Below are 576,716 nucleotides of genomic sequence, written 5' to 3' on the forward strand. Positions count from 1 at the left end.
CTCTTCACGCAGTATCATATCTCCTATTTCATCTTCTCGCCCTTGTATATACCCTCTATATACTCCTTCAACCTTTCTGCTTTCCCTTCTTTGCTTAGTACTGGGTTTCCATCTGAGCTCTTGATATTCATGCAATAGAGAAACACATTCTGCGATTAAAAATAGTACAGAGGTGGGGCTCGTAGAACCACATAGCGCTTCCACTGGTCGGTATGCAGTTTTAATGCCCTCGTGCTTCTGAACACTGTTGTTTGCGTTCTCCTCATTTACGAGAGGTTTGACGATCATAGCTGGGTGATGAACTATTTCTCTACGCAGTTCCTGTTGCACTGTGCTTGCCTAATGAAGTCTCCACTGAGGTGCCAAAAGTCAAGCGATACCTCGTAAGTCATGTCGTACCTCTTTTTCCCGGCATAGTGCAGAAACTCGACGTGGCATGGACTCAAAAAGTCGTTAGAAGTCCCCTGCGGATTTATTGAGCCATACTGCCACTATAGCCCGTCCATAACTGCGGAAGTGCTGCCGACGCAGGATTTTGTACACCTACTTACCTCTCGCTTATGGTCCATAAATGTTCGGCGAGATTCATGTCGGGCGATCTGGATGGCCAAATCATTCGCTCGAACTGCCCAGAATGTTCATCAAATCATTCGTGAACAGTTGTGGCCAGGTGACATGGCGAATTGTCATCCATAAAAATTTCATCGTCGTCTGAGAACATCACGTCCATGAAGTGCAGCAAATGGTCTCCAGGTAGCCGAACATAACTATTTCCACTCAATGATCGGTTCAGTGGGACCGGAGGACTCACTTAATTCCATGTAAACACAACCCACAACATTATAAAGCCACCACCAGCTTGCGTAGCATGTTGACAAATTGGGTCCACGGTTTCGTGGGTTCTGCGCCACACTCTAACCCTACCATCAGTTCTTACCAAGTAAAGTCGTGACTCATCTGACCAGACCGCGTTTTTCCAGGAAAGGCGCTGCAGGCGGTGTCGTGCTGTTAACAAAGGCACTCGCGACGGTTGTCAGCTGCCATAGACAATTAACTCTAAATTTCGCCTCACTGTGGTAACGGATATGTTCGTCGTACGTCCCATACTGATCACTGCGGTCATTTCACGCAGTTTTATTTTATTTATTTACTCGTCAGGTTCCGTAGGACCAACTTGAGCAAATGTCCAAGGTCATGGAACGTGTCAGTACATGAAATTACAACATAAACATAATAACAGATAAAAATAAATGCCCATGAACCTTAAAAAGTCAGTCCATAAGTTTCAGTAAACGCTATCAGCAATACTATAAAAATCAGCTTAATTTTTCAAGGAACTCCTCGACAGAATAAAAGGAGTGACCCATGAGGAAACTCTTCAGTTTCGATTTGAAAGCGCGTGGATTACTGCTAAGATTCTTGAATTCGAGTCCCAGCTTATTGAAAATGGATGTAGCAGTATACTGCACACCTTTTTGCACAAGAATTAAGGAATTCCGATCCAAACGTGGGTTTGATTTCTGCCGAGTATTAACCGAGTGAAATCTGCTTATTCTTGGGAATACTCTAATATTGATAACAAGAAACGACAATAAGGAATATACGTATTGAGAGGCCAGTATCAAAACATCCTGTGCGCGTGACTGCGTGTGAGATCGCTCTCTAAGTTTTCATCTATTTTTAGTTTTCAGATATATATTTTAACTGTTTTTGTGATAATATTTACTATATAAGTGACTTATTAGTGGTTTCTTCATTCACCTCTGCATTTCGTGTGTTGTGGCCTGATATTTGTGAGTGTTTCGTATCGAGCAACTTAACCTCTTACCCGTGTTTACATTCCGCGCTGACCAGTTGCAGCTGTAGCGGCGCATCGAAAGCTAAGTACTAATTAATTGTTTGTGTATAGTATTTTATTTAGGAACTTTAGTGGTCTTCAACCGGTGTTCTTGGTGTTTTCCGGTGAAATAACTTCAGAAGAAATTTTTGCGAACTGCTTTCAGTTTCGTTACTGTCATTAGACGTTTGATTTTCTTTCTGTGTTAGTATTTTGTTATGTTCTCATTTGTTGTTGATTAATACTTTCAATAATAGTAGTTACTTCCCTTGTAGAGCAAGTTTGTGATAATTGTAGTCAGTTTTTAACATCTTCTTATTGTAGTAGCGGAACTTAGATAAAGTTGTTTTCTTGTTTCAATAATTGTAAAATTTTACCATGAGTGAGAAGTGTGGGCTTTGCCGTAGGTTTGTGAGTAGTGGATTGCGGTGTGAGACTTGTTCGAAGTATTTTCACTGGGGGGAATGCAGTGGGGAAGCCAGTGGGCATTCTGGTGAGATCCTCTCCTGGAACTGCAGGTTATGTAGCAAGAGTAAGTTGATAGAGGAGCAGGAGCGTAAGATCTGTGCCCTTCAGGTGCAGTTGAAAAACGCACAGGAGGAGCTAGATAGGATGAGGAGGGAGAAGGGGGTTGGGGAATGGGAGCTGGCTGTTGGCAAGAGATCTGCTAGGAGAAGGAGATTTTCAGATAGTTTTACTATTGGTGTTTGTAATAGATATGACCAACTGTCAGAGTCTAGTGGAGAGGAATCTCTAGTAGCTGTAGATGTAGGAAGTATGCAGCAGACCTCAGCAGTTACGGTGGCTAGGACAGTTGCAAAGTCTAAGAGAAAGAAGAAGGTTCTGCTGTTAGGTAGTTCTCATGGTAGAGGTGTAGGCCAGCAGTTGCAGGAAGTTTTGGGGAGTGAGTACCAGGTCACCAGCATTGTGAAGCCTAATGCAAGATTGGCTCAGGTGACTTTTAACATAGGGGGGTTATGTAGGGATTTTACTAAAGAGGATCAGGTAGTGATTGTGGGTGGGGCTGGTAATAGTATTGATAGGGATGGGAAGTATGACATAGATGGTGACCTGGAAAAGATAGCCACTCAGACTGGCAACACGAATGTGCATTTCGTGGAACTGTTTCAGCGTCACGATCGGCCTCATCTTAATATAGCCGTCAGGCGTAATAACATGAGACTTGGGGGTGCGCTGATGACAGAAGGCATGAGTCACATTTCAGTGGTGTCGGTGGAGTCTATCAGTAGGACGGGTTTCACTAGACATGGCCTGCACCTCAACAGGTATGGGAAGGGGAGGTTGGCAAAACTTATAGGTGACAGCATAGGTGGGGGTGGTGGGATCACTCATGGGAAAATTCCGGTAGTTGTGGGTGTTAGAGCTGTACCTTTTTTAGATTGAAGTCAGCTGATAGGTATTCCTGCTTAAGGGAAGTCTCTCTAACAAAGAAACCACTTTCTACAAAGCTTGGGTATCCGATTAATGAGGGAATTAGTATATTTCATCAAAATATACAAGGTATTCGAGATAAAGTTAGTGAACTGCTTATAGATGTTGACTCTGAAATTATTGGTATATCTGAACACTTCTTAAATAAGGAGATAATTCAGAGGCTTCCTTTACCAGGATACAGGTTGGCTGGCAGCTTTTCTAGGAGCTCTTTGCGGTGTGGGGGAGTAGCCATGTATGTGAGAAACGGTATCCCATTTGAGTCAATTGATGTTTCAAAGTACTGCACTGAAAAGGTGTTTGAATGTTGTGCAGGTGTGGTTAAATTTAGTGGAGCTAAACTTCTTACTGTTGTTATTTATAGATCCCCAGACTCCGATTTCACAACATTTTTGCTAAAGCTAGAGGAGGTTCTTGGTTCACTTTATAGGAAATACAAAAAGTTAGTTATATGTGGTGACTTCAATATTAATTGTATAAGTGATTGTGCAAGGAAAAGGATGCTGGTAGACCTCCTTAATTCATATAATCTTATGCAAACCGTATTCTTTCCAACGAGAGTGCAAGGGAACAGTAGAACAACCATAGACAATATTTTTGTTCATTCGTCATTATTAGAAGGGCATTCTGTTAGCAAAAAGGTGAATGGCCTTTCAGATCATGATGCACAAATTTTAAGTCTAAAAGATTTTTGTGCTTCAACACATGTTAAATATAGTTACCAACTTTTTAGGAAAGCTGATCCAGTTGCTGTACAGACTTTTGTAAACCTTATCAAGGAACAAGATTGGCAAGATGTTTATAGTGCTGATACAGTAGACGATAAATATAATGCTTTCCTCAAGACTTTTCTCGTGCTCTTTGAAAGTTGCTTTCCGTTAGAACGTTTAAAACAGGGTACTAGCACAAACAGGCAGCCTGGGTGGCTGACTAAAGGGATAAGAATATCTTGTAGAACAAAGTGGCAATTATATCAAAACGTTAGAAACAGTCAAAATCTAAATGCAGCAGCCCATTACAAACAGTATTGTAAGGTGCTTAAAAAAGTTATTAGGAAGGCAAAAAGTATGTGGTATGCAGATAGAATAGCTAAGTCTCAGGATAAAATTAAAACCATATGGTCAGTCGTAAAGGAAGTGGCTGGTCTGCAGAGACAGGTCGAGGATATAGAATCAGTGCGTAGTGGGGATGTCCGTGTTGCTGATAAGTCGCATATATGTACAGTACTTAATAATCACTTTCTGAATATAGCAGGTGAACTAAATAGAAACCTAGTCCCAACAGGGAATCATATAGCGCTCTTAGAAAAAAGTGTTCCGAGACTGTTACCTGAAATGCTCCTCCATGATACTGACAAGAGGGAGATTGAGTTAATAATTAAATCACTAAAGACCAAGAACTCTCATGGATATGACGGGGTATCTAGCAGAATACTGAAGTATTGTTCCACGTATATTAGCTCAGTACTTAGCCATATCTGTAACTTTTCCTTTAGCAGTGGTCGGTTTCCTGACCGATTAAAGTACTCGGTAGTGAAGCCACTTTATAAAAAGGGAGACAGGGATAATGTTGACAATTATAGACCTATTTCTATGCCATCGGTGTTTGCTAAAGTTATCGAGAGGCTTGTATATACAAGGTTACTGCAGCATTTAAATTCACATAATTTGCTGTCAAATGTACAGTTTGGTTTTAGAAATGGCTTAACAACTGAAAATGCTATATTCTCTTTTCTCTGTGAGGTTTTGGACGGATTAAATAAAAGGTTGAGAACGTTAGGTGTTTTCTTTGATTTAACGAAGGCTTTTGACTGTGTTGACCACAAAATATTACTGCAGAAGTTGGAACATTATGGAGTAAGGGGAGTAGCTTACAATTGGTTCGCCTCCTACTTTAAGAACAGAAAGCAGAAGGTAATCCTCCGCAATATTGAGAGTGGTAATGATGTTCAGTCCCAATGGGGCACTGTTAAATGGGGCGTTCCCCAAGGGTCGGTGCTGGGGCCACTGCTGTTCCTTATTTATGTAAATGATATGCCTTCTAGTATTACAGGTGATTCAAAAATATTTCTGTTTGCTGATGACACCACCTTGGTAGTGAAGGATCTTGTGTGTAATATTGAAACATTATCAAATAATGTAGTTCATGAAGTAAGTTCGTGGCTTGTGGAAAATAATTTGATGCTAAATCACAGTAAGACTCAGTTTTTACAGTTTCTAACCCACAATTCAACAAGAACTGACATTTTAATCAGACAGAATGGGCATGTTATAAGCGAGACGGAACAGTTCAAGTTCCTAGGCGTACGGATAGATAGTAAGCTGTTGTGGAAAGCCCATGTTCAGGATCTTGTTCAGAAACTAAATGCCGCTTTATTTACCATTAGAACAGTATCTGAAATAAGTGACATTTCAACACGAAAAGTAGTATACTTCGCATATTTTCATACGCTTATGTCATATGGTATTATTTTTTGGGGTAATTCTTCTGATTCAAAAAGGGTATTTTTGGCTAAAAAACGGGCTGTTCGAGCTATGTATGGTGTAAGTTCGAAAACCTCTTGTCGACCCCTATTCAATAGTCTGGGAATTTTGACATTGCCCTCACAGTATGTATTTTCTTTAATGTCGTTTGTTGTTAGCAATATTAGCTTATTCCCAAGAGTTAGCAGCTTTCACTCAGTTAATACTAGGCAGAAATCAAATCTGCATGTGGAATGCACTTCCTTGACTCTTGTGCAGAAAGGAGTGCAGTATTCTGCTGCATCCATTTTCAATAAGCTACCACAAGAACTCAAAAATCTTAGCAGTAGCCCAAACACTTTTAAGTCTAAACTGAAGAGTTTCCTCATGGCTCACTCCTTCTATTCTGTCGAGGAGCTCCTGGAAGAGATAAAAAATTAAGCAAATTCCAGTGTTACATTCTTGATTTTCTTTATTTAAACTAACGACTTGTTTCATTTTATGTGTTTCTACAATCGTGTTATAATTTCATGTATTGACTCGTTCCATGACCATGGAGACTTCTCCTAAATGTGGTCCCACGGAACAATAAATAAATAAATAAATAAAAATAAATAAAATACCCAGACTTGTGACCAGAGGTCGACAAGAGGTTCGTGAACTCACACCACTTATTGCCCGAACCGCCCGTTTCTGAGCCAAAAATATCCTTTTAGAATGGGAAGAGTTACCCCAAAATATAATACCATACGACAATAGCGAATGAAAATAAGCAAAGTAGACTAATTTTCGTGTCAAACGATCACTCACTTCTGATACCGTTCGAATAGTAAAAATGGCAGTATTAAGTCTTTGAACAAGATCCTGAACGTGGGTTTTCCACAACAGCTTACTATCTATCTGAGCACCTAGAAATTTGGACTGTTCAGTTTCACTTATCATATGCCCGTTCTGTGAAATTAAAACGTCAGATTTTGTTGAATTGTGTCTTACTGTGATTTAGCGTTAGTTTATTTTCTACAAGCCATGGACTGAGGTCATGTACTGCACTATTTGAAACCGAGCCAATGTTGCACACAACATCCTTTACTACCAAAATAGTGTCATCAGCGAACAGAAATATTTTAGAGTTACACGTAATACTAGAGGGCATATCATTTATATAAATAAGGAACAGGAGTGGCCCCAACACTGATCCCTGGGGCACCCCCCCCCCCCCTTGACAGTACCCCACTCAGACCCCACATCCCACATCGCAGCCGTTATTAACATTGTGAATAATGACCTTTTGCTGCCTGTTGCTAAAGTAAGAGGTGCACCAATCGCGAGGTACTCCCTGTATTCCGTAATGGTCCAACTTCTGGAGCAGTGTTGCCTGTATGTTAGTACTGGCAACTCTACGCAATCGCCGCTGCTCTCCATCTTTAAGTGAAGGCCTTCGGCCACTCTGTTGTGCATGGTAAGAGATAATCTCTGAAATTTTGTATTCTCAGAACACTCTGGACACTGTGGATCTGGAAATATAGATTTCCCTGACGATTTCCGAAATAAAATGTTCCCTGCGTCTCGCTCCAGCTACCATTCCGCATTCAAAGTCTGCTAATTCCCTTCGTTCGGCCATAATCACGTCGGAAACCTTTTCCCGTGAGCCAGCTGATTCCAAATGACAGCTCAACCAATGTCCTGCCCTTTTGTGCCTTGAGCACGCGATGCTCCCGCAATCTGTATACGTGCATATCGCTATTCCATTACATTGATCACCCCAGTGTAAATGCTATTGTTCCCACATTTCCTCTTCATAAGCTCAGTATATTCATTCATTTACATACTGTGACAGAAAATATGCTAAACTAAGCCATTGTAGGCTTGACACCACGTTTAGCCACACCTGCTTCCGAAAAAACGAATGAATTCGTTTTATTTAAATTTGAATATTGTTTCACAATGGATGTATTTTAAATCATTCAGCATCATTTCATTAGGATTTCTTAACTTAAGTTTTCGTAAAATACTGTTAACGTGTTTTTACTTCATCATTGAATCGTAAACCTTTTTATACATAATCCTAACTGAAAACAGCAAGCAAAAATTACAAAAATTATAATTAACGCTTGTAAAGAAAAGGGGACATTTATTTTGAAATTCTGAGAAATATACCAGATTGTAAGTCTCCAGTCTTTTATTCGAAACCCGGGTTACAGGCACGTGTGTAACCTGAAGTTATGTCCTGCTGTAATTCCCTCCTCTGTGTAAAGTTTAGACCCAAAATTATATTTTAAACACTGTTTGACCATAAATATTTTAAGGAGGAGTTTATTTTGCACGAAGTAACAGTAATGGGCATAAGGTAACTTTTCACTGAACACTCTGATCATACTAACTTGTAATAAACTCATGGTCTGTTTTCAATGATGTGTAAATAGTCCAGTTTATAAGTAAGTTATATGCAATGAGACATGCTTGGATCGATTTGTTAACTACGTTTTTCCTATTTAGTAACCTACGGAAAGCATCAAGTCATCTATAAAATTACTATTCTCCGGGTATCTCTCCGCAACTCAAATGCCGACTCATCTTATGGCCTGAAAAATCATGTAAAGATATAGCCTAAGTGTGCTGCTAACTGTATCTATGAGAAATGTTAGTACGAGTGGTTCTTTTGCCGAGTGCGATAAACCTACAACATCACATAGGATATCGTAATGCTGATAGCAAAATGTTTACTCATTTATGGAGATATGAAAATTTTATAGCATCTATGTCCACGTCTACATGACAACTCTGCCTGGCTGTGGGAAGGGATCACGAATAGACTCTAGAAACTTTGATCAAGGAGTATAATTGCATTTAAAGTATAATTATGGCCACTATGACACACACAACATCTGTACACGGAACACGCGGTACAATAAATCACCCCAAGTGAAAGATTTATAACAATCCGGTATTCGTCCGAAAATATTACAAAAGGCTCACTAGACGAGGTGTGATGAATTCAAATGCCTGAGATGTGCTTCGAGAACTGCCCATCGCGCCGAACAACGAGCCTATGCTTTAACGTAGAGTAGTGCTCGCTAAAGGTCTGAAAATGCTGTAAACACCACTACACAGAGTCTTGCAACACGAACCAGTAAGCCGGCCGTTGTCGTCGAGCGGTTCTAGGCGCTTCAGTCTGGAACCGCGCGACCACTACGGTCGCAGGTTCGAATCCTGCCTCGGGCATGGCTGTGTGTGATGTCCTTAGGTTAGTTAGGTTTAAGTAGTTCTAAGTTCTTGGGGACTGATGACCACAGCAGTGGAGTCCCATAGTGCTCAGAGCCATTTGAACCATTTGAACCTCACATGTTAAGTCCCATAGTGCTCAGAGCCATTTGAACCATTTTTGAACGAACCAGTAAACAGGAATGGGTTTATACCACGGTATCTGGGAATGAACAATTGAATCTAACTTCAGTCCTGTTTAATATCTCACTCAATCACAGTAGTGTGTCTGCACACCAACCGATGCGGAGCGCCAGCGACGAACGAGATTCCCTTTGTACACTCAAAATAAAACGTTCCCCGTGCACCATAAGGCGTGTTAATCCCTGATTAGCCCGCCAAAGTGTGCACATATACTTCTAGAGAGTGAGTCAAAGGCAGGTATGCTTCCAGAGATCGATTACTCGATACGGAAAACTTCTTTGCTGAGTGAAATTAGAATTATATATTAATACCTTCAGCTGCTGAAGGGCGTTTATAACATCAACGGGGACAGGTGAAAATGTGTGCCTCGACCGGGACTCGAACCCGGGATCTCCTGTTTACATGGCAGACGCTCTATCCATCTGAGCCACCGAGGGCACAGAGGATAGCGCGACTGCAGGGACTATCTCGCTCACGCCTCCCGCGAGACCCACATTCTCAACTTGTATGTCCACACACTACATTCGTAGTGTCCCACCCCAACACACTCATTACTCGTCCGAAAGAACAGACACCATATCCATATAAGTACATAGTTCTGGCAATAGTGGCCATGACCTCCTTCTGTGCGGATGCACACATATTCCCAGAAATCTTACGGGACTTGGTAAGAATGTCTTCCACGAGTGATGAGTGTGTTGGGTAGGGACACTACGAATGTAGTGTGTGGACATACAAGGTGAGAATGTGGGTCTCGCGGGAGGCGAGAGCGAGATAGTCCCTGCAGTCGCGCTATCCTCTGTGCCCTCGGTGGCTCAGATGGATAGAGCGTCTGCCATGTAAACAGGAGATCCCGGGTTCGAGTCCCGGTCGAGGCACATATTTTCACCTGTCCCCGTTGACGTGTATCAACGCCCATCAGCAGCTGTAGGTATTAATATATAATTCTAATTTCATTCTAGACAGCTGTAGGTCATCAATGATGCCTGTTCTTTCAGACATGTCCGAAAGAACAGACACCATATCCATATAAGTATATCTTTGCAGAGTTTCTCCGATTTGTAATACGCGAAAGTACAGTCAGTAGCGAAGGTTGCGATTGGGATAGACAGCTTTCAAGTTCGATATTATCATCACTGGTATCGCCATCGTCATCATCAGCCATTCGATAAGCACTGCGCATCATCTTCAATAAAACTTTTCCGGGTATGTGACCGAAAGGAGGAAGGAAGGAAGGTTACAGGTTTTAACGTCCCGGCGATATCGCGGTAATTAGATAATGAGCTGAAACACGGTTTATGAAAGGTTAGGGAAGGAAATTGGCCGTGCCCTTTTCAAAGGAACCATCCAGACATTTTCCTGGAGCGATTTAGGGAAATGACGGGAAACCTAAATCTGGATGGTTGGACGGGGCCTCGAACCTTCGTCCTGCAGAATGCGAGCCCAGTATGCTGAGCACTGGGTCACCCGCTCGTCATGTTTGTCGGCCACAGTCAGAGCGGCCTTTTTACGTCACCTGATGAGGGACACTTGCAACAGTCGCATCTACATCTACATCGATACTCTGCAAATCACATTTAAGTGCCTGGCAGACGGTTCATTGGACCACCTTCACAATTATCTATTATTCCAATCTCGTATAGCGCGAGGAAATAATGAACACCTATATCTTTCCGTACGAGCTCTGATTTCCCTTATTTTATCGTGGTGATCGTTCCGCCCTATGTAGGTCGGTGTCAACAAAATATTTTCGCATTCGGAGGAGAAAGTTGGTGACTGGAATTTCGGGAGAAGATTCCGTCGCAACGAAAAACGCCTGTCTTTTAATTATTTCAAGCCCAAATCTTGTATCATTTCTGTCACACTCTCTCCCATATTTCGCGATAATACAAAACGTGCTGCCTTTCTTTGAACTTTTTCGATGTAATGCGTCAGTCCTATCTGGTAAGGATCCCACACCGCGCAGCAGTATTCTAAAAGAGGACGAACAAGCGTAGTGTAAGCAGTCTCCTTAGTAGGTCTGTTACATTTTCTAAGTGTCCTGGGAATAAAACGTAGCCTTTGGTTAACCTTCCCCACAACATTTTCTGTGTGTTCTTTCCAGCTTAAGTTGTTCGTAATTGTAATACCTACTTATTTAGTTGAATTTACGGCTTTTAGATTAGACTGATTTATCGTGTAACCGAAGTTTAACGAGTTCCTTTTAGCACTCATGTGGATGACTTCACACTTTTCGTAATTGAGGGTCAACTGCCACTTTTCGCACCATTCAGAAATTTCTTCTAAATCGTTCTGCAGTTTGTTTTGATCTTCTGATGACTTCATTAGTGGATAAACGACAGCGTCATCTGCAAACAACCGAAGACGGCTGCTCAGATTGTCTCCCAAATCGTTTATATAGACAAGGGACAGCAAAGGGCCTATAACACTACCTTGGGGAACGCCAGAAATCACTTCTGTTTTACTCGATGACTTTCCGTCAATTACTACGAACTGTCACCTCTCTGACAGGAAATCACAAATCCAGTTACATAACTGAGACGATATTCCATAAGCGCACAATTTTACTACGGGCCGCTTGTGCGGTAAAGTGTCAAAAGCCTTCCGGAAATCCAGGAATACGTAATCGTTGTGAAATCCCTTGTCAATAGCACTCAGCACTTCATGTGAATAAAGAGATAGTTGTGTTTCACAGGAACCCATGTTGACTGTGTGTCAGTAGACTGTTTTCTTCGAGGTAATTCATAATGTTCGAACACAATATATGTTCTAAAATCCTGCTGCAAATCGACGTTAACGATATGAGCATGTAATTTAGTGGATTATTCCTACTACCTTTCTTGAATATTGGTGTGACCTGTGCATCTTTCCAGTCTTTGGGTACGGATCTTTCGGCGAGAGAACGGTTGTATATCATTGTTAAGTATGGAGCTAATGTATCAGCATACTCCTAAAGGAACCTAATTGGTATACAGTCTGGACCAGAAGACTTGCTTTTATTAAGTGATTTGAGTTGCTTTACGTTTGATCTATAAACAATACGACGACGCGACAACATATCTGGAAATGATTTGTTGGAAATTAACACCCCCTTGTGACAGCTCCTCCTTGACCAGCGCAGGCTGTGGATCTGCCGGGAAGCCATGCCCTGTCCGCTGTCCGTTAAGGCGGCAGAGGTGAGGTGATGGGGCGCTCCGCGCCGGCGCTTGGCACGCTCTCGGTCTATTCTTGGGCCGCAGTCCGCGCCGTTGGCACTTACGGGCCATCACCGACCCCGGCGAACTGCACTCCGATTAGCGTCCACATGCCAATTACTTGCCAGATCCTGCAGCCACGCGCTCCACATTCGTCGGCTGCGGCACGTCACGTGCCTTGCCGATGCAAAGGAATTAACTTTCTTGAAGAGCAGATCTTGACCTTCCAAAACCTATTGACTCTGTAACCTACTCTTCATACAGACGATATTCCCGAATTTGAATATGCAACTTTTTTCGAGTATAACGTATTTTGTTGTACAGGGTGTCCGAAAAGTCTTTCCCTGATTACATAAATTGATAACTCAGGCTAGAAGTAAGATACATTCGTGACAGTTGCTAGACTGGACTGAGTAAAAATTTGAATTTGTACGGGCGCTGATGATTGCGCAGTTGAGCACCCCAAAAACCAAACATCATCATCATCGTGGATATAAATAAGAGTAACTCTTTGTATTCATTGGGTGACTGTCATTCTAGATAGACACTTAATTTTTCTAGTTATTACGAAAGTTCGTAATTTTTACTGTTCGTCACTTGTTTTTCATTCTTGCCATATTTGATACATTGCTTTTTGTTGCAGGTGAGTGTCTCCAGAGATCTTCCTAGGCGTAAGTACGGTGCAACTTGTTTATTTTAGTTATTCAATGTACTTAGATATAACAACAACTGAGGACTTCTCAGATGTACGAATCCAGAGTTTATGGTTACTTTTATTTGGTGGTGATGTCAGAGTACCGCACAAAAACAATTAGTACATCTGTATCTCGACTGATACCTCTTTAGTATTATTGCAACGAATTTCTCAACAGCTAATTTGAAATGTAAATACCTTGTGCAAACAAACGCTGTCGTAGGAGAGACTGTATCTGGAAGAGCTGATGTATTTTTCTCTTTTCTGCCGTGACCAATTAATGACAGAAAACGGTATCAGGGCAGACGTACATTTCTGGCGTTTCTCCCTGTCCACGTCTAAAATTAAGTTTTGTTATTCCGAGACTTTCATCTCTATGCGCCTGCCTTTCTCGCAGTTAAAATTACAGAATTTTTATATACAAATGTAGTGACGTAACATGCCAAATCCTCGGCTGCGTTCTCTGAAATAGGGCAATGGGAACTTCTAGCGTGGCTCAACTGATAGTTACATGCGAATATGAAAGAAGTGCCTATTAATCTCCGTCCAGCTCAGCCTACTTGCAAGGTATTTTCTTTACAGCTGATATTTCGTTTTACAGGGGATGATTCACTCCAGTATTTCAATATTCGAAGGCCTTACTATGTGGAAAATGAAGTAGGGCAAACCTTCTCCGTGAGAAGGTTTGTCCTTTCATGTACCTGGTACAAAACACATAAACAAAGAGAGGAGAAAAAAGGATCGTTCTTAAGTCTTCGGAAGGCATGAGAGGATAGAGGGACTGATAGCCACGTAGTTGAGTTCCTTTTTATTTACAGTAATCGTCATCAGCAGCAGCAACTTTGAGTCAAGTTTCCATCCGACAATCCTGGTTTCCATAAATGAACTTATCCGAATGCCAGAAGTCTTCGCTGTCCAGTCTGAGCACTTAGTTCGTCTTAATACCTGAATTTCTACGAGCGGTTTGCTGCTGTCGATTAGCTACTGCCAAGTATGAGGGTTGCCAAAACAACACGGATCCAAAAAGTATTTTCGGCATTACGAAACAGTATAAACAGCAAAAATTCATTAGAGAGTATTATCTCCGTGTCTGGACACTGGAAAACATTGTTCATGTGAAAGATGGCCTGTACTTTTTGCTGTTACAGATTAAACCTGTTCTTTCCTAATGGAGGCTGTATAATACAACTTGTAATACTGATAAATACTGAGAAGGTGTTCCAGAAACCATTTTACTGTTTTAACTATCCAAGTGGTAACTATAAGATCGTTATTTTTTGTCCTGTTTTTTTATCCGAAACTCATTTTTTTATCAAAACAGTACAATTCTGGACATAGGTTCCTTATTAAAACTGTATTACCAAGTCCCCCTCTATAATACATAGGCTGAGGCCTTGCCGCTGTGGTAACACCGGTTCCCGTCAGATCACCGAAATTAAGCGCTGTCGGGCTGGGCTAGCACTTGGATGTGTGACCATATGAATTGCCGAGCACTGTTGACAAGCGGGGTGCACTCAGCCCCGGTGAGGCAAACGGAGGAGCTAGTTGACTGAGAAGTAGCGGCTCCGGTCTCGTAAACTCACATACGGCCGGGAGAGCGGTGTGCGGATCACTTGCCCCTCCGTATCCGCAACCAGCGTGTAAAGAAACTGGTTCTCTACTTCTGAAAAAAACCTTTTAAATAATAAAACATGACCTGTACAAGGAATCGGACTACCCCTGTTAGTCATGGACGAAAAAAAAAATGGCATAGTCTTTATCAGGACGTTCAGAATCTTATGTGGGGCCAATAAGACGTCAATTTTATTCTAAATATGGTAAGCCAATGTTTACGTAATAAAACATAAATTAGGTAATTTAGTACAATTATTATATAGATGAGATAAATCACTTTAACGGGGGCCAAATGAACAATTAAAGTCAATACAATTCCAGTAAACCAGCAAAAGTAAAAAAAAAAAAAAAAAAATATATTGTAGGGGGCCTACATAGACATCGCGCATCTGCTAGATGCCCACGAGATACGTAATTTTATTTTGAAGTTGACAGCCAATGAGAAAATAGGTGCAAAAATACTATTGATCAGTTTTCAAGCAGTAATGGCGGACAGCATGAGCTGGTAATATACGTAATTTTATGATAGCTAATTTTACTGCACAAAAAATAAAATATGTACTCCCTCCAAAAGAAGTTACACACAAACATTAAAATAAAATTATGATGAAAAGCAAAATGTCTGAGAAGAATTTTAAAAGAAAATTATTATTTGAACTTTAATTTGGCGGGTTTTCAACACTGTCAACAAGACGAAATAATAGAAAGAATATTTATTGGAACTAAACAAAATTGAACCTTGATATTGTGACAGTATGTTTAAAATAGATAATTTAACTACAATTGTCTTTAATTTTGAAATGAGAGAGAGCGTAAGAACTTTCTTTCAATGTCTTAACTGTTGCTGCAGGCAGTGCGATGACGTCAGCGGTGGTCCGCCCGGACGATGTGTGAAGTTAATCCTGGTTCGTGGCGTGAAGATAATGATGGATCCTCCTGTTTCAATAATATTCCAGTTACGGCGGTGGTCCACGTCTCCGTTGTAGTCGAATCAGCTGGCAGCACTGGCGCGATAATAATAGTTCTAGTGTGTGCGTTGTTACGCGCGCGACGTTTTATTATTAAAAGTTTATTAATCACGCGGCGCGGGTAGGTCGGAGTTATGCAATGTCTTTAGTATTTACGATATATAGCCGGCTAACGCCAATACTTCGCACAGTTCTTTCACCGTGTTGCCACAGGAAAACAGTCACATGTGTTTATCACTATAACAGTCCGTTAAACATCAGTTCAATTTACGTCGTCGTCTTTAAGACAGTTTGGATGATATAATAAATGTTTCTTGATCAAATCCCAGCACTGTTCTTGTCCTTAACATTTTGGTTTGTTCCACTTTCACGCAGTTGTAACAGTTAGTGTCTCCACACGACAATGGTGTCTGGTTCACGGCTAATTGTCACAAGTTCACAAAGTAAAATCGTCACCGCAAACACTCGATATACTTTTCAGGTTTTACTGTTCCCTTAACAATGCAGGATCTCCTATTGATAGAGCGGACGCACTTCAATTAATTGTTCCTCCGCGTATCACCGTCTTTCACGCCGAACTTTGCAACGTTTCCCCACCCGAGGTCGGCCACGATACCACAACAACTCGCACGCTCTCTATCGATAGTGTTCGCTCTCTCTCTGACAAAGTACTTCTCCTAGCCTAACCAAAGATTTACAAAGCATATAAAACCAGAACATTCATATTCGTACAATATAAAATATAAAACAGTAGCAAAATGAATGAAGAAACAATGTGGCGTATTAACAAATAAAAGAATAGTTTAAATAAATGATACATACGTACTATGACAAGGTAATGCACAAGAAAAATTTTATCGACTTTCGGGGAAAGCAATGTCTTTCACAAGGGGCGACTGTGGGCTGAGGATGACACGGCGGCCGGTCAGTACCGTTGGGCCTTCACGGCAGTTCCGGCGGAATTAGTTAAGTTATATACGATAGATGGCGTCATATGCTTGGATAAAAAGTAATGAACTGTTGTGTTATGCAAAAGATAGAAGTCCAGAAACGAGAAATTGATCAACTGTTTTAATTTGTGATCCCTCAAATGAGCAGTTTTAGAGTTCACAAATGTTATCGAGTGCTACCTGAATGGTCTACTCCTCTGGGAATAACACAGGACTTTTAGAAATAAAAAGTCAGTACTTCACTCATTGATTCCTTCAGAAGAGGGCTTCATTCTGCTGACCACTGTCCAAACAGCAGTCATAATTGAGAGAGGTGTCTGTTATCAAACCACAAGTGTAGCTGCACCGACGCGCCTTTGCTCGTCGGTCCATCCACACTAGCGGCTTTGCTTTGAAGAGCCGCAACAGTACTGGAGAGAGTGTGAACGCCGTGCTGGCTGGGAAGCGGCTGCGCCAGTGGCAGACAGGTGGGGCGCTCTCGGCTCTCGAGGCAGTGTCCTTGCAATCTGGCGGACTGGCCCTCCAGTTGGAGTGGCTCCGTCGAGTGCTTTATCGCGCGCCGCCTTCTTGCGCACTCGAAATACTCGTCGCTCCGTGACAACCTGGGGGCCTCCACACTGCCACCAGAGTTGCCAATCACGACGCAACATTCTACTTCCCAACAGGTGTTCACCTCGTTTACATGCGACACAACTTGCACAAGTATTGTTGTTGTTGTTGTGGTCTTCAGTCCTGAGACTGGTTTGATGCAGCTCTCCATGCTGTTCTATCCTGTGCAAGCTTCTTCATCTCCCAGTACTTACTGCAGCCTACATCCTTCTGAATCTGCGTAGTGTATTCATCTCTCGGTCTCCCTCAACGATTTTTACCCTCCACGCTGCCCTCCAATGCTAAATTGGTGATCCCTTGATGCCTCAGAACATGTCCTACCAACCGGTCCCTTCTTCTAGTCAAGTTGCGCCACAAACTCCTCAATTCTATTCAATACCTACTCTTTAGTTATGTGATCTACCCATCTAATCTTCAGCATTCTTCTGTAGCACCACAGTTCGAAAGCTTCTATTCTCTTCTTGTCCAAACTATTTATCGTCCATGTTTCACTTCCAGACAAGGCTACACTCCATACAAATACTTTCAGAAATGACTTCCTGACACTTAAATCTATACTCGATGTTAACAAATTTCTCTTCTTCAGAAACGCTTTCCTTGCCATTGTCAGTCTGCATTTTGTATCTTCTCTACTTCGACCATGATCAGTTATTTTGCTCCCCAAATAGCATAACTCCTTTACTACTTTAAGTGTCTCATTTCCTAATGTAATTCCCTCAGCATCACCCGACTTAATTCGACTACATTCCATTATCCTCGTTTTGCTTTTGTTGATGTTCATCTTATACCCTCCTTTCAAGACATTGTCCATTCCGTTCAACTGCTCTACCAAGTTCTTTGCTGTCTCTGACAGAATTACAATGTCATTGGCGAACCTCAAAGTTTTTATTTCTTCTCCATGGATTTTAATACTTACTCCGAATTTTCTTTTGTTTCCTTCACTGCTTGCAGAAGTATTAAATGGTTCAAATGGCACTGAGCACTATGCGACTTAATTTCTGAGGTCATCAGTCGCCTAGAACTTAGAACTAATTAAACCTAACTAACCTAAGGCCATCATACACATCCATGCCCGAGGCAGAATTCGAACTTGCGACCGTAGCGGTCGCTCGGTTCAAGACTGTAGCGCCCAGAACCGCACGGCCACTCCGGCTGCCAGAAGTATTAAATAACAAAATAACACCTGTTGCTATTTACTGTGAGCTATCCTATTCGACTACATCCTCCTAGATCAAGGGTGGGCAAATAGCGGCCCGCGGCCCCCATGTGGCCCGCGGAGGGGTTTTGTGTGGCCCGCCAAGACATTTGCAAAAATCATAGGAAAAACAAAATTTCCCTTCCCCGCGCGACTAAAAAAATCCGCGAGCGTCTGCGCTACTTGGTACTGCGCACTACCGACAGGTATGTCTACAGTCACGCAACCAACTTAGCTGTATGTGGCTGCGGTGCATTATGGGAGCACTACCATCAGCCACCAGGTGGCAAGGAAAAAAGCACTGTGCATCCTGCTATTCGCGCAAATTTATGCTCCACGCGGTGGCTGATGGGAGCACTGTATTTCTCCCGCGCCGAGTGAATAGTACGACGTTCTGAGCAACTACATCCATACTCCGCAAGCCACCTGACGGTGTGTGGCGGAGGGTACCATGAGTACCTCTATCGGTTCTCCCTTCTATTCCAGTCTCGTTATTGTTCGTGGAAAGAAGGATTGTCGGTATGCTTCTGTGTGGGCTCTAATCTCTCTGATTTTATCCTCATCTCTTCGCGAGATATACGTAGGAGGGAGCAATATACTGCTTGACTCTTCGGTGAGGGTATGTTGAGCGCCTCTCCTGCAGAGTCTTCCACTGGAGTTTATCTATAATCTCCGTAACGCTTTCGCGATTACTAAATGATCCTGTAACGAAGCGTGCTGCTCTCCGTTGGATCTTCTCTATCTCTTCTATCAACCCTATCTGGTGCGGATCCCACCCTGCTGAGCAGTATTCAAGCAGTGGGCGAACAAGCGTACTGTAACCTACTTCCTTTGTTTTCGGATTGCATTTCCCTAGGATTCTTCCAATGAATATCAGTCTGGCATCTACTTTACCAACGATCAACTTCATATGATCATTCCATTTTAAATAACTCCTAATGCGTACTCCCAGATAATTTATGGAATTAACTGCTTCCAGTTGCTGACCTGCTATTTTGTAGCTAAATGATATGTATTCGCAGCACATTACACTTGTCTACATTGAGATTCAATTGCCATTCCCTGCGCCATGCGTCAATTCGCTGCAGATCCTCCTGCATTTCAGTACAATTTTCCATTGTTACAACCTCTCGATACACCACAGCATCATCCGCAAAAAGCCTCAGTGAACTTCCGATGTCATCCACAAGGTCATTTATGTAAATTGTGAATAGCAACGGTCCTATGACACTCCCCTGCGGCACACCTGAAATCACTCTTACTTCGGAAGACTTCTCTCCATTGAGAATGACATGCTGCGTTATGTTATCTAGGAACTATTCAATCCAATCACACAATTGGTCTGATAGTCCGTATGCTCTTACTTTGTTCATTAAACGACTTTAGGGAACTGCATCGAACGCCTTGCGGAAGTTAAGAAACACGGCATCCACCTGTGAACCCGTGTCTATGGCCCCCCGAGTCTCGTGGACGAACAGCGCGAGCTGGGTCTCACACGAGCGTCTTTTTCGAAACCCATGCTGATTCCTACAGAGTAGATTTCTAGCCTCCAGAAAAGTCATTATACTCGAACATAACACGTGTTCCTAAATTCTACAACTGATCGACGTTAGAGATATAGGTCTATAGTTCTGCACATCTGTTCGACGTCCCTTCTTGAAAACGGGGATGACCTGTGCCCTTTTCCAATCCTTTGGGACGCTACGCTCTTCTAGAGACCTACGGTACACCGCTGCAAGAAGGGGGGCAAGTTCCTTCGCGTACTCTGTGTTAAATCGAACTCGTATCCCATCAGGTCCAGCGGCCTTTCCTCTTTTGAACGATTAAGAAGAAGCGTAAAGTCGGTGATAAGTGCCGTCTGTTTAATGAAGACTGGACGACCAAATATTTCTTTATTGATGCAGGAAATAAAGTCGCATGCTTACTATGCCACGATACAGTTGCCGTATTCAAGGAGTACAATCTGAAACGACATCACGAAACAAAACACAGTGACTTTAGCTGCAAACTTTCAGATGAAGAACGAAAAATAAAAGCAGCGGAGTTCGTGAAACGCTTGAACAAGCAACAAGCGTTATTTACGAAGCAAACACGGCTTCAAAATAGTGCTACAGAAGCAAGTTTCATGGTCGTCTATAACCTTGCTAAACGAAACAAACCTTTTTCGGATGACGAGTTTATTAAACAGTGGATGGTAGAGTGTGCAAGTGTATTGTGTCCCGAGATTTTAGCTGAAATGGCTCTGAGCACTATGGGACTTAACATCTATGGTCATCAGTCCCCATGTGTCCTGAGGTCAAAACCAAATTTGAGAGCATTTCGTTGTCAAGGAGGACTACAGCGCGGCGCATTGATTTAATTAGTGACGAACTTGCAGACCAGCTAAAGACTGTGAGCGAAGATTTTGTTTGGTTTTCACTGGCAATGGACGAAAGCACAGATATTGAAGAATTTTATGATACCTTTTATGAAATGTAAAGCTAACTAATCAATGCATTTTAATGCTTTCACTGATACATCCGAAATAGCAACTCTGTGTGTGATATGTGATTAGAAATAAAGAAAACTTGCATTTTTATAAAAATTTTGGGCATACTGCCAGTATATATACGGCATTAGAAGTGAAAAGTTTATAAGGTGCGTCCCTCCGCTAACCTCTGTGTCTGTAATGTGGCCCCCGAGCCAAAACAATTGCCCACCCCTGTCCTAGATAAATTGAGGTTTTATGGAGTTTATGGTACAGTAAAACAGTCGATAATGTCACATTGTAGAGTGCAGTCTTTTCGTGGACTGGCAACAAGGCCTGTCACCAGTATCTACTGCTGCATGGTACAGCTCAGCCATCGTTTGATATGCACCTCGAGTTGAACAAATTGTTGTTTCAAAAGTCGTCATAATTAATCTTTAATTATTCGCCATTGAGCTAATTTTACCCGACGATTTGAGAGCACCATCGGCTCGAGTAACCAGTGACTATAGGTTCATGGAGGCGGACGAAATTTATGGGTCCTAAATTAAACAGTTTTACAAACTCGCAAGATGGCGTCCGCTACGCCGAGCGCTGTTGGCAAGCGGGGTGCACTCACTTCTTGTGAGGCCAATTGAGGAGCTATGTGATTGGGAAGCAGCGGCTTCGGTCAGGAAACCTGAGGATGGCCGGCAGTGCGGTGTGCTGATAACATGCCCCTCCATATCTGCATCCAGTGACACATGTGGTGTGACGACGACGCGGGGCTCGGTCGTTACCGTTGGGTCTTCAAAACCTGTTCGGACGGAATTTAGTTCAATTTTAGTACCTCCAAGTACATGTGGCAAGAGCAAGTCACTAATGCCTATTTTTTCCCCTGGGTAACAGGTCAGATCTTGATGTTGTACGCGTGGACGTAAAACGCTTAGTCTATACTCACACATGTGGGTCACTGAGTGGTGCAGTACGACTGTACAGAAACCTATGGTAGTAAAGTTTGTGATGTGTTTGTGGGACAGTTGTTCGACGCAGAGAAAAAACGTACATATTAAGGTACCACATATAAAAATACACGCAACACCATATACAGGGTGTTACAAAAAGGTACGGCCAAACTTTCAGGAAACATTCCTCACCCACAAAGAAAGAAAATATGTTATGTGGATATGTGTCCGGAAACGCTTACTTTCGATGTTAGAGCTCATTTTATTACTTCCCTTCAAATCACATTAATCATGGAATGGAAACACAAAGCAACAGAACGTACCAGCGTGACTTCAAACACTTTGTTACAGGAAATGTTCAAAATGTCCTCCGTTAGCAAAGATACATGCATCCACCCTCCGTCTCATGGAATCCCTGATGCGCTGATGCAGCCCTGGAGAATGGCGTATTGTATCACAGCCGTCCACAATACGAGCACGAAGAGTATCTACATTTGGTACCGGGGTTGCGTAGACAAGAGCTTTCAAATGCCCCCATAAATGAAAGTCAAGAGGGTTGAGGTCAGGAGAGTGTGGAGGCCATGGAATTGGTCCGCCTCTACCAATCCATCGGTCACCGAATCTGTTGTTGAGAAGCATACGAACACTTTGACTGAAATGTGCAGGAGCTCCATCGTGCATGAACCACATGTTGTGTCGTACTTGTAAAGGCACATGTTCTAGCAGCACAGGTAGAGTATCCCGTATGAAATCACGATAACGTGCTCCATTGAGCGTAGGTGGAAGAAAATGGGGCCCAGTCAAGATGCTACGTACTGATGTGCTTGATGCTAGTACTGTAGAGCAATGAGTCGCATGTCAACACAAGCACCGAAGTCAACATTACCATCCTTCAATTGGGCCAACTGGCGGTGAATCGAGGAAGTACATTACATACCGACGAAACTAAAATGAGCTCTAACATGGAAATTAAGCGTTTCCGGACACATGTCGACATAACATCTTTTCTTTATTTGTGTGTGAGGAATGTTTCCTGAAAGTTTTGCCGTACCTTTTTGTAACACCCTGTATATTATATCATCCTGTCATTACTAGTACTGTCAGACTAAAGGAGTCCTTTTGAGTATTTAGGATAACACACCTACACTGAAGAAAAGTACCAGGTTAACTCAGAAAGTTAAAGTGGTCAACACATATAGGGAGGTGCTGCTATCGATTACGAGTATCGATCAGGGAACTGATTGTATCTTTTTCCCTGGTATTGATGTACAAAGCCAATCTACACCTGAAACATAGGAAACACTCACCGTATCGACAAAGTATTAGTCAATATTGCCACAATAAATAACAGCTCTTCTATCTGCACTACAAATGTGTGTCGAACAAGAACTCTCAGTACAGCTGATATTGCTTCCCGAACTGATATAGATAATGACTCTCGTGTTGAGATATTACTATCAGCCAATAATACGCGAGAGGGTAAGAGAAACAATGCTCGAAAACTATTGGCCTCAAGGAGATAACACGAGATAGTGAGAACTGCGAGTACAATCGGGCAGCAAATGCGCGCAGGATGTTAATTCCGTGTTGTCCTCCGCGAGACACGTGCCGTTGATCACGTGATCTGCTGTTGTTGCCGGTGTGAGAGAGGCGTCTTTCTGCACAGTGTGTTTACCACTTGTTGCCAGCAGGGAAGCGCAGCGCTTGCTGGCGTTCTCTTTAGTTCCGTCAGACGGTATATTTATGCAGGCGCCACGCTTTACGAGGCCGTCTGACGAACACAGCGTCCCGTGTTCTGCTGCAGCGACCAGTTGCTATGCGGAGGGTCCCCAGCCGTCTGTGTTATTCCGCTTTTACTCCGCGTTTCGACACGTGTATTCGTCTGAATGGTCTTTGTCTCTTCCTATCTACACAGGCTCTCAGAATTATACCGACATGTACTCCATTTCAAAGATATCATGACAGAAAATATAGAAGAGTCAAACGGTACTCTTATTTGTAACTGACACAACAGACTAAATAAAGAAAATAGCAAATACATGACGCTTGATATAAAACCCGGAGGACTGCTATGCAAATGTGTCATGGACTTATGCTCCTCCCTCCTCTTATAGCTCCCTCCAGATACTTGATCGCCGGCCGGGGTGGCTGAGCGGTTCTAGGCGCTACAGTCTGGAACCGCGCGACCGCTACGGTCGCAGGTTCGAATCCTGCCTCGGGCATGGATGTGTGTGATGTCCTTAGGTTAGTTAGGTTTAAGTAGTTCTAAGTTGTAGGGGACTGACGACCTCAGAAGTTAAGTTCCATAGTGCTCAGAGCCCCAACACAACACCTGCACGTCCTCTCCCAACAAAGCATTAATCACTTTCCCTTATCCGACCACGAAATCCGCCCTTATAACTACCCGTCCTACCACATCTAGGAGATGCCTACAGCCCTTCCCTTGTTAGGGCTTCCTTCCCTGCAATCCTCTCCACCCACTTCATAAGTCTTGGTTCGGAATCGCATCCCTCTCCACTCTTCCCCAATTCCTGATCCCATCAGCTACCCATATAAACCCCCACCCCTCCCGCCGGAGGTTCGAGTCCTACCTCGGGCATGGGTGTGTGTGTTGTTCTTAGCATAAGTTTAAGTTAGCTTAAATAGTGTGTAAGTCTAGGGACCGATGACCACAGCAGTTTGGTCCATTAGGAATTCACACACATTTTATAAACCCCCGCCTATGACCTACTTTCCCATGATACTCCTATCCCCAACAGTCTACATCAAAAATGTTCAAATGTGTGTGAAATCTTATGGCACTTAAATGCTAAGGTCATCAGTCCCTAAGCTTACACACTACTTAACATAAATTATGCTAAAGACAAACACACACACCCATGCCCGAGGGAGGACTTGAACCTCCGCCGGGATCAGCCGCACAGTCCATGATTGCAGCGCCCTAGACCGCTCGGCTAATCCCGTGCGGCAGTCTACATCCACTCGTCTCCTCAGTCATCTATGTATCTATTTTAATTTACCAACACATCGGCCTTCTCGTTTTACCTTATGCAACTGTCTACCTGTTTTTGTATATTCGTGTGCGACACTCATTTTCTATTTATCAGTGTCTGTATTGTAATTAGTCACCGTATTAACCTTTTGTATTTTATCTTTTGCAACTGACTATCTGCCTTTTTATTGTACAAAACGTATATTTTTATCAACCTACCCCTTCCTACTCCCCCCCCCCCCTCCATATGGGGCGGAGGCATGAAATAAAAATAATGAAAAAGTAACACGGAAGACGTAAACATCCCGTGATGTTTAAGAACCCAAAAGAAATTGCTTGTTCCACATTACTAGTTTCGAGCACGTATGATAACAGAAACTACGTACAGCTATAACGCAACCTAATACATCGTTTATAGGTCCTTGTGTTTAGTAACGTGTTGTACCCTAATATATCATATTCCTTTAACTGCTCTTTGAATAAATGCGCACTTTTCTCAAATTCCTTTAGATACAAGGAAATCCAGTATTGCCTCTGTTTAATCCTTGTTCAAATTGGTTCAAATGGCTCTGAGCACTATGGGACTTAATTTCTGAGGTCATCAGTCCCCTAGAACAACCAACCTGACATCACACACATCCATGCCCGAGGCAGGATTCGAACCTGCGACCGTAGCAGCAGCGTGGTGCCGGACTGAAGCGCCTAGAACCGCATGGCCACTCCGGCCGGCTTTAATCCTTGTAGCATTACAAAGGCGAGATTGTAGAGTGAACCATAACTCCATCGACAAACTTTCAGAGGTGCTAGTATGGACCAAAACAAGAAGAAAAGACTAGTAAACATGCACTCTAAAATGCATACCTCTAGAACTATGAGCAGCTGTTTATCTTTGCTATTGTGAAACATCTGTCTTCTACTGGACAAGTGCTCATAAATCTTAAGATATGCATTTTGGAGTTCATGTTTACTGGAAACTGTTTTCTTGTGTTGGCCCATACTGCCACCTCCCGAAGTTTGTCGGTGGAGTTCTGGTTCACCTTTTAAATATTGGAGTCAATGGTGTTGACAGCTTAAATCGCTAAAAGTGAACATAGCTTCAGGGCCCCATGTAATCCCTTTCAGGTTTTACGCCGAATTTGCGAATGAGTTAACCCTTCGTTTTTTTCGAACGAAAAAACGACCACAGCGAATTTGTATATTCACTCGTTGCGCGTTTGATGCAGACTAGAAAGACACTTTAGCAATTAGATAAACATAACACTGACAAAACAGTAGATGTTAACGGAATCCTTTACCAAATCTGCCAGAGAAGTTAATTGTTTCCATGCTCCAAAATTTATATATATGGAGAGAAGTTTAATGACTTGTCAGCATGACGGTCATCACAGACGTAGAATTTGCTAGAACTCAGACGTGTAGAACCGTTGCTCTGTTGGAGGACAAACCAGCATTCTTCTGAATTAGGGAGCCCGTGGAGAACTTACGTAAAGATGCCAGTGAAGGTTATTTAAACTTAACCTTTGTGCTGTGTTCTCGGTCTAGGATATGGACTCTATAGAATGTAAGAAATTATTTTTAAAGAAACTTCAATTACAGTACATTTTCATGTCATCGACTATGTATTTTCATTAATACCTATAAAAAAATATTATATTCAGCATGCGACACATAGGATTAATAGATGACGAACCGGTTCGCGTATGTTACGAAATTTATGCTGACCGTTCCTGTGTTTTGTCTGTGTGGTGTGTACGTCAAGAATGAGTGAATGACAGGTTCATCCTGCTTCATTTACATTATATTACGTCAGAAGTGTGTGTGTGTGTGTGTGTGTGTGTGTGTGTGTAGAAGGCGAGGGGCGGAAGGATCGTTCATATTATAGTGAATTATTTTTCGCCATGCGTCCGTTCAAACTATTTATAAACGCAAAGCAGAGCAACAAGTTTTAAAAAGAAATTGTGCTCAAAATTTCTTTATTTGGATGTGTAAAAATAATCATATATGGGTTCTCAGTAAACGTACACAACAACAACAACAACAACAAAAAAAGACGTTCTTCCACCATTCCGGAGCCCTAGTCTTAAATTTATGCTGGATGGAAATTTAATGCTGCATGGGCACCAGTTGCCTACAGAATTTCAGTTTTACGTATTAGCAGGAAATGGGATCAATATCAGTTAGCACGTTTGAACCACAAAAATATACAGTAGATTGTGTCGGAAGTTCCATGCGGCTTTTCGCTGATGATGCTGCAGTATACAGAGAAGTTGCAGCATTAGAAAATTGCAGCGAAATGCATAAAGATCTGCAGCGGATAGGCACTTGTTGCAGCGAGTAGCAACTGACCCTTAACATAGACAAATGTAATGTATTGCGAATACATAGAAAGAAGGATCCTTTATTGTATGATTATATGATAGCGGAACAAACACTAGTAGCAGTTACTTCTGTAAAATATCTGCGAGTATGCGTACGGAACGATTTGTAGTGCAATGATCATATAAAATTAATTGTTGGTAAGGCGGGTGCCAGGTTGAGATTTATTAGGAGAATCCTGAGAAAATGTAGTCCACCAATAAAGAAGGTGGCTTACAAAGCACTCGTTCGACCTATACTTGAGTATTGCTCATCAGTGTGGGATCCGTACCAGGTCGCGTTGACAGAGGAGACAGAGAAGATCCAAAGAAGAGCGGCGCGTTTCGTCACAGGGTTATCTGGTAAGCGTGATAGCGTTTCGGAGATGTTTAGCAAACTCAAGTGGCAGACTCTGCAAGAGAGGCGCTCTGCATCGCGGTATAGCTTGCTCGCCAGGTTTCGAGAGGGTGCGTTTCTGGATGAGGTATCGAATATATTGCTTCCCCCTACTTATACCTGCCGTGGAGATCACGAATGTAAAATTAGAGAGATTCGAGCGCGCACGGAGCCTTTCCGGCAGTCGTTCTTCCCGCGAACCATACGCGACTGGAACAGGAAAGGGAGGTAATGACAGTGGCACGTAAAGTACCCTCCGCCACACACCGTTGGGTGGCTTGCGGAGTATAAATGTAGATGTAGATGTAGATCCAAACAGGTCAGAGTCATTGAAGTTTAGAAGAATACAGACGGGGGGTAGAATGAATCATTTAGTTTGCGTCGGAGTGTGCGCTGTTTAGGAACCTCCTCCTTCGTGACAGATTAAAACTGTGTGCCGGATCTGTACAAAATGTGTTCAGACAGACACGGATAATATTCTGAGCAAGTTAGTTCATACAATCAAATTCAGTTTCTTGTACAGTAAAAAAACACATCGGTTAGCACTGTGACGGAGCTGTTGCCTTTGCTGACAGCACGACATGGCCTGCAGCACCACTCGTGGGCTCTTGACCATCTCGGCTGGACCGCAGACGGCTGGAAAATCGTGGTCTGGTGAGGCGAGTCCCGATTTCAGTTGGTAACAGCTGGTGACAGAGTTCGACTCTGGCTCAGACCCCACAATGCCTTGGACCCAATTTGTGAACAATGCACTGAGCAAGCTGGTGGTGGATCCACAATCGTATGGGCTGAGTTTACATGGAATATGCTGGGTCCTCTGGTCCAACTGAACCGTTCATTGACAGCAAATGGCTATGTTCGCCCGACATAAATCCCATCGAACATTCGTAGAACGCAGCATGTCATTCTCAATGGAGAGAAGTCTTCCGAAGTAACAGTGATTTCAGGTGTGCCGCAGAGGAGTGTCGTAGGACCGTTGCTATTCACAATATACATAAATTACCTTGTGGATGACATCGGAAGTTCACTGAGGCTTTTTGCGGATGATGCTGTGGTATATCGAGAGGTTGCAACAGTGGAAAATTGTAATGAAATGCAGGAGGATCTGCAGCGAATTGACGCATGGAGCTGGGAATGGCAATTGAATCTCAATGTAGACAAGTGTAATGTGCTGCGAATACATGGAAAGAAAGATCCCACATCATTTAGCTACAATATAGCACGTCAGCAACTGGAATCAGAGATTCATTGGAAGAATCCTAAGGAAATGCAATCCGAAAACAAAGGAAGTAGGTTACAAAATGGCTCTGAGCACTATGGGACTTAACATCTGAGGTTGTCAGTCCCCTAGAACTGAGAACTACTTAAACCTAACTAACCTAAGGACATCACACACATCCATGCCCGAGGCAGGATTCGAACCTGCACCCGTAGCGGTCACGCGGTTCCAGACTGACGCGAAGTAGGTTACAGTACGCTTGTTCGCCCACTGTTTGAATACTGCTCAGCAGTCTGGGATCCGTACCAGATAGGGTTGATAGAAGAGATAGAGAAGATCCAACGGAGAGTAGCGCGCTTCGTTACAGGATAATTTAGTAATCGCGAAAGCGTTACTGAGATGATAGATACACTCCAGTGGAAGACTCTGCAGGAGAGACGTTCAGTAGCTCGGTACGGGCTTTTGTTGAAGTTCCGAGAACATACCTTCACCGAGGAGTCAAGCAGTATATTGCTCCCTCCTGCGTATATCTCGCGAAGAGACCATGAGGATAAAATGAGAGACATTAGAGCCCACACAGAGGCATACCAACAATCCTTCTTTCCATGAACAATACGAGACTGGAATAGAAGGGAGAACCGATAGAGGTACTCAAGGTACCCTCCGCCGCACACCGTCAGGTGGCTTGCGGAGTATGGATATAGATGTAGATGTAAATAATCGAGAATTCAGTTCGTGCACAAAATCCTGCACCGACAACAGAATTTTGGACAACTGTAGAGAGAGCATGGTTCAGTATTTCTGCAGGTGACTTTCAACGACTTGTTGAGTCCATACCAAGTCGATCTGCTGCACTACGCCGAGCAAAAGGTGGTCCGACACGATAACGGGACGTATCCCATGATCTTTGTGACGTCAGTGTATTTCAGCCAGTATCTTCAGAGAAGTGCAGGTCCAGATAGTTATCGAGCGAGGTACTGTAGTGGTAGGATATTGAACGCCCCATCGGCCATGCAGATTTACGATTTCACTGCTTCGTCAGGCACACGTAAGCCAAATGCCAGGAAAAGGACGCGACTGATCATGTTCCCCCTCTCTTCCCGATCGGAGTTCGTCTCTGAAGTATCGTCCTCAACGGGAGGTAAAACCCTAACCTTCCTGTTCCTGTTTTTTTCCTGGCGCTGGGTTGTTGTTGTTGTTGTTGTTGTTGTTGTTCTTGTGGTCTTCAGTCCTGAGACTGGTTTGATGCAGCTCTCCATGCTACTCTATCCTGTGCAAGCTTTTCCATCTCCCAGTACCTACTGCAACCTACATCCTTCTGAATCTGCTTAGTGTATTCATCTCTTGGTCTCCCTATACGATTTTTACCATCCACGCTGCCCTCCAATACTAAATTGGTGATCCCACGACGTCTCACAACATGTCCTACCAACCGATCCCTTCTTCTAGTCAAGTTGTGCCACAAGCTCCTCTTCTCCCCAATTCTATTCAGTACCTTCTCATTAGTTATGTGATCTACCCATCTAATCGTCAGCATTCTTCTGTAGCGCCACATTTCGAACGCTTCTATTCTCTTCTTGTCTAAACTATTTATCGTCCACGTTTCAATTCCATACATGAATACACTCCATACAAATACTTTCAGAAACAACTTCCTGACATTTAAATCTACACTAGATGTTAACAAATTTTTCTTGTTCAGAAACGCTTTCCTTGCCATTGCCATTCTACATTTTATATCCTCTCTAATACGATAATCATCAGTTATTTTGCTTCCGAAATAGCAAAACTCCTTTACTACTTTAAGTGTCTCATTTCCTAATCTAATTCCCTCAGCAACACCCTACTTAATTTGACTGCATTCCATTATCCTCGCTTTGCTTTTATTGATGTTCATCTTATACCCTCCTTTCAAGACACTGTCCATTCCGTTCAGCTGTTCTTCCAAGTCCTTTGCTGTCATTGACAGAATTACAATGTCATCGGCGAACCTCAAAGTTTTTATTTCTTCTCCATGGATTTTAATTCTACTCCGTACTTTTCTTTCGTTTCCTTTATTGGTTGCTCAATATATAGATTGAATAACATCAGGGATAGGCTACAACCCTGTCTCACTCCCTTCCCAACCACTGCTTCCCTTTCATACCCCTCGACTCTTATAACTGCCATCTGCTTTCTGTACAAATTGTAAATAGCCTTTCGCTCCCTGTATTTTACCCCTGCTGCCTTTTCCTCCCAACTGGTCATTAGAGCACAGATTAGAATTTATGTGTGGCTACTTAGAGAATGAACCAGCTGAAAGAATGCGATCGGTCATTCACGATTGTCACAGTGAAGGAGAATTTTATCATGCCTTCCTCTCAGCATATTGGTCTCAAGCCACACAAGACCGAGTAAAACATAGCATCATAATGATGAAACATTTCGAACAATCTGAATTTTCCAGTCTTGTGAAATATTTTGAAGACATGTTGCACAAGAATCAGTACCTGTCAAACCCATACAGACCCTCAGAACTCATCCGCATTTGCTTAATCAAATTATCTGAACATTTACGACATATTATTTTGGCAGGACGTTGCAAAGACGACATTGAAGCTTTTCAGGGACTCTTACAAGAATTAGAAATTGACACTGACAATCGTGGAACGCGAAAACAGGAACACAACAATTACAGGTCACATCCGTCACAATTCCACGATGACAGAAATAATAAATGGACACGACAAGGCTATTCTTACAACGTAAATCGTGACCAAAACAGACACCACCCATATGACAACCGTTGGCAGAGTAGTAATAATTACAGGGAAAGATCACCTCTCCGCAGTAATGACTATCACAGAGACAATCAGAGAAACAGACAATATGGGAACCAATATAATTATTGTCATGGGAGATAGAATAACTTCAGACGCAACGGTCCAGCGCGCAGTTACGACTCCGCGAGAAATTCTCCACCACGTGACCGACAAGAGAGAAACTATGGAATCTACCTACATAACGATAGACGATATGATCGTAACGACAGACCAGAATTGCATCAAAACTGGCGGGATTCAAACAGGGCAGGGCCCTCTCGACAAGGTGAATTTGTAGAAGTTAGGTCTCCAAATCCCAATAACGACGTGCGCCAGCAGAGAGACAATAGGCAATGACTCATACCACTGGCAGCCACAAAACGTACTTATGAAACTGACGACGCAGCTGCCGTAGCTAGCAATTACGTAAAAATGGAAGACATTAGGGACATCTTACTCCAGGAACACGACGTAAAACATAACAACATTGCATATCCTGTGATTCACATTACAGTAAATGACGTGAAATTTACGGCAGTACCTGACTCTGGCAGTCCCATTTCAGTAATTAGTGAAACAGCCTTTAGCAAATGCAACAAATCGAACGATTGCCCCACGCTTCCGTTACGTAAGATTAAATTACAAGGTGCAATCTTTGGAGAAAGTGTAGATGTACGCCAACAAACCAACTTAGAATTCTTTTGTCGAAGCCACAGCTTCTCTATGAACTTTATTATTGTTCCATTATTGTCGACGGAAATTATATTGGGAGTAGACTTTTTGAATGAATACAAAGCAATCTTAAACTTTCACGATGCTGAAATAAGTTTAGAGAAAGAAGGTAAGTCAATAGCTTTGAAATTTGAAGATCGGCTCTCAAACCATGCTGAAGAAATTGCCATTGTAGTGTTGGGCAGCTGAATGTTAACAGCGCGTAGCGTTGCGCAGTTGGAGGTGAGCCGCCACCAGTGGTGGGTGTGGGGAGAGAGATGGTGGAATTTTGAAAGCGGACGATCTGGACGTATCTCATTAAGAAAGAGTAAATTTGTAAGACTGGATGTCATGAACTGATATATATAATATGACTTTTGAACAATATTAAGGCAAATACATTGTTTGTTCTCTATCAAAATCTTTCATTTGATAACTATGCCTATCAGTAGTTAGTGCCTCCCGTAGTTTGAATCTTTTATTTAGCTCGGCGCTCGCTGTTTTGCAGTAGTTCGAGTAACGAAGATTTTTGTGAGGTAAGTGATTTGTGAAACGTATAGGTTAATGTAGTCAGGGCCATTCTCTTGTAGGGATTACTGAAAGTCAGATTGCGTTGCAGTAGTTCTAATGGAATGTTGTCTACTCCAGGGGCCTTGTTTCGACTCAAGATCTTTCAGTGCTCTGTCAAACTCTTCACGCAGTATCGTAACTCCCATTTCATCTTCATCTACATCCTCTTCCATTTCCATAATATGGTCCTCAAGTACATCGCCCTTGTATAGACCCTCTATATACTCCTTTCACCTTTCTGCTTTCCCTTCTTTGCGCTGGGTAGGGTGACAGATAACCGGGCCCTGTCCCGCTGCGTAACCTGTTGATGCAGTGCCGGGCGGCCGGGCGCAGAGATGGAGTGCGTCGCGCGACCTCGGCTGAGGGCGGCCACCTGTTGACTCTGGCTGTTTGCCTTCCGTAAATAACGTGCCTCCCTGCTGCGCCTGCGCGTGCGCGGCCACGACCCGCGCCGCTGCTTCCGACGGCCGCGACCTCCGTCGACGCTGCAGCCGCTCTTGCACTTGTCGCCGCATCCCACCCGTGGCGACGCGCGTTAAGTTCTGATCGACGTGGCTGCAACTACCGAACACTCCTATTGTCCAGCGTGAGGCACACGACTGAGGGTGGATAATGACAAAATGAGGGTGAAACATTCCTTTAGACTGATATTCGGAGCTTCCGTTGCATGGGTGTTCAAAAATGGTTCAAATGGCTCTGAGCACTATGGGACTTAACATCTATGGTCATCAGTCCCCTAGAACTTAGAATTACTTAAACCTAACTAACCTAAGGACATCACACAACACCCAGTCATCACGAGGCAGAGAAAATCTCTGACCCCGCCGGGAATCGAACCCGGGAACCCGGGCGTGGGAAGCGAGAACGCTACCGCACGACCACGAGATGCGGGCTGTGAGCAGCAGAATGGTCCTGTATTCATGTCGGGAACAAGCCCAGATGGTGTTTGAGTACTGCCACGGTGCGGTCGAGAGGCAGCACCGTTATACCAAAACAACTGCTATCCTGACACCAACCGTATCACACAACATTTCAAGCCCTTTTTGGGCGTTTATCAGATCATGGATCCCTTCAGACAGGCAAACGTGCTGGGAGGCGGCGGACTGTGCGTACACCGCATTTGGAGGACCGGGTCCTACAGGATGTTGACACGAATCCTAGTACAAGCTCCAGGCAAGTGACCCGCATACATGGTGTAAGCCAAAGTACGATTGTGTGTATCCTGCATGACAACCTCTACCATCACCAGCAGTCCTATGGAGGCCATTTCGAACATCTGTTGTGATGTGGATGCGATGCAGCTCTGTACTGTGTTTCGGGACGATTTGTTGTCCTTTGCCGGTCGCGGTGACCAAGCGGTTCTAGGCGCTTCAGTCCGGAACTGCGCGACTGCTACGCTCGCAGACTCGATCCTGCCTCGGGCATGGATGTGTGTGATGTCCTTAGGTTGGTTGTTCTAGGGGACTGATGATCTCAGATGTTAAGTCCCATAGTGCTCAGAGCCATTTGAACCATTTTTTGTTGTCCTTGCACACACACACACACACCGTCCATTTCCGGACATATGTTCGTAACACATTTTTCCTCCATTTTCAGTCGAGGATCCGCCCCTGCAGTTTGTCAGTTTTATTGTTGTTCGCGTGCAACGTGTCTGCAGTTTGAGTCGGATGGGAAGCGTGCTCGGATGGCCGAGGCGATTAAGACGCTCGCGTAAAGCGTGAGATCCGGGTTCGACTCCTGATCCGGCAGAAATGTTCACCTGTTGCCACTAATACGTTTCAAAACTAAACCGCGGATAACGTCATTGAAGATCGGTAAATAGCCATGAAATCTCGCAGTTGGTAGCGGTCATGTTGTTTCGTCTCATCAGGATACTACACAGTGTGGTGGGAACCAGTACTTACCAAGCCACAAGCCGAATACGAAATTAACCTCACAATCTTCTTCAACCTTTTTCACATCGAAGGCGTGAAATATGAACGATGGTTCTTTGCGAGAATGTAACAATCTTCCTCGGCACAGCAGGCAGTGTACGGGGTGGTCCATTGATCGTGATCGGGCCAAATATCTCACAAAATAAGCGTCAAACGCAAAAACTAGAAAGAATGAAACTTGTCGAGCTTGAAGGGGGAAACCAGACGGCGCTATGGTTGATCCGTAGATGGCGCTGCCATAGGTCAAGCGGATTTCAACTGCGTTTTTTTAAAATAGAAACTGCCATTTTTATTACATATTCGTGTAGTACGTAAAGCAATATGAATGTTTTAGTTGCACCACTTTTTTCGCTTTTTGATAGATGGCGTTGTAATAGTCACAAACATATGGCTCACAATTTTAGACGAATAGTTGGTAACAGGTAGGTTTTTTAAATTAAAATACAGAACATAGGTACGTGTGAACATTTTATTTCGGTTGTACCAATGTAATACATGTACCTTTGTGAACTTATCATTTCTCAGAACGCATGCTGTTTCAGCATGATTACCTGTAAATACCACATTAATGCAATAAATGCTCAAAATGATGTCCGTCAACCTCAATGCATTTGGCAATACGTGTACCGACATTCCTCTCAACAGCGAGTAGTTCGCCTTCCGTGATGTTTGCACATGCAATGACAATGCGCTGACGCATGTTGTCAGCCGTTGTCGGTGGATCACGATAGCAAGTATCCTTCAACTTTCCCCGCAGAAAGAAATCCGTGGACGTCAGAACCGGTGAACGTGAGGGCCATGGTATGGTGCTTCGACGACCAATCCACCTGTCATGAAATATGCTATTCGATACCGCTTCAACCGCACTCGAGATATGTGCCGGATATCGATCATGTTGGAAGTACATCGCCATTCTGTGATGCAGTGAAACATCTTGTAGTAACATCGGTAGAACATTAGGTACGAAATCATCATACATTACACCATTTAGATTGCCATCGATAAAATGGGGGCCAATTATCCTTCCTCCCATAATGCCGCACCATACATTAACCCGCCAAGGTCGCTGATGTTCCACTTGTCGCACCTATCGTGGATTTTCCGTTGCCCAATAGTGCATATTGTGCCGGTTTACGTTACCGCTTTGGTGAATGACGCTTCGTCCTTAAATAGAACGCGTGCAAAAAATCTGTGAACGACCTGTAATTTCTCTTGTGCGCAGTGGCAGAACTGTACACGAGGTTCACAGTCGTCGCCATGCAATTCCTGGGGCATAGAAATATGGTACGGGTGCAATCGATGTTGATGTAGCATTCTCAACACCGACGTATTTGAGATTCCTGATTCTCGCGCATTTTGTCTGTAACTGATGTGCGGATTAGTCGCGACAGCAGCTAAAACACCTACTTGAACATCATCATTTGTTGCAGGACGTGGTTGACGTTTCACATGTGGCTGAACACTTCCTGTTTCCTTAAATAACGTAACTATCCGGCGAACGGTTCGGACACTTCGATGATGTCATCCAGGATACCGACCAGGATACATAGCACACGCCCGTTGTGCATTTTGATCACAATAGCCATACATCAACACGATATTCACTTTTTCCGCAGTTGGTAAACGGTCCATTTTAACACGGGTAATGTATCACGAAGCAAATACCGTCCGCACTGGTGGAATGTTACGTGATACCACGTACTTAAAACTTTGTGACTATTACAGCGCCATCTATCACACAGTGAAAAAAGTGGTCCAACTAAAACATTCATATTTCTTTACGTACTTCACAAATGTGTAATAAAATGGCGCTTCCTATTTAAAAAAAACGCAGTCGATCTCCGTTTGACCTATAGCAGCGCCATCTAGCGGGCCAACCATAGCGCCATCTGGTTTCCCCTTCAAGCTAGGCAACTTTCGTTCTTTGTAGTTTTTTCGTTTGATGCTTATTTCGTGAGATATTTGGCCCGGTCCCTATCAATGGACCAGCCTGTATGTCTCGCATTGGTAAGAGGTAAGATCGGAAAGGCCTTTGACGGCTGCGTGGCCACGGCCGCCGCCGCGGCCGCTGATTTCGCACTCAGCCGCGTCGTGGCGCAGCGCAGCCTTGTACCTGTTGACTCTGGTGAGTTTGCCCGCTGATAACGTATCTCGTCTGCTGCCAGCAAGGCCAGTGCGGCGTTCCAACTCCGCAAACTTGAGCGCTCCGCCTGGCGCGCAGTCGGCGACTCAAGTCTCGGCCTGAAGACGCTGACGATGGGCTCCCAGCGGCGCTTACTGGTTCGCACGATCTACTGGAGAACAGAGCCTGGCCCCGTCACCGTGACACAGGCGCTCAACAACTGACCGGCAAGTCCACAGCATGACCTGTTCAGCGCGGCGGTCCTGTTTGTCCAGGTTAGTGCGAACTACACTACTGGCCATTAAAATTGCTACACCACGAAGATGACGTGCTACAGACGCGAAATTTAACCGAGACGATATCCAATGATTAGCTTTTCAGAGCATTCACACAAGGTTGACGCCGGTGGCGACACCTACAACGTGCTGACATGAGGAAAGCTTGCTACCGATTTCTCACACACAAACAGCAGTTGACCGACGTTGCCTGGTGAAACGTTGTTGTGATGCCTCGTGTAAGGAGGAGAAATGCTTACCATCACGTTTCCGACTTTGATGAAGGTAGGATTGTAGCCTATCGCGATTGCGGTTTATCGTATCGCGACATTGCTGCTCGCGTCGGTCGAGATCCAATTTCTGTTAGCAGAATATGGAATCGGTGGGTTCAGCAGGGTAATACGGGACGCCGTGCTGGATCCCAACGGCCTCGTATCACTAGCAGTCGAGATGACAGGCATCTTATCGGCATGGCTGTAACGGATCGTGCAGCCACGTCTCGATCCCTGAGCCAACAGATGGGGACGTTTGCAAGACGATCTGCACGAACAGTTCGACGAAGTTTCCAGCAACATGGACTATCAGCTCGGAGACCATGGCTGCGGTTACCCGTGACGCTGCATCACAGGCAGGAGCGCCTGCGATGGTGTACTCAACGACGAACCTGGGTACACGAATGGCAAAACGTCATTTTTTCTGATGAATCCAGGTTCTGTTTACAGCATCATGATGGTCGCATCCGTGTTTGGCGACATTGCGGTGAACGCACATTGGAAGCGTGTATTCGTCATCGCCATGCTGGCGTATCACCCGGCGTGATGGTATGGGGTGCCATTGGTTACACGTCTCAGTCACCTCTTCTTCGCACTGACGGTACTTTCAACAGTGGACGCTACATTTCAGACGTGTTACGACCCGTGGCTCTACCCCTCATTCGATCTACCCTACATTTCAGTAGGATAATGCACGACCGCATGTTGCAGGTCCTGTACGGGCCTTTCTGGATACAGAAAATGTTTGACTGCTGCCCCGTCCAGCACATTCTCCAGATCTCTCACCAATTGAAAACGTCTGGTCAATGGTGGCCCAGCAACTGGCTCGCACAATACTCCAGTCACTACTCTTGATGAACTGTGGTATCGTGTTGAAGCTGCATGGGCAGCTGTACCTGTACACGCCATCCAAGCTCTGTTTGACTCAATGCCCAGGAGTATCAAGGCCGTTATTACGGCCAGAGGTGGTTGTTCTGAGTATTGATTTCTCAGGATCTATGCACCCTAATTGCGTGAAAATGTAATCACCTGTCAGTTCTAGTATAATATATTTGTCCAATGAATACCCGTCTATCACCTGCATTTCTTCTTGGTGTAGAAATTTTAATGGCCAGTAGTGTACCAAAGCAGCAAATTGTAGCCCCACACTGCGTGCCTACCGGTCGGTTGTTAACTTTAGTTGGTGTAAGGAGGTAATTTGTCCGTATGGGATCTACAATTGGCCTGAGAACACTGTTCACGCTCTTTTAACAGCAGTAACAGAGAAGATAATGAGAGGTGTAAACATTTACAACTCCAAAGCTAGCGATAAGAAGGACAGGGCAGCAGTCGAACATTTTCTGTATCCAAAAAGGCCCGTACAGGACCTGCAACATGCGGTCGTGCATTATCCTGCTGAAATGTAGGGTAGATCGAATGAAGGGTAGAGCCACGGGTCGTAACACATCTGGAATGTAACGTCCACTGTTGAAAGTACCGTCAATGCGAACAAGCAGCAATCGGTATTGTAACTGTAAACTGTCGAAGCTGCGTTGGTAAAGTACCGGAACTTCAAGCGCTGATAGAAAGCACCGAAGCTGAAATCGTTATAGGTACAGAAAGCTGGCTGAAGCCAGAGATAAATTCTGCCGAAATTTTTACAAAGGTACAGACGGTGTTTAGAAAGGATAGATTGCATGCAATCGGTGGTGGAGTGTTCGTCGCTGTTAGTAGTAGTTTATCCTGTAGTGAAGTAGAAGTGGACAGTTCCTGTGAATTATTATGGGTGGAGGTTACACTCAACAACCGAGCTAGGTTAATAATTGGCTCCTTTTACCGACCTCCCGACTCAGCATCATTAGTGGCAGAACAACTGAGAGAAAATTTGGAATACATTTCACATAAATTTTCTCAGCATGTTATAGTCTTAGGTGGAGATTTCAATTTACCAGATATAGACTGGGACACTCAGATGTTTAGGACGGGTGGTAGGGACTGAGCATCGAGTGACATTATACTGAGTGCACTATCCGAAAATTACCTCTAGTAATTAAACAGAGAACCGACTCGTGGAGATAACATCTTGGACCTACTGATAACAAACAGACCCGAACTTTTCGACTCTGTATGTGCAGAACAGGGAATCAGTGATCATAAGGCCGTTGCAGCATCCCTGAATATGGAAGTTAATAGGAATATAAAAAAGGGAGGAAGGTTTATCTGTTTAGCAAGAGTAATAGAAGGCAGATTTCAGACTACCTAACAGATCAAAACGAAAATTTCTGTTCCGACACTGACAATGTTGAGTGTTTATGGAAAAAGTTCAAGGCAATCGTAAAATGCGTTTTAGACAGGTACGTGCCGAGTAAAACTGTGAGGGACGGGAAAAACCCACCGTGGTACAACAACAAAGTTAGGAAACTACTGCGAAAGCAAAGAGAGCTTCTCTCCAAGTTTAAACGCAGCCAAAACCTCTCAGACAAACAGAAGCTAAACGATGTCAAAGTTAGCGTAAGGAGGGCTATGCGTGAAGCGTTCAGTGAATTCGAAAGTAAAATTCTACGTACCGACTTGGCAGAAAAACCTCGGAAGTTCTGGTCTTACGTTAAATCAGTAAGTGGCTCGAAACAACATATCCAGACACTCCGGGATGATGCTGGCATTGAAACAGAGCATGACACGCGTAAAGCTGAAATACTAAACACCTTTTTCCAAAGCTGTTTCACAGAGGAAGACCGCCCTGCAGTTCCTTCTCTAAATCCTCGCACAACCGAAAAAATGGCTGACATCGAAATAAATGTCCAAGGAATAGAAAAGCAACCGGAATCACTCAACAGAGGAAAGTCCGCAGAACCTGACGGGATACCAATTCGATTCTACACAGAGTACGCGAAAGAACTTGGCCCCCTTCTAACAGCCGTGTACCGCAAGTCTCCAGAGGAACGGAAGGTTCCAAATGTTTGGAAAAGAGCACAGGTAGTCCCAGTCTTCAAGAAGGGTCGTCGAGCAGATGCGCAAAACTATAGACCTATATCTCTGACGTCGATCTGTTGTAGAATTTTAGAACATCTTTTTTCCTCGAGTATCATGTCGTTTCTGGAAACCCAGAATCTACTATGTAGGAATCAACATGGATTCCGGAAACAGCGATCGTGTGAGACCCAACTCGCTTTATTTGTTCATGAGACCCAGAAAATATTAGATACAGGCTCCCAGGTAGATGCTATTTTTCTTGACTTCCGGAAGGCGTTCGATACAGTTCCGCACTGTCGCCTGATAAACAAAGTAAGAGCCTGCGAAATATCAGACCAGCTGTGTGGCTGGATTGAAGAGTTTTTAGCAAACAGAACACAGCATGTTGTTATCAATGGAGAGACGTCTACAGACGTTAAAGTAACCTCTGGCGTGCCACAGGGGAGTGTTATGGGACCATTGCTTTTCACAATATATATAAATGTCCTAGTAGATAGTGTCGGAAGTTCCATGCGGCTTTTCGCGGATGATGCTGTAGTATACAGAGAAGTTGCAGCATTAGAAAATTGTAGCGAAATGCAGGAAGATCTGCAGCGGATAGGCACTTGGTGCAGGGAGTGGCAACTGACCCTTAACGTAGACAAATGTAATGTATTGCGAATACATAGAAAGAAGGATCCTTTATTGTATGATTATATGATAGCGGAACAAACACTGGTAGCAGTTACTTCTGTAAAATATCTGGGAGTATGCGTGCGGAACGATTTGAAGTGGAATGATTATATAAAATTAATTGTTGGTAAGGCGGGTACCAGGTTGAGATTCATTGGGAGAGTGCTTAGAAAATGCAGTCCATCAACAAAGGAGGTGGCTTACAAAACACTCGTTCGACCTATACTTGAGTATTGCTCATCAGTGTGGGATACATACCATATCGGGTTGACGGAGGAGATAGAGAAGATCCGAAGAAGAGCGGCGCGTTTCGTCACAGGGTTATTTGGTAACCGTGATAGCGTTACGGAGATGTTTAGCGAACTCAAGTGGCAGACTCTGCAAGAGAGGCGCTCTGCATCGCGGTGTAGCTTGCTGTCCAGGTTTCGAGAGGGTGCGTTTCTGGATGAGGTATCGAATATATTGCTTCCCCCTACTTATACCTCCCGAGGAGATCACGAATGTAAAATTAGAGAGATTAGAGCGCGCACGGAGGCTTTCAGACAGTCGTTCTTCCCGCGAACCATACGCGACTGGAACAGGAAAGGGAGGTAATGACAGTGGCACGTAAAGTGCCCTCCGCCACACACCGTTGGGTGGCTTGCGGAGTATAAATGTAGATGTAGTTGTAGACAGCAGGAGATAGAACTTTACTGAAGTACATCTGCGTTTGGCGGAAAACCTCTGGTACCAATCGTATTTGAAAAGACTCTTTTAGGTGACCAGGAAAATAATAATTGAATGCCAAGCAGAATTAGTATGGCTGTTTTGAAGCTTTTTCTTTTTCTGCTTTTTTACGAGTGGCTGTTTGATTTTGCTCCAAAGTCGAAGAGAACCGTAGGAAAAGTCTGCTGCATACCATTCATTACTACACCACAATTAACCCTAGATTACTGAACGTTCGTAAAATTTACGACTGTAGTTGGTACTAATTCGGAGTTCCCACCAATCTGATCTTGTCAGTATAGGGTGTAAAACAGAACATTTCTACTCACTTTGTATGTGACTTAGCCTTGGAGACCTTACAATTCTTAATTACTTAGTGCATTAACTAGAAATTATGATTTTCTTTGAACAAAATAAGAATTCTTTCACTACGTTTACTTCGTTGTCTTCAATTTTGATGTTATTTACTTCCACTTTGTTTTCTCTTTTTAAACAGAGCATATGATGATGACTTCGCAGGAACTCAAAGCCGAATATGATACCAGTTGTGCAACCCGATGCCTGAAAATAATAAAAAGAATTTTATTTGAATAGCAGTTCGTTGAAAACTCTTCTACGAGTGTTAGTTCTACTAGTTCAAATTTAATAGAGTTAAGTGAGGTTAAAGGTTAAGTAACACTCAAATTTTAGTTGCAAGAGAGGGTAAAAATTAGTTATTTGACATACCTACGTGTCTTGTGTGTGCTCGAGGAGGCCAGTCTAGCTGGTCATACACTGAAGTGCCAAATAAACTGGTATAGGCTTGTGTATTCAAATACAGAGATGTGTAAAGAAGCGCGATACGGCGATGCGGTTGGTAACGTCTATGTAAGACAACAGGTGTCTGGCTCAGTTGTTAGACCGGTTACTGCTGGTACAATGGCAGGTTATCAAATTTAAGTGAGTTTGAACGTGGTGTTATAGTCGGCGCAGGAGCGATGGCACACAAAATCTCCGAGGTAGCAATGAAGCGAGGATTTTCCCGTACGATCATTTCACGGGTGTACGAGACTATCAGGAATCCGGTAAAATATCAACTCTCCGACATCGCTGCGACCAGAAAAAGGTCCTGCAAGAACGAGACCAACGACAACTGAAGAGAATCGTTTAGCGTGACAGAACTGCATCCCTTCCAAAAATTGCTGCAGATTTCAGTGTTGGGCCATCAACAAGTGTCAGCTTGTGAACCATTCAGCAAAACATCAGCGATATGGGCTTTCGGAGCCGAAGGCCCCCTCGTGTACCCTTGATGATTGCAAGACACATAGCTTTGTGCCTCGCCTTGGATCGTCAACACCAACATTGGACTTTTGTTGATTGGAAACGTGTTGCCTGGCCGGACAACTCTCGTTCCAAATTGTACCGAGCCGATGGCCTTGTACGGGTATGCATGTCAGCAGGGGCTGTCCAAGCTAGTGCAGGCTCTGTAATTGTGTGGGGCGTGTGCAGTTGGAGCGATATGGGATCACTATGGGACTCCATTTACGTCTAGTCGTATGATAGTGGCAGATGACACGTACGTAAACATGCTGTCTGATCACCTGCATCCATTCGTGTCCATTGTATATTCCGACTGACTTCGATAGCTGAGTGCTCAGCGTGACGGATTGCCGTCCTACGGGCCCGGGTTCGATTCCCGGCTGGGTGGGGTACTTTCTCCGCTCAGGGACTGGGTGTTGTGTTTTCTTGTCTTCATCATTATTTCATCCCCAGCCGGCGCCCAGGTCGCCCAATGTGGCGTCGAATGTATTAGGACCTGCACCAAGGCGGCCGGACCTGCTCCGTAAGGGGCCTCCCGGCCAATGACGCAAAAAAAAAAAAAAAAAAAAAAAAAAAAAAAAAAAAAAAAAAAGGTTCAAATGGGTCTGAGGTCATCAGTCCCCTAGAACTTAGAACTAACTAAACCTAACCAACCTAAGGACATCACACACAGCCATGCCCGAGGCAGGATTCGAACCTGCGACCGAATGACGCCAAACGCTCATTTCATTTCCAATGCGACACCCCACACGTCCGGAATTGCTACAGAGTAGCTCCAGCTACACTCCTCTGAGTTGAAACACTTCCGCTGGCCACCAGACTTCCCAGACGTGAACATTATTGAGCATATCTGGGGTGCCTTGCAACGTGCTGTTCAGAACCGATCTCCACCCCCTTGTATTCTTACGGATTTATGGACAGCCCTGCAGGAGTCGTGATGTAAATTCCGTCCAGCAGTACTTCAGACATTAGTAGAGTCCGTCCACGTCGTGTTGCCGGCACTTCTGCATGCTCGCGGGGTCCTACAGGATATTAGACAGCTGTACCCGTTTCTTTGGCTCTGCAGTGTGTTAATGAATGGCCACAAACAGCAAGCTTTTTAATGTATTTTCTGTTATCTTCCAGTAAATAATTGGAATTTAAAGTTTACAGCCGAGGCGAAACGATTTGGCTGTTAAAGTATGCACCTAAATTATTAAATACTTATTAATAAATGAAACGGTGTTTACTAACAGGTTGGCAACATTCCCAGAAACTTCAACAGATGAAGTCAGATTAATATACAGTATCCGGCTTAGCCGATTTCACGAACAGACAGATTGAAGCCACGTGTTGTAGGTGTGAATGAGCTTGAGCGGCTGGAGTGTTCAAATGGCTCTGAGCACTATGCGACTTAACTGCTGTGGTCATCAGTCCCCTAGAACTTAGAACTACTTAAACCTAACTAACCTAAGGACATCACACACATCCATGCCCGAGGCAGGATTCGAACCTGCGACCGTAGCGGTCGCTCGGTTCCAGACTGCAGCGCCCAGAACCGCACGCCACTCCGGCCGGCGCTGGAGTGTCGTTGATCGGTGCAAGTTTTATCCTGGGAGTGAGACTAATGCTGTCACGTACGCTTCCCGTGGCATATATCAACGCAAGTGACAGCACGCACACGCCTTTAGTTGTCTCCAGTGGGCAGTAAAAGCTAATCTGTCTTTCCGATAACGAAGTTAATAATCATAAGATGTAAACTTTCATGGTCGGTGTTTACTCCAGTCAAAACTTCCGGGCTGAGAGGCCGCGGACGATATACAGGGTGGACAGAAATGGTCTGAAAAGCTTGTAAGGATGTTTCCGGGGAGATTCTGCTGTGAAACACGCAAATTCAAATAACCTGCCATAGAGTGTGTCGTTAAACGTTTCCTTCGCGTGGCTTCCTCAAACCGAACAACGTACATTTTGCTTAAGCTTATAATTTCCGAAAAAGGGAAATTTTAACTGGTTATCAGCTTTTCAGCACGTGCTAAGTCACGGATCGACAGATGTGTTTCCGTTACCGTATTTTAGGGCGTGTAAGTGTTTGAATTTGCGCGAGCAATGACCTCATTGGCTAAATTCGGTGCTAAATAAGTCTGCAAAGTACCGTATTTTTTCCTGGACAGTTATTTTTGAGAACAACCTGCCCTGGAGCACCCTTAAAAGCTTTTCAGACTGTTTCTGACCATCCGGTATTAACTGTTTACTGACGTTTCGTCTACGACCTCGGTTTCCAAAAGATGAAAGTTTAAGATACTCCAGTCCGGAGCCGCGCTGCTGCTACGGTCGCAGGTTCGAATCCTGCCTCGGGCATGGGTGTGTGTGATGTCCTTAGGTTAGTTAGGTTTAAGTAGTTCTACGTTCTAGGGGACTGATGACCACAGCAGTTGAGTCCCATAGTGATCAGAGCCATTTTAACAATTTTTAGTTCAAGATATTGAAAATAGCCCAGAAATTCTCACACAGTTAAAAACACAATATTGTGAAATAGCTTAGTAGCTCAGGGAAAAAAAAACTGCAGCTTCAAATGGTAAGTGATTGAGGAAAGCCGTGAAGAATTCAACTTCGCTGTCGTCCTGACGATTTTGTGGCATTATGTGTCTAGACCACATTACTCAAGAATTAGTGGAATGAAACCTGTCCGATACATGAAGTAGACGACGCAGCTTACCAGGTATCATGTCGCCGTAACAAGTCATATATTTAGACATTTCCATTTTCGAAGGAGACGATATGTAAAGCAATTATTACACAACAATTAACCCAAGAATGTTGTCAGGAGGCAGACACATAAGGTTGGGAGAGGAACGTGAATATGTACCAAAACAAGAGTAGCCCGCGTCCTCAAAAGGCCAAATCAGAAGCGGCAAGTATAAACCAGCAGCGAACTGAGTCCCAAGCCGTTTGGAATAAATGCAGAAGTATGGCAAGTGAGATATAGTGTACTTTCAGACAGAAAGCTACAATCGTGATAAACTAATTAAATTAACCATCTCATGCAACACAATGCGACGACAGCAAACTGTTACGTGTCTGAAATTTTGGTTTCGTGGGAACGCTTAAGGAGAAACAGAAGCGATGGTTATAAAAACTTCTCTCCCGGTAAAAAGCCGTCAAACGTGCGGGGAAACCAGTACCCAGAAGTGAGTCTGCCTCTGCACTGCCAAATGTCAACAGGAAACGACTAATGTATTTATTTTCCTCAGCTCCTGGAGTCTTTCAATGAATTCTCCGTATTCGCAGCAGCTGCTACGAAGCTTTTACGCCGCGTTTCTTGCCATCTGCAGGGCTTTTATGTGGTCTCACGGTACACAGGCGGGGTGTAATGTTCTGGCTCGACAGCGGATTTTACAGTCCAAGCAAAAGCTACTGCTCATTTCCTCCGCTTTGAGGCGCCACTTTCAAGAAACATTCACTTAGGACACTCATCGCTATGTATGCGAGAGCATGCGTAGCTAATATGTTGCAAAACATCGCGCGAAAAAACGGGATTTTTCGGTCCTCATAACTCAGCTTTTGTTGGTGATAAAAAGGTAGGGTCAAGTTATCTGAGCAGCCCTCGGACTAGGGACCATTGGTATACTCATCAGAAGGATCGTCTTAGTGTTACCAACCTGCAGAACAGGGTCAAAGTATGAATAGCACACACTTCCTCCTGGGTAGGCAAATTGAGAAAATCGGTATGTTCTTTTTGCATTTGATGTGGTCTAATGGGCCTGATGAAACTTATGGAGGCATCATTAGTTTATTGGCAGCTCCACTGCAAACGCCACAAAAGTTTTTTTTTGGTACTATATTTTCGCCGTCACCAGTGGACCAAAACCCAGCAGAGGATTCCAAGACATATGCACAACAAATGGCTGAAATTTTTACGATATATCTCTAGCATTCCGATCTCGAACAAGCTTGAAAATTTTCTTGATATCTTTACCCATTTCAAAGATACAGAGGTTCAAAGTTACCCTACTTGCACGCATAAAATACGTACGTAAAACCCGGCGTGAGCCGAAAACGTAGTTTTTAAAGTGACGCAGCACGGAGAAATATGCCGTAAACTGTCTCCGTTATCATCTGGGAACCCCATTTCGTAGTACTGAAGCACGTAAAGTCCGGTCTGAGCTGTAGAATTAGTTTTGCGTTATTTCAGTTTCACGTAAGTAAACTACCTAAATTTTACTGACCAATAAATTTCTTTTCATAAGAGTTACATGCACTTTTGTAGGAGGGAAAAGAAGAGAACCAGAGGGAAAAATGATCCTGTCAGAGCACAAAAAATGCGAATATGTTCCTGTTTATTTGCAAAATTGACTGAAAAGTGGCGTACCAGCTGTCTCATTCTCTCTTCGTCAGTACCTTTGAAAATTTTCCCCGTAAATTTTGGTATGTGAAGAAATTAGAGCTTTTTTTATGCTGAGAGAGAAAAAGACGGTGGCAGTAATAAATACTGGACGATAGTAGGCAGTGGTTGTGATATAGAAAGAGCGAAGGAGACAATAGGAGTTTGAGATAAAGAGGGCCACAGCTATGGAACGTAGTTGATGGTGACAGAACAGTGCTAAGAAAAGGGTGAAGGAGACAGTGTCGGTGGAGGGGAGGGGGGGAGGAATAAAAAAGAGAGAGTTTAACTGGGTAAGAGCCACTGATAATGAGAGGCAGAGTATGCGACAATGATGACGAGAGAGAGATAGTCAGAAGAGAGAGCAACAGTAGGAAGGAAGGGATGAGACATTAGCAGTGAGAGAGAGCAAGAGGGAGACAAATGACATTGAGAAAAGACTCTGGTATTAGGATAGAACGAAGGGACCTGGGGCTGTGATACAGGAGACACTGACAGAGAGACATAAATAGGTAATGACAATGAGTTGAGCTGAAGACGTGATTGAAAATAGGAAAGTTGCATGTATGGGCAAGAGAGACTTACAGCGATGGACTAATAGGTGTTGTCGATTTACAGTTACGGCAGCTTGGGGGAGCTTGAGGTGAGCTGCATGTTAAAAAAATCGCGAATATGTCGGTATGCTAAAATTTTTGCGAAAATTTTTTAAACGTGCTGTGGAAGGTAGAATGAGGAAGGTGGTACCCCAAGTCTCAGTCAGAAAATAAACAATAATATATTCGCATTCCTTGTGCTCCGATAGGAGCATTTTCCGCTGATTTACTTATCCTTGACTTAAATAGAATGAATAACGATAAAACAAGTTTTCCTAATCATCATTTGTGCATCACAACGTTCGAATAAGGCATGCAGTTAGTGGCATACACTGAGAACCAAGACATTAAGACCACCCTTTTAATAGCGTGTTGGCCTACTATTAGAACACAGCAAAGCGACAATTGTGCGTGTTTGGATTCGACAAGTTCTTTTTAGGTTTCCGGAAGCATGTTACACCAGATGTCTACGCACAGTTAGATTCCTGTAACTACAACTCAAGACCCCTCGAGATCTACACGACTGTAATGTAATCCATGGAACCACACGGAGCAAAGACCTGCACTCTGACACAAAAGATAGAAAGAAAACTCGTGACATTTGAGAAAGCTGTTCTGGGACAGCATATCATACCAGTGAAGTATAGAAACGACTGGCGACGAAGCAGAAATTGCGGACCGTAGGAGTCGTACAAATCGCTGAACATTGCGGCATTGATTAAACAGAGGAGACTGAAGTGGTATGGGCACATAATGTGTCGAGAAGGCCAGGTCACCAGGAAGGTGGTTGAAGAAGACGTCAGATGTAACAGACAAAGGGACTGAGATGCACTGACGGGATTAGAGGGGATATGAGCACGGTGGAGCTCGACGGAGAAGAATACATGGGCCGAAGAAAATGTAGGCCGCTCACTGGCGAGGTTAGGTTAGATTAAATCAAGACCGAATGCATTTTGTCAGGTCAGTCTTGTAAGTAACTAATAGTTCTACCCATTATGACAGACGGCCCGAGGATGGTCAGATTTTGGCCGCGCAGGATTAGCCGAGCGGTATTAGCCGCTACTGTCATGGACTGTGCAGCTGGTCCTGGCGGAGGTTCGAGTCCTCCCTCGGGCATGGGTGTGTGTGCTTGTCCTCAGGATAATTTAGGTTAAGTAGTGTGTAAGCTTAGGGTCTGATGCCCTTAGCAGTTAAGTCCCATAAGATTTCACACACATTTGGACTTCTTTTTTTCGTCAGATTTTGATCGAAATTGATTGTGAGAATAAAAATAAGTACAGCTGGGTACTTTATGATGCAGTTCCTAATCTTATTACAGTCGTTTAACAGCGCCTTCACAAAATATAATCCTCCTTAAGTTGCAGGTCGTTAGGCTTTTGTTCATGGTAGTCTGGTTGGGTTCCTAGCTACCTTCGCGCAGCTATGGTACATTAGTACCCTTACGAGTCCAGTGGCGGATGGTGGTGGGAACGAAATCACGTGACTTACAAATCACAAGTGACTGATAAGTCACAGTTTTCGTAATAACAATTTATCAGTATCTGGCTATGGTTTTAGCCACAACTATACTGCGAGCCGTCTTTCGCGCGGGATTAGCCGAGCGGTCTTGGGCGCTGCAGTCATGGACTGTGCGGCTGGTCCCGGCGGAGGTTCGAGACCTCCCTTGGGCATAGGTGTGCGTGTTTGTCCATAGGATAATTTAAATTAAGTAGTGTGTAAGCTTAGGGACTGATGACCTTAGCAGTTAGGTCCCGTAAGATTTCACACACATTTGAACATTTTTGAGCCGTCTTTTTTGCGCCATTCATACTGCCTTGAAGGTCACATATTACTTCGACTGTTGTCAAGAACAGTATAAATCACAGTTAACATCTAAAAGTAGTAGCATTCGAAGTTGTGTGCCGAATATTGGCCGAAGTTCGTACTTCGTCCAAGGAACCTTTTGTGTCACTCTATCGACGTATACCTACACGATTCTCTCTCCTAGAAGTGGATGGAAGCGCAGGGCAGCTAGTAATTAGAGTGGAACTGCGTCTGGAGAATCGAGAGGATAATTAAACTTTTCTGCTATTTCTGATTACTGGCATCACTATTCACAGTGTACAACTTCTAATATTTCCGGTAATAAAAGCAGCTTAATGAGGGAGGTCTTCACACCTGCAATTAACAATCTCACTTACGATCACGCACAGACTAACCTTTTTTCAGAAGAAGACCTTAAGGGAGCATTGTGCTGTCCACGATATTTTGAATTATCTCTATATGGAGTGAGTGAAAATGTAGTTGAGATAGCCCTTTCGGGACGGAGATGGCTTTAGCGACATTGCCCATGTAAGCGAAATGGCAACATGTAAATGATTTATTTCAGCAGACGTCGCAAACGTGAAATCCGCCCCGATAGACGAGCGCGTTAACCCGCTGCTTTCAGAATTCGGGGAGGCGTGCCGGCCCTGAATCGAATCCGCCCGGCTGATTAATGACGACAGGCGGTATGCCAGCCAGCCTCAAGTTTTTAGGCGGTTTCCCACATCCCACTAGGTTAATACCGGGCTGGTACCGAAAGTAAGGATTTAAAACCAAAGGAAGAACAATTGAAAACCACAGTTACTCCAGATTGTTTTCTTGGGATGAAATTTTCTCTGCGCACAGACGTGCTCACTTTTCAAATAACTTTTGCTTATCATGTAACAAATGAAGAAGAATAGTGGCAAGTATTAACAGTATCATTCCATGCCAAATTTTGTCAGTTGGTTCAAATGGCTCTGAGCACTATGAGACTTAATATCTGAGGTCATCAGTCCCACAGACTTAGAACTACTTAAACCTAACTAACCTAAGGACATCACACACATCTACGACCGAGGCACGATTCGAACCTGCGACCGTAGCAGCAGCCGGCTTATGATGTGCCGGAGCAGCACATCATAAAAGTGTTTCAATTGAATTGATTCTGCATCGTTTCTCTTCCCCAAGTCCTTGACATTAATGCTATCAAGTCTGCTACTCGTGCGGTAATTTGTTTGCATGTTATAAGTTTAATTATAACCACCCGGTGTAAACAGGAAAATTTCAACGTGTGGGTGCGGAGGGATACTGATTGAGAATTCATGAAATGTGATACGAAACTGTAAATGTCGTGTGACGAGGGCCTCCCGTCGGGTAGACCGCTCGCCTGGTGCAAGTCTTTCGAGTTGGCGCCACTTCGGCGACTTGCGAGTCGATGGGGATGAAATGATGATGATTAAGACAACACAACACCCAGTCCCTGAGCGGAGAAAATCTCCGACCCAGCTGGGAATCGAACCCGGGCCCTTAGGATTGACAGTCTGTCGCGCTGACCACTCAGCTACCAGGGGCGGACGTATGAAACTGTGACACGAAACCATTAAAAATAGCAGTTACCGAAAAGTGCTATTAAGGGAAATCACTGCTATCGAAAAGTAACAGTTCAGCAGGTCGGCATTGACGGAAGTCGAGGCCGCTCGAGGGAGCGCCAGGTGAGGCCCGCCTCCCATTGCCGGAGTGTGGAGCGCCCATCTCCAGCTCCTCTCGCGTCCGGCCGTAAAAAGAGCGCCCGCGTGCTTTTATTGTGGCCACTAATTTAATTTACAGCCGCGCGGCGCGGGCCCCCCGCTATTATTAGGTCTGGTCTACTCAGCTGCCGCTATCTCCTTTCCCCGGCACGGCCTTCCCCCCCCCCCCCCCTGCCCTCTCCCACTTTTTTCCCATCCCCCCACACAACTCGTTTGACCCCAAGAGGCGTCCTTGGTGGGAGTTAGGGCCGCGGTCTACCACCGCCGGTAACCAGATCTGCCGTAAACAGGAAAAGTGAACGCGCGGCCAGCCGCAGCCGCCCACTAGCTGCTCGGGGAACGGGCACTTCCCTCGCCAGGCATCCGGGTCCGGCGCGGTAAAAATAGCACCAGAGCCAGGAGGCAAACGAGAGAGATGTTCTTGCGATTGCTGTACTTCATGGAGTACGTAAGTTAACCACACGTCGGTGTAGAATGTATGAGTCAGGCGATATACCGTACGACTTTCGGAAAGAAACATAATCCGCACAGTTCCAAAGATCGCCCACTCAGCTTGGCAGCTAATGCATCCAAGTTGCTGACAAGAATAACATACAGAAGAATGGAAAAGATGTGCTGGATGACAATCAGTGGCCGGCCGGTGTGGCCGAGCGGTTCTAGGCGCTTCAGTAATATTTTCTGTAACCATGATGAATGGGCTGAGATCTTGTCAGACCTGGTCTTGGTTGTCGGCATCACAGCTGAACAGAAGAAGGGAACGGCCCACGGTACTCCACGCATGCATGGGTCACTTCACCAGCGAGATGCAGCGTCTACGGAAACAAAGCTGCAAAGACTACATTGGCCAAGAATGTTTTGATGACAGGAATCGCCGTTGACTAGCGATAACTGTAATAGCGATACACCAGCCGCAATACAGCATTTTACTCACCTGTTCAGTCTCTCTGTTTCCTAGTGATTATCCTAGTATAAGGGGCGGGGGACGGGTGCTGTATTCGTGGGCGATATCTCTCTGTGAATCGTGCAAACTCTATTCTGTGTGTTATCTTATTTTATCAGTTTGTGTTTCGTATTTTCTGGAGCGGAGATCGGGGATCAGCCCAGAATCTACCCAAACGCGGGTGGAAAAGAACCTGAAAACCACCTTCAAGCAAGTGGTTGTACGGAAAGAACGATCTTTAATTCGCTGAGCGGATTCGATCTGGGCGTCGCTCACCTCCATGTCTCGCAAGATGGTGAACTGTGGTTTGAGAAATACGAGCAGGTCAATTTATTTATCTGTTAGTGGACTAAGCCGGCCGGAGGGGCCGAGCGGTTCTAGGTGCTACAGTCTGGAACCGCGCGACCGCTACGGTCGCAGGTTCGAATCCTGCCTCGGGCATGGATGTGTGTGATGTCCTTAGGTTAGTTAGGTTTAAGTAGTTCTTAAAGTTCTAGGGGACTGGTCACCTCAGACGTTAAATCCCATAGTGCTCAGAGCCATTTGAACCATTTGAACCGATAGAAGTCGGTCGACTGTGAGCCATGAGCCTTTTCTGTCCGCCACTGCCAACATTGGTGATCTAACAATACAGCACCACTGTATACTACAGCCGTTACAAATTGCTAAATTCTGTTGATCATCAGAATAAACCTGATGTAAACAAACACAAACGCGATGATTGGTCAGAAGCCGTAGCACAATGGTGGTGTTACACTCTTGGAAGTAGGTCCTACTTATGTATTCGATAAATTATTACTAAGTTACATTAAATGAAATTTTAAGCTTTCTCAGGCTTTAGCTATGTAGGTTTTCTTTCAAAAATCATGTATAGAGACAGTCTCTGTACTGTAGTGCTCTGATTGTCGCATTGTTAACACACAGTATGAAAATTGCAGAGAAATAGGTTGCTCTTAATGTTTTTCATAAATTTAAAGAAGAAACCGACTTTCATGTTTTCCAAGGGATTGTATGTAATACAGTTGAGCTGCAAGTAATATTGGATGTATAGCGGAATCGATAGCGTAGTAGGTTGATACCCCAATGCAGTTTATGAAACGCTGTTTCAAGTCTCGCCTTAGTTTTTTTTTTCGTTTAGTTTGAAATACCTACAGCTCGTAATTGTAAATTCATCACCTTTTTACGAATAGTGCACGTCTTCTTGTTTCCAATTACATTTTGCAAGTGAAATTTCTGTTTTCATTTCAAATATAAATTCTTAATTATCGATATTTTATGAAAAATTGTTAATAAAGTTTGCTTTAATTAAGATAATATAAGTTCAGTTTTTAGGTAAAAATGAAAAAACAAATATCCTTTATTTGGACTATGTCAATTGTTTTATACTTCAGATGTAGTCTCTCGCGAACCAGAGTGACAAGCGTCGTAGAAACATGAAAAACAATCATGTTCACAATATCGAGCACACCATACAAATGCTGCATTTTTTACATTTTCCACTGTACCATTACAATACCAACCCAACACAACTGATCTGGAGCCAAGTTAAGGGATTTTGCCCGAGAAATAACAAGACTATTAAGTTGCCAGGCGTACTGGAATTAACGCACGTAGCTTCTTCACATGTCACTGCCGAACGCTGGAGGGATATAGAACCGCACGTCATAAAAGAAGAGGCGAAAATGCGACGCCTGGATGGCTTCATGGATTGTGTTTTTGATAGACTCGTTATCAATGTAGCAGATGACGGTTCCAGAATTGAAGTGTATTTCTTGGGTTCGGATGAGGAAGGTGCTAAGAGATTACCAGACGACTGACTGTTGGTGGTTGTTTTTGGGGGAGGAGACCAGACAGCGAGGTCATCGGTCTCATCGGATTAGGGAAGGAAGGGGAAGGAAGTCGGCCGTGCCCTTTCAAAGGAACCATCCCGGCATTTGCCTGGGGTGATTTAGGGAAATCACGGGAAACCTAAATCAGGATGGTCGGACGCGGGATTGAACCGTCGTCCTCCCGAATGCGAGTCCAGTGGATTGACCGTAATTAATACATTTAGTGGCTTAATAATTCAACGCTACGGCGACATCCCTGCAGTATGCTTTTGCATCGTACATAGGTTGCTCAGAAAAATTGCCCTGTGTTTAAGTTAGGAATTTTCATCACTGTTGTTTGTAATTAAAATACTGTGTTAGGTGAGAACGAGAACATTTTATGTTTTCCATCACCTATGACATTTTGAGACGTCACATGCCAGACTCAAAATAAATATTTTGCAAATACACCCAACGGCAGCTGCACATGGGATTGTACGTTTTTGTTTTATTGCTCACTTGTATGAGCTTCTTCCTAAGCATATTTTATCTGATGATGATTGCTCGAAATGATCCATAAATAAAGCTTTTAGCGATCAAGACGTTTTCCATGGAATTACTACCTGCCAAGCCTGGATGGTCGCATATCTTACAAATGGAAGACTCACCAGTCAAATGGAACGTAACACTAGTATCTAACAATGGTTCTGCTTCCATACGCAAGAGAACAAACGTAGCCCACACTGAGGAGAAATTTAGAATGTTAGGACTATTGTCACAGCGAAATATCCCTTGTCCTTTACCGACAGAAGGGTTATTTTCCATCACTGGCAAATTATCCAAGTTATTTCTTCATTATTTATTCATCGTATGGATATACAAGTATAATTACAGCAATATTTGCAATGAGGAAATTACTCGCCCTTTAAGTCAGCCTAGTCGGCTCCGATCAAAAGGATTATGCAAGAGCTATGGTCTGAGTTAAACTGATGTCTAGAGGGTCTATCCAGTCCTTTGTTGTCGGAGAGTTATTGATGATATCCTTATAGTTCCCTCTGAAACATCTCTTGCGACATTCCTGTGTAATGTGGTCAATGCACTGCTCCTTCACAGTCACACGATTGGGGCGTCTGAAAGTCCTCCTTCGTACATGATGGCCTAAGTTAGTTCTTCTGTGTCCACATCGGATTCGGTTCAGTTGACGCCAGGTTCTTTTAGGCAGTGTGTGGGGTATTCGAGGCCGTGACGACGCGTGCTGGTGCTGTTTTTCCATGTCTCCTTCCACATCATTCTTGGGTGGATATCACTAGCTGTCCAGAATGGTTTCCTTGACTCACTTCTATGCTCGACCTGCTTAACGAATGCACGGCACGAGTATGCAGTTGGAAGCCTGTCACCGAGGATCCGCATGACGCATTCTACTGTTATTCCGATGTTACAGGACGCAGGATCTGGCAAGCCGTTTGATAACAAAAGACATGGGCACTATTGATAGGAGGGGGGTGAGGGGAAGAAGGGTCGCTTAAGAGGCACATAAATATTTCCGGTTATGCGTACCTGAAGGCGACAACATAGCAAAGAAACTAAAACGAGAAGCTAATGAAAAGTTAAATTAGGTTCCTTTCATCTCTCCGCCGTCAGCAAGTGGATTCCACAGCCGGGTGTCGCCGATAACGAAGCAGTAATTCGAGAAACAAAAGACTGAGATGGGAACGCGGGGTTTCAGAGGCTGCCGGCCGCAGAGCCAATTTACGCTTTGTTAAGGCGACAAAGCCGACAAAGACAACACGCAGCGCCGCCGTCGCTATTTCTATCCTAGCCACCGCCTTATGGCCAATAGCGCTCTGCGCGAGCATGCCGTACCGATTCTGCGCGCCGCCGTCATGAAATTTTTGGTGACTCCTAAAACACACTCTAAAGACCGAAAAGCTGAAATGGCTGCGGAAGACTTCTGATATGCGGTGCTCCGCAGGTGTTATACAAGGCAGGGCCGGCCGCTGTGGCCGAGCGGTTCTAGGCCGTTCAGTCGGGAACAACGCGGCTGCTCCGGTCGCAGGTTCGAATCCTGCCTCGGGCATGTATATGTGTGTTGTCCTTAGGTTAGTTACGTTCAAGTAGTTCTAAGTCTAGGGCACTGATGACCTCAGATGTTAATCCCATAGTGCTCAGTCATTTGAACCACACAAGGTAGCAATAGCATCGTAATTAACACCTTTAGCTGCCGAATTAAACAACTTTATTCACTACCGGTTTTATTCGGCACACCACGATCTCCAAGAACTAAAGATAAAATTCATATCTGTGTCTCTTACGTACACTACTGGCCATTAAAATTGCTACACCTCGAAGATGACGTGCTACAGACGCTAAATTTAACCGACAGGAAGAAGATGCTGTGATATGCAAATGATTAGCTTTTCAGAGCATTCACACGAGGTTGGCGCTGGTGGGGACACCTACAACGTGCTGATATCAGGAAAGTTTCCAACCGATTTCTCATACACAAACAGCGTTGCCTGGTGAAACGTTGTTGTGATGCCTCGTGTAAGGAGAAATGCGTACCATCACGTTTCCGACTTTGATAAAGGTCGGATTGTAGCCTATCGCGATTGCGGTTTATCGTATCGCGACATTGCTGCTCGCGTCGGTCGAGATCCAATTACTGTTAGCAGAATATGGACTCGGTGGGTTCAGGAGGGTAATACGGAACGCCGTGCCGGATCCCAACGGCCTCGTATCAGTAGCAGTCGAGATGACAGGCATCTTATCCGCATGGCTGTAACGGATCGTGCAGCCACGTCTCGATCCCTGAGCCAACAGATGGGGACGTTTGCAAGACGATCTGCACTAACAGTTCGACGAAGTTTGCAGCAGCATGGACTATCAGCTCGGAGACCATGGCTGCGGTTACCCGTGACGCTGCATCACAGACAGGAGCGCCTGCGATGGTGTAGTCAACGACGAACCTGGGTGCACGAATGGCAAAACGTCTTTTATTCGGATGGATCCAGATTCTGTTTACAGATGGTCGCATCCGTGTTTGGCGACATCGCGGTGAACGCACATTGGAAACGTGTATTCCTCATCGCCATACTGGCGTATCACCCGGCGTGATGGTATGGGGTGCCATTGGTTACAAGTCTAGGTCACCTCTTGTTCGCATTGACGGCACTTTGAACAGTGGACGACACATTTCAGATGTGTTACGACCCGTGGCTCTACCCTTCATTCGATCCCTACGAAACCCTACATTTCAGCAGGATAATGCATGACCGCATGTTGCAGGTCCTGTACGGGCCTTTCTGGATACAGAAAATGTTCGAATGCTGCCGTGGCCAGCACATTCTTCAGATCTCTCACCAATAGAAAACTTCTGGTCAATGGTGTCCGAGCAACTGGCTCGTCCCAATACGCCAGTCACTACTCTTGATGAACTGTGGTATCGTGTTGAAGCTGCATGGGCAGCTGTACCTGTACACGCCATCCAAGCTCTGTTTGACTCAATGCCCAGGCGTATCAAGGCCGTTATTACGGCCAGAGGTGGTTGTTTTGGGTACTGGTTTCTCAGGATCTATGCACCCAAATTGCGTGAAAATGTAATCACATGCTAGTTCTAGTATAATATATTTGTCCCATTAATACCCGTTTACCATCTGGATTTCTTCTTGGTGAAGCTATTTTAATGGCCAGTAGTGGATATGATAGCCAGGCTACTCGAAACTTGTCGGTAAGCTTGCATAAATTCAACACTAATATATTGGAGCGTAAAGGGTGTAGCAGGTATAGGTGCAGATATTTTTATATGTTGTACACTATATGATCAAAAGCATCGGTACACCCCCAAAAATAAACGTTATATTAGGTGCATTCTGCTGCCAGCTACTTCATATTAGCGACTTCAGTGGTCATTAGACGCCGTGAGAGAGCAGAATGGGGCGGTCCTCGGAACTCACGGACTTCGAACGTGGTCAGGTGATTGGGTGTCACTTGTGTCATACGTCTGTATGCGAGATTTCCACACTCCTGAACATCCCTAGGTCCACCGTTTCCGATGTGACAGTGAAGTTGAAACCTGAAGGACACGTACAGCACAAAAGCATACATATCTCGTGTTTTGACTGACAGAGACTGCCGGCAGTTGAAGCGGGTCGTACTGTGCAAAAGGCAGACATCTATCTAGACCATCACACAGGAATTCCAAACCGCATGAGGATCCACTGCAAGTACTATGACAGCTAGGCGGGAATGACAAAACTTGAATTTTATGGTGGAGCGGCTGCTCTTAAGCCACACATCACGCCAGTAAATGCCAAACGACGCCTCGCTTGGTGTAAGAAGCACAACATTGGACGATTGAACAGTGTAAAAACGTTGTTTGGAGCGACGAATCACGCGACACAGTGTGGCGATCCGATGGCAGGGTGTGGGTATGGCGAATGCCCGGTGAACGTCATCTGCCAGCGTGTGCAGTGCCAACAGTAAAATTCGGAGGTGGTGGTGTTATGGTGTGGTCGTGTTTTTCATTGAGGGGGCTTGCGCTCCTAGTTGTTTTGCGTGGCACTATCACAGCACAGGCCTACATTGATGTTTTAAGCACCTTCTTGCTTCCCATCGTTGAAGAGCAACTCGAGGATGGCGATTGCATCTTTCAACACGATAGAGCACCTGTTAATAATGGACGGCCTGTGTCGGAGTGGTTACACGACAATAACATCCCTGTAATGGTCGACCGACATCAATATCTCTCCTTAGTGTAGCACTCCGTGAAGAATGGGCTGCCATTCCCCTAGATACCTTCGAGCACCTGAATGAACGTATTCGTGCGAGAGTGGAAGCTGTCGTCAAGGCTGAGAATGGGCCAACACCATATTGAGGAACTCCAGCACAACCGATGGAGGGCGGCACGAACTTGTAAGTCAATTTCAGCCAGGTGTCCGGATTCTTTTGATCACATATTGTACCTTAATATGTACACACATTAGTGTGTCGGTTGTTTTTTCTCTGCGTCGAACAGTCTTCCTGCAAACACGTCACATACTTTACTACCTGATGTTTTCTGCACGGCTGTAACCTCACCAGTAAATGGACTACCCCTGTCAGCACAGCCTCACCACTTGCATCCACACTTCAACACCTGACCTGTTGACCAGGGGAAACTTAGCATTAATGGCTTACTCTTGCCACATGTACTGGGACGTACTACCCAACCTAAAAACATACGGCTTGTAACAGATATAACTACTAGCCTGCAGATGACCTAAATACTGATGTAGCTTTGTTCACTACATGCCCTCAGTTACCAGTAGAAATATCTGCACTTAATGGGCGTTCCATCCTGTACACATCCACATATTATGACTTCATCCGACATCTGCCCGTGCAGTTCCAATTTGGAACTAGTTGAATACGTTTGTTTAACCCGTAAAAATAAGAATTTTCGATAGTCGTCATTGGAAGCAATACACACGTCTGTAAAATTCGTTGACACTTTAACGACTTCTTGCGACGTACCGTTACACACGTGTGCATTACTTAAAACAGATGGATATGGCTATCGAATTTACCGAAAAGTAACGATAAGCGAAGGTAACCAGTTACACTCAGAATAGTACAGCCACATGACGGATGGAGTGATAGTATGAAGATATATACAGTGCAGTATATTACTGTTAAAAGTGTGGGCACTTACTAATGTTAGTAACCAGCCTATCACAATGATATATTACTGACACACATATGTGAAGTTCAGTTTTAGTACATAAAGACAGTCATGCAGAGTGAAACCGCTAGTGCATGCAGCAGTTGCAGGTGTTAGCGACAATGATGCTCCTGAAGCAACTTCTTTTCTGGACCATCACTGTCGTGCTGAAAGTGACTGAGTCTTGACGTAGACTGCTAATATTTTACTCAACAAATCTTAACAGCGCTAGTGAGTATAATTTGCTTTGGGGTGCGTACACAGCCTTCACGTGGTAATTTCCGCTTATGTTTGTCAAAAATTAATTCTCTGTTATTGCAATTTCGAGCAATCCTGTTATTGGAGCAACTGAAAGTATACAATTCATCTGTTAAGCACAGAGGTTCATAAAAAAATTATGCGCTCTATAAAAATATGCGAAAAAGTAAATGAGCAGCACTTACAAATTAAAGACAGAAATATGCACACAGGTATAAATACGAGTATAACTGTCATTTCAAACTTCAAGGGTCTACGAACGATATCTCATATGAATTAAGTGTTCCTACTCTCAAGAACTTTTGAGTAGCAATTGTATTTATAACGCGTAGTTTAATTAACAATTTGTTACTAATGTTTACTGTTTCACATATTTTTTATAAAACGTGTATTTCAATTTTTTGAACCGTTGTACGTAACAAATGTATTGTAAACGTACAGTTGCTTGAAAATGAGGAATGTTCGAAAATGCAGTTGCAGCAAGTAAAATTTTTAACTGCTGTAAGGTGAAATCGTGTGATAATGACTACGTTGTCAGGGAAAGTACTTAACCTCCAAAATCTAAATGTTTCATTCTGCAGCGCATTGGGTATTGTTACCGAATGTTCCTGGAAATTCAATCTGTGTGCACCGGACTGCAACTCTAACCCTAATCCTTACCTTTAGAGGACAATGCTCTCACCAACTGTGCTGTTCAGATACTACTGACTATTCTAGGTAGGTCAATTTAAACAAAAATTATAGAGAACTTGTACCGATTTAATTTCATAACCAGTTAGAACAAAAGTCAAGTTGACAAACAATATCACCGTTGCATTGTTGATTATATGCAGAAATTATACACTGAAGCGCCAAAGAAATTGGTATAGGCATATTCAAATACAGAGATATGTAAAGAGGCAGGATACGGCGCCGCGGTCGGCAACCCCTATATAAGACAAGTGAGATTGAATGTGGTGTTACAGTCGGTGCACGAGCGATGGGACTCAGCATCTCCGAGGTAGCGATGAAGTGGGGATTTTCCCGTACAAACATTTCACCAGTGTACCGTGAATATCAGGAATCCGGTAAAACATCCAATCTCCAATATCGCTGCGGCCGGTAAAAGATTCTGCAAGAATGGGCCAACGACGACTGAAGAGAATCGTTCAACGTGACAGAAGTGCAACCCTTCCGAAAATTGCTGGGCCATCAACAAGTATCAGCGTGCGAAACATTCAACGAAACATCATCGATATGGGCTTTCGGAACCGAAGGCCCAGTCGCGTACCCTTGATGACGGCACGACACAAAGATTTACGCCTCGCCGGGGCCCGTCAGCCACGATATTGGACTATTGATGACTGGAAACATGTTGCATGGTCGGCCGAGCCTCGTTTCAAATTGTATCGAGCGGATGGACGTGTACGGGTATGGAGACAACCTCTGGAATCCATGGACCCTTCATGACAGCAGGCGACTGTTCAAACTGGTGGAGGATCCGTAATTCAGTAGGAGTGATATGGAACCCTTGATACTTATAGATACGACACTTGATAGATGACACGTACGTAAACATCTTGTCTGATCACCTGCATCCATTCCTGTCTATTGTGCATTGGGCAATTCCAGCAAGATAATGCGACACCCCATACGTCCGGTATTGTTGCGGAGTGGCTCCAGGAACACTCTTCTGAGTTTTAACACTTCCGCTGGCCACCAAATTCTCCAGACATGTAGATTATTGAGCATATCTGGGATGCCTTGCAACGTGCTGTTCAGAAGTGATCTCCACCCCTTCATAGTCTTACGGATTTATGGACAGCCCTGCATTATTCATGGTGTCAACTCCTTCCAACACTACTTCAGAGTTGAGTCCATACCATGTCATGTTGCGGCATTTCTGCGGGCTTGCGGGGGCCCTACACGATATTAGTCAGGTGTACCAGTTTCTTTAGGCGTAGGGTGGAGAAAGGAAACCGCACTTGAACGGACTAGCTCGGTACGCCCACCTCCACCTTTACTTTAATAAAAGATGCACTATTGGCCATTAAAATTGCTACACCAAGAAGAAATCCAGATGATATACAGGTATTCATTGGACGAATATATTATGCTAGAACTGACATGTGATTACATTTTCACGCAATTTGGGTGCACAGATCCTGAGAAATCAGTACCCAGAACAACAACCTCTGGCCGTAATAAAGGCCTTGATACGCCTGGGCATTGAGTCAAACAGAGCTTGGATGGCGTGTACAGGTACAGCTGCCCATGCAGTTCTAACACGATACCACAGTTCATCAAGAGTAGTGACTGGCGCATTGTGAGGAGCCAGTTGCTCGGCCACCATTGACCAGACGTTTTCAATTGGTGACAGATCTGGAGAATGTGCTGGACAGGGCAGCAGTCGAACATTTTCTGTATCCAGAAAGGCCCTTACAGGACTTGCAACATGCGGTCGTGCATTATCCTGCAGAAATGTAGAGTTTCGCAGGGATCGAATGAAGGATAAGACCTCGGGTCGTAACTCATCTGAAATGTAACGTCCACTGTTCAAAGTGCCGTCAATGCGAACGAGAGGTGACCGAGACGTGTAACCAATGGCACCCCATACCATCACGCTGGGTGATACGCCAGTATGGCGATGACGAATACACGCTTCCAATGTGCGTTCACCGCGATGTCACCAAACACGGATGCGACCATCATGATGCTGTAAACGGAACCTGGACTAATCCGAAAAAATGACGTTTTGCCATTCGTGCACCCGGGTTCGTCGTTGAATACACCATCGCAGGCGCTCATGTCTGTGATGCAGCGTCGAGGGTAACCGGAGCCACGGTCTCCGAGCCGATAGTCCATGCTGCTGCAAACGCCGTCGAACTGATCGTGCAGACGGTTGTTGTCTTGCAAACGTCCCCATCTGTTGACCTAGGGATCGAGACGTGGCTGCACGATCAAAAATGGCTTTGAGCACTATGGGAGTTAACATCTGTGGTCATCAGTCCCCTAGAACTTAGAACTACTTAAACCTAACTAACCTAAGGACATGACACACATCCATGCCGGAGGCAGGATTCGATCCTGCGACCGTAACGGACACACGGTTCCAGACCGAAGCGCCTAGAACCGCACGGCCACACCGGCCGGCACTGCACGATCCGTTACAGTCATGCGGATAAGATGCCTGTCATCGCGACTGCTAGTGGTACGAAGCCGTTGGGATCCAGCACGGCGTTCCGTATTACCCTCCTGAACCCACCGATTCCATATTCTGCTAACAGTCATTGGATCTCGACCAACGCGAGCAGCAATGTCGCGATACGATGAACAGCAATCGCGATAGGCTACAATCCGACCTTTATCAAAGTCGGAAACGTGATGGTACGCATTTCTCCTCCTTACACGAGGCATCACAACAACGTTTCACCAGGCAACGCCGGTCAACTGTTGTTTGTGTATGAGAAATCGATTGGAAACTTTCCTGATGTCAGCACGTCGTAGGTGTCGCCACCGGCGCCAACCTTGTGTGAACGCTCTGAAAAGCTAATCATTTGCATATCACAGCATCGTCTTCCTGTTGGTTAAATTTCGCATCTGTAGCACGTCATCTTCGTGGTGTAGCAATTTTAACGGCCAGTAGTGTGTATCACTGCTCGTATTTCGCGTGATATCTATTCCATCGTATATGCCCGGAAGAATAGGCGCCACACACACACACACACACACACACACACACACACACACACACGCAGGAAGACAATTGACAGAACGGCGTATTAACTGCGAAGCGTCGTGGCTCCTTTCGCTGCGGTAAGAAACCACACTCGATGGAGCTATGTCCTACGGGAAGGTCATCGAGAGCTCTCTCCACCAGTATCGCCTTATTTGCGCCTACTTTCCTCCCGTCTTCTTCCTATCAGCGCTTAATTTTCTGCCTCAATAGCTGGGTGCTGGAGTGCACAAGGGTCTGCACAATATGCCACATGTGTCCCAGTACGACTTCTGCAGCCGTTCTCCACTACCCCACCAGCAGCCCATTTCTCCCAGTTCCCATCTGTGCTGCACTCGCTCGAATGAATCCTTCCTTCTTAACCCGCAAAGCAACCGCGAGTTTTCCAGACTAGCCCCCTGTAGTTTACGTGGATTTAACTTCTAGATGATACAGATTAATATCACGCTTGAACACTTCTCGCATTCTCCGTCATCTCCATACTCCATGTAACTCGGCGTCGAGAGTGGTGAGCTCGTCTTACAAACGAAACTGTAGAGTACATTTAAGCAAAAAACGCAGAAGTCAGTAGAATCAAGAGTAAAAGGTTCTTTATTCAGTTTTACAGGAGGTGTGCCCTTAGGAAGGTTGTAAACCGCTCCCACTAATATGTAACGTTTTTCACTGTATCAAACAGCCTTCTACAATTGACGAAACCAACTAAAAATGTGTAAGTTATCGGTTGAATATAATCCAGACAAGGTGATGATTTACAGCTTATAAACCGTTTTGAAAAATAACGATTGCGCACAATAGCTGGTACATTGTCACTTCTTTATTAAAACCACAGATTTCAGTTAAACAATGGCCATTCTAAGGCATCTGTATGCAACAGAAAGACCATAATTGGGAACAGTGCTGACAAACCAAAAACACTCATCGTAGACCCACAAAACTTTCGTATTATAATTTATGCTCAGTAAAAGGGCCATTAATTACAGTTCAGTGCCTCCCCAAAAATGATCGTTTGTATCTATATCAAACTTGTGCATAGAGTAGCTGCTCCAAAATTATAAAATTCAGTAAAACTCCAGATTTACGGGCGAAACACAGTATCGGACTCTTTTCTCGTACATTGTCATCAGTCCCTTGTCCCGTCGGCATTGTTATAAGGGTTTCGGTATTGTTAAAGCAGTGGGTGGCAGGATTTCTGACGCTACTTCCTTCCCACCCACCTCCCCCGCCATCCCTCCCCCCCACCCCCCCACCCCACATCAGGGTGAGTTCGTGTGCGCCATATTTCGGCGTCTAGTATAAAGCTCATATTCAAAATGAGATTGTTTTCTAAGTGCTTGCACATCATTATCTGAAGCGGAGACGCTGGAATATCTCGGTATTTACATAGTTGGGTATGAGAAACCGCCTAAAATCCATATTCAGACTGACCGGCACACCGACCATCATCGTTAATCCGCTGGATGGAGTCGATCCGGGGCTGGCGAGTCTCCCCGAATCCCGGAAGCGACGCATTAACGCGCTCGGCTTTCCAGTGGGTCCACAGGGCGAGACTGGAGTGGCGTATTGTCTTGTATCACAAAAACATTATCAAATATTGTAGAACTCAAGCCAAAGATACTCACAGTAGATAAATCGTACGAAAGCATTTTTCAGGTCAATCTTCCGACTAGGATGAGGCAGCTCACCACGAACTCTTCACCTGTGCCAACTACTTCATCTCAGGGTACCACTTGCACACAACGTTCTCACTTATTTGTTATGTACAGTCTAATCTCTTTATATGCAGTCTTTAATCTTTAACTCTCCGTCAGGCACCACGGAAGATATTTCCTGATGTCAGTACTTCTTGATGTCAGATTTTCACCATATTTCTCTCTTAGTCGATTCTACGGAGAACCTCGTCACTTTTTGTCACGCAGTTTTCAATATTCTTTATTAGCACCAAATCTCAAACGCTTATGTTCTCTTCTTTTTCCACAGTGCATGATCCTTTTTCTCTGCCGGCCGGAGTGGCCGAGGGGTTCTAGGCGCTTCAGTCTGCAACCGCGCGACCGCTACTGTCGCAGGTTTGAATCCTGCCTCGGGCATGGATGTGTGTGATGTCCTTAGGTTAGTTAGCTTTAAGTAGTTCTAAGTTCTAGGGGACTGATGACCTCAGCTGTTAAGTCCCATAGTGTTCAGAGCCATTTCAACCATTTGAACCTTTTTCCCCACAGCGCATGATTCACTACCACATTATGCTGTGCTCCAATCGTACATCCTTATAAATTTCTTCCTCAGATTAACGCCGATGTTTCGTAGACCTGTTTTGGACAGGACTGCCCTCTTTGTCCGTGCTAATCTGTTTTTTAAGTTCTCCGTGCTGCATCTGTCATGCGTTGTTTTGCTCCCAAGTTAGCAGAATTTCTTCACTTCGTCTAATTTGTGGATCTCACTTTTTATGTTAATTTTATCGATAATCTCATTTCTCCCACTCCTCATTGCTGTCGCCTTCCTCGATTTCCCTAAGGATAGCAACGTCATCAGCGAATCTTATCACTGATATCATTTCATCTTCAATTTTAGTCTTACCTTTTATTTCTTTTCTTCATTGCTTCCTTGATGTACCAGGTGTACCGGTATGAAATGAGCGTTAAGATACAAATGTCTCGATAGGGAACATTTGTTGTGAACGAGCCTTTTTTTTTTGTTAGTATGACATATGTCAAAGATATTTAGTATACATCAAGTCACGGAACAAACAACATCATATGTTTTCATCGTGTTAACAACGTCGAATTTTGTACCAGAAAGTGATGATTTGCGGAAAGCATTAATTTTTTGTTTTCATTTGTAAAAAAAGTGCTGCAGAGTCGTATCGAATGCTTGTCGAGGCATATGGTGATCATGCTCTATCAGAAGCAACATGTAAAAGATGATTTCAACGGTTCAGAAATAATGATTTTGTTGCAAGAAATGAAGAACGTGGAAGACCACGAAAAAAGTTCGAAGACGCCGAATTGCAAGCAATAGTAAATGAAGATGAAACTTTGAATCAGAAGCAAATGGCAGCAATGCTAAATGTTGCACAACAGACAATTTCTGACCGTTTGAAAGCTATGGGAAAGATCCAACAGTGTGGAAAATGGGTGCCACATGAATTGAATGAAAGGCAGATGGAAAACCGAAAAACCATTTGTCAACTTTTGCTTCGAAGACATGAAAGAAAATCAATTTTGCAACGAATTGTTATTGGCGATGAAAAATGGATGTATTTTAAGAATTCTAAACGGGAAAAATCATAGCTTAATCCGGGACAACCATCAACATCGACTGCGAAACCAGATCAATTCGGCAAGAAGACAATGCTCTGAGTTTGGTGGGATCAGAAAGGTGTGGTGTATCATGAGCTTCTAAAACCCGGCGTAACTGTGAATACTAATCGCTACAGACAACAAATGATCAATTTGAACTATGCATTGATCGAAAAAAGATCAGAATCGGCCAGAAGACATAGCAAAGTAATTTTTTTACACGACAATGCACCTGCACACAAAGCAAAACTGGTTCAAGATACAATCAAAACACTTGGCTGCGAGCTGCTACCACACCCGCCGTATTCACCAGACTTGGCCCCTTCCGTCTACCATTTGTTTTCATCAATGGGACACGCATTGGCTGAGGAACACTTCGATTCGTACGAAGAAGTCGAAAATTGAGTGTCTGAATGGTTTGCTTCAAAAGACGTACATTTCTATTGGCGTGGTGTCCACAAATTGCCAGAAAGGTGGTCAAAATGTATAGAAAGCAATGGTCAGTACTTTGAATAAAATGTTTTTACTTTTCAATTCAAAATTAGTGTTTCATTTTCACAAAAAGAAACGCTCATTTCATACCGGTACACCTGGTGTGGGTTGTACAATAGGAGTGGAAGACTACACCGTCAGTCCCTATGGTTACCATCTATTTTCCTTGGAATTCGAACCCCGTGCTGCATTTTACATTGCTGAACCCTTTTTCCATAAGAGGTAGTCAACTGAAAACGAGACAGTTGCCAAAAAAATAGGTAAACTGTTTATTATTTGAAGAGTAATCGTCATAATTGTTAATACATTCATCCCACTGTGAGGCAGGGCGGTCAATGCCTTCATGGAAAAAATGTTTGCCGTTGCCTACGGAACCATGACTGTACACAGGTTTCCACCTCTTCATCCGAATCTAATCGACGGCCACGAATGTCCTTTTTCAGGGCTCCAAAATAATATGGAAATCGCAAGGGGAGAGATCGGGACTGTATGCAGGATGCGTAATAGCTTCTCAACGAAACTTCTGCTGTGTAATTGTGGCGCGCCAACATGTTGCCGAGGTTGCTTCCTTCCTTAAATCCAAACTGACGATCACGTAACATATCATCAATTTTTTTCGTTCTTTTGTTTATTATTCTTGAAAGCAGCTTGGATGTATGAGCTGTTAAGTTAATAATGTTATGTAAAGGAAAGTTGCCACTCACCATATAGCGGAGATTCCAAGTCGCAGATAGGTCCAACGAAAAGACTGCCACAAATAAGCTTTCGGACAGTATGGCCTTCGTCAAAAATAAATGACAGACACACACACACACACACACACACACAGACTCACGCAAACGCAACTCACACACACACACACGATTGCAGTCTTTGGCAACTGAAGCCACACTGCCACTTCTTCAATTGTCAGAGACTGCAGTCGTGTGTGTGTATGAGTTGCGTTTGCGTGAGTCTCTCTCTCTCTCTCTCTCTCTCTCTCTCTCTCTCTCTGTGTGTGTGTGTGTGTGTGTGTGTGTGTGTGTGTCGTCTATTTTTGAAGAAGGCCACACTGTCCATAAGCTTATTTGTGACAGTCTTTCTGTTGGACCTATCTACGACTCGGGGTGAGTGGCAACTTTCATTTTCGTAATATTGTTATATTCCGTCCTGGATTTTCCACTGTTAAGTTAACAGTGCGATAATTCTCGCACTTACCTGCCTTTGTTGTCTTGGAGACTGTCTGGTGCCAACAGAAGCGAAAAGTTTGAAACGTACTATATAAGAACCTAACATAAAGCAAGCACAGATGGATGTTAGGAAATGTATACAGCACTTGTCTCTTAATACGTTTTTAAAGAGACGTAATGCGAAAACAGAAATATTAATTTTTGCAAAGTGTGACACCTGACTGTGTACACAGTTACGTATTAGCACGTAATACTCGTATATGACTTACAAGCTACAGACAGATATATATACTTATTGATTACACATCTCTTTGTTGTGTTGGCTACTCTTCTGTGTTGAAGATTATTAATTTGTTTGACTGTCGTATTTTCTGTTTTTCTCACACTCGTAACGTCTCTCTCTTACACAACGAAATGTTGCCAACCTTTGAAATAATCTCGTTAGCTGTAGAAAAAAATGGTTCAAATGGCTCTGAGTACTATGGGACTCAACATCTGAGGCCATCAGGCCCCTAGAACTCAGAACTACTTAAACCTAACTAACCTAAGGACAGCACACACATCCATGCCCGAGGCAGGATTCGAACGTGCGACCGTAGCTTTAGAAAATAAATAATTGAAGTACATGCAAATGATCGTAATGCAGTCCAGAAAACACAATTGAAAGAAAAACACTATTTTTAACGAATTAACCGGATCTCGACACTGCTAGGAGTGTCTTTCTCAGAATTTAAATCAAAGAATGGTCTATATTCTATAAAATGGTCACAGAATTATGAGTAAAAACGTATGATGGAGTATAAGTACGGAATTATCGTGAAAGACTGGCAGTACTCATATGTCATTTATAAAATAATAAATATGTCAAAAGGGCATTAGTCACAAAGACATTTAAGATAAAGAAAACTGTGATGGTGAGCCACTAATGGCTGCTCGTTACGTGCGTGGTGCATATTGACGTAAATTAGATCTCAACCGAAAAGCTGGGAATTCTTCAATTCAGATATTAATATGAAGATATTTTCCACAGCTGAACTTAGTACCTCATCGTGAATACGATACTGAAGAAAAATTCTGTATATATTAAGTTTTATAATCTGTCGTCAACTAATAAAGATATCAAATATGCCTTTTTAATACCGTAATAATGACACTGAAGACTAAAGCTTAAGCTTCTATCCCTCTCCTGACTGTCTCCCTTTCCGACGTACAGAATTTAGCATCATTGTTAGACTTTTCAGAATCTGTTCCTTACAAAAATTTAAACAATTAAACACTGCGTCCGAATTTCCAGATTTTGCGTTCCTTGCCGACATCTATGGTGTACAGCACATTATCACGTTGTGTCAGTTTGGCAAAGAAAAAATTACTAAAGCAGATACCGCTATCATATTAAAAGGCGAGAGGTGACTTTTTACCACAGCTGAGTTGGTATTCGTCTCTAAAGACATCGGCGTCAACCGGTTGCTAAATTCACCTTTCCATAGCTTCTGTGCAGACCTTACAATTGTAAATGGCTATGACAGCGAAGCACTTACACAAATTACAGCTGCCACTTCAGCCATCAACGAATGACAAAGCAGTATATGGACCTGGCGTCGTGACTCGAGATAATCGAACAGCGCTGCGTTAACTGGCCTGTAATCCGAGTCTATTGTTTCTGGGTCGCGCAGCAGCGACAGCTGCAAGGGATTACAAATGGTTTCTGAAGTCCTTTATGACTGCGATAATATCTGCCGTTATACCCTGGGTCGTCAAGCGAAATGACGCTAAGTGCTCTGTGGCTGTCACGAGAAGGGCTAAATGGCATGTAACATGGTGCAGGGTGCGCCAAAATTAATTAATAATAACGTTTCCACTGGTGGGTTGCCTTTGGGGACTTATGAATCACTTTATCTAACAAAAAAAGTGACGTACTCAGAAGACTTAATCGGGTATCAAAGTAATTTCATACACGTGCACATCACCGATGGATGTGTAAATGATTAGAGCTGCAATTCAGTGCCCGCCGGGGTCGCCGAGCGGTTCTAGGCGCTACAGTCTGGAACCGCGCGACCGCTACTGTCGCAGGTTCGAATCCTGCCTCGGGCATGGATTTGTGTGATGTCCTTAGGTTAGTTAGGTTTACGCAGTTCTAAGTTCTAGGGAACTGATGATCTCAGAAGTTAAGTCCCAAAGTGCTCTGAGCCATTTATTTTGCAATTCACTGTGACAGAATTGCCATCAGAGTGCACTAGTGTTTTTCGTAGTTACTAGCAGGCCTTGTACGATATATGGGAGGGGGGGGGGGGGCGAGAACAGCGTCGGATGTTGAGCGATCACTGCGAGGGATTTGGAGATGCCGTGTAGACGTGTGAGACAGATTTATCAGCGTTTGAAAGGGGCCACGTCTGCGTATCCATTTGGCCGGAAGGTCGAATCGTGCAATATACATACTTGTTGGGCATCCGGATGTGACAGGGAGTAGATGTTGGACTCCTTGGGAACGTGAGGCCACACATGCTTCTCATCAAGATTCCAGACACCATATTGTGCACCAGGCACAGCGTAAGCCTTTCACATCTGCTTCAGCCATCCGGAAACAAGTAATGGACTCTCAGCAACACTTGGTACCATCCCACACCATTGGTTGGAGACCATGCAGCAATCGGTCTAGAGAATTGCCGTTCTATGAACAGTCTGCCGTTAATACCACAACACAGTCCGCCCCCGTTAGCTGAGTGGTCAGCGCGACTGAATGTCAATCCTAAGGGCCCGAGATCGATTCCCGACTGGGTCGGAGATTTTCCCCGCTCAGGGACTGAGTGTGGTGTTGTCCGTATCATCATCATTTCATCCCCATTGACGCGCAACTCGCCGAAGTTGCGTCAAATCGAAAGACTTGCATTAGGCGAGCGGTCTACCCGACGGGAGGCCCTAGTCACAAGACCACAACACAAACGACTGGAGTGGTACCATGGACGGGATATGTGTGCTGCTGATGAGTGCAGTGGCAATAGATTCAGTGATGAACAGCGGTTATGCACCACTCTGGATGGTCATTGCTGGCGAGTGTGGTAGCGACCTGATGAGAGTTCGCATCCGTCCAGAGTTTTACTCCTAGCGTCATGGCATGTTGAAGCATCGGGTATGACTTAAGGTCACAGCTGGTTCTGATTAAGATAACTCTTATTGCACAACGATACGTCACAGTCCGCAGCTCGTGCTCTAGTGGCCAACGACGGTGCCTCTGGATCACCTCTGATTTTTTTTCCCGGACTGGAAAGATAGAAACATGTGCATTGTTTTAAAATGAGGCCGCGTTCATTGTCAATACGTCCCAGAGATGGCAGCACCGTACGGCAGATGGAATTTTACCGCCAGCGGTGAGAATGAGAACTGTTTTAAATACTTAAAATGGCGACGTTTTCCTTACTTGAACAGTGTGCAATCATTCGTTTTCCGAATTTGCGTGGTGTGAAACCAATTGAAATTCCTCGACAGTTGAAGGAGACATGTGGTGATGGAGTTATGGATGTGTCGAAAGTGCGTTCGTGGGTGTGACAGTTTAATGAAGGCAGAACATCGTGTGACAACAAACCGAAACAACCTCAGGCTCGCACAAGCCGGTCTGACGACATGATCGAGAAAGTGGAGAGAATTGTTTTGGGGGATCGCCGAATGACTGTTGAACAGATCGCCTCGAGAGTTGGCATTTCTGTGGGTTCTGTGCACACAATCCTGCATGACGACCTGAAAATGCGAAAAGTGTCATCCAGGAGGGTGCCACGAATGCTGACGGACGACCACACGGTTGCCCGTGTGGCATGTTGCCGAGCAATGTTGACGCGCAACGACAGCAGGAATGGGACTTTCTTTTTGTCGGTTGTGACAATGGATGAGATGTGGATGCCATTTTTCAATCCAGAAACAAAGCGCCAGTCAGCTCAATGGAAGCACACAGATTCACCGCCACCAAAAAAATTTCGGGTAACCGCCAGTGCTGAAAAAATGATGGTGTCCATGTTCTGGGACAGCGAGGGCGTAATCCTTACCCATTGCGTTCCAAAGGGCACTACGGTAACAGGTGCATCCTACGAAAATGTTTTGAAGAACAAATTCCTTCCTGCACTGCAACAAAAACGTCCGGGAAGGGCTGCGCGTGTGCTGTTTCACCAAAACAATGCACCCGCACATCGAGCTAACGTTACGCAACAGTTTCTTCGTGATAACAACTTTGAAGTGATTCCTCATGCTCCCTACTCACCTGACCTGGCTCCTAGTGACTTTTGGCTTTTTCCAACAATGTAAGACACGCTCCGTGGCCGCACATTCACCAGCCGTGCTGCTTTTGCCTCAGCGATTTTCCAGTGGTCAAAGCAGACTCCTAAAGAAGCCTTCGCCGCTGCCATGGAATCATGGCGTCAGCGTTGTGAAGTAACGCCAGTTTCATCGATTTCGGGTGAGTAGTTAATTAGAAAAAAAAATCGGAGGCCTTAGAACTTGAATGCACCTCGTATACCTGGCTGGGTCGGGGATTTTCTCCCTCCGGGGGCTGGGTGTTTGTGTTGTCCTCAGCATTTCATCACCACGGGAAAGTGGCGAGAATGGACAGTGAAAGGATTGGGAATTTGTGTGGGCGCTGATAACGCAGTTGAGCGTGCCACGAACCAAATATCATCATCAGTATCATCATGATAAACAGTACGTCACAGACATCCTATGCCCTCTTCTGTTGCCTCTGATGCAACAGTGTCGTAGTGACATTTTTCAGCACAATACTCGTCTACACATGTCATGTGTCTCTGTGAACTGTTTGCGTGATGATGAGGTATTCACGTGGCCAGTGAGGTCTCCAGTTCTATCCATGGTAGCATGTGTGAGGCCACCGTTAAGATCAACTCCCCACCAGCGTCACTAACCAGGATATCAAGGACCTGCTACACCAGTTGTGGGCCAGACAACGTTAGGAAAGGATGCAATGGCATTACGACACCATTCCCAACCGAACCACTGCATACATTCAGACAACAGGGGGGTATGCAACGACATAACAACAAGTCGTCTCATAATCCAAGCGCTTTAGAAATTTGGTACCATTTTGTAATCGGTTGTATAATAATAACCGCTGCCAGTCACATTACATGGCGATTTTATTTAACACACTACCGGTTTCGGGCTTGTGGTACATTTTTCCATGCTCAGTATTGGAAATCAATATAGCTGATGTATCCATATCATTTTCCCGTTAAATGTACCACATACATTTTACAAAAATGTTTATTTTTTTTACATGTTAGCTGTATATTTGTCGCCATACTAATTATTGAAGCTTCCATATTATTGTTTCCCAATGTAAACATGTTGGATGTTGTGAGTGCATGTGTTTCTGGAGCTATTAACGTCTAAAATGTCACTGCTTTATCAAAGACATAATGTGGAAGCACCAATAATTAGCATGGTGATTAATATACAGTTAAGATGTAAAAGACGAAGTATTTTTGTAAAAATTACGGTAAATGTAATGCAAAAATGATACGAATACATCGGTTGTATTGATCTGTGACACTGAGTATTGAAACATGTACATGAATGTAAACCGCCTAAAGATGTTCACAAGTCCGAAACGCGTCGTATCTTACGGAAAATCTCATTCTGTTGTGACTGGCAGCGGTTATTATTCCACACCCTGTAAAGGAAGTGACAGAGTCCAGCTGCATTCATTATAGGTAAAGCACATGTATCGTAATCGCCGAAAGAACATCACATTCCCTCTCAGCCCGTGAAGTTTCATTTAGTTTCCTCCTCCCCTGCTCTGCTTCACGTTTTTTGTGTGGCAGAGAATGTACACGACCATCAAACGATCTGTCCTGCGAGAAGTCTGATGAACTTAATAACACTCCAAGAGTCAAAAGAATTCATTGCAAGTTTTCCCTCTCCCCCCCCCCCCCTCTCTCTCTCTCTCTCTCTCTCTCTCTCTCTCTCTCTCTCTCTCTCTCTCTCTGTGTGTGTGTGTGTGTGTGTGTGTGTGTGTGTGTGTGTGTGTGTGTGTGTTGCTAGCTCGTCCGCAAAAGTTTAAGTGGTAGAACTTTCTCCATAGCATGCTGGACAGTCCTTCGAGGAACCGACCACTAGTGGGTACTTCCGCGAACACACAACGCCCCACTCGGCATCTCGAGGCCTGCCATAAACATCTCATCTTTATGGCTGCGCCAACCCTAATTCACACTCTATTCACAGCCGCGACGGCTGTGTGAGCTATTTGCGAATTGTTAGTAGTGCACGCAGGACGGTTAAACTAGGCGGGGCTTGCGAATGAGCGATACGACCACTTACAACGTGACCTCCTCGTCCTAACTACAGTGCAGCTAGATTAAAAGCAATCTGCATAGAAATAGCGTCGCCGTCTTTTGAAATATTTGTTTCTTCTCACAAGGTACCGTTGTAGCACACTATTACTTCATGGTATAACAACCAGCATTTATTCCATGCATGACGAGAGACCTGGTTTCTGCGGCTAAAATAGTACAGCGGCAGCTTTTAGCATACAGTATTTTTCCGGTGCAGTTTCCGTGCAGTATGTAACGATGTTTCATCACCTAATTATTTCTGCAAATAATAGCTGGTATACATCGTCCACATGAAGAACCACCAATTTTTGATTCCCATATAAGTGAAATGGGCGTTTCATGAGATTGTTGCAAAATTTACTATTCGTTTTCTCTTTAATACAATCTTCTTTGCTCCCAGTTCGTTTAACTTTTTAGAATTTTTCAAAAAATATTTGTTGCTATTTCTGAGCCTCTACCATAGGATTTTCAGTGTCCACAGTACATGTTAGTAACAGCAAGGTTAAACGAGTAGCACTGTAAAATAAATATTATTGTATAATGTGAAATGAAATGGAATCAAGAAAAAGTACGAGGCATTATATGCGCTCTCCACATTAATACAGTATAGTCGCGTTCTGAGTCAGCATTTCGAATCTTACCAGTCTCTCGTCATTCATCCTAACCTACGCAGTTAGCGTAACTACTCAATAATCACCACCTGTTTCGTGTCTCTGTAGCGCTCTCATCTACCTAAGAGAAGAACATGTTGCTTCTATTCTAATAACAATAGTGCACAGTAACTTTACTTCTGTAAACCATTTGTATTAACACGTGGTAGCATCAGACACGTGTAGGCCATAAAGATGTACACATTGAATACGTCAAGTTGCACCTTTTCAAAGTTAGAAGAAATATCCCTAATTAACTTTCTTACCACAGAGACGGTCAAGGATATATATTTTATGACTAAAGTTCCGTGTACTGTATTTCGGTTCTTTTGGTTTTTATTCCCGATAGGCGTTTCGAAACGAAAATTCCATCTTCAGGTTTTCCGTTTCAGTAGAAACTTTTCATCATGACCTGTTCAAGCAGTGGCACCTGAAAACGTTTAAATTGTTATATAAACGAAGAAAAAGCTGCAATATAAATATCTGCATACTGCGAAAATCTGTTTCACTGCCACGCGGAATGGTCGCGCTGTTAGAGGCGCCATGTCACTGATAAGCACATCTCTCCCGCCGGAGGTTCGAGTCCTCCCTCGGGCATGGGTGTGTGTGTGTTGTTCGTAGCGTAAGTTAGAAGTGAGTAAGTCTAGGGACCGATGACCTCGGCTCTTTGTTCCCATAGGAATTCACACACATTTGAACCTTTTTTTCACTTTCACTGGTACTCCACGGTAAAATTCCACAAGTTGGTTGGTTTTAATTCCATGTAAGTACAAAGTCAACAAAACAAAGTACGAAAACAATGAAAATAATTATCCTATGTGACGAAAGCTATTCATTCTTGAATTTTTGGAGTTGGTGATATAGGCATTAGCAAGTTACGGAAACACTAACAATGAAACTCTTTCCAAACGTGTATCGGAAATTAAAACTAAAAAAAAGAGAAAAATACAGTCGTCGAAGTCTTATTAATAATATTCGAGATTTTGAGGGACGCATCTAACAGAACACGAAAATAAAACGCTGGATATATCCAGAGTTTTATTTTCGTATCTGTTTGAGGCGCCCCTCAAAATCTCGAAATGAACCATAGACTGTTGCACGTGTGTCTGCCACCTGGCGTAGCCTTTGTCGTTCGCCTGTGTCAGTTATAACATTTATATTCACGTTACGAGCACTTTCATGTTTTACACGACTTTTCATTTAAAGACCCACCCGGAACGGTTTCCAGACGTTTCTCTTGACTTCGACAATAACTGGAGCCGAGACGGCCCTTTGCTTTTACGATATGCCTAGCACTGGCTCAAAAATTCATGGCGGGAGCCGTTCGCTGCTGTAACAACATCGACACTTCATTTCGCCCTCGAAGTGGTCAAGATAATTACTGGAAGCGGATGTCTGCTTATTTCTAGGCTGTTACGTTATGTTTCTCCAATGCTCTTTATGATACTGCTGTTATGCTGATACCGACAACGATCGTCGCTAATCTGATCTTATTGTTAGACTACACACCGTAACTCCGCTTTTAGGTTTAGGTAGTTCTAAGTTCTAGGGGACTGATGACCTCAGCGGTTAAGTCCCATAGTGCTTAGAGCCATTTGAACCATTTTATTGAATACATTCTTCACCTGCCATACAACTGAAATGGGTTCCTTCTTTTTACTTTAGATTAAGTCTTTCCTAGAATAATATACACATGAGTAATACTTCAGAGCCTGCAACTGTATAATTAAAAATCCAGAAGAATACAATTACTGCATCAGTTATTTTTCTAAACTATTGATCCCTAATTTATGCCGATATATAAAGGGGAAACATATTCAAATATCTCGGAAGGTTCTTCACAGATTTGATATATAAAGGGGAAACGTTTTCAAATATCTCTGAAGGTTCTTGGCAGATTTGGTTCAAATTCATATACTATACTCTAATATACAACGAGGCTGACATAGGCTATATTCATTTTTGAAACAACAATGGACAGGTTTTCAGTTAAAAACAACTGCGGGAAAAATAGTTGCTGTGGTGTGAAAGCGTGCCCTTTCGCTTTTTCTGCCTTAGCCGATTCTAATTACTACGATAGCGCAAATTGATAAGCTGACCGGATAAATAAGTTTAGATAGTAGTTTAACTCACATTATTTCGCACGTTATTGGCTTCCGAATGGGTAGCTATTTCATGTTTTCAACAATTCAATTTGCATTGGGAATATCTGATAACAAGCAAAAAAGACATAACTACAACGGCCTCTTCCGCCGGATGTTCGAGTCCTCCCTCGGGCGTAAGTTAGTTTAAGTAGTGTGTAAGTCTAGGGACCGATGAGCTAAGCAGTTTTGTCCTTTAGGAATTCTCACCCGTTTGAATAATTTCCCCATTAAATTTATACTTAAAACTTATACTTAAAACTAGGGAGTTCTTTTTCAAGCACCCTGTATTTGTTTCAGATATTAACCTACTGCTTTTCTGTTAAAACCGACTGTGAGAAAGAAACTGGTGTACTATGCCGTAAAAGCGTATGGTTTCGTTTCTTTTCTCACAGACGGTTGTAAGTATAATAGCAGTGCATTTAAACCAATAGACAAACTGTTTCTTCGTTTGTTCCATATAACAGTCTGTACGTAATAATCTGCTAGCTTGTTTTCTTCTTCGCAATCGGTTATAGCAGAGAAACCTTGCTGCCTATAACAGCAACGGTCTCGCTTCTCCCCGCTGTATCTGTTTTTGCGGCAGTGTTTGTTGTATTTTGTTTAATACACAACACTACGAATGAATTTACTGATACAGTGTAGGCCTTTATGCACCTCGTGTGTGGGCTCACTGGTTGCAATGGAAGAGAGGTACAACGAAGCTGCGAGCTGTTGTCACTACGATAGCTACCACCCCGCTTACGTGTTCCGTCTAAGAGTTGTTGCATTACTCTGTGTTTCGTGTTTTGTTTTATGTCGTTTATTTTTGTGGGTGCATATTACAGAATTTTTCACGGCTGTGAAGGTATTTTCACAGAAACAAAGCTGACTGGGGTAACAAATCGAATAAATCATAATCACATCATTATTCTGTACCGATCCACCGGAGACCATATCTGTCAACACTGTAAGAAAGGCGTAAACTACCTTACGAAAATCCAGATATTAAGCTTCACAAATAAGTGTCGTAGCTACACACTGTCACCACCTCCACGCTCTACTCTGAACAGAGCGGGGACTGCTCTCTTTCAGTGTATAGATATGCGTACATGGAAAGACTGCTGTAAAACACTAACAAATGGCCAATAAAATTCATCTCGTGAGATAATTGTTATGTTATATTATTCTGTAATGGCAATGATTCCAGGTCTAAAGAACACTGATTTATTTATGTATTTATTGCTTATACCAGCTGACCAGATTAGGGCCTTAATACCCTCTCTTACATTTGACCAGGAAGAACGCGTACAGAAAATATTACATATCAATCACAACAGTAATAATTTGCATTATTAATTAAAAATAAAACTATAACTGGGAATAATAATAATAATAGCGAAATTAATACTGATGCTAAAAGAATGTATGATGTTAATTATTACGTAACAAACTCAGTAATAATAATAATAATAATAATAATAATAATTTTCATTATTAATAAAAATTAATAGCTCCGTGAGGATGACACGGCGGTCAGATGGTCCCGGTAGGCCACTCGTGGCCTGATGACGTAGTATTAGTAGTAGTAGTAGTTGTTGTTGTTGTTGTAACACTACTACTAATAATAAAATAATTAACATATTAAAAAATAATGATGCGGATTAGTTTGGCACTTTTGAAGCCTTGCTTGGTATTAGAAGAAGTGGAAGGGATAACTGGAAGGGATAACGAAAGAGGAAAGGATATGGCTGCTAGGAAGGAAGAGGAATTCAATAGAGATATCTGTTGACTGGGAGGGTGATGAGAGTGACTTGCAAGAAGATAGAAATTGTAACAGTAGTTGGGCAATTAGCTGTGTTTTGAAGTTAGGAATGATTTTAATTTCGCTGATCTCTTAATGAAGATTGTTCCAGAGTAGGACTCCTGATACAGAAAATGATTTAGAGAACAAGACAATGTTGTGTGATGGTACGAAGATTTCACCTTGTTAAGAACGAGTATTTCTGCTGCGCTTTTCAGATTGTAGTGTAAGGGTTCAAGATAAACGGCAAGGAGTGCGATGATTGAGAAGGCGATACGGCAAACATAGGGCATGATGAACGCTACGCTTATCGGCACGTAGCCATGATAATTGTTCACAGGCAAGACAATTACAGAGTTAACGAAACGCATTATGTGTCTCTGAAGTCTTGAATTAGTGTCAAATTACTTTCCTTCAGTTCCCTCATAATATACTAAAAAGGTGCTATTACTCCTAGTGAAAAGCTTTCGGTTCTTTCCTGTGTATCTTCACCAGCGGCTCCAATAGTGTTGGAGACAACTCCAACAACGCTTCCAGCATTTGCGTATTTAATGCTCGGCGAATGTTACATTCCGCCTACAATGCTTACAGATATATTAAAAAATGTTCCTTATTGGCAGCTGGGAACGCAGGGAAACAATATTGTCAGAGGGCACGCAGCCTGCGTACGTTTCCGCATTCCCCGTGTCACGTGCCTGTCTGTATAAAATAGGGAACGTATGGAGTAATGGAATTCGGCAAAGGTCTGCCATTAAACCGTGGGTTGCTTTGCTCTCGGCTACGTCAGTTACTGTTGCCGGTATTTAACAGTGTTACTGATGCTTGTAATATCGAACCGAACAGCAGTCTGTTTCAACATGGACATCACTCTTTCTCTTTAGTAAAATCTGTTTTATGGCAGTGCTCTTTGCATCTGTTTAATCTGCTTGTAAGTTTGTCCAGCCAGCCAGCATTCAAATTATTCTTCCTCTCCCGTCTTTCCTGCAATCTTTCCTTTGATGACTCTTTGTAAAAGGTAATTTCTTCACAGTATAAATCTCAGCCAAAGAGCTTTCCTCGGTTTTATCGTTTCCACTATTTCCTCACTTATTTTTGGAAGTATTTCTTCGTTCCCGTTTCCATCTATTTCGCTTTAAGAATTTTGCTCCACATTTCATTTCAAAACTACTGAAATGTTTTTCTCTTTTTCGTTTTGGTTGTCGATCTACCATCTAATACTACGCTACAGTAACATCAAAAACGCATTGGAAATATCTTATTTCTATCTAAATTCTTTCTATTACCAACAAAACTTTCATGTTTTTGATAACTTTTTTTTACCAGTGATATTCTGCTATTCATTTCCCTCACACAGGTTCCATTTTCCGTCACTACACTTCCTAAATATTTTCTGTGTACCTAGATGATTATACTTGTTCCAAAAGCCTTCCTACCAAAGATATTTTGACGGAAAATTTGATGTTAATGGATTCTCATCACTGTGTGTGTGTGTTCTGTGTTGCTCAGGGTGTGGTGCATTTGAAATTCATGCCTAAAGGCACCACTCTGCGCGATTCTACTAGACGCTCAGAAAACTGAAAGCGCGAAGCGAAGAGTTACTCCACACATGCAGCACTCTCTCCTTCAGCATTCCAATGTCACACACCACACTATCGCTGCGAAATCTGTAACATCTGACGTCTTGGGCTCACTGCCATCGACCATCTTTCCATTCCCGACTTGGCCCCATCCGATTTTCAACTGTTTCCAAAACTTAAAGAACACCTTGGAGGACTTCACTGTAATAGTGCAGAGGCGAGGTGAGGTTGTGGCTCTGTCAACAAAGTCCAACATTCCTTAGTGATGATACCAAAAAGTGGTCTCCCGTTGGGAGAAATATGTTCGTCTCAAGGGTGACTATGTTCAGAAATAAATATGTAGACATGAAGAATAAATATGTAGAATGTTAATATACTTCGTTTTACTTAAAAATTTTTAAGAGTTTTGACAAAAAATGTTCGAAGCCATTACTTTTCAGCAGGACCTCGTACTTCTCATTTATTCAAATGGTTCAAATGGCTCTAAGCACTATGGGACTTAACTCCAGAGGTCATCAGTCCCCTAGAACTTAGAACTACTTAAACCTAACTAACCTAACGACATCACACACAACCACGCCCGAGGCAGGATTCGAACCTGCGACCGTTGCGGTCGCGCGGTTCCAGACTGTAGCGCGTGGAACCGCTCGGCCACTCCGGCCGGCTTCTCATTTATTACTGTTATTCTAATCAGCATTACATACATTCAAATCTTGTTTCAAATCATTTTTAATTCTACAGTGGAATCTCGTTTATCTGCCTTTCATTAATTCTGATCTCCGGTTTATCCGAACCGTTTTTCTTTTTATTTTTTTTAAATTATAGTAACTATACAACGTTTAGTACTGGGGTCCGGCAGTGGTGGCCGAGTGATTCTAGGCGCTACAGTCTGGAACCGCGCAACCGCTACGGTCGCAGGTTCGAATCCTGCCTCGGACATCGATGTGTGTAATGTCCTTAGGTTAGGTAGGTTTAAGTAGTGGTAAGTCTAGGGGACTGATGACCTCAGATGTTAAGTCCGATAGTTCAAATGGCTCTGAGCACTATGCGACTTAACTTCTGAGGTCATCAGTCGCCTAGAAATTAGAACTAATTAAACCTAACTAACCTAAGGACATCACACACATCCATGCCCGAGGCAAGATTCGAACCTGCGACCGTAGCGGTCGCTCGGTTCCAGACTGTAGCGCCTAGAACCGCACGGCCACTCCGGCCGGCTAAGTCCGATAGTGCTGAGAGCCATTTGAACAATTTTTTTTTTTTTTTTCAATCTTCTAGTGGCTCGAGAATGGTGTGGGCTGTGTTTACGTGGAGTGGACCGGGTTCTCTGGTCCAACTGAACCGAACATTTACTGGAAATGGTTACCTTCGGCTACTTGGAGACCACCTGCAGCCATTCGTGTTCCCAAACAACAGTGCCATGTCAGCGGGCCACAACTGTTCGCGAGATCGCCCGACAAGAGATTTATGGGACATAATCGAGATGCCTGTTCGTGCACAACAGCCGGCAGTACTTCGGCAATTGTGGACGACTGCAGATGCAGCACGGCTTGATATTTCTACAGGGGCTTCCAACGACTTGTTGAGTCCATGCCACCTAGAGCTGCTGCACTGCGCCGATCAAAACGAGATCCAACATTATTGGGACGTATCTAATGAGTCCCGGCGGGGTCAGGGATTTTCTCTGCATCGTGATGACTGAGTGTTGTGCGATGTCCTTAGGTTAGTTAGGTTTATGTAGTTCTAAGTTCTAGGGGACTGATGACCATAGCTGTTGAGTCCCATAGTGCTCAGAGCCATATCTAATGAGTTTTGTCACCATTCGTAACATCCAGTGACTAGTTCCGCTTTACTTAGGGGTTTTGAAACATCCCCTTAGAAAAATTTATAATGCTTGTGCTGGTAAACTTCTACGTTATTTGATTTTCAAACAGCTGAGCAAAATTCTACGTACTCAAACAGTTTTCTCTCTACTTATTCTGATCATCACTAAACTGACACAATAATTTTAGCGCAACGCAATCTGACTTTCAATAATCGCTACAAAAGGAAGGCCCTGACTAACACACTGGACTCGCATTCGGGAGGACGACGGTTCAATCCCGCGTCCTGCCATCCTGATTTAGGTTTTCCGTGATTTCCCTAAATCGCTCCTTTGAAAGGGCACGGCCGACTTCCTTTCCCGCCCTTCCCTAATCCGATGAGACCGATGACCTCACTGTCTGGTCTCCTTCCCTAAAACAAATCAACAAACCTGACTAATAATAACCTATACATTTCATAAATCACTTACCTCACAAAAATCTTCGTTACTTGAACTACTGCAATACAGCAAACGCCAATACTGCCAGCTAAATAAAAGATTCTAACTACTGAAGGCACTAAATACCGATAGGCATAGATTTTGATAGAGAACGAACAGTATATTTACCTTAATAATGTTCAAAAGTAATCTCATCAATTGATGACATCCATCTTTACAAATTTCCTTTTTCTGGCGGACACACGTCCAGATCGTCCGCTGTCTAAACTCCGCCATCTCTCTCCCCACATGCACCACTGCTGGCGGCTCACCTACAACTGCACAACGCTACGCGCTGTTCACATCCAACTGCCCAACACTACAATAGTGAATATTCCAACAATGCCAACCAGCCACAGACTGCACACAGCACAGTCAGTGATTTTCATACAGAGCGCTACGCGGCGTTACCAACATAAAAACGCAAACAGCCTACTTACAGTGTCTGGATGCTTTTGACCGGATGGTGTTCGACCCTGATCCGACCTAAGAGTCCTTGAAGACCCTAACTTGATTAGGTCAAATAATAAAATGAAAATAGTTTCTTTAGCCAGTGTGGATTCGAATCACTAGCTTTACGAAAGTCAAGAATCCCTGAATCCGCTTGTTTGTCTCGTGCCTTTTAAGAGTATCCTGTCTAGTGCCAGCCCAGACCCACGTTAGTAAGGAGCGGATGAAAGGAAGCCCTTCATTGTCCTGAAAAGAGTGTCCACGGGGTCAGGGGGTTTCTGCTGAAAAGAAGTCTTAGGGGACCGCAGCCGGAGCCCCCGCCGCCGAGTGTTTGCCGCGGCCTGCGGCGGCGACCTCGACAGCGAGTGTGGGGTTGAACGTCCGCCTCTCCACTTGCCGATGCGAGCCTCGCGGATTATGCTGGACTGCGCGATAATGGCACGCGCACGCCGCTGCTGACCCCGGCGCGCTCCGCTACCACGTTATCCGGCGGTGCGCCTGTCGCAGCCAGCCGGTGCGTACCGGCTGTTTAAGTGCTGCTCCTCGCGGCTACCGGCCGGCGGAACCCGTCAACGTCGCGGGGAACATCTGGGAGCTGTGCGGAGCGCCGCGCAGCCCAGCTGCTGCGTGTAAGCGGCTTACAGCCAAAATATACAGCTAGTGTGTCTTTTTGCTTGTGGCAACGCAAAGAAGTGCTCTGTCATTCCAAGGTCACATGTGCGCCTTTGTGCACGGACTGCAGTATCAACAGTTCCCTGTTTCAGTGCGAACTTGCAGTATATTCGCTGTAGAAATACCCTGCCTCAAATACAGTGATCTAGTCCGTGGAAACTAGCATCCATTTCGAAAATATCCTTAATCGATTATTTTATCCAGTTTGATTAGAGAACCCCGCAGCTGTTTTTGCAAATTACACTGCAGGAAATACTGCAACCAGCTATGTCTTTTTTAAAAAAAATTTATTATAGTATTACTAGATTCGGACCTGCGACCGTCGTTAGATGGTAGCGGTGACTTCTTTACAATTTTATCATATGCGTCCTATATATAATAGGACAAAAATCACTAATGTTATTACGATCCGCAGAGTGACTTGTGCAGTAAATACAGGATGTTTCACAATTCCTGTTACATGCCTCTAGGGCAGTGGTTCTCGACCTTTCTTAGACCACTACCCCTGCCCTCAGTGCAATCGGACATTAGCTAATAACCTGCCCTCCCCCTACACCCACCCTCCTCCACGTTATTACCAACTTTAGCATCTAACTAAACTGCAGAATGAAAGATGGATGATATTTAGTGTGTGTGTGTGTGTGTGTGTGTGTGTGTGTGTGTGTGTGTGTGTGTGTGTTTAAGACTGAATATGAAGCAATCTGCAGTGCATCACAAGTGCTACCCACAACTTCTCTGATAAGAAAGCTAACTATCGGTAGTGAGGGTAGACACTTGCTACAAAACATACTTCCCCTGCAGTACTCCTCTCCATTCCAGCACTTGTTTGACCTACGCACTGCAACCCCATTTAAAATCAAAGAAATTCAGATGTGTCCAATATGCTTGCTGTTTGTGACTCACTTGATTGCTAGACTCCTTACTTCTGGACTGGCACAAATTGGACGGCTTCAGGCTGTTGGTGCTTTGTATCTAATCTCTTTAATAATAATAATAATAACACGGTTTACAACACTATAATAGCCCTTATGTAGTGACTGCTATATAGTGGTCTCCATTTAGCGTTTATTACATATTTGTCTCACTTTTATCGTCAGCAATGTACGGTACAAAGCACAACGTATCTGTGCAGTGGGTGGAATAGGTGAGGAAACAGTAATTATTGATAGCTTTTATAATCAGTATTAGAGCCTTCCAAAATTGTGATAATAGTAATGATCTCTTGAAAATAAAATAGTTTAGTGAGTGAAACATAATCGAATCGTTTAGTTTTCATCCCTCAGAAAATGTTATTTTACCTCTCAGGGGGTGGTTACCCCCAGCTTGGGAGCCACTGCTCTCGGGATTTTAGAGGCGACGTAGAAGACAAAGTTTCGATAGCAAACCCGCTTCCAAAAATGTACCGTATCCATGTAAAATAAGTTTGAAGATTACTTTCAAAGGCCTGCTTCACTGTACGCACACAATGGAACTGTGTCCTGTGTGGTCTACAGGAGCCTTTGGGATGGGCAGTATTTCGATTACTCGTCATCGTGTTCTCTCTTTTACGTGATGGAGGGCGCCCTCTTCAAAGTCGAGAGTGCGGCGCGATCATAGAGCACCACACTCAACCCCCATAGATGGGAAAGTACTGGTTTCTCGCAGCCGTTCTTGTTGTCGGAAGAAAATGGTTTGTGAAGTCATTAGGGCCCACAGGAAATCAATATGTCAATAAAAAGGTACCCACTAAAGGTCGTACTTTGTCTTGTGCTATCGAGAGCTCGCGTGCATTTAAACGAGCAGTCAACAATTATCAGACTCGTCTGAAACAGTTCTCGCCCCCGTCGCAGACTGCTGCTGCCGTTCGTAAGACTTGCAGTGTCACGTGCCGTGACGTATGCGCCGCGTCCTGTCTTTCTCGTGAGTCACGTACAACAGGGACTCACGATGGCGTCTTGTTCTCAGGTTACGTGCTTAAGGTGAAGAGGGAAATTTGAAAATGATTCGATCTTTTACATTTCCGTACATTTCTGGACATGGGTTCCTTACAGAAACTGTGCCTACGAATCACCAATAACGGCCCCTAGAATCCTGTAATACATCGAAGTTGTGAAACACCCTGTATATAGAGGTAGACAGGAAGATACATGCCCGCCGGTTTGAATCCTGCCTCTGGCATGGATGTGTGTGATGTCCTTAGGTTAGTTAGGTTTAAGTAGTTCTAAGTTCTAGGGGACTGATGACCTCAGAAGTTAAGTCCCATAGTGCTCAGAGCCATTTTGATACATGCCACCTGCTATTTCCGATGACTTCAATCAAGGTCTTAGAATGTCTAGAATCAAGTTCAAAAATGGTTCAAATGGCTCTAAGCACTATGGGACTTAACATCTGAGGTCATAAGTCCCCTAGACTTAGCACTATTTAAACCTAACTAACCTAAGGACATCACACACATCCATGCCCGAGGCAGGATTCGAACCTGCGACCGTAGCAGCAGCGTGGTTCCGGACTGAAGCGCCTAGAACCGCTCGGCCACTGCGGCCGGCTAGAGTTAAGTCCCAGAATACTAGATGAAGAGACAAGAGTCCATTCACAAGTGCAAAGAAGTTCTTTCGCGTTTAAGCAACACATTTTGTTGCTACCGTATCCAAACCTAACAGCTCAGCCTCGGTAAACCTGTTACCATCCAGCTAGATGGCGCAGTGGTTAGCAGATTGGATCGATATGCGGGAGGACGACGATTGAAATCCCCGCCAACCCATCAGCATTCAGGGTATCCATGGATACGCTGATAATGGGAAGAAGACGAAAGAAAAATCAAGTCACTTTCATAGGATTTGTCGACCTGGAAAAAGCGTTCCACAATGTCAAATGGTGCAAGATGTTTGGAATTATGAGAAATATAGGGGTAAACTATAGGGTGATATACAATATGCACAAAAGCCAAGAGGGAATAATAAGAGTGGACGACCAAGAACGAAATGCTTGGATTAAAAAGGGTGTAAGTCAGGGATGTAGTCTTTCCCCCTTAATGTTCAACCTGTACATCGAAGAAACAACGACGGAAATAAAAGAAAGGTTCAGGAGTGGAATTAAAGTACAAGATGGAAGAATATCAATGATACGATCCGCTGATGACATTGCTATCCTGAGTGAAAGTGAAGAAGAATTACATGATATACTGAATGTAATGAACAATCTAATGAATACAGAATACGAATTGAGAGTAAATCGAAGAAAGACGAAAGTAATGAGAAGTAGCAGAAATGAGAACAGTGAAAAACTTAACATCAGGATAGATGAAGTTAAGAAATTCTGCTCCCTTCGCAGCAAAATAACCAATGACGGACGGAGCAAGGAGGACATCGAAAGCAGACTAGCACTGGCGAAAAAGGCATTCCTGTCCAAGAGAATTCTACCAGTATCAAACGTAGGCCTTTATTTGAGGAAGAAATTTCTGAGAATGTACGTATGGAGCACAGCGTCGTATGGTAGTGAAACTTGGACTAAGGGAAAACCGGAACAGAAGAGAATCGAAGCATTTGGGACGTGGTGCTAAAGACGAATGTTGAAAATTAGGTGGACTGATAAGGTAATGAATGAGGAGGTTCTACGCAGAATCGGAGAGGAAATGGATGTGTGGAAAATGACAAGGAGAAGGGACAGGATGATAGGGGTTGTGTTAAAGACATCAGGGAATGACTGTCTTGGTACTAAACGGAGTTGCAGAGGGCGAAAACTGTAGAGGAAGACAGAGATTCGAATACATGAAGCAAGTAATGGAGGACGTAGGTTGAAAGTGCTACTCTGAGATGAAGAGGTTGGCACAGGAGAGGAATTCGTGGCGGGCCGCATCAAACCAGACTGATGACTAACAATAAAGAGAGAGAGAGAGAGAGAGAGAGAGAGAGAGAGAAGAAGAAGAAGAAGAAGTAGATACGTTATATCAGTTAAGGCGAATGTGGAAATGGTTCTTTTAAAAAGGACAAGGCTTAGTTCCTTCTGTATGCTTCACCCAGTCCGAGTTTGTGGTTCGTTTAACGACCTCGTCCTCTACGAACGATAAACTATAGTCCTGCTTCCTTTCTTTTTAAAATACCGTAGCCAGTTAGGAATTAACCCTACAGTCTGAAATACAGCAGCCGTCTACTTGTTCCGCACATCCAGCTGAAACTCAAGCGGAAAAATTGCCACGTGAGCCTCACTACTTTGAGGAACCTTCAAAACACCGAAATTCACTGTGTGGAAACCCGCACGCTTCTCCTCGATTTCTCGACTCCTTAGTGGCGCCGAAAACTTGTTCGGTATTCGACCTTTCAGGCAACTAGCTGTATGTTTAGAGAGTGACTGACCTTTGTCTACGTAAGAAATGTTTCTATTGGCGCAGCTCCTCGAAATGCTGCTCTTTAAAAGTACTGAGAAGATTCCAGTACCGCCACAGAAACCCCACCCTAGAAACATGCAAGTGCATTACGTGCTCTTTCTGAAATCGAACTGCACTTTGGCTTAGGAAAAGTCATCCCGGGTATGCTTCAAGCAAGTGACGCATTTGACACACGTGGATTGGACGCGTACAGCTACCGAACTCGTGCTTTGCCCTGGATTACAAGAATATAAGCCAGTGCTGCGGTGAGTTCCGGTGGCACGTCAAATGCAAATAAAATCATTTCCCGAATTAAAATGCGCATCTTACAGTAACTTTCTACTTTGTTTAGCGTACGGCGTAGCGTACATATAAAAGTAGGAAAAGAACAGATATAAAAATACATAAAATATATGAAAGTCTGGTACACTTGCCTAATATCGTGTAGGGTCCCCCGTGAGCACGCAGAAGTGCCCCAATACGTCGTGGCACGGACTCGACTAATGTCTGAAGAAGTGCTGGAGGGAACTGACACCATGAATTCTGCAGGGCTGTCCATAAATCCGTAAGAGAACGAGGGGGTGGAGATCTAGTCGGAACAGTACGTTGCAACGCATCCCACATATGCTAATGTCTGGGGAGTTTGGTGGCCAGCGGAAGTGTTTAAAGTCACAAGATTGTTCCTGGAGCTACTTTGTAGCAATGCTGGCCGTGTGGTGTGTCGCATTGTCCTACTGGAATTGAAAAAATCCGTCGGAACGCACAATGGACATGAATGGACGCAGGTCATCAGACAGTATGCTTACGTACGTGTCACGTGTCAGAGTCGTGTGTAGGCGTATCAGGGGTCCCGTATCACTCCAACTGCACACGCCCCACGCAGTTACAGAGCCTCCAACAGCTTGAGCACTCCCGTGCTCACATGCAGGGTCCAACGTTTTCATGAGGATGTCTGCATACCCGTACACGTCCATCCGCTAGATACAATTTGAAGCGAGAGTCGTTCGACAAGGCAACATATTTCCAGTCATCAACAGCCCAATGTCAGCGTTCAAGAGCCCAGGCGAGGAGTAAAGCTTTGTGTCGTGCAGTCATGAAGGCTCCGAAAGCTAATGTCGATGTTTCGATGAATGGTTCGCAGGCTGACACTTGTTGATGACCCACCACTGAAATCTGCACTAATTTGCGGTAGCGTTGCACTTCCGTCATGCTGAAAGGTTCTCTTCAGTCGCCGTTGGTCCCGTTCTTGCACGATCTTTTTCCAGCCGCAGCGATGTCGCAGATTTGACGTTTTACCGGATTCGTGATGTTGTCGGTACACTCGTGGAATGGTCGTAAAGCAAAATCCCCACTTCATCGCTACCTCGGAGATGCTGTGTCCCGTCGCTCGTGCACTGACTATAACACCACGTGGTGATTCAAACTCACTTAAATCTTAATAAAGTGTCATTGTAGCAGCAGTAACTGATCTAACAACTGCGCCAGTATCTCTGTATTTGAATACGCATGCCTATACCAGTTTCCTTGGCAGTTCAGTGTACCGAGGATTTTCGAGTCCACGCCAAGTAGCTGGTTCAAATGGCTCTAAGCACTATACGACTTAACATCTGAGGTCATCAGTTCCCTAGAACTTAGAACTACATAAACCTAACTAACCTAAGGACATCACACACATCCATGCTCGAGGCAGGATTCGAACCTGCGACCATAGCAGCAGAGCGGTTCCGGACTGAAGCGCGTAGAACCGCTCGGCCACACGTGGCCGGCCGCCATTTAGAATTACTGCTGTTTTAGTTCCAGAAGTGGACCAACACGCTATTAAGCAGTTGATCGTAATCTTTTGGCTTATCGTTGCATCTTGCTGCTAGGAAACGTAAACGATCGAACCGACAGCATACGCCTAGAAAAATTTAAAAAAATGTACTGGTAATTCCACGTAACGAAACTAAGTGAGAAGACCGATGCCCTGCATCACGGATCAAGGTATTGAACATACTAATACCCCTGATAATTTTATGCTGTGCGGAACACAGCTTTAATCTCTAAGAAAGTTTCAAAATGGCGCACACCGGCTGTAGAGGGAGAGTTTCGCTTTGGAGCTTTGAAGGTGTTATTGTTGAGAGCGGCGTCCGGTTCCTCTCTCGGCCGGACCCAGCCCGCCGCACCTGTAGCGAGCCGGACCCAGAGCGGAGTCGTCGTCACGGTACGTGTCCCCCGCTGCTTAATAGTGCGTGGCACAGCGCGGCGCAGCTGCTTGCTGCCCGCCCGTAATCTGCCGCTTCCTGCCGGCCGCTCTCTGTCTTACCTTACAACTTCATCCCAGCACGCGCTCCACCGCTGCGCGAGTGGCTCTACCACTGTACGTGGCGGTGCTGACACGTCATTTAGGTAGACAGCTCTTATCTCGTTCCGTACATAAACAATGCTTAATCACAGAACAAGCCTTTTCATTAATCTACATTAAGATTCTACAAACCAGTCTAAAGTGCGTGGCAGAGGGTACATAGTTTAGCGCCACAACGGGAAAGTTGACCTAAATAGTTGAAGTGACTGTGTAAGGAAGTGGGGACATAATCTCGTGTTACACTTGTAAGAGGTCCATGACTAAGGAATTTATTGCTAGCGCACTCGAGCAGATGTAATTTCGATGGATTGCTCATGCGCTGCCTGCGATATGTAACCTATAAGAGAATCTCAGACCAAAGAGCAGTGTTGTCAGCAGTAGGAACTGTGTGGCAGTAGGAGTAAGCAGTAGCGAGTAGTCTGGTGTATGGAGTTGGCTGGGCCAGTCGTGGGGAGCGATGGCGGTGCCTGAGCGATGTAGTATAAGGTAAAAGCAGCCTCGCACATATGTACAATTGTTATATCAAGTCCATGTAAATGTTTTTAAAAATGTCTTAATAATAATCTTTCTTATAAAAATTAACTTTTGGCAATCATTCATCTCAGTATCAAGAATTTACTAATTTCTCCAATCCATGATCATCCCGATTATTGTAAAGAAAGATCAGTTGTTTCCTTTTATACATGACAAATCTATCGGCCAGCATTGCACTGAGCTTTGCTAGAAAAATTTCTTATAGGAGCAGATATATACGCGTTATCCGGCGACCTTATTGAGGTAAGAATTTTCAATTTATTCAGAATGATCTTCCAGGGCCATGACGCAGCACTGCTGACGTCCAAAATTTACCAGTTCAAATTCACAGTTAATTATTGAAAGGTTGTATATGAGTCAGATTTTTTAATTAGGAGGTTAGTCACATTTTTATTATTGGTAGGTTACGAAATTTATTAGTGGGGAGGTTACACTGAATGCGAATGCTATAATTATTTATTTTATTTTACTGTTGGGAGGTTACACACTGAATGGACCTTAGTCCGTTAGTCAAGAGAGAAACGGGGAGAAACACTGACGTAATGACCTAGATATTCTAATGTGTGGTGTCGCAGGAGGAATGGTCATTTTTCAGGGGTATGACAGCAACGACCATTCGAAGCAAAAGAGCCTAGTAAACATGTGCTCTGAAATGCATATTTGTAACAGCTATGAGCACTTGCTGGGTAGAAGAAATGTGCTTCACAGTAGCGAAGATGAACAAAGTTCTCATAGCTCTTAAAATTTTTAGAGCCCTCGTTAACTGGTCATTTTTTCTTCTTTTGGGCCGTACTACTACCTCCTAAAATGTGGAAAGCAAAGAATTTGCAGTAGAAAAAAACTGTATCACAGTACTGAAGATGAAGCTGTGGTCATAGCTCTTAAGGTATGCATTTTGGAGCCTATGTTTACTACACTTTTTTGCTTTGGATGATGGTTCCTGTTATACCCATGAATACCAACCATTTCCACTGGGACATGCTCTGTAAGTAGGGATACACAGACCGCGACCCGAGTTTCCGTATGTTGGGAGGAGACAGCGTGGACGAAGACAAGAAAAAAATGTTAGTAAACATAGGCTCTAAAATACATACCTGAATGGCTATGAATACTTGTTCAGTACTTTTGATATTTCACGGCAGTGATCGTAGCTTTTCAGGTACCTACTTTAGAGCCCATTATTACCGGGAATTTTTTTGTTCTATGTGTTCCATACTACCACCTCTCGTCATTTAAAAAACAAAGATTTCCAGTATAAGAGGTGTGTTTCACAGTATCGTAGACGAAGAAGTGCTTATAGCTCTTAAGATAACCTTAATGTTACTTATAATCTGTCTTGATTGCAATTTTTTTTTATTCATATGACCGGTTTCGGTTCATTCAGAACCATCTTCAGATCTGATATTTCAGTTACAGGAGTAACCCGTCCAAATCCAGCACCTTTCACTTGCTGAAGTTGCTGGATTTGGACGGTTACTCCTGTAACTGAAATATCAGATCTGAAGATGGTTCTGAATGAACCGAAACCGGTCATATGAATAAAAAAAATTTGCAGTCAAGACGGATTATAAGTAACATTATACAATCACTGATTGCTGCTATCCCATCAGACATTATGTCTGTTTTTGCTTAAGATAACCGTTGTAGAGCTTATGTGTACTAGACTTTTTTGCTTTGAATAATCCTTCTTGTCATATCCGCGAATATTGAGAATTCTACCTGGAACACCCTGCGTACTTCAAAGGCAGGTAGTCTTCTGAAGACATACAAAATTTCATGGGTCCCACACGCTAAGTCAAAAAAACTTTTGACTACCAATGATGTAATTGAAGCTCTCCTAGAAAAATGCGAATACGGGTTTTTCAAAGCTCCAATACACAGATAAACAAATACGAACACTGTACTTCATCTGTGTGTTGCAGGTTCTTTTTTATTTTTTATCCTGCATTTTTTCAAGTGAAATCGGTCGAGAAAAAAATCTGTTGCATTACTTACTGTACGTCCCTCGGATAAGGACACAGTCTCGCTACGCTGGGTTGAGGAGCAGTATTGTGGATTCAACCAAACGGGAAACGTCTGAGACGCTATCGATCGCCAGCTCTGCGCCTAAAAACCACAGGCTAATAGTTAAGGGACACTGTCTGACGTGTGAGTTGACATGTGGCGTGAAATAGCTCTAGAAATCTACCAGTGGCTCGCGAGTGCATATACTATTATACATTTAACTCTGATGCCTGGCAACGTCATTACAATTACACTGCTGTTTAGCGCAATTGTTTAGTTCTTGGATTCTGAACAATGCATCGCCACTCCAATGAGTTTTGTATATGATGGCATTTCGAAATAGCTCCATAGTCGAATCTGTTCAGTACCACAAATGAAAATAAATATAAATTTTGTTCCACGCGGTAATAGCCTGCGTTGAAACATGTTATCATTTACATAGTTCTGGCTTGTCACACTAGTTCATCACAGTTAGTAAACCTCTAAATTTTAGGAACGCGACATACTACACGTTGTTTTTGAGGCTTGTCTTTCACGTAAACCAAAAGTTTCGTAGAGTCAACTAACTGATGCACCGGTTCAGATTTCAGAATAGCGAAGTCATTTTTATGCAACACGAACTAGTCCTTGCCTTCAGAAACGTATTCACGAGGTGCTTCTAAAGGTGTAGGCATTGAAGGCACGCTTTGCTAACTGAGGCGTTCGTCACCCACTGCGCTCACGGTAATTCGAACGGGCACCTGCGTGGACTTGAGTCGTTCGGCAGATAAGGGCGTTACTATCACCTCTGGGCTTACAGAGAAGTGTCTTTAATGGCACGACGCCAGCGATAACATTCCACGGGGTCCCGCACCCTCCGCTGATAGAAACCAAGCCGTGACCACGACATCCTTTTGTTCGAACGTGCCTTATACGCGCAAATCGAATCAGTTCGTAATTTCTGCACTTGCAAAAGCAACTGGTTCATCTCTTTTGTGGCGGTGTTCGTAGCGACAATCAATTCGCTGTAGAAACGGCTTACGAAGTCACCGCCACACTTTTAATAGCGGGCCGACCGGTCCGCTGGAACAGTGAACAGAAAGATGAAAGCCCAAACACTCATATTAAATAAAAGTCGGTACTTATCTTTATTAATGAAGATACAGTAACACAGTAGTGAACTCCGTGTCTACAGAAATCTGTCTAGTTCGAGTCGGAGCGGCTAGGTCAGCGTCGGCTGACGACAAACAACAACTCTGCTGCGATGAACACACAACTAACTAGCAAGTACACAATTCGGTGGCGAGTATACAACTGAGCGGCGAATACAGAACTGTCCTAGCGCTCGCGACTCCAGCGCTTAAGAAACCAGAAGCCAGCGGTGGCGCGCGCAGACTTGCGGCGATTTGCTGTCTCGCTGGCGCTGCTTATGCGGACGGCGTCCGGACTTTGATGCTGCCAACCTTTTGGCAGCGGGCTCGGGTGGCATTACTGGCTAGGATATAACAATCTCAACTTCTGCTTTTTATTTAGATGATGACTTTGTTCGCAGTTAATACAGAACAGTATAGGAGAATGAAGTGAATTATAAGTTCTGTACGAAGGTTAGTGTTTCGAAATTACTGGGCACCAGCAGACACATTGAGAGAAGTAAAGTCGTAGTTTGAAGAACACGGAAATAAACTCTAGCACGTTTTCTTACCATCACGGTCACATGACGTCAGCTTTGCTCATACACAGCACTACGAGACTCGAATACAAGCATCTTTCCTTTTCTTGTTCTTGCAGGAATTAAGTTATACGCAGTGCTGGATAAAAACTGAAGTACCGTGGTGGACTCAGTTCTTGCCCACATAACTAAGCCGGCCGCGGTGGTCTAGCGGTTCTAGGCGCTCAGTCCGGAACCGCGCGACTGCTACGGTCGCAGGTTCGAATCCTGCCTCGGGCGTGGATGTGTGTGAGGTCCTTAGTTTAGTTAGGTTTAAGTAGTTCTAAGTTCTAGGGGACTGATGACCACAGATGTTAAGTCCCATAGTGCTCAGAGCCATTTGAACCACATAACTAATGTCGCACACACCTAAGACCAGTAAAAGTAAAATATTTACGTTACGTATCAACATGATCAAACCTTTGGCAAAAGAGTAGTATTTGAGACGACTACTACGAGTTATATCAAGACCTGCGTGTCATGAGGATTGCACAGTGCTGAACGACCAAATGGGGAGCGGCATTTGTCCAGCTCTCAACAAGTCCAAGGAAAAAACTTTTGTGTTAGGTTATACTCGAAACTTGAGCATCGTGACCGTTATGAACGTTATACGTACTTCTGACAAAAAAGGAATCCACAAGACATGCCGATAAACAAAGCGTGATTAGATCGGGTATCACTTTAGCACTATGAGGCAAGGCTGAAAACCTGGCGATGGTATGAAGGCGTGGTTGGATTTATAATAAAATTGGTATACAAGAATTTTTGAAGTCGTTAATTGGGAAGTAGATGTTAAAAATTATGGAAACAGTGTAAAGATCCAATACGGCAGATAAAAACTTTAAAATCTGTCTTAATTTAGTGAAGTTTGTATGGGGTTTATGAGGCCTATGATTACCATTCAGAGTTATATATTTGAGAAAATACAATTAATAAGCTAGTAAGAAATTGTATTGTGATTTTCTGAAAGTCAAGGAATGTAAATGTAACATACAAAATAAAAAAGAAAGTTTAATAATAATAAGTCCCTACAATTTCTCTAATGTCTCTCGTACAAAAGCTATAAACATTTATTTATAAAGCTTGACATGGTCAAAATATATATAACGCGACAAATGTAGAAGTAATGATGTGCCGAGGGAAGTGCGTTAAACCTTCATTATTCGTACTCGATGTTAATAACAGCTATCTCAGAGTTCTTGCAAATGATGCAGTTACATATAACGAAGTACAATCTGAAACAACTGTACAAATATCCATTAAGATATTGAAAAAATTTCAAAGGAATGCAACGACTGGCACTTACTTTTAAATGTTCAGAAATGTGTTGCGCACTTTCCTAAGAGTAGGAATGTAGTATCCTATGACAACAATAGCAATGAGTTACAACTAGATTCGTCTACTCATACAAAGAAAGGAAGGAGGGTTAGGGTTTAAGATCTCGTTGGCGTCGACGTCATTAGAGACAGAGCACAAGCTGTGAATATTTCAATGGTAACGAAGGAAATCGGTTGCGCCCTTTCAAAAAAACAAAAAAAACCACCACCCCTGTTTTCGCCTGGAGTGATTTAGGGAAATCGCAGAAAATCTAAATGTGGACGGACAGACGCAGGTTTGAACTATCGTCCTCCGGAATCCACTCATATAGTTTCCTGGTTGTAACAATTTGTGGTGATCTGATGTGGAATAATCACACTGTCCTAATCCCAAGTAAGTCAGATGACGAACTTTTGTTCAGTGCTGGGATACTGGGAAAATGCAGTAACTATACAAAGGAGATAACTCAGAAAACACTTGTGTGGTTTATTGCCAGGTTACTGCAAAAGTGTTTGGGACATATACCAAACAGGACTAACAGAACACATTGAGTGCATACGAAAAGCAGCATGAAGAGTATAAGTTTGTTTTTCTTTTTTTTTTTAATTTGTGGTAACTGCTGAAGTCATCGGTCCCTAGGCTTACAAACTACTTAATCTAACTTAAACAAACTTACGCTAAGGACAACACGCACACCCATGCCCGAGGGAGGATTCTAACCTCCGACAGGGGGAGCCAAGCGAACCATGGCAAGGCGCCTCACCCCGCGCGGCTAAAGTTTGTTTGATTCAACGGAGAGTCACGGATATAATGGAAACCTTAACCAGCAGAAGTTTAAAAGTAGACGCCAACCATCCTGTGAAAACCTACTTACAAAGTTTCAAGAGGCATCATTAAATAAGGAATCTCTTCTGCAGCTCCCCTACTTGTCGATCTCTCAAGCAAGAGTAGACTATTTTCTGCGAGCAGAGACATATTTAAAGAGTCATATGCGAATGGAACGGGAAGAAACATTGACGTAATGATCTAGAAACTCTGTACAGCGTGGGTGCACATACTTGCTAGCATCGCGAGCCGCGAACCTCTCACTGTGACGTAGTAAGGACCGCAGGTTCAAAAATAACGCGCTACAAGATCCCCCTGGCCCCAATGCCAATTATACTGTGCCCAAAAGAACTTAGTTCTACAAGGGTCCTCTCCCTTCTTTTATAAAGGGAATGCGCCCCCCACCCCCACCCCCGTCGGAGGTTCGAGTCATCCTTCGGGCACGGGTGTGTGTGTGTTGTCCTTAGCGTAATTTAGGTTAAGTTAGATTAAGTAGTGCTTGGGCTTAGGGTCCGATGACGTCAGCAGTTTGGTCCCATAAGACCTTACCACAAATTTCCAAATTAAGAAGGGAATGAAAGATGAGATCTATTTCACAGTGTCCAAGATGAAATGCTCATGGCTCTTACAGTATGCATTCCTGAGCGTATGTGTAACAGGGTTATTTGCTTCGAATGAATGTTCCTGTCATATCCCTGAATATCAACCATCCCTCCTCGGACAACTGTAGATTTATAATCTACTTCTCTGAGTAGATATTTAGATAAACTAACAATTTTACGTATGAGAATAGCGCAGTATATAGCGTCGTCCTCACCATCTGATACTGACCAGTCAGAATATTACAATTTTCTCACAAAAAAATCTCGGCCATCCAATTCCACACACTGAACGAGACAGGACCATATCCAATGTGCAAAACAGGTGTGTCAGGCTGAAAAATCAATTAATAGTTTGTCAACTGTGATGCATTTCAGACAATAGACGTAACCGATAAAAAAAAGGTTCTGCATCAGAAATGGTATATCCAGAAGGAGAAAGGCCCAATATGAGTCTATGCAGGATCTTTTTGTGAGAACCGAAAAAACAAGAAAACAGCGATGTTCTAATCTAGCTCACCGTTTTCAGAAGCGATCGGCAGAAAGGAAGAAAAAAAATTAAATATTTGTTTACGGTAATCTGTTATGAAAGTATGTAGGTCCCACTGATTCACAATCTCTTCCCAAGCAAAAATGGTAATTACGTTTGTCTGCTCAACGGAGAATCATGTGACACCTCTGCTCCCTGCCAGTACTTTATCATATGTGGTCCGCAGTACTCTGTTAGCGTTCGTTACTTCTACTCGCAGTAATTTGGACGTGGCTAGTATGCAGCTGCACAAAGCAATAATTTGAAAACACAACACACTGTTGCACTGTAATCCCCCATCGAATAAAAACTATACTTTCATTTATAATGCCCCAATGTTCTCCACCTCACAAAGGGACAAACGCACGCAGCGACAGCAGCGTTAATGCGTAATTGGCCGTTTAAAGTCCTCCAGATCTCGCATTTAGCACATTGCTATTCCAGTCAGTGTATTGGGATTTCCAGCGGCAAACGGCAAGGCCGCCGCTTGCTGCGTTTTACATTAATTATAGGAGAGCAACTCGGCTGCTACTGCCGGCATAACCGTGACGAGGACGCCGGGCTCAGCTCTACGGGCGATAATCGCCGCGCGAGCCCTCCCGCGTCGCATTATAAATAAAGCCGATCGCGGAAATGGGCAGCAGCGCGCAGGAATTAGCGGCGAGGCTCCGACCACCTGGCGGCGTAGCAGCCGATGCCGCCGCCTCGGGCGCCCATTCGCTCTCTGGTCACGGACCGGCAGTTTTTCTCGCGGCGCTCAAGGCCCGACCAGCTCACCGGCGGATCCTCTGCCACTGAGCAAAGCCACTCCTTTCATTGCCGGTGTACGTCCGCTTCGGAGGCTACTTCGTCGCTCACTACCCACGCAACCCCATGTTGCCTACGCTACAGGGGGCGGTTGGATTCACTGTTGCGCACCTGTGTCAGCTACTGATCCAATCCGATCAGAACACACATACCGAGCTCAGGCCCCTCAAACAGGTTACTGGGTAGTCTAGTGTATCTATTGTGCGGCTTCAAACTGAGGTATCAAATGGAAACTGTAAGCATACAATGAAGGCTTTCACGACCGGATGGTACTGTTGTTGATAATTCTTCCGGGTTATATGATAGATACTTACATAAGAACTCCAATCATCACCCACAACAAAAAAGAGGTGTAATCAAAAGTTTAGCGGACAGGGCAAAACGGATTTGTACGCCGGAACATCTGGATACGGAACTGAAGCATCTGAAACAGGCCTTCGAAAAGAATGGGTACTCAAACAAAGAAATTAATAGAGTTTTAAGACCTAATTACAGCAGGCCAAAGGACAAGGATGGTACACAACAATGGAAGAACACGGTGTCTTTACCGTTCATTAGTAAGGTTACAGATCGAATCGGCAAAATTTTGCTGAAACATAAAGTGAAACCGGTATTCAAACCTACCAGAAAAATAGGACAAGTACTTCGTTCTGTTAAAGATAGAAGACCACCATTATCATCTTGCGGTGTGTATAAAATTCCGTGTAAGTGTGGCAAGGTCTATATTGGTACTACGAAAAGAATTGTGAATACGAGGGTAAAGTCTTTGCCGACTTGGTAAAATAGATAAATCGGCCATTGCGGAACATGCACTTCAGTCCGGTGACCATGTAGTTAAGTTTTCTGATACTACAGTTTTAAGTGCTACCACGAACTATTATCCACGACTGTATAGGGAGGCTATTGAAATTTATAAACATGAAGATAATTTTAATAGAAAAGGCCTTGAAATTAAGCGAGATATGGACAGTGGCGTTACAGAATCGATAAGTGATTTTTATCTATGACGGACTGTTATATCGATAGTTACATTTTATCTTTGACTAATTTTCTCTCTGCTACTATGTGCAAACTAGACCACGCCCTCTTTCCTCGGTATTTAGGCCGCTCTCCGACGCCCGACTCGTCAGTCGGCAGGACTCAACAGGACCACCCATACCTCTGAAGATGTCCAACGTAGTATTGGACGAAACGTTAGGAATAGAAGTATTCCATGGACCACGGCCATATAACCCGGAAAAATTATCAACAACGGAAACTGTAAGCTTCTGCTGTTCTCCTCGATCTTGCAGCTGGTGGTCAGCATCATGGTCGAATGACAACCGTGCCTTACCTAAAAATTGTACTTGTCTACATGGGCGGTCTCTACTAGCGTCATCTAAGAATTATGGTGCTGCTTCTCCGTGTCCTGTTAGAGTAACGCAGCCAGGTAAATAATATAGTATACTGGGTGATACAAAACGAAAGAAGAGATTTCAGTTGTTTATTGCAGGCAATCTGTAAAAGTAAGAAAACACATTGCCCACGCCACTGGATAGAATGAGGTTCAAAGTTTTCTTGCGGCTGAGACGCCCGCTAAACCCGCTGGGCAGAACAGGTGATTAGGACCGTGGAAAGGGTCAAGTAATGTTGGGGCCAGCTTCACCTTAAATTTGTAATTTCTTGTAATTTAATAACACATCTATAACCAAAGCGGCACATATCCGAACTTTTACAACTACGATTTCAAACTCCAAATCTTTCACAGCTGAAGGCCTCCAAACAAGAAATCTTAAGATTCAACAAGGTAAATTTCAAGTGACTGAAAACACGCAGCTACAATTACAAATATATATATATATATATATATATATATATATATATATATATATATATATAATGACAGCTAGGCTGAAAGCCTCACGGCAAGGATGGATAGTCGAACATAAACAAGATGCAGTACAAACGGCTGAAGGCCCACAATAAAATTTTCAAGATTTTAAAATAAATTACCATAAACTTTCAAAGGCAGTAGGCCGCAATGTTTAAGCTTGAAAGGCAATTTTAAAAATAAGGTTCCAAGCCGCAATGTTTAAACTTAAAAGATAATTTTAAGAATAAGATTCCAAGGCTGAAGGTCCAGAATTAATTTTCCAAAATTAAAAAAAAGTATAACCATAAACCTTAAGTTTTAAGTAGCTGAAACCGGACCAAAAGAAAAGACAACACAACGGCAATAGCCTTTCAGCAAATATCCACTTGCCGGTATTCAAACTTGCTTACTTAGAACACAGTAAAACCAAGAATTTTTCTTTATCTTTGGTTATGATAGATTATAAACAGACAATTAAACACCGGTGAAAAATACAGTAAGGATAACAGCACTCAGAAACCTCCAGAAGGTGGGTCTGCCCTAGTTCACTTAGGAGAGACAGGTGGTGAGCCCAACTAGACTTGATCCATCGGAACCCAACCAAGGGACAGCCACGGACCGACCGACAAACCACTTGCTCGCCACCAATCGGTACATGAGAACTCTACAACAAATTGTTACGGGCGTGATTATGCACAATCAAATAAGTATTAAGCTGTCAAAACTACACACCGTGATGGACAGCGACAACAGGTGAGGAAAGGACGCTGCCTGAAATTACGTTAGTGGCCAGGGCAGGTAACCGGAACACTAACGGCCACAAGGCAGATAATTCCGCTGGTGCACTTGAATTGTAGTCAAGCAGTATAGGTAATTCCACCGCATGGCCGATAAATTTCAGCAATACAAACACTTGGTGTTGCTCACAGGAAAACCTCCCCAACAGCGAACCACCGAAACGAACCACACAACATGAATGGACGTGGCTTGGGTACTTGAAACCACTACTCAACTTTGACGTCCTGGGTCGGTGAACCACGAAGCTCGTAGCTATCGGACAGCTCCACACACGCTCCGACACTACGCAGGGACCGCCAGCGGACCCAGCCGACTGCACTGCGAGGAGATAACTTCCCTGGTCCGCAGCAACCGACCGGTCACGTGGCACTAACGCGAGGGAAGACAACCGCGTTCGCCTTATGGCTGTGGCGCATTCGCACTGCATCTGCAGCAGCGATATGGCCAGCAGTTGGCGCCACAGTGAGACAGAGAACTGTTAAAAATCGGTTACTTCGAGGACAGCTCCGAGTCAAAAGCCCGGTTGTGTGCATTCCACTTGAAACGTCCCCTTTGAACAATTGTACATGACTGTGTTTAAACTGACACACAATATTTTTAGCGCAACGCAATCTGACTTTCAAAAATCCCTACAAAAGAATGGCCCTGACTAACATTAACCTATACCTTTCACAAATCACTTACCTCACCAAAAATCTTCGTTATTCGAACTACTGCAATACAGCGAGCGCCACTACTGCCAGCTAAATAAAAGATTCAAACTACTGAAGGCACTAACTACTAATAGGCATAGTTAGCAAATGAAAGATTTTGATAGAGAACAAACAATGTATTTACCTCAATAGTGTTCAAAAATCATAATGTATATAGCAGTTCATGACATCCAGTCTTACAAATTTCAAAACTCCGCCATCTCTCTCCCCACCATCCACCACTGCTGGCGGCTCACCTCCAACTGCACAGCGCTACGCGCTGTTAACATCCAACTGCCCAACACTACAATGGCAGACAACAATGCAAACTAGCCACAGACTGCACACAGCACAGCCAGTGATTTTCATACAAAGCGCTATGTGGCATTACCAATAAGAAAACCTAAACAGCCTACTTACACACTGACTCCAAACCATTGCGATTTGCGACTTCAGTGGTGTGAAAGCGAGGGCTCACTGGAGGGCAGGGTGAAAGTTGTTGTGTTTTCTGCCTGAGTGCCTGTGACGACCGCTTGTTGGTTAGCAGGAGGCCAGTTGAGGGCGTGCATCCAACCTATGGTCTGGGGTTCGATTCCGTACGACAGCAGGAGCACACTTGTGGTTATCCCACCCACCCTGACAGGGTGATTCGACCAGGATAACGCTGTTGTAAGCCAACCTGCCCTACAGGGTGTCGACATGTTGCCTTGGACTGCTCGATCACCAGTTCTGTTTCCAATCGAGCACATATGGGACATCGTCGGACTACACAACTCCAGCGTCATCGACAAACAGCATTCACCGCTCCTTTATTGACCAACCAAGAGGCATGGAACTCCATCCTACAAATTGACATCTGGCACCCGTACATCACAATGCGTGTACGTGTGGCCGGCCGCTGTGGCCAAGCGGTTCTAGGAGCTTCATTTTGGAACAGCGCGACCGCTACGGCTGCAGGTTCGATTCCTGCCTGGGGCATGGATGTGTGTGATGTCCTTAGGTTAGTTAGGCTTAAGTAGTTCTAAGTTCTAGGGGATTGATGACCTCAGATGTTAAGCCCCATAGTGCTCAGAGCCATTTTTGCACGTGTGCATGACTGAACTCAACATACAGGCTGTTAACTGGTTATTAACGTACCACCATTTCACTTTTGCAATGGCTCATCTCGCTCTTACATTAAGTTGTGTTCTTGCAATGTTTATTTAAATATTTTACCCAAACGAACGTATTCCCGAAATTTCATTGTTCTACATTAATTTTTTTTGGTGTTGCTATTTTATGGATAATTTCATAATAGCAAAAAGGCCATTGTGTAACTTTTGTTTACTTTCATGCGTAGACTGACAGTCATGTTAAGATTTCTGGCTACTGGAGAAACATTCCAGCCGTTGACCCTTGCAACAAAAATTTTACAGCAAATACATTATTTATAATAAATTACGTCTACTTTTGAGAAAATACCTCTATTAAATGAATGAGTAAGACCCAGAATCGTTTGAGAGTTGATGAAGAGGTCCCATACTCCGAGGAGCGTAGGGAACGATGTGGGAGACCCGCACCGCCGACTGGGCAAGGTACTAGCGGAGGTGGTTTGCCATTGCCTTCCTCCGACCGTAATGGGGATGAAGACGACACAACAACACCCAGTCGTCTCCAGGCAGGGAAAATCCCTGACCCCGCCGGGAATCGAACCTGGGACCCCGGGCGCGGGAAGCGAGAACGCTACTGCAAGACCACGAGCTGCGGACAGAATCTTTTAGAGAACAAATAACAAAAAATGGAATGAGAGGGACGCGCACCTGCTGCTAATCCTATCATGAGAGGACAGCTTTACAGAGGGGGCAAGTCTTCAACCCCTCCACATTCTGTTAAGAGACTTGGGCTTCCGACATGTTGCCACCTTCTCGTGGCTTCACCGTCCTTCATCCACTTTGCTGTGATTTCCCTAAATCGCTTTAGGCAAATGCCGGGATGATTACTTTGAAAGGGCACGGCTGACTTCCTTCCCTATCCTTCCCTAATCCGATGGGACCGATGACCTCGCTGCTTGGTCCCCTCTCCCCAAATCAACCAAACAATCAACCACTTTGCTTATATGGTAACGACAGTAGCACGCGACCAACCGACCAACTTGCTGTTTCGGAGATGATTCTTTTCAGACGCCAAGCTCTTTGTCAAATTCACTTGTGTCAGTGGATTCCCCAATTGTTGGTCATAAAATATTGTCTCTTCAGGGTATATTTGCTTTATTCGACTCATTCTTTGAAAAACGACGATTACGTTTCGTTAGCGGTTAACGCATGAAATATCGTCATATTTGATAGGATTTCCACGAGGACGCTGATAAATGACAATGTGCAAACTTCTCTTAGGAAGTAAACTTTCGCACAGGAAACGTGTATTGCATCAGAGTTTGCGTAACAGTGAAAAGTAACTTACTTTCGCATTAATGAAAGGAACCACGTCCCCATGTAGCGTGAAAAATGTCCAGTGGCTAACATATAGTGTGCTTAACAACGTAACCTAATTTGCTGTGCCTGTGGTTTTTCCGCATGTGCGCTAAAATTCCGTGTTTAGCGGCAATGTGCGGCGAAATTAGTTGCTTAACTTTCTAATGGAGTTTTAAAGTGAGCGGACGGGGACACAAAATTCGGTCCATTCGGTGTAATTAAGCTTGTTTCAGACGTTAAACAGCGTTAGCGTCACGCAAACTACTGCCGCTCAGCATTCACTTTCCGTGCAGATCAGAAAATTTTCTGTACTTCGTGACTTTCGTTGGAGAAAGGTACTCACTCGGCACAGAAACGGTACTGCGTTTTTGACAGTAGTTAATTCTTTCATATTGTGCTTACATTGCTGAATGGAAAACAGAAAAAAAACATGTCTACGTTTTGCAGTTATCTTTCTTCTCTATGGATTATGAAGCCTGAGGCTTTCCTTACGTATCGGAGTCATCAGCTACTGTGTTGACACATGACGGCGTTCACTGTAAGTAGCTCTCCACTGACACCATTTGCGTATAACTCTTCCTGGCATTCAAGCCATAGTATTAATGATATTGGAGCTATATAAGGGCAGCTATAATTTTATTGAATCATTTTTTTTGTGTGTTTGGTAATTTCCTTCAGTTGGCAGGTATTCAGAAAAAGGGGGTGCGGGAACCTTAAAAAAGGTCCGATATTTCTAAATTTTTGGTATGTTGTTTGTAGGTGGTGGTTGAAGTGGCAGTAGCGGTAGTGGAACCAAGCGGTAACAATTTTTTTTCTTTTTTAGATAAATCATGACCAGTTTCCATCTGACTAGCATATCATCTTCAGTAGCGATCCAGACGATGTTTTGCTTTCATTTCTTGAGATATACCGTCATTGTTGTTGTTGTGGTCTTCAGTCCTGAGACTGGTTTGATGCAGCTCTCCATGCTACTCTATCCTGTGCAAGCTGCTTCATCTCCCAGTACCTACTGCAACCTACATCCTTCTGAATCTGCTTAGTGTATTCATCTCTTGGTCTCCCTCTACGATTTTTACCCTCCACGCTGCCCTCCAATGCTAAATTGGTGATCCCTTGATGCCTCGAAACATGTCCTACCACCGATCCCTTCTTCTAGTCAAGTTGTGCCACAAACTTCTCTTCTCCCCAATCCTATTCAATACCTCCTCATTAGTTACGTGATCTACCCACCTTATCTTCAGCATTCTTCTGTAGCACCACATTTCGAAAGCTTCTATTCTCTTCTTGTCCAAACTAGTTATCGTCCATGTTTCACTTCCATACATGGCCACACTCCATACAAATACTTTCAGAAACGACTTCCTGACACTTAAATCAATACTGGATGTTAACAAATTTCTCTTCTTCAGAAACGATTTCCTTGCCATTGCCAGTCTACATTTTATATCCTCTCTACTTCGACCATCATCAGTTATTTTACTCCCTAAATAGCAAAACTCCTTTACTACTTTAAGATACCGTCATTATGAAGAGAAAAAAAAATTATATGCCCTCAAGGAGGGATGAAAACAAACTTATCTCTTCTTTGATGGAAACTAAGAGTTGTAAAATTACCGTAGGCTACCATAGACTATGATAAGTAAGCATGACTGTGGTAACTTATCTAAAACCTTTGGTCTGTTAAGATCGTAACCGCGTTACTTGTACATTAAGGGTGTTGCATAACTATCTGGCGTTACCTCAAAAAATGATTCAAATGACTCTGAGCACTATGGGACTTAATTTCTGAGGTCATCAGTCCCCTAGAACTTAGAACTACTTAAACCCAACTAACCTTAGGACATCAGAAACATCCATGTCCGAGGCAGGATTCGAACCTGTCACGCGGTTCCAGACTATAGCGCCTAGAACCGCTCGGCCACCACGGCCGGCGCGTTACCTCATTTCGATGACTTTGTTTGCGTGTGCGATAAGTGTCTTACTAGACTGCCATAGAGACTTCCACCTGTGAACCGTCTAGAAAGTGAGTAAAGATGTATAAAGGGCCCAGTAACATTTTTGTTCTGCGTTGTTATTCTCCTGTCTGTTACTTAAAAATAAACAGTATTATAGCAAAATTGAAATTGTCAAGGTTTAATTCAGGTTTTATTCAAAAATTGTTGATTTGTAATGTGAAATACAGGGATGCTGTACTAAAAATAAGAAAACAATACAGATTTATTATATAGCGCTAGAAAACACAATTTGCTCCAAAAACGAATAAAAATTAAAAAAAAACGCAAGACAAAAATGTATGAAACGTTGCTTCAATACTTCGTCGATATTATATAAAATATATTTCTGTTAATCGTAAAAAAAATTTGTACTTGCTCCTAATAACAGAAAACTTGCCTTTGATCATGGCGAAAAATGTTCTGTTGAGCAAAAATAATTGTGAAAATTTTTTATGTTTGTGCATGTATACTGTACTTGCATCAAAAGTAATTGCTTTGGTTACAACATGAGTTACGCAATCAAGTAATTTTTATTGCTTGTAAAATGCAATTTACACTCCTGGAAATTGAAATAAGAACACTGTGAATTCATTGTCCCAGGAAGGGGAAACTTTATTGACACATTCCTGAGGTCAGATACATCACATGATCACACTGACAGAACCACAGGCACATAGACACAGGCAACAGAGCATGCACAATGTCGGCACTAGTACAGTGTATATACACCTTTCGCAGCAATGCAGGCTGCTATTCTCCCATGGAGACGATCGTAGAGATGCTGGATGTAGTCCTGTGGAACGGCTTGCCATGCCATTTCCACCTGGCGCCTCAGTTGGACCAGCGTTCGTGCTGGACGTGCAGACCGCGTGAGACGACGCTTCATCCAGTCCCAAACATGCTCAAAGGGGGACAGATCCGGAGATCTTGCTGGCCAGGGTAGTTGACTTACACCTTCTAGAGCACGTTGGGTGGCACGGGATACATGCGGACGTGCATTGTCCTGTTGGAACAGCAAGTTCCCTTGCCGGTCTAGGAATGGTAGAACGATGGGTTCGATGACGGTTTGGATGTACCGTGCACTATTCAGTGTCCCCTCGACGATCACCAGTGGTGTACGGCCAGTGTAGGAGATCGCTCCCCACACCATGATGCCGGGTGTTGTCCCTGTGTGCCTCGGTCGTATGCAGTCCTGATTGCGGCGCTCACCTGCACGGCGCCAAACACGCATACGACCATCATTGGCACCAAGGCAGAAGCGACTCTCATCGCTGAAGACGACACGTCTCCATTCGTCCCTCCATTCACGCCTGTCGCGACACCACTGCAGGCGGGCTGCACGATGTTGGGGCGTGAGCGGAAGACGGCCTAACGGTGTGCGGGACCGTAGCCCAGCTTCATGGAGACGGTTGCGAATGGTCCTCGCCGATACCCCAGGAGCAACAGTGTCCCTAATTTGCTGGGAAGTGGCGGTGCGGTCCCCTACGGCACTGCGTAGGATCCTACGGTCTTGGCGTGCATCCGTGCGTCGCTGCGGTTCGGTCCCAGGTCGACGGGCACGTGCACCTTCCGCCGACCACTGGCGACAACATCGATGTACTGTGGAGACCTCACGCTCCACGTGTTGAGCAATTCGGCGGTACGTCCACCCGGCCTCCCGCATGCCCATTATACGCCCTCGCTCAAAGTCCGTCAACTGCACATACGGTTCACGTCCACGCTGTCGCGGCATGCTACCAGTGTTAAAGACTGCGATGGAGCTCCGTATGCCACGGCAAACTGGCTGACACTGACGGCGGCGGTGCACAAATGCTGCGCAGCTAGCGCCATTCGACGGCCAACACCGCGGTTCCTGGTGTGTCCGCTGTGCCGTGCGTGTGATCATTGCTTGTACAACCCTCTCGCAGTGTCCGGAGCAAGTATGGTGGGTCTGACAAACCGGTGTCAATGTGTTCTTTTTTCCATTTCCAGGAGTGTATATTTAGTAAGGATATAAAACACACAATGGAGTAACACTGAACGTTGTGGGTTCTAATTATGTGCAAAGCAAACAAATTAACAAACTAAAAACAAAGTGAAGTTGTTTATGTGTTCTACCAAAACTACAGTACCATAGTTTCGATGGAGTACAACTCTAATGGAAAACGTTCGCACTGACACGATTCCTCTGTGATTTAGTGAACAAAAGAACAGAAGGTATACTTGCGGATTATATAGATGAATTTTCAACAGGACTATTTACCAAACCCAAACCGAACTAAACTAGAGGTCTGTTTTAGCTTCGCCTGATGGTCGACCGTTGCTTCATCTTCTGTCTGTGGCGTCATCCGACGGCAGCGTTGGACGTCGACTAGTCAGCCAGTAATGTAGGCTTTCGTAACCGAAGTCGTTACTTAAATTACTCATTTGCACTAAAAAAGACTGAGAGGATACACTTCCAGTCCTTGCCTCGGTGTCAGATCAGATCGAACCTGGGTTCTTGTGGTGACAGCCAGTTGAGCCGTTCGTTATATTTACATAGACTGTCTTCAGAATGTGCTAGGTGCGTTCAGGGAGTAAAACTCTTTACTAAAAAACATACAAATTTTAAACTATCTTTCTGATAAAACTTATCATTGTGTAGGGACCTGTCATAGTGTCGCACAAGTTTCTGTGTGGCTTCCTCATAGTTTTTGTATACCGTCTGTGTCCTCCGCCATACGCTAACATTTTCTGTGGATTCGTAACTGTTGGTGAATTTTTGACAACCAAACTTTTCCAGATGGCAGAGGAGACGGAAGTCGCACAGGGGCCTGGTCAGGGCTATCCGGATAGTGGTCAAACACGTTCTCGCCGAAATCCAGTAAAAGTTGTCATGTATTGTTCACAGCCGGAGGTCGAGCAATGTCACGAAACAAAACTATACCGGTTGTGAACTTTCTCGGCGTTTTTTCTGTACTGCGCGACGCAGTTTCATAAGCGTCGCACAGTAAACATTTGCACTAATTGTTTACACTCGTGGTAAAAACTGAAGTGTTGGCAGAAGTGCCAACACCGTGTTGCTAGAGGAGGCCGAAATGCACGCGTTTAATTACACGCAGACTGGCGTGAGGTCTGGAACAGGTCAGAGAAATAAGACTAGCAAAACGGGAGGTAACTGGTAGAATACTTAACTTTAATCCACAATCGGTGTACATCTCTCTTGACTGTACATAATTTCCATTTCACTATACACTGGTAATGGCGCCTTGCTAGGTCGTAGCAAATGAGGTAGCTGAAGGCTATGCTAACTATCGTCTCGGCAAATGAGAGCGTATTTGTCAGTGAACCATTGCTATGAACGTCGGCTGTACAACTGGGGCGAGTGCCAGGACGTCTCTCTAGATCTGCCGTGTGGTGGCGCTCGGTCTGCAATCACTGACAGTGGCGACACGCGGGTCCGACGTATACTAACGGACCGCGGCCGATTTAAAGGCTACCACCTAGCAAGTGTGGTGTCTGGCGGTGACACCACAAAAACTGCAGCAGCAGAATGCAGTATCACAGAAGCCTGTGCACATGACATTTAGATGTGTCAAGATTTACTTGGCTTTAGTCGTAACTGGTGGCGTAGTGAGCTTCGATTCCAGTATCGTTTCTATAGAGGTTTCATAAGCAACCAAAATAATTTCCCGATCGCCAAGTTGCTGAGAAGATCATCATCATCACTGTTGTAACGTGTCAAAATGTCAAATGCACTGACCAGAGCGTCCAGTATTCGAGAACTCAATTTTTCAGAAACAATGTCATGAAGAAGTTACGGTCAAATTTGTGGAAAGCTCTTAAAAAAATCAGATGTTGTTGCTTACGCTTTTTCTGTACGGGTTCTTCAACTGCACAAACCATTTCTTGACTAACCAAACATGGACTCTCACTTCCTTCGTCATTCCTCACTTGACAGCGTCCTTCATTGAACTGTAGGACGTATGTCCTTACCACTGAATCACTCACTGCATTTTCTCCGTAAACTAAGCATATCTGTCGATGAATGTCAACTGGTTTAATGTCCTTCGCACACAGAGAACGGGATTTTCGATCAACCTTGCCCTTCTGTACAAGCAGTATACGCCATAACAACACGCAGAGATCTCGGAATTGTGTCATCATCTTTTTGACTCAAAGCAACTATTGCGCGTGCGCCGAACTGCGCTTTTAGCGCTGCCGCGGAAAGAAATACAAATGGAACTTGCTTTCTGGACATGCCTCCTATTCCAGTTCACAGTACACATTAATGGCTAATTAGATAAAGTCAGAAGCTTCTTTAGACTCTTTGTGGATGCCCCGGTTATGCATATAGATGTTGGTTTTTGAGAAAATAATTGTGAAATTGAGAAACTGTTAAAGAAATCAACGTTTGATGATCGGTAGTTGATAACGAATAAAGCTATATGAACCTTAACAGACCTAGTTTGAGTGTAGCCTTCCAGATGGATCTTTAGACGCAACACCGGTCACTTGGAGCGAAGAAAATTGGCAGGAGAAAAATAACGTCGTACTGAGGGTTAGCGAAGTTCATTATAAAAATCGTCCGCCACGTTTTTCAAAATTACTCATCTTAGCGGCTATTAACAAACCATCCGTTTAATAAGTAAGGGTTTCAAACTTATTATTTTCAGAAGGAAAGAACTGTTTAGAAAACCGATCTCGGTGAAGATTAATTTTGGTTCAGGAGAAATGTAGGTACATGGAAGGCTTATTGACACTACGATCTCCTTTGGAATATAAGTTGAAAAAAGACAAACCTACTTTTATAACATTTGTAGTGTGAGAGAAAGTTTTTTTTTGACAAAGTTGATTCGAATACACTGTTTGAAATTCTATAGACAGCAGACATACAGTACAGGAAGCGAAGGGTGGACAGTACCCAGTCGGCAGTCAAGGAATTTAAAGATATAAAATTGATTGTAGTGAGAGTGAGAATAATTGAGAAGAGAGCGAGACATTGTTGTAGCCTATCCGCCGTGTTATTCGGTCAGAACATTGAGCAAGTGGAAAATCGAGGAGAAATTTGGAAAGCGAGAAACATTTGAGACAAAAGAAATAAAAACTTTAAGGTCGGCCAATACCTCTGTGATCTAGTCACAGGCGGCAGACGACATGGAAAATCACTTAATGAAATAGATAGTGTCTTAAAAAAAGATTGCCAAACAAAAACTAACTAAAGTGGAAGGGTTATGGAGTATAGGCGAACTGAGCCAGGCATGCTGGAAGAATTAGATTAGGAAATGAAACACTAGAAGTAGTAGACAGCTTTTTCTATTTGGATAGCGTAATAATTGACTGTGGTCGAAGTAGAGAGGACGTAGGAACTTGACTGACAATAACAAGTAAAGGTTTCTGGAAAACGAGAAAATATTACCATTTAATATAAATGTAAGGGGTCAGTAGTGTTTCCTGGAGTGTAGCCTTGTATGGAAGGGAGAAATTGACGACAAGCATTACAGACAGACCGATAGATACAACAGGGAGTTACTTCATCGTATTGGGGAGAAAAGAAATTTGTTGCACAACTTAATTAAAATAAGGCATCCGTTGATAGGACACTGACGCTTCATTTTGGTAAAGGAGGGAAGTGTGGCAGGGTAAAAACTGAAGAGGGAGACCACGACTCGACTACAGTAAGCAGGTTCAGCTGAATGTAGGTTACAGCAGTTATGCAGTGACGAAGACTTGGACCGTAAAGATTAGCGCGAGGAGCTGCATCGAACCAGTCTTCGGACTGAAAACAACGATGACTGTGAAGTCCTTACTTAATAGGCTCCACTGAATACTCGTTGGAGTGAAAGCACTGGAAAAGCATTTTCGAAGAGATAAAATCGAATTTGCACACAGTATATCCAGTTCACCGTTGTTTCTCTAAATTCATTTAGCCGAATGCCGAGACGGTTACTTTTTTTAAGGATACAGCATAATTCTTTGCATATCCTCCTCCTGTCCGAGTTGGTGTTTCGTCCCTAATGAACTACTCGTCGACAGTACGTTGAACCCTAACTTTCCTTTTCTGTTTTGACCGCTCGGTCTAGCGCGCTTTGCCACGGTTCGCGCGGCTCCTCCACCCCCCCCCCCTCCCCCCTCCGTCTCGAAAGTTCGAGACCTCTCTCGGGCATGTGTGTGTGTGTTGTCCTTAGCGTAAGTTTGTTTAAGTTAGATTAAGTAGTGTTTAAGCCTAGGGACCGATCACCTCAGCAGTTTGCTCCCATACGAAATTTCCAAATAGTATCATCCATCAGCCTCCAGTAACAAAACTATGCTACGGTCGCAGGTTCGAATCCTGCCTCGGGCATGGATATGTGTGATGTCCTTAGGTTAGTTGGTTTAAGTAGTTCTAAGTCTAGGGGACTGATGATCTCAGATGTTGAGTCCCATAGTGCTCAGAGCCATTTGAACCATTTGAACACGGTTCTAGGCGCGCAGTCCAGAACCGCGCGACTGCTAAGGTTGCAGGTTCGAATCCTGCCTCGGGCATGGATGTGTGTGATGTCCTTAGGTTAGTTAGGTTTAAGTAGTTCTACGTTCTAGGGGACTGATGACCACAGATGTTAAGTCCCATAGTGCTCAGAGCCATTTGAACCATTTGAACAAAACTATTTATTTGTTTATTGCTTAGTTAGCCTGACCAGATTAAGGCCTTCAGGCCCTCTCCTATAACTGACCAGGAATAACATGTATGAAAAATATTTCATAACTATCACAATAATAGTAATTTGCATTATTAATAAATTAATAATTGGCAATAATAATCTTAACATTAATAATGATGATAAAATAAGAGCTAATATGAATTAGTTATTGCGTAACAAACTCAATGGTGATAATTTGCATTATTAATAAAAAGTAGTAATTTGCGATAGTAATAATAGTAGCACTAATAACAATAGTAAAATAATGGAGGCATTAAAATGATACTGACTAGTTTAGCGCTTTTGAAGTGTTATTTGGTATTAGAAGAATTGGAAGGGATAATGGAAGAGGAGAGGATTAAAATTAAAGTTTCCATGGCTGCTAAGCAAGAGGAGTAGTTCAACGGAGAACTCAGTTGACAAGGTAGCGGGAGGGGTGGGGAAGGGAGGGTTGACGAGAGTGATATAGCTATTGTAATAGAAGGTGGGCCACTAGTCTTTTGTAGTTTGAAACGATTTCAATTTTTCTAATCTTTCGAGGAAGATTGTTCCGACCTCGGTTTCGGGATACGGAAAATCTTTTATAGAATAAGCCAAAGTTGTGCAGTTGTACAGAAAGGATTTTACTTAATTGGGAACGGATATCACTGCTGTGTGGTTCAGATAGTAGTGTAAGCGTTGAATGTGAATAAGAAGTGCAATGATTGAGAAGACGATACAGCACATACAGGCTATGATAATCTCTACGCTTACCGGCACGCAGCCCTGATAATTGTTCACATGTAGCAGCGATGATCGCAACAGCGCACATCACAAAACATTGCCAGTTCCAGCCGACTTGAGCACTCATAGGAAACTCCTTGCAAAACAGCAACATCACAGTCAAGGTGGTGAGTATTAGTGACTCCACGACTTTCTTTTTAAGCTCCAGAGGAAATACTTTTTTATATTTCTGTAGTGACTGAAGTAATGCTGACAGCTTCTTACACACTGGAGTTGTGTGTTTAGTCCAGTCTAAGTGATGGTCCAGATTTAACTCCAAATTCTATGCAGAAGAAGAAAGGGTGATTTCCGTGCTGTGTAGGATTAAGCGTGGAAGAGATTAACTGAGAACTAGTAAGTCTTCTATGTGCGAATAAGACTGCTTGCGTGCTAGATGTGTTAAGTTCCAAACCTATGTTCTGCGCCCATTATAATAAAAAGTGCTGCTCTGCTTGAATTTATTTACCTTCTTTTCCCTAATGTTCTTTTGCTTCTCAAAGTAAAAAGTACATAATTAAATTCCAGCTTGACTCTCTTGCCCACCGTCTCCGCCCTTTCTTGTCTTCATCTTCTGGAATTTCTGGTTAATGAGACGTCACAGGGTGTTCCTTTTAACAATTTTAAACCGCATCTTTGAGGTATAACGAAGTAAAACAGGCCCACGTTTAACGGAAATTAAAATAAAAGCTTATTTCTAGTCTCTGAAAACAAAATGTTTCGTATATACAGGAAAAAAGGAAACGAAAATATTGAGATTAAGTTGTCTGTTTGTGGTGGGTCTGTTCGCAATTTCTCTTTGAACTTTACAATCAAAGACACGTTGAATCACGGTCCCAGCGTACAATGCCTGAAGGAACTGTGTCGCCCATTCCCTAACAGTTTTCTGTGTTGCTCTGCTACTATATTTGTGTTTTTCTTGCGGAGTAATCGCTTACTAGTTCCTTCGTACGTCCTTTTTCCTTAGAAGTTGTGAAAATATTTGGCACTGATCATTTTGTTTCAGTATGTTATTAAATATTTCAAATGACAACTGTGACCATCTTACAGAGCACCCTAAATAGCGCGCTGCAACTCGTTCCTGTAGACGCTCTTCCTTCTATATAAAGGACGCAAGAGGAGCTAGGTGCAATTCTCCAGGAGAACGATATCAGTTCCCATTTTCTAGTATAGCTCTGACATCATTCTGTTTACCTGAAACAGTTTCTTTATCAGCGTTGCCTGCGCTTAGAGTGTAGTTTATAGACATTCCTGGACGTCTTGGGAGAAATATTTACGTTCTATTAACAATGACGAGAAACGTTCTGTGAGTGATCAAAGCATGTAAATGCCAGCACAGCAGCGCTGTGAGACAGTCATATGTTAAAAATACTGAGTACGAAGGTGCAGGTGTAGAGTTATCATTAAGAAGTGAAAATTCTCTCGTCTCAAAATCGAAAGTGTAATAGAATATTTATTTAAGAAAAACCCGGGCCTCAGCGCTCATTTTTCTTTTGTAACTGCTTCGTTGGTCTTTCAACAAAATAAAGACATATTCATGTTCATTTGTCACCTGGGGCATAAACCTATCGGGGTGGATTAGCTTCTAAGGGTCAGAAATTCAGTCAAAAGGTCTTAGGTTCGACACTCAGTCGGTTCCAAAACTTTGTTCCTCTCATAACTTCCTTCTCCTCGGCAATGGTTCGTGTATATGATAAACGACAAGTTTTACCGCGGTTTACAATCTTGCTGAATGTGTTGCTCCCACTACAACTAGCTTGGAAGACTGTTCAAGCCTGCCTTGGTGGTATATGTATCAGACTACGAATCCGAAAGGCCAGGGTTCACTCTGCAGTGGGTCCTAGAATTTCTTCGGTCGCTCCCACTTATTTCAACTCCGAAAATAATTTGATCATATGAAAAATTGCAAGTTGGACAATGGTTCTTAGAACTCGTTAAACTGCACATTCCCATACAATCAGCTGGGTAAATCAATTTTTACGCCAGAAGGAAGGCAAGAGTACACCAATTCCGGTAGAACCGTGCCCATTGAACACTGCGATGTTCAGACCATCTTTCATGCTGTGCACAGCTTGCACACTCGACCTTTTATTTCCATTTATTTAACATTGCAGCACGCAGGAAGTTTACAAAAAGATTGCTCGACAACATCGTCCGATTCAAGGGGAGAATTTTATGAAGTTTACTTTGATTTTTACGACTGAAGATGTGTATGTTTTAAGAATTTCAATTTTTTTAGAGGCTGGAGCGCAAAAAGAGGTCGTCGACTAATTTTTTTAACGCAACTAATTATTCGGTATCTTTTCCAGAATTACATATTTGAGTTCAGGAGGAGTTCAGACCCCGTACCGCCGTCCTTTCTTTCCCGCGGTTATCCCTAAAAGCTTGTAGGATTCTCAGTGGTGCGTTTATTTAGACCACGGTAGATTTCCTCTCATTTCCTTGTCTGTTTCTAATGACCTGTATATCGTCATTACCTTAAACCACAGCCACCTAGTTCTTTGAAAGGAACGTTAATTCTTTCCACTTCAACTACTGCACGTGTATTTCTTGTAAACCTTGAGTTTAAACTGGAAACGTGGGCTGCCGCATTACTACCTGCCATGAATTCAGTAACAGAATAAAGTCGGAACATTCAAAGGAAAGGTAATTCGTTCTCTGTATCTACGTTAGTTTGCAAATAGTTTTTTCGTAATGTTTATTTAGAGTGTTAATAACAGCAATGACAGCTAATTATTCTAAGAAGCCAAAAAAATTGAATATAAATTTTATAGTTTGCTGCAGAGAAAAGATTTGATAATAATTATGATTATACAGGGTGTTACAAAAAGGTACGGCCAAACTTTCAGGAAACATTCCACACACACAAATAAAGAAAAGATGTTATGTGGACATGTGTCCGGAAACGCTTAATTTCCATGGTAGATCTCATTTTAGTTTCGTCAGTATGTACTGTACTTCCTCGATTCACCGCCATGATTTCATGCGGGATACTCTATGTGTACTGCTAGAACATGTGCCTTTACAAGTACGACACAACATGTGGTTCAATCGAAGTGTTCGTGCGCTTCTCAACAACAGATTCAGTGACCGATGGATTGGTAGAGGCGGACCAATTCCATGGCCTCCACGCTCTCCTGACCTCAGCCCTCTTGACTTTCATTTATGGGGGCATTTGAATGCTCTTGTCTACGCAACCCCGGTACCAAATGTAGAGACTCTTCGTGCTCGTATTGTGGACGGCTGTGATACAATACGCCATTCTCCAGGGCTGCATCAGCGCATCAGGGATTCCATGCGACGGAGTGTGAATGCATGTGTCCTCGCTAACGGAGGACATTTTGAACATTTCCTGTAACAAAGTGTTTGAAGTCACGCTGATACGTTCTGTTGCTGTGTGTTTCCATTCCATGATTGGTGTGATTTGAAGAGAAGTAATAAAATGAGCTCTGACATGGAAAGTAAGCGTTTCCGCACACATGTCCACCTAACATATTTTCTTTCTTTGTGTGTGAGGAATGTTTCCTGAAAGTTTGGCTGTACCTTTTTGTAACACCCTGTATGTGTGAACACCTCTTCCATTCTATACGCTGTTAACAAGCTTGTAAAATGGACCGGAAGGTAACTTTCAGTCTGGAACATGCGTTGCAACTGTTTTGTAGGTTATGAATGTACACATGTAACAGGATCGTCAAAATGTTAGCCTCGAGCTGTCTAAATGTGCTGGCACTTCATGAACATATTATTCTATAGTAACCTTAGTACATACTAACTGTTTAACTCGTTGTCAGTCTCTAATCCACTGTATGCAGTGTTCAGTAGTAATTATAAAAACTTCTTTGCTTGTCCTTCATGCTGGGGGAAATAAAAGCTTTCAAACTCCGGAAAAAATCAAAATTAATTTGACTCTCATCTGAATTCTTCTTGGTCTTTTTCCGCCCATCATTCAGCAAGATTAAATGACATACTGAAAATGATTTAGACGGACTTAGATCATTATACGAAGTACAAACATGTCTGGTTACGAAGCCTTTGCGTCAACAGCGTAGCGCAGTAAGACACTCAATCTATAAGGACGTTGCAGCAGGCTTAAGTACTTCCTGGTCCGTTTTGATAACTTCTTTTACGTGCGTTCTGCTGTTTATCACGGGAGTCACTTGGTACTAAACGATTTTCGTATCCAGCAACAAGGATCATGAGGCATTATCCGCTCAAAAGCTCTGACCTTCAGAGGACTCGGACCGCTGGCTTTAATTGTAATTTCCGACACGCGTCGTAGCTTCATTACCAACCTGTAAGGCCAGTCGCGGTTTAGCACACACGATTTCTCCCCTCCCCCCCCTCCCCTCCCCATTCGTACTCTTTGTGGATGAATCTCGTTAGCGACGACTGTGAACGTTTTAGAGCGACCACATCTAACATGCTTAAAAGAGTAACGAGCGAATAAAATTAACCATTATTACCGCTTGTGAGGCAGATCAAAAAGTGCAGTTTCGTAAACTGAACTGCCACACATTTCACAGTTTTCACATTTCACAGAAATGATCATAACTGTTCGCAAACTGCTGCGCCCGCTAGGCTGATTTTCTCGAAATGGATTCACAGGCAATCTCGCCACTGTATTGTTTTCTTCTATGGAGAACTCTCCTAGTATTTCGCTTGTTACATATCCTCACCCACCTCTCATTTCTCCTCTCTGCACGTAGTACTCCCCTTCTCTCTCTCGTTTGCACATACTGAGTTCTCACTGTACTAGTCTTGGCAGAAGTCCGTAAAACCGATGTATATTGGGCTTTATGACGGTCATCATCTCCCGCTTCTCAACTTCCATAGTTTCCTATGTGTCTAATCTTATTCCTGAAGAACCCTTGAATTCATCACAATCCTTAACACCTTGCATCCAGCTTCTAGGTGGTCTTCTGCGGTTTCTTCGCTCAGTTGCTGTCCATTCATAGATTCTTTTTGGCCGTCGCTTATTATCCATTCGTTGGGGGTGGCCACACCAATTTAACATTTTTTCATCTATGGCATCGAGGAATAGTGTCTTTTTCTCCTATAATTTCTCCCCTACTCTGGAGACGTGACAACTTCTTTGCCAAAAATACATCTCAAGGGCAATTAATTTATTTGTCTCCTTTTGATTAGCTCCCATATTTCAGCGCCTATGTTGTGATATTGTCTACGATCGACTTGTACATCAAGCCCTTGTTATCTTTATAAGTTTTTCACTCTATATGAAGGAGTTCATTTGACCAATCACTCTTTTTCCTCGTTCAGTTTTATTTGTGATGTCTTGTGTACTACTTTCTTTTGTTATAAAATTGACGCCGAAGTATTTAAATGCATAATTTTGCAGAGTACTACACCCAAATCCTCTGGGTCATATTCACCCACTACCATATACTTCGTCTTTTTGTGTTTTCTGTTAGGCCCAGTATTCTTCGTGCAGTTTCCTCAACATGTATCTGGAGTCATCTTCGGCTCGCCGTATCAGGAACAGTATTTCTTGTTATATAGGGATTCCCATTCCACTACATTTCCTCTTCAAATTTTGCAGAATTTCCTCTAAGTGTATTTTAAATACACTATGCAAATATGTACCTTTTTTTTTAGACATTTATTTACGAAATTCTATGTAAAAACAATGTTAGGCAATGTCGTAAGGGTCCATTCCTCTCAGCCAGCTTATAAAATTAGCGATTTTTACAAATTTTCTTAAAAAGTAATGAAGCAATCAATGTAAATCTTATTGCACATTATTTATTTATTCTTGAACAACATTTTCTGATTTTTTATGGAAGTCATTAGTCACTAAGCCCCCCATACGAGGAGTTAAATTTCCTTTGCCCTCAATGAGTTATTACGAGGTGCATTTAAGTTCTAAGGCCTCCGATTTTTTTTTCTAATTAACTACTCACCCGAAATCGATGAAACTGGTGTTACTTCTCGACGTAATCGCCCTGCAGACGTACACATTTTTCACAACGCTGACGCCATGATTCCATGGCAGTGGCGAAGGCTTCTTTAGGAGTCTGTTTTGACCACTGGAAAATCGCTGAGGCAATAGCAGCACGGCTGGTGAATGTGCGGCCACGGAGAGTGTCTTTCATTGATGGAAAAAGTCAAAAGTCACTAGGAGCCAGGTCAGGTGAGTAGGGAGCATGAGGAATCACTTCAAAGTTGTTATCACGAAGAAACTGTTGCGTAACGCTAGCTCGATGTGCGGGTGCGTTGGCTTGGTGAAACAGCACACGCGCAGCCCTTCCCGGACGTTTTTGTTGCAGTGCAGGAAGGAATTTGTTCTTCAAAACATTTTCGTAGGATGCACCTGTTACCGTAGTGTCTTTTGGAACGCAATGGGTAAGGATTGCGCCCTCGCTGTCCCAGAACATGGACACCATCATTTTTTCAGCACTGGCGGTTACCCGAAATTTTTTTGGTGGCGGTGAATCTGTGTGCTTCCATTGAGCTGACTGGCGCTTTGTTTCTGGATTGAAAAATGGCATCCACGTCTCATCCATTGTCACAACTGACGAAAAGAAAGTACCATTCATGCTGTCGCTGCGCGTCAACATTGCTTGGCAACATGCCACACGGACAGCCGTGTGGTCGTCCGTCAGCATTCGTGACACCCACCTGGATGACACTTTTCGCATTTTCAGGTCGTCATGCAGGATTGTGTGCATAGAACCCACAGAAATGCCAACTCTGGAGGCGATCTGTTCAACAGTCATTCGGCGATCCCCCAAAACAATTCTCTCCACTTTCTCGATCATGTCGTCAGACCGGCTTGTGCGAGCCCGAGGTTGTTTCGGTTTGTTGTCACACGATGTTCTGCCTTCATTAAAGTGTCGCACCCACGAACGCACTTTTGACACAGCCATAACTCCATCACCACATGTCTCCTTCAACTGTCGATGAATTTCAATTGGTTTCACACCACGCAAATTCAGAAGACGAATGATTGCACACTGTTCAAGTAAGGAAAACGTCGCCATTTTAAGTATTTAAAACAATTCTCATTCTCGCTGCTGGCGGTAAAATTTCATCTGCCGTACGGTGCTGCCATCTCTGGGACGTATTGACAATGAACGCGGCCTCATTTTAAAACAATGCACATGTTTCTATCTCTTTCCAGTCCGGAGAAAAAAAATCGGAGGCCTTAGAACTTGAATGCACCTCGTATTATGTCCAGCATGGAAATCCTGTAGGTTGCAAATCTTATCTGAAATTAAAAAAAATTCTTAATATATAGGATATTGCGCACGGAGGAACAGCACAGTTTTTTAAAATTCAGAAAAATAATAAAACTTAAATTAAAATTAAAAAAAACTCAACAAAAACCTCTCAAAAGTAAAAAAAAATGTATTATCCCTTTAAATTTAATATAAATAGTAATATTTTGGTACACTCTGATTCATATTTAAGCATTTCTTAATTTCTTTGTCTGTGAAAATTAAGTTACAGTCTTTTAGTTTCTTTCTTAAATAGCCATTAAAGTTGTGAGTGGGATTAAGAAATTAAATAAAGATACCACTCACAACTTTAATGGCTTATTAAAAAAGAAACTAAAAGACTGTAACTTTATTTTCACAGACAAAGAAGGTAATATTTTGAGCCAAGCGTCATCGCGTCGGGGGACAACTGTGTAACTAATAATAAAAAAAGAAGTTAAGAGCAGCTCTCCTTTCGAGAACAGCATACTTTCATTATTGCTGGGTATAAGCCTCTTGTGCTTGGTGTCATCTCTTCTAGTCCTTCGCGTCCCGCATCCACACCTGAAAATAGCTAGTGAAGTTATAGTTACTTACTGTGTAAGATATGAAAAGCATCCGTCTTTAATTAGCCTAACATTGTTAAATAACAGGGTTACCCATTTCTTTTATATCGTATTTTTACATAAATATGCAAGAACTTTCACGTATTAATCTATCTTACGAGGCCTTCGTCCTGCAGTAGTTCGGTGATAGCTTACTAACTCACGCCGCGAGCGCGAGTTTGGTATGCAGCGTGCGGGGCGTGTCCAAGTGCGGCCACCTGAACGGGAAGTCGTCGTTGACGGTTGCCTGTACTGCGATTTTTTCGGAGTAAATTAATTAAAACAATTTGATATTGTTGTTTTGATATTTACCTACGTTGCCCAGGCAGCTGACGTGTATTTAGGATTTATACTTTATCATTTATAGTGGTACTCTTTATTTTATTTAGTTTGTGGGTCCCCGACACGACGTTGCTTGGATCGAAGTATTACTATTTATATTAAACTGAAAGGGGCAATGTGTACTATTTTTTTAGTTATGAGAGGTTTCTTGTGACGGTGGTTTTTAATTTAAGTTTTATTTCTCGCTTTTTAAACTTCATATTTTGGTAGTAGGCACGATACAATCGACTCTCTATCCCCATATTCACACAAATATTTCCCGGAACGAAACACGGTATCGCGACACGAGATCTTTTCTCTTTGCGATTTACGTGTATCTTGTTTTAATTCGTACATATATTCATTGACGGTGTTTTAGTCTATATTTAGCTAATTTAGGTAACATAAGCAACAAGCAGTGGGGATAATTCTAAACGAAGTCGGGAGACAGCGGGCAGCCATTGCCCTTTCTTGCAAAAGGCTGCCTAAACTATTAGGGAAAAATCATATGATCGAGCATTGAATTGTAGACCTGCAGGAGAACTACAAAAAATCTGTCACAGTAACCCTTTTTCGGCTTTGTAGGTGATGGAACGGGTGACTTCAAAAAACAAAAATCATTGATAGTTAACTGTTAAAGACAAACATATCTTCTTGTGGATTTTCATTTAGATCTTTTGAGTTCTTTAATCTGCTAATACGTAACTTGATGTAGCCTTTAAGCGTATACAGGGTGGTCCATAGATAGTGACCGGGCCAAATATCTCACGAAATAAGCATCAAACGAAAAAACTACAAAGAACGAAACTCGTCTAGCTTGAAGGGGGAAACCAGATGGCGCTATGGTTGGCCCGCTAGATGGCGCTAACATAGGTCAAACGGATATCAACTGCGTTTTTTAAAAATAGGAACCCCCATTTTTTATTACATATTCGTGTAGTACATAAAGAGCTATGGACGTTTTAGTTGGACCACCTTTTTCGCTTTGTGATAGATGGCGCTGTAACAGTCACAAACGTGTAAGTACGTGGTGTCATATAACATTCCGCCAGTGCGGACGGTATTTACTTCGTGATACATTATCCGTGTCAAAATGGACCGTTTACCAATTGCGGAAAAGGTCGATATCGTGTTGATGTATGGCTATTGTAATCAAAATGGCCAACGGGCGTTTGCCGTGTATGATGCTCGGTATCCTGGACGACATCTTCCAAGTGGCCGGACCGTTCGCCGGATAGTTACGTTATTTAAGGAAACAGGAAGTGTTCAGCCACATGTTAAACGTCAACCACGACCTGCAACAAATGATGACTCCCAAGTAGGTGTTTTAGCTGCTGTCGCGGCTAATCCGCACATCAGTAGCAGAAAAATTTCGCGAGAATTGGGAATCTCAAAAACGTCGGTGTTGAGAATGCTACATCAACATCGATTGCACCCGTACCTTATTTCTATGCACCAGGTGTTGCATGGCGACGACTTTGAAGGTCGTGTACAGTTCTGCCACTGGGCACAAGAGAAATTACGGGACGATGACAGATTTTTTGCACACGTTCTATTTAGCGACGAAGCGTCTTCACCAACAGCGGTAACGAAACCGGCATAATATGTACTATTGGGCAAGGGAAAATCCACGATGGCTGCGACAAGTGGAACATCAGCGACCTTGGCGGGTTAATGTAATTTGCGGCATTATGGGAGGAAGGATAATTGGCCCTCATTTTATCGATGGCAATCTAAATGGTACAATGTATGCTGATTTCCTACGTAATGTTCTACCGATGTTAGTACAAGATGTTTCACTGCATGACAGAATGGCGATATACTTCCAACATGACGGATGTCCGGCACATAGCTCGCGTGCGGTTTGAAGCGATATTGAATAGCATATTTCATGACGGGTGGATTGCTCGTCAAAGCACCATACCATGGCCCGCACGTTCACCGGATCTGACGTCCACGGATTTCTTTCTATGGGGAAAGTTGAAGGATATTTGCTATCGTGATCCACCGACAACGCCTGACAACAAGCGTCAGTGCATTGTCAATGCATGTGCGAACATTACGGAAGGCGAACTACTCGCTGTTGAGAGGAATGTCGTTACACGTGTTGCGAAATACACTGAGGTTGACGGGCATCATTTTGAGCATTTATTGCATTAATGTGGTATTTACAGGTAATCATGCTGTAACAGCATGCGTTCTCAGAAATGATAAGTTCACAAAGGTACATGTATCACATTGGAACAACCGAAATAAACTGTTGAAACGTACCTACTTTCTGTATTTTAAGTTAAAAAACGTATCTGTTACCATCTGTTCGTCTTAAATTGTGAGCCATATGTTTGTGACTATTACAGCGCCATGTATCACAAAGCGAAAAAAATTGGTCCAACTAAAACATTCATATTTCTTTACGTATTACACGAATATGTAAAAAAATTGGGGGTTTTTATTTTAAAAAAACGCAGTTGATATCCGTTTGACCGATGGCAGAGCCATCTAGCGGGCCAACCATAGCGCCATCTGGATTCCCCCTTCAAGCTAGACAAGTTTTGTTCTTTGTAGTTTTTTCGTTTGACGCTTATTTCGTGAGATATTTGGCACGGTCACCATCAATGGACCACACTGTATAAAGGGAGCATCCTGGCGGAAAACATTTTTACTTAATTTATCTGATGAAATTTAAGCGGGCGAACAAACTTTCATGGATCCGGCTTTCAAATAAAAAAAGCTGTCTTAAAATCGGACCTTGCGTTTGAGAGCTACGGTACCACAGACAGATACATAGATACACACGTTAAACTTGTAACACCCCTCTGGTTGTGTCGGGAATTAATAAAATGGTGGAGGTTTGAAACAAAGATGTAGTTTTGAAGTGTGTTTTTGGTCACGTTTTTTTACAGTGACTGATGAATGCCTGTTTTTCGTTGTGGACATGCCCAGGTGGTAGTCAGCGAAATTTCGGGAAGATATCTTTATTAGTGAGCCTGCAACGCATTCCTTCAGCTTGTAATACACTACACTCTCTCGTCAACTGCGCAGCATTGTCAATCCATTATTGTTAGACAAAGATCTGCCAGATATGGCAAGCCCTCACCAGAGGTCCAAATAACAAAAAATAAAAAACGGTCCGATACTAAACGACAGTTTGAAAGCGTATCGAATGTCTTACGGAAGTCAAGGAACGAGGCATCAGTCTGTAGCGCCTTAGTACACACATTCTGTCATTTGCATAAAAAAGCAATGATGTATAATCTACCGACACGGAAACCAGTTCAGCGAACAAGTTTAAGCTTTATATATAGATACCTAATTTCACGGGGACCATTGTTACTGAAGGTGGTAGAGAGAGAGCGTAACTCGGAGAGGAGTGGACCATTCTGATATTCACCAGAAATTATACCGGTAAAAGTGCGTAAAATCTAAATGCCAAACGCGACTCCTCTGAATCGAGCTGAGTGCTCGACCACGAGTTGCAGTTCCCTCCGGCGACTGCAGAACCGGATGGTCTTTTTGTGGCTCACGGAACTCTCTGTTAAGGGCGCGTTGACCGTGGAAGAAGCGGCCGCGACAGCGTCGCAGGCGGCGGACCGTGGTCGCGCCTGATCCGCATTAATGGCGCGCCAGGCCGCGGCCGCTGTCGACATGAAACTTTCATCGTCGCCCATCCTGAATGAGGCTCGCACTGGCGCCAGTCCGCTGCGCGCTGGCCTCTCCGGACGCGCCAACGCCGTCCGGATTTAGCCGTCGGCTCCGTCCGCATTCGTATGCCCGCCGCGACTGTCCGCGATTGTCGTCTGCTTCTCCAAACACTCGCAGAATTGCTCGAAAAGTGCTGGGCAGATTCAGCTGTGCGTGTAAATAAGTTCTCAACACCTGAGAATTCTGCCGTGTGCCGTGTATGGATTAGCAGGAATCCTCGTTTGAAGACCATCAGCCTCTTCGGCGTCTATTCACAGTCTACACACTGATTTTCCTAATTGGGGACAAACTGAGAGGATAAGGAGCAAAGATTGTATGGTCGTATGGCCGGAATTTCGTTCCGAGGAAGGTACACTCAGTGGAAGAAGGAAATACGAGATCTTGGACAGTACCCCAGTATCAGCAACACGTAAGCACCCCACCAAAGAGACAGACTATATCATGTGGAACGTTTTGCACAACATGAGCCACTATCCGTATCACGTGTCACGCGTGCAAGCCTGATACCTAAGGACTCGTCTCCGCTGCGACGATTTTGTCGCTGGTTCATGGCACAGGCCAAGTGGTTCAAATCGCTCTGAGCACTATGGGACTTAACTTCCGAGGTCATCTGTCCCCTAGAACTTAGAACTACTTAAACCTAACTAACCTAAGGATATCACACAGCCGGCCGCTGTGGCCGAGCGGTTCTAGGCGCTTCAGTCCGGAACCGCGCGACCGCTACAGTCGCAGGTTCGAATCCTGCCTCGGCCATGGATGTGTGTGATGTCCTTAGGTTAGATAGGTTTAAGTAGTTCTAAGTTCTAGGGGACTGATGACCTCAGATGTTAAGTCCCATAGTTCTCAGAGCAATTTTTTTTTATATCACACACATCCATGCCCGAGGCAGGATTCGAACCTGCGACCGTAGCGGTCGCGCGGTTCCAGACTGTAGTGCCTAGAACCGCTCGGCTACCACGACCGGAGGCACAGGCCAGCACGATGCTGGATTTCTGTCAGTCACCCTTTTCACAAATAAGGCTGAATTTACGAGGGACGATATCGTCAACCTTCACAACAACCATCTATGGGCTACGGAGAATTCCCATGTTATGGCGCTTCAGTTCGGAACCGCGCTGCCTCTACGGTCGCAGGTTCGATCCTGCCTCGGGTGTGGGTGTGTGTGATGTCCTTAGGTTAGCTAGGTTTAAGTAGTTCTAAGTATAGGGGACTGATGACCTCAGATGTTAATTCCCATAGTGCTTAGAGCCATTTGAACCATTTTTGATCTAACTGGTTCAGAACTTCTGTTGCTGAATGTTTTCTAATTTCGACACTCGATAGGTGACAATGGTTCCCTCTCCAAAGACTTCGTATTAGCTTTGTTTACTTTTCTATTCCATTCAACATCTCATCATTTCCTTCGGGAATAACCTTACAGACGATCTATGCTTACCTTACCTAAAATAAACTCTGTCCCACATAATTCTGTCGAAGCACTGCATGCCCATTGTTTGAACAGAAGACATTTGTGGGATGTACATAGTTTCTAAAAATGTTTGGTGCGATTTCCTGATAACTGCTTAACATGCTATCAAAGAGACTATTGTGGAGGAAAAAAACTATTAAAAATGCTGTTGCTTAAGATTAACAATGTACACAACTATAAGTGCAGTATTGTGTTCTATTTCTAATGAGTCTTGCACAATTCCTTGAAAATAACATTTCGAAGTCGATTGGAACGAAAAACACAGGTAGCAGTTACGGCCTCCACATTTCATATATATTTCACCTTTTACAAGTTTATAATTATAGGATTGTGTGAAACAAAAGCAGAAAGTTAGTAAGAAACCATCACCACATTCACTTACTTTGGACGAGACTGGTAACGTTAAGTGCAGGAGGAACCTGACTCGTTCCTTGACATTTACAGCATCAACTGTAGTGCTTGAAATACGTCCAAAAGGTTTGTGTTTTCTCGTATGAATGAAAAGTTTTATGGTCGTGTACCCAGCGCTTGGGAGAAAAGAAATTTGTAGCACAGCTTGACTAGTAGAAGGGATCAATTGATAAGACGTACCATGGGGTAAGAAGGAATCGTTAATGTGGCAACGGAGGATATCGTGAGGGATAAAATTTGTAGAAGCTTATGTACTGCAAAAAGTTCCACGTGGTTGTTTATTACAGCAGTTACGCTGAGATGAAGAGGCTTGCACAGGCAAGACTAAGATGGAAAGCTGAATCAAGTCAGTCTTCTGACTGAAGACCGCAACAACAACATGACAAACGCACACATAGTTCCAGTAAGGTTATGAAACTTGTAACGGAACGTGTTTGGCATGAGAAAACTAGCAGTGTTCTTTTAGTCGAAGAAAATTCTACTACTTGTGAGTCTTAGAAAAAGTTTGTTGATACAGACTACGACTGTACACAATATATTTTAAAAAAAAATGTCATTGATAGCCTTCGAAATATCGATAAAAAGTATCGATATATCGAGGTGTGACAGACATATATCGACGTATTGGACTATAAAAATATCGGCTGTACATTGTAAACATAGAGACTGTTTTAAAACTGTATATTTAACTATTGACTTATTACTAGATATTCTGTGCATCAACAATTAGCAGCCTGCTTATCCCCCTTAAAGGAAGAATTGAAAGCAGAATCGTTCGTGTTCACTCTTTGCGATAACCACTTTGCTAACAACGGTAACTGCACGTAAGTGGCACAATAAAAGGTGTCCAATAGGCACGTCGATCGGTTTCGTCACATATCGGCTGTGTCCTGTGCACTTCGTCTCGACTTCCCTGTTTTTTTCATTTCTGCAAACGCTAGCGACCTGAGAGCTGTAGTGTCAGAATTGCGTCGTGATGTTAAACGTTGCAGCTTCTGTTAGCAGTCTTTTGGCAAAATATCGATGCATCGATATATCGATATTTATCAGCAGCCTTAGTACGACCACCGGCGGTGAACTCCTACGTCCATATGTTAGGGTTGTCGTTTGGATTAAATTCCTCTTGTGTTTTTTTCTTATCTTTGTTGACAATCTTGCTTCTATTTTGCTTGTTTATTCGTTCTAGAGACTGGGAAGATAGTGCCTGATAAATGTCTAAACCTCTTGAGATGATTAACATTATTCAACTTTCGTAGACAATTTTGCAGTACTTCTATTCGATAGGTAAACGATGCCTTTCTTGGCGTGCGTAACTAATTGCTCTTTGATCACTACACGACAACAAGCGAAGAAAGTAACGATATTTCAAGTACTTCATTCGACTGGATGCCGTTATTGACTTTGCCTGAGTGTCTCCGTTGCTTGAAGACATCGCTATAAAGGTATAAATGTATTTAAGGAAATTTTAAATATAACTCTGTTCATAACTGGCGAACCAATCTACCTGTCCTATATCAAGACATGCATATAGATTTTCAGTTCCACGATTTCCTTCGAGCGTAGGATCTTCGCTCTGGACATGAGACATCAGAGCGATGTTTCGACGGCTAAATTCTGTCAGGGAAACACAAAACACGGCGAGGTAGTACTCGCTTGTCGCAGACAGGTGTCCTGATATACGCAGGAAGCCGACTTCCTGTTTACCGGCCGAAAAGAACGAACAAGTTTAGCGTCATGGATAACGCATCTCGTCCAGATCCGTCTCCATTTTTTTCCGTGAAACGCCTTAGAAGTGTTCCAAAACATGCTAGACTCTTTTTCCCCACGATGCCTAGTAGGTCGTTCCAGCCTCCGTTATTAAAAATCTGTTGCTCAATTTATATACGATATTTTGTGGCCTCTTTTGTCAACCTTAAGGCAATAACAAATTAAAAATTAAAGATGTAAGAGTTAGTACTGTTTATTTACAACAAAAAATGGGCTCCATTTGGGACAGATGGAGGGCAGTCTTCTTTCGGAACTGTCTTGAGTTTGGCTGCCGGCAGTCCAGTCTTCTGTATATCCTCGGTCGAATCGAATATTGTAGCCCTCAGACGCATTTCTGGCTTTAAAGAAAATAACGCGGCGATTAACAGTATGACGAATGTGGCAGATAGCGTGATGGTGAGACTTGATTCTGAGGGAGGAACTGGAGATTCATGCTGACAAACGAGCGGGAAAAAATCACGAAAGGTGAAGACGTCCGAGTGAACTCGGAATCGAGCGGCTAATCTTCTCAACACAACCTGATAGCTGTCCTTACAGTTATACCTGGGCGTTCGTCTTCATTCTCGACATTTGAAAGGGAGATTTTTCTCTGTTCCTGAGATTAAAATTCTGTTATAATATTTTTCCAGCCTGTGGCCACAAAAATAGTATCATAACCGGTTCCGACTTTTCAGAGTCATTATCAGATATCAACACGTGTAATAAAATGAACTCACCTGGTCTTGAGAGTTGTTTACAATGTGGTTTATCTTTGCACACAAAGAAACTGAATCTCAAGGCCAGTTCAGTCGTAGTTTCACGAGTTACTATTTGTTTCCTTCGAATAATTTGATGGTGACTTTTTGAAAAGTGGGAACCATACCGTTTATGTGACCAGATGGTTCAAATGGCTCTGAGCACTATGAGACTCAACATCTTAGGTCATAAGTCCCCTAGAACTTGGAACTACTTAAACCTGATTAACCTAAGGACATCACACACACCCATGCCCGAGGCAGGATTCGAACCTGCGACCGTAGCAGTCCCGCGGTTCCGGACTGCAGCGCCAGAACCGCACGGCCACCGCGGCCGGCATATGTGACCAGAATCTGGAAAAATACATACCTGGTGTCTTTCACATGACGCTCACTGTGTTCCCAGTGGTCAGTTCGACTAATTTATTTAAGTTCTTTGTTTCACCGGTGCATTTGGTACTCTATCGGTATACTTCAGTATGTTTCTGCATTTTTGTCGCTGAAAAATTCACCTTACAGCAAAACGCAGCTGCTGTGCGCTCTACCTCTTTGTCCATTTCTTGAATCTCATCGTCATCTCCATCTCCATCCATATTCCGCGAGCCGCCTTACGGTGTGTAGCAGAGGGTACTTTGTGTACTGCTGTCACTTTCCCTGTTCCTATTACAGTTGCAAATGGTTCGCGGGAAGAAGCGTTGGTGGTAAGCCACTGCGTGGGCTATAATCTCTTTCAGTTTTACCTTCGTGATACTTTCCTGAGATGTGTGCAGGAGGAAGCAATATCCTATTTCACTTTTCTAGGAACGTACGCACTCGGAACTTTAATAGTAAACCGCGCCGTTATTCACTACGCCTATCTTATAATATCTGCCACTGGAAATGGTTGATCATCGCCGTGACGCTTTTGCGCTCACTAATTGAATGTGGAACGAAACGCGCTACTCTGTTTTTTATCTTCTTTGTTTCATCTATCATTCCTGTCCGGTGCCGATCCCAGACTGACGAGCAGTACTCAAGTATTGAACGAACAAGGGTTTCGTAAGATACCTACTCTGTGAGTGGACAAACTTCCTAAGGATTGAAACTTCCTGGCAGATTAAAACTGTGTGCCGGACCGAGACTCGAACTCTGGACCTTTGCTTTTCGCGGGCAAGTGCTCTACCGTCTGAGCTATCCAAGCACGATTCACGCCACGTCTTCACAGCTGTAAATCCGCCAGTACCTCGTCTCCAACGTTCCAAACTTCACAGGAAGTTTCATATCAGCGCACTCTCCGCTGCAGGGTGAAAATTTCACTCTGGAACCATCCCCCAGGCTGTGGCAAGCCATGTCTGCGCAACATCCTTTCTTCCAGGAGTGCTAGGAAGGTAGGAGACGAGATATTGGCGGACGTAAAGCTGTGACGACGGGGAGTGAGTCGCTTTTGAGTATCTCAGACGGTAGAGCACTTGCCCGTGAAAGGCAAAGGTCCACAGTTCGAGTCTCGGTCCGGCACACAGTTTTAATCTACCAGGAAGTTTCATATCAACGCTCACTCCGCTACAGAGTGAAAATTTCATTCTTAAGGATTCTCTCAATGAATCTTAAGTCTCACATCTGTCTTACCTGCGGTAGTTCAACGTGGTCGTTCCACTTTAAATTGCTCCGTATGCATACTCCCAGATATATTATGGAAGCTTCCAGTGACTGTTCTCCATTTCCATAATCATACGACAATTAGTCTTCCAACTTATTTATGAGCAATTCTTTACATTTGTTTTTGTTGTAGGTCAACTGGCACTCCTTGCATCACACATTATCAGAACGCACCAGCATATCACATGCAACTCTTTCTCACAGGAAATGTTCAATATGCCTTCCTTGGGCATTGATACAAGCCTCAACCCGCGGTCGTAGTGAATCTCACATGCGCTGATGTATCCCTGGAGTACCGCGTACTGTTTACCAGCCTTCCATAATACGGGCACGTAAACTCTGAACATCATGTACTGGGGTTCCATACACAAGAGCTTTCAAATGCCCCAATGAATACGAGTCCAGTGGGTTTAGGTCCGGAGATCGTGGAGGCCAGGCAACTGGTCCATCTGTCAGCGAATCTATTATTTAGTAGTCAATGGACATTAACACTAAAATGAGGAGGTGCTCTATCAAGCATGAAGTTAATGTTTTGTCGCACAGATAAAGCCACATCTGCTAACAGGCCAGGTTGAACATTCTCTATGAAATTATAATAACTTTGTCCGTTGAGCGTGGGTGGAAGAAAATCAGGTCCTACCAACCAGTCACCAACAATGCCGGCCCAAACTTTCACAGAAATTTTTTATTGATGACTTGCTGCAACAGTAGCGTGAGGACTGACGTCTGCCCATACACATCGATTTACACACGACTGTGGAAATGTACAATCTGATCTCGTTGAAACTCATTGGAGAAAATGAGTTGTAAAAACTAAACAAAGCGTTTTCAGACTCAGGTTGATATAACGTGGCCGGCCGGTGTGGCCGTGCGGTTAAAGGCGCTTCAGTCTGGAACCGCGTGACCGCTACGGTCGCAGGTTCGAATCCTGTCTCGGGCATGGATGTGTGTGATGTCCTTAGGTTAGTTAGGTTTAAGTAGTTCTAAGTTCTAGGGGACTGATGACCACAGATGTTAAGTCCCATAGTGCTCAGAGCCATTTGATATAACGTGATTTCTTCATATACGAATGAGACTGTGTCCTGCGATTTGTGCAGTACGTTTTTGTTACACCCTGTGTAAGAAAGCAGCACAGTTCAACGATACTTATCAACATGGTTGTTAAAAAAGAGTGTAGATTACTTAGTTGAACAGTCCGCCAATGCCAAGTGTTTAATGGGGAGACTAAAAAAAGTCATCTCTTTATGTATATACCAATTAGAGTCGACGATGTGAGTCATATAATCGACCTATGAAAGAGAGTCAACTGATGAAGTTAACTCTCACCTTCAGAGAGATATACTGTAGAGTAATAGTACGGAAAATCAGGACAACGTAGACAAAATATCTACATACGTTAGAGAATGTAAATTAATCATAAATGTGGATGAACTGAGCACACTGTACATACCACTAAATTTAAGCATTTATAATGATCATAGATGGACTTCATCACCTGGGTTACATATGCAACAGCATCTTCTGGAAGTGATATGAAGTGGACCGAACACTAAATATTCCTCTTAGGAGAACGAACAAAAATGTCTGATATCCCTGCATACGATGACATGTTCGTGAATACTGTTTTTTTGATCCTAATCAGTTCAGTTACAAGGAATATTTGCAAGAAATTCTGAGGTGTTCAGAACTCGTAAGTGGAAATTCTTGGGAAGAAGACGAATTTATCTTCAAGAAAAGTGTTGAGGAAAGGCAGTGCACCGGTATTTAAGATAGACTCTTTTTTTTAAGATTTGTCAGATGCGTTACCTCTAGAATTGTTGCTTGCATCTGGTCGTACGAATATATCTTCCTGTTTCCAGGTATGATATCTTTCAGCTTATGGTAATAACGATAGAAGGAGCAAAATCAAGAAAATATAGACGGTTAGTCATTTTTTAATCATTTATAGGCGAGTAATACCTCACGCCATGTTTTGTACAGAGGGTTTATAGTATATGTGTAGTAGTATAATTGAGAATTTTTTTTTTCTGTAAGTATCGTTGGCCTATAAGAGGGTTCTCTTCACTTGTTAATTATGCAGCGCCGTCCAGGGTGAAAGCTGCATGTTGCAGTAAGTAAACAACGCAGCATTCGTGACTTCCAGTAGAGACTACCGCCTCTTACTGGAACGGAGGCGTACTTGTGGGGGGCCGGATGCATAATGCAGCAGCATTGGCTGGAGATTTATCGGGCTTGTGAGACACGGCTGATAACATCGGCGGCCGGCAGCCAGCATCTGCGATGGCGCGCGTCGAGTACGCTCCGTGTGGTGCGGTTCTGTCTGCGGATGACGCAGGGAGCGCGCGAAATGGCAGCCAGGCGGACCAACAAACGCTCAAGCCGTAGCTGGATCTGGTGCCAGCTCTTCACATGACCAGAATACCTTAAAGTTCTAAGATCATTCTGTGCAAGATCAACAAGGGTACTCTAATAGGAGCAGGCGTGAATCCAAGTGAGGGCGGGGTGAACATGAGTGCTACTACACAACCCCTCCCCTCCATCCGACCAAAAAAAAAAAACACATTTTTACTAAACCGTCTATATTTTTACATGCATCAGTATCCAAATGTCTCAGCTAACTTTGTGCCGGCCGCTGTGGGCGAGCGAATGTGGGCACTTCAGTCTGGAACCGCGCGCCTGCTACAGTCGCAGGTTCGAATCCTGCCTCCGGCATGGACGTGTGTGATGTCCTTAGCTTAGTTAGGTTTAAGTAGTTCTAAGTCTAGGGGACTGATGTCTTCAGATGCTAAGTCCCATAGTGTTTAGAGCCATTTGAACCATTTTCTCAGCTAAACTTCTTCAAAAAGCTGGCATCGAAGCGAAGTGTCTTGAAAATGAAAAGGAGGCAACGTGGACCGCCTTAGAACTGATTGGCTGCATAAAAGATTCGAGACAGGTAAAGGATGACCGAATCTGGAACCGAGAAGCTCGTTCTGAACTACATATACCCTATCTGATCAAAAGCATCCAGACACCTACTAGTGGACATTAACATGCGGTGAGCTCATCCTTGGCCTCTGTGGCTACTTGATATCTGCTGGGAACACATTCATTGAGGTATCTGAATGTCTGCAGAGGAATGGCACTCCATTCTTCCTCAAGAGACGAAACCATACAAGGTTGTGATGTTGGATGCTCGGATACGGAGCTGAGTCGACGTTCTTGCACATTCCAAAATCGTTATATTGGGTTTAGACCAGGACCCTGGGCAGGTCAGTCCATTTCAGGAATATATTGTCCATAAACCATTGCCTCACAGATGTAGCTTTATACCAAGATGCACCGTCGCTGTAAAATGTATTCATATCCTTTCGGATTGAGCGTTTTGTTAATAAGAGGACCGCATCCTAACCACACAAAAAGACCTCCATACCATGCTACCCTTTCTCCATACTTCACTGGTGGCGCTATACAAAATTCTGTGCAAGATCTGTTTTCCAGACACTTCCAAACTCAAACCCTTCTGTCGGGCTGTTGTAGGGTGCAGCATGATTCATTACTCCAGATGAGTCGTTTCCATTCATCCACTGTCCAATGGCGTTGCTCGTTGCAGCAGGTCAGGTGTTTCTATCTCTGACTACAGAAATCTGAGGCTTACCAGGAACTACTCCACCATTGCATCCCATTCCTTTTAACTCCCTAAGCACAATCATTGCGTTAGCTGGACTGCTGGTAGAACTTTTCTACTAACGAGAGAGTTGTTCCACTGATTTCATGCGGTATTTTTGAAACCACCTTCCGGAATGCTCGATAGTTCCTGTCTCTCGGCTTCATAAAAATTAAAACCTCCAAAAAACCAGTTCTGCCTTTGACTACGAAGTCTTTCGCGACGGAGTCCTTGCATAAAAAGTTCTCGGTTTACTTGCCGCGTCAAATTTGGATAAAATCCAAATTTGACGCGGCAAGTAAACCGAGAACTTTTTATGCCAGTTCTGCCTTTGCCCTTAATAATAATTGATGGAAACTTAACGAATATGCAGGATACCTGTACCAAAAAAGCGTCTCGTGCTTCGCAATGTGAATCAGACTAGTAACCTACACTGTGGATAAAACAGTGTGGAAGTAAGAAAGGCAGAAAAATCAACGAAACCAAATTCCAGTACAGCACTCGTGGCTGCCGCATCGCGATCGCGAAGTGGGGCCGAGGCAGTTTCAGACAAGTTTTGACAGTCTGGCGATAATTTATGGATTTGTGGTTTTAGCTTGACGATGTCCACTATGAACAAGCGGTAGTTACTGTTATTCTGAACAGGGTTGTGTTACCCCGACTGAAACCTAGGTAAATCTAGGTAATCTGTGCAACTGAGGCTGTTAATTTTTAAAATTAAAATTAAGAAACCAAATTCCTCTTAGGAAGGGTGTAAGGGAGTGTTTCGGCGTATAGACATTGATGTTTAATAACCTGTATCTCTACTGACTGTTTTTCGATCGTGATTGTTTGTCAAAACTGCGTAACTAATCTTCAGTCGTAACGGTTTGCGCCCCGAAATTGAAACCTGCGAGCGCTAAACACTCGTCACTACAACAAACAACTTTGCATGTTATGCAACATTCCATTAATTATTTGGGCACTGGGCACAACGGGAACACCATTTAATTGAAACAACGCCTTAGTGTATTCCTGATTATATTTATTAGATAAGGGTCGACCTAGTCATGGAAAAAATTGTAGGAAGTAATTTTCGAAGTAGAAGTCGGTTCCTTACATTATTTAATTTTTATTCAAATGTAAAAACCGTATGGAATTTTATTCCAATGGTACTCTTGGAAAATAAAAACGCAGAAAATTAAAGTGGACGGCTGAAGCTAATAATTTGGGACTTTGATCGACGTCTTTAGGAAGACCGAAAGAAAAACAAATCAGAGTTTCTCATTTGTGTAACCAGCGTTTTCAAACAAACAGGAGAAATAACGCAATGAACTCCACATCCAAACTGCAAAAGCAACTAGCTACCTGCGAGCTGCTTAGATTACGGCCTTTGAGATTTGGAAGTAATACTTCACGCTGTAACAAAAAGGGACATTTATATATTCAAAGTGCAGTCATCACGATACGACAGCCGCAGAGTGGATTCTAGTCGGTAAGGTCGTCTCCCAGTAAACGAATGATCAGAATACCAAGTTCTCTCTATTCAGGTCAAACCCTCTTTGGAGGGGCGGCAGCATGCTTGCAGCCAGCGTGAAGAACTTAATTGTGCTGCAAAGCGTTAAAATAGAGGGGAACGCTGCAAAAGTTTCCCTGATGTGGCATACAAATACGAATAGACAATTTCTAAGGTTTGTACCGAGTCCGAACGGTCGTTTACTATTGGTTGACAAGCATACCAGTGCCTGGAAGCGAAGACAATACACAGGGTTCGACGAACAAAAAAATGGTTCAAATGGCTCTGAGCACTATGGGACTTAACTTCTTAGGTCATCAGTCCCATAGTACTTAGAACTACTTAAACCTAACTAACCTAAGGACATCACACACATCCATGCCCGAAGCAGGATTCTAACCTGCGACCGTAGCGGTCACGCGGTTCCAGACTGAAGCGCCTAGAACCACTCGGCCACCCCGGCCGGCCCGTTCGACGAACAGAAATACTGCTGAGATAGTGCGAAATTTCTCACGTTTCACGGAAATGTAAAGGCAAGTTTCTTGCTGACATCTCAGCTGAATAGGTACTTGCTACATCTCATGTGGGCACTTTGGGGTTAAGGAACCGGAGCCACGGACTAACTCCTGGAACCTCCCAGAGTTGCCACCCAACGTGAGCAAAGCCGTCTTGGTTCAAATGGTTAAAATGGCTCTGAGCACTATGGGACTTAACATCTGAGGTCATCAGTCCCCTAGAACGTAGAACTACTTAAACCTAACTAACCTAAGGACTGTAGCGCCTGGAACCGCTCGGCCACTCCTGCCGGCAAAGCGTCTTGCTACAGCCCCACAATAGATACGGGATGCCCGGAAACTGCAAGTTCGCATGAGAATCTTTCAGCCACCACCCAACCGTGAGTACTGCCAGCTGTGTATACGAAATAAAATGTAACAGAACTGGTACAGGATCTACAAGTACCCTCTCCAAGTGCCCTGTACCAATCATATTACAATTTATAAATTTCACGGTACCTCTACGTTGCTGTTATCTTAATTTTTTTTTAACAAACATGTTTCGAAGTAAAAAAAATTCTCAACATCAGGCTACAATGGCAATATCAAAATATTTATGGTGAGTACACTTTGATTTTTCTGTGTTATTTCTCGGCGACTGCTGTGGATCGCAATGTCTGCCAGTATCGCATGTCTTGTTGTGAAGTTCTCCCCTTCTTTCAACACTGTAGCTGATTTAATGTCGACGGTCAATCTTTGTGGTCTCCAGCAGCCCAGCATGAACACGCTGTTCACTGTGCAGGCAATTATTGAACAACAAATGGTTTGTATTGTATTATGTGCCTGGCGATAAAGTTTCTCACCCCTAAATACGTTGCACAAATAAAAATCTAAGCAAGATGCAAATAAATTTCGACTGCTAGCAGTCACTATAAGTCCTATTTATTAAAGTAGTAATAAAGGAAAAAAAGAAGAAATTTCTCAAGAAGAATCATGTTTCAAGGGGAACATGTCAATATCGTTCGCAGATAAGCAAGTAGTAGCTTGTGCAGTACGGTAGTAAGGAAGAACGCATAAATGCCACCACAGGGCAGTTAAGTAGGCCAAAATGAAAAACAACAATAGACGGACACTGCGCTTAGTTCACATTGACTGGAACCTACTGTCACAATTAATGAACCAGCTGACGTATACCTCTTTCGCATCACAAGATACATGTCATAACGGAAATCAGATCATACGTCGTTATAACGAATTTATCCGTTGTCACTAATTAGGAAATGCGTCCTACTTAATCTGTTAACTCAAACAAATTTCATTCGTGAAGAGTCTTCAACGAGGTCCTAATTTACTCAAATAGAGAGTGAGAACTTGTATTTTCTAATTGTGTATTGCGACGTACGTGAAAATTGCAGCATTGTACCACCGAGAGGAAAACATGAGACTGAAATAAAGCGGAGACAGTGCATCAGACACATAACGATACGGAAATCATCAGGATTACAAAACTGTGAACAAACTAGATTCGAGAACTGAGAAAGAAAGTACCCCTACAAGAACGACTAGAGTCGATTTTTTTAATGTACCGACGCGTATTGGTTCTACCTTTTATCAAATGTATCAGATAATTTTTAACTGCTTCCTTTCACATACCCACTGCAAATTGCGGTTATGAAAACACTAAAAATGAATGCAGTACACAGTTACTTCTACGGAATACACCAGCTGCAGACCAAAACTGAATCCCCGCCTCAGGCAACAATCTAAGGAGAAAGTTCAATTACGGTGAAGCTACTGAAACCTTTCCGTACGGAGAACTGCTAAACGTTCGCGAAACGATATCAAGTCACACTTTAGTCGTGCGCTCCGTGAAGGGACTAACAACAAGCGCATCGTATTGCTTCAGCTAATCTAAAGTTCTCCACCCTGCCGGTGAACTGCGGTCTGCTAGCTACTCCGTAGGTTAACGCCACGGACTTCCTGTTTTGCTGCTCCTCTGCTAGCGTCCGTTGTGTGAGTTTTTACACTGCTACTTGAACCTGTATGGTGGACGCGTCTTTTCTCTTTGCTCTGGGATGCTCAACGCGTTTAGGAAGTCGGCTGCAGCCGAACTTCGTATCATAAAATCGGATAGGACCAGAATTACTCTGCAAGAAACCGGAAGGTCTTTGGCAAATCGGAGCTGTAAAATTTTTTTCGTAGCTGTGGCGCAGCTGTAACTTTTCTATTTAAGAAGGGCTTAAAACAATAATTCAAGTTTTAATCGCTTAGTAAACGATTTTTCGAGAAATTCAGGTGCGCCGTTCTCTTTCTCGTGGAATTCAATTGTTCTAGCGTTCAGCAATAAACTTGGCAGTCGGGTTGGAACATAGGATCGCGTCCACTTAAGGTCCAGTTATTTCTTTTGCAAACCTCTTCGGCTACTAATTTGTTCGAATCTGAATGTTCTGACACATTTTTATCGCTGTTTTTGGGTCAAACTAAAATCATGTCGTGGTAAAGCCCTCTTATTCTTGCAATATATCTGGCGTGCCTTTGTGTTGGATCATCGAACTGTGTCTCACGATCTGTGGAAAGCTCTCGCGCCCCCCCCCCCCCCCCTTCCCCGGGGACCACCGTTTCCGCCATATAGTCTACCCTTCTCGAATAGCACCAATGGGGTCGCGGGTGATCTTAACGTCTCCAAACGATGGACGGTTCATTATTAACAAGGTGTATGCCTCATAGCTTTTCATACACTTGACGCAGCTACCGTAAATTTCTTGAAATAAGTTAATTTCCGGCGGTTTTTTATGTGAAGTAAACACTTTCATTACTAATCTTATGGACACGAACAAGTTACTGGTGGTAAGAAAACAAAAAAGTAATAATTAGCTTCAAGTAAAACACGAAATAATAAAAATACGAAATACAGGAAAATATAAAAAAACACATCTCAGTTATTTACATCACAAATTTTGTAATGCTTACAATACATCTTCAGAGCACTGTTACGTATTGTTCACAGCAGAGTCAGTGTTGTTAGTGCCACATTTACTTGTTTGCTTGAAGACGCAACTTGCAAACTTTTTGCGAAACAAGAATTATTTCACAAGTATTTTTAACTTTCACCTCTATCTTTTTGCAAAGTATTTTTGATAACAATATGACCGCTGTCAACACCTGAAGCACCCATCGGCCGATACAAAATAATGAAATACTTGGCCGCAAATAGTACGTAACTGCGACACTACAAGACAATCGTGAAGCCAGAGTGGGTGTATGCGGCTGAAACACTCATTTTAAACAGAAAGACAGACATTCAAGAAATTCAAAAGAGAGAATGAAAAGTAATCAGGAAAATTTAAGGTCCAAATTATAATGAAGAAGCGACACACAGAGTAAACATAAGTAAAGAAATTGAAAATTGTAGCAATATTTATTCGGATATGAAAACAAATGAAGGCTAATATTTTACGGACATATGAAAAGAATGGAACAAGCCATATTAACTAGACAGGTTGTAGATTCAGCGACAGTAGTGGTAAAACTGAAATAGAAACAATAAAATAAATCGGTGCAGTAAAATAAGAACTGAGGGAAGCAGCAATAGCCGGCCAGCGTGGCTGAGCGGTTCTAGGCGCTACAGTCTGGAACCGCGCGACCGCTGCGATCGCAGGTTCGAATCCTGCCTCGGGCATGGATGTGTGTGATGTCCTTAGGTTAGTTAGGTTTAAGTAGTTCTAAGTTCTAGGGGATTGATGACCACAGCAGATAAGTCCCATAGTGCTAAGAGCCATTTGAACCATTTTGAAGCACCAATAACAGACTTAGTGTGCCAGTCAGAAAAAAAAATTTAGACAGAGAACTCACGACTGGACAGCTGGTCTGACACAAAGACCCACTAATATTGCGACAATTTGTTCTGATGACCGAAGACAGTCCTTTCTGACGGAATGTATTTAATATGGGTGCAATGAAAAGCCGAAACAAAACTCTGGTTGGTTCTGAGCACTATGGGACTTAACATCTATGGTCATTAGTCCCCTAAAACTTAGAACTACTTAAACCTAACTAACCTAAGGACATCACACACATCCATTCCCGAGGCAGGATTCGAACCTGCGACCGTAGCGGTCGCGCGATTCGAGACTGAAGCGCCTAGAACCGCACGGCCACACAAACAAAACTCTGAAAATGTCGTTTGTTGTCGACGGTGGTGTCTAGTAAAATTGCTATAGGCCTACACAAATTATAGAGTAACTGTCACTTGTAAACCCTCGTCACCAGTTTTGTAAAGGCCGTGTCGCTACTGCTGGGGAGGCCGAGTTACCACTGTTGTCACGGAAGGCCGCGTATGTGAGTTCGTAGCGGCGTCTGGTGCAGTACATCGCTCAGATAATTTCTCCCTGTTACACAGCTATGCCCCAGGGTCAGATAACAGGATAGGAGAACGAAGGTTCTACAACACTCCAACAAATAAGTAACAAAGACACACAAATGAGCTAAAAAGGTTTACTTACCTTTGTGACTTGTCGAATTATGAAGTCTGCATCACTGCATGTAATATAACACAAAATAGGTCCTCAATGTCGAAGTGCAAATAATAGTTAGTAAACTTCACAGTACAATTTACAACTGTCTGTTCACTTCTAAGAGTTCACTGAACGACCTACCCTGTCTGAATGAGCCCTGTACGATGATCTATAACCAAGTGAGCGAGAGCTGCTCTTCTATCTTCCGAGTAGGCTTCTGTCCCTTATTGTTCATTGGCGGATTGTACTTGACCGGCAACTGGCCGAGGCGAAGTCGATGTCTTCATCCTCGGCGCCGCCTGTGGCGCTGGTGGAACTCGTGCAAGTGGAGAGTCTCTATGGCACTAGCACCAGCTCGCATTTTTGCGCCTGTCGTTCTTTTGCCCTGACTGTGTCTTGTTCGGACGACTCTCCTCTGTCATCCTTGATATATCTAGTATTTCAAGTCGTCCATGGATAGTGCAAAAGGTATCGCGACGAAACTGGGGAATTTTGAAAATACACTGCCTGAAAAGAAATGCAACGCCCTCAAGGCTTAAAAATGGCTCTGAGCACTATGGGACTTAACTGCTGAGGTCATCAGTCCCCTAGAACTTAGAACTACTTAAATCTAACTAACCTAAGTACATCACACATCCATGAACGAGGCAGGATCCGAACCTGCGACCGTAGCGGTCGCGCGGTTCCAGACTGTAGCGCCTAGAACCGCCCTCAAGGACAAGGTCGTATTCCTGACAAATGATCTGACAGGTAGTTCATAATTGTAGGTCGCCGGCCGAAGTGGCCGTGCGGTTAAAGGCGCTGCAGTCTGGAACCGCAAGACCGCTACGGTCGCAGGTTCGAATCCTGCCTCGGGCATGGATGTTTGTGATGTCCTTAGGTTAGTTAGGTTTAACTAGTTCTAAGTTCTAGGGGACTAATGACCTCAGCAGTTGAGTCCCATAGTGCTCAGAGCCATTCCATAATTGTAGGAGTACTTCATAACAAATTCAGACCAAATGAAACTTAACATGTCACAGTAAAGGGTGCCCAAACAGTCTCATCAACACATACTAGCACCCCCAGTCTCTCTGGAGGCAGCGCAGGCCTGTATTCTCGCATGAAACGATCATGAAGGCGTCGAATGGCATCCTGCGACAGATTGTTCCAAGCATCTTTTGCCTTTTGTTGTAATTCGGCAATGGTTCTTGCAGGCCCTTGAGAACGAATGAGTTCTCACTTCATCGTGGCCCACACGTGTTCAATTGACTAGAGATTTGGTGGTGATCTTGCTGGCCAGAGCAGTTGGTGTACACAACAAAGAGCAAATTGTGCCGCATCAGTCGTATATAGAGGTGCATTGTCGAGTTGGAAAAGCATATCACCCCCCCCCCCCCCCCCCTGTCGAAGAAATAGGAGTAGCACGGGCATAACAGCCTGTGCAGTATCTCGGGCATTGATTACTTTACCCTGGAGAAACACGAAATGTGACCACGAGTTGTAACTGATGGCCGCCCGCATCATGAGCCTTGGGATGGGAGCTGTGTATCGTCGGCGAATGCGTTCTGAAAAAGGCAGCTCATCAGGCCTATATCCTACACGTGTACGTCTAGCTCCCACTCAGAGACAGAATCTGCTTTCGTCACTGAAGAAATCAGAGCGCTATTCAACGCCGTCACAGCTCCAGAGGAGCCACACTGGGGGGAAGGGGGGGTCAGTGGTAGCGTCGCCAGAATCACAGGTGATCTTAGTTCTGCTGCAAGTAGACGGTTACCAGTGGTCCCTGCTGATACAGCAGGTGCGACAAGTGTGCGAATTTCATCCCTCGTTGATGTTCGATCGGCCATCGCAACACGCACAATGCGTCGATCTTGACGTGCGTCTGTTATACACAGACGTCCAGAACTTGATGTACCGGGTGATCAAAAAGTCAGTATAAATTTGAAAACTGAATAAATCACGGAATAATGTAGATAGATAGGTACAAACTGACACACATGCTTGGAAGACATGGGGTTTTATTAGGACAAAAAAAAATGCAAAAGTTCAAAAAATGTCCGACAGATGGCGCTTCATCTGATCAGAATAGCAATAATTAGCATAACAAAGTAAGACAAAGCAAAGATGATGTTTTTTACAGGAAATGCTCAATATGTCCACCATCATTCCTCAACAATAGCTGTAGTCGAGGAATAATGTTGTGAACTGCACTGTAAAGCATGCCCGGAGTTATGGTCAGGCAATGGCGTCGGATGTTGTCTTTCAGCGTACCTGGAGATGTCGGTCGATCACGATACACTTGCGACTTCAGGTAACCCCAAAGCCAATAATCGCACGCACTGAGGTCTGGGGACGTGGGAGGCCAAGCATGACGAAAGTGGCGGCTGAGCGCACGATCATCACCAAACGACGCGCGTATAAGATCTTTCACCCGTCTAGCAATATGGGGTGGAGCGCCATCCTGCATAAACATCGTACGTTCCAGCAGGTGTTTATCAGCCAGGCTGGGGGTGATGCGATTCTGTAACATATCGGCGTACCTCTCACCCCTCACGGTAGCAGTCACTGACGTTTTGTTGTCCAGCGCCATCTGTCGGACATTTTGTGAACTTTTTTTTTTGTTCTCTTAAAACCCATGTCATTCCAAGCATGTGTCAATTTTTACCTCTCTATCTACATTATTCCGTGGTTTATTATGTTTTCAAATTTATACTGACTTTTTGATCACCCAGTACATGTGGTGGTGTGTCTCACAGACCACTGCTGAAAGCAGCAGCACACCACCGACACAGCCTGCTTGAGTGGCCGTGCGGTTCTAGGCGCTGCAGTCTGGAGCCAAGCGACCGCTACGGTCGCAGGTTCGAATCCTGCCTCGGGCATGGATGTGTGTGATGTCATTAGGTTAGTTAGGTTTAATTAGTTCTAAGTTCTAAGCGACTGATGACCTCAGAAGTTGTCGCATAGTGCTCAGAGCCATTTTAACACCACCGACACACTGCGCCCAATATGTGCGGCAGTCCATCGATACGTCCATCCACCTTCCACCACGCCAAGAATGCGACACTGTTCAAATGGCTGAATCTGTTCAACAATACGTACTCGCGAGTGGGGCATTGTTGCACTCTGTAGTGAATATTGCAAACACTGCTCACCTCTATACTCAGCAACTTTACTGCCTGCAGAGTCAAAATAGATGGTGCACGGACGGGCCTCCTGTGCGCCATCTAATTGCCGATGACCGTAACAAATGAATCACTGTAACTTCCTGGCAGGTTAAACCTGTGTGCCGGAAAGAGACTCGAACTCGGGACCTTTGTCTTTCGCGGGCAAGTGCTCTATCAACTGAGCTACCCTGGCACGACTCACGACCATATCTCGCAGTCGTGCTTGGGCAGCTCTAATGGTGTATTACCTATGGCTTCCAGGACACAGGCAGTGTTTGGACACCTGGTGAACCCTGGTGCCGTTTTTAAGATCCGTTTTGTTACTCTTACTTTACCCTTCCACAAAGGAGGTGTTGGACTCACTCCCGTCAAGCACAGAGCATAGGCGCTCTACCTTCGCTCAGTGCGGCGACTGTGGCTTTCACCAACAGACAGTCTTCCTGGCATCATGACAGCAGAAGTGGCCCCACACGCGCTGTGCCCACCGTTGCCTGTTGGACATCTATCGACCTCGTTAACACATATTAGGACGTTTTTCGTGGAGCACAGCCACATGGTGGGGGGTTATACCGGAGACACGGAACCCAAAAGCGAAGACTTATTATAGTGTTCTGCATCGCTGGAATCCGGCTAACAACATTGTAGGACGCCACCCCAAGGTCGACTGGACGCAGGTTTGACGAACCATCCACGCGCCCTTTCTGTCAACTTTAGTGCGGTCGACGTGGTATGTAGCCACTAACGAGAAATTTCCGACCAGACGAAGGCTACATGCCGTTCCCCTAACTGACGACCCTATGTGCCTACGTTGCGCGACGGTAGACACCGACGAACACAGACTGAACTGTGGCCCCTGCACGCGAGTGCTGGAAACTGATCCGCCAGGTACTGGCTTTCCTGCTACGCCTCCCCTATGTTTCGATTGTGCCGCTGGACCTCTTTCATCCCGACGCCGTCTATTTCCCGATGGCCCCGATGAATGCAGTCAATTGGATACAAGGAAAAGCGATACACTACACGTACCGCGACGGCGAAAAGGAAGTACTCGATTTGTGGCAATACATAATCGACGAATTCCTGGTCTTAAGGAACAGAACGGAATACCGGAACGTTTTTGCTAACTATTTGGGCTCGTCATTCATGGACCCACCGTCCTGCTGTGGTATGCCGGGTGTGAGAAACAACTGACTTGCAGACGTGATGTTCCCATGGTTCTCCTACGATAACAGCAACTGTCTCTGACTGTGTGCAGCGGCCCCGGACGCTCCGACGGTTGATGACTGGTGATGTCCATTGCAATGACGACTGCCTCTTACTGGCCGCCCCCTTCGATAAGGCGATCCCAGCGGGCAAGATGGCCCATTTTAGTTCACATTATCGGCATAATTTTTGGCGTATGACTCCCTTGTTTACGTTGCAAAAGTCCCGAGTTCTAGCTTCGGTCCGGCACACAGTTTTAATCTGTCAGGAAATTTCACATCGGCGCACACTCCGCTTCAAAGTGAAAATTTCATTCTGAAAATGAATCACTAACCCTACAACGCTTCATTATGCACAAATTATACTCTGGTGTAGCCAGCCGTTGTGGGCGAGCTGTGTCACAGAGTCAACGTAACAACGAAACTTCGCGACGAAACATACACTTAGAAAATGTTCCGGTTATAATTTTGTATCTGCGAAGTTATGCCCCGTTATTGCAGACACATAGCCGGTAAACGTTGGGAATAGTTTGTGACTGACAGCCAGGCCGGCCGCGGTGGCCGAACGGTTCTAGGCGCTGCAGTCTGGAACCGCACGACCGCTACGGTCGCAGGTTCGAATCTTGCTTCGGGCATGGATGTCTGTGATGTCTTTAGGTTAGTTAGGTTTAAGTAGTTCTAAGTCTAGGGGACTGATGACCACAGATGTTAAGTCCCATAGTGCTCAGAGCCATTTGAACCATCTTACTCTGGTGTACCTGAACAAAGTCCTTGAGGATGCTGCGTTTTTTCCGCGACATTGTAAATGCGGTAATATTCATCACCAGATGAAGAACAAGACCAGACAAAACACTAGAATAATGTTAAATTAGTGTCTCTCGTTAGCGACTGCTGCGTTACAACAGCAAGAACTCTGATTTTAAAAAAATGCAGGAATAAAATTCTTGAGAAGAACAAGACTCCATTCTAGAGCAGATAAGAAACGAAGCTGACCGTCGGGAATTGAAAACTGAACTGGGGAAATAAGAACCCAGCTTTGAGACGACTCTGATATGCGTTACGGAGACTGCAGACTGCGTGCTGTGGGAAACGTGGAGTACGTGTCAGCTGTACCTGTATCGGCAGAGTTGTGTCGTTATTTGCGGTCTCCACTGCTGCGCTGCGTCGACATTGCCCGACTTTTAATAATTCGTGATGAAACAGCGGCCGCGGCACAGCAGAGCCCATATAAATGCATGAGGTGTCAGGCGCGGCCGCTCTGTCTGTCGACGCATGTCAACAGGCCCCTCCCCCCCCTCCCCCCCCCCCAACCCGCCCCAAGCCCCTCCTTTCCCTCCGAGGCAAGAATACGTCCGCACTGGGCGCGTCGACAGTCCCAGAGTGTCTTCGCAACGGCACATTGGCGAGCAGCACCTAATCCATCAGGCACGCGTGGCTACCGTCGAAGTAATCCACTGCAGTATATTTTTCTTTTCCGATTCTCCAAGTTTGTTTCTCAGTCTTGGATCCTTACCAGATAGACATAATAGCGGAGAACGAGAAGAACCGAAGGAGAAAGGAGGTTTCCATAAGAATGGACCACATACGACACCGCTGTAATATTCTACAATATCTATATTTTATTTTACTAACCGGTTTTCTGTACGCCATCATCGAGTACAAAGGTTAATGTGTGTAGCTGTGAGATTTCTATAGGATAAATGATTTTAAAATAGTGCATCTGTGGAGTATCTCAGTTGGTTTCCAAAGATGACAGTTGTTAATACACTACTGGCCATTAAAATTGCTACACCAAGAAGAAATGAAGATGATAAAAGGGTATTCATTGGACAAATATATTATACTAGGAATGACATTTGATTACATTTTCACGCAGTTTAGGCGCATAGAGCCTGAGAAATCAGTACCCAGAACAACCACCTCTGGCCGTAATATCGGTCTTGATACGCCTGGGCATTGAGTCAAACAGAGCTTGGATGGCGTGTACAGGTACATCTGACCATGCAGGTTCAACACGATACCACAGTTCATCAAGAATAGTGACTGGCGTATTGTGACGAGCCAGTTGCTCGGCCACCACTGACCAGACGTTTTCAATTGGTGAGAGATCTGGAGAACATGCTGGCCAGGGCAGCACTCGAACATTTTCTGTATCCAGAAAGGCCTGTACAGGACCTGCATTATCCTGCTGAAATGTAGGGTTTCGCAGGGATCGAATGAAGGGCAGAGCCACGGGTCGTAACACATCTTAAATGTAACGTCCACTGTTCCAAGTGCCGTCAGTGCGAACAAGAGGTAGCCAATGGCACCCCATACCATGACTCCGGGTGATACGCCAGTATGGTGACGACGAATACACGCTTCCAATGTGCATTCACTGCGATGTCGCCAAATACGGATGCGATCATGATGATGCTGCAAACAGAAGCTGCTACGTGATATAACATACGTAATTTTTATACTTTGATTCCGTAAGACACCACTTAGTGTGTCATTCACAGACTAGCAGATCGCTAGAACTGTTCCACACTACCAGAGACACGCGAGAAACCTGCTCTGAAGCACAGCTGTGTGTGCTGCTCTCAAATACGTAACGAGCAGAACAACTTCAACTGAGGTTACTCTTAGATGGGGAGCAGTAATTCCTTAGCTCCATGCCGGATCGATATTTGAAACTGGCACATTAAAATATTACAAGTTGGCAGTTTGAATATCAAACCGGAAGGATGTAAGTTTGCGGGAACCCATAAACGCAGGTAAACGGCGAGGCGTGTACTGCCTGTGTGTCTCAAAAACGGGCACGGTAAACAGGGTGCTTGTTTTCACAGCAAGCAACAGTGAGATACATGGCTGCTGTCTTCTGCCATACACAACCTGTATCCACGTACGCATATGATTCACTCCACTAAAAGGCGTTTGAATGCTCTAAAACTGGATTCTAGGTGCCGCATCCCTCTTCAGGTTTACTATATATGTCGTTCTGTGTGATTCCTGATTTCCGTACCACTATTTTCGTGGATCGGTGTTTGTGTTCAGTGCGGATGCGATTGGTAATACAGAAGTATATCACAGTTTGTCAAAATGTTTCGCGCCTGAATGCGTATGAATAAAGTTTACTCTTGCCTCGGTGGTGTTTGTTTGCCTTCCTTCTGGAAACGCGTATGTGCCACGATGAAATAGCGACAATTTATTATAGCTGGTGTGATACATGGGTGACTGTGCACGTATGGTCTGAAGTGTTCGTACAAAGCTGACAGTTATCAATGTCTCTTTACTGGTAGCTCTGCAGTCCATGACACTCTTAAAGCTGGAACTTCGTATACACATCAGTTCTTCAAAAATCTTCACACTGGTTTGTGAAGCTGAATGACGAAAGTGCCTGTTGGATGACGAGTCACTGCCAAGGAGTATATCTCGATGAAACTCGTACCATACATAGAAAGAACTGGTACAGTGTGATACGCTCGCTAAACGCGCTGGGCAGAACAGGTATTTAGGATTGTGGAAAGGGCCAAATAAGGTCGGGGTCAGCTTCAGCTTCTAATTGAAAGTTATTGTAATTTAATAACACATTTGCAACCAAAGCGGCACATCGCCGAACCTTTACCAAATGCAACTCTTTCACAGCTGAAGGCCTCCAAACAAGAAATCTTAAAAATCGACAAGATAAAAATCCAATTAAAATAGCAAATAAAATAATTAAAAAAACATATATCACAGATAGGTGGAAAGCCTCAAAGCAAAGTAGATAGAACAAACTTATGCTAAGTGCAATACAAATGGCTGAAGGCCACAATTAAGTTTCAAAATTTAAAAAAAATATTACCATAGTCCCTTAAAGGCAGAAGGCTGCAATGTTCAAAAACAAGAAATCTTAAAAATCAACTAGATAAAAAAGAACTCAAACACCAAAGGATACAAACGTGATAATCCACAATGGAGTACGTATTAGCTGTCAAAGTTACACACCATGTTGGACGGCGACAACAGGTGAGGAAAGGACGCTGCCTGAGATTACGTTAGTGGCCAGGGCAGGTAACCGGAACACTAACGGCCACAAGGCATGAATGGACGTGGCTTGGGTAGTTGAAACTACTGCTCAACTTTGACGTCCTGGGTCGGTGAACCACGAAGCTCGTAGCAATCGGACAGCTCCACACATGCTCCGACACTACGCAGGGACCGCCAGCGGACCCAGCCGGCTGCACCGCGCGGAGATAACTTCCCTGGTCCGCAGCAACCGACCAAATGCCTGCAGACCCCCTAGCCGGAAACTGTATGCACAAAGCCAAAGATGGTACACGGCGCAAATATCGATACACACCACTGCTGCCACACGTAGAAGGAAGAAGAACCATGACGTAACCGCAACAAGGGCGGGAAACCAAACACAGATAGACATCGAAGTTCACGAAAACGCATAGTTGGGAGTGAGCACGGCTCAGAGTATAGTACAAAAGGTAACTGGAAGAATACCCAATGATACGAACAGAAATGACACTTTTATTCAAAGACCATAATTACACTGAAGTCACGACGATTTGTGATTGTCCCCTAGACATTACAAAAGGCGGGACATGGTTCCTAATAGGGTATTTATCATCACTGGCAGTTATGCGTGCTCTGCAACATGATACCATGCTGGGCACAGGTTTAGTAGGAAGTTCCATTCCCCCACCAGCGGGATTTACAAGTGCTGGATGGTCGTTGGGGCACGTGGACGTGCTTCAAAATGTCCCCCAACGCATTCCAACACGAGTGCTCGAAGTAATTCAAGTCGAGCCAACGGGCGGGCTAGTCCTTTCACTGAATATCGTCTAGTTCCAAGAGCTCCTTCACCCACTCTATTCAATGCGTTTGCGTATTGTCATCCATGAAAAGGAAATCGTGGCTGAATGCACATCTGAAAAGATGCACATGGGTGACGAGCACAGTCTCACAGCACAGTTGACTGGTGAGTACACAGTGTTTAAAGATTTGGAGGTCAGGACGCCCAAGCAATGTGATGCCTCCCAACACTCTGACACCTGGACCGGCAAAACGCCCATATTCGACAATCACGTATTCCCACTTCTCGCCATATCAGGATGCGTTCAGCTTATTCGAACATTATCGTTTTGGCGATCTAGGTGTTATGGTGTGGGGAGGCTTGTTGTTACATGGGCGCACTGACCTCAAAATCTTCATTCACCGGTCATCGTCACTGTGATAATGGGCCCCTTCCCCATGTACGTCTTTTCAGTTATGCATTCGGCCATGACTTCATTTTTATGGATGACGATGCGCGACCTCATCGAACATAGCAGGTGGCGGAGCTATTTGAAGAGGATATTCGGCGAATAGACTGGCCTATTTTTTTTTCAGTCATCAGTCGTCTGATTGGTTTGATGCAGCCTGCCACGAATTCCTCCCCATGCCAACCTCTTCATCTCAGAGTAGCACTTGCGAACTACGTCCTCAATTATCTGCTGGATGTATTCTAATCTCTGCCTGCTCTACAGTTTTTGCCCTCTGCGACTCCATGGAAGTCATTCCCTGATGGCCCGCATCTCGTGGTCGTGCGGTAGCGTTCTCGCTTCCCACGCCCGGGTTCCCGGGTTCGATTCCCGGCGGGGTCAGGGATTTTCTCTGCCTCGTGATGGCTGGGTGTTGTGTGCTGTCCTTAGGTTAGTTAGGTTTAAGTAGTTTTAAGTTCTAGGGGACTGATGACCCTAGATGTTAAGTCCCATAGTGCTCAGAGCCATTTGAACCATTCCCTGATGTCTTAACAGATGTTCTATCATCCTGTCCCTTCTCCTCGTCAATGTTTTCCACATGTTCCTTTCCTCTCCGATTCTGCGCAGAACCTCCTCATTTCTTATCTTATCAGTCAACCTAATTTTCAACATACGTGTGTAGTACTACATTTAATCGCTTCGATTCTCGTCTGTTCCGGTATTCCCACAGTCCATGCTCCAATTACCATACAATGCTGTGCTCTAAATGTACATTCTGAGAATAAGACCTACGTTTAACACCAGTAGACTTCTCTTGGCCAGGAATGCCCTTTTTGCCAGTGCTAGTTGGTTATTTTTTGCCTAGGTAGCAGAAATCCTTAACTTCATCTACTTCGTGACTGTCAATACTGATGTACAGATTGAACAGTAGGGGCGAAAGACTATATCCCTGCCTTACACCCTTTTTAATCCGAGCACTTCTTTCTTGGTAGTCCACTCTTACTATTCCCTCTTGGCTCTTGTACCTATTGTATATTACCCATCTCTCACTGTAGCTTACCCCTATTTTTCTCTGAATTTCGAGCATTTTGCACCATTCCAGGTCGAGAGATCCTATGAACGTTTCTTGATTTTTCTTTAGTCTTGCTTCCATTATCAACCACAACATCAGAATTGCCTCTCTGGTGCCTTTACCGTTCCTAAAGTTGTGTTCTGAACAAAAGAACCAATAGTCGTCTATTTTTTGAAGTCCTTCCTTCGTTTGAGCCGCCTAGCGATGTGACTGAGTGGTTAACTACTGGACTCGCATTCGGGAGGACGGCGGTTCATATCCTCGTCAGGTCATCCAGATTTTTTTCTCTGATTTCCCTAGATCGTTCAAGGTGAATGCCGAGGTGATTCCTTTGAAACAGCGTGTCAGACTTTTTCCCCGCAAAGCGATTTCATGCTCCGCCATCACTGAATTCGTCGCCGAAGGGACTTAAATTTTAATCTTTCTTCCATCTTTTCCGCTGAGCTTGCTGGTTATATGGTACCTCCTCAGAAGCGTGGGGCTGAGTGATCCTGCTAGGTCCTTTGTAAGGACATGGTCCCAGTCAGGAAACACCTTACTGTCGTGGTTGGTACAACTGTGTATTGTTACGTTAAATTAACTTCGCTACAAAAGATTAAATTATATTTACAGACTTATTCTGAAGGGACTCAACGCATCCATTACGTCGCCCCCAGCTGGCTGGTCTAAACCACCACGTCCCAGCAGGTCTGTCCGTGCGCTCATGGCCTCCTCCTTCATACGAAGGAATAATGAAAATGATTAATTGTGAACTGAGAATAGTGTCATTTTCATTGAAGTCATTCCTACTGGCCGTTCTTGTCAACGATTCCCTTTTTCTCCAACAGACAATTAACTCCAAAGTATCACGTCGTTAAAGATTTAAGAGTGGAAACATGCAAAATATCTCAGCAGTTTTCTTTTTTCCCTTTTTTTCTTTTCAAGGCTAGAAATTATGAACTAAAAAAGTTTTCTGAACTTGAGGGTGTTATCAGTTCGTTGACAAGCGTTTTCCAGTTCAATATTACATCCATTGTGCTATGTTCCTGAGTCCTTTTCATGTGCTATGCTTATTCTTAAACTTGCCTCATTTATTCCGTGAACTTGGATCAACTGTTTCTACACTCCTGGAAATGGAAAAAAGAACACATTGACACCGGTGTGTCAGACCCACCATACTTGCTCCGGACACTGCGAGAGGGCTGTACAAGCAATGATCACACGCACGGCACAGCGGACACACCAGGAGCCGCGGTGTTGGCCGTCGAATGGCGCTAGCTGCGCAGCATTTGTGCACCGCCGCCGTCAGTGGCAGCCAGTTTGCCGTGGCATACGGAGCTCCATCGCAGTCTTTAACACTGGTAGCATGCCGCGACAGCGTGGACGTGAACCGTATGTGCAGTTGACGGACTTTGAGCGAGGGCGTATAGTGGGCATGCGGGAGGCCGGGTGGACGTACCGCCGAATTGCTCAACACGTGGGGCGTGAGGTCTCCACAATACATCGATGTTGTCGCCAGTGGTCGGCGGAAGGTGCACGTGCCCGTCGACCTGGGACCGGACCGCAGCGACGCACGGATGCACGCCAAGACCGTAGGATCCTACGCAGTGCTGTAGGGGACCGCACCGCCACTTCCCAGCAAATTAGGGACACTGTTGCTCCTGGGGTATCGGCGAGGACCATTCGCAACCGTCTCCATGAAGCTGGGCTACGGTCCCGCACACCGTTAGGCCGTCTTCCGCTCACGCCCCAACATCGTGCAGCCCGCCTCCAGTGGTGTCGCGACAGGCGTGAATGGAGGGACGAATGGAGACGTGTCGTCTTCAGCGATGAGAGTCGCTTCTGCCTTGGTGCCAATGATGGTCGTATGCGTGTTTGGCGCCGTGCAGGTGAGCGCCACAATCAGGACTGCATACGACCGAGGCACACAGGGCCAACACCCGGCATCATGGTGTGGGGAGCCATCTCCTACACTGGCCGTACACCACTGGTGATCGTCGAGGGGACACTGAATAGTGCACGGTACATCCAAACCGTCATCGAACCCATCGTTCTACCATTCCTAGACCGGCAAGGGAACTTGCTGTTCCAACAGGACAATGCACGTCCGCATGTATCCCGTGCCACCCAACGTGCTCTAGAAGGTGTAAGTCAACTACCCTGGCCAGCAAGATCTCCAGATCTGTCCCCCATTGAGCATGTTTGGGACTGGATGAAGCGTCGTCTCACGCGGTCTGCACGTCCAGCACGAACGCTGGTCCAACTGAGGCGCCAGGTGGAAATGGCATGGCAAGCCGTTCCACAGGACTACATCCAGCATCTCTACGATCGTCTCCATGGGAGAATAGCAGCCTGCATTGCTGCGAAAGGTGGATATACACTGTACTAGTGCCGACATTGTGCATGCTCTGTTGCCTGTGTCTATGTCCCTGTGGTTCTGTCAGTGTGATCATGTGATGTATCTGACCCCAGGAATGTGTCAATAAAGTTTCCCCTTCCTGGGACAATGAATTCACGGTGTTCTTATTTCAATTTCCAGGAGTGTACAAAATTAAAACCTTTCATTGCCATATGTGCAATTTTTTTTACACTAAAATGAACACATATACAGTACATACAAAGAAAACTTTGCAGTATTCACCCAGAATTGGACAACTTTAATAGCATTGGGTGCTGCAGACGTTAAGTCCTTCATGCTACAGCTGGTTGGGCATGAGTTACATTTGATAAGATGCCGGGCTGTCTGCAATTCACCGCATTCGCACAGTGTTGTGTTGGCATTTGGTAGTTGGAAGTTCCATTTAAGGAGATTGTCCCTCGAGCTTGCGACTTCAGTGCGTAGTCTGTTCAAGGACTTCCAGATGACCCACTTCTCCATGTGTCCAGGCGGCAGGGATTCTTATCGTGTCATCTAGTTTGACAGGTTTTGGCATCTTTCTTTCCACTTGGTGAGTCGGGTAGCAGCAGCTGATCCTTCTAAGGGCTGTGGAGTTGCTGGGAAACTCTTCCTGGACTTCAGTCTTGGCTTGGGAGATTGATGTCCAAAGAGTGGATGTGAGGTAACTGTATTTGATTTATGCATCTCGATGATAGCGGCAACCTCTCTTCTGATGTCACATGGCGTAATCCCAGCGAGACATTGAACTTTGTCCATGGGGATTGGCCTTAGGCAGCCTGTAACAATCCTACTGCTGTCATTTAAGGCTACATCAATCTGCTTTGCATGTAGTGAATTGTACCACACTGGGCTAGCATACACTCCTGCAGAATAGCATAAGGCAAGAGCTGTTGTTCTTAATGTTTGTGGATGGTTCGATCCCGCCAGTTTCCCAAGGAGGTAGTTTCTGGAGGATACTTTCTGCTTCAGCTTCAATCAATGTTCCTTGTACGGTCGAGAGTGACACCCAAATACCTGTGCAATTGGAGGCTTGTTTAATATGTGAGGAACTACTTGTGGGAGTCCACTGGTGATTTCTTTCAAGTTACAAAACTTGTGATCCCTTCCTTCTCAACCTGATTACTGTAACACAGTATTTTTTACCTCTTTGTAAAGTATGATATAAACTGTTTGTAGAGGAATTTTTGTAATAGATAATTTATGCAATCCATCAGGGCGACCCAGTTTTATTATTCGTACGTTGCCTCTATGAATAAAGTCCAGTGTTGACTGCTGGCCTCTCCTCAATGACCAGCTCATACGTAAAATGGTGGAAAAGCAGTGGCACCTTCCTTTTATGGGGCTGTAAACAGGTATTGTGATGGAGAACAACTACGATGCTGTTTTTATGATTCCAGAAGGGTTTCTGCTGACAAAATCCGTTGCCACTCGTACTGCAGAGCTATTATTCTACTGACCTCGTTAAACTGAATCACCTGAACAGCCATCGGGAGGAGTAAGCAAACTGTGAAATTCTGCAGTCCTGTCTACACCTATACACCATTAGGAGATTACAGTCGACTATTAAAAAGGCGGAATGAAAAAGCGACAATTTTGTTGAAGTGCATCTTATCCAGGAGCTCCGGCGCAACATCTCCTCTCCCCTGAGGCGCAGTTAATTCAGTTTATCGCTGTGTCTGAAGAGCAATAGTGTTCATCTCAAACTAAGTGGCGGAAGTTTCTGGCAGCAGGTATATGAAATTAAAGGCTGCATCTTCTCTATTACAGAGACTACGTCGCTGTGTTAGCCTCGCTCCACAGCGTACATCCTTTATCAGAGTAGGGTCTACATATCTACAGTGGGTCAAGAGATTTGCCTGCCTGATTGCTGAAAATGACACATACATTAATTTTTTGTTTTGTGCTATGCTTTCCGTACTCCATCTAGATCAGTACTAAGGGAATAAGAATTTCCACAATCAGACAAAAAAAATGGCAGCTGTTTCTTTCCATTTGAGATGAAACTTGCTCGTGCAACAATGGCCAGTGTTGACAACTCACCGAAACTAAATAAGCTAAATGCGTCCGACCTTATGAAAAATAACTGGATAAATCTTATACACAGACAAGCCAAAATGTAATCATCGCTGATATTATTTTAATGGAATGTTTTTTCTTTGAAATCAAGTTCTTTAAAATGTATAGATATTCAAAAATGTAAAGCTTCCGAAAAGCACAAAAGAACAAAAATTTAGAGGTGTGCCTGGTGCATCTCGTTAGAGAAATGATTTCTGGCTGTATTTGTACTTCGAATGCAGATAGAACAATTTGAGATTTCCGTTTCTATGATCCGCATATAAAATATCAGCCCATTCATAAAATCTCGATATTTTGAGGCAAAAATGTATTTAAATAAACATGTTCATCTCAGTTTCTTTCGCATCGCTTTCTTTTTCTCGCACTAAAAACAGAAATGTTTCTCCTAGATACATACAGGACTAATGTCGCAATGTCTGCACATCAATGTTACATTATTTTGTGCTTAGTAAACTACTGCACCGAATATAAGTTCGCTCTTCTTCCTCCAGTTAAGTCGCTGGCACATTATTTATTGCAACTCTGAAGCGTATGACTTCTGATTCTTGTTGCGTAAATCAAAGGCTGCTTTGCTTAGAATAGCGTTCTGCGTTAGTGTAAAGTTTCGATACTTTGCTGGTATCAGCTATGCTGTAACAGCGTTTCCAGTATGGCTCCCAACCGTATGTGTGTATGTAGTCAAGCCCGCAAAACACACCAACAGAACTTTAGCTTGCTTTGTTGTACTTTTTAATTGAGGAGTACTGAATTCGTGAATGATGGCATACTGAAGCGTATTTTGAAGTCTTACTTCAGTGCAAACAGCCTATCAATAAGGAAACAGAAAGACGCATCTACGAAAATTAAGAAGAATAGGTAGCACAAAAATAACACGAAAGGAATGTTTAATTCCCTTCACAAGTGAATACAAAGGAATACATAGGACTAAACACAGCCTACACAGAAATTCGTGTACGAAAATAGATTACTACGACAGTATCCAGCGATGTCATCCGGACATGCAAATAATAAATAATGATTTAAAAAGAATAGGACTACCAAAATATGTAAATAATGCCAAATGTTAGAAAATACGTAAAATTAAAACAGAAAAGACATACAACACACAGAAAAGAAAAAGTATAACAGTAGCACATATCAGTACCTACATAACACCAATGATAAACAGAGCTCCCTGTTGTTGTTGTTGTCTTCAGTCCAGAGACTGGTTTGATGCAGCTCTCCATGCTATTCTATCCTGTGCAAGCTTCTTCATTTCCAAGTAACTACTGCACCCTACATCCTTCTGAATCTGCTTAGTGTATTCATCTCTTGGCCTCCCTCTACGATTTTTACCCTCCACGCTGCCCTCCAGTACTAAATTGGTGATCCCTTGATGCCTCAGAACATGTCCTACCAACCGGTCCCTTCTTCTTGTCAAGTTGTGCCACAAACTCCTCTTCTCCACAATTCTATTCAATACCTTCTCATTAGTTATGTGATCTACCCATCTAATCTTCAGCATTCTTCTGTAGCACCACATTTCGAAAGCTTCTATTCTATCTTCTCTAAACTATTTATCGTCCATGTTTCACATCCATACATGGCTACACTCCATACAAATACTTTGAGAAAAGACTTCCTGACACTTAAATCTCTACTCCATGTAAACAAATTTCTCTTCTTCAGAAACGCTTTTCCTGCATTTCCAGTCTACGTTTTATATTCTCCCTACTGCGACCATCATCAGTTATTTTGCTCCCCAAATAGCAGACCTCATCTACTACTTTTGGCGGCTAATTTCCTAATCTAATTCCCTCAGCATCACGTGATTTAATTCGACTACATTCCATTATCCTTGTTTTGCTTTTGTTGATAACCAGACAATATCGCTAGATTATCTGCAAATAAGCTTTCACGAAAATTCTGATATAAGGAACCTGACAACTGATTACAGTAATAAATCATGTAAGGTGATAACCAACCATTATTAGCCCACTAGTGCCAAAGGAACGTAATGTACAAGATAGTAGAGAGTGACAGAACCACCGGTATCCCATGGATATGAAGACCATCAGACGTACGTAAAAAGGTATAATAATGAAATCTATGTAATAGTCACCATTAAACTGAGAAATAATGTACCAAAATTATATACCATTTCTTACAGATAACATGATGGCAGTTCAGCCTAAGTAGGCTATTGTAGAAATAAAAGCAAACAAACTGAGCAGAACACATGGAATTATAACTACACAATGTCCTTAAACTGAAACTGTTTGAAGGACCACTTCTATACAATAAGAGCAATTTTTGCTAAAAAAACTGCAACTTGTCATATTAGCGTCATTTATGACGTGCTGCAAACAAGAGGCAGCTTTTATCATGACTGTACTTGCTTACGCACGGCCTCATACAGCTATTCTTCGATGCCACCTAGTGTTTGAAAATGGAGATCACAATGTCAGCACCCTACTTTGAGTAGTTCGTAGTCAAATTTAAACTATAGATCGCACTGTAGCTGGCTGGGTAGGTCAGTTCAGAGTCGAATGAAGGCAACGGCATAGATCTCCAATACGGCCACGTACAGTAAAGCGCTGTGGAGCTCAAACTCTCTTCTGGTTGAAGACAGTTTTTTATTGGTAGTATTTCCCGCCTTTCACCTCGTTTGTTACGTCACCTGTGTTTATATGTAGATAAGGATATCAGTGACAAGATTCGCTTAAGATAATGTTTTTCTCAATGGAAGTGAGGAACAATTACAGGACATGTTGAATGGAACGGACAGTCTAATGATCGGATTGAGGGTAAACTAAAGAAAGATGAAAGTAATTATGATTGGAAAAAAATTCTCATATAGTTTCCGTTTACAAAAAGGGTCGTCGAACAGACGAACAAAAGCCTGTATCTCTGACGTGGTTCATTGTAGATTTTCGAAACATATTTATGCTCGCGTATTATGACATTCCTAGAGACCGAAAATATCTTATGTTAGAATCAATATGGGTTCGGAAAACAATGATCGCGTGAAACCCAGTTCGCTTTGTTCATTCACAACACCCAGGAAGCAGTAAATACCGGCGCACATATTGATGCCGTGTTCCTTGACTTCCGCAAGGTGTTCGATGCAGCCCCGCAATGCCACCTAGTGAAAAAAAAAATACAAGCGTACGGAACATCAGACCAACTGAGCGACTGAATTGGAGTATCTACTATACGGAACACAGCGTGTCATTCAGAGCAGAGAGAAGTCTTCAGACATAAAAATATTCGGGCGTGCCCCAAGGGAGTGTTATACGCTAAAGAGCCAAAGCAACTGGTACATCCGCCTAATATTGTGTAGGGCCCCCGCGAGCACCAGAAGTGCCGCAACACGATGTGGCAAGGACTCGACTAATGTCTGAGGTAGTGCTGCAGGGAACTGAGGGTGTGAAGACCTCTTATGAACAGTACGTTGCAAGGCATCTCAAAAATGGTAAATAATGTTCGTGTCTGGGGCGTTTGGTAGCCAGCGGAAGTGTTTAAACCCAGAGAAAATCTGGAGCCACTCTGTAGCAATTCTGGACGTGTCGGGTGTCGCATTGTCTTGCTGGAATTGCCAAAGTCCGTCGGAATTCTCAATGGACATGAATGGATACAGGTGATCAGACAGGATGATTACGTACTTGTCAGCTGTCAGAGTCGTATCTAGACGTATCAGAGGTCCCATATCACTCCAACTGCACACGCCCCATACTAATGCAGAGCCTCCACCGGCTTGAACAGTCCCCTACAGACATGCAAGGTCCATGGATTTATGAGGCTGTCTCCATACCCGTACACGTCCATCCGCTTGATACAATTTGGAACGAGACTCTTCCGACGAGGCAACATGTTTTCAGTCATCAACAGCCCAATATCGGTGTTGACGGGCCAAGGCGAGGCCTCTCAAGGGTACACGAGTGGGCTTCGGCTCCGAAAGCCCATATCGATGATGTTTCGTTGAATGGTTCGCAGACTGACACTTGTTGATGGCCCAGCATTGAAATCTTCAGCAATTTGCGGAAGGCCTGCACTTCGGTCATACTGAACGATTCCCCTCAGTCATCGTTGGTCCCGTTCTTGCAGGATACTTTTCCGGCCGCAGCGATGTCGGAGATTTGATGTTTTACCGGATTCCTGATATTCACTGTACACTCTTGAAATGGTCGTACGGGAAAATCCCCACTTCATCGCTACGTTTGGGATGCTGTGTTCCATCGCTCGTGCACCGACTATAACATCTCGGTTCATACTCACTTAAACCTTGATAGCCTGCTATTATAGCAGCAGTAACCGATCTAACAACTTTTCTATACAGAGAAGTCCCAGCTCTAGAAAACTGTAGTGATATGCAAGAAGATCTGCTGAGGATCGATGCTTGGTGCAGAGGTTGGAAATTGACCCTGATCACAAACAAATGTAACCCACTGCTCATAAACAGACAAAGACACTTTATTGTATGACTACACGACTGCAGAACAATCACTAGAGCATTCGTTCCATAAAATGTAAAAGAGTTTGCGTACGGAGCAACATGAAGTGCAACGACCACATAAAATTAATCGCAGTTAAGGTAGATGCCAGACTGAGATTCATTAGAAGAATTCTTAGGAAGTGAGGTCAACCGACAATGGAGGTAGCTTACAAAACTCTCGCTCGAGCAGTAAATGAATATTTTTCGTCAGTGTGTGATCCATAGAAGATAGGACTGATAGAGGAAAGACAGTAAATACAAAGAAGAGCAACACGTTTCGTTACGGATCCATTTAACAAGCGCGAAAGCATCACGGTGGTACCCAGCCAACTCCAGCGGCAGACACTGCAAGAGAGGCGTTCTACAGCACAATGTCGGTTACTTCTAAAATTCCGAGAACATACGTTCTTAGAAGAGTTTGCAAATATCTTCCTACATATATCTCGCGAAAACACCATGAAGATAAAATCACGGTGACTTACCGGCAGTCGTTCCAGCGAATTCCGGCCGGAGTGGCCGAGCGATTCTAGGCGCTTCAGTCTGGAACCGTGCGACCGCTACAGTCGCAGGTTCGAATCCTACCTCGGGCATGGATGTGTGTGATGTCCTTAGGTTAGTTAGGTTTAAGTAGTTCTAAGTTCTAGGGGACTGATGACCTCAGATGTTAAGTCCCATAGTGCTCTGAGCCATTTGTTCCCGCGAATCATCCGCGACTAGAACAGGAAAGAAGGGGGGCAGGGGTGACAATGGTCCCAGTGTACTCTTCGCCACACACATTATTTGTACATATAATGAGGAGTAGCAAAAGTAACGTCACCGATAAACTTAACATCAAAATTGGTTGCCACTTGTCAGATGAGGGGGGGGGAGAGTGTCGTGAAGCAAAGTAAGAGATGACGGACAAAGCAAGGAGTATATAAAAAGCACACCATCATAGCTGAAGAGGGGATTCCTGTTCAGATATGTATCAAACATCAGCCTCAATGTGAGGAAGAAATTTCTGAGACCGTACGTTTGGAGCACAGCACTGAAGTGAATCATGGACGTTGGGTGCTAGTGCAACACGAGAGGAACAGATTGCCTCAGAAGAGGAAGTCGTGGTTTAGTTTAGTCACCGCGCATTGTACTGCTCTGGTTAAGGCACTGGACTCGCATCCGGGAGACTCTCGGTTCAAATCCCCGTCCTGCTTTCCACATCATGGTTTGTGTACTATGACGAATGTTGGGATGGTTCCTGAGAGAACGTGTTTTCGCTCTAATTACAGTAGCTCGCCATTGACGGGGCATTACAAGCTAACTGTTCTTGCTTCCTTCGTCTGGGATGTGCTGCCCCCGTACATGCAGTTACCTCTCTATTGAGATACGACGTCTGTGGGAGGAGCAGTGGTTATGGCTGAACAAAAAGCTGAGGACTATGAAACCAACTACACGACTGTTGAATTCCTCGTTCCGGCCACTGCGACGGGAGCAAATATTTTTAATGCGCCTCCTGATAGGACACTGTTTTCTGACGCATGGATTCCTTGTTCGGCAGGAAGACCCACCGCTACGGAATGCTTGTGGTGTACAGGTTTCTGTCCGCCATATTTTTACCGAATACGTTATATACCAAGCCATGAGGACCGAAACCCACTTGCCAACCGACCTTCCCTCTATGTGATGATGAATCGAATGTGGTTCGCGTTTCAAGATTCAGTGTGATGTCTGGTATTATCAATGTCTTAAGTAGAAGGTGTTATGGTGTTCCTAGGGTGGTCACTTCATCGTTTATTTTCCAATTGATCGTGTAGGCACAATTCCTTGTTCCACTGTTTTGGTCGTGGCCGAGCGGTTCTAGGCGCTTCAGTCCGGAACCGCGCTGCTGCTACGTTCTCAGGTTCGAACCCTGCCTCGGGCGTGGATGTGTGTGACGTCCTTAGGTTAATTAGGTTTAAGTAGTTCTAGGTCTAGGGGACTGATGACCTCAGATGTTAAGTCCCATAGTACTCAGAGCCATTTGAACCACTTTGAACTGTTTTGGACGTTGTGTGGCTATAGTCTACGTATTTTACTCACACATTGCCCTGAGACATCCGTTTTTTGCTGTTTTGGGTGACAGTGTGAGCGAGAGAATCCCAGTATGGCTGCGGATTCCATTCATTAGTTTACACTTCGTTGTATGCTTCTAACAACTCGTAACCACACTTACACTCTTTTAGCTGAGTACGGGCGCTGATGACATCGCTATTGAGCATACATACCACCACCACTTCCTTCGTTTATTTTAGAGTTATTTTGTCGCGTAGTTTTGGGGAGCCTACACAGCATGTGCGTCTCGGATGCATCGTCCGTCGGTCGCACTGCCCTCCAAAATGTAAACACTGGTGTCTGTCAACCGAGCGCCTCTCATGATAACTCGCAGTGTTAATCAGAATGACCAGGCAGTTCAAGGTCGTGCAAGTCTCACCATGAGACGCCCGGAGACATAAATAGAAGTGCCGGCGTAGCAGACGACGTCAAGATCACGACAGCGGAGAAGGACTGATCAGCTCGCAACGGCGCTAACGAGCTGTGCCTACATTCTCGTATTATCGTCAGTTCGATGAGTCAAACGCAAAATCACACCAGCTCTCTAAGAGTTCGTCATAGCTTTAGACCTCGGTTTCGAAGAACGAAAGTAGTTATACTGTGCGCGGCTGAGTAAACGGTAATTTTTGTCACATTTCATTAGGCCGTTAGCACTGTTTAAAATACTGACGCACTATTTGAAATTTCTCTGGAAAAATAGAAGTGTTATTCAACGTGGAAAATGAAATAAGACATACGAGATCGACAACGCTGTTCCCCACATTTCCTTTACTCCCGTCTGTTACAAAATATTATGAGAGAAAACTTGCAGTTACCTCTGTTGGCGAGACTGTGTCTCTGTATTCTTTACAGAAAATCCAATATCTCGATTCATTGACTTCAAAGTGGGTGGAACAAAATAATACATAATTACTATTAAAAACAGTCTTGATCACAATTTATTTTATAAGGTGACCGGTTTCGACCCCTGCTGTGGTCATCTTCAGACCATTGAGTGGAAACCCCTTTCTGTTGGATTCTCCAACAGAAAGGGGTTTCCACTCAATGGTCTGAAGATGACCACAGCAGGGGTCGAAACCGGTCACCTTATAAAATAAATTGTGATCAAGACTGTTTTTAATAGTAATTATTTACAATTTTATTGATCACTGCTGTTCCCATAATGCATTCAAAAAAAAAAAAATAATACATGCCTGTTTAATTTTCGTTAGAGACTTCACGTGCAACCATCATGATTGACATTATGATGAAAGTGACAGAGAAAAAATCCCTCCCTTCCCACCCCTCCCATCCCGTTCTCTCTCTCTCTCTCTCTCTCTCTCTCTCTCTCTCTCTCTCTCACACACACACACACACACACACACACACACACACACACACACATTCTTCCTTGTACTTGACTTTAGTTACATAAAAGACATAAGATAGAAGTAGGTCGAAACCCAGATTAATCAAATCCTTCTTCACACACACACTAAGGTAATGTGATACCAATAACGTCACTGAACTTGCATCTAGCATACATCCTAGACTCACACGTTTCCAGAATGAGATTTTCACTCTGCAGGGGAAGTGTGAGCAGATATGAAACTTGCTAGACGATTAAAACTGCGTGTCGGACTGAGACTCGAACTCGGGACCTTTGCCTTTCGCAGGCAAGTGTTCTACCATTTTTTGTGTGTGTGTGTGTGTGTGGTCTGGGCAGGCGTCACAAGACATCCGTTCAAGCCGATCGTTGATTCCTTTACTCAGTTTTTTCATTACAGAGGGCGAGCAGCCCTCTGACCGAACACGCTGAGCTACCGTGCCGACATCATCTGAGCTACCCAAGCACGACTCACGACCCGTCCTCACACGTCTTCCTAAGTGATCATCTGCGTGCGTTCTCTCGTATTTGCAACTAAACACCACAAGATCCAAATTTGATCTTTGTGTTCAGAAGACCAGTTTCGTGTATCTGATACGCACCTAACCGTAAGAGGTGTTTTTTTGTAGCACGTATGAGTGTATTTAAAGTGAAAAATGGTCGTCGTGAATTTTTTGGAGTGGTTTAAACTTCTACTGGGACTGATGAGATATATCGGAGCGAGTAGAGCCGCCAGTGATTTTCTTTGTAGGTTTTAGATTTTTCTAGTCGAGGCACCATATTACCTCTACCATTTTTAAAAAGTGGAGTGTAAAATCTGCGGCCGGTATTTCGCTGCTGCATTCCAATCGAAGGAAAGCTACTTGTGTGGTTAATGGGTCTCAATTTTCGTTACATGGACTGTTAATATGCACTTTTTTCCCCCAGGTAACAAGTATGTTTCCTTTGCAAAAATGACTTCCTTCTGCAGTACTTACCGAAGACGTTGTGTCATAGCCTGTAACGATCTGCGTATACAGTAATGACAGGCACAAATAAAGAAAAGTTAGCAGCGTACATATGACATTTTTAACAAGCACCCCACCTAGACCTGAGATGTTGAGTGGACCACGCGTCTTGTCTGCCTGTTTAAACTGAACGTGATGCTATGTGTGTTTTTGGTATAGTACTGGGAGAATCTCGCCTATACAAAATGATCTGTTTTGTGCATTCCGTTACCAATAGTACAAAAAATATTTATTCATCTACACTCCTGGAAATTGAAATAAGAACACCGTGAATTCATTGCCCCAGGAAGGGGAAACCTTATTGACACATTCCTGGGGTCAGATACATCACATGATCACACTGACAGAACCACAGGTACATAGACACAGGCAACAGAGCATGCACAATGTCGGCACTAGTACAGTGTATATCCACCTTTCGCAGCAATGCAGGCTGCTATTCTCCCATGGAGACGATCGTAGAGATGCTGGATGTAGTCCTGTGGAACGGCTTGCCATGCCATTTCCACCTGGCGCCTCAGTTGGACCAGCGTTCGTGCTGGACGTGCAGACCGCGTGAGACGACGCTTCATCCAGTCCCAAACATGCTCAATGGGGGACAGATCCGGAGATCTTGCTGGCCAGGGTAGTTGACTTACACCTTCTAGAGCACGTTGGGTGGCACGGGATACATGCGGACGTGCATTGTCCTGTTGGAACAGCAAGTTCCCTTGCCGGTCTAGGAATGGTAGAACGATGGGTTCGATGACGGTTTGGATGTACCGTGCACTATTCAGTGTCCCCTCGACGATCAACAGTGGTGTACGGCCAGTGTAGGAGATCGCTCCCCACACCATGATGCCGGGTGTTGGCCCTGTGTGCCTCGGTCGTATGCAGTCCTGATTGTGGCGCTCACCTGCACGGCGCCAAACACGCATACGACCATCATTGGCACCAAGGCAGAAGCGACTCTCATCGCTGAAGACGAAACGTCTCCATTCGTCCCTCCATTCACGCCTGTCGCGACACCACTGGAGGCGGGCTGCACGATGTTGGGGCGTGAGCGGAAGACGGCCTAACGGTGTGCGGGACCGTAGCCCAGCTTCATGGAGACGGTTGCGAATGGTCCTCGCCGATACTCCAGGAGCAACAGTGTCCCTAATTTGCTGGGAAGTGGCGGTGCGGTCCCCTACGGCACTGCGTAGGATCCTACGCTCTTGGCGTACATCCGTGCGTCGCTGCGGTCCGGTCCCAGGTCGATGGGCACGTGCACCTTCCGCCGACCACTGGCGACAACATCGATGTACTGTGGAGACCTCACGCCCCACGTGTTGAGCAATTCGGCGGTACGTCCACCCGGCCTCCCGCATGCCCACTATACGCCCTCGCTCAAAGTCCGTCAACTGTACATACGGTTCACGTCCACGCTGTCGCGGCATGCTACCAATGTTAAAGACTGCGATGGAGCTCCGTATGCCACGGCAAACTGGCTGACACTGACGGCGGCGGTGCACAAATGCTGCGCAGCTAGCGCCATTCGACGGCCAACACCGCGGTTCCTGGTGTGTCTGCTGTGCCGTGCGTGTGATCATTGCTTGTACAGCCCTCTCGCAGTGTCCGGAGCAAGTATAATGGGTCTGACACACCGGTGTCAATGTGTTCTTTTTTCCATTTCCAGGAGTGTAAATTATTTCGTTTACTAATAGATACTTTACTTATGACACTACATGAGGACTTATGTTAAGAACTGTCTGTGAGTAAAATTTTATTTCACGAAAATGAAGATGCAAATGTAAAATACATAAAATAATTTTTCAGTTAGAAAACCTTTATGATCTCAGGAAACACTTTTGTTGTTGTTGTTGTTGTTGTTGTTGTTGTTGTGGTCTTCAGTCCGAAGAGTGTTTTGATGCAACTTTCCACGATTATTCTGTGCAAGTATCTCCATCTGTGCATAGCTTCTGCAACGCACATCCATTTGATTCTGTTTATTGTACTCAGTCTTTGGTCTCCCTTTGCAAGTTTTATCTCCCACACTTCCTTCCATTATCAGACTGGTGATAGTTACAGGCAACAGGATATCTCTTCAACCGATCACGTCCTTTAGTCAAGTTGTGGCACAAGTTTGTGTTTTCCCCACTTCAAGCCGGCCAATGTGGCCGAGCGGTTCTAGGCGCTACAGTCTGGAACCGCGCGACCACTACGGTCGCAGGTTCGAATCCTGCCAAGGGCATGGATGTGTGTGATGTCCTTAGGTTAGTTAGGTTTAATTAGTTCTAAGTCTAGGGGACTGATGACCTCAGATGTTAAGTCCCATAGTGCTTAGAGCCATTTGAACCACTTGAACCATTTGAACCCCATTTCAATTCAGCGCCTCCTCTTTAGTTTGTCGATCTGTCCATCTAATTTTCAACATTCTTCAGTAGCATCACATATCAGAAGCTTCTATTCTCCACGTTGCACTTCCTTACAAGACTACATTCCACGGGGTCAGGGATTTTCTCTGCCTCGTGATGACTGGGTGTTGTGTGCTGTCCTTAGATTAGTTAGGTTTAAGTAGTTCTAAGTTCTAGGGGACTGATGACCATAGATGTTAAGTCCCATAGTGCTCAGAGCCATTTGAACCATTTTGAACTACATTCCAGACATATACCTACAGAAAAGACTTCGCAACACTTAAATTTATATTTAGTATCAACAAAGTTCTTTTTTTCAGAATGCTGTTCTTCCAGTCCGCATCTTTGCGTACCCGAACTGGAGGGCGAGTGTTTCAGCACTACCAACAGAGACGTCCAGTTGAAAAGCGAGGTGTTTGGTTGTCATCCGTCGATCACCTCGAACGAGAGTCTTCGCACGTTCCGACATTGCTGAAGTTACAGCTGTTCACAGATATGCGCGATCTTTTTGGTTTTGTTCACTGTCAGGTCTTTGTAGACATTCTGCAAGCGCCTACGATATCTGTGATGCTGTGGTTTTCCGCCCGAAGGAACTCTTTGACAGCTCTCTGTTTAGAACGCACTTCCGTTACTGACACCATTTTGAAGGCTAGGTGTAGTGCCACTGCCTATCGTACCTTCATGAAACTACAGGGGCAGGAGCCGGACTATTCCACGATGTCCCACAACAAATTCTGCATTTTTTAAACCGAAACTGGCCCAGAAAAGAGTGTTGCATTGCTTACTGAACGCCCCCCGAAGTTTCACATCCTATATTCAACTTAAATATGGACTGAATATTTTACTAAATGTGCTGCTGTACCAAACTAATATCGGCGATCCCTACGTCAGAACAATGTATGGGATATCAACGACCGAGAATGCTTTCTAAGTTGTACTTCAACAACTCCATTTCTGCATACGAGGGTTGGAACTTAAATAGTGGCAATTATTTAGTCACAACCGATACAAAAGAGTTACATGTCTGCACCTGTTATTGTCCTTCAAAGTAGTCACGAGCGTTGTGTAGAACCCGTCGCCAGCGATGTGGAAGGCGTAGTATATCGTTAGCAGAGCCTGTTCTGTTGACGGTGCGAATGGAGCGGTCGAATCTCCAGAACAGTTCTGAAGCGAATGCCACAAAGTGGTTCCTTCATCTTCGGCATCAAACCAAAGTCACAAGGACTTAAGTCCGGGGAGTATGGTGGATGGTACAGTACTTGCCAGTCCCATCGACCGAACAAAGCAGCCACAGCATGCGCTGTATGCGCCCGTGCATTGTCGTGCAAAATGATGGGTGGACGCAAAGCTGGTCGCAGGTGATGCTCCAAAAACGAACAGTAATACTGTGCATTGACGGTCTGCCGTGCAGGAACGTAATGCGTTAGGATAACACCATCATAGTCGTACACGAGAATCACCAAAACTTTAGACCGCTCCATTCGCACCATCAACAGAACAGGCGCTGCTAACGGTATACTACGCTTTCCACATCGCTGGCAACGGGTTCTACACAACGCTGGTGACTACTTTGAAGGACAATAACAGGTGCAGACATGTAACTCTTTTGTATTGGTTATGAATAAATAGTTGCCACTGTTTAAATTCCAACTCTCGTATGTTCTGTTCACAACACAAATGTTTAAAATTTCTTCTTGTACTGCCAGCGAGTTTCTTGGCGTAATAATTTTATATATAATTAATTCTCTGCGAGACTTGATTTGGATATTTGATTGCTTCTTCTGTGAATTCATTACTATGTCCAGTTTGTCCTCCTTTCGTAATGATCCGAACCGGAATGAAACTGAGAAATCAGTTAGAAGAAATTTTAAAAAAGCTTTATTTACAAAATCGCCTTACCACAGTAGATAGACATCCAGCTGTTTGTGAGAGAATCCCCTGTTTGTGTGATGCGGTCCGGACACGAATTGCTCTGTTGCCGTTGGGACCTAATCAATTACAGACAGGGAGGCCACTTAATTTAGAAGCTGGGCAATGTTATTTCCCGTTGGGAGTCGCTTCACTTCTGGTTTTACCCTCCTTTTGCTCGCCCTTATACCGACACTGGACTTGGTGCGTCCTTATGCTTGTGCCCCACAATCCGCTTATTCAGCTGACGAGACAAATACGGATATCCGTGGTTGTACGAGCAGTTGTAAAAAGTGTAGCCCTACCAGAATTTAAATCAAATATTCTGCTGACAGCTAACTACAAAACACACGTACAGTACAAATATATCTGTTCAGTCAGCTTGCAGTTATGTGTTTAGTTGAAGATAATAGTTGTGGATAGATGTCTATGAAACGTTACTTCGAAACAACACAGACTCCAATAGTTGACGTTAACAATAAGTATCGACTGATTGGAGAGCTCTGGGAGATGATTATTACTCGAAAGGTGCCAGGTTCAAATCTCATTTCCGTCACTCTGATACAGATTTTCTGTGGTATCCCTCGAGGAGTTTAGTAATAGATTTCAGGGTTCTGGCAAATATGACGGTAAGCACAACCGGGGTTCCTCGTAAAAATTTCGTCACATTTGGTTTCAAACCAGTTTATTGCACACAAGTAAACTTTTCGGACTCTAGCAAGGAGAGTACATACAAAGTGTGCGTCGCGTAGGGTTGTCGTGACCAAGGGCAAAATTAAGTAATTCTCTATTGATCTACAGTTAGTTATTTCCCAAACCATACACCTTCATCTATATTTCGAAAGTCGTCTTAGGGTGTGTGTGGAGGAGGTCACTTCCTTACCAAACTTATGTCCCCTGTTCCATTACCCAATGCTGCCTGAGAAAAAAAAGACTATCGGTAAGCATCGGTAGGAGCTCGAATTTCTCTGATTTTTCTCGTAGTGGTCATTTCGCGAAATGATGTACGTTGACGGAGTCTTCTTCGAAAGTACGCTCTCGGGACATCAACAGTAAACCAATCCTTGGAGGAGAATGCCACTCATGGAGTATCTCTCACCGACACATCTTGCACGCTCTCGCGCTTACTAAATGAAACGCGCCGTTCTTGTTTAGGTCTCCTCTGCCTGCTTTATTAGGCTGAAACAAGGTCTCAGGCCCACGATCGATACTCCAGAATCGGCCGAACGTATGGTGTGTATGATTTTGTTAAAACTGTCTTGTGTCTCTGTGTGTGTTGTGTCTCAGTGTGTGTTTCTGTTCGTGATTTACAGGCACTGCCCATACGAAAATCAATAGTAGCGAATGCATAAACATTATAAGACAAGGAAGAATAAGACTTATATAATAACCCTCAATCTCTCCCAAGCTCGCTCAAGGTCACTTTCACAATCACATCCTTTAACATAGCTCGGGTGGAGATTACATTTTCTTCGTATTCGACTAATGACTCATAGTCTGGCTTCTGATTTTCCTACAGCTGATTTTATTTAGACATTCCACTTTATGTCAGTCCGAAAGATTACCTGTAGATAGAGTAGCTGCTGAAAAGAAATGCCTCCGAATTTTATGTATGAAAAATCTTAAAGCTTTTAAAATAAAACAAACGTTATTAACATTCTACGTCTTTATTCTTCTCGCTTACATGTTTATTTCACACTAGCGGCTACCACATTTTTCCCAACGAGAGACCAGTTTGTTGAACCGCCACTGTAGAATGTTTGACTTTGTTGACGGAACCACAACCTCACCTCTGCTTAAACCGCTTCATCAGTATCAAAATGAAGTCCTCGAAGGTGTTATTTAAGTTTGGGAAACGGATGAAAATAGGATGGGGCTAAGTCGGAAATGTATGGAGAATGATCCATGACAGTGAACCCAAGATATATACAGGGTGTTACAAAAAGGTATGGCCAAACTTTCAGGAAACATTCCTCACACAAAAAGAAAGAAAATATGTTATGTGGACATGTGTCCGGAAACGCTTACTTTCCATGTTAGAGCTCATTTTATTACTTCTCTTCAAATCACGTTAATCATGGAATGGAAACACACAGCAACAGAACGTACCAGCGTGACTTCAAACACTTTGTTACAGGAAATGTTCAAAATGTCCTCCGTTAGCGAGGATACATGCATCCACCCTCCGTCGCATGGAATCCCTGATGCGCTGATGCAACCCTGGAGAATGGTGTATTGTATCACAGCCGTCCACAATACGAGCACGAAGAGTCTTATCAGAGCCGTCCACAATACGAGCACGAAGAGTCTCTACATTTGGTACCGGGGTTGCGTAGACAAGAGCTTTCAAATGCCCCCATGCCCCCATAAAAGAAAGTCAAGAGGGTTGAGGTCAGGATAGCGTGGAGGCCATGGAATTGGTCCGCCTCTACCAATCCATCGGTCACCGAATCTGTTGTTGAGAAGCGTACGAACACTTCGACTGAAATGTGCAGGAGCTCCATCGTGCATGAACCACATGTGTGTCGTACTTGTAAAGGCACATGTTCTAGCAGCACAAGTAAAGTATCCCGTATGAAATCATGGCGGTGAATCGAGAAAGTACAGTACATACTGTCGAAACTAAAATGAGCTCTAACATGGAAATTAAGCGTTTCCGGACACATGTCCACATAACATCTTTTCTTTATTTGTGTGTGAGGAATATTTCCTGAAAGTTTGGCCGTACCTTTTTGTAACACCCTGTATGCATATATCTTGGTTTCTTGGGTTCACTGTCATTCCCGACTTAGCCCCATCCTATTTTCATCCGTTTCCAAAACTTAAATAACACCTTCGAGGACTTCATTTTGATACTGATGAAGCAATTTAAGCAGAGGTGAGGCTGTGGTTCCATCAACATATATATATATATCCCGCGGTTTCGCAGGGTCGGTATGATTAGGATCGGATTTGGTAAGGTCAATTTAAAGAGTGGCCGGATGCCTTCCAGTCGCCACCCCGTGACCCCTCGCACAGTATTAGTGTACCTCACCTGTCTGCGGCCAGTGTAATCCACGGAATACTGCGAACGTGTTCAGATGTCTGCGAGTCTAGTAACTGAGGTGCAACGTGGGGACCAGCCCGTATTCACCTAGTAAATAAGTAAAAACAAGTAATAATTGTTTACTACGTACACAGACCGCTGTTAGCTTGTACGTCTACGTCTACACCTACATTTATACTCCGCAAGCCACCCAACGATGTGTGGCGGAGGGCACTTTACGTGCCACTGTCATTACCTCCCTTTCCTGTTCCAGTCGCGTATGGATCGCGGGAAGAACGACTGCCGGAAAGCCTCCGTGCGCGCTCGAATCTCTCTAATTTTACATTCGTGATCTCCTCGGGAGGTATAAGTAGGAGGAAGCAATATATTCGATACCTCATCCAGAAACGCACCCTCTCGAAACCTGGACAGCAAGCTACACCGCGATGCAGAGCGCCTCTCTTGCAGAGTCTGCCACTTGAGTTTGCTAAACATCTCCGTAACGCTGTCACGTTTACCAAATAACTCGGTGACGAAACGAGCAGCTCTTCTTTGGATCTTCTCTATCTCTTCTGTCAACCCGACCTGGTACGGATCCCACACTGATGAGCAATACTCAAGTATAGGTCGAACGGGTGTTTTGTAAGCCACCTCCTTTGTTGATGGACTACATTTTCTAAGGACTCTCCCAATGAATCTCAACCTGGCACCCGACTTACCAATAATTAATTTCATATGATCATTCCATTTCAAATCGTTCCTCACGCATACTCCCAGATATTTTACAGAAGTAATTGCTACCAGTGTTTGTTCCGCTATCATATAATCATACAATAAAGGATCCTTCTTTCTATGTATTAGCAATACATCACATTTGTCTATGTTAAAGGTCAGTTGCCACTCCCTGCACCAAGTGCCTATCCGCTGCAGATCTTCCTGCATTTCGCTAGGTAGATGAAGCAGCTAAATCTAAAGGTAAATGTAACAAAAATGTAAAGTAGTCACAATACTTATCACCGTTAAAATGACTTCTCAGGCCATAGCATTATTTAGAAATCCACAAATAGCTCGCGTTTATTATTTTTTTTTTTTTTTGTGAGATCTTATGGGACTTAACTGCTAAGGTCATCAGTCCCTAAGCTTACACACTACTTAACGTAAATTATCCTAAGGAGAAACACACACATACACACACACACACACACACACACACACACACACTCACTCACTCACTCACTCACTCATTCCCGAGGGAGGACTGGAAACTCCGCAGGGACCAGCCTCACAGTCCATGACTGCAGCGCCTAAGACCGCTCGGCTATTACGCGCGGCAAATAGCTCGCGTGAAAAGTCACTCGCGACGTATCTGTTTTTGTAAGGACTTGATGGGACCCTCTGCCATTAAGTAATCCAGCGTTGCTGTTTAGATCGGGACGGCCAAGTGGCAGGGCTATAAATTCGCTCCGAAACAACTTCCGAAGCGATACGGCGCTGTTATTTGTAAACAGGACTCTTAACGAAAGTGACGCGGCGGCGGGAACGAGTTTCTCCGCCGAGGTTTCTAGGAAGGGAGAGGAGGCCGCTGCATGAATCGCAGAGGCGAGCAGGTGTCTGCATCGGGCAGCATAACACGGCGCGGGGCGCGGCGCTGCCAAAGGAATGCCTTTCTGATCGCCGCCGCGCGGCAGGCGGCGTCTCGGCAGACACCTGCGTATTCTCTGGCGCGATTGGCAGCTGTGCGCGGCTCCGGCAGCGGTGAAAGTCTCGCTAGGGTTCTTCAACAACTCATCTACTGCACCCCGCTGTGTCAGCAGCACAGATGCACGGGCGGGTGCCGTGTTGCTTGACTTCCGGAAGGCGTTCGTAACAGGCCCACGGACTGTCACTTGGTAAGAAGCGTGCGGAACGGTAGACCGCCTTTGTGACTACACTGACCTATTCGCAGCAAACAAAAGATAGCACGTCGTCCTTAAGGGGGGGTAGGACGTCAAACGGGCCGACATGGAGCTGGAGAGGCACCACAGGACATTTTAATTTCCACTGTCTATACTTTTACAAATAAATTCATAAAACTTTGTCAGCGTGACCAGGAAGAATTCAGAATTCACACTCATAGAAGTTCGAAACCATAACGAAGTATTTTTTTTTACTTGTAAAATTTCATCAATTTTTTCACTTACTAATGACAGCATTTGTTTCTATAGGTACACTTTTCTTCGTAAGTAAGAGAGATGGTTCGATGAATTTCGCACAGCATACATACCATACTTAAAGGTGTATGAAACTCTAGAATTTTTCAAATCTATTAAAAAATGTGGTAAAAATTGAGGTAATTAACTACAAAATTTGTGTTTTTTCTAAATATGAAGTTTAAAATACAACAGATCATTCGTTTTTTCATAGATTAAATAAATTCTAGAGTTTCATACACCTGTATGGTATGTATGCTGTGCAAAATTCATCGAAGAATCTCTGTAACTTATGAAGAAAATTGTACCTATAGCAACAAATGCAGCCATTAGTAAGTGAAAAAATGATGAAATTTCAAACGTAAAAAACTTATTTTGTTATGTTTTCGAACTTCCACTGCAATGAGTGTGAATCCTGAATCCTTCCTGGTGATGCTGACAAAGTTTCATGAATTTATTTGTAAAAGCATAGGCACTGGAAATTAAAATGTCCTGTGATACCTCTCCTGCTCCATGTCGGCCCGTTTGACTTCCTACCCCCCTTAAGGAAGGAGTAACTTCGGACATAAGAATACATTCGAACGAAACCCGAAGGACTATTCTGTTACTAAAATGTAGACTTTCACGGCTCGCTACTGCCAGCGGGTGTGTTGGACCTTCCATCCAGCTACAGACCCCCTTGAAGATATCTCCCTTAGACGGGGACGAAACGTTGGGAATTGACACATAATTCATCAACCGACCACGGCATAACAGCCCGGATAATCATAATGGACATGGAATATTCTGTTGTTGTTGCTGTGGTGCTTACTGCGAAAATCGGTTTGATGTAGCTTATTATACGCGTTTCATTTCCGTATAAAGCTACAATTCAGACAAGTAATTCCCGAAAAGACTTCCTCAATACCTAAGCACGTATCTGAGAATCACAGACAAGAATTTCGAAACTAGATATAAATAACATATAGACAGCTGGAAGTTTGAAAATAGTCTTTCTACTTTTGCTTAACTGCTGATAAAAACAATGAAATGATCCATCCATCATGGAAGAGGTCGTGAGAATTATTAGAGTGAACAGTCACAACAAAAAAACTCCTGACATTATTGTAAAACTTATCGTATACAAAGAGTTATTGCTCGAGTGTTTGGGATCCCATCAGGTCGGATTAGAGGAAGAAATCGAACAGTTCAGAGGCGGGCTGCTAGATTTGTTAACGGTTCTCACAACACGCAAGTATAACAGAGGTACTTCGGAAACTGAAATGGGAATCCCTGGAGTGAAAGCGGCTTTCTTTTCGAGGAAAGTTACTGAGAAAATTTAGCGAGCCAGCATTTGAAACTCACTGCAGAACGATTCTACCACTGCCGACGTAAATTTCTCGTAAGGACCACGAATTTAAGAGAGATGAAATTAGGGCTCTTACAGAAGCATATAGATAGTGGTTTTTCCCTTGCTCTATTGGAACATGAAGGGAAATGACTAGTAACGGCACAAGGTACCCTCCGCCAGGCACCTTGAGGTTGCTTGCGAGCTATGTAGGTAGGTGTACATAAAATGGCGGAAGCTCCTTGAGGCTGTTCGCGGATGTTGCTGTTGTTTACAGAGAAGCCACAACACCGGAATATTGTAGAGATACGAAGGAAGACGCGCAGAGCATCGACGCTTGGTACAGGGATTCTCATTTCACCCCCGATATAAAACGAATATAACATAGTGCGAATCAACACGGCAAGTGTATTTTATCGTCCGCCTACGCGATTGTCGAATATGCAGTGGAAACCATCACATGCATTAAACATGTATAAAGATGCCAGAGTGAGATTCGTTGGAAAAAGAATTTCAGGAAGGAGGTAGCTTACAAAACACTCGGCCGATTAATACTTGTGCATGTCGCATCTGTCTGGCACCCTTACCAGGTATGATTTGTACAGCAGGCAGAGAAGATCTTACGAGGAGCGGCACCTTCTGTCAAGGGGATTCATTGTATAATGATTACTAAGTACTGTTGACAGCTTTCGTATTTTCGATCCTTCCACTGGGGTACGGGCGAGGAAGCGAGGTCCCACGTGACGTACCGCTGGCGAAGACACTGCGGTGTCAGCGATGATGGTGCGACGCTTCCCATGCGGCCAGTGTGCTTTCTCCAGTGAGATCTGGCAAGTTTTACCTATTGCGGGTCAGGGAAGCTGCTTGCTCTTCCAGTTACTGGACTCGGCACGAAACGGATCGATCTCTCGGGGAGACTGAAGCTTTCCGTCGTGCGTCCCCCCACGTAGGGCCTCTGTATCACTTTTTCAAATAAAACACTTTGGTGTCAATTATGCCTTCATCTTATTGCCCTTAAATTCGCTGTCTGTCCTGTCACTGTCACTTCCACCTTGCCCATTACGTACATGGGTTCTTTTACTAAAGGTGAAAGTGCTGCTGAGGTGTTCACCGAGCTCCAGTGGCAGGCGCTACACGAGAGTCGTTGTACAACTAGGAGATATATGTTCTTGTAGTTCCAAGAACGTATTTCCAGTAACAGTCAAACGAAACATTAGTTTCCAGAAAGAATTTTTCACTTTTCAGCAGTGTGTGAGCTGATTTGAAACTTCCTGGCAGATTAAATCTGTTTGCTCTAACTGACTGAGCTATCCATGCGCGACTCAGGTCTTAACGTCAGCGGTTGACAGTCCCTTGACCGCCTGGTACCACGTCAGTACCACCTACAGCACTCCAAAGGGGGTAACATTACAATGAAATGAACACCCTTAGCTGCTTACAGCGTTGACATACGTCAACAAGGACAGATGAAAATGTGTGCCCCGACCGGGATTCGAACCCGGGATCTCCCGCTTATGTGGCAGACGCTCTACCCATCTGAGCCACCGAGGACACAGAGGATAGTGCGACTACAGGGATTTATCTCTGGCACGCCTCCCGCGAAACCCACATTCTCAACGCATTGTCCCGCACTACATTCGTAGTGCCCCCGCCCATTATACTCGTTACTCGCGGCGCGTTGCCGATTCCCGTAAGAGTTCGGGCACTGTTTGTGCATTCGCACAGAAGAAGAAGATGGGCAGTGGCCGGTAAGCTTTAAATACATATATACTAAGATGGTATCTGTTCTTTCGGACTTGTCCGAAAGAACAAATACCATCTTAGTATATATATAGGGGTAACATTCTCAAAAATTTCTTCCTCCAATTAATACTGATGGTTCTTTTGGCCAGGAATGCTTTCTTTTCCTGTGCTAGTCTGATTTTATGTCGTCCTTGCTCCGTCCATCGTGTGTTATTTGCCTCCAAGGTAGCAGAATTCCTTCACTATCTCTCCTTCGTGGTCCCAAATTTTAGTCTCAAGTTTATCGCTGATCTCATTTACGCTACTCCTCATTGCTTTCGTTTTTATGTTATTTACTCTCCATTCATAGTCTACGCTGTTTACATTGTTCAGTTCATTCAACAGGTTCTGTACTTTTTCCATACTTTAAATGAGGAACGTCATCAGCGGATCTTATAATTCAGGCTGGTTGTTAATCCCATTCATGAAGCTTTGTCTTTATTTCTTTCATTCGTTCTTCGATGATACATTGAACAATAGGGGCGAAAGATCACTCCCTGTTCAAAAATGTTCAGATGTGCGTGAAATCTTATGGGACTTAACTCTAAGGTTATCAGTCCCTAAGCTTAAACACTACTTAACCTAAAGTATCCTAAGGACAAACACACACACACCCATGCCCGAGGGAGGACTCGAACCTCCACCGGGACCAGCCGCACAGTCCATGACTGCAGCGCCTAAGACCGCTCGGCTAATCCCACGCGGCCACTCCCTGTCTTATACCCTTTGTTATGTGAACACTTTCCTCTTGATCTTCATTGTTTCTTCTTGTTTCCTGTGTATATCACTTTCCCTAGCTTACACCTATTTTACTGAGAATTTTTAATTTTTAATGTTATACACAGTTTTACATCGTCGAGCGCTTTCTCAAGGTCGACAAAAACCAATGAAAGTGTCTCGATTTTCCTACAGTCTTGCTTCCATCTTTAAATGTGCCTGATGGTCTAGCGCTGCCGACACCGTAGCTCAGCGTCCTTGGTTAGAAGACAATAAAGAAAGTGAAATATTCAACGATCAGCTTGAACAGTTGCCACGTGTCGTCTGCTCAGACCAAATGCCGAGCAAAATAACTATGAAAATGAAAGAAAAAAAGCGGTAAAGCGTGTTCCTGGCAAACGAGAGGTCGCATGATGGAATCTCGGTCGGGTCATGGAGTTTTTAGTCTTCCTTTATACCTGGTCTTCACCTCCAGACAGCGTGAGGAGTCGCCAGAAACTACACCTGGTTCTGATTCCTGGTTAAACTGTAAGTCTCCTTTCCACAACTGGATAACTGGGGTAGGTTTGTGGACACACAAGTTGCCGAAGTGGCGTACAATTGAAAGACTTGCGCCAGTCCGTTGAGCCAGATGAAAGTAATGTTAATTTCATTATTATTATAATTAGTATTATCAAGTGCAATGTTGAAATACTTCTACTGTGCCTATATCTGCCCTAAAGTCAAACTGATCGTCATCTAATGGATCCTCAATTTTCTTTTCCATTCTACTGTATATCGTTCTTCTGAGAAACTCGCATGCATAAGATGTTTTGCTGATTTGTAAGTAACATAATACTCATTTATAGTCCCGTCTCAGTTGCGCATTTTTAATTAGATTACGTGTTTCGGTCACTCAGAATCGTCTTCAGATCTAAGTAGTTACGTCAACAACCTATCTTGTCTACCGAGAACGAAATATCAGAGCACTCTGAGTAGACAAGACGGGTTGCTGACCCAACTACTTAGATCTGAAGAGGGTCCTGAGTGATCGAAACATGTAATCTAATTAAAAATGTATAATAGAGATTGGATAATAAATGAGAATTGTCTTAAATATCAATACAGTTGCTGAACCTCTCAAGAAGAGGCTATAGGTTTAGCTGATTATTTTATGCACACATCAAAAAAAGTTTTTCATCACCCTGGTTCCCAGAACTCCTGAAGATAGACGTTGACTGTGGATTTTATCACAGACACAGTCCCTTTGACTGTTCAGAGCTGTCGGTAAACCTGCCCAAGCCGGCCGGTGTGGCCGTGCGGTTCTAGGCGCTACAGTCTGGAGCCGCGTGACCGCTACGGTCGCAGGATCGAATCCTGCCTCGGGAATGGACGTGTGTGATGTCCTTAGGTTAGTTAGGTTTAAGTAGTTCTAAGTTCTAGAGGACTGATGACCACAGCAGTTAAGTCCCATAGTGCTCAGAGCCATTTGAACCAAACCTGCCCAAAGATGTAAACAACCGTGCATAGCCGATCAGTTAAAGTCATTCCACCAGGAAGAAGGTACACGGCTCATGTTGTCTGTAGTTCAACCATGCCTACACGGTCAATAACGCGGTTCGATCGCGTCCGCATTGTTACTTTGTGCCACGAAAGGCTCTCAACAAGGGAAGTGTCCAGGCGTCTCGGAGTGAACCAAAGAGATGTTGTTCGGACATGGAGGAGATATAGAGAGATTGGAACTGTTGATGATATGCCTCGCTCAGGCCGCCCAGTGGATGAACGCTACCTACGGATTGTGGCTCGGAGGAACCCTGACAGCAACGCCACCATGTTGAATAATGTTTTTCTTGCAGCCACAGGTCGTCGTGTTGCGACTCAAACTGCGCGCAATAGGCTGCATGATGCGCAACTGCACTCTGACGTCCATGGCATGGTCCATTTTTGAACCACGACACGGTGCAGCGCGGTACAGATGGAGCCAACAACATTTCGAATGGACCGCTCAGGATTGGCATCATGTTGTGTTCACCGATGAGTGTCGCATATGCCTTCAACCAGACAGTGGTAGGAAACGTGTTCGGAGGCAACCCGGTCAGGCTGAACGCCTTAGACACACCGTCCAGCGAGTGCAGCTAAGTGGAGGTTCAAATGGCTCTGAGCACTATGGGACTTACCATATGAGGTCATCAGTCACCCAGAACTTAGAACTACTTAAACCTAACGACATCACACACATCTACGCCCGAGGCGGGATTCGAACCTGCGACCGTAGCGGTAGCGTGGTTCCAGACTGTAGCGCCTAGAACCGCACGGCCACATCGGCCGGCGAAAGTGGAGGTTTCCCGCTGTTTTGGGGTGGCATTATGTGGGGCCGATGTACGCCGCTGGTGGTCATGGAAGGCGCCGTAATGGCTGTATAATACGTGAATGCCATCCTCCGACCGATAGTGCAACCATATCGGCAGCATATTGGCGAGGCATTCGTCTTCATGGACGGCAATTTGCGCCCCCATCGTGCACATTTTGTGAATGACTTCCTTCAGAATAACGACATCGCTCGACTAGAGTGGCGAGCATGTTCTCCAGATATGAACCCTATCGAACATGCCTGGGATAGGTTGAAAAGGGCTGTTTATGGACGACATGACCCACCAACCACTCCGAGGGGTCTACGCCAAACCGCTGTTGAGGAGTGGGACAATTGCACCAGCAGTGCCTTGATGAACTTGTGGATAGTATGCCACGAAGAATACAGGCATGCATCAATGCAAAAAGGGCGTTACTGGGTATTAGAGGTACCGGTGTATACAGCAATGTGGACCACCACCTCTGAAGGTCTCGCTTTCCAATTTTCTGTACAGGTTCCAGAAGTCTCGGAACCGAGGTGATGCAAAACTTTTTTTGATGTGTGTAGTTATTGCAGTCAGACGTTGTAGGACGTCGGGAGTCTGCAGTCATTCGCGGTCGCTTCATCTGTGAACCACATTTAAACGTAATTGTCCTCACCCGTACACCAAACGGAGCATCGCTGCCTGTCGGTGGAAGGAAGCGCTGGGCGCGAGCTGCAGCCGAGATAATGGCATGCGAAACTCATTCCGACCGGCCGGGCCGCTTTTCGCGGAAAACTTGGGCGCTCCATTGTGGTCCGTCGCGCCGGCGGGCCCGATGTTGGCGGCGATACGCGCCTCGCCTTTGTGCCGCGTGCGTGCATCCGTATAAATACACGCGCGCCGCCGCCGCTGCATTTGCACCTGCCGGGCTGCAGTCTGCGGTCGGAACACCGGGGCGCCGCGAGGTCCGGGCCGCTGCGTGCAACAGGTGGGTGCGGTGCGCGAAGCCCTTCTCTCTCTCTCTCTCTCTCACACACACACACACACACACACACACACACACACTCGCGCGCGCATACCCACACGTGTATGCGGAGGTCATGCAATTCCCGTAAATTTCGAACCAGAGTTTCGGGCCGCCAAACTGGCATCGTATAGCGTCCTAGACGTGTTCCATCGCGTTCAGATAACCCGCATTTGGTGGCCAAGACATCGATGTGAGTTAACTGTCATGTACCTCAAACCACTACAGAACGATTCTGGCTTTGTGACACTGCTAGCCTGCTGTAAAATCAGAGTGTTGTCGGGGAAGACACGAGCCGTGATAGGATGCCCCTCGTTCGCAATAAGGCTCCGTGTGGGCTAGGATCTCTCTAATTGTATGGTTCAAATGGCTCTAAGCATTATGGGACTTAACATTTGAGGTCATCAGTCCCCTAGACTTAGAACTACTTAAACCTAACTGACCTAAAGACATCACACACATCCATGCCCGAGGCAAGATTCGAAACTGCGACCGTAGCAGCAGCGCGGTTCCCCACTGAAGCGCCTAGAACCGCTCAGCCACAGCAGTCGGCCTCTAACTGAACCTTCACGGTCTTTTCGCGGGATATACGTAGGAAGAAGCCGTTTAGTACTTGACTCTTCTCGAAATGTACCCTGTCGTAACTTTTAACAGTAAATAACACCGTGATACAGGACTCTTCTCTTGCAGAGTCTACCATGGCGGTATCTTCTCACGAAATTCCGATCACCAACTTTCTCCTCCGAATGCGAAAAAATTTTGTTGACACCGAACTACATAGGGCGGAACGATCACCACGATAAAATAAGGGAAATCAGAGCTCGCACGGAAAGATATAGGTGTTCATTCTTTCCGCGTGCTATACGAGATTGGAATAGTAGAGAATTGTGAAGGTGGTTCGATGAACCCTCTGCCAGGCACTTAAATGTGATTTGCAGAGTATCTATGTAGATGTAGATGTGGATCGGAACTGGTTTAGGATCTCGGTGGTTCTTTCCCGCTTAGTAAATGAGTCTGTAACACCGCGCTGGTCTTCTTTGGAATTTCTGTACATCTCGTAACAGTCCTTTATCGTATGGATCCCAGACTGACGAGTAATAACAAAGTACCTTTAACGAAGGTTCTGTAAATTACCTTCAATGTGGATGGATTACACTTCCTGAGGATTCCTCCAATGAATCTCAGTCTAGTACCTACCCTGCCTGCGGTTAGTCTAATGTTGTCGTTCAGCTTTAAATCGTTCAGTACGCATTCTCTTTGCTATTTTAAGGATGTGGCTGCTTCCAGTGACTGTTCTACAATCGTGTAATAATAAAAAAAGGGTCTTTCCGCCTGTTAATGCGCAGTACGTTACATTTATTTTATATTGTGGGTCAACTGCCAATAAGCTTTGGACAGAGAGAAATGTACTGGGCTACTTCACACAAAAAATCAGTTTAAAAGAGAGACGAACATTCGTAAGACGGTAAGACGATACAGTATGCGCAGGGGAGCTGCCCAGTAATAGACACACACATCTTTTTGCACTTTTATAAGAATCGTATGAACGAACTATAATAAAACTGTTTCATGATAAAAATATACGATATTAATATAAAACAACCACAAAAATAAATAAAACATAGGTCCTTTTAATTACATTATTTATATTATGAAAGGGAGCGTTTGGAACGATACGCTTCAACTAATTGTCTCCAACGCTGGACAAACTGTGTACGAAACAAAGCCCTGTAAATGCGAGAACGTAAAAATAAAAACAATAATACCAATGTTGTTATAGGTCTTCAAAATAACAATATAATGCTCAGCGTTGGAAGTTGTGCTCTTTGAAGTAAGTTAGATTGGGCTTACTATAAGGAAAATTTGGAATGCCGTTTCATGAAACTCCGAAAAAAATTACTGCCTGCAGTTTTATTGTTCACGTTGGATTGATGTGGCGCAAAAAAAGTTGCCTAAATACTTAAGAATTTTGATTAGCTCATCTTTCAATTGATCACTGAAAGTGTTTTTAAATCTGTCCCAAGAAGGTATCATTGTTGTACTTTTCCCTTTTTTAAAGGATGTAGCACGTTCTTCCGATGATCCCTTAGGAACAAAAAAACTGCCCTGCTGCAGAATATACCAGCTGATATCCATTAATAGCTTATTTCACTTTCTGCCCGTCCAGTTTTGCTTTCTTTGAAACTGCCATTTTGACAATAATCCCTGAGAAATAAGACAGTTTTGTATCTTGCCTGGAAAGCGGCGCGTGGGTCTGCTCCTGTAAACTGAAGGGTAGGCCGAATGTGGGAAGTGAATAGGAGCAGGACAAGGTAAAACACGTCGGTACCGCGTGTCAAATTATAGATGTTTACTATAGGCAAAAAACAAGTTAATAAATGGTTACATAACTTTCCAATGATAAGCACGCCTTAGACCCGTCGTAAGAAGTGTACAGTCTCTATATGAAGCGAAGTGTCCCGGCCGTCTGCTCTTGATCAATTGGGCTGAATCCGGAGCGACTCTCCTAGAGCTACGCAGCGCCGGCTAGAGGGCGCTGTCGTCGGTGTCATAGAGCCAACTTATGAACTTGCACCTACGCTGTGGCATCGTTGCTATCGATACCACAGACAGCTTCAGTAGGTTTGTAGAACCGATTCATTCTCCGGGGTTGGACACAAACGTAATTTCTGAGACTGGGGTCGACACGATAGGATCAAAAAGACTTACTGTTACTCAGCTATCGGCTGGTGTCGCTAACAAAGGAACTCCGTCTTACTCTTAATTCGTACCATTTAATCAACGTTATAACAATTTCGATAAACTTAACTGTTGTGGCGTAGCAAGACAGCCACGCCACGGAAGTAGCCGAAAGGCACGCGTTTAGTTCACGCAGGCAAGAGATAGGTCTGTAACAGGATACGTAATGAATGCTATAAAGAAAAGTACGTAGCTTCTGGAATACTTAACTTTAATCCATCCTTGGTACATCGCTATTGACGATATAAGTGAGACTCCATAGATACATGCAATGTTACTAATGGCGCCTTGCTAGGTCGTAGCCATTGACTTAGCTGAAGGCTATTCTAACTATCTGCTCTGCAAATGAGCGAGGCTTCGTCAGTGTAGTCGCTAGCTACGTCGTCCGTACAACTGGGGCGAGTGCTAGTCCGTATCTCGAGACCTGCCTTGTGGTGGCGCTCGGTCTGCGATCACACAGTGGCGACACGCGGGTCCGACATGTACTAATGGACCGCGGCCGATTTAAAACTACCACCTAGCAAGTGGGTGTCTGCCGGTGACACCACATTAACAGAAGAAGGTTTAAAATTCCTATGTATATTATCTGCGTGGCCCTAGGAACAATGGCTGTTTGCTTAACAAGAGATTTCTCACCACTGACAAGGGTAAAAGGAAAGTGGCGTATACAACAACACGCAGCTGTGTTCCGCTACAACTGCGAAACAGTCCGTGTTTGCCTTGTATCATGCAAATGGGTAAACCAAACCTGTCCGGCGGCAGAGCCTGCCCACCGGTGTAGCGAACTCTCGTAATCATTTTTCCTCATGGCTAATGTAAGCGGACCTAACAAGCTGTAACTTATGCTACAGCATACAATTGTTTCATTGTAACGTGGGGAGAAATGTAGTGCAATTGAACTGCCAGTAATCACTACATTCACGACAGTATTTGTCGATTTCTCGTCTATACGACATCTCTCACAATACAGGATGTTTAAAAAGGATTCATTTTGTTCAGGAGACTACAGAGGATGAACGGAAAGATGGAAACTCTAAAACCTCAGTACATTACTATGCCTGACACGGTGTAGAAAAACCGCTGGCACTGAAAACAGCTTCCAGTCGTCTGGGAATCGGTAAGTATGGGTCCTGTTTGATTTTCAAGGGAATCTTGTACCGTTCTTCCTACAGAGTATTAGCAAGTTCAGTTAATGATAATGGAGATGGATAACGATCGCGCACAGCTCTGTCCAAAGTACACCACAAATGCTGACTAAATTGAGATGTGGTGACCATAGTCACAAAACCAGTCCTGCACCCCTTAGATCGGTTTATAGGGATTCGGCACCATGTTTTGCTCTTACGGGCATTTGCACCGCTAATGAACGGTTTTAGAATTCTATCTCACCCTGTAGTTCCCTGCTTATGGAGTTTCCCTCGTGGTGTTTTGCTTCTGATGGGGCACGCGAGTGCGACAGTTCCTTTTGGAGTGACTTTTGTAGCTATTGTTCTCTAATTTTTCGTCACAATCCTCTGCAATGACCGCGGGTGAGCAATTCTTTGGCAGCTGTGCGGTGTGATGTTTCTTTCAGTTCTAAGTGGGCTGTTTAGGTTTTTATGTTGGTAACGCCACGTAGTGCTCTGTATGAAAATCACTGACTGTGCTGTAAGCAGTCTGTGGCTGGTTGGCATCGTTGGAATATTCGCTAGTGTAGTGTTGGGCAGTTGGATGTGAACAGCGAGTAGCGTTGCGCAGTTGGAGGTGAGCCGCCAGTAGTGGTGGATATGGGGAGAGGGATGGCAGAATTTTGAGAACGGACGATCTGGACGTGTGTCAGAAAAAGGAAATTTGTAAGACTGGATGTCTTGAACTGATTTATATATTATGACTTTTGAACACTATTAAGGTAAATACAGTGTTTGTTCTCTATCAAAATCTTTCATTTGCTAACTATGCCTATCAGTAGTTAGAACCTTTTATTTAGCCGGCAGTATTGGCGCTCGCTGTATTGCAGTAGTTTGAGTAACGAAGATTTTGTGAGATAAGTGATTCATGAACGGTATAGGTTATTGTTAGTCAGGGCCATTCTTTTCTAGGGATTATTGAAAGTCAGATTGCGTTGCGCCAAAAATATTGTGTGTCAGTTTAGTGATGATCAGAATAAGTAAAGAGAAAACTGTTAGAGTACGTTGAGTCTTGCTCAGTTGTTTGAAAATCGTATAATGTAAGAGGTTCACCAGCACGGTCATTTATTATTTTTCTTAGGGGGCGTTTCGGAGTGTACGCCACTACATCTCAGGCATCTCGAAGCATTCGACGATGGCACCAGAAGTTCCACGCTACCATAGGCTTTTGCAAGGGTCTTCGGGAAGGGGCGGCGAATGAAGGGGCACTTGTCTCCTCCTAGAATCTGGGTACAGCGCGAATTTCGAGTAGTCTTTGTCTCGACTCCGTTAAACTTCTGATTAAGCACTGTGGACTGCCACGAAAATCACTATATATCTTCGATGTTTTTAGTTATCGCTGTATTCACGGCAAATTATGACGACGACTTGGTCCAGATGCGGTTTTGGCGCTAATCGGTAGTCCAGATGGACAGGAACCTTTACAGAACTGCGTCAAAAAAGGTCTTCAATCATTCTCTGTTGCTTCCTCGTTCAGCCCTTACCGTACTCCAGAAAGGAGCCAACCCATCACCCTGGCGCACAGATTTCGTCGCTGATTCCGAATTTCACAAATACGGCAGTTGTAAACGTGCCTGTCTTTCACCTCCCAGTTCTCATAAGGACGTCCCCTCCACTTGATTTAGAGCGGAATCATGACAATAGTTTGCCATTTGTCTCTGGAAAAAGAAAACCCATGATGGATTAATAGTTCTGCATTCGGTTTAACAGGACGGAGCTATTTTAGTAAACTCAGAAGAACGCAGTCATGTTGTAAGGTCCATTCACATTCCTGTAACCATCTCATATGGTCTAAGTCAGTGTGCATTAAACACTCACAGACAGCAGGTCGCAACACTAGTAGTTGCAGGTGTATAAAGCATATCGGGAGGACTCGGAAAACAGTGCAGATGTCATAATGCGGAAACGGAGCTACACTCCTGGAAATGGAAATAAGAACACCGTGAATTCATTGTCCCAGGAAGGGGGAACTTTATTGACACATTCCTGGGGTCAGATACATCACATGATCACACTGACAGAACCACAGGCACATAGACACAAGCAACAGAGCATGCACAATGTCGGCACTAGTACAGTGTATATCCACCTTTCGCAGCAATGCAGGCTGCTATTCTCCCATGGAGACGATCGTAGAGATGCTGGATGTAGTCCTGTGGAACGGCTTGCCATGCCATTTCCACCTGGCGCCTCAGTTGGACCAGCGTTCGTGCTGGACGTGCAGACCGCGTGAGACGACGCTTCATCCAGTCCCAAACATGCTCAATGGGGGACAGATCCGGAGATCTTGCTGGCCAGGGTAGTTGACTTACACCTTCTAGAGCACGTTGGGTATCACGGTATACATGCGGACGTGCATTGTCCTGTTGGAACAGCAAGTTCCCTTGCCGGTCTAGGAATGGTAGAACGATGGGTTCGATGACGGTTTGGATGTACCGTGCACTATTCAGTGTCCCCTGGACGATCACCAGTGGTGTACGGCCAGTGTAGGAGATCGCTCCCCACACCATGATGCCGGGTGTTGGCCCTGTGTGCCTCGGTCGTATGCAGTCCTGATTGTGGCGCTCACCTGCACGGCGCCAAACACGCATACGACCATCATTGGCACCAAGGCAGAAGCGACTCTCATCGCTGAAGACGACACGTCTCCATTCGTCCCTCCATTCACGCCTGTCGCGACACCACTGGAGGCGGGCTGCACGATGTTGGGGCGTGAGCGGTAGACGGCCTAACGGTGTGCGGGACCGTAGCCCAGCTTCATGGAGACGGTTGCGAATGGTCCTCGCCGATACCCCAGGAGCAACAGTGTCCCTAATTTGCTGGGAAGTGGCGGTACGGTCCCCTACGGCACTGCGTAGGATCCTACGGTCTTGGCGTGCATCCGTGCGTCGCTGCGGTCCGGTCCAAGGTCGACGGGCACGTGCACCTTCCGCCGACCACTGGCGACAACATCGATGTACTGTGGAGACCTCACGCCCCACGTGTTGAGCAATTCGGCGGTACGTCCACCCGGCCTCCCGCATGCCCACTATACGCCCTCGCTCAAAGTCCGTCAACTGCACATACGGTTCACGTCCACGCTGTCGCGGCATGCTACCAGTGTTAAAGACTGCGATGGAGCTCCGTATGCCACGGCAAACTGGCTGACACTGACGTGGGCGGTGCACAAATGCTGCGCAGCTAGCGCCATTCGACGGCCAACACCGCGGTTCCTGGTGTGTCCGCTGTGCCGTGCGTGTGATCATTGCTTGTACAGCCCTCTCGCAGTGTCCGGAGCAAGTATGGTGGGTCTGACACACCGGTGTCGATGTGTTCTTTTTTCCATTTCCAGGAGTGTATTTACGTGACGTCCAACTGGTCTTGATCATTGGTGTTTGTACCAACCGTGGATGCGTTTTCGAAACAGCTAACTCTGTAAACCGTTCGGGTGACGCCATTGTCAGGAAGATGTGTACCGGGGAACAGACATGAACTGATGAGCAACGGACTGTTCAGATGAACCAAGCTACTACCAACAGTGTCTCCTCAGCTACTATTCAGCGAACATTGCTCCGGAGCAGACACCTGGTTCAACCATTCATACTGACGGCTGTCCATCGGCGACGAAGGCTGGAATTTGCGCGCCATTACTGCAACTGGACGTCCGCTCCGTGACGACAGGTGACCTTTGCAGATGAATCACTTTTTAAGCTCTGGCGGACAGATCCGTTGGTGTGCACGGCGTGAAACGTCTGCAAGCGGACACCCTGCAACAATCTTCAGAAGGGTCAAGGCCGGAGAAAGCAGCGTTGTGGCAAGTTTTTGTGTCATTCCGTGGGTGACCTCGTCATGCGTCAAGGCGTAATGGATCAACACAACTATGCATTTCTACCCTTATGTGCAGTTTGTTATTCCTCGGCATGATGGCATCTACCAGCAGCACAATGCAACGTGGCACACAGCTCGCAGTATACGTGCGTGGTTTAAAGAGCACCAATATGAGTCTACCATATTCCCCTGGCCCCCTGGCATCGACAATCTACGGGACCACCTCAGGCTGTTCGCGCCGTGGATCCTCAACCGAGACGTAGCCCAGTTGGCCATGGTGACACTGGAATCAGCGTGGCTACACATCTCTGTCGCTATCTTCCAAGCATCGCTCGCTCTCTTCCTACACGTCCGCGCTGCAGAAGGTGGTTATTCAGCTTTTACAGGTGATCACGTGAATATGACTGGACCGTGTATATTGACCCTCCGTTACACTTTACATAGCCATGCCAAAGGAATATACCTTTCATAACATATTCAATTATACCGGCTGACACTGCCACGAAAGTAATGGTTCAAATGGCTCTGAGCACTATGGGACCTAACTTCTGAGGTCATCAATCCCCTAGAACTTAGGACTACTTAAACCTAACTAACCTAAGGACATCACACACATCCATGCCCGAGGCAGGTTTCGAACCTGCGACCGTAACGATCGCGCGGTTTCAGACTGAAGCGCCTAGAACCGCTAGGCACGAAAGTAAGGCAACAAATCTTTTCGTGTACGTCAGTGAAATTTGGTAATCAATCAGTGTTATACAGGGGTGGTGAGAAACAACCAGAAATGCATCTAAGGCTGTTGCAGGGTAAGTTGAGCTGAGAAATAACAGTTAAGAAACAAATTTGACACTTTGAGAGATTTCCGATTTAATTAGCATTGACGTTACGCACTCAAGTCACTGCACGTGCAAATTCAAGGAGCGTGCCAGAGGCCGTGTTGCCAAACGAGTTCTTCGTTTGGTTAGCTGAGACTGAATTTAAAAAATCGTGGGAAACTATTGGACTGTAGCGCGTTTGAACCTTGCTTCTAGATTTATTTCATAGTTCGTTGAATACTGTGGATTTAATTATATGAGGAATACCCTCTTTCAAATTCTGAAGGTGGCAGGGGTGAAATACAGGGAGCGAAAGGCTATTTACAATTTGTACAGAAACCAAACACAGTTATAAGAGTCGACGGACATGAAAGGGAAGCAGTGGTTGGGAAGGGAGTGAGACAGGGTTGTAGCCTATGCCCGATGTTATTCAATCTGTATATTGAGCAAGCAGTAAAAGAAACAAAAGAAAAATTCGTAGTAGGAATTGAAATCCATGGAGAACAAATAAAAACTTTGAGGTTCGCCGATGACTTTCTAATTCTATCAGAGACAGCAGAGGACCTGGAGGAGAAGTTGAACGGAATGGACAGTGTCTTGAAACGAGGATATAAGATGAACATCGAACAAGAGCAAAAAGAAGACAATGGAATCTAGTCGAATCAAGTCGGGTGATGCTGCGGGAAGTAGATTAGGAAATGAGACAGTTAAAGTAGTAAAGGAGTTTTGCTATTTCGGGAGCAAAATAACTGATGATGGTCGGAGTAGAGAGGATATAAAATGTAGACTGGCAATGGCAAGAAAAGCGTTTCTGAGGAAGAGAAATTTGTTAACATGGACTATAGATTTAAGTGTCGGGAAGTCGTTTCTGAAAGTATTTGTATGGAGTGTGGCCAGGTATGGAAGTGAAACATGGACGATAAATAGTTTGAACAAGAAGAGAATAGAAGCTTCCGAAATGTGGTGCTACAGAAGAATGCTGAAGATTAGATGGGTAGATCACATAACTGATGAGGAGGTATTGAATTGAATTAGGGAGAAGAGAAATATGTGGCACAACTTGACTAGAAGAAGCGACCAGTCGGTAGGACATGCTCTGAGGCATCAAGGGATCACCAATTTAGTATTGGAGGGAAGCGTGGAGGGTAAAAATCGTGGAGGGAGACCCGTGAGCTGAATACACTAAGCAGATTCAGAAGGATGTAGGCTGCAGTAGGTACTGGGAGATGAAGAAGCTTGCATAGGAAACAGTAGGGTGGAGAGCTGCATCAAACCAGTGCCTGGACTGAATACCGCAACTACAACAGCAACAACAACCATTTCAGAGCGTTGTCTCTAAAAGGTGATATTCATAATCTTATTAATAACATAAAAAGATGTACTTTGCTTATATTATTGCAATATGTGTACTGGTTAGGAACCAAAGTAATCTACGTTAAAAATAGTAAGTAGGTAACTATCAATCATTTGAGCTACAATAAGTTTTGTTGTTTCTTGTGAAATTTAGTTCTTGGCGCATAGTACATGCACGAACTCACCTAATTTATTATATTAAAACAGGTAAGTTTCGAATGTTACCTCGTATTGGCTAAAAATTCTGCGACGCCCTATATGTTTATGTGAGGAGAAATCCGCAGGTCGCCCCCGTGATCTCGCCGAAGACATAGAGTCCGTAATTTTTGCACCTAGTCCACTGAAGTCCATTCGTCGCGCCTGTCGGGCGGTACCGTTCATCGCGTGTCAGTCGGGTTCTTTTAAAGGCGACGTTTGAATTTCTTACAGGATACTTGCCGTTCGTCCATTGTAGGGCACAATGAACATGTAGGGAAGGTAAATGAAAAATTTGATCCTAAATGTAATTATAAGGAGTGCTCAAAGCTTGGGTGGTTCTCTTGAAAATGAGACCTTCGTAATCGTATGAGTAAGTTAAAATCTACTAGAATTTCATGTTCATTCACGTAGAATATGTCTGAAGCAATTGGTCTCCCAGAGCCAAACAAGACTGCAGATGCCGTCTTGTATAAAGTTTGGAAATTAGAGGACAGTGCTTTCTTACTCCTCCACCCGTAATTTCTCCTGGAACAATTACACCACCACTTAACGTGATTTTGTACCCGCCCGGTTGGCAGTGCGGTCTAATGCACGGCTTTCCGGATTGGGAAGGAGCGCCTGGTCCCCGGCACGAAACCGCTCGGCGGACCTGTGTCGAGGTCCGGTGAGCCGGCCAGTCTGTGGATGGTTTTTATGCGGTTTCCCATCTGCCTCGGCGAATGCGGGCTGGTTCCCCTTATTCCGCCTCAGTTATACTATGTCGGCGATTGCTGCGCAAACAAGCTCTGCACGTACGCGTACACCACCATTACTATACCACGCAAACATAGTGGTTACATTCGTCTGGTGTGAGACGTTCCCTGGCGGGTCCACCGGGGGCCGAACCGCACGTTAACCCTAGGTTCGGTGTGGGGCGGCGGAGGGGTGAAGTGGACTGCGGTAGTCGTCGTGGGGTTATGGACTACTGCGGCTGCGGCGGGGACGGAGCCTCTCCGTCTTTTCTAGGTCCCTGGTTAACATACAATACAATAACGTGATTTTTCATCCTGCATCCCGGTATTCACGTGTGTTCTTCTGCAACTGTAGCGGTCATAATTATTGCCCACAACTGGCATTGTGGATTCTGATGGACGACATGCTGCAGCTGCAGAAGTATCAAAAAGTTTTCGGCTCGTAGCAGAAACGATGTTGGCGATGTCGGTAGGTGTCGGAGTATGATAATATATTGCAATTATTACCTTGCGTCTACGGTAAAGCGAACCTTCCAGCTTCCCCCCGTGGTGATGAGTCCCCATATAACGGTCGTTCCAGTGCCTTCTTGACGTGGTAAGCTCTTTGTGAAATGCAGCTCTCGCGACTGAAATGCGCTAGTCTAAACTAAGAAAATCACTAATCCAGTCACGTTCCGTGTCCGTATTTCGATCTCGAGTGAGAAATTATGCTCGTCAGAAGTAAGTGCCTATTTCGCCGATAGCTATGACAAAATTGACCCCGGCGAACGGGCGCGCGTACACACACCAGCACACACGGCTGCAGCATTTTCAATTACTTGCGGTTTGCGCTGAGCAGACGCTGCCTAGACGCGTAGACCAGTAACGGGCTCCTAGCCTCTAGCCTTCAGCGCCCTCGCCGCTTGCTCCGGAGACCAGTGTTCTCTCGGGCATCAGCGCTGCTGGACTTGTGCTGCGTACCGATCTTCCTCAGCAGGCACAGGTTAGCTTCTGGTTCGCTCGGCTACTCTCTCATGTAATACTCTCTCTCTCTCTCTCTCTCTCTCTCTCTCTCTTAAAATAAACACACACACACACACACACACACACACACACACACACACACACACACACACATGGTGGTGGAAACAGTCTTTCTTGATTGAGATTTTCGCTCTGCAGCGGAGTGTGCGCTGATATGAAACTTCCTGCCAGATTAAAACAGTGTGCCGGACCGAGACTCGAACTCGGGACCTTTGCCTTTCGCGGGCAAGTGCTCTACCGACTGAGCTACCCAAGCACGACTCACGCCCCGTCCACACAGCTCTACTTCTGCCAGATGGTAGAGCACTTGCCCGTGAAAGGCAAAGGTCCCGAGTTCGAGTCTCGGTCCGGCACACAGTTTTAATCTGCCAGGAAGTTTCATATCAGCGCACACTCCGCTGCCGTTTCCGTAGAGTTGTGTATGCTAACAGACTACCAACAGTAGCTGAAACCCTCAGGAATCAACGTGGGACGTACTGCGAACCTAGACAGCAATTTTCAAGAGGAGTCAGACAACATCCTTTACTTCCCCCCACATACGAGTACATTTTGCTTATTGACCGCGAGGGGAAAATTCGAGAAATTGGAGCCAATACAGAGGCTTACCGACAATTGCTGTTCCCACGCACTATTCGCGAATGGACCAGGGTTGGAGGGATCAAATAGTGGTACCGAAAGTACCCTCCGCCACACACCGTTAGGTGGCTTGCGGAGTATGATGTAGATGTAGACCGCCTACGAAGCCATGGACCCAAGTTGTCAACAAGGCACTGTGCAAGCTGGTGGTGGCTCCATAACGATGTGCGATGTGTTTACGATGGAATAAACTGAGTCTTCTGGATGTTCTGCTACTTGGAGACCATTTGCTGCCATTTATGGGTTTAATGTTGCCAAGCAAAAATGAATTTTTTGCGGATGACAATGCTTCATTTGACCAGGCCACAATTGTTTGCGATTGGTTTGAAGAAGATTCTGAGCAATTCGAGAATGATTTGGCCTCTCAGATTGCCCGACATGAATCCCACCAAACATTCGTGGGACATAATTTATAGGTCAGTTCGTGCACAAAATCCTGCACCGGCAACATCTTCGAAATTGTGGACGGTGCCAGAGGCAACATGACTGCAACCTATAGTGTAGTCTTGAAATGCGATCCACTGCAAAGATCGGTTCTTTTCAGTCCTCAGTGAAATGGAAACTGGCTAAGGTGTTCAAGTGTGTACTTCCTTCGTTTACATTCTTATGGCTTTATTGTTAAAATTAAAATCGAATAAATGATGAAATTCGGTACTAGCATATGTTCTATACATCTGTAACAACCCCTACGCGAAACAAGTAACATCCTCATCGACGATACATACTGTAATTCTACAGTGTATTTTTATTTATTTTGTATTATCGATGAAAAAACCTACCCGCGTGAATATTTTAGGCAGTTCGAAAAATTCTACATACTGCGACTGCTTATTTATAAGCAGAGAATCAGTACCTGTGGTTAACGACCATAACTTTGAGAGAATTTTAAAGCAGAAAATTAATATAAAATAAAGACGGGTAATTATATCCTAACATCTTAACGTTAATGCTAATTCTAATAATTATTAAAAGCAAACATGAAATAAACGTCAAATAAGGACGAGAAACGAAACTAAATGGTTCACTAAAAGCATAATTTAAAACTAGTAGCGTATTTTGTTTTGTGAAGGCTTCTGTGTTTACAGCATTCTTGCACTGCTGTTTGATTGCCAAAGGCACTGTTACTATGAATATATTCTACTATTATAACAGCACTACAAGCATTAGATTCCGCTGCTATACTTATAATCTCTGCAAAACTCTTGACCATTCATTCCAGTAAGATTCCTGCTACTCTGAACAATACAGAAAACTTACTGTGATTAAGTAGAATCAGTGTCATTGCTACTTAGATATATGCTTAATAGGATACAAACAAATAACTGATTGCACAAGTAATAGATGATTTAGCGAGACTGGCGCGTTGTGCCAAGTATTGGCGACCATGTCGGGACCTCCAGAAACTGTAGAGGTGTTGTAGGTTTAGCCCAGTCATGTGAATGAAATCTGTAGTCTCCACTTCCACGTATTCTTGCTGGCAGAATGATGCTGATGGTAATTTCTTCAATCTTAAGGCTTCGAATCCATTAATCCTTGACAGAACCACAACAGTAGTCTTGCATAGCAACCTAGCCTCCACATTCGTGCACAGAAACAAAATAGATTTTATAAACTCACTATACATACATTTAATTTTCCTGCGGAGCTGCTGTATTTATTTGAGGATCATTTGCTTAACTTATTTAACTTTAGTGTGATAGAAGGTAAAGAGCCTCTACTTTGAGAAAGCCCAGAGAATACTTGGTCGACAATCCTTAATACAAAATCGCACTCATTTCGACCTATAAGGATTGAAGCAGTAGGGGTAATCTCAAATCAGAATATCTGTATCACATGTCCAGCAAAGCTGTTGTACGTTTAGCGAACGTTCAGGGAAATAAACATCCAAGCTAAAGAAAGATGTAGGCTCATTTTGCTAAATCGTACCTAGCGTCGGTTTGGATGACTGTTTAGTAATGAACTCGATGCTCGCCCTTTGCGAGGATACAGTCGGTCGCATGTCGAATCTCCAATTCTGCCCGTCCTCCGAAAGATAATACGTGCACAGCAGAAATATGCACGGGGCGTAAAAATTAAATGTCTCTCGGCGACAGGAGAAGCGCTGGATGATACAAATTGCAGAGTCTCTGTGTGGCGCAGTGTTATCCAGTGAAGCAAAACGATTGCTTCCTAAATTATTTAGCACAGTGCTCCATTTGTTCTTGTGGGGGTCACACTTCGTTTATTGAACTTAACAGTGTCTGCACTCAGGATCGATTTGTCCGATTTGTCCGTCCGCTGGGCCTTGTTTCACACAATAATTCTATAATATACAATATACAATAATTCTGTTGTACATTTTCAATACAGAGGCTTACCGACAATCATTCTTCCCACGCGCTATTCGCGAGTGGGACAGGTTTGGAGGGATCAGATAGTGGTACCGAAAGCACTCTCCGACACACACCATTGGGTGGCTTGCGGAGTATGATGTAGATGTAGATGTAGACAGAGTGATTGTGCTGTCATGGTCAGAGCAAATTTTCGAGGAAATAAATTGCTTCGTCGTGTGGTGTATGTTTTAAATGACAGTTTTATGGTTTCCAAGCAAAACTTTTTGTGAATCAAAGCATGTTATAAGAAAAACATGAAAGTGTTATGGAAATATCAATTAATAGTTCAGCTATGACAATATCCGCCGTTGGAATTTGTATTATATTTTGTATATTTTGAGCAATAATAGGATAAGCGGTTGTTGTTAACAACTTGAAAATGGACGAAAGAAACGTTTATTTGACGACAGCTATTTCACGAAGTAGTCTCACCCATGTACTGTTTTGGGAACGGGGCAGCATTCACGTACAGGGTGCTCGGAAATTCCCTTTACAAACTTCTAGGACTTGTAGAGGGGAATGAGTATAAAATATTTTGAGTAGGAGCCCATGTCCAGAAATGTACCGTTTGCTTTCTACTACGGTTTCAGTTCTGATCGTTAACTCTGCTTGAGGAATTGAATTAGGCGTGACGCAGTACAATTATCAGGTAACAGTTCGAAACGAATCACAACGAAACATCCGCTTATTACTTAAGCAAGTCTGTTCGTATTAACACTTAAACATTTGCGTGTTTACTTAATACCAAAACAAAAAAGAACCTGGCCTAGTGTAGGCACAGAACAGTATTAATGCACTGCAACAGCGGTTCGATGTGGCGACCATCAACGTTGTTACAGACATTGTACCTACGAAGCATATTCTGGTACGCAGTCTCCATCCCAGCTGGTGTCTCTTCAGATTCTAGTGCAGCGGCCAGATCTCATGGCAGCAGATCTTCCTCTGTCTCTACAGGAGTCTCGTAAATCAAAATTTGTATACGACCCCGCAAGAAGTAGTCCAGCCATCTTGTCTACCCTACTACATCCCAGGACAAGCAACTCTAACAGTTTTCTTTTGATTAACTTCTCATGGTTGGGTTTGACAGTCATATAATATTTCTTAAAAGACATCATAGTCGCTGTTGACTGTATAAAATATTTATTGTAATATTGCAATAGTAACAATAAATATTGTATACAGTCAACAGCGACTATGATGCCTATTAAGAAAGTTTTCTCTTTTCCTCAGCAGACGTGGGTGGGCTACACACTTCAATTGAAACCGCTATAGAATGGAAATAGTACGTTTCCGGACATAAGTTCCTATTCAAAATGTTATGTACTTACTCCCCTCTATAAGTCCTAGAAGTTCGTAACGGGGATTTGCGAACATTCTGTATGTAAATTAATACGTGCTTGACTGTAATAGTTAAAAGCCTGAATGTGATAAAAACAACTGTTTAACCACGACGACAGTGTTGTAAATGTTTTAATTTTGAGTTATGGAATGTTTCTCAAGTACAGCCTTTTTGACCAGATGTGAAAGTCATTCCTACTATGGCAAACATGTTACGAAATATCAATAATCACGTGAGTAACAGTATAACGTCGAAACACGTTTCTGGCTAGAAACCGAGCATGTACAGCTGACAGCCCCATCTGTTGCTACATGTGCTGATGTTCTCATACGGTGCTATCGAGCGGAGACAGTTTCTGAGCCGCACGGGGTAGCTGCGTGGTTTTAGGCGTCCTGCCACGGTTCGCGCGGCTCCTCCTGTCGAAGGTTCGAGTCCTCCCTCTTGCATGGGTTTGTGTGTGTTGTCCTTAGCGTAAGTAAGTTTACGTTAGATTAAGTAGTGTATAAGCTTAGAGACCGATGACGTTAGCGCCGGCCGGAGTGGCCGTGCGGTTCTAGGCGCTACAGTCAGCAACCGCGAGACCGCTACGGTCTCAGGTTACAATCCTGCCTCGGGCATGGATGTGTGTGATGTCCTTAGGTTAGTTAGGTTTAAGTAGTTCTAAGTTCTAGGGGACTGATGACCTCAGAAGTTGAGTCCCTTAGTGCTCAGAGCCATTTGAACCATTTGATGACGTTAACAGTTTGGTCCCATAAGATCTTACCACAAATTTACAAATTTACAGTTTTTGATGAGAATGACTGCAGGTTTCTCCCTAGAAGCAGACGGTCACTTTCCCCGGACTGTCCTTGCTTTTGCGACAGCTTCCCCCAACTTCCCCCAGCACCCGCTCACATCTTCATCCTCCGAGGACACGGTTTCTCACGATAAAGAGATATTCTCCCTACAAGTCGGAGGGGCTGACACCAGTGGCAGCTGGCCGTGTGCACTAAATTGTTCCGAATGTTGCTACAGCTCCTTTTTGTCTCTGTGATCGTCTCTCCTCAGCAAAAAGTGGTTCAAATGGTTGAAATGGCTCTGAGCACTATGGGACTCAACTGCTGAGGTCATAAGTCGCCTAGAACTTAGAACTACTTAAACCTAACTAACCTAAGGACATCACACACATCCATGCCCGAGGCAGGATTCGAACCTGTGACAGTAGTGGTCGCGCGGTTCCAGACTGAAGCGCCTACAGTAGATGGTGTTCCTCGTGAGACTGACAACAGCTTTCTGCCTCCAGGTAGGAGCGGGCTGATCCCGCCGGCAGCCGGCCATGTGCCCCGGACCGCCCCGGCTGCTGCTACAGCTGCTGGTGGTCGCGGCGGTCCTCCTCCTCCACCTGGCGTCCGGCCAGATCCTCAAGAACCTCACCGTCGGCTACTTGACGGCCGTCAGGGGCACACTTAAGGACAGGCAGGGCATCGCTGTCTCCGGGGCCGTCAAGATGGCCATTGACCAGGCAAGCACCTCTCTTATTTAACAGATATTCTTTTTCTTTACTCTTCACTTCACGTTTTAGGCTAAGCAAACATCATCATCATCATCATCATTGAAGACTGATTATGCTTTTCAGCGTTCAGTCTGGAGCATAGTCCCCCTTATAAAATTCCTCCATGATCCCCTATTCAGTGCTAACATTGGTGCGTCTTCCGACGTTAAGCCTATTACTTCAAAATCATTCTTAACCGATACCAGGTACCTTCTCCTCGGTCTACCCCGACTCCTCCTACCCTCTACTGCTGAACCCATGAGTCTCTTGGGTAACCTTGCCTCTCCCATGCGTGTAACATGACCCCACCATCTAAGCCTGTTCGCCCTGACTGCTATATAGTTCATTCCCAGATTTTCTTTGATTTCCTCATTGTGGACACCCTCCTGCCATTGTTCCCATCTACTAGTACCTGCAATCATCCTAGCTACTTTCATATCCGTAACCTCAACCTTATTGATAAGGTAACCTGAATCTACCCAGCTTTCGCTCCCATACAACAAAGTTGGTCTAAAGATTTAACGGTGCACAGATAACTTAGTCTTGGTACTGACTTCCTTTTTGCAGAAGTGAGTAGATCGTAGCTGAGCGCTCACTGCATTAGCTTTGCTACACCTCGCTTCCAGTTTTTTTCACTATGTTGCCATCCTGTGAGAATATGCATCCTAAGTACTTGAAACCGTCCACCTGGTCTAACTTTGTTCCTCCTATTTCGCACTCAATCCGTTAATATCTCTTTCCCAGTGACATTACTTTCGTTTTGGAGATGCTAATCTTCATACCATACTCCTTACATTTCTGATCTAGCTCTGAAATATTACTTTGCAAACGTTCAATCGAATCTGCCATCACAACTAAGTCATCCGCATATGCGAGACTGCTTATTTTGTGTTCACATATCTTAATCTCATCCAGCCAGTCTATTGTTTTCAACATATGATCCATAAATAATATGAACAACAGTGGAGACAGGTTGCATCTTTGTCTTACCCCTGAAACTACTCTGAACCATGAACTCAATTTACCGTCAACTCTAACTGCTGCCTGACTATCTATGTAAAGACCTTTAATTGCTTGCAAAAGTTTGCCTCCTATTCCATAATCTCGAAGAACAGACAATAACTTCTTCCTAGGAACCCGATCATGTGCCTTTTCTAGATCTATAAAGCATAGATACAATTCCCTGTTCCACTCGTAACACTTCTCCACTATTTGCCGAAAGCTAAAGATCTGGTCCTAATCAGGGCTATGCAAACGGTACAAAAAATTAGTTACTCCTAGGAGCTATCAAGCTGACTTCGTTTAACACCCTCTAGCCACAACAGTGGCCCTAGTACGGCGAGGAAGGGAGTCCGCAAGTTTCTGCAGATTTGCTTTATGAAGCCGAAGCAACTCATTGACGATTTGAACCCTGTAGAGCTCCCACATGGCGGAGATGTTCATTTGTATGTTTCACCCGCTGTTTAAAATAGTCACTGACATTGTCTGTAGGATTAACATCAGGTCGAGCTATAGTTGGCCAGTGCAATGTGATAGTGCCTGAGTTTTCGTCATACCAGCATGCGTCGTGCAGCCCTGCGAACATGGCTATTGCCATTTTGGAAGACGGCAGGTCCACAGAACACTTAACCATGAAGATGTAGAAGAAAAGGCAACACTTGGTCACCAAGAATGTTGAAAAAAATGCCCTGGTTCATGATCACGATTGCCTCCATGTCTAGGTCCAAGTCACGGCCAATAAGCACCCTTTCCTCTTCATTTCCCGGTTTCAGGCTAAGAAAACCATACAAAAAATTAGTTACTCGTAGGAGTCATCAAACTGACTTCATATAACACCCTCTAACCATGACAGTGACCTCAGTACGGCCAGGAAGGGAGTCCACAAGTTTCTACAGATATGCCTTATTAAGCTTAAGCAACTGATTATTTGAATCTGTAGAGCTACCAGAGTGCGCAGATGTTGATTATACGTTTCACCCCTTGTTTAAAATAATCACAGATCAGACGTTTTCTGTAGAATTAAGATCGGGTCGAGTGATAGTTGGCCAGTCCAGATGTGACAGTGCCTGAGTTTTCGTCACACCAGCATGCGTCGTTCAGCCCTGTGAACACGGCTATTGTCACTTTTGTCCCAGGCATCTAACCAACAGGCTTCATATATTGAAGACCCAGCAGAAATAAGAAAGTGCGACTACAACTGGGACAGTGGATATAATTGTAGTTAAACGTAGCAGTGATTTCTCGATGCTGAGAAGAAACACTGAAATTTACCACATTGACTACCCTTCATGCGATTGGTGGCGTCACCGGCTCAGACGTTAACATCATTTGTGACTGCATGACGTAACTGCCGACCAATCAAAAGCCATCAATGGGATATACAAGTCCGCCATAGCAGCAGACAAGGCAGTCAGTTGCTCCTGACGAAGGTAGTGGTGGTAATCGAAAGCTTGATGTTTAATGCAGAACTGACACGGCAAGAAGTACCAGAATATTTTATATAGTAAATTCCACACTGCCTCTGTATTACTCCTCTATACTATTTCTTCTTTTTAAGGCATCATCTGTTCCGCTCATCAAATCTTGCTTCCCTTGTCATCTGTAATAAAATTACAATGTCACTGGCAAACCTCAGATTTTTTTTTCTTACTCTCTGAACTTAAATCTACTTTGTACATTTTTCCTCGGTGTCCTATATTGCATGGTGTATGTGTAGACTGAATATCAGTGGGGATAGACTGCAACCTTGCCTTGAATCCTCCGTCACCATTGTCCGTTTTTCATGCCCATCTACGAACATTAGTCTGCAACTGAAAATGATTTGTGTCAGTGGCGATCAAACTTTTTTTGCTCAAGAGCCAATACTGATATTGTGGAGCAGGACCTCAGGCCACAAATGTACCGAACTTATTATTAATTGGTAATCTACAAAAATTAGTGTGTTATGAGCCCCCAATAGGGTAGCGATAGCAAGGGCGCAATAAGTTGGCCTCCAATCCCCTAATACTGATCGTTAAAAGTCGGAACACTTCATGTCGACTGTTCTCTGTTGCAGATTGGTGCCACCCACAGCAGTCCCAAAGTTGTGACACTGTACCTGCCTTAGAGAGCGTTGTGTCCTCTGTGTGATCAGATGATTAATTGATTAGTAACAGAAACAATACTTATATTTAATTGCGTTATGCAATATGAGACTAGATCACGAATGTCTACTAAATGTTTTGACTGTCATTTTTCGTTTACTCATTGTGTTATACACTGAAGAACCAAAGAAACTGGTACACCTGCCTAATATCGTGTAGGCTCCCCGCGAGCATGCAGAAGTGCCGCAACACGACGTGGTATGGACTCGACTAATGTCTGAACTAGTGCTGGAGGGAACTGACACCATGAATCCTGAAGGGCTGTCCATAAATCCGTAAGAATACGAGCGAGTGGAGATCTCTTCTGAACAGCACGTTGCAAGGCATCCTAGACATGCTCAATAATGTTCATGTCTGGGGAGTTTTGAGGCCAGCTGAAGTGTTCAAGCCGGCCGGTGTGACCGAGCGGTTCTAGGCGCTTCAATCTTGAACCGCGCGACCGCTACAGTCGCAGGTTCGAATCCTGCCTCGGGCATGGATGTGTGTGATGCTCTTAGGTTAGTTAGGTTGAAGTAGTTCTAAGTTCTAGGTGACTGATGACGTCAGATGTTAAGTCCCATAGTGCTCAGAGCCATTTGAACCATTTTTTGAAGTGTTCAAACTGAGAAGGGTGTTCCAGGAGCCGCTCTGTAGCAATTCTTGAATTGCCCAAGTCCGTCGGAATGCACAAAGGATATGAATGGATGCAGGTGATCAGACAGGATGCTTACGTACGTGTCACCTGTCAGAGTCGTGTCTAGAGGTATCAGGGCACTTATATCACTCCAACTGCACACACCCCACTTCATTACTGAGCCCCCACCAGCTTGAACAGTCCGCTGCTGACATGCAGCGTCCATGGATTCATGAGGCTGTCTCCATACCCGTATACGTCCTTCCGCTCGATACAATTTGAAACGAGACTCGTCCAACCAGGCAACATGTTTCCAGTCATCAACAGTTCAATGTCAGTGTTGACGGGGCCCAGGCGAGGAGTAAAGCTGTGTGTCGTGCAGTCATCAAGGGCACACGAGTGGGCCGTCGGCTCTGATAACCCAAATCGATGATGTTTCGTCGAATAGTTCGCACGCTGACTCTTGTTGCTGACCCATCATTGAAATCTGCAGCAATTTGCGGAAGGGTTCCACTTCTGTCACGTTGAACGATTCTCTTGAGTCGTCGTTGGTCCCGTTCTTGCAGCATCTTTTCCGGGCGCAGGGTGTCAGAGATTTCATGTTTTACCTGATGAAAGATATTCACGGTACACTCGTGAAATGGTCGTACGGGAAAATCCCCATTTCATCGCTACCTCGGAGATGGTGTGTCCCAACACTCGTGCGCCGATTATAACACCACATTCAGACTCACTTAAATCTTGATCACCTGTCATTGTAGCAGCAGTAATCGATCTAACAACTGCGCCAGTCACATCTACATCTACATCTACATTTATACTCCGCAAGCCACCCAACGGTGTGTGGCGGAGGGCACTTTACGTGCCACTGTCATTACCTCTCTTTCCTGTTCCAGTCGCGTATGGTTCGCGGGAAGGACGACTGTCTGAAAGCCTCCGTGCGCGCTCTAATCTCTCTAATTTTACATTCGTGATCTCCTCGGGAGGTATAAGTAGGGGGAAGCAATATATTCGATACCTCATCCAGAAACGCACCCTCTCGAAACCTGGCGAGCAAGCTACACCGCGATGCAGAGCGCCTCTCTTACAGAGTCTGCCACTTGAGTTTGCTAAACATCTCCGTAACGCTATCACGGTTACCAAATAACCCTGTGACGAAACGCGCCGCTCTTCTTTGGATCTTCTCTATCTCCTCCGTCAGACCGATCTGGTACGGATCCCACACTGATGAGCAATACTCAAGTATAGGTCGAACGAGTGTTTTGTAAGCCACCTCGTTTGTTGATGGACTACATTTTCTAAGCACTCTCCCAATGAATCTCAACCTGGTACCCGCCTTACCAACAATTAATTTTATATGATCATTCCACTTCAAATCGTTCCGCACGCATACTCCCAGATATTTTACAGAAGTAACTGCTACCAGTGTTTGTTCCGCTATCATATAATCATACAATAAAGGATCCTTCTTTCTATGTATTTGCAATACATTGCATTTGTCTATGTTATGGGTCAGTTGCCACTCCCTGCACCAAGTGCCTATCCGCTGCAGATCTTCCTGCATTTCGCTACAATTTTCTAATGCTGCAACTTCTCTGTATACTACAGCATCATCCGCGAAAAGCCGCATGGAACTTCCGACACTATCTACTAGGTCATTTATATATATTGTGAAAAGCAATGGTCCCATAACACTCCCCTGTGGCACGCCAGAGGTTACTTTAACGTCTGTAGACGTCTCTCCATTGATAACAACATGCTATGTTCTGTTTGCTAAAAACTCTTCAATCCAGCTACACAGCTGGTCTGATATTCCGTAGGCTCTTACTTTGTTTGTCAGGCGACAGTGCGGAACTGTATCGAACGCCTTCCGGAAGTCAAGAAAAATAGCATCTACCTGGGAGCCTGTATCTAATATTTTCTGGGTCTCATGAACAAATAAAGCGAGTTGGGTCTCACACGATCGCTGTTTCCGGAATCCATGTTGATTCCTACATAGTAGATTCTGGGTTTCCAAAAACGACATGATACTCGAGCAAAAAAGATGTTCTCAAATTCTACAACAGATCGACGTCAGAGATATAGGTCTATAGTTTTGCGCATCTGCTCGACGACCCTTCTTGAAGACTGGGACTATCTGTGCTCTTTTCCAATCATTTGGAACCCTCCGTTCCTCTAGAGACTTGCGGTACGCGGCTGTTAGAAGGGGGGCAAGTTCTTTCGCGTACTCTGTGTAGAATCGAATTGGTATCCCGTCAGGTCCAGTGGACTTTCCTCTATTGAGTGATTCCAGTTGCTTTTCTATTCCTTGGACACTTATTTCGATGTCAGCCATTTTTCCGTTTGTGCGAGGATTTAGAGAAGGAACTGCAGTGCGGTCTTCCTCTGTGAAACAGCTTTGGAAAAAGGTGTTTAGTATTTCAGCTTTACGCGTGTCATCCTCTGTTTCAATGCCATCATCATCCCGTAGTGTCTGGATATGCTGTTTCGAGCCACTTACTGATTTAACGTAAGACCAGAACTTCCTAGGATTTTCTGTCAAGTCGGTACATAGAATTTTACTTTCGAATTCACTGAACGCTTCAAGCATAGCCCTCCTTACGCTAACTTTGACATCTTTTAGCTTCTGTTTGTCTGAGAGGTTTTGGCTGCGTTTAAACTTGGAGTGGAGCTCTCTTTGCTTTCGCAGTAGTTTCCTAACTTTGTTGTTGTACCACGGTGGGTTTTTCCCGTCCCTCACAGTTTTACTCGGCACGTACCTGTCTAAAACGCATTTTACTTTTGCCTTGAACTTTTTCCATAAACACTCAACATTGTCAGTGTCGGAACAGAAATTTTCGTTCTGATCTGTTAGGTAGTCTGAAATCTGCCTTCTGTTACTCTTGTCTCATATAGGCGTTGTCCATCGCAGCGCCTTATTCTGCATGTTTACATATCTGTGTATTTGAATAGACATGCCTATACCACTTCCTTTGGCACATCAGTTTGCGTGTGTTTTGTGTATTCAACCGGAGACCTAAGAAAGGTAGTTCCGCTGTAGTCCTCCGTGGTTCACAACCCCACAACAGGCCACAGCAGGCACCCACCTCACTGCCGCCCCACATGGAACCCAGGGTTATTGTGCGGTTTGGCCCCCAGTGGACCCCCCGGGAACGTCTCATTCCAGACCAGTGTACCCCAAATATCTGCGTGGCAGAGTAATTATGGTGTACGCGTACGTGGAGGCAGATGCTTCAGTGTTCTAAAACAGCCCTGATTTAGTTTCATATTCCTTACTATAATTATGAACTGCATTTGAAGATGACCTCTATAATGCGCATTCGCGGATCTACGTAACGTCTGTGTCAAAATTTATACCGTAGCAGCTGATCGGTACGAGTCGCACACGTCAGTGAGTTGCCTGTACTGGAAGGCGTACAGAAAACATTCTCCCTCTCCCATCCTGTAACCCCGCAGTGAATGCGCCGTTTACGCCTCTGCCCCTGAGGTAAGCGACCAACTTTACTTAGCTCAGTGCCGACCGACATCAATTAAAATTAAAGCACATCTTAATCATTAGTGTCTCTGTGAGTGTGTTTGTTACTGAGCAGGAAAATTACACTCCTAAGAAGCTGGGAGATGAAGAAGCTTGCACAGGATAGAGTACCATGGAGAGCTCAGGACTGAAGACCACGACAACAACAAGAAGCTCTTAACGTTAGTTAGCATTTTTGTGTTCGCCTGTTATTAGGTAGACGCATATTATTACAAAATACGGCTGGGAACCGCGGGCTGTCCGAATTCTTGATTCGGATCGCATGTGGCCCACGGGTCGCAGTTTGACACCCACTGACAAGTACATGCAAAGATGTATTATTTTTTGAGCCATCTGGCACAGTAACGAATGTCGCAAACGTGAAGTCAGCAGCTTTCTCATTTGGTTACCTTTGTCCGGCAGGTGAACGAAGATATCAATATACTGCCCAATGTGACGCTGGAGCTGAAGTACCGCGACACACAAGGCGACACCGTGATGGCCACCAGGGTCATGACCGAGATGATGTGCAAGGACGTCGCCGTCTTCATCGGCCCCGAGGGGCCCTGCCACGTCGAGTCCATCGTCTCGTACTCGCGCAACATACCCATGATCAGCTATGTAAGTACCTGCTCACTGATACTCCAGGTCTAGGTTTAGTGGCAACATAGGCTGTGGGGACCGAATGTGACTGGAGATTGCGTGGTCGCAGATATAAACTCATGTTCAGAAAAAAAAATAGGACGTTCATATTCACAGGACATGTACATTAGTATGTTCTGCAGAAACGATTAGCATTTCAGTCACCTCGGTTCAACACGTTTCCTGTTGCTAGTAGGCATAGGGTCTTCCATGGACCCTGATAACTCGTTCCATGCGTGATGGCATCGACGCTTATAAGGCGCGAATGGCATCCTGTGGTGTAGCCCTCTATGCTGCATTGACCTGGTTCCAAAGTTCATCTGTGATGGTCAGCGTTGGGTCGTAGTCATTTCACCATATCTCACACATTTTCGATTGGTGACAAATCTGGTGATCTGGCGGGCCAGGGCTAAAGGCTGACATCATGTGACACCAAGAAGGCACGGTTCGTGCAGCGGCATATGGTCGTGCATTGTATTGCTGAAAAATGACATCTGGGGTGTTTTGCAGAAAGGTTATGGTTATGGGTTGAAATGGTTCTGAGCACTATGGGACTTAACTTCTGTGGTCATCAGTCCCCTAGAACTTAGAACTACTTAAACCTAACTAACCTAAGGACATCACAAACATCCATGCCCGAGGCAGGCGGTCGCGTGGTTCCAGACTGTATCGCCTAGAACCTCTCGGACAGCCCGGCCGGCATGGTTATCGGTCGCAGGACGTCATTCAGGTATTCACACCGGTCACAGTGCCCTGGACAAGGACCAGTTGTGTTCGTGGTTGTAACCAGTAGCATCCCCCGCACCATAAGGGCTTGAATTGGCGTTCTATGTCTTGTGTGAGCCGGCTGGTGTGGCCGAGCGGTTCTAGGCGCTACAGAATGGAACCGCGTGACCGCTACGGTCGCAGGTTCGAATCCTACCTCGGGCATGGATGAGTGTGAAGTCGTTAAGTTAGTTAGCTTTAAGTAGTTCTAAGTTCTAGGGGACCGATGACCTCAGCAGTTAAGTCTCATAGTGCTCAGAGCCATTTGAACCATTTGTCTTGTGCGAACGCAGTCACTGTGATGCCGCTGCTCATGTCTGCGGCGAGCCGAAATGCGGCCATCGTTTTCAAAAAAACAGAACCTGGATTCCTCCGAAAACACTATCTGATGCCATTCCTGTCCCCAGTGGTGTCGTTCCACACACCATTTCCGTCTAGCATGTTTCTGCACATTCGTCAAACGCATGCGGAGAAGTGGACGACGCGCACGTAACTCATGCCGTAATAAGCGGCGACGGACTGTCACCCCTGATAGTGTACGATGTGTTATATTGTTCCATTGTTGCACCAAAGGCGAGGAAGACGCAGACCTGTCCTGGATTGCCATTCGGATGAGATGTCGACCTTCTCGGGACGTGGTTTGGATGGTGCGACCTGACCCATCTCGTTGCGGTCTAAGGCGCCTTGCCACGGTTCGGGGGAGTATCCCCGTCGGAGGTTCGAGTCCTCCCTCGGGCATTGATGTGTTTGATGTCCTTAGCCTAAGTTAGTTTGATTAAGTAGTGTGTAAGCCTAGGGACCGATGACCTCAGCAGTTTGGTCCCATAGGAACTTACCACAAATTTCCAAATTTGACCTATCTGGTCATGTTCTACGGCCTTCCGTGAACCATTCTGCACACACCCGCTATACTGCCAGAACACTTCGTCCCACACAAGCAGTGACTTTCCGGATGGATGCATCACATTCTCTCGTGCTAATAATGCGCCCTCTTTCAAACTCACTAATTTCACAGTACGGTCCGCGCATACGTCTGCGAGAAATCCTGTGCCTCTGTTCGAACCACACTGATCCATACCTTCGGTTGATAGCGACACCGAGAGCTGCAGGCACATTTTACCGGAAGGTGCAGTTGCGCCGCGATATCGATGTTGACCCTGAACCCGATGGCCGACATTGTGGTATCAATGTTCGATACGTCACTTGCTAGGGGTTGCAGTTATCGATCTTGGTCCTTATTAGTATCGTTGGACCCGCGAGTCGCGACCAGCGCCGCCCCGCGCCCTGTATCAAGTTTCTAGTGAGTTCTCGTCCACTCTTGCTCGGGACGTCAAGTAGTAAAGTAGCATAGCCTTCAGCTGTCAGGAAGCAACCTTTAACAAGGCGCTTAGTACCGCTATCTGTTTATAATTATATGTATGCAGCCAAGAAGAATCCTGTACAACCAGTTAAGTACAGTATATATTATTTTTTACCAACGACTTCTAATTATTTTAGTCGTTGCAGATCCAGACCATGCAGCCAGCACCTTATCGACATTGCTGACTAACCTGCTGTGATTTATATATTTCTACACTCCTGGAAATGGAAAAAAGAACACATTGTCACCGGTGTGTCAGACCCACCATACTTGCTCCGGACACTGCGAGAGGGCTGTACAAGCAATGATCACACGCACGGCACAGCGGACACACCAGGAACCGCGGTGTTGGCCGTCGAATGGCGCTAGCTGCGCAGCATTTGTGCACCGCCGCCGTCAGTGTCAGCCAGTTTGCCGTGGCATACGGAGCTCCATCGCAGTCTTTAACACTGGTAGCATGCCGCGACAGCGTGGACGTGAACCGTATGTGCAGTTGACGGACTTTGAGCGAGGGCGTATAGTGGGCATGCGGGAGGCCGGGTGGACGTACCGCCGAATTGCTCAACACGTGGGGCGTGAGGTCTCCACAGTACATCGATGTTGTCGCCAGTGGTCGGCGGAAGGTGCACGTGCCCGTCGACCTGGGACCGGACCGCAGCGACGCACGGATGCACGCCAAGACCGTAGGATCCTACGCAGTGCAGTAGGGGACCGCACCGCCACTTCCCAGCAAATTAGGGACCATTCGCAACCGTCTCCATGAAGCTGGGCTACCGTCCCGCACACCGTTAGGCCGTCTTCCGCTCACGCCCCAACATCGTGCAGCCCGCCTCCAGTGGTGTCGCGACAGGCGTGAATGGAGGGACGAATGGAGAGGTGTCGTCTTCAGCGATGAGAGTCGCTTCTGCCTTGGTGCCAATGATGGTCGTATGCGTGTTTGGCGCCGTGCAGGTGAGCGCCACAATCAGGACTGCATACGACCGAGGCACACAGGGCCAACACCCGGCATCATGGTGTGGGGAGCGATCTCCTACACTGGCCGTACACCACTGGTGATCGTCGAGGGGACACTGAATAGTGCACGGTACATCCAAACCGTCATCGAACCCATCGTTCTACCATTCCTAGACCGGCAAGGGAACTTGCTGTTCCAACAGGACAATGCACGTCCGCATGTATCCCGTGCCACCCAACGTGCTCTAGAAGGTGTAAGTCAACTACCCTGGCCAGCAAGATCTCCGGATCTGTCCCCCATTGAGCATGTTTGGGACTGGATGAAGCGTCGTCTCACGCGGTCTGCACGTCCAGCACGAACGCTGGTCCAACTGAGGCGCCAGGTGGAAATGGCATGGCAAGCCGTTCCACAGGACTACATCCAGCATCTCTACGATCGTCTCCATGGGAGAATAGCAGCCTGCATTGCTGCGAAAGGTGGATATACACTGTACTAGTGCCGACATTGTGCATGCTCTGTTGCCTGTGTCTATGTGCCTGTGATTCTGTCAGTGTGATCATGTGATGTATCTGACCCCAGGAATGTGTCAATAAAGTTTCCCCTTCCTGGGACAATGAATTCACGGTGTTCTTATTTCAATTTCCAGGAGTGTATTTAGCATTGGCCACCAGCCAACATTGGTGACGACTCGTTCGTCGTCATCATAACGGACATGATTCAAATTCTAACCATTTCTGCAGAACATATTATTGTACATGTCTCGTGAATATGAACGTCCTGTTCTATTTTTTCTGAACATGAGTATATTTTCCCAATAACACTGTTTATGGACAACATCTTTTCCACTGAACGGAATTAAGTGAAACAAGTTCCAAAAAAATTAGTCAAAATGAGCACTGTAATCATGAAAACTTTAAGTGGTTCTAATTTACTATTCTTCCAGAACCTTAGTGGTAAATCTGTCGTTAGTGAAATGCCCACTCCTGTCACTCAAATAACAGTATCATTTAATCACACTTCAGATGTGGAAATGGGATGGAATGAAGTCCCATGCTACTTGACAGAGCGTAGGGGAACGATGCGACAGACCCGCACCGCTGTTCTAGACAAGGTCCTATTAGAGGTGGTTTGCCGGTGCCTTCCTCCGACTGTAATGGGGGTGAATGATGATGATGAAGATGACACAACAACACCCAGTCATCTCGGGGCAGGTGAAAATCCCTGACCCCGTTGGAACAGAACCTGGGACCCCGTGCTCGGGAAGCGAGAACGCTACCGCGAGACCACGAGCTGCGGACAACTTCAAATCTACATTACGAAATTTCATAAACCATAACTGAATTGTGCCACAATTTTCTCTGACTCCTCAGAAATGAATAAATAAATAAAAGTGGAAGCACTGAAACCATGACTTAAAATCCATAACATTGTCTTGACAATTAAAACTGAAATTACACAGAACAAAGTAAATACGAGAAACAACATATTAACCAGGCACGTACTCATAATTTACTTGCCAGAATCGAGAATGATTCCTTACCAAACCTGACACCCCGTATCAAATGGTTCAAATGGCTCTGAGCACTGTGGGACTCAACTTCTGAGGTCATTAGTCCCCTAGAACTTAGAACTAGTTAAACCTAACTAACCTAAGGACATCAAAGACATCCATGCCCGAGGCAGGATTCGAACCTGCGACCGTAATGATCTCGCGGTTCCAGACTGCAGCGCCTAGAACCGCACGGCCACTTCGACCGGCCTGACACCCCGTATCATTGTGCACATGGGTACTAAATACCATAATTAAATAATGTCACCTAAGAGGCTCATAATAATAACTTAAAGAAAAAAAATACAGTTAAACGGTAATCTTATACAGAAGTTCCCCAAAAACGGGTTTGACAACATTGTCCACTGTGAGCTACGTAACTCAGTTAGCGCTGTATTCCGATTAAAATTTCTTGCTGCTTGACGTCTGTCACTTGTCGCTACAGTGTTGCCACATCGGCTGCAGCTCGGTTAAAGGCGACAAGGGCCACTTCATACGAAGTGCTGTTACCTGCATCGCGGAACAATGTTGGAATCGGATGCCGTCAGGTACGACGGGAACGCCAGATTCTCATATCACAGCTGATATTAAGTGACCAATTTTGTGTGTATAGACTGATGCGTCGAGCGAAAATTTGTACCAAGGCCGGGTCTTTACTGTCCTCACACAGATATGAGTTTATGTATATACACTCATGCTCATAAATTAAGGATATTTGCAGAATGTGGTGCCACACAACGTGACACTACACAAAACCGGCGCTAATAGCATAGGCACATAGGGAACACACACGACACCGATCTGTAAGTCCACAGTATCGGTGATAAGTTGAGAAAACCGTCGCGAAACGCATGTTCTACAAAACGCCACTGTTTCCTGCGCATGTACCCGACGCCAATATGGGATATGATCTCCGTGCACACATACACAGACCGCACAATAGGGTGGCATACTCTGGATCAGGTGGTCGAGTAGCTGCTGGGGTATAGCCTCCCATTCTTGCACCATTGCCTGTCGGAGCTCCTGAAGTGTCCTAGGGGTTTGAAGAGGTGCAGCGATACGGCGACCGAGAGCATCCCAGACGTGCTCGATGGGGTTTAGGTCTGGAGAACAGGCCACTCCATTCGCCTGATATCTTCTGTTTCAAGGTACTCCTCCAAGATGGCAGCTAGGTGGGGCCCTGCGTTATCATCGATCAGGAGGGAGGTGAGACCCACTGCACCTCTGAAAAGGCAGACATACTGGTGCAAAATGACGTCCCGTTACACCTGACCTGTTACAGTTCCTCTGTCAAAGACTTGCAGGGGTGTACGTGCACCAATCATAATGCCAACCCACACCATCAAACCACGACCTCCATACAAGTCCCTTTCAAGGACATTAAGGGGTCGGTATATGGTTCCTGGTTCACGCGAGATGAAACCCCGGCGAGAATCACTGTTCAGACTATACCTGGACCCGTCCGTGAACATAACCTGGGACCAGTGTTCCAATGACCATGTACTGTGTTCTTGACACCAGCCTTTATGGGCTCTCCTGTGACCAGGGGTCAGTGGAATGCACCTTGCAGGTCTCTTGGCGAATAAACCATGTCTGTTCAGTCGTCTATAGACTGTGTGTCTGGAGACAACTGTTCCAGTGGCTGCGGTAAGGTCCCGAGCTAGTCTAGCTGCAGTACTCCGTGGCTGTCTGCGGGCACTGATTGTGAGATATCGGTCTTTTCTGTGGTGGTGTACACTGTGGACGTCCCATACTGTAGCGCCTGGACACGTTTCCTGTCCGCTGGTATCGTTGCCATAATCCTGAGATCACACTTTGTGGCGCACGAAGGGCTACGACCTGCTGTGTTTGACCAGCCTCCAGTCGCCCTGGTATTCTACCCCTCATGACGTCATCAATGTGTGTTCTTTGAGCCATTTTCAACACACAGTCACCATCAGCATGTCTGAAAGCGTCTGCACACTTACTCGCTGCACCGTACTCTGACATGCACCAACACACCTCTGCGTATGTGGACTGCTGCCAGCGCCACCGTGCGACGACCGCAGGTCATACCCCGAGGTGATTTAAACCCGCAAACCGCCCACCAGAGCGTTGTTCCACTATTTATCAGCACCGTGCTTAATTTATCAACAGGAGTGTAGATTGAAGCGCTGAGTGATAGTTTTTGTACCAGGGCCGGCAATTTCATTCACCGCTTCCGTCTGTGTACATAAAATCCTATCTGGATGAGAGCTTTAATGGCTCTGTAACCGTGTCATTTCATTTGTATAAATTCCTGCACCTAGATTTCTGGCTGGATCCCCTATTCACGTTCGATGCTGAGATGCTATTCCAGAACATCGAGAGCCTCGGCAATTCTGTTTGTGTGTAACGGGGAATGTAAAAGTAGACTCGGTGGCAGTGAGAATTTGGATCGAGGAGGAGGTGTTCTAGGGTAATCCGTATAGTTGTGTGAATCGCAGTATGCAGGAGACACGGTTCTATTCCCGCGCTTCCTTCAAGTGTGTGAAATTGTGTCGTTTCATTTGTATAAGTGACCAATGACTGGACTGCGGTGGACGACGCGTTTTGCAGTCCTGAATTTACACTCGTCTTAACGTAGCCACAACCTCGCGATGTGTAATGTATTCGAGAAACAGATAATCACGCTCGCTTTCTTCATGGCGATTAACACTGACGTCCACGACCAAACCCAAGACAGAAAAATTTCTTATAATTATATGCTATTCAGCGACATATCGGCAGTAAAAGCCTTTAGGACATCATAATGCGAAAGGTAACGTCAGGAGTTCACCATAGCTTGGTGGGGTAAAGTGACAGAAAATAGAAGTCACATATAATTCATGCCTTGAAAACCGCAAAATATGTTTTAGAGAAGACTCTCAATGTAAGATTCTATACGGCAAAGAAAATAATCGAAACCAATGGGAAAAAAATCTCCGTGTCCACCAGTAACAGTAGATGAAACACGAAAACTTAAACTGGAATAAGGTCTGGTCTAATTTTTCAGACAAAACTTTACCTTCAAGGTTGCGCTCAGTAGCCTATTTGTTTATAAATGATTTTATGCCGACAGCTGCGTGACACCACAGAACAAAACTGACTAGTCATCCTTACTGCCAGCACTGTGGAGTGGTTGACACTGCCGTACGCCGAACAGCAGCTTGCTCCAAAACTGCAGGTCTGTAGGAATGGATAAATTCTGATTAGTTTCTTATCAACGACTCTCGACGAAATAAACAGCCAAAAAAATAATGTACATGGTCGCCAAAACGTTTCCAGCATCCAAGACAAGAATGCACACATGATTCAAATATTGTTTTATGAACTACATCTTCAGTGTTGGAGGACAATCTCTACACGACTTTAAACAACAAGTAATGAACGAAAAACAAGAAATCCTCAATAGTAGATGGAAAAGAGAAAAGTTCTTACCAAGGATAGATAAAATGGTTCAAATGGCTCTGAGCACTATGGGACTTAACTTCTAAGGTCATCAGTCCCCTAGAACCTAAGGAGATCACAAACATCCAACCCCGAGGAGGATTCGAACCTGCGACCGTAGCGGTCATGCGGTTCCAGATGTAGCGCCTAGAACCGCTCGGCCACACACGCCGGCTTGTAATACCTGTTTCTGAATAAATTCCTGTTGTTAAAAAAATATCGTAGGGGCTAGAGGCATGGAGGACGCAAGTGGGTTTGCCTCGTACTATATTCTTTTTTTTTATTTTTTTAAATCTCCGTGTTTTTAAGAGATTCTGGAAGTATGTGCTCCAATACCCAATGTTATTTGCATATAAGGTCGCTCTCACTCCTGAAAGAGTATTTTCGGTTTTGTGTCTTTAGTATGATTAAAAAGCGAAAGGTTAAATGATGTTTATATCCTTGATTGTCCGCAGCTCGTGGTCGTGCGGTAGCGTTCTCGCTTCCCGCGCCCGGGTTCCCGGGTTCGATTCCCGGCGGGGACAGGGATTTTCTCTGCCTCGTGATGACTGGGTGTTGTGTGATGTCCGTAGGTTAGTTAGGTTTAAGTAGTTCAAGTTCTAGGGGACTGATGACCATAAATGTTAAGTCCCATAGTGCTCAGAGCCATTTGAACCATTTTATCCTTGTCACAAATATTTTGCTATTTATTTCCAAATGTGTCGCAGTTTCCGAGGATGTGGTTAGGCAGGAAGATAAGAGCACAGTTTAAATTGCTGAGAGTGACAATTTCGTTCTTGCTTGTAATAAATAGTAATCAACGGGAGAAGCTACTTTCACGCGAATCTTGATGTGACACGTGAGCACGAAACTCTACAGCACTCGACAAATGTGCAACATCATCTTGACGTCACTTCGCAGCGAAATTCGCGCGAAACAAACTTCAGACCTACTCCCGAAACGTGTGGCACTGGTGCTGGTACATCCGTTAATCCACGCTCTCTCTCGGCAAAACGAGAAAACTGCTTCAGCCAAGTGGGCAGACTTCAGCTGTGTCACAGAGTCAACGTAACAACGAAACTTCGCGACGAGCCATACACTTACAAGGGAACCTCCCCATCGCACCCCCCTCAGATTTAGTTATAAGTTGGCACAGTGGATAGGCCTTGAAAAACTGAACACAGATCAATCGAGAAAACAGGAAGAAGTTGTGTGGAACTATGAAAAAAATAAGCAAAATATACAAACTGACTAGTCCATGCTGAAGATAGGCAACATCAAGGAGAGTGTGAGCTCAGGAGCGCCGTGGTCCCGTGGTTAGCGTGAGCAACTGCGGAGCGAGAGGTCCTTGGTTTGAGTCTTCCCTCGAGTGTAAAGTTTAATTTTTTATTTTCAGACAATTATTATCTGTCCGTCCGATGCGAGGTTATCGTTCCTTGAACGCAAAAGGAGGAATTATATTGCTATTAAACGATCGTAAAGTTTATTCAAAGGGAGCCGTAATTATAGGTTATGCATTGCAATTATTAAGTCTCAAATGGTATGTTACTTACCAAATTAAGTGCAAAATGTTCTGTTTAATGCCCTAGTGCAATCGTAAATTTTACGAGGGTTTGGCAGTCTAGGGTTAAAACCGGCTTTCCGCATGCAACTAGAGTGAAGCCACCGGAAATGGCGAAGCGACTCTAACTGCAATGGCAGGGTGGGCTACCATTTAGAAATGTTGCAGCCAAAGTTAAAGTGGCACCGTTTTCCCTACGGTATCAACTGAAATAATTCGGACATTCTTTATGTCGCCGTGTATCTCAGAGCAGCAGAACTGCGCCAAGAATTGAAAAAAGCGATTATAAGAAAAACAAATGTTGGTTCCAAAAATTGTTTCAGAATAAGGAGAAGCTGTAGTAGCAGGTGACTGTGACTTTAAAGTTTTGGCAAGAAGAGAACGTGAGAAATCGTGCAAGCTTACAAGACGCAGTGCACAATAAGCCATCCCTTCTGCACCGCTAAGGTCTTGGCAACAGCTATTATTTTTAACGAGTAGGGCCGAAATGGAGAGGGAGAAAGGAGAATTCTGTCATGACGAACAGTGCTTACGTAGGAAGTCGTTTCGCAAGCTTTAACGAGGCGACTGAAGACTTTATACATATTTATAACCTGTTGTTCCAGCGTCTTCTAGCTTCGTGATCGAAATAAAGAAATAAATAACCTGCAGATTGCATTATGTTGATGATATATTGCCCGAATCACTGCACTCCGAAGTTCATAATAATGGATGGTAGGTAGCAATTGGGTGGAGCTTAAAAAGAGACATAAAACGTAAAATTCTCTTGACTTATGGTGACGTATATAGTTGCCGCTAGACATAACGAGTGTAATTACTAGTTTGAGGGAAACTCCAGTTAACGGCATAATTCTGTTTATGACTATGTTTGTGAGAATACTCTTACCGGAACATTGAACAGGCCGCCGGTTACGTCCGAACATCATCGAAAGGAGCACCTGCCAAACTATGGTGGTAGGTAATAATTATGTGTGTTATAGACAGTGATTTCCGTGTGTCTAAACTTAGTCGCTAGCTGAAACAGCTGCAGTTGTGTTTACTGTGTGTTGAAATGACGCCACAAGGAATGTGGAGGCTTAGAAAGTGTAGAAAGTAGGCATTACTGGTATATACGTCACAAGTGGCTGTTGAGTGGAGGGCAGGGAAGTTTGAAAGGCAAGGTCGTGGACAAGGTATATGGTACTATAATCGTTAACTTCCTTGTTAGTTAGTTACTTGTTGAGCTGACCATTCACGATAAGTGCTATGAGATAAAACGAATTATTAATGCAACAGGAAGAAATATTTGTTCAAATACCACCCTATATGGCTACGACTGATTACCTATTTTTCCTTGAGAACTTTCTGGCACACGTTAATTAATCAAAACTGACGGTTTATAACATCGCGTCGTTTCATTTCCAGTCACCTTACGTACACCCGACAGGACAAAAATTGGCCGGCGGAAATCGCAGCCAGAGTTAAACATCCATACAGTATTGACGTGAATGAAATGCGACATGCCTATGTTTCTAGCTGTCATGCAGACAAGAAACTATTACACAAACATTAAAGGAAATGATTTTGTCAGTACTCTAGATCGGTTCTAAGAAGGCACAAAATCATTTCTGCACATGAAATACAGTGACAGGAAAAAAGAAATCAAAACACCAAGAAGGAGTTGTGCAACGTAAACGAAGGTTGGTAGGCGTGTTTCTGCATCCGATGGATGATCTCTATTCAAATTTCGCGCCAGTCGCGTAATTGTGGCGCTAGTACTGTCGTTGTTGTGGTCTTCAGTCCTGACACTGGTTTGATGCAGCTCTCCATGCTACTCTATCCTGTGCAAGCTTCTTCATCTCCCAGTACTTACTGCAACCTACATCCATCTGAATCTGCTTAGTGTATTCAGCTCACGGGTCTCCCTCTACGATTTTTACCCTCCACGCTGCCCTCCAATACTAAACTGGTGATCCCTTGATGCCTCAGAACATGTCCTACCAACCGATCCCTTCTTCTAGTCAAGCTGTGCCACAAACTTCTCTTCTCCCCAATCCTATTCAATACTTCCTCATTAGTTATGTGATCTACCCATCTAATCTTCAGCATTCTTCTGTAGCACCACATTTCGAAAGTTTCTGTTCTCTTCTTGTCCAAACTATTTATCGTCCATGTTTCACTTCCATACATGGCTACACTCCATACAAATACTTTCAGAAACTTCTTCCTGACACTTAAATCTATACTCGATGTTAACAAATTTCTCTTTTTCAGAAATGCTTTCCTTGCCATTGCCAGTCTACATTTTATATCCTCTCTACTTCGACCATGATCAGTTATTTTGCTCCCCAAATAGCAAAGCTTCTTTACTGCTTTAAGTGTCTCATTTCCTAATCTAATCCCCTCAGCATGATCCGATTTAATATGACTACATTCCATTATCCTCGTTTTGCTTTTGTTGATGTTCATCTTATATCCTCCTTTCAAGACACTATCCATTCCGTTCAACTGCTCTTCCAAGTCCTTTGCTGTCTCTGACAGAATTACAGTGTCATCGGCGAACCTCAAAGTTTTTATTTCTTCTCCATGGATTTTAATACCTACACCGAATTTTTCTTTTGTTTCCTTCACTGCTTGCTCAATATAGAGATTGAATAACACCGGGGAGAAGCTACAACCCTGTCTCACTCCCTTCCCAACCACTGCTTCCCTTTCATGCCCCTCGACTCTTATAACTGCCATCTGCTTTCTGTGCAAACTCTAAATAGCCTTTCGCTCCCTGTATTTTACCCCTGCCACTATGAGGATGCAAATCAGATTTGATTTAAATACACGCTGTAACGGTTGCGAACGGTGGTTACGTTCGTGATTGGACGTGATGAGTTGATGTTAGTCCAGAACGCTTTTAAGGCGATAAAGATGCCATTATCAACACCTTACTGAATCTGAACGAGGTCGTGTAATAGGGCGAAGAGAAATTGGATGTTCCTTCTGCGATACTGCAAAAAGTCTTGGCTTTTAATGTAGCCACTGTACATAACGGCTGGGAGCGGTGGTCACGAGAATGTACGGTCGCAAGAAGATCGAGATCCGCGCAGGGTGTTCGAATCCACGCGAATTTCTTTTTGCCATATGAAAAACATTCTTCTGATTCAACAGTTTCGTGCCTATTAAGCTGGCTCTGAGCACTATGGGACTTAACAGCTGAGGTCATCAGTCCCTAGAACTTAGAACTACCTAAACCTAACTAACCTAAGGACATCACACACATCCATGCCCGCGGCAGGATCGTAGCGGTCGGGCGGTTCCAGACTGAAGCGCCTAGAACCGCTCGGCCACACCGGCCGGCCGTCTATTAAGCCCTCCAATGTATTATGTGAAACACATTTCAGTGGTCTGCAGCTAATTTCCGAAAGAAGATGCGACAGAATTTTGGTTGTAAAACTATGGGTGACAGATCCGGTGGAAAATGAACTCCCTAGAATCTGAAACTTAAATTTACTGCCTCCGTTTGGCATAACGCGCGAGAATTATTCTCACAGTTGCTTTGATATTTCACGGTAACAGAGTGATAGTCTCTTGTGGCAAGTGTGGTTTGCAAACGCACCGTTCGCTCTGTAATATCCAATGACAGTACACAGTCAAGGTCAAATAACTACACCACATCGCTTTCAGTTCAGTCACATTGTTCGTGCGCCATGCCTCTTCGTCAGTAGGCTATTCGCGACCGCGTCATTGCTTTTGTGAAGGAAATGGATTTGACGGCGTCGAAGGCCGGGACTACGGTGTCTGGTTCGTGAGCGCACTGCGCAACGATGTATAAAACAGAGGTGTTGGAGAATACCGGAGACACGCGGGAGCTAGAATTAGGCGTAGAACACCAGCCCAGGGTAATGAACTTGCCAACAAGTCACGGCAGAATCCTTTTTTTTTAAATGTGTTGCGGTCTACATTTACATATATACTCCGCTAGCCACCAAGTGGTGTGTGCCGGAGGGCACAATTCGCGCCAAACTCATATTCCCCCCCCCCCCCCCCCCCTCTGTTCCACTCACGGATCGCGGGAGGGAAAAACGACTGTCTGAACGCCTCAGTACGAGCTCTAATTTCCCTTATCTTTGAATGGTGATCATTGCGCGATTTGAAAGTTGCTGGTAATAATATATGCTCTACATCCTCGGTGAAGATCAGATTTCGGAATTTAGTGAGCAGCCCCTTCCGTTTAGCGCGCCCTCTCTTTGCAAGTGTGTCCTACTTCAAAAGTTCTATGAGATTTGTAACGCTCCGCGATGGCTAAATGTACCAGTCACGAATGTTGCCGCTCTTCTTTGGACTTTCTCAATCTCTTGAATCAGACCCAACTGGTAAGGGTCCCACACAGACGAACAATACTGCAAGACTGGACGAACTAACGTATTGTAAGCTATTTCCTTTGTTGAAGGACTGCATCGCTTCAGGATTCTACCAATAAACCGCAATCTAGAGTTCGCCTTACCCGTTACTTGTGTAATCTGATCATTCCATTAGATCATTTCGAGTAGTCACACCCAGATACTTGACGGACGTTACCGCTTCCAAAGACTGGGCACATTCATTTTGTACTCGTACATTAATGGGGATTTTCGCCTTGTTATACGCAGTAGGTTACACTTACTAATATTGAGAGATAACTGGCAGTCATTTCACCACGCATTTATTTTCTGCAAATCCTCATTGATTTGTTCACAACTTTCGCGGGATACTACTTTTCTGTAGACTACAGCATCATCGGCAAACAGTCTAGGGCCGCTGTCAATACCATCAACCAGATCGCTTACGTAAATCGTAAAAAGCAGCGGACCTATTACGCTGACCTGGGGCACACCCGAAGTTATGCTAGTTTCTGTTGAAGTCAGTCGTAATATACTGCTCCGTTTCTCGGGTCGGTGGATACGGTTCACGCCTGTTTCGGCGACCTGACTATTTAGGAATCGTGCTACCTTCGGGGAGGAGCTCCGTATCCTCTGTCACGTATGTTACAGCCTGTCTACGTTCCTTCTCTCAGTCAGAAATCACGCTTTGATCTCTGCAACTTCCAACTGTGACAACACTCTGCTGAGAAGCAACTGTAAGGTGAGCTTTTCCGTGTACCAGCCAGGCGGTCGAAGGGATCACTCATTACAGTAATCTGCTGCGGGCATCAGCCAGTCTCCAATCAGCGTGATATGTCCGAATCAATGTGGAACATCAAAGGGAGCTCGCAAAACCATTACTGCTAATGTTCCCGTCGCGGCGACGTAGTACGACTGTCCAGAGAGCAAGCTCGTGTATGGAAACAGCGCAGTGAACACAAGGGAAATCGGAGCGCGTTCTTTTTATAATAGTTGATCCTTTTCCTGTTCGTAAATTATCGTTGATTTAATGCAGACGATGTATATTGGCATGAATAAGCTCCTGTGAGCTTAATTTAATACGATTGAGAATAAAATATAGGCTAATTTTCTTTTTAAAAAGTTTTACGAAATACTATACAGGGTGATTGAGCAGCCCCTACGATGTCGTTTTATACAACCCGCAATGTTATAGCTGGCCCTAAAAACAACGCGCTGGATTTTCATACTCTCCCGTTCGCTGTGCGTCAGCTATTGATTCTAAAGAAAAAATAAGAAAGATCTTTTTGTAGGAAATTTAGTATAATTCTATTTTGTACTGTGCTACGTTTTCGCTAGAGGCCGTAGTTTTTGAGTTATTCGAGAGAACTAAAAAGTGTCCTTCATACTCAACCCTCTACCACATTCAGCCCACACTTTTCAGCATTTGTAGCGTGTTGTGCATAGCACTTCCTCCTACCACTGTACAAAAACTTCCGACTGCACCAATTATTCCCCACTTCCCAACTTTTTTTGGTCTTCACTGACTGGCCTTATTACCCCATCAGCTTAGTCAAGCACGTACAAATTGTAAAATTAATATTTGTGTGAATTTTATTTAACTGCTTTGTAAACTGTAGCAGGATAGCCGGCCGCTGTGGCCGAGCGGTTCTAGGCGCTTCAGTCCGGAGCCGCGCTGCTGCTGCGGTCGCTGGTTCGAATCCTGCCTCGGGCATGGACGTGTGTGACGTCCTTAGGTTAGTTAGGTTTAAGTAGTTCTAAGTCTAGGGGCCTGATCACCTGATGGCTTAGAGCCATTTGAACTATTTTGTAGCAGCATAAAATAAAAAATTACATCGTTGTATTCGTCAGGCCTTCTGACTATGAAACTGCTGGGCTTTTGAGGGTTAAATTGGGATCGAATTGTCAGCCTAATGAGTCTTAATGTAACATTTACGAAAATCGTTTTTCTTTCATTACCCCAACGGGCACGTTTAAACTAATAATGTTAACAAAATAGCCAACTACGTTGGCGGCGTAATAGACCAATCAGTAGAGACCAAAAAAAAAAAGGTCGAATATAGGGAATAGCTTTTGATGAGCGATTTTACGAGTACAGAAATATTTAACACATTATGGCCGTCTCTTTTGAATGCATTGATGTATTAGTTTGAGTTTTCTACACTGCCAAGAGACCATGGACCTTAGTATGTGACATAAATTTCTAACTGGTACGTATACCCGTTCCTGATAAATGGGGCCCTAACAGACGGACTAACAGATAGACAGTCAGATAACAAACGTCAAAAAAAAGTTCAGAGTAATATAATTAGAAATTAACCCTTTTTGGATTTTTTCCTTTAGTTGTAATTTGAACCCTCGTTTCCAGCCAAATTTTATGAGTCTATTTCAATGAGAAATACCTTATAGGTTTCGATTAGTGAGTTTACGAGTGTTAAAAATAAAGTGTCGTATATGGCCCATCTCTTGGCTGCATTGACTTACAACGTAACATTAATTACACCGTCAAGGAACTATAGACCTTAGTATGTGACATAAATTTCGGCTTGATACATCTATCCGTTTCTCTTAAAAATTCTTCTTAACAGTCGGAGATACAGGCAGGCGGACAACAAAGTGACCCTGTAAGGGTTCCGTTTGTACCTAAAAAGCGCTAACAGCGCTGGGACAGACTGTGAGTCGAATCCAAGACCTTCAGATTTGTAGTTGTACGTAGTTTCTGCCGACAGTGTCGATTTACGCAGTGTCTTTTCTGTGCGTGAGGCAGCGTCACGTGCAGAGAGTACAGATCACATACGAAAGATTCTCATTTTTTGGTCTGCCCAATTGTGTAGCTGATAGTTCATGTCCAAGTCTTTTTTGTTAATGTGAATATTCAGAAACCATCTGCGGACGATGCAAGCAGCATTGCCTGAATATTGGAAGAGATACACTCAAAACTAACACAGAACAAGAATAATGACAATATCATGAACAGGACAGATTACTACTCACCATATAGTGAAGATGTTGGGTCGCAGACAGGCACAACAAGAAAGAATGTTTAACAAGTAAGTTTCTGGCAGCCAGAGACTGTGGTCATGTGTGTGTGTGTGTGTGTGTGTGTGTGTGTGTGTGTGTGTGTGTGTGTGTGTGCGTGTGTCTGTGTGTGTGCTGTCTAATGGTGATAAAGGCCTTTTTGGCCGAAAGCTTGCTTGTTTGACAATCTTTTTGTTGTGCTTATCTGCGACTCAGCATCTCTCCTTTTCATAATGTTATCATTATTATGTCCTGTATTTTCCATTGTTTGACAGAACAAAAATAGACTCATAGTCTTGCCAATCAAGCCCGGGCATAGTACAGGGTGAGCGTAAAGTCTTTCCTGATTACAAAAATTCATTTCTAAGGAACTATGCTAGATACAGCTATGCAGTTTGTTGCATATGACTGCTTAACTAGTAAACTTTTTTTTGGATGTGCATGTGTTCCGTTTGTTGCCCATAGAGCGTCTACACGATACTACTTTTTTTCCATGTCTTTGTCGACACCTCACCCATCTCCACCTGGCAGCATCCCGTATTTGTGATGTAGCAGTTTGCACATCAGGAACTGGTGAACTGAACACTGTCCTCACCGTAAACATGTCTGGTGAACATGATGGTCTCTATAGATCCGTCTGTCCTAGAACTGGCGTACAAATAACTGCCAGTGTGGCGGTGTGACATCGTGTTGAAACACTACCGGTGGTTGAAATTCCTGTAACTGAGGGACAACGTAAAGTTCCAACACGCTGTCAGACCTCATGTAGAAATACGCTCATAAAGAGTTAGTGAGTTAAGCTACCACTGCAACAAACAGCGTAGTTTTATCTAGCATACTTCCTTAGAAATAAATTTGCTGTAATCAGGGGAAGACTTCATGCTCACGTTGTACAATGCTTCCAGAGTTGATACCCTTTTTCGCTTCGTTAACGATAGAAACTTTTCATGCTGAATAACGTACTTCGTGCAGACGAAGCAGCTCCTTAATTTTTTACTTACGAATTGATTACCTATATGTTAGTGCGAGTTAATTGTTAGCTAAAGGAGAGTAGTGATGGTTCCTAACATATTGCTGTGCAAAAAAATTCTACATAAATTTTTCAGTACTTTCAGCAATATGTCGTTTGACTTTCCGTGCACATTGGAAAATTGCCTTGTATGTAACAAACATTTTTATTTAGCTGGTCTCTGGGCATGTCCTCTCTCTCTCTGTCTCTGACACACACACGCGCACACACACACACACACACACACACACACACACACACACACACACTCATACAGCCTTAGTGGTAAGATATTGAACTCCTAAGAGGGCTTTTCGGAAAGTAAGGTCCGATCTGTTGAGAATTGGAAACCACAGTGAAAATCAAAAATATTTTATTTGAAACTGTTTGTTACACCTTCAGCTAGTTCCCTGCATAGTCGCTGGTCCTGCTTAGACTCTTGTCGCAGCATTGAAGAAACTTTCCTATACCCTCGTCATAGAAAGCAGCTTCCCGCGCTGGACTGCAGTTCCTTGTCTGCGACTAAATGCCTCCATGTGCAGCGGTTCATGCGAGAAGAGATGAATATCGGAGGGAGCAAAGTTCGGGCTGTATGATCGATGATCAAACACTTCTCACTGAAAACTCTGCGGGGGCATGCTCATTGCCCCTGCAGTGTGCGGCCGAGGATTGAAGAAGGAAACGAATGACAGGTATGATACATGGGGTTCCATGAAACTAGCCGCAACCTTGCAGGCAGGGACATGCATACTTGCTGGAAGACACTATTGATCTAGGCATTTTTACGTAATGACTGTGTGCTCAGAACTGAAAAGAACGACGTGGCGCGTATACTGGAGAATGCTGGAGACACTGCCCAAACATCTGTGCAAAGTTTCATCGTATTTTCATTGTTGTTTCCATTTCGCAACCTATCAAACCTTACTTTGCACACTGCTCTGTCTCAATTGGTGTTCCATCTCTAATAAATCCTTCTTACAGTCCTACTTCGTCCTCTCTCTCTCTCTCTCTCTCTCTCTCTCTCTCTCCGTCTCTCACTCTCAAAATCCTTGTTGAACAACCTAACAAACACTCTGCCTTGCTTTCCACCTACCTTATACCATCCACACACTGTTAAAAGCTAAAGTTCCGTCTACTGGCCCCGTTGGGCCGCTTCTCACTCAAGTAGCTCCTCAGGGGTGAGAGCACTCTATATTTCAGTCCTCCCACCACGGAAAAATTCCTGGCAGTTCAGGGAATCTAACATGAGTCTTGCCCATAGGAGAAAGACACGTTAAGCACTTGGCTACGGAAGCGAACGACCACATCCCATACAGCTAATAAACTTTCCATTCCTCCGCAAATACCTGGAATACCTTCTGCTGTCCTACAACTCTCACAGTCGTAAATCCCAGCATCGAATGTTATCTCACAACCTTGAAAACTTGGATCTGGTGCTTCTGTATCAGCACTTTCAAACCGACCACCAAGTCTTCCAGAGTAATTTTAATGGCTTCCTCTCTCGTAACGTGAAATCATCCCTTAAATCTTACCAACTTTTCAGACGCAGCGCACGCTACCCATCTCTTTTACCTGCCAAACTAGAAACTTGCTAATCTTCCCCACACCTGTATCTCGCCCGTTAGATCCCATATCCCTTAGACATTGAAGCGCCAAAGAAACTAGTATAGGCATGCGTATTCAAATACAGAGATATGTAAACAGGTGGAATACGGCGCTACGGTTTCCTACGCCTATATAAGACAACAAGTGTCTGGCTCATTTATTAGATCGATTACTGCTGCTACAATGTCAGGTTATCAAGATTTAAGTGAGTGTGAACATGGTGTCATAGTCGACGCACGAGCGATGGGACACAGCATATCCGAGGTAGCGATGAAGTGAGGATTTTCCGGTACGACCATTCCACGAATGTACCGTGAATATCAGGAATCTGGTAAAATAACAAATCTCCGACATCGCTGCGGCCGGAGAAAGATAATGCAAGAACGAGACCAACGACGACTGAAGAGAATCCTTGAACGTGACAGAAGTGCAACCCTTCCTCAAAAAATGGTTCAAACAGCTCAACAGTCCACTAGACTTAGAACTACGTAAACCTAACTAACCTAAGGACACCGCAGACATCCATGCCCGAGGCAGGATTCGAACCTGCGACGTAGCAGCCGCGTGGTTCCGGACTGAAGCGCCTAGAACCTCTCGGAACAAGTTTCAGCGTGCGAACCATTCAACGAGACATCAGTGATATGGGCTTTCGGAGCCGAAGGCCCACTGGTGTACCGTTGATGACTGCACGACACAATGCGTTACGCCTCGCCTGGCCCTGTCAACACCGACATTTTACTGTTGATGAGTGGAAAAAACATGTTGCGTGGTCGGGCGAGTCTCGTTTCAAATTATATCGAGCGGATATACGTGTACGGGTGTGGAGACAGCCTCATGAAACCATGAACCCTGCATGTCAGCAGGGGATTGTTCAATCTAGTGGAGGCTCTGCGATGATGTGGGGCGTGTGCAATTGGAGTGATATTGGACCCCTGTTACTTCTAGCTACGACTCTGACAGGTGACATGTACGTAAGCATCCTGTCTGATCACCTGCATCCATTCATGTCCGTTGTGCATTCCGACCGAGTTGGGAAATTCTAGCAGGACAATGCTACATCCCACACGTCCAGAATTGCTACAGAGTGGCTGCAGAAACACACTTCTGAGTTTAAACACTTCCATTGGCCACCGAGCTCCCCAGACATGAACATTATTGAGCATATCTGGGATGCCTTAGAGCGTGCTCTTCAGAAGAGATCTCCACCCCCTCATACTCTTACGGATTTATGGACAACCCTACAGGATTCATGGTGTCAGTTCCCTCTAGCACTACTTCAGACGTTAGTTGAGTCCATGCCACGTCGTGTTGCGGCACTTCTGCGTGCTCGCGGGGGTCCTACACGATACTAGCCCGTTGTACCAGTTTCTTTGGCTCTTCGGTGTATGATGTTCTTCCTATCTTGTCACCAAATCCCTATACTACAATTAGTAGGATTACTCACCATAATCATACCCATTGAAAATAGAACCACAATCATCACCATGACAGACATTACACTATCACTATCTCATCATATGTGTATGTGTGTATGCCTGCCGCTGTGGACGAGCTGTTCTAGGCGCTTCAGTGAGGAATCGCGCTGCTGCTACGGTCGGAGGTTCGAATCCTGCCTCGGGTATGTTAGGTTTGTTAGGTTTAAGTAGTTCTAAGTCTAGGGGACTGATGACCCTAGATCTTAAGTCTCATTCTGCTTAGAGCCATTTGATTGTGTGTGTGTGTGTGTGTGTGTGTGTGTGTGTGTGTGTGTGTGTGTGAATGTTATTGGGTATTTGGGCTATTTAATGTCTTATGGTATTACTTTCCTAGACATTTCTGAATACTGGCTCTCTCATAAGCTCACAAGGACGTTGCAGTCCCTTGCAGTTTTCAAGATATCAAGTACACAGACGTTTTGATGGAGCTGATGCAATATACCGTCTCGCTGGAACAACCGGTCAGAGTCCTCTCGATGTTTAATAATAGTGCCCTGTGCTTCGATCTTCGACCCCTGGCCCTAAGCAAGCGGGAAAACCACAGGGCTCTTTAAATAGCAGGCTCGGCCCGGACTTTTTTTGTGTCAAAAGGCTGGTGCGATCGCCACGGCGATAAACGCAGCGTTACACGATGTCCGTTATGCAAGCAGGAAGTGCGTTCCAGCGGCGCGACGTCACACGCCGGCCTCTCCGATAGAAGCGGCGGCGTTGAGTCAGTGGTGGCAGATCTGCGATAAGGTGCGCGCGCTGGAAGCTGGAAGAAGGCTGGAGGCTCCGGACGTGAGGGGCCCGCGCTGGCATCTTAATTGCCGCGCGGCTGCTCGCCACAGACAGCACGGCGACACGCCGGCCTCGACTCGCTTCGCCCCGGCACTGCACGCCAGCTCCTTCCACCCCGCTCTGCTTTTTTTGCTCTTATCTGCAGCTCGCAGCGCAGCGCCGCGAGAAAAATAAAAAAACGCCTTCACCGCGATGGCTGGCCTCGCAATCTCGTCTGTGTGTGCGCAGGGCCGCACGTAACGAGTAGCCACGTGGCTGTCCGCCCTCCAGAGAACAGGTGTCTTCAGCAAAAGACACGTGGGCAGTAGGGATGCGGGTTATCGTTGAAACAACCGCTTTTCGATTACAATGGTTTTCTTCCGTCCCAGTTTAAGCTGATTGTTAAAACTGCTCAAAATAACCAGTTTCTGAAATAATCGATTTTTGGCTTTCTCTCATTATTTCTTATAGTAAACATAGAACTCGAACAAAGACTGAAAACTTCTGACTCTTCCAGTTCAAGATACAGCATGTATCGAAAAGAAACATCCGATTAGGCACATCTGTATTTTTGAAACTAATAACCATACACAATGAAAATTGTTTTTTGATGAACGGGAAACTCAAAAAGTTTTTTTGATACCTTTTCATAGGCGCCCACCTTGAGATGGACGGCATATGTCAATGCGGTATTCAAATTGTTCCCACACTGTAGCGAGCATTTCTTGAGTTACAGCTTCCACAGCTCCTGTTACGAGATGTCTCAGATCATTCATTGTTGTTGGTAACGGAGGCACATAAACAGTCTTTTATAAACACCCACAAGAAATAATCACATACTGTCAGATCGGGTGACCTTGGAGGCTTAATCATTTGGTCCAGTGCGTTCGAGCTATCGTTCAGTAATCCTTTGATTTAAAAATTCCCGCACTTTCAGATGCCAGTGTGGCGGTGCCCCATCCTGTTGGTAAATCAAGTCGTTCGAATCAGTCTCCAACTGTGGGAAAGGGAAGTTCTGAAGCATATCGAGATATGTGCTTCCTGTAACAGCGTTCTCGGCAAAGTAAAATGGTAAAATGGACCATACACCTTTTCCCGTGAAACTGCACAACACACGTTAAATTTTGGAGAGTCCCCCCTTTCATGTTGTACAATTCCATGCGGTTGTTCCGTAGATTATATTCTCATATTTTGACGGTTCACTTTTACATTTAAATGGAATATAGCGTCGTCACTAATCGCTAAGTGTTGAAGAAAACTGTGATCCTCCATCCTGCCAAAAACGAAATTACAGAATTCCACACGTTGTTTGTCACCTGCACGAAGAGCTCGCAGTAGCTGAATTTTGTGTGGTTTCATGTGTAAACGTCGGCGCAACACACGTCAGACGCACATCGAGGGCATGTTGAGCTGCTGAGCTGCACGGAAAACGGATTTCTGCGGACTCCTTGTGAAACTATGGCGGATGCATTCGACGTCTGTGGCAGACACTCGGGGACGGCCCGGCGATCTGCCTTTACACAAACAACTTGTATCTCGGATTGTCCATGCCATCGTCTAATGCTCTGTGCAGTAGGAGGATCCACACCGTAACTAATACGGAAGTCACGGTGAACAGTTATTACTGACCCGCACTGCGCAAAGCGTAGAACAGAAAATGCTTTCTGCTGTCCCAACACCATTTGTACTAGAACTGAAGTGATCGCACACAGCTGCTACCTAGCGGGAACCATGTAAAACTCGAGAGTTTTCTCTTTGCAACAGTACGTTGTTCACGCACATATCTCAAATGACATAATAGTTATGAATTTTTTTTAAAAAAAATCGGACGATTTTTTTTTATACAGCCTGTATAAATTTACTTAGGCAAATAGAAGAAAATTTAATCCGTCCACCGTTCGCTACTTTTCTCGAAAAGTGGTAATGGTTGAATAGTACAAAAAATCACCAGTATTCTCCAACTGATTATAATTTTTTGAAACACTGCTCAAAAGTCATGTTGTAATCGGCGATCAAGCCGCTGTTTCAGCATTACGAATAGTCAATGCTGAAGGGTGAAAACAGGATGAAGAATTCTGATTTTCGTGTTATTTGTCCGTTTTCAAGGGCTACAAATAGATATTGGCATGTTATGTAGACACAGGCAGCAGATCAGTTACTTTCGGTTGTTAGTGTAGACTACAAGTGATTTGTTATTAAGTTTTTAATTTATTACCGTTACCATACTTTCCCTCTTCCACACTACAAACACACACGTGTACCTTAAGCGACGACACACGGCGGTAGATACATAATTGTCTCAGCAATAATGTACCAATTCTAATGACACGTATTTGTTGTTCGTTCCTATCGGCATTGTTATTAAAATGATACTGATTGCTTCATCCATTTTCTATAATAACGCTATATTTCAGACCAATCCAAATTTTACGTATAAAGGTTATTCGTTTTTCAAAAAAGTTTATTTAAAAACGGAAGATTTTTGCACTGCTGCTTTGGCTAATTGATATTGTGTTTTTTTTTCTACTCAGTTACTAGTATCAGGTAAAAAACTTCACTTAAAACCGAGTCCAAACAAATACCAAAAAATATCATTTATTAAGAAGTAAAATACCCATTCCTAGCGCAGCCGTGGTCCAGGTGATTTTCCTGCATATTCCTCCCCTGACGAACATAAATAGTAACCCTTAGCTTTTTCACAGATGATGCATTTATCTACATTGCCTGACAATAAATATGACGCACCCAGAAGGGGAGACGGAAACGGGGGGAAAGTTCTGCGTTTGAGAGGGTATGTGATTTTAGTGCAGTAATTACAAAACAGTCAAATTTACAAAGAACTTGACAGGATGAACCTAATTCTGTACGACAGGAACACAGTCTTTTGCCCCTACTGTTCAATTTATACATCGGACAAGCAATGTCGGAAATAAAAGTTCAACAGTGGGATTAAAATTCGGGGTGAAAGGATATCAGTGATAAGATTCGACGATGATACTACTATCCTCTGTGAAAGTGAAGAAGAATTACAGGATCTATTGAATGTAATGAACAGTCTAATTAGTGGGGAATATGGGGTTGAAAGTAAAAACACAAACAATAATGAGCAGTAACAGAAATGAGAAATAGCGAGAAACTAAACATCAAAACTGGTGGGCGAGGTAAACGAATTTAAGGAATTCTGCTACGTTCGATGCAAAATAACCCATCAGGGAAGAAGCAAGGACGACATAAAAAGCAGACTAGCATAGGCAACGAGGGCATTCCTGTCCAAGAGAACAATTCCAAGCTGTCGAACAAAGGCCTTAATTTTTAGGAAGAAATTTCTGAGGTTGTACTTTGGAGTACAGCACTGTATGCTAGAGAATCATGAACAGTGCGAACACCGCAGCAGAAATGCATCAAAGCCATTGAGATGTGGTGCTACAGAAGAATGTCGAAAATCGGGTGGACTGACAAGGGATGAAGATATTCTCCGCAGAGTTGGCGAAGAAAGGAACATACGGAAAATCCTGACAGGATGAAGAGACAGGATGGTAGAATATGTTTTAGGGTATCAGGGAATAGTATAAAATGCTTACTATGGCATTCTGATTAGGGAGTGAGATTAGGGCAGTTTTGCGGTACAACTTCGCGCGTGGTTTAAACATAGATCAGAGCTTTGAAGAAATGACTCTTGCACTAGACGAAGTGTGTCCACATCCCACAACTATATTCAGGTGGTACAGAGAATTCTGAAGAGGAAATTTCACTCTGGTGGACGCTGATGGGACGGGAAGTCACGATCATCAGTTGTGGAGGAAATCATTGACGCTGTGAGTAAACCTAAAACCAAATAGAGGATACTTCAGGGCTAAATGGACCAGAAATTCGTTCTGCATGATGATTTGCAAGTAATTAAACTTTGTTGTCTATGTGTGCTGCATAGACTGACGGAAGCGCAGATGACACGACGTGTGGCTTGGTGCCAGGAGATTTTAAAAATGTTTTCTAAGGGACAATCTCAGCATGTGAATAACATCCTGACAGGTGACCAGACCTGGTTGTACTATTATGACGTGCCGACTAAGACTAGAAACAAAGTTTGGGTCTTTGAAGATGACGACACACCTATAGCTCTCAAAAAATTCCGACTTGAAAGAAAAAAAATTATAGTTTTTTTTTTCAAATCGAATGGAATTGTGGAGCGTGTTGTTTTGGACCCACAGAAGACAGTCACAGCTAAGTGGTACACTGAGCAGTGCCTACCGAAAATCATCCAATCTTTGAAGAACCTGCGACGGAAGTCAAGAATGAACACTTGGTTCCTCCAATACGACAACGCTCTAGCTCACAACGCCAAAGCATGTAGGCAGTATTTGCGGATTACAGGACTGAAACTTCTTGAGCACCCTCCTAACAGACCAGACCTTGCTCCATGTCACTTTTCATTGTTCTCACATGTGATGAGGACCTCCTGAGGTCTTGGGACGGGGAGTGTGCCTTACTCCCTACAGAAACTTGGGAGAACCGGTTTGGGGACTGTTTTCGGAGGATGAAGAGGTTTATTCAATGTCGCGGAAATTATTTCGAAAAAAATAAATAAATGAAGCTGTACTGCAAAAATTTCCTAGTACCCATGTATTTATTAGTTCATCATCATTATCGTAACAGTAATCGGCCATTGACATCCACTGCTGGATGAAGATCTCCTCTACACTTTGCCATCCATTACTGTCTTCAGCGGTGGCCGTCCCTGTCAGGTCTTCCACTCCAGCCTACGTTCCCTAATTCGTTAGTTTCTTTTCCTCTCTCCCCTCGTAACTTCCATCAAGCGTCTCTAGACTGTTTACTAAGCAACCATCATTTCTGAACGATTTCCGCTTGTAAGGTGCATTTTTCACTGCTATAAGGCAAAACTGGCCGTACACACAGAAATATTGGAAGCTTTGTTTTGAAACCCCCATTTAGTTTACAAAAGCAGTCCAGACCATTTTAACTCTTCTATCGATTCCTTCGGCTGCCCGTCCTGTCTTAGCTGTCACCAACTCATTCCATTAATTTCGAAGAGAGACACGTAAACGCCTAAGAGAGTTTTCAGCGAATGAAGGAAATTTTTTTATACTGAAATGTGAACGGTAAGTCCAGCTGCTTGACCTCTGCGAGGACAACAAAATTTTCTGGATTGGTTTGTGTCAAGCTCCATTACTAGCCATGAAAGCCTTAAGATTACCAATTCCATTCACTACAATTTGCAGGCGTGAAAGTAGATTTTCGACGGTGGTAACAATGCGAGCAAGTGAATGAACTCCGAGCATGACTTGCAATGTGCATTGGCTGGCACCAAACAGAACAGAACAAAAGGTACTTACAAACAAGTAGCACCAGCAGCCTTTGTCTAACAAAACACGCATTTTATTCGTGCGAATCGTAACTAAATGTTATTTATCTTACGTCAACTTAAAAATAGTAGGATTAATGTTGTTGTTCTCTAAAGTTTAGTTAGTCGGTTGATTTTGCTAGAGGTAATGCCCAACATACGTTAAGAATTACACCGGCGACTATCTGAGAGATCGAAATCTTCGTAAAATATGCAGTTGTTGATAACCTGCAGTTGACATACCTGCCAACGGTTTAATAGACAAAGGAAATCTATCGTCTTAACCAGTGAAATGCTTTCACTAACCAGTAGCTTTCGCACTATTTTCATTTTGTACTTCTTCCCAGGTGAAGCAGGCTTTTACGAAATACTTAAACTACGTACATTACCAGAGGAGAAAATTGAACTAAAGTGGAATGTAAGTACGGTTCACAACATCCGATGATATATTCAGAACTGTATTGTGCCTGCTGGTGTCTACGAAACTCGCTGATGACCGTATGTCGTCAGTGAAGGCAATGGTATAACAAAACTATAAGGATGTTCTGTCACAATCCAGGACTTACTTCGAAAAACCATTACAAGCCGCCACGGTTCATTTGAATAAATGCTTCACTTCTCTGCCTCTATTTCGAGCCAAAAACCATTTGTAGCTGACGTTATATGTTTCTTACGAAAAATTTTCACGTTCCTCACGAAGGAAATAATTCTTTTTTCATGAAAAACACCGCCGACTGTGTCTTGCTTTCTGTAAGTCTGTAAGTGATTTATTTTGCTGGTCTCGCGCAGCCCGGTTATTTGATCGTTAGTATAATTCTATCAGTCATATTTCTTTTTCCAGTCTTGATTACAATGAGCCTTCTCTCTTGAGGATGAGGCAAATATTTCTCAGTCCATTATACCCGACGTTGTGTGTGAAGCGAAGGGCAGTACTAAACACTGAACTTAATTCAATGAAAATAAGAAGTCCTGCCGTATTGTCTCTACTACCAGCTTCCAAGGGAATTAGTCGATGGCGTTCTCGTGACACCGAGGCAACTTCCCATTTTGAGGATTAGATAAGTATAGCTGATTCTTAAAACTACTGTCTGATGTTCGTCGACCAGCTAAATATGTAACAGTCATGGGCAGTGGTATGTCTTGCTAAATCTGTGGAGGTACGCCATTCACATCCTGGTTATTCATGTATGGATGCGAAGAAGTTTGTGTTTTAAAAATGTGAGGTGCTGAAACGTTGGACAGTTCCGGAGCAGTAAATAAATATTCAATGAAACTATAACTCAGCACAGTGTTTTCTCGAAGTTGTATTCCGACATCACTATGTAAATCTGAAGATATCACTGGTTAAAAAAATTTAAGCTAGAAGATGCTTTATCGTCTTCCCATATTTCAGAGGCGAAACAAACACTGCAAGCAAATGGAACCACAGAGTCATACAAAAGAAGTATCGCTTCTCATTTGAAAATTTCACAGTGCGGGATGACGAGATGCCATTCACCATATGTTCCTCAAACCTGTTCGCTTCCGTAGGAACTTCAAATGATATTGGTGTATTTATAGCTCTTTCTTTCCCAACGTTGTGACGTTTCTTTATACAAAACGCGGCGTAGTGACTAACATTCGTCGTATGATGTGTGGCTTGTAGTGAGCAGATACTTGGCGAAGGAAACTAACAGTATCCCCATGGTAGTGAATAGTGACGTCACTATCTGGAACATTTTGGTGACGGGGACGATGCAAAGCAGTCGATTTCTCGTAGACTTTCCAATGTTCGACGTTTACTATAAGAGGAAACATCACGTTTAACCACGGACGTTCCATCGGATAGCACTTAGCCTTGATAACAGTGAATATGTTTTGCAGCACGGCTTATTCCGGTACCTCACGCTGTTTAGTTCCCACTATTCCCTTGTGCATACGGTACGCGTCATTTGAGTATACACTGCCGGGAAAAACCTTAGTACACTACTCTAAAAGGTTTCCAGTTTACTCTCAGATTTATTGTTGCAACAGTTCATATGGAGTACTGGAAATGATTACATTTACAAATCAATAGCAGAAGCTGTTCTGAGCTACAGGTAGCGACCCATGCTGGAACACCCAGATTAGTACGTGGTGTAGCCTCCATGGGCAGGAATGCAGGCGCTGACTCTGGTGTCCAATCGATCGTAAAAATAGAGAATATTGTCGTGGGATACGCTATGCCACGCCTGCTCGATCTTCTGATGTAATTCTGCGAGAGCTGTTGGTTGACGAGTCGCACAGATCACTTCCCATCCCATCACATCCCACACGTGCTGGACTGAAGACAGGTCTGGTAGTCGTGCTGTCCAGGGAAGCTGCTGCACGTCTTGCAGAGCACGTGGAGTTTCATGGGCACTTTGTGGGCGAGCGTTATCCTGTTGGAACAACACATCACCCTTCTGTTGCATGAACGATAGAAGAACGCGTCTAACAACGTTCTGCAAGTACCGAGCACTTGTTAGCGTCCCCTCCAGAAACACCAAAGGTGAGCGACAGTTGCTGCGTAGTGCACCACAGGCCATAAGGCCTGGGACGGGGCCAGTATGTCTCGGACGAATGCACTCTACGAGACAGCGCGCACCAGGTCTATGTCTCACTAGCAAATCGACCATCACTTGCGTGCAGGCAGAATCTGCTTTCATCCCTGAAGACCACGGCGTACCATTCCATTCTCCAAGTGATCCTCTGACGACACCAGTAGAGCCGTAAGTGTGGCGTGAATGGAAGGCGGATTGGAGGTGTGTGTGCCAGTAGTCTCACCACTAATAATCGGTTCACAATAGTTGACATTGGTACGTCTGGACGCACAAGCTTTCTTATCTGTGCTGTGGTAACTGTACGATGTACCACTGCTGTCCTTACAATACGACGATCCTGGTGAGCGGCTGTGCTGTGGACGTCCAGACCTCGTCTAAGGGTGTGAGAATGTTCACGTGACCACTGACACCAGCACCGTTGCACAGCTGACGCAACACGTCCAACTTGTGTGGTAATTCTTGAAAGTACCATCCCGTCACTCGGAAGGCTTCAATTGGACCCCTTTCGAACTCTCTATGTTGGCTGTAGGAAGCACCAGTTTGTCTCCGTGGCATGGTTGGTTGATTGTTTCTTACGTTTGCACCACACTGAGCCTGCTGGCTGTGAGACTTGAAGATAAAAGTATAGACACAGATGGCGCTCGTGTAGCTACGCCGCTATGCCATCTGTTGGCGGATGATGTTGAAACCATTATCACTACACCTGCTATCCCCACGTCGCATATGCTGTCATTGGACCGAAATTGGCGTCGTCTTTGTACGTGTACTATTTTTTTTCCGGCAGTGCATTTAACGCTCTTCTAGGGCAGCTTCCGGATAAAATGGCTCTGAGCACTATGGGACTTAACTTCTGAGGTCATCAGTCCCCTAGAACGTAGAACTACTTAAACCTAACTAACCTATGGACATCACACACATCCATGCCCGAGGCAGGATTCGAACCTGCGACCGTAACGATCGCGCGGTTCCAGACTGTAGCGCCTAGAACCGCTCGGCCACCCCGGCCGGCAGCTTTCGGATACTTTGGATCGATAGTGTTATCGCGTGTAGGATCTACAGCCACTCTTGGAACGCTTTCGTTACACACTTACGACAATTAAGTTTTTTACGGTGACTGTAATTTTCTTTCTTGGGATTATATATATTTTGTAAAGGAATACAACGTGGGTTACGTGGATAAAGCAGGAAATTTCTCTGTTATTTATGACTCAAACAAGACCAAAGTCTGCATCGTGTAACACGCGCCTGGCACCGACTAGTCCCACTTAACACTTCGTCGGCTTCTACAAACGCCGTCGTCCAAGGAACGCACGTAGTACTGAGACTCAGCAAATCTATTACATGCACAGTGCGCCACAGTAGAAATATTCTGGAAAAACAGTTGCAAAAATTAGGATGCGTTCCAACAACAAACGGAGCGCAGGTGGCTTGAGATACACGGGAGTTTTTTTTGTTTTTGTTTTTTTTTTCTCTCTAGGGAGAAACGGCCTGCGTGTTTAGGACCCCATGAAGTATCAGTTCCGCACAGAAAATTAAATCCAGCAATAATAACAGGAAATTTGCATTTTAATTTAAGTAAACAAAATCTTTTACTTTAAGCTAAGCGTTTTCATTTCACCAATCACCTTTCGAGGACTAAAATATCCTTTTCAAATGGAAATCTTTCGTACCGTATTCTCGAAATTTATCTTCGCTTTGCTTCACTCATTGTTAATTACATTTGTTGTATCCTTAGCTGCGGTGCAACTGCATAAGTTTTTGATTAGATTGCAATGAAAGCTCAAACTGGTGTTTCTCTTCTTTCTCGACTTTGATGCCATCCTCTTGTTGACAGGTTCTCTGCGTTTACCTGTGACATCAGGCGGTCTTTATAAGCTGTAATAAGTAGATTAAAACACTTGCAGAGAATGGAAAATGAACACCGTACTGAGCGGTCACATATTAAAACGATTTCGCTTTGCCGTTTACTGTAAGACATTACCACTGATTGATCAGAAACTCATTCACACAATCTGTCAGCAGTCTTAACGCAACCTGTTACATAATGGAATATAACCTACTTGTGTCATTAGGCAAGTTATGTGTATTTTACATATCAATGTGGAACATTTATGCGTCATATACATTTTTGACCCATCTGATGTACTGATTTTCTTCCAGTGACGATGGTTGTAATAATCGAAGCAAGAAAAGAATTCAGTTGAATATGTACAGCTGATGGCTACAAAAATTCTTTTCTTCAAATATTTAGCAGCTGTAGCAAGTTACCCATTTAAAGTAATACTTAACATAGCCAGGCACAGAAGGAGACACTCCTATATCAACGAATAAAACTGAAAATAATGGAGTGTACACAAGCAATTTCATTAAACTTTTATTCATATATTACTGTAATTTCATATGCATCCTCCTGATGATGGTGTAATGTCATGTGCAGTTTTATGCACATATTACGAACGTTGCACACAATAAATGGTGGCTCGATGCTGAATGGATAAATGTCATACTTACAATTGCAAAGGTTTGGATCTCTGTCCTTAGTCAATCTTGAAATATTTTATGTCACTTACAGCTTATTTCACCAGTGCCAACGGAAAAAATGTGAAAAGTGGCAACTTACACAGTGATTATGGTTCAACGTTAAAATTTAGATCCTCCAGTAAATATGTGAGTAAGTCAGTACGAAGATCGGAGGAAGGCAAGGGCACACCTCATCGAAGAGAACTATGCCTAAACGAGCGCCGCGATGTTGAAACCAATCTTCTGGCTGAAGATAGCTTTGGCTAATTACTGTGTATATGATCATAATCGCACGGTGATACACTTACAAATTCTTATCTTACACTGTAATTTCAGTGCCTTGTCTAGCCTCCTCTAGTTACAGTTAAGTCCTGCAATCGTTTATGGAGACGATCGTAAAGTAAATGTTGTTCTGACAGCCGTCATTTGATGAACGAATTGATAGTATGTTGGCTCCTGTTATGACTGTACACGAGACTGCATTCCTCCCAAGTTAAGTTGGCCAAGGGGCCCGAAGACGGTGTAAAGGAACACCGAAACTGGTTGCGTAAATAAATTGTATGCAAAAGAGTTTTCATTTCATATTAAACAGCTGAATTCTGTGTAACCATCTACTCCAAGGATGGACATAAAAAGATCGTAGAATAGTTGGACCCTGTCTTACATCTTCATCCATACTCTGAAAACCATTATCCATTGTACCACTTGTTCGAATTTCTTCCCGTTCCATTCGCTTGTAGAGCGTTACAAGAATGATTACTTAAATTTCTCTGTGTCTTCCGGTCCCAACGGGATCGATTCGCAAACAGTTGTAGTATATACCCAGATCCCCATTTAATACTGATTCTTGAAACGTCACAAGTAGGCTCTCTCCGTACAGCGTGTATAATCGAATGTCTCCCAGAATAGGTTTCTCAGTATCTCTGTGACGCTCTCCCGCAAGTGTATCAGATCGCTGACCATTCGTGCTGCCGTTCTTTTTATACAGTTAGTAACCTGTGTTTGTCCTACCTGGCATGGGATCCACACAGCTGAACTCTTAAACTATTCACGAAACTCCGTCCAATCGTGTCCTGAAAGTGCTCAATGGGGAGAAGGGAGCAGACATGTGTTACTTCTTGGAGAGGGAAGTATGCAGAGCGAAATTTCCCAGTAGCTCCCTGAAACAACAACACAATTGGCTGTTCCAGCGTTCCCTCAACGGACACTAGGGACTGTGGGCCCGTTCGACAAGATGTCCGGAACTGGTTCTTTATGTCGCAGACACACATTGATAGTTGCTTTCCGGGTCGACACTGAACTCGCGACAACCGATCCTGTCTCATCAACAAACACAATTTAGCACCATTCTTAACTCCAGATTCGTCTTTCACTACATCAAACGCGGTGAACTTCACGGCGATTAGTTGTAAGAGGTAACCTGGTGAGTATCGACGCTGCACGTGACCCATTGTAATCTCCCGACAGTAAAAAATATAAGTATATAGCATTCACATTTAGTATAACTTACCAATAATGCAACGTAGCTAATCTCCTAATTAAAAATGTGACTCACTTATAACCTTTCAATAATTGACTGTGAATTTAAACTGGTAAATTTTGGACGTCAGCAGTGCAGTGTCATGGCCCTAAAAATTCATTCTGAATAAATTGAAAAATCTTACCTCAATAAAGTCGCCGGATAACGCATATATATCTGCTCCTATATGAAATTTTTCTGGCACAGCCCAGTGCAATGCTGGCCGATAGATTTGTCATATATAAAAAGAACAACTGATTTTTCTTTACAATAATCGGGATGACCATGGATTGGAGAAATTAGTAAATACTTTAAATTTAGTTGAATGATTGTCAAAATTTACTTTTTATGAGAGAGATTATTATTAAGAGATTTTTTAAAACATTTATATGGGACTTGATATAACAATACTACATATATGCGAGGCTTACACTACATCGCTCAGGCACCGCCATCGATCCCCACGACTGGCTCAGCCAACTCCATACACACGACTGCTAGCAACTACTTACTCCTACTGCCACACAGTTCCTACTGCAGTTGACACAGCTCTCTGGTCTGAGATTCTCTTGTGGCTTAGATATCGCAGGCAGCGCGTGAGCAATCCATCGAAATTACCTCTGCTCGAGTGCGCTAGCAATAAATTCCTTAGTCATGGACCTCTTACACCATCTTCCAGCAAACTAGTTTTTACAGCCTTAATTGAAACTTTGAGTGTAATGTCGTACGTCGCTGAGGGTTCCGCAATGGCTGCTGTCCAAACTTTAACTTACACTGAGGTGACAAAAGTCGTGGGATACCTCCTAATATCGTGTCGGACCTCCCTCTTACCCTTCGTAGTGCAGCAGTTCGATGTGGCATGGACTCAATAAGTCGTCGGAACTCCCCTGCAGAAATACAGAGCCATGCTGCCCCTATAACTGTCCTTAGTTGCCAAGGTGTTGCTGGTGCAGGTTTTTCTACACTAACTGAACTCTTGAATATGTCCCACGAGTGTTTGATGGGATTCATGTTGGGCAATCTGCGTGTCCAAATCATTCGCTCGAATTGTCCAAAAGTTTCCTCAAACCAATCGCTAACGGTTGTGACCTGGTGACATGGTGCATTGTCTCCCAAAAAATTCCATCATTGTTTAGGAATATGAATCCATGAATGACTGCAAATGGTCTCCAAGTAGCCAAATATAACTGGAGGCCAGTCAGTTCTACATCTCCATCTACGTACATACTCCGCAACCCACCGCACAGTGCTTCGCGGAGGGTACCCTCTACCACAGCTAGTCGTTACCTTTCCTGTTCCACTCGAAAACAGAGCGAGGGAATAACGCCTACTATAGGTCTCCGTATGAGCCCTAATGTCTGGTAACTTGTCTTCGTTGTCGCTACGCAAATGTATGTTCGCGGCAGTAGGATAGTTCTGCAGTCAGCTTCAGATGCCGGTTCTCTAAACTTTCGCAGTAGTGTTCTTCGAAATGAATGACTCCCACTTGAGGGCCCGAAGCATACCCGTATCACTTGAATGCTGATCGAATCTACCGGTAACAAATATAGAAGCTCGCCTCTGAATTTCTTCGATCTCTTCTTTCAATACGACCTGGTGCGGATCCCAAGCACTCGAGCAGAACTCAAGAACAGGTCGCACTAGCGTTCTGTTTGCGATCTTCTTTACAGATGAACCACTCTTTATAAAATTCTCCCAATAAATCGAAGTCGAGCATTTGCTGTTTGTGATCGTGTTCACAAGTTACTGCTATATTAGTGACAACTTGTAAACAGTGACCAAGAGAGCAACGGAAATGGATACACCGCAGTGCATCACATCGAGACTGCCACGCCAGAACAACAAAGATGACCACAGCATTTACGAAAAGACTATGTAATATCAGTATGACCTTATGCTAAAGTTGTTTTTGTAATGCCATTTAGCCTGAAGATGAGGTTTAACCCTCGAAACATGTCGCTAAATAAACAAGTAATACAATAGTTGACAAAGTTTGTGACTGGTAGTGGTAATTTAAAAAAACCTTTACACATTTTTGTTTTATTTCTGACTGAGAAGTCAAATACCAGTTGTCACAGATTTAGCCGTAAAAAATCCTTCAGTAATTCTTTAGGATCATTTATTTTAAAAAACTTTCATCCTCTACTTTACCTTCTTCGTGGCTGAATTTCCAGAAATGATGAAACACGTGTTTTTTTTTATCTCACTAAGAAACCAAATATCAGTTTTCGTAGTTCTAGTTTCAAAATTCTCTTGATAGCGACATATTTTCAAAAAAACCTTCCATCCCCTTTTGCACCCCCTTAGAAACGGAATTTCGGATAATCTCTTCTTAAACGACACCTGCAATACAAGATCCACACCTTCTCTGAATTTCAGGTTTATGTCCTAAGCGGTTTGGTCTGAGCGATGATAATTCAGTCAATCAGTCAGGACATTGCCTTTTATATGAAGAGATTTTCTTACCTTTAATCACATTTAAATAGAGGTGCCATTCATTACACCAAGTGGAAATTTTGTAAACATCTTTCTGCAATTCCTTACATGTTCGAAGCATGTCCAGAGGTGAGATGCAAATTAAATGGAAGTTCGTAACTTCAACTTTCGTATTATTACTCCGAATGAGCGATGTAACCATTTAAGGAAATCCTTTATAAATCTGAAGAACTTGACTCTGTAACAAAAATAAACTACCGCAAAATCTACAAACTGAATGATTAACTATTTTTTTTTAAAACGTCGTCGTTGCGCCATGAAATATCAAGACATGATATCCCTAGCAACTACTTACTCCTACTGCCACACAGTTCCTACTGCAGTTGACACAGCTCTCTGGTCTGAGATTCTCTTATAGCTTAGATATCGCAGGCAGCGCGTGAGCAATCCATCGAAATTACCTCTGCTCGAGTGCGCTAGCAATAAATTCCTTAGTCATGGACCTCTTACACCATCTTCCAGCAAACTAGTTTTTACAGCCTTAATTGAAACTTTGAGTGTAATGTCGTTCGTCGCTGAGGGGAGACTGTATAGGAAGTATACAAGTAAAGCTTTCAGATAACAGTAATAGATCATAAGAAACAGAGTACCATTAACTTAACCTCGAGGGAAATTTTTTGTCTTCTCTCTCGATTCGTCGTTGGCTTTGCACATGCTTCGCACTGGCAGAGAAATCTCCACTATGCGGTTTCTCTTAAAGGAGACGTCCTGTGATAAAATCTCAGACGTCTGTCGCAGTCTTCTTTCCTTTCACGGGACGGGGATTCGGATTATGAAAGTCGTAATTCACTGGCGCACAGGCGAAGAATACTCACTGAAAGGGCTGATCACGTCGCTGCAGTTGCCTGCTCTTTTTCACTAAGAAGAACTTGACGTCTTCAGAATAATGGCATCAAGTCGTTTATGAATAGTAAAAACAAAAGTTACCTAAGAAGTAGTTCCGTTAAAGAGAAGAAATGCTCACTAGCTCTGTATCCATGATTAATTAGAGACCGCCGAAGCCAACCTTCGAATACGCTAGCTCAATTACACACAGCTGCGTAATTAAAGAACGTTATTTGCTTCGGAATGATTGCATTAGACCAGCCGCAAGAGCAGCGCTGAAAAAGCCGCTCATAAGTGCAGAACGCGGAACGTTTGTGAATGGAACAGTCACCCGCGGCGTCCGTTTCCTTTCGTTTTAATTACAAGTAAGCCTTGCGATACCTCAGCAGGATAAATAAATGTTCTCACGACGACGCTTGCAGAACGGGCAGCACGTTGAGTGTACGTGATCTTCATCTTAGTATCTGTTGGACGTTATCCTACAAGGTCTAACAAAAATTACTTGCTTAGGCCTTAGGGGGCGGGGCTGTTCGTTCTCTCGAAAACAAGACAGACTTGGTTTAATAAATACTCTCTAAGACAAAAACGAAAGAAAAACGACACATCGCGAAGGAATTAACCGGTGGGAAGGAAATCGATACATGTAATATACATGTACAACCAAAGAAATGGTTACAGTTTCAGAAAAATTGGATGATTTATCCGAAAGAAACAGCTTTACAAATTCAACAATCAATGACGCGTTTGATACGTGGGACTTAGGGAAGGCAGGAAAAGGTGTGGACGGGCCTAATCAGGTACCGTTGGTTGCACAGTAAACATGTACGCTTTATTTAAGGAAATAATTTTTTAAAAACAATCATTTAAAAAAAACTGACTGTAACACAAGCTACACTGTCGGCTGAAGGCCTTATTAAGAAGAATTCAAATTATTTGTCGGTTGAAGGCCACAAGCAATACTTCAGAACAATTAGCGGCTGAAGGCCTGAATTACAAGTGAGGAAGACAACTACACGTTGAAAATACCAAAATAATTTTTAAAACACTCATTAAAAAATTGACTGTAACACAATCTACACTGTCGGCTGAAGGCCTTATTAAGAAGAATTCAAATTTTTTGTCGGTTGAAGGCCACAAGCAATAGGAATAATTTAAACAAAATATTATTTTTAAACAATTGACGCAATCAGACCAAGTAAAGAAGGGAGTGATCCACAGACAGTGCTCCAAGGATCGACCTGAGAAAGTCCCTACAGCTACGTAAGCGGTGAGACAGGCAGCCATGAGTTATGCTCACCTAACAGGATGGCAATTCAAACTAGGGACAGTTTAAACGCCGTTCAATCCTCTTACCAAATCCGCCTAAGGTGTGATAACCAGTACAATGATGGAATAATTCAAGTGAGGACGAAGTGACAGACAGCACTGCGTCTTCAGAATCCGGTGTTTAAAACATCTAAAGGAAGAAGGAACCAGTACAACCAATGTAGACAAAAGAAACCACAATCCACACCGCAATCAAGGAGGCTGTCGAACTACACAAAATGCTGGACAGCATCGACAAGACGAGGAAAAGTACACTGTAGCAAAATACACTAACCTCCAGGGCAGGTAAATGGGGCGTTAGCGGCCACTAGGCACTTCACCAATAATAACACAAAATTCAGAGACAAATAACAGGCAGTAGAAGACGGCTAATAGATTCCACCAACTCGACACGCTCCACTTGTTGCTGTCCGTCTCACGGCGACCCTGCGAGCAGCAACGCACGAACAAAAGGCGTGATCACCAAATAGTGGAAGCTTCACTATTGCATTAATGTTCACTCAACTTCCTGGGTCAGGTGGGGGTCAGGTGGACAACGAGGTTGTGGCTCTCGCAATTACAGCCCCTCGAGCCGGCAATGCCTGCGTGCCGCCAACGGACATGTCCAAGCGCTGCCGGACCCCTCTGCTGCTCCGTCCCAAGCGAACTACCGACACACCCGATCTAGAAAACTCTTCACGCCCTTCCAAAGATAGTACGGGTACTAGATATCGATAAACGCTGCTGCTGCCACTGGCGGACAGACAATGCTAGCAAACGTAGTGGCGCCAGTAAACAGAAGAAGAAAACGAGACGCCACTATCCCTATTACACGATGGCAACCTACCAACGGCACCAACGGCAGCCGCACACGGCTCAGCGTTGATCCACCTTTGACCCTTATGCAAACAGGTATTCGGTTTGGCATTGATTGAGTTGTTGTTCCTGAGGGACATAGTGCCAAATTCTGTCCAATCGGCGCGTTGGATCCTCAAAATCCCGAGCTGGTTGGGGAATTGCCCATAATGCTCCAAACTTTCTCAATGGGGAGACATCTGGCGACCTTGCTGGCCAAGACAGAGTCTGACAAGCACGAAGACAAGCTGTAGAAACTCTCGCCGTGTGCAAGTGGGTAGTATCTTGCTGAAATGTAAACCCAGGATGGCTTGCTATGAAGGGCAACAAAACGGGGCGTAGAATATGGTCCGTGTACCGCTGTGCTGTAATGGTGCCTCGGATAACAAGCAAAGGGGGGTCCTGCTCCTGGTTGTCGGGCAATATGGTGGGTGACGGTCAGGTTGGTATCCCATCGCTGTCTGGGGCGTCTCCCCCCTCTTCTTCGCTAATCACTGGGACTCAGTTCGAAGCGGGACTCATCAACGAAGACAATTTTAATCCAGTCAATGAGGTTCGAAGTCAAAGCGTTGGACCAACTCATTATGGACTTTCTCAATTTTTGAAGCTCTTTCTCTTGAATGAGTCATCCAAAATGTAATAATTTGTTCGTCTGTACAAGTGCATCACATCTACCGATATCCGACCCTCCGTGGTGTATCTACATTTTTTTTTTTTAGAGTGTATTATTGAAAGAACATTGTACATGACACATTAGCAGCTCGCAGTCGGCCATATTCTTCACAACGTAATCAACGCACTGAATATCTACATCAACCCTCATAAAAGCATGAATTCGTCGGATCACGCACTTTCGCCAAACTGTGTCGATAGTTTTCGCAGGTTTCTCTAACACGGTGATAAAGATCTCTCTGTTTGTAACAACCGTTGCATACACGAAATACTTGAGGTGTCCGCACACGACTCAGGTCAGGTAAACATGGACGCTGTGGAATTGTCGCATCCGTCACATTACACATCGGCCTCTGAGTCTCACATGAAGTGACAAAGTGCGCTTGAGCCCCATAATACACATTTTCTTCGATGTCTGGAAGACTGGTGCACATAACGTGCTCCGTCAGTAATATTGAAAGCTGTTTTCCATGACAGCTCTTCTTTAAATGATGTCGTTCCGCTTTTTGTTGCAACTGCTTTTATTATGCTGCTACAATTTCGGCCTACGTGCCTTTGCCAGGCATCTATAAACATATAACACAATGCGCTAGGAAACACGATAGAAGAAAAATAATTTAAATTGCAGTATTTTACAAGCCTTTTTTTGTTTTACTTACACTCACGCGTCTCGCGTTTTTAACACTGTGTCTTCAGTGTCGCCCGCAGCACATAGGCTGGTAGCTAGTGTTGCTGCCTGTGGATCACGGCATCCCTAGTTCGATTCCCGGCCGGGTTGGGGATTTTCTCTGCCCGGGAGCTGGGTGTTTGTATTGTTCTTATTATTTCATCATCATTCGTAAAAATGGCGACTGTGTAAAGACTGGGAATTTGTACGGGCGGTGATAACCGTGCAGTTGGGAGCCCCACAAACCAAACATCGTCATCAGTGGGTGTCCAGCAATATTAGATGATTTTTTTTTCGTTATCACACATTGGATACAGATTTAAAGCATTTCATGGAAGTTTTTTGTAATAAAATACGAAGGTATTTACTGATCAGCGACTAATTTACTATTTGAAAACAAAGCACCTTTCTCTCTTGTCAACAACCAGCGAAGGCCTCCATTTTTTTTGTGCAGTCACTGTATTTACGTAACTTAACACTTTAACTGCCTCATTATTTTCATCATGGCAGCGACAACAGCAACCTTTACGAAATTCTCTCGAATGAAAAACAGCCCACAGTTGCACTAAAATGTGTTGCTGCTCAAATGGCTCTGAGCACTATGGGACTTAACATCTGAGGTCATCAGTCCCCTAGAACTTAGAACTACTTAAACCTAACGAAACTAAGGACATAACACACATCCATGCCCGAGGCAGGATTCGAACCTGCGACCGTAGCGGTCGCGCGGTTCCAGACTGAAGCGTCTAGAACCGCTGGCTGTGTTGCTGCGTCAAAACCAATACAATAACTTCGACAGACATAAGCCTCTTATACAGAGGTAGTGGCGGAGGACATACGGTGCCATATGTAATTTTACGTATGTTCGAAACAGGCTTACGCCTGCTGAAGTTATTTTATTGGTTTTGACGCAGCCGCTGGGCTAAGGCATTTTTCATTTATTAGTGTGTATGACTTCTGAAGAAGGCTATATTATTATAACAGAAACCGTGGCCGAAGTTTAAAATAAACATAATTTAGTGCAACTGCGGGCTGTTTTTCATTCGAGATTTTAACTGTCGTTTTCTGTTTCTAGAAAGTGATTTGTTCTTGTAAGTGTTGTCAGATTGCGTTGCATAGGAGTTGCATGGATGGTATATAGGACAAAGCAACATAACATTCGATACCCAATACAAAGAACACAACAGTACGTGGAAACAGGGGACAAGCCACTCAGCTTTCGCAGAACATTCGAAAGAAATAAATCACAAGCCTGCTACAAGACAGAAGATCTTGAAAGTAGTTGGAATAAATATTGAAAGACATCTAAGAAAATTATCAGGTACACAAAACAAAGGCAGAAAAGAACATGCATGCGGTTCAGGCATAAACACGGACGCTGTCGCTATTAATGATATAATCACGCATGGTGGGGCGAAAATAACGATGAAAAATAACATTGGTGTTCCTATGCTTAGTTCCACGAATGTGCGGACATTTGGATTGTGCGTACGTAACGTATGAAGGTGCTCGGATAGCCGAATGATTACGCGACCGCTCATGACAAGTAGGAAATCCGGCTTCGAATCACGGTCTGGCACAAATTTCCATTTGTCAGAAATAGCTGAAAAAAGCTATATTTGATTCCATTTCTCTAGTGAATGTCACTGAGCACACACTGTTTACTCTGATGGATTGCGTCATAGAAAAATATCCCAATAGATAATCACAAATCACAGTCCTCTCCTAAGTACATAATTTAAAATAATACACACGCGAAGTAATGTCAAGTGGGTGCGATCACGTTTAATGGGGATGTAACCCTGCAATGTCCTTAGAGAAGGGTTGAAAAATCTGAGGGTGTCACCAAGAACGTCTTGCTGCTGCTCATCGCTTTGTTAACTGTCGTTTCCGACAGTGAAATGTGTGGGAATCAACGTCCCAGGGAAAGGGGTGATTTCATCGACGCCCAGCAGCTACCTCCCTCACCCGGACGCCCCTTCCAGCCGATTCTGAGTGGCGGTGTGTCTGAAGTTTTCCGCACCAATATGTAAAAAAAATTAAATAAAAAAAAAAACAACACCCGTGATTTCAACGCTGGACAGGGCGGTTCTGACTTACATCGCAGAGGCGTCAAAAGAAAGGGTGAAATGTGGTTAAGAGGGGCTGTGACGATCTTCCCGTAGTATGTCACATCGACAGTGCGTTGGCCAAAATTGTGCTGAAATTTGGTGCCGATGTGACATCATTAACCCACTTTCCACGCCACCTGAACTTTTGAGCTGTGGCCTTTTTTTCGCATGTGTCGACACGTTGCTTTTGTAACGTTATAGAGAAAGGTTGGAAGGTTGTACGCACCTTTGAGCTAAATTTCAAAGCTATACGTTGAAAAGGGAGTCAATTGCGGTATTTCGAAAAAATGGTTCTTTAATTCTGTTGCGCAGCATAGTTTGGTAAATCTCATCTTCTCAGACTGGCGGTTTCAGGAAAACGACGCCTAGCGTCACCGGGAAGCGTCATTGAATATTTTGGTTGTAACAAAAGTTGTTCTCCGTAATGTGACGTATCACTCCTAGACGTTTTAGGAAAGACTTTGAAACACTCTGTTTACCGCGGCCACCGGTAACGTAACAGGTGGCAGCTGGAGCATATAAGGGCAGTCATTCCACCTAACAGTGGCCCGAGATAACACATTCGAAAGTTTGTCTGACGCGCCTGGAAGGACGAGAATACACTAATGGCCATTAAAATTGCTACACCACCAAGATGACGTCATACAGACGTGAAATTTAACCGACAGGAAGAAGATGCTGTGATATGCAAATGATTAGCTTTTCAGAGCACTCGCACAAGGTTGACGCCGGTGGCGACACCTACAACGTGCTGACATGAGGAAAGTTTTCAATCGATTTCTCATACACAAACAGGAGTTGCCTGGCGTTGCCTGGAGAAACGTTGTTGTGATGGCTCGTGTAAGGAGGAGAAAATCGTACAATCACGTTTCCGACTTTGATAAAGGTCGAATTGTAGCCTATCGCGTTTGCCGTTTATGGTATCGCGACATTGCTGCTCTCGTTGGTCGAGATCCAATGACTCTTAGCAGAATATGGAATCGGTTGGTTCAAGAGGGTAATACGGAACGCCTTGCTGGATCCCAGCGGCCTCGTATCACTAGCAGTCGAGATGACAGGCATCTTATCCGCGTGGCTGTAACGGATCGTGCAGCCACGTCTCGATCCCTGGGTCAACAGATGGGGATGTTTGCAAGACAACAACAATCTGCACCAACAGTTCGACGACGTTTGCAGCAGCATGGACTATCAGCTCGGAGACCGTGGCTGCGGTTACCCCTGACGCTGCATCACAGACAGGAGCGCCTGCGATGGCGTACTCGACGACGAACCTGTGTGCTCGAATGGCAAAACGTAATTTTTTGGGATGAATCCAGGTCCTGTTTACAGCATCATGATGGTCGCATCCGTGTTTGGCGACATCGCGGTGAACGCACATTTGAAGCGTGTATTCGTCATCGCCATACTGGCGTATCACCCGGCGTGATGGTATGGGGTGCCATTGATTACAAGTCTAGGTCACCTCTTGTTCGCATTGACGGCACTTTGAACAGTGGACGTTACATTTCAGATGTGTTACGACCCGTGGTTCTACACTTCATTCGATCCCTGCCTTACCCTACATTCCAGCACCCTTCATTTCAGCAGGATAATGCACGACCACATGTTGCAGGTACTGTACGGGCTTTTCTGGATACAGAAAATGTTCGACTGCTGCCCTGGCCAGCACGTTCTCCAGATGTCTCACCAATTGAAAACGTCTGGTCAATGGTGGCCGAGCAACTGGCTCGTCACAATACGCCAGTCACTACTTTTGATGAACTGTGGTATCGTGTTGAAGCTGCATGGGCATCTGTGCCTGTCAACGCCATCCAAGCTTTGTTTGACTCAGTGCCCAGGCGTATCAAGGCCGTTATTACGGCCAGAGGTGGTTGTTCTGGGTACTGATTTCTCAGTATCTATGCACCCAAATTGCATTTCTTTTTGGTGTAGCAATTTTAATGGCCAGTAGTGTATATTTTACAAATAAGAATGTAAGTTCGTCCAGTCGAGACATCAAATAGGAAAAACCTCGTTGCTTGGAATGTATCGAAACGTTAACAATACAACGGTTGAAATCGATGTATCGTGTGTGTTCAATACATCGATGTACATCGACCGTCCCTTCGTTCGATATCTTCCCGGATCCCTCCCAAACAGAGCTAGCAGTACGACCAACTCACGCATGGGCGGCGGGAATGCAATACGCCGCTATTGTAGCGTGGTTCCTTTGTGTACAGCAGGTGACGAGGCAGGCAAAACACGCTCGTAGAGTTAGACGGGTAAGGCGCCAGGGTGGCGGCCCGGGGTCGGCTCGTCTTAGCGCCTTAACACCTGTCGGACCAGCCTTGCCGTGGCTGCAGTGCCAGGCGCCGACCAGCACCGCTGAAACAATTCCCAGAGGTCAGCTGGCTGCTCACGCCTATCTTTAGAGCTGCTAAATGCAGCTGGCCGCAAAATTTGGTTAATCTTCCACAGCCAGTGTCACAAGGAACCAGGAACCGCCGCCGGTCGCCCTATACAAAATGTTCAAATGTGTGTGAAATCTTGTAGGACTTAACTGCTAAGGTCATCAGTCCCTAAGCTTACACACTATTTAACCTAAATTGTCCTAAGGACGAACACACACACCCATGTCCGAGGGAGGACTCGAACCTCCGCCGGGACTCGCCCTATACAGAATAGAGCAATTCTTCTCGAGGTGAAGCTTCGTGGCTTTAATAACTTCAAAAAAGACGTCAAATAGTGTACAGGCAACCATAATCGGCACAGTACAACTCCCCAAGCTACACTGCGCAACAGAATTAAAGGATCGGCCAGCCGAAGTGGCCGAGCGGTTCTAGGCGCTACAGCCTCGAGCTGCGCGACCACTACGGTCGCAGGTTCGAATCCTGCCTTGGGCATGGATGTGTGTGATGTCCTTAGGTTAGTTAGTTAGGTGTAAGTAGTTCTAAGTTCTAGGGGACTGATGACCTGAGCAGTTAAGTCCCATAGTGCTCAGAGCCACTTGAACCATTGAAGGATCGCCTTCTCGAAACCTTGTAACTAACACTCATTGCGACGCTTAAGTTAGAAATTTGACTCAAAGGTGCGTAAAACCTTCGTCTGTACTGGTACAAATGCGTGGCGCTCTCCAACGAGACGACCGTTCAAACGGCAAGGTGTCGACACCGGCGAAAAAAAAGGCCACAGTTCAGAGCTTATGTGACGTGTAAGGTGTGTTAATCTACATCTACACATACGTGATTACTCTACTATTCACAATAAAGTGCCTGGGAGAGGGTTCAATGAACCACCTTCAAGCTGTCTCTCTACCGTTCCACTCTCTAACGGCACGCGGGAAAAACGAGCACTTAAATTTTTCTCTGCGAGCCCTGATTTCTATTATTTTATCGTGATGATCGTTTCTCCCTATGTAGGTGGGTGCCAACAGAATGTTTTCGCAATCGGAGGAGAAAACTGGCGATTGAAATTCGATGAGAAGATCCCGTCGCAACGAAAAACGCCTTTGTTTTAATGATTGCCACTCCAATTCACGTATCATGTCTGTAAGATTATCTCTCCTATTTCGCGATAATACAAAACGAGCTGCCCTTCTGTGTGCTTTTTCGATGTCATCCGTCAGTCTCACCTGATGCGGATCCCACACCCCACAGCAATACTCCAGAATAGGGCGGACAAGCTTGATGTAAGCACTCTCTTTAGTAAACCTGTTGCACCTTCTAAGTGTTCTGCCAATGAATCGCAGTCTTTGGTTTGCTCTACCCACAATATTATCTATGTGATCGTTCCAATTTAGGTTATTTGTAATTGTAATCCGTAAGTATTTAGTTGAATTTACAGCCTTCAGATTTGTGTGACTTATCGCGTAGTCGAAATTCAGCAAATTTCTTTTAGTACTCATGTGAATAACTTCACATGAGTCAGGGTCAATTGCCACTTTTCGCACCATACAGATGTCGAAATCATTTTGCAAGTCATTTTGCTCATCTGATGACTTAACAAGACGGTAAATGACAGTATCATCTGCAAATAATCTAAGACGGCTACTCAGATTGTCTCCTATGTCGTTAATATAGGTGAGGAACAATAGAGGGTCTATAACACTTCCTTGGGGAACACCAGATATTACTTCTGTTTTACTCGATGAGTTTCCGTCTATTACTACGACCTGTGACCTTTCTGACAGGAAATCACGAATCCAGTTGCACGATTATGTCACATGGCCACAAAACGTCACCACAATTCTCTCCAATACCACCGTGGACTTGCCACAAACAAGTGGAAGGTCGTAACGCCCCTGTTACTCAGATTTCACCGCTTCTGTTCACGCTTCTGCAATGGAAGTCCGAACCGCGACGCCCAGCCTTGAAATTACGCGTATGAGTGTCCGAGGAAAACATTCCAGCTCAGAATCGGCACAAAAAGACCGCGGGCGGGTTGGTGGGCGGGGGGGGGGGGGGGGGGGGGGGGGGGGGAGATGGCGTTAGCGAAACAACCGCTTCTCCTGGGACGTTGATTCCCACACATTTCGCGGTCGGGAACACAGTTCTCAGTACGATCAGAAACAGGAAGAGGTTCTTGACAGCCTTTGACACTACCGACACCTTCGAGCGTTTCTACCCTTCTCTAAGGACACTGGGGGGTTGCATCCCCATCGAATATGAATGCACCTGTTTGGAGCGCAGCGCGACCATAATTTTTGCTCTCTTACGTGAGGAAGACATGTTTACCAGTTTTAATAAATTATTGTCTCTTAGATGTATTCACGATAGTTAAGAAGTGCTGTAGTTCGTGGCAGGCCATGAATCGGAGAGCATTTCCCACGCTGGCTGGCTAGGGGACGAAGCGACCATATGTCGCGCGTAGTGGGGTGAGGCTCGGCACTGGACCGTAGCAACAAGCGTTAGCCTGGGAAATATACATGACGGGAAGTACCGCCATCTTGGCGCCAAAGTCACCGATTTTGCTTATTTATATTTAATAATTACAGTCGTTTATGACAACATGAATACTAGGAGAAGCCTCTGGATGTTTAAAACTATTTATCATAATTTTGCCTCGTTAAAATTCACACCCGTTCATTAACAAATGCATATCTTAGTAAGTACGAACTTGATCGGAAATACACGAACTGTGACGAAAGTAGTAAGAGATACGGACTGCGCCCCAAAGTCGGCAGTCGGCGTTAAGAGCTATTCCTCTCTTGTTCGATGGTAGCCATGTTCTCGGTTACGAGTAGTTTGTGACATGAGTGTTTCATTATTGATCTAATAACAATAAAAGTGATATCACGGCATTCTGAATGTTAATTTCGAGTAAATAAATACCCCAAAGTTGATCGACAGCAATTTCAGATAATTAGCTTCCACCGACAAGACGTCCAATGCTCCAATGAAGAATCTGCATGGGACGACATTTAGAAGAGCTGCACCGCGCACAGGTAGGAGGAAATCCGACGACACGACCCACCAAGGCGGATCAAAGAAGGTCCGACTTACACTCGCAAATTCCGGGTGCAAATGCTGACCAGTCATACTGTACGTCACATATACCACCCTCTACGGACTCTCGGCTAAGCTGAGTAATAACAGTATCAGTTTAGAAGCGAGGGGATCTTGCAACCTTTGGCAAAATCTGAACTTGATCCAAATCAATTAAGGGTGCTTATGCATTATCAGCACTCCTATTCTGTGTCCTCCTGTGGTGTTATCACAGGGGATGCGACATTGACACATGCGTGAATAAAACGGCAAAGGGTCTCTCTAAGACTCCCAGTCCCGCAAAATTATCAGTGCCACCCTCGCACCTTTGTTGAGCATTATAAAAAAGTGTGTGTGCAGAGACAACCCGTGACGAGGTTGTAGGCAACACCTTCGACATCCCCCATTCCGAGTGGCGTGCTTATCCGGCGCGAGAGCATCGTTTAGCCCACCTGCAGGCGCCAAGGACACTCGTCACATGTTCTGTCTGTACCTGTGCACTATAGAGATGGGCAAACTGAAACACGTAACTGTTTCGAAACAAATGAAACAGTACAATGTAATGTTTCGATACGCTGTTTCGAAACAGTGAAACAGTTTGTGTTTTGCACTCTAATAAACCTACACATTTTATCATCTTGAACGTCTACTGTATAAGTATGTCCATATAAACACAAATGAGGTGCGAGAGCGCTAATCATGTCGCAGAAAGTATGAAACTATCACTTAGGCGTCTTGGCAATCTCGTATTTCCTGCACCAAATGCGCTGCTTTCGTGTCGTGTGACTTTCATAATTTTCAATTGGCTGAGGACAGCCATAGCTGAAGACAGAAGAACCCCCATGAACGGAACTGGAGGTGGGAGCAAACTGCAGAAACAACGGATATGCTACTGGGATTCCCACATTCCGTTAGTATGGGTAATATCCCCATCCTGCTAATTTCCATGCACACATTGTGGATAATAGGCACAGTGACTATAGACTCACAAATAACGCCAAATAATTCGAATAAATAACAAAATATAACAGAAAAAATTTTGTCTTTCAAGGCTTTTCGAACCGTTACCATAAATTCACCACGCTTCCCAGCCCTTCCTGTTCACCATTACACTATCAGTGATATGTCAAACAGATTGCTTGCAATTATACCTACATCAAATTTATGTATATGTCACTCTACGCCTTTTTTTATTCAAAATGTTGTAGGCTTACTTGCGTTTCTTAATATGATTACTGTACATGAACAGTGAAGCGTATATTATAAAAAAAAGTGTAATTTAACTTTTTGAATGTGAATAGTATGCGTTGTTTTATTGTTTGGTTAGTGTTTATAAAGCAGATGTTACGCCATTTCGGAATAGGACAGTCAGCTAGAAACGAAGCTTTATTTTCGGATATCTTAAGCTTCATGCTATTGCTTGTCAAAAAGACTTCGACAAAGAAAGTGTTTTATGAATTGGTATGTTGAGTTTCAGTACCTGTGCCGAGCCCGAATCTCGTCCGACACAGAGCGGAATGAAACATCACTGTTTCGAAACAATTAGTCCGTGCCAAGCACAGGTGGACTGAAACAGCCTTATTTTGAAACAACGATACAGCTTCCGTGTCTGGTTCGAGATCGAATCTGGTCCGGTTGTCCGAGACAGGGGCGGAATGAAACACCACTGTTTCGAAACAGTGAACCACAGCCGTTCCGAAACACTGAAACAGTTCCACGTATCAATACACTGTATCGGAACATAGGAACAGTGGCCAAGTCTACTGTGCACCTTTTAAGTGCTCAACAAAGGCGAGAGGGCAGCACGAGCGTTCGTTCTACCGAACTTGGGGGGGGGGGGGGGGTCTCAATAAAACACTTTGCCAATTTGTTTGCGCATGTGTCATTAACGCACCCCTTCCCTCCTCTGACCAGCCACAAGACGACGCGAAATAGGAGGGATGAAAAAGTATAAGCACCCATTGCTGCTTCGGGTCACGTTCAAATTTCGTCAAACGATTTTTAACGGTTCGTCGAATGATTCTAAACAGTCCCTAGTGGTTCCAACCTATACACGAGAGTAGAAATTGTGGTCACACTGCGCTCCAGAATTCGCGTAGCCAGTGCAACGTAGAGGACCTCGTGATATACACTCTAAGAAAAAAAAACCGAAACCATTAGATGTGATATACGTAAACACACAAACAAATGATTAGTCGTACGATTTCCGAAAAACTGGATGATTTATTCAAGAAGAAGAATTTCGTAAATTGAGCAAGTCAGTAACACGTTGATCCACCTCTGGACCTTCTGCAAGCAGTTATTCGGCTTGGCTTTGACAGACTTATAGGACATCCTGAGGGATATCGCGCCAAATTCTATCCAATTGGCGTTTTAGATGGTCAAAATTCCGAGATGGTTGGAAGGTCCTGCCCATAATTCTCCGAACGTTCTCAGCTGGGGAGAGATCTGGTGACTTTTCCTGGCAAGGTAGGGCTTGGTCAGGAATCCAATTGACTGCAGTAGAATTGTGTTAAGTGATGAGTCCCGCTTCGAACTGAAACCCAATGAACAGTGAAGACGTATCTGACACCCCAGGCAGTGGTTAGATACCGATATTGTTCGTCATACAGTCGGACAACCAGGAGTGACAGTCTGGTGTGCCATTTCCTCTCTTAGCAGAAACCGTTTGTCATCCGCGGCATCCTTACAGCACAGCGATACTGCGACGATAATTTACGCACCGTTTGCTTGCCCTTCATGGCAAGCCATCCTGGGCTTACATTTCAGTAAGATAGCGCCCACCCGCACACGGCGAGCTTTTCTACTGCTTGTCTTCATGTTTGCCAAGCCCTGCCTTCCCGTAAAAGGTCGCCGGATCTCTTTCCAGTTGAGAACGTTTGGGGTATTATAGGTAGGGCCGTCCAACCAGCTGGGGTTTTGAAGATTTAACGCGCCACTTGGACAAAATTTGACACTTTGTCCCCCAGCCTGTAATTCTACCAGTCAACGCCAAGCCGAATAACTGCTTTCATAAGGGCCAGATATTGATCAACGCATTACTGATTTGCTCAATTTGTCACATTCGGATAATTCCTCCGTTGTCGTCGATTTTTTTTTTTTAAAAAAAGAGTATATGTACATCAAGAGGTTCTCTATGTTGGACTGACTTTGGGTATACTAGATGTTCAGTGCTCCACCATGTCGAGATAAATGAGTCTCAGTGGTCCCGCTGGGTCTTGTTTAAGGACTCCCCCCCAGCAAGAAAAAAGCAAACTGTCAAGGTAGACACTCTAAACTGCTATTCCTGTAGAAATCTACGTCCGTCTTAAAAGCCAATCCTGAGGGAACTCTCCATATCTGTTAGTCTGGTTTTACCTGTCTGGTCCTAACCGCCAACTACCTCCCAGGAAAGTATCGCTGCGCTCCTGCGTCCGAGAAACCAAGGACCCTCTCTAATGTTCGTTATCTTGGCGACCACTGATAATTACAGTATGAAAGGCGTTGCACTGAAATTAACCTGGACCAAACTACTCCCGTACAGGGGGAATGATATATGTACCTTCCGCCCCATTCGGGGATACACAAGAAAATCTTAAAAATGGTTACTGACAACTCAAGCAGAACCATAACCACTGTGGCTTCGGACGCAGTTTACGTGCGCGTCAGAAATTCTGTTCCGCACATCTGAATCCTCACTCCATAGATATTCCACCAGTATGAAAATTGACGTAGAATTTCTTTGCTGCAGTAAAGGGAACGCTTCCACAATGTTACCCCCTGACCTACACTACTGGCCATTAAAATTGCCACACCAAGAAGAAATGCAGATGATAAACGGGCATTCATTGGACAAATATATTATACTTGAACTGACATGTGATTACATTTTCACGCAATTTGGGTCCATAGATCCTGAGAAATCAGTACCTAGAACAACCAACTCTGGCCGTAATAACGGCCTTGATACGCATGGGCATTGAGTCAGACAGAGCTTGGATGGCGTGTACAGGTACAGCTGCCCATGCAGCTTCAACACGATACCACAGTTCATAAAGAGTAGTGACTGGCGTATTGTGACGAGCCAGTTGCCCGGCCACCATTGGCCAGACGTTTTCAATTAGTGAGAGATATGGAGAATGTGCTGGCCAGGGCAGCAGTCGAACATTTTCTGTATCCAGAAATACCCGTACAGGACCTGCAACATGCGCTCGTGCATTATCCTGCTGAAATGTAGGTTTTCGCAGGGATCGAATGAAGGGTAGAGCCACGGGTCGTAAGACATCTGAAATGTAACGTCCACTGTTCAAAGTGTCGTCAATGCGAAGAAGAGGTGACCTAGACTTGTAATCAATGGCTCCCCATACCATCACGCCGGATGATACGCCAGTATGGCGATGACGAATACACGCTTCCAATGTGCATTCACCGCGATGTCGCCAATCACGGATGCGACCATCATGATGCTGTAAACAGAACCTGGATTCATCCGAAAAAATGACGTTTTGCCATTCGTGCACCCAGGTTCGTCGTCGAGTACGCCATCGCAGGCGCTCCTGTCTGTGATGCAGCGTCAGGGGTAACCGCAGCCACGGTCTCCGAGCTAATAGTCCATGCTGCTGCAAACGTCGTCGAACAGTCGGTGCAGATTGTTGTTGTCTTGCAAACATTCCCATCTGTTGACCCAGGGATCGAGACGTGGCTGCACGATCCGTTACAGCCACGCGGATAAGGTGCCTGTCATCTCGACTGCTAGTGATACGAGGCCGCTGGGATCCAGCAAGGCGTTCCGTATTACCCTCTTGAACCAACCGATTCCATATTCTGCTAAGAGTCATTGGATCTCGACCAACGCGAGCAGCAATGTCGCGATACCATAAACCGCAAACGCGATAGGCTACAATTCGACCTTTATCAAAGTCGGAAACGTGATTGTACGATTTTCTCCTCCTTACAGGAGGCATCACAACAACGTTTCACCAGGCAACGCCGGTTACTGCTGTTTGTGTACGAGAAACCGGTTGGAAACTTTCCTCACGTTAGCACGTGTAGGTGTCGCCACCGGCGCCAATCTTGTGCGAATGCTCTGAAAAGCATATCATTTGCATACCACAGCATCTACTTCCTGTCGGTTAAATTTCGCGTCTGTAGCACGTCATCTTCGTGGTGTAGCAGTTTTAATGGCCAGTAGTGTATATTGAGATCGTAAGTTTTTAGAGTCTTCGCTATTGTATTCCGTCAGCGATACATTCTGCGTGCTGCAGACTATTAAAGAAACCGGATATTTTACAGTGTTCTTTGAAAAATAGTGGCTTTGGCTGAGAGACTCGTTCTATGTTGCCGCTGTGGCTGGAACTGCGGACGCACTGCAATAATGTTAACTGGCGAGGAGCTCGCAGGAGGCTTAAGTGCACAGCACTTAACTGCCTCTCAAGTGAGTTCGCACAGACATGCGCCATGCATGGACTGACTGACAGTGTGACGCTAAACGCTTGCTGTTTATGTTGCTCTCTGCTGCCCTCTAGGAATGGTGGTTATCGCTGAGGCAACCGAGTTTCGGTTATATCGGCTGTTTTCTACGACAGTTTAATCTGACTGTTAGAACCGCTCAAAGTAACCGGTTTCTGAAATAACAGATTTTCGGTTTCTAGTTCCTATCATTTCCTATAATCAACGCAAAGATATTGAACAGAGATTGAAAAATTTTGATCCTCTCAGTTTCAAGATAGAATGAAAATATTAAATTAAATAGGAAAATAGAAGAAAACTTAGTCCGTCCACACTGCTCTTGTCGCAAAGTCATAAATAGTTGAACACCGAACTACAAAAAAACCAGTATTCTCCTGTTGTTGTCGTTGTGGTCTTCAGTCCAGAGACTGGTTTGATGCAGTGGTTTGATGCAGCTCTCCATGCTACTCTATCTTGTGCAAGCTTCTTCATCTCCCGGTAGCTACTGCAACCTACATCCTTCTGAATCTGCTTAGTGTATTCATCTTTTGGTCTTCCTCTACTATTTTTACCCCTCACGCTGCCCTCCAGTACTAAAATGGTTATCTATTGATGCCTCAGAATATGCCCTACCAACCGATCCCTTCTTCTAGTTAAGTTGTGCCACAAATTACTCTTCTCTCCAACGCTATTCAATACCTCCTCATTAGTTACGTGGTGTACCCATCTAATCTTCAGCATTCTTCTGTAGCACCACATTTCGAAAGCTTCTATTCTCTTCTTGTCTAAAGTATTTATCGTCCATGTTTCACTTCCATACATGGCTACACTCCATACAAATACTTTCAGAAACGACTTCCTGACACTTAAATTTATACTAGACGTTAACAAATTTCTCTTCTTCAGAAACGCTTTCCTTTCCATTGCCAGTCTACATTTTATGTTCTATCTACTTCGACCATCATCAGTTACTTTTCCCCCCAATTAGCAAAACTCATTTACTACTTTAAGCGTCTCATTTCCTAATATAATTCGCGCAGCATCACCCGATTTAATTCGACTACATTCCATTATCCTCGTTTTGCTTTTGTTGATGTTCATCTTATATCTTCCTTTCAAGACCCTGTCCATTTCGTTCAGCTGCTCTTCCAGGTCCTTTGCTGTCTGTGGCAGACTTACAATGTCATCGGCGAACCTCAAAGTTTTTATTTCTTCTCCATGAATTTTAATTCCTACTCTGAATTTTTCTTTTGTTTCCTTTACTGTTTGCTCAATATACAGATTGAATAATATCGGGGAGGGGCTACAACCCTGTCTCACTCCCTTCCCAACCACTGCTTCCCTTTCATGCCCCTCGACTCTTATAACTGCCATCTGGTTACTGTACAAATTGTAAATAGCCTTTCTATCTCTGTATTTTACCCCTGCCACCTTCAGAATTTGAAAGAGAGTATTCCAGTCAACATTGTCAAAAGCTTTCTCTATGTCTACAAATGCTAGAAACGTAGGTTTGCCTTTCCTTAATCCATTTTCTAAGATAAGTCGCAGGGTCAGTATTGCCTCACGTGTTCTACGGAATCCAAACTGATCTTCCCCTAGGTCGGATTCTACCAGTTTTTACATTTGTCTGTAAAGAATTCGTGTTGGTATTTTGCAGCTGTGGTTTATTAAACTGATAATTCGGTAATTTTCACATCTGTCAACACCCGCTTTCTTTGGGATTGGGATTATTATATTCTTCTTGAAGTCTCCCACTGATTCTAGTTTTTTGAAACTCTGCCCAAAAATTAAGTTGTAATCGGCGATCGTACCACTGTTTGGGCATTACGAATATACAAGGCTAAACGACGAACAGTGAGATTGAAGAACTCTGTTTTTCGTTTTAATTTTTCCGTTTTCAAGGGCTACAAGCAGATAACGGCGTATTATGTAGACACGGGTAGCAGATCAGTTACTTTCCATTTTTATTGTTACTACGAATGAATTAACTTTTTAATAAATTCATGTTATTGTAATTTCCGTCCTCTTAGGATTTTATAGACATGGCAGACAAATCTTTAATCTTTTAAAACATTTGAAGCACTGTACTTCATTGCTACATCACTTCGTAAAAATATTTCCATACTGCTGTTGGAATACTGCAATACAGCGAATGTCCGGCGATGACGGTGGGAAATCACCGTATAGACCAGGTGGGGGCAGGTCTTGCGCGCCACCCGTACACGCCTATGTTAAGCTGCGACACACAGTAGTGGTGACATAATTGTCTCAGAAATGCTGTACCAATTGTTACGCGTTGCGTTTCTTGATCGTTTCTGTCGGCATTGTTTTGTTAAAATAGCAATTATCGCTTTTCTCATTTTCTATAATAACGCAATATTTCAAAACAAAGCAAATTTTACGAATAAAAATTACTCCTTTTTTGTAAAAAAATAGGTATATTTAAAAACGAAAAATGTTAGCACTGCTTCTATAGCCAACTGATGGATCGGTTTTTCACTCGGTTATTAATAAAAAATTTAAAAAAAGAACATGTGTTTTGATCGCACTCAAATAAATATCGAAAAATACAGGTTATTGAGAACTAAAATACGGGTACCGGTTTTAACCGGTCGGTTTTTTCCATCCCTACTACCCTGGCCTCACGCCATTGCACAAATCAAGTACGGAACTGCTTAAATACGTAAAAGCGTTAATTCTGTTCGGACCTTTTCGACTGAGGGTCATTTTTCGTGAATATCCTCTTTCGAACCACTAGTGATACTCATTTGTAACAAACGATAAAAGTAATACGTTCGTGAGGCATCTGTTATCATGTTACGCGGTGACTGCCAATTATTACACTGTGTTTGTCAATTTGTCACATAAACTGAGGTCTGCGTGTTTTGCAGACATAAAACTCTTCCAGTACTGTGAATTTGTACAATCGTGCCATACAGGGCTCCTATTTAAGTCAAGATCAGTATTTTTATTTGCTTCAAACTCTAAACAGAGTATTTCATTGAAAGAGGTTTCCCTCTGGATTCTGCTCTAAGTAGAGAATAGGTAAGGCAACTAAAATCCAACCTTAGTGCTTAACCGTCAACTATTTTGAACCGTTAGACAAGAATAAAGCAGCAACTGAGGTGTCATTCTGATTTTAAGACATTTTTGCACATTATAATAAACCGTTCCAAGACAATGAACTAATCAAAACTGAATTTTTCGAAACTGCAAAACTGTTAGTTGATAGCTTCAAAAATGAAATTAATTAAAGTTCATTTCGTATCTCCTAGAAATGTAAACTGAGCGAACTAAAGTCGCGGGATATCACCAGAGCCGGCTTGGTTGGCCGAGCGGTTCTAGGCGCTACAGTGTGGAACTGCGCGACCGCTACGGTCGCAGGTTCGAATCCTGCCTTGGGCATGGATGTGTGTGATGTCTTAGGTTAGTTAGGTTTAATTAATTCTAAGTTCTAGGGGAATGATGACCTCAGCAGTTAAGTTCCATAGTGTTCCGAGCCATTTGAACCATTTTTGACATCTCCAGATGTCCTGTCGGACGTGATTTTACTGTGGGTAGTGCAACAGCTCGACGTGGGATGGGTTCAGACAAGTCGTTGGAAGTCCGCTTCAGAAATACTGAGCCATGCTGCCTCTATAGCCGTCCATAGTGCGAAAGTGTTTCCGGTGCAGGATTTTGTGCGCGAACTGACCTCTCGATTATGTCCATAAATATTCGATAGAATTCATGCCGGGCTATCTGGGTCGACAAATCATTCGCTCGACTTTTCCAGAATGTTTCCAATTGCGAACAGTTGTGCCCCGCTGACATGGCGCATTGTCATCCATAAAAATTCCATCATAATTTGTGAACATGAAGTCCATGAAAGGCTGCAAATAGTCTCCCAGCAGCCGATCACAACCATTCCCAGTCTATCGGTTCAGTTTGACCAGAGGACCCAGTCCATTCCATCTAAACGCAGCCTACACGATTATGAAGTCAACACCAGCTTGCACAGTGCATTCTTGACAACTTAGGTCCTGGTATCGCGGGGTCTGTACCACACTCGAACGATACCAGCAGCTCTAACCAACAAAAATAGGGGCTCAAATGATCAGGCCGCGGTTTTCCAGTCGTCTAGGGTCCAACAGATATGGTCACGATCCGAGAAGAGGTGGTGCAGGCGAAGTCGTGCGTTTAACAAAGGAACTCGCGTCGGTTGTCTGCTGCCACAGCCCATTAACGCCAAATTTCGCCGCACTGTACTAACGGATACTATCGTCGTATGTCCCACATTGATTTCTGCGTTTATTTCACGGAGCGTTACTTGCTGTTAGCACTGAGAACTCCACGCAAACGCCGGTGCGGTCGTTAAGTAAAGGTCGTCTTCCACTCCGTTGCCCATGGTGGCAGATAATGTCTGAAATTTGGTATTGTCGGCACACACTTGACATTGTGGATCTCCAAATGTTGAATTCCCTAACGGTTTCCGAAATGGAACGTCCCACGCGCCTAGCTCCAACCACTGCACACCGTTCAAAGTCTGTTAATTCCTGTTTTGCGGTCAAAATCACGTCGGACACCTTTTCACATGAATCACCTGATCTCAAATAATAGCCCCGCCACTGCACTGCCCTTTCATGCCTTGTGTACACTATACTACCGCCACCTGTGTGTGTAACTGCATGACTACTGTTCAAATGGTTCAAATGGCTCTGAGCACTATGGGACTTAACTGCTGTGGTCATCAGTCCCCTACAACTTAGAACTACTTAAACCTAACTAACTTAAGGACATCACACACATCCATGCCCGAGGCAGGATTCGAACCTGCGACCGCAGCGGTCACGCGGTTCCAGACTGTAGCGCCCAGAACCGCACGGCCACTCCGGGCGGCCATGACTATTTGTCACCACAGTGTAAGTCTACAGGCAATAATCAACTTAGCAAAATTTATCCCTCTCACTGCGTTAAAGGTAGCTCAGCCACAATGTCGTCAACGTCCAGATTGCGCCACGCGAGCCTCGGCTTTGTTCAAAGCTGGTGACAGGAACCGTGCCGCGAGGCGACAGTGCAATCAGAGTACCCATTACCGTGCGATATATTCTGCGTAATTCCGCAGTTATTGTGAAAAGTACATTCGCTACCAGTACCTGAAGTGTACATGTCCACCTACAACACCAGCGTGTCGGGCTGTTAAGAGTCCACAATGTAACGTTTCTGTCAGAGTGACGAGAGGAGTTAGTTGTTACGGCAAGATTGGTCGGCTTTGCAGCGGCTGCGTGGCACGTGTCCGGTCGTGACCCCCAGCCACAACGACGCCGACGCCGGCAAAAGGCGTAAAACGGGGCGGCACCCGACGCCGTGCGTGGCCGCGTCATTCCTCTTAATCGTGTTTGCCGTCCGTCTGCTGTTGACCCGCCGGCGGTCCGATTACAGCCCACTTTCCTTGTTGACAGCGCGAGGTAGCCTGGCCATTCAGCCTTCCGCTAGAGCGCCTCTTGGCGGTCTGGCGGTCGAGACCGGAATTGTTTCTTTTCAGACTTCCTGTAAGATGTCTTCACAAGCTGAGGCTATGGCGTTCGGATCACGGATTTACTTCAAACTCTGTACATTTTTAGTAGTCCATTAGCAAGTAGTAAGGCGTACTAGTTAGGCGATTTCGAGAAAATCGCAAGAGAAGTTATATGCGTCTGTGCTGTACATTGCGCTGCTGATCACGAGATGGCGGCGGTCGGATGGTAAACGTTCAAGCTCCGTAATCAGTGGGTTGCTGGATCGAGTCCCGCTCCTGCTTTCTTTTCATTTATATTTCTTTCAGCACTAGTTATATTATTTCATGCACATTACATTTGTAACGTAGTATGATGATAACATACCTGTCTTTGCATGAACTTTTTCCGAATTTCGCTGTTCAGCAATTATTATTATTACAACAAATATTATGTGACTTTTATTTCTGTAGGCAAGTAGAAAATTTTATGAGGTGCTTTCAAACTTGTTCATATTTGATTGACATCTCGTCAAGATGCTACTAATATACATATCATAGTACATCGCTACTTTTCGGCACCGCTATTTACGAAAATATTCCGTTACGCATAGTTTGAATCCAAATTGTCGGAGATTTTTTTTTAATGTCAACGAACTTTGGTTTTCCTTAGCAAATATGAAGATTCTTTGAAAATTACATTCAGTGATAAAGTGGATGCAATTTTAATTTGTTTTCCGTGTCTGTATTAAGAAATATCATCCTGCTGCTCGTAATGTCGAAAACACATCCGACGATTAATCGAACATTACCCCATATTCTGGCATGGTATTATTAAATAAAGTTATTTACACCATTATTTATCGATGGTTGACTTGGGATTTCCAAGCCTGTCCGTCCTTGAAAGCTGTGTCTGCGGACTGAAGCGGGCGGGTGCGAAGCAGTACCTTATCCTATTGCAAGTATGATATTCTGAAAATTACAACAGGCACGCATTTTTAGAAAAATTATATGGCTTCGGTCGTTTAGTTCTCGATAGCTAGAAACATAATATTCGTTATGATACTAAAAATTAGCAACAGCGAAATAACATCGGAAAAACAATAAAAACATGCAAATACATGCAAATACATGTCTTCTCAGCACATTACCTGTCAAACGAAATATGCATGAAATTTTATGATTAGAGTTGACAAAAATATAAATTAAAAAAAAGAACGGGACTAGATCCATCAATCCACCGATTACGGAACTTAAACACCAACGAAATGACTGCCGTCCTCTCTGCTCGGCATTGTAACGCACTGGCACATCAGTAAAGACTAAAACTTCTCTTGCGATTTTCTCGAGACCTTCTTAGTAGTAAGCCTTACTTCTGCAAATTATGTTGTCTTGACGGACTGCTAAAAGTACACAAAATTTGAAATTAATCCTTGATCCGAATGTCGTGGCCTCCCCTTGTCAGTATACGCGGAACTGTACTATACAGCTCGGGATTTCAATTTGTGAACCATCTTTCCTTATGCCAAAGAAACTGGTTTAGGCTTGCGTATTCAAATTCAGAGATATGTAAACAGGTATAATACGGCGCTACTGTCGGCAACGCCTATGTAAGACAACAAGTGTCTGGCGCAAATCGTTTACTTCTGCTACAGTGGCAGGTTATCAAGACTTAAGTGAGTTTGAACGTGGTGTAACAGTCGGCGCACGAGCGATGAGACACAGAATCTCCGAGACTGCGATGAAGTGGGGATTTTCCCGTACGACCATTTCACGAGTGTCCCGTAAATATCATGATCCGGTAAAACATCAGATCTCCGACATTGCTGCGGCCGAAAAACGATACTGAAAGAAAGGGACCAACGACGACTGAAGAGCATCGGTCAACGTGACAGAAGTGCAACCCTTCCGCAATTTCCTGCAGATTTCAATGCTGGGCCATCAACAAGTGTCAGCGTGCGAACCATTCAACGAAACGTCATCGATATTGGCTTTCGGAGCCGAAGGCCGACTCGTGTACTCTTGATGACTGCACGACACAGAGCTTTTCGCCTCGTCTGGGCCTGTCAACGCCGATATTGGACTGTTGATGACTGGGAACATGTTGCCTGGTAGATGAGTCTCATTTCAAATTGTATCGAGCAGATGGACGTGTACGGGTATGGAGACAACCTCATGCATCCATGGACCCTGCATGTCAGCAGGGGACTCTGAAAGGTGACACGTTGTAAGCATACTGTATGATCACCTGCATCTATTCATGTCCATTGTGCATTCCGACGGACTTAGGCAATTCGAGCAGGACAACGCGACACCCCACACGTCCATAATTGCTACAGAGTGGCTCGAGGAATACTTTTCTGAGTTTGAAGACTTCCGCTTGCCACCAAACTCCCCAGATACGAACATTATTGAACATATCTGGGACGCGTTTCCACGTGCTGTTCAGAAGAGATCTCCACCCCCTCGTACTCTTACGGATTTATGGACAGCTCTGCAGGATTCATAGTGTCAGTTCCCTCCAGAACTACTTCAGACATTAGTCCATTCCATGCCACGTCGTGTTGCGGCACTTCTGCGGACTCGCGGAGGTCCTACACGGTTTAGGCAGATGTACCATTATCTTTGGCTTTTCAGTGTATTTTTTCGACACTGTCAGATGATAAAACGAAGAAACAAAGGATCATTATAGAAGCAAATGGTTCAAATGGCTCTGAGCACTATGGGACTTAACTTCTGAGGTCATCAGTCCGCTAGAACTTAGAACTACTTAAACCTAACTAACCTAAGGACATCACACACACCCATGCCCGAGGCAGGATTCGAACCTGCGACCGTAGCGGTCTCGCGGTTCCAGACTGTAGCGCCTAGAACCGCTCGGCCACTTATAGAAGCAATCAAATCTGCCAAGTAGTTATCTACATGATGATGAAATGAGTACAGTTGTACCGGAAGGCACATGCTGCAACCGGTTTCCGTTGTCAACAACATTGACCCAGTAGTGGACAGAGATCCAAGTTTTGTAGGCAGATTGAAATCGTCTCTTTGTTTGTATTCGCCGAAGGAATTTCTGCATCGGCAAATTTTACAGTTGCACTCATTATAGTATATGCTATAACTTTTCAGGCCACCAAGAGAGGTGGCGCTGTGATTAGGGTACTTGATTCGCAAATCTGGAGGAGATGGCTCAGATCTCTGCCCGGCCATCCAGAGCTATGTTTTCCGTGATTTCCCTAAATCGCTTTCGGCTAGAGTTGTAAAACTACCATAGGCTATCGCAAGTAAGCGTAGATTAAGGTAGTTATCGTGGTAGCTTTGGTCAATTAAGATTGTAACCGCGTTACGTGTATCTTAGGCATGTTGCATACCTATCGGGCGTTACCTATTTCGATCCGTTGATTGTCTGTGTGATCAGTATCTTACTAGATTCTCCAAGAAACTTGAAGCGGTGAAGCATCTAGAAACTGAGTGAGGATATAGAAGGGGCCATCTTGTATCTTACTTAAAAATTGACAGTATTTGCAGCAAAAATGATGTAGTCAATGTTTAATTCAGGTTTTACTCGAAAATTGTTGATTTTTAACGTGAAACGTAGGGATTTTGTAGTAGAAGTAAAAAAAAACAAAACAAATATATACTGATTATCATATAGCGCTAGAAAACTCAATTTTCTCAAAAAAGGGTAAAAAACGCGAAACGAAAACATATCGAACATCGCTTCAGTAGTTCATCTAACTTATACAAAACACGTTTCTGTTATTGCTAAACAATTTTCGCATTTAAATCAGTAATAAAAGGAAACTGTCGCCTTTGATCATGATGAACAACGTTCTGTTGAGTACACGGTAACAACAATAATTATGTAGATTTTTTTATGTTTGTGCATGTAAACTGTAGTTGCATCAAAGGTAATTTCTTTGGTTACATACAAGCGCAGAAGTTACACGAGTAGCTAAGTTATATTACTTATGCAATGCAGTTTACATTTTGAAAGGATATAAAATAGACAATGGGCTAATACTTAACGATGTGCGGTTCTAATTATTTGCAAAACAAACAAACAAAAAACAAAGCTGAGCCGTTGATTTACAGTTTCTCTTCTACTATTCATTTATGTTTTTTTCCCTACCAACACTACAAATACTGCCGTTATTTCTACCATTTATTTCGTCTGCCGAACAGTAATTTCGGTGGAATACAACTCTACTTTAGGCGAATGCTGGGATGGTTCCTCCGAATGGTCACAGCCGATTTCCTCCATCTCCTTTCCTAAACAGAACTTTTGCATCGTCTCCAATGACGTTGTTATCGACGGATTGTTAAACATCCATATTCCTTCCTTTTTAAACCTTTTTTTAAGAAGACTTTGAAAATTACACACGTAGTTCAAATTTCAGCAAAGTAATGTAAAAAAATATAAAAAGTAATTACTTGGATTTATGTCAAAGATCAAAAACCAGTATCACGCTCCCCCACTACCACCGATTCCTTAACACTTTAAGCCTGGCTCTGAGAACTGTGTTTCTCGCTGTGGGGCGGCGGACAAATTCATGCGCTCCTTCTTCTGGCGGGAGTGCATTTTCTGTTATGACATCTCATTTGCTGAGAAAGTTCTGGCTAATAGGTAATACCTCACATGTTAGTGTACTGCTGGTAGCATAATGAGTAGAATCGAGCGACAGTAAAAAAGTAATAAATTAAAATGTCATGGCGCATTCTCATTCTCAAATGCTGCGTGAATGTAGTCTTGATAATCGCGTGCCGGCATGTGCATGCCTCACGAAATATACACAGTTTCTAACAGTAATACTAGTCTTTCGTTTTAAAACATTAACCCTTTCGGACCTAAATTGTTTATGAAGACGTATAATCTTTCCTTATGTGGTAATGCTAGTACTAGATGATTTTTTAATGATTTTAGATGCACGATTAGTACAAAAATATGCACCCGTTTTCAAAACATACTCTGTACACTTGGCTTCATTTTATGGACTAAAAATGTGGTGTCACCGCCAGACACCACACTTCCTAGGTGGTAGCTTTAAATCGGCCGCGGTCCATTAGTACATGTCGGACCCGCGTGTCGCCACTGTCAGTGATCGCAGACCGAGCGCCACCACACGGCAGGTCTCGAGAGACTTACTAGCACTCGCCCCAGTTGTACGGACGACTTAGCTAGCGATGCAACACTGACGAAGCCTCGTTAATTTGCAGAGAAGATAGAATAGCCTTCAGCTAAGTCAATGGCTACGACCTAGCAAGGCGCCATAGCAATTGATAGTTATCGTATGAAGCATGTCTCATCAAGAACGATGTATACAAATGATGGATTAAAGTTAAGTATTCCAGAAGCTACGTACTTTTCTTTATAGCATTCATTACGTGTCCTGTTTCAGACCTCACGCCATCCTGCGTGAGCTTATAGCGTGCATTTCGGTCTCCTCAAACCACACTGTGTCGGCACTTCTGTCGACACATCAAAAACAACTAATTACGAAATATTCTCTATTGTAATAAATAGTAAAATGATCATTCAGTAATTACCACGCAAAATAACAATAACGATATTCAATTACACAGTGGAATATAGCGAACCAACCACATCCGCATATTCTGTAGGCCACAAGCTGCTGCGCACTGCTCATTGACTTGCTGATATTGTCATAGTGATGCCCAATAGTTGGCAGCACTTGGGCGTGATGAAGGGGTTAAACCGTAATAAATGTGTACCTAAGGTTTCCCACCTTACACGCAGTAAAAGTTAATATACAAAGTTGTAGCCAGAAGGTCTGAAACGGTTAACGTACTCTTAATGAGCAGATTATATCAGCATTTTAAATTTGAAATATGGTCAATAATTATATGAAATACCGAAAATAAAATTTTTGTAGCCCATGGAAGCCATTAGAGAGGCGACATGCAACTATAATCTTACACCATGCTCCGGGGCCAGCGACACCACAAATCAAGTTTCACAAGATTTATGTCTGTCTCTTGCATGCCGGTAAAGTTAGTTAAGATTGTTTACTTCTCTGTTTGTCTTATGAGTTTTTGTTAACAATCAATCCACATTATTTCATATAATCACTGTGATACATCTATGCTTATTACCTGTGGAATGTCCAACTTTCGTGTCTATTATTGGGTGCAGCTTAACTATTTGAAAATGAGTTAGAAGTCGAAATTGCAATTTTGGAAACTATAGTAAATAGTGGAGTCCATAGCGGAAATGTTGACATGTAAGAGTAAGCTTATGGTTTACGTGATCTTAAATGGTTTAAAAACAGATAATTCTTCCCATAATGATTGTTTATCAGTGTTCAACACAAAACAGACATATTGCTCCACTTCAATAAGGTGTCAATATTGCGAACCTACTTTTTATTAGAATTGAATCCTTTGTCATTGGCGGTCTCTCCTCTCTGCTGGTAACTGGCGTAACTCACTGAAAACTCTCCAGAACAGCCAACTTCCTGCTGAGTTGGCTTGTTATATTATGGTCGCTTGTGACGTCATTCGTAACACGTCAAACAATCTCTGCGTCAAAATTACAAAGTGTCTTATCAATTAGTTAGTACTTTGTACAGTTACCAGTGACACAGAGGACAAGTTTTCAGTGTGGGACAGTTGATCACAATATAATTCGGGGTCCCTCGCAGATTGTTGAGTCTGTTTGCATGCAGATCATATTTGTAATATACTGACTGAACTGGATTTATATGGGGATAGAAATGCTAAAATCATACATGAACGAAAATTCCCCAAAACTGACAAAATCAGAAGTAAACAAAATGTGCCACGCGCGCGCGCATTTTCTTCTTCTTCTTCTTCTTCTTCTTCTTCTTCTTCTTGAGTTACTGCCTCTGTAGGACTATGAGTAGCGACTTCATGGTTTGCATGAGGGCGTTATTACGGTCTTCCCACAAACATCTCCGTGAAATTTCTTAAGTACACTTTGCGAGAAATTAGCTACACTTCTTTGTGTGTCAACAGGTTCATACATTTCAACCTCTCTGTGACACTTTCTCGTAAGCTGAACAAGTCGCAGCTTACACATGTTGCGATTCATGGTACTCGTTCAGAGTCATTTACCGGCCTAATATGACTGCCGACTGCATAGTTTAAGATTGGATGCGTTGTGTAAGAAGAAAAATGTAACTCGACTGCGCCTGATTTTTGACCCGTTTTTGAAATGTAAAAAATTGCACGAGGTTGTCGTATATCGTGAAGGGAAACGACGCAAAACCCAACGCATGGAGACGTAAGAATCGAGTGGACACTGTATTTAGATCGAAGAATATTTATCGCAAAACTGTCGCACGCTGCCAGGAATTCAGCACTTTGCAAGACGCAATTCCCTTTCTTCTGACGAGCACTTGGACTTGATCTTCGGTTCTAGAATGGAGTTGCATTGCGGAAAACACGTCTTTGCAAATGCATTGCTGGATGAAAAAAAAAAAAGACGTCCTCCGCCGCGTGCTCGGAGGGAAAGCGAGCCAAATTGTTTAATGGCTTTTATACTGGCGACTTAGCCTGCTTCCCAGCGAGCCGCATCAGATAACTTCATTCGGAGAGCCTCGTTTATCATTACGGTAATGCGCTCAGGGATTAACCAAGGACTGCGAGCGCTCGCCTACTGCGTAACTTCTTGAATGCTTTGGGTACACAAGAACGCGGCAAACTTTGATCCGTAAAGCCGCCTTTGCATTTCGTACTCACGCCTAGCGCTTAACAGGAGCTTTTCACAATTAACATACAGGTGCACTGCACGGAAAAGCTGCATTCCTTGAAGGACGTTCCCCTGTTACTCTTATTATACTTCGTTTGGAAGGAATTATTACTATTCGTCCTCGAGTTTAATGTGTTGAGCCGGCCGCGGTGGTCTAGCGGTTCTGGAGCTGCAGTCCGGAATCGCGGAACTGGTACGGTCGCAGGTTCGAATCCAGCCTCGGGCATGGGTGTGTGTGATGTCCTTAGGTTAGTTAGGTTTAAGTAGTTCTAAGTTCTAGGGGACTTATGACCAAAGATGTTGAGTCCCATAGTGCTCAGAGCCATTTGAACCATTTTTTAATGTGTTGATATTCAAATTTCCATTTTATTATTTTGTAATCAGCAACTAACGGAACACTCGAGGGAATATTGATCCTAAGACTTCTCTTAAAAGGTAGACTGTAGAAAGGAAACTTATATTTAAAGTTTTCGACTGAGTGGACTACAACGTACTGAAATTCCGAAAGGTAGTAGGTGAAACCGTTATTACCTCGGCGTATCATAAAACGCCCAAAGGACTAAGCGAAGCCGGCCGCTGTGGTCGAGCGATTCTAGGCGTTTCAGTCCGGAACCACGCGGCTGCTACGGTCGTACGTTCGAATCCTGCCTCGGGCATGGATGTGTGTGATGTCCTTAGGTTTAAGTAGTTCTAAGTCCTAGTGGACTGATGACCTCAGATGTTAAGTCCCATAGTGCTCAGAGCCATTTGAACCATTTGGCTAAGCGGAAGGACTGGACCTTAGGGCACAGGTGCATTCACCGTTTATCGTTCACAATATTTATTAAAGTCAATCAACAGAAATAACAATTGTCATAAACTGCAAATGTGAGAGAACATTTCTACATGAAGCCCATCACTTGGCTTTCAATACCAAAACAAATATAACAACTTTTCAAATGAGAAAGATAATACCTTTTGATAAAAAAAATTGAATACACTGAACGGCTAAGCACTACGGTAAGTTCTCTTACAGGCAGTTTTAAAACTTTGCCCAAATATATTTGTTTGAAAGAAACAGTAACACTATATACGGGCCGGCCGCGGTGGTCGTGCGGTTCTAGACGCTGTAGTTCGGAACCGCGCGACTACTACGGTCGCAGGTTCGAATCCTGCCTCGGGCATGGATGTGTGTGATGTCCTTAGGTTAGTTAGGTTTAAGTAGTTCTAAGTTCTAGGGGACTGATGACCTCAGATGTTAAGTTCCATAGTGCTAAGAGCCATTTGAACCATTTTTGAACTATATACGGGCTCCCAACTAGACGGGCAATAATATACGAGTACATCAGACACTTCTGTTACAAATACACTACTGGCCATTAAAATTGCTGCACCACGAAGATGACGTGCTACAGACGTGAAATTTAACCGACAGGAAGAAGATGCTATGATATGCAAAAGATTAGGTTTTCAGAGCATTCACCCAAGGTTCGCACCGGTGGCGACACCTACAATGTGCTGACATGAGGAAAGTTTCCAACGGATTTCTCATACACAAACAACAGTTGACCGGCGTTGCCTGGTGAAACGTTGTTGTGATGCCTCGAGTAAGGAGGATAAATGCGTACCATCACGTTTCCGACTTTGATAAAGGTCGGATTGTAGCCTATCGCGATTGCGGTTTAGCGTATCGCGACATTGCTGCACGCGTTGGTCGAGATACAATGACTGTTAGCAGAATATGGAATCGGTGGTTTCAGGAGGGTAATACGGAACGCCGTGCTGGATCCCAATGGCCTCGTATCAGCAGCAGTCGAGATGGCAGGCACCTTATCCGCATGGCTGTAACGGATCGTGCAGCCACGTCGCGATCCCTGTGTCAACAGATGGGGACGTTTGCAAGACAACAACCATCTGCACAAACAGTTCGACGACGTTTGCAGCAGCACGGATTATCAGCTCGGGGACCGTGGCTGCGGTTACCCTTGACGCAGCATCACAGACAGGAGCGCCTGCGATGATGTACTCAACGACGAACCTGGGTGCACGAATGGCAAAACGTCATTTTTCCTGATGAATCCAGGTTCTCTTTACAGCATCATGATGGTCGCATCCGTGTTCGGTGACGTCGCGGTGAACGCACGTTGGAAGCTTGTAATCGTCATCGCCGTACTGGCGTATCACTCGGCGTTATGGTATGGGGTGCCATTGGTTACACATCTCGGTCACCTCTTGTTTGCATTGACGGCACTTTGAACAGTGGACGTTACATTTCAGATGAGTTACGACCCGTGGCTCTACTCTTCATTCGATCCCTGCGAAACCCTACATTTCAGCAGGATAATGCGCGACCGCTTGTTGCAGGTCCTGTACGGGCCTTTCTGGATACAGAAAATGTTCGACTGCTGCCCTGGCCAGCACATTCTCGAGATCTCTCACCAATTGAAAGCGTCTGGTCAATGGTGGCCGAGCAAGTGGCTCGTCACAATACGCCAGTCACTACTCTTGATGAACTGTGGTATCGTGTTGAAGCTGCATGGGCAGCTGTACCTGTACACGCCATGCAAGCTCTGTCTGACTCAATGCCCAGGCGTATCAAGGCGGTTATTACGGCCAGAGGTGGTTCTTCTGGGTACTGATTTCTCAGGATCTATGCACCCAAATTGCGTGAAAATGTAATCACATGTCAGTCCTAGTATAATATATTTGTCCAATGAATACCCGTTTATCATCTGCATTTCTTCTTGGTGTAGCAATTTTAATGCTCAGTAGTGTAGATAGACTGACGATGGACGTCGGAGAAGTTCGGTAAAGGGCAGAACGTTTTTGTATTATCGCGAAAAAGGGAGGAGAGGGTGTCAGTGATCTGATACGCATATTAGGATGATAATCATCAAAACAAAGGTGTTTCTCATTGCGACGAAATCTCACAAAATTTCATTCACCAAGTTTCTCCTCAAAATGAGGCAAAAATTTTGCTGACTCTCCATCTGTGCAGCAGAAATGACAGTCATAATAAAATACGAGAAATCAAAGCTCGCACAGGGAAATTTAAGTGTTCGTTTTTCGCACGCCCTGTTTGAGAGTAGAAAAATAGTCTGAACGTGGTTCGATTTACCCTGTGCCAAACACTTAACACTTAATTGCAGAGTAGTAGTACAAGTAGATGTATTGTGTTCTGTTGTCCAGGTGGCACATCACGCCCTTATCCACACAGATACTGTAATTAGAAAACTTCGTGTGCCAGACAGTAATTAGGAACAATCGAAAAAGACAACAGTAATAAATATTTTCTTAGCAGCTATTCAAAATAATTGTCGACAAAATTCCCCAAGCTGTGACGCATTTCATAAGTATAGAACTTATTCCACGATTCGTATATAAAGAGCTGAATGTAGCTCATTAACGTAATAAATATATCATGAAACCATGACATGTCACTTTTCTTCATTTTGTTATCACTACCTGTTTCTGAGGCAATGCTTCACCTTCAGGCGCTACAGACATATCATTTTATTTGTACTGCTTTGATATTCCTTTATTATTTACTCTGTATGTTTGAAAATCTTCGAAACTAAATACTTGAGTGAAACCGAAACGAAATTTACTGCAGATAAGTTTGTGATAATAACAACAATTTCATCTAAATTTACCAGAGCGGCAAAATTGTTAGGCTCTGAGATTAATTTTAGGGAAGGCCGGATTTTAGCTCTGTGTAGCCATCGTTTAGCTTTCTTTTTCTACATCGCTTGGTGTGAACGTTAGTGTGGCAGCGGCCCGTTTTGTGCTCCATTTTCCTACAGCTGGAAGTGTACCCCGTCTCTAACGCCCCCACCGTCGACGACTCTGAAGTTTGACCTTCATTATACGGCTAAATAACTGTGAAGGAAAGCCTTGTGCTCGGTACTTCACGTTCCACCTGTTTCACAAAACGTTAAGACCTTGACGATAGTATCATTCGGAGTAGGGGATCTGCGTGTTAATTAACGTTATCACCCGTGTGCGGAGCTCTCGAAACTGGCGAATATGAGATACGATAGTCGTATCGAGTATATTCGCGGAGCACCAAACATTTTATTTACTGTATCAGCTGCTCGTATTATCTAATACATTCCACATGAGATAAAGGGTGTTTTGCTGCGGAGAACTGGCGCTATAAATGAAATGTCCACAGATCTACAGTCGCAGTGAAGCAACACGCCTATCTCGAGACTACCTTTTATCACAAGTGCCACCAGGCGAGTTTTGTCTAAATATAGTTTCGTAATACTCGTAATGGAACACTTCACGGTTGCGTTTTCCCATTCTTTTTGCGTCTATTACTAAGTGAGATCTCACATTTCCAATGTTTATCTTGTCAGTTCTTTTTATTCGCGGTAAGTAGCGGAATGAGGCGTTTGTTTACACATCAAGAAGAACCCAGAAATAAAACATCCACACGGGAACGGTTGGCGTGACGTAATCTCCAAACAAACGGCATCTAACGTGTTTGAGAGTTCGCAGTAATGCAGCCCTTCTCGCTAAATATAACTGCTGCTCCAAGTTGTCCGTGGTCATATGGAACACTACACCAATGAAACTACTGTTTCTAACCATTGTTGTACTATGCATGGAACTTGCAATTGAAATGAATCTTACACAACACACACTGTTGACAATGACGAGTGTCCTCACTACAGAAAGTGAGTTGTGGGCTGTGGGGAAAACGGGAAAAAAAGACAATCGAAGCGTTCGAGATGTGGTGCTGTACGAGAACGTTGAAAATTAGATGCACTGGTAAGATAAGAAATAAGATTACCCATAGAACTGGCGAGGAAATGAACTGACAAGAAGCAGAGGCCATAGGATTTCGTCAGAAGATGGTGAGAATGACACTCATCGAAACGTCGAATTTCCATGCAGCCAACGGGATGCGAGCCTGAGAACATTTCACCAGTAGTTTATACCGGGAAAGTACATTCACATACGATTGGACACACGTTACGACATAAAGGAATAACTTCCATGGTACCTGAGGCATCTATGAAGAGTAAAAACTGTAGAAGAAGACAGATGTTGGAATATATCTAACAAATAATTGAGACATTGAATGGAATTACTACTTCGAAATGAATGGGAGAGGAGAGGGCCTCGTAGCAGGCCATGTTCGACAGTCAGAAGACTGATGACATAAACAAAGAAAGAAAAGAATGTGCCCGGGATGACCAGCGTTATCGAAACTCGCGTTGAAACGTGTAATTGCGATCTTTAGAGGAGAGATGTACATTGTGTATCGTTGTTTACATAACGTTTTATGTTAAATGGCAACAAAAGGAACGATACGACTGAGTCTTGATTGGATAGACTGGTCGACCTTCGACTGTTTGTGGTATCGTGAAAGTGCACTATGTATAAATTCATAGTTGTTGTGTGTGTATCGGTGCTGACAGTTGTGAATATTACCGAAATGCTAACACAGCTTCTTTGCGGAAGAATGGAAAATTGGGAGAAATGGACCTCGGGGAAGATTACTTTGAGATTCGGAGAAATGTAGGAATACGCGGGGCAATACTGACCCTACGACTTAACCTTAAAAGATAGATTAAGGAAAAGCAAACCTGCGTTTATTGCAACTGCAGACTTAGAGAAAACCTTGGACTATGTTGTCTGGAATACTACCTGTGAAATTCTGAAGGTGGCAGAGGTAAATTACAGGGAGCGAAAGGCTATTTCCAACTTGTGCGAAAACCAGATGGCAGTTATAAGAGTCGAGGAGCGTGAAAGGGAAGCGGTGGTTGAGAAGGGAATGAGGCACGTTTGTACCCTATCGCCGATTTTATTCACTCAGTAGATTGAGCAAGCAGTAAATTTACAAAAGAAAAATTTGGAGCAGGAATTAAAATTCAGGGAGAAGAAACGAAAAGAGGTTTGCTGTGACAGTGTAATTGTGCCTGAGACAGCAAATAACTTGGGAGAGCAGTTGAACGGAATGGACAGGAACTCCAAAAGGGGGATAGAAGATGAACACCAACAAAAGAACAATAAGGATAATGGAATGTCGTCGAATTAAATCAGTTGAAGCTGAGGAAATTAGATTAAGAAACGAGACACTTAAAGTAGTGAGTTTTGTTATTTGGCCAGAAAAATAACTGATGACAGCCGAAGTAAAAGGATATAAAAGGTAAACTGACAATGGCAAGAAAGGAGTGTCTGAAGAAAGGAAATTTGTTAACACCGAGTAGCGCTACGAAGAGGTGGGCTTCATCTGATGGTTTTCAGTTATTTATGAAACAACTGTACCAAGTATTGAAGTTTTTAATTTCCAAACAGAGTGATATTAACTGAACATTTTAAATTAATATTATAAGCAAATTTTCCACGAGTCATTTAAGTCTCATCTTTATCTACGATAATGATGGAATATGAATAAATGAATTAAAATTTTTGCTACGGCCGGGACTTTCAATCAGGTCTTCGTGTTTACTAGGCAGGAATATTGACCATTACACCTCCACAGCACTTGCTGCACGGACTACGCAAGTCCAGTTTCCTCCTGAACAAGAACTTCATATCTTCAGCTTATTTTACCCCTAAATCGTCACTATTGCCAGGGCTCTCCGGCATTGGAATAGCACCCCAGCGTAACACGTAATGGGGAAATCCTGTACCTCAAGTGACCGTATAGATCTTATAATTAAATTTAATAATTTCCTATTACACAGCTATACTGAAGTCCTTCGTCATTTCGTATAGTCCAATTCTGTCTCGTAGAAGAGGCACAGTTATCAGCAGTGCTGCGATTGAATCCATTTCTAAAGACACATCAAGATACAAAACAAATTTTGTAAATACTTGCAGTTAAACTAACTATAAGACTAATGAGTGGTAAGTGAAAATCGAATTGTATTGACACACTGGAAAGATCTACGGAAACCACTCGGCGTCAGTGAAAAAGCAACCGTCAGTTCCCAAGAAAAATGTTTCAAAACGATCTTAATAAATTACAATTCCGGTTCTGACTTTCTCTCTCTTTTTTCCCAAGTATTCGTTGAGATACGGGGATCAAGTGCCAGTGTTGCTAAATATTGCGCTTTATTTTCCATAGTGCAACTTCTCTACACAGTGGTGTTCATAGCATTGGTTGAAATTGCTTGGAAAACCGGTCGTGTGTGGCGAGCTCGAGTCGAGCGACCTATTGCGATATCGCTTGCGACAGATCGCTGCGTTTCGAAACGAAATTTTTGTAAATTTGTGGTAAGGTCTTATGGGACCAAACTGCCGAGGTCATCGGCCCCTAGGCCTACACACTACTTAATCTAACTCAAACTAACTTACACTAAGGACAACACTCACACACCCATGCCTGAGGGAGAACTCGAACCTCCGACGGGGGAGCCGTGGAGTATGGCAAGGCGCCTGAGACCACTCGACCACAAAAAGAAACGAGCCGGAAGCGTAATTACTGAAACCAGTACCTGTATGCTAGAAGTATTGACCCTGGCTGTTCAGCCACTTGTCCCACTGTGACACAAGGCCGTGAATGGCTGTCTCATAAAATTCCCAAGGCTGAGATGTTAACCAGTTTACGCACATACAGCTGGACGTCGGCGTCCGAAGTGAATCGTTTGCCCCTCAGAGTCTTTTTAAGGGGGCCAAAAATAGCGTTTTCGCATAAAGGGTAGCCGAGAATCTCCCATTTGATTTTCTGCAGGAGTGCCGCGGCTGTGTTGGCTGTATGAGGCTTTGCATTGTCGTGGAGCAAATGACCCCACGGGTGAGATTGCCTGGTCGTTTTGATTTGACCGCTTGGCGAAGGGTGGTCAAGGTTTGCGAGTAACGCTGGGCATTCACTGCTGTCTCGTGCTGCAAGAAGTGAATCAAGAGGGGGCCATCTTGGTCAAATAAGAACGTCAGCATAACCTTTCCTCGAACGACGACGTCCAGCTGTACGTGCGGAACTGGTTAACGTCGCAGCCCCGGAATTGTAGGAGACAGCCATTCACCGCCCTGTGTGAGAGTGGGACAAGTGTCTCAACAGCCAGGGTCAATACTTCTAACATACAGGTACTGGTTTCTGTAATTATGCCTCCAGCTCGTTTCTTTTTTAACGGCCCCTATATTATATTATTGATCGCTATATCACATGAACTAACAATAATCCTTTTTTTAAATGTTCATCAGTTTCCGTGTATTTCAAAATTCCATTTCCTCACCTGTAAGTGTTTCATTGCCAAGATCGAGGCTCAGTATCAGAAATATTCAGTGGATATTTCTCTTACACGACCTGCATCTTCTAAAATCCGCTTGCTGGGTAACGTAACTATTTTGTAGTTTTAATAGAATTACTCAGTAAACAAGTGGCCAAAAATGTGTATTCTGGAAAAGCTCGAATCTTGAGCATTCTAGAGTCTAAGTTTATTTACCTATAATGCCAGTTTTTGACATGCGGTGATACAGAAGAAAGCTGAAAATCAGGTGGCTAGATCGAATAACTAATGAGGACGTACCGAATTGAGGAAAAAAGAAATTTGTGGCACAGTGTGATTAAAAGAGGGGATAGGTGCACGGCCGGTCGGAGGACATTTTCCTACACAAGCGGCCAACCATTTGCCACCACCTCTTCCATCCTTTTTTCCTCGTACAGTTACACCCGTGTCAGTTGTCACTACTAATTGTGATATGCACTGTATGCAAACTTTGTACATGCACGCTCGTCACACTTGTCTCATCTAGTAGGGCTGCTTTTTTTTCTCATCAGTCTACTGACTGGTTTGATGCGGCCCGCCACGAATTCCTTTCTGCGCTAACCTCTTCATCTCAGAGTAGCACTTGCAACCTACGTCCTCAATTATTTGCTTGACGTATTCCAATCTCTGTCTTCCTCTACAGTTTTTGCCCTCTACAGCTCCCTCTAGTACCATGGAAGTCATTCCCTCATGTCTTAGCAGATGTCCTATCATCCTGTCCCTTCTCCTTATCAGTGTTTTCCACATATTCCTTTCCTTTCCGATTCTGCGTAGAACCTCCTCATTCCTTACCTTATCAGTCCACCTAATTTTCAACATTCGTCTATAGCACCACATCTCAAATGCTTCGATTCTCTTCTGTTCCGGTTTTCCCACAGTCCATGTTTCACTACCATACAATGCTGTACTCCAGACGTACATCCTCAGAAATTTCTTCCTCAAATTAAGGCCGGTATTTGATATTAGTAGACTTCTCTTGGCCGGAAATGCCTTTTTTGCCATAGCGAGTCTGTTTTTGATGTCCTCCTTGCTCCGTCCGTCATTGGTTATTTTACTGCCTAGGTAGCAGAATTCCTTAACTTCATTGACTTCGTGACCATCAATACTGATGTTAAGTTTCTCGCTGTTCTCATTTCTACTACTTCTCATTAACTTCGTCTTTCTCCGATTTACTCTCAAACCATACTGTGTACTCATTAGACTGTTCATTCCGTTCAGCAGATCATTTAGGGCTGCTTACATAATATCAATATTTCCACAAGAAAATGTCGATTTATATCGGCGACATACACTTCCACGATATGTCGATATCAAAAAGGCAGTATCAAGTGGCCATATTTTTATTCATATTTTTTCGCAATTTTCGGTAAATATTTTAAACTGTAGTAGAATATAATTTTACTCCCATTGTGTGAAGGGGTCTTAATACTTTTTCAGCTTTCGTGACGTCCAGTCTTTCTCTTTGACCGTGTGAAGCAAGTATAGGTGGCACAAAAGAAGAAGTTCGATTGCACTAGAGGGTGGCGGTTTGAATGGAATAACTAGATTTCCGATGTGAAGAAATAGCACACCAGTTGTGTTAAAACAATGCAACTAGTGTGCTATTTCTTCACACTGGCATTCTTCAACAACAGCTGTTGAAAATTATGAACAAAAATCTAAATGGCAAGATTGGTCTTTGCAGTGGGCGGAGACGAGTATGGTGAAATGCTGACGTAATCGGCGCTAGCTGCAGCAACTGCAACGTTTAGCTTCACCACACAGTTTTCCTACATCAGTGCGAAAAAGGGTTATTTCGACATATAACCAATGACAAATTAATAAAATAGGGTATGAGAGATTAACTCGAATGAAATATCGCATGACAGTGCACCACGTACACAGTTGTTAATTAACAACACAACAGTCGACCAAAACAGAGTTGTACTACAAGCTTTTGATCTGCACAACGTCCAATTATTAACCTACAAATTTTCAAATTAAGTGTTTTTCTTTCAGTTCTGGCTCTAAGAGGGATTGGCAGGCTGCCAGCTTGCTGATGTACAGAATATCGTGTAATAAATCAATACTTAAATAAACAACACTAAAACCGGCAGTGTATTTACAGTGTGCGGCCAATACTTGTGTAAGCCATATTGTCTTCTTCGATATGTTGATATTTTTTGTTGATATATCGAGGGGCGGCAACGATTTTTTAAATATCGATATATCTGATTCATGATATTTTTACAAATATCAACAGTTCTATCAACTAGCGCCGCAAGTGGCCGCTATTAATTATGATACGTCCTGTATACAAATCTTACAGCTGTGCCGCCTCTGGCGCCCTTCCCAGCTTCGCACCCTAAGCGGCGGCTTTTACCGTTTGCGTCCTAGGTAGATAGGAAATATTCAAATCATCAAGGGCTCGTCAATGTGATAATGGAAGGAAACGTGAGGGGGTAAAAACTGTGCACGGAGAGCAAGGCGTGAGTACAGTAAACAGGTTCAAATGAGTATCATTCTAGGTTACCGGTCTCGCATTCTGGAGGACGACCGCGGTCGATCTCCATCATCCTTCCGTACTCTGGAGCTTCTGCTCCGTCTCTAATGACCTAGCTGTTGAAGGGGCCCTAAACTTAAACCTCGTCCTTCTCATAGGTTGCAGTACTTCTTCGGAGATAGAGAGGCTTGCACAAGACATTCTAGTGTGGAGAACTGCGTCAGAGAAGAGTGAAAGCCAACACAACAACTACAACAACAACACAGGAACAACAATACCAGAAGTCAGAACGAGGTTTTCACTCTGCAGCGGGGTGTGCGCTGATGTGAGACATCCTGGCAGATTAAAACTGTGTGCCGGACAGAGACTCGGTCCGGCACACAGTTTTAATCTGCCAGAAAGTTTCAATACCAGAAGTGTTTTCCTGTGACTTTGGAAGGCTCAAAGGACAGTTAAAGAGAGACTTCCACCATCCAGATTATCTTCCGGGTAATGTCTCACCATGTATTATTAAAGAGGATACGCTCAGTCAGTTAAAATAAAACATGGAACTTGAGGACCTGTTGTTGAGAGGTTAGGGTAGTGTCTGCTGCAACGTTCTTTGAATTGGCGAAAACTGTACTATTTCTTTTGCCGAATGCCCCGACATCACGGCACTGTCAAGTCAAAATTGTGTGTGTAACGACCGTCAGTGAAGTTTTCTTATATTGCGTGGAACATTGCAGAGAGCGACAGAGGGAGAAAGAGAGAGAGAGAGAGAGAGAGAGAGAGAGAGAGAATTTCTTACAAGGGAACCTCCCCATCGCACCCCCCTCAGATTTAGTTATAAGTTGGCACAGTGGATAGGCCTTGATAAACTGAACACAGATCAATTGAGAAAACAGGAAGAAGTTGTGTGGAACTGTGAAAAAATAAGCAAAATATACAAACTCAGTAGTCCATGGACCACATAGGCAACATCATGACAGTGTGAGCTCAGGAGAGGCGTGGTCCAGTGGTAGCGTGAGCAGCTGCAGAACGAGAGGTCCTTGGTTCAAGTCTTCCCTCGAGTGAAAATTTTACTTACTTTATTTTTGCATAGTTATTATCTGTCCGTTCGTTCACTGACGTCTCTGTTCACTGTAATAAGTTTAGTGTCTTTGTTTTGCGACCGCATCGCAAAACCGTGCGATTAGTAGACGAAAGGACGTGCCTCTCCAATGGGAACCGAAAACATTTGATCGCAAGGTCATAGGTCAACCGATTCCTCCACAGGAAAACATGTCTGATATATTCTATACGACACTGGTGACGGCATGTGCGTCACATGACAGGAATATGTTGTCGACCCACCTAACTTGTACACTTGGCGAATGGGTAAAAAGATTCTTCTACCTTGCCCGATTTAGGTTTTCTTGTGGATGTGATAATCACTCCCAAAAAAGTGATGAAAACATAAGAGTTTGTCACATAAACTGAAAATAAAAAATTAAAATTTTCACCCGATGGGAGATTTGAACCAAGGACCTTTCGTTCTGCAGCTGCTCACGTTACCACGAGATCCTAGCGCTCCTGTGTTTCTAATGTCCTTGATATGGCATATCTTCCCATGAACTACTCAGTTTGTATAATTTGCTTATTTTTTCACAGTTCCACAAAACTTCTTCCTGTTTTCTCAATTGATCTGTGTTCAGTTTTTCGAGGCCTATTCACTGTGCCAACTTATAACTAAATCTGAGGGGGGTGCGATGGGGAGGTTCCCTTGTTAGCCTTGAAATCAATACGCATTAGCAACGAGTGAAACTAATGAAGGACATCTGTGTATTATTAGCATCATATAAGATCGAGTGAAGTCGTTCCTGAGTAGCACAGCGTTCCCTACGTGTGTGTCACGTGCGCAGAAGGGAGACTGTCAGTGAAAGATGCGTCGCGTAAGCGAGGCCGGCAAGCCTAGGCGGAGGCGGACACTACGGACAGTCGAGTGACTCATGCGGCACAATTGGCGGCGGGGAAGGGACGGGATGGGGGTGGGGGGGGGGGGGCGCGGGCCAATTGCTGCCGCCCCTCCCCACCCCTCCCGCGGCGGGCCGCGCCGCTCCTCAGATGGAAATAAGTGATTAACGTTCACTTAGGCGCTCCTGCGTCACCGCGTCTTCTCCTGCCGACGCGCCGCCACTGACAAAGTCTTAAAAGCTCGTGCCTCACCGCCGCAGCCAGTACCCGCCTTTTTTTTCTCTTCTGATCGGGAAACTGACTTTCCGATCACATTCTCCCCATTTTCCTCGGTTACAGAGTTTTGATTTACACCTAAAATGCAGCTCTCTCACTTTCGCAGCGTATATCCCGTCGTACGCGATCCGTTGTTTTCTTGATTTGGCAAGTTCATTATATTTTAACTTAGTGGCCGTGTGCGCTTCCTGTTACCAAGTCGTCAGGCACAGAAAAATGTAGGAAAACGCGAAATTCGAGGGGGAGTTATATGAAAACTTTAAAAGTGTAATTAAAAAAATCGACATTATTCTGTAAGTTGGCGCTATTGTTAACAATTATGTAAGTGCCCCTGTAAACGAGCAAACTTTGTGAAACGCGCCCTTAATTAGCGCGGAGTAGTCGAACAAGTCCGTACACGTGCAATGTTTGTCAGTTTAACCTCACTTTGAAGCAGACGCTGTTCGTGTTTGTGAGTATTTTGACAATAGTGGGAATGGCGACAAACCACAAACGCAGACAAAGCAGTCCTGGCATTGACTTTGGCCCACCCTTCGGTGGGCGCGGCTTTCATACTTCCATGAGTGGGCGCGTTGCGGCTTTTGCACCGCAATTAGTTTTGCATTGCCGACCGGAGTGGCCGAGCGGTTCTAGGCGCTACAGTCTGGCACTGCGCGATCGTTACGGTCGCAGGTTCGAATCCTGCCTCGGGCATGGATGTGTGTGATATACTTAGGTTAGTTAGCTTTAAGTAGTTCTAAGTTCTAGGGGACTGATGACCTCAGAAGTTAAGCCCCATAGTGCTCAGAGCCATTTGAACCATTTTTTTTAGTTTTACATTTTCAACCAAAGGAAAAATAATCATCCCATCAGTAATAAATAGGTAAAATGCTTCAATTTCTTTTTCCGTAATTTCAGCACTTGCTTTTGGATCTGACAAAACTTTTAGGTTGTTCTTGGCCTTGGTTGTAGGAGAAGAAGGAAGCGGTTCACTTATCCAAATAGTTTCTTTATCTTTTCCTATGTAAAATCGGTAATCCTCTATTTGTTGTCTCCCCTCTTCAAGCAGGCGGTCATCTGTTTCCTCTGTTGATTGTTCGGAGTCACTGCTGTGGTTTTCGTCTTCAATCACTTCCTCTTCCGACTTAGATTCACATGAATCTGACAATTCTTGTAATTCTTCTTCTGACAATCCTCGCAGTACTTTCTCATAGTCTTCAGGACGTAAAATTAGACGGTGCCTGTCAAATGCCTCCTTTTTCTCCATTTCCACGCTTGATTGCCTTGAGGCGAAAGAAAAACACAAGTATAGAAAATACATCACAAGGCGCGTAGCGGCAAACACACCACAAAACGCAACACTCACGTTTCAAACAACAATAGCGACTAAACTGCTGAAAGCATGAATAGCGCAATGTAGTAAGTGTTGACATCCGTTGTAAACAACAAATACGTATCTGGACGTGGGCGCAACTGTAACGCTAACTGTGATACTCACAGAAAACTAAACCTTGCAGCTATCTGCCGCAGGCGCGCCCATCGAAGGGTTAAAGAAAAAGAAGACAATAAAATGCTTGTTCAGGGAATAGCTTAAAATGAAAAATTTACCCATGTAAATCTGCCAAAGGAAATATTACTCTCAAAAGCCGTTGATTACATCACCTTTCTTCGAATGGACAATGAATCCTTTAAAAACTTGTTAAGGTCCTCGTAAAAGAACAAACTCGTCTGTCATACAAGCCGTACACGTACCGAAAAAGCTTGTCACTTTAACCCTACTTTTGAAGCTTACGCTTTTCCTATATCACGTATTTTGGCACTAATAGGAATGGCTACAACTGCAGATAAAGCGTTTGAAATATTGATCCTGGCACTGTGTTTAAAGAAGAAGATAAAAAAAAACAAGACGCTTGACAAGGGAATTATTTAAAATGAGAGAGAAATATACAGATGAAAACTTGTTAACGGAAATGTTACACTCAGAACCTGATGATTATCTCAAATCTCTGCGGATGGACAGTGAAACGTGTAATACCATTTTTAGAGTAACTTCGCTCACACATTGAAAAAGAAGATCCAGGTATGCTAAAATGTATTTTCGTTTTGCTCGTGTAATGACACTTCATTAAAATGTTGCAACGTTGAAACATCTAGCTAGCCCACATCGTCCTTAGAGGAACCAGAAGTTATTTTATTACACTCCCGATTGTAAAATACTGCGTAAAACATCAATTTTGTTCATAACCTCTTCCTGGGTACTACATGGCTAGGAAAGATGCGATATCTGTACCATTTTGATAATTGTCAGCGCTATTTTGTTTTTATCCTTGATCGTAGTTCCCATAATTTTAGGAACTCGCCATATAGTGAGAGAAATTGTAATAAAACAAGTTTTCACTTTACGTATGTGACGAAACATCGACACAGACAACGTCCGCCGTCTTATCAAACTTTGTGTCAATCAAAATTGTTTTCAGGCACGTCAAACACGATCTGTGTTTGACAAACACTTCAACAGCACCGTACACCGTCAAATATTTGCCAAGCGTATTTATGTTTGACAGAATGTTTGATCTCTTACGGGGGCCTTAAGGAACGCCTCGCGAGCGGCAGCAGACTGCAGACAAACGAAACTCGGCCACAGTACCTGTTCAAAATGGCTGCCCTGCTTGCGACATGCACCAAGGTTCAAATGGCTCTGAGTACTATGATGGGACTTAACATCTGAGGTCATCAGTCCCCTAGAACTTAGAACTACTTAAACCTAACTAACCTAAGGACATCACACACATCCATGCCTGGGATTCGAACCTGCGACCGTAGCCATGCACCAAGGAGGAACAGCGTTCTGTCATACGTTTTCTGAGCAGCGAAATCGGCAAATGAAGGTCCAGTATGGTGATGCATGTCTGTCACTGCAGCAAGTGCATGAGTGTGGTAGAAAGCTCAGGATTGGCGCGACGTCTGTGACAGACGCTCAGCTCTCGGGTAGGCACAACGCGTTGTGACACCAGAGGCTACGGCAGTAGTTGAAAACATTCTGATGGAAAATCACCTTGTGATGGATGAAGTAACCGCAAGTATGAACATCAATCATGGCTCAGATCGTCAATGTTTAAGTTTCGCAAAGTATCCCTGCCACGGCAGCTCACTCGAGAACTGAAAGAGCGACGCTCACAGTTGCTTCACACCTTCCATAAAATAAACATACTGCACTGAGAAAGAAATCACAACAGTTGTTTTATACACAGCAATAATTGTCGTTCGCGGTTGACTGGTAACCAGGAGCTGAGGTAGGAGAGCGATGTGACAGCTGTAATCAGGACAGAAGGTGTGAACAGACTCGTGCTCTGATTGGTTGCTGCTATGACAGCTGTCCTGTAAATAACTACCGGCCAGTCACTTCGTTATTTTGACGCAGGTGCACGTACATAGTACGCAATCACAGTGAAGTGTATGTTAGAGGATACTCAGCACTGTACTACATGGTTTCTTCCCGTCTAATCGCTTATGGAACACAGGATGTACAACTTCTTAAACGTTCTGTGCGTGTTGTAATTATTCTTAGCTAATCTCCGCCTTCTCTAAGAGCGCGGTACCGTGAGTGCTGAAGTATCTACGAGGGAGAGTGAAGTGAAAATCTCAAATATTTGTAATTGTTTTTTATTGAAACAAAAGTGGAACACCAAAGGCACCATTTTTCGACATAGTCTCCCTATCGTTCAACACACTTCCTCCAACGCATGGGAAGTGCACGGATTCCTCTGAAAGAGAAAAAAAAAGTATTTTGGTCGTAAGAGCAGCAACTTGTGCGTCGCCTGCTGCACTCTTCACTGAAAGGAAATTTCTTTCCTCTCATCGCCTCCTTGAGTGGCCCAAACATGTGGTAATCTCTCGGTGCGAGGTGTGGTGAGTACCGAAGACGCGGCAGAACATCAAAGTTCAGGTCATCTACGATGAAGTCCAGCATTGTCCTATGTAGACGCTTGTAATCAGAAGCCGACGTCGATTTGATCTTATTGCAGGCAGAAGCTGATTTTTTTAACATACTGGAATACGACGCACTGGTTGTGGAGTTTCCCCTAGTCGTTTAGTGTTCCAAGACCTCAGAAGTTAAGTCCCATAGTGCTCAGAGCCATTTTCGAAACAGAAGGTGACAGATTCTTCGTGAGAGTCTTTACAGGAGACGAAACCTAGTTACACCGTCGCCAACCCTAAACAAAGAGAGCAAACAAGGAATGACATCATGCACACCGTCACCAAAACCCAAGAAGTTCTGGAGCCAGCCACCTGCAAGGAAGGTTTTGCTAATCTTATTTTGGTATATTATAATTATTCTAATGCGACGAATTGTCCTCATTATGAGTGACGTATTAAAAGCGACATATTGATGCTGCATGGCAGACAAATGTGTATAGTTTCCCTGAGGTCTCTATATTTAAAAACAATCGGATTATGTTAATAATAAAAAGCTTTGGGGTTTTGGCACCCACTTCGTTAGTCCTTCATAGACTTCGCGTGATCAACGTCCTTTCTCACACTTCACCTGTGGTGAGTTATCTGATGAGCGCTGGACTATTTATAAGCCGTGAAGGAATAGACGGGGTGCACCCAAACTACTAATGAGTCGTACTACTCGCGTTCTTTTATAACGATGAATTGATTACGCTTAATACGTCTCCTGATTTTAATCTGCAATAAAATGAACAAACGAAGTTATTTTTATAATAGAAATGTCACATGATCCCCTTCGACTCCAGTATATGGGCTGCCTTTAAACCTAAAAATCTGAATTCTGGCTATAATCCAAGAAAAAGTCTCGCGCATTCATGTCTGCTACGGCTACGTGCTCGCCCGGCCTGATTTCATGGAACGTCCAGCGTAAAGTGTAAAGTGCACAGCCAACCGCAGTTGCGTGTGTTTGGCGCCCACCCACACTCAAGAGAAATGAAATTCACTTGAAAAGACGGAGCAGAGCTTCACGACTGACTTTACAGTTTTCCTAGATTCCGATACGTCATTCCTTTTGCTGTGCTCCATTGTCAAGCGCTTGACAGCTGTCTGTTGTAACTTGTTTTTCTTCCAGCGGACAGAATGAGGTCAGCCTGATCCATTATTACGTAAGCTACACTGAGCGAACCTCATGAGCAGAAGAGGCAATACAAAACACAGCCATTTTCTCTGCCTCGTGATGACCTGGTGTTGTGTGCTGTCCTTCGGTTAGTTAGGTTTAAGTAGTTCTAAGTTCTAGGGGACTGATGACTATAGATGTTAAGTCCCATAGTGCTCAGAGCCATTTGAACCAGAACACAGCCTCTGATGAAAAACGTGACAAAGATGTGGCGAATACTGAGATGTATACATCTCCCAATACACAACGTAATCTACAGTACTGTGCATGACGGAAGGTACATTGTACAAATATAGCGGTATACAAAAATTTAGGTTCAAATGGCTCTAAGCACTATGGGACTTAACATCTGAGGTCATCACTCCCGTAGACTTAGAACTACTTATACCTAACTAACCTAAGGACATCACACACATCCATGCCCAAGGCAGGATTCGAACCAGCGACCTTAGCAACCTCGTGGTTCCGGACTGAAACGCCTAGAACCACTCGACCACAGCGGCCGGCACAAAAATTTAGGGACGAAGCAACTTTCACATGATGTGTCATTGCCAAGTAACATAGCTCGATGACCTTGGGCCTTACATAGAAAGAACTGCTGCAATGTAATACAGAAGGTTGTTGTTGTTGTTGTTGTGATCAGTCCAGAGACTGGTTTGATGCAGCTCTCCATGCTACTCTATCCTGTGCAAGCCTCTTCATCTCCGAATAGCTACTGCAAGCTACATCCTTCTGAATCTGCTTAGTGTGTTCATCTCTTGGTCTCCATCTACGATTTTTACGCTCTACGCTTCCCTCCAGTACTAAATTGGTGATCCCTTGATGCCTCAGAACGTGTCCTATCAACCGATCCCTTCTTCTAGTCAAGATGTGCCACAAATTCCTCTTCTCCCCAATTCCATTCAGTACCTCCTCATTAGTTACGTGATCTATCCACCTAATCTTCAGCATTCTTCTGCAGCACCACATTTGTCTATACTGTTTATCGTCGTCCATGTTTCACTTCCATAAATGGCTACACTCCGTACAAATACTTTCAAAAAGGACTTCCTGACACTTAAATTTATACTCAGTGTCAACAAATTTATATCCTCCCTTCTTAGACCGTCATCAGTTATTTTGCTTCCCAAATAGCAAAATTCATTTACTACATTAAGAGTCTCATTTCCTAATCTAATTCCCTTAGTATCACCCAATTTAATTCGACTGCATTCCATTATCCTCGTTTTGCTTTTGTTGATGTTCATCTTACATTCTCATTTCAAGACACTGTATAATCCATTCAACTGCTCTTCCAGGTTGTTTGCTCTCTCTAACAGAATTACAGTGTCGTCTGCAAACGTCAAATTTTTTATTTCTTCTCCATGGATTTTAATTCCTACTCCAAATTTTTCTTTTGTTTCCTTTACTGGTTGCTCAATATACAGATTGAGTAACATAGGGGATAGGCTACAACCCTGTCTTACTCCCTTCTCAACCACTGCTTGTCTTTCGTGCCCATCGACTCTTATAACTGCCATCTGGTTTCTGTATAAATTGTAAATAGCCTTTCGCTTCCTGCTTTTTGCCCCTACCACTTTTAGAATTTGAAGAAGAGTATTCCAGTCAACATTGTCAAAAGCTTTCTCTAAGTCTACAAATACTAGAACGTAGATTTGCCTTTCCTTAACCTGTCTTCTAAGATAAGTCATAGGGTCAGCATTGCCTCGCGTGTTCCAACATTTCCATGGAATCCAAACTGATCTTGGGCGAGGTCGGCTTCTACCGGTTTTTCAATTCTTCTGTAAAGAATTCGTGTTGGCATTGTGCAGCCGCGAGTTATTAAACGGATAGTTCGGTAATTCTCACATCTGTCAACACCTGCTTTCTTTGGGATTGGAATTATTATACTCTCCATGAAGTCTGAGTGTATTTCGCATATCTCATACATCTTGCTCACCAAATGGAAGATTTTGTCTTGGCTGGATCACCAAAGGCTATCAGTAATACTAATGGAATGTTGTCTACTCCTGAGGCCTTGTTTCGATTTAGATCTTTCAGTGCGCTGTCAGATTCTTCACGCAGTGTCATATCTCCCATTTCATCATCTACGTTCTGGTCCATTTCCATTACAGAAGGTATCTGAAAGAAATACGCAATGAGACGAAAAGACATGGCACAATTATTCAGAGACATTAAACTACATCGAAGTCCTTACGATTCAGAGAAGTCCTCTGGACATTACAAAAAATGAGACTTTATTCGTAGTAGGGTATGTGATCACCAAGGACACAACAAATGTCTGCAGTGTCCATCCATCCTGGCCACATGGTAAATAGAAGCGTCGAGGTGTAAAATACACTACTGGCCATTAAAATTACTACACCACGAAGATGACGTGCTACAGATGCGAAATTTAAACGACAGGAAGAAGATGCTGTGATATGCAAATGATTAGCTTTTCAGAGTATTCACACAAGGTGCTGACATGAGGAAAGTTTCCAACCGATTTCACATACACAAACAGCAGTTGACCGGCGTTGCCTGGTGAAACGTTGTTGTGATACCTCGCGTAAGGAGCAGAAATGCGTACCATCACGTTTCCGACTTTGATAACGGTCGGATTGTAGCCTATCGCGATTGCGGTTTATCGTATAGCGACATTGCTGCTCTCGTTGGTCGAGATCCAATGACTATTAGCAGATTATGGAATCGGTGAGTTCAGGAGGGTAATACGGAACGCCGTGCTGGATCCCAACGGTCTCGTATCACTAGCAGTCGAGATGACTGGCATCTTATCCGCGTGGCTGTAACGGATCGTGCAGCCACGTCTCGATGCCTGAGTCAACAGATGGGGACGTTTGAAAGACAACAACCATCTGCACGAACAGTTCGACGACGTTTGCAGCAGCATGGACTATCAGCTCGGAGACCATGGCTGTGGTTACCCTTGACGCTGCATCACAGACGGGAGCGCCTGCGACGGTGTACTCAACGTCTTTTTTTCGGATGAATCCAGGTTCTGTTTACAGCATCATGATGGTCGCATACGTGTTTGGCGATATCGCGGTGAACGCATAGTGGAAGCGTGTATTCGTCGTCGCCATACTGGCGTATCACCCGGCGTGATGGTATGGGGTGCCATTGGTTACACGTCTCGGTCACCTCTTATTTTCACTGACGGCACTTTGAACAGTGGACGTTACATTTCAGATGACGACCCGTGGCATTGCTTCATTCGATCCCAGCGAAACCCTACATTTCAGCAAGATAATTCACGACCGCTTGTTGCAGGTCCTGAACGGGCCTTTCTGGATACAGAAAATGTTCGACTGCTGCCCTGGCCAGCACATTCTCCAGATTTCCCACCAATTGAAAACGTCTGGTCAACGGTGGACGAGCAAGTGGCTCGTCACAATACGCCAGTCGCTACTCTTGAACTGTGGTATCGTGTTGAAGCTGCATGGGCATCTGTACCTGTACACGCCATCCAAGCCCTGTTTGACTCAATGCCCAGGCGTATCAAGGCCGTTATTACGATCAGAGGTGGTTGTTCGGGGTACTGATTTCTCAGGATCTATGAACCCCAATTGCGTGAAAATGTAATCACATGTCAGTTTTATTATTATTATTATTATTATTCGTTACAGTCAACTTTGGACTACGCTAAGCATCAGTCATTTCTTGTGCTTTTTCTTGCGTTCTTCCCAGTACTTCTTCATCTTTTCTGAGTGGGCTTCTTTACGTTCTTGCGACCAGGTTGTTCCCGTCTTCTTTGATTGCGTTCGGTCTTTGAATCCCTGTATTTTGTTGATGGCATTCCTATATTCCATTCTGTTGTAAACTGTCTCTGGTATAATGTTCATTTCTGCAATGTCTTCTTTTACTTCTTTCAGCCAGTTAATTTGTGTCTTTCTGCTTTCCATGTATTCCAGGATTTTCTTTGCCGTTCTTTCTGGTGCCATTCTTTTGACATGCCCATAGAAACTCAGTCTTCTCTTTTTAAAGGATGTTGTCAGTTTTTCAATTTTCTCGTATAACTCTTTATTGGATCGCAATTTATAATCCTGTCCATCCTTTTTAGGTCCTAAGATCTTTCTCAGTATTTTTCTCTCTTTTATTTCCAATTTCTCCAACAGACGTTTTCTGTTCAGTGGGATGCATTCAATCGCATACAAACTTTCTGGTTTTATTACCGCATTGTAGTGCCTGAGCTTGGCATTGATGGAGATCGACTTTTTATTGTATACATTTCGGCATAGCTGGTATGCCGTTTCCATCTTTATTGCTCTTTCCTGTAGTGAAACATTTGGTAACCCTGTCGGTGTAATCCATTCCCCTAGATACTTAAATTTATGAACTCTCTTAATTATTCCATATTTAGTTTGCAATGTCTGTGTTGGGTCTGTTTTGTCCTGTATCATCAGTTCTGTCTTTTCATACGATATTTGTAGACCTGTCTTCTCAGCGATCTCATGCAGCATTTCTATCTGAATCTTTGCTGTTTCGATGTCATCTGCCAATATTGCCATGTCATCAGCAAATGCCAGACATTCAATTTTTGTTTTATTTCTTCCTAACGTTATCCCATTTTTCACTCCAGCTTCTGCCATCTTCTTTCTCCATTCCCTGACCACTTTTTCAAGGACAATGTTAAACAACAGCGGGGAGAGCCCATCCCCTTGTCTAACACCTGTTCCAATTACAAACGGTTTAAATGTCAGTTTTAGTATAATATATTTGTCCAATGAATAATACCCGTTTATGATCTGCATTTCTTCTTGGTGTAGCAATGTTAATGGCCAGTAGTGTAGTTCCGGGTACCCTGTCAGATTGTACGTATAAGGGATTTCGTAAATCATAACATGCATACTGTTCCAGGAAAACTCTATGCTTTTCTTCATTTGCCTGTCGATAGTTACAAATATGTCTGTTCTAATAATTAAATTTAATTATAAATAGTAAGTAGTGAAATAACACGAAAGTCACTAAAAGTTCATGCAAATACACGTGACTTTTTAAAATTATATTACCTCTCAAATGTCACATAAATTAAACAATATGACCAGTGATGAAAAAAAATAGATTAACAAATTAAGCATCAGTAGGAGTTGAACTGTCATTTCATACATGTTCGTTTTACGTAGCTGGAACCATAACCTTTTGACCACCACGAATTGTAACGTCCAGCACCTAGCACCGATGCACCAGTTAAAAAACAGACGTGTAAAATTTCTCCTGCGATTTTCTCGGAATTGACAGAGTAGTGCACCTACTACTTGCACGTTATGTTGTTTTCATGGTCTACCGAACGTGTACAAATTTCTAAGTAAATCTGCGATCCCAACGTTGTGACCTCCCCTAATTAGTATTGGAGTTGGCTGTTCGAGCACAGACGGCACTACAGAGGAGGGGACAGTGGAAGTGGTGGGGGTTCCGCTGTGGACACCTGCTGCGTGGTAGGGGAGGTGCAGCTTGAAGTTTGTGCATAGATCAAAGTAAACAGGAGGAAACGCCCAGCTCAAATTCTTTTGATATCTAAAACAAATTTGTCGCAGCTAAGAACTAGGAAAGTACTACAGTGATAACATGGTGTCCTAATTTAGACCTGTGGCCTGATTTTGGTTGGCAGCCACAGGACACACACAATGTAAAATAAAAGGAAAATAATAAGAAACCACTGAGGATGTCACAACTGTGGTGAAACATGCTACAGTGGTAAAACAAAACAATAGTTTGTGTACTTGCAAAGAGGTTGACCCAACCTTAATTCATTACCATTTTTCTCAAAGCACAGGAACTGAGCTCAAACTCCAATCTGGTAGAACATAAAAGGTAGTCTAGTGTAGGCAAAGAGGGAATTCCTGGTCAAAAGAATTCTCCCAGAATCGCCCTTAATCTGAGGAGGAAATTTCTGAGACTGAACTTTTAGACCACAAAATTGTATTAAAGTCAATAATCGGTAAGGAAGGAATTCATGCACTTCTCGTTGTTTTTGTGCTGCACGCCAAGACAGTCAGAATTTTTATGTGACAATTTATACCTTTTCTGAAGTGCAGAGTTAACTAATTGATGCCGCGCGGGATTAGCCGAGCGGTCTTAGGCGCTGCAGACATGGGCTGTGCGGCTGGTCCCGGCGGAGGTTCGAGTCCTCCCTCGGGCATGGGTGTGTGGGTTTGTCCTTAGGATAATTTAGGTTAAGTAGTGTGTAAGCTTGGGGACTGATGACCTTAGCAGTTAAGTCCCATAAGAAATAACACACATTTGAACACATTTTTGAACTAATTCATGCCTGCGTCAAATGATTTAGGGAAACTACAGAAAATCTTAGCATTCGGACGGAAGTGTGAACCACACTAATTCTGTAATGGTAGTCCCGTGCATTACCCTCTATGCAAATTTTATCGGTGGCAACTAAAAAAAATGTGTGTGAAATCTCATGGGATTTAACTGCTAAGGTCATCAGTCGCTAAGCTTACACACTACTTAACCTAAATTATCCTAAGGACAAACACACACACCCATGCCCAAGGGAGGACTCGAACCTCCGCCGGGACCAGCCGCACAGTCCATGACTGCAGCCCCTTAGACTGCTCGGCTAATCCCGCGCGGCAATCGGTCGCAACTTGCCAAGCGATAATGAAAATGGAAAGTCATTCCTACTTGTCACTGCTGCCAACAGCAAATCCATTGTTTCCATTTGGAACAAAATTCCTCTTATTACGAGATCATACGCTGACAACACACGGAGAATTTCCAGTGTTGTGTACATCAGGATTATTATTCTGCAGCACAGAAACCACGCGACACGCTCTCTAATTAACCGTTCACATAGTGTGCCATTGACATCAAAGATTCACATAAATGCGAAGTATTTCATCTTTTATAGAGCGCTACGGAATTATTGAATGAAAGAGTCAAAAACAATAGGTCCCCCAACGTATTTTAAAACCTCTTCATAAAATGATGTTGCAGATTATTCTTTTCTCTCAAATCCGTAACAGATTTTGTTTGAAGTTGTCTTCGAGCAATCAGTTCAAAGTCAGCGCGGTTATGAGACCGTGTCCCGGATGAAACGTGTACTCTATGGACGAAAGTGTTAAAAAATCGAATGCTATAGATGCTATCGCCATTCTGCGAGTTGTTTCCACTCTTCTTCTGCATCCTGCTTTTGTACTTCATTTCCCTTCTTCATGCGTTTCGGTAGGAACCAGTCGCCGGAGGATCGCTTACTGCGTTTTCAAGTTTCACTTTGAATGTTATCGAACAGTTGCATCCACTGTTTAGAGTACCGGTGCAGTCCGCATCCCGTTTTACATGAGTGACTTTATGATCGAAGTCGTCTACTTGATATGCGTGTCTTTCGTGTCTGTGTGTAAATCACGCCGCTAGTGTGCCTGTGACGTCAGTGATCGATAGATGGTGCCGTGTGTGGAGTTCTAAACACGCGATTATGCTACGCGAGGCGCCTGCACTGAAACAAGGGTCTATGACGGCGTCTGCCTGCATCGGAAGTGAACCTATTATGATGAAGGTCACTCCCATTATAAAAATTAATTTTATGCTTTCGTGTCTTCTTAATCTTTATTGTACTTTTTGCTTCGTTTTCGTAACACGATGAAAAGTTTTGGAAGGTCCTGGTATTTTTTTCGTACTACTGATCTACAAGAAAAGCGAAAAATCTGATGAGAAGCCCTACACTATAAACAAGAACGTAAATAGACAAATGTGTGTTCGTGAAAATTATTTCAACAGTAACAAAGTCAGAATTAGTTGACGAGAAAAATAAGTTTCGAACTTATTTGGCACTTATCTAGATGTTGTTTGGTATGTTTGAAAGTATATATTTTTTCGAGCAAATAAATGTATATGCTCTAAAATGTTTGGATGACACTTTTCTTATTATTTTCACTGCTCAGGAATCTAAAGAATTTTCCACGCGATCTTTCATAAGAACTTCCACTATGAATTGTACTTTGGTCATTTTCCTACATTTTCTTACTATATTTCGATTTTTTAGTAAAAGGGATATTCCCTCATAACCTCTTTTTCACCGTTCAGACACGGAACTGCACAGTTGATAATTCTCAAAACACACGCAAATTTGCCGCTGACGAGTAAACGAAAATGACCGCACGAAATTTCAATCACCAACTTTCCCGCCGCAACGAGAAACGCATTCGTTTTAATGATTTCCAACCCAAACCGTGTATCGTGTCCGTGACACTCTTCCCCCCATTTTTCGATAGTACAGAACTTGCTGCCCTTCTTTGTACTTTCTCAATGTATTCCGTTAATCATATCTGATAAGTATCCCATACCGTGCAGCAGTACTCCAAAAGAGGACCGACAAGCGTAGTGTAGGCAGTCTTTAGTAGAACTGTTGCATCTTCTAAGTGTTGTGGAAATAAATCGCAATCTTTGGTTCACCTTCCCTTCAATACTCTCTTTGTGTTTTTTTTCCAATTTAAGTTGTTCGTAACTGTAATTCGTAGGTATTTAGTTGAATTTACAGCCTTTAGATTTGATTGATGTATATCAGCTTAACTGATTCCGCTTAGCACTCATGTGGAAGACCTCACACTTTCTCTTATTTAGAGTCAATTTTCAATTTTCGCACCATGCAGATATCTTTTCTAAAGCGGCTTGCAATTGGTTTTGATCCTCTGATGACTTTACTAGGTGATAAAAGACAGCATCGTCTGCAAAGATGGCTGCTCAGATTGTCTCCTAAATCGTTTGTATACATAAAGAACAGCAGAGGGCTAATAATATTACTTCGAGTAGAGAGCGCTTCATTTTCCCTGTTCCTGTTGTGAGTAGTCTAACCTTGTCTTCGCAGTCTTCGCTACGGGTTTGATACATAGAACGCGGTTGTACAGTCCTAGTTCTGTAACTTGATGCTGTTTCTTGAAACGTTCGGGAGACAATACAGGCATCTTCCAGCTCAGGTTTTCAGTATTTCCGTCACGCTCTCCCGTGAGTCAGACAAACCTGTTATCATTTTTTTTTATTGAGTTTCGATTCCCTCCGAAGGGGGCGGGCTGGAAGCAACTTAATACGCCGCTCTTCAGCCTACAAAATTAGTTTTAAAAAGATGAAGATAATAAATAATAAAAGCTGGCGATAAAATCGGCGACTTTAATGGTAAAATGGCGGAAAATTGTGGAAGTTAAAACAAAACAAAGGGTTGATGATGCTAATAAAATACACAGGAAGCATAAAAATAATAGACAGACAATTAAAAACATGGCGACAGTCTGGTTTCTGTTCGCAAGAGATATAAAATGCACACCCAGCGACAGCATGATTTCTGTTCGCAACACTTTGGAAAGACGCACAACACTGAATACTCACTTGAACACTGCACTAAAAAGTTGGCACAAATATGACATACCACAGCCGAGGGCAGATGGGGGGAACCTGGGCAGATGATGGGAAAGAAAAAGGGGGAAGGAGAGGAAAAAACGAAGTGGGGGGGGGAGGAGCCGATGGAGGACGAGGGGGGGCGGGGGTAGGCAGACGCGACAGGGAGTGGGCAAAGGCAAGGGAGCGGAATGCAAAAGGACTCGGGGGGGGGGGGGGGTGAGGCAGAGAGAGAGGTTAGGTGGGGAGAAAACAGGATAGAAGGGGGGAAAGAAGGAGCCCAGGGAAAGGACAGAGGAAAGGAGGGGGAGATGAAATTCAGAGTTGATATGAGGGATACATGGAGGGAGAGGGGGCATGATCTGGGAGGGGGAGTTGATGGAAGCCACCTTGGGAAAGGAGATGGAGGGTGTAGGGATGGATGGTAGGGGGGACACAACAGTGAAGGTGGGGCAGAGGGTGGGGTTGGAGAGCAACCAGGGGGTGAGGGGGATAAAGGTGGCGGGAGATGTAGAGTATGTGGATATATTCGAGGAATAGGAGCAGATGGGGGAAAGGAATGAGGTTGTAGAGGATCCGCATGGGGGATGGGAGGCGTATATGGAAGGCGAGGTGGCCTGTTATCATTTGTGCTGCCACACTTTGTATACATGCAGCACCCCCAGTAAGTACAAGGATGTGGGTCTCACACATTTCAGTAATACAGTATTTTAGAATTGGTCACGCGAGAGTTTGGTAAAACGACCTGATTTCTAGATTCACTATGTTTGCGTAGTATCCTACCAAAGAAATGAATTATACTTCCTGCTGTATGTGCAGGTGTTGGACAAAAATATCGCCACGTTGTGAGAAATGCGTACTTGCTCATAAATGCAGATACTAGCCGAGTCTGCAGATGGCGCCACCTGTGCAATGCCCTTGATTTGTTGTAATGTTAGTAGTAGTCAGAACAGTATTCTATGTAGTTGTGGGTGACTTCGGTCATTTTGGTTGAAAGAGTCTTGCTTCAGCTGTTTCTAACTTCAGATCGAGTGAAACGTGTTGGGCATTCAGTGATGATTTGGGAAGCCATGGCTACTCTGCCAGATCGTATTATTGTCGAGGCTTATGTGACTGTTTTAGCTGATCAGGTCCACCCCGTGGAACAATATTTCTTCCCCAATGGTAGTTAGCGCAGTACTCCAAGTCGACATGGCCCCCTTTTCACATAGCAGGACAGCTGCACCCCCGAAATGCTTGGATACGCTACTGGGTTAGCATTTCAGCGCAGTCACACAAAGTAGGTAGGAGTAAAGCGATCTACATTCTGTCCAAGGAGCGCACATGCCTGTGGGAAAAAATCTTCTCCATACCAGTTGACAGTGCTGCATTGGTTTCTAGCACGAGGGTTACCCGATATATGCAGGCCTGAAGATGGCGTAATGTAATGCCAAAACTGGTTGCCTAACAAATAAAACCAAAATAACAGCTGTTGGTATTGTATTATTAGGAATGAATAGTGTCGTGAAAAGAACTTATAAGACAAACATCAACAAAAGTAAAAAAAAAATGGTGATGGAATGTAGTCGAATTAGGTCGCATGATGCTGAGAGACTTACATTATGAAATGAAATGCGGAAAGTAGTAGACTAGTTTTGCTAACTGAAGCAGGGAGGTTATGAAATACAGATTGCATTAGGAAAGAAAATGTGGCTCAAAAAAAGAGAATCGTATGATATTGTTGACCGGGAGGCCCCATTCGGGGGAACTCGGCCCCCGTATTGCAAGTCCTTTTTAGGTGATGCCACATCGGCGACTTGCGAGTCGATGATGATGATGAAAATGATGTTGAAGGACACACAACATCCAGTCCCCTGCCGGGAATCGAATCCGGAAACCCTGCGTGGTAGGGGGGTGCTACCGCTACGCTACGGAAGCGGACTGAAAAAGGGAGAGTTATCAACAATGAACAGAAAGTTAAGCATTAAGAAGTTACTTCTGGAGGTCGCATTATACGGACGTGAAACGTGAATGATGAACAGTTGCGACAAGAGGAGAGTAGTAGCTCTTGAACTGCGCAAAATGATGTTGAAGGACACACAACATCTAGTCCCCTGCCGGGAATTGAATCCGGAAACCCTGCGTGGTAGGGGGTAACGCTACCGCTACGCTACGGAAGCGGACTGAAAACGGGAGAGTTATCAACAATGAACAGAAAGTTAAGCATTAAGAAGTTACTTCTGGAGGTCGCATTATACGGACGTGAAACGTGAATGATGAACAGTTGCGACAAGAGGAGAGTAGTAGCTCTTGAACTGCGCAAAACTTAAGTTATGGCACAGCTTCATTCAAAGAAGAGATTGATTGGTTTGCCACATCCTGAGGCAGCCAATAATACTGATTTTAGTAATGCAGGGAAATTTGTTGTGTGTGTGGAGAGTGTCTCTAAGATTTGACTACAATAAGCACATTCAGACTGTTGTTGGTTGCAATGTAAAGATGGAGACCCTAGCTCATTTTGGACAAGTTATTACAGCTGCCTCGAACCATTTATTGAATGAAGACTACACCATCAAGAAGAGCAGTCCTACCGTGATACAAAGCGCATGTATTGTTATGTATCTCATTTGAATTTCCCAGCTCGGTATTTTTAACCCTCCGTAACAACCTTTCTTTGGTCATGTCGATGCAACAGCGATGAACTTGCGTGTCGCTGGCCTACACTGCCTATCTAAGTAGCAGTCTGACGAAAACTAGGTACCAGCTGTAAGCAGTGAGTCTACAGCGAAGGCCGATGTAGGCGGTTCGCGCAAGCCTCGATTCTGAGAATTCCGTGGACGGAACCCGAATGAATAAAGGCAGCCGCTTAGACGCGTAAGCGAACAGCAGTCTCAAGTTCAGTTACGATAAACACTGAGGTGACAGAAGTCATGGGATAGCGATAAGCACATATACAGATGGCTGTAGTACCGCTTACACAAAGTATAAAAGGGCAGTGCATAGACGGAGCTGTCATTTGTACTCAGGCGACTCACGTGAAGAAGCACCCGATGTGATTATAGCCGCAGTATGGGAATGGAAGTTGGAGCTAGACTCAGGGTACATTCAATTTCTAATATTCCGAGATCCACAGTGTCAAGAGTGTGCCGAGAATACCGAATTTCAGGCATTACCGTGCCTTTCACCACAGGCAATGCAGTAGCCGACGGCCTTCACTTAACGACCGAGATCAGCAGCGTTTTCGTAGAGCTGTCAGTGCTAACAGACAAGTAACATTGCGTGAAATAACCGCAGAAATCAGTAAAGGACGTATGACGAACGTATCAGTTAGGAGAGTGCGGCGAATTATGCCGTTAATGGGCTACGGAAGCCGACTACCGAAGCGAGTGTCTTTGCTAGCAGCACGACATCGCCTAACCTGGGCTCGTGACCACATTAGTTGGACCCTAGACGACTGGAAAACCGTGGTCTGGTCAAATGAGTCCCGATTTCCTTTGGTAAGAGCTGATGGTAGGATTCGAGTGTGCCGCAGACCTCACGGAACCATTGACCCAAGTTGTCAATAAGACATTGTGCAAGCTGGTGGTGGCTCCGTAACGGTGTGTATTGTGTTTACGTGGAATGGATTGGGTCCTCTGGTCAAACTGAAACGATCATTAACTGGTTATGTTCGGCTAACAGGAGACCATTGCCATCCATTCATGGACTTCATGTTCCCAAACAACGATGGAATTTTTATGGGTGACAATGTACCAAGTCACCGGGCCACAATTGTTAGCGATTGGTTTGAAGAACATTCTGGACAATTCGAGCGAATGATTTGGCCACCGAGATTGCCCGAAATGAGTCCCACAGAAGATTTAAGGGACATAATCGAGAGATCAGTTCATACACAAAATCCTGCACCGGCAACATTTCCGCAGTTATGGACGGCTGTAGAGACTGCATGGCTCAGTATTTCTACAAGGGACTTCCACCGACTTGTGCACAAATGTTTATGAAAATTTTCTCTCCAAACATTAACAAGTGCGGTATTGCAGTTTGTCAGTCATGCCTTGAAAAGGACTGCCTTTTGTCGTAACACGATGCTGTGCATTTTGTAGGCGGCAACTAACGTCAAACGAGCCTGCGAATGGTTAGCATTTCAGCGCAGTCACACAAAGCAGGTAGGAGTAAAGCCATCTACATTCTATATGCAACGGGTTTCTCATTTAGAATCGTATTTCAATCTTAGATAATTGCGAAAATAGCGTGTTACGGCTCTTGTAAAGCTGCGTTTTAGACGGGCCATATTTTACGACAGTATTTTGCTGCAATTCCATTGCTGTCAACGTTGCTGCAATGCACCTACAGTAGAAAGCAGCTTTTGCGGTATGAGAATGTTGCCGATGCTGCAGACTGGTACAGATTGTTGCCGACGAGTTGTGCGTTTTCTCTACCAAGATTGGAGAATATTTCGTATTGCAAGGCAATATTTATCTCTGTCCTTGTCTGTAAATACTTCCCTGTCACGCTAATCTTTGTTTCCTACTCCCTCACCAACAGCGCTGCAGTCACGTGTGTCTGAGCGGAAACAGTATCATTTCGCTTTTGTTAGAAAGTTTGCAGGTATAAATACAGCCACATGTTCTGTCGTTTCTTGCTGTCGTGAGTTTCATGGGTACTGCAGTGGAGAAGTGTACAAACCAGAGAATTATGAATTTTATAAAAAACAAAAAATGGTTCAAATGGCTCTGAGCACTATGGGACTTAAATTTCTAAGGTCATTAGTCCCCTAGAACTTAGAACTACTTAAACCTAACTAACCTAAGGACATCACACACATCCATGCCCGAGGCAGGATTCGAACCTGCGACGTAGCGGTCGCGCGGTTCCGGACTGTAGCGCCTAGAACCGCTCGGCTACTCCGGCCGGCGCGTATAAAAAACAATTAATCTACGGCCAGAGATATGGGACGTCGAAAATAATTTATACTAAGGTCGCAGTCTGAAAGAAAAGGGTTGGCAAGCTGTTGCCGAAGAGCTCGGAATCATGCTCGATGAAGCGTACAGAAAATTCTGAACTCTTTGAACTTGTGCCAAATGCGAAGTAAAAGAGCTGCATAGAGAGAGTGGAAGTGCAGGTGATTTGCATTTGATGCCATGAATATCATGTTATGTCTAGATGTACCTGAAGCAGAAATCGATAGTTTAAACAGTGGGGCGTACTGGTAAACAAAAATAAATGTAGCTTCCGTGATTCTTAACTATCTGTGCCACGAATATTTGAAAAGAACGGGTTTTATGTACAATGTCCATAGGTGGCTGCACTTTAGTAACAGTAATTTGGTAGTAATACTCCGTTTTGTAGACGCTCTTTGCATTTCGCATGCCAAACAACGGAGGTAACACGAGAGGAGCAAAACGACGCAATAAAGTTCTGTATTCATTTAAATTATACAGCCGCTGAAACTTAGGAAAAGCTACAGCAAGCGTACGGTGAAGATGTACTACATCGTGCAACAGTGTTTAGGTGGTTCAAGGACTTCAAAGAAGACCGACTTGTCTGGGCATACCACTTTACACCCAAGGCCAAGCAACATCACACCCTGTGGCGGCATCCTTCTTCGCCAAAGCCGCGGAAATTCAAACAAACACAGTCTGCCGATAAAGTCATGACAACCGTTTTTCGGGATTGGAAAGGGGTATTGTTGCTCGACCTTACGCCCACTGTGACCACAATTAACGCTGACAAGCATTGTGAGACCCTGAAAAAACTCAAACGGGCAATTGAGATCCGGAGAAGAGGAATGTTGAGCAAGGGCGTACACAAACTCCACGACAACGCTCGACCACACATCGTTCGGCAAACCGTTGCTCTCCTGCAACATTTTCAGTGGAACTTAATCACCCACCCACCCTATAGTCCTGACTTGGCGCCCAGTGACTATCACCTGTTCCCTAGGCTAAAAGAACATTTGGCCGGAAAGCGATTCAGCTTCGACGACGAGATGAAAGAAGAGGTTCATAGCTTTCTGACAGCATGGCGGCGAGCTGGTATGACATGGGCATACAAAAACTGCCAGAGCGTCTACAAAAATGCATCGACAGAAATGGTGATTATGTTGAAAAATAGCTAAATGTTCAAGCTGTAAACTGATGTAAACCATTGCAGAAATAAACAGGTCTACGTACTTATAAAAAAGTAGGAGACCTTACTTTTGGGATTACCCTCGTATTTTGTCACGATGGTTCCACCTTGGCTTCCCCACATATTGAAGACACTCACCACAACTCCTCGAAAACCCGATAAGTCGTGCAGTTCCCGAAATGCACGTGCCGAGCTTCTGGGCCATCACAATCTGCTCTCGATCAAACTCAGATAGAATGTGGGCCTTTCCCATTCTACAAGCGAACAGCAAGCTCACTGATTCTACGTGCAGCGTGCGTGTGTCTCACTAGCAATCATTCTTCGCCAGGTGACGCTGATATCGCCTGGTAGAGTTGTGGCGAGTCGTGAATGAGTCGTTCATTTGAACGACTCTAAATAAAGAATCGTAAGAATCGAATTGTGATTCAAAAGAATCGTAAGAACGATTGCATGTTTCTTACTAGGGAACCTCCCCATCGCACCCCCCTCAGATTTAGTTGTAAGTTGGCACAGTGGATAGGCCTTGAAAAACTGAACACAGATCAATCGAGAAAACAGGAAGAAGTTGTGTGGAACTATGAAAAAAATAAGCGAAATATACAAACTGAGTAGTCTATGCGAAAGATAGGCAACATCAAGGACAAACTTGAGCTAAGGAGCGCCGTGGTCCCGTGGTTAGCGTGAGCAGCTGCGGAACGAGAGGTCCTTGGTTCAAATCTTCCCTAGAGTGACAAAATTACTTTCTTTATTTTCGCAAAGTTATGATCTGTTCGTTCATTCATTTACGTCTCTGCTCACTGTAATAAGTTCACTGTCTGTGTTTTGCGACCGCGCCGCAAAACCGTGCGATTAGTAGACGAAAGGACGTGCCTCCCCAATGGGAACCGAAAACATTTGATCGCAAGGTCATAGGTCAACCGATTCCTCCACAGGAAAAGACGTCTGATATATTCTATACGACACTGGTGAGGGCATGTGCGTCACATGACAGGAATATGTTATCGACCCACCTAACTTGTACACTTGGCGAATGGGTAAAAAGATTCTTCTACCTTGCACGATTTAGGTTTTCTTGTGGATGAGATAATCATAAATAAAATAAAATAAACTTTTCACGCGATAAAACACTTCAACCAAGGACCTCTCGTTCCGCAGCTGCTCACGCTAACCACTGGACCACGGCGCTCCTGAGCTCCCAACGTCATTGATGTTGCTTATCTTGCGCATGGACTACTCAGTTTGTTTATTTCGCTTATTTTTTTCGTAGTTCCACACAACTTCTTCCTGCTTTCTGTGTTCAGTTTTTCAAAGTCTATTCGCTGTGCCAACTTACAACTAAATCTGAGGGGGGTGCGATGAGGAGGTTCCCTTGTTAGTACGCTATGCTTCGAAGGCAACTTCCGAATCATGCCGAGTCGTGCCGAATGATTACGACCGCCAGATGGCAGTCAAGTGGTGGATACGTGTGGACAAAGGAAGCTCGGAACGAACAAACGAAGTTCGTGGGCCGTAATATTACTCGTGAAAACCAAGCTGACACTTGACGGTGGCTGACGGGAACGAGCGTAAAGGCAATTCCCATTTACTATCGCTACCATCAGCCACCGCGCCGACGTCAGCTTAGTTTGCGCGAGTAATACACGAACTAGTGATGACAGAAACGAAATACAGCGAGTACACAGCTCCCAATACACACGATTAGTTGCTGTATTTATGAAAATTTGAAGAATGGACAAAATCTTCAATATAAAAAACTTGAAGTTGGGATCTGGTCACAGAGGTTAATAGCAACAGTAAACCATAAACAAATAAGCAGAAAGCTGACTGTAGTAACCCTTGTGCGCATGCCCGAGTTATCCCTATATAGTGCACATGCGCGGATTCGTATCATCCTACGTTTTACTGTGCTCATATTTCATATTAAAGCAGCTGTCAGCCCTCACACACACTGCAAATGTAGCTTAACTTTTGTTTCGTCGAAATACAAAGCATGGGTATCTTGCTTTTAATTTGTCTGACAACTTATGTGAGAAGACGACATACTTCTAAAGTGTAGGATACAATCGTATACAGCGACATTACTTCACTGCTAATTTGCTAATTCTGTTAGTTCCACCAGTGCTGCCACTAAATGGGTGTCGCACTAGACCAATATTACAGAGCCTATATAGAGAAAATATAGGCTCTCTAACCAATACCTTTCTTGGCGGATCGCCGTGTAATACCGCCTTTAAACAAAAGCTTTTTAATTAATAATTTCAAGTTCGAGTTTTCGAATGTTATCATGTTCAGATTCATATTTTAGTGAAGTAATGTCGCTGTTAACGATTGAATCCTACTGTTTGGAAGTGTGTCGTCTTCTCACGTAAATAGTAGTGACAGCGGCAAGTTCTCAGACAAATTAAAAGCAAAATACCTATGCTTTGTATTTAGAAGAAATGAAAGTTACTCTAAATTTACTGTGTGGGAGGGCTGTCAGCTGCGTTATGAATTACAAGGGTGATGTGGACTTGGAAAGACATCTTAGCACAGAAAAACATAGGATGATATGAGCCAAACCACGTCTGCCTCACTGCTAGATTTTGTTACTATAAAACAGACGTCTGTAGTTAGATACGTTCAAGCCACACAACCAAACTAGCAAACCACGTAATTTTGCACCACCTTTCGGACAAATCGACTCCTCTTTCGTGGCATACTGAAATAAAACAATAGATGCAATCAAATCAAACGTGACCTTTCATCAATTAAGGCATTACACGTATAAATCGAGACCCACACTTGTAACGTCATATGCATGTTTACTCATAAATAAACTATTTCTGGCATATCTGATTATGACACAGTTCTAATCTAACCCCATTGACAATTCAGACATGTCCTGCCATCTGTGGATAAGATGTAGAACTTTTTGCATTCCGTAAGAATCGTGCCATAGCAGACTAGAATGAATCGTGAAAGAACCGTGAACGAATCGTAGGAATCGATTCGCAATGTGAGATTGAATCGTAGGAATCGAATCGGGAAAAAGAATCGTGTTGCCCAACTCCATCGCCTGGTCGTGTTGCCCAACTCCATCGCCTGGACGGGCTTATATCGATGGTGGGTCGGTGGTCATAATGTTCTGCCTGATCAATGTACAAACCACTTACTAGATCCACTTACTATTTGTGAAAGTTGTAACTGCGAGAAGAAATATGTCGTGTGCAGAAACTGCAGTGTAGCTGTCAGTCACTGAGACTTCCAGTGATCACGCGTACATCGTCACTCCTTTCGTCGTTCAACATCAGTGACCTCTAAACCGCGTGGTGAGTGCTTAAGCAGCGGAACAAGCAATGGAAGGTCGACTTTCAGATTACAAGAGTGCTTCCTGAGTCACACCATGCCCGGTCGCAGACAGAGATGCATTGCAAATAAGATGAACCTTGGAACGAACGCGACGCGAGTACTGGAATTCAGCTAGTTGTCTTCCAGGCATGCGTACTGGATGAGTCCCCACTAACGTCAGCGTCCAGCGGACGAACATGCATATGGACTTCGTGGCTCAAGGCCTTTCGGTGGCACTCCCGCAAAAGTGGATACATATCCTTAACAGACGGCTGTCACGGATGGATCAACATTAGCAAGTAACAGGATGCCAGTGAGCAGCATTAATACCGTCTTCTCAAGGACAGTATGATTACGTGTGGCAATCATATACACTTTTGTCTAAAACTGACATGGTGAGACCGTGGCTGTGTACAATTAATGTAGGTTAATTCTTACAAAGAAGAAGACAGCAACCAGCCACTATTAACACTGCTATTTATATAGGTAAACAGTCCCGTAACCGGTTTCGAACTGGCAAGTTCATCGTCAGACGGCAGTACGCAGGATTTGCAACACACTTTACATAATCGTCAGTTTTCGACTTTCATTTCGATTTTTATTCTTCCACTGTGGCGAAATATTCTTGATGTGTTGGTGCCGTCGAAAATTCCGCGCGATTTTGTTGTGAAGTTGCAGGATTGCATTTTTCAAATATGCCAAAATATATCCAACAGTTATGTAATTTGTACATCACCATACTTACATATTAACAAATTTATAAATCTGCAATCTTTGTGATAACTTCACATGTGGCAAATTCTTTTTGGTGTGTGTGTGTGGGAGGGGGAGGGGGGGGATGCTTTGCACAATATGGTGATGTACAAATTACATAAGTGCTGGATATATTTTGCAATATTTGAAAAATACAATCCTGCAACTTCGCAACAAAATCGCGCGGAATTTTCGTCGGCACTAACACACCAAGAATATTTCGCCACAGTGGAAGAATAAAAATCGAAAACTGACGATTATGAAAAGTGTATCTTGCAAATTATGTGAACAGCCGGTTGATGATGAACTTGCCAGTTCGAAACCGGTTACGGCGCTATTTATCTAAATAAATAACAGTATTAATAGTGGCCGAGCGGTTCTAGGCGCGTCAGTCTGGAACCGCGAGACCGCTACGGTCGCAGGCTCGAATCCTGCCTCGGGCATGAATGTGTGTGATGTCCTTAGCTTAGTTAGGTTTAAGTAGTTGTAAGTTCTAGAGGACTGATGACTTTAGATGCTAAGTCCCATAGTGCTTAGAGCCATTTGAACCATTTGAGTTCCATCCATTACCTGACTGGTAAACAGTGAGAAATCTGATCACTGAGCGATAGAGCAGTACTGCACTAGCGTGATGTTCGGTGCTTCAATAGAGAGTGAGTATCGTTCGAGCCACTGAAGTGTTCGTATTGTGAGGTCGTGGGCGTTTGCAGAAATTTATCCAAGAGGGCAAGATTCTAAAATTGCCATTTTGACATAACAGATTGAGTTTGAGAACTTGTACCACAAGAAATAAATCTGACAAGAACTACACAAAATCTTATTGTACCCTAACCGTTTGATATTTATCCAGTCAGCCGGCCGGAGTGGCCGAGCGGTTCTAGGCGCTGCAGTCTGGAACCGCGTGTCCGCTACGGTCGCAGGTTCGAATCCTGCCTCGGGCATGGATGAGTGTGATGTCCTTAGGTTAGTTAGGTTTAACTAGTTCTAAGTTCTAGGGGCTGATGACCTCAGAAGTTAAGTTCCATAGTGCTCAGAGCCATTTTGAACCATTTATCCAGTCAATTTTTTTGGAAGGTGGATTGGTATTGTACCTTAAAGGTATGCGTATCTCGTAAATACATCCAGAGTACATTTTTTATATTATTAATATGGTTATGGATGTAGGAAACCTTTGTAAACAACCATCAAGTCAGTCGGAGGAGCTAACTCTTAACAACCTAGGGCAGAACCAAAATGGTCCTCGTCCTTCTGATATGGCACATCATTGTGAGGCCATGGGAACTAGACTACAGAACTAACTCTGCAGGTAGATGTCGCGCAGGGTTGCACCCTATATAGCTCTAGAACCATATACGTAGTTTAAGAAAGTCCAAACACCTTGCTCTGCCACCATGTTTTCATCTCTTCCAGCGAAGAAATTCTTATTTATTCCGCATTTGGATCCACACATGTTTGTACTGTGCTGCCTGTTGGAACTATCCCTTTCTGTAGCTCGTTCAGAGCTGTACAGCAAAACAACGCCGATACCTCCTCTACGACATGAAAAACTGTATAATTTCCCGTGAACAACCTGACAACTAGCCATTTGATGTTTACTAACGCCATAGTGTTTCCGCTTGCATTCGGCAAGATAAAACCTGTGATCGACTAGAATCAGAGACAGTCGTTTCTAGACATACGTGAGAATTCTGAAATTATCGGGAGAGGCAAGTGCCTCCTCTTAACCCCCCACCCCCACCCCTATGCGGACGCCTGTTGGGGGGGTACGTTGAAGCCCTACTATGCAACGCTACGGTGAAGTGGTCGCCGATGAATTATTAACGCGTGGCATCAAACGAACTGGGAATCCACGAATGCTGTTTAAACGTTTTTTGCGAGTCCGTTTTATGAACTTTATCGGTGTTTTATGTGCTATATTTTTCCCCGTTTCAGCGCTTTAGGTGAATTGCCCTTTGGAAGCTGTCGCAGCATCGCCAAATAGAGATGGCGGTTATCTCTGAAACAATCGGTTTCCCGTTATATGGCGTTTTTTCAGGCCAGTTTAACCTATCAGCATTGAAATAACAGATTTTCAGTTTTTTATTCTTATTATTTCCTGTAATAAAAGTAGAAATTACGCAAAGAGTGAAAAAATTTTCCTCTCAGTTTCAAGATACATAGAACCAAAATATTAAACTACGTAGGCAAATAAAATAAAACTTAGTCCGTCCACTATTTGCTGCTTCTCTCGAAAAGCGGTAAGTAGTTGAATGCTACAAAAAATCACCAGTATTCTCGTATTGATTCTATTGAAACCTTGCTCAAAAATCATGTTGTAATCTGGGATCATACCACTATTTGAACACTGCGAATAGTCAGTGCTAAAGGGTGAAAACTGATGTTGAAGAACTCTTGTTTTCCGTGATAATTTGTTCGTTTTCGAGAGCTACATGCAGGCACAGGGAGTAGATCAACTACTCTACTGCTTATTTTTCTTGTGAATGAATTGCGGTATTTAGTTTATTACAGTTACCGTAATTTCCTTCTCCTTTTATTATTTAATAGCAATGTCAGAAAAATCCCTAGTGTAGTAAAGCAAATGAAGCTTTATACTTCATTGTTACGTCACTTTGTAAAAATATTTCCACACTAACATTGGTGCCATTCTGCAGTACAACAACTGTCAAGCGACGATAGCGAGGAATTCCGCATATACATTGCAATTAACCGCCTTTACAGCCACCATACACAATAGGTGCATTATTGTCCCAGCGGTGCTACTTCAATTCTTATGCCATGTGTTCTTGTTGGCCGTTCCTGTCGCCATCGTTATTAAAATAGCACTGATCACTCTTCCCATTTTCTACAATAGCACAAGATTTCAAATAAATGCAAATTTTATGAATAAAAATTACTCCTGCTTTAAAACAAGGTTTATATTAAAACAAAAAAATTTAGTACTGCCGCTATGGCTAACTGAAATTTCGTTTTTTTGCTCAGTTATTAGTTAAAAAAGTATAAAAAATACAGCTGTTACTATCGGGACCAAAAAAATACCGAAAAATGCGTTTTCAGAACTAAAATACTAATATCGGTTTTAATCGGTCGGTTTTTCTCATCCTTATGGCCAAACTTCTAAGTAAACTCATCGGACAATGTCGGTAACGACCATCCAGTGTTCAGTTGGTGCCACGAAATTTCGATTCCGCGAATGACTCATTCAGTCTCACTATCGGAGAAATCGTGAGCCTGTTGATTCACTGACTCGCGACTCCTCAGCCCCGCGAATGACTACAATTATTTTAATATCACTTTGTAATTATTTTTTTCAGAAAACACACTTTTTGCCTATGTTTCTCAACTTTTTATTATAAGCGACCTAGATTTCAGGTTGCGAGACCATTTTCTAGTGTCTTCTGGTGTACTATGACACAAAGAGTATACAACTGCAAATGAAGTTAAACGGTCTTTACAGGAGACGCACAGCGTGAGGCAGAGTTTATAGCAAATATCCAGGCCACAAACCGATCGTACTTTAGTCTCTATCAGCTTTTTATATCTCACATTGTGTCGAGGAATTTCAAACTCCTGCTGTATGAAACACAGACCCAACCCGTAGGTTTTTGTGTTTGTCAAAATTTTAGTCCTAGGAAGAAAAGACTTGACTTGTTTTTGAGCGGAAACTCTTACGAAAGATCTGTGATCCGGTAAGAGATCACTGGGGTCTGGAGGACCCTGCATAATTGTGAGCTGGATCAGATCTGCAATTGTAGGCCAGATGGGAATCAAACGGCCTGTAGGGGCAGGTACTGTTACCCGAATGGATGAACTTCGATGGCCTTTGGAGTGCACTGATTTTACTCCCTGGAAGAAGACCACTAGATAGACCAAAAAAAGGTGTAGAGCTGGAATTCGTCATGACTTGCTGCACATCGGCGTTTGCTCGCTCCGTACCCAAAGACTGGGAAGTTGCACAGGTCACACCAATATTCAAGAAAGGTAGTAGGAGTAATCCACTAAATTACAGGCCCAATATCGTTAACGTCGATATGCAGCGGATTCTAGAACATATATTCTGTTCGAAGATTATGAATTACCTCGAAGAAAACGGTCTATTGACACACAGTCAACATCGGTTTAGAAATCATCGTTCCTAAGTGGCAATTGACCCCAAATAACGAAAAGTGTGAGGTCAGCCACATCAGTGCTAAAAGGAATTCGTTAAACTTCGGTTACACGATAAATCAGTCTAACCTAAAAGCCGTAAATTCGACTAAGTACCTAGGTATTACAATTGCGAACAACTTAAATTGGAAGGAACACATAGAAAATGTTGTGGGGAAGGCTAACCAAAGACTGCATTTTATTGGCGGGACACTTAGAAAATGCAACAGATCTTCTAAGGAGACTGACTACACTATGATTGTCCGTCCTCTTTTAGAACACTGCTGCGTGGTGTGGGATCCTTACCAGATAGGACTGACGGAGTACATCGAAAAAGTACAAAGAAGGGCAGCACGTTTTGTATTATCGAGAAATATGGGACAGAGTGTCACAGAAATGATACAGGATTTGGGCTGGACGTCATTAAAAGAAAGGCGTTTTTCGTTGCGACGGAATCTTCTCACGAAAATACAATCACCAACTTTCTCCTCCGAATGCGAAAATATTTTGTTGACACCGACCTACATAGGGAGAAACGCTCACCACGATAAAATAAGGGAAATAAGAGCTCGTACGGAGAGATATAGGTGTTCGTTCTTTCCCCGCGCTATACGAGATAAGGACAAAGAGAATTGTGAAGGTGGTTCGATGAACCCTCTGCCAGGCACTTAAATGTGATTTGCAGAGTATCCATGTAAATGTAGATGTAGATTCCTCCGATAGAGAATAGTTTTTATCTTATTGGTGTAAATGTGCAAGTAGATGTGTTACACGAAACAGATCATTAGCTTTGATGCAGCATTTCTGGAAGCTTCGTTCTGGAGACAACAGAGCGCTATGAAAAGTTTTGGGACCCACAGCCGCTGAAAATGAGTCCGCTCTCGGTTAGACTTTCCTTATCGCTGACGTTCGGTAACGAATTCACACAGTGCCCCCGTGTTTGCCAGTTGGCCTCGAATCTATTACTGCCCCACTCCGGGTGCGTTATGCACGTCACACCCACTCTGGGCAGATAGCAGCTCTCCCGTCAGAATGCGTTATTGCTCCAGATAACGTATCAGCGATGCGACGGCTGCCCTGGCCACCGCCTGACGCCCATGGTTAGTATAACAGCACTTCTGAGCGCCAACCACAGGCGTAGCACTTCATAATGCACGCTCTGAATTTTCAGAATGCGACTGCATTTTGTCAGGAGCATGCTAAAAGGTACTTCATGGCGAGTTATATACTCTAGTCACAGTCCAACAGATGAAGCAAGCGTTATATTTCTATTGCGCTCAGTGCCAGAGGGTTGCTAGCATACAGGGTGTCCCAGGAGTAATGGCCTGTATTCTGAGATATCACAGGAACGACCATTCGAACTAAAAAAGTCTAGTAAATACGGGCTCTAAAATGCATACCTTAACAGCTATTAGCACATCTTCTTCGTCGATGTGAAACAAGTCTCTTCTATTGCAGGCTGTTTGCTTTCCATATTTTGGGAGGAGTTAGTCAGGACCAAAACAAGGAAAAAACGATGAGTAAACATGGGCACTGAATGGATACCTTAAGAGCTACTAGCACTTGTTCATTCTTTTGCTAAACAAGTGCGAATAATGTGTGTGAAATGTTATGAGACTTAACCGCTGCCGGCCGCGGTGGTCTGATGTGTGTGATGTCCTTAGGTTAGTTAGGTTTAAGTAGTTCTAAGTTCTAGGGGACTGATGACCATAGATGTTAAGTCCCATAGTGCTCAGAGCTATTTGAACTTAACTGCTCAGGTCATCAGTCCCTAAGCTTACACACTACATAACCTAAATTATCCTAAGGACAAACACACACACCCATGCTCGAGGGAGGACTCGAACCTCCGCCGGGATCAGCCGCACAGTCCATGACTGCAGCGCCTGAGACCGCTCGGAAGTGCGCATAGTTCTTAAGGTAAACATTTTAGAGCTCATGTGTACTCGACAATTCTTTTTTTTTTATATATATAGCCTAAACGACCTTCTCCCAAAATATGCAGAGCAAAGAGCTTGCAGTAGGAAAGACACATTTCGCAGCATCAAAGATGACCAAGTGCTCAAAACTCTTTAAGACATGCATTTTAGAGCCCATGTTTGCTAGATTTCTTTGCTTTGACTGATCGTTCGTGTGAATATTGACCGTTCCTCCTGGGACATCCTGTATACTCTTCATTCCTTCCTCTCGTGCTTCGCATGTCGAAAATATTAATTATCTGCAATGAATTCTGCAGAAACGCCTTCACTGTATTATAACCAGGCTGACTTCTGCTAACCTGCGATGTGTGCAACAAGGTTGCAGGATAATAGTTATAGTGCTTGTAGTAATCGTAGCCTTTTATGGCTATTGCTAAGTATGTTTGGGAATTGGGTATACGTCCTAATCTCTTTGTCTTACCCCCTCTCTGTCCGTCTCATCCTCTCCCCCTCTCTCTCCACCTCTTGCCCCACTCTCTCTACCATCTCCTTCTTCCCCCTCTGCATGTCCGTTTCCTGTCCCCCTCACAGTCTATCTCCTCATCCCCCTCCTTATGATCTTGGGCCTTGTTGGCGGTTATTGCAATTTCAGATTCCACAATAGCTTATAATCATAAGCCGATAAGCTACAAATTCAACTTCCCTGTTGTCTGTGAAAAGCGAGTGTAACAACAAAAACAGAACTGCACATTTTCACAGCAGAGCAAAGAACAGCATTTTCTTTCTTGCAGTCGATTTCAAGAGAAAACCTGTGCATTATTGTTTAAAAACATATATAGCTTATGTTCATCTGAATGTTTATTAGAGCACTGTTTAAGAAACCGAAATGAATCGGTCCGAAACCTTTCAAGCTTTTTGCTAACAACGCTTCCTTGTTATATATAAATTTTAATAGTATATATGCTAAAAACATTTGGCCTATATAGTGTGGTAATAATACCCAATCTTTGGAATATATCTTTAAATTAAGCCTTTTAACTATTTTTAGTTATTATTCTTAAGGAGCTTTTCTGTAGTTTGAAAATTGTGTTCGTTTTGTGCCTTAGTTTCGTAGATATGAATTTTATAGCTAAGAGCTGAGTGTACACATGGGTAGCAGATTTCGGTTTATTGATAGAATACTGGGGAAACGTGATCAGTCTACAAAGAGATTGCTTACAAATCATTCGTGCAACCCGTCCTAGAAGTTTAGTCTAGTGTCTGGGGGACGAATCGTCAAAGGTTTGTTCGGCCCGCGGGAGATTGTCACAGAGATGTCGAAAGAACTGATCTGGCAGACTGTTGAAACTAGGCGTAGATCAGCCAAAGAAAGATTACTTACAATGTTTCATGAATCGTCTTTAAATTATGCCTCTAGGAATGTACCACAGACCACTGCTTATCAGTCCCATAGGGATCATTAGGACAAGATTAGATTAACTGCATCACGCACAGAGGCATTTAAACATCCTTTCCACGCTTCATACGTGAATGGAACAGGAAAAAGTCCTAATGATTGGTAGAATAGGAGTACGCTCTGCCACGCGCTTCACAATGGTTTGCAGAGTATGGATGTTGATGCAGATGTAGATAGTATGTAACTAAAAGACACTGGCTGTTACACATGGGCGATGACTCTTAAGGGCATAATATGGTGATGACAATCAGTTTGCAAGTATCTCTGTGTGTTCGAGCACTTCAATTGATAATAAATATTCGTTCATAGAAATTTTGTTTGTTTCGCTGTCAATAGAGATAGCATCCACACTTAATTTAACCGTAAGATTTTCCCTCTTCGATTTGACATTCATGGTATTTTTTGTGTACTTTGATTGATGCCCGAGCAGTTGAAGTGCTAGTTAACTATGAGTCCGCCAGCACGATTTCGCAGTATCCTAAACTCTTCCAGCATGCAGTCTTCAGTGAGATCCATTTCAGAAGAAGGCGTGTTTTATTTCGACGATTCCTTGATTTTCTTACGTTCAGGCGAAATGTGGGTGAATGATGAGTATGTGTTCTGTTCTTCGGAAATAATGGTGGAGTTGTTCGGCAGTAAGGGTATATAGAATGCAGAGCACTACGTAGATTCTTTCGTAGTATACAGTATGTCGCAAACCTTTGGGGCAAACTTTAAACAGACGGTAGATAATTCTAAACAAAAAGTACGCTGAGATAGTGAACCAATTTCCGAGCATACTGCACACTGCTTTTAGTTAGGGGCTGTAACTGTGTTACAATCCCGCAACTTACCAGGATTTTGGTAAAGGTAGATGCGGAAGTTCTTCGTCTTTATGGTCTAACATGGCCTTGACTCTTGTTACAGTGTTCCATATCGATACTCGCCTAACGGCGTGCTCCGTTCCGAGAAGCATTAAGAAGGTGGCAATGAGCAGTGGAAATCTACAAAGTTAATGTTAGTAAACCACCAATTTTTCCCTCGGCTCCTCCTACATTTCGGCGACCTCCCTTACGGTGCTGGGTGACGACAGGGAAGGTATTCGTCTGTTCCATATCACGAGCACATCTGCACTGAGATATCATTTAACTTTTCTCGAAAGAGCTGGACAGGAGCTAGGACGACCTAACACGAAACATCACCCTTGGTATCTTACAGTTCTGTCAGTATAATTTTCGAGCACGTCATCTGATTTTTTTTTCTTTTATTGGATCTCCTGGATCTTCTCGTGGATCATAATACTCGCTGTTAATATTACCTTCATGTCATTTCATGAGGTATATTCTTGCCTGACTCCTCTTGTAATATAAGCTCTCGCAGTTTCACAGCGAACCTCTATCAATCATATACAATGCCCCTCTTTTAGTATCGACCACTGGAGTTGCATGATTACATCCGTTTCGGTCTCGTGCTTACAAAACGAACCTGTGACGGAATGCGTAGCTCTTCTGTGGATCGCCTCGGCCTCCTCTATTAATTCCACCTGGTCAGGAGCCCAGACCGACCAGCATTAAAGAACTGGTCGAACGAGGATTTTCAAAGCTGCCGTGTCTGTGGGGGAATTTCCAAAGAATGCTTCAAGTGAATCTCTCTGCCATACGCATTTCCTGCGACCATTTTACGTGCTCATCCTGCTTTACATCCTTCCGGGTGCATACCCGTAGATGTTTAGGAGTTGTCAATTTTCTCGCGTCCGACTCTAGTTGAGTGGTCAGTGCGGGTGACTGCCACGCAGGGAACACAATGTCGATTCCCGGTAAGAAAGTAGCCAAAGATTTTCCCTTGGTTGTAAGACTGGAACGGGTCCATTCAGCCTCGTGATGTCAACTAAAGAGGTACTTGAATGAGAAGTGGCAGCACCAGTTCTGCTAACCAGACAGCGGCTTGGAGAGCGCTGTGCAGACTCCGCGTCCCTCCATGCCGTATCCAAATGACGTCACTGACAGAGGATGACACGGCGGTCGGTCGGGATCCATTGGCTCGTTTGTGGCGATGCTTTGCTTTTACGTTTCTGGTGGTTGAGTCTCTATTGTTCATCCAAAATATCTACACTTCCTTGGCGGTGTGAAAAATATAAGCTTCCAAGTCGGTGCAGTCAAAAGATGCGGACATTTATGTCACATCTTTTGATAAGTACAAACTCACTCATCAAAATGTATAGATGAACTATCTATATACATGACGGGCCTAGTAGGCTAGCGGTTACTAGCACGGTAGCTCAGCGAGATCGGCTGCCCTCTTTAATTAAAAAAAATAAATAAGTGTAACATTCAACAATCAACTTGAAGAGGTGTCATGTGACATCCGCCCGGACCAGATGACTGGAACAGTGACGAAGAAAAAGGGAAAAAGAAGCGGTAAAGCGAGTGCCTCTCAACGATGCGAAGAGTCGCCAGAACCAACACGTGGTTCGAACTCCACTTTAAACTTTAGGTCCCCTTCCCCCAGTTGGGTAATTGTGGTAGGTCAGGGACACTCAAGTCGCGGAAGTGGCTTCCAATAGAAAGACTTGCACCAGGACTCTGAGCCCCACGAATTATTATTATTGTTACTATTATTATTACTATCAATAATCATAAGTAAGATTGTACAGAACCCTCAGAGCTCGAATCCTTCTCGCACTTTAATCATAAGTAAGATTGTACAGAACCCTCAGAGCTCGAATCCTTCTCGCACTTGTCTGTTTTTTTTTTTTTTTTCTAACCAAGTCTACAAAAATACAAGCACCGATCGAGGTATTTCACAGTCCGTACTTGCCTGCTCTGTGGGTAAATCCGGGTCTGGCGACAGACTTCGATGTTTGGTACCTTGGATTTCTTTTTTATTTTTGGGTCGTCAGTCTTCTGACTGGTTTCATTCGGCCCCACCACGAATTCCTCTTCCTCTCAGAGTAGCACTTGCAATCTACGTCCTCAATTATTTGCTGGATGTATTCCAATCTCTGTCTTCCTCTACACTTTTTGCCCTCTACACCTTCCTCTAGTACCATGAAAGTCATTCCCTGATGTCTTAACAGATGTCCTTTCTCCGTGTCGATGTTTTCCACATATTCCTTTCCTCTCCGATTCTGCGCAGAACATTCTCATTCCTTACCTCATCAGTCCACGTAATTTTTAATATTCGCTTGTAGCACTACATCTCAAACGCTTCGATTCTCTTCTGTTCGGTTTTCTTACAGTCCGAGTTTCACTAACATACAATGCTGTGCTCCAGACGTACATTAACAGAAATTTCTTCCTCAAATTAAGGCCTATGTTTGATACCAGTAAACTTCTCTTGGCCAGGAATGTCCTTTTTGCCAGTGCTAGTCTGCTTTTGATGTCCTCCTTCCTCCGTCCGTCATTAGTTGTTTCGCTTCCTAGCTAGCAGAATTCCTTAACTTTACCTACTTCTTGACTATCAATCCTGATGTTAAGTTTCTCGCTGTTCTCATTTCTGCTACTTCTCATTACTTTCGTCTTTCTTTGATTTACTTTCAATCTATATTCTGTACTCATTAAATTGTTCATTCCATTCAGCATACCACGTAATTCTTCTTCACTTTCACTCAGGGTAGCAATGTCATCAGCGATTCGTATTATTGATATTCTTCCACCTTGAATTTTAATTCCGCTCCTGAACCTTTCTTTTATTGCCATCATTGCTTCTTCGATGTACAGATTGAACAGTATGGGGGAAAAACTACATCCCTGACTTACACCCTCTTTAATCTGAGTACTTCGTTCTTGGTCGTCGACTCTTATTACTCCTTCTTGGCTCTTGTACACATTGTTATTACCCGTCTCTCCCTATAGCTTACCCCCCATTTTTCTCAGAATTTCGTACATCTTGCACCATTTTACATTGTCGAACGCTTTTTCCAGGTCGACAAATCCTGTGAATATGTCTTATTTTTTTTTTTTTAGTCTTGCTTCCATTATCAGCATAGATACAACACCTCTTTACCGTTATCAGCTGCTGAACGTCTTCCTCTGTATTAGAGTCAAGATTTTAAAATTAATTGCATTGCTTTACGCTAACGAGACGTTCTCTTTCTGTTTCAGAAATGTTCTGAGGAGGCGGCATCCAAGGTACCCACCTTCGCTCGGACGGAACCACCAGATACTCAGGTAGGTACCAAAAGAAGACACATTTCAAAGAGCTCGCGTACAGCGGCGTGAATATCAGTCCTGCGTTTTATATGCATTAATTACAGTGCCGAGTATCTATTATTGAATGGCAGAGGTAGAAACCCCCTAGTGCTCCTCTGAAGCGTTTTAAGAATCAATTAAATGCTGAAGCCTCATAAGTGAGCCACAGCAGAAGATCTTACTCGCTGGCGCAAATTTACTTTAGCTCCTGTTATACATTTTGTCCAGGAACATCGGAAATTGGAAACGTCAGAGATGCAAACTTCGCCATGTCTAAATAGGCCCCTCACCCCGTATAGTGTGTAATCAATATGGCCGTATCTTTCGTGCTAGGATTGGTCTACCAAGCCATCCGAGGCATCTGCGCGCCTGAACTGCGTTGCAGTAAAGGAAATACGGGAGGAAAAGTGAGACCTGGGCTACGAGTATCAGCCGACGTCGTAACGGTTAAACGGATCACACAGTCCTACTTAAATGGTTCAAATGGCTCTGAGCACTATGGGACTTAACTTCTGACAAGGGAACATCCCCATCACACACCCCTCAGATTTAGTTATAAGTTGGCACAGTGGATAGGCCTTGAAAAACTGAACACAGATCAATCGAGACAACAGGAAGAAGTTGTGTAGAACTATGAAAAAATAAGCAAAATATACAAACTGGGTCGTCCACGTGTAAGATAGGCAATATTAAGGACAATGTGAGGCGAGGAGCGCCGTGGTCCCGTGGTTCGACCGCACCGCAAAACCGTGTGATTAGTTGACGAAAGGACGTGCCTCTCCAATGGGAACCGAAAACATTTGATCGCAAGGTCATAGGTCAACCGATTCCTCCACAGGAAAACACGTCTGATATTTTGTATACGACACTGGTGACAGAATGTGCGTCACATGACAGGAATATGTTGTCGACCCACCTAACTAGTACACTTGGCGAATGGGTGAAAAGATTCTTCTACCTTGCCCGATATAGGTTTTCTTGTGGATGTAATAATCACTCCAAAAAAAGTGATGAAAACATAAGAGTTTTTCACATAAACTGAAAATAAAAAGTTAAAATTTTCGGTCGAGGGAAGATTCGAACTGAAGACTTCTGGTTCTGCTAGTGTTCACGCTAACCACGAGACCACGGCGCTCCTAGTCTCATACTGCCCTTAAAAGGGTCTATATTACACGTGGACGACCCAGTTTGTATATTTTGCTTATTTTTTCATAGTTTCACATAACTTCTTCCTGTTTTCTCGATCGATCTGTGTTCAGTTTTTCAAGGCCTATCCACTGTGCCAACTTATAACTAAATCTGAGAGGGGTGCGATGGGGATGTTCCCTTGTGAGGTCATCAGTCCCCTAGAACTTAGAACTACTTAAACCTAACTAACCTAAGGGCATCACACACATCCATGCCCGAGGCAGGATTCGAACCTGCGACCGTCCTACTTAAAGGTTCTCTAACTAAAGGTTTCTAGGAATTTTCAGTATTTAGTTTAATTACTAACCAAATTATAATGCTGTTATTATCTACTCATTAGTCCGCAGCTCGTGGTCTTGCGGTAGCGTTCTCGCTTCCTGCGCACGGGGTCCCCGGGTTCGATTCCCGGCGGGGTCAGGGATTTTCCCTGCCTCGAGATGAATGGGTGCTGTGTTCTCTTCATCATCATCATCATCATTCATCCCCATTACGGTCGGAGGAAGGCAATGGCAAACCACCTCCGCTAGGATCTTGCCTAGTCAGCGGTGCGGGTCCCCCGCAGCATTCCCTACGCTCCTTGGAGTATGGGACCTCATCATCATCATCTACTCATTAAGAGGTACAATATTAGGTTAGAGATTTAACACATTACACTGAGGTGACAAAGTCGTGGGATAGCTATATGCACATATACAGATGGCGGTAGTATCGCGAACACAAAGTATAAAAGGGCAGTGCGTAGGCAGAGGCCAGTGGATTCATGCGAAAAGGTGTCCGACGTGAGTATAGTCGCACAACGGGAATTAACAGACTTTGAAAGCGGAATGGTAGATAGAGATATAGACGCACGGAACATTGCATTTCGCGAATCGTTAGGGAATTCAATATTCCGCGATCCAGAGCGTCAAGACAGGGCTGAGAATACCAAATTTTAGTCATTACCTCTCACCACGGACGACACAGTGGCCAACGGCCTTGCGTAGAGTTGTCATGGCTAACAGACAAGCAACATTGCTTGAAATAACCGCAGAAATTGATGTGGGACGTACGACGAACGTATCCGTTAGGACAGTCCGGCGAAAGTTGCTGTTAATGGGCTATGGCAGCAGATGGCCGACGCGTGTGGCTTTGCTAACAGCACGACATCGCCTGCAGCACCTCTGCTAGGCTCTAGAAGACTGTAGAACCGTGACCTCTTTAGATGAGTCCCAATTTCAGGTGATATGAAGTGATGTTAGGGTTCGAGTGTGGCGCAGACGCCACGAAGCCACAGACACAAGTTGTCAACAAGGCTCTGCGCAAACATGGTGGCTCCAGAATGGTGTGAGCTGTATTTACATGGAATGGATTGGATCCTCTGGTCCAACTGAACCAATCATTGATTGGATTTGGTTATGTTCGGCTAATTGGAGACTATTTGCTGCACATCATGGACTTCATGTTCCCAAATTACGATGGAATTTGTATGGGTGACAATGCGCCGTGTCACCAGGGCACAATTGTTCGCAATTGGTTTGAATAACTCTCTTGGTAGTTCGAGTGAATGATTTGGCCTTCCAGATCGCCCTACATGAGGCCCATCGAGCATTTGTGAAAAATAAACGAAAGGACAGTTTGTGCACAAAATTCTACATTGGCAACATTTTCGCAATTATGGACGGCTGTAGAGGCACCATGGTTCGATATTTCTGCTGGTGACTTCCAACGAGTTGTTGAGTCCACGCCACGTAGAGTTGCTGCACTACTCCGGGCTATGAGAAGGTAGCCTATGACTACTGTCATCTTAGTGTAAGTCAAGTACTACAGTTACAAACTGTGTATATTTTTCCTCGGGCGGTGTAACTCATAGTTCGCAAATTACGCAGACTATTTTCACCCTGTTATTTGAGAACTAGCGCACTTACCGAATTCCAACAAACGTTACACATTATTTCAAACACATTCGAAACTTTTTCTCGATGACACGCCCCACAAAATAATGAAAGGAAAAAAAGTTGATCGCTTACTGCACCACTGGCCATTAAATGGTTCAAATGGCTCTGAGCACTATGGGACTCAACTGCTGAGGTCATTAGTCCCCTAGAGCTTAGAACTAGTTAAACCTAACTAAGGACATCACAAACATCCATGCCCGAGGCAGGATTCGAACCTGCGACCGTAGCGGTCTTGCAGTTCCAGACTGCAGCGCCTTTAACCGCACGGCCACTTCGGCCGGCTCTGGCCATTAAAATTGCTACACCAAGATGAAATGCAGATAATAAACGGGTATTTATTGGACAAATATATTATACTAGAACTGACATGTGATTACATTTTCACGCAATTTGGGTGCATAGATCCTGAGAAATCAGTACCCAGAACAACCACCTCTGGCCGTAATAACGGACTTGATACGCCTGAGCATTGAGTCAAACAGAGCTTGGATGGCTTGTACAGGTACAGCTTACCATGCAGCTTCAATACGATACCACAGTTCGAGAGTAGTGACTGGCGTATTGTGACGAGCCAGTTGCTCGGCCACCATTGACCAGACGTTTTCAATTGGTGAGAGATCTGGAGAATGTGCTGGCCAGGGTAGCAGGCGAACATTTTCTGTATCCAGAAAGGCCCGTAGAGGACCTGCAACATGCGGTCGTGCATTATCCTGCTGAAATGTAGGGTTTCGCAGGGATCGAATGAAGGGTAGAGCCACTGGTCGTAACACACCTGAAATGTAACGTCCACTGTTCAAAGTGCTGTCAATGCGAATAAGATGTATAACCAATAGCACCCCATACCATCACGCCGAGTGATACGCCAGTATGGCGATGACGAATACACGCTTCCAATGTGCGTTCACCGCGATGTCGCCAAGCACGGATGCGACCATCATGATGCTGTAAACAGAACCTGGATTCATCCGAAAAAATGACGTTTTGCCATTAGTGCACCCAGGTTCGTCGTTGCATACACCATCGCAGGCGCTCCTGTCTGTCAGCGTCAAGGGTAACCGCAGCCATGCTGCTGCAAACGTCGTCGAACTGTTCGTGCAGATGGTTGTTGTCCTGCAAACGTCCCCATCTGTTGACTCAGGGATCGAGACGTGGCTGCACGACCCGTTGCAGCCATGCGGATAAGATGCCTGTCATCTCGACTGCTATTGATACGAGGCCGTTGCGATCCCGCACGGCGTTCCGTATTACTCTCCTGAACCCACCGATTCCATATTCTGCGAACAGTCATTGGATCTCGACCAACGCGAGCAGCAATGTCGCGATACGATAAACCGCAATCGCGATAGGGTACAATCCGACCTTTATCAAAGTCGGAAACGTGATGGTACGCATTTCTCCTCCTTACACGAGGCATCACAACAACGTTTCACCAGGCAACGCCGATCAACTGCTGTTTATGTATGAGAAATCGGTTGGAAACATTCCTCACGTCACCACGTTGTAGGTGTCGCCACCGGCGCCAACCTTGTGTGAATGCTCTGAAAAGCTAATCGTTTGCACATCACAGCATCTTCTTCCTGTCGGTTAAATTTCGCGTCTGTAGCACGTATCTTCGTCGTGTAGCAATTTTAATGGCCAGTAGTGTTCATTTTCGATCTTCATGCAGCAAAACTTCATTACCAGACAAAACATTTAATTTATTTCTTCTTTATTCTATTCGCAATAAGTTTTGTGGTTTTCACACATGCCACTGAATGAATGCATTGGCCAAATTATATCATTGTGCGACACATACTTAAGAAGGTGTATTGTCATGGGAGTTCGATTCTTTAATAAATCGGGCTGGGGGGGAAAGTGCCGGCCGTCGGTGGCCGAGCGGTTCTGGCGCTACAGTCTGGAACCGCGCGACCGCTACGGTCGCAGGTTCGAATCCTGCCTCGGGCGTGGATGTGTGTGTTGTCCTTAGGTTAGTTGGGTTTAAGTAGTTCTAAGTTCTAGGGGACTTATGACCTCAGCAGTTGAGTCCCATAGTGCTCAGAGCCATTTGAACCATTTTTTTGTGGGGGAAGTGTTTGCTGGTAGAGGAAGAAGTAAGCTCAACTCCATGACCCATAGACAGATCCTCTAATTGGTAGCCTAGATGACAAGGTAAAGCATGCGCATAGTTCGTTCTTGCTGCCATTATCGACGCCGCTCTGAGTTGTTTACATCCGGTAAGAGCTTGTGGCGAGAGCTCGAAAACGCGAAATTTGTATAGATTGTCCTAAGTAAACTGCCCCAATATAAATTTTCGGAGCACATATACGACTAGTATGGTTTGTACCTTTTTCTTTTCGAAAACCAATTTCTCAACATTATTTTGACCACATGAAATCACAACGGGCAGCCACCAGTGTAATGGAACTAAGAGTAAGCCTGCATTAGATTTAATTTAATTGATCCCAGAAATATTGCTGTGTTAGTACACGTAGTTATAGGACAAGTCACAGGAAACACACTGGAGTAACATATATACATTTTTGGGGCATTCATCTACATAAGATACACATACTGTTCATATATAATCATCAATTTATAAGTGTACGTTTCTACATAAAGCTATCTGATACAGATTATTATGTGATACACGTATACACTAATTGCATTAGGTCGTTGTATTTGCAGATAAATAATAACAAAGAATCAACATAATTACTGAGGCTTCCGTGGCCGCTTGTTGACAAACTGTCTGTTGGCTTCTGTCCCTGGTTCTTCGACTGATGTTTGATGATTGTTTTTTTTTTTGTTTCCCTCAATCCACCATCAGCAATGGAGGGTGAAACTGTGACCACTGCCAGGCCACATTGACTGATGGACCCGAAACAGAAGCCAACAGCTAGTGTGTCAAAAAACAAACAGTTGCATCTATCAAATGAGATAAATAAGTCAGGCGAAAATTAGAAATACGAAGGTAGTTTGATAAGTTCGGTAAATTTTCACGAAATAGTGGAAAATTTTTGTTGCGCCTTCGTGGTTGATAAGGTTGATTATTCTAAGGATCGTATAAAGAATTTCAACAATGAACAGTTCATTGTTGACAGCCGTCTGATTGATCAGAGTGCCGATTGCGGTTAAAAATGGTGAAAACCGAGTTTGCTGCTGTTGCTAAAAATTTTCATTTGAAATGTTGGACTACCGCACGAATCAAAACAGAATTGGATGAAGTTCACGCGGACTTTGCACCATCACTGGGTGTCATTTACTTTTGGATTACCGGTAATGAATTTAAATGTGGTCGGACAAGCACCGAAGACGAAACGTGCTCCAGCTGTCCAGTTAAGTTCACGTCAAAGTAAACCATTGACAAAAATCCATTATATGGTAATGCAGGACCGCTGAGTAAAAATACTTCAGATTGCTGAGACTGTAGGCATCTTACCTGACAGAGTGCATAAAATCCTGCACGGAAAATTGGCTATGAAGAAGCTACGTGCAACTTGGGTGCCACGATTGCTCATAGTCGACCAAAAGCGTATCTGGCACGCCATTTCAACACAATGTCTGGCGATGTTTAACCGCAATCCGCAAGACTTTTTGCCCCGATTTGTGACTTGATGGAATTTGGGTCCATTATTACACAATAGAGTCTAAACGGGAGTCAAAACAATGGACAAAGGCTGGTGGAAGTACACAGAAGAAGGCAAAGACCATTTAGTCAGCTGGTTAGCTGATGGCCACTGTTGTTTGGGAGTCCCCACGAATAATCCTCATAGTTACCTGGAAAAAGGCGGAACTAAAAATAGGCCCTATTATACTTCATCGTTGGATCGTCTGAAATATACATTGGTAAAAAAAAATGTGCTCTTTCACCATGGTAATGCAGCATCCAATACATTAGCGATAACAATGGCGAAAGTGCTTGAAATGAACTTCGAACCGGTTCCTCATCCACTTTATTCACCAGACTTCTCCCTGTTCCCAAACTTGAAACTTTGGCTTGGTTGAAAGAAATTTCCATCAAATGAGGAAGTGATAGTTGCAGTCATTGTCTCTTGTGCAGAGTTTGACAGAAACTATTTTTCCGATGGGATGAAAAAGGTGGAAGATTACTGGACCCTCAAAGGAGACTATGTCAAGTAGGGTGAGCTGTTTATGAAACAAATATTTTTTCTTTCATTTTTACTTGAATTTTATTTGTCCAACAACTCTCGTAAATGATAACACTCGAATATTTTATGTTACATTAAACAAAGTTATTTTAGATTAGCACTCATAAACACCTCTACATAATAAAAACAGCTTTTCTGTAACACTGAATTTATTTTGTATCTGAATCCTTTCTGATAGGACTTAAAACTTTCAGGTAGCTTCTTTTACAGAATTACCCCCATATACTATACACTACTGTGCACTTTTCGTAGCTATTGATCAACTATAAAAATGTCATTGAAATGCCAAGTTTAATGATGGTCAGCAGCTTTATTTTTTGTAAATATATGCACATTTTCACGGAAAAACATACTGTTTCATCAATATAGATACAAGCCTCAAAGCACATTCAGTATAGTTCAGTTGAGCATGCTGTTCTCCAGTCAAGAATGGGGCAATGTGGTTTGTGTTCAGTGTTGAGTCTGTCAGCATGTCTCAAATGGTTATTTCTATCTTATACCATGCATCGACTGTCACTTCGTGGTGAGACAAGAATCGTTTTTCAGCACATGTCATTGCTCGTTGGATTAGCGAACACCACAATGACATTATTTGAGCATTCAGCTGCTTATGTCATAAGCAAAATATCATAGATCTGTCTTGTAGAAGTCACCAGCTCTCAATGACACTAGCTGATGACACTATCTCAAAATTATGGCTAATAGATAGGCTTACTCTAAGGGTAATGCGACAGAAGTGTACTCTGCATTTTTGTAAACAAGCGAGGATGCTGAGTAGACCTAAACAGTAAGCACCCATCTCCACTTAGTCAATTTAGCCTCTATGTGACCATATGTAAAACAGAATTCCCCAGACTGTAGCATGGAAAGATGATCAATCAGGAAACACCTGGAATGGAACGAGATCAGTGATGTGCATTTCTCTGTGAAATGAGTGCAGGATTTGTCTGATGGATATAGCAGTATCAGGACTGGGTCCTCCAGCCTATTGTGTGGCACTACAGTCGACATTTTGCCAATGTGTTCTTTTTTAAAGACTATAATGTACAAGCAAATGTCACCTTCCTTGTGGTCATCTTTGTACAGAAGGCAGCAATCAACCAAATGGAATGGCCTGTGATTTCTCCTGACTTGAACCTGACTGAGCATGCTTGGGACCATTTAGAACTCATTCTGCATCATCACAGGTACCTTCCTCAGGGGGGTCTCTGTGGAAGAGTGGGACAGGTTTGATGGCAATGTCTTGGTGCTAACCCACTGGCAGATTTTAATATTACAGATATGTCTTTCGAACAAACTGTTTTTATTTTAATTCTTCTTCCTTTTTCTTTCACAATAAAGTTGTTTTAGCTTCATTTCATTCCGTTCTCCCCTTGAATTTAAGCCCACACACATCAACAAGTTTATCTTTAACAGTGGCAGGTAATGTAGCTAATTTAGCAAACTGCCAAGTTCATTGAATGGATGTAGTAGGCATAGTCTTATTATGGCACTTTAGTTCTTGCTGTAACATGAGTAGTGCAGCTGTTGTGTGTGCTGCAGACTGTGTTCATTCAATAAGTAGACAGAAACCCTTCCAAAAGTTTGCATTTGTTTTTCTGTGTTAAATTTCTAACATTATCTAATAATGCTCATTTTATGATTCTCTATCACAGTCTTGTTAATAATTTATGTTTGTATTGTAATGCACTACGTGATTACCTAATATGGTGCCCTGTAACTTCTTTACAACTATGGACTTGCACTGAGCTCTGTAATTGTGGGATGTAAAATTAGATATTATCACAATTATCGAAACCAGTCATTTTTTCTTTGCCAGTGATTTATCAGTGGAGATCAGCTTTATGGCCAGTGGAACACCATGAACTGGCAACCAAACATTCGAAGAGTTATTTTATGGTAGACAAGAGGCAGTCAGATACAAAAATTTATTTATATGTCCTCCGCAGGCCAATGCTAGCTGTTGTCAGAGACAAGGTCAAAGGCGGTCCTCATATCACTATAGCACTAAGATGGTATGTTACAGGATACAGGTTTTTCCAGTGCTTTGATGGCAGTTTGTATAGTACCGCACTAGCATAGTGTTGTCATTTTTATTTAAACTGTTGTTTTTGTACTTAGTGTTGGAAATCAGATATATGTTTAACTTTACTTGTACTTAAACTGCTGTACTTATTGCTTTCTGTACAGGTTACTAAGTCTGTGATAGCATTGCTGCTTTACTTCAGTTGGAAGAAGTTTGCCATACTTGCCGATCCCCAATGGAAACGTGTGGCAGAGACACTGGAAGCGGAGGCAAAAGAGAACAACATGACTATCACACATCATAGCACTGTATATGATCAACAAATGTGCTGTGATCAGAAACTAAGCTGTTGTTCAGCAGCGTATTGGTATAACACTGTTCATGAAACTAGGAACATAACGAGAAGTAAGTTCTTAATAACATCAAATAATGACATATCTCATTCTGTAGTGAAACATACCATCAAATAACTGAGTAGAGGCAGGAACCAACTCATTTGCAAAAGGGATTTCAGTTAGTCTGATAAAAGTGTGTAGCTGACTGTTATATTAAGATGCTGTGTTATTGCATTTTTTCAAGTTTCCGTCATGTAATGCAGACCATACCAAATAAGCTTAATTGAAACAACAAATTACTGAAACCAGTCACATGTTTAATATTTTGCATAACATGTTTCAGTGGATTATACCTCCATCATTAGGTGGATTTATTTCAGTTCATAATACTTGAATGTCTTGTATGTGACGCAGACTGCTTTTTACACATGTTTATGTCACATATGCTTTCAATGAACTGTGGCTTAGTATAAATTCATCTGGTGATTTATTTTTGTTCATTTATTCATTCACTTTGTACACAAATTTATTTGCATAGACAACAATATTACACATTTATAATATATTCAGTGTTTACAGCTGAGATACTTAACAATGATGGAAAAAAGATATACATAAACATTGATGATACAGACATTTATAGACTACTTATTAGTGTATAATGTAAGGTAAGATTCAAGAATCATAAAGAAACTGATTCACATAACAGAAATGAATCACATGACTCCTCCAATACTACATCTTGGATTTTAAATTACATGATATAATTTATGTACAAGACATATATTGTGTTGCTTACAAATATGCTCCACCCTCTTTGGCTACTTTGTTATTGTTCAATGTAATTATTTATTTGTAATAATTTATACAGCATGAACTCTTTAATGGAATAAAAATTTGAAGTACATATATTTTAAGAAATGTTTTAAATTTACAAAGTTCCCTTATGTCTTCAACATATTTTTGCAGTTTATTATAAAGCTTGGCTCCTTGGTAAAACAAAGTGGTCTGAGCCTTAACTTTACTTGTTTTGTTCAGGTACAGGCACCACTGTACCTGTTTTGGCAATCAATAATCTGCCAAAGCACATCATGGAAAATACAGTAACCTGCATTGTTTACAGTAAATTGTTGTCTCAATTAATTTTCATAATGCTCACAATCAGGCTTAATCTAAAACTTTATATTTAAAATAACTGAGATAGTTTCTTTACTTATTGCTAAACTAATGTTGTACTTGAAATAATATATGTATTCTGGTTGCAGTTTATGTGTTCCTTGGCAATCCTCTGTTGCTAGTTGAATTCATGAAAGCAATGCAACTACAAAATTTATTCGATGACGGTGAATACATGGTCATAACTGCAGACATGATGCCATACTCTGTTGAACAATCATTTAAATATGTTTGGGGTGAGCATATCTGAAGAGTATTTCTTCATATATCTTTCATAGTGGAAGAATTTATTGACTTCTTTCCTTCCATCTGAAATTCTATACATATTAGATATAATTTTATTGAATTGTGATATATAAGTTACATTGGATTGGTTGATTGCGTTGTCCCAGCACTGCAGCTTGACTGGTTGGCTAAGGGCTGGGAGAAAGAAGCAGCAAGTGAACAGGATAGGTACATGACACCTGAGTTGCATGTGGCACACAGTGAAGTGAAGGAGAGGAGTGATTGGGATATAGTACAGAGGAAGAGGGGGACTGCAGAGACAGAAGTGTGAGTGTAGATTGATGTCGTGAGGTGGTCAGCACTCCTCCATTTCGTGTGGCCCACTTAACTCCTCTTGCCTACACCAGAGTGTGCTTACTAGTTGGATGTACCTGGCATTTTCACTGGCTGCCTCACTGACCCAGCTCTATACCATCCTCCTGGACCCTCTCTTACCACATCCACCTCCTTTCTCTCCTCCTCCATTCCATCTGCCAGAAGCCCTTGCCTCAGCTGAGCTGTTGTGCTAGGACAACATAGCCATGTTAGTTCATGTTAGCTTTTAATAATTAGCTTTAAAAAACAACAATATGGCAGTGTTTTCAATCATGTTTATTCATCTTCTGACTATACAACACCTCATCTATGTGGTGAATGGTTACCTGCATTCCTTCCATTGTACATTATCTGAACAAATGTATCAGGACACCCATCTGTAATGCAGATATCATAAGAGGCAGACCCACTAGTACAAAAGGAGGCAGGGAGTACTGTGTTGTCATTAAAGAAACAGTACCAGCACAGATGGGTGGTCAGGAGCCCTCTGTGATTCTGAACATGATGTCACCTGAGTAAAAAACCGTACAGGAGATTTCAGACCTTCTAAAGCCACCCAAGTTCACTGTTGGTGATGCGATTATGGTGTGCAAATGCAAAGGCACAACCACATTGGAGAGAGTGGTTAAAAAGGAAGGAATCACGCATGAGTTCTAAACTTCTCCAGAAGTCCAGCTAGCACATGGAGTTAAAAAAAAATAGTGATACAATGATCGAGCATCTCCTCATAAGCCACAAATCTCTTTTGTCAATGCTAGTCAACACTTGAGTTGGTATAATGAGTGACGCCATGACTGGAAATGTGTGATTGAAATGATGAACTGTGCCTCACACTGTGGCAATCTGATAGAAGGATTGGGATTGGCGAATGCCTGGAGAATGTTACTTGCCATCATGTTTAGTTCCAACAATGAAGTACAGAAGAGGAGGTGTTATAATATGGGGGATAGTTTTCATGAGTAAGCTGTTTCCCCTTTATTGCACATAACAAAACGCTAAATGCAGAAAGAAATGAATATGTTAACATTATGTACTGTGTACAGTAGAGGAACAGTTTGGAGATGATGGTTGTTTACATCAATATGGGGGTAAAATACGAGAAAGGCAATGACTCACCTATAGCAGATCAGTGCGAGGGGCTCAGAAACATATAATCAAAAACTGCATGCCACATTAGCTACTGAGCACTAACTCTTTTTCTACCAAACATACAAACATTTACACACACAAAAACCACACAGACACTCAAACTCACACTCCCATGGCCCGGGCCGTGGCCAGGGAAGTGTGCATTTGGGCGTCTGTGAGGTTGTGTGTTTGAATGTTGTGTGCTTTTACTAGAAAATGAGCTAGTGCTTGAAAGATAGTGTGAATGTTGTTTTCTGTTAAGTGCATCTGTGCTCCATGCATCAATATGCTGTAGGTGAGTGACTGCTGTTCCTTTATTTTAACCATTAGTCCATCCAGGAATTTCCGCGATTGTTCGTATCAGCATGACAATGCACACTGTCATAAAGCAGTATCAGAGAAGCGATGGCCTGTGCGTAGTAACAGTCTTAAATTGACTGGCCTTCTCTAGGTTTGACCTGAACCCAATGAACCACTTTTGGGATGAGTTACAATGTCGACTTTACCCCAGACCGCCTTCTCTGGTTTCAGCTCTTGAGCAAGAATGGGCTGCCATTCCTCCACAGACATTCAGACACCTCACTGAAAGTGTCCCCAGCAGAGTTCAAGTCATCATAAAGGTGAATAGTGGACATACCCCATATTAATATCCACAAATAGGTGTCTGGTACTTTTGATCAGATCATGTATGTGTTCCACCCAGGACTTTACAGTACCAAATTAAACTCAAACTCTGATGTGATTACAGGGTCTCTTGGATTTGATCAGCCAGACTGTAATTTGGATAGTATTGAAAAGAGGCTAAGATCATTACTTGTAGTTGTGCTAACCCCACCTGCAGATGCTTATGAAAATTTCACAAAAGATGTGCGGACCAATAATACTAAAGAACCATTTAACTTTCCTATGCCAGAAGTGTTTTTCAACAAAAGTTTCAAAACAGTGAGTACATGTTAATCATATATTCAGTTTCTGAATTAAATCTTTTAGATTACTGAATAATATGTGCTTGTTAGACAAAAAATTTCCTAAACTATATTTTGAAACAGGTTTCTAAAATTATTTCTAATAATCTAGTGAAGTGTGATACTATATTTCTTTACACTTTGTCTCAATGTTCTTTTGTAGTATGTGTCAATATATGCAGCATATCTGTATGATGCTGTGAAGCTGTATGCAACAGCACTAGATGAAGTGCTGGATGAAAAAGCCAACTTGACAGTGGAGGCTATTGATGAAGTGGTGAAGAATGGAACATTGATTATTGAAAGGATAATAAAGAGGCAGAAGTATACGAGTAAGTGAATGTTGTATCACTAACATTAGAAAAATCAGGCAGCAAAAGACAGTCACTGCTATGCCTCTATGTTTATTTGAAACACTCTTCTTTGGATTTGAAATGAAATTGTATCTAGAAGGAATATTTACTTATGTGCAATTTTATACATGGCTGTCAATCAGCAGCTGTGAAGCACATTTTAAGAATAGAAATAATCAGTTGTCAGCTGCACAGATTTTTATTAAAGTAATTTCTTGACTAGTTTTGGAAAATTAATTTACCACCCTCAAAAAGTCATACAGTTAAACTTACATAAGTAAGCAATCATTAAGCAAGCTTCTTTTTATTCGTAAAAAGAGACCTCCTGTTGATAAACATCTAAAATCTGGGATATACAAAATTCAGAGAGCTTATGCCCAGCCTTTTATGTAGGACAAACAGAAAGGGCATTTAAGACTTGGTTCCAGAACATTTGTTGAACAAAAATGGCAAGGTTGCTTACAAATCAATGTTTTCAGAACATCTTAAAGAATGGTTCAAATGGCTCTGAGCACTATGGGACTTAACTTTTAAGGTCATCAGTCCCCTAGAACTTAGAACTACTTAAACCTAACTAACCTAAGGACATCATACACACCCATGCCCGAGGCAGGATTCGAACCTGCAACCATAGCGGTTGCGCAGTTCCAGACTGTAGCGCCTAGAACTGCTCGGCCACCCCAACCGGCAGAACATCTTAAAGCTGAAAAGCACTTACACCCACTGCTTTTGTTACCTAATATCGAAATCTTGCACGTAGTGGATAAAGGGTGCAAAATGAATCTTTTAGAAGATATAGAAATTTTTGAGCATTCCTATCCAGGCCCCAAAGATCTTCTGAATGATCGGCTCTCGCTTAGAAACAGTTTGTTATTGTAATTCCTCTCTTTTCAAATGTTTTTTAACTTGCCTATTTGCTTAACCAATTATTTATATCGCATATTAAAAATGACCATTTGTACCTGTCGATTCTAATGACTTGTAACCTTCCTATTTGCTTAATGCTTTTTACTCCATGTTGAGAATGGCAATTTGCATGTGTTGTTTGTGCATTTCTTCCCTCAACATCTCGTCAAGATGTCTTAGTGCTTTTTAAAGTAATTTATTTTTTATGTATGTTTTGACTGTGATGACTAGTCAGAGCCACAAGCCACCTATTTGTATCGTGTTCAGTGTGCCTAATACATTTCCCTGTGTTACATAATTTTATGTTACTAATGTAGATGTGCTGTGATGCAGCCAGTATTTATAAGAGCTATAGGTAGAGGCCCTAAATGGAAAGACAACTTGTAAATATGCACTGGGACGTTGTGCTCGCTGTCAAGTCGGATGTCTCAGCTGGGACAGGTCCAATTATTTACGTCACTGAAAAATCATATCCAGGGGCTGGCCTCTACATTAAGATACTGGAAAGTTCAGTGTAGCGCCACTTCTCCATCGACCCATGATGCCACCATCAGCTGATTATTAAATAAACCTGATCATTGTACCCTTCCTTAACCCCATTTTACAAGCTATGTTATAATTGTGTAAAAATTTATATGCCTGATTAAAACTAAACTTAACTCCTCCCAAACAGGCCATGAAGGCCCAACGATACCAACCTGCCACTGTGTCATCATCGGCCCATAGGTGTCACTGGATGCAGATATGGAGGGGCATGTGATCAGCATACTGCTCTCCCGGCCATATTTCAGTTTCTGAGACCAGAGCCGCTACTTCTTGATCAATTAGCTCCTCAGTTTGCCTCACAAGAGCTGAGTGCACCCTCTTACCAACAGTGGCAGACTGGATGGTCACCCGTCCAAGTGCTAGCCCAGCCTGACAGTGCTTAATTCCAGTGATCTGGCAGGAACCAGGCCATTGGCATAGGTTTGATTAGCACATGAAATAAGATCATAATGGAGTTTCATTTCTTTAAGACTGATGTTCAGTTTCGTTTGATGTATGTTTAGATATGAGTGCCCTCATTGTGCTTAGTCTTTGTAACCTTTTAGGCACACTAGCACTCATTGCTTCTTATATAAGTGAAATGTATTATGGTCACACTAGTCTATTGGTGCTAATTATTACATTTCTTTTCGTTTTACTTATAATGCAATTTTTTTTTTTGGTCACCATATCTTCGCATTTGTTATGTCACTTCTTAACTGCTTGACAGTACTATGTAAAAATTTTAAGGAAGGTATGTTTATAATCTGTTTATTACTGTACACTTATTGTTATTAATCTCCTGTTAATTGTGATCCAACCCTGGTACTAACCAAATTCTTATCTTATTCCCATTTTTTGTAGAACTCTATCATCCAAAGTTTGCTTGATGTTTGATTTCTGATGTAAGTCTGTGTGATTTTCTTGGGATGCCATATTAATTTGCCAAAACTAGTCAAAATGTTAATTTAATAAAAATTTGAGCAGTTGACAACTGATCATTTCTGTTCTTAAAACTTATTTGCAAGTTAGTCAGTCTGTTGCCATATCATAATTACTGGTTTTTGTTCATTCATTGAATGGATGAATGGTGTGCTCACACCAATACGAAGGAAACAAAAGATAAACAGTTGCTGAGTAATATAACCAAGAAAGCAGGGTAGCAGCTTTTCCCTTCTCTTTCTTAATCTTAAATTGCTGGAATCATATTTCTCTTGACACCCTGCTATATACACTACTGAATATTTAATGGCATACAATGCTATGTCTTTTGAACTGTGAACATTGTAAACTTTTTGTAATGTATCTGCTGTTCTTTTAGAGCTGTACTGTTCTTTGTGTGTAACTGAGCAATTAAAACAGTAACCAAATTTAAGGCTGCTTAATGTGTTAGCAGGGATGGTTGTTTTGCAGATGATATGCATTCGCCTTCCTGTCAACAAAGAACCTGACAACCAGCCAGGCATGGTGACACCTGCGCTGCACAATTTTTCTTGAATTGTCATATAAGTGGATGTTATTAGTGGAGGAAGCAAGATCTTTTCCACACATAAGCTACCACAGGGAAAGGAACAGAGCAGAGGGTGTAAGCTCTGCCTTTCTCATGCCCTACAGCTACATGACTAGCACAAAAAATTGAAACATAACTCAACATTCACCAATTGCCACTACAGCGCTATGGGCCAACAACAATGCTTTCTCACTGTAAATAATAGAATTGCTGATGAAACATCAGCCTTCTGTATTCTACTGATACAGAACTAGAGTGCACACTGTACATGTTGATGCAGTTATAAGCACCTGCCACCTTAACATGTTTCACACACAAAACTTTCTAAGAATTTAAAGACCCATTCAAGTAAAAAAATATTCAAAGAGGTATCAATATTTCAGCAACACTCTTAAGTACATTAAATACTAAGTACATAGAGTATAGATGGAAGAAACATGAAGTTCATTATTCTGTCTGCTATAATGTGGCTCATTGCAGCTTCCTCTCAGAGCACAGCTTGCATCTAATATTCTTCCTTCGTATACCTACAGCTTTTGGCCTATTTGGCAAACTGTTGTTGGAGCAAAAAATCATAACTTCAGTGTAAAACATTTATAACGTACCATTTAAATGAAAATTCAGCAGAAGAGTGCAGGTCTAGCCCTGCCTCATAACAATGTACATGTGTTCAGTCTCTTGTAAGGCACTGGTAGGTTCACAATGAGGATTTATTATCCCAATTCTCTTCTTTCATTTCCATATTATGGTTGAGTTGTCCAAGCATATTGTGTGCATAATTGTGAAGTATTACCATGTCAACAATAGCAAATAAGTGCTTAATTTTCACACATAATGATTTTTGTTCTCAATAAGCTGTGGATAAGTGAGATAGCCACATCTCCTCTGGCATAAATTTCTGTTTGATATTTAGTGCCAGTGATTAAAGTTGTACGAGGTGTGATCAGAAAGCAATGGAAATTTTCGTTTTTCTGAAAGTGTCTTTACTTACCCAACGACATCAACATGTGCCCTTCAAAGTAATCCCCTCAAAAGTTGTGCCAGTGCTTTTTCCACTTCTGGAACTAATTTTTTGTTAAAGTTGTGAGGATTCTCTCCTTGTTGATGTGATCTTCATACTTGTTTTGGAGGGCCCCACTTTCCACCAGACTTTTCCTGTGAAGTAACATCTGTTACCTAGTAAGAGGCACTGGTAGGTCACAATGAGGACTTATTATCCCAATTACAAATTGGTTTACCATCTGATCAAAATACAAAGGGTATTTGGAAAGTAAGTTCCGATTGGCTGCAAAATGGAAACCACTGTGAAAATAAAAAATGTTTTATTGGCAACTGTTAGCTATAACTTCCAGCTACTTATCTACACAGTCACTGCTTGGACTTAGACATTTGTGTAGCATTGTACCAACTTTCCAATACCATTATCATAGAAGGCAGCCACCAGTGCTCTCCACCAATTCTCTAGGCTGGTTGACAGCTGTCCTGTGCCAAAATGTCTTCATAGGCAGCAATTCATGCGAGGAGAAATGAAACTCAGAGGGAGCAAATTACAGGAAGTATCGTAGGTTATCAAACACTTCCCTTCAAAAATGCTGCAGGAGCATCTTCATTGCCACTGTAGAATGTGACTGAGAGTTGTTTTGAAGAAGGAAACAAATGACAGTTATGTTATGTGGGCTGCAAAGCTTCAGGCGAAATTTCTCACTAGGCTCTTGTACTTGGTGGGATATAGTATTTTCTAGGCATCTTTATGTGCTGACTGTGTGCTCAGAACTGGAAAGAGCAATGTGACATGGGTGGTGTTACTAGAGACACTGCCTAACACATCTGTGCAAAGCTTTATCAGATTTTCTCAGTGGTTCCATTTTGTGACCAAACAGAACCCAGTTTCTGAACAGCTCTAGTAACTTCTTACAGGCAATAACAAGAACAGACTCTCATTGTGGTTCCAAGTCTAATTCAGTTCTGTGTTATACATAGATCTCCCCAACTGCAAAATCCCATGATCACAGAATTTCACCATGGATGTAGCTCCACAATACACAGTACACTGCAGACTCTGAGCTCATGCCTGCTCTGACATCATGTGCAGCCATCTGGTGGCCCTAGAACATCTCAAACATACATCACCACACCAATCCAAACAGAACCTAATTTAATTTTACCTATAACTGTTATTACATAAACCTAGTTTTTCAAAATACAATTCTCAGCCTTATATATATTTCTATGACATGATCTCGCAATCTCAATTTGGGAGTAAGGGTTCATATCACCAGCTCCCATTGACCATCATGCTAATTTGCACCCTTACATGGTTTTCAGCTCTATCAGTGATCCTGTTTTTTATCTCATCAGTGGTGGAAAAATGATGTCCTTTCACAGTTTTGTTCAGCCTTGGGAATAGAAAGAAATCACAGGGGACCATGTTCAATAAATACAGTGGCTGAGGCAATGTAATGGTTTTGTTTTTGTCAAAAAATCACAAACAAGCATTGAGATGTGAGTGGGAGCATTATCATGATGCAATTTCCACAAGTGTTTTTGCCATAGCTCTGGTCATTTTCTTCAAATTGCTTCACACAAATGGCGCATTACTTCCAGGTAGTATTCATATTGATTGTATGACCATAAGGTAGGAACCCATGATGCACTATGCCATTGTAATTGGAGAACACAGTGAGAAGAGCCTTCATCTGTGTTCAAACTTGTCGAATTTTTTTGGTCTTGGTCCTTCAAGCAGTTTCCATTGGTATGACATGCCTGGTTTTGACATCATACCCAAATACCCATGTTCTGTCACCTGTTCCACCTTCTTTGGAAGTCTTGAATTGTTGTCTACTTCATTAAAAAATTCCTGAGTGATGACTATGGTTGTCATTTTTGGTCAAAATTCAACAATTTTGGAACAAACTTTGTGGTTACATGTTTCGTGTCCGAAACATCAGAAAAAACTCATTGCTATGAGTCAAAGCATATGCTGACATCATAGGCAACCTATCTGATGGTGATTTTCAAGAACTATTTGCTTTACTTCTCCCACATTGACGTCAGTAATTGATGTGCTATGGCACCCAGAGTGGTCATCGTCTTCAGTGTCCTCTTGACCCTCTTTGAAATGTATATACCACTTGTAAACTCTTGTGTTACTCATAGTAGATTCACCAAAAGCCACAGTCAATATTTTGGATGCAGTGCTGCACTCTGTTCCATTTTTCAAACAAAATTTAATGCAAATTCTTTGATCCATCTGCTTTGAAAGCAAATATTCGCTGAGCACTTGAAAACACTTACAGTATAACTTTTTCGACCATCAACAATAAACTAAGTATTAATAACAGCTAAAGATGTAAATGTACATTAGGAACATGTCTACCAACAAATTAAAAACAAAAATTTTGAAAGTCAGATGTATAAAGCATATGAAATTAAAAGATTCCCATTGCTTTCTCATCACCCCTGATACATATGGGGCCAGATGAACCATAATACAGCAACTCTAAACATCTGCAATTGAAATTGTATTATTAAGGGAAGTGACTTATGAAGAAGCTATAAATGAAAAGCTAAATGTTCGTTTTCATGGTCATCTTCTGCATCTGCTGTTATAATCAGTTATTATTAATGATTCCCGGGGGGGGGGGGGGGGGTCAGGGATTTTTCTCTGCCTTGAGACGACTGGGTGTTGTGTGTCTTTCATCATCATTTCATCCTAATTCACTCACAAGTCGCCGTAGTGGCGTTAAAGAACTTGTGGAGCGGCGGCGAAACCGCCCTGCGAAGGGTCTCCTGGTCACCAATGCCATATGCTCATTATTATTATTATTATTATTATTATTATTATTTATGTCTGCATCTTAAGCTTACTGCAATTAATTGCAGTAAGCTTAAGACAGAGAAACCGATAATCAGTGAAATTGAAAAGCTGCTTTCTGGCAGATAGTAGAGATCTTCTTGAAGTTGAAATTGGCCAAAATGTCTTGTTTCAAAATTAATGCAGCTCTTGTGTTTCTTGTGTGTTACCAGGAAATGCTATTTAACACTTTGTCATCTTGAAACTAAGATGCTATATTAGTGTAGCTTTATGGCAGAACACAGTATCATTGCCTCTTTCATAAAAATGTTCAGCTTGATGATAGCAGAAGAATGTTCTGCTTGGCAAAAGTTAAAATGTCACTTGGTAACTATCTTGGTGTTATGGTGATACCAAGAGTCATATCTCAACAGTTTTAAAATATATGGGTACTTATCATGGAGTAGAGCAATAGTGTTTCTAACATTTTAATGACATTGCGTAAAAATTGTATTGGATGATGTATTCTTGCAGTGTTATTTACTAGTCGGGAACATATGATCAATAAATAGAGTGATACTTCATAATAAAAGAACCAAATTTCCATGGTATTCCTAGAACTTGTGTGTACATTTTTAAACTAAATATGTACCTACTAATTTCTTTCTAAATGCCTGTAGGCTCAATCATTTGTACCCACTCCAGCACTTACAAAAAGAGCGTATGACATTGTCTGTAGAGCTACTCAAAATTCATGTACTAATATACCCTCACATGTTATAACTGATGAAAGATCACTTCTATGTCATTCATTTCAGAATATAGTAGGTTGATGAAAGCAAAACTGGTATTTTATTTGTCAAAAGTATGATATTACATCCATTTGTCAACAACAATAACAACAAAAGAGCTACAACTGTGCTAAAGACTTTCTATATCACCTATACACATTTTCAAAGGTTGCTAAGATATAACGACATTGACCATGCAAATACCTTCATAAATCATTATTTGCTTCTTTTACTTATATTGTTGAATTCACTAACACTAATATCAGTTGTGAAATATGAAAAAATTGTTAACTTTCAGAAGGCAATGCAATATTTATAAAATGTATACAGAGGCTTTTATTATTGTAAGCGTAAAGTAATTAGGGCCACCAACTCAGAAATTGGAGTCACATCTAGGAAGAAAAGAAATAACACATGAAAAACATGTCCATATGCTATAATTTTAATGGCTGAAAATAAAATAAAATGTTATGTACCATTCCACAACACATTTTCTGAAATTAAGCATAACATACAAATCCTGGGAGTTTGATCAACAATGCAGTTAGCCTAAATAGCATTTCGTCACTCTCTCCACATGTATGGCTCCTAAGTCACCTTTCCAGCTTGCGAATAAATGAGATATGCTTTATCATCCGAAATGCAGTCACAATGGCATCTTTGGAAATGCACAGGAGACAGAAAAACTGTGGAAGAAACCTTCAGTCTCAACATGTCGAGTTCTGTTTGACTTCGTAATCTTCCTAAAAGCATTATGATTTATAATTATTGTAGCCTTTTGGTGCCTAAATTCTTTGTCAGTCTTCTTTGGATTTTTTGTGTTCATGTAGTTTTCCTCAATCCTACTATTAGGTAGTAGGAGTCAAAGAAGTCTTCTTCTGATCACATCTCTGAATACACTAGTGATCCCATAAACCACATTTGATCAGGCAACATAATGCAGTATACTCTCTCTAGTACAAGTTTAGGCATCTATATCATCTCTTTCAAGAGCGATGAAACATCGCTGGCACCACTGCCACCATCCTAAATCTGCCACATACTGCAGAGTGATGTAGTACTTCTATTAGCCTATGGCTTTGATTTCTCTCTTCTCCCTTTTAACTGTTCAGTTCTTTTATAGACTTTGTTATGGTTAACATTGTGTACGGTTTTAGAGCATGTTGTGTTCCTAATGCTACAGCTCCTTACATTCCACCTCTTTATTTTGTTATTTCTGTTGATGTCACACTAATAGCACTGAAACACTGAATGTGTACACAGATGCTACTATCAGTCTTATTAAACTTATTTGAGTTCTATGTATTTTAATCTCATTAATTAAATTCACTCATTTAGCACATTATAATTTAAGTTCAATTGGTCTTTATGAATTGTATGTTTACTTTGCAGGCATCACAGGAGCAAATATCAATATTGATAAAAATGGTGATTCTGAGGGTAACTTTTCTGTTGTTGCACTACAACCCAGGCCAACAAAATTAAGAGACTTAAATTGCTCTCGCCATATGGCGAAGGTGGGACACTTCCGTGCTGATGCTGATGGGCTGGTTAGTTGGTCTTAATAATCTCTAATATATGGAAGTAAAAAATGTACAGTGAAGTAAGCTTATATGTGACAGAAAAGGGTGTTTACTTATCTGTTCTCAAAACTTATGCAGCAGAGTTGGGTAGAGCTGACGTAGTTACAAGAAGAAAAAGGTATTGGACATTAGCTTTCAATAATTCCTCATCATATCGAGAAAGTAATGCTGGCATAAAATTGAGAGAATGTATGCGGGTTGGTTAGGACAAGGAGGCCACGTAGAAGCTGTGGTAAAAAGAGACACAGACATAGAATCAGAAATGAAACTTGATTGTAATTACTAATATTCATTCTAGAGTGCTAATAATAAGTTGCAAGAAAGTGATATGTGAAAGATAAGAGACAAGAAAGTTAGATATAGAGGGAAGAAGGTTGGGGATTAGTGGGAGAGATGTAACAGGAGGAAGGAAAACTAACACATATGTCTAAAGAAATGACAAGTATACAATAGAGATAAAGCAAAGAGTATATCTGAAGGGAGGAAGTTTAGGATACAGTACTGATGAGAAAAATGTGTAAACTAAACTGTTATAAATTATCCTCCAATTACTCTTGCTTTTATTGTTCTCGCTTTGACAATTGATGTAAATACCCTTTTCTTTTTTAATGCACTGCTTCTATTATATTCGGTAATGTGAATTGTTAATTGTTGAGTACTATGTGTAGTTTACAAAGAATGTATTTTCATATTTCAACAAATTTTTAATTGTAAACCAGAGTGCACTCCAGTTCAATCTAGCAGTCAGACCAAAGCGTTATTGTATATAGCATTCTACTTACTTTATTTCATTTCCTGTAAGCAACTTCATTTATAGGAGGCAAACTGTTTTCTTTATATTTGCTATTACTGCATTTTCTGTATTCTATTATCACTTACCAGTACATGCAAATTTTCCATATTCCAAAATTAATATTTATTATGTACAAGGGAAAGTTTGGAAAAACCAGCATTCATTGGGGTATAACTGAGGTATTACTTCTTCTGATAACAAAGTTTAAAAACGCTAAATCATTTACAAATGAGATGGTAGATATAATAAATAACTCTTTTGGCATCTTAGAAGGGCAAAATTTTATGGTCCACTGTTCACCTACTCTGACAACACATCATGGTTTTCTCTGGCAATACCTAAAAGTAAATGTCCCCATACATTGCTCCTCAACCAATGATGAATTGAAGGATGCAATGTGACAAGAAGTCACTGCTATTTCATCCAGATTCATCAAAACAATAATAGAATCATCTGTGTACATTGTTTTGATTACACACAGATTAAGATTTTGTGTTTAAAAAGAATTATTACATAGCCTCAGTCATAGTTTAATCAGGGGGCAAGCTTCAGTTCAGTGGTGGGGTACTGGGGAAATGCAGTCAGCCTACAAAGAAATTTGTTTACAAACAGCCATCCTTGAATATTGAGCAAGTGTGAGGGACTCTTACCAAATAGGACAAGTAGAAGATATAGAAAGATGGCAGCACAAATGGTCAAAGATTTGTCTGAGCCCAGGAAATACTGAAAAGCCTGAAATGGCAGACTCTTGAAGATACCTGTCACCTACGCTGTGAAAGCAAGTTTCAAGTACCAGTATTAAGTAAGAAATTTAGTAATATATTACAGTTCACTATGTGTCACTCCCTTAGAGACTATCAGAACAAGACAGTACTAATTAAAGAGAGCACAGAAGCTTTTAAACAGCTGTTCTTCTCTTATTCGATTGTGGATTCAATGGGAAGATACCACAATATGTGGTACATTAGATAGTGACCTCCGTCATGCGCTTCCAGTGGTTTTCTGAGTATGGATGTAGATGTAGGGTAAGTAAATGACAGTAAACATCTGATTAGAATTACAGATGTGTACTTAAGTTATGAATTAGAGGATTTAATATGTTGCAATTACAGTCTGTTAACATCATGGAATTTATGAGGATGACAAACTCCTCTTGGATCTCCCCCCACATGGTGTAAATACAGATCCATAAAGCATTAGCAGTGGTTACTGGAGAACTGTGATAAATTTGTTGCCAAGCAACTGTATGTTAGACATCCTAAATGGGCAATGTGTTGGTACTCATTATTTGAAGAATGCAGGCAAATGACCTTCAGAAATATGGCATGTATGGTTGCCTTAAAAAGAGTGTGTCCCTCAGACTCTAAAATCTCCCTAATGTAGAGGTTGCTGTTAGACTGCTTTCAGTGGGCAGCAGATGAGATCACTTTACCTTCAATGGCACTCAAACCATTGCAATAAACATTTATCCAGTGTGGCCCTAAACAATACAGAGAGCCAGATAGTGGTAATTAAGAACAGCTGGATGTGCAACTCATTCAGAAATATCCCATGATTTTATTCAGCTCCAGTGATGGCCTTCATGTGTCCATTAAGTATGAGACCTGTTCAAAAAATTCTGGAACATTTGTAATTTCGCACCAATGATGCGTTGGAGCAAAACGTGGTTGGCTACTCTGCACATGCCTATGTTTGATGTGTAACTGGTGGAAGTTTCATCATTGCATGTGTGTTAGTTATCATTTAGTGGTGAATTGAGTAGAACGTAGTGTTGCACAGTTTGTGAATTTCGAGATGGCATATTTAGAGAGCAACACATCTGCATTAAATTTTGCATGAAACTCACGGAAATGTTAACAGAGACACACCAAATGATGCAGGAAGCCTACAGTGGTGAGTGCTTAAGCCATACTCAGTGTTACGAATGGTTCACATGGTTTGAAAATGGCTGGTTGAAAGTTAAAGATGACTCTCGTTCAGGACAGCCTTTGACGTCTACCAGTGATGCTCATGTCCGGAATCTCAACTAAATTGCACATACCATTCAAATGGACCTTGCCGTTGGTGGGGAGGCTTGCGTGCCTCAGCGATACAGATGGCCGTACCGTAGGTGCAACCACAACGGAGGGGTATCTGTTGAGAGGCCAGACAAACGTGTGGTTCCTGAAGAGGGGCAGCAGCCTTTTCAGTAGTTGCAGGGGCAACAGTCTGGATGATTGACTGATCTGGCCTTGTAACATTAACCAAAACGGCCTTGCTGTGCTGGTACTGCAAACGGCTGAAAGCAAGGGGAAACTACAGCCGTAATTTTTCCCGAGGACATGCAGCTTTACTGTATGATTAAATGATGATGGCGTCCTCTTGGGTAAAATATTCCGGAGGTAAAATAGTCCCCCATTCGGATCTCCGGGCGAGGACTACTCAAGAGGACATCGTTATCAGGAGAAAGAAAACTGGCATTCTACGGATCGGAGCGTGGAATGTCAGATCCCTTAATCGGGCAGGTTGGTTAGAAAATTTAAAAAGGGAAATGGATAGGTTAAAGTTAGATATAGTGGGAATTAGTGAAGTTCGGTGGCAGGAGGAACAAGACTTTTGGTCAGGTGATTACAGGGTTATAAATACAAAATCAAATAGGGGTAATGCAGGAGTAGGTTTAATAATGAATAAAAAAATAGGAGTGCGGGTTAGCTACTACAAACAGCATAGTGAACGCATTATTGCAGCCAAGATAGACATGAAATGTATGACGAGATAAAAGAAATTATTCGGATAGTGAAGGGAGACGAAAATTTAATAGTCATGGGTGACTGGAATTCGTCAGTAGGAAAAGGGAGAGAAGGAAACATTGTAGGTGAATATGGATTGGGGGGAAGACATGAAAGAGGAAGCCGCCTTGTAGAATTTTGCACAGAGCATAACTTAATCATAGCTAACACTTGGTTCAAGAATCATAAAAGAAGGTTGCATACCTGGAAGAGTCCTGGAGATACTAAAAGGTATCAGATAGATTATATAATGGTAAGACAGAGATTTAGGAACCAGGTTTTAAATTGTAAGACATTTCCAGGGGCAGATGTGGATTCTGACCACAATCTATTGGTTATGAACTGCAGATTGAAACTGAAGAAACTGCAAAAAGGTAGGAATTTAAGGAGATGGGACCTGGATAAACTGAAAGAAGCAGAGGTTGTACAGAGTTTCAGGGAGAGCATAAGGGGACAATTGACAGGAATGGGGGAAAGAAATGCAGTAGAAGAAGGGGTAGCTCTGAGGGATGAAATAGTGAAGGCAGCAGACGATCAAGTAGGTAAAAAGACGAGGGCTAATAGAAATCCTTGGGTAACAGAAGAAATATTGCATTTAATTGATGAAAGGAGAAAATATAAAAATGCAGTAAATGAAGCAGGCAAAAAGGAATACAAACGTCTCAAAAATAAGATCGACAGGAAGTGCAAAATGGCTAACCAGGGATGGCTAGAGGACAAATGTAAGGATGTAGAGGCTTGTCTCACTAGGGGTAAGATAGATACTGCCTACAGGAAAATTAAAGAGACCTTTGGAGAGAAGAGAACCACTTGTATGAATATCAAGAGCTCAGATGGAAACCCAGTTCTAAGCAAAGAAGGGACGGCAGAAAGGTGGAAGGAGTATATAGAGGGTTTATACAAGGGCGATGTACTTGAGGACAATATTATGGAAATGGAAGAGGATGTAGATGAAGATGAAATGGGAGATAAGATACTGCGTGAAGAGTTTGACAGAGCACTGAAAGACCTGAGTCGAAACAAGGCCCCGGGAGTAGACAACATTCCATTAGAACTACTGATGGCCTTGGGAGAGCCAGTCATGACAAAACTCTACCATCTGGTGAGCAAGATGTATGAGACAGGCGAAATACCCACAGACTTCAAGAAGAATATAATAATTCCAGTCCCAAAGAAAGCAAGTGTTGACAGATGGGAAAATTACCGAACTATCAGTTTAATAAGTCACAGCTGCAAAATACTAACGCGAATTCTTTACAGACGAATGGAAAAACTGGTAGAAGCGGACCTCGGGGAAGATCAGTTTGGATTCCATAGAAATGTTGGAAGACGTGAGGCAATACTAACCTTACGACTTATCTTAGAAGAAAGATTAAGAAAAGGCAAACCTACATTTCTAGCATTTGTAGACTTAGCGAAAGCTTTTGACAATGTTGACTGGAATACTCTCTTTCAAATTCTGAAGGTGGCAGGGGTAAAATACAGGGAGTGAAAGGCTATTTACAGCTTGTACAGAAACCAGATGGCAGTTATAAGAGTCGAGGGACATGAAAGGGAAGCAGTGGTTGGGAAAGCAGTGAGACAGGGTTGTAGCCTCTCCCCGATGTTATTCAATCTGTATATTGAGCAAGCAGTAAAGGAAACAAAAGAAAAATTCGGAGTAGGTATTAAAATTCATGGAGAAGAAGTAAAAACTTTGAAGTTCGCCGATGACTTTGTAATTCTGTCAGTGACAGCAAAGGACTTGGAAGAGCAGTTGAACGGAATGGACGGTGTCTTGAAAGGAGGATATAAGATGAACATCAACAAAAGCAAAACGAGGATAATGGAATGTAGTCAAATTAAATCGGGTGATGCTGAGGGGATTAGATTAGGAAATGAGACACTTAAAGTAGTAAAGGAGTTTTGCTATTTAGGGAGCAAAATAACTGATGATGGTCGAAGTAGAGAGGATATAAAATGTAGACTGGCAATGGCAAGGAAATCGTTTCTGAAGAAGAGAAATTTGTTAACATCGAGTATAGATTTAAGTGTCAGGAAGTCGTTTCTGAAAGTATTTGTATGGAGTGTAGCCATGTATGGAAGTGAAACATGGACAATAATCAGTTTGGACAAGAAGAGAATAGAAGCTTTCGAAATGTGGTGCTACAGACGAATGCTGAAGATAAGGTGGGTAGATCACGTAACTAATGAGGAAGTATTGAATAGGATTGGGGAGAAGAGAAGTTTGTGGCACAACTTGACTAGAAGAAGGGATCGGTTGGTAGGACATGTTTTGAGGCATCAATGGATCACAAATTGAGCATTGGAGGGCAGCGTGGAGGGTAAAAATCGTAGAGGGAGACCAAGAGATGAATACACTAAGCAGATTCAGAAGGATGTAGGTTGCAGTAGGTACTGGGAGATGAAGAAGCTTGCATAGGATAGAGTATCATGGAGAGCTGCATCAAACCAGTCTCAGGACTGAAGACCACAACAACAACAACAACAACAACAACAATCAAAGACTGATTATCTGAGAGATTGTAGAAGAATGTAACATTTCAGTTGGATGCACTGTGTTGCTGCCAAGTTCGTCCCACAGCTCATGAGTCAAGACCAGAAAGACCATTGCCTCGCAATCTCTGAAGAGCTTTTGGATTGTGCAAATGAGAACAATATGTTCCTTAAGAGATAGTGATGAGAGGTGTGTCTATGATTATGATGTGTAGGCCAAGGTCCAATCTTCACAGAGGGGCGGGAAAGGTTGTTTGGTCTTGAAAAACCTTTCCCGACCAAACAAGCTCATCAGGTCAGGTCAAATGTCAAAGCCATGCTGATAATTTTCTTTGCTTTGAAGGATTAGTTCATCATGAATTGTGCCACAGGGGCAAACTGTTAATCAATGATACTAGTGGTAAGTGTTGCGATGCCTGCAAGAAAATGTGAGAAGGAAATCACCTGAGATTTAGCGAGACAATTCATGGCTCTTGCATCACGATAACGCATCCGCACATTCATCCCTGTTGATGCATGACTGTTACACAAAAAACGAATGCCTCATTCTCTGTACTCTCCAGACCTGGACTCTGTGGACTTTTTTTAATTTCCAAAGTTGAAAACCCTGTTGAAAAGATGCAGATTTGCAACAATAGATGAGATAAAAGAAAACTCACAGACGGCACTTTGCATGATCCAGCAAGAGGCTTACCAAGACTGCTTCTGGAAGTGGAAATAGTGTTGGGAGTGGTGTATCAATTGTGGAGGAGAGTATTTCTAAGGAAACCATGCACAATAAGCAAAAGATCAGAGTAGACAAATTTTCTAGACAAAGATCTGGAATTTTTTGAACAGACATCATAGTTTGTGGTTTTGGTAGTGGACTCTGATTTCAGCCTGCAGCAGATTATGTAAGCTGACAGTGCAGGCACGTCAACACTCTAGTTTCTAGCCAAAGGATCATTTGTGTGGCAGTTTAAGAAACTGTTACTGCCTCTCCTTTGTTTGTAGATGCCAATCTACCAACTTAAGTTTCACAATTTACTTAAGTTTTTGAACAGCTCTCCAAAGGAAAATGACTGTCTCATTTTGTTAGACAGCATGATCTGTCATCACTCTATGGCTTAGTTGAGAGCCTTAAATGGGGCTCATGAGTGCCTTGTAAGCAGTCTCCTTCATATATGCTCTCTGTAATAGTTTTTGGAGCATGCTTTTGTTGTTGTTGTTGTGTTCTTCAGTGCAAAGACTGGTTTGATGCAGCTCCCCACACTAATGTAGACTGTGGAATACTCTGGTTTGCAAGTCTGGAATTAGCTTCAATTTCAGTTTGGGTCTTCTGTTACTCAAAAGTTGTACTATCTAATATCAGAGTCTCCAGTAATAACATATAACTGAAAATGTTCCGGATTTGGGCACAATTTAATTCTTTCATAGGCATTATCCTTCTTATGAACTGAAAAAAATATGATCCTTAAAATTAAATTCGTCATAAAAACTTTTATAGTCAGAAGTTTCATGGATCCATTTAATATGTTAGGCACATGCTTAAAAACTTACAAAGCTCTTTCAACATTTTTCACACTTACTTACAAACTCCATTTTGTTGGTTTATTTTTACTCCTGTGAAGGACCACAGTCCCATGAGCAGACTGTAAAGATATACACAGAGAGATCACTGCCTGACTATCACAGGGATATGTTTTGGTTTGTTTGGTAGTCTAGCATCTCCATGTATGATGCAGCTACATACTTGTGGGTAAAACTCAATGCAGCTTAGAGCTAACGGTATGAACAAAGACTTGTAGTTCATTACAAGAATGCATGATTTGCTTATGGTGTGATCGTATTAAGCGATCTAGTAACAATAGCAACTCATCACTTTAAGCTGCTCTCTTTAACTAAGTGTCACTGCCCCCTTGCAGGATTCCTACAAACAGTTATGTGTCATGGTTTGAAAGGCCCATTGCCAAAGGATAGATCATACATTCTGTTAAGATTCAATCATAAGCTGATGTTATGCTTCTTTCTGTCAGTGACGCATATTGGCAATTGCTTTCATGGTTCCACTTCGATGACATTTTACTTATTGAGCTTGATATAACACTAACCTTTTTAGTGACTCAAGATACGGTATTGTTGGGACTGCATTTAGCCAAGGTTATTGCAATCCTAATTATTTATTCTGGTAAACTGTTCTATGCACTGCCCAAGTTTAAAGTCATTTGGGGCCTTCATTCTTGGTGCTAGAATTTCCACAAATGTTAATGAACATGACTAGTCAAAACATTGTGCTGGTTTGGAAGTTGAACCAAGATACGTGTCTTTTGTTGATAGTGTACCGTGTCGCAAAGAGACAACACAGCATATACTGAGCAAGATGTAATTTTCCATATTCTGTGGACATCTTCAGTGGCATGTCATTAATAACAGCTACTTGTTTATTGAAATTATAGTAAAATATTGACTACATAAATTATTTCATTTGATTCTTATTTTATTTCCATTTGTGATGATCCGGTTGTTAATCACACTTACATTTTTGTTGCTGAACTGTGAATTCAAATTGCTTTTATTTGTTGCAGCAGCAATTTAAATACATCATCAAGATAGTGTCATACATCAGTCTTTTGGTACTAATATTGAACCATGCCTTTATTGAATGAGCATTTCCATAAATGACATAGTACAAAACATGAACAATACAGTACAGTGGTACTCATTGTCACTTTCAAGATCTGTAATGTTCTTGTTGCACAAGATGTTGTCAAAAGCCTATATAGCCATTATCAATAGTAGAAGTCCTTCCTGACATAATCCAAACATGTACCAATAGATGCAGCAAAGAATGTCACTGTATTGTGAAATGGGAATGACATAATCAACACAGCTCAATTCCAGACCAGTTGAGCAAGAGCTCTGTTGACTCTACACTGTTTATTTATGTGTGGTTGACTGAAGGGATTCCTGAATCAGCTGTGATGTTTTCCACTGACCAAGATATGAAGCTTGCATACAGCACTGTAATATTTGCATCTTAAGTAACTTATGTGGTATTCCTGTTTTTCTTGTTTAAAAATCAGTTTTAGAGATTTTCCATGCACAGTGTGTCAAATTACTTCTTGAACTTGTGTGAACTGAAATGTTTACAAAGTGCAGTAACGACATTTACAACTGAGACAATCAAATCCTTAAATCCTTTTACAGTATGAAAACAACTTAATGTATTAAACATTATTTTTCCTTTCAGAAATATGTTGTTGAAATTAGAATTGAATGGGCTGGTCCAAATAAACCTGAGGATGAGCCAAGTTGTGGCTTCAAGAATGAACTTTGTCCAGAAGATTCTAAGTTTGGCAGCATTGTAACTGCCGGGGTTCTGGCTGGTGTCCTTTTCTTTACGGCATTTTTTATTCTGACTATGTACAGAAAATGGAAAATAGATCAGGAAATTGAAGGCCTTTTGTGGAAGATTGAGCCATCAGAGCTCAAAGGTTTCCACACAAATGATATTGTATCTTCCCCGAGTAAGGTATGTATTGCATAGCTCAAAAAATTTTTGAAAAATGCTGAATTATGTTTAGGCATAGTAAACTAGTGAAAAGAATATACTGAAAATCAGAAAACCATACTAATGTGTACTCAAAGAAAGTGTGACAGTTTCTAGATTCAAAAAAGTAAAACAGAAAGTAGTAGTAGTCATCCTTAAGGTTTCTTTCCATTTGTGAAGTGCTTCAGAAGTAGTAAGCATCTATCAACCACTAATTTTGTCAGCCACTAGCAACAACTGTTTCACAAATAAATTACGGTTCATAGAACTTGGATAATCATTACTGTGCAGGATAAACGTGTTCTTTTTGGCTCTCCCATCATCTTATAGAAGCACAGAAGAAGGGTAGAGTTTCATGGTATCAATAAATACAACATTTTGAGCAAGTGTCCTTTAACAAAGTGTAAGAAATCATCACTGATGATGATTGCTGGGTAAATTAATGTGACCTTGAAACTGCCTGAATCTGTCTTGTAAAAAGTGACTATTTAAGTGCATGGATTTTCTATTGATGCTGGCGAATTCCAAAGATAGAATAACCAACATTTACAATCAAACACAGCATTTGAAAACAACAAAAACTGCACTGTTTCCATAGCTCACTGAATCCAAAGATAGAGCACTTCTTGTTCCAGAGACATTGGCAATCAGGGATCACCACAGAGCCCCCCTCCCCCCAAGAGCGCAGAGCGCTGTGAAGAGAAAATGGGTATTGTCGAATACAGGGGTCTTGTAGTAGGCCGTTTGATTGGTGGTAGTTGCTCGTGCAGGGTAGCATGACCATTCATGCCATGGCTGGTCCGAATGGAAGGCATAGATTGACCTATTCTTGTGGAGTCAGGGAGGTACATGCAGGGTGGACTAGAGCAGATATGGTCCACCAGCCAGTAAGGAGGATGGCCTGGTTGACCTGCACGTGTGAACTGGACTGGCACAGGAAGTGTCAGTGTTGGAGGAGCAGTGAAGAGATGGATGCGTATCTTGAGCATCCTTTTAGTGCCAAGTGGAACTGTGAATAGGACGATTATAAGTGAAATGAATGTGGCCTCGTGCAAAGTCTCCCTTACACAGAGGATGAAGAGTGATCCATCTCGCAGCTGTAAGGAAAGCTCATCATGCAGGCACTCAGAAGTGTTGATAGAAAAGCAAATCTTTTTGGTGGTAATTGTAGGGGGAACTGTAGGAGAAGGGTTTGGGGGAAGTATTGTAACTCGGGAAAAACACTAGAACACACTGGGGAACAGCAGGTGACAGCACTTGCGACATGTAATGTCACTTGCAATGGGTGGTTGAAACAGAGGCAGCATATCGTGACAAGCAGAGTCTGAGTGAGGCAAGAGAGGGGACCATCAATCACAACCACTGAGTGACTGACGGGCATAGGCTCAACATACAAAAGATCTGGTTGGCACGTGGGCAGTGTTCGGGTTTTGGGCCATTGTGTGACAGTGGAGAACACGACTCAAGATACTGTGGGGTGGATTCCTAGATCATCCAAGCTGGTTTAATCCACTGAAGTGAAACTTGCCGATGCTGACCAGAGATAAGGATGTCCATGGTATAAGCCGTGTGTGCCAATACCCAATACGGGCTAGAGAAAAGTGGCTGTAGTGCCAGTTTGACAGTGCCAATAAAACACGGATGAGTCCAGGACTGAATGCATGAAAACTGGGGGACAGGTATGCGACCATGGGCAAGGCATACAGATAGCAGGTATGTGGGACTGGATATGCTCAACAAGAGCGGGGATGTCAGATAGATCAGTGGCTGTGGAGTGTCATTGACGAATTCAGCTGGGAGGACTAATGTCTCACCACACAGGACCTCAGCAAGTGACGCCTGGAGGTTTGCCTTATAAGTCGTGTGGATTCCTAACATTACCCAGGGAAGGGCAGTGACTTGCTCACCAACATTGAAGGTAAGGGCCACTTTCAGAGTCCAGTGCCAACACTCAACAAGCCAGTTTCCTTGAGGGTGGTACACTGTAGTGCATAGTTTATCCACATCACAGAGCACGCAGAGTTTATTAAACAACAGTGACTCAAACTGCCTATCCTGATTGGCAGTGGTGGATGTAGAGCACCCGAATCTAGCTACCCAGGAACATGCAAATGCTCATGCTACAGAATCCTCCATAATCTCCGCAAGAGATATCGCCTCCATCCAACATGTAATGTGGTCGATGATGGACGGATATATTTGAAACCATCAGATGCGGGTAACAGTCTGAGAGGTCTAGGTGCATATTTTAATGGGAAAAATATATATATAAATTTTATGTAAAATGAATGGATGAAAATGGGGAAGAAATGGCTTTAAATGTTTTTGTTATTTACTCTTTCAGTACAAACTTTGTTGTAGAACCCTTTTTTTTACGTGTGGTAATAAAAATTCATTTAGACAGAGTTAAGCACATTTAAAATTATGTGAACTTTAGCAACCCTCTCATGCTGATAAATTCAAACTAACTGATTAATAACATTCATGACTTTGAAAATTATTTAAATTAAATTTTTTACGTATTTCGGCCTTGGCACACATTTTCTAAATGCAGTGGGTTTTTAAATATTTACTGAATTCTTTCCCAGCATTAGCTACGGAACACAAGACTGTCTCTGTTAACATAAAATGGTTAAATATTGCCAAACCGACCTGAATGTTTAATTATCATTGACAAAACACACTACACTATATGTTTAAGTTATTTTCTTTAGAAATTGAAAGAACCAACAGATTAACAACTTCAACGTTAATTATCCGCCTATGAATGCACAAATGAAAAACCAGTAATAAATTCAGTCAGCCTCAGGATCGCTGTAAAAGAAAAATATTTCGTAATTCACTGCTAATTTTACCTGCTCCCGATTTACGGGTTTGGTTAATTTTATAGCAGAACAATTTTTTAAATGTGCCGCCGCTGCAAATCGTTCGGTCACGGCACACCCCAGCAACACCAACGATAATCACTAAAAGTGCTGAAAATTCTTTAAAGAAATATTATAGATGACATGGGCAAGCTAATTTACATTAGTAATACACAATTTTGATAAATTATAATGTATTTAGACCACAACAATAATTAAAATTACACACCTTTATAATTTCTCCTCTAATGGCGGCTAAAGACAGATACAGACAAAGGAAATCTACTCATGCATATAATGCTATGTCACAGGTTCCTCTCTCTCTCTCAGCTCTCGAGGAAGACGACAAAGAATGCACATTACGTAGTGCTATTTATACTATTGCTGATGATTAATATCTCTTTGTAATCTTACAACATTATTTTCCTCTATGGCTATATTTTACATTTTTTCATCGCAGATATTAACATATTTCGTAATTACATTATGAGTATAGAAATATTACAATCATAAATACTTTGAGAATATTATTACAGAAAATATTACAATAATAACCAATGTCCTTTATACAAAATTAAATAATATTTTTTGTTAAACAATTACAGTACATACGAATTGCTTCATAGTGGTGTACATAGTACAATTAAACGTCATTTCAGTTTATTAACAGTGTGTGTGCTGCCAGAGAACGTTACAATATGTTAGAAATGGCCTCCTGGGATGTCAGAGTTGCTTAGAAGGGGCTGCATATGTCTGTCAGCTTTGCTCTGCTGACACAGCACATGGGTACACAATCACACATGGCAGTTCTTCTTCACCCTTGGCCACACAAAGCATTCCATGATGAGATGCATGATAGCCTTAATGCCAGGGCTTGAAAGTCGCAAAAACTTGGTGATGCAACTCAGCCGGGACAATAGGTCGTATCACACCATACTGACCTGACTGAGCCCAGTAGGTTGCAAAAACTTATCTGTAGGGAATTGAAGAGGCCTGATGTGGTAGGTTCAAGTTCAATATCATTGTTCCATAAGTGGGCCAGTTCATCAAAATTAATAGGAGATGAGATAGCATTGACACGTGTCAGATAATCAGCCATGACATTTTCTGAGCCACTGATATATCGGGTATCTGTTGTGTACTGGCAAATTGAAACCTGTGCAGTGGAAGGTCAATAGCATCTGCAAGGGGGTGATGATCCATGAAAATTGTAATATTCCTTCCTTTGATGTCTGTGTGGAACTATTTAATGGCCATGTACACCACAAGAAGTTCCCTGTCAAAAGCTGGCAACTTACATTGATCATAGAATGAGGGCTTTTGTGTCTGGATCACACGGCTGCTGGTAAACCTTTTGGGATGTGAGATATCATTGTCCAAGAAACTCTTCTGTTCCTGAAGTGTTGTCCAGGACTGCGCTGGACATCTTCAGTTGGCAAGACTCAGTGGAGGAGCACCTCTGAAGATGTCCAGCGCAGTCCTGGACGAAACATCAAGAACAGAAGTTTCTTGGACCACAACCTCATATGCCGTAAAGTTTACCAGCAACTTACATTCAGTCGTAGATAGGCTTTTGGGAGGGAACTGGAGTGGCTGAGTTGTATTACCAACATGGTATTGAAGAATTGCACCTTGTGAAATTACTTGTGTCTGCCATAACAGAACTGCGAGGGTCTGTCAAGGGATGGGTGAGAGTGATGGCATGCGTGTTCTAAAGCTGTTTCAAGATCCTCAAAAGCTTTCATCATATCATCAGACCACCATACATTGTGATTCCTATAAGTTTGTTTGTTTGCCAGCTCATGTGTCAGTAAGGGGGCTTGAAAAGTTGCTGCCATTGGCAGATTGCATCTGTAAAAATTGATGGTGGTGGATCACAAACAAGGATTTTGTGGAGGGTGTATATCCTCACAGGAGATGGTGTAACCAAGATAAGTAACAGAGGTGCGTCGAAGTTGTGATTTATCGTGATTAATCTTGACACCATTACATGCCAGCAAGTCCTGTAGCTCATGTTCCTTGTCAGAGAAGAAGAAAATGAGAATGTTGTCTAGGTACACAGAGCAGTAAGAGCAGTTAAAGAGAAGTTAGTCTACAAAACATTGCCAAGTTTGACCCACATTTTTTGAGACCATAACACATGTAACAAAATTTGTAAAGGCCAAAGGAGGTGATCGAGGTTGTTTTTGGTATTTTGTGAATATGCCTTGTGGCAGTCCAACACAATGAAAATGTATGCTCTGCTAAGTAGTTGGGCAAAATCTTGAATGTGTGGGATAGAATAATTGTCTGTTAGAGTACGCACATTGAGAGATGATAACCACCATAGAGCCACACTATGCCATCCTTTTTGGGGACTTAAGTATATGGGGGAAGACTAATTACTATCTGATGTGTGAACAGTGCCTGCTCACTGAAGTTCACTGACTGCAGGCTTAGTAAGGCATAGTTTGTTTGGAGGGAGGCAACGTGCTTTATGACATACTGGAGGGTCGTCTATCATGACAATTTTATGTTTCGTACCATTCGTAATAGCTTTCATTTGAACCAAAGAATACAGCATGGGGATGTCTTGAGCAGGAATTGGTAGCACACAAGAGCTACTAACCTGAGATTCCATTGGTGCAGATGAGGGCGGGCACACCAGAGTCATAAGAGGTGCTTTGCTGGTGCGGGATCCAGCACCATAGATGGTCGGCATATGAGGCACAGAGCATCAGCGAGGTCCTGCTTAGTCATTGAGATGGTGTGATTCAGTCCTGCATTGTGAGCACAGTGGTCGTCAACCACAAAGTGCTCTGATTGGAGCTGAGCCACAGAAGTGTTATTCTACACAGAGTACATGAAAGAACTTGCCCCCCCTTCTAACAGCCGTGTACCGCAAGTCTCTAGAGGAGCGGAAGTTTCCAAATGATTGGAAAAGAGCACAGGTAGTCCCAGTCTTCAAGAAGGGTCGTCGAGCAGATGTGCAAAACTATAGACCTATATCTCTGATGTCGATCTGTTGTAGAATTTTAGAACATGTTTTTTGCTCGAGTATCATGTTGTTTTTGGAAACCCAGAATCTACGCTGTAGGAATCAACATGGATTCTGGAAACAGCGATCGTGTGAGACCCAACTCGCTTTATTTGTTCATGAGACCCAGAAAATATTAGATACAGGCTCCCAGGTAGATGCTATTTTCCTTGACTTCCGGAAGGCATTCAATACAGTTCCGCACTGTCGCCTGATAAACAAAGTAAGAGCCTACAGAATATCAGACCAGCTGTGTGGCTGAATTGAAGAGTTTTTAGCAAACAGAACACAGCATGTTGTTATCAATGGAGAGACATCTACAGACATTAAAGTAACCTCTGGCATGCCACAGGGGAGTGTTGTGAGACCATTGCTTTTCACAATATATATAAATGACCTAGTAGATAGTGTCAGAAGTTCCATGCGGCTTTTCGCAGATGATGCTGTAGTATACAGAGAAGTTGCAGCATTAGAAAATTGTAGCGAAATGCAGGAAGATCTGCAGCGGATAGGCACTTGGTGCAGGGAGTGGCAACTGACCCTTAACATAGACAAATGTAATGTATTGCGAATACATAGAAAGAAGGATCCTTTATTGTATGATTATATGATAGCGGAACAAACACTGGTAGCAGTTACTTCTGTAAAATATCTGGGAGTATGCATGCTGAACGATTTGAAGTGGAATGATCATATAAAATTAATTGTTGGTAAGGCGGATACCAGGTTGAGATTCATTGGGAGAGTCCTTAGAAAATGTAGTCCATCAACAAAGCAGGTGGCTTACAAAACACTCGTTCGACCTATACTTGAGTATCGCTCATCAGTGTGGGATCCGTACTAGATCTGTTTGATGGAGGAGATAGAGAAGATCCAAAGAAGAGTGGTGCATTTTGTCGCAGGGTTATTTGGTAACCGTGATAGCGTTACGGAGATGTTCAGCAAACTCAAGTGGCAGACTCTGCAAGAGAGGCACTCTGCATCGCAGTGTAGCTTGCTGTCCAGGTTTTGAGAGGGTGTGTTTCATGATGAGGTATCGAATATATTGCTTCCCCCTACTTATACCTCCCGAGGAGATCACAAATGTAAAATTAGAGAGATTCGAGCGTGCACGGAGGCTTTCAGACAGTCGTTCTTCCCGCGAACCATATACGACTGGAACAGAAAAGGGAGGTAATGACAGTGGCACATAAAGTACCCTCTGCCACACACCGTTGGGTGGCTTGCGGAGTATAAATGAAGATGTAGACGTAGATGAAGTGGCGAGGCACTTAGCCAAAGAAGAGCACTCGATGAGAGGTTCATCAGTATCATCGGGGCGCTGAGGGAGGCGGGGAGCTGGGGAACTGACTGAACATGCAATATGTGTACCTGAAGCATGATGCAATAAAGCAGATGACAGGAGGTCAGGTGACAGGCCAAAGTGAATCAGGAAATCAATTTAAAGTACTGGGTATTCAACATCGACGACAAGGAAGGACCATGTGAACGATTTACCAGGGATGAGTTTGATAGGTAACACGACCATGCCATTGTTGATTTATTTGCTGCTTGAAGGAAAAGTTTGGTTGGTATCACATACACTACAGTGAATGAGAGCAGGAAACACTAATGAATGAGAGTGGGACAACACTTACGTCAACTCCAGTGTCGACGAGGAGGAAATGACACATGAGCATAAATCCAAGGCATACAGATGGATTCATGGAGAAGGGGACTGAACAGAATGCAATGTCCATAGGTGCCCCTCGTCATCCTCATGAGATGTGGTGCCTACTGCAGCCTGGATGAAGCATTTGGGAATGTGCAGGGTGGTCAGCAGTTGTGTACAGCATCCCTGAAATTTGTGTGGAACCAGGATAGAGGATACACTGGCTGGGGAGCTGCACATAGGTCAGCTGGGACCACTACACTTCTCGCAGCAGAGGGAGAGGGAAGTGAGGGAGGACCCCTTCCTACCTCGGCTGTTGTGGTGAAGTTTGGCGAGAATTGGCTGGTGGTTCCCGTTGTTGCCTGACAGGTCAATGTGGTTCATTGCGTTGCTCAGGATGAGCCTGTGGCCAACGTTTACCATCTGGCAGAGGAAGTACAGGCATAGCGTAGCAGCCTAAGTAGCAGATGCTGCACTGTGTGAGGGAAGTAAGTGGTGGTGTCAAATAATGGTGTATGCCTGGTCAGCCAACTGTAGTTTATCCTTGCATGATGATGAGCTATGAGGAAGCAATTGTAATTGTAGTTCATGCATCAGTTTAACTAACCATAATGCCCAGAGCACTAAGTCCAGCACGACCTCTGTTGTGACCTGAGCACTACCATTATAAATGGTGTCATGGGCTGCATATGCTGGTGTACATGAAAGACACTCGGTGAGGAGCACACAAACAGAAGAATATTTGTTATGCTCAGGAGAGTTTAGCAACAAGTTGCCAATAAGATCCGCTTGGTCATGCAAAAGGTTCACAAAAAAGAAGTTGTCCATCAAGTTGAACCACATCCCAAGGTTGTCCATTTGTATCAGCAACAGTTTTGGAAAATGACCTGGAGGCAGAGTTTGCAGCAGAGTTGGTAGGGCGCGGTCTTCAGGAGGGTTTGGGGAAGTAGCATCCACTGGTGTCAAATGTGCAACAGTGACAGGTGTGATGTTCTGATGAAAGTGCAGTACTTGTATTGGTGTGATATGATGTACAGCACTCACACATCAAGTGGAGAAGGGGCCTGTATGGCCAAATGATGAACACAGCATGGCCGGCACAAACGATTCGTGAAGCAAGAGGGATAAACGAAAGCGGTGGTGCTGAGGTGGGCTGCCGGAAATCCAACATTTGTTGTGTGTGAAGGTGAGAGCGTGAGCATGAGAGAAACCTGATGCGGAAGCACTGACAACCAAAGGAAGGTGTGAAATCGTGACTGAGTGCCAAGTTGCCGGGCGGAAGTATGGATGGTATATCACCTGAAGTCTGTGCAGCACAGTAAGTTGTGTAGATGCAGGGGTATCCTGGCACTGTTGAATGAAGTGTTCCATTGGCCAGTGCAGAAGTGAGCACATTAAATGGCGAGAAAATCAGTGTTGATAATGTGCAGCTCATGTAACGGTGAACCACACTGGAGAGAGGGGAGCCATGCATGTGGACCTCTAAACTGTGCAGCCAAATGGTCCATAGTGGAGTGAGATAGAAACTCTGGAGAGAGGAAACCAGAATCTCATGCAGAAGAAACTTCCTAGCGAACATAGAATCCAGTATCAGGGGTCAGTGCAGATGTGTGCTGCACCCGACCTGTCATAACAAAAGAGGTTACAGTTATCTATTCCAGTGGAGTAAACACTGGAGAAATGAGCATTCTCTTTGTGTTGGTGGCATCTGTGGAAAAACATTGTGCTTCACAATTGAAAGTCAGTTCTGTGGTAGTGATGTCCTGTACTGTAGGGAAGGTTGGAGGTTGAGTCATTTGAGCTGGTGTGAAACCAGTAATAAGCAATGCACAAACTGAAGCATATTACTGCAATTCAGGGTCACCAATGTGGATTTTCTATCAATGCTGATGAATTTCACAGATAGAGATAACCAACATTTACAGTCAAATACACTTCATTCATTCATGATCACACAGAAAAATAGCACAGCATTTGAAAACAACAAAAGCTGCACTGTTTTCCAAAGCTCACTGGATCCAAAGATAGAACCCTCCTTGTTCTAGGGTCATTGTTAGTTGGTGGTTGCCACAAATGCAATCTCCAAGAAGTTTTAGAACAAGAATGGTCTGTGTTGTCTTCTGCCAGTGTCCATTATGTGTAACACAGGCAGTAGATTGATTTACCTTCATCTTTTGGCCCAAAGTTTTCCAGATATCTGGGAGAAGCAGTTGAAAGCATTGATATTATAAATGCCTGTGTCCACACCAACATGTAATCATTATGCGTCAAATCAGTCAGACATATCCCACATAGTTCACTCTGGCTCCCTGTTAACTTTTATCTCTTGTTAGAAGTCAAAAGGTGAATTTGAATATGTAGATAGCAGATCACAAAATTTAGGTGATGAAAATGTACAGGAAAACTAAAATTACATCTAATATTGAAATATACAGGAAAGTAGTGGAGCATATGCAAATTTTGAATATTGGTTTACACTCGAAGATGAACGGAAGTCAGTGTAAGATTTTACCTAATGAGTGAGACTGGAAGATGACTCTCACAAAGTAATGAGAGGAAAGAAATGCAGCTAAAACTTGAAAATATATTGTTAATTTCAGGTGTAAATTAACGAAGAAAAATTTTGGTAATATGAGGAAAGGACACACTAAGAATCTAGAGTGGGAAAATGAAGTTTCGGACATTTAGCAAGAGACACAAGACTAGACTAAAAGGCAGTTGCAGTAATAAGAGCATAATAAATGAAAAGATACAAGAATACAGAAGAAAATGCAAATGTAATGTTAGTAGAGTGCAGAATGATAATTACCATTAATACAATGAAAGTACAAACCATGAAAAAGTGTAGGCATTTGTAGAACCAAATGGGAAGATTTAGATTCCGGTCTGTAAGGAGGCATAAATTGTAAAGCCTAACATATGTAGGTGATGGTGTGAGGGAAAAATTATGTGGACATTATTTTGAAAATATAAGAGATCTTCATCACGAAAAGTTAAGACAATTGGTGTCAGTGTATTGATACATGATTTACAAGGAGATCATACAATGAAAGGGAATCAACAGAGCAGCTGAAGCTTCACTGTCAAATCCCTGGCTCTTTATACCTCTATTATGCTTTGATGAATCATTAATCAGATTTAAAATCAATAGTTTTGTAGTGTTGAAGATAGTTCTTTGTTTCTGGCACTAGCAGTTCTATCTGCTGTAGAAAAAGCATGCTAATTTTGTAAATTTCATGCTAGAGTGCACTAGTATACTGTAACATTTATGACACCACATACCAAGAGTTTCATGAATAATTAAGGGAAATTAGCACATGAAACATGTCCCAACACCTTTAGTTGCTAAGAATTTCCTTGCATGCTGACAGCATTTGTGGGATAGAGCCCATTATCAGTAGGTAATTCATTTCCTTCAATTTTTAAGTCCTGTGATGTTTATAAATTATCTCATTGATATTCTTCATTCTAGAAGACAGACAATTTCTTTTCTTCAGTCTTATTGGTGTTCTGTAACATGTTATATAACAGAAAAAAATATTTTAAAATATTTTTGCAGATGAGTTTGGTCAGTGCAACATCATTTGAATCAAAATGTGGTCCCCAGTGGTTTGCAACTGTTGGACAGTATCGTAATTTGAGAGTGAGGGTCAAAGAGCTGAAATTCTCAAAGAAGAGAGATATTAATCGAGATATTATGAAAGAAATGAGAATTCTAAGAGATCTAAGACATGATAATGTAAACTCATTTATAGGTGCCTGTATTGAACCTATGAGAATACTGCTTATAACAGACTACTGTGCAAAAGGAAGTCTATATGTAAGTTGAACAATATTTTATTAATACTCTGTTACAGATTACATCCTTCTGGATCTAGTTTATTGTTGTAATTTTAACATTTTGTGAGATCAGATACATTTTGAGGTTAAACTAATCTGTAGGTGAGACTTGGTACATCCCGACCTGAATGAAATACTCCATTAGTTAACTATGTCATACTGCATAGACAGTAACAATATTCAATTTATATTTGCTTTGGCTTATGTGCACTGTGAAATTATAATAAATATTTGTATTTTTATATCATTCCATTATATCTTTTATATCTTGTATAAATTTAGGTTTGTAGGTTATTGTATTGTGTATTGAACCAGGGACCTAGAAACAATGTAGAGGCTTCGTCCTGCTGTAGCCCTTAGTGGTTCACAACCCCACTACAGGCCACAGTAGTCCACCCACCCCACCACCACCCTACACTGAACCCAGGGTTATGGTGTGGTTCGGTTCCCTCCTGGGAACGTCTCATACCAGTCGAGTGTACCCCATGTTTGCATGGTAGAGTAATGATGGTTTACACATATGTGGAGACAGTGTTTGTGCAACAATTGCTGACATAGTGTAACTGAGGCGGAATAAGAGGAATCATCCCACATTCGCCGAGGAAGATGGAAAACTGCCGAAAAACCATCCACATGCTGGCCGGCACACCATACCTCGACACTAATCTGCCGGGCGGTTTTGTGCCGGGGACTGGCACACCTTCCAACTCAGGGTTGTAGGTTATAGTTTCATGAATAATGATATTCTCAAGAAGATATTTCCTTCTGATCATGAGAGGTAAAGGCTTCCATTTTTTGTCTCACTGGTACCTTAATTTCGTTTTTTACCATAGCTATCAGAATTGTGGACTTCCAGACTTTCTGTGAGGGCTTCAATTTGAAAATTACTTCAGTCAGTCTGTCCATATATGCAGCTATATGCAGTATATATTAGGTTAAAGTCACCTCCAAATAACACTGTGCTCTAATAACAAAAATTTGGAAAATGCCGGAAATCAAAGAGTGTTCAACTTGTTTCAAAAAAGAATTTGCAAATGACGACAGGCAAAAGTTAGCTGATATTTAGGCGTCTATAAAAGGATAGATGTATGAACTACCCAACAACTACCACCTTCATATCTTAGAAGAAGATCTTGCCAAGAACCTGAGAAAATTCTGGTCCTACGTAGAATCACTAAGCAGATCAAAGGCTTCTATCCCAGTCACTCATGGACTAGTCTGGGGTGGTAGTAGAAGAGAGCAAAAGGAAAGCTGAAGTTTTAAATTTTGAGTTTAAGAAAGGAGGATAATACAAACATAAGGTACCATTGTTTGACCTTTGCACAGACTCCCATATGAAGGACACCCTGATATAGAGAAGCAACCAAAAGAGTTGAAAACAAATAGACCAATTTGCCCAGATGGAATCCCAGTTCAGTTTTACAAAGATTATTCTGTGGCATTGGTCCCTTACTTAGCTTGAATTTTTCATGAATCTCTCACCCATCACAGTGTCTCAAACATGTTTAAAAAAGAATTACAGAACAATATCCATGACATCAGTTTGCTACAGAAATCTTGAACATATGCTCAGTTTGAATATAATGAAGTTCCTTGAGATGGAAAAGCCACTGTTCACTAATCAACACAGATTAAGAAAGCATTGGTCATGCAAAAAACAGCTTTTTTTCACACGATATCCTGCAAGCCATAGATGAAGAGCAACAGGCAGATTCCATATCCTTGATTTCCAAAAACTGTTTGACACTGTGCCCCACTGCAGACTGTTAATGAAGGTACAAGCATACAGAGTAGGTTCCCAGACATGTGAGTGGCTTAAAGACTTCTTAAGTAATAAAATCCAGCGTGTTATCCTTGACAGTGATTGTTCATCAGAGACAAGGATATTATCAGGAGCACCATAGGGAAGTATGATACGACCACTACTATTCTCCACATACGTACATTATCTGACAGACTGGGTGCAAAGCAGTATGAAATGGAATGAGCATGTAAGGACTGCAGTATAAAAGGCAAATTGTTGACTTTGGTTTATTGGGAGAATTTTAGGAAAGTGTGGTTCATCTGTAAAGGAAACCCCGTGTCCAACACTAGTTGACTCATTCTTGAGTACTGGTCAAGTGTTTGGGCTCCCAACCAGGTCTGATTAAAGGAAAACATTGAAGCAGTTCAGTGGTGGGCTGTTACATTTGTTACTAGTAGGTTTGATCAACATTCAAGTATTACAGAGTTGCTTCAGGAACTCAAATGGGAATCTCTGGAGGGAAGGCAACATTCTTTTTGAGGAACACTATTGAGAAAATTTAGGAAACTGATATTTGATGCTGGCCTCAGAATGATTCTACTGCCACCAACACACATTTCACATGAGGACCACAAAGATAAGGAAGATACGGTAAGAAAAATTAGGACTCGTGCAGAGAAATATAGACAAGTCGTCTTTTGCTCACTCTATTTGTGAGTGGAACAGGAAAGAAAATGACTGGTAGCAGTACAACGTACCCTCCACTGTGCACCATATGGTGGTGTGCAGAGTATGTATGTAGATGCAAATGATGTAGATGTTCATGTGTTATCCTTGAGTGATTGTACACTGTCAACCTTTATTCATGACCAAAATTTTATAGGGTTTTGTGTGAGCACCTCTGTCTGTAGCTGTGTTTTTTTTACACCTATTATGCAGTAGTTATTGTTTCTTTAGAAGTTTCTTTACACAGTTGATACACCATGGAGGGTATGTCTCATCATGAACTCTTATACTAGATACATATCTATCCAGTGCTTGGTCAACTTATTCTTTTAAACCTGAGTCACAGGTCCTCTTCGTGTTCCTTACCAGAAGTAATTATTTTGAGTTTCTCTTAGAGGTATGTGACAACTGCCTCTTTATCTAGCTTACTGAACATGTAAGTCTCTCTACTTGTTTTAGTTGCCCTTTGTACTTTACTAATAATTGTTGCTACAGCTCATAATGTTCATTGATAACAGTTTACGGAGGATAGCCTCAAAGTGGTCAGGTCTATTTGTTACCATTAGATCCATCAGGAGTGGGTTTTGCAAACATCATTGTAAGTGTTCTTTAATTTGAAATTTACCTGTTGCATTATATTGTTACTTGTTGCCCCTGTGTGTATCTCAGTGAGTGCATTCCATCACCACTTTTGCCACTTGTATCTGCCCTTTAGCTTTTCATTTTGGCCTTTTAGTTCCCAGTGAAGGATTAACTTTGGGCTTTCTTCAGTGTCAGAAATTTTTCTTCTTGGCATTTGATATGTGGTACATTTTTGATGGATTCAAGTATGTGCCTTGAATACTGAAAGTATAAAATATGATTTTTTTTAGGAATGAAACAATCTGATGTGTATATTTGTGGCTGCAAGAATATAGAATGATAGAAGCATTTCTCTGCTGAATATTTTATTGTGGTCTTTTATTTTCCCAAAACTCCTGTTAAAGATAAATTTTACAGTTTACTTATTTTACTGCATTTCATTTTTTCAGGATATAGTTGAGAATGAAGACATAAAACTGGATATGATGTTTATAGCATCACTTGTCTTTGACCTCATCAAGGTAAACAAGCCCAACACATATGTTCTGTAAAATGCTGTGCATAAAATTGGATGATAATCTGATAACCATTATTTCTGTTTATAGGGAATGATTTATCTTCACAAATCAGCTTTGGGTTGTCATGGAAATCTGAAATCATCGAATTGTGTGGTGACAAGTCGATGGGTGCTACAGATTACAGACTTTGGTTTGCATGAGCTTAGGCAGTGTGCAGAAGGTGATAGTATTGGAGAACATCAGCATTACAGAAGTAGGTAACATAAAATTTGGTTTCCTGACATTAAGACTGCAGTTTGTTAACATTAATATATATTTGCCCTTTATTGGTCGTTTCAACAGACTTGAGAAGTAAATATGTTCCTCACCAAAAATACCTAAGTTCAGTTTATTACTGTTTTATCTCCTTCTGTAGCAATGGTTAAAGCCAAAATCAGCTAGAGATTTATTTTATTTTCATTTTTATTTAGTTATTAGTAGTTTATTCATTTATTTTTTCTGGCCGTGTCTATTTATTTCTTGGTCTGGGAACACACACACACACACACACACACACACACACACACACAAAAAAAAACCAATCTGCTGTTAGATTCACCTTGCTAAAACCAAATTTCAGCTTCTGAAGAAACTGTGAAGAATTTACATCTTTGTCAGATTTGAAGAATTGTTCATTTGTAATTTCCCTCAGAGTATCATTACGGTTACTGATCTCTACAGAGCTTTATACAGTCTATTACAGTTGCAACTACACGGTGGATCACATGATGTAATGAAACACAATTGTCAAAATTATTATTGTAGAGGTCCAGGGTGGATGGCCTCTACAGTAGCAGCGTTCATCTGAGGCACTGGGTTGACATCAGGATGCTAACTGCATTAACAGTCACACATTTTATTAGAAAACAAGCTACAGCACTCGTAATGTCATTCCATAGTAATTGCACCCCCTTGGCATGTGTCAACAGTCGACAGCAGTGGAGCTGATGGTTAATGATGCAGTGGCTGGCCAGCAGCTGGCTTGTAGTCAGCAGCGGGATGTGTGCTGCAACACGTGCACCATCCTGACATGACACTGTGACTTGTGGCAGGGCATGCATGCAGATGATAATGCCCACCATGATTCTTGTAGTGGAAGACAGTCCCCAGCAGTGGTGTCTGTCCTTGTGAGCAGAGGCGTTTGGCACCAGCTTACCTGCACAAGTACAGGTGGATGGGCGACTGCATCATCTCGGTCACTTATGCCTGGCTGACTGAGGCCAAAGTCTGGTTGCAGCTGAAGTGTCCTCCAGGTGGCCTATCAGTAGCAAGACTCCGAAACCACAGGAGTGGATTTAGAAACAGTAGGCAGGTTGTCAGTGGTGGAGCCCAATACTCAGGGTGGCAGCTTGCAAAATCATACTGCCCCATTGCTGGTTTGGACCTCCCTCATAGTAGGTGCAGCCAGACTGTGAATACCTCTTCTGACAATGCTGGGTATTTATGCAGGTCAGTGCCCACTTATGCTGAGACACTGCTTCTAACCCCATACACCAAAACAAGAACAGCCAGGAGGTGTGACAATTGACCTGCCGCTACTATGATTGGTACACCATTTTGCTGTATCATTAGTCCTGCGAGCACTGGCCTCCGGTCTGCCATGTGAAAACTGGCCAGTTCCTCCATCTGATGCAACAGTGCTTTGGTCCACTCTGTGCCCACTGGCATCCATGGCCCACTTGGAACAGCTGTGACTGTTGCTGTTTCACTTAGTACTGCTAAAAATAATGTCAGCACTACTGATAAATGAAGAACTACTATGGCTTTTAAACGATCATGTTTGAAATGACTGGTTTTGCATCTTGCAGCTGCATCCTCAAGTACACATAGTCAGTTCATATAAAGTAGAGTGTTAAATGGATGATCCAACATTTTCAGTCAAATCAAAATAAAACCGTCAAGGGGCATTATTATTATTACTATTACTATTGTTGTTATATTAAACCACCTGAATAGCTCAACTTGTTAAAGGTTCTGCTTCCAAACATGAGGAGGCATACCAGCCCTATATGAAATCTGCCCAGCAATCTAACGATGAGGGCCAGTGTGCTGGCCAGCCTGAATGTGGTTCCTTGGTGGTTTCCCACATCTGATTAGATTAATACAGTCCTGATACCCAATCCCACCTCAGTTACATGATTTTCAACCATTTAGAAAACATTGTCATACTTGTACATGAGATAACATTCAATGCAGATAAATGGCACATACATCTCATCCTGGTGGGAGTGGTGGCATCAGGAGGAGCATCTGGCCACCCATTGTCAATGACATTGCAAATCCTAATTAACATTCTGACCCCATGGAGACATGGAATAAGGCCAAGAAGAAGAAGAAAAGTTTATTATTACTATGTTAACTGCTATAGATTTGGTACAGAACCAACATGGAAAAATTTAATGGTCTTCACATGAGAATTGATAACAAAATTCTATGTGTGTGTCATTTTGAAAGTTGAACAGAGAAGATGATAAGTAGACCGATAAGCTTAAGTTACTGTTTAATAACTGTCCTCAAATGGGTATTTTGTTGACTTTGTGTTGCTTGAATGAAAGTGAATTCTTTCAAGCTGCAGCTACAGATAACAAATTTCAGTTTTGTCATTTTTAGTCTGATGACTGGTTTGATGCAGCTCTTCAAGCTAGTCCATCCCATACTAGCCTCTTTATTTCTGCATTACTACTGGAACTTATATCCTAAATTCATGATTACTTGATGTCTCAGGGTGTGCTGCAGGACTGCGGCTGTAAGTCACATGGCTGTAATCTTCCAAGCATTGTTAATAAGAGACACCACAGTTGTATTTCAGGTATGTTTATTACATCACAATGTCCGCCCCCAGTAGCTGGGTGGTCAGCACGACAGAATGTCCATCCTAAGGGCCCGGGTTCGATTCCAGGCTGGGTCGAAGATTTTCTCTACTCAGGGACTGGGTGTTGTGTTGTCCTAATCATCATCATTTCATCCCCATCGATGCGCAAGTCACCGAAGCGCCGTCAAATTGAAAGACTTGCACCCGGTGAATGGCCTAGCCGATGGGAGGCCCTAGCCACATGACAGAAAAAAATTACGTCACAATTGGTTTTATTCAATGAACAAAAACTGTTGGTGTATTTTCAGTGTCACCTAATGAGTTTCATTGAATGAAACTAGTTGTGATGTAATAAACATACCTTAAGTACAGCTGTGGTGCTTATTATCATCAATAATGTGAATCATGAATCAGCCATGCAACACAAAATGATAGAGTATGTTGCAAGGGATCTACAGCTACACTTACTTACATGCTCCGGAAGCCACCATATGATGCGTGACAGAGGGTACCCTGTACCTCTGCTAGTCATTCCCTTTCCTATTTCACTCACAAATAGAGTGAGGGAGATAATGGCTGTCTGTATGTCTCTGTACGAGCCCTAATCTGTCTAATGTTATCATTGTGGTCCTTGCATGAAATGTACATTTGTGGCAGTAGAATTGTTCTGCAGTCAGCCTCAAATGCCAGTTCTCTAAATTTCCTCATTAATATTCCTCGACAAGAACATTACCTTCCCTCCTTTAATCTGACCCGGTGCAGATTCCAAAAACTCCTAAACAGTACTCAACAATGGGTTGCACTAGTATCCTATATGCAGTCTTCTTTACAGATGAACAAGACTTTCCTAAAATTCTTCCAATAGACTGAAGTTAACCATCTGTCTACCCTACTAAACTCCTTATGTGCTCATTCCATTTCATATGGCTTTGCAACATTATGCCTAGATATTTAATTGACAGGACTGTGTCAAGCAGCACACTGCTAATGCTGTATTCAAGCATTGTGGGTTTGTTTTTCCTACTAATCTGCATTATCTTACATTTTTCTACCTCTAGAGCTAGCTGCCATTTAAATTTTTGTACATTTAGAGCTAGCTGCCATTCATCACACCAACTAGAAATTTTGTCTAAGTCACCTTGTATCCTCCTAAAGTCACCTGAGCCTGGGGTCTGGGGCATGAGCTGCCAGAGTTGGCAGTCATGTGTGCATGCGGTGTGCTTGCTTGTGTGTATGAATGGCAGGTGTCTCTCTGTTTCTCTTTTGCTGATGAATGCTGTGACCAAATGCTTTGTGTAAGTGTTTTTTAATAGTGCCTGTCTGCAATGTAATGTGTCTTCTTTATGGTAAGCAACAATCTACATTTTCCTACATCGTAGATATTCCTACATGGAGTTTGCATTGCTTGATTTGATGAAATTATTCATTTTTAGAAACAGAAAAAAAATAGGCTTATAAGGAGGCTTCTACAGTGCATTTTTGAGGATTACATACTGAGATTTGAACATTCTCAAATCCTAATGGTAACAATAATTTTGAGTATTGATACTTTTGAAATACTTGGCTTCCAGAAAAGAAAGAGGTTCATTAATAGAAACCTGATTATATGCATCATAAAAACCTTAAAATATACTTGCAAATGTGTGTGAAAAATGCTTAAAAAATGCATGAAGAATGTTGAAATATGCAAGATCAAATAATAAAAAATCTTGGTAGTTACTGTGTTCATTATATCTCAAAGTCGAACCTGTGCATATCAAATAAGAGGAAGAGCACTGGCCACATGAAAAATTGGTGCATTTAGAACTCTGACGTCATTTTCTGAATACTTTCTGGCAGAGGTTAGGAAGGGAGCCTTTCTGGGGTTATTTTTTAAAAATTTACAAAATGGGACGCTTACCGCGTTTCAAGAATTGTTCCTTCTTTGCTATTGTTGTCAGTAACAAGCAGATGGGATGTGAGTGATTCGCAGTGAAACAATCGATACGTGTAGGACCAACTTTGAGATATATTGCATCAGAGGGGCATGCTCAAAAACTCCGTAATATTTTATTTAAAAAACCGCATACAATCATGAATTTTTTTGAACAGCATTAACTTTTAATTAATACTATTGGACCAAAGCATCATTTACAATTTATTTTACATTTTTCTACTATTGTAAACATAAATGACCAAGTGCTGTTCCAAATGTTCGTGTGTCTTTGATCACTCAAAAAATTTTTATAAGCAGAAAAGAACCACTCTGCATCAATTGAGGTAGGTAACTGGGCAGTACTTGAATTTTGATGCTATGTTGGCCCTTATTGTTTCTGGTAAATGTTCACCTGTCCCATTAATAAAATTATCAATTTGGCACAAGGGTTCAATGCCTGGGTTTTTCAAACTTTTCTTTAAGTTTTCTTTGGGATACCTCCAGCAATGAGTAGTTCACTAGAATAATTTTATTCATTAACTGAATAGATTCATTCAGTGCCAAACCCTGAGTTTCAAGCTTTTTAATACTTGCAGGTATATGGGAAAAATAAGTGCTTATCACAGCAATGTCTGTCTGAATACTACAAACATTGAAAGCTTCCTTGCACTGGCAAACTGTCAAAGCCTCTGCACTATCAAAGCCATTTACTACCTTTTAACGGTCTTGAAATGTTCATTGTAAAACAACACAGCTTTGACCCACGTACCCCTACATGTTATTACTGGTTCGGGAGGTAAAGGCACGTTTGGTAGCTTTTCTTTGTAGGTCTTGATGTGAGCAGGAGCCTTTAGAAACACTTTCTTTGTGAATAAAATTTGTTTATTTACATTCCCAAATGTGGAATGTACTTCATGTGATGTACTTTGCTCATGGAGTACTCCATGAGCAAAGCACATCACATGAATCAAATTGGGATAAAATACTCGGAGGGCTTTCCTGCTTTGATCATATAGGGAACAGCATCTGAAATAAACACAAACACACTTTCATCTCCAGAAGATTCTGGAAATATTTTTCTAATATCCTCATTAACAAATATGGTGATCGTAGAATGATTTACTTTTTCAAGTTCTTTGCAGGCCGCTAAATAAGAAGAAGAAGAAGGCTCTTCTTTTAAAGTACCAACAATTAAATTTGCAATGTAACGGCCACAAGTATCTGTAGTTTCATCAACTGATGTTGTCCTTGAGTTCATTGCGTATTTCTTCCAGAACATTTACATAAATTGTTGGTATGTAATTTTTACACAATGTTGATTCATCTGGTATATTTTGATTTAGGCAATATTTGTGCAGGAAGCCTTTGAGGATAGGGTTTGTACATTTGTGAAGAGGAATATTGCTAAAAATGAATGATTCACATAGATCCATGTTAAACTGATGTTTTTGGTTATCTTAGGACAAATCCCTGCTACTGCAACTTGCTGTTGTGTGAAGTTGTTGTCATTGTCCTTTCTTCTGCATTTCTGCGATATGAAGACTTGTCTTGACATGCTGGTCTATTTGAAACTTTTTTTGCATGAATTGTTTTTCTTGCAAATTCAACAATGTAAAACAATTCTGTCATATGTAAATGTTCCAGCATGGTCAGCTATCCATGAAATGACGTTTCTTTTTTCGGGCGGCATGGTGCACAACATGTTACACACTAAATGTTGTAAACACATTCAGCTGTGTACAAGTAAATAGAAAGCTAAACTGAAACAATGGACGTGGAACTACAAGCTTGCGTAGTGTAATTTAATTGTTTCCAACATCGCATGCACTATGACAGCGGGGGAGATTAAACGGGGGCGTGGGTACAGGAGCATTGTCTCTGTCTGCCTGTTCCTGTTCCTCTTCTGTAATGATTTCACTAGGCAGTGGCCTCTTGGTTAGCGATTGCACGCAGTTCTAGAGCGCGTTCAGTCTGTGAGACATCAAACTAGATAGAACTAGAGACAGCTCATCTAAATTTTTAAAATACTGTAAACATAGAGCAAAAATATGCATTGTCACTAGTTTTTAGTTGAAATATGCAATAACCATTGCAAAGGAGCCAAATATGCAAATGCATATGCAACGTGCAAATGCATATAACCTGGTCTCTATTCATTAGTAAGAAGAAGATGAAGTCTTTCAAATGATATACATCAGTTGTAAAACAATCAATTGTCAGTCACAGTGAATTTCCAACTAGGAGACCAAACTGCTGGCCAGTATGTACCTTCAAGATCCCAAATTCTAAGTAATAACAGTGGACATGTGTAAAAGTACAAGAGCTATCTTACCTTTTGGAACTTGTCCTGTTGGATGAAGAATGGGTAGTTAATGAAGATTAGAAAGAAGATGTGTCACTCTGTTACTGGGATGAGAGGGATGCACCTGTTGTAAGGATGAGGAAATACAATGGTGAAGATGGGCTGTGAAAGAGAGTAGGATGGCAGAGGCAGAAGTTTTTATAGTTATATGAAACCGTAAAGACAGCTGTATTTATCATACATGGAAGGTCACAAATGTGTGACCTTTGGCCTAAATTCAATAAATCTGATGTCCTCCTTTACTATGTAGGAGCAATTGCTTTCTTCTAAGAGTATTATATGGAGGAAACTCATTCTAAACAAGGGTTAGCTTGATAACTACAATCCAGTCTCAAAATTGTCTTATTCCCTGACATATGCCTCATATAATATGATGTTATTAAGCTACATTTGGTTTCAGTTCATTATTTCTGCTCAGGTAGAACCAATTTCTGTTTATGATGTTGTGTTAATCACTCACTGTGTTTCCATTTTATACAACCAGAGTTATTTGTCTTTTGAAACCACAGTAGTTTTTGGAATGGCAGGAGCTTCTCGCTTAACAATTGTGTAAAGGTGCACATGTTTTTTATGAGAGACAGAGCACACAGTTGTTAATTTTCAGAAAATCAGTACCCTTATAATACACAAATTTTGTTAAACAAATGAAAATTGAAGTAAATTTTATTTTAAAATTCATATTTTGCAGGTTGTTTTTGGAAAGCACCAGAACTTCTGAGAAATGATACTGCTATTGGTGGTACACAAAAAGGAGATGTATATGCTTTCGCTATTATTCTTTATGAAATTATCGGACGGAGGGGTCCTTATGGAGGATGCCCTTATGAACCAAAAGGTACTGCTTGTTGACGAATTCCGAAAATAAAATGGCAGTAATAAAATGAAAGAAATTCATCATAAGACTTCTATTTTCAGATTAGAGTACTTACTTTCTGTTTTAAAGGTTCACATTAGATTAAATACAAGTAAATAGTTCTGGTTTTGCTGAAGTCAGCATATATGTTTTCAGAGATAGTGGAACTTGTAAAACGTGTACCATCTGAAGGAGAAAAACCATTTCGACCAGATTTGGCTGTTCTTGATGAGTCTGACATTGATTGCACTGATTATATAGTAAAATGCATTGAAGACTGTTGGGAAGAGAATCCTGAACACAGACCTGACTTTCCAACTATCAGAAACCGTTTGCGGAAAATGAGAGAGGGCATGTATGTCACTTTTCCTTCTTATAAATCATAGATTTTTACAACATTGTTGTGGATCATAACCTGTCTGATAGAACAGAATAGAACTAATACTCATGTGTGTGAATCTGAAAAAAATTCTGCAGTATAGTTTTATGACTTTGTCAGTGGCAGTATTTATTTTATTGCTTAACTATTAGAAATGTTCAGAATGTAACTTTGTGTACAAATCAATTTGCAATGTGAATGTGAAATGACTCATTCCACATCATTACAATCTATTGTGCATAATGATCCATGGAACATATAACTAGCTAACTAGGTAAAGCTATTTTGAAACACATAGATAGTGCATTATAGACAGCCCTAAATGCATTCAACATTGTTTTTAAAATGTAATTTGCTATCTTTTACATTTACATAACTTATCATAAAGACTTCACAAAAAAGAATTGTGCATATTGAAAAGGAAGTAGATTTGATATGTATTGGACATAAGAGATGGGACATTGAAGGAACTGAAGCAGAGGGTGATGGGAGGGTACTAGAGGCCAGGGAAGGGAAGGAGATGAGGGACATAGGAAGGGAGAGACAGATGGAAAGAAAGATGAGTGTTAAAACTGAACTAACAGCAAAAGTGATTCTGGAAGCACATATTTTCTCAAAAAGTTTTATATACTTTGTTTACAGACAATACAGATACAATGAATATGAGTACCCTGCTTCTTCTTTGTAATAATTTCCCATTTTTATCCAAATCATGTATTTGGCGACCCACTATAGGTATAAGATTGTATTCTCAAAACTTTCACAAGTAAATATGTATTCAATGTACCCAGTAATATCAACAAAAAAAATTGTCTTTACTAAATTACAACTCATCAAACAGAGTTACAGGGGACCAATTACTTGGTGAAATGTTTCAGAGAATTTAGACATGCATTGTATACTTATTGTACAGTTATTGTCTCCCTTAGAATATCTCAAAAATATATAACAGACAGCACAACAGACAAAAAACATATGTGTTCACCATGCATACACAGTACCTTAAACTACTTTTGAAGTGATCCCAGGAAAAGAGGGACTCACATTTTGAGTGGACACGGGCTATAATGGCAACTATAGCATGAGAAGTAAAAATGAATTAAAAGAAAGAGAAATGACTAGCGGAATTAGAAACTGGGGGAAGAAAAATGAACTAGAGAAAAAAGAGTGAGGGTGGGGGGTGGGAGGGGTGATGAAGAAGAAAAGTAAAAGAAAATAGCAAGAAACAATAAATATATGTTATGAAAATATGATGATAAAAAACAGAAAGGGAGAGGGAAGGGGGTGGTGGTTAAAGGGGGTTATGTGGATACTCCCACCAGACACTAGTTTTCCTGAACTCTGGAGTGAGAAACTTGCTGTCTAACATATACTTGCATCCCAATGCCCTCCTGTACCTAACATCAATTAAAAAATTCTGTCCTTTCTTTTTTTTGTTATTGATATCAACTTTTCACGAAATTTTTTGTTGTATCATAGTAACCTTTTTAATTTTAGACCATTTGTGTTGTCATATATGTCCAGTGATAATGGCAGCAGATATATATCTGAACACTCATATTTTATAGTCTGTGTATGCTAGTAGAATGTACAACACTTCACATGAATAGTAATTAGGAACTATTAAAAGGTTTACTCCATGTGGATATTATTTCATTTTAATTGAAATGTGAAATGACCCCATTTGATGTGAAATAACATTAGTGCTATTACAAATGCATTTTTTGTGTTTTCTTTGTTCAGGCACAGTAATATTATGGACCAGATGATGGAAATAATGGAAAAGCATGCTAATAATTTAGAGTACTTAGTTAGTGAGAGAACACGACTCTTATTTGAAGAAAAGCGTAAAACTGAAGACCTCTTACACAGGATGCTGCCAGCGTAAGTAAAAACAGTAAAAAATTATGAATTAATCATCAGAAAGGGGGTGGGAGGCAGAACGAAAGAGCTAACAAAGACAGTGAATGTAACTGTTTTACTGCGGAGAACTGTAAGAATGGCACTTAAGATGTCAGAACTAAATTAATTAGCTGAATTTTGATTTGAAAATAATACTATGTAATTGCAAATGTGTAGTGTACATACACTATTTCTTTTTGTAAAGATAATCAACATGAATTAATGAGTTATTGATATGAAATATAGTTCAGGTGTTGAATTTTTGGTAGTCTCATAAACTAGACTGAAAACATTGCTAAGCTTTCAGACAGTGTCCTCTCTCTGGTATAGGAAGGAGGAGTTGCTTGTGGCACACTGTGAAGCAGAGGTTGCTAGGAGGGTTGTTGAAATAAAAAGTAGAAAGAGAGAGACTGCAGAGAGAAAATTTTGAATGAAGGTAAATTCAGTGAAGTGGAATGCATAGGGACCGGGATGGAGGTGGATGAGGGATAGGGGCTATTGAAGAATGATGCCAGGAAGATTTTGGGATCAAAGAATGTGTTTTTAGCACAGTTATCATTCACCTCATTCAGAGGAGCTGGTATGGTGAGAGAGATCCAGATATCATGGGTCATGAAGCAACCATTGAAGTTTAGATTGTTCTGCACAGCAATATGTGTTGCCCCTGTGTTGCTAACGGTGCTGCTAACTGTGCTGCTGGTCATAGTTTGATAGTGGCCAGTCATCATTGAACAGATTGAAACCTTCCATTCAGTCTCTTGTGGATCTGTCTGGTGTTGAAATTGAAATCAGCTGACAGAAAGCAGAAATATTGAACCCTACATTTAGAAATTTGTTCATGCATGAGGATATGACCATACCAGTGTTTGACCACATACTTTTACAAATGAGAGATATCAGTATTACCACTTCTGGTACCTTGACAGAATTTCATTTCGAGTTTACACTGTAGAATAGCTTCTTTCTAACTCATATTTATCACAAATCTCTTGCACAGCAAACAGTCCTTTGTGACTGGAAAAGAGCACAGCTCCCACCTGTTTATAAAAAAAGCTGAAAGAGCAGTTGTTCAAAAGTACTGTCCATTATCACTGAAGTCCATCTGTTGCGGGATCCTAGATTGTTTTCTGAGCTCAAACATTATGATGTTCCTGGAGGAAAAGAAGCTTCTTTCATAGAGACAGTAAAAACCACTCATATGTGAAATACATCTTGCTTTATTCATACATTACATCTTGAAAGTGATAGATGCAACTGGAAATTACATATTCCATCTCTTAGATTCCTGAAGGGCATTTGGCACTGTACAACATTGGTAACTTGTAATCAAAATGCATGATATGGAGTATCTTCTCACATATGTGATTTGCTTGAAGAATATTTGACTAGTAGAACCCAATAAGTTATACTGGGTAGCAAATGTTCCACAGAAACAAAAGTAACATTGGATGTGCTCCAAGGGAGTGTGATAGAACCTCTAATCTTCTCAATATACATAAACAATTTATCATATAGTTTCAGTGGCAATATAATATTGTTCAATGATGATGCTGTTGTGTACAGAAGGTTTCATCATTTGACACTCATAAGGAATTGAAGAACAACTTGAATAGAGAATTAACTGAGTAGTGTCTGATTACAAGATTTGTATGGAGCGTCTTGAGCATAAGTGTTTAGCAATGATGTTTAGAAGCAATATGAAATAGGATAATCATGTAATATCAGTATTAGGGATGGTGAATGGAAGACTTACATTTGTTGAATATGTTCTGGAAAAGTGCAGTGCAACTGTAAAGGAAATCCCGTACAAGACACTGGTGTGACCCATTCTAGAATATTGTACAACTGTTTGCAGTCCTTGTCAAGTTGGCAGGCAACAGGAATCAAATGAATTCAGTGACAAACTACTAGGATCATTAACAGGTAGGTACAGCCCATAAAAAAGTGTAAAAGAAACTTTAATCTGAACCAGAATCCTAGGAAGAAAGAGAACTTAATTCTTGTGAAACCCTGTTGGGCATATGCAGATAATTTGTATCTGAGGAAGACTGTGCATCTGTCCTGCTGCCACCACCATATATTTCACATAGGGATCATGAGAATAAGATGAGAGAGATTAGGGAACATATAGATACATATGGACAGTCATTTGCCCCTCATCAATATGGGAATCGAATATGGAAGAAACTCTAAAACACTGATGTAATTTATCCTCTGCCGCAAACTGTACAGTGGCTTGCATGAGTATGTGTGTAGTCGTAGATGTTATTCATGTTGATAGGTGGTTGGAGGTCATGCCTATACACAAAAGTTAAGACTGTGTTCAAGGTGGCCCTGCCTGTGATAGTGTAGCAAATGCCATCTGGATCCTCCCCCTCAGTACCAACTTCTCTGAATTACACACATGTAAACTGTGCGTACAACACATCCTGCATTTCTCCAGACTCCAGTCTCTGGCAGTCTATCCTCAGGCTCACTTTACTGTATTAATTTCCACTTACACTTTCCTCTCTATGGTGTCCCTCTTTCTCTGTTCTGACACCTCCCTGGTCTAAACCCACTCTTCCACCTCAATGAGTACCTCATCCAACTGCCTCCATGCGTGCCAGTGCAGTCTCACCATTGTCACTTTGTTATCCCATCACCAAGCTGTTTCTTCCTGCCAGTTGTCACTCAGCCTTCCGTTGAGCCCTTTCTTCCAGTTCTCGCCTTTCTCCTCTCACTCACTCCTTTGTGTATGCTGCTAAGAAGCTCAGCAATGTTTTCAGTCATATTTCATGCCTGCTGACCATGGAACACTTCAACTACACTCCTTCAATTATTTGTTTTTGCCCCAAAGTAAAATAGTGGTAGACTGAAAATACTGGGGAGAGGGTGAGGGGAAAAAAAAGAAATGCAAGAGACTAGACAGCTGGAGTACATCAGCACACCAGGAGAGGGGCTGCAGGAAGGTTGCAAGTAGCAAAATCAGTGAAGAATGAAGACAGTGGGGATAAAAAATAATTGTTGAACAGAAGTAAGTGAGAGGTGTGAATACTAAAAATTAAAACAGATCTTTTTGAGGATGGGAAGAGCGGGGCTATCTTTTATGAGTTCAAGATGAGGTCTTATTAAAAAAAGGGACCAGGCAGTGCTCTTACTTACTGAGCTGTTAAGAGCTGACACACACTAGTCTCACTAGGTATGCAGGAGAGAGTGTGTTAAATTTGGAAAGTAGGAGAGAGGTACTGGCAGCTGTATGGCTGTGAAGGTGGGTCATGTGTCATGCATGGATAGTTCAGTAGGTAAGAGCATTTCTTGCAAAAAGATAAAGTTCTGGGTTTGACTCCTGGTCTGGCATACAGTTTTGATCTTGCAGGAAGTTTCATCCACTATCCATTCCAGTGGCTGGCTTCAGTCTGTCAGAATTATTTTGAGCCATAAAGTAGGGTACTATAGGTCATTATTTAAGTTGTCTGTCAACAATGTGATATAGTGTCAGATGCTATTTAGAAATCTAGGAAGCTGTCAGCTGTTTGCAATGTGCTGGTGAATAGGAGACTCCCATGTCACCTGTTGGTGTTTTATAGAAAACTGTAGTTACACTCTCTGCAGTAGGTGTGTGTAATATAACTGTAATGGATACTGTGAATAAAGCTATGTGTGTGTGTGTGTGTGTGTGTGTGTGTGTGTGTGTGTGTGTGTGTGCTGAAGTTATTGTGTTGAATCCCTTGAAGTAGTAGTATGTAGCAAACGTTTGGTACCAAAATGTGGGGGTATATCAAGAGATTAACTACTGCATGTTCATGAGAATTCTGCATTAAACAAGAAGATTTCGAGTGACTTTAATCTCAAAAATATGATCACGCCACACCACATCAGCTCATGTAGATAAGTCCTGGCGTTGCTATACTGGACTAGTACAGACATTACTGACTGCTAGTTTTGTTTATAATAATATAATATCACTTATCTGAGTGAGAGAGAAATATTGTGCAGTTGGTGTATTATTGCATAGCACAATGTGGGCTTTTTGTACTAATAGAAAATAGTGCCATCTGTTAGCAAACAGTGAACTTTTCTAAGGGTTACAAATGGTGAATATTGGACAGCAGTGTCATCTTTTAGTGACAGCAACCACTCATTATGGGGATAAGTACTACAGACATACCCTCATGGAAGTAACAGAAACCACATGCCATGACAGACACAGCCACCACAATTCTCCCAAAACTGCAACACAAGTGAACAACACTATACTTGAACACTACAAGTTTTGTGACCAGATAAATATGTGTGACATTTCTACGCCAGCAGAGAACTCAGACACTGTCAGCAATGTGTGCAACGAAACCTAGAAAAGTGGAACACTTTCTGTAGCTGAATACAAGATTTGGGTAGTGACACTGAATATGAGATCCTAACAGAAGCCTGCAAGGACTATACTGGCGAATCCAAACATACTACTTAAAAGGTGAAAGGATTTTGAGGAGAAGCATGTTCAGGGGATAAAAATACAGCTGACACACATTTACCAACTTCAACAATTTGCCAGCATGTCTGTATAGACATCAAGTTGCCTACTCTCAACATGCATCCTTCGTCAGGTGACATGGAAGCATAGCCTCGATTCTGAAAGCAATTCACAGCTTCCAGAGATGAAAACCCAGGGGTGTCAGTTATGAACAAGCATATATTCCCCCATAGATATCTAGATGGGGAAACCGAGTATCTGATTGATGGGATTGCTGTTACAGCTGACACACTTGAGCAGACAACACAGATTTTAAAATCCAATTACAGGGATAGGAACAGGCTTTTCCAAAGCCACCTTAACTTCTTGGAGAACTCAAGCATTTCTACTTTAGGCAGTCCAGAAGCTCTCAGAGCCACATGCATTGAGTGCATAAGCATATCCAAGCACTACAAGCATTGGGAGAGGATATGGGTTTGTATGAGAGAGTGCTCGCCCTCAAACTGCTACGTACTTTGTTAGAAGAAATTAGCAGACACTGGTTTATCCATGCATGAAGGCAAAAGATCCAAGAAGGGAATCTTACACACCTTACTAAGTTCTGAAATGAAGAGACAGAGGGAGCCATCACCACAAGCAAGATATGTGAAGATAATGTTCCACAAGCGAATTATGAATCCAAGGCATCTGCCTTTCAAGTGAAGGTAAAACTGAAGGATAAAAAGAAGAAGAAACTACAAAATTCAACCCCTTCTGTGTGCACTGCAAAGAAAGGGAACAGTGGGGCTGAGATTGCTAAAATGTTGCAACTTACTAATATTTAAAAGGAATTCAACACAGTAACTAACTACAGCACACACACAGATTTATTCACAACGCTATTACATTTATAAATATCTCACTCATTCCATAAATGCCACAGATGGCAGCAGAGTCTACAGTTTTCTATAAAATGTCAACATATGGTGTAAGAGTCTCTTATTCCTCAAACAGAAGGTAATGTGTGAAAAGCGAGTTCTGTCTTTAACATGAATGGTGTTTTCATAACTAATTCTTTGAGACTTTTTTTCCTCCCTCAGGAATTTCATAAATTTTGAGCTTAGAATATGCTCTAGAATCTTGCAACAGACAGACATTACAGTTATTGGTCTGTAATTCTGTGCATTTGTTCTTTGCCCTTCTTATAAAGAGAAGTGGCTGCCTGCATTCATTTACACCCATACAGATTTGTTTGGTATGTGCAAATTCTTGATGAATTTGAGCTGGAGAAGGGCGTGATTCCACTGCAAATTGTGTGCAAAATTTATTAGGTATGTCATTGGGGCCTGGTGCCTTGTTCACTTTCAGTTCTGTAAATTCGTTTTCTGCATTGTTTGCTGTTGTGTAAGAGCACAAAAGCATGTGAACACCCTAACTTTTGATGCCCTGTGGATTTATTGGTTATTTTTCTTTCAATGCTATTGAACGTAATGTAGAAGCGGTAATATGAGATACACTACATTAGATCTACCGTGCTATGCTGTATTGCTGTTCCTCTAGACTGTGTGAAACTTGGCATCAGTGTTTTGAGCACACCTTCAATTGTGCATGTTTTAAGGAACTTTTGCGCGTGCACAACTGGCATGATGTAATTGCCTTACTGGCCAAAAACTTAAGGATCTAAAAACAATGTGCACGGTTTACAGCATGCACAGCTAGCTAGCCTTTACCACTCAACTACGAGTTTACATCAATGCCAGAAGGTGGTAGCACAGTGCAGCAGACTTTTATCCCCATTTGCTTGCCATAAATCCTAGTCTACTCCCATGAAGAGAGTGAAATTTGGACCCATGTTGTGAACACTTTGGCTGTGAATACTTCATAAGATAAAAGTGAATGCTAGCACTTGACATCATAGATTCAATCTCTGTAAGGAAAATGACATGTTAAGGAACTAATTTTTTCTTTGTAAATTTGTGAATTAGTCTCATAATATGGGGATCTCCCCATTGACTGACCAATCGGAATGCAAATTCCTGTTAACAATACTACAGTGACAAATTTGGTTATAGTTTATGATACAATGTATTATTTATAAATTACTTTATTTCTTTCCACTAGACCAGTTGCTGAACGGTTGACCAAGGGGTTTGGTGTGGAACCAGAGTCTTTTGATTTAGTAACCATTTACTTCAGTGACATTGTTGGTTTCACAGCTATGTCAGCTGAAAGCACACCCTTGCAGGTGAGTGTACTTCGGGTATTGTTCTGCATCTTTCACAGTATATAATTTTTCCTAGGCAGCAGAGAAAAACTAATTTTGGATAGTGTATGATCCGACATTGACTTTAATGTTTATTTTTATTTCTGAACTGTGATAATCACAAGTGCTTCAGATCAACAAGGAGTTCAAGAACAAGATACAGTGAATTTAAGTCTCATGAAATGAGAGAAAAACGTTTTGTCTTGAATGAAAGGGAATCTCAACAGAAATTAAAACTAATGTTATTTAAGACTACAAAAAACAAATCTGTTGAGCACAATATGGTAAGTCATTAAAGCTTTTCAGAGGTTAAAAAGTTGAAGAATGGTCAAGGACCTCTCTTGAAGCCAGTTTCTTTTTTCCTCTTTAGATGGAAGAGAGTGAATAACTAAGAGTTACACATACTGTCACTTATCTCATGCAGGTTTCAGCATTCTGTATATGCACAACAAACACAAAACTTCAAATAAGAATACATTACCAGGGTCAGAATAACTAGTATCAGCCAGTAACTTCTACATAGTATACATACTAGTATTTATTTATTTGTGTTTCATCTGTTGATCACTTTTGAAGTATTAATGCTTACATTATGTAGACAAGTACGATTTATAAAAATATCTGATATTTATTTAAACATATGGCATTCAGTAACTACCATAGTAGAATATTTTAAAATGTTCTTTCACAAAATCCAAAGAACTTCTTGTCTTATGTGAAGGCTCATAATGGCACCAAAGGTTAGCGTCCAATCCCTAGCAAATGAGACAGGAACAGAGATTGCGGGTAGCAAGGCAAAAGCTGAAATGCTCAATTCTATTTTCAAATGTTCCTCTACAAAGGAAAATTCAGGAGTATTGTCCCAATTTAATGCTTGTGCCACTGAAAAGATGAATGAAATCAGTAGTAGTGTCAGCAGTGTTAAGAAACAGCTGAAACTGTTAAAATTGAACAAACAACTCAGTCTATGTGATTATGCCAGTCAATGGAATCAGTTCTGAGTTCAGTAAATATACAGAATTTTTCCTTTTTTTTCTTTTTCTTTTTAAGCTTCATTGTATAAGCTTTGTATATGGTTAACACAAACAGTAATTCTGTCTTTGCAGGTGGTGAATTTTCTAAATGATCTTTACACATTGTTTGATCGAATCATACGAGGATATGACGTCTATAAAGTGGAGACTATTGGTGATGCGTACATGGTGGTAAGTATTGATTGCTATATTAAACACACTCCTGTTATAATTATTTTGAGTAACACATCTCAATAGATTGCATGTTTAATCAACTGAGCTTCTGATGTTTTCTCTAACTAGTCCACAATAACATTCTCAACAGCACTCTGAATCCTTTCTATGCTACTGTAATTTGTCAGCTCGCTGGAAATAAAATCTCAGCTAAATAATGAGCTGCTCTAGAAAAATATAGTCTAAATATTATTGGCATAGCCATAGAAGCGGATTGAGTTGAGAAGCAAAGAATGTTTAGACATAGCCTTATTTCTACCTGACAGTTAAGTATTGTTAATCTCACTTGAAAATACTGTCAAGAGACTGTCAGTGTTTCAATTGTGCTGTTACTGTTAATCTTTGTGGTGTAAACATTAGGGCTGAGAATAAGATTAAGTTTCCTTGTGGTGACTGAAGTACTATTTCTGATTTTAATCCAATAATTTTTCTTCTGAGAACATACATAGTGTCCTTCATATGATTTGATGAAGACACTATTTTGTTAGTTTTTTTAAGAGCAAGTTAGTAAGTTAGTGAGTAAATATGCTGCAGAAGGCTGTCAGAAATTGCTTAACTCTTTTAAATAATTCATTGTACAATGACTTGTAACTATTAGTTTCTTTTGGCATACATTAGTCAAACCAGATATTGTTGTAACAATAGCCCACAATCTATTACAGAGTCAACCATGGGATTCATTTCAATAAGAAATTCTCTCTTCTGCTTTAACAAACATTGTTTACTATCTTGTGTTTCCACCATAAAATGGTACTGCTTGTGGAGGTTTACCGAATGCTGTCAGTCGTAGTATCTAGTAGGATATTTTTCAAGTTTTGTACAAACTTTGCAGTAATTATCTCTGCTATTAACCATAATTTATTACAGACCTCAGGAGTAGTTTTTAATGACTGGAAGTGCAAAGACATGTCCTGGTAGAAGTTGTTATGTAGCAATGTTAATTCACAAAACTACTGCCCCATACCTATGTTGTTGGTATGTTGTGAAATTGACTTCTGCAAATTTAAAGTACACCACGACACTCGCACCTACTACAGAAGAAAATCTTTATACAAGGATCTTGGCAGATTTGAAACAGAATTAGAGGATTTTTTGCATGCTGAACACAAGACTACTCAACTGATGCTGAAATTCTTCAGGATATTGGTCATACATTCAATGCTTTGTATGATAAATTATTAATCAGGGCTTTTCATTGTTATTGGTAATAATATGAAGAAAAGAGGGAGAGGCTTTTGAAATTTCAGTGTAATTAAAAAACATGCAACTGGCTCTAAATAAAGAAATCTACAAAGTTGGTCACTGCACCAAACATAAAATTTAACTAAAATACAGTGAGTCAGCCATGAGATATAATTCCTTGGCAGTAACAATACATGGGGGCTTTATTCTGTCAGCCTTATGTCATGAAATTTTGAACTCAATAATGAGGCACAGAATAATAGAGTGCAAACAATAGCTGAGGCACTGGTGGGCACATTTCCTTCCAAAGCATTGTCTGTTTCTGTAGTATGACTTACAGTACAGTGCAAACATCATAAAATCTAAAATACATACAGTCAGTTCTGTTTATGATAAGAAAGTTCAGTCAGTCATTCATATGAGTAAGATATATTCTCATACACGTATGTATACACATAATGTCCCATGCTTCATAATGTTAAGATATTTAAACTGTGCCCCTTTGATCACAAAAATTCCGAAATGTAAAGAAAAAGAGAGAGAGAAAGAGGATTGGCATCTGCTCACTTCCAGGTAACTATACATTGAGTAGAAATATGCTTAGCAGCACAGAAAGTTCCATGAACATTTGCACTACTTCTCTTTTTTCGCTTTAAGTACTCTCTCTCTCTCTCTCTCTCTCTCTCTCTCTCTCTCTCTCTCTCTCTCTCTCTCTCTCTTCTCATCACTACACATACACACATAAGGGGATGATGAAGAAGTAAAGGAAGAGAGACAGGTGTTCTCAGTGGCAGTAGTTAAATGAGTCACTGTTGTTGTGGCACAACATCTTCTGAAACTAGATGGCCGAGTTCGAAGTTAGCTGAGGTCATTTATGTGGATGAACATTAGTCCTCATCTCCACACACATTCCACAAAAGTAATTTTAGTACAACTGGTATATGACTTTTGTGGCTTTCCTGTATTTTATTGGGTAGGAAATGCGTGAGACTGCATCAATGTGAGAGGCGATGGGGGTACTTGACAAGTGTTTCACTGGAGTCAGCAGGGCAATGATGTATTGTGTGCAGGGCAGGGAGAAGGGTGATATTCAGATGAGCTAGGACACTGGATTGATTGAGTTATCAACAGAATACTACTTTGGGTGAGGAGTATAGTATTTTGGTAAGATATCCTTCATTTCATTGTATGATGAGTATATTTAAAGCTGTGGTGTGCTGTTACATTGGTAAAGGAACCACTTATCATTCAGATGCAGATGTTAGGTATTTTTGTTTATTGTTTATAGAGGCACCATTTTTAGTTTGTTGAGGTGTATAAGTAGATACAGAAGCAAAAGATATGCATGGACATGTAAGGCAGTTTACTTTGCTTAATAATGTAAATTGCAAACTTTTTCAGGTACAAGACCATATTTACAATGGTGTAGCCCAAAAGTGTGGTTTTAGTTGTACTGTCCACTTTTGGCACATCAAATATTTCAGAGGAAAGTTAAATTAATATTTTTGCTACATAGTATCTTGTGAAATACACTGCCTGACAGAAATGTTAAGCACCCTGAAGGGAAGGAAGAAATGAAATGATACTTTGTGTTTTGAAAGGATATGTGATTTTATTTCAGTGATTATGAAGTCGAGTCAAATTTACAAAGAACTTGGCAGTATGAGCCCATTTATTAGTTGAATCCCCTCTGGCCTGAAATCATGCACTGAATTGGTTGGGAAGGGTATCAAAAACTGTTGCATTGCCTCCTGAGACAAGTTGGTCCACAACTGTTTTAACTGATTTTCAGTATCCTGGATATTGGCACTGAGGTGGATTTGTCCTAACTAGTCCCATACAGGTTCTATCAGAGACAGATCTGGGGATCTTGATGGCCATGTGAGCATCTCACTATCATACAGAGAGTTCAACACATGCCATGTGTGGACGAGAACTGCCTGTTAAAAAATGGCACCAGAATGCTGTCACCTCAGAGTTAACATGTGAGGATGCAGGATGTCTGTGATGCAATGTTGTGCCATCAAAGTTCCCCCAGTCACTACCAGCCATGCTGAAGTTATACCTGCTGGGTCACTACACCTTGATGTCAGAAGTAACACAGCTGTAACTCTCCGAAGTATTGGAAGAATGGGACCTCTCCCAAGGTCACTGCCATACTCACCCATGATTGCCATCAAGTCTTGAGCAGAACCATGAATCATCACTGAAAATAATGCAAGACCACTCATCATCAGTCCATGTTTCCCAGTCATGACACTAATCCAAAAACAACCTTCATGTTGTGGTATTAACAGCAGCCTACAAATGGTATGATAATTCTCTAGTCTGGCTGTCTAGTCTCTGACCAATGATGTGGGATGACATACTGTTGCAGAGAGTCCACTACTTGTTCTCAGATGGCAGGCACAGGTGTGAAGTAATTATAATGTGCCTGTTGCACAATATGGCAGTCTTCCCAGATGGGGGGGGGGGGGGGGGGGTCTGACATGGTTGGCAAGAATTGTGATGGTGAGTATGCCTGCCCTTACATTCCCATGCAGTCTGACATCTGAATGCCTCATAAATCCTGATACTGCACGTTTGAGCAACTGGCCGAATGGAGATCAACAAAATCTGTCAGGTGGTGATAATGCAGTCACACATGAGTATGTGCCATATCCATGTACTTCACAGTGACCATTCAATGTGTGATGCTGTTCATACTCCTTATATACCCTACCGGGTCTGGAAGCAACACTAAACATGAAAATCACAAGTAAGCTCTGGTGACTGTTAACATATCACACAGAATTGGAACTCTAATCATTAACAAACCCACCAATGGTGTGTCTGTTTATAAAGTTATACTTATGTCCAACCAAGACTTCTGGGTGCTTCACTCTTTTGTCAGAGATTCTATATTACTGTGAACTAATGACAAAATACATTCAACTATTTGTCTCTCTAGGTATCAGGTCTTCCCCTACGAAATGGTGATCGCCATGCAGGAGAGATTGCATCCATGTCTCTAGAGCTTTTAGAAGCAGTGAAGCACCACCAGATTGCTCATCGACCAAATGATGTTCTTAAACTTAGAATAGGTGTACATACAGGTAGGTAGCAATAATTTAGATGACATTAATTTTGTAAGGTCAGTGGAGGACATATTAGTATAAATTAATTTATATTCTTAAATGATGTGCCTCTGGGTGTTTTGCTGAGTTGTATTTTGATGACTGACCCAGCTGTCTTCTTCATGTGCAGTGAGTTTTGCTCTTATGTGTATTCACTGCCTGGACTCCAAGCCGACTGTGAACTATTGTTTGTCTTGCACTACTATTTACAAATGACTTTGATACCTGTTGCCTACTAAGTCCTTTGGTGCTTTTCTGTTTTTTAGAGCTTTTATTGGAAAATAAGTAAGAAACACTCCCCACTTCCACATACTCTTAAAAATAGCTAAGTTGTCCTGGCTGTCTACAGTGTCGTGACCCCTGCTGAGCTGCTGTGCCAGGACAACATTGTTAGCCAGGAGGAGATTGTAGCCATGCATGTTAATCTCTCTAGGACTTCCCAGGATGGAATATAACAGCCATCTACCAGAATAGGATATTACTTATGAAGTATGGGAGACACTGAGCAGCAGATAGGCATATAAAAAAGGCTATTACAGTCTCAGACATACTTACACTACAAAACCAGTAAAGTAAATTGCCCCTCCCTCTTCTGTGCCTCCCCCTCCACCCCTCCCTCCCCCCCCCCCCTCTCTCTCTCTCTCTCTCTCTCTCTCTCTGTATGTCTGTGTGTGTGTGTGTGTGTGTGTGTGTGTGTGTGTGTGTGTGTGTGTGTGTGTGTGTGTAATGCTGCAATGTAGAGGGTATGGAGCCACCAGTCTCTTAGGAACAAAAATAACAGGAGATTTAAATTAGCAAAATAATCATATATGAAAGGCTCAGAAAAAAATACTATGCACACAAGAAGAGTTATTAATTTCACTGAAATAAAAATTTATTGCATAAATCTAGGAAAGGGAGATGGGTCAACAGTGTGAAGATAAGAGCATGCCAGGAGTACATCAAAAGTTTGAATAGTTGCCCTTAGCATGACGTAATAAATAAAAGGAATAATTTTATCAGGAAGAAGCGGGTGATCCAAGAATACTGTCAGTGTTTAATTACAGAGAATAGAATGACTTTGAAGTCAGAATGCATGGTTTCTCCATTTACAAGAAAGGCAGTGAGCAGACTTTACTGCCGCACCCATGCACTATGTTCTAAATGTAGGCTATGGTGATGGTGATTGATGAAGTGCATTTTTGACAAGTATTGCATTTTATTTGCCACAAGTGGGTGCTTGACCAACTGACAGTGATTTCTATTTGTAACATTTCCACACTGATGATCACATGACTGCTATAATAAGCATTAGCACAAGTTCTGTTCAAGCATTGTTTTGGAGGGTATACGAGTTCTGTTCAAAAAATTCCGGAACATTTGTAATGTCACCAATGGTGTGTTGGAGCAAAATGCGGCTGGCGTTCCTGGCACACACTTTTGTTTAATGTCTAACTGCTGGAAGTTTCACTGTTGTATGTCTGTTAGTTAATGTTCAGTGCTGCATTGACTAGAATTTTGTGTCACACAGTTTGCGAATTTTGAGATGGCAGAGTTAGAGGAGCAACGCATCTGCATTAAATTTTGCATGAAACTCAAGAAAACCTTTACAGAGACACACCAAATAATGCAGAAGGCCTCCAGTGATGAGTGCTTAAGCCATACATGGTGTTACGAATTGTTCACTTGGTTTAAAAATGCCCTCATTCAGGACACCCTTCGATGTCTACTGCTGATGCTCATGTCAGGAATGTCAATTGTTGGTACATGACTATTACGAAAAAAACGAAATCATAGTGCTGTCCCATCCTCTGTACTTTCCAGACTTGGCTCCTGCGAACCTTTTTTTTTTTTATTTCCAAAGTTGAAAACCCCCCTTGAAAAATACGAAGATTTTCAATGCTAGATGAGATAAAAGAAGATTTGCAGACACTGCTTTGTGCGATCCAGCAAGAGACGTACAAGAAAGGAGACCATGCACGATAAGTAAAAGGTAAGTGTAGAAAAGTTTTGTAAGTGAAGTTCCGGAATTATTTGAACAAACCTTGTTCACTCCTCAGTGACGAGTTCATCAACTGATTGTGTGGTTGTGAGAGGACAATGAATGCATGTCTGGAACTAGACAAACTTTCATCATGATCGTGGGGTGCCATCTATTTCATAGAGGCAGCAAGACAGAATTGAAAATGAATGGAGAACACCAAACAAACTTTTGTACGCATCGGTAAGGAGCTCATGTTGGGCTCAATAAGGAGCTCATGTTGGGTTAGACCCATGTGGACCACAGCTTGCAAAAATAGACTCTAAAGAAACACTTCTGCATTGTATGGTGGCTCCACTCACATTGCTTTTTCCTGACTGACAGTCATGCATGTCACACTGTTTCCAGAATTTTGCCTATTGGTTAGTGTGCATGATGGCAAACACCTGATGCAGCCAGCTTGTGTCAACCATGAGCAGTTCTGGCTCATCCTTGCATTTTTGTGACGCAGTTGCAACAACTTTATCCTGAACAGGACAGCAGACACATTTGGAGCTGTTAAATGAATGGAAGGTATAGGAAAAGAAAGCAATTTGAACTGATGTTCAAAATACACAAAATTGTAGACATTTCCATAGATTTCCTGATAAATATTATTGTCAAACTGTTGAAGCACACATGAGCTGACAAAATAAGAACTATCACATGTTGTGTCTGGTATTCCCTGTTTGTAAATTGTCACTTAGACCAATATACAGAAGGATATCCATTCAATATCACACTCAGTAATAGAATAGAAAAGTCACTAAGATATCTTCTTGGCATTTTTATTATGCCACTGAACAGACAATAAAGAACTAACAACAACAAGAAAGGGGATACAAGTCTGCAGCAATAGGAATGATTCACAGAGAAATAAAGTTCTTAAACAAAGTTCCATAGTGGGCTAGCAAAGTTCTCTTATCAATTCAGCACCAGAGTAACATTGAGTGTCTAAGTCCCACAGTACATAGTTCACTGACTGTAACTAATCTGGAAGTTCATGCAGATACTGAATGCAACTTGGCTATGCACTGTTTCTGAAGAAAAAGAAAGAAAGGGAAAAAAAACATTACAGTCAATGACTAGTGATGGCTTCTCGTGGTGAAAGCTTGCCTGCTCCTCATCATACTGCTCTGTGAACAACCAGCCTCTTGCTGGGCAGATGGATACTTGTTCTGTGCTCTAGTGGATGCATGATTGGCATAAGCAAAAAGTTACGTGACTGTCATGCCAGAGGTGGTGATGTGAGTGCCACTGGTGTTTATGTTGGTGCCATGGTTATCTGAGGACCTGGCCATGGCTAGCTTTTAAATGTGTTGTCATGACAGCCTGTACATACTGGTCTTTATGTTTATTTACAAATGGTATCAGCCAGTTAGCATATTGAGGTCACCAGTGGACTGTGTTGACGAGTACTTTCAGACCCAGGATACAGCAGATAGCGTACCTTTATAGTCAGTCAATTATTCGAGGTCTATTTCCAGAAAAGCTGTAGTATGTGGTAATAATATTGCTTTATAAAAGTGGAGACAGGTGTGTGACCATTAATCATAGACACGTCTCACTCCTTCTCATATTCTTAAGATTTTTTTGAGCTGTCAGTCCAGTCTGGCATCCTAAAATGTTATGGATATAAAGGCATACAAGGGATCCCACCTTAATAAAAAGTAAATGGTAAATCATATTGGCAAATGATAAAATGAAGATAACTTAACAATTCTTGTAATTAATATTGCATAGATTACTGTTAGTTATAACTAGTTAACATTATATTTTACAGAAGTGGCCTGAAGTGGGTGCTTCTATTTGGTAATAGTGATGGAAACAGCTGAGTGAAAATAATCAATTCAGTCAGTTGTTGGAAAACAACTGACTCATTCAATTGTAATTTTATGTATAAGTTGAATGATTCATTCATTCTTTTACATGAAACTGTTGTTGCAGACAACCAAATGAAAACAATCAGTTCTGTTAGATGTAGTTTTACGTATCATTTGGATTATTATTTATTCATTTCTTTTGAATAAAACCAGTCTACACAAGCAATCAAATGAAAATAATTGATACAGTCCATTGCAGTTTTGAATACTGAGTGCGTTATTAATTTTTCCTTTTCTGAATCTAAGTCTATGCTCTGCAAACCACTGTGAAATGCATGGCAGATATAAATGACCTTTTTTTTTAACAGAAATTAGTATCACTTGTTAGGCCTTCTTCCCATTCCATTTGCATATGGTGCATGGAGCACATGAATAATGATTGCATAAATTCCTCTGTGTGCACTGTTGATTAAATTCCTGTGCATGGACTGTAAACAGTGTTGGCTTGTTTTGTGATTCCTATGGGAGCAGTAGATAGGGGGTTGTAGTACATTCCTAAATTCCTTGCTTAAAGTGAGTCCTTAAAGTTTTGTAAGTAGGCTTTCATGGGTTAGTTTGGCCTTATTTTTAAGCATCTGCCAGTTCAGCTTTTTTCAGCATCTCCATGAGTAATTGTGTACTGACCAGACTAATTCTTATTTTCATCATTTACACCTGATTAATATATTGCTATGAATTAAGTTTATCCTGATACCATTAAAGTGTAACTAATTAAGCTGATGTATCATTGGGTGTACAAAGCTCAGCCCAAAAGTTATCTTAGGGTTATATGAAGAAGAAAGAAACATTGCCAAATTATAGCATCAGATTGTGTACTGCTTTAATGAAAAAGTGTCGTGATCTTCATAAATTAAAAATCATTTAAGTCTAGGACCTAAAAATTTATGTAGCCACACTATGTGATCAAAAGTATCTGGAAACCCACAAAAACAGAAGTTTTTTCATATTAGGTGTATTATACTGTCACCTACTGCCAGGTACTCCATATCAGTGACCTCAGTAGTCATTATACATCGTGAGCGAGCAGAATGGGGTGCTCTGTGGAACTCATGGACTTCGAACATGGTCAGGTGATTGGGTGTCACTTGTGCTATACATCTGTACATGAGATTTCCACACTCCTAAACATCCCTAGGTCCACTGTTTCCAATGTGATAGTGAGGTGGAAATGTAAATGGATACATACAGTACAAATGGGTACAGGCTGACCTTGTCTGCTGACTGACAGAGACTGCAGACAGTTGAAGATGGTTTTAATGTGAAATAGGCAGACAACTATCCACACGTGAATTTTAATATTTTTTCCAGCGAATTGACTGTTCAAACAAATTTCGGGCTTGCAGCCAGTCATCGTTCAATACTTCACATGATATTTCAACTGGGCACCTGCCAGTCGTCTTCAGGTGAGCCGTCGCAGACTGGCAAAAACGTACTCTGTTCCGCAATATATAGCATACAGTAACTATTCTGCGCATGCATCGAAAACTTGGTAGTTGAATCACACTGCCCACCGGCAGCGCCCTCGCTGGTGGAATAGCAGAACTCAGTCGCCCTCTGCGTTGCTGTTTGCCACGGCCGTCGACGTACTCTGTCATGTTCAATTTGAGCAAATCATGGAGATGGTGGGATTCCATGCACTGTCCAGCTGGTAGCCGCTGTCACGGCTTAACACATTTTCCGCCAGTCGTATTTCTACGGATTCTTTAATAATGGTGTTTCAGAAAGATGTTGCTGTGGACAAAATCATTGTTTTCTCATACCCCATTGAATGTCCAGTAGAAATACAATGTTCAGCAATAGTGGACTTGCTTGGCTGCAAAAGGCGGGTGGAACATTGATGTTCAGTACAGCGTTCTTTCACGGTGCATGTGGTTTGACCTATGTAAGCCATACCACATTGGCACGGTGTCTTGTAAATTCCGGCCTTTCGTAGTAACAGATTGTCCTTAACTGATCCCACAAGGTCCGCAATCTTCGATGGTGGGTGGAAAACCACTTTTACCTCAAATTTTCGGAGGATTCTTGCTATTTTAAACGAAGTGTTGCCAACGAAAGGAAGAAAAGCTAAAAATTGTTCCGGCATGTTCTCCTCTTTATTCACTTCCTGCTTGTTAGTTTTGACTGTTAGTGCCCTGTTAATCTGCTGGATGGAATACCCATTTTCGCTGAATACTGTCTTTAGATGGGCGAGTTCTTGAGGTAAGCTATCCAGATCTGAGACAGCATGAGCTCTATGAACAAGTGTTCTAAGCAAACTCATGGTTTGCGATGAGTGATGGCAACTCGATGCTTGCGGGTACAAATCAGTAGTGGGTTTCCGGTAAACTGAATGCCCTAGAGAACCATAATTCTTCCTTCGAACCAGGACATCCAAGAAAGGCAAACAACCATCTTTCTGTAGTTCCATGGTGAACCAGATGTTGCTATGAATGGAGTTGAGGTGATGTAGAAACTCCATTAATTTATCTTCTCCATGAGGCTACACTATGAAAGTTTCATCCATACCGCCAAAAAACTGTTGGCTTCAGGGCAGCTGATTCAAGCGGGCACCAAAGGAGACAGGAGGCTACCCATGGCGCCACCGCCTGTCTGTTCAAAATATTCTTGATCAAACATAAAATAAGTTGAGGAAACAGCGTGCCTGAACAAAGCAGTGATATCAATAGGAAAAATGTTACCAATCAGTGTCAAAGAATCTGCAAGAGGAACTTTTGTAAAAAAGTGAGACCACATCAAAACTTACTAGAAGGTCTACACTGCTAAGACGAAGAGCCCCCTGTCTATTGATAAAATCAGCTGAGTTTTGTATGTGATGTGAGCACTTGCCTACGAAAGGTCTCAGTAAGGAAGCAAGATGTTTAGCTAAATCATATGTAGGAGCTCCAATGTTGCTCACTATTGGACGCAGAGGAAGACCCTCTTTATGAATCTTTGGAAGGCCATACAGTCTTGGAGGTACACAACCATGTGTAGTGGTATTGAAAGCTGACAAAGGTAATGCAACTGTTTTGTTACCTCGTGGTGTGTATAAAGATAAGATGTATGGTCTGCTATAGGAGGACTGATTATGATCCTACAGGACGTGTGCAACGGAAAACTTCAGCACTATTAAATTCCTCCTCCTTACTGCAAGATACCATCAAGAGGTTTCTTGGAATTACCAAGGCATAATCTTTATAGATTACTTGGAAAAAGGCAGAATCATAATTGTGTCTGATTATACTTGGTTGTTGGTTTGTTTGAAACTTGCATTGGCTGAAAGAAGACCAAAGCTGGTACGCAAAGAACTACTCTTTCACCAGGATAAAGCACCATTACACAATCAGTGGTAACAATGGCAAAAGTACATGAATTGAGCTTTGAACTGGTTGCTCATCCAACATGTTCATCAGACTTAGTCCCAAGTGATTTCTTCCAGTTTCCTAACTTGAAACTTTGGCTTTCTGGGAAGAAATTTTCATCAAATGAGGAAGTGATGGTTGCAGTCAACAAGTATTTGGCAGAGATTGACAGAACCTATTTTTATGATGGGATGAAAAGGCTGGATGATCACTTGATCAAGTGTATATCCCTCAAAGGAGATTATGTCAAGAAATAAGGTGAGTTGTTTGTGAAACAAACATTTCTTTATGCTGTTTCACCAGACTTACTAAACCACCCTCACACAAATGACACCCATGCATACAAACTTGTTTGCATTTAGCAACCTGTGAAAAGTAGCAGGTATAGTATTTCATGGGTATGAAGAAGTGCTGTTCGCATTCACACATTGGTACTGAAATTTCATAGTTAATCCTGTCTCTGAACCACTGGGAATGACAATTGGTCACATATGACCTCTGGCATATTGCTCTTTTTGGTATTTATTAAATCATAATTATTCACTGCCCTCATTTATTGTGTGTCATCACTGTTATTGTCATTCTGATATTTGCTTTTTTATTTAATTCCAATAAATAGTTCTTATTTCAGTTTCTTGTCCATTTTCATGAGTATTGTTTCCTTAATGGTGAACTTTGTGCCTGTATCAAAATGCCAGAATGCTCAGGGGCATGCGAATCACCAAACGACAATGACCCTTCAGTTAGCGCACCAGAATTTGAATTCCAAACATCCCGTGCTTGGAATGCGAAGACCGTAGCAAACCAGTCACTGGTGCAGATGTTCACAGACATGAGTGGAAGCGACATTGAGTTCAAATGAAAGGCTGTGGAGAGAAGATAGGGAAGCACCTGAAAAAACTGCGAGAGCAGAGATTTACTAGTGTGGATGCAGCCACTCACCTGATGCCACCACCCCACCTACTGGTGTGACCAAAGGCCACCACGCCAAAGGCTGCACTGATTCTGGGAGGTACACAGTTGAAACGAGTGCAGGTAGCTGAGCAAAAGCTCAGAAGCCCAGTCAGGAATGACATGGCCCTGTCAGAAGTCTCTGCCCGACGGCATAATTGAAGACTTGCAGCTGATGACCCCACTGAATAGAAGGACAAAGGGCAAGCCTAAGATAAATTCTATACAATTTACAGTATACAGTATCTGTACCAATGATTCATGTTCTGAAACAATATTAATAATAGAAATTTGAAAAAAAATTAATGTTGATAACAAATATTTTCACAAAAAATACTTCCAAGAAGTGACAGTATATGCTTAAAAAAACAAGCAATTAAGTCAACAAATAATTAAAAAATATTGTATCCTATATGCTTTCTGTTCACATCATCTCAGCATTTACCGAAAGAGAATTATCAGTGATGGGTGCAAACCAACAGGAAGACAGTGACAGATCTTCAATCTTTTTTTATTTAAACATAAATTTACTATGTAGCACCAGTTATTAAACTCTTTAAACCAACCAAAAATTTATATTTAACCACAGAAGTATGGAAAACTTGTATCTAAGTAAATAAATACACAAAGATGATGAGACTTACCAAACAAAAGCGCTGGCAGGTTGATAGACACACAAACAAACACAAACATACACACAAAATTCAAGCTTTCGCAACAAACGGTTGCTTCATCAGGAAAGAGGGAAGGAGAGGGAAAGACGAAAGGATGTGGGTTTTAAGGGAGAGGGTAAGGAGTCATTCCAATCCCAGGAGCGGAAAGACTTACCTTAGGGGGAAAAAAGGACAGGTATACACTCGCACACATTCACATATCCATCCGCACATACACAGACACCATTTTTCCCACAGACATTTTTCCCACGTGGAATGTTTCCCTCTATTATATAAATAAATACACAAATTTAGAAAATACTTAATTTTTAGAAGCATAGTTTTTTTTATATCTTTTTGAGATAAAATACATTATTTATGCCCAAAAAAAAGTTGGCACCTAGTCATGGTTCACGTATAGCTGAATAGACTGAATGAGTATGTAAGTGAAAACACTCAAATCCGGAGACTGAGTGACAACATTCGTGTAACTGATGTCATCGTCAGAGACTTGTGCTCAGCTAGTTGTTTCACATTGACTGAAACCACTCAAGCCTGGAGTGTGAGTGAAAAACAATCATACAGCTGATGTGGCCACAGGGACTATTTCATTTGATTGTTTGATTTGACTAAAAAAATTGGTAAGAAGGGGGAGGGGGGTGCCAAGCAATGGGCAAATCAGCTGTGAAAACCAGTTGGCTGTCCCATTGTCTGGTAATGTACAAGTTAACTTGTTCCGCATCTCTGAAGGCTTTCCCTCATGATACAGTTTATGGAACAGATTGTATGAATGTGAAAGAATGAATTTATCAATGGCGATGCTTTAAAAATACTTGCTGCAAACTTTATTTTTTACAGTGATTGAAGAATATAGTACATTTAATTTATCAAACAATGGAAACGCCAGTTAGGAGTATCAACAATTTAGGAAAAAGACAGTTTGCTACTTACCATAAAGAAGACATGTCAAGTTGTAGACAGACACAATTAAAAGACACTCACATATAGCTTTTGGCCACAGCCTTCATAATAAAAGACACACACACACACACACACACACACACACACACACACACACACACACACACAAAGCAAGCACACATACATACGACTGCCAACTCCAGCATCTCGGGCTGGAATGCAGCATCACGTGAGATGCAAGCAGCAATATGGAGGGGGCTTACTTGCAGCCCTCTGCCATGTGTCCACCCATCTTTCCCTGCTCCTTTTCTTTATTGCTCCCTTTTTCCCCACTTCCCTGCCCCACAACCTCCTGATGTTGTGCCTGTGGCAGTCTAGTCCCTGCACACTCCACTGTCAGCGTTTGTCTCTCTTCTCACCTGTACATTGCTATCCTTTCTCCTTCCCTACCCCTCCAGATTGCTGTTTGCATCCCACGTGATACAGTATTCTATCCCGAGATCCTGTAGTTGGCGGTTGTGTGTGTGTGAGATGTGCTTGCTTGTGTGTGTGTTTTACTGATGAAGGCAGTGGCCAAAAATTGTGTGTGAGCGTCTTTTAATTGTGCCTGTCTGTAACTTGATGTGTCTTCTTTACGCTAAGTAGCAATCTGTCTTTTCTGACATTGTTGATATCTTTACATTTAATTTACAGTGTTTACTTTGCATTAATGTTGGTTTGCTACAGCTTGTATCTTGGGACATTTTCTATTCTTTTGTGTGACTTGTGTTTATGAAGAAAAGAACTTTCCAGTCAGACAGGTACATTATCTCTTATTCAAAAATTTTCTTGCAGGTCCTGTTGTGGCAGGTGTTGTGGGACTCACTATGCCACGTTACTGTCTATTTGGTGACACAGTTAATACGGCATCACGTATGGAGTCCAATGGGGAACCTCTCAAAATACACATTAGTATGCAATGTCATGAAGCTCTTGAGAAGCTAGGCGGATACATCATTGAAGAAAGAGGCATGGTTTACATGAAAGGAAAAGGCGAAGTAAGAACATTCTGGCTGGTAGGAGCAACAGATAAAGCCATTCAGAAACGAGAGGTAAGACACTTTCATTTGTGTTTGAAATATTATGATGGTAGTTCCCTTATTGGCTGATTTGGTGTATTGCACATTTTTGCAACCTGAGACAGGAAGTAGTGTGTCATGTGATTTTTGTGCATTTGTTACATGAATTATGAATCTACATTGTTGAACAGTATCTACAGTGATTATGATCTAAGTAATATCATCTTCAAATAAACTTCAGTTTACTTGTGTTTAGCCAATAAACTGAAATTTTCTGTTGTAGTTATGCTATTGTGCATATTTTACTAGCATTAGCACTCATTTTTTTATAAATACTGTTTTCTATTCATAACTTATGCATATGGTTCACAACAGATAATGATGAAGTACTGACAAGCTTTTAATACCAGTTCTGCATAGAAAGATTTTCTTTTGATGACTAGTACACACCACAGTGTATTCCATACATGACCACATCTGTAGAACAGGGTAATCTGCTTTCTCGAGGATCACACTGATTTATTTTTCTAATGTGTTTTGCTTTTTCTGTTTCCTGGTGAACAGAATAATAGTTCCAGTGGAAGCAGCTTGTGATCTTCTCATATGCATCCACTGCTTGCACTGATTTTAACGCCCTATTATACAATATGGCACCTGTTTCAAACCCACTTTATTTACCTCTTCACTTTATTAAGAAACTGAAATTAAAAAAATCTTTCAGCTGCACTATAATGGTATTCTTTTCCTCTTTGTTAAAAACTTATGACATCCTTAGCATGATGGAAACCTGAAAGGAAGAAGATACTGAAGTTGTCTTTCCAAAGGATTGACAGCAGGTCCCCATGTGAACAGGATGATAGCCTTCAATTTCTTGGTCAGTCAAAAATTATATCACCTTACTCCTTATAAATAAGCATCCTATGCTGCCTTAGGCATCTGATACTCATACTGGAAATAAGGAATTTGTACCACACATTGTAATTATGCTGTGAGATAACTTGCAGTCTGTAAAGTCAATGTAACAGATGTGATTCGACACAATAACTGTTCACAAAGAGTTATATAATATGACTGGTCCCAGTAGTGAATAATTAAGCTAAGTCTATCTGAACGAAAGTTTTGTTTTGTATTCACATCACTAATCACATCAGTGATGTGTCTTACTCACCATAGTCAAAAATTGATGCACTAACTCATTATTAGGTACAGAAAGCAGTGCCATAATGTTCCCTACACCCTTTTCCCCCCTCAGCCTTCTGACAGGTTTGATGTTGCCTGCCAGAGCTTCCACTACTGTGCCACTCTCTTCATCTCAAAGTAGCACTTACCCCAAATGTCAGTTATTTGTTGGGTGTATTCTGATCTCTGTCTTTTTCCACAGTTTTTGTTCATTGCAACTCCCTCTGTTACCATGGAATTTATTACCTGATTTCTTAATATTTCTTCTAGTTAGTGTTGTTCACATACTCCTTTCCCTACTGATTCTGGTGAAAGTCCTCCTCATGCCATTTACATAAAAGCTCATCTCAAAACAGCCAGACATCTTCAGTCTACCCCTTCACTTATTTTGCTGATGTAATAAGGTGCCACTTCAACAAAAAATTTTCAGAATGTCAGATTTCCTAATTGATTTTGTTGAATCACTCATAATGAGATTAAAGTAAACATCAGATGAATGTTGCTTTTACGATGTGTGATGATTATTCCAAAGTTCATTCTGATCAGTTCAATTCAGTTCAGCTGGGGCCTAAGTTGCTATCATGTTCCTCTACCAGAATAGCCAGTCACATATTTTTGTCTCTATTCTGATAATGTAATCCATTATGTCTCTAGCAAACACAGTGCCTAGTGGTCCTTCAATAAATCCTAATTCATTGTCCAATAAATCCGGTAGTAAATGAAGCAGGAGATGTGAAGCATATTCTTTCAGGCTTTAGATTACATACTGTTGTATTTGAATTGCTATTGCACACACATGACCAAACAGTGCAGAAGGTAGCCTCTGAAATGACTCTTTCATGAAATAAAATACAAAGAGAGACTTCCCAAAGATTGTGATGGCATTTATTGCAGTATAAAATCTCACTTATACATCAAGTTAGACACTATAAACAAAGAGAATTTCACTACTTTTTAAGCAACCACCTTTTTTTTAATTTAAGTGCTTATTTTCACACATTTGGAGTAGGTACATTTGTGTGCTGATGTTGTAATATAAATACATTTGTTTGTTTCAAGTAATTTATCTATGACTACATTTGGGACTTTGTTTCAGGTTGATCTTACTGAATTACCACCACTTTTCTGTCGACCGAGGCGTAGCCCTAAGATGAACACAGACTCTCGACAACCTTCAATCTGTGGTGGTTTTGGACCAGGCAGCAGACGTCAGTCCAGCATACCAAGAGAAAATAGCTTAGATGTTGAAAGTGCATCTACTCTTCGTGCCTTTGCAGTATGTAATGCTGCTAATAACTCTAGTCCTGTAGCAAATCATAGCCAGCGCAGTGGGTCAAAACGTGCAGAACTGTCCCCACTCTATATAAACGATGTAAGTGAATCTAGAACTACGTTGAGTGCATCAGCTCTTGAAAGTCAGTCAGTACTCTCAGTGGAGGATTGCAACGAAAACTGTGTTAACAAAACATCAATCAACCAAAGTCAGAGAGCATTATCTACTGTGGAGACTACTAGTGGTAATAAGTTTCTAGAAGATAATAGTCGCAGTACATTCCCTCAGACTCTTAGAGAGGCTAGATCATTAGACCCTCTGCCAGACTATGACTCAACAAATGTTGGGCATCTACAACTGAACTTGCAAGTACCTAAGAGAAGCTCTCGATCTCTTGAAAACTGTGTGGGTTGCAGTGGTAAATTAGTTCCTGCCATGCAGTTCTCCTCAGAGCGCTGCCATGCTGTAAATAACAATTTCCCAAATGGTGATGCTATTCTTCTTTCCCCACAGAGTAACAATGTGTGTGGGGGTAGCAGCACTGATGACATTCAGACACCTCTTCTGCAAAATTTTTCAGATATTGATGAGACTATTACTGTGAAACGTCAGCTGAGAAGGGGGAAAAGTGGGGCTGAACCGCTTCCTGATTTCCATCCTGATAAACGATGGCGCTCGTTGGAAGAAATGCCAGGAAATGATGCTAATGTTAATGGACATAGTAAGAAAACACTAGCTCGTAATTCTATACGTAGTTGGCTTGCAGGATTGTTCAATGGAAATGGTCTCAGAACAAGTGATGCATCATTGAGAAAAGGCATTCACAGTGGTTATAGTGATCTACAATCAGAAAAAGAAAGCATAGTCTGATAAATTGCCTTCTGCTATTCAGTTTCAGTCTAAGCTGTCAACATGTGTACATATATAACTACCTATAGGTAGTGTAGTATCTTAACATATATACCTCTTAAATGTTGCTAAAATGAATACTGACTATACAAATGCTGGTAATAAAATACTGGCATTGTTTTATTTTTTAAGAAATCAAACAAAAAATATAATTTGTAATTTAAAGTAAAGGTGCTCAGAGGCAGTTGTTGTAAGTGTGCCAACACCATCTGCAGGTGAATGTTTAGTTTAAATATAGTGTTATTAATTGCAATAGATTGTTGACCATTACTTTCAGATGCCTTTAAGCACATATTATTTTAAACACGAAAACAAGCAACAAATATTAATTAAACAGACATAATGTCTGCATGGCTGTGAAAATAAATTTTAGTATAAAACATAATTTTAAGGTGCCAAGTACAGTAGATAAATAATTATTTGACATGTTGTACATAATAGAGATTGTGTGAAAGAGAATGAGTGATTTAAATGTTTTTTGAATTGATTAGAATGTAATACAAATCACACAACACTTTTTTGTTTGTTTGTAAAAAAAGAACTGAAGACTAAAGGTTGATAAACCTTGACATTTTTAAGAAATATAACAAATGTTTCCTCAGGTATAAAGGCATTTTTTTTACAAAAACGTTTCTTGTATGTGAAGAACAGCTCCTTTCTGCTATGTGTTGCAATGGACATAAAATTAGCAACAGAACCTGACCAGTTTGTCAATTCACGGAAAAACAGATGAATCACATAGCACTTGCTGTGTCTGTTGATTAACATCTAGTTAAATTTTGTTGGCAATTTTCAAGGAACACTGTTTTATCCAACAACATTACATACCTAGTTCTGTGCTTCAAGTGTCATTTAACTGAAACCCATATGTCTGTTTTCATTGCTCAAAGTGATTCTAAACTTTATTTATCCATTATATTCAAATCTGCTGTTATTATGAAGCGTGAGTGGTTTTGTAAATTTCACTACTACTTTGCATTTTTTGAAACCACATACCACAAGATGTTCCGAAAATTTTCAAAATTTTGTACAGTGTAAGCTGAATGCTTTTTGTTGTTGTTGTGAAGACATAGTTTCCTAGCTTTTCTTTGGTTTATATTTCTACCTATCATCTAACTGCACCATTAAGTTATGTCAGAAAATCTTATTGGTGGTCCATCATTTGAAATAGACCCTCACTTATGATTTGCTATCTTTGACAATCAACAGTTCTAGATAACACATCTGATGACTGTGTTCTTATGTTGCTGTTTTTTACATTACTTTATGTTATTAAGTTGCAGTTCTGCACCCAGTTTAGCACCTGATGTTAGTTACTTTGAGTGGCAATAATTTTCTAACTAATGCTTCAAAGTTCTCATAAGTTGAGTAAGCATTAGGTACCAGCCATGCAGATTCAGAGGCCAGTCAGTCTGCCAGTTCTTCTGGTGCCCTCATTCCAGGTGCTTACAAATATTTTTTTTTAAAATTTCATAATTGTGAAAACCATTAAGTCACTGCCAAGTATAAGGTAAAAGTCCACTCAAAAGCACTGTGCCATTTTCTGCCGCAGACTGAACAATGCGTAATTTTTGTGAAAACTTCAGAAAAGTTCCATCTAATCAGAGGAACACATACAATTGTTTAGATACTTTTTAAAAATGATGTAGCCACTGTTCTGATATGGCCATTTCACTTTAAATCAGTCTGTACACATACTTCTAACTATTTTATGGTCAAAACTGCTTTCAATGATTGACCACCAAATGTTTACTCTAAATATATTTCTTGTTTTTGCTAATTTATGCACAATAAGTTACATTTCATTATCTTGATGGTCAACAGCCATTCCTTGCATCAAGTATGATTCTATGCAGGTACATTGCCCTACAACTGTCTGGTGTTATGACTTTCTTCAATACAACTGCAACAGCAGTAGATACATTGCAACAGTTGCATGTGATTTTAGCTCTAAGATTAAAAGCTTTTAAAATTAAACCTAAACCTAAAATCAAGTGGTTTGTGAATTTAATTTTCTTAAATCTGATTTCCAGTTTTCTAGGTTTATAATGACTCATATTTGATTAGCATTTCATCTACTGTTTGCAGATGTTCTTCCCATGTCTTTGAAGCAACCAGAATACTGTCATCTTATACCATAATTCTATTAATTATGGAATCATAAGCTTTAGAGTCAAATTCTCTACTTCACTCAGTTATAAAATAAATTATGGCTATGCTGTTTTCAGAAGTTCATTCATAATCATAATCATATTGTTTTTGCATACCACCAATCTTCGTAATGATGTTTCTTCTGTGATAAACAGTGAAAAGAAAAAAAAGTTTCATGCATCACGTGTCTTCAAACCACCAAATGAGTTATAAATTTTTCATTCTGTTATCTGCCAAATTTTACAGTACACTTAGGAATCATGCAAATAATCAAATCAGGATTCTGGTACTGTGAAATGATTGCCACAGTTTTATAATTGAACATATGATATTAATCTAGTCATTTATTCTTTGTGTGATGGGTGTATGTAAGAGTACTATGGTACTGTACGAATCTGCAACACAGATCGAAATTCTGAAGCTGTTGTTTAATTTTATATCTGTCAGTATTTATAATCATGCTGTGGATACTTCGGATAACATTTGGTATGACAAATGTATTTCAACTGTTTCGTTTCTCTCAGCACAATACATTGGTATAATCTCACTGACACTGTGGAAATGTCGTGAAAATGTGTTGCAGAAGCAATTTCTAGGAAATTGTCATTATCTGTATTTCATTCTGTATCATGTACTTAAACCTGAAGATTTTTGTTAATTATCAGTAGAAGATAAATTAGGTGTTATGGTGTCAGCAAAATTGCATTTTTGGAAAGATTTCAGATTTTTAACTGGGATATATTCTGAAACAGCTTCTCAAACCAAAATCCTCAAAGCCCTGTTTAATAATATTTTTGAACACAAAATTACTGAAAAAAGTGATGTGCAGCATACTGAATTAATTATAAGGCACATATTTATGTTTTCAGAATATTCAGCCTCAAATAAAATTTGCATCAGTTGAATTCTTTGGATAACTGAAATGTAAAACATGAACTGATTTTGAATTAGAAACAATTGTGTATCCCATATTTTGTATCTATGAGACTGTGTGCTGACTGTGTAGATACACATTCCTTCATTGAAAATGCCACTCTAAGGACATGAAACGATGCCGGTATTTGTGAATGTGTGTTAGATTTTTGCGAGAATCTGTATTTCACGTATGTTTGTACAGTTAATGAAATTTGTGTGTTAAAAACAGAAAGCTTACCTGTGACAGTTGCACTGTGCCTATTTGAAAATGTGTTTGATTCCTTTTAAGTAATCTACTCTGTACCAAATGTTATGCTATTTCCCATCATTTGTGTTGGAAACTGATTGTTAGCCTTTTAAAAAATAGCTCAGATCTTCTAAAAAATTGTTAAAATTAATTATTTTGAAACTACCAGACAAATTTTAAGTTATAGGCAAGTTAGAAAATTTTGTAACTGGTGTGCAGTGAGTGATTGTGAAATGATTGATCTTATTTGTTGATAATGTTTTTATAATATTTCATTTTGTGGGTAAATTATAAATAATAATATGTGAAGTGTGTGTATGACAAAGTATAAGCTTTGTGTTTGATTTTATTTATATTTGCACAAAGCTGTTCAATGTTCATCTTTGCACTGTGATAAAGAAAACAGAAGGTAATTTTAGGCTTATAATCAAAAATTTCGTATTTCAATCTGAAAATAATCAGAGAGGTGTAAGATGATTTTTATAGTCAGAGGCCTTAGTGGTTCAAGCATTTCACCATGTTACACAGTACAAATATATTGTAGTTGATGTGTTATATGCTGTTGAGAATCAAAATGCAGAGAAATAAATATTTAAAGCTTTAAGATATTGAGTTTTTCAGATCTGCGTTCTGCATTTCACTGAACTGCATAACAGTTGTTTCCTATTATTATGTTTTCATACAGCCATTCTTTCCATTCCATAATGTGTAATGACGATAAGATGACAACTGTGACTCTTTTAGTAATGTAATAATTACAAGTTGTCATCAAAGCCTCATTACCAAAATGAACAGCAAAACATGTATTCACTATTGTCATTGAAAACTTCCTCAAATTCTTGTACTAATGTCACTTAAAGTAGTTAATATCCACCTGGTTGTCTCCTAACTTACGTTCTTCAGCATAACTGTAACATCAGTTAATTGCAATACTGAACACAAAAATAACTGTCAGGGAGGCTTTGGAACAGAGTATATAATAACTCCTTCTGAATTCTATAGACAAGGAGGCAAAGGCATTCAACAAGCTGTCTTATTTAAAGCAACAAATTGGGAATAATTACCAGTTTAAAAAAAAGTTTATCTCATTAGCCACTCCTAAATGCCACATGAATATTAAGATTAAAAAATTAAAAAATCCATTCTGCTACAAGACAAGTAGCAATGTTCATTGTAAAAATACATGCCAAACAGTAGTGTATTGTAAACAGGTCCCTTTAATAGCTGAAGATATTTTCTTTTAAAACTATCAGTGGAAGAGTGTAAATTTTAAGCAACCAATAGAAGGTACACTGTGGTAGTCAAATATAATTGAAGAAGAAGATGTTTGCTGCTGCTGTCCCCTCCTCCCTCTCTCCCTTCTTCCCCTCTACACCCACACACAGTAGTGGCTTTCCTTTTACTTTACTAGGTTACATTTCGGCAACTTATAAGCAGTATTGTGATAATCCATTCTTAATATAGTGAGCATATTAAGTTTCTAAGAGTTATTCATTTTTCTTTATGTTTATTCCTGTTGTTCCACATTCATGAACATCATCTTAATGGTATCAGTCTGACATGATGAATAAGTTAAGTGCACTTGGACCAGCAGTACAACAGGTAGTATGCCAGAGTATCGTATCCTTTTATCTGACTGACTGTTTTTGAATCTTAATTACTGAATATTTAGTTTCCAAGTGTTTAAAAATTTAAATTTTTTCTTGAATTACTAAAGCCTCTTTTGGGGAAGTTGCTAAAACTTAGATAAATATCAATTCCTTGGTAAGGTGCAACAACTGATTCCACTTTCATATTCTCTAACAAATACTCTGTGTTCACAGATAATTCTATTTTATAATTGCTGTGATTTGGAAGAGACAGTAACTAATTTTATCTGTCTTGAAGAGTTTCTGAATTTGTCATCCACAAAGCTTCTCAAAAATTAATTAATCAATTCATTTGCATCACAATTGTATGAGTTTTTACCTGAAATGCCTGGTTTCTGTTAACTTCCAAAAGCGACTGCAAACATCAGAATGCCCAACATTCACAATACTGATATTCAGCAAGTAGGCAATACAGAACTCTACAAATTTTCTTTTGTTTTTACCAGCATATTTGACTCATCTAGGTTACTATGAGGGTTGACTGAAAATTAATGCCTCCACCTTCGTAACACTTCAACAGCTGGCAGCATTGGTATGCGGCAGGTACTGGCTTGTTCCGTAGCCTCTTCTCTACAGCTCCAGTTGGTGGAAAGCCTTAGCATTGAACGGCTGTGTTCTTACAGTGTGAAGTATGGAATCCTGTGCTGACAGTCGGTCAATGCGATTTAAGCAACATGCAGTCACTGAATTCTTGACAGCAGAAGGTGTCACCGCAAAGGAGATTCATCAGAAAATGAAAGCAGTTTATGGTGATTGCGTTGATGAGAGTACTGTGTGTCTTTGGGTAAGTAAGTTTAAAGACATTGAGGCAGGAACATCTGGCCTGCGTGACAAACAAAGAGTTGAACGTCCTATGACAGCGACCACCGAGTTTCACAAGCAAAATGTTGAAAGATTGATTAAGGACGATCGTTGTATCACTCAGAGAGAAATTGCAACCACAATCAGCATTTCACAAGAACATGTGGGTCACATTATTGCTTTGCTTGGCTATCGGAAAATCTGTGCACGATTGGTACCGCAGACGCTGACTCCTGAAATTAAAGTCCACAGACTTGAAATTTGCCAGGAACTCCTCTTGCACTATGAGAATGAAGGTAATGCCTTTCTCCATTCAATTATGACAGTAGATGAAATGTGGGTACACCATTACGACATGGCGACGAAACCTCAGTCTATGGAAATCGACACAAAGACTTGCCCCAGAAAAAGAAATTCAAGACGCTGCTCTCATCTGGAAAAATCATGGTCACAGTGCTCTGGGATGCAGATGATGTTATCCTCATTGATTTCCTTCATTGTAGAACAAGAATAAATTAAGAGCTTTACATCACAATGCTGCGAACTCTGAAACAACGGCTAACAAGGTTCTGAAAGGAAAAGGGAAATGTTTTCCTGCCGCATGACAATGCCAAACCACACACTTCACATGCCACCACAGCAGAACTTCAGAGACTGAATCTCACCACCGTACAGCATCCTCCATACAGTCCAGATTTAGCACCGCCTGACTTCCATCTGTTCCTGATAATGAAAGACGATTTGCGGAGACATCATTATGCTTCTGATGAAGATGTTGCGAGAACTGTGAGACCGTGGTTGCAGAAATAGAGCATTGACTTCTTCCATGACAGCTTCAGAAAACTTGTTCATTGTTATTGTTGTTGTTGTGGTCTTCAGTCCTGAGACTGGTTTGATGCAGCTCTCCATGCTACTCTATCCTGTGCAAGCTTCTTCATCTCCCAGTACCTACTGCAACCTACATCCTTCTGAATCTGCTTAGTGTATTCATCTCTTGGTCTCCCCCTATGATTTTTACCCTCCACGCTGTCCTCCAATACTAAATTGGTGATCCCTTGATGCCTCAGAACATGTCCTACCAACCGATCCCTTCTTCTGGTCAAGTTGTGCCACAAACTTCTCTTCTCCCCAATCCTATTCAATACTTCCTCATTATTTATGTGATCTACCCATCTAATCTTCAGCATTCTTCTGTAGCACCACATTTCGAAAGCTTCTATTCTCTTCTTGTCCAAACTATTTACCGTCCATGTTTCACTTCCATACATGGCTACACCCCATACAAATACTTTCAGAAATAACTTCCTGACACTTAAATCTATACTCAATGTTAACCAATTTCTCTTCTTCAGAAACGCTTTCCTTGCCATTGCCAGTCTACATTTTATATCCTCTCTACTTTGTCCATCATCAGTTATTTTACTCCCCAAATAGCAAAACTCCTTTACTACTTTAAGTGTCTCATTTCCTAATCTAATACCCTCAGCATCACCCGACTTAACTCGACTACATTCCATTATCCTCGTTTTGCTTTTGTTGATGTTCATCTTATATCCTCCCTTCAAGACACCATCCATTCCGTTCAACTGCTCTTCCAAGTCCTTTGCTGTCTCTGACAGAATTACAATGTCATCGGCGAACCTCAAAGTTTTTATTTCTTCTCCATGGATTTTAATACCTACTCCAAATTTTTCTTTTGTTTCCTTTACTGCTTGCTCAATATAGAGATTGAATAACATCGGGGAGAGGCTACAACCCTGTCTTACTCCTTCCCAACCACTGCTTCCCTTTCATGACCCTCAACTCTTATATAACTGCCATCTGGTTTCTGTACAAGCTGTAAATAGCCTTTCGCTCCCTGTATTTTACCCCTGCCACCTTTAGAATTTGAAAGAGAGTATTCCAGTCAACATTGTCAAAAGCTTTCTCTAAGTCTACAAATGCTAGAAACGTAGGTTTGCCTTTCCTTAATCTTTCTTCTAAGATAAGTCGTAAGGTCAGTATTGCCTCACGTGTTCCAGTATTTCTACGGAATCCAAACTGATCTTCCCCGATGTCGGCTTCTACTAGTTTTTCCATTCGTCTGTAAAGAATTCGTGTTAGTACTTTGCAGCTGTGGCTTATTAAACTGATTGTTCGGTAATTTTCACATCTGTCAACACCTGCTTTCTTGGGATTAGAATTATTATATTCTTCTTGAAGTCTGAGGGTATTTCGCCTGTTTCATACATCTTGCTCACCAGATGGTAGAGTTTTGTCAGGACTGGCTCTCCCAAGGCCGTCAGTAGTTCCAATGGAATGTTGTCTACTCCGGGGGCCTTGTTTCGACTCAGGTCCTTCAGTGCTCTGTCAAACTCTTCACGCAGTATCGTATCTCCCATTTCATCGTCATCTACATCCTCTTCCATTTCCATAATATTGTCCTCAAGTGCATCGCCCTTATATAGACCCTCTATATACTCCTTCCACCTTTCTGCTTTCCCTTCTTTGCTTAGAACTGGGTTTCCATCTGAGCTCTTGATGTTCATACATGTGGTTCTCTTATCTCCAAAGGTCTGTTTAATTTTCCTGTAGGCAGTATCTATCTTACCCCTAGTGAGATAAGCCTCTACATCCTTACATTTGTCCTCTAGCCATCCCTGCTTAGCCATTTTGCACTTCCTGTCGATCTCATTTTTGAGATGTTTGTATTCCTTTTTGCCTGCTTCATTTACTGCATTTTTATATTTTCTCCTTTCATCAATTAAATTCAATATTTCTTCTGTTACCCAAGGATTTCTACTAACCCTCTTCTTTTTACCTACTTGATCCTCTGCTGCCTTCACTACTTCATCCCTCAGAGCTACCCATTCTTCTTCTACTGTATTTCTTTCCCCCATTCCTTTCAATTGTTCCCTTATGCTCTCCCTGAAACTCTGTACAACCTCTGGTTCTTTCAGTTTATCCAGGTCCCATCTCCTTAAATTCCCACCTTTTTGCAGTTTCTTCAGTTTTAATCTACAGGTCATAACCAATAGATTGCGGTCGGAGTCCACATCTGCCCCTGGAAATGTCTTACAATTTAAAACCTTGTTCCTAAATCTCTGTCTTACCATTATATAATCCATCTGATACCTTTTAGTATCTCCAGGGTTCTTCGATGTATACAACCTTCTATCATGATTCTTAAACCAAGTGTTAGCTATGATTAAGTTGTGCTCTGTGCAAAATTCTATCAGGCGGCTTCCTCTTTCATTTTGTAGCCCCAATCCATATTCACCTACTACGTTTCCTTCTCTCCCTTTTCCTACACTCGAATTCCAGTCACCCATGACATTGTTAGCAAAAATGTATCCAATTGGCTGGTGATTATGTGGAAATGTGAACATTCGTAATTACAGATCACATTCTGAGGATTATTTCTGCATTTCATTTATTAAAATATTCCCATCCAAACCCAATTAACGAAGGTGGAGGCATTACTTTTCATTCAATCATTGCAGTAAGAAGAATGAAAAAGAAAAAAACACTCCCACACCTGGAACCAAATTAAAACTGACAATAGCTGTTCTACTATTTTAATGCTGAAACTAATTGGCCCCTGGTGAAAGCACTTTTCAGTGTTGATAGTAACTTGGTTGTTAATAGCAGTAAATAACCAGTTTTGATTATGATGCAAGACTGCCTGTTGTTATAAAATGTCACCAGGCTGTCTGTTCTGGATCACATTGCTGCCACATTTAGCATTTCACAATAATTGCAAGACAGGTAAGGGACTAATGCCATAGAGTACTGTTTGTAAAACCAAATTAGGATTCCGTCTGGACTTGGTGATTTATTTGCTTTAAAATCTTTCAGCTATTTCTCTATGCCAGGAAGGCTTGTTAGTATGTTGTCTATATGGGAGTCTGTCTGTCTGTTTCTAGGCAGTCATCTTCACTTAAAACTGACTGTGCCAGTTTTACTCTAAAACCTGTTTAATTTAGGAGTTCAAGTCTCATTGTCTGTAATTTATTCTTCTTTTATTATGTATGCAAATGATTCACTGCTGGTGGTAGTGTAATACCATCAGAACCCTCAGATGAGTAAAACTGAACTGTCTGTGTGTTATTTCACAAAACTCGACTACACTGTTATCATAATATTTCTCAAGGGCAGGTCAATGCTCTTTTGGGATGTCAGCTTCATTCAAGAAACTTCTATAACCATGTCTGTGCTGGTATTTTATGATTTTTTTTTGCTACCAAATATCATCTGTCTGATAGCAAAGACACTCACACTGGAGTGGTGTCATACCCCACAGCTGTTATCCATCTGTAGGTTGGTTTGAACACCACAGCATTTTACTAGGTACGATGTTATTGGAAATGGCGCACTGTTGTCTTTTTTGGCCTTTGATCTGACTTGCTTATCCAGTTGTACAAGTTTCTAAACCATGGTGTAATGTTGCATTGTTGTTGTTGTTATGGTCTTCAGACCTGAGACTGGTTTGATGCAGCTCTCCATGCTACTCTATCCTGTGCAAGCTTCTTCATCTCCCAGTACTTACTGCAACCTACATCCTTCTGAATCTGCTTAGTGTATTCATCTCTTGGTCTCCCGCTACAATTTTTACCCTCCACGCTGCCCTCCAATGCTTAATTTGTGATCCCTCGATGCCTCAGAACATGTCCTACCAACTGATCCCTTCTTCTTGTCAAGTTGTGCAACAAACTCCTCTTCTCCCCATTCTATTCAATACCTCCTCATTGGTTATGTGATCTACCCATCTAATCTTCAGCATTCTTCTCTAGCACCACACTTCAAAAGCTTCTATTCTCTTCTTGTCCAAACTATTTATCGTCCATGTTTCACTTCCATACATGGCTACACTCCATACAAATACTTTCGGAAACGACTTCCTGACACTTAACTCTATACTCGATGTTAACAATTTTTCTTCTTCAGAAACGCTTTCCTGGCCATTGCCAGTCTACATTTTATATCCTCTCTACTTTGACCATCATCAGTTATTTTGCTCCCCAAATAGCAAAAGTCCTTTACTAATTTAAGTGTCTCATTTCCTAATCTAGTTCCCTCAGCATCACCCGACTTAATTCGACTACATTCCATTATCTTCATTTTGCTTTTGTTAATGTTCATCTTATATCCTCCTCTCAAGACACTGTCCATTCCATTCAACTGCTCTTCCAAGTTCTTTGCTGTCTCTGATAGAATTACAATGTCATCGGCAAACCTCAAAGTTTTTATTTCTTCTCCATGGATTTTAATACCTAGTCCGAATTTTTCTTTTGTTTCCTTTACTGCTTGCTCAATATAGAGATTGAATAACATCGGGGAGAGGCTACAACTCTGTCTCACTCCCTTCCCAACTACTGCTTCCCTTTCATGTCCCTCGACTCTTATAACTGCCATCTGGTTTCTGTACAAATTGTTTATAGCCTTTCGCTCCCCGTATTTTACCCCTGCCACCTTCAGAATTTGAAAGAGAGTATTCCAGTCAACATTGTCAAAAGCTCTCTCTAAGTCTACAAATGCTAGAAACAGATTTGCATTTCCTTAATCTTTCTTCAAAGATAAGTCGTAGGGTCAGTATTGCCTCACGTGTTCCAACATTTCTGCGGAATCCAAACTGATCTTCCCCAAGGTCAGCTTCTACCAGTTTTTCCATTCGTCTGTAAAGAATTCGTGTGTATTTTGCAGCTGTGACTTATTAAACTGATAGTTCAGTAATATTCACATCTTTCACCACCTGCTTTCTTTGGAATTGGAATTATGTTGCATAGGAGAACATAAATTTCAGTATTTATACTGACAAATAACTTGGTCATTTTCTTAGCAGAAGGCAATAGTCTCATATGTAAATAATGTACTGTGAGCCATTTTCAAAGTTATATACATTTTAGATTTGAAATACTGAAGTAATGTTTTGAGACCACAGCTGGAAAGAGCAGAAAAGGCATTTAATGTAACAGATGAAATGTGACTGTACCACAGGCAGTCTTACAACAGTTTGAGAGCTGCAGAATGGGGTAGTTGACTGGACAATGGTCAAATCTGCTGAATCAGGTAGAGGAATTAAGTGTGATTGTAGGCCGGTTAACTTTACTGTAGGTGACTTCAACATCATCACTGCTCTGGTGACTATGAAGACAAGTAGTTTATTCAACACTTATGCCACACGTGTTGTTGACAGGTGCAGAGACCACTTATGTAGTGCTGGACAAGACAGTGTGCAAGTTAAGGCTAGTACTAGTCAGGACTGAGAAAACTAAAAATGTCTTACTGCATAGTCATAGGAAAGGAATGTCAAAACTAGAACAGGTCATACGTACCAAGTAACTACAATATTATGGAAAGGATAGTTGCTACTCACATTACAGCAGAAATGCTGGGTCACAGATAGGCACAACAAAAAGACTGTCAAACAAAGCTTTTGGCCAAACAAGCCTTCATCAGAATTAGACAACACACACAAACACACACACAGTCTCTGGCCTCCAAGGCCAGAGTACTTTTAAAACAAATGCAGGGCTCAGCAATGCTATCTGTGGTTTAGGGCCTTTGGGGAAAGATTTTTGTAGAGATTATTTAGTGATTATAGTGGTGGAGGGGGAAAGACAATGAGGATGACTGTCACATTGTTGGGAATGCTACTGACACTACAGTGAGGACTGTTTCACTCTTCAAGTGGTGTGATAAGCCGTGGATGAACCATTCTGTTGAAAGCATGTGTGTGGAGTTAGAGAGTCATTTAACCCATGAAGTGATCACACATTGCTCAGATTGATGCATCACCGTTCACATGGTCATATCACACAAAGCATGGTCCACACCTGGATGTTTCCAGTAAGATGTCACTTGCATCACTAATTTCCAGAAGCATTCATTGTCACCAGATCACTAGTGAATACCTGTGCTTTGCTTTTTTAATGTTTCCAAAAGACAACGCTGTTGAATAGGTGCAAACAGCAGTAGCAGTTACTGTAGAAACAAAAAGTGGCAACTTAGACAGCACAGTGGATAACAATAGTATTCTACAGATACAGAATCAAACAGGTGCATCTAGATGCATACAAGACACTGCCTGTTACTGTATAAACAATATAAAGATATGGAAAGTGGCTGTAAACACACAAAAAGTGGAAAAAGCCCTGGGTCACAGACCTAAGTGAGTATTGTATTGAACAGCCCTTTGAGTACTTATGTCAATAACAGAGCTGGAAACATAAGCACTTGGAGGGAGGGGGTGGGGCGAGATTAGTCCCCTCTCCCATCCCCTTCCCTCAGCCCCCAGGAGACATGCGACTAACTCCATGAAAGCTGCCTCTGGCCTTTATAATGGCCTTAATTTACCATAAAAAAGGATCCACAAGATTTTTCCCAGATAGGACACATCCAAATGAAACCACATAGTACTATCAGATTGTGGGATCATTGATTGCTACATTTCACCTGTTGTTCCTGATCATCCCAGACATTTGCTATGGGATTTAAAAAAAATTGAGTGATTTAGATAGTTAGTTGGGGTGTTACTGTGTGTCTGAGTGTTTGTCAAACCTGGAACGTATGCATGCAGCCCTGTTAACACAGCTGTTGTCATTTCAGGAGATAGGAATGTCCACAGCATACTCATGATAAAGACATAGAAGAAAGAGCAATATATTGTGGTCGAAATGCCCAAGTGCACTGATTGTGCACTTGACACTTTGCATTAGCTGGAAAAATTGTGACATGACTCCAGTCAGTGACTACCTCAGTCTTCACTGAGGCATTGGAATCATACTTGCCTGTCTTTGTACCGGGGGAATTCTGCAATCTTGTGATAGCTGGTGTGTAACCTGGGAACACCCGTGTCACTCTCGGGTGTCCCTTATTTTGGCACTTACCAGTAGTGGCCACTGGATACCTAGCAGATTACTTGAATTGTTTGTCTGGATTCCTGAGTTGTCAAGAAAGCAGTGATCCAACAACAAACAGCACATTTGTAACAAGAACGTTAGTGCACTACTCAAGTGTTCCCACATGTTTGTAACTTGTTAGTGTCGCTCTGGCCATCCATCAGACTTTAAACTGGCCAATACTATCAGGGCAAAGTAAACAGTCCAGTTAAACTTTATCTGTTTGACTTTTGGGAAATCCTCATGTGCAGATTGTGGCTTTGGTGTCCCCTCTTGTCTTGAGCACATGATGGTGAAGTATTACAGTATGCAGAGAGAATTTACTGTATGAAAAATGAGAAGATGTTTACTCAGGACACACAGTAGATAAGAAAATGATAGTCCACAGTCAGCAGCATGCTGGAGGTGATGTTAACCTGCTGAGTATAGACTGGGATACCTATGGATTAATTGCAGAGGGTGCAGACAGACAGTTGTGTGAAATACTTTTGAACATGTTTCCCAAAAACTGTCTTGAGCAGCTAGCTCAGCAGCCCACATGCAATGGAAATATCGTAGACCTTGTAGCTACAAACAGGGCAGACCTTATTGGTAGTGTCAGTATAGAAACAGGGATTATGGATCATGATGCTGTTATAGCAACTATGTTTACGAAAACTAAAAAAATCAGCCAAGAAGACTAGGAGAATGTTTGTGCTAGATAAAGTAGATACACAGTTGTTATGTCACTTAGACAGTGAACTGACATTACTTAGTTTCAGTAAACTAGGCATTGAGAAATTATTGGCAAATCGGGGTCTGGAGAGTTATGTGCCTAGTAAGTAGTTATGGGATTGAAAAGGCCCACAATGGTTTAATAATGAAATTCGTAAGCAGAGGCTGTTGCACTCATGGTTCAAAAGAGAATCCACAAGTAACAACAAGCATAGGTTAGTAGAGATTTGTGTGTCTGTGGGAAGATCTATGTGTGAGGCATACAAAAACTACTATTGTCAGACCTTAGCAAAAGATGTAGCAAAGAAGCCAAGAAAATTCTGGTCATATTTAAAATTGCTAAGTGGGTCTAAGGCTTCCATTCAGTTCCTTGTTGACCTATCTGGTGTGGCAGTTGAAGACAGCAAAACGAAATCTGAAGTTTTAAATTTCACGTTCAAGAAATCATTCACACAGGATAATTGTACAAAACATTCCATCATTTGACCATCAGACAGGCTCCCATATAGACAACATACTAATAAGCCTTCCTGGCATAGAGAAATAGCTGAAAGATTTTAAAGCAAATAAATCACCAAGTCCAGACAGAATCCTAATTTGGTTTTACAAACAGTATTCTATGGCATTAGTTCCTTACCTGTCTTGCATTTATTGTGAATCTATCATCCAGCTCAAAGATCCAAGCAACTGGAAATAAGCACAGGTGATTTCGATATGTAAGAATGGTAAAGCAATGGACCCACAAAATTACAGACCAATATGCCTAACTTCAGTTTACTGCAGAATCCTTGAGGATATCCTCAGTTCAAATATAATAAAAAATATAATAAACTTTCTTGAGACTGAGAAGCTTATGTCCGTGAATCAGCATGGTTTTAGAAATCTTGACACAGTGAAGTCATTTAAATATCTGAGTGTAATGTTGCAAAGTGATATGAAATGGAACAAATGTGAGAACTGTGGTAGGGAAGGCGAGGGGCCGACTTCAGTTTATTGGGAGAGTTTTAGGAAAATGTGGCTCACATGTAAAGCAGACTGTATGTAAGACACTGGTGTGACCTTTTCTTGAGTACTGCTCAAATGTTTGGGATCTGTATGAGATCAGATGGAGGGAGGACAACGAGGCAGTTCAGAGGCGGGCTGCTAGATTTGTTGCTGATAGGTTCAAACAACATGTAAGTGTTATGAAGATGCTTTTGGAACTCAAATGGGAATCCCTGGAGGGTAGGCGATGTTCTTTTTGAGGAACACTATTGAGAAAATTTAGAGAATCGGCACTTGAAGCTGACTGCCAAACAATTCTAGCGCCGTCAACATACATTGCACGTAAAGACAGTGAAGATAAGATATGAGTAATTAAGGCTCATGTGTAGGCATATAGATAGTCACTTCTCCCCCACTCTATTTGGCAGTGGAACAGGGGAGGGAATGACTACTAATGGTACACAGTACCCTCCCCCACACACTGTACGGTGGCTTGCTGAATATCAATGTAGATGTAGATTACAACATTAGAATACAGTTTTATTTTATAGTTATAGTGGAATATCTGAGATCAAAGTATTTGTATCAGCTGGAGAGAGATGTATTTAATGCAGAGGTGCATTACAAGCACTATTGCAAAAATTTTCAGTTTGTCATTGCACTGCATACAACCATGCATTATGGACATATAATTCAAAAGCAGAGCTAATATGGAGCATTAGGCATGAAATGAACAATCACAGTACAATAAATGAAACCCAACTTCCTTATGACAGTGGCCATGAGACTAATGATGTTAAATTAAAATCATTAGCCACTAAATTCACTGAATTCTTTGTAACAGTAACTGAAAACAAAAAACCATAAACAAAACTCCATTAGAGTTAGATATCAGATTACCTGAGCAGTCAACATGAAAATCTCATCCCCACACTGACAATTCTGAGTATCAATGGACAAAATTCAAGAATATTGTAGTGAGGGATGGGAGAGGCTCGCCGTGGTTCAACAGCCACATTAGAAAGCTGCTATGAAAGCAAAGAAAGCTGCATTGCAAATTTAAATGTAGCCAAAACCTCACGGACAGACAAAAATGATAAAGCAAAAATCAGCTTAAGGTATGTCACATGTGAAACATTCTACAGATTTGAATGTAAAATTCTGTCAATGCAACAGAAAGTCATAAGTTTTGGTCTTATGTTGAATCAGATAGTGGATCAAAGCCATCTGTCCAGACTCTGTTTGACCATAATGGCACTGAAATGGAGGATGACACAGAGATGAAAATACTAAATATCTTTTACAAAACTCTGTCACTAGGAAGATCACACTGTAGTTCCTCCGTTAAATGGTCAAACAAATGTCAAAATGATAGATATCAAATAAGTAACCATGGGATATGTCTCCTGGACCTGACTGCATTCCAGTTCAGTTATCGATAGTATGTGCAAAAGAACTTGCTCCTCTTCTAGCAGAAATTTACTGTAGGTCACTGGAGGAGCAGAGTGTTCCTACTGATTGGAAAACAACGCAGGCCATTTCAAGAATAGTCATCTGAGAGATCCACAAAACTAAAGGCCTATGTCTTTGACATTTCTGGAGACCAAAAATCTCATTTGTAAGAATCCACATAGATCCTGAAAGCAAAGATCATGTGAAACCCAGCTCCATTGGTTCACCCACGAGACCTGAAAATGGTAAATACTGATGTCAAGTTGACGTCATGTTTCTTGACTTCCAGAAAGCATTAGATAAAAAACTACCAACTAACGAATAAAATTTGAGCATATGGAACATCAGACTAATTGTGTGACTGGATTGAAGAGTGTGTAGCCAACAGAACACAGTATGCAATATTCAACAGAGAGATCCTCAGACATAGCTTTGGACATACCCCAGGAGACTGTCATAAGACCATTACACTTCACAATAGATATCAATAACCTAGTGGATCTGACATCGGAAGTTGCATGAGGCTATTCTATGAGGTTTCAGGATTGCAGCTGGATCTCGTTGATTTCTTGCTACAGTATTTTTGCTAGCAACCGTCCAGCCATCTTCAGGTGAGTGTCCGCCCCTATAGACTGATAGTTCACAGTGTCGACTTCATAATAAAAATTGGCACAGAAATGCATATGCACTGGTGGCCATCTCAGGAGCATCCTCTATTGAAACCCACGCCCTCTGCAAATACTGTTCCATCTCTGGTGCATAAGCGCATGCGTAAAGGTGATACTACATGTCTGCCCTCTGGCGGAATGCATGCTCGCATTGCTAAAAACAAACATCAGATGTTGCTAGATGTGTCATTATGGATAAAATGTTTTCTCTCAGAAGGAATTAGAAAGATCACGGGGTATCAAGCCTTGTCCAGTTGAAAGCCACCATCACAATTTATAAAATTTTGCCTAGATGTGTTTCCACAGACTTTTTAATTACTGAATCCCAAAAATATCTTGCCAGGGCCAAGATTTTTATGGTGCAATAATCCATAGTGTGTCATAGGTAATACAATGATCAGCTACAGCCAACTTACTGGGCTGTGAAAGGGAAATGTCATACTCATGTTCAATGCATCATTCACATACTATGTGTATTGTCTCACCTATGTGTGCTTTGCCACACTGGTAAGGTATTTTATAAATCCCGGCCTTCCACAGACCCACATCATCTTTTACTGAACCAAGAAGGGCATTAATCTTCACTGCTGGCAGTAAGATTACTTTAACTTGATGTTTCCTTAGGATCCTGCCTACTTTAGATGAAAGGATGCAAACATATGGAAGGAATGCTTTAGACCTTAATGGCTCCATATCTTCTTGTTGTTGTGGGTGGCCATGGTACTTCCTCCTTAGTGTTGTGCTAATCTTTTGTGGAGAGTAACCATTATCTTTGAACACCGACATCCAGTTTACTATAGAAACAGGGAAGGATTGTTGCTTACAGTTTTTGGCGGACTTGTTTACTTGGAGAGTGGATAGGGTCTTTAGGGCATTCTGTCTACCATAAGCTCACACATCTGGGCCTTTATCTGCAGATGTTGAGCTGCTGTCACTCTTCACAAACTACTGGCATTCTTAGAACATTCGTGCACAGGCTCATGTTGTTTCTGATGGAGACAGCCTTACAAAGGAGCTACAACATCTACAGTCAGTGTTTTTCAAAGATAATGTTTACTGTTCACATCAGTGCTAGTACAGTGCTAAGGAGGAAGAAAAGTGCCCACCCATAACAACAAGTAGGTAAAGAACTCTTCAAGTCCAAGGCATCCCTTCCACATGTTGACAACCTTTCATCTACTGTAGGAAGAATCCTACGGAAACATCAAGTTGAAATAGTCTCCTGGTCACAGGCAAAGATTAGTGCCCTACTCAGTTTGGTAAAAGATGATGTGGGTCTGTGGAAGACTAGGATTTACAAAATTGCTTGTCAGTGTGGCAAAGTGTACATAGGTCAGATGATATGCACAGTACACGAAAGGTGCATTGAACATAAGCGCCACACTTGCCTTTCGCAGCCTAGTAAGTCGACCATAGTTGAGGATTATATTACCACAGGATATTCCATGGATTATTATGCCATAAAAATCTTGGCCCTGGCAAGATCTTTTTGGGATTCAGTAAGTAAAGAGTCTGTGGAAATACATCGAGCACAAAATCTTATAAATTGTAATGGTAGCTTTCAGCTGGGCAGGGCTTGGTATCTGGTGATCTTTCTAATTTCTTCTGAGGGAAAACATTTTATTGATAATGACACATCTGGCAACATCTGATGTTTGTTTTCAGCAATGTGAGCGCAAATTCTGACAAAAGGCGGACATGTAGTGTCACCATTATGTATGCGCCTGTGTGCCACAGATGGAACAGTATTAACAGAGGCCGTGGGTTTTGATAGAGGATGCTCCTGTGATGGCCTCCAATGCGCATGTGTTTCCACTCTAATTTTTGCTATAAAGCCGACATTGCGAACTAGCAGTCTCCAGTAGCTGACACTCACCTGAGGATGGATTGATGGTTGCTAACCAAAATACTGCGGCAAGAAGTCAACTTGATGTGGCTGCAATGCCAAAGCTTCATAGAACATTCAGTATGTGGAGAAAATTTCAAAAAATTTCCAATGCTGTTGTATAAAGTTGCAATGCTCAAATGTTTTAGAGAAATGTAGGATGACCTGCAGAGGACCAACAGTTGGTGCAGGAATCGGCAGTGAAGCCTCAACACACAGGTGTAACATACTGCATATAAATATTAAAAAGACCAAGTATTGTATGATTACACAATTGCAGTACAATCACTGGAAGCAGTCACATCAATAAAATATCTAAGAGGAAGCAGATGGAGCGATTTAAGCGGAGTGACCTCATAAAAGTAATTGCTGGTAGGGCAGATGCCAGACTGAGATTATGTGGAAGAATCCTTTGGAAATGAGTCCACCCACAAAGAAGGTAGCTTATAAGGCTTTCATTTGAACAGAAGTGTACTATTGCTCTTCTCTATCTGTACCAGATAGAACTGATAGAGAAAATAGAGAAGATCTAAAGAAGGGCAGCTTAATTGATTACAGGATCATTTAATAAGCATCACAGAGATGCTCACCCAACTACTGTGGTAGATGCTGCAAGAGAGGCATTCTGTATCATGGTCTGCTTTACTGTTAAAATCCCAAGACCATATGTTCCTAGAAGAGTCAACCAAAATATTGCTTCCTCCTACTTATATCTTGTGAAAAGATCATGGAGGTAAAATTAGAGTGATTCAAGCTCAAACAGAGTCTTATCAGGAATGGTTCTTCCCCTGAACCATTTGCAAATGAAACAGGAAAAGGAAGAAGTGACAGTGGCAGACAAAGCACCCTCCAACACACACTGTAAGGTGGCTTCTGAAGTACAATTGTAGATTTGAAGAGTTATGTCTTCTTAAGCTACTCTGAAATGCATTACTGTAGCCAAGACAGACACGAAGCCTACACCCACTACAGTAGTACAAGTTTATATGCCAACTAGCTCTGCAGATGATGAAGAGATTGAAGAAATGTATGAATAGATAGAAGAAATAATAGGTAAGGGAGACAAAAATTTAATAGTCAAGGGGGACTGGAATTCGATAGTAGGAAGAGGAGGAGAAGAAAAAATAGTAGGTTCAAATGGCTCTGAGCACTATGGGACTTAACATTTGAGATCATCAGTCCCCTAGACTTAGAACTAGAACATAGATGAAATAGGAGATATGATAATGCCTGAAAAATCTGACAGGGCAATGAAAGACCTAAGTCAAAAGAAATTCTATTAGAAGTACTGAGAGCCTTGCAAGACTCAGCCATGACAAAAATCTTCTATCTGGTGAGCAAGATATATGAGACAAGTGAAAAACCCTCAGACTTCAAGAAGAATATAATAATTGCAATTCCAAAGGAAGTGGGTGCTGACAGGTGTGAAAATTACTGAACTATCAGTTTCATAAGTAATGGTTGCAAAATACTAACATGAATTCCTTACAGAAGAATGAAAAAACTCGTAGAAGCCAACCTCAGGGAAGATCAGTTTGGATTCCAGAGAAATGTAGGAACATGTGAAGCAATACTGACCCTATGACTTCTCATAGAAGTTAAGTTACAGAAAGGCATATCTACATTTACAGCATTTGTAGACTTAGAGAAAGCTTTTGGTAATGTTGACTGGAATATGCTCTTTGAATTCCAAAGGTTGTTGTTGTTGTTGTGGTCCTCAGTCCTGAGACTGGTTTCATGCAGCTCTCCATGCTACTCTATCCTGTGCAAGCTTCTTCATCTCCCAGTACCTACTGCAACCTACCTCCATCTGAATCTGCTTAGTGTATTCGTCTCTCGGTCTCCCTCTACGATTTTTACCCTCCATGCTGCCCTCCAATGCTTAATTTGTGATCCCTCGATGCCTCAGAACATGTCCTACCAACCGATCCCTTCTTCTAGTCAAGTTGTGCCACAAACTTCTCTTCTCCCCAATCCTATTCAATACCTCCTCATTAGTTACGTGATCTACCCACCTTATCTTCATCATTCTTCTGTAGCACCACATTTCGAAAGCTTCTATTCTCTTCTTGTCCAAACTGGTTATCGTCCATGTTTCACTTCCATACATGGCTACACTCCATACAAATACTTTCAGAAACGACTTCCTGACACTTAAATCTATACTCGATGTTAACAAATTTCTCTTCTTCAGAAACGATTTCCTTGCCATTGCCAGTCTACATTTTATATCCTCTCTACATCGACCATCATCAGTTATTTTACTCCCTAAATAGCAAAACTCCTTTACTACTTTAAGTGTCTCATTTCCTAATCTAATCCCCTCAGCATCACCCGATTTAATTTGACTACATTCCATTATCCTCGTTTTGCTTTTGTTGATGTTCATCTTATATCCTCCTTTCAAGACACTGTCCATTCCGTTCAACTGCTCTTCCAAGTCCTTTGCTGTCTCTGACAGAATTTCAATGTCATCGGCGAACCTCAAACTTTTTACTTCTTCTCCATGAATTTTAATACCTACTCCGAATTTTTCTTTTGTTTCCTTTACTGCTTGCTCAATATACAGATTGAATAACATCGGGGAGAGGCTACAACCCCGTCTCTCTCCTTCATGCCCCTCGACTCTTATAACTGCCATCTGGTTTATGTACAAATTGTAAATAGCCTTTCGCTCCCTGTATTTTACCCCTGCCACCTTCAGAATTTGAAAGAGAGTATTCCAGTTAACGTTGTCAAAAGCTTTCTCTAAGTCTACAAATGCTAGAAACATAGGTTTGCCTTTTCTTAATCTTTCTTCTAAGATAAGTCGTAAGGTTAGTATTGCCTCACGTCTTCCAACATTTCTACGGAATCCAAACTGATCTTCCCCGAGGTCCGCTTCTTCCAGTTTTTCCATTTGTCTGTAAAGAATTCGTGTTAGTATTTTGCAGCTGTGACTTACTAAACTGATAGTTTGGTAATTTTCACATCTGTCAACACCTGCTTTCTTTGGGATTGGAATTATTATATTCTTCTTGAAGTCTGTTGGTATTTCGCCTGTCTCATACATCTTGCTCACCAGATGGTAGAGTTTTGTCATGACTGGCTCTCCCAAGGCCATCAGTAGTTCTAATGGTATGTTGTCTACTCCCGGGGCCTTGTTTCGACTCAGGTCTTTCAGTGCTCTGTCAAACTCTTCACGCAGTATCTTATCTCCCATTTCGTCTTCGTCTACATCCTCTTCCATTTCCATAATATTGTCCTCAAGTGCATCGCCCTTGTATAGACCCTCTATATACTACTTCCACCTTTCTGCCTTCTCTTCTTTGCTTAGAACTGGGTTGCCATCTGAGCTCTTGATATTCATACAAGTGGTTCTCTTCTCTCCAAAGGTCTCTTTAATTTTCCTGTAGGCAGTATCTATCTTACCCCTAGTGAGATAAGCCTCTACATCCTTACATTTGTCCTCTAGCCATCCCTGCTTAGCCATTTTGCACTTCCTGTCGATCTCATTTTTGAGACGTTTGTATTCCTTTTTGCCTGCTTCATTTACTGTATTTTTATATTTTCTCCTTTCATCAATTAAATGCAATATTTCTTCTGTTAGCCAAGGATTTCTATTAGCCCTCGTCTTTTGACCTACTTGATCCTCTGCTGCCTTCACTATTTCATCCCTCAGAGCTACCCATTCTTCATCTACCGTATTTCTTTCCCCCATTCCTGTCAATTGTTCCCTTATGCTCTCCCTGAAACTCTGTACAACCTCTGGTTCTTTCAGTTTATCCAGGTCCCATCTCCTTAAATTCCCACCTTTTTGCAGTTTCTTCAGTTTTAATCTGCAGTTCATAACCAATAGATTGTGGTCAGAATCCACATCTGCCCCTGGAAATGTCGTACAATTTAAAACCTTGTTCCTAAATCTCTGTCTTACCATTATATAATCTATCTGATACCTTTTAGTATCTCCAGGATTCTTCCAGGTATACAACCTTCTTTTATGATTCTTGACCCAAGTGTTAGCTATGATTAAGTTATGCTCTGTGCAAAATTCTACAAGGCGGCTTCCTCTTTCATTTCTTCCCCCCAACACCCAATCCATATTCACCTACTATGTTTCCTTCTCTCCCTTTTTCTACTGACGAATTCCAGTCACCCATGACTATTAAACTTTCGTCTCCCTTCACTACCTGAATAATTTCTTTTATCTCGTCGTACATTTCATCAATTTCTTCATCATCTACAGAGCTAGTTGGCATATAAACTTGTACTACTATAGTAGGCATGGGCTTTGTGTCTATCTTGGCCACAATAATGCATTCACTATGCTGTTTGTAGTAGCTAACCCGCAATCCTATTTTCCTATTCATTATTATTCCAAATGTGGCATTGGTAAAATACAGTGAGCGGAAGGCTGTTTACAGTTTGTACAGAAACCAGATGGAGCTGTAAGAGTCAAGGGGAATGAAAGGCAAGCAGTGGTTGAAAAGGTAGTGAGAAAGGGTTGTAGCCTATCCCTGATGATATTCAATCAGTACATTGAAAAAATAATAATGGAAACAAAAGAAAAAATTTGGGGTAAGAATTAAAGTCCAGGGAGAAGAAATAAAAATTTTGAGATTTGCCAATGACACTGTAATTCTGTGAGAGCCAGCAAAGCACTTGGATGAGCAGTTAAACAGAACAGACAGTTCTTGAAAGAAGTATATAACAAAAAGGATAATAGAAAGTAGTCCAATGAAATCAGCTGATGCTGTTGGAATTGTTGTTGTTGTTGTGGTCTTCAGTCCTGAGACTGGTTCGATGCAGCTCTCCATGCTACTCTATCCTGTGCAAGCCTCTTCATCTCCCAGTACCTACTGCAGCCTACATCCTTCTGAATCTGCTTAATGTGTTCATCTCTTGGTCTCCCTCTACGATTTTTACCCTCCATGATGCCCTCCAGTACTAAATTGGTGAACCCTCGATGCCTCAGAACATGTCCTACCAACCGATCCCTTCTTCTAGTCAAGTTGTGCCACAAACTCCTCTTCTCCCCAATTCTATTCAATACCTTCTCATTAGTTATGTGATCTACCCATCTAATCTTCAGCATTCTTCTGTAGCAACACATTTCAAAAGCTTCTATTCTCTTCTTGCCCAAACTATTTATTGTCCATGTTTCACTTCCATACATGGCTACACTCCATACAAATACTTTCAGAAACGACTTCCTGACACTTAAATCAATACTCGATGTTAACAAATATCTCTTCTTCAGAAACGCTTTCCTTGCCATTGCCAGTCAACCCTCTCTACTTCAACCATCATCAGTTATTTTGCTCCCCAAATAGCAAAACTCCTTTACTACTTTAAGTGTCTCATTTCCTAATCTAATTCCTGCAGCATCACCTGACTTAATTCGACTACATTCCATTATCCTCGTTTTGCTTTTGTTAATGTTCATCTTATATCCTCCTTTCGAGACACTGTCCATTCTGTTCAACTGCTCTTCTAAGTCCTTTGCTGTCTCTGATAGAATTACAATGTCATCGGCGAACCTCAAAGTTTTTATTTCTTCTCCATGGATTTTAATACCTACTCCAAACTTTTCTTTCGTTCCCTTTACTGCTTGCTCAATATACAGATTGAATAGCACCGGCGAGAGGCTACAACCCTGTCTCACTCCCTTCCCAACTACTGCTTCCCTTTCATGTCCCTCGACTCTTATAACTGCCATCTGGTTTCTGTACAAATTGTTTATAGCCTTTCGCTCCCTGTATTTTACCCCTGCCACCTTTAGAATTTGAAAGAGAGTATTCCAGTCAACATTGTCAAAAGCTCTCTCTAAGTCTACAAATGCTAGAAACATAGGTTTGCATTTCCTTAATCTTTCTTCTAAGATAAGTCGTAGGGTCAGTATTGCCTCATGTGTTCCAACATTTCTGCAGAATCCAAACTGATCTTCCCCGATGTCAGCTTCTACCAGTTTTTACATTCATCTGTAAAGAATTCGTGTTAGTATTTTGCAGCTGTGACTTGTTAAACTGATAGTTATGTAATTTTCACATTTTTCAACACCTGCTTTCTTTGGGATTGGAATTATTATATTCTTCTCGAAGTCTGAGGGAATTTCGCCTGTCTCATACATCTTGCTCACCAGATGGTAGAGTTTTGTCGGGACTGGCTTTCCCAAGGCTGTCAGCAGTTCTAATGGAATGTTGTCTACTCCCGGGGCTTTGTTTTGACTTACGTCTTTCAGTGCTCTGTCAAAGTCTTCATGCAGTATCATATCTCCCATTTCATCTTCATCTACCTCCTCTTCCATTTCCATAATATTGTCCTCAAGAACATCGCCCCTGATGGAATTAGATTAGAAAATGAGACATAAAAATAGTAAATGAGTTTTGCTGTTTGGACAGCAAAACTGATGATGGGTGAAGTAGAGAGGATAAAATTATAGACTCGCAATGGCAAGAAAAGAGTTTCTGAAGAAGAGAAATTTGTTAACATTGAGTATAGATTTAAGTGTGGAGAAGTCTTTTCTGTAAGTATTTGTATGAATTGTATGAGTAAAGCCATGTAGGGAAGTGAAACATGGATGATACACAGTTTAGACAAGAAGAGGAAAGCAGCTGAGTTTGGTTGACTATTTTTTAGGATGTTTCATGTTGTGACAGTCTCTTCAGGTGTTTCTTGTATTGCCAATCATGTTATTTCAAAGTAAAGAAAAGGCTTTTTTTGAGTTTTTTTTAGGGCATTGACACAGTTGAGTAGATGATCATAATGATAATTGATCATGATGCACTATTGCTGTAGAAGGTATGCTTTGCTTTCAGAGAGGCATGGTCAATGACACCCATGATCACGTAGCTTGTGTCAGACTGGATGAGTGTGCTGTTGAAAGGGTTGAGTAGGAGCTGAGAGGGGCAGAGGAAGTCTTCGCTGACTAGTAATTTGTTGAATCTGCAATCAGAAAGATTCATTTGATTGTCATTGGTAGGCCCATGTCTAATGTGTGGGGCTCAGAGACATAGACAGCGAATGGTGAATAGGTCACTGCATAGAGCTCATGTGATTGTTTCATCACAGGCAGTGGCTGCTGAAATCAGAGGTGCTTCACTGATGTCAGAATTGGCATCAACCATGTTGTCCAAGTTGATGCAGGGTATAGAGTCTGTCATTGTCCTGTGTTGGCAAAGCATGTGATACTTGAGAAGAGGTGACTTGCATAGCTATTGTGGCTCAGTGCACCTACTGCAAGCCACGCAGCTCTTTTGGGTGGTCACAGGGCAGACAGGAGTTGTGCTTATTGTTGCAGAACTGTGCTTAATACAAACAGTGTCTTGGGGTGGGGGCCTAGGTTGCATGGTTGCCAGTAGCCTGTTGTGCTGACTCACCCACGAGAAGGTCATTGTCCTAGGTGAAGGCTGTGATGTCAGGTGCAGTTCGGCTGATTCGGCTGTTGTGGATGGCACTGCATGCTGAGACTTGTGCTGTTTTCTGCATGTGGAGGTATTGTTGTCAACTAAACTGACGCATTGATTGTGTTGTATAATTGTGAGAACTCTATCTGCTAGTTTAAGTATATAATCCAATGGTTCCCACCTGCTGGTAATCATAGCAAACTGTATTTTAAATTAGGAGTTTTGCTACCCACAGTTTGTTGGGGCATCAGCTGAGGGTTCATAGTCAATGCTATATTTGGGCTGAGGTTCTGTCTGTTAATTGTCTGTTATAGATTACTTGTTGCAGTTGTTCTTTAGGCTTCATGGAGAGGCATAGCAAATACTTGTTGTCAGTCAGTGGTGACAGGGTGATGGTGCTAATCACATCTGTATGTTCACCCAAGTGGCTGAGGAGCATGATGATGAGAACACTATCACTGTGACAAACCACAAGGAAGGCTGGTCTAAATCACATGGTGGAATCTTGGGTTGAACACTAAATCATCTGAGGCAATCTCTGTAGTTGATAATGGCGGCTGCCACAAGAGAATTTGCAATGGTAAAGTAGGCAGATGTTCTGTTTATGTATGCAGAATTGTTGATAGCATGGACAGACTGTGTGTGTGTGGGGGGGGGGGGGGCAGCAGTGTCAGAGTCAATAACTAGTTCACACAGTGTGGAAGAGTCTTCCTTGGTGGTCGACAACCACTGGTATGATTGGTCAGGAGGTTATGGTTCAGTATATGCCACTTGTGAAATAGGGATGGCAGATAAGTCACACAATAAGTCCACAACAGGAGGCCATTGTCATTAACGGTCTACGCACAACACTGGCAAGTGTCACTGTTACTTTGAATGAAAACTTTTAACTGGAGAGTTGGTTGTGGAGCACTGTATGATGAGCGCTGCTGTTGTTCATGTAATTCATGTATTGCACTATACAGTGGTTATACAATGGTCATATTGTTGTTGCAAGGCATCGAGTTTGGTTTATTTATTTTTTATTTATTTATTGTTCCGTGGGACCAAATTAATGTTCCATGGTCATGGAACGAGTCAATACATGAAATTATAACATGATATTAGAAACAGATAAAATGAAATATAAAAAAAACATATTCAGGTGACAAGTCATAAGTTTAAATGAAGAAAATCAACAATGTAACACTGGAATTTGCTTAATTTTTTAGCTCTTCCAGGAGCTCCTCAACAGAATAGAAGGAGTGAGCCATGAGGAAACTCTTCAGTTTAGACTTAAAAGTGTTTGGGCTACTGCTAAGATTTTTGAGTTCTTGTGGTAGCTTATTGAAAATGGATGTGGCAGAATACTGCACTCCTTTCTGCACAAGAGTCAAGGAAGTGCATTCTACATGCAGATGTTCTGTTTATGTATGCAGAATTGTTGATAGCATGGACAGACTGTGTGTGTGTGTGTGTGTGGGCAGCGGTGTCAGGGTCAATAACTAGTTCACACAGTGTGGAAGAGTCTTCATTGGTGGTCGACAACCACTGGTATGATTGGTCAGGAGGTTATGGTTCAGTATATGCCACTTGTGAAATAGGGATGGCAGATAAGTCACACAATAAGTCCACAACATATTTACTGCAATTTGTGATCGTCACGAGTCACCAATGTGGATCTATACGTTATACATATGGTAAAACACATACACTCCTGGAAATTGAAATAAGAACACCGTGAATTCAATGTCCCAGGAAGGGGAAACTTTATTGACACATTCCTGGGGTCAGATACATCACATGATCACACTGACAGAACCACAGGCACATAGACACAGGCAACAGAGCATGCACAATGTCGGCACTAGTACAGTGTATATCCACCTTTCGCAGCAATGCAGGCTGCTATTCTCCCATGGAGACGATCGTAGAGATGCTGGATGTAGTCCTGTGGAATGGCTTGCCATGCCATTTCCACCTGGCGCCTCAGTTGGACCAGCGTTCGTGCTGGACGTGCAGAGCACGTGAGACGACGCTTCATCCAGTCCCAAACATGCTCAATGGGGGACAGATCCGGAGATCTTGCTGGCCAGGGTAGTTGACTTACACCTTCTAGAGCACGTTGGGTGGCACGGGATACATGTGGACGTGCATTGTCCTGTTGGAACAGCAAGTTCCCTTGCCGGTCTAGGAATGGTAGAACGATGGGTTCGACGACGGTTTGGATGTACCGTGCACTATTCAGTGTCCCCTCGACGATCACCAGGGGTGTACGGCCAGTGTATGAGATCGCTCCCCACACCATGATGCCGGGTGTTGGCCCTGTGTGCCTCGGTCATATGCAGTCCTGATTGTGGCGCTCACCTGCACGGCGCCAAACACGCATACGACCATCATTGGCACCAAGGCAGAAGCGACTCTCATCACTGAAGACGACACGTCTCCATTCGTCCCTCCATTCACGCCTGTCGCGACACCACTGGAGGCGGGCTGCACGATGTTGGGGTGTGAGCGGAAGCGACCTAACGGTGTGCGGGACCGTAGCCCAGCTTCATGGAGACGGTTGCGAATGGTCCTCGCCGATACCCCAGGAGCAACAGTGTCCCTAATTTGCTGGGAAGTGGCGGTGCGGTCCCCTACGGCACTGCGTAGAATCCTACGGTCTTGGCGTGCATCCGCGTGTCGCTGCGGTCCGGTCCCAGGTCGACGGGCACGTGCACCTTCCGCCGACCACTGGCGACAACATCGATGTACTGTGGAGACCTCACGCCCCACGTGTTGAGCAATTCGGCGGTACGTCCACCCGGCCTCCCGCATGCCCACTATACGCCCTCGCTCAAAGTCCGTCAACTGCACATACGGTTCACGTCCACGCTGTCGCGGCATGCTACCAGTGTTAAAGACTGCGATGGAGCTCCGTATGGCACGGCAAACTGGCTGACACTGACGGCGGCGGTGCACAAATGCTGCGCAGCTAGCGCCATTCGACGGCCAACACCGCGGTTCCTGGTGCGTCTGCTGTGCCGTGCGTGTGATCATTGCTTGTACAGCCCTCTCACAGTGTCCGGAGCAAGTATGGTGGGTCTGACACACCGGTGTCAATGTGTTCTTTTTTCCATTTCCAGGAGTGTATATGGTGCAATACAGTACAAGAATAGGCCTACACTTAAAGTGATACACAATAAAATGTGTGTCTGTTCTACATGAAAGCATAGCATGCACTAAAATTTCACAGTCAACACCAGAGATCCTCCATTGTCTTGCAGATCAGCAGTCAGTGAAATTATGCAATATGGTGTCCCCACATTACTATTCAACTAAATTAAAACATCTCATAAAATGTAAAGAAATGATAGAAACATATTTATATCCATATATTATTTAGTTCTAATGAAGAATGAAATTAAAATGAGTGGAGGAGGGGATAGGGCAATAACAGTGTCACTGCAACAACAGTTATAGCACACTGAAGCACCAAAGAAACTACTATAGGCATGCATTTTCAGATACAAGAGTTATGTAAACAGGCAGAAGACAGCTCTGTGGTCGGCAATGTCTATATAAGATAACAAATGTGTGGCGCAATTGTTAGATTGGTTACTGCTGCTACAATGGCAGGTTATCGAGATTTAAGTGATTTTGAATGTGGTGTTATAGTCAGCGCATGAGTAACGCGACGTAGCATTTTCAAGGTAGTGATGAAGTGGGGATTTTCCAATATGACAATTTCACATGTGAACCATAAATATCAGGAATCAGGTAAAACATCAAATCTCAAACATCGCTGCATCTGGAAAAAGATCCTGTAAGAATGAGACCAACGATGACTGAAGAGAATCGTTTAATGTGACAGAAGTCCAACCCTTCTGCAAATTGCGGCAGATTTCAATGCTGGGCCATCAACAAGTGACAATGTGTGAATCATTCAATGAAACATCATTGATATGGGCTTTAGGAGCCAAAGGGCCACTCATGTACCATTGATGACTGCATGACACAAAGCTTTACATCTCACCTGGACCCATCAACACCGAAATTGGACTGTTGATGACTGGAAACATGTTGCCTGGTCAGACGAGTCTCATTTCAAATTGTATCAAGTGGATGGACGTGTACAGGTATGGAGACAACCTCATGAATCCATGCAGCCTGCATGTCAGCAGAGGACTGTTCAAGCTGGTGGAGGCTCTGTAACGGTGTGGGACCTGTGCAGTTGGAGTGATATGGGACCCCTGATATGTCTAGGTATGACTGACAGGTGACATGTATGTAAGCATTCTGTCTGCTCACCTACGTCCATTCCTGTTCATTTTGCATTCCGACAGACTTGGGCAATTCCAGCAGGACAATGCGGCACCTCACATGTAAAGAATTGCTACAGAGTGGCTCCAGGAACACTCTCCTGAGTTTAAACAATTCTGCTGGCCACTGAACTCCCCAAACATGAGCCTTGTTGAGCATATCTGGGATGCCTTGCAATGTGCTGTTGAGAAGAGATCTCCACCCCCTCATACTCTTATGGATTTATGGACTGCAGGATTCATGGTATCAGTTCCCTCCAGCACTACTTTAGACATTTCTTGAAACCATGCCATCTCAAGGAGGAATAGTTATGGTTCTTGGTAGCGCATATTCAGTATGGACAAATTAACAAATATGGAAGACTATGATTAGTGCTGTAGAAGTTGCCAAACAAGGTGGATCAATGAAAGTAGTAGCAACAGGAAACATTGTAGGTAATAGCATAAGGTTTATAATTTAAACACTAAATAACCACTAAGTAAGTTTAAAAAAGTTTATTTAAATCAGGCCATTACTGTTTTCAGGTATATTTCAACTACATTTTCAGATGGCATTTACAGACTGCCTTTCAGTCCTGCTGGGGCCCCATTTTTCATTCATTACTGGTTAGGCACAGAGGTGTATATATCTGTGCAATGAATTTGTCCTGTATTTAAGTTCTACATTTCAAAGTTAACCAAGTCTTTGCAATGTCTCTGCTGCTATAGCAACTTTTGACAAGATTGCATTCTCAATGATGGTATGTATGTTCCCGAACTGAGTAATTTCTGTGAATGTTATCAATGAAAAAGACTGCACAGTTCCATTTAGTAAACATTCTGTTGAAATCTATAATGATAAAATACTTATTTTAAAAGTACACAACACAAGAAATAGATTGGACGAAGTGAACATTAAACTAGGAATGCAATCACTACTGATAAAAGAAAAAAACAAGAATGGCTTAAAAAGCTAGGTCATCTAGACATAAACTGCACTTCAAAGATGTGAAAGATTTGTCTGATGTGATAGAAGAAGAAACAGGTGGTGGTTTAGGAGATATAGGTGATCTGGTATTAAGACAAGAATTTAAGAGAGCTTTGGAGGACTTAAGATCAAATAAGGCAGAATGAATAGAATTTCTGAAATCACTGGGGGAAACTTTCAGAAAAATATCATCCAACAATTCTGAAGACAGCAAGAGCTGACAAGTGCAACAATTATCACACAATCAGCTTAACAGCTTATGCATCCAAGTTGCTAACAAGAATAATATACAGAAGAATGGAAAAGAAGATTGAGAATGTGTTAGAAGACTATGAGTTTGGCTTTAGGAAAGTTAATGGCACCAGAGAGGCAATTTTGATGTTGTACTTGATAATCGAAGCAAGATTAAAGAAAAATCAAGATACATTCATAGGATTTGTCAGCCTGAAAAAAGCGTTCGACAATAAAAAATGGTGCAAGATGTTCAAAATTCTGTGAAAAAGAAGGGTAAGCTATAGGGAGAAATGTGTCACATACAATATGTGCAAGAGCCAAGAGGGAATAATAAGTGTGGGATTAAACTTAACATAAAGACTGATGGTCATGAAGTAGATGAAGTCAAGGAATTCTACTACCTAGGTGGGAAAATAACCAATGATGGCTGGAGCAAGCAGACTACCACTGGCAAAAAGTATGTTCCTGGCTAAGAGAAGCCTACTTTTATCAAACATAGGCCTAATTTGAGGAAGAAATTTCTGAGATTGTATGTTCGGAGCACAGCATTGTATGGCAGTGATACATGGACTGTGGGGAAATTGGAACAGTAAAGAATCGATGCATTTGAGACGTGGTGCTACAGGCGAATGTTGAAAATTAGGTGGACTGATGAGGTAAGAAATGAGGAAGTTCTGGGCATAATTGGAGAGGAAAGGAATATGTGGAAAACACCGACAAGGAGAAAGGACATCTGTTAAGACACCAGAGAATGACTTCCATGGTTCCAGAGTGAGCTGTAGAGGGCAAAAACTGTAGAGGAAGACAGAGACTGGAATGCATCCAGCAAATAATTAGGGATGTAGGTTGCAAGTACTACTCTGAGATGAAGAGGTTGGCACAGGAGAGAAGTTCGTTGTGGGCTGTATAAAACCAGTTAGAAGACTTATGACTAAAAAAAAAAAAAAAAAAATGCTCGTTATTGGATGGGTGTAGAATCACATCAGAAACTACTGTCATCGTTCTCTGGTCCAAACTGCTAATTGACAGCATAAATTGTTCACAGTCCTGCGTGATCCATTGTTGTGTGAAAATGCTTTCCAAAATCGCAAACCATATGTCTGGTTGTGAGGGTGTTAATGGAGGTGTCCACAATTGTAGGCACAGAGCAGTTGGCACGAACGAATCTGCAAGCGGAAAATTTTTGACACGGGCATGCACTCGGGGTGCTGTAGTTATCGCTGGAGTTTGAGATCTCATTGTGTCCATCTTGCTGCCACTCTCAGCATTGACTGTTCTAAAACTTCAATCTCTTGTTGCAGCTGCAGTATCTCATCACCAATGATTTGTAAAAAATTATTTGTACCTTCCATGTTTAACAGATGTAATCTGAAAAAATGTTGTTCCAACATATATCATCTTGTTTTTGGGGTCGCCAATTATGTAAGTCAGAAATCAAACCCACATATACTTAGACATTTATTTACTTGGAGTAACACCAGAAGTACAGCTCTAAACAAAAAACGAAAAACAAAGAATTAACATCAAACCATAGAATCAGGAACAAACAATGCACTTCACTGGTCAGTCTCTTGTTCCCACAATACCATTTCCTGCTTGAGCTAAGTAATGAAAAGAAGGAAAGTTAATTAAGCAGGAATCAAACTAACAATCTGTTATCAAGGAGTTCAAGTATGTAGTAATGCAAAATAAAGATGGAAATAAAGACGGTTGCTAGCCTAAATTTAGCAAAAGTAATTTCACTCAAATGTATAACAAAAGGTAAAACAACTGGTAAATTAAGTTTTACTTCAATGAGAACTTTGTCTAGTAATTAGACGCAAGAACAACAGCTTGTACTAGCAGTGTAAATGGTCATGAATTTATCTGTTTTCTGGTTAAGTAATTATGGCAGCAAGCAACAACAGACTAATATACACTCATAACTTTATGGGACAATGAAAATGTATAATTGCACCATGCCACTTAACTAGGGGAAAGTGCTAAACAGTTTGACATGGGCTAGCCTGAAATTTCACTATTGATGAACAGTAATTATGAAATAGTTACCAAGCTGTCATTTTAACTTACATGAACACCAGTTATTTTCGTTGAGTGCTTGTGAGCCTTTGTATTGCACAATCAAGAATTGTACATGGTGGCTCTGAATTGTTATAGCTTAACTGAATTACTTTCAAAAACAGTTATCTGAGCTTTACACTAACTTTTAGTGTAGAATTACTGACAGAATAACCCCAGCATGAGGGAGACACTGAAAATGTCCTGTCTTGTAAAAAGCTTTCTAACACTTTCAACATAGACTAATAGCAACAAAAACACATAAGTACAAATACACAGATGCTCTATTACAAACCTGTTATATAATCAAGCAATGGAAACTCCAGTTAGGAATATCAACAATGTAAGAAAAGATAGATTGCTACTTACCATAAAGAAGACACGTCAAGTTGTAGACAGACACGATTAAAAGACATGTGTAACTTCAGGAGGTTGTAGGGGAGGGAGGTGGGGAAAAAAGGGACAAACAAGGAGGGTTCGGGGAAAGATGGGCAGTTGCATTGGCAGAGGGCTGCAAATAAGCAAGGTGGGAGATGAGAATGGGGAGGAGATGACAGGACATAGGGGGTGGAAACTATTGGGTGGACGGTGTGGGTACAGTATGTTACCATAAGTTGAGGCCAGTATAATTATGGTTGTGGAGAATGTGTTGTAAGGATAACTCCCATCTGCACAGTTCAGAAAAGCTTGTGGTAGAGGAAAGGATCCAGATGGCTCATGAAGTGAAGCAGCCATTGCAATCAAGTGTGTTATGTTCATCCTTACAACACATTCTCCACTCATATAACTATACTGGCCTCATCCCCTGCCAGAGGGAAATTATGGTGCTGCTGGACATTGCTTATTGATAAGATTGTCTGATGTATGGATATGTAGGCCTCTTTGATAATACAGCCCCAGTGTGATGACACAGAGGAACTCTTCTCACAAGACATGTGGTGCCGCTTGTTCCCTTGATCAGGCAGTGCTCCACAACTGTTAATTTATCATGTTGCTCTGGCATGTATGTCAGTGAAGTTCAAAATGCCGTTCTTGCTCAGTGCAATATGTCTGGCCAAATTAAGATTTTCCACAGTGGCAGGCTGCTTTTTCTAATGTCAAGATGACCAAACATAAAAAAATCTCAGTTTTGCTGGTGGATGAAAAATGCACTTAATGATATACCTCCTGAAGATCCTTTTCACTCTTGAAGACATGCTGCCAATATACAGTAATAAGGCCATTGAAATGGATGTCTCTGTATCATCCTTAACATCTGTATACTGAACTGTTTCAATCAGAATGCATTATGCATCTGTTACAAATAACCATGCTGTTGCAACACCATTATTATGTGATGCATCTCAACTGGCTGGCTGTTGGGATCTGAGACATGTGCCTAATGTACAAGGGAATGTAAGATACTACCATATTGTACAGAGTGATGGCAGCTTTAGGTCTGCAAATATGACTCTTTGTGAGCTGGATCGTGGTAGACACTATATCCCAGCTTTCTGTCAGCCTTTTTATAACTTTGACATCCACTAATGATAAGCTGCCATCTTTCCTGCTTTCATAGTGAACTGAATATTCAAATGGAGTGAGTTTAAATGCTTAAGAAATGTAGGTAGTGTTTCTATTCCAAGGGGCTACACCACAAATGTGTCGTCAACATACCACTAGCAGCAAGATGGTTGGAGAGTTGCTAATTGCATTGCTTTTTCCTCAGATTGTTTCACAAAATAGTTGGCAACCATGGCAGACAGGGACATCCTAAGGTGACACCACCCGCTTATTAAACAAGAAATAGACTGACTTAAGCACATGTTTAAACAATGCCACAATGTCTTCCTCAAATCTACCGTTAATAAGTTGTAATGAATTCTGTAGTGACTCTCTTGTAATTAAGTGTACAACATTGAAGCTAACTAAAAGATCTGGTGATTTTAGTTTATGTGTCTTTAGGTGTCCTGTGAAACCTCTATATTCAATGTGAGATACATTTGGCTATGAGAGGTCCCAACAGTGAAGTAAGACATGTAACCAAAAAATAAATAGGTGCTCCAGTGTTGTTTACTATGAGGTGAAGAGTGGACCCATCCTTGTGAATCATCAGTAGTCCTTAGAGTTGGGGGCGAATCACAGTTTGCTGGTACAGATCACTGATAATGTTAGCCTGAATAGAACTCCTCTCAAGGATGTCTAGAGTTCTTCTCTGAATCTTATCAATCAGATCCTCTACTAGCTTGCTATATGCATGGCCACAGAGCAATACATCCATCTTGCAGTTGTTCTCAGTTTGTTACTGAAGGACAGTAGCATTTCCCTTCTTGGCCGGTAAAATGTCAACATTCTTATCTTCTCTCAAGTTTCATAGAGACTTCTTTGCAGGTTGAGCTCGAGTAAAAATTCGGCAGGTGTCCCTCAACCTCACTGGAGTGTTTCAATATTGCCTGCTGTATTTCAGCTATTACATCTTCGACTGGTGCTGTCACAGGTGTTGGTGCAAAGTACAGAACTTTCTCAACCAATAAAACCACTGCGTTAACCAGAATCTATTTCATGATATTAAACATGGTGTTGTTGCGGCATATTTTCTTGGGTTCAGGTTTCAAGTCAGGCATGCCTTGCTGCTTGGTGACTGTTTGTTGTTCAGTCCAATCAGATATAACCCAAGTAACACTATCTTCTCATCCCAGTATACAGTTGAGAGGTTCAGTGAGGTCTTTATATGTAGTGATGATAATTTCATGGAGACAAGGTGGAGTTCCTGTCACGTGTAATGTATCCTCCCTCACACAAGGACTGCTCTTGCTGTTGGCATAATTCTAACAACTGATGCAGCATCATATGATGTTTAATTTTAGCAGATGCAGGATTAGTTTTCTTGTCACTGCATCTCAATAAAAAGGCCAGTGTGCACAGTGCTGTACCTCTCTCATTATGTGAGAGGTACCATTGTGACTCAGGTTTGCTACTGGGTAACAATGTGCAAGGCCCACAATATTTCACTGAAACAACTGCTTGATATCTTTAGGTGGTAGTAGTTGCTGTCATTATTGCTGCAAGATGTGAGTGATAGTACTCATGTGGCAGTGCCAAAATTTATTGGGTCCATGAGCAGGAATTATGCATACTTAGAGAAGCATTCACAGTTGCATGAAAGTATGAATGCTACAACATATCTTATGATTTGAACAATATCTATTGTCACAAGTGAAATTCCCAGGAACACACATTAGCAGATTCCTTTTGAATGTCTGGCTTTGATGGCACTGATATGTGGTTCATACGTATTAAAATCCCCCAGGTCTTTGTAAAAATATCTTATTGTAGTAGTGACACTGAATAAGATAGTTTTAGCATGAATTTGTGACAGTGCATTGCTGCTGTGTACATAGGTCAGGCATCATCTTGTTGATGATAGCTTAGTGCAACATATCTAGAAAGGTGTGTGAAGGGATGCCAAGGGATTTGTATTCTGCTATTCAGTTGGGGATTCAGTATGTGGAAATAGACATAGCCATGAGGGTATTTGATAAGTGGACAGTGTTTTTGACTAGCATAAGGTGCTATAAGTGTTGTTGTATGGGACATGTGCAGAAGCAGTGTCACCAGCCACCAGGGAAAAGGGGTGGAGGTGGTAATCAGCAGTGTGGAGGATGGAGGGGTGGTTGTAGTAACATTAAATAGTCGTTAAATGACAGAGGAAATCCAAAGTCCAACTAAAAGAATTTCCATTTCATTTCAGTGCTACAAGTATATATGCAGAGGTGGAATGTTTACAGGTAGGATTTACAGGAAACTTAAGTTTTGTTGGACACAGGGGCACATATGTCTGTGGCTAATAAGAGCCCAGTAGGTCAAAGTAGTTGAACCCACCACATTATAAGTTGTGTGGAATAGGGGATGGAGAGGGCACACCACTTAGGTCAGTGCACATGGATTTTTGAATGGGGAAGTTTCAATTCGATCAGTGTGCAGACATTGTTTCACTTGTGAGCAAAAGCTATGACATGATTCTGGGGGTAGATTTCTTGTTGCAGCATCATGCCAAAATTGATCTTGAACAGCAAACTGTGGAGCTTAGTGGAATGTCATTTCAGCTAGAAGAAACTGTTGTCAATGAAGAACTGGCGTGAGGGGCATTCAGTATACTGAACAAAGCAATTGAACTGTGTACATTAGCGTTAAGGCTCATGATTGTGTGTCTAGTGATGCTGGAAAGTCACTTTGAGTGAATGTCGAGTCAAGTCTACCTGTGGGTGATACGCCCACTAAACTCACTGGGCAGAACAGGTAATTAGTATTGTGGAAAGGGCCAAATAAGGTTGGGGTTAGTTTCACCTTTTAATTGTAATTTAATAATACTTTTATAACTAAAGCGGCACATAGCCGGACCTTTACCGAATGCAACTCTTTCACGGCTGAAGGCCTCCAAACAAGAAATCTTAACAAATCAACAAGATAAAAATCCAATTAAGATAGCAATAAAATAATAAAAAAACCATCACAGCAAAGTAGATAGAACAAACACATGCGAGGTGCAATACCAAAGGCTGAAGGCCACCACTACGTTTCAAAATTTTAGAATATATTACCATAGACTTTTAAAGGCAGAAGGCCACAATGTTTAAAAGCAAGAAATCTTAGAAATAAACAAGCTAAAAATGCAATTAAAAGGCAAATAAAAAAAATTAAAAAAACATATCATGGCTAAGTGGAAGCCTCAAGGCAAAGCAGATAGAGCAAACATATGCAAGGTGCAATACCAATGGCTGAAGGCCACAATTAAGTCTCAAAATTTTAAAATATATTACCATAATCCTTTAAAGGCAGAAAGCTGCTATGTTTAAGCTTGAAAGATAAATTAAAGAATTAATTTTGCAAAATTTTTAAGAAAAAAGAAAAAATAACCACAAGCCTTAAATTTTACACAGCTGAAAACAGATAATTAAACACCAGTGGCACTTAGAAGCCTCCAGGGAGGTTGGTCTACCCTCATTCACTTAGGCAAGACAGGTGATGAGCCCAACTACATTTGATCCTTCGGAACCCAGCCAGGAGACAGCCATGGACCGACCAACACAATGACTTGCTTCCCATCAATCAGTACATGAGAACTCAAACAGAAATGGTTACAATGTGATAATACGCAATGGAGTATGTATTACCTGTCAAAATTACACACCATGTTGGACAGCAACAACAGGTGAGGAAAGGACACTGCATGAATTTATTTTAGTGGCCAGGGCAGGTAACCAGAACACTAAGAGCCACAAGGCAGAAAATTCCACTGGTGCACTCGAATTGTAGTCAACCAAAATAGTTAATTGCACCACATGGCAGCTAAATTTTAGCAGTAGAAACACTCGGTGTTGGTCACAGGAAAACCTCCCCAACACACACACACACACACACACACACACACACACACACACACACACACACACACCTGCTACTCCAACCTGACTGACTAGTGCTGCAGGTCTGGACTGCGCTCCAGGATGTGTTTCCCACTGACTGGCAGCCCGAAGTTGTGACCCCAACTCGTAACCCAAACTGCCATCGAACTCCCTATGACAAACAAGGACCAGGAAGTAATAGCAGTTGAGCAAAAACCAGTGTGTAAAATACATGATGGCGGGAACATGAGCCACGCACAGCTCAGTGGGTACGGTATGTGTTGTCAAACCATTAGAAGAAAGTGATGTCTTTGATCCATTACATTGTTTTGTGACATGATGTAGTATTGTATGCATACAGGGGGAGGGGGGGGGGGGTGGCAGGTGAGTAGTATCCATGAACATGGATAATTATGGCTCAATGGAAGTGAATCTGAGGAAAGGAATGATGATAGTGAATTTAGATGTTCCAGATGAGAAGGGCTGGTGGGCAAGGTGTGCCAACAGTGAACAAGTGTGCGTCACAGGTAGAACTGCATTGCATCAAAAAATTGAGTACTTGAAAGGAGTGGAGAAGGAGTGGATGGAAGAATTGTTATGAGAACGTGAGGATCTGTTTTTTCTGCAAGGGCCTTTGTCAGTAGTTCCCACAGTTCAACACAGAATACCAACAGAGAATGAGGCAGTAGTTTACCATAAACCCTATTGCATATCAATGTATCTGCAACTGATGGGGGAGGATTTTATTAACCAGCAGCTAGCTGATGAAATAACAGAACAAAGTAATAGTGCTTGGGATGCTGGGATCATGGTTTTGCCAAAAAAGTCTATGGGTGGGAAGAGGAAATACAGGTTCTGCTGTGACTATCATTATCTCAACAGCAAGACAGTAATGGATGCGAGCCTCATTCCAGATATATCTGAGATTTTGGATCACTTGGGACAATGCCACTACTGGATCTGACAAGTGCTCATCACCAGTTCACCAGTTAGAAGTGGCTCTGGAGGATTGTTTGAGGACTGAATTTTCCATGCCCAGAGGCCACTACCAAAATAGAAGTATGCCATTCCATGTAAAGAATGCTCCCACAACATTTCAGAGATTGTTGGACCATGTGCTGAGGGGCTTAAAACCATGGCAGTGTCTTGTATACCTAGATGGCATCATAGTATTTTCGAGTAGCATGGGACAGCATAGGCAGCGTCTAAGGGAAGTGTTTAAGAGTTTGTGAGTGGTACGTTTGATGTTGTGCCTGGAGAAGTGTCATTTTGCATTGGAGGAGGTGAGATATTTGGGCCATATTATTAGTAAGGAGAGAGTGTGGATAGATCCAACATTTATAAAGGTAGTGCAGGATTTTCTGCACCCAAAAACAATTAAAGGCGTTCACTCCTTCCTTGGGATCTTGAATTTCTATAGAAAATTTATGAAGAGATTTGCCAACATAGCAAGGCCATTGACTTGGTTGTTACAAAAAGTTTGAGTGGACAGGGAGTGTCAGGAAGCATTTGGCAAATTAAAGGAAGTGTTGAAATTGAGTCCGGTTCTTGTTTTCCCATATTTTGAGAAGGAGTTTATTCTGACATATGACACATTTAATCAGGCACTGGGTTGTGTTCTTAGCCAGAAAATTGATGGGAAGGAGCATCCTGTGGTCTATGCATCAAGACAATTGAATACAGTGGAAAGATATTACTCAATGGCAGAGAGAAAAATACTTAATAATGTTTATGGGGTTACGTGTTTTAAGCATTATTTGTATGGGAACAAATTTTATGTGGTAACAGACCATACCGCTTTGAAATGTTTTCTGGGACTGAAAGATTCATCTAATTAGATTAGATTAGATTAGTTTAGTTTTTCGTTCCATAGATCCGTGTTTAGGAGATCCTCATGGATGTGGAACATGTCAATTCGTCTTTTTTTTTTTTTTTTTTTTTTTTTTTTTTTTAACTGAAATAACAAAACTAATAGTATGAATCTATACAATACATCATTTGTTTCTATTAAAAAATTCGTCATTGGAGTAGAAGGAGTTGGCCACTAGTAAGTCTTTCAGGCTCCTTTTAAACTGATCTTTGTTTGTAACTAAATTTTTTATGTTTGCTGGCAAATTATTGAAGATGAGTGTTCCTGAGTAGTGCTTTTAAGTCCTTGTGCAGATCATTTTTGTTCCTGGTATTGTATGTATGAACTGAGCTGTTTGTTGGGAAAAGAGATATATTATTTAGGACAAATTCCATTAAGGAGTAAATATACTGAGAGGCAGTAGTTAGTATACCCAGTTCTTTGAAGAGGTTTCTACAAGATGTCCGTGAGTTTACTCCACAAATACACTCCTGGAAATTGAAATAAGAACACCGTGAATTCTTTGTCCCAGGAAGGGGAAACTTTATTGACACATTCCTGGGGTCAGATACATCACATGATCACACTGACAGAACCACAGGCACATAGACACAGGCAACAGAGCATGCACAATGTCGGCACTAGTACAGTGTATATCCACCTTTCGCAGCAATGCAGGCTGCTATTCTCCCATGGAGACGATCGTAGAGATGCTGGATGTAGTCCTGTGGAACGGCTTGCCATGCCATTTCCACCTGGCGCCTCAGTTGGACCAGCGTTCGTGCTGGACGTGCAGACCGTGTGAGACGACGCTTCATCCAGTCCCAAACATGCTCAATGGGGGACAGATCCGGAGATCTTGCTGGCCAGGGTAGTTGACTTACACCTTCTAGAGCACGTTGGGTGGCACGGGATACATGCGGACGTGCATTGTCCTGTTGGAACAGCAAGTTCCCTTGCCGGTCTAGGAATGGTAGAACGATGGGTTCGATGACAGTTGGGATGTACCGTGCACTATTCAGTGTCCCCTCGACGATCACCAGTGGTGTACGGCCAGTGTAGGAGATCGCTCCCCACACCATGATGCCGGGTGTTGGCCCTGTGTGCCTCGGTCGTATGCAGTCCTGATTGTGGCGCTCGCCTGCACGGCGCCAAACATACGACCATCATTGGCATCAAGGCAGAAGCGACTCTCATAGCTGAAGACGACACGTCTCCATTCGTCCCTCCATTCACGCCTGTCGCTACACCACTGGAGGCGGGCTGCACGATGTTGGGGCATGAGCGGAAGACGGCCTAACGGTGTGCAGGACCGTAGCCCAGCTTCATGGAGACGGTTGCGAATGGTCCTCGCTGATACCCCAGGAGCAACAGTGTCCCTAATTTGCTGGGAAGTGGCGGTGCGGTCCCCTACGGCACTGCGTAGGATCCTACGGTCTTGGCGTGCATCCGTGCGTCGCTGCGGTCCGATCCCAGGTCGACGGGCACGTGCACCTTCCGCCGACCACTGGCGACAACATCGATGTACTGTGGAGACCTCACGCCCCACGTGTTGAGCAATTCGGCGGTACGTCCACCCGGCCTCCCGCATGCCCACTATACGCCCTCGCTCAAAGTCCGTCAACTGCACATACGGTTCACGTCCACGCTGTCGCAGCATGCTACCAGTGTTAAAGACTGCGATGGAGCTCCGTATGCCACGGCAAACTGGCTGACACTGACGGCGGCGGTGCACAAATGCTGCGCAGCTAGCGCCATTCGACGGCCAACACCGCGGTTCCTGGTGTGTCCGCTGTGCCGTGCATGTGATCACTGCTTGTACAGCCCTCTTGCAGTGTCCGGAGCAACTATGGTGGGTCTGACACACCGGTGTCAATATGTTCTTTTTTCCATTTCCAGGAGTGTAATACGTATTACATGCTTTCGGACTCTGAAAACTTTTGTTTGACTTGAAGAGTTACCCCAAAATATTATACCATATGACATTATGTAATGAAAGTAGGCAAAGTATGCAAGCTTTTTCACTTTTATGTTGCCTATGTCTGCTAGCTCCTCCCAACTGCATTTATTATCAAGTTGTAATCCCAGGAATTTAAGACTGTCAACCTCTTCTATCTGCTCTTTTTCGTACTTTATGCATATGCTGGGTGGAAACCTCTTACAGGTTCTGAATTGCATATAGTGAGTCTTTTCGAAGTTTAATGTCAGTGAGTTGGCTTTAAACCATTTATTAATACCCATGAAAATATCATTAGCAGATCTTTCTAGAACTACACTCGACATGCTATTTATTGCAATACTTGTGTCATCTGCAAACAAAATGAACTCTGCTTCTGGCAGTGTAACTGATGAGAGATCATTAATGTACACAAGAAAAAGCAATGGCCTTAAGATGGATCCTTGTGGGACACCACATGTAATTTCTTCCCATGCTGATGGTGACTGATGACTTAATTCACTAGTCCCTTGCACTGACAGCCTTTGTTTCCTGTTAGCGAGGTATGACTTGAACCATTTTGCAGCACTGCCTGTGACACCATAGAATTCTAATTTATTTAAAAGGATGTTGTGGTTTACACAATCGAATGCCTTTGACAAATCACAGAAAATACCCGCTGCTTGTAACTTGTTATTTAATGAATTAAGTACATTTTCACTGTAGGTGTAAATAGCCTTTTCGATATTAGAACCTTTCAGAAATCCAAACTATGTTCTTGATGATATGTTATTTGTGGCCAGATGGTTGAGAAGCTGCCTGTACATTACTTTTTCTAAAATTTTTGAGAATGCTGGCAAAAGTGAAATCGGTCTGTAGTTTGATGGCATCTCTTAATCCCCTTTCTTGAATAGAAGCTTAACATCTGCATATTTCAGCCAGTCAGGAAATGTCCCAGTGATAACTGACTGGTTAAACAAGTAACTTAGAATTGTACTAAACTCACAAGAACATGCCTTAATTAACTTAGTTGATATTTCATCGTAACCACTAGAATGCTTTGTTTTTAAAGATTTTATTATGGAAGTTATTTCTTTTGGTGAAGTGAGTGACATATTCATGTACCTGAAGCTATTTGTAAAGGCTAGTTTCAGATATTCAAGGGCATTATTTACTGATCCTGACAATCCCATTCTATCAGTAACGGATATAAAGTACTTGTTAAATAGATTTGCCACACTATGCCCATCAGTTACTAATGTGTCATCTGCCTTTAGTGCTATTTGCTCCTGTTCCTTTCTCGTTCTACCAGTCTCCTCTTTCACTATATCCCATATTGTTTTTATTTTGTTCCCTGACACTGCTATCTTCTTCTCATAGCGCATTTGTTTAGACGTCTGAATTACTTTTTTTAATATTTTACTGTATTCCTTGTATTTAGCTAAATCATCAGCATTGGAGCTATTCTTGGTCAACAGATACATTTTCCTTTTTGTCTTATAGGAAATCTTTATTACTTGTGTGATCCATGGTTTTATTATAGACTTCTGTTTAATTTGAGTAACTTTTAGAGGAAAACAGTTTTCAAACATGGTACTGATATTGTTCATGAATGTGTTATATTTTTCATTCATGTCATGAGCACTATAAACATCTTTCCAGTTCATATCTTTGAGCAGTTTTCTAAAACACTCAATTTTTGGTTGATTGAATACTCTCCTGTACTCAGATTTAGCAGTCTTGATAATCTGCTTAGAATTTACATCTAAAACAAGGAGCTGCATGTCATGATCTGGTAGTCCATTTATTACAGGTTTTATGGTTTGATTTTGTTCCTTTGATTTGTCTATAAAAATGTTATCAATGGCTGTCCTTGAGGATTTAGTGATCCTAGTTGGAAAGTTTACAGTGTGAGTTAGATTGAAAGACAACATTACTAACTGCAGTAAATGTTTACTGGAAGTTTGAATTAGAAAATCTGTATTAAAGTCACCAGCAATCAAAATTTCTTTGTTTCTTCCTCTTAAATAACCCAAAAGAGCCTCTAGAACTAGATGATTTATGAATAGATTATAATTTCCTGCAGGTGCTCGGTAAATAGTTACTATTATATAGGATCTGTTATGGAACTCTACTTCTGTTGCACATGCTTCTAGATGCTGCTCTAAACAGAATTTATTAATGTCAATGTTCTTGAATTTATGGCAGTTTTTAATAAATGTGGCAACTCCTCCTCCATCCATATCTACTCTGCAGAAGTAGGAAGCTAGCTTCAATCCTGAAATGTCTAACATATCTATACCAGTGGTCACTTGATGTTCAGAGAGGCAGATTATGTCAATTTGGTTAGATGAATTCATTTCATCTATACAAATGAGTAGTTCATCAACTTTATTTTTGAGTCCCGGAATGTTCTGGTGTAATAAAGATAAATGATACTGCATACTAATGGGATTATAACTGCTTTGGTGGAGATGAACTGGCAGTTTCTGATTACTTTCTGTTAAACATTGCTTAACTCTGCGGCAGGCGCGCTTAAGATTGTTGCGTCAGTGGGCGTGTGCGGCACTGAGTGCCGCCTACATTTAAATAGATAAAAAAGCAGTTTTTTAAATTTTTTGGTAGAATTAATTATTTATTTTTTATAACATTATTCTTAACAGCAACTTTTAATATGATCTGTATACATATATCCAAAGTGCATGGGAAAATTAAAATTTTGTTACAGAACATCTGACATATGTTTCCAAAATATTTCCTAAGCGCTACTTTAATAACAAATTCTAAATAAATTATAACCTCAGATATGATTTGATTGTTTACCATTGTTAAAGCAAGTTTTACAAAAACGTGTAATACATACAAAAACTTTGTAGTAATAATAAAGAATATGGCAGTCAGTAAATACATATCAAGAATCACACACTTTCTTCCTCCGGAGAAGCTCTGCAATCATTACATGTGACAACATTGTGGCAATGTTGCTTGCAAACAAATATTTTCCAGCTATTGCAAGTGACAGTAGTTTTATTATTATTTTTTTTTTTTTTACCACCACAAAGATGGCACCTCCTACATCTTGTCTCATCGTGATTGGCGAGAATTGATTGATGAAGTAACAGAAATCCTTGAATATCTCGTGGTAGAGTAGAGAGCTGAGCCCTTTCTTTCAAATGGCAGTCCATCAGAGCCAAGGCCAAGATTGTTAGGTAGGTTCTTCTTCTGAATCTTTTCTCTGGATTGTTTGCAAAAAAACAAGACCTGGGAATTTATCCCAGCAATATCCAGATAACAAAAAAAAAAAAGACAATACCTAGGGCCATCTTCTTGTAGTCCTTTGTATAGAGTAGGATGTACACATGTAATCCACAGTATTGACTCCACCTTTTGTCGCATTGTAGTCCAAATTTACAACAGGCTTGCCTGTAGCGGTGTTGATTTCAGCAGTTTCATGCACTAACAACAGGAAAAGCACAGCCGTGTTCCTTCATGTTTGGCACGAAACAAGATAGAAGTCATCTTGAAATCCGAAAAGACAATTCCCAATTACTCGCGATCTGTTGGGAAAAAATTCCGGAGCAATTTCCTTCTTGTTCTCTTTCAATGTTCCAATGAACGTTAGCCCATTTTCTAAAAGCTGCTGCTACAGTGTAACTACTGTAGTAGTTGTCTGTAGTTGCATTCCTGTGAGTTCCATTGATTGGCTCAACCAATCTCTTCACCATATCCATTGGCTGGTTAGATGTAACATATGGTCCAGGATTCTGTCTGCCGCAGTATACTTCAAAATTAAAAGTATAAAATGTCTTGCTATCGCACAAAGCATACAACTTCAATCCATACTTAGCGGGCTTATTGGGCATGTACTGAACAAAACCACAACATCCGCGAAATGGGACAATCATTTCGTCTATGATTGTGAACTCCCCTGGACTGTAGTTATTTCTGCAGTTCAGAAATGCTGAGTGGATATTGCGGATGGCAGCAAGTTTATCAGTTGCTAGTTGTTCTTTTCTTGTAGAAGTATCATCAAAACTGAGTGACCAGAGCAAGAACAGAAAGTGCTTGTAGCTAAATGCTGCCCTTAGAATCATTATTCCTGTTCTGTTTGATGCCCACGGTTCTAATACATTTGTGCGTCCTCCTTTTTTTACAGCAATGAGAAACAGTACTCCTAAAAGAGCCATTATTTCAGAAGCAGAAGTAGTTTTGCAATCTCTAGCCCTTGAGTAATTCACAGATGATCTTTTGTTATTTATGTACTTGTTTGTGTTTTCAACGACATAATCAATTATCTCAGGATCAAACAATTTGAGAAAACTTTCAATTTCAGTTTTAGCTTCTCTACCATTGCGTTTTGGGCCAGGTAGGACTTTGATTATATTCTTATGTTTTGGTTTCATGGGTAATATTAACGGATTATTTATCCACAAAGTTTCTTGGTGCTTACGAATATAAAAATGGCAGTCATCATGTGGCATTCCTTTCACTTCCTTCCTGTCAATGCATGACTGCTCAGATTCGCTGGAATGATCTGCAGTTTCAATTATTTTTGCTTCCTCATCGCTGTCAGAGAAATCTGCGTAATCTTCTTCGTCAAATGATTGCAGAAGAAGACGCTCAATTTCTTCTGGTGTTAGTCCTTTCCTTTGTGCAGACCTGGGAGGCAGTAAAATAATTCTAATACCAAAGCAATGTTAATAACCAAATCATCATTCACCCACAGAGTTGTAAAACAAAGCTTCTAATCATCAAAACATTTGACAGTGGTACGGCTACATGTACTTACATTACCGGGCGCGTGCAGTACGCAGTGCCGTCTCGGTGCAGTTGTTAACTTCACAGGTGAGTCACAGCTGTTATGGTGGGTATAATGACGGTGCAGTAACGCAGTTTGGCTTGTGACTAAACAATCAAAGCATATCTAGCACCACTGTTGTGTGCTCTGTGGGCTGACATAATTATTGAACAAAAACAAAATTGGCGGCACTGTATGCCGCCACGCGCCCGCCCCAGGGTTAAATGGAGGCTGTGTGCTAAAATCTGACCCCTGTTCATCTGTTTTCTCAAAGTGAGTGTGTCTGCCAATCTCTCTTAAAACTCGTTTTCTTTCCCCCTTCCCTATCCTAAAAAAGGCATCCCTCTGACACCTGCGACCACAGGTATTTTACCACTTGTGACAGTGTCCCCCTTTAAGTTTTCTGCGATCAACCCAGACAGTTTTCCCTTCGCTTTCCTATTGAGGTGAAGGCCATGCCTAGTGTAGTCCCACCTATCAATAGCATCCACAGGAATCAAACCAATATGGGACCCTATATCTGTCCTAAGCAGCCACTCCAACTCCAAGTTCAACCTCCCTACAGAAGAGTTCAAATGAGGCCGATCATGGCGTCTCAACACAGACACAAATCCCACACTCGTATACTTTGCTGATGATGCTATCTTCACCAGGTCACTCTCTATGGAATATTCAGAGTCTCTGTCAATGCTGTTTCCTGGACCACCCACTATAACCATGGCATCCTCCTTCGTGAAAACCTTGCATAAAGAACCTATGTCCTCTGTTACCTGACCCAGATCTGCACTAGGCTTGAAAAAGTTTGTGACCTGGTACTCTGGACCTAGATTTTCCTACAGTAGTTGGCCAACACCTCTACCATGGGAACTACCTAACAACAGAACTTTGTTTCTCTTTACAAATTTCCCTACCTTTTTCAAGTCCTTGAAAGCTTGTTGTGCCTTTTTGACAGCTCATCCGATTCTGACTGAGGCAACAGGTCAAATCTATTTTCAAGATTTATCACAAAGCTGTCTGATGCTCTCCTTTGACTGTTCCCCCTATTACCTGTTGCCACTTCCTACCTCTGTTCACCCTTCTCCCTCTTTAACCTGTCCAGATCCTCCCTTGCCTTGCCTAGGTCAGCTTGAAGAGCTGCAATTTTCCCTTCCTGTTCCAGCATTTTCCTATCTCTACTGCAGATCCTACAATACCACTGGTGAGCCTCATTTATGTCCCCATTTCCCACGCCACTACATAGACTTGCAAGATGGACTTTAAGGTTCAATGAGTTTGACTATGAAGTCATACACTAGCCAGGGGAAAAGTATAGTAATGTGAATGCATTAAGTGGAAAAGTGGCAATGGTGAAAGTCCTGAGTCAGCATCTTGCAGTATGGTACAACATGCAGGACGCTGATGGTGGCTGTAAGCAGTACCAGACACAACCACAGTTTGGTAAGTATGATGGTCTTCTGTGCAGAGAAATGAGGTTAGGACAAGAAGTAGTGGTGCAAGCGAAGTCAAAGGAGAAAGTGTTAAGGGAAGTGCATGATCATGTATTGTACTGTCTTGGTGGATATATGTTGATGAATAGGAGACAATGGGCAAGTGACTTTCAAGTAAAATTTCTCCCAAGTACAGAAATATATGTAATGGATGCTTGAATACAGGATGTAGACTAATGGTTGATGACATATGGAAGTTTGGGTCTGGCCATGAGTCATGTTTGGATAGCCAAATTGTGCAGGTAACCATTCAATCCATTCAATTTAGGGGGGAAATCTGTGTTCAAGTCCCAGTCTAGCTCAAATTTTCTTTGTTGTCCTTCCTTTATATATGCATGCATGATGTATGTCCAAAAGAGCTTTGCATCATATTTCTCTATAACACAGGCACTGCAATGTTGAATAGGAGAGTGGTGGAGAGGTATTGATGGAAGGGAAGGATAAGTGATGTAGACCAGTTTGTGAGGAGTAATATACCATGTGTGCAAAGGACCAATTTGAGTCTGAAGCAGATACAACTGCAGAGATTGCCAGAAGTGTCAAACCAATTTTCTGTGTTGGAGATTGATGTCATGGCGCCATTCAGTCAAACACCAGCAGGAAACAGATTAGATCTGAGAGAATAGACCATTTTTCAAGGTACATAGAAATGATAATCATGCCTAATCAACAGGTGACAATGGTCATGCAGGTGTTGGTGAAAAACTGGATTCTGAAGTTTGGTGTACATGAAATGATAATTCCTGACAAGGGCATAAATTTTATGTCAGAGCTATTGAAGGAACTTTGTCAGTTGCTGAATGTAAAAAAGCTGCATCAGCAGACAAATGGGAGGACAGAATGTGTGCACAGAATGATTAGTAAGATGTTGGGTTACTGTGTAAACTCACATTATTGTGACTGGGACGAATATCTGGGATACGATGTCTGCATTTAAAATTCAAAGGTCCACACAAATACTGGATTGTCTCCATATGAGATAGAATATGGATGGAAAATGCCATTTCCATTTGACCTGATAGAGGTAGCAAAGGGAAGAAATGAGAATCATTGTGCAAATTTGTGAGAACTGTTCGTGTGGTAGGAAAATGAGTGCAAAGGCAAATAAAAGAGCTTCAGAAAAGCAGGAGCAGGCAGTGAGATGAATGGTAAGTTTGCCACAGTACAGAGTGGGGCAATGGGTGATGCTGTCCAGCCCTTATATGCCGAAAGGGAAGACCAACTGAAATTCACCACAAGGTATCAGGTGTCATACCACGTAATAGGAACCACCTCATTTGTCAATGTCAAACTTCAATTACACACCAAATGCAATTAGGCCAGAGCATGAGGTACCATATGAATTGCAATCTAAGAAGTACAATGAAATATGAATTTTTTTCTGATAGTTACTAGTGAATGACCATTCCATTTGTTGTGATTTAGTCACATTGTTTGATTTGATTTGTATTACAGAGCTTGCTAGCGGCAGCAGTCTTTTGAAAAGGGAGGACAGGTGTCCTAAGGTTACCGAAAATGGGAATCTTGGTGGTGGAGCATCTTGTCATCCTCATCAGGGTGGACACCTTTCAGGTCTGGCACTTGGAGGAGGAGTACTGTACTCTAGGCAGATGGATATGGTTGTGATGAGTCACCAATGGGTGCTAAGGATAGTATTGAATGCATGGGAGATATGAAATGAAGTCCGGAGATTGGAGCAGATATTTGATGAGCTTAAACAGGGTGCAGGAAGCAAAGGAGCACTAGGGGAAGCAGTGGGGAATATGAAAAACTGCATTGATGTATAGTGTGCTACCGGAATATATGGGACAAATGGTGGAAGCTATACCACATGCAAGACCATAAAGGAGTTGGTTGAATGCAGGTGGGAAAATTTTGAAGACAGTGTTTGGAAATGCAGACGAAAGCAATATTAGGGAACTGAATGGCATGGTGGGAACCATAAGGAAATTGTCAGAAGAGAGTAAAGCAATGGAGGCATGGCACGTGACACTGATGAAGAGCTTGGAAGGGGAAGTCCTGAACAACATGTGGTTACTTCACAAGTTGGCAAAAAAAGGTGGTAGAGTATGCTAAAACATCACAAGACATAATGAACCAAGATCTAGAAGCCTTACAGGGAGCTTCGAAGTGCTGCATACCGGGATTGTGTTGACAAGACTTTTGCAAGGGACAGCTGACAGTGTGTGGAACATTCAGGGAGTAGTGATGATCTGCAGGAAACTTTGTGTCATGCATTATGCAGGCAGCTGAGTACTAAATCATTAACACTGGGCTGGGACTTGCTGGTTTTATGTAAAGCACAGAAAGACTTACCACTAGGGTTAAGTTCGATAATGGAACTTGGCAAGCAAAATCTACCATTTTACTATCACTTGGCATCAGTGGAAGTAAAGACTGACCGAGGGTGATAATACATTCTGGTTCAATTTCCAGTAATAGGGAAACGTGTTGAATTCCAGTGCCATACTATCCATCCATACCCATCCCCCCCCCCCCCGCCCCCCCCCCCCAAAGTGGGGGGCTTTGAGAAATTTTGTGGAAGTGAGGATTGAGGGGATGTTGCTAATCTCAGCAGATACAGGAAGGTATGCTGAAATTTCAAGAGAAGAATTTCAAAATTGCCATAAGGGAAGAAGAACTATGTGTAAGATCGAGCAGAATGCATGTGCAGTGCTGTTCTAGCCGGGCAGAAGCAGGTAGATTGGCTGATGGATAGTTTATTCCACCTACATAAGTCTAGTGATATTAGCAAGCTGGTATGAGCAGGGTGGATTCATGGAAGTTAGGTGCTTATAACTTGGAGGAAGTGAAATATTGATTTATGGGACCACCTGCAACATAATAGGACCAACTTTTCACCTACCAGCGTCAATTTCAGGGGTCACACTATTGAACATCACACAGCCACAGCTGTACTGGCCACAGGCAACATTAGGATTTTTGCCCAAATGAAATACAAACTTTCTGAATCATCACCAAGGAAGAGGGTACATCGAAGCCAAGCAGCTGATGTAGCATGTCAGGTATTACAGAGAAGGACAGCAGTGGGTAACAGTCCTTCTGAACACCACCATTCTGAGCGCCATAGTGGCCCTGGCCCTTTTAGGTATTGATTTTATTATTATAAGGCTGAAAGACAGCAAACAAAAGGAACCATTAGTGGTACAAGTCCCACTGCATTGGATACTGAGGGCATGGAGGAGAAGGGAACTCCAGACTTCTTGATGCCTAGTGCTTAAGTAACAGTATAACATTAAAAATTCATGTGCTTATGGGTGAGGCACAGCATCTGGAGTATCACAAAATAATGTGTGTTATTATGAACACTTGTAGAAGACATGTAGTAGACTGTACCGTGCTTAAGAGAAGCCCATGTAACTATGGAGTATGAAACGACAATTAGAGGTTGACCCGGGGACCTGATCTTCGCACAATGGAAAATAATGTAGTGGTGTCACCACAAAAGGTAATTTTAGTGTGAATTTACAGCAGTGTATTACAACCATACTCATATGCCCAGCGTGGGATTGTTGATAGTAATTTTGTGCAATGTGAAGTGGCAAAGTATATCGGGCAAATATGGGTGCAAGAGTTGCCAAAATGGCATGCTCAACAGGACTGTTGCTGTAGAACACCATCAAAACCAGTGCACTGGTGCTAACCTAATGTGTATCAATATGTGACTTGAAGAGGCACATCTAGCCAGCAGCAGGCCACACCAGACCTTCCAGCAACATGGTTGACTACTGCCCAGAGGCAGAGGTTTAACATCCCTGCTGCTGCAGAGGACATCCACCTTCCAGAATCCACCAATCACCATTGCAGTGAGCGGGTCAGTGTGGCGCGAGTGCCATTTGTTACTGGAGGCTGGTGCATGGCCATCATCAAAGACTTCACTGCTGGGGTAGTGTGCCTCACTGTGGCTGTCATAATTGTGCCCTGGGCAATGGGACTGCATCCTCAGAAAAGCACGGAGACCAAACTGCTGAATGAGTAGTATTAATTGTGAGTGAGGTGATGGACACTGTACCACCTGAGGCAAAGAAAAATAGAATGTTTACAGATTGCTGCAGCATAGCTCTGCAGCTTGAGCTGCCCTGTGCTCTACCCCACAGCATTTACTCCAGCATCACTGTATCTTTGGTGACTTTGTTACTGATATAGTGCCTGTTATTATGTGTGATGTCACTAGCCAGGCCTTGCAGGTCTGCCTGCTGTTTGCATAACTGTTACAGTTTGACAGGAAGTCCCATTAATTAATAGTAGCACGTGAGCTGCTGCATTGCCAAATGGAATGAATCACATTATGACCCTCCAGAATAGTATGAGCCTCCACAGAGACATCTGAAATCAATCTATTTCTTGTGAAGAGTCCTGCGAGAGGACACTCATAAAAATCCTGACTCCCCATCCATACTTCCAGATGGTACACACACACACACACACACACACACACACACACACACACACACACACAGTAATGGAACTAGTTGTCACAGTCACCACCTACTACAAGCAAGGTTGCCCCAGTGAGAAGGAAAGGATGTTTAGATCTACAGTGTATTGGACTGACATTAAATGACACTTGCTGTGACATTTGTAGTTCATCAGTCAGGATACTTGCAGAGATAAAAGGGACTATGATCCTAAATGTTAAAATGTTACATACATCCTGCTGAACTTACTGGTTCATTCAAGATTTTTGCCGCCGAAAACCTGATCATCCTAAACGTCTCCAAACCCTGCTCACCTACCTAGCCAACTTGACAATGGGTCAAAATGGCAGCACCAGTATGGAGTAAAATCTTTCAACACATTCATCTGTTATTGAGATAACTACTGGCATCACATCATGCTTATGGGTATCTCTACCAAGAGACCTACTTGGTCCTATTTCTAGCCAGCACAGCCTATACCTACCACCAGCCAAAAGCCATCTGCAATCCTGTGAACCTGGCACAGTACCTGCAAAGCCAAGGGACAAGTTATGGCAAACAAGCACAGCCTTACTAAACAAACTACAGTAGGAGGTTATATTCAGTATAAATAAGAAACATTGTTCTCATTGCAAATAGAGTACTCAGGGCTCAGAGTAAAAGCAGAACATGTGCCCAGTGTGAAGGGAATGTGAGATAAACAGTCAGCATTGAGACAGTTACAGGTCCAACCACAGTGCAGAATTCCTAAAATTCTCCTAATAAACCAAAGTTGACCTTCCACCTTCCCTACCACAGTTCTCACATGCTCGTTCCACCTCATATTGCTTTGCAACATTTTGCCCAGATATATACACGACTTGACTGTGTCAAGCAGGATACTAGTAACACTGTATCTGAACAGTACAGGTTTGATCCTCCTACTCATCTGCATTAACTTACATTTTTCCACATTTAGTGCTAGCTGCCATTCATTACATCAACTGGAAATTTTGTTAAGTCATCTTGTATTTTCCTATAGTAACTCAAATTGAACACCTTACCTTACACCACGGGATCATCAGCAAACAACCTCTTGTCTTTAATGAACATCCGCTGTTGAGGACAGCATACTGGGTTCTATTACTTAAGAAGTATTTGAGCTGTTCACATAGCTGTGAACTTATCCCATATGCTTGTACCTTCATTAACAGCCTGCAACGGGGCAACATGTCAAATGCTTTCCGGAAATCTAGAAATATGGAATCTTCCTGTTGCCCATCATCCATAGTTCTCAACATATCATGTGAGAAAAGGGCAAGCTGAGTTTCACATGAGGAATGCTTTCTAAAACCATGCTGATTCATCAACATTAGCTTCTCAGTCTCAAGAAAGTTTATTATATCTGAACTGAAAATATGCTCAAGGATTCTGCACCAAACCGAAGTTAGGGATATTGGTCTATAATTTTGTGGGTCCATTGTTTTATCTTTCTTACATACTGAAGTCACCTGTGCTTCTTTCCAGTCACTTGGGACTCTGCACTGGGTGAGAGATTCATGATAATTGCAATCTAGGTAAGGAGCAAACACCGTAGAGTACTCTTTGTAAAATTGAATAGGGATTACATTTGGAACTGGCGATTTATTTGCATTCAAATCCTTCAGTTGTTTCTCTATGCTTATCACTGTGTCATGGATGTGGGAATCTGTCTGATATTAAAATGACTGTATGTTTGTGTGATTATCCTGTGTGAACAGTTTCTTGAACGTGAAATTTAAAACTTCAGCTTTTTTTTCACTCTTATTCATCATTTTACCAAGAAGAACCCAGAGTTTACTGCACAATTTACTATTCACAGACATTAAGGCACATTGTTTATTGTTTGCCTAGATAACTACAATTCTTTCCCAATTATCCTCACATAAGTAGTGTTCATCACATTCTTCTCATAACATGTATTGAAAATAATAGTCATAAGTCACTTGTAATGTTCTTCACTGTTCTGCATCTAACATGCATATATGTTGTTGTTGTTGTTGTGGTCTTCAGTCCTGAGACTGGTTTGATGCAGCTCTCCATGCTAATCTATCCTGTGCAAGCTCCTTCATCTCCCAGTACCTACTGCAACCTACATCCTTCTGAATCTGTTTAGTGTATTCATCTCTTGGTCTCCTTCTACGAGTCTTACCCTCCACGCTGCCCTCCACTGCTAAATTTGTGATCCCTTGATGCCTCAGGACATGTCCTACCAACCGATCCCTTCTTCTAGTCAAGTTGTGCCACAAACTTCTCCCCAATCCTATTCAACACCTCCTCATTAGTTACATGATCTACCCATCTAATCTTCAACATTCTTCTGTAGCACCACATTTCGAAAGCTTCTATTCTCTTCTTGTCCAAGCTATTTATTGTCCATGTTTCACTTCCATACATGGCTACACTCCATACAAATACTTTCAGAAACGACTTCCTGACATTTAAATCTATACTATATTATGCTATGCTATTCTATGCATATATAGGGATGCTATACACTGCAGAGCAGGCTACTGTCATGTGGTCTGGTGAAGCATTGTCACTCAGCCACACTCTAATGCTGTAGCTATCACCATCAGTCAATTTCATTCAACAGGACTGTCATCTCGGCTGCTAGACGCTTCTCGCCATTGACATCCTGTGTGGTGTTGAGTATGGTACTCTGAATCTGCTAATTTCATATACGCATGACAGTGGTGCCATCCCAGTCGAAGCAAGCTGCAATATCGCGGAACGAGGAAACTGCGTTCTGGGCAGGCGCAGGCCACAATTCTGCCGTGGTGTCAAGTGGCTTCATTTTTTTTTTTTTTTTTTTTTTTTTTTTTTTTTTTTTTTTTTTTTTTTTTTAAAAAGCATTAAAATTGGATTTTAGTGTGAGGAACCCACTGGGTGATCTTTCATTCTATACAGAATGTATCTGGTTGATGCATGCATAAACTAGCGGCACTTTTCATAAGTTTAATAAACACAACACACACACATAACAGAGGCTTTAGTCACCAATAATATATTCTCCTTCACTATTTACAACAGTCTGCCAATGCTGGCGTAACTTTTTGATTCCGCAACTATAGAAATCACATGGTTTCAGAGCCAAGTCTTTGCCTCAAAGCAAAGAACTCGTCGAGCCATGATCGGGTTGTATTTTCAACCAGAAAAGAAGTCTCTTGAAGGTTGTTCGACAGAGAGTGGAAAAGGTGAAAATCTGAGGGTGCAACATCAGGTGGATGAGGTGGGTATGGAACAGCTTCCCAACCCAACTCCTGTATAGTGTGTTCTGTCACTCTAGCAGAATGTGGGCGGTTGTTATCGTGGAGCAGCATCATTTCACGCAGTCTTCCTGGTCATCGTTCTTGTACTGCATCTCAAACACGTCTTAGTTGTTGACAATAAATGACAGCAGTGACTGTTACACTTCAGGGAAGCAATTCGTAGTACAGCACACCACCGCTGTTCCACCAGAAGCACAACATTATCTTTTGTCTATGCTCGCAGGTCTTTGCACGGGGAGTTGCTGCTTTATTTGGACTCAACGAATCTTTTCTTTACCTTATTTTAGCATAAAGACACCGTTTCTCATCACCATTAACGATACACTGTAGGAATGGTTGGTGTTGTTCACGTGCCAATTAATGATGAGCCAACAGAGATGTACATATGGCCATCCACTGATTTTTGTAATTTGGCACAGTTTATCAGATTTACCAGTTCTCGAGTGCACTGACATCAATCATTGTGGGATAATGCATTTACATGATCTTCACCAAACCCCAAAGGTCTTCCTGAACGTGTAGGGTTCGTTGAGTGCTCCAGTGGCTGCTTGAGTTTTTGGTTTTTAGCTAAGAAATTGTGTGAAGATTTGGTGGTATTGGTATTAGTTGTGGTTTAGCAGTATTAATAAAAGTTGTTGTTTTCTTAGAGAGAGAATTCCGAGGTCACTATTGTTAGTTCTATAAACAGTTATACTGGTATAATTAACTTGGGTAACGTAGAACTTAGCTTTTTCAACAACTGTAAAATTTTAACGTGAGTGAGAAGTGTGGGCTTTGTCGCAGGTTTGTGAGTAGTGGGTTACAGTGTGGGATTTGTTCAAAGTATTTTCATTGGGGGGAATACAATGGGGAAACCAGTGGGCATTCTAGCGAGATCCTCTCCTGGGAATGCAGAATTTGCAGCAGAATTAAGTTGATAGAGGAGCAGGAGCGTAAGATCTGCGCTCTTCACGTGCATTTACAATACACAGTGGAGGAACTAGATAGGTTGAGGAGGGTGAAGGGGACTGGGGAATGAGAACTGACAGTTGGCAAGAAGGTAGCTAGGAGGAGGAGGTATGCAGACGGTTGTACTTTGCTTATATGCAATAGATTGCACCAACTATCAGAGTTGAGCGGAGAGGAGCCTCTTGTAGCTGTAGGAAACATGCAGCAGTCCTCAGCAGTTAGGAGGTGAGAGTCAGTTGCAAAGCCTAACAGAAAGAAGAGGGTTCTGCTGATAGGTCGTTAGCACGGTACAGGTGTGGGTCAGCAGTTGCAGGAAGTGTTGGTGTGTGAGTACCAGGTTACCAGCATTGTGAAGCCCAATGTAAGGTTGGCTCAGGTGACTCACAGCATAGGGGAGTTATGTAGGAATTTTATGAAAGAGGATCAGGTAGTGACTGTGGGTGGAGCAGGGAATAGTCTTGATACGGATGGAGAATGTAAAGTAGATGGTGACCTGGTAAAGACAGCTACTCAAACTGGTGGCAATAATGTACATTTCGTGCAACTGTTTCGGCATCATGATCAGCCTCATCTTAACGCGTCTGTTAGGCATGTTAACATAGGGCTGGAGAAGGCACTGATGGCAGAGGGCACGGGTCACATTCCAGTGGTGCCAGTTGAGTGTATCAGTACACCGGGTTTCACTGAGCATGGCCTGCAACTCAGTAGGATGGGGAAGGGGAATCTGGCAAAGCTTATAGGTGACAGTGTAGTGGGTGGTGGTGGGATCACTCTTGGAAAAATTCCTGTAGTAGTTGGTGTTAGAGCTGCACTTTTTTAGACTGAAGTCAGCTGATAGGTATACCTTCTTAAAGGAAGTCATTCTAACTAAGGAATCACCTTCAGAGGTCAGGTATCCAAGTAAAGGAGGAGTTAGCATATTTCATCAAAATATAAGAGGTGTTAGAGATCAGGTTAGTGAACTGCTTATAGACATTGCCTCTGATATTATTGGTCTATCGCAGCACCACTTAAATTATTTTACAGTTCAGAGGCTTCCTTCACCAGGATACAGATTAGCTGGCTATTTTTGAAGTAGTTCCTTGTGGAGTGGGGAAGTGGCAACATATGAAAAAAACAGTATTCCATTTGAGTCCATAGAAGTATCATGGCACTGCACTGAACAGATATTTGAATGTTGTGCAGGGGCGTTTGAATTTAGCGAAACTAAACTTCTAATTGTTGTTGTTTATAGGTCCCCTAACTCTGACTTCAGAGTATTGCTGTTCAAGCTAGAGAGGGTTTTAGGTTCAATTTATAGCAAGTACAAAACGTTTGAGCAGCCTTTTTTCCTTTTTCTATTGCATGCATTGCATACACTAACTTCAAATTCGCATCATATGAATTATGCACAATGTTGAAAGTCATTTTCGAGGTAGAATTATTGCAGGATCTATATAGAACAACTAATTTTGATGCTAAACCCTTCGTGCTGCTTTGTTGTTCAGTTATTTCCAGACAGCTTACACCATCACATTGTTTACATTTCGCCACTTCTTGTATCAAAGAAGATAACAACAACAAATCCACTACAGATAATGTCATTGTTAACACAAAAATTTGAATCACCAGGAGGCGTGCCATGTGGGAGTTCCTTCCCTGAAGAACTGATACATAGGTTATTTTCAACAGTGTGGCTTGCTTTGTTTGTGAACTGGTTACCACAGTATTTCCTTTTATTGAATTTCTTGATGCATGGCATAGTTTGTATTTATTGCACACTTAAGGATATGTACTTCCATAAATATATGTAGCTCTTGTGCAAAAAACATTTAGTAACACATGAACAAACTGCTTCAGAGAAACAAAAGTAAATACCAGCGAAGATAATCATTTACAGGCGCTAGGAACCTGCACTGTCACCGACATATACAATGTATCATAAGTATAATCGCTGGAGACTGAAAGTTCACAGTTCTTTTCGAAATAATACCGTACTGGTTTCGGTAACAGAAATAAAGTGGGTGTGTTGGCATACATTAGCGTAACTTTAAAATTAGGTAGTTTTTAATTTGAAGCACTATAATTTATACATCAATGTAATGAGGAAAGACAATAGAATTCAAAAAATTCATAAAAAATTTTCAATTTTTCCACCATTTGTAAGTACCCTGTATCCTTAAACAAGGCGTTTGATTGTGTCGATAACAAAATATTGCTCCAGAAGGTGGATCATTATGGAATACATGGAGTAGCTCACAATTGGTACAACTGGTTAAACTCTTACTTTAGCAACAGACAGCAAAAGGTCGTTTATTCACAGTGTTGAGAATGGCTGTGATGTAGGGTCTGAGTGGGATACGGTCCAAAGCGGGGGGGGGAAGGTGCCCCAGGTATCAGTAGTGATCAGTGTTGGAGCCACTTCTGTTCCTTATTTATATAAATGATATGCCCTCTAGTATTACGTGTAACTCTACACTATTTCTGCTTGCTGATGACACTACTAGCTTGGTAGTAAAGGATGTTGTGTGCAGCATTGACTCGGTTTCAGATAGTGCAGTTCATGACGTAAGTTCACGGCTTGTAGAAAATAAACTAACACTAAATGACAAAAGACTCAGTTTTTACAGTTTATAACACACAATTCAACAAAACCTGACGTTTTAATTTACCAGAATGGGCATATTATTAGTGAAACTGAACAGTTCAGATTTCTAGGTGTTCAGATAGGTAGTTAACTTGTGGTGGAAACCCACATTCAGGATCTTGTTCAAAGAAGTAATGCTGCCATATTTACTATTCGAACGATATCTGAAGTGAGAGATCGTTCATTTGCTTATGTCGTATGGTATTATATTTTGGGGTAACTCTTCCCATTCTAAAAGGATATTTTTGTCTCAGAAACGGGCAGTTGGGGCAATAAGTTGTGTAAGTTCACGAACCTCTTGTCGGCCCCTGTTGACGAGTCTGGGTGTTTTGACATTGGCCTCTCAATATACATATATTCCCAAGAATAAGCAGCTTTCACTCAGATAATATTCGTCAGAAATCAAACCTGCATTTGGATCGGACTTTCTTAATTCTTGTGCATAAAGGTGTGCAGTATTCTGATGTATCCATTTTCAATAAGCTACCACAAGAATTCAAAAATCTTAGTAGTAATCCACGCGCTTTCAAACCGAAACTGAAGAGTTTTCTCATATGTCATATTGTTGACTGCGTTTACTTAAACTTATGGCTTGACTTTTTTTGGTTCATAAGCATATTATTTTATCTGTTATTACTTCTACGTTGTTATTTCGTGTACTGACACCTTTCATGACCTTGGAGGTTTGCTCCTCTATTTGGTCCTACGGAACTCGACGTGTGAATAAAGTGAAATAACGTCAAAACGATCCTCTTCAAAACGGGAACACCATTTTCGAGCCGTGATTTATGAAATGGCATTGTCTCCATACACGGTGCAAACGTTTGTAACTGCCTCCGCTGCTGTCTACCCTCTACTGAACTTGAACAGAGGAATATGTCGGAAATGTTCCGATTTCTCCGCCTGGCGCTCTATTTTCTAGCGACGGCAACTCCACTTAGTATCTCCAAATGACAAAATGAAAATATGTAAACTCAAATAGCAGCAACAAACTACAAATAAAAATAGCATTCGATAAATAAACCCATTGCAACATATTGTTCCACATTTGGATTGCAGTACATCTACATACATACTCCGCAGTCCACCATACGGTGCGTGGCGGAGGGTACCTCGTTCCACAACTAGCATCTTCTCTCCCTGTTCCACTCCCAAACAGAACGAGGGAAAAATTACTGCCTATATGCCTCTGTACGAGCCCTAATCTCTCTTATCTTATCTTTGTGGTCTTTCCGCGAAATATAAGTTGGCGGCAGTAAAATTGTACTGCAGTCAGCCTCAAATGCTGGTTCTCTAAATTTCCTCAGTAGCGATTCACGAAAAGAACGCCTCCTTTCCTCCAGAGACTCCCACCCGAGTTCCTGAAGCATTTCCGTAACACTCGCGTGATGATCAAACCTACCAGTAACAAATATAGCAGCCCGCCTCTGAATTGCTTCTATGTCCTCCCTCAATCCGACCTGATGGGGATCCCAAACGCTCGAGTAGTACTCAAGAATAGGTCGTATTAGTGTTTTATAAGCGGTCTCCTTTACAGATGAACCACATCTTCCCAAAATTCTACCAATGAACCGAAGACGACTATCCACCTTCCTCACAACTGCCATTACATGCTTGTCCCAATTCATATCGCTCTGCGATGTTACGCCCAAATATTTAATCGACGTGACTGTGTCAAGCGCTACACTACTAATGGAGTATTCAAACATTACGGGATTCTTTTTCCTATTTATCTGCATTAATTCACATTTATCTATATTTAGATATTCTTTAAACCAATCACAAATCCTGTCCAACTCATCTTGTATCCTCCTACAGTCACTCAACGACGACACCTTCCCGTACACCACAGCATCATCAGCAAACAGCGGCACATTGCTCTCCACATTATCCAAAAGATCATTTATGTAGATAGAAAATAACAGCGGACCTACCACACTTCCCTGGGGCACTGCAGATGATACCCTCACCTCCGATGAACACTCACCATCGAGGACAACGTACTGGGTCCTATTACTTAAGAAGTCTTCGAGCCACTCACATATTTGGGAACCAGTCCCATATGTTCGTACCTTAGTTAGGAGTCTGCAGTGGGGCATCGAGTCAAACGCTTTCCGGAAGTCAAGGAATATGGCATCCATCTGATACCCTTCATCCGTGGTTCGCAAGATATCATGTGAAAAAAGGGCGAGTTGCGTTTCGCAGGAGCGATGCTTTCTAAAGCCGTGCTGATGCATGGACAGCAACTTCTCTGTCTCAAGGAAATACATTATATTCGAACTGAGAATATGTTCGAGAATCCTGCAACAAACCGATGTTAGATATTGGTCTGTAATTTTGAGGATCCGTCCTTCTACCCTTCTTATATACAGGCGTCACCTGCGCTTTTTTCCAGTCGCTCGGGACAACAGCGATCCTTCATGTTATGGATTCAGGTCTCAGATAGGTTTCCGGTGGTATAGTATGTGGCACCAGAGGGTTGTGCACGTGGCACGCAGTACTGGTACATAAAGCGCCGGTCTTTTGTGAGCACGGAGGTGACGCCTGACAAGTTTCCTAGATGTGTTCAATAAGGTTCAGGACAGGCGAGTTTGGTGGCTAAGGTATAAAAGCTGGCTCACTGGCTCACTACTGAATTAGTAGGAAGCTAGGATCTGGGAGTAGCAAGGTGCTGAGCGCAAATAAAATAACTTAAAAACAAATAATTATTTATTTAGCACAGAGACCTATCCTGCAAGTATCAAAACAAATAATAATCAGTCGTCATAATGAACAAACTTTTGTATATATACGCAAAACAAGTTTTAAAGGCAGCAAATTGCACCTGTCTGCGAAGCAAACTTAACAGTACTTATCAAAGCATGGGAGTCAAACAATCAATTTGTAAAATTCAAAAAGAACAACAAATTATACACGTCTGTAAAGCAGATAAAGTAGAATGTTTTATGATGAATACTAAAAGAAACAGGCAAAACAAACAAGCGTTTTAAAGAAACGAACCTTACACGTCTGTGCAAACAGACAGACCAGGATGCTGATAAAAATATTTTAAAGAAGAATAAATTTCACATGTCCGTGAAGCGAACAGAGCGGAATGCCGTAATAGAACTTAAACTTTTCAATTACTAACAAGAGCTTTTGTTTTTAGGAGTCCAGGTGGTTGCTCGTCTGAGAACAGATTCTAGAACAGGCAGAATATAAATTAAATTTACGTAGCAAACGAATGCAAACTGTACACCTGTACACAGGCCACTTAAACACAACAATGACATGTGGACGCGCCATCAGAAGTCGTTTTTTTGGGCAACAAATACGAAACCAAGCTGATTTTTAGATTAGCAAATACACACGCTAATACCGCGGATTATTATTAATTAAAATGTTGACATGCCGTAAATAGACAGAAGAGACCGTTACACTAGACTACATACTTGCAAATTACGTAAAGGCGTTCTACCTGCTTTCGTGAACACAGTACAGAACCAGAATGTGTTCTAAAACATACACTCAGACCGCAAACCAGATGGTAAACTGAAGACCGCACAGGTCTTTCCAAGAACACCACAGAAATAGAGCACACGAGATAAACTTTAGAAGAAGTGTTTTACTTGAGGAATACAAAATACTCAGATTTACAAATGCGCTCACCAACAGTGCAAGGCGAGAACTACAATTAAATGAGTGTTAGGCTTAATGACGTTTATGATGCTGAAATGCTGATCCACCTTTAATCGGCCAAACTACGCCAAATAAAACGATCGAGCGAGAACAAAGAACGACACTTACGGCCAGGTTCATATTCAAAATGGTCGAAAATTCGATTCTCTTATTGGATTTTTTGAAAGATATATGTGTGTATAATGTTGGGACGAAAACGTTTTTTAGTCCGTGCGTTACAAAAGTTTTTACAGCCCATTGTTCGATGTAGTGTTACGGTTACCATAGGCCGCTCTCAGCCGGAGACACCCGAATCAGGTAGAAAACTTGTCGTGCTGAGGCACACGTTCACAAAATGATTTACATTCCGGTATGCATCCAAACATATTCGGCGAAAAAGCTGACGAACGACGTGTGCAGTATGCCGAACGCAGCAGAGCTAACTCAGCCAGATCAACTTTTCTCGCCAAGAACAAGGGAATTGCTCTCCAAAAACAATTTGAGTTAGAGGAAGAGTTGATATAGGTCCTGGAATTGCAGACTAAACATAAGTAAGGAAAACACTTTTTTTGGTCAAATTTCGGTCAAAACAGTTCAAAACATAATTTTTGGTCCGCCGTATTGGATTACCCATTTTGAATTTTGGAAATCTAATTTCAGATTTGTGTTCAGAGACATCAACGGTGTATGACAACATGTAATTTTTATGAAAATTGAATTAATACGAGACATAAAGGATTTCCCTAAGCTTTAAACTGTTTCTCCCTGAGAAACGATTTTTCAAAACTACGTGCAGCATAAAATAAAAACTGTTCAACCTATTAACTTGTACCATTGACCCGCAAATAGTAAACAATTTTCTTATGAGCTTATACCCATAATATATGAAATTTGTTAATATCAACTGTGTTTTGTAGAGCCATAAAAAGTGAAAAAACGGCCAAAATCGATCTTAAAGTTCGAGTTGGCACCATATCGTTAAATTGAAGGGTATTTCATTGTAGTTAGATATAAGCGCCTATAAATTTAATGTAGTATCGACTGATATTGTCCATTTTTGATTTCAAATGGGCTACACTGCACGCAGCCTGCATACTTCAGACTCGCAGTCCCTTGATCAAACCATAACTATGGGTGCCATTTTGTTTGTTTTTTTATTTTGAAAATCTAAAATAAAGTTCAAAGTATGATCAGTCATAATCCCCAAACAAATCCTTTGCATGCCTTTTCACTGTCTAAAAAGAAAAGTCCAAATGTTGGCTATTTTTTGCTCATTTGAATGAGAACCTGGTCTCTATGGTGACATAGTAGAGGTTTGTCTCATGGGTCGCCACTAACACATTAACGTCCGCCAAATATGGTTCGTACTTTAGGCCGAAGTCACACATGGACAGTGTTCGTTGCCATGTCCACCAACCAAGGCAGTGGCCTCGTCACCTCGCACACAGGATAAGGCTCGACTCTCCAGTAGACGAAGGCGCGATAGATGGAGTAAACACCAGCAGTCGAAAAACAGGGAGCAGCCCGCCGCGGCAACTCGGCACAAGTCACGATTCCAGACATGGCTCGGAGCAACGGTCAACTCCTCCCCCTCTCCAGCCAATGGCCCCCTGAGCACACAGCCCAGCTGCGAGCTGTGTACGCGTTTAAATTGTCCTCGCATTGCTGCAAAAGAGCCACCACAGTGGAAGCTCAAGAAGCCGTAACTTAGCAACGCAATGAAAGACGTTCTACGGGCACATGACTCAGGTATCATACTCCTCAAACTACTGCAGCATGATCCGGTCTTCTGACGGACAGTTATGCTACTGGAAGATACTATTACCATCTGGGAAGACATCAAGATATTCTCTTACAATGTTCACGTTGGACACAGCTGTCATAGTGCCTTCTGTTACTGTTACCGGTCCCATAACGTCCAGTTGAATGTCATCCACAGCATAATACAGTCCCCACCAGTCTGCGTCCATGGCAGAGTACGTGTGATACTGCAACATGAAGCTTAGGGAAGGGCAGGATTCGGTGTGGATGGGGCCCTACTCAGTTACCGTTGGTTACTCAGTTTTTTTTTTTTTAATCACGTACACTTTATTTGGAACCAGTTGCAAGTAAGGTTGACAAATAGATCAAGTGGCTCTGAGCACTGTGGGACTTAACTTCTGAGGTCATCAGTCCCCTAGAACTTAGAACTACTTAAACCTAACTAACCGAAGGACATCACACACATCCATGACCGAGGCAGGATTCGAACCTGCTACCGTAGCGGTCGCGCGGTTCCAGACTGTAGCGCCTTGAACCGCTCGGCCACTCCGGCCGGCTAAGGTTGACAAAAAGGAATAATTATCAAATTTTACTGCTAAGACACAACGTCTAAATAAAAAAATTCTGAAGCAAGTTACTCTCATGGCTAAGGGCCTTATTGACCAGAAATTCAAGTTATTTGTCGGCTGAAGGCCACAATAGTAATAACTCAAAATTAAAATATTTTTTTAAAAAAGGACAATTATCAAAATTTCACTCCTAAGAGACAATATCTAATTAAAAATTCTTAGGACAACGTGCATTCACGGCTGAAGGCCTTATTGACCAAAAAATTAAATCATTTGTCGGCTGAAGACCCCAATAGTAATAACTCAAAATTAATTTTTTTGTAAAAAAACTGTCATCACAATCTGATCAACCAAGAGAGAAGTGGGCCTCAGACAGTACTCCAAGGATCGGCCTGGGAAAGTCGCTCAACTTCGTAACCAATGAGACAGGCAGCCAAGAGTTGTATTCACTTAACCAGATGGCAACTCAAACTAGTGACAGTTTAAACGCAGACCAACACTCTTGCAAAATCTACCTAACATCTGATAACCAATACAACGAAGGAATAACCCAGGCTAGGCAGAACCTCCGGACAGTACTGCGTCTTCAGAATCTGGCGTTTAGAACATCCAGAAGCAGAAGGAACCACTAAGACCAAAGCAGTCCAACAGAAACAACATATCCAGACCACAATCAAGGAGGCCGTCTTTCTACATACCTCACCGGACAGCAGCGCCAAGGTAAGGAAAGGTACACTGGTGCGAAAATACGCTGACATCCAGGGCAGGAGACTGGGGCGTTAGCGGCCACTACGCAGAAAAATACCGCTGGTTGAACTTCACCAATAAACACAAGGAATTCAATGATTAATAATAAGAGGCGGAGGACAGCTAACTAATTTCGCCGATTCCAAACACTCCGCTCGTTGCTCTTCATCTCAGAGACCCTGCAAGCAGCAACTCACGAAGAAACGGTGTGACCTCAAAATAATGGAGATTTCACTACTGGGTTAATGTTCACTCAACTCAAACATCCTGGGTCCGGTGGACGACGAGGTTGCGGCCCTCGCAACTACAGCCCCTCGATCTGACAGTTCCTGCGTGCTGCCAGCGGTCCCGGCATGTCCCCGCGCTGGCCCAGCTCACTGCTGCTCCGTCCCAACTGAACTCCCCAACACAGTCACACCCGGAAAACACTTGACGTCCTTCCAAATATAGTACCACGGTACTAGATATCGATAACCGCTGCTGCTGCCACTCCTGGACAGACAACGCTAGCAGACATAGTGGCGCCAGTAAACACAAGAAGAAAACGAGACACCACTATCCCTATTACACGATGCCAACCTACCAAAGGCACCAACGCGAGCCGCAATACGGCTCAGATACGTTGCGCGGCCGGCACCAGTACGCCTTTCTTGTAGTGTCATCTTTGCCATCGATATCGCTTTGGCCGGCCACGAGTCGGTTGTTCATTGCGGGTTTGGCTATTTAAGTCTGCAGTGTTGAGGCAGTAGCTCGGACTGCGTGGTCTGTCGGTTGCGGTTACAACATGGTAGGCAGATTGGCCCTTACTTGGTGCGCACGCTCGTTGCGCGTAGTATTACTGGTGTGCTGCGGCCGGAGACGGCGAAAAGGTTTTGGGTTGCGGCACGAGGCATGGTGTTGGGCTTTTCTCGCCACGCAGTGCATGTTGAGAAGAAAAGGTAGCCGGATCGTCGCCTGGCATTCACAGTTCGCCTGGGCATATGGTGTGTGTTCGATTTAAACAGGTGCATTTGTGTGCTTATATACAGGGTTATTACAAATGATTGAAGCGATTTCACAGCTCTACAATAACTTTATTATTTGAGATATTTTCACAATGCTTCACACACACATACAAAAACTCAAAAAGTTTTTTTAGGCATTCACAAATGTTCGATATGTGCCCCCTTAGTGATTCGTCAGACATCAAGCTGATAATCAAGTTCCTCCCACACTCGGCGCAGCATGTCCCCATCAATGAGTTCGAAAGCATCGTTGATGCGAGCTCGCAGTTCTGGCACGTTTCTTGGTAGAGGAGGTTTAAACACTGAATCTTTCACATAACCCCACAGAAAGAAATCGCATGGGGTTAAGTCGGGAGAGCGTGGAAGCCATGACATGAATTGCTGATCATGATCTCCACCACGACCGATCCATTGGTTTTCCAATCTCCTGTTTAAGAAATGCCGAAAATCATGATGGAAGTGCGGTGGAGCACCATCCTGTTGAAAGATGAAGTCGCCGCTGTCGGTCTCCTGTTGTGGCATGAGCCAATTTTCCAGCATGTCCAGATACACGTGTCCTGTAACGTTTTTTTCGCAGAAGAAAAAGGGGCCGTAAACTTTAAACCGTGAGATTGCACAAAACACGTTAACTTCTGGTGAATTGCCATTTTTTGCACGCATGCGTGAGGATTCTCTACCGCCCAGATTCGCACATTGTGTCTGTTCACTTCACCATTAAGAAAAAATGTTGCTTCATCACTGAAAACAAGTTTCGCACTGAACGCATCCTCTTCCTTGAGCTGTTGCAATCACGCCGAAAATTCAAAGCGTTTGACTTTGTCATCGGGTGTCAGGGCTTGTAGCAATTGTAAACGGTAAGGCTTCTGCTTTAGCCTTTTCCGTAAGATTTTCCAAACCGTCGGCTGTGGTACGTTTAGCTCCCTGCTTGCTTTATTCGTCGACTTCCGCGGGCTACGCGTGAAACTTGCCCGCACGCGTTCAACCATTTCTTCACTCACTGCAGGCCGACCCGTTGATTTCCTCTTACAGAGGCATCCAGAAGCTTTAAACTGCGCATACCATCGCCGAATGGAGTTAGCAGTTGGTGGATCTTTGTTGAATTTCGTCCTGAAGTGTCGTTGCACTGTTATGCCTGACTGATGTGAGTGCATTTCAAGCACGACCTGCGCTTTCTCGGCTCCTGTCGCCATTTTGTCTCATTGCGCTCTCGAGCGCTCTGGCGGCAGAAACCTGAAGTGTGGCTTAAAACTTTATGAGTTTTTCTACGTATCTGTAGTGTGTCGTAACCATATGTCAATGAATGGAGCTACAGTGAATTTATGAAATCGTTTCAATCATTTGTAATAGCCCTGTATGTGTGGTTAAATAACGTCTTCAGTGACGAGTCTGATATGTCAAAGTATGTCACACGTGACATGATAACGTGGTTATGGCTTTCCATCTTAGTTTCCTACCAGTTGATGATGGGTCTGCAGCTCATTATCCAGTGATGGTATTTCTAAAATTGTGGTAACCTTGCTGATTAAGTAACAAAATTTGCACCTTAATTAACGAGTAACGAAATACTATTCCATGGGAGTGTAGTTGTGGTGGGCTATTGCCCGTTTAAAGTAACACTCAGCTGTCGCTATTAAGTTTGAAGGAACAATTCTATCTAAGCGTTGTGACGTCCCATCTCCCCTTTTGTTCTCACTGTTGATGTTGAGCCGCTACTGCTACAGCTCGATCGGTGGAATGGAGACGCGACGCGCAGTGATGGTTGTCCCCGTCGGATAACGTGGAACAACACCAGAAAATCTCTAAAGAAAATTGTTCCTCTCGTAATGTATGAAAGTCCGTTTGCGAGTCGGCATAGTCTTCTCAGCGATTCGAACTGCTGATTTTTTGATTGTCAAATGTTCAAATGTGTGTGAAATCTTATGGGACTTAGCTGCTAAGGACATCAGACCCTAAGCTTACACACTACTTAACGTAAATTATCCTAAGGACAAACACACACACCCATGCCCGAGGGAGGACTCGAACCTCCGCCGGGACTAACCGCACAGTCCATGCCTGCAGCGCCTTACACCGCTCGGCTAATCCCGCGCGGCTTGTGATTGTCTGTTATGGTTTTATAATGATTTGCTATGCTCGGTTAGTTAGTTATTGCAGTATTGAGTGAATCATTCATCACCGGCGTCATTTCACACCACTGAAGCGAGGAAACATTTATTTGCGGTTCAGTATCAGTAGTTGCTGTTACGTTGCTAGGCAGAATTGTTCACTACGGTACGGCACAAATCCAGATATAATCTATAATGCCGTCTTGATTTCGTGCGTCATAATATTATTTCGCCAAAACACTCCTTTCAATGCTCAATGTTCATCAAATCACTCTTTCAATTAAAATGTTCACAGTTAATTAATTTTGATCTCCTATTATCACACAGTTCAATTAATGATGGAGCCAACACGTGAGATTTCCATTGCTGACGAACAATTTTTATTGTTCCTTCTTAGCAGTTAGTTTATAATCATCACACCACACGCACACCGATGGATCAGATCAATTACGATTCTTTCCAGTTCGGTGATCGTAACAATTGCGACAATTTTCACAATCGGCGTATTTGTATTATTTTCGTGTGGTCGTATTAATGTTTCCTACTCAAGGCTAATCAGGTATTGCAGTCTTCGATACTATATACATTCTTCGTTGTAACTGTTCACTTTGATGAAGGTTGAGTCCAACAATAATATCTCCAATAATTAAAGTTCATTAACTCGTCGTACACTATCAGAATATCACTTCAGTTTAAGATCTCAAGTCAGAATAACTGAGAACAAAGTCCGCGCATCTCTATCACACAATAGTACTTTCTTTGAATAGAAACAATCTTGTAGCGTTCCGTTTGTAGTACTACAACAAACGGTGCTCTCTCACGACTTGATAGCAAGTAATCTAGCAAGCGACTAACATTTCCATGATCGAGCATTGTAGACGCATGGAATTTCCTTTTCGCCGCGTTTACAACTCTCTTTCATAATAAATGTTATCTCTGACCAGCATATTAGTTTGGACTTAACTTTCGTCGTACTGATTTGCCGTTATTACTGAGATGTTTGATAGCTAATTAAAAATAACCTTTCTTTCTTTCTACCTTTATATCATGACATACTCAGTAATTATTGAAATTGCTGTTCATCGAAACTTTAAGTTCTTACATTACTGTCAAAGTTGTCGTACCTGTCAGGATCACACTGTTCCCTACTTTAAATTATCATGACATTCTTATTTGGGTTTTCGGGTTTCTTGGGGTGTTACAGCGCGTACTGCAGTGCTTAAATGAATTCTTAAGGGTTGGGTTTAAAAAAAGACGAGTATTTCTGTTTCAATGTTACGTTTCATTCTTTTACGTAATTTAAATGTGCAACCGCAAGTGTACTGTTGTGGTTGGTTTATGTTTCATTTGGGCGGAGCACAGTGTATTTTCTTCGGCACGGTGGGACGTGGTACCGGGGCTTGACGACTTGGCCGTTGCCAGTGGAACTGTGTTTCGTTAGACCGGGCTCCAAGTTCCTGGCCTTCTGTCTCGATCTCGTTCTTAAGTTTAGTATTGCTGTGGTCTTTGTTCTTGGCTCTGTCAGGTCGTTAAGCTTTGTAGCTCATTCCTCCGCCACCTCGGCGGATTCACCTTTCGATCGAAATACGATCTTAAACTCGTAAAACTGGGTCACTCTGTAATTAGTGGACGATCAGATTGGTGGAGGCTCCGCCTTAGTAATTCTGTATTCCCTTATCAGCCATTTTTATCATACTAGTAACTTGTATGTTAGTTCAAATGGCTCTGAGCACTATGGGACTTAAACATCTGAGGTCATCAGTCCCCTAGAACTTAGAACTACTTAAACCTAACTAACCTAAGGACATCACACACATCCATGCCCGAGGCAGGATTCGAACCTGCGACCGTAGCGGTCGAGCGGTTCCAGACTGAAGAGCCTAGAACCGCACGGCCACACCGGTCGGCGCCCGATATAAATCACATCGAACATTTATGAGACGCAGTCCAGAGATCTGTTCGTGAACAAACCGCTGCACCGGCAACACTTGTGCAATTATGGACGGATACAGAGGCAACATGCTCAATATTTCTGCAGGGGACTACCAGCGACTTGTTGAGTCTGTGCTGCTGCACTACGGCGGGCAAAAGGAGGTCCGATATGGTACACTATGTGATCAAATGTGTCCAGACATCTGGCTGAAAATGACTTACAAGTTCGTGGTTCGTGGCGCCCTCCATCGGCAATGCTGGAATTCAATATGGTGTTGGCCCACCCTTAGCCTTGATGACAGCTTCGCCTCTCGAGGTGTACATTCAATCTGGTGCTCGAAGGTTTCTTGGAAAATGGCAGCCCATTCTTCACAGAGTGCTGCACTGAGGAGAGGTCTCGATGTCGGTCGGTGAGGCCTGGCACGAAGTCAGCGTTCCAAAACATGCCAAAGGTGTTCTATAGGATTGAGGTCAGGACTCTGTGCAGGCCAGTCCATTATAGGGATGTTATTGCGTAATCACTCCGCCACAGGCCGTGCATTATGAATAGGAGCTCGATCGTGTTGAAAGATGCAATCGCCATCCCTGATTGCTCTTCAACAGAGGGAAGCAAGAAGCTGCTTAAAACATCAATGTGCTGTGATAGTGCCACGTAAAACAACAAGGGGTGCAAGCCCCCTCTATGAAAAACACGACCACACCTTAACACCACCGCCTCCGAATTTCATTGTTGACACTACACACTCTGGAAAATGACGTTCACCGGGCATTCGCCATACCCACACCCTGCCATCGAATCGCCACATTGTGTACCGTGATTTGTCACTTCACACAACGTTTTTCCACTGGTAAATCGTCCAATATTTACGCTCCTTACACCATGCGAGGCGTCGTTTGGCATTTACTGGCGTGATGTGTGGCTTATGAGCAGCCGCTCGACCATGAAATCCAAGTTTTCTCACCTCCCACCTAACTGTCATAGTATTTGCACTGGATCCTGATGCAGTTTAAATCCTGTGTGATGGTCTAGACAGGTGTCTGCCTATCACACATTACGACCCTCTTCAACTATCGGTAGTCTCAACAGATGTTCAAAAATCAAAATGTGTGTGAAATCTTATGGGACTTAACTGCTAAGGTCACCAGTCCCTAAGTTTACACACTACTTAACGTAAATTATCCTAAGGACAAACACACACACCCCTGCCCGAGGGAGGACTCGGACCTCCGCCGGGAGCAGCCGCACAGTCAATGACTGCCGCGCCTTAGACTACTCGGCTAATTCAACAGATGAGGTCGGTCTGTACGCTTTTGTGCTGTACGCGTCCCTTCACGTTTCCACTTCACTATCACATGGAAAACAGTGGACCTAGGGATATTTAGGACTATGGAAATATCCTGTACAGACGTATGACACGAGTGACACCCAATAACCTGGCCATGTTCGAAGCCATTGAGTCCCGCAGGGTGCCCCATTCTGCCCTCTCACCGTGTCTAATGAATGTTGGGGTCGCTGATATAGAATACCTGGCACTAGGTGGTAGCACAATGCACATAAAAATAAGAAGTATGTTTTTGGGGGTGTCCAGATACTTTTGATCACGTAGTGTGAGCCGTGTGCGGCTCGAGTTCTTCCCGTTCATAACTTGGCGTCTTGTAATAGCGGTAGTGGTGTCTCGTTTCCTTCTTGTGTTAATGGCGCCACTGAGTTTGCTAGTATTGTTTGTCCACGAGTGGCAGCAGCGGTTATCGATAGCCAGTACTGTGGTACTATCGAGGGGCTGTAGCCGACGACTGAATCCAGGACGTTTGAAGTTAAGTGAACCGTATCCAGTAGTATAAACTCCACTGTTTGAGATCTCGCCGTTGTTTGCATGTTGCTGTTCCCAGGGTCGGTGAGACCAACCGCAACAAGTGGAGTCTGTCAGGTTGGCGAAAGCTATTAGCCGCCTTCTACTGCTTGATGTTAGTTTGGATTTTGTGCTATTATTGTTGAAGTGCAACTAGCGGTATCTTACTGCCTAGTGGCCGCTAACGCCCCAGTTACCTGCCCTGGAGGTTAGCGTATTTTGCGGCAGTGTACTTTTCCTCGTCTTCTCGATGCTGTCCGGCATGGCCTGTAATTTGACAGCTTCCTTGACTGGGGTATGGATAATTGTCTTCCTTGTCTACCTGAGTTATAGTGGTTCTTTCTACCTTTTGGTGTTTTAAACACAGGCTTCTAGAGACGCAGTGCTGTCTGTCACTTCGCTCTCGCCTGAATTATTCCGTCGTTGTACAGGTTATCTGGCGTTGGGTGGATTTGCTAAGAAGGTTGATCGGCGTTTAAACCGTCTTTAGTTTGAGTTGCCCTCCTTAGGTGAACATTACTCTTGGCTGCCTGTCTCACCGCTTACACAGCTGTAGTCACCTTCCTCAGGTCGATCTGTGGAGCACTGTCTATGGATCACTCCATCTTACTTGGTCAAGTTGTCATATTTGTTTAAAATTTACCCTAATGTTTTAATGTGTACTTGCCTTCCTCACTTGTAATCAGGCCTTTAGTTGTTAATTGTTCATAACATTGCTTGTGGGCTTCAGTTGACAGATAATTTTCAATTCTGTCTTAATAAGGCCTTCAGCCGTCACTATAGCTTGTTACAGTTTATTAAGATTGTAAAAAGGTTTTAGTATTTTTCACGCGTGATTGTGCACTTTATTTGTAATTCAGGCCTTCAGCCATTATGTATTCCGAAATTACACTACTGGCCATTACAATTGCTACACCAAGAAGAAATGCAGATGATAAACGGGTATTCATTGGACAAATATATTATACTAGAACTGATATGTGATTACATTTTCACACAATTTGGGTGCGTAGAGCCTGAGAAATCAGTACCCAGGACAATCACCTCTGGCCGTAATAACGGCCTTGATACGCCTGAGCATTGAGCTAAACACAGCTTGGATGGCGTGTACAGGTACAGCTGCCCATGCAGCTTCAACATGATACCACAGTTCATCAAGAGTAGTGACTGGCGTATTGTGACAAGCCATGTTGCTCGGCAACCATTGGCCAGACGTTTTCAGTTGGAGAGAGATCTGGAGAATGTGCTGGCCAGGGCAGCAGTCGAACATTTTCTGTATCCAGAAAGGCCCGTACAGGACCTGCAACATGCGGTCGTGCATTATCCTGCTGAAATGTAGGGTTTCGCAGGGATCGAATTAAGGGTAGAGCCACGGGTCGTAACACATCTGAAATGTAACGTCCACTGTTCAAAGCGAACAAGAACTGACCGAGACGTGTAACCAATGGCACTCCATACCATCACGCCGGGTGATGGTATGGAGTGACAAATAACGCTTCCAATGTGCGTTCACCGCGATGTCGCCAAACACGGATGCGACCATCATGATGCCGTAAACAGAACCTGGATTCATCCGAAAAAATATCGTTTTGCCATTCGTGCACCCAGGTTCGTCGTTGAGTACACCATCGCAGGCGATCCTGACTGCCATGCTGCGTCAAGGGTAACCGCAGCCGTGGTCTCCGAGCTGATAGTCCATGCTGGTGCAAAGTCGTCGAACTGTTGATGCAGATGGTTGTTGTCTTGCAAACGCCCCCATCTGTTGGCTGCACGATCCGTTACAGCCATGCGGATAAGATGCCTGTCATCTCGACTACTAGTGATACGAGGTCGTTGGGATCCAGCACGGCGTTCCGTATTACCCTCTTGAACCCACCGTTTCCATATTCTGCTAACAGTCATTGGATCTCGACCAACACGAGCGGCAATGTCGCGATACGATAAACCGCAATCGCGATAGGCTACAATACGACCTTTATCAAAGTCGGAAACGTAATGGTACGCATTTATCCTCCTTACTCGAGGCATCACAACAACGTTTCATCAGGCAATGCCGGTCAACTGCTGTTTGTGTATGAGAAATCGGTTAGCAACTTTCTTCATGATGGCACGTTGTAGGTGTCGCCACCGGAAAGATAATCATTTGCATATCACAGCATGTTATTCCTGTCGGTTAAATTTCGCGTCTGTAGCGCGTCGTCTTCATGGTGTAGCAATTTTAATGGCCAGTATTGTACTTGTGGCCTTCAGCCGACAGATATTTTTGAATTCTTTCTTAGTAAGGCCTTCAGCCGTCAGAGTAGTAAAATCTTTTAAAATGATTGTTGAACGTTATTTCTTCAAATAAAGTGTGTTTGTTTACTGTACCCAACTGTAGCTGATTACGGCCCCATCCACAATCGTTGCCTTATCCTGCCTCTCCCTGACTACCAGATTAAATAGTGTATTAGGAGGTATCCCATTACTTTTGTCATCTTCTCATAGTGTCATGCACTGAAAAGCAGCGACATTATCGTGACATATTTGGCTCAGTATATCCCGACAGATCCTTCGGTGCAACGCAGGTACTTCAACGTGTGTTCCTGCTATGTATTACCTTAGCGTGACAGGCGTGCACGTCAGCGAAGCAAAGCTCCATTATGAGGGCCGGACGCTCAACTTGCTCGGTCCTGTGGATCGTGTAGCCTGTAGCGCGGAGCGTACAGTGCGCTTGGTCGGCAGTGAATGGGGGCGTATCGATCCGTGAGCTGGGCCCGGCTGCTGCTCAATGGCACAGGGCGGCTAGCAAGGGCCGTGGCGTGGCGCCTCGCCAACATCGGCCTGCCGGCAAAGGTCAGGCTACTTGGGCGCATACACCGGGATTGTATCTCTACCGCCCAATTACATTATCTTTACAGTGTAACATACACAGTCCCGCCACTCGGTTCTGAGAAAGCCGTTAGCGTTTAACAGGTGGAGTGACGCTAGCGCCCGAAGTAGCGAGAAAGGAAACCATCTATTAACACCATATGCGCCGTAAGATTAATGTTCGTTTTCAAAGTCTTTTTCTACGTACTTTACGAAATAATGCATCCGTATCAATAATAAAACATGAAGAGGCGTAAATCATGGTACAATAAGTATATACAGACACAAAACTGAAACTAGGGTGACCAACTCTCCCGTATTTCCCGGGACCTCCCGTATTTAGAGACATTTTTTCATAATCTCCCGGCTCCCGTATTATCAGGCTCAGTGGTCGTTTATCTCCCGTTTTTAACTTTATTTTTCTTATCACGTACCGGTATGTAAAAATATTTTTCAATCATTTAAATTTTGCGCACGCACTGTCAGGATTCGTTCGTAGACAGCAGAGACAACTGATTCTATATCGACCTTCGACCATAGATGTCGACATTATGTCTATCGAATATCTTTGGAATGATCGACCGATACTTGGCGGTTAGATGTGACTTTGTTTCTGTGCCAGTGCTTACTGTGAATCGTCGTTAACTTGTTCAAGATTTTATGATGGGCAGCGAAGACGAAGCTAAAACGCCATGAAAAAAGAAAACAAAGTATATGTGTACATATCTTACGAAATGGGAAGCTTTATATTCTTGGATTGGACCAGCACGGTCAGATGCTTATAAAGCAAACACTGCTCAATTTGCTAACGGGAATTTAGCATCGCGCATGGCGGCAAGAACGATTATATATATATATATATATATATATATATATATATATATATATATATATATATATATATGGCTCTGAGCACTATGGGACTCAACTGCTGAGGTTATTAGTCCCCTAGAACTTAGAACTAGTTAAACCTAACTAACCTAAGGACATCACAAACATCCATGCCCGAGGCAGGATTCGAACCTGCGACCGTAGCGGTCTTGCGGTTCCAGACTGCAGCGCCTTTAACCGCACGGCCACTTCGGCCGGCTGATATATATATATATATATATATATATATATATATATATATATATATATATATAACTTAGCTGCCGGTTAGATGCAAACAAGTTTCACAAATACTGTTCAGTTGCTAAAAATGATGTAAAACTACTGACTGAGGCAAAATCTGTTGCAAAATATAGATAAGTAATTGTGATGTGTAAATAAATAGTCTACTTTTATAACTACTGCTTTGATTTTTGGCGAAATTTTACCGTGATATTAATCTCCCTTATTTTTTGTCAAGGATATAAGAGTCTCCCTTATTTTCGTTTAGGAAAGCTGGTCACCCTAACTGAAACTGAAAATAAAATGACCTAAGCTACAACGTCTTCATCAAGAAATACTGGTGAAAATAAGTTGAGCCTTTGATGGCACTGACTGCGAGGTTCAATAACTATCTGATTCCGCGATCGATGGAGAAATGAGAGTCGATATATAAGACCTAGGAGATCCGCTGTTAGAGTCAGAGTTTGATGACACACGGAAGCCAAAATGCATTCTTTTACTTAAACATATATATCTCCAAAAATATTACCGCTAAAACACTAAAATTTGGCTGTTTGAAAATGAGCGCCGAGCTACATTTTATAAGGATTTGAATTTTTAATTACCATTGTTTCTATAATGTACATTTTCTCGTAAAATAATCAAGCAATAAAACTGTAATTTCACCGTTTACATCTGCATAAGAGGCTAATAAAACGTGTGGAACAGATTTTTGGTTAAAGTCATAGTTGCTCTGAAATTAATTTTTCAGTTTTGTGTTATCCAGGACTGCCGTATTTTTCTCAAATTTTAAAGGAGAACTTTTCTCAGAGAAAAGATAATGAAACGTGCTTTACAGGATTATTCAGTAAGTAATTCTTAAGAGCTATGCTAAATGTCAGGACGTTAGCTTTTATAGCTCGTGAGAAAAGGTACATTATAGCTCAAAAAAGTCAGTTTATGGCAATTCCCATTTAAAGTTTTTATTTCAATTTTTGACAATATTTCTATACCGCTAGTGCCTAATGCTGTACGTATCCATAATCTTTAATGTCTTTCTCGTCTTCCTGGAGTAATCTCTTCCCCTGCCTCCTTTACCTAGCCAACTTTTGCAATTTTTTCTGCTGCCTGAGCTTTGTCCATTCGCTCTTCATCGACGCTTCTGGGTATCTTCAGTGTGAATGCACCTGGATGGAAGCCTACTCTCTGCATGTACTTACCCCTACCTACATTTTCGCTATTGAACACTATAAGGCATGACATGCAGCTACACTATGTGATCAAAAGTCTCCGGACACCCCCAAAAACGCGGCTGCTACGGTCGCAGGTTCGAATCCTGCCTCGGGCATGGATGTCTGTGATGTTCTTAGGTTAGTTATGTATAAGTAGTTCTAAGTCTAGGGGACTGATGACCTCAGATGTTGAGTCTCAAAGTGCTTAAAGCCATTTGAACCATTTGAACACCACCAAAAACATACGTTTTTCATATCAGGTGCATTGTACTGCTACTTACTGACAGGTGCTCCATATAAGTGACCTCAGTAGTCATTAGGCATCGTGAGAGAGCAGAATGGGGCGCTCCGCGGAACTCACGGACTTCAAACGTGGTCAGGTGATTGGGTGTCACTTGAGTCATACGTCTGTACGCGAGATTTCCACACACCTAAACATCCCTAGGTCCACTGTTTACGATCTGATAGTGCAATGGAAACGTGAAGGCACACGTACAGCACAAAAGTGTACAGGCCGACCTCGTCTGTTGACTGACAGAGACCGCCGACAGTTGAAGAGGGTCGTAATGTGTAATAGGCAGACATCTATCCAGACCATCACACAGGAATTCCAAAGTGCATCACAATCCACTGCAAGTACTATGACAGTTAGGCGGGAGGTGAGACAACTTGGATTTCATGGTCGAGCGGCTGCTCATAAGCCACACATCACGTCGCTAATGCCACATGTCGCCTCGCTTGCTGTAAGGAGAGTAAACATTGGACGATTGAATAGTGGAGAAACGTTGTATGGAATGACGAATCACGGTACACAACGTGACGATCCGATGGCAGGGTGTGGGTATGGCGAATGACCGGTGAAAGTCGTCTTCCAGGGTGTGTAGTGCCAACAGTAAATTGCGGTTGCGGTGCTTTTATGGTACGGTCGTGTTTTTCGTGGAGGGGGCTTCCCCCCCCCCCCCTTGTTTTGCGTGGCACTATCACAGCACAGGCTCACATTGATGCTTTAAGCAGCTTCTTGCTTCCCACTGTTGAAGAACAATTCGGGGATGGCGATTGCATCTTTCAACACGATCGAGCTCCTGTTCAAAAAACACTGCCTGTGGCGAAGTGGTTACACGACAGTAACATCCTTGTAATGGAGTGGCCTGCACACAGTCCTGACCAGAATCATATACAACACCTTTAGGATGTTTTGGAACGCCGACTTCGTGCCACGCCTCGCCGACCGACATCGATACCCTTCCTCAATGCATCAGTCCGTGAAGAATGGGCTGCCATTCCCGAAGAAACCTTCCAACACCTGATTGAACGTATGCCTGCGAGAGGCGAAGCTGTCATCAAGGCTAAGGGTGGGTCAACACCATATTGAATTCCAGCATTACCGATGGAGGGCGCCATGAACTTGGAAGACATTTTCATCCAGGTGTTCCGATACTTTTGATCACATAGTGTATATTAACAACAATTCAGGACACAAATACTGTTTTTGGACAACGCATCCGTATAAGGTGATGGTACCCCTCATTTGTACTCTACGTTTTCCCATGTACATATTTTTTTCAGTAGTTCAGGATTGGCTAGGTACCTGAAAGTTGAAACATTTCAGACATATGCTTCTTTTGAGTTCAATAAAGGTGTGGCAGCAACGGAGGCAGTCAGAGCCATATGCACCGTATATGGGGATAATGTCATTGGACAGAGCGCGGCATGAAAATGGTTTTCCACTTTTACACGTGAAATTCGACATTTCCTCACTTTTTTGGATATCCATCCACTATTACAATCCAATTCGAGCAAAACAGGTTGATAATACAAAACTAAAACCTGAAAGAAGTTTGTAGCACGCACTACTAAAAAAACCTCGTTGTAAACAAAGGAACAAGCAAAGTTAATCTTTTTTTACAGCCTTTTAGACTCATCTGCAGCTCGTTTCGATTGTGTGAACGAAAAATTAACTCACACAAAATTTCTAGCGTAGAGAAGGTGTGGATCACAGCATAGAAAGAGGGGGCATGGCAGGCGCAGATGCCCAAACAAACTTTTTTAAAATATATCTCTAGCCAGAAGTCGGTTATGGAATTTTGCGATGTTATTGTTAAAGAATCAATCTAATAAATTACAAAATAAAAAAGTTCGAATTTTTTGGCAGTTTTGCCCTACATCTGCCCTTAACAGAACTTCGGAAGACTCGCGGTAAGATAAAGCAGAAGGATTTTGTAACAATTATCACCTCCTTCCAAGGGTTTGGTGTCGTAATCACCTGTTCCAGTCTCTGTTATCCATCCACCCATCTCTTACGATGTCTACCTAGTTCTCTCTTTCCAGTTGGCCGATATTTCGTTATCTTTCTTTGGCAACCGTTTTCTGCCACTCTACCAACATGATTCTTCCATTTTATTCAATTCGCTTCTATCTTGTCAATAACTGAAAAGATTTATAAAACTGATTTTATTGTTTCATTCCTTATTTTATCCATTTTATTACAGCCTCTTACACATATCATGAACTTCATCTCTGCTGCTTTTATACGTGATTTTTCTTTTCTTGTTACTGTCCACGATTCGGAATCATATACAAAATTAGGGCTATAACTTTATAGTACTGCATTTGCGTTTTTTTCTTGTTTTCTTTCCAAAATACTTCCAACGTTTCTGAAGACAGCTTGATATTTATTAACCTTCTTCTCAAAGTCTTTGTCATAATTAAAGCTAACAGCACATCCTAGATAATAGAAATGCGATGCTTATTCTACAATTTTCTCATTTATTATCATTTTAGATCTGACTGAATTCTCTCCCTTGAAAGCCATTATCTTGTAGGTGTAGTTAGGTTATAGGAGTGTATTACGTTTTGCCTCAATCTATATATTGCTCTTTGTAAATTATCTTCTGTTCTCTGTATAATTATTTGGTCATTAACATATAACAGAGCATTATATGACACGCTAGATCCTACTTTAATTCAGAAGTGTATTTTATCTTTCCGCTTCGTAAGTAGGTCGTCAATACATAAATAAAATAAAATGGGTGATAGACTGCATCCTTGTCGAACATCCTGGTTTCAGGTTTCAGAAAGGGGCGTTCGTGTATTGCTAATATATATATAATAAGGCAGATTATTGGAAAACACCTGGAATTTGCGTTAGAAACGCATTTAGCATTTATTGACTTTGGGAAAGCCTTTGCTAAGATAAAAAGACCCCTTTTGTGGAAAATACTTAAAATAAAATGTTTTCCTAAAAGTTCAGGTTCGAAAATATCAGCCGATATTTTAATTTTGTAACAATCGTTCGGAATTTCTAAAATGAGTGGGGGGGGGAATGGCAAGCAGACTGCTCAAGTTGGTTTGTAGAATCTCTGAGTCTGAAAATCGTCAGACAGTCAGAAATATATCATCCAAACTATCCTGAAGATAGCAACAGCATTAAGTGCGAGAACTATAGCACAGTCGTCTTAGTGGCTCAAGCATCCAAGACGCTGACAAGAGTAATACACAGAAGAGTGGAAAAGAAAACTGAGGATCTGTTAGACTACTATCAGTTTGGCTTTAGGAAAGGTAAAGAAACTCAGGAACAGTGCCTTGTTTGTTTATATTACGAATACCCAATTCATATAAGAGTTGACTTCTGCGCAACAGGCCTAATCCTGGACATTCTCTGGCCGCCATGACAACCTGAAACATGCAGCTAAACAGTCACTTGGCCAAAGCGAAATATTACAAAATTATAAAATAAGTACAATTACAATTCCATCAGTTACTCCAAGAGTAGTAGCAAGAACGCTCACCACGCTCTGCTACCAGTAATGAATCGTGATTTTTTTTAAAGAATATTCTTAAGAATTTAGTTTATTTACCCGCAATTCATCGAGAACATTAACACATTTAATCACAGTATGTAAGTATGGAAGTAGTTGCCAGGGAGTAACTGGTGAAATCATAACCAAATTACTTTTAACAAATGAGAATTTTATTCACTTTAATAGTGCCTAAAAGCATTTTTTAAAAGAAACAGATTTAAAATTATAATTAGAAGCACCCTCTAAATATCAAAGTTACAATTTATTCAGAGGCAGAAAGGAACAAGTTTTGACTGTATGAGCTTTTGGGCAGAGAACCTTGCCGCTCCCTTTTGACACGGCCGTAGTTACGACCGCTCACAACAGCATCTGAAAGACTACATTAGTGCAAATCTACAACACACCAGATAACTTTAAACTAAGAGTTTTAACAATTTACACACGCACACAATCTATGCACCCCCCGTAGGAGGGATGGAAATGGTACAAAACACTAACAATTAAAATATTAACCTTGCCACCGAAGGTGCAACTTGATTTTAACTTATAAGAAAAGTCTTACGGTGAAAGGGTGGAAACTAAAATGATCATTTAAATAAAAGCCCATGAGATGCAATCTTATATAAAATTCTACAAGTTTGGCCAAACAATAGTTAAGATGCTCTACAGTACACAGATACCGCTTCTCAAGATCATAGGCAATAATATCAAAGTTTCCAAAGATCAAAACATATTTCAGGTATTAGGCCGTTACACTCCAAGCAATAAATTCGTTAACACACAAAATCCGCCAAACATGACAGAGGCAACTAGTAACGTACGGTAGATTGATAGGGAGATTACCGAACAACCCGAACCGCAGGTTGCTCTAACCCACCCCTACTCCACAAGGGAAAAACAGACCACCCAATTCATAAACAACCACCTTCCCGCGGGCGGGCAAACGGAGAAGAATGGTGGGACGACCCCGAAGCAAAAAGGCTGGTGATCTCACCAAGAAAACAAGTAGAATTTAACAAGAGTAAATCAAACAACATATCACCAATCACTTAACTTCTAATAAACTGCGATTTCTCGAGAAGACCTGGCGCAGCACCCACAAATCACTCTCTCGAACCGTCTTCTGCCAGCCGCTTCAACGGACGCAGTAAGGCGCGCCGATCTCCCGTCTCACGGCGTCGCAGCTCGCACCGGCCAGACCGATGTCGTGGGTTGACTCCTGTTGCTCTCGTGTCGACCGCGAAGTCACTACCCCTCACTATACGCCGCGGCGCACTGGACTCACGTGGCGACCTCACATGCTCCGACGCTCAAGACGGACCAGTCGTCTTGTGTCTCAGTGCGCGACCGACCAACCGATCAATCCAACCGCCAATGACCATTGTCTGAGCAAACTCGAGCAGACTGGCGGCCTAAAGCGCAGACTCGGATGCAGGAACTAAGCCCCGATCGGGCGGCCACACGCTGAGTTCTCTTACTGGCGGAGTGGAAAGACTCTCATTTTGCCGGCTTTAAAGGTTGATCCGAACGACAGACATACTAGCACTCCGAACGACAGACAGTCCCTAACTGCCTAACAAATGCGGACGAGAGACAGACCAACAAGCTGGGGGACGAGAGACTGACCCAGACTGACCCCCCTGACGAGCTCACAGTGCCCCTTAAATGCACGTGAACAGGCAACCTTTCCCCTTTTCCACCAGAGGGAGACACCAAAGCTGCGATTGCCACAGCGGCGCCACCGCCAGAAACGGAGGGCGACTGCTTCACACTACGCGCTGCAGCGCGCTCTTCAAAACAGCAGTTTTTACCACGGCTCAACTATCAGTTTAGCTTTAGGAAAGGTAAAGGCACCAGAAAGGCAGTTCCGTCTTTGCGCTTCATAATGGAGGCAAGACAAAAGAAAAAACGAGACACATTGTACAAGATCTGTGAAATCGCCAGGAAAATAAATGTAAGAGACAGAGAAAGACACGTAATACACATTATGCACAAGAACCAAGACTGAACAATAAGAATGGAAGACCATAAAGGAAGTGCTCGGAGGAGTAATGGTATGAGACAGGGATGTACACTTTCACCATTGTACAGTCTACACATCGAAGAAGCTGTGCTAGAAGTAAGTAACAGAAAGTTTCATGAGTGGGATTACAATTCAGTATAACGAGCGTACAATATAGACTGAGGGTAAGCCTAAGAAAGAGGAAAGAAATGTTAAGTAACAGAAAGGAGATTAGTAGCAAACTAGTCATAAAAATAGGGGACCACGAAGCAGACAAAGCTGAGGAATACTGTCACCATGCAAGCAAAATAACACGTGATGGGCGGAGCAAGGAGGACGTAAATGCAGACCAGCATGGGCAAAGAGCGCATTCCTCGACAAGAGAGGTTTACTCTTACCAGACATCGGCCTTTATTTGAGGAAGAAATTTCTATGGATGTACAGTACGTTCGGAGCACAGCATTATAAGGAAACGAACAGTGGACTGCGGGAAACTCAGAAAAGAAGAGAATCGAAGCGTTTGAGACGTGGTTCTACAGAAAGATGTTGGAATTTAGCTGGACGGAAAATGTAAGTAATGAGAAGCTTATCTGAAGATTCGTCGACTGAACATTGATAAGGAGGAGGGACAGGATAAAGAATACGTGTAAAATATCAAGATATCTGAGAGAGCTGTAGAGAGTTAAAACTGTAGGGGAAAGCAGAGATTTGGAGTATATACAAGAAATAATTGAGAACTTTGAGTGTAGGCGCTACTCTGAGATGAAGACTTTGGTATGGAAGAGAAATTCGTGGCGGGTCCCATAAAAAAAAAAACAGTAGGCTGAAGACAAAAAAAGAGAGAGTGGGGTCAGAATGTCATAGCAGACATATTTTGATGACATATAATGATATTCTCACTCTTAGCGTCATTCCATCGCTACGGTTGATAGATGAAACTTGAGAGGGAACGTTCAGGAGGTATCCCCAAATGGAAGGACTGTAGTCCCCACATGGTTGCTACAGCGTTCAACAGGTTTAGAGAAAAAAGACGGTTTTATGAACAAGGGGAGGTCACGACGTGTAGAAAGCGGATCTACTGCAAACTTCGCACACTCGTAGTACACCATAAGGACAACAAAATGTGTAAGCAGTAGCGCGAACTTCTCAAGCGTTATTGAGAAAATCGCAAGATAATTTCGGTCGTCGAATATATACCTCTGCGTGGCCATTTTTACTACGAAGCGGCGGCAGCCGAGTGGTTGGCGGTCAAGCCCCGTGATCGATGGATCGAGTCCCGTTCGTCAGTTTCTTTTAATTTCTAACACAGTAATTTTCTTTACTATTTATATTACAATTAATATAATGGGAAAAATACGTGCAATCGGATGAACTTTTATTAAATCTACAATTTCATTTGGTAGTCTACAAATTTTTATTATCACAAATAATATAATATTCATAACTATCGACTAGTAAACGACCAAACGCATAAAGTGATACTGAAAATGTATGTTTGTCCGTGTCTTCAAAATTGTTCGTATTTAATCAAAAGAGAACGAGAAATTGCTTCTCCTGAAGACATTATTAAAATACAGTCGACACTGCATGACCAATTATCAGCGCCGATGTTTAAGGCAAATGCTGCTTTATGCATGGTTTGCTTCCAAATTATCGTCTGAAAGAGAGGTTTTTGAAAATGTTAGCGAGGTTTGTTTTTCCAAGGAAAAACTCAAAAGACCTTGCGTATGCGGAAAAATTTATTCAACTGGTGTCGTTTAACTTTATGTTTTCCATGTTTTTACGAAAAATACCATCCTGAAACCTGTACTCGTAATGTCGAAAGCGACGATTAATTGTACATCTTTCGAAAGCAGTCTGTGCTGGTCAAAACTTGGAGGTAACAAGTCGTTTGGGGCTCCTTCCAGGTATAAGGGATTTCTCAAATCACGGACAAGCATATATTTCCAGTATTACTTTATGCGTTTGGTCGTTTACTAGTCGATAGTTATGAATATTATATTATTTGTGATAATAAAAATTTGTAGACTGCCAAATGAAATTGTAGATTTAATAAAAGTTCATCCGATTGCACGTATTTTTCCCATTATATTTATTGTAATATAAATAGTGAAGAAAATTACTGGGTTAGAAATTAAAAGAAACTGACGAACGGGACTCGATCCATCGATCACGGGGCTTGACCGCCAACCACTCGGCTGCCGCCGCTTCGTAGTAAAAATGGCCGAAATTATCTTGCGATTTTCTCAATAACGCTTGAGAAGTTCGCGCTACTGCTTACACATTTTGTTGTCCTTATGGTGTACTACGAGTGTGCGAAGTTTGCAGTAAATCCGCTTTCCACACGTCGTGGCCTCCCATTGTAAGATCAATACCAAACAAATACTACTTAAACAGATGCCAGGATTTTAATTAATTGCCATCAAATAGATATCAGACTACAGACCTTTAACAAACAACCAACGCTGACTGAATACTCAGTTGCAGTTCACAGAGAAGTTAGCTGTATGTCTCAGACACAGCTGTTATTAATTTCCATAACACCTGTCATTACACTGAAACTAAGAACAGTTTTTTTTGCAATCAGCAAAGGATAATATTTAAAGGGAGGCAGCTAAGAGAAAGCATCCAACAAACAGTTTTACCGAATTGAAATCGGTAATGACTTAATACACAGTTACAATCAGCTAAATGCACTGAACTTCAGGAGAATTTCTCATACACATCTATCATTAGCTGTAAAAACCACCTATCTCTAGACTGAAATCAGAAGCACAGATTTTTATAAGCAGCAAACAATGATATTTAAAGGAAACGGACACGACAGCAGCTTTCAATAAATAGCTTTATGGTTCAAATGGTTCAAATGGCTCTGAGTACTATGGGACTCAACTGCTGTGGTCATAAGTCCCCTAGAACTTAGAACTACTTAAACCTAACTAACCTAAGGACATCACACACATCCATGCCCGAGGCAGGATTCGAACCTGCGACCGTATCGGTCGTGCGGTTCCAGACTGTAGCGCCTTTAACCGCTCGGCCACTCCAGCCGGCAAATAGCTTTACCAGACTGTCTTATGAGACAACCAGATACAGTTTTTCTTGGGGGGGAGGGGAGGGGGGAGGGCGGAATCAGCTACCATTTAATGCACTGAGGAAGTCTAGCAAAATTTCTTGTACAGCTGCCGTTAATTATAAAAACGCATGTTGCTACAATGAAAACAGAAACACAGACTTTTATATACAGCAAAGAATGATACTAAGAGGAAGACAAGGAACACTGCTTTACCAAATTACCCTACTAAACAACCAGGTACAATTATTTTTAAATCAGTAACCACTGAATGCACTGAACAAGCTTAGCAAAATTCCTCATGTACAACAGTCATTAATTACAAATCATCTTTTCATACATTGAAACCAAATACAGGTTTTTATAAGCAACAAACAATTATTTTTAAAAGGGGGGGCAGGCAAGAAAGCAGCCTTCGATAAACAGTTGTAACAAATAACCTTATTAAGCCGCAAGATCTAGGACTGCTAGACAAGATCAGTGGTCACTAACTGGACAATAACAGACAACTTCACTAAATTATTTTAGGATAATATGTCACACGCAGCTGCCATTAATTATAATATCTCTCATACATTGAAACCAAGTACATTTTTTTCGTGAGTAACAAACAACTATTTTCAAAAGGGAGGAGACAGGTAAGACAGCAGCATTCAGTAAACAGTTACGGCAAAGAATCTTATTGCAGTCAAACTGATCATGCATGAAGGTAACACGAAACCCACCAGAAAGTGAAAAGGAGAGGCGAGAGGGAAAGGCAGTTCACTTAACCTGGGCAGGACGGGGCCGTTCTTCCGTTCCTTGTCAAGAGACTATGCCGCCTTCGCAAGCGTCGAACTGGTAAAAAATAATTCCAAGGAGCCGTCGTGTCCAAACTTTGCTAGCGAGACCACTAACAGAAACTATTTGGCGTGATAGACAGTGACCGCTTGTGAACCAGACGCTTGACTGTCATCAGGTTTGGCCGTTGGACCCTGCACCACGAGCCGGCCAGTGTGGCCGAGCGGTTCTAGGCGCTTCAGTCTGGAACCGCGCGACCGCTGAGTCATCCATCATGAGTCTATACATCGCCAGCTTCTAAAGCTTCCGTCACATGCTCGGCGAATCTCAAGATGCATTATCTTTGCACAAACGAATAGTATCGACTGGCGAAACTAGTGTTGGTAGACCCTGGACAATTAAGTGCTGTGATGTGAACGAGTGAGTCACAGTTTAATTAAGAGAGTGATTCTTCTCGTGTGTTCATCTGAAGCATACCTGAGACGATATGCCGCTGGTAATGTTCTTGTCTGGGGTGGTATCATGTTTATGCATTTCATAGGGGTACAGTGATGACTACAGTCTGTAAGGCTAACATTACGTGAAAGATAGTGTGCTTTTCCCGAACTACTAACACACTTGGAATCCCTGTGACGGTGACAGTATCTAAGTACACAGAGCTGGCTTGGTGAGCTAGCAGTCACAACGTGAGATCGTCAAGTCTAAAAAATGGGCAGTTTGCTGACTTCAATGTTCTATACACTTAAAGTTCATGGAGTGGAGTTCCACCATCATCATCAACATGTACACTACTGGTCATTAGAATTGCTACACCACGAAGATGACGTGCTACAGACGCGAAATTTAACCGACAGGAAGAATATGCTGTGATATGCAAATCATTAGCTTTTCAGAGCATTCACACAAGGTTGGCGCCGGTGGCGACACCTACAGCTTGCTGACATGAGGAAAGTTTCCAACCGATTTCTCATACACAAACAGCAGTTGACCGTCGTTGCCTGGTGAAACGTTGTTCTGATGCCTCGTGTAAGGAGGAGAAATGCGTACCATCACGTTTCCGACTTTTATAAAGGTCGGATTGTAGCCTATCGCGCGATTGCGATTTATCGTATCGCGACATTGCTGCTCGCGTTGGTCGAGATCCAATGACTGTTAGCAGAATATGGAATAGGTGGATTCAGGAGGGTAATACGGAACGCCCTGCTGGATCCCAACGGCCTCGTATCACTAGCAGTCGAGATGACAGGCATCTTATCCGCATGGCTGTAACTGATCGTGCAGCCACGTCTCGATCCCTGAGTCAACAGATGGGGACGTTTGCAAGACAACAACCATCTGCAGGAACAGTTCGACGACGTTTGCAGCAGCATGGACTATCAGCTCGGAGACCATGGCTGTGGTTACCCTTGACGCTGCATCACAGACAGGAGCGCCTGCGATGGTGTACCCAACGACGAATCTGGGTGCACGAATGGCAAAACGTCATTTTTTCGGATGAATCCAGGTTCTGTGTACAGCATCATAATAGTCGCATCCATGTTTGGCGACATCGCTGTGAACGCACATTGGAAGCGTGTATTCGTCATCGCCATACTGGCGTATCAGCTGGCGTGATGGTATGGGGTGCCATTGGTTACATGTCTCGCTCATCTCTTGTTCGTATTGATGGTACTTTGAACAGTGGACGTTACATTTCAGATGTGTTACGACCCGTGGCTCTACCCTTCATTCGATCCTGCAAAACCCTATATTTCAGCAGGATAATGCACGACCGCTTGTTGCAGGTCCTGTACGGGCCTTTGTGGATACAGAAAATGTTCGACTACTGCCCTGGCCAGCACATTCTACAGATCTCTCACCAACGGAAAAGTCTGGTCAATGGTGGCCGAGCAACTGGCTCGTCACAATACGCCAGTCACTACTCTTGATGAACAGTGGTATCGTGTTGAAGCTGCATGGGCAGCTGTATCTGTACACGCCATCCAAGCCGTGTTTAACTCAATGCCCAGGCGTATCAAGGCCGTTATTACGGCCAGAGGTGGTTGTTGTACGTACTGATTTCTCAGGATCTATGCACCCAAATTGCGCGAAAATTTAATCACATGTTAGTCCTAGTATAATATATTTGTCCAATGAATACCCGTTTATCATCCGCATTTCTCCTTGGTGTAGCAATTTTGATGGCCAGTAGTGTATTACTGCTGGCAACCAGAGGGCGCTTAGCCAGAAATAGGAAACGTTACGTGCACCATGTCGGACGGGCTGATCCACAGCGTGGGGGTGCGTTGTGCTTCCTGCATTTACAGTGCGACGTGTCACTATCTTGCAAGGGCTTTTCTTTTTGTAGAAAGGGTGAGCGGCTCTCCTGTCTGCTAACTGGTTTGAAATCGGCCGCCGCAATTTTCTCTGCTGTGCCAATCACTTTACTTCAGATTAGCGTTTACGTCCATGTCTTAAATTATTTGTAAAACGTGTCAATAATTGAAGTATCAGTTTCAAAACGCAACGGAAAGAGAACCACTGCTCAGAATGACGTCTAATTTGAACAGTGCATTATTAACGTAGGTGGAAACGTCATTGAAAAACAACCGAATATTTTACCAATAGATAGCGCTGTAAGCGTCTTAATGTAAAAGGGGTCGGCTGTAGTTGAGATATAAATTGCAATACGACTGCTGTGGTTGGTTTGTACATGTTCCATGTACATGACTGCACAATTTTGGCGGTCAACAGTTGTGGCACTGTTAATTAGGCAAGCCCATCGACTACGGCAAGGTCGTACAACATTGGATGGGAAAAATCGGTTTTTAATTGTCCTGAGACCAAAAACTGGATAAAAAGCAAAATGACGTCGGTTTCTAACTGTCGTGAGACGGGCGCAATTCATGTTCAACATGCTGTCCACCGTTTTCTGCCAGCATCTTCCACAAGAGATCGGAGTGGCTTGGGGATTACGTTCGGAACGCGTTGTGCATAGCATACTTTCAGTTCAGCTACGTTAATAAAGGCAAGGCCTCCGGTCCAGATTGTATACCAGTGAGGTTCCTCTCAGAGTATGCTGATAAAATAGTTCCATATTTAGCAATTACATACAACCACCCACTCAGAGAAAGATCCGTACCTGAAGACTGGAAAATTGCTCAAGCCACACCAAAACCCAAAAAGGGAAGTAGGAGTAATCCGCTGAATCACAGGCCTATATCACTAACGTCGATTTGCAGTAGTGCTTTAGAGCATATACTGTATTCGAACAGTATGAAGTACCTCGAAGAAAACGATTTATTGACATATAGTCAACACGGATTGTGAAACACAACTAGCTCTTTATACTCATGAAGTAATAAGTGCTATCGACAGGGGATGTCAAATTGCTTCTGTTATATCCTAGCCAGTAATGCCACCCGAGCCCGCTGCCAAAAGGTTGGCAGCATCAAAGTCCGGACGCCGTCCGCATAAGCAGCGCCTGCGAGACAGGAAATCGTCGCAAGTCTGCGCGCGCCACCGCTGGCTTCTGGCTTCTTAAGCGCTGGAGTCGCGAGCGCTAGGACAGTTCTGTATTCGCCGCTCAGTTGTATACTCGCCACCGAATTGTGTACTTGCTAGTCAGTTGTGTGTTCATCGCAGCAGAGTTGTTGTTTGTCGTCAGCCGACGCTGACCTAGCCGCTCCGACTCGAACCAGACAGATTTCTGTAGACACGGAGTTCACTACTGTTTTTCTGTATCTTCGTTAATAAAGATAAGTACCGACTTTTATTTAATCAGAGTGTTTGGGTTTTCATCTTTCTGTTCACTGTTCCAGCGGACCGGTCGGCCCGCTATTAAAAGTGTGGCGGTGACTTCGTAAGCCGTTTCTACAGCGAATTGTTTGTCGCTACGAACGCCGCCACAAAAGCTTCCATATTTTTAGATTTCCAGAAGGCTTTCGACACCGTTCCTCACAAGCGTCTTCTAACCAAATTGCGTGCCTACGGAGTATCGCCTCAGTTGTGCGACTGGATTCGTGATTTCCTGTCAGAAAGGTCACAGTTCGTAGTAATAGACGGAAAGTCATCGAGTAAAACGTAATGTCCGGCGATCCCCAAGGAAGTGTTATATGCCCTCTATTGTTCCTGATCTATATTAACGACATAGGAGACAATATGAGTAGCCGTCTTAGATTGTTTGCAGATGATGCTGTCATTTACCGTCTTGTAAAGTCATCAGATGACCAAAACAACTTGCAAAATGATTTAGATAAGATATCTGTATGGTGCGATAAGTGTCAATTGACCATGAATAAGGAAAAGCGTGAAGTTATTCACATGAATACTAAAAGAAATCAGCTAAATTTCGATTAAACGACAAGTCACGCAAATCTGAAGGCTGTAAATTCAACTAAATGCTTAGGGATTACAACTACAAATAACCTAAATTGGAACGATCACATAGATAAAATTGTGCCTAGAGCAAACCAAAGACTGCGATTCATTGGCAGAACACTTAGAAGGTGCAGCAGGTCTACTAAAGAGACTGCTTACACCACGCTTGTCCGCCCTATTCTGGAGTGTTGCTGTGTGGTGTGGGATACGCATCAGGTGGGACTGACGGATGACATCGAAAAAGTACAAAGAAAGGCAGCTCGTTTTGTACCATCGCGAAATAGGGGAGATAGTGTCACAGACATGATACGTGAATTGGAGTGGCAGTCATTAAAACAAAGGCGTTTTTCGTTGCAACGGGATCTTGTCATGAAATTTCAATCACCAGTTTTCTCCTCCGATTGCGAAAACATTCTGTTGCCATCCACCTACATAGGGAGAAATGATCATCACGATAAAATAAGAGAAATCAGGGCTCGCACTGAAAAATTTAAGTGCTCGTTTTTCCCGCGTGCCGGTAGAGAGACAGCTTGAAGGTGGTTCATTGAACCCTCTGCCAGGACATTACTGTGAACAGCAGAGTAATCACGTAGATGTAGATGTATGTTCGTAACTGGAGCACTGAACACAACATCTTTCAGATAATCCCACAGCCGGAAGTCACACGGATTAAGATCAGGTCATCTGGACTGCCAGGCTGTACGGAAATGAATGCTGGTAATTCTAACATTTCCGAAAAGTCTCTGCAGCCGCCACTTCACTGGCGGTGCAATTTGCGGAGAGTGCCATCTTGCATAAAAATGATCCTACCTACACACGCTCGCTGTTGAAGGGTTGAAATGACGTCGGTGCACAAAAGACTTCCATGCCGTTTACCAGTGACGATCAGGTAAAACAAGCAGCAGGACTCATCTCCTCGAAAAAAATAGGGCCTTACGATAAGCGATGCAATCAGCTCGCACCACTCAGTCAACTTTAGAGAAAGAAGTGCCGTCGGTTGACGTTTATACGGATTTTCCGTTGCCCATATTCTGCAATTCTGCGTATTGACATGTAGTTGGAGGCGGAAATTGACTTCGTCTGTCCAAGAATGTTCCATGACCATTCATGGTCCATTTCAATGCGGGCACGAAATTCCACAGCGACCGTTTGTCTTGCTGGCAGGGCAGCAGGAAGGAATTTGCTGAACCTGGATGATTCTGTAACGATAGCAATGCGGAATTTTTCGTAGGATTTTGTGCACCGTGCTCACTGATATGTCTGACGCTCGGGCAATGCCCCACCAAAGCGTGTTTGCACATCACCGCTCGACCCCCTCAGTGCTGTGGCCACATCTTTCGACAGACATCGAATCAACCGCTCTTCTTCCTCTGCCACTTTGTTCTTCAAAAGAACCTGTCTTTTCAACTTTTGTAATCATTTTCTCCAGACCCTTAGGAGACATGAGCCTTTCTTCTCCGAATGTCTCGAACTTCTGCAGGGTTAGTGGCTCACAGTCACCGAGCTTGTAAAAGAGCTCTACCAGCAGCGCGCGGTTCTTCGCGGACACAATCATGCTGGGGGTCTTGGACGCAACCTGAGGAACAGCCCGTGTGCCACTTGTCTGTTGGTGTACATATGATGCTTACAGTGCCATTTATTGGTCAAATTTTCGTCAATTTTTTCCCATGATTCTTGTCAGTGGCCATTTTATTTTCGGCCATAATGGCTATGTTTGTGAACAATGACTGTGTGGGATAATTATTTATTTGTAATTTCTGCTACCAGTCACTTTTATTTGTTTTATGTTTAATTTAACATAATACAACGGGTTTCGAACATGTTCTGTTCACCATCAGGCGTTTATACATACATACCAACAGAGAATGTTACTCAAAATAAATTGTCAGAAAACAATAACAGAATACAAAGTGCAATAGTATAATGTTACTCAACAGCTCCGCGATTACACCAATGATGCAAGTGGAAGCTAGAAGGGCCGGCCGCTGTGGCCGAGCGGTTCTAGGCGCTTCAGTCCGGAACCGCACTGCTGCTACGGTCGCAGGTTCGAATCCTGCTTCGGGCATGGATGTGTATGATGTCCTTAGGTTAGTTAGGTTTAAGTAATTCTAAGTCTAGGGGACTGCTGACCTCAGATGGCTTAGAGCCATTTGAAACATTTGAAGTTGCAAGGCGATAAAATAGCTGTGATGTCATACACAACCGACAGAAAGAAAAACCAGGATAAGACATCACTGACATCGATTTTTGGCCATCCATTGCCCCCTCCCCTCCCAAATGCCACGCCAGCCACTGCAGTAACGAACGTGGGACAAAAAGTTCTAAGTTAATTTAGTTTAAGACAATTTATGTTAAGTAACATTTCTCTGTATGTATGTATGTATAAACGCCTGATGATCAACAGAACATATTCTAAACGCGTTGTATTATGTTAGATTAAACATAAAACAACTAAAAGTGACTGGTAGTTGAAATTACAATAAATACTAATATTCTGTTCAAATTTGACTCAGTCTGAGCTGTAATTCTCTTTCTACAGCGTTTTTAAACTGGAACTTCAATTATGGACATCCTGTACGTCCCACAATTTTTTCCCACAACAGCTCCCAGTATTACAATGAAAGCTGTTCCATAATCTCTTAACAAATGCCCTATAATCCTGTTGCTTCTTATGGTTAGTTTCTTCGACATGTAGGCAAATCTCATTACACGCGGCAGTTACTTTCCGTCGAATCGCGCGCATACCGAATTCGCGTAGATCGAGAGTCATGTTATACATAAACTCGGGGGTTAGGTTTTCGTTTACTCACATATTAAGTTTAAAATAGCAGAGTGTCTTAGCATTTTTGCCAAAAATAACCATTAACGTCCTTCTGAATGCATTTTAATGGAAAATTCATACACTTAAAAATTCAACACTGAAATACACAAGGAAACACTAAAATCATTTTCATTAAGTCCATCTACGTTCTGAATAGGCTCTGGATTATATATATCAGAAGAATCTGACGGGCCTGTAATCGGCTGAGCTTCCGTGACGTATTTCGTTACATACCAATCCTTTATAGCTAAAGCGTTTGGCATTCCTTTGAAATGCCACATTATTTTACAAACAAATGTTTAAGTGTCGGCTGTGTATTTTTCTTTGCCAGTTGAACATATAACTCTTTGTAACATTTAAGAGAATGTTCGACTTCTCTCATCACTATTCCGCTCATTACTTCTTCAGGATTATGTTCTTTAAACATAGTCATTGCATTAAACCACTTCTTAAATTCCTCAGCTCTATCTGCCGCAGCTGCGGCTACTGCGACGTTAATGTCGGGAAAGGCGAAATGATGCTTGAAGGGATTAAACCAATCTGAACTGACCTTGAAAGATGCCGGGTTGTCCTCTTCTTTCATTTAATCTGCATGCAAGCTCTTGGCCTTAACTTTAAGAGCAGCTGTGTTGGTTGTGTTGCTTAATCCAGTAGCTTAGCGTTTTTTCAAGGCTTCCATCGCCTCCGAGCGAGATTTGGTCACTTTAGTCACACTTAAGCCAGTTGAAGGTTGACACAAGTTGTTCTCAAAACGGATTCACTCAGTTTCAAAAGACATTGAATGTCAAAAATACGCTCACCTTTATCATAGAGATTCAAAACTTCTTAGGGCTTTTCTTTATGAATACGACCGTTGTACATGCTTCTTACCCTCGACAGGCACATTTTCTGTCCTTTTACCCGAAATTTTAAATACAGTTCATGTCAACTTCACAGCTCTGGAGATCTGAACTGACGATTCTCGTCGCAACAAACACGACAGAAGATGCGGTTTGAGATGCGCTAACGCATTACTGCTTCCGCGTGCTGATAACAGATGGCAGCACTGGACTCAAAACTAAAATTGGCGTGTGGAAAAACACGAATAACGAATCCGTGTATAGCAGGGCCATATTATAGACAACATGTTTTCCATATCAAGATTCTGTCCTCTGGGACAGATATAAAGATTCCATGAACGACGACATTCTGCACTGCATTCGGATCGCTGATGAAGATCCCAATATCGATTTTTCACCGGAATCCGTGTATAACAGGGCCAATACGCATTCTTCTTCCCCACCCCCCACCCCCTCAATTCCTTCCCCATTCTGCGGAGAATCTCCTGATTAGATTTCTTAGTTTTTTCTTTTACTGCTAAATCCCCTTCGCTCCATATGACGGACAGTTAAAAAACGAGAATATCTATTATATATATATTTATATATATAATTCTCCTGTGCGTGTGTATGTCACTGAACTCCTTTTAAACGGCTGGACCGATTAGAATGAATTTTCTTGTATGCGTTTGGGTGGCGCCCTGGATGGTTTAGATTCACAAATCAGCCTGGCAGATGGCGCTGCAGTCGGTATCTAGGTTATTTATCTATACTGCAACTAAACAGCTGGATCGACTTGAATGAATTTTTGCGTATGCATTCAAGTGGGGGCTAACATGATCCATGGTCCATGCGGTACTATAAACATGACGGCGCCGTGCATGGACAGTGGAAAATGTACGAAACGTTTTCCAAAAAATAGTATAAATGATAGAAATACAAATACCGATGGTTATCCATCTTATCGTCGTAGAGATACTGACCATGGTGCTCAATCACATCAATTACGCATGTCAAACGGTTGACATTGACAATCACTGGGTGGTTCCGTATTCACTATTGCTGTGTAAAATCTACAAAGCACACATGAACATTGAGCTCTGCAGTTCGGTGAAGTCCATAAAATATATATGCAAATATGTCCATACGGGCAGTGATATGGCTGTATTTGCTGTTCACAATGTTAACAAAACGATGAAATAACACGGTATCAAATGGGCCGATACATCAGCAGCAATGAAGCAGTTTGGCGTAATTTGGGTTTTCCGATACACGAAAGAGACCCTGCTGTTATACACTTGGCCGTGCACCTTGAAAATGAACAGCGTGTTTATTTCACAGAAGAGAGTGCTCTACAATGTGCATCAATTGCCCCAAAAACCACATTAAATTATTCGAACTATGCAACTGACCAGGTATTCCCGATCAATTCACAAAGACATTAATGGATACTGATGTGCCACGATATTTAATATCGAACAAACAGTCAAAAATGTGGGAACTACGAAAGCGAGGTGTTCCGGTTGAAGGATACGACGGTATATTTGTGGGAAATACATTAGGCCGATTATACTCAGTCCATCCAAAGCGACGCGAAAGTTTCTTCTTCCGTTTATTGTTGGTTAATGTTCCTGGACCGACGTCTTTCCAATACTTGCGAACAGTCAATGACATTTTGTACAACGCGTATCACGAGGTGTGTCGCGAATACATTTGCTGGAAGATGACAACCATTGGGATATTACACTTTCAGATGCAGCATTGAGCTCCTCTCCTCATAAAATTCCTAATTATTCGCCATATTATTGACAACATGTTTTCCATCTCAAGATTCTGTCCTCTGGGACAGATATAAAGATTCCATGAACGACGACATTCTGCACTGCATTCGGATAGCTGATGAAGATCCCAATATCGATTTTTCGCCGGAAATATATAACGAGGCGCTAATAAAGATTGAAGATATTTGCTTTCTGATTTCGAATATGCCACCCATTCATTTTGGTAAGCCCTCACCTAACCGCCCAGCAACAGACATCATCAACAGCGAGATTCAGCGCGAACAACAGTTCAATACGGTCGCTTTAACTACTTTCGTTGAAAATAATGAGCAACTACTCACTGATGAAGAAAAGAATGTATACGATGGAATTAATTTGTCAATTGCAGCAGAACAAGGTGGATTCTTTTTTTGGACGCACCAAGTGGTACTGTAAAATCGTTTCTCATCTCACTAATACTTGCACGCATTCGATCACAAAATTATATTGCGTTAGCAATTGCTTCATCAGGCATTGCAGCCACTTTGCTTGATGGCAGACGGACTGCACATTCAGCGCTCAAGCTGCCGTCGAACATTCACACAAATCCGGATGCAGTGTGCAACATAAAAAAAAGCATTCCGGTATGGCTAAAGTTTTAAGAAAATACAAAATTATTATCTGGGATGAATGCACTATGGTCAGCAAGCATTCACTTGAAGCTCTCGATAGAACGATGAAAGATCTAAATAACAACACCAGGCTTTTCGGAAGTGCCTTACTGCTGCTGTCGGTGATTTTAGACAGACGTTGCCGGTCATTCCACGCGCCACATATGCGAATGAAATTAACGCATGTGTAAAACAATCTTATCTGTGGCGAAATGTCAGTACATTACGTCTTAACGCAATATACGCGTTCAGCTGCAAAACGATCCAATGGCACTATCATTCTCCGAGCAATTGCTCAACATTGGAAGTGGAACAATACCATTGCATGGAGACACACAATGCATCAAATTGCCAGACAATTTCTGCAACGTGGTAAATACGAAAGATACTTTGATTGAAAGCATATTTCCAGATTTACAAGCTAATTATATTAATAATGCGTGGCTAAGTGAACGAGCTATTTTAGGCACAAAAATATCGATGTTGACGCTATTAACTTCAAAATACAACAGTCATTGCCCGGCAATGAGATATTGTATAAATCGATCGACACTGTTACCGATCCTGACGAAGCAGTCAACTATCCAGTTGAATTTTTGAATTCGCTGGATTTACCAGGAATGCCATCTCATAACTTGCGATTAAAAATTGGCTCACCTATCATTTTGCTTCGGAATTTAAATCCACCCAAGCTATGCAACGTTACAAGATAAATCACAAAAAAATTATGGGCAGTGTTCTTGAAGATACAATTTTGAACGGCAAATTTTAAGGTGAAGTTGTTATCCTGCCACGAATCCCAAAGTTCCCTTCAGACTCACCCATTCCATTCAGACGTCTCCAATTTCCAATTCGCTTGGCATTTGCCATGACTATTAATAAGTCACAAAGTTAAACTATGTAGATTTGTTGGTTGGATCTAGAAAATCCGGTCTTTTCGTATGGCCAATTATATGTGGCGTATTCTCGCGTTGGAAAACCGTCAAGTTCATTCATTTATACTCCTCAGGAATTGACTAAAAATATTGTTCATCAACTCACATTAAGATAAAATTAAACAAACATTGTTGATTATAATGAATTGTTTTTAGAAAAATTGATGTTATTTCAAAATAAAGAATAATGAAATTATTATATTATTTGTCTTTAATTTCATACTTTGTTTAATATCCTAATCGCTTGAAATATCATGCAGGACATCTGTCGGGTCCGCTAGTGTATTATAAAAACACGTAGTAGGAAGACAAAATTCTTATGATAATAGAGTGACCACCCGTTCCTAATTTCGCGGAACAGTCCCGCGTTTTGATGCTTTTAAATTGTCCGGATCAGGACAAGGTTTCTCCCGCATAATGTGTTTTAGACTTCTTTCAATTTTTTTTCCACGTGTATATATGAAAATTGCCCGACATGCCCCACAAGATGGCTGCACGTTTATCCAGCTGTTGATAGGCTAGTGCAACTCTTTTAACTCGTGAAATGTTATTTCGTATCACAAGGTAGATAATATCCTCTAACCATAAAAAGCGGAGTCCCTGTCATTGTTGTTGTTGTTGAGGTCTTCAGTCCAAAGACTGCTCTGATGCAGCTCTCCATGCTACTCTATCCTGTGCAAGCCTCTTCTACATCTACATCTACATGGTTACTCTGCAGTTCACACTTAAGTGACTGGCGGAGGGTTCATTGAACCATTTTCATATTACTTCTCTACCATTCCACTCTCGAATGGCGCGTGGGAAAAAGGAACACCTAAATCTTCCCGTTCGAGCTCTGATTTCTCTTATTTTACTGCGATTATCATTTCTCCCTACGTGGGTGGATGTCAACAAAATATTTACGCATTCGGAAGAGAAAGTTGGTGGTTGAAATATTGTAGATCTCGCCGCAAAGAAAACGGCCTTTGTTCCAGTGACTGCCATCCCAACTCGCGTATCATATCAGTGACACTCTCATCCCTATTGCGCGATAACACGAAACGAGCTGCCCTTCTTTGCACTTTTTCGATGTCGTCCGTGAATCCTACCTGGTAAGGATCCCATACCGCGCAGCAATATTCCAGCAGAGGACGGACAAGTGTAATGTAGGCTGTCTCTTTAGTGGGTTTGTCACATCTTCTAAGTGTTCTGCCAACAAAGCGCAGTCTTTGTTTCGCCTTCCACACAATATTATCTATGTGGTCTTTTCAATTTAAGTTGCTCGTAATTGTAATTACTAGGTATTTAGTCGAAATGACAACCCTTAGATTTGTGCGATTTATCGTATACCCAACGCCAGATATTACTTCAGTCCTGCTCGATGATTTACCGTCTGTCACTACGAACTGTGACCTCTCTGAGAGGAAATCACGAATCCAGTCACACAACTGAGACGATACTCCGTATGCACGATTTTGATTAATAGTCGCTTGTGAGGAACGGTATCAAAAGCCTTCTGGAAATCTAGGAATATGGAATCGATCTGAGATCCCTTGTCGACAACACTCTTTACTTCATGGGAATAAAGAGCTAGCTGTGTTACACAAGAACGATATGTTCTGAATCCGTGTTGGTTATGTATCAATAATTCATTTTCTTCAAGGTGATTTATAATGTTCGAGCACAGTATATGCTCCAAAATCCTACTGCAAATTGAGCAGTGATATGGATCTGAAATTCAATGGGTTGCTCCTATTTCCCTTCTCGAATATTGGTGTGACCTGTGCTACTTTCCAGTCTTTAGGAACAGACTTTTCGTCAAGTGAGCCGTTGTATACGATTGTTAAGAAAGGCGCTATTGTCTGCATACTCTGAGAGGAACCTGATTGGTATACCATTCGGACCGGAAGACTTGCCTTTCTTAAGTGATATGCGTTGTTTCGCAACATCTAAGATATCTTTTATGTCACTGATGCTAACAGCTGTTCTGGTTTCGAATTCTGGAATATTTACTTCTTCTTCTTTCGCAAAGGAATTACGTAAAACTGTAATTAGTAACTTCGCTTTAATGTCACCATCATCGGTAACATTTCCATCGCTATCGCGTAGTGATGGTATTGACTGTTTTTTGCCACTGGTGTACTTTACATACGACCAGAATCTCTTCGGGTTTTCTACCATATTTTGAGATGATATTTCATTGTGGAAACTATTAAAAGCATCTCGCATTGACATCCGCAGTAAATTTCGAGCTTCCGTGAAACTTAGCCAGTCTTGGGGATTTTGCGTTCTTCTGAATTTGGCAGGCTTTTTTCGTTGCTTCTGCAACAGTGTTCTGACGTGTTTTGTGTACCATGGTGGATCAGTCCCGTCTCTTATCAACTTATGCGGTATGAATCTACCTATTGCTGTCGATAATGATTCTTTGAATTTGAGCCATATCTGGTCTACACTTACATAATTAGCTTGGAAGGAATGGAGACTCTGTCTTAGGAAGGCATCAAGCGAATTTTCATTTGCTGTTTTAAATAGATATATTTTGCTTTTATTTTTAGTGGTTTTGGTTGATATGGTTTTGAGCTTAGCTACAATGACCTTGTGTTCACTAATCCCTGTATCCGTCATGACGCTCTCTATTAGATCAGGATTATTTGTGGCTAAGAGGACAAGCGTGTTTTCGCAACCATTTACAATTCTTGTGGGCTCATGAACTAATTGTTCAAAGTAATTCTCAGAGTAATTCTCTGAGTAACTACTGCAATCTACACCCTTCTGAATCTGCTTAGTGTATAAATCTCTTGGTCTTCCTCTACAATTTTTACCCTCCACGCTTTCCTCGAATACTGAATTGGTGATCCCTTGATGCCTCAGAATGTGTCATATCAACCATTCCCTTCTTCTAGTCAAGTTGTTCCTCAAATTCCTCTTCTCCCCAATTCTGTTAGTACCTTGTCGTTAACTACGTGATGTACCCATCTAATCTTCAGCATTCTTTTATAGCACCACATTTAAAAAAAAGCTTCATAAACGCTTTCCTTTCCATCGCTAGTCTACAATTTTTACCATATCTACTTCGACCATCATCAGTTATTTTGCTGCCCAAATAGTAAAACTCACCTGCTACTTTAGATGTCTCGTTTACTGATCTAATTCCCTTAGCATCACCTGATTTAATTCGACTACTTTCCATTATCCTCGTTTTGCTTTTCTTGATGTTCATCCTAAATCCTCCCTTCAAGATACTGTCCATTCCGTTCAACTGCTGTACCAAGTCCTTTGCTGTCTCTGACAGAATTAGAATGTCATTGGGAAATCTCAAGGTTTTTATTTTTTCTCCCTGGATTTTATTTCTACTCCAATTTTTTTCTTTTGTTTCGTTTACTGATTGCTCAATATACAGATTGAATAACATTGGGGATAGGCTACAACCTGTCTCTCCCTGTTCTCAGCCAATGCTTCCCTTTTCTGCTCCTAACTCTTATAATTACCATCTGGTTTCTGTACAAATTGTAAAATAGCCTTTTGTTCCCTGTATTTTACCCCTGCCACTTGCTGAATTTAAAAGAGAGTATTCAAGCCTACCTTGTCAAAAGCTTTCTCTAAGTCCTTAGAAAGAGATAATTTGTTGGCCGTTGAAGTGTTTTCTATAGTTGAATCCCTCAAAAAACAGTTAGAACAATGAATATCAGATTGGTTTTTTGGGATCAAAACTATGATCCATATTAATCTTCTGCCAACAAAAGATCTGCAATCAATGGAGTTAGGGTTGATACAGTGGTATTAAACAGTACTGGAGTACTTGACATCTAGATTTGATTTTTCAGTAAACAGCGCATTCTGTAACATGAGTATCATGTCTCTGTAGAAGGAGATTGATTTCAACTGTGTTCTGAAAATGCTTCAGGGATAAATTGAAAATGCCGTGTGGCTAGGGCCTCCCGTCGGGTAGACCGTTCACCTAGTGCAAGTCTTTCGAGATGACGCCACTTCGGCGGCTTGCGTGTCGATGGGGATGTAATGATGATGATAAGGACAATACAACACCCAGTCCCTGAGCGGAGAAAATCTCCGACCCAGCCAGGTATCGAACCTGGGCCGTTCGGTACGACACACCGTCGCGCTGACCACTCTGCTACCAGTGGCGGACAGGGATTAAATTTAGAAAACAGAATTCATGTGAGGATTTTTTACTAGTAAAGGACACGATTAGCATTACAGTAAATAATACAGTAAAGACTACTGTGTAAGTAAATAGATGGAAATTCTTAAAGTCCTTCCAGAAGAAAAAAATGGCAGTCTTGCTAAGTTGTTAGAATTTTTATTCTCAATCCCACCAAAAAATGCAGTTGTTGAAAACAACTATCAGCCAGGGAATAAGATTGTGGTCACACAGAAAAAAGGCTTCGCATGAGCACACTCTAAGCAGAGCTTCAAATGAAAATAAAGAATAATGTACAGTGGAAAAACTTCCTCACTATGGTACCAAATGATAAGGAAGTTTTGGCATGTGCAAGAAACAACAAGAAACGCTCTTTTAAAGAGACATAATATGTGTTATGAGTATGAATTCAATTTGCAAGAAATAATATAATATATGTATTTTTAAAAATAAATGGTGTCAAATATGTTTATAATTTATAAACCTACAGCAATTTAAATACTGATTTTCACGTTAGGTATTGGTAAATTGTAGTTGTGGAAAACATTTTTCTATGAATAAGAGAAGGAAGAGATCATAACTATAGATTTAATTTCATGCTGTACTGTGTCACTCTAAACCCTAAAACGTCCCTCTTATGTGGCATTCTTGACCCTCATCCCATTCCCACACAGGTGGTCATCCTATCTGATAAAAAACTGAAGCATAGTACTTTCAATTAAAATATGAAGGCCCTGCGTGGGGTGAGAAGCATTCTTATAGGAAAGAGTATGTTCCATAGGGCTGAGGGGTGTGGGTAAAAGGATGGTGGTCTGATAGGTAGGGAAACTATGGAGAAGATAGGTGTGGATAGTGGAAAACGCAGGCAGTGGGAAAGATAGAGGTTGAGGAGCAGTGTGTTGTGTGGGTAGGGTAGTGTTTACAGGAGGAAAAGGATGAGGATGGGTGAAGAGGGAATAGGAGAGAGGAGTCCTGATGAGGAGTGGGATAGGTGGGGAAGAGTTAAAGTTGGTAGGAGGAATGAAGACTGGAGCGGAGCTCATTGTGTGGGAGAGGGAGTTGGTTGAAGTTACTTTGGAATAGGATACGGAGTGAGTGTAGATGTAGGGACCAAGGTTTGTGTTGTGAAAGCGCGACAGCATACCAGGATTGGTGATCAGAGGGGAGACAGTGGCATTATTAGAATCTAGTTTGCGGCTAGCGTAGGAGATGCGGAAAGCGGCATGCAGTGCAAGGCGTTCGAGGCTTTAGAGGCCCTTATAGGGCGGAGATTTCTTATTTTATCTGTCCACTTAATTTTCAGCAGCCTAACACCACATCTCGAACACTCCGATTGTCTTCTTTTCTGGTTTTTCCACAGTCTATGATTCAGTTCCACACAATGCAGTGTTCCTGACGTACATGCCACCCTATAATATACGCCGAAGAAACTGTTCTTTCATTCATATGTAGGGAACGATTTCTTCTGCCATTGGGATACCCCTGAAATCGCGCTCTACTAACTGGCTGGATTTCTCTGACAGACAAACTGTTCCAAGAACCGCAAGCCCTGACAAACTGCCATTTGCAACTGTTAGTAATTTTATGTGATCAAGTCACAGCAACGCAATAATGGATGTAGAAATTTGTCAGGCGATGCGGTACCTCCAAGGAATATCGATGAACTCAATTGAACATATCGGCACCGGAGATTTAAAACAGTAGTCATGTATTAAATCGCAACGTAACTATAACCTATAGTGATGAATATGAACTTAAATCAGTCCAGTTGCAATACAACACACTGAGTAGAAGCCAAATGACATTTAAAACACTTGGTAAGTATCCAACTCAGTGTCTCATGTCGCACTGTGTTCCTTGTTTCCCATCTCTTCAGGAAGTCGGAATTGTACGTGACCCTGGCGGACCAGGAATACCTTCAGCGCTGAATGCTTTATTAATTAATTAATACTGTTCAGCCGGCCGGAGTTGCCGAGCGGTTCTAGGCGCTACAGTATGGAATCACTCGACTGCTACGGTCGCAGGTTCGAATCCTGCCATGGGCATGGATGTGTGTGATATCCTTACCTTAGTTAGGTTTAAGTAGTTCTGAGTTCTAGGGGACTGATGACCTCAGAAGTTAAGTCCCATACTGCTCAGAGCCATTTGAACCATTTTTGAACACTATACACACGTTTACCGAGAAGCTACGATGCAAGTGTTTGAGCGTTGCGGCTGCCAACAATTTTTCAACGTCAGAGTCACGAATACTACCGACTTGTGACGATATGTATCGAGCAGATCTATGGACCAAAGTGACACTGTTATATGGAAGAACGATAGCACCAGTTGTTTATGTTCAATCTTGTAATCTTATACAATGAGATGACGAAAGTCATGTGATAATTCCTGATATCGTGTTGCACCTCCTTTTGCCCAGTGTAGTGCAGCAACGAGACATGGCATTGTGAGCGTGGGGTTGATCTGCTATTCTGTGATTCTGCGCAACGGATTAATCTGAGATGTACCCTTTCCCCTGTGGCTCCTGCAAGATGCAATTTCCACCCCCACACTACTACAGAAGTCAGACAGACGCTCCTAACGTTCTAAGGAGAAATGCCTGAAAAACTTTCAGCAATAAATATCTTCTGGAGTCGTCCGCTGTAAGGAAATGACACAAGAATTCACAAAATTTCTTACGTAACTTGTGGGATACTTGGGTACTGGAGTAGTGCTAGTTAGTGTAAGAAAAATATGAAACTAACGAAAATTATTATTTATTTTGCAAAAATTCTGAGAAACCACAATGGCACTCTAGTTATGAATTGAACAAGTTATATCCTGGTTCTTTTTGGAATGTGAAGTTACCTCTCAAGGATAGGATTCGCTAATGAAATTTCTATACAAAGTTTAATTGTTATTGACTTGGCAGAATGGCTCAAAGGCGCGCCTACTCAACTTGAATAATTATCCTTTAGAATGTTGCTAGGTATGGTCGAGGATGTCGCGTGTGAAATGCAGTGAAGTGTAGCGTTGTGGAGGAAATATGGGGCTCGCAATAGCTGTAGCGCGCAATACCGTAAGCTGTGATGACCGCTGTCTGCGCCGCTCGCTGCTGACAAATAAGATAACTCTCGTTCTGTCTGGATTGACCTCTGCCAATCAAACTCTACTCCTTGATGAAGCCAAGGATTCCTATTCGCACCTAGTCTAACTATTGGCATGGTACACCGGTCAATAACCAGTACACTGCGATGCCACTCAAAAATTCGCTCACAGGCGTTTAACTATAACTCAGTCCATTCACACCGCACAATAAGTGTGTCGGCCAACACAGTGAACAACGCTTAATCGCAAAGACTCAATATAGAGAGTCGCCCTTCGATTCGCTCTCGACAGAGGTACTCTCCCAGTGAAGTACTGAGGAGAGACTTGTTCCTCGCTCCAAGAGCGACAACGGAACGGCGCCTCTCCACGCCGGACGTGAAGGGGTATATCTTTCGGTCTCTTCCATTACTCTTTCAGCTCAAGACGTCAGAAATATCGTCTCCCAATCAGCATTGCTCTTCTAAAACGGGAGAATGACGTTTCGTTTAAGGCGACCAATTCGGAAATCCATAGCATTGGCGTTTGGCGTTTTATGTCTCCCAGTGAAAATCTCTGAAACTGCATACTATGTGTAAAGAATGTGTAGGCTTGCCGCTCCCACAAAATGTAGCGGAATTTGCTTTTAGGCTGAACACGGGGGCGTTCCCCCTTTCGCCCGGGCACCTGCTGTCCGCTTCATGGGTGGTCACCTCGGCGTTTGGCGTTGACTCGTCCTCTGAAGGGACTGGCGTCCTGTTGTGCGGTTTGCATCTCCCAAACTAAAAGCTCCTGTGACCGTCATGTCTGGAATGTATGTCTGTATGCCAGCCTCGAGTATTTCAACCCCAGTGCGCTTACTTGTTATTTGCATATCGTTTACATGAATTCATACAACATTGACTTTATCTTATAGAGTTTCGGTTCGAATGAAGCGTGTTGATGTGCGGAATATGATTGTGAGGGCGGAATATGTAAGCAATGAAGGTCAGGAGACCACAACGTCTTACAGCATGGGCTTAACAAGTCGCTGGAAGTGCCCCTGCAGAAATATTGAGCCATGATGCTTCCATAGTGCTCCATAGCTGTGAAAGCGTTGCGATGCAGGATTTTGTACACAAACTGAAATCTCGATTATGTCCCATAAATGTTCGCTGGATTCATGTCGGGTGATCTGGGTGGCCAAATCTTCGCTCGAACTATCCAGAATGTTCTTCAGACCCAACAGCGAACAACTGTGGCCCAGTGACAAGGCGAACTGTCGTCCACAAAAATTCCATCGTTGTTTGAGTCCGCGAAGACCACAAACAGCTGTAAATGGTCTCCAAGTAATGGTGCATAACCATTTCCCATCAGTGATGGGTTCAGTTGGATCAGAGGACCCAGTCCAGTCCATACAAACACAGCCCACTCCTTTATGGAGACACCACCAGCTTGCACAGCGCCTTGTTGACAGCTTGGCTCCCTGGCTTCGTGGAGTCTGCGCCACACTCCAACACTACCAAAAGCTCTTTCCAGCTGAAATAGGGACTCATTTGAACAGACTACGGTCTTCCAGTCGTCTAGGGTCCAACTGATATGGTCATGAGCTCAGGAGAGGCGCTGCAGGCGATGTCGTGCTGTTAGCAAAGGCACTCGCGTCGGTCGTCTGCTGACATAACTCATAAAGGCCATATTTCGCCGCACTGTCGTAATGGACAGTTCGTCCCACCTTGATCCCTGCGGTCATTTCAAGCAGTGTTGCTTGTCTGTTAGCACTGACAACTCTTGCAAACTCCGCTTCTCTCGGTCGTTAAGTGAAGACCGTCGGCCACTGACTTGTCCGTGGTGGGATGTCGAGCCTGAAATTTGGTACTCTCGGTGTACTCTTGACACTGCAGATCTCGAAACATAGAATTCCCTACCGATTTCCGAAATACACTCCTGGAAATTGAAATAAGAACACCGTGAATTCATTGTCCCAGGAAGGGGAAACTTTATTGACACATTCCTGGGGTCAGATACATCACATGATCACACTGACAGAACCACAGGCACATAGACACAGGCAACAGAGCATGCACAATGTCGGCACTAGTACAGTGTATATCCACCTTTCGCAGCAATGCAGGCTGCTATTCTCCCATGGAGACGATCGTAGAGATGCTGGATGTAGTCCTGTGGAACGGCTTGCCATGCCATTTCCACCTGGCGCCTCAGTTGGACCAGCGTTCGTGCTGGACATGCAGACCGCGTGAGACGACGCTTCATCCAGTCCCAAACATGCTCAATGGGGGACAGATCCGGATTTCTTGCTGGCCAGGGTAGTTGATTTACACCTTCTAGAGCACGTTGGGTGGCACGGGATACATGCGGACGTGCATTGTCCTGTTGGAACAGCAAGTTCCCTTGCCGTTCTAGGAATGGTAGAACGATGGGTTCGATGACGGTTTGGATGTACCGTGCACTATTCAGTGTCCCCTCGACGATCACCAGTGGTGTACGGCCAGTGTAGGAGATCGCTCCCCACACCATGATGCCGGGTGTTGGCCCTGTGTGCCTCGGTCGTATGCAGTCCTGATTGTGGCGCTCACCTGCACGGCGCCAAACACGCATACGACCATCATTGGCACCAAGGCAGAAGCGACTCTCATCGCTGAAGACTGAAACACGTATGTAACGTAGCAGCCCGTGTTTACAGCCGCACCACGACACTTCTGCACGTGTTTCCTCGTCACTCCGGGGCAGGGTGAACTCACCCCAGCTGTCATTGCCTTTTGCCTCGTCGCAAGCGCCTGGACCCGCCTTGCTAACATCTCATAGTAGTGTAGCCTTATCAGCAAGTGTTATGCCGACAGCCACTACTCATGACGTCATCCCCTCGGTGGCCTCATTCTCCTTTCTTCCTCCTGCAGTCTCGCCATGCCTAACTCTAGTGGTGGGTCTGATTCGGTACTACAGACGTTGTGGGTGTGGTGGCGTTGCTGACACGTCACCACTGGTGCCACGCCCCTTCGTGCACCCGTCCCTCTTCTCTCATCCATCCTGCCGCATCGCAACGTCTGACCTAGGGTAAGCCAAGCGGGTGCTGCAGTTTTCAATTTCGTAGTTGGCAACGGCTGCCAAGCCGGCAGCGCGTCGCCCTACGGGTCGTCTGTACTGACTGCCCGTGACCATTTGATTTTACTGCGCGACTCCCTTCGTGTTAGGGGGCGTGTCGCCTATCAATGTGGGCGCTCCGCAGGTGTGGGTCAGTACCTCTCGCCACGCCCCTATGCTGCTCGTGCTGCTCTCGACCGACTGAAGTGACCGCCACTTCCGCCGGGTGGTGGGAGGGCCCACGTCATCGCCTTCGGCGGCCGCGGGCAGCGTTCGTCAATCGGGGAATACCAGACGCGTCACGATCGCTACATCGTCACCTGCTAACCGCCTTCACCTGCGGCCTCCACTTTCCCCAGCTGCAAGCTGCTTCTTGACGGGAATCTGTGCTCAAGGGAGCACTGTTCTCAATACTCCTTCATAATGATTTTCTAACATTTATCTCTTCTTAATGATTGTTTCACCCCCACCCTGAGATACCTTGGCCTCACCCTCGACCGACACCTCACCTGGACCCCTCACCTCCAGACCATCCAGCAGAAAGCCCATTCCCGCCTCCGCCTTCTGAAACTCCTGTCTGGCCGGACATGGGGATTGCATCCTTCTACCATCCTCCACACCTACCAATCCCTCATCCATCCTATCCTCTGATCCTCTGTTATGACAGCGTTGCCTGGATCTCCACACCCACCCGCTATTACAAGACCCTCCAAATCCTTGAACACCATGCGCTCTGCCTTGCCTTCCATATCCGCCTTCCTTCCCCCACACAGCTCCTGTATGAACTGATCCCCTTCCCCCACCTCCTCCTGTTCCTCCAACATCTCCGCATCCTTTACATTGTCCGCAGGCTTGATCCCCCCCACCCTCTGGTTTCCTCCTTCCTCTCCACCCCCGCCCATTGCCGTGCCTGTTTCGCTGTATAGCTGTATCCCTCTCTCCACCTCCACACCCTCCATCTCCTTCATAGGGGCAATTTGCAGCGCCTCCCCCTCCCGGATGAACTTCGCCGTGACATCTACCCTTCCTTCCAACTATAACCTGGCCTTGTTCCCCCCCCCCCGCCCTCCCCACGGCCCCCTTTTTCCTATCCCCTCCTTCTCCCAGAGCGGATTTTCCTCCTTCCCCCTGTGAGATCCTGCACCCCATTCTTGCCTCTTTCCTTTCCACATCCCTCCTTACCTGGCCGTCTTCAGGGGAGCCCCCCACCCATCTCCCCCCTCTCTTCCCCTCCCTCCCTTCTACCGGTCTCTCTCATCTCCTTCGGCCTGGCAGATCCCCTGTTTTGATCGTCGTCAGTGTGCCACATCAGTGTTGTATTTAGTGCTGTTTCTCCTGTGCGTCAAGAGGTGTGATTTTAATTGTGTGCTGCCTTGAGGTTCATTGTCAGTGTTTGTTATCTGCTACGCCATCTGTCGATAGTTTTATGCTCCAGTCATACTGTGCCTTGAGTTCTTTTAATTGTGTGGTTTTTGTGTGTGCTACTTTTTTACGGTTTTTATCTCCATTTTACAGTCGCCTTTTTTTTGTCTATTGCCTTCCATGATGTTCCCCCTTTTTTATATCTATGTTCTCCATATTTTCTCCTTTGTATATTTTTAAATGTCTTCTATTCTTTGTACTATGTCTTTCGGCTGAAGGGCAGCGCATATGCTGCTGCCAGCCCACGCCGCTGGGAAATTGAAATACAATAAAGGAAACAAAAAAAATGATTCTTCATACTGTGCCTTATGGGCGTTAACTTTCAAATTATATTTAGCATGGCTTGTGATTCAGTCAACTAACACGTAAACAAATACTCTATCACTAATTTACAATAATCTCATTTCTTAATCATTCCCTCAATAGCTTTACAATAGGGAAATTTTTGTTTACAACCCTTGAAGTATTTTTACTTAACGGTAAATAAGAAATAAATTGAACTTTAATTACATGAATCGTTTATCGATGCTTTGTGTATCCTATCAACACTGCTTAGGAGGCTAGACTATCGAGTATGAGAAGACCCCATTCATTTATTTACACTCTCGTGCCATCCACGCATCAAATTTCACATTCTTTTACACATATACGTAACACACACAGGCTATATTGTCTAACTACGCAGAAAGCATTCCTGCTGACGTCACATATTCTGCATGCATGACTATTCATTTCAAGCTACTTTCACACGTAAATCATAGAACATACAGAATTTCTACCATGCATATTAAATGATTAGGCAACGGCCTTGAGCAGTGGATACACCGGTTCCCGTCAGATCACCGAAGTTAAGCACTGTCAGGTGTGGCCGGCACTTGGATGGGTGACCATCCGGTCCGCCATACGTTGTTGCCATTTTTCGGGGTGCACTCAGCCTCGTGATGCCATATGAGGAGCCACACGACCGAATAGTAGCGGCTCCGGTCAAAGGAAACCATCATACCGACCGGGAGAGCGGTGTGCTGACCACATGCCCCTCCTATCTGCATCCTCATTGAGGATGACACGGCGGTCGGATAGTTCCCGGTGGGCCACTTGAGGCCTCAAGACGGTGTGCTGCTGCTACAGACTATGTCAATGCTACATTAACAAATACAAACACAGAACTACCCCAAAGTACTCTCTTCAATGTCTCCCATGCATTCTACAACCTTCATTCATACGGTAATTTACTCCTCTGGCTTCCTTATTTTTATTTTTCCTTTCCGTGCCCCTGACACGCTTCATGTGGCGCCTTGCTTCTTTTCTTCTGCAATTAGATCTTCCTGCTAAATCTAGTTCTTGCCCTTTTGACTCTATCATAAACGACTTACCTTGTCTTGTTGACATTATACAATATAATACTAGGGACACAAAACCTATGAGTGATATTTAATAACCAGCCGGTGTGGCCGTGCGGTTCTAGGCTCTTCAGTCTGGAACCGCTCGACCGCTACGGTCGCAGGTTCGAATCCTGCCTCGGGCATGGATGTGTGTGATGTCCTTAGGTTAGTTAGGTTTAAGTAGTTTTAAGTTCTAGGGGACTCAAGACCTCAGATGTTAAGTCCCATAGCGCTCAGAGCCATTTTTTGAACAGAAATGCTGTCTCGGGAGTTTCTAAACACGTTCGCAGGAGAGCTTCTGTAAAGTTTGGAAGGCAGGAGGCGAGGTACTGGCGGAAGTAAAGCTGTGAGGACGGGACGTGAGTCGTGCTTGGGTAGCTCAGTTGGTAGAGCACCTGCTCCCGAAAGGCAAAGGTCCTGAGTTCGAGTCTCGGTCCGGCACACAGTTTTAATCTACCAGGAAGTTTCAGGTGGGGTAGGTTTGGGTATATCAACAGTGTACAGGAGATAGAGGAGAGGGGAAAGGACGGAGCCTTGGGACACGCCGATGGAGGGATAGAAGGTACGGGAGTTGGAATTGTGGATAGTGACATAGGAGGGACGACAGGGGAGGAAGGAAGCAACGAAATGGACGAAATTGATAGGAAGAGCATAGGTCTGGAGTTTGAAGAGGATCCCGGGATGCCAGACACAGTCAATGGCGTTCTGGACAACAAGGGAAACAAAGAGAGCAGAGCTATGGGAAATAAGTTGGAGAGAAAGAAGATTGGTAAGGTTAAGAAGCTGGTCATCAGCTGAGAAGATAGGCCGGAAACCACTCTGCGTAAGGGGAAGGAAGTGGTGCTGGTTAAGGTGGCGGTGAATACGGAGGGAGAGGATGGTCTCGAAGAGCTTACTGGACATGGAGGTGAGGCGGATGAGATGATAGGAAGAGGTATCAGAGGGGGGGATTGTTGAGTTTAGGGAACAGCAGGACATGGGAAGTCTTCCACAGATTGAGGTAAAAGCCAGTAGAGAGGAGGACATTATACAGGATAGCAAGGACAGCCAGGAAGGACGGGGGGGGGGGGGGATTCCTTATTCCTTGAGGTGGCGGTAAGTGACATCATCATGACCAAGGGCGGTGTTGCGTTTGGAGCGGATGAAGAGTGTGATGTCGCGTGCGGTGATGGGAGTGTTGATGACTGAGAGGGATAACTGATCCAAGTACTGGAAACTTGGGGCGAGCGTTGGGACAGAGTTATCAGTGCGGTCAAGGACGGTGGGAAAGAGGAGGTAATCAAAATGGGGATCGTCGGGAATGGCTCATTCAGAATTTCTTGGAATGCCTTTATATGCGCGTCCCACGTATTGTGCTTGCGGTAACAGTATAGCCTACACAGCCGCCCTAACTCTTTCATGGTGCGTTCTGCGGGCTTAGACGATGGGCGGAACAACGAGATAAAGTTCGCCTTCATTTTTCTCCGCTTTAACATCTGCAGCCAATGTTGAGACGCAATTGCTGCCCGTTGTCCGAGATTACCCGTCTGACTGGCCCGGCCTCTCGCACGAAATTGTTTACAAATGCCGCCGCCATCGTTTTCCCCATTGCTTTTGTCAGCGAAGTAAAGCAGACAAATTTTGATGTTAGCTCCACAGCTATGGGAACATACGTGTAACCAGACTTTGTCCGAGTTATTGGCCCGAATAAGTCCACCGCAGCAACTTCTCGCAACCTGTTAGGAATTATCGGGTACATCGGAGCGGCGAAAGATGTGGTGGGTGGCTTGGTCTTTTGACACGGCTTACACACTCTGATCACTTTTTAGCATATTATTACAGTAGCACGCCTCGCGTAGCTTCTGAAAGCTCTTCCGTGCCCCAAAGTGTCCATAGCTTATGTGGGTGTACCACATTAATTTATTTATCATTTCCTCAAGTATTATCACTAGCCATCGCGGGTCTTTTATTTTCCGTTTCCGGAAAAGAGTACCGTTTTCTACCCCATAATATTGCCGAATTGTGGCTTGATTTCTATCCCTCCACTTTTCCTTCACTTCTTTGAGTGTGGGGCCCTTGTCTCGTTCGCGGCCGACATTCTTTAATGACATTTCAACAAAGTTTTCGAAGGTGAAATGTTTCAGGTACAAAATGCTGAAATTGTTTATGCCCGGTTCACCGTCTACTCCGTTTCTTGGGCTTATCGGAGCGCGAGAGAGAGCGTATACAATCAGGTTCTTTTCCCCTGGTATATACTCGATTGTAAAGTTGTATTCTTGCAGGTAAAGCGCCTAGCGAGATAACCTGCTGTGGACCAACTTTGCGAACATCAGGAATTGTAGTGCCCGATGGTCGGTAAATACCTTCGCGTTCCTTCCGTACAAGAAGTACCTAAATTTACTGAACTGCCAGACAACTGCCAGCCCCTCGATTTCCGTCACCGAGTAGTTTCTTTCTGCTCTCGACAGCAGTCTGCTCGAGAAGGGAACGAGCTCCCAAGTCGACGAATCGTTAGCGTCTTCTCCTTGAAACAGAACCGCACCAGTGCCGTTCGCCGAACTGTCCGTCATGAGGTAGAAATCGCGACTCAAGTCTGGATGTGCGAGAATAGGTACATTTACTAATGCCTCTTTCAACCTTTCGAATTCAGCCTGTGCTTGAGCATCCCAATACCAAATCCTATTCTTTGCTGTTAGCACGCAGAGACGTGGCGTGGCCGGCACGCATAAGTTCACAAATTTCTTGAAAAAATTTGCGACTCCGAAGAATCCTCTTAGTTGCTTCTTCGTTGTTGGCCTTGGAAATTCAGCAATCGCTTTAATTCTCTCAGGGTCGGGTTGTATCCCGTCCGCCGAAACTATGTGACCTAGAAACTTAATTCTCGTACGCCCAAATTGCGATTTCTCTAGGTTCACTGTTATACCGGCACGTTCAAAAGCGTCTAATAAACGGTTCAACACCTCACTGTGTTCTTCCCAGGATTTTTCTGCTGTTAGGACATCGTCAATGTATAATGTAATTCTCTCACGTAGGTCCTCAGGAAGGATGCTGTTCAAGCCTCGTGTGAACGTTGCCTCTGAAACATTCAGTCCGAAAGGAAGGGGTTGAAATTGATAGCAGTTCCCATAACACAAAAATGCGGTATACTGGCTACACTCTGGATGCAACACGATTTGCAGTAACTGGCTCTCATATGAATGGAGGTTTATATTTTCACTCCATGGAAACGTAATAGTTCTTCCCTGCTCTCCGGTCTGTCTGTTTCTGCTTCAATAATTGTGTTGATTTGCCGAGAATCCAGCACCAATCTCACCGATGCATCCTTTTTCGGTAGCACTAAAAGTGGTGAGGTGTAAGAACTCACGGCGCATTCGACTACGTCCTGCTCTCGCATCTTCGCCAACTCTGCTTTCACTTTTCTTTATGTGCTAACGGAATGGGGTATGGCCTCACGAAAAACTTTTTGTGATTCCGTACTTGGAACTTGTATTCCCTATATTCCTACTCTCGCTATTTTCTTCGTAGTCCCCCCCCACGTCCGGAATCACATCCCTCGCTACTGTCTTGTGCACCTTTGCTCACGTGGTCTCCCTTTACGGTTCCGCACGGGAGAAGATTCTCCACGTGAGCCACGCGTTCTCATACCTCGTTTGTAGCATCGCGTTGTAGCCTGTAGACCTCGCATTGGCCTTCCTGAAATCTCCTTAATAATTTGATTTCTTCATTATCTATTGCATTCAGGAACGAAGCGTTCTCGCTTCTCTCCGATATTGTAATATCTCCAATCTTTTTCGCGAGTTTTCTAACTCTTCTTTCACCTACTTTTTCCCCTCCCTAGTTTCCACTTTTACCGCTTCTACTTTTTCCTCAAATTCCACGATTGTCCTAGTGTTTGCATCCACCTTTTCCTGAGTTGCTTCCGTAGCTTTTATCCGTTTGATCACCTTTTTATTTTCCCTATTACATCTTTCTGTTAATGTTTGGAGTCCCTTTTCTAATTTTTGTCCACGTGTTCTCTTTTCGACCTGAACTCTTTTCTGTTATTTTTCGATAGCGCTTAATCTACTACATATTACTTCAAATTTTTCGTTGACCTCGTTTACAGCATCGTTTTGAACCTCTTCAATTAGCGGCTTATTCTCTTCAAATCTCGTATTTAGTGCGGTCATGATGCCCACGAGTTTTGAGTTTAATTCCGTATTTACTCCACTCATAAATTCCTCGATTTTTAGTTTAATTTCGTATTATTTTCTTCCTACTTCCTTTCTGTTTCACCATACTTTCTTTCATCATCCTGACCAATTCGGCCAGCCACATGTTATTCGGGTTTGTGTTAGCCGACGTTGTTTGTCTACTCGCTACTGTCTCGGTTTCGACCGCGTCGGCGATTGGGTCTGATGTCCCGCTAGCGGTCGTGGAGATGGCCAGCCCATTTTCTAAGTTCAGCATTGCAGCATTCCCGTTGCTTGGCTCACTCGGGCCTGTACCCTCTCTCTCCGCGGCTACCTGATTAATGGTAACTTCCTCTGCGCCTGACCTATTTATCTTCGCACCGCTCCTCAGGCGACCAGGTGTCTCCATTTTGGATACTGGGATAACACATTCGCACGAAGTACGTAATTAATAGAGCTTCGCTCACGGAAAAACAAATTCCCTACCTTGACTACGAGAGTCACGTCGAATTATTTTTCGTAGCGTAGTGCAAGCTATGATTACACGCAACCTAACAATGTCGCCACACGCAGCCTAACACATCTATTGTCACACGCAATGTAATTTAAAATTCCCCAAAATACATGAATATAACACACAAAGAAAATTTACCCCAAAATCACACAAATAAAATCACAGAGCAACGTGGTATATGCAACGCAGTATTTGCAACGCTGATTATTCACAAACTGGAATTGTGACACCTGTGGAAATTTAATCATTTATTAGTACATCCTAGCAATCTCAGAGCATCACAAAAGGGTTCCTAATTTGACCGAGATCCTAGGCTAAGGGGTCGCCATTATGCATGATACTTGCTTTCCGCAAAGCCTTGGCAGGCATCCTCAATTTGAAAATGACACCTATGTCTTTTGTGAAAGCCACCTACGACAGTTTGCATGAGCAAGCATCATTACACAAAATTTCTGCTTATCGGTTAACTTTAAGTTGAAAGTTTGAATAACTTAATGGGGATGGTAACGGAAATATGGCGCTGCTGTGAAAAACCAAGTTAGGAATTTTATATAACAGCAACATTTATTTAATAAAAATCATGAAAATACTCACTTTACTTAATAGTACGATTATATGGAATGCTGGCCTGTCATCAGTAAGCCGGCCGGAGTGGCCGAGCGGTTCTAGGCGCTACAGTCTGGAACCACGCGACCGCTACGGTCGCAGGTTCGAATCCTGCCTCGGGCATGGATGTGTCTGATGTCCTTAGGTTAGTTAGGTTTAAGTAGTTCTAAGTTCTAGGGGACTGATGACCACAGCAGTTAAGTCCCATAGTGCTCAGAGCCATTTGAACCATTTTTTGTCATCAGTAGTACAAAATAAAAATAACAATTTTATCCAACCTGACTATCTCTCCTAGCTAAGATGACTATAGGAGGCCGCATTCGGGAGGACGACGGTTCAATCCCGCGTCCGGCCATCCTGATTTAGGTTTTCCGTGATTTCCCTAAATCGCTCCAGGCAAATGCCGGGATGGTTCCTTTCAAAGGGCACGGCCGACTTCCTTCCCCCTCCTTCCCTAATCCGATGAGACCGATGGCCTCGATGTCTGGTCTCCTTCCCCAAAACAACCAACCAGCCAACTATAGGAGGCATCACGCAGATCGTCTATACTCACCAGAGTCTCAGCAGGGAATCCTAACCGGTGGCCGGGAGGGCTCAGAGAGTCTACACAGCGGCTATTTGCCAACCCAACGGGACCTGCTAGTGCGCGGGGAACTTATGTCTCTGTCGTCCGGTGCAGTCGCACTCTATTTAATACAATGGTTGGCTAAACTGCATCTCCACATTCACAGAACCCACAGCACACAGCCCACGCATACATTAGCAGACGGCCCGCATTCACGTTTGCAGACTATACTAAGAGTGATTATATAACATAATTCCGAATAATAATTCTTATACTGACCTTTCCTGAGAGTCGGAATGCCACCCAGGTGTGATCTGAGTATATGATTGTTGTATCAAGCCATGTAGAGGTTCACATGGGATACATTCTAATAGTGTGTCGGACTTTTGCCCGGCGTAGTGCCGTAACTCGACGTGGCACGGACTCATGAAGCTGTTTGAAATACACTACATAAATATTAAGCTATTCTGCTTCTACAACTGTCCATAATTGCAGTGTTACCTATGCAGGATGTTGTGCACGAACTGACTGACCTCTCGACTATATCCTATAAGTGTTCGATGGGATTCATGTCGGACGATGTGGGTGGCCAAATAATTCGCCCGAATTGTCCACAGTGTTCCTCAACCCAATCGCGAACAACTGTGTCTCGGTGAAAATGGCTCTGAGCACTATGGGACTTAACTTCTGAGGTCATCAGTCCCCTAGAACTTAGAACTACTTAAACCTAACTAACCTAAGGACATCACATTCATGCCCGAGGCAGGATTCGAACCTGCGACCGTAGCAGTCGCGCGGTTCCGGACTGAGCGCCTCAACCGCGAGACCACCGCGGCCGGCTGTGTCTCGGTGACATGACGTTGTTGTTGAGAGCATGATGTCCATTAATGGCTGCAAATAGTCTCCAAGTACGCGTACATTACCATTTACAGTCAATGTTCCGTTCAGCAGTACCAGAGGACCCAGTCCATTCCATGTAAACACAGCCCACACCATTTTGAAGCCACCACCAGCTTCCACAGTGTCTTGTCGACAGTTTGCGTCCATGGCTTAGTGGGGTCTGTGCCACACTCCACACTATAACCCCACCATCAGCTGAAATATGGACTCACCTGACCAGGCCACGGGTTTCCAGTCGCCTAGGGTCCAACTGATGTCGTCACGAGCTCAGGAGAGCCACTACAGGCGATGTCGTGCTATTGCCAAGGGCACTCGCGTCGGTCGTCCGCTGTCATAGCCCATCGACGCCAAATTTCACCGCACCGTCCTAACGGATAGATTTATCGTACGCCCCACACTGATTTTTGCGCTTAGTTCACGAAGTCTTGCTTGTCTCTTAGCACTGACAACTCTATCTAAACGCCGCTGCTCTCGGCAGTAAAGTGAAGGCTGTCGGCCACTGCGTTGTCAGTGGTGAGTGGTGCTTAAAATTTGGTGTTCCCTGCACACTGTTGACACGTTGGATCTAGTAATACTGAATTCTCTAACGATTTCCGAAAAGGAGTGCCCCATGCGTCTAGCTCCAACCACCATTCCGCGTTCAAAGTCAGTTAATTTCCGTCGTGGGGCCATGAACACGTCGGAAATCTTTTCACATTAAACGCCTGAGTCAAATGATAGTTCCGCTAATGCACTGCCCTTTTGTACCTTCTTGTACTCGATACGACGTCCATCTGTGTACACGCGTAAAGCTATCCCATGACTTTTGTCGCCTCAATGTAAGTCAGGCGATGTAGATATATGCAACAAACGGCTCTAAAATAATGTGAACCAATGCTTGTCTTTTTGACAGACACTTGCCACGGAAGGCGGGTATTAGGAAAGAAAAACGTGATTAATAAGATTTGCTTAGTGATGCAAAAGACTATAAATAAATAGGATATGAGTGCTTTTGTCAATAACGTAACGAAGCATTTATCTACAACTGGAAAATGCTGTGAAATGCGTGGCAGAGTGTCTTTCAGTTGTACCAATTTTTTTTTTTCCTTTTCCATTCGTATATGGAGTGAAGAACTAATTAAATACACCGCTCGCTGTAATTTGTGTACTCTTGTCATCGTGGCCCTCGTGGGAGTTATACTATTTACTTTTGACAATTTAATTAACCTGAATCCAAAATCGGAATGTACGAGAATATTGACGACACAATAGGTCAGTATTCTAGAACAAATCTGAGAGCCTGCTAGCAGCTGTGCGGGAAGTTGATACACAGAGAAGACGTAAGAAACTGGGGCGTATAAAGGTTAAATCCTTCAATTGAAAAATTACATTGACAGTGGTCAGTAACTCGAAACCTTTTTAACTGGTCTCCCTTGGACAAGCGGGGTTCGAGGAACTGTTAAGTGTCCGCGAGCAAATTTAGGCTCTGATATCATTTCTTTTCAGAATATGTGTGTCCAGAGCAGACGGAAGGCATCTGAGGTTTAAATAGATGTAAACGATGTCTGTGGTTCTGGGAGACTTATGTTCTAAAGCAAGAGCTAATACAGATGCTACTTTATTTCCTCATAGATATGTCAGTGTGTAGGATGAAGTATACAGCTTGTATGCTAACCAGCGAACCCGACAAGGCTTAGCAATTGCTAAATGTGGTGTTGTTGTGGACTTCAGTCCACAGACTTGTTTGCTGCAGCTCTCCATGTTAATCTATCCCGTGCAAGCCACTTCATCTCAGAGTATCTACTGCAACCTACGTCCCTCTGAATCTGCTTACTGTATTCATCTGTTGGTCTCCGTCTACGGTTTTTAGCCCCCACGCTTCCCTCCAGTACAAAGTTGGTGATCCCTTGATGCCTTAGAATGTTTCCTAAGAACCGACCCGTTCTTTCAGTCGCCTTGTACCACGAACTTCTCTTCTCCCCAATTCTGTTCAGTACCTCCTCATTAGTTACGTGATCTATCCACCTGATCTTCGGCATTCTTCTGTTGCACCACTTTTCAAAAGCTTATATTCTCTCCTTGTCTAAGCTGTTTATCATCCATGTTTCACTTCCATACGTGGTTACACTCCATACAAATACTTTCAGAAAGGACTTTCTGACAATTAAAATTAAACTCGATGTTGGCAAGTTTCTCTTCTTCAGAAATGCCTTTCTTGCCGTTGACAGTCTTCATTTTATATCCTCCCTACTTGGACATCATCTGTTATTTTGCTTCCCAAATAGCAAAACTCATTTACTACTTAAGCTGTCTCATTTCCTGATCTAGTTCCTTCAGCATCACTTGATTTAATTCGATTACTTTCCATTATCCTCGTTTTGCTTTTCTTGATGTTCATCCTGTATTTTACCCCTGCCACTATTAGAATTTGAAAGAGAGTATTCCATTCAACATTGTCAAAAGCTTTCTCTAAGTCTACAAATGCTATAAACGTAGGTTTGCCTTTCTTTACCCTATCTTCTATGAGAAGTAGTAGGGGCAGTATTGCCTCGCGTGTTTCAACATTTCTCCACAATCCAAACTGATCTTCCCCCAGGGTCGGCTTCCACCAATTTCTCCGTTCTTCTGTAAATGATTCATGTTAGAATTTTGCAGATTTGACTTATTAAACTGATAGTTTGGTAACTTTCATACCTGTCAGCACCTACTTTCTTTGGAAATTGAATTATAATACTATCCTTATTGAAGTCTGAGAGTGTTTCGCCTCTTCCGTACATCCTGCTCTCCAGATGGAAGAGCTTTGTCATGGCTGGCTCTCCCAAGGCTACCACTAGCTCTAACGGAATGTTATCTATTCCTGGGGCCTTGTTTCGACTTAGGTCTTTCAGTTCTTTGTCAAATTCTTCACGCAGTGTCGTATCTCCCTTTTCGTCTTCCTTTACGTCCTCTTCCACTTCCATAATAATGCTCTCAAGTACCTCTCCCTTGCCGAGACCTTCTAGTATTGCTTCCACCTTTCTGCAATCCCTTCTTTGCATACGACTGGTTTTCCATCTGGGCTCTTGATTTTCGTACAGGTGGTTCTGTTTTCTCCAAAGGTCTCTTTAATTTTCCTGTAGGCAGCATCTATTTTACCCCTACTGATATATGCTTCTACATCCCTACGTTTGTCCTCTAGCCATTCCTGCATTCCTGCTTAGCTATTTTACACTTCATGTTGATCTCATTTTTAGACGTTTTTATTCCCTTTCACCTGCTGCATTTATTGCATTTTTATATTTTCTCCTTTCATCGATTAAATTCAACACTTCTTGGGTTACCCAAGGATTTCTACTAGCCCTACTTTTTTTTATCTACTTGATCCTCTGCTGTCTTCACTGTTTCGTCTTTCAAAGCTACCCATTCTTCTTCTACTGTATCCCTTTCCACTGTTCTTGTCAATCGTTCCCTGATGCTTCCTCTGATACCCTCTTGAACCTCTGGTTATTTCAGTTTGTCCAGGACCCATCTTAAATTCCTACCTTTTTACAGTTTCTTCAGTTTGAATCTGGAGTTCATAACCAATAAATTGTGGTCAGAGTCCACATCTGGATCTCGAAATGTCTTACAATTTAAAATCTGATTCATAAATCTCTGTCTAACCATTATATAGTCAGTCTGAAACCTTCCGGCGTCTCCAGGTCTCTTCCACGTATACAACCTTCTTTCATGATTGTGATTAAATTATGCTCTGTGCAAAATCCTACCAGGCGGCTACCTCTTTCAATCTTTCCCGCAGCCCATATTCACCTACCACTTTTCCTTCTCTTCCGTTTCCTACTACCGAATTCCAGTCTCCAAAGACTATTAAATTTTCAGCTCCCTTAACTAACTGAATAATTTCTTTTATCTTATACATTTCCTCAATCTCCTCCTCATCTGCGGTGCTAGATAGCATATAAACTTGTACTGCTGTGATGGATGTGGGTTTCGTGTCTATCTTGGTTACAATGAAGAGTTCACTATGCTGTTCATAGTAGCTTATCCGCGTTCCTATTTTTTATTCATTATTACACCTATTTGATTTTGTATTTATAACCGTGAATTCACCTGACCAGAAGTCCTGTTTCTCCTATCACCGAACTTCACTAATTCCCAGTTTAACTTTAACGTATCCATTTCCCGTTTTAAATTTTCTAACCTACCAGCCCGATTAAGGGATCTGACAGTCCACGCTCTGAACGACAGTTTTGTTTCTCCTGATAATAGCGTCCTCCTGAGTAGGTCCCTCTCGGAGATCCGAATGGGAAATTCCATCATCATTTAACCATCGTCATTTAATCCTACAGTTGAGCTGCACGCACTCGGGAAAAATTAAGGCTGTAGTTTGCCCTTGCTTTCAGTCGTACGCGGTGTCAGCTCAGCAAGGCCGTTGTAGTTAGTGTTACAAGGCCAGATCGCTCAATCATCCAGACTGTTGTCCCTGCAACTACTAAAAAGGATGCTGCCACTTTTCAGGGACCACACGTTTGTCTGGCCTCTCAACAGATACCCTTCTGTTGTGGTTGCACCTACGATACGGCTATCTGTAAGGTCCATGGTTTATGAGGGCGGGGGGGGGGGGGGGGAGGGGGGCAATGCTAAATATTCATGGGAATTGGATATACAATGCGCGTCTGGAAAGTTCGGTAAATGGTTTCAGAAAATAAATGAAACAATAATTAGAAACAAAATTCCTTTACCAGCCTTCAGTTTAATCACCATTAGCTACAAAACACTTCTGATGTCGGTTGTATAGCTGCTGGAAACTTCAGCAGACGCTCCCTGTTCAATCACTGGAACCAGCGGGGTCACGCGAAAAGTTTGCGAAGCGTACGCCTTTTAGGGCTAACTTAAAAGGTGGAGAAACAACAATAAGTCCGACAAAATGGAATTGCAGACTCGCTGGCGACGTCATTGCCAACTGCCGCGTCTCGGCCGCTGCAGAAGCAATCTGACAGTCGGGGCGCCGCAATTGCCGTGTCTGTGATAACTGCAATAAACAACGACGCGTAGCGTCGAAGAAAGGTTTGCACGATGACGCCGACGACCAGTTAGTGATGTATGTGAGCAGATACTTCAACTTGTATGCTCATAAGCATACAGATTTCAGACATGGGGTGGCAAAGAATTAGGTGTGGCAGAAGATAAGAGAAACAATGACAAAAGATGGTAAGTTCTTTTGCGCATGCAAATTTATTTATTTATGTTTTTCCCCACTATGACACGTAATTTTACAATATTGAAGCTAGAACGATATCTTCCTTCTTTCTGCCGCCAAACAACTACAACAATAGTAGTTATGAGTAGTAACAATAAGTTATTTTCTTTATTTGAGTTTTATTTCTTTTCCCAGTTGTAACCGGTGGTTTGTAGATTCAGAGAAGCAGTTCTTGTATGTACCTCGTACCTGAATCCCTTCGTCTTGGTGGAATTCCGCTGTTCGAGGCAACGGAATAATGTTTTGTCGTAACCTCACATCATGATAAGGTTCATTAAAGGGTTCTCCTCTTGTTTCTAAATAGGCATCACTGAGGAGATTGTGTAGACAGCAACAAGCTGTAAATAGTTTATCACATGTGTTAGCTTGTAGATTCACATTTGCGTAAAACCCTACAATACCTGACACAAACGTCCAAAAATATTTACAAAACCTCGGCGCGCTTGTGACAATTGATAGTTGAAGATAGCTTTTCATTTGTCTTGCTGGACAGTCGAGCGGGTTTAACGCCTTAGATTATGCTTTCGCAAGCGGGATGCCTCGTCGCCAACAATAACAAATGGCATCTTGATTTCAGTCAGTGGAAGCTCTTCATTCGCTGGAAATACGTCTCCGTTCATGATCATTTTCCCCATTGCCGACTTATTAAACATGCCACTCCCTCCTTCCTTCCGATATGAACCGACGCCTATCGCTACGAATTTACAGATCGCATCGACCTATGCCAAAATTACTATGAAGAAGTAGCCTTTGTAATTCCAGAAAAGAGAACCACTCTTCCCAGGACACCGCGTCCTTACATGCTTCCCGCCAATAGCAGCACAAAAACTCGGTAAACCTCAAAGAGTGTAGAATTCTTTCGCACTTTTCGGAAAGATTCTCGAGATGGAGGAGGCAGGAAGATAGGTACCAAGTGTCTACACATAGGTTCTAATGTTTTACAATTATGATACTCATATAGCTTAGTGATATCCAAAAACTATACCCAAGGGACGCGAGACTCTCCCCTGTAGCTAGAAACCTGTAACACAAACCATAATTATTATTAATACATGAAACATTGTTAATATCTATTGTACTAAGTACGCAACTAAAAAAAATATTTCTGTTTTAGGTTACCAGTGTAAGAAGACGTGGAACGACATCAGAAATAACTATTGGAAAACAGTTCGAAAAGAAAAATTGCAAGCAGATGTTGCAGTACTAAGTTCACAAAACAATAGGCTTTGTACAATAGACTCAGTTTTTTGAAAAATGTAGGAAGAACGTATATACACTATGTGATGAAAAGTATCCGGACACCTGGCTGAAAAATGAGTTATAATTTATGGCGCCCTCCATCGGTAATGAGGGAATTCATTACGGTGTTGGCCCACCCTTAGCCTTGAGGACAGCTTCCATTCTCGTTGGCATACATTCAGTCAGGTGCTGGAATGTTTTTTACGGAATGGCAGCCCACTCTTCACGGAGTGCTGCACTGAGGAGAGGTATCGATGTTGGTCGGTGAGACCTGGCACGAAGCCGCCGTTCCAAAACATCCCAAAGGTGTGCAAAAGATTCAGGTTAGGACTCTGAGCAGGCCAGTCCGTTACAGGGATGTTATTGTCGTGTAAACAGTTCGATACAGCCCGTGCATTATGAACAGGTGGTCGATCGTGTTGAAAGATGCAATCGCCATCCCCGAATTGCTCTTCAACAGTGGGAAGCAAGAATGTGCTTAAAACATCAATTTAGACCTGTGCTGTGATAGTGCCACGCAAAACAATAAGGGGCATAAGCCCCCTCCATGAAAAACAACACCATACCATAACACCACCGCCTCTGAATTTTGCTGTTGGTACAACACACGCTGGCAGATGACGTTCACTTGGCAATCACCATATCCACACCCTGCCATCGGATCACCACCTTGTATACCGTGATACGTCACTCCACACAACGTTTTTCCACTGTTCAATCGTCCAATGTTTACGCTCCTTACACCAAGCGAGGCGTCGTTTGGCATTTTATCACCTCCCGCCTAACTGTCATGTACCTGCCGTGGATACTGATGTAGTTTGGAATTCCTGTGTGATGGTCTGGATAGATGTCTGCCTATTACACATTACCACCCTCTTCAACTATCGGCGGTCTCTGTCAGTCAACAGACGAGGTCAGCCTGTACCCTTTTGTGCTTTACGTGTCCCTTCACTTTTCCACTTCACTATCACAGCGGAAACAGTGGACCTAGGGATGTTTAGGAGCATGGAAATCTCGCGTGCAGACGTATGACAAAAGTGACACCCAGTTACCAGACCACGTTGGAAGTCTGTGAGTTCTGCGGAGCGCCCCATTCTGCTCTCTCACGATGTCTGATGACTACTAAGGTCGCTGATATGGAGTACCTGGCAGTTGGTGGCAGCACCTTGCCCCTAATATGAAAAACGTATGTTTTTGGGATGTCCAGATACTTTTGATCATATTATATATATATATATATATATATATATATATATATATATATATATATATATATATATATATATATATGGCGATTTTTCTCATGGTGCAGAAACTCTAGGGATTGATCGATGAGAGGAATACGAAACAAAATAGGTCTAATGAATGAACTTACGTCAGGAAATGCATGGTTTCCGCGCTAGAGACCATTTATTCAGTCATACACTGTTACAGAGACTGCGCTCTAATACGCGCTGTACAGTGCAGCCAAAGTTACAGTATGTGTTGAATATGGTTTTCATGTTCCCCAACGCATGCGTGTCCGCGCATTAACATGTTCAGTGTCATACGATGACATCGGCCAGACTTCATCGGAACAGTATCAAAGGCAGCATGAATACGCTGCTCCAGTGTCTCTACGTCTGGAATGGGCTCTGCATACATGATACTTTCTAGATAACTAGAAATCGTACAGGATGAGATCTGCTGAACGAGCAGGCCATGCGACTGGAAAACACTCGTCCGATCCATCGACTAGGGAAGACACGAGTGAGATGCGTCCAGACGATAACGGCGAAATGGCCTGTAACACCATTACGTAGCAGCCACATAAACATTCGAATCATTAACGACACTACTTCCAGCAGGGGAGGCGAAGTCACCTGCAAGAAACGCTGATGATTCCGGCCTGTTATGCAACTTGGAAGGAAGACTGGTCCCAAAATACGGTCACCAATTATCCCAGCCAATATATTCCGGCTGCACCGATGCTGACTATTCGGTGTCACCATACCATGCTGGTTCTGCATAATATCGCACAGGTAATAGTTATGAAATTTGACGATACCACTTTATCTAAAGGTGGCCTCATCTGTGAAACCATCTCGACGTAATCTCCAGGCATTTCCTTCCGAGTTTGTTTCTTATCGTCTGTCAGTGTGTGCGGTACAAACCGTGCCAAAATCATTTGCCTTTTCAAATGTCTGTCAACAGTAGTGCTTAACTGTCTTTTCTTATCTACATCTCTTCTACAATCAATCTCAAAGACAGCCACCGATCATCAGCAAGCATGCGTTGAACCCGTTCGATGTCATCTTGGATTGTGTTTGTTGAGGTCGACCCCAACGCCTCTCATCCTCAACACCTTCCTTTCACTAAGGCCTTTAAACCACTGAAACACACACTCTTTCTCGCTGCTTCAACACCGCACACTTGGAATAACATTCTATGACTCTCCGTCGTCGTTTTCCATAATGTGAAGTTTCAGGCTGTGATAGCTTCGGTTACACAGCTTGAGACTGGAGCGGATGGGCACCACTGACGTGGGCCGGCCGTGGGGTTCCAACGGACGTCCAGCACGTCCGGGTCCTCAGATCTGTCCTCGCTGGTGGCCAACACGGTTACTGCTCGCACTGAGATTGACCCCTCACCTGTGGTAGAAGGGAGGTCGCTCTGGGGCGAAGCAGGCGGGGAAGACTTCCCAGGCGGCCGCATGTAAGGCCTCCCCAGTTTGTCTGACAGACAGTTTCCAGGTGCTGTCTGTGTCTGACACTGTCTCTGAGCCAGATGCTGTCACCTGCTCTGTTTCAGAGGAAACCACTCAGCGTGCAAGATCCGGGCAGTCACAGAGGATGGGATTATTGGTAGGTGGGAGCTCCAATGTTAGGCGCGTTATGGGGCCCCTTAGAGACTTGGCTGACAAGAATGGTAAGAAAACCAACGTGCACTCCTTGTGCATACCGGGTGGAGTCATTCCAGATGTGGAAAGGGTCCTCCCGGATGCCATGAAGAGTACAGCGTGCAGCCAACTGCAAGTGGTTGCTCACGTCGGTACCAATGATGTGTGTCACTTTGGATCAGAAGAGAATCTCTCTGGTTTCGAGCGGCTAACAGAAGTGGTAAAGGCTGCCAGTCTTGCTTGCAAGATGAAAGCAGAGCTGACCATTTGCAGCATAGTCGACAGGACAGATTTCGGATCTCTGGTACAGAGCCGAGAGGAGGGTCTGAATAAGAGGCTTTGACGGTTCTGCAACTGTGTAGGCTGCAGATTCCTCGACTTGCGCCAAAAGGTGGTGGGTTTCGGGTTCCGCTGAATAGGTCAGGTGTCCACTATACGCAGGAGGCGGCTACACGGGTAGCAGGGGCTGTGTGGAGTGGACTGGGCGTTTTTTTTAGGTTAGAGCGTCTCGGGAAAACACAAGAAGGGCTTCATCACAAAGGGTTCAGGCTGAACACAGGAAGAACGTAGATACAGGAACAATTGGTATAACAGCTGTAAATTATCGTAAATGTGTTGGGAAAGTACCAGAGCTCCAAGCATTAATAGAAAGCACTGACGCTCAAATCGTTATAGGCACTGAAAACTGGCTAAAGCCGGAGATAAGCTCAGCCGAAATTTTTGCAAAGAATCTAACGGTGTTCCGAAAGGATAAGCTAAGCACGGTTGGCGTTGGCGTGTTTGGTGCTGTTAGAAGTAGTTTAACGTGTCGCGAAATTGAAGAAGATACTTCCTTGAGTTAGTATGGGCAGAGGATATTGTTGGCAACCAGAATAAAATAACAATAGGATCATTTTACCAACCTCCCAATTCACATGATACAGTTGCTGAAAAGTTCGAAGAAAACTTGAGTTTGATTACAAACACGTACCCGATTCATACGATAATAGTTGGTGGTGACTTTAATTTACCCTCGATATGTTGGTGAAAATAAATGTTTATTTCCGGATATACGCATAAAATATCATCCGAAATTGTGCTAAACGAATTCTCTGAAAATTATTTCGAACAGTTAGTTCATGAGCCCATGCGAATAGTAAACGGCTGTGAAAACACACTTGACCTCTTAGCAACAAATAATCCTGAGTTAATAACGAGCACCAAAACCGATACAGGGATTAGTGAATACAGGGTTCTCGTAGCGAGAGTGAATATTGTAATCCACATATCCTTCAAAAATAAGCGAAAAATGTACCTATTCAAAAAAGCAGAAAAATTCACTTGAATCCTTCCTGAAAGACAATCTCCACTCACTCCAAATTAATGATATAAGTGTAGACCAGATGTGGCTTTAATTCAAAGAAGTAGTATCGGCAGCAATTGAGAGATTTAGACCAAATAAATTAACAAACGACGGAGCTGATGCTCCTTGGTACACAAAACGGGTTAGAACACTGTTGCAGAGACAACGAAACAAACAAGCCAAATTTAAACAGACGCAAAATCACCAAGATTGGTGATCTTTTACAAAAGCTCGAAATTTAGTGCGGACTTCAATGCTGGATGTTTGTAACAGTTTCCACAACGAAACTTTGTCTCGAAACCTGGCAGAAAATCCAAAGAGGTTCTGGTCGTTAGTGAAGTATGTTAGCGGCAAAAAACAATCAATGCCTTCTCTGCGCGTTAGCAATGGAGATACTATCGAACACAGTGCTGACAAAGCTGAGTTACTTAACACAGCCATCCGAATAGCTCCATACGTAACAATCATATACAACCGTTCGCTCGACGAAAGATCCGTACCCAAAGACTAGAGAGTTGCACAGGTCACACCAATATTCAAGAAAGGTAGTAAGAGTAATCCACTAAATTACAGGCCCATATCGTTAACGTCGATATACAGCAGGATTTTGGAACATATACTGTGTTCAAACATTATGAATTACCTCGAAGGAAACTGCCTATTGACATACAGTCAACATGCGTTTAGAAAACATCACTCCTGCGAAACACAACTAGCAACTAGCTCTTTATTCACATGAAGTGTTGAGTGCTATTGACAAGGGATTTCAGATCGATTCCGTATTTCTGGATTTCCGGAAGGCTTTCGACACTGTACCACACAAGTGGCTCGTAGTGAAATTGTGTGCTTATGGAATGTCGTCTCAGTTATGTGACTGGATTTGTGATTTCCTGTCAGAGAGGTCACAGTTCTTAGTAACTGACGGAAAGTCATCGAGTAAAACAGAAGTGATTTCTGACGTTCCCCAAGGTAGTGTTATAGGCTCTTTGCTGTTCCTTATCTATACAAACCATTTGGGAGGCAATCTGAGCAGCCGTGTTAGGTTGTTCGCAGATGACGCTTTCGTTTATCGACTAATAAAGTCATCAGAAGATGAAAACAGATTGCAAAACTATTTAGAAAAGATATCTGAATAGTACGAAAATTGGCAGTTGACCCTAAATAACGAAAAGTGTGAGGTCATCCACATTAGTGCTAAAAGGAATTCGTTACAGGATCAATCAGTCTAATCTAAAAGCCGTAAATTCAACTAAATACCTAGGTACTACAATTACGAACAACTTAAATTGGAAGAACACTTAGAAAATGTAACAGACCTACTAAGGAGACTGCCTACACTACGCTTGTCCGTCATCTTTTAGAATACTACTGCACGATGTGGGATCCTTACCAGATAGGATTGACGGAGTGCATCGAAAAAGTTCAAAGAAAGGCAGCACGTTTTGTATTATCGCGAAATATGGGAGAGAGTGTCACAGAAATGATACAGGATTTGGGCTGGACATCATTAAAAGAAAGGCGTTTTTCGTTGCGACGGAATCTTCTCACGAAATTTCAGTCAACAACTTTCTCCTCCGAATGCGAAAATATTTTTTGACACCGACCTACATAGGGAGAAAAGAGCACCACGATAAAATAAGGGAAACCAGAGCTCTTACGGAAAGATATAGGTTCAAAAATGGTTCAGATGGTTCTGAGCACTAGGGGACTTAACTTCTGAGGTCATTAGTCCCCTAGAACTTAGAACTACTTAAACCTAACTAACCTAAGGGAATCACACACATCCATGCCCGAGGCAGGATTCGAACCTGCGACCGTAACGATCGCGCAGTGCCAGACTGTAGCGCCTAGAACCGCTCGGTCACTCCGGCCGGCCAAAGATATAGGTGTTCATTCTTTCCGCGCGCTATGAGAGAGAGGATTGTGAAGGTGGTTCGATGAACCCTCTGCCAGGCACTTAAATGTGATTTGCAGAGTATCCATGCAGATGTAGATGAAGCTAAACTCTGTTTTGCAGCGACAAGAGTTCTAGACTTCTCACACCGACACTGTTAGGTCGCATGCAGCGTGCACCATTGCTTCAGTTCGCTGATATGCACGACAGACGGCGCCTGGTGACAAGTTTCTCAATGCGTATGCGCCGGCGCTTCGCCCTCACCAGCGCATTTTTGAACACATCGCTCCTCAACGAGAACGGCGACACAACTAAAAAATGCAATACTTGAGACATCACGACTTAATGAATTCTATACAACTTGTATTGAAATAGCATAAGCTTCCTTTACATGTCACTGAAGTTCTGTTGCCAGTAAAGTCCATTACACACTGCCGGAAAAAAATGATACACCTGAGCTGACGTCATATGCCACCTGTGGGATAGTAGATGTACTGATAATGGTTTCGACGTCGTCCACCAACAGATGCCATAGTAGCATAGCTACCAGAGCGCCTTCTGTGTCTATCCTTTAATATGAAACGCTCACAACTTGAAGGCTCAGTGTGATGAAAACGTGTTAAGCAAGCAGACAACTATGCCACGGAGGCACGCTTGTGTTTCCCACAGTCAAGCCAACTGAGCGAAATATAAAATGGGTGGTCCTTTCGGAGAATTGCCACACAGGATGGACGTGCTGTACCAGTTCTGCAACGACGCTGGACTCTGTGGTCACGTGAACATTCTCACACTTGTAGATGAGATTCTGGGCGTCCACGCAGCACAGACCCCCCCAGGACTGTCGTATTGTAGGGGCAGCAGTGGCAGATCGACAGCTACCATAGCACAGATAAAAGTGCTTCTGAGCCCAGACGTGAACTGTTGCAATCTGGTTATTAGCAGTGGGACTAGGGGCACACACACTTCTAGCCCATCTTCCACCCACTCCACACCATCGATAAGCAAGGCTCGACTGATGCCGTCAGCGGATCACTTGGAAGGTGGAATGACGTGCCGTGGTCTTCAGTGATGAAAGCAGATTCTGACTGCGCCCAAGAGAAGGTCGTTTGTGCGTACAACGTAGACCTCTGTCTCGTAGAGTGCATTCGTCCAAGACACATTGATCCCATCAAAGATCTTATGGTCTGGGGAGCGATAAGCTACAATTGTGTTTCACCTTTGGTGTTTGTGAAGGTGAAGGTGACGCTAACCAGCGCTCGTTACATGCAGAATGTTGTCAGACACGATCTATTGCCGTTCTTGTAACAGGAATGTGATGTATTGTTCCCACAGGATAATGCTCGTCTACACACCGCACATGAAGCGCAAAGTGCTCTGCATGACATGCAGGAACTCCCCTGGCCAGGACGATCGCCGAACTTGTCTGTAGTCGAGCACGTGTGGGATTTGATGGGACGAGAACGGACTCGTGCCATTCATCGACCAACAACTCTTGCAGAACTTAGGCAAGAAAGGAAGAATGAATTGATTGTTGGTGTTAATAACGATCATCCTCCTTTACCTCCTCTGCATTACTGCAGATGACGAGTCACCGAGCACATTTGTTCTGTGCATGCAGTACACGTGAGGCGCCTAGTTGTTTCCACTGCACTGTGTGGAATACGAAGGTTTTGTTACAGTTCACTAACCTGCTGTCATCAAGTTGATGTCCCCAGCGCAGAAAACAGCACGCAGGTCGTAGGTTCTGTATCTTGAGGCTGAAACTGACTTTTAGCGAGGTTCTGTTCTGAAATAATGTATCACTTCTTTGGGATGCCACTCGCGTATTTTAATATAGCCACACGAGAAGACTACATGATCTTAACACAACACCTTCTGATACAGCAAAGTATATGATCAAACAAAATGTTTACGAAAATGTATCTTTACACTATTTGCGCCACGTGTCTGTGCCTCATGACTACCGGAGTGAATCTTTTTTCAATACTGAAAACTGGCAAACACATCTCGACTACCTAATCCAGAGTGACGAATAGGAACTTAAAGAAAAATTGGAAACACATCCTACGACAGACAACATGTCTGTTCTTCTCGACTGCATAATCGAGAGTGACGAACACCCGAAACACTTCGCGCGCCGTACCAGAAAAGGCGTGACCAGAACGCTTCCGGAGTGCTCCGTCTGCAATTTCGTCAGTCTTATGTTTTTGATTTAATTTTTTTTTTATAATTCTAAAATGACTATTTGATAGCCAGCTGTTGAGAGATATTTATATTAAAAAGTGAAGTGATTCCAATGAGTATTGTAACTAATAATAATAACTACACTTTAACGTTTTGGCGCCCTTGCTCCGAACACAGCAGCCAATCACAGAGCAGTAGCATTATGCTAGCGATCTTTCTCACGGGAATGGTACCGAATGTAACATCTGTCACAGGTACCGCACACCACATGTCGTCATCTATATACTTCTTGCATCTCCACTGCTCTGGGAACAGCTTCTTGGAGCCTAATATGATGCCTGACTTAGCCAGAGACGGCCGCGGTGGTCATGCGGTTCTAGGCGCTGCAGTCCGGAACCGCGGGACTGCTACGGTCGCAGGTTCGAATCCTGCCTCGGGCATGGATGTGTGTGATATCCTTAGGTTAGTTAGGTTTAAGTAGTTCTACGTTCTAGGGGACTGATGACCTAAGATGTTAAGTCCCATAGTGCTCAGAGCCGTTTGAACCATTTGAACTTAGCCAGAAATATTACAAACTACGTAGACGGGTCGAGCATGCGTGGCACAACGTACCCTAGGATATCGCCAGTTTTACGATCGACCGGATGCCAGTGTCAGTGGCTGCATTACCGCAAATGGTTCAAATGGCTCTAAGCACTACCGGACTTAACAGCTGAGGTCATCAGTCCCCTAGACTTAACAACTACTTAAACCTAACTAACCTAACGACATCACATACATCCCTGTACGAGGCAGGATTCGAACCTGCAACCGTAGCAGCAGCGCGGTTCCGGACTGAAGCGCCTAGAAACGCTCGGCCACAGCGGCCGGCTGCATTACCGCCCGCGGAGGCTACACCACGTACTAATGTGGGTGTTTCAGCATGGCTCGATACCTGGTACCTCAGAACCGCTTGTGCTATTAATCTGTAAATGCAATCATTTCATGTACTCTATATGCACTGTTGCAACAATAAATCTTGAGTCAATTGGAAACCTCTAGAAGGGTAAGTACAAATTTTTCCTGGCAATGTATTCTTTGTGCACGGTGAATCTTCGCACTTGTTTTTCAGTGACAAACTAGAAACTGTTGTATTTTTATTTGTGTCACTTCTCTTGCCGGAGTTTGATACGACTACGTGATCATTCAAGGAACTTTACAGATGCCCCCTGTAGGTGCTAATTGGGGCAACCCATTGGAATCCTGTCAGGACGCAAATTTCGGCACTTTGTTACGACTTCGCTTATCTGAAGGTATAGAACTCGAAGTTATAATAAATAACATAGCAGTAGTATGGATGAGGAAGTACAGTCGAGTGAAGTTTTGTAAGGTCCTCTCGGGGGCACAGACATGTGTGAGGCCTTGTGTTATCATGAAGAAGGAGAAGCTCGTTTGCATCACCCCGAATGAGTCCGTCCCGATAACTGAATGGTCAGCGTGACGGATTGCCATTCTATAGGCCCGGGTTCGATTCCGGCTGGGTCGGGAATTTTCTCCGCAGAGGGACTGGGTGTTGTGTTATCTTCACCATCATTTCATCCCTATCCGGCGCGCAGGTCGCCCAATGTGGCGTCGAATGTAATAAGACCTGCACCAACGTGGCCAGACCTGCTCCGTAAGATCTACATTTACATGGATACTTTGCAAATCACTTTCAAGTGCCTGGCAGAGGGTTCATCGAACCACCTTCACAATTCTCTATTATTCCAATCTCGTATGGCGTGTGGAAAGAATGAACACCTATATCTTTCTGTACGGGCTCTGATTTCCCTTATTTTAGCTTGGTGATCGTTCCTCCCTATGTAAGTCGGTGTCAACAAAATATTTTCGCATTCGGAGGAGAAGGTTGGTGATTGGAATTTCGTGAGAAGATTCCGTCGCAACGAAAAACGCCTTTCTTTTAATGATTTCCAGCTCAAATCCTGTATAATTTCTGTGACACTCTCCCCCATATTTCACGATAATACAAAATGTGCTGCCTTTCTTTGAACTTTTTCGATGTACTCCGTCAGTCCTACCTGGTAAGGATCCCACACCGCGCAGCTGTATTCTAAAAGGGGACGGACAAGCGTTGTGTAGACAGTCTCCTTAGTATGTCTGTTACATTTTCTAAGTATCCTGACAATAAAACGCAGTCTTTGGTTAGACTTCCCCACAACATTTTCTATGTGTTCCTTCCAATTTAAGTTGTTCGTAATTGTAATAACGTGCTTTTATTCACTGCCAGTCTCCGTAGACGTTCTGCAAGAGCTTATGAATACCTGTGATGCTCTGGTTTCCGCCAAAAAAAACTCAATGACAGCTCTCATGGAATGCGCATCAGTTACAGACGCCATTTTCAATGCTAAGCATAACGTCGCCACCTTTCGGAACTTCACGAAACTGTAGAAGCTGAAGCGGATATATTCAGCGGAGTCTCACTACAAATTCCGCATTTTTTTCAACCTAAATTGGCCGAGAAAAAAATTTGTATTATTTATTGAACGACTATCGTACAGGTTTCCTGTTAAAGCTGACTGCGAGGATGAAAAAAAAAAAATGAGAAAAAGATATAAATTTTGTTTGTACGGAGAAACGATATGTATGGAAGCAACAATTTCTCTAATAGTTTAAATGCCTTGCTACCGTAGTTAAAACCGAAACGAAGCCGCACGTCACCCTGATGTTTATTAGAGTATCGTGTAAAAACCTGAAGTAAATCGATCAAGAAGTTTTCGAGATTTTTGAAACAACGTTTCATTTTTATATTTTTGTGCAGACAATAGAACAGTCTAACTCATAGTCACGATACCCTTTCTTATTTTTGTTTTACACTGCGACAGCAGCGTTTCAAGCGGACAGTAATCTACAGTTATGAATATGATATCGGATGAGGTGAATAGTACCTTTTATATTGATTTGTAACACAGTAAGCAGTGCAGTGAACAGTGGTAATAACAAAAAGTAAACATGAGACCATGCTTGTCTTTCTTTTGTCTTCTAACGATCCTGAGAGATATACAACTGTAGACTATACGACCCAATTTATTTACGATTCTCTTGTAACTTAGACGTTTACTCGACAACTTCATTTTCTTTTAAGGAAAAAAAAAACGGGTAGTAAACAGAAAGATACCTGACCTTTTAGGAAAAGAAGTCATGTATCTACGCAATAAGTTGAAATTTCGCTCGCTACACTTCCAGCCCAATCAGTGAACGTAGAACGTACGAAAGTTGTATGTACTGCAATACCTACATTAATATAACGTACCAAAAAGCCCTTAACTTGTTGATGAGGAGTAAATGGCACCGACGTGACAACAAAAAGTCAAAAGCAATAAACCTAGTTCCCAACAGAGAAGAAACTAATCCAGCGATTGTTGCTATATCTGAGCCACAAAAGGCAAGAATCTTCAACGCAGTCACCTTTTGAAGGGAAAGTAATTGCATTTACAAAAATATTCGTGTACGGGAAAGTAGAGTGAACGTAAGAATGAGCGAATCAGTATACTAAATACAAAATTGTTGCCTGTCGAGAAAAGTGCCTATGGTTATGAGAACAAATAGCAACAGATATATATGAACTGCATGCATGAAATGCTGTGCTTAAATTCTATTGCTTTCATAGGAGTAAGCTGAAAATACACACAAATTCGAAAGTATTTCTTCATGATTATGTTGCAGCTTATGTCAGTGAATTATTGAGAGTCTGTTCTTTTTACATTTATTTCGCTATCACTCAAGTCTCTTGATAATTTACTAAAGCTTGGCACGCGAAAATATAATAAATATTTCGTAAATCAATCTTTCGGTTGGCTTTCTCGTCGCTAGGGACGCTAGTGTTGCTCTTAATTTGAGACGATAACCTTGCACGAGCAACTGTCGCAATTGTGTGTGTTACAGACTGTACAGAACTACATCGACGATTGTTGAACAGTAGCTCAGGGTTAGCGATTGGAAGGACAACATAACTGCACACACATTCAAACTGTATGCTTTGCACAAATCTGTGTACTACAACGATTTTGTGCTCGATCTTTCCAAAAAAATGTATCTATGTTGAGAATAAGAAGATAACTGGGGAATACCACTACCACCAGTACTATTACACACACACACACACACACACACACACACACACACACACACACACACACACACACAAACACTGGACGAAAAAACTAAGGAGAAGGCCCATTTGAACAATACATTTGCTTGTAAAGGTATTTTGACAGTTGGTACAATTTCAGAACAATTAAGAATTTTGGGAACATGGTCCATTCCTCAGTCAGCGACTGGCTTATTGTTATGAATAATACTGCTAGTGGCATTATGTATCAGTACCACCCTACAAGCGTCAAAGTTGGTAATGGAATTACAAATTTCCAACAGACGCCGATAGCAATCACGCAGGTCATGGTGGACCCAATGGTGTGCGCCTGCTGAGCTGGATCTCCAGCGGCTCCATAACACGGGAGCCTTCTGACGCCGTGATATAGGATGGCCAGCAGCAGCCAGTTGGTCCAATCGCACTTGGATCCTCTTCGCTATGAGACGCTTTGCAGACTATGCCTAGCCTCTATTTCTTGCTGCACTATTTGTAATAAGTCTTTATACACTTGGAGAAATACAAGTAAGGTAAATCTTCAATTTGCTGTGTTAACTTGTTTGCTAATCATTTCTGGTCCTGTCTAGCTTTCCTACGACGGCAATTGTTGCACTACTGTGTAGCCCACCTCTACTTACTGTTGTGTACGAAGTCGCACACAACACTGCTTCAGTCACCTCATGCAATAATTCGTGTCCGTGGGAAACATTAAGGCAACACGGTGGTGGAAATTAGACTGGTTGAATTTACTGCATGATGTCGGAGAGACTGCCGGACAGAGTGGCCGAGCGGTTCTAGGCGCTTCAGTCCGGAACCGCGCGACTGCTACGCTCGCACGTTCGAATCCCGCCTCGGGCATGGATGTGTGTGATGTCCTTAGGTTACTTAGGTTTAAGTAGTTCTAGGTTCCAGGGGACTAATGACCTTCGATGTTAAGTCTCGTAGTGCTCAGAGCCATTCGGAGAGACTAGCATTCAAAAACTATATTGAGTCTCTGATATCTTAACCACTGCTATCATCTTTGCAAAAATTACTCCTTTTATATAAAAAAATATGTCTCTGCCATGAAATGAGTTTATAGAATGGTAAAGGAGTGGTAAATCTATAACCCTGAGTGCGAGCTATGTGAACAGATAATTTTGTTTAATCTCGTCTGAATAATGAAACCAACCCGAACTAACAAAGAAAACTCCCAGTAAAAACTTCCACTTTACATAAAAATCATAATGGATGCGCAAACAAGGAATGCAGAACATCACCACAGGAATGTATTCACAGTTCTCAAATCAGTTTTTACCAAACCATATTTCCAAAACTCAACATTCTCTACATTTGCATCTGTGTGGTGTGTTAGTAATTTCCAGACCAAAGAGCCCAAAAACTGGTACATCTCCCTAACATCGTGTATGGCCCCTGGGGGCACGCATAAGTACCGCAACACGACGTGGCATCGACTCGACTAATGTCTGAAGTAGTGCTGGAAGGAAGGGACACCATGAATCCTTCAGGGCTGTCCATAAATCTGTAAGAGTACGAGGGGGTGGAAATCTCTTCTGAATAGCACGTTGCACGGGATCCCACGTATGCTAATAATGTTCATATCTGAAGAGTTTGATGGCCAGTGAGAGTACCTAAACACAGAAGAGTGTTCCTGAAGCCACTCTGTACCAAATCTGGGCGTGCTGGAATTGCCCAAGTACGTCGGAATGCACAATGGACGTGAATGGATGCAGGTGATCAGACCGGAAGCTGTCACCTGTCACCTGTCAGAGTCGTATCTAGATGTATCAGGGGTCCCATATCACTCCAGCAGCACACGCCCCACGCTATTATAGAACCTCCACCAGCTTGAACTGTTCCCTGCTGACATGCAGAGTCTGTGGATTTATGAGGTTGTCTCCATACCCGTACCTATCCATCTGCTCGATACGATCTGAAAGGAGACTCGTCCGACCAGGCAACATGTTTACAGTCATCAACAGTTCATTGTCGGTGTTGACGGGCCCTGGCGAGGCGTAAAGCTTTGTGTCGTCAGTCATCAAGTTTACGCGAGGGGCCTTCCGCTCCGAAAGCCCATATCGATGACGTTTCGTTGAATGGTTCGCACGATGACCCTTGTTGATGGTCGAGCACTGAAATCTGCACCAATTTGTGGAAGAATTAGCCGGCCGTTGTGGCCGTGCGGTTCTAGGCGCTCCAGTCCGGAGCCGCGTTGCTGCTACGGTCGCAGGTTCGAATCCTGCCTCGGGCATGAGTGTGTGTGATGTCCTTAGATTACTTAGGTTTAAGTAGTTCTAAGTTCTAGGGGACTGATGACCACAGCAGTTGAGTCCCATAGTGCTCAGAGCCATTTTTTTGTGGAAGAGTTATACTTCTGTCACGTTGAACGATTCTCATCAGTCGTCGTTGGTCCCGATCTTGTAGGATCTTTTTCCGGCAGCAGCGATGTCGGAGATTTGATGTTTTACCGGATTCCTGATATTCTCGGTACACTCTTGAAATGGTCGTACTCGGAAGCCTCTACTTGATTGCTACCCAAGAGATGCTGTGTCCCATCGCTCGTGCGCTGACTATAACACCACGTCCAAACTTAAATTTTGAGAACCAGCCACTGTAGTATCAGAAACCGATCTAACAACTAAGCCAGACTCTTGTCTTATATAGGCGTTGCAGACCGCAGCGCCGTATTCTGCTCAAATGGTTCAAATGGCTCTAAGCACTATGGGACACATCTGCCGGTCGGTGTGGCCGAGCGGTTCTAGGTGCTTCAGTCTGGAAGCGCGTGACCGCTACGGTCGCAGGTTTGAATCCTGCCTCTGGCATGGATGTGTGTGATGTCCTTAGGTTAGTTAGGTTTACGTAGTTCTAAGTTCTAGGGGACTGATGACCTCAGATGTTAAGTCTCATAGTGCTCAGAGCCATTTGAGCCAACTTAACATCTGAGGTCATCAGGACCCTTGACTTAGAACTACTTAAACCTAACTAACCTAAGGACATCACACACATCCATGCCCGAGGCAGAATCCGAAACAGCGACCGCAGCAGCCGCGTGGTTCCAGACTGAAGCCGTATTCTGCCTGTTTACATATCTCTGTATTTGAATACGCATCCCTATACCAGCTTCTTTGGTGCTTTCAGTGTAGTTGCGTGGTCAACACCCGACTGGTTCACTTACTCCTCTCCGAAAGCTATTGGCAACGACACTGCTACTGAACCGAAGATAACATTGCTTGTACTCAGAACCTCTGTGGTGTAACATATCGACTATTGAAGACATCTGTTAAAAATCTCCGGTATACAGATGTGAAGTATGGCATGTTGTTGTTGTTGTTGTGGTATTCAGTCCCGAGACTGGTTTGATGCAGCTCTCCATGCTACTCTATCCTGTGCAAGCTTCTTCATATCCCAGTACCTACTGCAACCTACATCCTTCTGAATCTGCTTAGTGTATTCATCTCTTGGTCTCCCCCTACGATTTTTACCCTCCACGCTGCCCTCCAATACTAAATTGGTGATCCCTTGATGCCTCAGAACATGTCCTACCAACGGATCCCTTCTTCTGGTCAAGTTGTGCCACAAACTTCTCTTCTCCCCAATCCTATTCAATACTTCCTCATTAGTTATGTGGTCTACCCATCTAATCTTCAGCATTCTTCTGTAGCACCACATTTCGAAAGCTTCTATTCTCTTCTTGTCCAAACTATTTACCGTCCATGTTTCACTTCCATACATGGCTACACTCCATACAAATACTTTCAGAAATGACTTCCTGACACTTAAATCTATACTCGATGTTAACAAATTTCTCTTCTTCAGAAACGCTTTCCTTGCCATTGTCAGTCTACATTTTATATCCTCTCTACTTCGACCATCATCAGTTATTTTGCTCTCCAAACGGCAAAACTCCTTTACTACTTTACGTGTCTCATTTCCTAATCTAATACCCTCAACATCACCCGACTTAATTCCACTACATTCCATTATCCTCGTTTTGCTTTTGTTGATGTTCATCTTATATCCTCGTTTCAAGACACTGTCCATTCCGTTCAACTGCTCTTCCAAGTCCTTTGCTGTCTCTGACAGAATTACAATGTCATCGGCGAACCTCAAAGTTTTTATTTCTTCTTCATGGATTTTAATACCTACTCCGAATTTTTCTTTTATTTCCTTTACTGCTTGCTCAATATACAGATTGAATAGCATCTGGGAGAGGTTACAACCCTGTCTTACTCCCTTCCCAACCACTGCTTCCCTTTCATGTCCCTCGACTCTTATAACTGCCATCTGGTTTCTGTACAAATTGTAAATAGCCTTTCGCTCCCTGTATTTTACCCCTGCCACATTTAGAATTTGAAAGAGAGTATTCCAGTCAACATTGTCAAAAGCTTTCTCTAAGTCTACAAATGCTAGAAACGTAGGTTTGCCTTTCCTTAACCTTTCTTCTAAGATAAGTCGTAAGGTCAGTATTGCCTCACGTGTTCCAGTATTTCTACGGAATCCAAACTGATCTTCCCCGAGGTCGGCTTCTACTAGTTTTTCCATTCGTCTGTAAAGAATTCGTGTTAGTATTTTGCAGCTGTGGCTTATTAAACTGATTGTTCGGTAATTTTCACATCTGTCAACACCTGCTTTCTTTGGGATTTGAATTATTATATTCTTCTTGAAGTCTGAGGGTATTTCGCCTGTTTCATACATTTTGCTCACCAGATGGTAGAGTTTTGTCAGGACTGGCTCTCCCAAGGCTGTCAGTAGTTCCAATGGAATGTTGTCTACTCCGGGGGCCTTGTTTCGATTCAGGTCTTTCAGTGTTCTGTCAAACTCTTCACGCAGTATCGTATCTCGCATTTCATCTTCATCTACATCCTCTTCCATTTCCATAATATTGTCCTCAAGTACATCGCCCTTGTATAGACCCTCTATATACTCCTTCCACCTTTCTGCTTTCCCGTCTTTGCTTAGAACTGGGTTTCCATCTGAGCTCTTTATGTTCATACAAGTGGGTCTCTTATCTCCAAAGGTCTCTTTAATTTTCCTGTAGGCAGTATCTATCTTACCCCTAGTGAGATAAGCCTCTACATCCTTACATTTGTCCTCTAGCCATCCCTGCTTAGCCATTTTGCACTTCCTGTCGATCTCATTTTTGAGACGTTTGTATTCCTTTTTGCCTGCTTCATTTACTGCATTTTTATATTTTCTCTTTTCATCAATTAAATTCAATATTTCTTCTGTTACCCAATGATTTCTACTAGCCCTCGTCTTTTGACCTACTTGATCCTCTGCTGCCTTCACTATTTCATCCCTCAAAGCTACCCATTCTTCTTATACTGTATTTCTTTCCCCCATTCCTGTTAATTGTTCCCTTATGCTCTCCCTGAAACTCTGTACAACCTCTGGTTCTTTCAGTTTATCCAGGTCCCATCTCCTTAAATTCCCTCCTCTTTGCAGTTTCTTCAGTTTTAATCTACAGGTCATAACTAATAGATTGTGGTCAGAGTCCACATCTGCCCCTGGAAATATCTTACAATTTAAAACCTGGTTCCTAAATCTCTGTCTTACCATTATATAATCTATCTGATACCTTTTAGTATCTCCAGGGTTCTTCCATGTATACAACCTTCTATCATGATTCTTAAACCAAGTGTTAGCTGTGATTAAGTTGTGCTCTGTGCAAAATTCTACCAGGCGGCTTCCTCTTTCATTTCTTAGCCCCAATCCATATTCACCTACTACGTTTCCTTCTCTCCCTTTTCCTACATTCGAATTCCAGTCACCCATGACTATTAAATTTTCGCCTCCCTTCACTATCTGAATAATTTCTTTTATTTCATCATACATTTCTTCAATTTCTTCGTCATCTGCAGAGCTAGCTGGCATATAAACTTGTACTACTGTAGTAGGTGTGGCCTTCGTATCTATCTTGGCCACAATAATGCGTTCACTATGCTGTTTGTAGTAGTTTACCCGCATTCCTATTTTCCTATTCATTATTAAACCTACTCCTACATTACCCCTATTTGATTTTGTGTTTATAACCCTGTAGTCACCTGACCAGAAGTCTTGTTCCTCCTGCCACCGAACTTCACTAATTCCCACAATATCTAACTTTAACCTATCCATTTCCCTTTTTAAATTTTCTAACCTACCTGCCCGATTAAGGGATCTGACATTCCACGCTCCGATCCGTAGAACGCCAGTTTTCTTTCTCCTGATAACGACATCCTCTTGAGTAGTCCTCGCCCGGAGATCCGAATGGGGGAGTATTTTACCACCGGAATATTTTACCCAAGAGGACGCCATCATCATTTAATCATACAGTAAAGCTGCAAGTATGGCATATCCAATGAAAATAAAGCTCAAATCATTTTCAGTGAGTAACCAAAACAACCTAGAAACCTTACAGAGTATATAATAAGGTACGCTTGACAGCAAAAAAATGGAACATTGTAGAATGCAATCAACGAAATAGCTGTGTCGCAGGTCCTCTAAACGCCATAACCCTGTGGATACGGTCGTTTGACTTTTATATTGTTGGTACCACAGGAGGCCACTAGAGAACACTGCAATTTATGGCAGTCAGTCCAGGTATAAACTAATACCGTCATACAACAAGTATTAGAAAATACATTATTTAAGATGAAGCAGTCCCTTACGCTTGTAAGTTAAACTTCATTACAGTAGGTGACACTTCAGAAATCTTATCACACTCATTAAGTGACACTACGCGTTGTTTGTGATCCAAGGTTGACCTACTGTTAGCCAGACAAAGCTTGCGTGTCTGATCGAGACTCGACTAGGCATAAAGAGACGTAAAGTATCGAATTGTTCACCAATATCAGTTAACAAGGTCGAATGGCCGAATCTGGAAGTAAACGACGACACGTTTAGCACTGCACTAGGAACCCCATGAAGTTTATATTGCCCCTAAGAAGTAACTACTAAAGGTATGTAACAAAGTGCAACGCACAAATGTCTCTGAGCACTATGGGACTTAACATCTGAGGTGAAGACTGCCAGTCTCGCTAGCGGGATGAAAGCAGAGCTCACCATCTGCAGCATCGTCGACAGGACTGACTGCGGACCTTTGGTACAGAGCCGAGTGGAGGGTCTGAATCAGAGGCTGAGACGGTTCTGTGACCGTGTGGGCTGCAGATTCCTCGACTTGCGCCATAGGGTGGTGGGGTTTCGGGTTCCGCTGGATAGGTCAGGAGTCCACTACACACAACAAGCGGCTACACGGGTAGCAGGGGTTGTGTGGCGTGGGCTGGGCGGTTTTTTAGGTTAGATGGCCTTGGGCAAGTACAGAAAGGGCAACAGCCTCAACGGGTGCGGGGCAAAGTCAGGACATGCGGGGACCAAGCAGCAATCGGTATTGTAATTGTCAACTGTCGAAGCTGCGTTGGTAAAGTACCGGAACTTCAAGCGCTGATAGAAAGCACCGAAGCTGAAATCGTTATAGGTACAGAAAGCTGGCTTAAGCCAGAGATAAATTCTGCCGAAATTTTTACAAAGGTACACACGGTGTTTAGAAAGGATAGATTGCATGCAACCGGTGGTGGAGTGTTCATCGCAGTTAGTAGTAGTTTATCCTGTAGTGAAGTAGAAGTGGATAGTTCCTGTGAATTATTATGGGTGGAGGTTACACTAAACAACCGAACTAGGTTAATAATTGGCTCCTTTTACCGACCTCCCGACTCAGCAGCATTAGTGGCAGAACAACTGAGAGAAAATTTGGAATACATTTCACATAAATTTTCTCAGCATGTTATAGTCTTAGGTGGAGATTTCAATTTACCAGATATAGACTGGGACACTCAGATGTTTAGGACGGGTGGTAGGGACAGAGCATCGAGTGACATTATACTGAGTGCACTATCCGAAAATTACCTCGAGCAATTAAACAGAGAACCGACTCGTGGAGATAACATCTTGGACCTACTGATAACAAACAGACCCGAACTTTTCGAATCTGTATGTACAGAACAGGGAATCAGTGATCATAAGGCCGTTGCAGCATCCCTGAATATGGAAGTTAATAGGAATATAAAAAAAAGGGAGGAAGGTTTATCTGTTTAGCAAGAGTAATAGAAGGCAGATTTCAGACTACCTAACAGATCAAAACGAAAATTTCTGTTCCGACACTGACAATGTTGAGTGTTTATGGAAAAAGTTCAAGGCAATCGTAAAATGCGTTTTAGACAGGTACGTGCCGAGTAAAACTGTGAGGGACGGGAAAAACCCACCGTGGTACAACAACAAAGTTAGGAAACTACTGCGAAAGCAAAGAGAGCTCCACTCCAAGTTTAAACGCAGCCAAAACCTCTCAGACAAACTGAAGCTAAACGATGTCAAAGTTAGCGTAAGGAGGGCTATGCGTGAAGCGTTCATTGAATTCGAAAGTAAAATTCTATGTACCGACTTGACAGAAAATCCTAGGAAGTTCTGGTCTTACGTTAAATCAGTAAGTGGCTCGAAACAGCATATCCAGACACTACGGGATGATGATGGCATTGAAACAGAGGATGACACGCGTAAAGCTGAAATACTAAACACCTTTTTCCAAAGCTGTTTCACAGAGGAAGACCGCACTGCAGTTCCTTCTCTAAATCCTCGCACAAACGAAAAAATGGCTGACATCGAAATAAGTGTCCAAGGAATAGAAAAGCAACTGGAATCACTCAATAGAGGAAAGTCCACTGGACCTGACGGGATACCAATTCGATTCTACACAGAGTACGCGAAAGAACTTGCCCCCCTTCTAACAGCCGTGTACCGCAAGTCTCTAGAGGAACGGAGGCTTCCAAATGATTGGAAAAGAGCACAGATAGTCCCAGTCTTCAAGAAGGGTCGTCGAGCAGATGCGCAAAACTATAGACCTATATCTCTTACGTCGATCTCTTGTAGAATTTTAGAACATGTTTTTTGCTCGCGTATCATGTCATTTCTGGAAACCCAGAATCTACTATGTAGGAATCAACATGGATTCCGGAAACAGCGATCGTGTGAGACCCAACTCTCCTTATTTGTTCATGAGACCCAGAAAATATTAGATACAGGCTCCCAGGTAGATGCTATTTTTCTTGACTTCCGGAAGGCGTTCGATACAGTTCCGCACTGTCGCCTGATAAACAAAGTAAGAGCCTACGGAATATCAGACCAGCTGTGTGGCTGGATTGAAGAGTTTTTAGCAAACAGAACACAGCATGTTGTTATCAATGGAGAGACGTCTACAGACGTTAAAGTAACCTCTGGCGTGCCACAGGGGAGTGTTATGGGACCATTGCTTTTCACAATATATATAAATGACTTAGTAGATAGTGTCGGAAGTTCCATGCGGCTTTTCGCGGATGATGCTGTAGTACACAGAGAAGTTGCTGCATTAGAAAATTGTAGCGAAATACAGGAAGATCTGCAGCGGATAGGCACTTGGTGCAGGGAGTGGCAACTGACCCTTAACATAGACAAATGTAATATATTGCGAATACATAGAAAGAAGGATCCTTTATTGTATGATTATATGATAGCGGAACAAACACTGGTAGCAGTTACTTCTGTAAAATATCTGGGAGTATGCGTACGGAACGATTTGAAGTGGAATGATCATATAAAACTAATTGTTGGTAAGGCGGGTACCAGGTTGAGATTCATTGGGAGAGTGCTTAGAAAATGTAGTCCATCAACAAAGGAGGTGGCTTACAAAACACTCGTTCGACCTATACTTGAGTGTTGCTCATCAGTGTGGGATCCGTACCAGGTCGGGTTGACGGAGGAGATAGAGAAGATCCAAAGAAGAGCGGCGCGTTTTGTCACTGGGTTATTTGGTAACCGTGATAGCGTTACGGAGATGTTTAATAAACTCAAGTGGCAGACTCTGCAAGAGAGGCGCTCTGCATCGCGGTGTAGCTTGCTCGCCAGGTTTCGAGAGGGTGCGTTTCTGGATGAGGTATCGAATATATTGCTTCCCCCTACTTATACTTCCCGAGGAGATCACGAATGTAAAATTAGAGAGATTAGAGCGCGCACGGAGGCTTTCAGACAGTCGTTCTTCCCGCGAACCATACGCGACTGGAACAGGAAAGGGAGGTAATGACAGTGGCACGTAAAGTGCCCTCCGCCACACACCGTTGGGTGGCTTGCGGAGTATCAATGTAGATGTAGATGTAGATCAGTCCCCTAGACAAAACTACTTAAACCTAACTAACCTAAGGACATCACACAACGCACAAATGTGAACGCCATGAAGTTAACTTGTGATGATGGACTGGGAGTAGAACCCAGCACCTACATGAATTATTAACTAAACGTGGTATGGGAACATAAAACGACAACATAAATGCTTCTTGCCTGGCAGGGATTCGAAACCGTCACCTTTCACTATTGCCTTATCGGTATGAATAGCGATGAAATATTTATTGTTTCTTCACGGGTAGCGAGATGTGCACATGTTCGGCTACGAATATTTCTGTGTTGTGTGGGACTTCTTGCCCGTGCATATCGCCTTTGTTGACTCCACACAAAGAGGTTTCAACTATCAAATTCTCTTTCACGTGTATTTAGGATCGCGCCATTCTTAGAGACTAGGAGGAGTTTAGCATCATAAGGAAACAACGAAGCAATGGGACAGTGACACCTCGAAGGGTTCAAAAGCAAAGAATAATTGAAATCGGAGCTCGATTCCCAGTCCGCCGTTCATCTCCAGTAACGGCAAGTAAGGAACATAGGACTGTGTTGTGGTTCCAAATCAACATTAAACATGTCCGTCCGCTTCTGACTAGAACAGAGTTTGATTAGTTTTAGCTGTCAGAGGCGGAAGTCGCTGACTGCAAGAACTCTGTCTCTAATAACCTTTATAGCATTAGTAATGTTATTTTAGTTCACCAACCAGTCGTCATGGACGTTCGTAAGACCTTCATTTCTTATTTTAAGCGACCCCTATGGCACTGGACTGGGAATAGAGATCCGATTCCGATTTTTATCTGAATTTGAAACCTTCGTCATGATACTGTCCCATCATTTCGTTGTCTCCTGATGATGCCAAACTCCTCGAGGTCTCCACAGATGGCGCGATCCTAACTACTAGTGAAAAAGAAGTTGACAGCTGACACCTCTTCGTGTGGGGTCATCAACGACGATATGCGTAAGGTGGGAGTCCCAAGCAGCAAAGAAATATTCGTTGCGTTACCTCTAGCCGAACATCCACATGTAGCTGCTGGTGAAGAAACAACAAATATTTTACCGCTATTCATAGCGATAAGACAATAGCAAAAGATGTCGGGTTCTAATATCTGCCAGGCAAAAATCATTTGTGTCATCGTTTCAGGTTCCCATATAGTTAGCAATACATATAGGTACTGGGTTCTACTTCCAGTCCATCACCACAACTTTACTTCATGGCGTTCACACTTGTGTGTTTCACTTTATTACTTATCTTTAGTGATTACTTCTCAGGGGAAATAAAATATTCATGGGGTTGCCGGTGCAGTGCTAAATGTATCGTCATTTATTTGCAGGTTCGGTCATTCGGCCCTATGGACTGGTACTGGTGAAAACTTATATTTTATGTCTCTTTATGTCCAGTCGAGTCTCGATCAGACACGCAAGCTTTGTTTGGTTAACAGTGGGTTCAAATTCAGATCACAAACAACAAATAGTTATGTCATGTAAGGAGTGTAATAAGGCTTCTGAAGTCTCAATTATTGCAACGAAATTTAATTTACAAGCTTTAAGGACTGTCTTATTTCCAGTAACCTGTTTTCTAATATTTGTTGTATGATGGTATTGGTTTAAATCTGGACTGACTGCAATAAAGAGCAATGTTCCCTAGTAATCTCTTGTGTATAGTCAAACGACTGCACTGCAGAGGGTTTAGAGAACCTAAGACACAGCTATGCTATATTGGTTGCATACAGTCAGGTTCTGGCTACACATTGGAATTCAGGGGTGGCCCGCTTTTTGTGCTGTCAGGTGTACATGAGGGAATATAGGAAACATGAAGTACAGTTGTGTCAGTCACGTTAATTCATAGCAGATTTCAGTATCGCCGCATTTTGACTAATTCGCCGTCTAGCTTACAAGTGTTGCCGAATAGTTGAGAGCGAGTAAAGATGTTTTAAGACATGTTTAGCACTTGTCATTCGCTTATCTTGATCGGGAATGTCAAAGACGGGTTCAAGATCTTACATTCGGTTGATCTGTGTTTGACATTTTGACAACCGATAGTTTCGCACCTTCCAATAGCAGTACACTGTAAGGATCAATATGCAGAAACTCGCTATAATCTGTGCACCAATATGAAATGACGGATAACTTGGAAACTGTGATACTAGCCGTTACTTTGAACAGCTGCATAGTGAACAAGTGTCAGGTGACGTAAAAAAACAGGGTGACTATATCGTCAAATCCTTGGCCATATTCTGAAACGTAAATAAAACAATTTTCATTAAGGGAATTTACTGCATAAATGTTTCTAGTTACAGCCTCAGTCGCAGATTAATGAGAGAAATTTATCGGAAAGAAAACAAATCGAATAGTGTGAAAAATCTCTCTACGATTGTGGTGGAGATAACGATATACAGTATGAATAAAGCAACATCTGCTGAAAAGAAAATAAAAAGTCTGGTAAATCCACTAAGTATCAGAATTTCCGCCGAAACAAGAGATACATTATTTGATTTTTCATATGCGGTACGGATTAGAGAAAAGTGCTTTCGAAAGCAACGGAAACATTACAACTGACAACACTTTAAGAAAAATAAATTCAAAATACACACCCAGAAGTGATGTCACAGCAGCCATTATCTTTGCATCACTGCTGAAATCCGACGGCCAATCTAACAAATTCCTCTTGACCCGAAATAACAATAGAACAGCTTACATCTTGCAGACAGCATATCATTTATGGTCCTCTTTGGATCATACCCTCTCGCTCCCCCCTCCTTTTCTTCCGGTGGGTGAAATTTCGTATATTCCTGATTACATGCTTTTATTTAATATGCCATAATTTCAGTATTTATTTGCAATTAAATTTTGCGTCCAAACAGAAAGTATTGTGTTACTGACGAATATTCCGTTTTCTACCGGGTGCTGATCGATATTACACGAGCGGGAATAGCTGGTGCTGTACAAGTCCCACAGATTTCTTTTTAACACTGTGATACAGACTGCTCAGGTGCACCCTGATAGCGCTAGCACCAAATCCATATGTTGCCATGAAAATTCCAGAGCTGTATCCACTTCCGTAACGACCACCTCTACCAGTAATTACAGTCCATTGCTCTTTTCATTTCGCAACAAGCGTTCGCTTTAACTTCTCTGCCTTGTGTAAAGCTCTCTCTGTATCGGACCGTGTACGGCAATGTACGGTACCAGTATGTTCCGAAAAACCGCGAGCGAAAATGCGATTTTTCAGCGGGTCATACCTCAGGTTCTATTGATCACACAGATAAGATGTAAAGTGGTTTGGATAGCCGTTGGCCAGGCAACCACTTGTATACCTATTGGAAGAGCAGGCATACTGTAGCTGCCTACAGTACAAAGTTAAAATTTAGACATTGCACAGTTCCTCCAGCCCACGCATATTGAGTAAATCAGCTGGTTCTATCGCATTACGTGTGATCTAGGGTGGACCTTAGGTGGCTTATAAGAGCACCATTCATTCGTGGGCGATTCCTGATAAAATCCAGAAAAAGTCCTGATAATTTGGCAACGAAAAGTACCAATTGTGTGGATGGCCACCTCCATAGTTTTTATTCACTGCAAAGCGGCGAAATTTTTGTCACATGTTCTTAATATGATGTTTTTGGGGTACCTTGAAAGGTTTTTCAATTTTGGTATCTGTTACTGAGAATCAATGGTTCAGAGTTACAGTACTTATGCACGTAAAAAGTGCAGGTCATATTCGGTCTGAGGCGTAGATTAGTTCAAACGGGAGTAGTAAACACAATCCAAGGGTTACAACATCATCGCAATGATTCTGAGGTACCAAAATCTCTTATCAGCCAGCATTTTTTTTACCAAAATACTTGATGACGATCGGTGTATGTGTAATGCGCACTTCACACCAATACAAATATATCCAAAGTGGTACTGCGGTTGCCCACAATGGGACGAAAAGGCTGTTAACACGCGTGAAAAGAGCCTAAACTAACTGCCAAATATTATATAAAACTGGGAAATCTACAAAATCAGTAAAATATTCCAAATAACATTTTGATTTTATTAAGATTAAAGTTGTAAGCCGTGCGTTTTCGATGAATTGCGATCGATGAGCAAAGTACCCGGAAAAAATGTCAAGAAAAAGACTTTGCGTTGATGAGTACTTATTTGGTGTTTATGTGCGTCACGGTATGTAAATTTGTCGAAGTACATAAATAAACTGTCAAAACTATACTGGCCTATAAAATCTGTTTTATATAAGAGGAACACCCTGCTGTAACAGGGAATAAAAACGAAAACTGCTCGTGTCGGAGCCCAGGAAAGGCGAATATGTTCCTCTTTAAAATACTGGCAGAAAAGTGGGGAACCAACTGCCTCAGTCCTCATCCTGCCTTGCTCAGAAAAATTTTGATATGGCAACATATTCGCGTTTGTTCGTGCTGAAAGAGAGTGGCAGACAGACAGTGATAGTGGAAGAGAGAGGAGACAGTGCCAGAGGGGGAGGAAGAGAGAGGAGACAGTAATGGTTAAAGAGGGAAATAGGAGTAAAGGAGAGGTGGATGAAGGCAATAGCAATGGAAGCCAAAGACGGAGGAGATATTGATGGGCAGTGACAGACAGTAACAGTAAAAGAGAGAGATGGATGGAAATAGTAGCAGTGGGAGCAAAAGAGGGAGCAGACAATGGAAATGAAAAAATACAGATGAGTACACTGGCTTGAGTGGTTTGGATCCTATAAACAGGGGAACTTTAACACGTAGGTATAGGGTACGGTGCATTAAGAACCGAAATTTTAAGGACGTGGGTATAGAGGAAAAAAATGAATTGCACCTCCCAGAATACTTGAGCTGCTGAGGTATGGTGGAAGGAACTACAGTGGAATGGAGTCAAAAGGAGACAATGTAAGTGAGAGAGGAGGTAATGGCAGTAGGATGTACTGTAAATCAATGAGCGAAAAAGAAGACATTGGCAGAGTGACATATACAGATAGTGGCAGAGAGAGGCAGACGCTTAGTATGAAGGCTCAACTACACACATCAAAAATTTTTTCGTGACCCCGGTTCCCAGAGCTCCTGAAAATAGACGTTGACTGTGGATATTGTATCACACACTCCCTTTGACTATTCAGCCGGCCACGGTGGTCGTGCGGTTCTAGGCGCTCCAGTCCGGAGCCGCGCTGCTGCTACGGTCGCAGGTTCGAATCCTGCCTCGGGCATGGATGTGTGTGATGTCCTTAGGTTAGTTAGGTTTAATTATTTCTAATTTCTAGGGGACTGATGACCACAGCAGTTGAGTCCCATAGTGCTCAGAGCCATTTGAACCCTTTGACTATTCAGAGATGTCCCTAAACCCGGCCAAAGATGTAAACAACCATGCATGAGCAGCGCCTATTAGACGAAGGGGGTCCGCCAGCCGATCAGTTCCAGTCATTCCACCAGGAAGGAGGTCAACGGCTCGTGTTGTCTGTAGTGCAACCATGCCTAGACGGTCAATACCGCGGTTCGATCGCGTCCGCATTGTCACTTTGTACCAGAAAGGGATCTTAACAAGGGAAGTGTCCACGTGTCTCGGAGTGAACCAAAGCGATGTTGTTTGGACATGGAGGAGATACAGAAAGACAGGAAATGTCGATGACATGCCCCGCTCAGGCCGCCCGAGGGCTACTACTGCAGTGGATAACCGCTACCTGCAGACTATGGCTCGGAGGAACCCTGACAGCAACGCCACCATGTTGAACAATGCTTTTCGTGCAGCCACAGGACATCGTGTTACGACTCAGACTGTGCGCAATAGGCTGCATGATGCGCAACCTCACTTCCGACGTCCACTGCGCCGTCCATCTTCGCAACCACGACGCTGTGCAGCGCGGTACAGATGGACCCAACAACGTGCTGAATGGACCACTCAGGATTGGCATCAAATTCTCTTCACCGTGAGTGACGCATATGCCTTCAACCAATCGTCGGAGACGTGTTTGGAGACAACCCGGTCAGGCTGAACGCCTTAGACACACTGTCCAGCGAGTGCAGCGAGGTGGAGGGTCCCTGATGTTTTGGGGTGGCATTATGTGGGGCCGACGTACGCTGCTGGTGGTCATGGAAGGCTGTACGATACATGAATTCCATCCTCCGACCGATAGTGAAACCATATTGCAGGATATTGGCGAGGCGTTCGTCTTCATGGTCGATAATTCGCGCCACCATCGTGTACATCTTGAGAATGACTTCCTTCAGGATAACGACATGGCTCGACTAGAGTGGCCAGCGTGTTCCCCAGACGTGAACCCTATCCAACATGCCTGGGATAGATGGAAAACGGCTTTTTATGGATGACGTGACCCAACAACTATCTGAAGGATCTACGGGAATCGCCGTTTGGGAGTGGGACAATCTAGACCTACAGTGCCTTGATGAAATTGTGGATAGTATGCCACGACGAATACAGGCATGCATCAATGCAAGAGGACGTATTACAGGTACCGGTGTGCACAACAGTCTGGACAACCACTTCTGCAGGTCTATCTGTTTGGTGGTACAACATGCAATGTGTGGTTTTCAAGAGCAATAAAAACTGCGAAATGATGTTAATGTTACTCTCTATTCCAATTTTCTGTACGGGTTCCGGAACTCTCGTAACCGAGGTGATGCAAAACTTTTTTTATATGTGTATAAGGAGGGACTGGGCAAAAGGATTTAGAATGTTCTATGTCAAACGAGTGCAGATATCTTTGGATGCCAAAATTTTTGGTGAGGAAGGTGGAATGAAGATTGTAGCGGCTGATTTTTCACTTATCTGTCAGAATCTTTTAAAGAGGAACGGATTTGGCTCTTTTTGCTCCGATAGGAGCATTTTTCCGTTGGTTCTATATTATGTCTGTTAATTCTGACCAGTTAATAGCACAGATAATTTTGATGCCACAGTAACTTCACTGTGAAATATAGCTTGAGACGTCGGGTATTAATTTTACAGTACTATCGTCAAATAAAAGTATCCAAAGGCTGAAATTAAACTGAACTGACAGCTTCTAACAGGAGTTAACAGCTACATTAGGTTGCATGAAATTGTTGTATAACCTAGCAAAACCAATATTTCGGATGCAATGGTTTTACATTACGTTAGGCATTGCATGCCAATGTGTAGTGACAAAAATTTTGTAGTAGTTGCCACCAATCGTAATCATTATACAGGGTGTCTCTAAAGTCACTATCTGTTTCCATGAAAACGCTAATTTGTTTTTCTTTTCTCTGCGGATTCTGGTACCTCCTGGCAGGATGTTTTGCGCAGAAGTGTGGGTTGCATTCTTTATGCACGGGTATGCAGATTGTCACATAAAGAGGCCAGAGCGGAATTTACCGTAAATTCCTAGAACTAACCCCGTCAAGGGTGTATATTCGTCTGCTTATGAACTAATTTAAGCGCACCGGCAGTGTGTGTGATGAGGCAGGTCATGAACGACCACGCGTATCGGCAGTCACAGTGCGGCAGGTCCAAGCTGCAAGTGGTAGAGTCCGAAGGCTTCATCTTGACGTCAGTAGGCAACTGAATGTCCCTCGCAACACAGTGTGGAAACTCCTACGTTTTAATCTACGAAAACGTCCTTGTCTACTTCAGGTTATGCACCATCTTGAGGCCGAGGATTCCGCCTGTCGTCGGACAATGTGTTTTGACCTCCCGGAATCTGTAGAGAACGAGAATTTAATGGACAACACTTCATTCTTTGCTGAAGCCACACTGTACGTTTGTGGGAAAGTGCACAGACAACAGCCGAGTACGGACATATGAAGAATCGCATGAGGTATGGGAGAAGGGACGTAATACAACAAATGACAATGTTTTTTTTTTTTACCGAAAGGTCAGTTACACATAACAGTCTCCTCAACATGTTAGAACTGTTCCTTGAAGCGCAGCTTCAGGATGATGGCATACGGGATTCGTGCTACTTTGTCAAAAACTGACTTTTTAATAAGTGTCTGGCTGCTGTTATCTTCTACGTAAGAGGCACCCTTTAGCAAGATGGCGAGCCTCCACATTTTGCACACTTCGTCCGTGATTACCTTAACAGAATCTTTCCAGGATGGTGGATACTCGGGTAGGCGGAGGGTCACCTCGGCTGCGGGCATCCCGTTCACCGGATCTTACTCCTTTAGATTTTTTGCACGGAGGTATATCAAGTCCAAAGTGTACACTAGCAAAGTGAGTGGTCTGCCTGATCTACGCAATCGTATCAGGAAAGCAACAGGGCACTTTACGGCTGAAATGTTAAGGTCTACATTTCGTTCCACTACTGAAAGATGGAGTATGTGTTTTGACCCAGATGGCGGGCATGCAGAAGGGCAGCAGAATACGTGTAAAACTTCACAATAAAATTGATTCTTCAGTCACTGTCTTACTTCATTGAAATGGATAGTGACTTTAGAGACACCCTGCATATATAAAGCTGGACAACACCGTGTGATGTGTGCATAATGCCTATCAAATGTGTTCTGTTAACAACGAAGAGAGTATATTCTTTAAATCTCGCACTCACAGCCAACCTAGGTCAGCATGGATAATTGTGATTCTACATATTCTTATCATCATCTTTACGAAAGTTTATTGGCACACTTGTTCGCATCACTTTTTAATGTAGATATCTTCTCGCATTTTGACAAGTATCGCATTTACAAGAAATTCGTAAATGCACACCAGTTTGAGGGCTTTCTCTCTCTCTCTCTCTCTCTCTCTCTCTCACACACACACACACACACACACACACACACAATTTTGGTGTTCGTCTGGGGCAACGGATAACATCGTCCGAGAATTAAATGAAAAATTTGCGGTTCCGCTCCACCAGTTCGCCTGTTATTTGACTTGAAAAAAAATTATATAAATCAAAGGAATAATGACATTAGCTGCTAATGGGCATTAAAATAAATCACCAGGAAAAGTTGAAAATTTGTATCAGACCAGGACTCAGGGCCGGATTTTTCGTTTCTAGCAAATAGCCACCTTGACCAGTTCTGCAATCCAAACAAATTTCCAAGTTATCTACGCACTACTGACACAGTGTCCCTGTCCACTATTCTCATCACTCGTGTCGACCCCTAATTCCCATAGCAGTTTCGGCTTGGCTCATTTGTACATCTTGTAACGCCGGAAATGCATACCCTCCTATTTCCATCTATTGTACTATAAATCTTTTTCCTTATTTTGTTACCTGAAGATATGACTTTTCTGTGTCTTTATATATTGTAATTGTTTTACTATTTGTATATATATATATATTATGCATTTATGTCGATGTATAATTGGTTGTTTTGTAAATATTATTAGTATTTTTACGCTGGGTCTTGCCTAGGGAAAACTATGCTATCGAACGATTACATCGATAGGTCGTGTGGAGAACCAAAGTGTTTACGATCTTTGAGAGTGTTAACTCGGTCACGTGGAGCGCGGGCAGAGGGGGTCTGGCTGGGGTAGTGCAGTGGAGCAGGTGTGTTGTGTGACGCTCCCGGGAGTTGCTGCGCTTTCGGGGTTTGGCAACATGTAATTGCGCTCGACTTGCTATGATAGTTTCGGACATGGAGTCGCGGACAGGAAGCGTTAGCTGATACACGCCAAGAGCCCGTTTCGGCTGGAGACCGTGTCGAGAAGAAGGCGCGCCAACATCCAGCTTCTGCAACAGCGACGGCCGGCAATGAGTGACTGTCGCCACCTCCTCGATCGACAGCTTCAAACCTTCAATCAACCAACAAGGAAGACTGGAAGCACGTAAAGTTTTAGAACTGTATGGCAGGCCTCAGATTTTAAAGTTGTTGCATCACAAAATTACAGCAACTTAGCATGAACCTTTGTTGCTAATTGTCCCAATTGCATTACCAAGCAGGGTCCCTTCCTTTTCCGAAATGAACCCCAGTGTCGTTGAAATTCAGACGCCAGCATTAAAGTAATATCATTCCATTTCACTGCTTTAATTTCAAAGTTCAGTTAAGGTATTCATAGCTGGCTACAATATTTAGATTACACAAGCACAAATTAAGAGTGCGTGTTTTGTTAGCATATTTTAGCTTACCTGTGACTACAGCTCAGCTTGGTACGTACTATATTTTACTATTGTTAATTGTTCAGAATCATTTAGTTCAAGTTCAAAGTTAAATATCTTATTTCCAAATTGCGTAGATTCAAGTAGCTTTTGAAATGATTGTTGAGGTAGCCCAAGACTAACCGTATTTTACTGAATTTCGATGTGCTTCAGAAACAAAGCTCACTATTAATTTCAGTCACTAAATTAACTTTCAATTTTCCGGTTTTATTAATTCTTTTGCTAAATTAAGTCAGAGTGTAGCGAAATTTATTACTTCTGACGAACTTTCAGTTTTCACACTACACGTGTCAACCTTCAGTTGCCACGCTTCTAGTGCTAGTTATATGTGTAATAACCTTTCTTTTTCAGTTACTATAGTAATTGTCCATAGGACTGGCGACCGTAATTTCCCCCAAATCTCAAATATCTAATTACCGCTAGTTAATTGTTAACGTAACGGCCGCACATTTACTTCCTTTATTAATTTTACCCTTTTCTCAAAATTAATTTCCACCAATTTCATTTGCATTTTTCCTTTCATCTAGATGTAACCCTTTCCTCCCTCTTTACCGACAGATTAACTTCGGTGACGATTGCTTTTACCAAATTTCCATTAGGTACACGCGGTTTAATTTTTCACTGTCATTAACGTCGATAAGTGAGGGGGAGGTTACAATCTGCACAGAAAGGATCATTGGCTGTCTCATCCTTATTGTATGCATGTGTTGTCTATTCCTTCAGACATGCCTGAATGAACAGACACCACATTAATACAAAAATATGTAGTCTATAGTAGGCCAAACTGGAACAGCTCGCTTGCAGTGGAAAATGGAAATTACAGTAAAACTTACACACAAAAACTATCTCTTCAAAAAGCCAGTTGTCTAGTTTCGAAAATTTGGGCTCCTCAAACGTCTATGTGCTTTGCCTCATTGGATCTCCATACTGTATTTAAGTTTTCAGTTCTTACAGTTCCAGCAGTGAGTAGGCAGTCTCAGCATAGCTCGAGGCCCTTAACAACAGGCGAGTGCTGCGACCACGTTCACATTCCATCACTGCCACGGGCAGACTTACCGTTTGACATGCTAGCATGTGTGCCAAAGTGACAGCTTTTTGATCCTATGTATTCCTCCCAGTAAATATTCAGAAATAAGAAGCGATCGATCTAATTACAGTGTGAGTTTGACAATTCACGAGGCGTGCTTAAACACGAGAATGGCTATGGCGACTGATGTTGGAAAGTAGGTAATTCAGTTTCGAATCCCAGTCCTTTCAAAAATTTGTCGTGTGTTACTCTGAACTGGAAGTGTGTGTTACAGCTAGTTCTCTTTTACAATGTAATTATCGGTATTTCCTGTTAGTAAATGCTAGGAATCGTGGATTGAGTGTAAGTAACTAGACATTTCCTAATGGCCTTGAGTGCGTGCTGACAGAACTTACTCTAATTTACCTTGCTATTTGATACATCCGCAATTAAGTCCAGGGAAATCAGCCATTCGTATTAATTACGAGTATGATCAATATCCCAATAAAATTACAATATTTGATTGCAATATGTAGCTACCATATATGTGGCGACGCACACGGTTTCGTTATTTGTTCAGATACTTCAAAGTGGCTTATTTGCGTGGGATAGTTCGCTACCCCCTGAACGGTACTCATTCCTTCGTCATAGATTCAAAATGCCGTATTAAGAGGTGAAGTAGATAAGCGCACAGGTAGTAACAAAGGACATTTGTTAAGTCGGTTTATTTGGAAGCTACGCATCAAGTGTGTTCCGTCTGCAAATTCATGTCAGTTAAGTGTAACACCCGAGCTCCTTTCATGCGGCTCACATAGATAGCAAACACGAACGATGAAAGCGGTGGTAGTACGAAAAGTCCTAATTTATCCTCTCACGAACATTGAAGATATCAGCGACGGAGACTACATGGCGAAGAACAGGGTGGCCTTTTTGAAGGATTCTTTTTGGAATTTGCCCCGATAGATGAGTGGTCAACGCAGCGGTCTGTTACGCCAAGGGGCCCGTGTTGGATTCCCGGCTGGGTCGGGGATTTTCTCCGCTCAGGGGCTGGGTGTTGTGTTGTCCTCATCATCATTTCATCATCATCAGTGGAAGGCAACGGGAAACCACCACTGGAACTACTTCCCTAGACGATCATGCGGATGGATCTCCCTGACGAGGCTTCCCCCATGACCAGACCTGCCATTACTAGCAGTGGATTCAGTAGACCAACGAAAATGTAGATCAGCATCTCCTGACACTACTTTGAAATCCTTCTTAACAGCGGAAACTGATTCAACAATATGCACTTTATGTCGAGCATCCCAGAGCGAATTTCCATCTTGAAGAACATTCGCATATAAACATCGAGCGTTTTAATTGAAAGTCAAATGTTGTAGTTATCTAGAAAAACAAGTACATGTCTTATTACTAACTTGTACCCTAAAGAAGTAATCGTACTGCATTTACATACAATCAGTATCACGCATCAGTTTCAAATTCAGATTGATGGCTTGGTGAAAATTGGCTTATTGTGTGTCGAGTTAAATATGCTAATAACTGATCCAATAGTACTTTTCCGTTAATGAAATCCTGTTCCAACGATAAACGTTGATCCATAAACAGAGTTCGCAATAGTAAATGGTGCTCCTCAATATTCATACGCCTTTAATACAGTGAAATGTAAGTTTAGTAGCGCCGTGATAAATAATTCTTGTAATGATTCAAATGATTAGATTCTGTAAGTCAATGATGCGCTCACGTTACTGTTACTCCAGATTTAAGAAGAATAGCTGTATTAACTACTGGAATTTGTTACTCTAGATGCAAGCAGATTAGCTGGTAACGAGTAATGGAATTTTTATACGATTAATAGCGTGACTTCACATTGGTGGCCACAGCATTCTTAGTTAAATAGTTGGTGCTAGTCTTCTTCTGAGGAAAGCTTAAAATAAAGAGACAAAAATTAAAGCTTCTGAGACAATAAACAAGATTTTTTACAACTGTAGTCCAATTGAAAGACGTCCTATATGTAATCTTTCACGCCTGCCATCTCGTACTACCTCTCGTCATTGTTGAATTACTGTAACTAATGGAATTCCAAATCCAGTTGTCAATAAACGAAATCATTTCGTCGGGCCTCATGTTAAAACTATTGTTAATGGTCAATGTATCTAACATAATAGGTGAAATTTGTGATTTTAGTCAGTTGCTAACGTAAGGTAATTAGTAAACATTTCTCGAATATGGATTTCTCAAAACAGGAAATAACTCTCCGTCCCTACAGACCTCGGAAGGCCGAAAGGTACCGACCGACCGCCGTTTCATCCTCAGCTGGAAGACATCACTAGATGCCAATATGGAGTGGCATGTAGGCAGCACACCGCTCTCCCGGCCGTTGTAAGTTTTCGTAACCAGAGCCGATAGTTGTTAATCAGGTAGTTCCTCCATTGGTACCACAAAGGGTGAGCGCATCTCACTTGCCAAAAGCACTCGGCAGATTCCAACGGTCACCCATCCAAGTGCTCACCAAGCCCGATAGCGCTTAACTTAGGCGATTTGACGGGAACCGATGTTATCACTGCTGCAAGGCCATTGGCAAAACAGGAAATACGTAACCATGAATTATTGCAGTTGACGATTCTACGGTTAATAACAATATTTGTCCAATAATTAACAGTTAATCAGGGACAACACCAAGAAATGACGCATTGTTGTCGCTTGAGGGCTTCACACGCACAAGGGACAATCTGCAGGGGCTTGTTCGATAACCAGGAGCTAACAATAACATCTGAAGTCTGAACGGAAATACAAATCTTAGCGATAAACCTGAGGCACAAAAGTACGTAAAATATACACTGAAGGGCCAAAGAAACTGGTCTAGGCACGCGTATTCAAATACACAGATATGTAAACAGGCAGAATACGGCGCTGCGGTCGGCAACGCCAATATAGGGCAACACGTGTCAGCCGCACTTGTTAGATCGGTTACTGCTCCTACAATGGCAGGTTATCAAGATTTAAGTGAGTTTGAACGTCGCTTTATAGTCGGCCCACGAGCGATGGGACAAAGCATCTCCGAGATAGCGATGAAGTGGAGATTTTCCCGTACGACTATTTCACAAGTGTACCGTGAATATCAGGAATCCGGTAAAACATCAAATCTCCGACATAGCTGCGCCCGGAGAAAGATCCTCCAAGAGCAGGACCAACGACAACCGAAGAGAATCGTTTAGCGCGACAGACGTGGAACCCTTCCGCAAATTGCTGAAGATTTCACTTCAGTGCCATTAACAAGTGTCAGTGTGTGAACCATTCAATAAAACATCATCGATATTGGCTTTCGGAGGCGAAGGCCCACTCGTGTACCCTTGATGATTGCACGACACAGAGCTTTTCACCTCGTCTGGGCCTGTAACACCGATATTGGACTGTTGATGACTGAGAACATGTTGCCTGATAGATGAGTCTCATTTCAAATTGTATCGAGCAGACGGACGTGCACGGGTATGGAGACAACCTCATGCATCCATGGATCCTGCATGTCAGCAGGGGACTATTCAAGGTCGTGGATTCTCTGTAATGGTGTGGGGCGTGTGCATTTGGAGTGATATGGGACTCTGACAGGTGACACGTGTGTAAGCACACTATATGATCACCTGCATCTATTCATGTCCATTGTGCATTCCGACGTACTTGGGCAATTCTAGCATGGCAATGCGACACCCCCACACGTCCAAATTGCTACAGATGGCTCCTCTTCTGAGTTTAAACACTGGAACCAAACTCCCCAGACATGAACATTATTGAGCATATTTGAGATGCTTTGCAACGTGGTATTCAGATGAGATCTCCGCCTGCAAGTTTTCTTACGGATTTATAGACAGCCTTGCAGGATTCATGGTGTGTCGTGTCTATGCCAAATCGTGTTGCGGCACTTCTGCCTGCTCCCGGGTACACTACACGATATTAGGGAGGTTTACCAGTTTTTTTGGCTCTTCAGTGTAGCAAGTGAGGAGCACCCGTAATAGAAAGGCGACTTTAACTGTCAGGAAGAGCTAAACACTGGAGAATCATATAATACAGACCAATCCGCAAGGTCGGAAAATTTCAGACCACTTCAAAGACACATGTTGTTCCACTTTAAGAAGAAGACCAAGCTGTTCTTGAACATTGGTCATTATTTATTTATTTACGCGTCAAGTTCCATAGGACCAAATTGAGGAGCAAATCTCCAAGGTCTGGGAACGTGTCAGTACATGAAATTACAACATAAAAGTAATAACAGATAAAAATAAATGTTCATGAACCCGAAAAAGTCAGTCCATAAGTTTAAGTAAACGCAATCAACAATACGATAAGAATCAGCTTAATTTTTCAAGGAACTCCTCGACAGAATACAAGGAGTGACCCATGAGGAAACGCTTCAGTTTTGATTTGAAAGCGCGTGGATTTCTGCTAAGATTTTTTAATTCGAGTCGTAGCTTATTGAAAACGGATGCAGCAGTATACTGCACACCTTTTTGCACAACAGTTAAGGAAGTCCGATCCAAATGCAGGTTTGTTTTCTGCTGGGTATTAACCGAATTAAAGCTGCTTAATCTTGGGAATAAGCTAATATTGTTAACAAGAAATGACAGTAAGGAATATATATATATTGAGAGACCAATGTCAAAATACCAAGGCTCGTGAACAGGGATCGACAAGAGGTTCGTGAACTTACACCACTTATTGCCCAAACCGCCCGTTTCTGAGCCAAAAATATCCTTTTAGAATGGGAAGAGTTACCCCAAAATATAATACCATACGACATAAGCGAATGAAAATAAGCAAAGTAGACTAATTTTCCTGTCGAACGGTCACACACTTCTGTTGGCTGTATTAAGTCTTTCAACAAGATCCTGAACGTAGGCTTTCCGCCACAGCTTACTATCTATCTGAACACCTAGAAATTTGAACTGTTCAGTTTCACTAATCATATGCCCGTTCTGTGAAATTAAAACGTCAGGTTCTATTGAATTGTGTGTTAGAAACTGTAAAAACTGAGTCTTACTGTGATTTAGCGTTAGTTTATTTTCTACAAGCCATGAACTTAGGTCAAGTACTGCACTATTTGAAACCGAGCCAGTGTTGCACACAACATCCTTTACTACCAAGCTAGTGTCATCAGCAAACAGAAATATTTTAGAGTTACTCGTAATACTAGAGGGCATATCATTTATATAAATAAGGAACAGGAGTGGCCCCAGCACTGATCCCTGGGACACCCCCCCACTTGACAGTACCCCACTCACACCCCACATCACAGCCGTTATCAACATAATGACCGTTTGCTGCCTGTTGCTAAAGTAAGAGGTGAACTAGTTGTGAGCTACTCCCCATATTCTGTAATGGTCCAACTTCTGGAGCAATATTTTATGACCAACACAATGAAATGCCTTAGTTAAATTAAAAAAAATATGTCAAGCGTTCGAAACCTTTTGTTTAGCCCACCCAGTACCTCACAGAGAAAAGAGAATATAGCATTTTCAGTTGTTAAGAGACTTCTAAAGCCGAACTGTACATTTGATAGCAAATCGTGTGATATATAAAATGATCAATTATCCTTACATGCACAGCCCTTTCAATAACTTTTGCAAACGTTGATGGCACAGAAATAGGTCTAAAATTGGCTACATTATCCCTTCTCCCTTTTTATAAAGCAGCTTTACTACTGAGTACGTTAATCGCTCAGGATACTGACTATTCCTAAAGGAAAAATCACAAATTTAGCTAAATACAGAGCTAACATGTGCAGCACAGTGGTTTAATATTCTGTTAGACACTCCATCATAACCATGAGAGTTCTTAGTCTTCAGCAATTTTCTGACTTAATCTCCCTCTTGTCTGTATCACAGAGGAGTATTTCAGACATCAATCTCGGAAAGGCATTTTGCAAGAAAGTTATATGGTTTTCTTTAGAAAGTTAATTTTTTATCTAATTCACCAGCAATGCTCAGAAAATGATTGTCAAATACTGTACATATATGTGATATAATATGTACTTAGAGTGAGAACCCGCCAGTAACAACCCTCAATCTACAGGTAAGAAATTCTCCTTACTTTTAGGTCGGATTGCGAACGCAACATCGTTACCAGAAGTTTACAATTCTACTTGTAATATGTACAGATTGAGAAAGAAAACGAACCTTCGTGATTTTTAACAAGACCACAGAAAGGAAAGCAGAGGGCGACTCCTTTGATTTGCATGAAGGCAAACGTTGCGCTCGACGCTATATTGAAACAGTGTAAATGCGAAACGAAAGCTGCTTATTATTGCGTCTCGAAATGGAGCTTCGTTCGAAATTGAAGTAATCTAGCGGACTGCATGAAAACGTTTATGAACGGTATAACGCTAGTGAAATAAGCTGTGATAAATCTGTAGTAAAAAACATATCACATAATCTTTTAAATTCAGTACCGTTCACACATGCAAG

General features: G+C 42.7%; 1 protein-coding gene and 2 non-coding genes across 3 annotated transcripts; 2 read left to right on the plus strand and 1 right to left on the minus strand.

Moving 5' to 3' along the window:
• Nucleotides 1–9,519: 9,519 nt before the first annotated feature.
• On the minus strand, nucleotides 9,520–9,594 carry Trnat-ugu. The gene has a single exon. It is a non-coding gene; the product is annotated as a tRNA-Thr (tRNA).
• A 365-nt stretch (nucleotides 9,595–9,959) lies between these two features.
• Trnat-ugu lies at nucleotides 9,960–10,034 on the plus strand. Its single transcript has one exon. It is a non-coding gene; the product is annotated as a tRNA-Thr (tRNA).
• Nucleotides 10,035–37,054: 27,020 nt separating this feature from the next.
• Nucleotides 37,055–413,395, plus strand: LOC124742567 (receptor-type guanylate cyclase Gyc76C-like). The gene is made up of 21 exons (XM_047248805.1): nucleotides 37,055–37,166; nucleotides 201,121–201,339; nucleotides 209,063–209,260; nucleotides 325,231–325,296; nucleotides 334,778–335,018; nucleotides 336,214–336,360; nucleotides 338,601–338,794; nucleotides 338,981–339,149; nucleotides 348,088–348,245; nucleotides 357,565–357,846; nucleotides 368,955–369,215; nucleotides 372,737–372,808; nucleotides 372,893–373,058; nucleotides 380,622–380,768; nucleotides 380,943–381,141; nucleotides 382,909–383,049; nucleotides 389,621–389,744; nucleotides 390,869–390,967; nucleotides 395,142–395,286; nucleotides 405,890–406,146; nucleotides 408,389–413,395. Exons 2-21 carry the CDS (start codon nucleotides 201,154–201,156, stop codon nucleotides 409,433–409,435), a joined length of 4,299 nt encoding a protein of 1,432 aa, XP_047104761.1. The 5' UTR covers nucleotides 37,055–37,166; nucleotides 201,121–201,153; the 3' UTR covers nucleotides 409,436–413,395.
• Nucleotides 413,396–576,716: the final 163,321 nt, after the last annotated feature.

Source organism: Schistocerca piceifrons, chromosome 1, assembly GCF_021461385.2.
Source record: "Schistocerca piceifrons isolate TAMUIC-IGC-003096 chromosome 1, iqSchPice1.1, whole genome shotgun sequence".
Classification (NCBI taxonomy): Eukaryota; Metazoa; Arthropoda; class Insecta; order Orthoptera; family Acrididae; genus Schistocerca; species Schistocerca piceifrons.

What these genes read in the sequence shown, in the direction of transcription:
- LOC124742567 (XM_047248805.1), top strand. Translation starts at nt 201,154, where the DNA reads ATGTGCCCCGGACCGCCCCGGCTGCTGCTACAGCTGCTGGTGGTCGCG. An exon ending in AGAACATCAGCATTACAGAA is followed by an intron (nt 373,059 to 380,621) that starts GTAGGTAACATA and finishes CATATTTTGCAG; the next exon opens with GTTGTTTTTGGAAAGCACCA. An exon ending in CGGAAAATGAGAGAGGGCAT is followed by an intron (nt 381,142 to 382,908) that starts GTATGTCACTTT and finishes TTCTTTGTTCAG; the next exon opens with GCACAGTAATATTATGGACC.